Genomic DNA, 576716 nt, shown 5'->3' with positions numbered 1-576716 from the left:
ACGGAGATCAAAGAACCAGGTACATATGCTGGAGCTGTGAAGATGAGAATTGGTGTGCAACTATGGACGAATAAATGAATGCCTTGGCTGAAAATAAGACATGGGATCTTGTGCCCACTACCTGAAGGGAAAAAGACCATTGGCTGCAAATGGGTCTACAAAATCAAATGCAAGTCGGATGGCAGTGTGGAAAGGTACAAAGCCAAGCTGGTCGCAAAGGGGTATGCCCAACAATATGGACTTGATTATGAGGAAACATTCAGTCCTGTTGCCAAGATGGAAACCATACACATCATGATTGCTTTGGCTGCTGCTAGAGGCTGGAAATTACAGCAGATGGACGTGAATAATGCATTTCTTAATGGTGACTTAGCAGAGGATGTCTATATGGTTCAGTCGGAAGGGTATGTTCACCCTGATTTTCAACATTATGTATGCAAGCTGAAAAAAGCATTGTATGGGCTGAAGCAGGCTCCGAGAGCTTGGCATGCTAGGATCGATACTTGCAGAGATTGGGATTTGCTGTTGGTAGGGTTGATCACAGCCTATTTACAAAGAAGACTAACAGTGGATTGGTAGTGCTGGTCATTTATGTTGATGATTTGATAATCAGTGGTGATGATGACTTGGACATACAGCATGTAATGAAGATGCTAAAATCTGAATTTGACATGAAGGACCTAGGAGAACTGAAGTATTTCTTGGGCATTGAGGTAGTTCCAGCTGAAAATGGTTTATGGCTGATGCAGAAGCACTATGCCATGGAAATGCTGAAGAAGTATGGCATGGCTGAATGCAAACCATTGGATACACTTCTTGATCAGAATGTCAAGCTAGACATGAGCATTGGAGCTGAAGTAGAGGATGTGACTATGTACAGGCAGATGGTTGGCAGTCTGATTTACTTGACATCACTAGGCTTGACTTGAGCTATGCTGTACGGCTCATAAGCCAGTTTATGTAGAAGCCCAGAAAGCCGCACTTGGATGCAGTTAGACGCATTATGAGATATGTTAAGTCCATTGTAGAGTATGGGCTATTTTATGTCAAAGATAAGCCCTTGAAACTCATTGGATACACGGATGCAGATTGGGTAGGATGCTCATATGACTGTAGATCTACGAGTGGATATACTTTTGGATTTGGTAGCGGTGTGATTAGCTGGAGCAGTAAGAACCAACCTACGGTTGCTTTGTCGAGTACTAAGGCAGAGTGGTGCTGCATTGGCAGCATGCAAGATTTCATGGCTGCTCAAGCTTATGGCTGATTTGGACATACAGGTGGATGCTCCAGTGAAATTATTATGCGATAATTTGAGTAGTGTACTCCTGGCCATGAGTCCAGTATATCATGCCAGAACGAAACACATAGAGGTACACTACCACTTCATCAGAGAGATGGTTCTTGCAGGACGAGTTGATCTCATGCATGTAAAGATTGATGAGCAGGTTGCAGATATCTTTACCAAGTCCTTGGGTAAAGATAAGTTCAGTGTTTTTAGACAGCTGCTTGGTGTGCAGATGTTGTCTTGAGCTTGAGGGGGAGTGTTAAGACTTCAAGCTTGATCTACTATCTTTGGTATGACCATACCCAACACTTGAGTTGTCCAGCTGTACTACATGATGCGGACATTAAATAAGTTGGTGGTTAGGACTTAGCTGTTTGGTGTGAATGGTCCTAGACCATAAGTTGTAACTATTCTCTTTAGTGATGTGTGGAATGGAAGAGTAGAAGAAACACGTGAGAGCTCATTGCTCTACACTGTTGAGTCCAACCCTCTCTGTCTCTGTTTTCAGACTTCTAACATAGGTTGACATAAAAATCCATGCTAATTAACTCCCATGTCATATGAGGAATGTTAGGAGGATGTAATTCTCTTAGCAATGTGACTCTCTTCACCTTAATCCTTTAACACTTAGGTTGTGTCATTGGAAGATGTAGTTCTCTTAGCAAGATAACTCTCTTCACCTTAATCCTTTGATACTTAGGCTATATCACATATTGAAGCACATCAATGTACATTCTTAACTAGAAATAGCTCTTACTAACTACATTTAGAGTCTTAGCATATCATGGGTGTCCAACAACAAGGCTATCATGGAATACACATAAAATGTTCATTTTTAGTTGCCAACTCCTAGGAATGCGCAATCTATTTCGGTAGTATAGACATTCTCCTTCAAAAGGAGACAGTCCTTAAGCTTCATCTTCTCCTTCGGGGTCTTCATCTTTGACTTGACCAATTCTCTAGTCTTAAGGTACTTTAGATCTATAAGGATTATAGCAATTATGGCTTTGAAAATGGGACTTCTAGGCATATAAATTAAACTTATGAGGAACACATGCATCGAAGGTCAATGGAGAACTTCATTAGGGAAAACTTATACTTATATTTTGGCCTTTTAAGAAAATCCATCTTAGCATGGAGGGAGATAATTCAAAAAGTAGAAGTATACAATGCCACCTTTAAAAATTTTTATTTAAAGAAAATAAAAAATTAGCATGAAGCTTTCAAGTTTTCAATTATTCTTAAATTAAGAGTTTAATGGTTAGTACTTGGAATTCAATGGCTATATGTAGATTAATTTGAACTAATGGTGCACTCACATTTTATCAAGAGTTGAGCCAAAATATGTTGGAAAGGCTTGGGTTACATTTCGACACATTCTCTTTTACATAATCTTGGTTTTTGGAAGGAACTTCAAAAGCCACACATAAGCTTGAGAAAATGGCTAGGGCCAAATTAACATCACAAATAGAGATAAACATGATCGAATCATCATCAAAGAGGTATAGGAAAGATATGTATCACGACTTCAAGCTTGATCATGATTAGGAGCTATTACATAAATAAAACAAACCATTTTATGTCTTTTGTGGCAAAATAAATGCATTTATTGCAAATACATAGGAATAGAGATTTGTGGATCGAGGAAAAATTGTATCCAAAAGACCCTCTACAAAGTTCTATGACTCCATTTAGGGATACAATATCCTTAAGTTAGCTTTGTTTGAGATTGGTAGAATGGTCTGCTATGATATACACAACACTTAGATGCAAATAGCAATTTATGTACAAGTTATAGTTTTTTTTGAGACAGAGAGATTACCTATTTGAGACAATCACTAATGCATTTCTAAAAGAGAACCAAGACCATTATTGGATGATATAGATAGATTGAGGATACACATGCTAATTATAAATCTCAAAGATAAAGAAATCTAGGATATATTGATTGATATTGCCAAATTCGACATCACTCAAAAGAAAGTGAATAAAAAAGTTTTACAGGTATTAGAAACTCAATTCCACATGGAAGTTACATACTGTGGAGTAATAGGAGAGGTGGTGTATAACAAATATAAAAATACATATTACAACTTGGAGGCCTTGCAGTCATACTTTGTTTTATTATTTGAACTAAATCCGAAGGAATATGATAAATCTTTGTTGAAGCTTGATGAGACTGGTAGATTATTAAGGAGAGAAAGCTAGAACAAGTTATCATCACCTTGCTGAACAAGGCACTTGATCCAACAATTCCAAAGGATCACCCAAAATGGTTTAGTGTCTAGTCTAACAATAACACATTTTCTTTAGCCTCCTTTGAGATTGGGTACGCCATATCATGTTGTGGTTTTCCATGACCTGCATAATGCAATTAGGGGGCATTGATATTTTGGGGGCCAAAAATAACAGAATATGATCAAGGCCCCCTAGATTGTTGAGGGCCCCATATAACATTGGGTTTTTCTAGGACTCGCACAACTTGATTGGGGAGCCCCAACACTTTTGAGGCCCTCCAATATAATTAGGTGCTTCCTAGTTTATTAGGGGCCCCATATCGCATTGTGTTGCTCATGGGACATGCACAACATGATATGGGACTCTCTTCATCTTAGAGCCCCATATCTCATTGCGCTAACCCTAAATAACCATAATGTGATATGGCCCCCCTAAAAAAGCATTTTGCTAATCCTAGACTAATAGAACGAGGATATTGTGGCACTTAAGATAGTCTGGGGGCCCATATCATGTTATATTGGTCTAGGATTTGCATAATGTGATTGGGAAGTCTTGACACTTTTGGCAAGTTGCATATCTTGTTGCACTATTCTTGGATCAACACAATATATTAGGGCCCCCAATATCATTACAACCCCATTGGGGCTTTGACACTTTTGGAGGCCTCATACCATACCGTACTAATTCTAGACTAGGACTTCGCAATTGAGGGGCCTCCAAGATTTTTGAGGGTTCATACTATGTTGTGCTAGTCTTGGACCACCGCAACACAATATAGCCCTCTAATCACATTGTGTTGGTTTTGGACCAACATAAGGCTATTGCTTTTGGGGGCTCCATATCATAGTGTGCAATTTAGGACCTACTACATGTCAATGCAACACAATAAAGGGCCTTTGAGACTACTTGGGACACCATATTGGATTGTGTTGGTCTTGAGTCACCACAATGTCATATGAGGTCTTGGATGGTCTCAAGGGTTCTCAATCATGTTGTGCTAGTCTAGTCTCACCCTAGACCAATATAACACAACAAGAGGCCACTTGAGCGCCCCAAATTTCTCTTTTGTTGTATTGGCCTAAAAGCTAATATGGTTGTCTAGTGTTTTCCGTCACAATGGAAGACTAGATGCAAATACCTCAAGGAGCATGAGGTTAAGTCACCAAGCAGCATGTATCTGTTGGAGTCGTCCTTATAGAGGGTGCCTAGCATATTGTAATTTAACAATATCTTCACTAAAAAACCCCTTAAGAGGAAGCTCAACTGGAAAGTTTTAAGGGTTTATAGTAGACATGAAAAAGTCAAACTTTCATTGCCATGTGTAAAATCAAAATTATAATCTTATCCCATATTATTATGGGCTTGTCTTCTTTTTATATGTTTTGTTGGAAGATGAAGGGAAAGTGCCCAAAGCGAATGCAAAAGATGTACAAAAATCTATTGAAGGAGAAAAAGACGAAGTTTGAGAGGTCTCCCAATCTATAAATATGGCCAATGAGAGGGGGAGAACAAGTCAATTAAATATCAATGCTTTGTGAACGGAGAACACAAAGGTGAATTCCGCTAATCTACAAACAAGGAGGAAGATGATGTTCCAACAGCTCTGCTTGCCACCTTTCCAATTGGCAAAATGCCCTTTTTAATATCAAAGAGGACTTTTACCAAGCTATTATCTCAAGTAACCTTGACAAAAATGTTGGAGTTATTATGCAAGACTAGGATAAATATATTCTCATGGATTTAAATGTGAGGGATAGCAAATTCCATTCAGTTGCACGTGTTCACACACACACACACACACACACACACACACACACACACACACACACACACACACACACACACACACACACACACACACACACACACACACACACACACACACACACACACACACACACGCACACCCACACACGCACACACGCGCACGCGCACGCACGCACACGCGCACACCACGCACGCACACGCAGGCACACGCACGCACACGCACGCACACGCACGCACACACACGCACGCACGCACGCACGCACGCACACACACACACACACACACACACACACACACACACACACACACACACACACACACACACACACACACACACACACACACACACACACACACACACACACACACACACACACACACACACACACACACACACACACACACACACACACACACACACACACACACACACACACATAGGCACGCACGCACGCATGCACGCGCATGCACATGCACACACACGCATGCACACACGCACATGTATGTATGTATGTATGTATGTATCCAACAAAATAAGAAGCTTTGTTTCAATCTATGTTTATTTGGATACCATATGAAAATTTCATAAGAATTTTGCTATAACTAATTATGTTGCTATTTAATAGTTTGTGCTATATGATGACGACTCATTGATCATGTATTTGGTCGTGTATTTGGCAAAAAGAAGGTAGGTTTGTATAAGGATTTTGCGTTGGGGTAGTATATCAATCACCTCATCTTTCTTAAGTTTCCATATTTCATTAGAAGTTTTGAAGACACAACATGGAGTTTCCTCTTTTTGCCTTAAAGACACTATCAAGACAACTCAAAGGGTATGCTAGTAGGTGAATGCTAAAAAGATAATGTTTATGAAAAGCCAAGAAGCTCTATGAGCTTTTGAATAACGCCTAGGTTTGCACACACTACATAGTAGTAGCATAGGTGCCATATGGTTTAACATGCAAGATCGAGGATCCAACAATTTTGATATTATATGAAAAAAAGGAAAATCCATAGATCTAGAAGAACGCCAATAGAGCAATCATTACAAGTAGACAATAAAGCCATGCCATCTTCAAAAAGGCCATGAATTAAGTAGTAAAAGATTGTGATATTGTAACACATACAAATAGATCTGTGAAATATTGCTATATTATAGCAATTACTTACATTTTTAATGTAATAAATATTTTGTAAATATAAAACTATTTCATTGTATAAGGATTTTTAAAAAATTATTGGTTGTGGGTATCCAAGTCTTTCCTTGTCTTTGTTTGGTTTGTCGCCACAAAACATGTTTAAAAAATTGCTTGATTTTTGCTAATATTGCTTTTGTCTTTGCCTCTTTAATGTTGCATTGATTTGTTGATTTAAAATGTTTTGAATGCTTCTTTCTTGTTGGCTCTATGGACATCTTTTTGTATGTCCCTAGATTGTTAGTATTCTCCACTTCTCAACATGTCTTCTATGGCCAAAATAATTGGAATGACCTTGATAATGAGCTTAATTCTTAGAGTTGACCTAATTGATAGACTACCATATTCCTTTTGCAAATCAAGGGGTGTGATTGTATATATTGAAGTATCAAAGCATTAAAAAGATTGATAAGTAAATCACTTGACAAAATCAAATGGTTGAACTTTTCAAACTTTAAGAACATAAAGTACCATGTATGAGTGATATGTTGATCTATCCATTGCACTAAACATTGACTTCTTAGTCATACCTAGTCCACGATTATAAGTCACAATAGTCATTGACCTTACATGATTGTGATTCACCATTGTCTCCATGGTTTACAATTGCATTGTGAATGTATTTCCACCTATTTTATCGAATCCTCTAAGTGGATTGTATTCACCTCAATGATGAGGGTCATCATCTTGTAAATGAGGGTTATTATCTTGTCAATGAGGGTTATTATTTGAGCTTGGTATATATAAAAATCTTCATGTTTTCACACCTCCAATGAAAAGCTTCTTAGGCAAGGATCGAGCATTCTTAGACCTATGTAGACTCACCAATACCGAATGCATAAAAAATGTGGCAAGTGGAGTCATTGTGCAAGAGTTGTAACAAAGCATAGCTCAAAGCTCTTTCTGACTTGATTAGAGCATGGATATAATCACCATCACCTTCTCTAGGCCAATATGGTCACAATTCTTGCAAAAGGAGCTAGAAGGTCACATAGTTGGATCTAAATCTTTTGTGAAGAGGTCATCTCACACATTAAGCTCACAAATCCATGTAGATTGTTGAACACCTAGCCCCACAATAGGTGCTACCTTGGGAAGGCCCACCAATTGTGTAGCACGGATGGTGAAAACACCAATGATTGCACTGATGTTGGGTAAATGAAGAAGAAAAACACAAACATCCCAACAAGAAGAGTTGTTAGCTACAAGGTGTCCTCGATGTTAAGGTTCTATAAGAACTCCACCATTCAAAGGACATCAAAGTCATAGCCCATTGTAGATAGTGAGAAGCTGCAAAGATGATTTAGAGGAGAGAGGAATAGTGTGATACTAATTGGAAGGAGACAAGGCGAAGGTAGATGGAGGTACTGGAAGGCATTTTGAAGTAGCAACTATAGTACTGTGCAGAAGACATGGGGAGAAGTAGTTGGAGGGAGGAAAGCATTTTGTAGTAGCAAGTTCAATACTATGTGGAAGTGTGTGATACTAATTGGAAGGTGAAAGGTGGAGCTAGAGTGAAAGCACTCAAGAAAAAGAAAGAGCTATGGAGGAGAGAGAGAGAGAGAGAGAGAGAGAGAGAGAGAGAGAGAGAGAGAGAGAGAGAGAGCATATGTAGAAACTCCAACAATCATAGTGTGACCAGCCTTCCCTTATTCAATAGTGATTGAAAGAAAAAAGAAAAAAGTGATATTGATGGGCACCTACCACTTGTAATGTACGGGTGTGTGGTCATGGTGTGTGAAGTAAATACAAGGCGATGTAGGCACATGCACCTTTACCCCCAACAACCTTCCACTTAAAGGTGAATGCATCTCTAGTGGATGAGGAGAGACCAAGAAAAAGTGACAAAGTACAAATGTACATAAAGTACAACAAGATGAGGAATAGATGTCATCTCATTCTACACCCATCATCTTCTTAAGTAAGGCAAAATGTTCCAATGAGAGACTTTTAGTGAGAAGATTTGTAGGAGTTATAAGTCAAGATCTTGAAGTACCAAGATAATAAGGTTGCCATCATGAGACTTATTCATGTGAGTCACAGATCCATATCATTGTAGGAGTAAGACTATAACCACATAAATGCATCAAAATTATGATACCATTCCCCCAGGTGCTTGCTTAAGATCATAAAGGCTTTTTCTCAACTTGCACACTAGGTGTTTCCTGCCCTTTTCCTGAAAGCCCTTAGGTTGTTGCATATAAATCTCATAAATTTGCAAATCCTCATGTAAGAAAATAAAGCTATCTTAACATCCATATGATAAAGATCTAGATCTAATTGAGCAACTGAGGCTAATACTAAGTATAGAAGGGTAGTCATCTTGACTACAGGAGAAAAGACCTCATCAAAGTTAATACCATACTCCTTAAAACCCTTAGCAACCAATCTAGCCTTATATGCTGGCTTGGGATGGCTAGGTGTACTCTTCAACTTGTACAACTACTTATACGACAAGGCATAATTCACATTAGGCAAAGGAACCAAATCCCATGTATAGTTTTTCTGCAATGAGTTATACTTTGACTGCATGGCCCTCTCCCAAGAGTGACTATTACCTCTACACATGGCCTCCTCATAAGTAAAGGGCTCACCAGTACTACCTGTCACCATAACATAGTCCATGGAGGGCTCAAACAAATCAAGATGACATCTATCTCTAGTAGACCATCTCAAAATAGACTATGAGGCTTATCCTATCCAACATCATGATCATGGGCCACTGGAACAGTTGTAGGTTGTCTAGTTGGTTGTATGGTAAAATGAGCATCCTCTTGAAATATCACCTTGTGTACCTCGACTACTTGCTTAGGCTTCTTATACATATTCTCCTCATACAAAATAACATCTTGGCTATGGATGACCTTCCTAGCCTATGGATTCTATAGCCGATAGCCCATCTCACTTGCATCCCCATAAGAAAGAAAGATGCATTTCACTGATTTAGGATCTAACTTCATATGTTTATCCTTGGGAACATGATAAAAAGCCTCACATCCAAAGATACACAAAATGAGCACATGATGGAGTCTTTCTAGACCATACCTCCTTTGTAACTTGACAACCAATAGGAGTGCATGGGGATTTTTTTATCACAAGTATGGCAGTAGTAATTATCTCAACCCAAAAATGCTGCGGTAAACCTACTTGGATAAGCATACTATAGTCTCTCTCATGAATCATCCTAGTTATGTGGTTTGCAACACAATTTTGGGATGGATTGTAAGGGACAATCAACTAATTCTTAATACCCTACTCATGGCAAAATCGCTCAAATGCTTTAGAAACATATTCACCCCCATTAATTGACCTTAGGCATTTCTGCCTATATCCAAACTAGTTCTCAACAAGAGTAAGTCAACACTGAAAGGTAGCTAATACATCTAATTTTTGCTTTATGGGATATGCTTAGAACTTACAGATAATCATCAATGAAAGTCACAAACTACTTCATACCACCTAGTGATTGACATGGCATGGGACCACATACATTAGAATAAACAAGAGCCAGAGGCTCATCCATGCACATAATGCTAGACTTCTAATGGGAACTGTGTGTTTGCCTACCATAAAGATAATGATCACATAAATAAAAACATTTGTAGTAAAGGGATAGAAGATACTACAAATGAGAAAGCATTTTTATTCATTTTTTAAGGACATGTGTCCAAGGAAATGATACCATAAAGCTACATGTAGTATGTCACCCATGGCTAGATACAAGCAATAGATAGAGGCATCTCGAGCAAAGTCAAGATTCCCATGGGTAATCTTCTAGACGGAATCACCAAAAGATACATGATATCATGCATCATCCAATTCTACTAGCTTTTGATCAAAGTCAGAACATGGTGTACATCATGCAAAATAAAAGTGTTTCCTGAAGCAAACTATAGTTTGACATCACCAATGCATAACCCAATCAGACCAACAACTCAAGCCATCCGATCAGACACACCTTGTCCAATTATGACAATCGGACCTCGACCCTATTCAATTCCTAGAATCAGACACTGGTAAATCGGACATTCAATTTCCAAAATCAGACACTAGTAAATTAGATATAGCTTGAGAAAAAAAATATGGAGATTTGACACACCCCGACCAAAGAGAAGCGTGACCCATGCCAGAAGAACCCAATGAATGCCTCACATGTAGTTACAGACCTGGAAATTGTGGCCGAACATTCTGGAATCATGGCCGAACAGTTTGAAATCATATCTAGTATTGTGGGCTGGTTGTAAGACCCTAACTTGACAATGAACGAGTTGAATAGAATAGCGTGATGAAAAACCCTAGAAGTCGACGAGGATAGCTAGAAATTGAACACACAACCCTATCAAGCCAACCCATAGACAAGAGTGCTAGAGCTGTACACACTTTGTTTTCTCACTCACTCTGACTTCCAGCACTTGAAACACACTTAAGAAGAGCAAAGAGCCTGGTTGCACACAGAGCGCTGAAAAGAATACACTTGCATGCACATGCACGAAGTGAGGGTAAGTTGAGGACTGGTTGCAATTAATAAGGAACTCACTTAGACATAAAACCTTGAAGGAACCTACCAATAGGAGGAGACCCAAGAACATAAAAGGGTGATCGAATCCCCAAAAAGTAGGACCAAGCAAGGAACACAGTTGAAAAGTTGGATGCAACAAGGATAGACACTATTGTGGAAGTGGATATACCCGGCCTTATCAACTTGATCAAAAACTTGGCAAAACAGGAAGCCTTGGACATGGAAGAGGGTAGCTCAGGCCGTAGAAGCAATGAAGAACTTGAGCTAGGGAGTTTTCCTAAGGCCGTCCAATAGTTAGTGAACAAATATGATGCTCAAAATTGGCTAGAACACCGTGGTAGACCGGCATAGAGGAGATCATAGCAGACCTTGAGGAGGAGAGGAAGCTGGCACATAGGGCTTTGCAAGGCCTAGCCATATGCAACCAGGATAAGAAAACTAGGAGCTTACACCAAAGCATGGAAATGCGAGAGATCTAGAGAGTGCTAGCCCTAGCAGGAAGAAATTGATCAGAGAGTGCGAGAGAGGGCTAAAAGGAGACCTCACACTGAGTGAGCTTTTGATGAAGCAACTACTAGATAACACGGTAGTAGAGAAAATTGCTACAGCATTAGCAACATCACTACTAGTAGGGTTAGGGGTTAACCAAGGCTCTAAGAGCCAATCGAGAATTCTTATGGTGGCAAAGCAGCTGGACAAATACCAAGCAAACGATGACCCATACAGCTTTGTGGAATAGTTTGAGTAGGTCTGCAAGACAATGGCCTCACCAATCCTATTCAATGCTCCCAAGCTTTCAGACTATACTTAGGCGATAAGGGCCGGACGTGGTACACGAGTTTGGATGCTACAGAGAGTGCCAATTTCAATGGCTTGAAAAATCTCTTCAGTAAGAGATTTTTTGAACCTGGGTACTCTGATAACCTGCTAGTGTAACTCCTGAACGTCAAGCAGAAAGAGAAAGAGGATATTCAAGATTATGTAACCCATGTGAGGAGCCTCTTCAGGAGAATCCCCATGGGCAAGAGACCAACCAAAAGAGTGGTATCCACGGTATTCATTAATGGAATACAAAGTGAAGAGCTCTACAAAGCCTTTGACTAGCAACTCAAGCTTAGATCGAGATGCATTGGCAAAGGTCTTTGAGGAAGCTATAGAGTGGATGACCAGCTCAAGGAAAGAGGCTCCAGATGCTTGGATCAAGAAGAGTCCAGTGCTAGGAGTTTCGAGAGGGCCTCAATGTTGAGTGAGAGAGCAGACCCAAGAGCGCAGGACAAAGGGAAGGGCACTGATTCGAGACAAGAGCTAGTAGAGTTTAGGATGGACATAGCTAGAATACAAGAGATGATGAGACGACCAACACGCCCACACATCCAATGTGTGCATTGTGACGGAAACCACTTTCCAGCTGAGTGCCAGGACCCTAGGTCATGACCTTGTGCTAATTGTGGTAGGTTTGGCCATGACACTATGCATTATCGATTACCTCGGAGGCTCCCATACCTATAGCCTTACAATCAACCCTACCTTGCGAATAGGCCATTGAACTTCTTTGGAAGGAGAGCCCCATTGGCTCTCTTGGCACCTAACGAAGCCAAGCTGCCAATCCCTAGGATGGAAATAAATCCTACATGTATCCCTAGACCACCTGGACCTTACATGACCCACCCATCAAGTGACACTCCAGTCCATTATGTGGATGAGCCTTATGTAAACCCATATGTATCATATGATGAGGAAGGCAATGCAATCCTTATGGGCTATCGACTAGTACCGGTGATGGCATTAGAAAGAGGGAGATGAAAAGGCCTAGGAGCACGGACCCAAGAGCCAATCATGCGTTGGAATTGCGGTCACCCAGGACACATTTCTTCGCGTTGCCCCAAGAGGGAGCAAGCAAATAGAGACAAGGCTTGACCTGAGATGCATTGAGTGTGGAATCACTAATCTCTTTGTCGATTGCCCTAGGTGGAGGCCATCCTCCATTTCAACAAATGAGGTATTGGTTCCATCGGGGTTGTTTGGTATCGAGACACTCGACGGGGAGGCCACGCCTATCCCATTGCATGTCATGACCTGTGCTCAGACAAAGCAGACCGCTTCACGCAATCTTAGTTGGAAAGAAGAGCCAGAGATGAAGGAAGAAAAAACTAGACGCTAAGGTCATCCTCAAAACCGAAAGTGCCACACCATTGCCGATTGGAAAGAAGCCATTGATGCAGAGAAAGAAACGTCAGCCCCAGGGATGACTGAAAAGGAAAGTGCTAAGGTCGGGGAGCACCCCAACTTGAAGCGTCAACTCAAAGCCATCAAGAAGGTAAAAGAGTGGGTGAAGGAGGCCCAGGAGCACCTAAAGGATGCTGAGCCCATACTAGAAGACGAGATCGATTATCTCTCAAGCATAAGCACGCCAATCTCTCTCCCACGACCAAGGTCAAGGGAGATGATGGCACCACAAGCTGGGCCACCTAGACAAAGTCTAAATGCTTTGGGCTAGCAAACCAGTCAAGGCCATTAGTGAAGAACCGCAGAATTAGGAGAGATACAAGTGACTAGCAACCTCCTCAATATAGTAGTGACCACCCTTGTAACTCTAAGCTTAGGCAACCTGCTTAGGCAACATCCAATGCCATGGCTAGAGCTGAAACAATGGGTTGAAGAACCAAATGAGCCAATTACCATAGACTTGAATGAGCATGATGCAAAAACTCAAATACCAAGTTTGATGCTACACTCCATACTTAAATCCTTTCACGTTAATGCATTTTGGGAAGGTAGGGAAATACATGCAGTCCTGCCAATCTCAGTCTTGGGGGACGTCACCAAAAAGGGAATCATAGACACGGGGGTAAGAGCGAGTGTGCTAAGCCATGCAATACTCCAAACTTGGTGTAACCCACCAATCAAGACTGCTAGGTTCAATATCACACTGGCTAATGGAATGAAGGTGAGACCATTCGGAGTATTAAAAAATTGGCCACTAAAGATCGCAGGAATCCAATTCTCTGTCGACTTTATAGTCATGAAGGGAGTGGACTCTGGATGCATAATATGAGGGTCGTAGAGGACTGGGGCAATGATCTTATCTTCCTGTGCAATTGAATGGAAGCCGTAAGAGTGGAGATGGACACATGGAAGACTACGCCTATTGTCGACCTGAATGCCATCTCCACCATGCTGAAAGGCGATGGATAGAATAGGGGATACTATAGGGCCCTTACCAAGTATATCCCGTGCCCTGAGGATGAGCGAGACTGGATGCATATTCTTGGTGCCATTGACCTACCGTTCTTAAACACTGAGGAGTACGAGCAACCCATCAAGGCAACTGGCAAACTCGAAGACATACCCTTAGTGCCAATCTGCATGATGACCAGAAACCTACACGGAAGACCAACCCCCATCATGTTTCGAGCCTCGAACAATAGAGGAGAGCTCTTGGACATCTTAGGATATGTGACAGACAAATTGGATGGTAATCTAGCCACAAATCTCAAGCCACTCCAAGATCTCTTGGACGAGCTGAATTGGTGATGGTCCAAAGTGCACGATTTAAACTTGAGGTACAATTGGGCCTTAATCCTTGACCAGCCAAGAAGAGATATGGTAGAAAAACTTGGAGAATGATGAGCGACGGGACAAAGACAGCTCTAATGACGAATATGAGGACTGCTATTTCTTCAGCGATGAGAGCAAAAGGGAATTGATACCCTAGAATACGACATAGGGGGACGTATAATCGAACAAATATGAGTAGAGACCAAACCACACAAGTAGAGTGCCCTTAGAGTAGCCAAAGGAGTCAAACACAAGGACTGTGATTGAACTTGTTTGTGGTTGGAGCACACAGGTGCAATCGACTACGAGCAGACAAGCCTAGCCTCGTGACACACCAATGCTGCGAACAGACTCATCTTCTGAGCTACGACCACTAGGAGAGAGCCCCTCTTCTAGCGAAGATGAAGAGTTTGATTCCGAATCAAAAGTGAGCTCAAATAGTGACCCTGAAATACCACCGCCTCCCAAGACTAGATGCACTAAGGGGGACCTGCTTGTCCACCTACAACATCGACGGGTAAGGGAGGAACGATGGATGTTGAGCAACAAAACATGGACACAGGAACAACAAAAACCGCAAGACTTGCTAAAACGGTTCACAAAGTTCAAAAAGGGAGATAGGGTGGTGATCTTGCTGGGAGACAAACGACAAGGGCAAGCAAGCAAACCAATTGAGGGACCCACCAAGGTTAAAGAAGTCAATTTAGCCAAGGAGGGGAAGACCCCACAACCTATCTTTATAGCCGATGACTTGATTGAGAAAGATGAAGCAAGTCCCATTACTCTCTTGCGAGAGTATATAGACGTCTTTGCTTGGTCCCTAGAAGAGCTCAAAGGGCTAGACTCGAGTGTGGTGACTCACAACATACCCATGACTGTCATCGTGTTAAAGAAGAATGGAAAGACTAGAGTATGTATCAATTACAAGAAGGTAAACATAGCTACAAAAGAGAGATAATTACCCATTACCATACATCGAGCACATGCTCAAGAGAGTGGATGGCAAAGAGGCCTACAATTTTTTGGACAATTTCTTTGGATACAATTAGGTGTAAGTGCATCCTAACGATAGGCATAAGACCGAGGAATGCCAACGCGCATATGAGGAACTAAAAAAGGCTTTGACCATGGCACCAATTCTACCCAGATTTGGCACTAACGTTCCATGTGCACATTGACACTTCAAAATTTGCCATAGGAGCGGTGTTGTGCCAACTTGGTGAACACAACCTAGATTACCTAGTGAGCTTTGCTAGCAGACAACTCACTGAGACCGAAATGAAATACTCAACAATGGAGAGAGAGGGCTTGGCCATGGTGTTTGCTGCAAAGAAATTTTGGCATGATCTTCTTGCTACACCTTTTACCTTTTTTTATTGAACATCAATCCTTGTTATATCTGGTTAACAAACCTTGCACTACAAGACGCATTGCTAGATGACTACTTTTGCTTCTGCAATTTGACTTCTTCGTAGTGGTGCGTAAAGGGAAGCAACATTACATGGCCAATCATATGTCTTGCATCCCCACAGGAGAATTCGCTCGGTAAGGCATTGTAGACAAACTGCCAGATGCACATCTATTCAGTTTGTCGAGTAAAAGGGATTTTTTTAGAGCAAATATGATACCATATTGGGTAGATGACATAGTTCAAGTGCTTGAGCACGGACTATCGGAACAACCAATAGAAAAGGCTCAACTTAGGGGGCTCATCTTGAAGATCCAATCCTACCAATCGATAGCACGCCAACTCTACAGGTTGGGGCAGGATGGGTTACTGCGCAGATACGTGTGTGAGCATGAGATGCACAATGTATTGATAGATGCACACAATGGAATCGCATGAGGAGATTTTAGTGGAGATGCGAAGGTTGCAAAGTGCTACAGTCCCAATTGTGGTGGCCTACTCTCTTTCGAGATGCAGCACGATTTGTGAAGCATTGTGATGAGTGCCAACGAACTAAAGTACATATTCGTAAAGATCACATGGAGCTATCCCCAATTATCGCACGACAATCCTTCGAGAAATGGGGGATTGACTTCATCGGACCCATTAGTCCAGTGGCATAGTATTCACAAGCCAAATACATCATTGTGGCCACCAATTATCTTACAAAATGGGTAGAAGAAGGAGCTACGAGAAAAAATGATGTTAGGACCACTGGCAAGTTCCTATGGGAGCAAATGATCTCACGGTTCTCGGTTGCCCCATCAAACTAGTCAGTGACCAAGGCACTCACTCCAACAACGAAGTGATAGCTCACCTCCTATCCTCCTTCCTAATCATCCATAAAAAATCTTCACCCTATTACCCTCAGGCAAACGGTCAAGCTGAGTCCACAAATAAAACCTTACTAAATGTCCTAATCAAGGCCATCTCTACTTTGCATAGTGATTGGGATTACAAGTTGATGGCAACCTTGTGGGCCTACTGCATGGCTTACAAGACGGATGTAGGATAGATTCCCTTTCAGTTGGCCTATGGTACGGAGACAATTCTACCCCTGGAGTTCTTTGTACCTAGCCTCAGGATAGACCTTCAAGAGAGATGGGATGGGAAAGAGGCATGGATGGAGCGCTTAATGGAGATCGAGCACTTATCGAAAACTTGGCTTCTAGCCACCCATGCGCTAATATGCGAGAAGGCAAGACACAAAAGCTGGTTTGACAAGCATGTCAAGTAGTGCAACTTCAAATAGGGTGACTTAGTACTGATATACTTAGTCAAAGGACATAAGCAAAAGTTGAAGTTTCGGGGGCTAGGACCTTTTAAGGTTTGAACCATCAGCCGAACTGGCAACATAGAACTCAAAACCCTAGAGGGTGAGGGCATAGGCTTCTTCAATGGCAGTCACATAAAGAGGTACTTCCCTCCCATGCACCTATTGTATGAGCCCCCAATGCTAACATCTCCTGTCCACGTACGATTAGCCACTATTATTGAGATGGACAATGAGGATGAGGAAGCAGTAGAACCAGCTTACCTAAGCATGATGATCATTGCTAAGAACGCATGCACCATCAACACATTGATTGATGAGGGAGCTAATTTTAATGTCTTAACCCATGACCATTGGACCCAACTTGGCAAACTGCAATTGCAGCCCACTAATGCTAAGCTCAACCCTTATGGAGCCCAACCCTACACACTTTTGGGAAAGTTCAAGGTTACAGTTTCTATCGAGTTTGAAAGCATGTCGGTAATCTTCTATGTGTTGTCCAACACTAAGGATGGAGGTATGAAATCATTGTTAGGACGAACCTTCAAGAAGCGAGCTTGTTGTACTGTCGAATACGAGTCACAACGTATCCAGCTAGCCATAGGAAACGTCTAAATAGATACACCTTTCAGCAAGGGAAATGTGACTCCCTCCAAGTCCGCTAGGCCACTGGTAGAGAATCCAATCGTCAAGTCCAAGGAGGGGGTCGTGACTCATCACGACCCACCAGACCTCAATGCCGGAAACCTGCTGAACCCAACACTGAAGCCAAGAAATCCCAGTTCAAATGGGTACCTAAACAACAAGGACCGCCACCTAGGAATAGAAACCCACGGCCTTGAAAGGCTAATGACCCACACTCGAAACCTAGGGAGCCAAGGCAAAACTATAAACATCGACGTATAGTCAAGCCGCGATGGGTCCCCAAGACCTTATTGCAAGCACAAGGCTACTATGCGGGTAACACATGGATTTGGCTCCCTAAAGCTAAAACAACCAAAGATCCTACTAAAACATCACCCTCAAGCTTGACCACATGAAACATCACGCTAGAGACACTCGAACCACAAGAGAATTAGGCTACTAAGTCCATAGAACCTCCAAAGCCTAGCTTAGTAGGGTATAAACTGATCTATCGCTTGAAATCGCAGCAGCCTGCTACTAACAAATCACCTAAATCTAGTCCTGATGGTGCCCCTTAGACCTCAAAAGCACCTCTACACATGTTAAATGTAGCTACAACCAAACCCATTGAACATAAGGCCTAGCTACAACCTCAGGAGTAAACCAAGCAACAAACATTAGTTGCTCAACTCTCTAGTGCTGTCAAACCTCAACCACCTGCCAAACATGAGCGGCGATCAATTCTAACCTTGGTTGCAGACTTAGCCCAAAATATTAAGGATGACTTGGTTGATTGCCTAAGACGTTTGGATTCTATTTTCATGACATTAGCTAAAAGCTACGATCGACTAGACTTAGGTCTCTTAGAAGAACCTATAGCAACGGAAGTACGAACACTCCCTTGCTCTTGGGAGGAGTCAGAATTTGCATTTGTTAAGGCTTCCAAAGTACCTGAGGAGTTAATTGCAACTGAGATATCCAAGGAACAAACAATCAAACAATGTCTCATTACGTCATATAGCAAGAACACGACAAACCAAGAAATCGAGAAGTTGAAACAACTTACTGACAATGACTCCTCCTTCTTTTGGAAATGGTATGCTCTACGACTGTAATGGGAGCTAGAGGGATCCCAAATAATGACCAACACCAAGTAGCAACACATAGTTAAGGCATCAGAATATGATCCAACCTATGTATCTCCAACTTCATATAGGGTGTTGACTACCCTTCATAATTGACCCCTCGAAGAACACATTGAGGGACATCCTTATTTAGATCGTAGATTCCTCACTAAGGAGGAGTTGCATGTTGCCAGTCGAGTGGACTGTTGAGATTTCGAGCTCCACTCGTGATACGCCAGGGTGACCGTTGTGCATTTATGTCACCGACTTGTCAGTTGCAGACGCGGTTGGTACACCGCCCATGAATAATAGCTACATGATAGCTATCCTTATCTACTCTAGTTCGTGGCTCAGTTAGTATGCCACCTTAGTTAGTTGAGTTTGGTTTGAGACCCATATATAGGGTTCTTCTATTTCTTTGTATGTGAGTTCTTTTTGGCTTACACAACTAAGAAGAGGAAAACTGTTTTCAGCCTCCACCCTTGTGTGTATTCCCCCATTGTGCAAGCAAGAAAGCTACAAGTGAGACTCCTTCCTTCTCTCCCACAATCTTGACATGGTATCAGAGCCTTGTTCGTGGTAAGGAGCTCAAGAAAGCAAGCCAAGCTCACGGTGTTCTGGTAAGAGGAGCAGTGTTGCTTTCATTTTCTGTTTTGGGAGCAGATCTCTGCAGGTAGCACAGCCGGAAATTGCAAGAGTGCATTGTCTCAGGTTGAGACGCCCTTCGCGGTGAAGCAAGAGGGCAGTATATGTGGAAGTTCTATGCACGCACTCAGAAAAAGGCCCAGTTTTATGCTGTGCAACCACTGTTCTACAGGTCAGTGAAAAGTTACTGTAGAAATTGCATCGTATGCTTGTGCGCAGAGACATTGGGAGTTACAGAATCATCCCTGGTGCTTGTTGATGAAAAATCGTCACTAGGAAGTGACTGTGTGGTTAAATACCACTTTCGCCAGTTTTGCAGATTTGCCCTTGTGAGGGTGAAGCTGAGTTTTTGCAGTGACAGAATTTTTCGCAGTGTTCTGTAATGGCGTCTGATTCTCTCTCACAGATTGTCACTAAAAAGCTTGACAAGAATAACTTCCAGGCATGGAAGTTTAGAATGACGAATTTCCTTATGGGAAAAGGATATTGGAAATTTGTTGCAGGAAATGAAGAAGAACCAGTTCTTCCTGATGTTCCCAATCAACAGCAAATGCAGGCATTCAAAGCATGGCATGAGAGAGCCAGGAAAGTTATGTATTGGCTGTCTATCAGCATTTCAGACTCTATGATTGTGCATATTCAGGATGCAAGTACGCCAAAGGAGGCATGGGATACTTTGTCAAAAATGTACAGCACAAATACTCAAGCCAAGAAAATGCAGCTCAAGCAAGAGTTGCATAATGTGCAAAGAGAAAATATGAGCATCAACGACTACCACATGAAGGTGAAGAAGATTGCAGATGCACTTGCTTCCATTGGGTCGCCAGTGGAAGATGATGATTTAGTTTCTGTGACCTTGAATGGTCTAGGAAAGGATTATGCACAGTTTCGGACATCCATTTCAGTTCGTGAAAGATTTCCTGATTTTGAGGAGTTGATTGCTCTTCTAATTTCTGAGGAGCAAAGAAATGGTGGTGCATCTTCTTCAGGAGGAACTTCAAAAGAAGCTGTCTTCTACTCAAATGCTGGAAGAGGTAGAGGCAGAGGTAGAGGAGGCCGATTTGGAGGCCGTGGCAGAAATCAGAATATGCAGCAAACTCAAGAAAACCAGTCCTATGGAGGAGGACGTGGTAACTCTAGAGGCAGGGGGAGCCAAAGAGGTCGTGGTGGATGGCAAAGAGGCCAAAATGCAAACAGTAATGTTGAATGCTACTACTGTGGTAAAATGGGTCATATGGCTAAAGACTGCTATAAAAAGGAGAATGACATCATGAATGGAAAACTGCAACAAGGGAATTATGCATCTTCTAGCAGACAGGGTGATGACAGAAATGAGCATTTGTTCATGGTGCAGCACATGAACAATTCTATGACAAGTGCAGAAGAAAGCAATGATGTATGGTATGTTGACTCAGGTGCATCAAACCACATGACAGGTCATGCAGAATGGATGGAGGATGCAAGGAAAATGGAAAAACCAGGATTTGTGGAGACTGGTGATGATACTGCACATCCTATTGTGCAGATTGGAAAAATTCCCTTGTCTATGCAGGATGGGAAAAAGAAATACCTGTTTGATGTATTTCATGTCCCGAATATCACCAAGAATCTAGTTTCTGTCGGTCAAATGGTTGAGCAGGGCTTGCAGGTCAGATTTAATCCTCATGGATGCTTTGTTGAGGATATGAAAAATAAAGGTCGCTTGATAGCAAAAGGAAAGAAGAAGGGCAGAATGTTTACATTGGATGCAGACACGCCTGAATTGAGTGCAGCAATGTTTGCACATGGGACCGATGTAGTTGCGGATATTGATATCTGGCATAAACGCATTGGTCATGTTAATGTACAGCGACTTAAATCAATGCAGGCCCAAAACATTGTTGCAGGATTGCCCAAATTCAAGGTTGCAGAAATGCATAAAGTATGTGAAGCCTGTCAGTTTGGAAAACAGGCAAGGAAACCATTTCCTAGACATGTTCAAGAGAGTGAGAAGCCATTGGAATTAATCCACTTTGATGTGTGGACTACTAAAGCTGCATCTCTTGGAGGTTGTCATTACTTTGTCAGTTTTATTGATGACTATAGCAGAAAAGTTTGGGTGTACTTTATGAAAAAGAAAAGTGAATTTTTTGGGCATTTCAAAACTCTTAAAGCTATGGTTGAAAAAGAAACAGGCCTGCAAATAAAATGCCTAAGGTCAGATGGAGGGGGAGAGTACCTCTCAAATGAGTTTGCAAGGTTCCTGCAGGAGCATGGCATAAAGCAACAATATTCATGTAGTCATACCCCACAACAAAATGGAATTGCAGAAAGGAAAAACAGGCATATTGGAGAGGTATCTCGTGCCATGCTCAATGAAAAAGACTTGCCAGATTTTTATTGGGCTGAAGCAGTTGCTACAGCAGTCTACATAATGAACAGGACTCCCACTGCAGCAATACATGGAATGACTCCAGTGGAGAGGTATACTGGTAGGAAACCAGATATTTCTCATTTGAAAATTTTTGGTTGCATTGCCTATGTACATGTGCCAGATGAGTTGAGATCCAAAAGCTGAGAAGTGCATCTTTATTGGTTACTCTCTACAGCAAAAAGGGTATAGATGCTATAACCCTTCTACTCGTAAGTTTACAGTGAGCAGAGATGTTGTTTTTGATGAGATGAGTAGCTGGTATAAACCAGTAAATGTGATTGATGATGTAGATGCACAAAATGGTAATGCTGCACAGAATTCACAGCAGCAGTCACAAAATATTAGTGGACCTAGAGCGTCCTCTAGCAGTGGTTCACATTCTTCGCCATGGACAGGCAGATTGAGATCAGGAGAATCTTCTCAAAGCAATGCAGATAGTGGTATGCAGGTATCACGAAAAGGAAAAGAGAAGGTTGATCAGCCCATGTTTGATGTGAATGCAGGTCACTCTTATGTGGATGGTGAATCCAGTGGCTCAGAACAGAGCATTGATGATGAGTTGGGTATTCCTTCTATTGTTACACCTGGAGTAAGGAAGACCAGGGATGTTTTGAGAACACCTGGGAGTGAACCTACTTTGCGCAGGTCTACGAGAGCTAGGTATCCTGTGGATAGGCTGAAATATGATGGATTTACAGCCATTCACTATGCATATATGGTCAAAGTGATACAGGAACCAAAACCCACATCTTTTGAGCAAGCCATGGGAAAAGAAAAATGGGAGAAAGCCATGGATGAAGAAATGGATGCCTTGGAAGCAAATGCTACATGGGAATTGGTACCTTTGCCTAAAGGTAAGAATGCAATTGGCTGTAAGTGGGTTTATAAGGTGAAGCACAATGCAGATGGTTCTGTGAACAGATACAAGGCAAGATTAGTAGTCAAGGGGTATGCACAAACATATGGCATTGACTATGAAGAAACATTCAGTCCGGTTGCAAGGATGGCAACCGTAAGAGCAGTCATTGCTATGGCTGCATCAAAGGGATGGTCTTTACATCAGATGGATGTAAAGAATGCCTTCTTGCATGGTGATTTGCAAGAAGAGGTATATATGGAGCAGCCACCAGGTTATGTGCATGCTGTTCATCCTGAGTTTGTTTGCAGGTTGAAGAAAGCCTTGTATGGCTTGAAGCAAGCACTTAGAGCATGGTCTGACAAGATAGGACAGTATCTTGTCACTATTGGCTTTCAGATTTCCAAGGCAGATTTCTCACTTTATGTGAGGAAAACAGAGAAAGGTATTATGCTACTTGTCATTTATGTTGATGATTTGATTATGACAGGTGATAGTGATGAAGATATCCTTCATGTGAAAATGCTATTGAAGCAGAAGTTTGAGATGAAGGATTTGGGAGAGCTGCGTTATTTCTTGGGCATTGAGGTGATTAGATCACCAAGTGGGATACAGCTCTTGCAGAGGCAGTATGGATTGGACATGCTGTCCAAATATGGGATGATAGGCTGTAAGCCTATTTCAGTTCCTTTGGAGCAGAATGTGAAGCTGAGCACAGATGTAGGTGAGCTTCTAGAAGACCCTACTATGTACAGACGCATAGTAGGAAGTTTGATTTATATGACTATTACCAGGCCAGATTTGAGCTATGCTGTTGGATTGGTAAGTCAGTTTATGCAGGCTCCAAGGAAACCGCATTTGGATGCGGCTAGACGCATACTCAGGTATGTGAAGTCCACATTGCAGTATGGACTATTTTATGAGACTGGGGTTCAGATACAGTTGCATGGATACACTGATGCTGATTGGGCTGGTAGCATTTCTGATAGACGATCTACCAGTGGATATGTGTTCTCTTTTGGGAGTGCTGCAGTCACTTGGAGCAGCAAGAAACAGCCTACAGTTGCCTTGTCGAGCATAGAGGCTGAGTACAGGGGTGCAGCAATGGCTGCATGTGAGGTAGCTTGGTTGCATAAGCTACTTTATGATATGCATCAGCCTACAGATGGGCCAGTTGTCATTTATTGTGACAACATGAGTAGTATACACTTGGCAAATAACCCAGTCTATCATGCTAGAACAAAGCACATTGAGGTGCATTATCACTATGTGCGGGAGAGGGTTTTACTAGGTCTTATTGATCTAGTTTATGTCAGCACAGAGGATCAGGTAGCTGACATATTTACGAAGGCATTGGGCACAGAGAAGCTGCGCAAGTTCAGAGACCTGCTTGGTGTGCAGGAATTGGGATTGAGCTCGAGGGGGAGTGTTGAGATATCGAGCTCCACTCGTGATACGCCAGGGTGACCGTTGTGCATTTATGTCACCGACTTGTCAGTTGCAGACGCGGTTGGTACACCGCCCATGAATAATAGCTACATGATAGCTATCCTTATCTACTCTAGTTCGTGGCTCAGTTAGTATGCCACCTTAGTTAGTTGAGTTTGGTTTGAGACCCATATATAGGGTTCTTCTATTTCTTTGTATGTGAGTTCTTTTTGGCTTACACAACTAAGAAGAGGAAAACTGTTTTCAGCCTCCACCCTTGTGTGTATTCCCCCATTGTGCAAGCAAGAAAGCTACAAGTGAGACTCCTTCCTTCTCTCCCACAATCTTGACATGGACTCCGGTGACTTCTTGTTTGATGTCCTCACTTACATTATGCATGTAGGTCATCCGCCCTTTCGATATGGATAGCTATGCTAATTTAGAATATAATCCAAATTTCTACGCCTAGCTCATTAGAAAGTAAAACACTAAGATTATGTGCTGAAGTACCTTCATCCTCTAACCCTTTAATCCTAGGAAGGATTCTTTTCATTTCAGAAGGGCGAGGGGGTAAGGTGAATCAAACCAAACACATAAGGAAAACAATAAAGGAAAAGCACATATTGCAAGGGTAAGATGCAACAACTTGTGATTGAGGAAAATATCAATAAAATTTGAAATCAATAGACTACTAGGAGGAAAAAGTCTATTTCTGCACTCAAGCATTTCAGTTCAACAAGTATGTAGTGGTTTCTTATTTCTTGTAATTATTTTGAAAAACACTAATGGTGAATATGGCTTCATGATAGGCACCCATCATGGTAGGCCAAGAAAAGGCTAGCAAATTGCCTGTTTTAGAAGAAGAACAAGAAAAATACAGACTTTCAGTGGAAACACGAGCCTTCAACCATTTCAAGTTCTGGCATATCTTCAACCTAGAAGACGTGGCCATTGAAGAACGGGCTATGAGGCAGATCAGAAATCTACAAAAATATGTGAAAGCGGTAAGCCAGGGGGTGGACTACTTCCATTGTGCAGAGTTCCTGAGGACTTTCCATAGGAATTGCGGCACCATAACTGTGCATGAGGGAGAGGAAATTCGTCAGGTGGTGCAGATTGAATTGACCTCGGAGCTGGTGGAAAAGGCATTGGGCTTGACAAACAAAGTAGAGAGGAAGCCAAAGAGAGAGGTATATGCCTTGCTAGGAATGGACAAGGTAAAGGTCCACACCAATGATGACATCAGCTTGGTGGATATCCCAGATCTCGAAGTCCAACTCCAAGCCAAGATGGTGCATGCGTTGTTCTCTAGTCAGAGAGGTACATCACCATCATGAGCCACAACAATGTTGCCCTGCTAGAGAGAGCATCACAGTAAGGTCACTGGATGAGGTGAACCTCAACGGTTTTGTGAGGAAGACCATTGAGACCTTAGCAAAAGCTTTGGCAATGGGAGGATAGCCTACCGGAGGAGAATCTCTTGCCACCAAGGCTAAAAGGAAAGCTTTGTCTTCAAAGGTTGCAACCATCGGATTCAGTGGGATCCTCACTGCAATCATAAGGGAAGCTTTGGGACAAGGACATGAAGAAGCAGGAGAAGGAGTAGATGAAACGCCAAGCAGGTCGCCACCTCACTAGGAATAAGAGGCGCAATCTAGTGAAAGGACATTGAGTAAGGAAGAAGAAGACATGGAACAAGAAGAGGACACTAGCCGGGGGAAGGCTAAGAAGATAAATAAGAAAATTGTGCTAAGAAAGAAGGAAGAGGAGAGGAGAAAACAAGAGAAGGCAGACTTGTAGAAGGCTCGTTGAGAGTCCAAAAAGGTCGAGGAGGAAAGAAGGAGAAAGCATGAAGACGAGGAAGAGGAGTTGAGAAAAAAGGAGGAGGAAGACATGGCACTCACCACGCGGAGGTCCATTGAGCAGCAGTCCAAGTAGGATGAGCTCAAACCTGTGAGCCCAATCAGGAGATGAAGGGCCAAGCTTAAGTGCCCATATGCTAGAGTTCATGCCACCTGTAGTGCAAGAAGGCAAGGGCAAGGCCCCAATCACCCCATTCCCACTCTCATGACTCTTGCCACCACCACCACCATCTCCACTCCCAGTTCTACGACTCACGTTGATGCCATCAACTTAATGGCTTGGGTCCAGTACTTCATGAATAAATAAATGGGCCAAGAAGCTGGAGAAGGAACCCCCTAGTAGGAACCAAAAGACCGGTTGTGGGGTAGACGTCGAGTCAAGGCAAGACCCTAAGAGGCAAAAAAAGAAAAAATACTTGCTGAAAGTAGAGTGGAAGCCGCCCAAGTGAGCTTCCAAACCCAGCAACACGCCTTTATGGATACCCTATTGGATGTCACCTAGGAAGAGGAGGGAGAGTCCATAGAGGCAATGAAAAAGAAAATGGGAATGGCTCATAGAGCATTGAAAGTAGGACTACAGATTCCACCACAATCGATTGGAGTTGGCCCAAGCTTGGAAGAGCAACACCATTATCTCCTATTGGCAGGCCTAACCTCGCAGGAAGTGGACATACTCGATTTCATCAAAGAAGAGAAGCATGAGGCAAGCTAGGAGAGGGAGGTGGATGTGAAATTTGGAATGGGATCACATGAAGAAGAGCTTGTCCCACTGCCTCCTTCCCCGCGGCCTAAAGAGCAGCAACATGCAAACATCTTGGTAGAAAGGAAGGTGGCACTGAAGGAAAGAAGAAAAAAAATGGTGGAGGACACAAGGAGAAAATGGAATGGCAAGGGAGTGAGGCTGCCCTAGGCACCTATCCCACCATGCAAGGATGATGCCCCAACGAGCTTCCACGACGACCTTGTAATTTGGGAGAGGCAAGAAATGTCAAGGAGCCCCTTTGATTTTAACTTCCAGTTTCCCACCACCTTGCGTAGGGTTTTGCCCATCAAGGTAGTGGAGGTGGTGATTAACATCAGAAGCATGCTCAGATAGAAATGGCTAGAGGCGAAAGAGCAGAATCCCACCTTATGGGCCACTAAAGATGTTGAATTTTGGCAGAATAAGGTTTTTGAAGTGCCAAGGTCGGTGGTTGGCTATGAATGTCAACCTAAATGGAGAAAAAGGGTGTGTGGCTCCAACCTGGATACTTGGATGGCCTTTTGCAACACTCAACCCTTCAAATGGAATGACCCAACCTTTATGCCTTACCCTTGAAGGGTGGGAGTGGATTTTGACTCTAGTGTCCATGACTGTTACGACTTCCCTATAATCTATAATCCTCATTGTACTACATATGAAGCAACCCTCGTCTTCACATCAGAGAACTTGTATGATACCCTAATCCAATTCACTAATAAATTCTCTTCATACCTTGACCCCGCCTTTATTACTACTTGTAATTACCTTAGACTGCTTAGGATACTCCTTAGACAAGACCCCACCCCACAGGAGCACGGCCTTTCAATACTACATTTTGATCCTAATGCTATAGATAGTTGTGTGATGGCTTGACTAATGATGTGGGTTGCTCTATTACCTTCATTTTTTCTAGCCCTTCTAGAGTACATGAATGATAGTCGCTTCACTAGCTACAATCATCCATTCCTCTCCACCACCAACCTTCAGGTCTACCTAAACCTTAAGGGGTATCTCCAAAGCCACCAATTTCTTAACAAATCTATGAAGCCCCCTTCTCCATCTCACTTTGATGATGAAGACTAACTTTTGTCATGACTATGTAACTTAGGCAAAAAAAATAGAAACAGGATGAGATATCACATATATGTTGAGATATCGAGCTCCACTCGTGATATGCCAGGGTGACCGTTGTGCATTTATGTCACCGACTTGTCAGTTTGCAGATGCGGTTGATACACTGCCCATGAATAATAGCTAGATGACAGCTATCCTTATCTACTCTAGTTCATGGCTCAGTTAGTATACCACCTTAGTTAGTTGAGTTTGGTTTGATACCCATATATAGGGTTCTTCTATTTCTATGTACTAGAGTTCTTTTTGGCTTACACAACTAAGAAGAGGAAAACTGTTTTCAACCTCCACCTTTGTGTGTATTCCCCCATTGTGCAAGCAAGAAAGCTACAAGTGAGACTCCTTCCTTCTCTCCCACAATCTTGACATGGTATCAGAGCCTTGTTCGTGGTAAGGAGCTCAAGAAAGCAAACCAAGTTCGTGGTCTTCTGGTAAGAGGACCAGTGTTGCTTTTATTTTTCTATTTTGGGAGCAAGTCTTTGCAGGTAGCACAGCCGAAAAGTGCAAGAGTGCATTTTCTCAGATTCAGACGCCCTTCGCGGTGTAGCAAGAGGGCAGTATATGCTGCGGGTAAGGGCTTTAGCCCTTAGGTTGCTCTATTTTTTTAATTTGAGGCCATTTCGGGGCCTGTTTTGGAGGCGGAAGTTTTCTGCACGCACTCAGGAAAAGGCCCAGTTTTATGCTGTGCGACCACTGTTCTACAGGTTGGTGAAAAGTTACTGTAGAAATTGCATCGTATGCCTGTGCGCAGAGACATTGGGAGTTACAGAATCATCCTTGTTGCCTGTTGATGCAAAATCGTCACTAGGAAGTGACTGTGTGGTCAAATACCACTTTCGTCAGTTTTGCAGCTTTTCCCTTGTGAGGCTGAAGCTGTGTTCTTTGCAGTGATAGAATTTTATGCAGTGTTCTGTAATGGCGTCTGATTCTCTTTCACAGATTGTCACTGAAAAGCTTAACAAGAACAACTTCCAAGCATGGAAGTTTAGAATGACGAATTTCCTTATGGGAAAAGGATATTGGGAATTCGTTTTGCAGGAAATGAAGAAGAACCAGTTCTTCCTGATGTTCCCAATCAACAGCAAATGCAAACATTTAAAGCATGGCATGAGAGAGCTAGGAAAGTTATATACTGGCTGTCTATTAGCATTTCAGACTCTATGATTGTGCACATTCAAGATGCAAGTACGTCAAAGGAGGCATGGGATACTTTGTCAAAAATGTATAGCACAAATATGCAAGCCAGGAAAATGCAGCTCAAGCAAGAGTTGCACAATGTGCAAAGAGAAAATATGAGCATCAATGACTACCACATGAAGGTGAAGAAGATTGCTGATGCACTTGCTTCCATTGGGTCGCTAGTGGAAGATGATGATTTAGTTTCTGTGACCTTGAATGGTCTAGGAAAGGATTATGCACAGTTCCGAACATCCATTTCCGTCCATGAAATTTTTTTTGATTTTGAGGAGTTGATTGCTCTTCTAATTTCTGAGGAGCAGAGAAATGGTGGTGCATCTTCTTCAGGAGGAACTTCAAAAGAAGTTATCTTCTACTCAAATGCTGGAAGAGGTAGAGGTAGAGGTAGAGGAGGCTGATCTGGAGGCCGTGGTAGAAATCAGAATATGCAGCAAACTCAAGAAAACCAGTCCTATGGAGGAGGACATGGTAACTCTAGAGGCAAGGGTAGCCAAAGAGGTCGTGGTGGATGGCAAAGAGGCCAAAATGCAAACAATAATGTTGAATGCTACTACTGTGGTAAAATGGGTCATATGGCTAAAGACTGCTATAAAAAGCAGAATGACATCATGAATGGAAAATTGCAACAAGGGAATTATGCATCTTCTAGTAGACAGGGTGATGACAGAAATGAGCATTTTTTTATGGTGCAGCACATGAACAATTCTGTGACAAGTGCAGAAGAAAGAAACGATGTATGGTATGTTGACTCAGGTGCATCAAACCACATGACAAGTCATGCAGAATGGATGGAGGATGCAAGGAAAATGGAAAAACTAAGATTTGTGGAGACTGATGATGATACTGCAGATCCTATTGCGCAGATTGGAAAAATTCATTTATCTATGTAGGATGGGAAAAAGAAATACCTGTTTGATGTATTTCATGTCCCGAATATCACCAAGAATTTGGTTTCTGTTGGTCAAATGGTTGAGCAGGGCTTACAGGTCAGATTTAATCCTCATGGATGCTTTGTTGAGGATATGAAAAATAAAGGTCACTTGATAGCAAAAGGAAAGAAGAAGGGCATAATGTTTACATTGGATGCAGACATGCCTGAATTGAGTGCAAAAATGTTTGCACATGGGACCGGTGTAGTTGCAGATATTGATATCTGGCATAAACACATTGGCCATGTTAATGTATAACGACTTAAATCAATGCAGGCCCAAAATATTGTTGCAGGATTGCCTAAATTCAAGGTTGCAGAAATGCATAAGGTATGTGAAGCCTGTCAATTTGGAAAACAGGCAAGGAAACCATTTCCTAGACATGTTCAAGAGAGTAAGAAGCCATTGGAATTAATCCACTCTGATGTGTGGACTACTAAAGCTGCATCTCTTGGAGGCTGTCATTATTTTGTCACTTTTATTGATGACTACAGCAGAAAAGTTTGGGTGTATTTTATGAAAAAGAAAAGTGAAGTTTTTGGGCATTTCAAAACTCTTAAAGCTATGGTTGAAAAAGAAACATGCCTGCAAATAAAATGCCTAAGGTCAGATGGAGGGGAAGAGTACCTCTCAAATGAGTTTGCAAGGTTCCTGCAGGAGCATGGCATAAAGCAGCAATATTCATGCAGTCATACCCCACAACAAAATGGAATTGCAGAAAGGAAAAACATGCATATTGGAGAGGTATCTCGTGCCATGCTCAACGAAAAAGACCTGCCAGATTTTTAATGGGCTGAAACAGTTGCTACAGCAGTCTAATAATGAATAGGACTCCCATTGCAACAATACATGGAATGACTCCAGAGGAGAGTTATACTGGTAGGAAACCAGATATTTCTCATTTGAAGATTTTTGGTTGCATTGCCTATGTTCATGTGCTAGATGAGTTGAGATCCAAGTTGGATCCAAAAGCTGAGAAGTGCATCTTTATTGGTTACTCTCTGCAGTAGAAAGGGTATAGATGCTATAACCCTTCTACTCGTAAGTTTACAGTGAGCAGAGATGTTGTTTTTGATGAGATGAGTAGCTGGTATAAACCAGTAAATGTGATTGATGATGTAAATGCACAAAATGGTAATGCTGCACAAAACTCACAGCAACAATCACAAAATATTAGTGGACTTGGAGTGTCCTCTAGCAGCGGTTCACATTCTTTGCCATGGACAGGCAGATTGAGATCAGGAGAATCTTCTCAAAGAAATGCAGATAGTTGTATTTAGGTATCACGAAAAGGAAAAGAGAAGGTAGATCAGTCCATGTTTGATGTGAATGCAGGTCACTCTTATGTGGATGGTGAATCCAGTGGCTCAGAACAGAGCATTGATGATGAGTTGGGTATTCCTTCTATTGTTACACCTGGAGTAAGGAAGAACAGGGATGTTTTGAGAGAACCTGGGAGTGAACCTACTTTGCACAGGTCTACCAGAGCTAGGTATCCCGTGGATAGGTTGAAATATGATGGATTTACAGCCATTCACTATGCCTATATGGTCAAAGTGATATAGGAACCAGAACCCACTTCTTTTGAGCAAGCCATGGGAAAACAAAAATGGGAGAAAGCCATGGATGAAGAAATGGATGCCTTGGAAGCAAATGCTACATGGGAATTGGTACCTTTGCATAAAGGTAAGAATGCAATTGGCTGTAAGTGGGTTTATAAGGTGAAGCACAATGCAGATGGTTCTGTGAACAGATACAAGGAAAGATTAGTAGTTAAGGGGTATGCACAAACATATGGCATTGATTATGAAGAAACATTCAGCCCGATTGCAAGGATGGCAACCGTAAGAGCAGTCATTGCTATGGCTGCATCAAAGGAATGGTCTTTACATCAGATGGATGTAAAGAATGTCAAGATTGTGGGAGAGAAGGAAGGAGTCTCACTTGAAGCTTTCTTGCTTGCACAATGGGGGAATACACACAAAGATGGAGGCTGAAAACAGTTTTCCTCTTCTTAGTTGTGTAAGCCAAAAAGAACTCTAGTACAAAGAAATAGAAGAACCCTATATATGGGTCTCAAACCAAACTCAACTAACTAAGGTGGCATACTAACTGAGCCACGGACTAGAGTAGATAAGGATAGCTATCATGTAGCTATTATTCATGGGCGGTGTACCAACCACATCTGCAACTGACACGTCGGTGACATAAATGCACAACGGTCACCCTGGCATATCACGAGTGGAGCTCGATATCTCAACACTCCCCCTCGAGTTCAATCCCAATTCCTGCACACCAAGCAGGTCTCTAAACTTGCGCAACTTCTCTGTGCCCAATGCCTTCGTGAATATGTCAGCTACCTGATCCTCTGTGCTAACATAAACTAGATCAATAAGACCTAGTAAAACCCTCTCCCGCACATAGTGATAATGCACCTCATTGTGCTTTGTTCTAGCATGATAGACTGGGTTATTTGCCAAGTGTATAATACTCACGTTGTCACAATAAATGACAACTGGCCCATTTGTAGACTGATGCATATCATAAAGTAGCTTATGCAACCAAGCTACCTCACATGCAGCCATTGTTGCACCCCTGTACTCAGCCTCTGTGCTGGACAAGGCAACTATAGGCTGTTTCTTGCTGCTCCAAGTGACTGCAGCACTCCCAAAAGAGAACACATATCCACTGGTAGATCGTCTATCAGAAATGCTACCAGCCCAATCAGCATCAGTGTATCCATGCAACTGTATCTGAACCCCAGTCTCATAAAATAGTCCATACTGCAATGTGGACTTCACATACCTGAGTATGCGTCTAGCCGCATCCAAATGCGGTTTCCTTGGAGCTTGCATAAACTGACTCACAAATCCAACAACATAGCTCAAATCTGGCCTGGTAATAGTCATATAAATCAAGCTTCCTACTATGCGTCTGTACATAGTAGGGTCTTCCAGAAGCTCACCTGCATCTGTGCTTAGCTTCACATTCTGCTCCAAAGGAACTGAAATAGGCTTACAGCCTGTCATCCCATATTTGGACAGCATGTCCAATCCATACTGCCTCTGCAAGAGCTATATCCCACTTGGTGTTCTAATCACCTCAATGCCCAAGAAATAACGCAGCTCTCCCAAATCCTTCATCTCAAACTTCTGCTTCAATAGCATTTTCACATGAAGGATATCTTCATCACTGTCACCTGTCATAGTCAAATCATCAACATAAATGACAAGTAACATAATACCTTTCTCTGTTTTTCTCACATAAAGTGAGAAATCTGCCTTGGAAATCTGAAAGCCAATAGTGACAAGATACTGTCCTATCTTGTCAGACCATGCTCTAGGTGCTTGCTTCAAGCCATACAAGGCTTTCTTCAACCTGCAAACAAACTCAGGATGAAGAGCATGCACATAACCTGGTGGCTGCTCCATATAGACCTCTTCTTGCAAATCACCATGCAAGAAGGCATTCTTTATATCCATCTGATGTAAAGACCATCCCTTTGATGCAGCCATAGCAATGACTGCTCTTACGGTTGCCATCCTTGCAACCGGACTGAATGTTTCTTCATAGTCAATGCCATATGTTTGTGCATACCCCTTGACTACTAATCTTGCCTTGTATCTGTTCACAGAACCATCTGCATTGTGCTTCACCTTATAAACCCACTTACAGCCAATTGCATTCTTACCTTTAGGCAAAGGTACTAACTCCCATGTAGCATTTGCTTCCAAGGCATCCATTTCTTCATCCATGGCTTTCTCCCATTTTTCTTTTCCCATGGCTTGCTCAAAAGAAGTGGGTTCTGGTTCCTATATCACTTTGACCATATATGCATAGTGAATGGCTGTAAATCCATCATATTTCAGACTATCCACAGGATACCTAGCTCTGGTAGACCTGTGTAAAGTAGGTTCACTCCCAAGTGCTCTCAAAACATCCCTGGTCTTCCTTACTCCAGGTGTAACAATAGAAGGAATACCCAACTCATCATCAATGCTCTGTTCTGAGCCACTGGATTCACCATCCACATAAGAGTGACCTGCATTCACATCAAACATGGGCTGATCTACCTTCTCTTTTCCTTTTCGTGAAACCTGCATACCACTATCTGCATTGTTTTGAGGAGATTCTCCTGATCTCAATCTGCCTGTCCATGGCGAAGAATATGAACCACTACTAGAGGACACTCTAGGTCCACTAATATTTTGTGACTGCTGCTGTGAATTCTGTGCAGCATTACCATTTTGTGCATCTACATCATCAATCACATTTACTGGTTTATACCAGCTACTCATCTCATCAAAAACAACATCTCTGCTCACTGTAAACTTACGAGTAGAAGGGTTATAGCATCTATACCCTTTTTGTTGTAGAGAGTAACCAATAAAGATGCACTTCTCAGCTTTTGGATCCAACTTGGATAACTCATCTGGCACATGTACATAGGCAATGCAACCAAAAATTTTCAAATGAGAAATATCTGGTTTCCTACCAGTATACCTCTCCTCTGGAGTCATCCCATGTATTGTTGCAGTGGGAGTCCTGTTCATTATATAGACTGCTGTAGCAACTGCTTCAGCCCAGTAAAAATCTGGCAAGTCTTTTTCATTGAGCATGGCACGAGATACCTCTCCAATTTGCCTGTTTTTCCTTTCTTCAATTCCATTTTGTTGTGGGATATGACTGCATGAATATTGCTGCTTTATGCCATGCTCCTGCAGGAACCTTGCAAACTCATTTGAGAGATACTCTCCCCCTCCATCTGACCTTAGGCATTTTATTTGCAGGTCTGTTTCTTTTTCAACCATAGCTTTAAGAGTTTTGAAATGCCCAAAAACTTCACTTTTCTTTTTCATAAAATACACCCAAACTTTTCTGCTATAGTCATCAATAAAAGTGACAAAATAATGACAGCCTCCAAGAGATGCAGCTTTAGTAGTCCACACATCAGAGTGGATTAATTCCAATGGCTTCTCACTCTCTTGAACATGTCTAAGAAATGGCTTCCTTGCCTGTTTTCCAAATTGACAGGCTTCACATACCTTATGCATTTCTGCAACCTTGAATTTAGGCAATCCTGCAACAATATTTTGTGCCTGCATTGATTTAAGTCGCTGTACATTAACATAACCAATGCGTTTATGCCAGATATCAATATCTGCAACTACACCGGTCCCATGTGCAAACATTGCTGCACTCAATTCAGACATGTCTGCATCCAACGTAAACATTCTGCCCTTCTTCTTTCCTTTTGCTATCAAGAGACCTTTATTTTTCATATCCTCAACAAAGCATCCATGAGAACTAAATCTAACCTGCAAGCCCTGTTCAACCATTTGACCAACCGAAACCAGATTCTTGGTGATATTCGGGACATGAAATACATCGGAGAGGTATTTCTTTTTCCCATCCTGCATAGACAAAGAAATTTTTCCAATCTGCACAATCGGATGTGCAGTATCATCACCAGTCTCCACAGATCCTGTTTTTTCCATTTTCCTTGCATCCTCCATCCATTCTGCATGACCTGTCATGTGGTTTGATGCACCTGAGTCAACATACCATACATCATTGCTTTCTTCTGCACTTGTCACAGAATTGTTCATGTGCTGCACCATAAACAAATGCTCATTTCTGTCATCACCCTGTCTACTAGAAGATGCATAATTCCCTTGTTGCAATTTTCCATTCATTATGTCATTCTGCTTTTTATAGCAGTCTTTAGCCATATGACCCATTTTACCACAGTAGTAGCATTCAACATTATTGTTTGCATTTTGGCCTCTTTGCCATCCACCACGACCTCTTTGGCTCCCCCTGCCTCTAGACTTACCACGTCCTCCTCCATAGGACTGGTTTTCTTGAGTTTGCTGCATATTCTAATTTCTACTATGGCCTCCAAATCGGCCTCCTCTACCTCTGCCTCTACCTCTTCCAGCATTTGAGTAGAAGACAGCTTCTTTTGAAGTTCCTCCTGAAGAAGATGCACCACCATTTCTCTGCTCCTCAGAAATTAGAAGAGCAATCAACTCCTCAAAATCAGGAAATCTTTCACGGACGGAAATGGATGTTCGGAACTATGGATAATCCTTTCCTAGACCATTCAAGGTCACAGAAACTAAATCATCATCTTCCACTGGCGACCCAATGGAAGCAAGTGCATCTGCAATCTTCTTCACCTTCATGTGGTAGTCATTGATGCTCATATTTTCTCTTTGCACATTATGCAACTCTTGCTTGAGCTGCATTTTCCTGGCTTGCATATTTGTGCTATACATTTTTGACAAAGTATCCTATGCCTCCTTTGGCGTACTTGCATCCTGAATATGCATAATCATAGAGTCTGAAATGCTGATAGACAACCAGTACATAAATTTCCTGGCTCTCTCATGCCATGCTTTAAATGTCTGCATTTGCTGTTGATTGGGAACATCAGGAAGAACTGGTTCTTCTTCATTTCCTGCAACAAATTCCCAATATCCTTTTCCCATAAGGAAATTCGTCATTCTAAACTTCCATGCTTGGAAGTTGTTCTTGTCAAGCTTTTCAGTGACAATCTGTGAAAGAGAATCAGACGCCATTACAGAACACTGCAAAAAAATTCTGTCACTGCAAAGAACACAGCTTCAGCCTCACAAGGGCAAATCTGCAAAACTGACGAAAGTGGTATTTGACCACACAGTTACTTCCTAGTGACGATTTTGCATCAACAGGCAATAAGGATGATTTTGTAACTCCCAATGTCTCTGCACACAAGCATACGATGCAATTTCTACAGTAACTTTTCACCAACCTGTAGAACAGTGGTCGCACAGCATAAAACTGGGCCTTTTCCTGAGTGCGTGCAGAAAACTTCCGCCTCCAAAACAGGCCCCGAAATGGCCTCAAATTAAAAAAATAGAGCAACCTAAGGGCTAAAGCCCTTACCCGCAGCATATACTGCCCTCTTTCTTCACCGCGAAGGGCGTCTCAACCTAAGACAATGCACTCTTGCAATTTCTGGCTGTGCTACCTACAGAGATCTACTTCCAAAACAGAAAATGAAAGCAACCCGGCTCCTCTTACCAGAACACCGTGATCTTGGCTTGCTTTCTTGAGCTCCTTACCACGAACAAGGCTCTGATACCATGTCAAGATTGTGGGAGAGAAGGAAGGAGTCTCACTTGAAGCTTTCTTGCTTGCACAATGGGGGAATACACACAAAGATGGAGGCTAAAAACAGTTTTCCTCTTCTTAGTTGTGTAAGCCAAAAAGAACTCTAGTACAAAGAAATAGAAGAACCCTATATATGGGTCTCAAACCAAACTCAACTAACTAAGGTGGCATACTAACTGAGCCATGAACTAGAGTAGATAAGGATAGCTATCATGTAGCTATTATTCATGGGCGGTGTACCAACCGCATCTGCAACTGACATGTCGGTGACATAAATGCACAACGGTCACCCTGGCATATCACGAGTGGAGCTCGATATCTCAACAAAGAATGCCTTCTTGCATGGTGATTTGCAAGAAGAGGTATATATGGAGCAGCCACCAGGTTATGTGCATGCTGTTCATCCTGAGTTTGTTTGCAGGCTGAAGAAAGCATTGTATGGCTTGAAGCTAGCACCTAGAGCATGGTCTAACAAGATAGGACAGTATCTTGTCACTATTGGCTTTCAGATTTTCAAGGCAGATTTCTCACTTTATGTGAGAAAAACAGAGAAAGGTATTATGCTACTTGTCATTTATGTTGATGATTTGATTATGACAGGTGACAGTGATGAAGATATCCTTCATGTGAAAATGCTATTGAAGTAGAAGTTTGAGATGGAGGATTTGGGAGAGCTGCGTTATTTCTTGGGCATTGAGGTGATTAGATCACCAAGTGAGATACGGCTCTTGCAGAGGCAGTATGGATTGGACATGCTGTCCAAATATGGGATGACAGGCTGTAAGCCTATTTTACTTCCTTTGGAGTAGAATGTGAAGATGAGCGCAGATGCAGGTGAGCTTCTAGAAGACCCTACTATGTAGAGATGCATAGTAGGAAGTTTGATTTATACGACTATTACCAGGCTAGATTTGAGCTATGCTGTTGGATTGGTAAGTCAGTTTATGCATGCTCCATGGAAACCGCATTTGGATGCGGCTAGACACATACGCAGGTATGTGAAGTCCACATTGTAGTATGGACTACTTTATGAGATTGGGGTTCAGATACAGTTGTATGGATACATTGATGCTAATTGGGCTGGTAGTATTTCTGATAGACGATCTACCAGTGGATATGTGTTCTCTTTTGGGAGTGCTGTAGTCACTTGGAGCAGCAAGAAACAACCTACAATTGCCTTGTCGAGCACAGAGGCTGAGTACAGGGACGCAGCAATGGCTACATGTGAGGTAGCTTGGTTGCATAAGCTACTTTATGATATGCATCAGCCTACAGATGGGCCAGTTGTCATTTATTGTGACAACATGAGTAGTATACACTTGGCAAATAACCCAGTCTATCATGCTAGAACAAAGCACATTAAGGTGCATTATCACTATGTGCGGGAGAGGGTTTTACTAGGTCTTATTGATCTAGTTTATGTCAGCACAGAGGATCAGGTAACTGACATATTTACGAAGGCATTGGGCACAGAGAAGCTGCGCAAGTTCAGAGACCTACTTGGTGTGCAGGAATTGGGATTGAGCTCGAGGGGGAATATTGAGATATCGAGCTCCACTCGTGATATGCCAGGGTGACCATTGTGCATCTATGTCACCGACTTGTCAGTTTGCAGATGCGGTTGATACACCGCCCATGAATAATAGCTAGATGACAACTATCCTTATCTACTCTAGTTCGTGGCTCAGTTAGTATGCCACCTTAGTTAGTTGAGTTTGGTTTGAGACCCATATATAGGGTTCTTCTATTTCTATGTACTAGAGTTCTTTTTGGCTTACACAACTAAGAAGAGGAAAACTGTTTTCAGCCTTCACCTTTGTGTGTATTCCCCCATTGTGCAAGCAAGAAAGCTACAAGTGAGACTCCTTCCTTCTCTCCCACAATCTTGACAATATAGACATCGCAAGCTGCATATCGATCATAGTCATTGCACCTAGGGGTCCTCAAGCTAGGTGCGTCTGGGCTGGTGGCCTTAACCCCCTAGCCCTTTGGATTTCCCATGACACTTGCTTAGGGCACATCAAGTGCAGGACATACCTAGGAAGGCAATTCCTGCCTAGGGCTAGACCTGTCACCCTAAGCCCCCTGCCCCGCACCTCCCTTATGCACAAACTGGGTCCTCAAGTGTGGGACAGCACCGAGGGCTTACCCAAGGTTAGGCCCATCTCCTAATTCCACAAGCATGGGAGCCATGCACTCCACGGTAAGGCAGAAATACACACAGGTAGTGCACCTTTCTTTTCTTTCTAGGTACAAACAAAAGTCTTGAATACTAGCTCTAGAGGCCCCATTATCCATGCAATGCACTCCCCATCTTATGCAACATGTCACCATGCAGGCACAATAAAGCAAGGGGCAGACTCAACAACCTCGGTCAAAAAGTGAATGAAGAAGCTAATTTGGAACAGTGCAGGAGAAGGCAGCCAAGGAGGACCAAACGATGGATCCGTCCAACTATATCTTCAATTTCAAAGATGGATCCGCACATCCATCTCTCTCCACGCAGGGATTCGTCCAAATTTATCTTCAATTTCAAAGGCATAAATCCCTCGAACAGACCTTCCACTAGGGCTCGTATAAGGGCCTTTAAGAACCATAAATCCCTTCAACACTAGGGCTCATGCCCAACTCAAGGGCCTTTTAGAACCATAAATCCCTCCAACACTAGGGCTCATATCCAACTCAAGGGCCTTTTAGAACCATAAATCCATCTAACATACCTTCCAACAGGACTCGTATACAAACTCAAAAAGCCACATGGCTACCCCAGCAACACCGTCCGACTCACCACCCAGCACTGCCATGGGACTGGCACTCAACTAGGAGGGGGGTAATGTTTAATGCAAAGTGAAGGAAGTGAAAAATGAGGCATCAAGAGGAAAAGCACAATGCAAAAAAAAGGAAGAGGCACCCTACAAGAGAGTGGGCCCGAAAGAATCTAAAAGTATGGGAACAACCACCAGGAGTACAAGATGCAACCATGGAAGCTGCAAGGAGCCAAAAGCAAAAAGATGCACCTTTAAATATAAAGGCACAACCAAAACCTCTGTAAAAGGGCACCAGGCTTCCTCTTGTGCAATTTTTAACCATGAATGGGTGATAGGACTAAGCTAGGAAGAGAGGAGGACAATGTGGAAAAGGGCCGCCAACCGGCCATGTAAGAAAAGGGCCACCGGCCATGTAAGAAAAGGGGGATAAGGGGATGATTGCCCAAAAGGGATTTATGAATTTGTATATAAAGTTCAAAAAGTGAATGAGAGCTCATTCTTTGGGTGTGGCAAAGTGGACTCTTCTTCTTCTCTTCTTCTCTTCTCTTGCTTGCTTGTGAGTGCTTGAAGGAGTGAGTGTGTGAAAATGAGGGATCTTGGAGGTGAAGCCCTCCATAATCTCCTCTCTTCTTCTTCTGCTCTTCTCTTCTCTCATCTCACGTGTGGCTATGGAGGATGGAGCTTGGAGGAAGAGGCTTGAGGATGCTTGAGCATGCATCACGAATCATGGAGCTCTTGGAGTGCTTGAGAGAGGAAGCAACTTAACTAGGCATTAAGGTAAGCTCACTACACTTGTAGAGAGGGATAGCGTGTTGGCTATGTGAGAGGTAGCCATTAGTGCTAGCTTGAAATGCTTGAACAATCTTTTCTTGTTATAAATATTGTATATATTTTTCCATAACTATCAAGCATTATCCTTATGTGCCATAACATGATTTGACAATGACAATGTAAGAATGGATTTATATAGCTCATCCAACTCATCCCAAGTATCCTAATCAATGCCTTCAAGCTTTACACTCTTGGTTTTCAAAGTCCCAACCTGCTTCTTTTGAACTAGTATCCACCATACTTGCGTCTCCCAATAGGTGAAATTTGTACCATCAAGCTTTTCAATATTGAAAATAACACTATCATTTGAAGAACCAGCCATAATGACAAGATACCAATGCAAAATCCGAGATAATGAGTTGCTATAAATGAATACAAATCAAACCAAAATTGTTAACAAACAAGGTGGAAAATCCAAAAAATCTGAAGCAAAAGACAAGGCCAAGGCAAAAGCGGAATGGAGGATGAAGGCACGCCAAGAAAATTCAGGGAACACAAGAAGTGTGAAAAAGTCCTAAATCAAGGAGAGGCGCACAAGAAAAAGTGCAAGTCAATTCTTTCCTAAAAGAGCGCAAGGCACACCTTGATTTATATTAAGAGCATTAGGCTTTGACCCGTGCAAATTGTAAAGGTAGATGGGTGGTACAAAGGAAGCTAAGAAGAAAGGAAAACAATGGAAAAAGGGCCTAGGCTATGTTCGGCTATGTAAAAAGGGGATGACCACCCAAAGGGGATTTAGGGCTTTGTATATAAAGTTTAAAAGATGAATGAGAGCTCATTATTTTGGTGTGTGGCAAAGTGGACTCTCCTTCTTCTCTTCTTCTCTTCTCTTGCTTGCTTGTGAGTGCTTGAGGGAGGGAGTGTGAGTGAGTGAGGGAGTAAGTGTGTGAGGGTGGGGGATCTTGGAGGTGAATCCCTCCTCCATCTCCTCTCTTCTTTTTCTCTTCTCTTCTCTCATTTGGCATGTGGCTATGGAGGATGGAGCTTCGAGGTGGAGATTTGAGGATGCTTGAGCTTGCATCAAGAATCATGGAGCTATCGGAGTGCTTAAGAGAGGAAGAAACTAAATCAGGCATCAAGGTAAGCTCACTACACTTGTAGAGAGGGATGGTGCATCGGCTATGTGAGAGGTAGCCATTAGTGCTCTCTTGAAACGCTTGAACAATAAGCGGTTTGTGGGTCTTGGCAGTTGAGCTTGTGCTCACCTCTACATTTTGGTTCCATTGCCAAGACCAATGGATTCAAGCTTCGCTGCGCACTTCAAATTGAGCATTGAAGTAAGGGTTTCATCCCCAAACCGGAGCTTGAGGTAGATAGGAGGTTTTGGATTTTAATTAGTGCTACAAGTAAGTATTTTTGGTTTTTGATGATTAGTTGAGTAGGAGAATTCAATTCAGCACCTTGTTTTTGATTTTTGTCACATTTAGAGTAGGATAGGAAGGAGAAATCAGAGTGAGAATCTTACAACTTACTGCTGTAAAAAAGTCCTGCACAGGGCAATAACATGGAAAATGGGAAAGAGAGAGGGCTCAGATGTCTTGGAGTCATAGGTGGAGTGATCGGGAGGGTTGAGGTGATAACCATCTAGGGTTTAAGGTCTTGGTGGGTGACCAGCGAAGACCTCATTTGCACTCCTGGTTTAGAGAGAGAGAGAGAGAGAGAGAGAGAGAGAGAGAGAGAGAGAGAGAGAGAGAGAGAGAGAGAGAGAGAGAGAGAGAGAGAGAGAGAGAGAGAGAGAGAGAGAGAGAGAGAGAGAGAGAGAGAGAGAGAGCTTGCAGGTCCAATAGGCCTATGCCAGATCGATCGGAGTATATTGGGGCTTCTAGTGAGATCCAGGTATAGGATGCCCTTGGCCTACACTCATTTTTGATTGCTAGAAGTCCTCGTAGGTGCTAACAGCATTTAAGTGAGGATTTTTGGCAAAAACATGATCGACACACACTTCGGCCGATGGAATCGGATGCTCGCCACAGTGTTCGATTCCCAGACCAAGCGACCCGCCCGATTCCCAGCTTGGAAAAATCCACCCAATCTGATCGGACACACCTGTTTGATTTTGAAAATCGGACCAACTCCAAATTAGATTCACCACTTTTTGTCCGATTTCAAGAATCAGACGAGAAGAAATCGGACATCACTTCATCCGATCGGAACAATCGGACCATAGAATTGGACCAATAGACCTATTTGATCGGACATACCTTCAAATCAGACCAAGCACCCCTGTGCGATTCTTAGAATTGGACATACCCCAATCGAACCAACTTGAGCTATCCAATCGGACACACTTGTTTGATTGTGACAATCAGACCTAACCCTATCCAATCCCTAGAATTGGACATAGCTTGTGAAAGAAAATCTAGGAATTTGAGAAACCCCGAACAATGAGAAGCATGACCTGCATCGGAGGAACCCACCGAATGCCTCACAGGTAGATATAAACCTAGGAATTGTGGTCGAATATGCTAGAATTGTGTCTAGTGCTATGGGCTAATAGCAAGACCCCAACTCGATCCTGAGCGAGCCGAACAAGATAGCGTAGCAAACAAACCCAAGAAACTGACAAGAACAGTTGGGAACCTAACACACGACCCTATCAAGCCAACCCATAGACCAAAGAGTCGGAGCTGCACATGCTTTGTTTTCTCACTCACCCTAGTTCCCATCACTTAAAGTACATTTGAAAAGAGCTAAAAGCTTGATTTCGCATAGTATATGGAAAGGAACGAACACACACACACACACACACACACACGCACGCACACGCACACGCACACGCACACGCACACGCACACGCACACGCACACGCACACGCACACGCACACACACACACACACACACACACACACACATACATAGAGTGAAGGTAAGTTGAGGACTGGTTGCAATTAACAAGGAACTCACTTAGACATAAAACTTTGAAGGAACCCATCAATAAGAGAAGACCCAAAGACATAGAGGAGTGGTCGAATCCCCAAAGGTAGGCCCAAGCGAAGAACATAGCCAGAAGTCGGGGGCAACAAGGATAGGCACTATTGTGGAAGTGGATCTACTCGGCCTTATCAACTTGATCGACAGCTTGGAAGAGTAGGAAGCTTTGGACATGGAAGAGGGCAGCTCAAGCTGTAGGAGCAAGAAAGAGCTAAACCTAGGCGATTTCCTGGAGGTTGCCGGCAATTAGTGAACAAATATGATGCTCAAACCCAGATAGAGTATCATGGTAGACCTGTAGAGGACATCATAGCAGATCTCGAGGAGGAGCAGAAGTTGGCATGCAGGGCTGTGCAAGGCCCAATCGTGTACAACTAGGATCAACAAACTAGGAATTTATGCCAGAGCTTAGAAATGAGAGAGATCCAAAGAGTGCTAGCCCTAGTAGGCAGACATCGATTAGAGAGTGAGAGAGCACTTGAAGGAGACCTCACCCTGAGTGAGCTCTTGACAAAGCGGCTGCTAGATAACACGGCCGTGGAACAAATAACTACATCATTGACAATATTGCTACTGACAGGGTTGGGATTTAACCAAGGCTCTAAGAGCCAATAAAAAATCCCCGTGGTAGTAAAGCAACTAGACAAATACCAAGCAACCGATGACCCATACAACTTTGCGGAGTAGCTTGATTAGGTGTGTGAATCCAATGGCCTCATTGATCCTATTGAACACTCCCAATCCTTCTGATTGTGCTTAGGTGACAAGGGTCGGACCTAGTACACAAGTCTAGATGTTGTGAAGCATGCCGATTTCAATAACTTGAAAAATCTCTTCATTAAGAAATTTTCCGAACCTGGGTACTCTGACAACTTGCTAGTGCGACTCATGAATGTCAAGCAGAGAAAGAAAGAGGATATTCGAGATTATGTGACCCAACCACGGAGCCTCTTCAAGAGAATCCCAATGGGCGAGAGATCAATTGAAAGAGTGGTGTCCACGATATTCATCAACGGAATACAAAGTGAAGAGCTCTACAAAGCCTTGGCCAGTAACTCGAGCTTGCAACGAGACATACTAGCAAGGGTTTTCAATGAGGCTATTAGAGTGGATGACTAGCTCAAGGAAAGAAGCTCCAAAGGCTTGAATCGCGAGAAGAGTCCAGCACCAGGAGTTCCGAGAGGGACTTAATGCCGAGTGAGAGAGCAAGCCCAAGCATGCAGGACAAAGGAAAGGGCATTGACTTGGGACAGGAGCTAATAGAGATTAGGATGGACATAACCAAACTACAGGAGATGATGAGACGACCAATGTGCCCACATGTCCAATGCATGCATTGTGGTGGGAGCCACTTGCCAGTTGAGTGTTAGGACCCTAGGTCATGACCTTGTGCCAATTGTGGTAGGTTCAGCCATGACACCATGCGTTGTAGAGGCTACCTCGGAGACTCCCGTACTACCCGCAGCCTTAAGGTCGGCCCTACCTTGAGAACAGGCCACCAAACTTCCTTGGGAGGGGAGTCCCACTGACTGTCCTGACACCTAATGATGCTAAGCCACCCATCCTTTGGAGGGAAATAAACCCTATAGGTATTCCTAGACCACCCACCGAGTGATACTCCAGTCCACTATGTGGACAAGCCTAGCAATGACGAGCCTTATGTAAACCCATATGTGTCATACAATGAGGAAGGAAATGCAGTCCTTATGGACTACCTACCAGTGCCTGTGATGCAATTAGGGAGGGGGAGAGGTAGAGGCCTAGGAGCAAAAACCTAAGAGCCGATCGTGTGTTGGATTTGCAGTCACCTAGGACACATTTCTTCATGCTGCCCTGAGAGGGAGCAAGAAAATAAAGATAAGATTGACATGAGATGCACTGAGTGTGGAATCACTCATCTCTTTGTTGATTGCCCTAGGCGGAGACCATTCTCTAGTTCGGGAAATGAACCATCGGTTCCATTGGGGTTGTTCAGCATTGAGACACTCGATGGGGAGGCCACTCCTATCCTGTTGCATGTCATGATTCGGGTGTAGACAAAGTAGGCCTGGCATATCATTGCTAGGTCCTTGCAACCTTGATGTAACCTCAATTGGAAAGAAGAGTTGGAGATGAAGGAAGAAAAGACTAGATGCTAAGGTCACCCTCAAAACTGGAAGTGCCACAACACTACCTATGGGGAGGAAAGTCCTTGATGCAGGAGGAAGAAACGTTGGCTCCACGGATGGATGAAAAGGGAAGTGCTAAAGTCGCAACCTGAAGTGCCAACTCGAAGCCATCGAGAAGGTGAAAGAATGGGTGAAGGAGGCCTAGGAGCACCTAAAAGACGCTGAGCCCATACTAGAATATGAGATCAATGATCTCTCAAGCATGAGTGTGCCAATACCTCTACCATGACCAAAATAAAGAAGGCGACAATGCCACAAGCAAAGCCAACTAGACAAAGGCTAAATGCTTCAAGCTGACAAAATAGTCAAGGCCATTAGCCAAGAATCACAGATTTAGGAGAGAGGCAAGTGACTAGCAACCTCCTCAATACACCAGTGACCACCCCTGCTGTAACTCTAAGCTCAGGCAACCTACTTATGCAACATCCAATGCTATGGCTAGAGTTGAAATAGTGGGTCAAAGAACTAAACAAGCCAATTACCACAAACTTGCCTAATCATGACGCAGAAACTCAAATACTGAGTCTGATGTTGCATTCCATGTCTAAATCCTTGCACGTGAATGCTTTTTGGGAAGGAACAAAAATGCATGCAATATTGTTAGTCCTAGCTCTAGGGGATGTTACAAGAAAGGGGATTGTCGACACAAGGGCAAAAGTGAGCGTGCTAAGCCATGCAGTACTCTAGACCTAGGGTAACCCACCGGTCGAGACTGCTAGGTGGAACATCACGTTGGCTAACAGAATGAAGGTGAAACCATTCAGAGTGTTGAAAAATTGGCCAGTGACGATTGCATGAATCCAATTATCGGTTGACTTCATAGTCATGAAGGGAGTGGACTATGACATCCTGTTAGGCCGACCTTGGATGTGCAACGTGAGAGTTGTAGAAGACTAGGGCAATGGTCTCATATTCTTAGGCAATCGAATAGAGACTGTAAGAGTAGAGATGGACACTTGGAAGACTACGCCAGCCGACCTAGATGCCATCTGCACCATGCTAAAGGGTGACGAACAATAGACTAGGGGATCCTATGGGGCCCTTACCAAGTATATCCCATGTCTTGAGGATGAGTGAGACTGGATGCATGTTCTTGCTACCATCGATCTGCCGTTCTTAGATAGTGAGGAGTATGAACATGCCATCAAGGCAACTAGTAAGCTCAAGGACACAACTTCAATGCCAGTCTGCATGATGACCAGGAGCCTATGTGGAAGACCCAATCATGTTTCATTCCGAGTCGCAAACAATAGACAAGAGCTCTTGGAGATTCTAGGGTACTTAACTGACAAGTCGGCTGGCAATCCAATAACGAATCTTAAGTCGTTCTGAGACCTCTTGGTGGACGAGCCTGAATGGTGATGGTCCAAGATACATGAGTTAAACTTGAGATAAAATTGGGTTCTAATCCTTGACTAACAAGAAGAGATTTGTAAAAACCATGAGAACAAGGAGCAACTGGACAAAGACAGCTCTGACGATGAATATGAGGACTGCTATTCCTTCAGTGATGAGAGCAAAAGGGAAATCGATACTCTAGAGTACGACACTGGGGGGCATATAATCAAACAAATACGAATAGACCCTAGATCACGAAAGCAGAGGGAACTTTGAATAGAGAGAGGAGTCAGACGCACGGATTGTGATCGAACTTGGTTGGAGCACATTGATGCAATCGATTATGAGTAGGCAGGCCTAGCCCAATCGAGTGACGCACCACTGTTGCGAATGGACTCACCTTCTGAGCTACGACCACCAAGAGAGACCCCCTCTTCTAGTGAAGATGGAGAGTTTGATTCCAAATCGGAAGTGAGCTCAGATAGTGACCCTGAAATACCGCCGCCTCCCAAGATTAGATGCACTAAGGGGAACCTGCTTGTCCACCTACAACGTCGACGGATAAGGGAGGAACGACGGATGTTGAGTAACAAAACACAAACATAGGAACAACGAAAACCGCAAGACTTTCCAAAACGGTTCAAGAAGTTCAAAAAGGGAGATAGGGTGGTGACCTTGCTAGGAGCCAAACGATAGGGGCAAGCAAGCAAACCAATCGAGGGACCCACCAAGGTCAAAGAGGTCAATTAAGACAAGGAGGGGGAGACCCCATGACCTGTATTTATAGCCAATGACTTGGCTGAGAAAGATGAAGGAAGTCTCATTACTCTATTGCGAGGGTATGTAGATATCTTTGCTTGGTCCCTATAAGAGCCCAAAGGGGTAGAATCGAGTGTGGTGACTCACAACATACCCATGACACTTGATGCAACACATGTCAAAGAACGACCATATCCCATGAATCCAAAGCACGCCCATGTTGTTAAGGAAGAAATTGACAAGCTAATGAGAGCAGGATTCATCTACAAGATTGAACACACAAACTGGGTTTTCCCCATAGTTATTGTACTAAAGAAGAATGGAAAGATTAGAGTGTGTGTAAATTACAAGAAGGTAAATGTAGCTACAAAGAGAGATAATTACGTACTACCATACACTGAGCACATGCTCAAGAGAGTTGTTGGCAAAGAGACCTACAATTTTTTGGACAGTTTCTTTGGATACAATCAGGTGCAAGTGCACCCTAACGATAGGCATAAGATCACATTTGCCACTGAATGGGGGAGTCTTTGCCTACATAGTCATGCCTTTTGGATTGACTAATGTGCTGGCCACTTTCCAATGACTGATGTGTACAATATTCAAAGACATGCTGAGGAAGGAGTTAGACGTCTTTGTGGACAACTTGTGTATTCACTTTACTTGTTGGTGGGAACACTTAGATAGGCTCCGAGCAATCTTTGAATGATGTCGGCTATATTGCCTCTCATTGAACCCCTTAAAGTATCTGGGTGAAGCATGGATGTATCCTAGGACACATGGTGTCAAAGAATGGCATTGCCATAGATTTCTCAAAGATCAAGGTCATCGTTGATCTTCCACCCCCAACTGATTACAAGGGTGTTCAGTGCTTTTTAGGACATACAGGGTATTATTAACGGTTTGTGTTAAACTATGCATTGATTGCTAGATCTCTATATAAGCTGTTGATTATATTTGAATGGACGGAGGAATGCCAACGCGCATATGAGGAACTAATAAAGGCTCTAACCACATCACCGATACTACGAGCCCTAGATTGGACACTCACATTTCACATGCACATCGACGCTTCGACATTCACCATAGGAGCTATATTGTGCCAACCTGGTGAACAAAACCTAGACTAGCCGGCGAGCTTTGCTAGCAAAAAACTCATTGAAACTAAAATGAATTACTCTACAACAGAGAGAGAGGGCTTGGCCATGGTATTTTTCGTAAATAAATTTTGACATTATCTCCTGGCTATGCGTTTTACTTTCTTCGTTGACAATCAAGCCTTGTTGTATTTGGTTAACAAACCATGTGCTACAAGATGCATTGCTAGATGGCTTCTTCTACTTTTGGAGTTTGATTTCTCTGTGATGGTGCATAAAGGGAAAAACATTACATGGCTGACCATCTCTCCCGCATCCCCATGAGAGAAGCGACTGGACAAGGCATTGTGGACGAATTGCTAGACGCACATCTATTCCACTTATCCAGCGAAAAAGATTTGTTTCGAGCTGACATGATGCCATATTGGGTAGATGACATAGTTCAACTGCTTGAACATGGACTACCAAAATAACTAATAGAAAAGGCCTGACTCATGCAGATCATCGTGAAAATCCAACCCTATCATTTGATAGTTGGCCTTGATAGTTGGCCAACTCTACAGGCTGTTACTGCGCAGATGCGTGTGTGAGCATGAGATGCATGACGTGCTGACAAAGGCACATGACAGAATTGCAGGAGGACATTTTAGCGGAGACGCGATAGTCCGCAAGGTGCTGTAGTCCTAGTTGTGGTGGTCCACCCTCTTCCGAGATGTGGCACGACTTGTGAAACATTGTGACGAGTGCTAAAGGACTAAAGTTCTGATTCGTAAGGATCACATGGAGCTAACCCCAATTATTGCACGACAATCCTTCGAGAAATGGGAGATTGACTTCATCAAACCCATTAATCTTGTAGCACAGTATTCACAAGCCAAATACATCATTGTGGCTACCGATTATCTGACAAAATGGGCAGAAGCATGAGCTATGAGAAAGAATGACGTGCAAACCATTGCTAAGTTCCTATGGGAGCAAGTGATCTCACGAATTGGCTGCCCCATCGAACTAGTTAGCGACCAAGGCACACACTTCATCAACAAAGTGATAGCTCACCTCCTATCCTCCTTCCTAATCATCCATCGAAAATCCTCGCATTATTATCCATAGGCAACTAGTCAAGCCAAATCAACGAATAAAATCCTAGTAAACGTGACCAAAGTCATCTCTGCTTCACGCAGCAGTGATTGGGATAACAAGATGATGGCGGCCTTGTGGGCCTATGGCATGGCTTACAAGACGGCTGTAGGACAGACCCCCTTTAGATTGACGTATGGTACAGAGGCAATTCTTCCCTTGGAATTCTTTGTACCAAGCCTCAGGATAGTCCTTTAAGAAAGATGGGATGGGAAGGGGGCATGGATGGAACACTCGATTAAACTTGAATGCTTAATGGAAACGTGACTTCTAGCCACCCATGCGCTCATATGCAAGAAAGCAAGATACAAAAGATGGTTTAACAAGCATTTCAAGCAACACAGCTTCAAACAGGGTGACTGAGTACTGCTATACTCAGTCAAAGGACATAAGCAAAAACTGAAGTTTTGGGGGACTAGGACCTTTTAAGCTTTGAACCATCATCCGAATTGGAAATGTAGAACTAGAAACCCAAGAGGGTGAGGGCATATGCTTCTTCAATGGCAGCCGCATAATGAAGTATTTCCCTCCCATGCACCCATTGCATGAGCCCCTAATGCTGGCACCCCCTGTCCACGTATGAGTAGCCACTATCAGTGAGATGGACAGTGAGGATGAGAAAGTAGTTGCAGTTTATATTGTGTCTGAAAGCATGCCAATAATCTTCTATGTGTTTTCCAATACTAAGAATGCAGGCACGGAATCGCTGTTAGGGCGAGCTTTCAAGAAGCAAGCTCGTTGCAATGTTGACTATTAGTCACAACGTATCCACCTAGCCGTTGGCAACGTTCACATTGTTATAGTGTTCAGCAAGGGCAGCGTGACTCTTTCCAAGACCGTGAAGCCATTAGTACAGGAACCCGCCATCAAGACTAGGGAGGCGGGTTGTGGCTCATCACAACCTAACAAGCCTTGATGCCAACAACCCACTAGGACCAATGCTGAAGCCCACGAACCCCAATTCAAATGGGTATCTGAACACAGAATGCTACCTATGAATAGCAACCCATGGCCTTGCAAGGCTAATGATTTGCACCCGAAACCTAGGATGCCAAGATGAAACTATAAACACTGACATATGGTCAATGCTGCAATGGGTCCCCAAGGCCTTATTGCAAGTGCAAGGCTATTATGCAGGTAACACATGGATTTGGCTGCCTTAAAACCAAAGCAACCAAAGACCCTACACAAATGTCACCCTCAAGCTTTTGACCACACAAAACATCATGCCAGAGACACTCACAACATAAGAGAATTAGGACGCTAAGTCCATAGAACCTCCAACACCTAGCTCAGCATGGCCTGAACCAAAATCCTAGCTTGCTACTGACAAAATGCCCTGTTCTAGCACTAATGATACCCCTCAAATCTTAAATGCATCTAGTAGTATGACAACCACAGCTACCACCAAACCCATCGAACTTGAGGCCAAGCTCCAACCTAAAGAGCAAACCAAGTTGCGACCATTAGCTGCTGATGAACTCTCTAGTCCTATCAAGACTCAACCACCCACCGGCCTTCCACTCTCTTATAAGCAATGATCAATTCTATCCTTGGCTGCAAACTTAGCTAGAAATATGGGGAACGACTTGGTTGCTTGCCTTTGATGCTTGGACGCTACTTTCATGACCTCGGCTAAAAGCTACGATTGACTAGATTTAGGCCTCTTGGAAGAACCTCTAGCAACGGAAGTATGAACACTCCCTTACTCTTGGGAGGAGTCGGAATTTGTATTTGTTAAGGCTTTTGAAGCTGTTATCATGAGTTAATTGCAACTGAGATATCCTAGGAGCAAGTACTCAAGCAACGTCTCATTACACCATATAGCAAGAATATAATCAAGGCCACAAACCAAGAAATCGATAAGTTGAAACAGCTTACTGACCATGACTCCTTCTTGTGAAAATGGTATGCTTTACGCCTGCACTGGGAGCTAGAGGGATGCCAAATAATGACCAATGCTGAACAACGATGTGCAATCAAGGCATTTGAATATAACCCAGCATCCTCATTTAGATCACATCCTCACTGAGGAGGAGTTGCATGTCGCTAGTCGAGTGGACTTTGGTGACTTCTTGCTTGACGTCCTCACTTACATTACACACGTAGGTATCCACCTTTCGACATGGATAGCTATGCTAATTTCGAGTATAATATGAATTTCTATGCCTGGCTCATGCGAAGGTAAAGCACTAAGATTATGTGCTGAACGCTCTTCATCCTCTAACCCTTTAATCCTAGGAAGGATTCTTCTCAATTAAAAGAGGGGGAGGTAAGGTGAATCAAACCAAACACATAAGGAAAACCATAAAAGAAAATCATACGTGAGGGACCTCAATGGCAGGATGAAGCAACTTGTGACTGAGGAATTGACAATAAAATTTGAAATCAATAGACTACGGGGAGGAAAAAGTCCACTTCTGCACAGTTCACCAAGTATGTAGTCGTTTCTTGTTGCTTGTAGTTATTCTGAAAAACACTAATGGTGAAAATGGCTTTATGACAGGAACCCATCATGGCAAGCCAAGAGAAGGCTGGAAAATTACATTTTTTAGAGAAATAACAAGCAAAATATGGGCTTTCGGTGGAAACACGAGTTTTCAACTAGTTCAAGTTCCCTTCAACCTAGAAGATGTGGTCATTGAAGAGTGGACCATGAGACAAATCATCGAGCAATGCAATCTATAGAAATACGTGGAAGCATTAAGCTAAGGGGTGGACTATTTCCATTGTGCAGAGTTCTTGAGGATGTTCCATAGGAACCATGGCACCGTAATTGTGCATGAGGTAGAGGGAACTCATCATGTGCAGATTGAATTGACCCTAGAGCTGGTGGAAAAGGCATTGGGCTTGTCGAACAAAGTAGAGAGGAAGCCAAAAAGAGATGTATATGCCTTGCTAGAAACAGACAAGGTAAAAGTCCACACCAATAATGGCATCAGCTTGGCAGATTTCCTTGACCTTGAAATCCAAATCAAAGCCAAAATGGTGCACACGTTGTTTTCTAGTCAAAGACACAACACCATCATGAGCCGCAACAACGTAGAGAGCATCACACCAAGGTCACTGGATGAAGTGAACCTCAATGGTTTTGTGAGAAAGATCATTGAGACCTCAACAAAAGCCTTGGCAATGGGAGGACAGATTACCTGAGGAGAATCTCTCGCCACCAAAGCTAAAAGGAAAGCCTCATCTTCAAAGGCTGCAACCATTGGATTCAGAGGGGTCCTCATAGTGATCATCAGGGCAGCCTTGGGACAGGGGCAGGAAGAAGGAGGAGAAGGGGTGGATGAAACACCAAGCAGGTCACCACCTCACTAGGAATAGGAAGCGCAATCTAGTGAAAGGACACTGAGTGAGGAAGAAGAAGACATGGAAAAACAAGAGAAAACTAGCCAAGGAAAGGCTAAGAAGACGAAGAAGAAAATTACACAAGAACAACAGGAATAGGAGAGGAGGAAACAAGAAAAGGCAGACTCGCAAAAGGCCCGCCGCAGAGAGTCCAAAAAGGTTGAGGAGGAAAGAAAGAGAAAACAGGAAGAGGAGGAGGAGGAGTTGAGAAAAAAGGAGAAATAAGGCATAGCCCTCACCATGTGCAGGTCCATTGAGTAGTAGTCTAGGCACAATGAGTGGAAACCTACGAGCCCAATTAGAAATGAAGGGCCGAGCTCAAGCTCCCAGGTGCCAGTATTTGTGCCATCTGTTGTGGTGCAAGAAGGCAAGGGCAAAGCCCCAATCATCCCCATTTCCACTCTCTGACGCCCGCAATCACCACCGCCATCTCCACTCCCAGTTCTACGACCCAGGTGGATGCCAGCAACCTACTGGCTTGGGTCCAATACTTTGTGAATAAAGAAATGGGCCAAGGAGTAGGATAAGAAATCCCCCTTGTAGGAACCAAAAGGACGGTTATGGTAGATGCCGAGTCGAGGCGAGACCCTAAGAGCGGCAAAAGGTGGCACGGTCTACAACCTCCGTCCCTGCAACAACAAAGAGGCCGCTCAAAGAATACGATGAATACATCAAGGAGTTCCTCTCTCAATTAGAGAGAGCCAAGGAGGAGAAGAGAACCGCAGTAGCAGAGCTCGAAGTTGAAAAGGAGGCCATGGCTGCATCCCAATTGGAGGAACACGCCAAATAGCCATGGCCCAAAGGGAAGTCAATGAGTTGAAAGAGAAGCTACAAGCAAAGGAAAAGACTAAAGCTAAATGGCACGTGCACTTGAACAAAGAAACCGAGGCCACATGATTCTTACGACAACAAAATGAAGAGATTGTGGCACACTATGAATATCTACAAGTTGAAATGGAGAAAATCACTAAAGCCATAAAAGAGCTGGAGGAGTAGAGGGAGGAAAGAGCTCATAGGTATGAAAGAGAGGTGGAAAAACTAACCCAAGAGGCTACCACAGAGCACAAGAAGAGCAATAAAATCTAAGGATAGAGATGGAAGACCAAGAGCATAGACTGACAGTGCTAGCTCAGAGACAGGGGGAAAGTCTTGAAGATATGAACATGAGGGTAGAAGAATGGGCTAATCAGAATTAAAAGAGAGTAGTTGCTGAAAGCAGAGCAGAGGCCATCCAAGTGAGCTTCTAGACCCAGTAACACACCTTCTTGGACACCCTTTTGGACATCACCTAAATAGAATAGGGAGATTCCATAGAGGCAATGAAAAGGAAACTGGGAATGGCTCATAGATAGCTGAAAGCAGGACTGCAAATGCCACACAACCTAGCAGGGTTGGCCCAAGCATGGAAGAATAACTCCATTATCTCCTATTGGCAAGCCTAACCTCACAGGAAGTAGATGCACTCGGATTCGTCGAAGGAGAGCAGCAAGAGACAAGCCAGGAAAGAGAGGTGGATGTGAACTTGGAAATGGGACCACGTGAAGAGGAGCTTGTCCCACCACCTCCTTCCCTGTGGCCTAAAGAGAAACAACACGCAAACACTTCCATAGAAAGAAAGGCAGCATTGAGGGAAAAAAGAAAACAAATGGTGGAGAAGACAATGAGAAAATGGAACGCCAAGGGAGTGAGGGCACCCTAGGCACCTATCCCATGTGAGGACAATGCCCCAGCAAGCTTCCACACCGACCTTGTAATCTCGGAAAGGCAAAAACGTCCAAAAGCCCCTTCGATTTTAATTTCTAGTTCCCCACTACCTTGCGTAGGATCTTGCCCATCAAGGTGGTGGAGGAGGTAATTAACATTCGAAGCAGGATTAGATAGAAATGGTTGGAGGAGAGAGTGCAGAACCCCACATTGTGGGCCATTGAAGATGCCAAATTTTGGCAAAATAAAGTTTTTGAAGTACCAAGGTCTATGCTCGGCTATGAATGCCAACCTACATGGAGAAGAAGGGTGTGTGACCCCAACCTAGACACTTGGATGGACTTTTGCAACACTTAACCCTTCGAGTGGAATGACCCAACCTTTATGCCCTACCCTTGAAGGGTAGGAGTGGATTTTGACTCCAGTGTCCACGGCCACTACGACTTCCCTGTGATCTATAACCCTCATTGCACTACATATGAAGATGCCCTCGTCTTCACATCAGAAAACTTGTATGATATCCTAATCCAATTCACCAATGAATTCTCTTCATGCCCTGAACCCACCTTTATTACTACTTGTAATTACCTTAGATTGCTTAGGATAATTCTTAGGAAAGATTCCACCCCATAGGAGCACGGCCTTCCAGTACTCCATTTTGATCCTAATGCTATAGATAGTTGCGTGATGGCTCGACTAATGATGCATGCTGCTCTATTGCTTTCATTTTGCTTAGCTCTACTAGAAGACATGAGTGATAGCCACTTCACCTCCTCTGCAATCATCCATTCCTCTCCACCACCACCCTTCAAGTCTGCCTAAATCTCAAGGGGTATCTCCAAAGTCACCGATTCCTTAATAAATCTATTAAGCCCCCTTCTCCATCCGATGACAAAGATTAAAATTCTATCACAAGTATGTAACTTTATAATATTAAAAAAGGAAAAATAAAAAAAGAGAAAAAAAAGAGGGGAAAAGATATCATATGTAACCACCACAAGTTGCACATCAACCACAGTCACTGCACCTATGGGTTCTCAAGTTAGGTGCATCCGATGGCCCCGGTTGATCGGCTCCTTCCCTGACCCCCTAGCCTCATTTTAATTCCCCCCTTCATGCTTAGGGCACATTAAGGGCAAGACACACCTAGGGAGGTAACACTTGATTCGACCTATCACCCTAAGACCCCTGCACCACACCTCCTTTATGCACCAACTGGGTCCTCAAGTGTGGGACACCACCAAGGGCTTGCCCAAGGTAGACCCATCTCCCAATTCCACAAGCATCGGCACCATGCACTCCATGGTAATGCACAGACACCCCCAAGTAGTGTGCCTTCTTTTCTCCCCAGGTACAAACAAAGGCTCCCACCACCAACTCCAGAGACCCCATCATCCATGCAATGTCCTCCCCATCTTATGTGACACGTCACTATGCAAGCACAACAAAGCCAGGGGCGGACACAACAATCCCAATAAAAAAGTGAATGAAGAAGCTAATTTAAAACCATGCCAAAGATGGTAGCCACCACAGAGGGGTAAACAATAGATCTGTTCAACTTTATCTTCAATTTCAAATGCAGATCTGTCCACCAGCCTCCCTCCAACACCAGAGATCATATCCAATGCAAGGGCCTTTCAAGTCCACAAATCCCTCCAAGATCAAGGCTCATTCCAAACTCCAAGGCCTTTCACTTCCATAAATCCCTCCAATAGGTCCATAAATCCCTCTAACATCAGGGATCATATTCAATGCAAGTGCCTTTCATTTCCATAAATCTCTCCAATAGGTCCATAAGTCCCTCCAACACTGGGGATCATATCCAACGCAAGGGCCTTTCAAGTCCACAAATCCCTCCAAGACCAAGGATCATTCCAAACTCTAGGGCCTTTTAGTGCCATAAATCCCTCCAATAGGTCCATAAGTCCCTCACCAGGGATCATACCCAATGCAAGGGCCTTTCAAGTCCATAAATCCCTCCAAGACTAGGGCTCATTCCAAACTCTAGGGCCTTTCAGTTCCATAAATCCCTCCAATAGGTCCATAAATCCCTCTAACACCAGGGATCATATCCAATGCAAGGGCCTTTTGGTTCGATAAATCCCTCCAACACACCCCCCAACATGGCCTGTATACAAACTCAAAAAGCTACCTGGCTACCCCAGCAACACCGTTCGACTCACCACACAAGTGCCATGGGCCTGTACTCAACTAGGAGGGAGGTAATGTTAACCCTTAGACAAATAAGGTGGAAAATCCAGGAAATCTAAAGTAGAAGACAAGGCCAAGGAAAAAGCAGAATGGAGGATGAAGGCATGCCAAGAAAAATCGAGAAACACAAGAAGCGTGAAAAAGTCCTAAATCAAGAAGAGGCACATAAGAAAAAGCACAAGTCAATACTTTCGTAAAAGAGCGTAAGGTGCACCTTGATTTATTTTAAGAGCAATGTGGGCTCTGACCCATGCAAATTGTAAAGGTAGATGGGCGTAAGGTATGTACTGTAGACGCGCAGGGACGCGTCCCCACACTTAAGACCTTAACGGATAGGGTTAACCGAGCAACAGGGACCTAGGACCACGCCACAGACCATCCACTAACGTCCCCACACTTAAAACATGACTGTCACGAAGAAATAGAAGGTGTAGGGTTAGAAAAACTTGGCCCGTTTCGTCAAGAAGCAAGGTTGAGTGTCGATGGCACATCCTGTGTTGTTGTCGGCTTCTGGAGGTACTAAGGCATCTTCGCTGTACACGTCCTTCATAGCAGGGACCACGCAGCAGTACCCAGGGAGGTAGCTGGTTGAAGGAATCGCAGGAAATTCGTCGATGATGAGGAATATGGCACTCAACTCGCAGTCACTCAATTGGAATGAAAGAACAGTCACTCGCCCCATGACTAATATCACTCGAAGAAGAATGATTGAAACCCATATCTCATACCCGGTTGAGGAATCAACAAGGGGGAAATGGTGCAGAAAGAGTATGCCAGGGTGCACAGTTGATGGTGCATTAGTGCGTCCAACCCATCTGGCATAAGTGCAAGAAGGAAGGCAAGGGAGCCTTACAGTGCAGTGTACAGAACAGGGTGGCGTGTCTTGTGAGGACGGGAAAGACCCATCCCATGGGTGCATAGGGAAACGAGAACATACCTGACTCCAAGTGTCGTAACGTCCCTCAATCTCACCTCTCGGTAATTGATTGAAGAAACTCCAGTCACACTCAGCCCACCCTCTGTCTCACTCTTTGTTGATAGATACAGGAGGGCAGCCTTTTCCTGAAACCCATTGATGTAATCCTCACAGTCACTTGTGCAAAGGTTGTATGCCTTGTGCGCATTTGATGATGCAACTGTGCATCCCGCCTTGTGCCGGCATACGGTGCAAGAAGGAAGGCCAGGGAGCCTTATGGTGCAGTGCACAGAAACAAATTGTGCTTTGTGCATTGAGAGGCCCATCCCTATGTGCAACACTTCATTCACACTTCTCACCTCTCATTTGATTTGAAGGGAAAAGACTGGTCTCTCGACCCACCCTCTGTCTCACTCTCTGTTGATAGATACAGAGGGCAACCCATACTCACTTCCCCATCCGGTTATATAGGATGAAAGCTCACATCACTCGATTGTTTGTCGATGAAGATCGCGTCATCAGTTGTTGAAGAGGCGTACCCAGGGAGGTAGCTATCAAATCGAACGTTTTATTAGACAGGAACATGTTGTCTGCTAGAGGACAGTTAGACGCTCTGCAGAGAGACCCAGGACACAGCGTACCAAGGGAGGTAGCTTCGGAATTGGATCTTGGGAATATCAATTAATGAATCCACTTTCTGGACTGCTGGGTGTTACCACCTTTTCCACAGCCAGCTTCTCGCCCAAGGGTGTTTACCACCTTTTCCACAGCCAGCTTCTCGCCCAAGGGTGTTTACCACCTTTTCCATAGCCAGCTTCTCACCCAAGGGTGTTTACCACCTTTTCTTGGAACGAGGCCTGCTATGACAGGGAATTTCTTCCTTTTCTCTCATAACAGATTTGTTTTTTTTTCTTTTTTTATAAAAAAATTAAACAAGGGAATGGTGGAAAGACCATGTGTCAGAACCAACCTCGCCACTGATGCTGGTGGAAAATAGAGGATAAGAGATTAAGGCTGGAAGGGGGGTTTGAGGGGATAGAGGGTTGCGTCCACTTCATTAGGAATGACGGAAGAACGGCTATCAGAAGTAGCATCATAAGAAGTACAGTGCCGCGCCAACGAGGGAAAGGATCAAGTGTCCGTAATTGTCAAGATCCACAAGGAGGGAAGTACTTCTTCAGGCGATATCCATTGATCAGAAAGGGATCATCAGAGGCATCAACGGTCTGCACTTGGACAGAGCCATTAGGGTTGACGGCAAGTACCTTATAGGGGCCTATCCACCACTGTTGGAGCTTGCCAGGAAACTTGCCAAAGCGTGAATCATAGGCTAGGACCAAATCACCTTCTTTGAACTCCTTGTGCTTGATGAAGCTATCATGGTAAGCCTTACGTCGAGCTTGCGTGGCTTCCATGCACTGTAGAGCCATCCTACGAATTTCGTCCAAACATTCCAGGTGCAGGAGACGGCGTTGCAGTGAATCATCATCCCCCAAACGCTCTTTGATAGCCACTCTCAAAGAGGGTAGTTCCAATTCAACAGGAAAACCAGCTTCTGTACCATACACCAACTGGAAAGGTGTCTATCCTATTGCTGCTTTATGGGAGGTTCTATATGCCCAGAGGGCCTCTGTAAGTCGATCATCCCAATCACGACGATGTGCGGCAATTGTTCTTGTCAGAATCGAGCAGAGGATGCGATTGGTGACTTCGACTTGGCCGTTGGCTCTGGGGTAATAGGGAGTGGACTTGCGATGGCGGATCTTATACAACTCTGTTAACTCCTCCATGACTTTATTGAGGAAATGAGTGCCTCTATCACTTACCAGCTCTAAGGGACTGCTAAAACGGGTGATGATATTCTCGTACATGAACAGGGCCACGCTGTTACCATCGTCCCGCTTTAGGGCTTTAGCTTCACACCACTTTGTGACATAATCTGTACATACGAGGATGTATCTGTTCTGTTTCCTTCTGGTAGGAGGATCGATCGGACCTACGAAGTCGATGCCCCACTTCTCAAATGGCTTCAAAGGAAGGATAGGTTGCAGTGGCATGGCACTTGTCTTCGTGGGTTTTTCCATTCTTTGACAAGCATCACATCTTTTACAGTAATCATAGGCATCCTTGTGAATGGTAGGCCACCAATATCCTGCTAGCAGAGCCTTCCTAGCTGTAGCTTCTCCTGCAAAGTGACCTCCACATGGCTCGTCATGGCAAGCCTTCAGAACAATCCCAATCTCATCTCTTGCAACACATCTTCTGAGCACTTCATCTTTGCCTTTCTTATACAGTGCACCGCCTAACAGGGTGTAAGGGGCTGATTCTAGCATAAGCTTCTTCCTTTCTCGACTAGAAATACCAGGAGGGTACTGTTGGGTTGCCAGCAGATTGGCAATGTCTACATACCAGGGAGTGATAGTTTCTACCAAGAATAGGGAAGCATCAGGGAGGTCTGGATCATCTTGTTCCTCATCTGCTGTTTGTGGGATACGCGACAGATGATCAGCCAGAACATGGGAACGACCGGGCTTAGTAATCACCTCAAAGTCGAACTCCTGGAATAAAAGGAGCCATCTCATCATTCGTCCTTTCACATCTGCTTTGTTCATCAAGAAGGACAGGGCCTCATGATCCACATAAAATTTAAAGTGGGTGGATAGGAGGTAATGGCGAAACTTCTCCAGGGCAAACACCATTGCCAAGCACTCCAGCTCTGTCACTGTATAGTTCTGTTCCCTATCAGTGACTTTTCGACTTGCATAATAGATCGGTTGATCCAACTTCGAGGAGCCCTTTTGGCAGAGGACAGCACCTAAGCCTTCAATTGATGCATTAGTGTGTACGTGGAACTCTTTCGTCCAATCAGGAGGTTGCAGAATGGGTGCCTCTATCAGACACTGCTTCAGAGTGTGAAAGGCTTTGTCACATTCTTCCGTCCAAGTAAACTCTGCATCTTTCCTCAAAAGCTTGTGCAAGGAGGTTGCCTTTGTTGCAAAATGGGCTATAAACCTTCTGTAGTAACCCACATGGCCTAGGAATCCCCTCAACTGTTTGAGGTTGGTGGGTGCTTCCAGAGCTGCGATCTTTTCGATCTTTGCAGGGTCTGTTGATATCCCTTGTGCAGAGACAATGTGGCCCAACAGAACTCCAGAAGAAACCCCAAAGATGCATTTGTCGGGGTTGAGGGAAATCCCATACTCCCGGCATCGGTCAAAGCATTGTTCTAGGTGTTCCCAGTGTTCACGGATCAAACTATAGACACAGAAGTCATCCAAATATACCTCAATGAAGTCGTGCAGATGATTTTGAAATGCGGCCATCATGACTCGTTGGAACGTAGCAGGGGCATTGCAGAGCCCAAATGGCATCACTTGGTAAGCGTAGGTCCCCCATTCTGTGGTGAAGGTTGTTTTGGATTGGTCTTCTTCTGCGATTTGGACTTGGTTGTATCCGCTGAATCCATCCAGAGTAGAATAAAGTTCATGTCCTGCCACTGTGTCCAACATTTGGTCTGTGAAAGGGATAGGAAAGTGATCCTTCTTTGTCTTGGAATTAAGCTTTCGGAAATCCACACATATTCGCAATTTGCCATTCTTCTTGGGTACAACCACAATGGGTGAAACCCATTCACTATTTGCCACTGGATAGATGAACTCGGCTTCCAGAAGCTTCAGCAGCTCCACTTTCACAAATGTGGAATAATTCGGGTTCATTCGCCTCTGTCGTTGCCGTACTGGCTTGGCATCAGGCTCCAAGTCAATATAATGTTGACATATTGTGGGATCAATCCCCTTTAGGTCTTTGTAGGACCATGCAAACACGTCCAAATTTTCTTTCAACAAGTTGTACAAGGTTGACAACTCCTCTTCTGGGAGACTTCTACCCACCTTCAAGTGGCGTTCAGTGCCTTCTGCATCCACAAAGGTTAACTGCCTTTCACCTTCTACTTCACGGATGAAGGTCCCACGGACTGCTTCTGGGTACAGATCCGACTCCTTCAAGGGAGTGGTATCCTCTTCGGATGTCCCACTAGAACCAACTTCTTCTTTTGGTGGAGACTTAGGTTGCTCTTTAAGACGTTGGAATGGGATAAGAGCCGTTTTGGGTTTGGTTTCAAAATTAATTACCTCTTGGCTTGAAGACTCATCTTCTGATGACACATCCAGGAACGTCACATAACAGGGACCCTCTGATGCCTGTTGGGTTTGTGGGACTGGTGCTTGTTGGCACGGTGCATCATCATCATCTTTCTTTGGCAAGGATGGGTGAGGATGGCAGGAGCCACTGTTGAAAGATGGCTTGTTCTCCTTAATCCATTTCTTATAAAGGTTTTGCATATGAGAAGATCCATTTACCAGACCAAATGGTACCATCACCATTCTGTCCCATAGCATGAGCTCATCTGCTTCTGATGCTTCTGGAACTTCTTCTTCAAATGTATCCTCTTCAGGTGGGATAGACTCTTCCGTCTCACTTTCATAATCTTCTTCGTCCATATCATATTCATCCTCTTCTGTCTCTGTCTCTGCTTCTGTTTCTGTCTCTGCTTCTGCTTCTGCTTCTGTTTCTGTCTCTGTCTCTGCTTTTGTCTCTGTAGGTGCTCTGTAACAGAAGAACAGATTCTCTGTTTCCTCTTCTGCCTCTGTCTCTATCTCTGCTATGGCCATGTAACAGGGAGAGCAGTACATCCATGCTTCTATCTCACTGTCATAAGTGATTTTCGAAGTCATTCCTGGTTCAGGCAGGAAGTATTCACCCATTGATAATGGTTTTGCATCTTTTGGGATTTGGCTTACAGTATCCACTGTTAAGAAACGTGCCACTGTTTTCTTGGGAAGGATTTGTTTGACAGCATCTTCGTCTGCTGATGTTCCATCTGTAGCCTCATTAGGAGAGTCAGAAGATAATTCCAAGGAGGTAGATCCATGTCCTTTTTGAGAACCATACAGTTTCAACACCACTTTATTTGGTCCTCTCCCCAAGGTCAAGGTTCCTTTGAACCAATCCGTCCTTGCCCGGGCTTCAAAAAGCCATGGTCTGCCCAGTAACAGAGGATAGGATGTACCATAAGAGTTTGGCTTCACCACCAGATAGGTTAGCCAATAATCTTTTCCAGCCACTGTAGTCTTCACATATGGGAGAATGCCCAAAGGCTTGATTCTACTCTGATCCGCCAGTCTGATGAGCCATTGGGTGGGTTGCACACCTTGTAGGCCTAAATCCTTCATTGGAATATCCGTTATAATATTTACTGATGAACCACCATCAATCAGTGCATTTGAAATGAAGCAGCCTTCTATCCACATGCCAGTCTCTGGAGTACCCGGATCTAGGAAAGCATTAGCCACATCCACTTCTTTTACAGGATCTGGAGCCTGGTTGGACTTTGTTGCTATTGAGGGAGCAACCCTTAAACCACGTCTTCTTGTCAGTATACTTTTGAACCTTTTCCGGCAACTGCGAGACAACATCAATAATTGTCGGAATGTGAGGTTTGGTTTAAAGGTATCTAGATCTCTAACTAGATCGTATTCCTTAATAGGATCCACTGGCTTCTCTAACCGGTTAGGGAATGGGGCAACACCCATTTTCATTTTCCCTCTTTCTTCCAACAGAGGAATTACAGGAACTTCTTCTGCCACTTGTGGCACTTCCTCCTCTTCTGTCTCCTCGACCTCTGGTCCTGTCTCTATAACTGTCTCTGTAACTCTCTGTGGCACTGTAGGGCTCTGTACGGCACTATCAGGCTCTGTTCTATTCTGTTCTTCTGGTGGAAGATTGAACTTCACTGTTCTAACAGGAGGGTTATTTTCTTTCTGGACAGGTGGTTCCTTCTGCTTTGCACGTGTGATGGCAGCAACTTCCAATTCCACTAAATTGGAGGTAGGCTCTTGGGCCTTGGCCGGACTATCAGTAGTACTGTTTTTCACTAGGGCTGGGCTTGGACAGTCTTTTGCAGTGTGGCCTTCTCCTTTGCATCGACTGCATAAGGGCTTGTAATCCACTGACCTTCTAGGATTTGGACAATTTGGTGAGATGTGTCCCTTTTCTCCGCATCTGTAACACTCCACTTCTGATCTCTGACCACCGCCAGACTGTCTTCCTCTGTAACTTTGAGAGGGAAATCTTCTGGGTCCGAAATTAGGACCAAACTCTCTAGGCTTGGGTCCAATATCCTGTGTTGTCATTTTGGATTCCAACAAGTTGAATCTTGCATCTTCTTCCTTCCTTATCCTATCATGCATCTCCTTCAGAGAGTAAATGTCCTCTGTATGGTTCTTCCGCAAACAGTAGGAACAGAAGGCCCCAGGAATAGTTGGTTTTCGTGTACATTCAGTGGCTAAATGGCCTACTTGATGACACTTACCACACCAAGTATTTGACCGCATCACATCTCTTCCTGCTCCTGCTACGTTGGATATGCTAGCGGTATTCACTTTCAACGTCTGTAGTTGTTCTGTAATCACATCCATCAACTCCTTTTTGATGTTGGCAACTGAGTTGGATAAGTAGTCCTTCAAGCTTTCTCCTCCGGACGTACTGGCAGGAGGGTTTTAAGGAGTCTCTGTAATCACTGCATAAACCGGTTGGGCTGGTACAGAGGGGTCTCTGTTCTGGTTCTGATTCAGAGCTCCTGTTTGAACTGTTGGCTGTTGGCTCCAGTTGGTAGGATTCCACTGTTGCTGTTGATTTGGCATTGAGGAAATTGGTTGGGACCATTGTTGTTGTGGTTGAACCACCAATTGAGGCATGGATTGTGGCCACCGTGGATTTGGTGCACTGTACTGTGATACCGGGGGCATCTGTTGGTAGGGGTAAGGAACAGTCCCTGGAACTGCATTGGGTGGATACATCATTCCTGGCATCAGAGGAGGTAGGACCCCTCTTCCTGTATTCATCGCTAATCGAGCTTCCACTTCATCGTACAGTCTTACACCCTCTGTTGCAGCTTGCAGTGTGGCTGGTCTTTGCAGCTCCACAAACTTACGGACTTCTAGTTGTAATCCTCTGAGAAACACCCCCTTTTGAATGCCATCATCTAGATTATGATTAGTCCATCTCTTCAGGATGGATTCCATTCGTGAGACATAAGCTTCTACTCTTTCTCCAGAGGATTGACTTAGGTTCATAAATTCCTCTCTCATCCGCTCTTCAAAACCTTCACGCCTGAATTTAGTGAGGAAGGCCAACTTCAGGTCGTCCCATGTGCCAAAAGTTCCTGCTACTTGTCTCTCATACCACTGAAACGCCGCGCCCTTGAAAGTGGCGGGGAATATTGCTAACCAATGCTCAGGGGCTCTGGCATTGTTAGCCACACATGCTATCATAAACTCTACTACATGAAGATCGGGGTCTTCATTGTACTCTCCCTTAAAAACTGGCAATGGAACTACATTCGCTGGCCTGTCATCAATATTTCCAGGACGGATCTGGCTTGGAAGTGGACCTCCAGCAGGAGGAAGGGCTTGATGTGCCATTGGGACTTCTGTAAAGAGTTTCGCAAGGGCATCAAAGGCGGCTTCTGCTGCTAGCTCGTTCTCAGCCTTGATTTTTGCTTTCTCTCTTCTCACGTACCTCTGGACTCGTTCTAACGCTTGCCGTTTTATTGCGTCATTCATCAGGGGATTGGCTCCACTATGTTGTTAGTGCTCCACAGAGGATTAACAGAAGGCTTCAGTCTCTGGAGGACTCTCTTGCCAACATTTCTTCTACTTCTTTCTTTTCAACGTCCCTGAATTCTGCTTTCATGCCACTGCACAGGGGAAGGTATTCGGTTCGGAAGGTGTCAAAATGCATACGTCTGAGCATTGTGGTGGTGCCATCATCATAGTAATGCCAGCTTCTGATGGTTTCAACAGTGTATGTTGTGAAAAACACTCTGTCTACCAACTTCCAGTGGGTTGCTAATGAACAAACAGAAGATTATCAGTACACCAAGCATCCCATGTATCTTGCTGTTGAGCGTCCACGAACAAATTCCAACTCTTTTCCTTCTTGTCTTTGTGAACCTCTACAGACCAAGACTCCTGAAGCTTCTTCACAATCTCCCACTTGATGTTGTCTGGAAACTTCTCAATGAATGCCAAATCTTCCATGGATGCTCATTCTCTCTGTTTCTACTCTTCAGTTTATTCCCAAACAGTTGGCCACCAAGATGCAAGTTGCTGCTGCTTCAACAGGAAGAGGAAACTGTCCACCACATAGAGCATGCATCATGATGGTGATGTGTTTCCGCCATTGTGGGATGAACTTCTTGTGGAAAGTGGATTTGATTATGAGAAATTCCAACTCTTCAGTGGAAGAAGGAACTTTACAAACTTCCATTGAATTCTTCTCTTCTTGGCAATGCCATTTCCTTCATTTTCAGCCTCTTCTGGTGCTTGTTGATGGCAAGGTTCCCCGGCTGCGCACAAAAAACATGGAGCCCCAAGAGGAACACCAAGGAAAAGAGAATTCTCTTGCAAGAAAATCTATCTTGTAACATCAACAAGCTTGTTTATCATGTTTCATATGATCACAATGAAGAAAAGAACACCAGGCACAACAAATCTTCATGCGGCATTATGTAGATCTCCCACGGTTTTTAATAGAATCAACCATATTCTTCAATATCTTCATAAAATCCATCAATAAAACAAAGAAAGAAAAGGAATACACCATCTTTGAATGGAAATACATCACATAGTATTCATCTTCAATATCTTCATAGTCTTCTCTCTCAATCTCTCATATACAATCACTTTGTTTCAGTAGAATTGGCTATCTCTGACTCTCTCTCTCTCTCTCCATCAATAATACATCATATCCTCACTACTATCTCTCAAAATCACTCTCAATAATCCCTCTTAGGTCGTGGATACCCATCCCAAGAGGTATGTCTGATATGAAGGGTCACCAGAGCCACTACAGTGTCCTTTCATAGCTCACTACTGTCACTTCACTCCAGTCTTCACTTGAGTCTTCAACAGCTACTTCTTTCACTTCTTTCAGCTCTTTTGCACTTGTATTCACCTCTTTCCAAGGCTAGAAAACTTTTCCAAGCTACACTCTCATCCACCACAACACATATAGAAGCATACAGAACAGTCTACAGAACAACTACAGTACAGAACAGAACAGAACAGAGACAGAAACTCTACAGAAGACCTACAGAAGGTTACAGAAGGTCATCAAAACCACATAACTCACTCTCAAACCATTCCAAACTTTCACAAACCATTCAATAAGCTTTCACAAGATCTCAATCTTCATCAATCAATACTCCATCCCTTCTTACAGAAGACAATCAGAACAAAACAAAACAAAACAGAACAAAACAGAAGGTATACAAAACCTATCAGAACCTATCAGAACATCACAGAACCACCAACAAACATCATGAACTTCCAAAACACAATCATTATCATCCAAAACACTCTCAAAACACTTCCAAATCAATCAATAATCTCATAAAATCAACCATTCAGCTCTCAAAAACAACAAAAATCAGCCAAAAAACAAGTCATTTCAACACTCAACAGTTGCCATCCTTGCAACCGGGCTGAATGTTTCTTCATAATCAATGCCATATGTTTGTGCATATCCCTTGACTACTAATCTTGCCTTGTATCTGTTCACAGAACCATTTGCATTGTGCTTCACCTTATAAATCCACTTACAACCAATTGCATTCTTATCTTTAGGCAAAGGTACCAATTCTCATGTAGCATTTGCTTCCAAGGCATCCATTTCTTCATCCATGGATTTCTCCCATTTTTATTTTCCCATGGCTTGCTGAAAAGAAGTGGGTTCTAGTTCCTGTATCACTTTGACCATATAGGCATAGTGAATGGCTGTAAATCCATCATATTTCAGCCTATCCACAGGATACCTAGCTTTGGTAGACCTATGCAAAGTAAGTTCACTCCTAAGTGCTCTCAAAACATCCATGGTTTTCCTTACTCTAGGTGTAACAATAGAAGGAATACCCAACTCATCATCAATGCTCTGTTCTGAGCCACTGGATTCACCATCCACATAAGAGTGACCTGCATTCACATCAAACATGGGCTGATCTACCTTCTCTTTTCCTTTTCGTGAAACCTGCATACCATTATCTGCATTTTTTTGAGGAGATTCTCCTGATCTCAATCTGCCTGTCCATGGTGAAGAATGTGAACCACTGCTAGAGGACACTCCAGGTCCACTAATATTTTGTGACGGCTGCTGTGAATTCTGTGCAGCATTATCATTTTGTGCATCTACATCATCAATCACATTTACTGGTTTATACCAGCTACTCATCTCATAAAAAACAACATCTTTGCTCACTGTAAACTTACGAGTAGAAGGGTTATAGCACCTATACCCTTTCTGCTCTGCAGAGAGTAACCAATAAAGATGCACTTCTCAGCTTTTGGATCCAACTTGGATCTCAACTCATCTGGCACATGAACATAGGCAATGCAACCAAAAATCTTCCAATGAGAAATATCTGGTTTTCTACCAGTATACCTCTCCTCTGGAGTCATCCCATGTATTGTTGCAGTGGGAGTCCTGTTCATTATGTAGACTACTGTAGCAACTGTTTCAGCCCATTAAAAATCTGGCAGGTCTTTTTCATTGAGCATGGCACGAGATACCTCTCCAATATGCCTGTTTTTCCTTTCTGCAATTCCATTTTGTTGTGGGGTATGACTGCATGAATATTGCTGCTTTATGCCATGCTCTTGCAAGAACTTTGCAAACTCATTTGAGAGGTACTCTCCCCCTCCATCTGACCTTAGGCATTTTATTTCCAGGCCTGTTTCTTTTTCAACCATAGCTTTAAGAGTTTTGAAATGCCCAAAAACTTCACTTTTCTTTTTCATAAAATACACCCAAACTTTTATACTATAGTCATCAATAAAAGTGACAAAATAATGACAGCCTCCAAGAGATGCAGCTTTAGTAGTCCACACATCAGAGTGGATTAATTCCAATGGCTTCTTACTCTCTTGAACATGTCTAGGAAATGGTTTCCTTGCTTGTTTTCCAAACTGGCAGGCTTCACATACCTTATGCATTTCTGCAACCTTGAATTTAGGCAATCCTGCAACAATATTTTGGGCTTGCATTGATTTAAGTCGCTGTATATTAACATGACCAATGCATTTATGCCAGATATCAATATCTGCAACTACACCGGTCCCATGTGCAAACATTGTTGTACTCAATTCAGGCATGTCTGCATCCAACGTAAACATTCTGCCCTTCTTCTTTCCTTTTGCTATCAAGCGACCTTTATTTTTCATATCCTCAACAAAGCATCCATGAGAATTAAATCTGACCTACAAGCCCTGCTCAACCATTTGACCAACAGAAACCAGGTTCTTGGTGATATTCAGGACATGAAATACATTGGACATGTATTTCTTTTTCCCATCCTGCATAGACAAATGAATTTTTTCAATCTGCACAATAGGATATGCAATATCATCACCAGTCTCCACAAATCCTGGTTTTTCCATTTTCCTTGCGTCCTGCATCCATTTTGCATGACCTGTCATGTGGTTTGATACACCTGAGTCAACATACCACACATCGTTGCTTTCTTCTGCACTTGTCACAGAATTGGTCATGTGCTGCACCATAAACAAATGCTCATTTCTGTCATCACCCTGTCTACTAGAAGATGCATAATTTCCTTGTTGCAATTTTCCATTCATGATATCATTCTGCTTTTTATAGCAGTCTTTAGCCATATGACCCATTTTACCACAGTAGTAGCATTCAGCATTGTTGTTTGCATTTTGGCCTCTTTGCCATCCATCACGACCTCTTTGGCTCCCCCTGCCTCTAGAGTTACCATGTCCTCCTCCATAGGACTGGTTTTCTTAAGTTTGCTGCATATTCTGATTTCTACCACGGCCTCCAGATCGGCCTCCTCTACCTCTGCCTCTATCTCTTCCAGCATTTGAGTAGAAGACAGTTGATTTTGAAGTTCCTCCTGAAGAAGATGCACCACCATTTCTCTGCTCCTCAGAAATTAGAAGAGCAATCAACTCCTCAAAATCAGGAAATCTTTCACGGACGGAAATGGATGTTCGGAACTGTGCATAATCCTTTCCTAGACCATTCAAGGTCACAAAAACTAAATCATCATCTTCCACTGGCGACCCAATGGAAGCAAGTGCATCTGCAATCTTCTTCACCTTCATGTGATAGTCATTGATGCTCATACTTTCTCTTTGCACATTGTGCAACTCTTGCTTGAGCTACATTTTCCTGGCTTGCATATTTGTGCTATACATTTTTGACAAAGTATCCCATACCTCCTTTGGCGTACTTGCATCCTGAATATGCACAATCATAGAGTCTGAAATGCTGATAGACAGCCATTACATAACTTTCCTGGATCTCTCATGCCATGCTTTAAATGCCTGCATTTGCTGTTGATTGGGAACATCAGGAATGTAGAGGGAGAATTAGAAGAGAGTACATATGTTCTCGACACCATATGATCTAGATGTCATATTAAAATATGAGAGAGAGGGAGAGAGATGAGAAGAGAGGGAGACAAAAGGAGAAGAGGTAGAGGAAGCTTACCATTATGTATTCATGGAATTCTATATAACAAAAGAGACTCAGTCATAGCTTACCTCAAAGAGATGGACTAGCATGAGGGTGTTGCATAATGTGCTCTTAGTGGATCCCCTTTGGGTTGACTTTCTTTCCAACTGTCTAATGCGTAAGGCCAACAACTCCTCTCAATTCAACTCCTCCTCCCAAGGTAACACACTCCATGTGATTGTCATCTCTTCTATCCGCATGATAGGTTTTTGACCATACATCAATTTTACAGGCATATATCCTGTAACAACACTATGAGTTGTTCTGTCGGCCCACAAAAACACTATAATGGGGAATATGGAAATTTCCCATAAGTTTGGGATACATGGTTAAATTTAGAGTGCTCTCATATGCTTGTGATTGTGTGTCTTTACATCTCCATGGGCACCTTATATAGCCTCCATGAGGGATTAGATTAAGCTAATATTCTTGATTAACATAATCCTAGATGATGTATGACATCTTTAATAATACGGAGAATAGGAGATGGGACAAGTCCCCACCTTGATCATCATGCAAGAAGCCAAGGGTGGTGGTAGACAATCTAGAGAAAGGGAACTAGATTACAAGAGGTGGGTGTCTGAAGCACATTGTTATAATATATTTACAAGAAGGATAAAATGGAAAGTTGATGTGATAAGAGTGAAAGAGAGAAGAAAATTGCACGTAGCCAGCAGTTTTGCCTTTGTAACTTCAAATCGGTAAAGAATGTGAAAAAAGTTTCTTCTACAAATTTGTAGACTAGGTCGAAACTGGTCGGGCCACATAAGAATTTTCTAAAAATTTGATTTTTCGTGGGATTATTAAAATGATTAAAAATGGCTTCCAAAAGCTGATTTGACTTTAATTTCTTATATATATATATATATATATATATATATATATATATATATATATATATATATATATATACATATAAGCATGTGACAGAGGGGGTCCATGCTTGTAAGCTTTTGTGTAAGATTCAAATAACACCATGATGTGGACATTTACTTGTGTACAAGGGTGAGGTGTCCTCTAATGATGGTGATAGATCCCAAATCTTGGTGATGCAGGTGGAACCCAAGTGTAGTTGGAGGTTAGTCCTTTGAAAAAAATCTATGTACTCACTCAACCCCTAGGTATAATCCATTTCCATCATCACTAAGATATCCCATTCCTTTTACCCTTTACATTGACATCCCTCCTAAGAACTTGTTTTCCCACTTGCTAGAGTTATCATAACCGAGAAGCAATGTAGCATACCTAGTGCATGAAGAGTAACCCAAAGTGATAAGATGTAGGATTTGAGCTATGGGTAAGACACTTGATAAGGGTTTTGGCCAAATTTTGTGGTAGAAATACGGTTTGTAAAAAAATCAGATCATTAGCCCTTCCCTTAGGCTAGAGGCATTCATGCCCCTAGCTTGCTAATGATGGTCCAATAGAGCAGGAAGGACTGCACCCTTGCATTGGTGGATCTTTGTCAAATGACTACTCTAAAGTATCCCTAATTCTTTGAAAGTAAGGCTTGAGTCATCATCCATTTACCCTTGTCTTGTGAACCCTCCCATCCATGTCACATAGCTTATAGCTGCCATTTGGATATTTCCTTATGTCCATGAATGGCCGTTCCCACTTGAACACAAGTTTAGCATCCTTTCTGTTATCAAAGCAGTTATCATAGCATAGCACAAGTGATCCTTCCCTTATGTGCTTGCTAGCCAGCTTCTTATTAAGTGTCTTCCTCCTCTCTTCAACTTGCATAGAATAGTGTTGGATAGTTGCTTCTCTATCTAACTCTAGCCTCTATAGATCCAAGATCCTTTCCTCTAACTTCTTATTTTGATTCTTCTCTCGACTGGCTACTAAAACACGTAAGCTGGCCAGTTCTACCTCTATAGGAAGCAAAGCCTCTTGGCCATAAACGAGGTGAAACGGAGTATAGCCAAGTGAGGTTTTGAATGAAGTCGTGTAGGTCCAAAGAGCTGCACTCAATTTTTTACCCTAGTGCTTGGGGTGCATGTTTACTTGCTTGGTAATTATCTTACAAATCAGCCCATTCACCTTTTTGACCAAATCATTACATTGTGGGTAGTAGGGAATAGAATGCCTGCGCTTGAATTTTAGCCTTTCCATTAGCTCCCCCACTAGATCAACCCTAAAATTAGAACCCTGTTCAAAGATAATTTCTAAAGGTGTGTCAAATTTGCAACAAATGTTTTCAAACACAAATTTCTCCACTTCTTGGGTTGTGATCCTACTAGTTGATGAAGCCCCAGCCTAGCTCGTCATGTAGTCCACACTCATTATGATGTATTCATTGCCAGATTGAGTTTGTGGGAGTGGCCCTATTGCATCAATCCTCCATTTCTCAAATGGGCCATATGTAGTTATGGGATTTTGTTCCTCATGCATTAGCTTCCTTGGTCCGGCCTTTTGGCAAGCATCACGTGTGGTACCAATGTTGCACATCTTGATGCAGACTAGGCCACACAAAATCGGCTTGGTGAATCTTTCTGTTGGTTATTTCTTGAGCAAAATGTCTGCCACAAACCCCCTCATGGCAGCTCTTAATCATCTTCTTTGCTATTGGCACCCTTCTAAGCACTACATCTTTTCCTTTGCAATACAACACATAATTTATCAAGCGTTATTTAGTGGCCTTAGTAGCCAACCACCTTTTCTCACTCTTATTCATATGTGTAAGTGCCTCACCATGCTCAAGAAAATAAAGTACATCTTGTAGTTGAAACTTACCCTAAAACAAGGGGAGCTTTACTGCAATGATGCCCACCATTACCTCTTTCAAATTTTCAGTTGCTAGAGCATGTGCGTTGCCGTTTGTGTGCCTTGGCACAAAATAGATTTGGACTTTCTGTAGCTTTCTCAAGAGAGTTTTGGCTTCTCTCATTTTCATGGCTAAGTTATCATTTTTATAAGTCCAGATTCCTTTCATTTGCTTAACAATTAGCATAGAATCCCTAAAAACATTAAGTCGAGTAACACCATGTGAGAGACACCATCTCAAACCTAAAAGCAAGGCTTGATATTCTGCCTCATTGTTAGAATGGACATCCTCTAGGCTAATACCTTCTCCATAAAGTTTGTCACCTTCGGGACTGAACACCACTATTCTTACTGCTGCCGTTCTGTCTTTAATACGCTTGTAGGCCCCATCAAAGTAGAGGGCATGGGCATTCTCCACCCGTGGCGGGTCCTCAAGAGGAGCTGTCTCCTCTTTTGCCTTTCCCTCCTCTTTTTCCTTCTTTTGATGGCATCTATGTGTCAACAAATCAGCTAGGCAGGCCCGAGTAGAGTCCTCCACCTTGAAGGTGTCGTCAAACTCTTGGAGTTGTATCATCCACTTAGCAATTCTAATTGAAACATCAATGTGCTATAAGGCATAGGGAAAATGCTCTTCTATTGTGATCACTATGAACGGTCTAGGGAGAAAATAAGGACGAAACTTACTTACAGCAAACACTAGAGACAAAATCATCACCTCCACCATCTTGTATCCTTGTTCTGATGCTATCATTACTCTGATAGAAAAGTAAACCGGCCTCATCAAGCCAGTTTTAACATCCTTTTGTATTAGTGGTGCCCCTAGAGCATCTTCCCCATAACTCGGGTTGACAAAAAACTCTTGATCCCAGCAAGGTTGTAAAATTGTGGGAAGGGTGTTGAGAGCCTTCTTTACCTCGTGAAAGCACCTTTCACTTTCGTCACTCCACAACAGGAGCTCCTCAGAGTGGGTCAATTGTTACAGTGGAAACACTAATTGGGAGAGGAGATGAATGAACCGCCCCATATATCACATCTTCTGAATGAAATAAGTTAGTTGCTTCACAGAAGATGGTGACGACACTGCCAATAGGGCCTTAATTTTGTTTGGATATGCTTCAATGCCCCTCTCACTTACGATATGCCCTAACAAAGTTACACCAATTTCACAAATACGACACTTCTCATGGTTTAGCTTCCCCCCCATTTGTGCAAGGCGGTTGAAACCTTCATCCACTTCCCTAGATATAGAGCCTTAGAACTATAAATACAAAAATCATCCATAAAGACCTTGATGGACTTACCAAAATATGACTGGAAGACATAATTCATGAATCACTGGAAGGTAGCTGGGGCATTTGTTAATCCAAAGGGCATTACTTTGTAAGAAAAACACCCCCAAGGCATGATGAAGGTGGTCTTCTGTTGATCCTCTTCAGCTATTTGGAGCTAAAAATAACTTGAATACCTATCACAAACAATGTATCTCTCATGCCTGGCCACCTCATTGAGTATTTCATCCTAAAAGGGAAGAGGGAAGTGATCTCTCTTTTTTGTAGCATTTAGCGGCTTGTAGTCCACACAAATTTTCCATTTGCCATTCTTCTTGGGTGTCACCACTACAGGTAAAACCCACTATGAGTCCCCTACTAGATAGATAAAGCCTGCCTTCAAAAGTCACTGCACCTCAGTGAGTAGAGCGTTTTGTTAAACTACTCCCAAACAACCGTCGTAGCCATTGCACCACTGGCCTTGCTCCATCTTTTAGATTAATGTGATGTTGTATTGCCATCACACCTGTGATGTGTTCATAATGAGAAATAAAAAGTGCAGAGTGTTTTATCACCACTTCCATATAGGCTGCCTTCTCCTCAGTTGATAGATCCTTAGCCAACATTTTTTCTAACCTCTCCTTCTCGACCTTTGGAAGCTGCTGCGGAATTTCACTACTAGAAGGCCCTTTCAATGTAATCCCCATCACTTGTAGAGAGCTTTCTTCCTCATCATTAGAAGACTTGCCCTTTGTCGTAGATGCCCAACCCTCACTGGAATTCCATTCATCAGCGTGGTCTCTAACACAAGATCCTCTTGTCAGCCCTCCTTCATGTTGTAGATAGTGCTCTTCTATTTTTTCTGTAGCCCCTTCTATGGCCTTAGCTCGAAAGCCCTAGTCTCCCAATCTTGTCTGGCTTTCATTCCCATTAGCCATGGTCGCCCAAGGATGAGTGGATAGCCATCCCCCTTCACTCGCATCACATACATGTCAAGCTCCAATTGCACTCCACACACCTTTACCTTGACTTTCTTTATAACTCCCAAACAATTTACTACTACATTGTTAGCCATTTTGGCCCCAAATTTAGTAGTTTCACTTATCTCTATCCCAAACGATGCATCAACTTTTCTGTCATGACACAAATCTCTGCACCTCCATCCACATATGTCTTTGATACTCTCTGCCCATTGATTTCGGTTTCCACTAGAGGCACAATATCTTTCATCTTTCTAGCCTTGATTGCATTCACGTGTCTATTCTTCATGGGTCTAATGTTTACCATCTTTGACCATTGTCAATGCACTGTTAGAGATAGATGCAGTAATTGTGGCCATGAAATTTTTGTCCCTTGACCCCTCACATCAGCAAGAAAATCATAAGCTCTAGTACATTTACCCAGTGAAAAATCATCTAGATCAATGCATAGGTGTGAGCGAGCCCTCCTCTTTTTACTACCGCGTGTCTTTGAAGCCTTATAAGACTTTGCCTCTTCTTCCATATTTTTAACCTCCTCTAGTGGTGCAGGTTCCATCCTCTCAATTCTACAGGCTTTCTTCACAGGCATTGCTTCAACATCTACTACTTTGGCATTCCCTTTGATATCACTCTCTTTCAAACTGATCATCCTGACGTCATGATTCTTTGGCGACTAGACATGCAAGGGTGGCACCTCTGCAAGTGGTTGAGGATACTAGAGAACTTAAACTGGCGGTGGAGGCCTTGGATTCGGTGGAACAAGCCTCTCCCTAGGTGGTGTCACTTGTTGTCCCCTCCTTCTTGGTTGGAACCCATTTTATGGCATATGCCTGCGATAAGGAAAAAAGTATATACCATGGCCAGTCTCCCCACAATTATAGCAAACATACTCTCTTTCTTGTCTCCTTGGGCCCCGTTTTCCTTCATTTACGAGGGAAGGGGGTTGTACTCCTTGCACTTAATTCAATGAAAGGCTTTCAAGTTGATTAGTAATGCATTGTAGGAGCTCTTGTTGTGGCATTTCTGGTTCGGGTGGGACCTCTACTATTTCTCTAGGCCTTGGCATGGTTGGTAAGACCTGCATGGGCTCAACTCCCCCCTTCAACTGGGCTTGATACTTCAATTTCCTATCTTTCTCCCTAGCATAAGTGACTGATTTTTCATAGGATGTAGAAAACTTTCCTTTGACCTTCTCCCTTAGTAGAGAGTAGAGTCCGGCTAGATAAAAATCTTTCTTAAGTCAATCAGGTACTCTCTGTCCCTCGGCTAAGGAGACTGTCCATTTATCCCACAATTTTATAAACATGCCTTTATATGCTTGGTACTCCCCTCATAAGGTTTTTCAAAGATCTAGAAGTTGTCTCTAGAGATCTTTAGGATGCTTCGTATCTTGATACTCGTGAAAGAATGCGGTCTTGAGATTCTCCCAGTTACCCCTTGTAGCCTTTGGGAGAGCTTGATACCATACTTGAGCATTACCTTTTAGAACTAAAGAGAAGGCCGGTACTTTGGTTGATTCATCATCCCGGCCTGTGACTAGGAAGGCCATTTCTAAGTCATCTAGAAAGTCTAAAGCTTTCTCTCCTTTGTGCCCAAAAAAGCTTGGAAAAGCCATGATAGAAATATGTTGATCTAGTTCAAAGATGAATACATCTAGGCCCAAGTCATATCTTGTTAAGGGTAGAATAAATGGATTCACAGATGCATTAATCTCAACAAGACGACGAGGGCCCAATAAGTCGCTTATGATATTTTGGAACTTGAGCTTTGTGCTAGCTATTATGTAGACGGTTTGTTTAGCAAGAGGACAGATAGGTCCATACAAATCCCTATGGTTCATGGGATGCACTTAGAGTAGAATGAATATGTGCACATTAAAGGAGATGTTATAATCCAAAATAGGGAATATTATGGGGTCAGGGGACAACAAGATCTCTCTCAACCTCTCAGCTCCAAAATAGAAGACCAACCTTTGTTGAAAATGTATCTTTCTACTAATGTAAACATTCACCCTAATGCTTTGAACCGATTGAAAGTTGTAGAAAATAGGACTATTTATTTATGTATTAACTAAAACTTCCACTACAAACTTTCATAAAGCATGCTGCTAAAGCTCTGACCTCTTAGATCCCACCACTCGAGAGATGCGAAGGATTTGCTCAGCAGTGATTAGCCTAGCTTTGGTGTAACCATCATCAGCCTTGTAAAGTTCATAGGCTTCGATAGCTACTTCTAATTACTTTGAGCATTCTTGCTACTAGTAGTAGTTGAAGTGCATCACCATATATAGCCTCTTGCCAATACCACACATCATTGATGTGTAACCTCCCCTCCAAAAACTTGTTAATCCCCGAATTTGAAAGCACCTTCACTACTTGAAGATGAGGCTCCTTAGCGAGTGTCTTTACACTAGACACAAAGCACTCAATACAATGCTTTGAGCAAGATTTCTCTTGAAGTAAAGAAGAGTGCGTGCAATTAACTTGCTTTACTCACATACATGTTGTTTGTTGATAAAGATTCTTCTTCTCTTGAGCTTCTTTTGAAGACCATAGTGCTACTCTTGAGCAATGAATTCCTTGAATAGGGTTTGATGAAGATTCTTCCTTAGTGATCCCTTGACAAACACTCGTTGAAAAAGAGGACAACTCCTTAGATGTTTCTTCCTTCATAGAAATTGTAGAGCGTAGCTTGAGAAGTTCCTCAATGGGGGCACCAAAACAAGAGTAAAAAGATGTGTGGGTTTCCTCTTACCCACCCAGCCTCCAATCCTCACTAAGAGAGCTAAATAAGGGCACCACCTAGCCAAAGGGAGGATGGGCTAGGACATCCCTTTCCTAAGTGAATGGAAAGAACCAAAACACAACTTCATAAGAGAGAATTTGTAGCCTATCTTAAGAGAAATGAAGATGATGAAAGGTTAAGAGAGGTGATGGCTCTTAATTTCTCCCATGAATATATATATATATATATATAATATGAGAAAATAAATATTTTCAGCTAATATAGCATATGGCAAGTCTTACTTAATAAGTTTAAGTATGAATGAGAGTACATATATTCTCGACACCATATGATCTAGACATCATATTAAAATAGAAGAGAGATGGAGAGAGATGAGAAGAGAGGGAGACAAGAGGAGAAGAGGTAGAGGAAGCTTTCCATTATGTATTCATTGAATGCTATATAAGAAAAGAGACTCAGTCATAGCTTACCTCAAAGAGATGGACTAGCATGAGGGTGTTGCATAATGTGCTCTTAGTGGCTTCCCTTTGGGCTTGGTGATCTAGAGTGCTCTCATGTGCTTGTGATTGCATGTCTTTACATCTCTATGGGCACCTTATATAGCCTCCATGAGGGATTAGATTAAGCTAATATTCTTGATTAACATAATCCTAGATGATGTATGACATCTTTGATAATATGGAGAATAGGAGATGGGACAAGTCCCCTCCTTGGTCATCATGCAAGAAGCCAAGGGTGGTGGTAGACAATCTAGAGAAAGGGAACTAGATTACAAGAGGTGGGTGCCCGAAGCACATTATTATAATATATTTACAAGAAGGATAAAATGGGAAGTTGATGTGATAAGGGTGAAAGAGAGAAGAAAATTGCATGTAGCCAGCAGTTTGCGCCTTTGTAACTTCAAATCGGCAAAGAATGTAAAAAAAGTTTCTTCTACAACTTTGTAGACCAGGTCGAAACCGGTCGGGCTACTCAAGAATTTTCTTAAAATTTGATTTTTCTTGGGATTATTAAAATTATTAAAAATGGCTTCCAAAAGTTGCTTTAACTTTAATTCTTTATATGTATATAAATACACATAAGCATGTGACAGAGGGGGTCTATGCTTATAAGCTTTTGTGTAAGATCCAAATAACACCATGATGTGCACATTTACTTATGTACAAGGGTGAGGTGTCCTCTAATGATGGTGATAGATCCCAAATCTTGATGATGCAGGTGGAACCCAAGTGTAGTTGGAGGTTAGTCCTTTGAAAAAAATCTATGTACTCACTCAACCCCTAGGTATAATCCATTTCCATCATCACTAAGATATCCCATTCCTTTTACCCTTTACATTGACATCCCTCTTAAGAACTTGTTTTCCCACTTGCTAAAGTTATCATAACCGAGAAGCAATGTAGCATACCTAGTGCTTGAAGAGTAACCCAAAGTGATAAGATATAGGGTTTAAGCTATGGGTAAGGCACTTGATAGGGGTTTTGGCCAAATTTTGTAGTAGAAATCCGATTTGTAAAAAACTCGGATCAATGGTCCATTGACACCTTGTCTATTACTTGCAAACTCCTTGGAAAAGTGTTTGGCATCATTCTTAGTAGGGATTGACCTCTTTGAGCCTTTGATCTTCATTCTTATCTTTGAAAATCCTAAAAACTAGCATGGCAACCATAGCTTCGGATTTGAAGCTTCAAAAATTTTCAAGATTTTGCTCTTCCTGACCTCTAGGGCTTCTCTATTGGCATTATCAAGCAAGATTGGTAGAGCTTTTGATCAAAAAGCTTGAATGTCTTGCATTCAAGAAGGTTCAAGGCACTTCATCTTTGAAGGATTATTGTTCTTTAAGCAAAGGGCACACTGATTTTTTAATGGAATCATGGTGCATAGAGCTTATGGATAGATTTTGGGCAATTTCTTCTACCCATGATGACTAAGGTTTGATTCTAATTGAATCATCCACCTTCTTTAAGTTTATAAGAGTTATTTCATTTACTTTTGTTAGATATGATCAATGTCCCACTCTCATTAGGTGCTACCAATGATCCATGGTGCTTAAAGTTGTAAGGCCCCCATTATGAGGAGAAGCCAAATGTGAGCCCGGACATTGGTTGAGTCCTGACTTGTATATCAGATGAGGTCTATGTGACCGGATGGCAAAAAGGTGACCGTTGTGGGTCTAATATTTGGGTTAGACGGAGTGGTTAAGCTGGTAGCAACTCGAGGTGCATTGCATCGAGTTGCGGAGTAAGGGAGTTAAAAGGGGCCTCTATTGTGGGGTCCGGGGGCCACGGAAGCGGGGCTGGGGGGTCCCAAGGGGGCCAGCGGTCCCCCTGGCGGGGGTCCGGGGCCAGCGCGCCTGGCCTGATGGTAAAGGGAATATTCTCTGGAATATTCCCTGGCCGACTAGTGGAGGCTCATATGGTAGGTTGGTCCAGCAGGCCGACCTAACGACCTTCACGGGCTATAAAAGCTAAACCTCTTCACAGCCATCGATCACTCATCTTTCACCCAGTCAGAGTTGTTGTTCCAGCTAGTTGTTTGGAGTTAAAGAATTTACTGATTCTTCTCTTATCTGTTGTGTACTCTCTATCTCTTTCTCAGATTCTGTTCGCTGCGTCGTGTAATATTTTACATGGTATCACAGCCTAGGGGGCTTTAGAGATCGGAGAGTGTGCAAGAGGCAAAGGCTTCAACAGCAAAGAGAAACTATGTCGACTTTCGGAAGCAGTTCTGGCACATCAGGAAGTGGTGTAGGAGGTGGTGTTGCTGTACCGGCTATTCAAACACTGAGGATTCGTCCACCAACCTTTAGCGAAGGCAAGTTGATGGTACAAACTACACCTTGTGGAAGTTCAAAATTACAACTATCCTTGATTCTTATGAGCTTCTGGAGACTGTGCTGGGGACTGACGCAGAACCACAGCCTACCCCCGACCCATCAAATCCTAGTGTGATGATTCCTCCGAATGCAGATCTTCTACGAGCTTGGAAACGAAGGAATGCAGATGCACTGTGTGCCTTAGTTACAAGCTGTTTTGACAGTGTTCTAACTTTGATTCAGCATACAACCAAAGCGTCAGAGGCTTGGAATGTACTAAGGAGTCAGTATGAAACACGAAACCAAACAAGGATTCAAAACTTGGAGAATCAACTAGCAGCAAAGAAGTTTGCTGAAGGAGAGACGGTTGAAGTATTCATCACTCGGATTAAGAATTTGCGTGACCAGATGGCTGGCGCTGGGATACAAAAGACTAGCGAAGAGCTAGCTCGGAGGTGTCTTCGGATTTGTCCACAAAAGTTTGATGGACTAGTAACTGCCCTTAATACTCAGGTGAGACCTCAAGCTTTGACTTTTGAGGAGTTTTGTGCATTATTAATGGAGGAGGAGTTGAGGCTGAAAGCCCGAGAAGGAAGCAACAATGGAGATGCTGCATTCTCTGCCAATGCAAAATGCAAAGGTGTTTCCTCCACAAAAAATGATGGTGACAAAAAGAAGAAGGGCGGCAAGAAGAAGTTTCAAGGAGAGTGCTTCTAGTGCAAGAAGAAAGGACATGCAATTGCAGATTGTTGTGTCAAGAAGGCAGATGAAAAGAATGGTACCCTTAAAAGTAAAGGGAAAGAGACAGCCAATATGGCTGAAGCAGAGTTGGAATTATTCATGGCGACCATTGAGGAAGTATGCTCCTCGGCGCAAGAAGAATCTACCACTGACTCATGGGTGTTGGATAGTGGGGCCTCCCGTCACATGACCAATAAGAAAGGTCTATACAGTTCTATGCAGCCTCTACGAGAATCCATCACTGTGATGGTTGGAAATGATGCTAAATGCCGTGATGTGGGCACATGTACTATTTCTTTTGTTGTTGCAAATGGTGAAGTCAAAAAGCTTTCAAATGTGTTGTATGTTCCCGAAATCAGGAGAAATCTCTTATCAGTTGCTGCCATAACTGATCTTGGTCATGAAGTGAGGTTCAAGAAGACAGGTGCAGAAATTCTTGATAGTGCTGGCACAATTGTTGGCAAAGGAGAAAGAAGGAACAACCTATATGAGCTAAGTGCTCTTACAGCCACCGCTGGAGTGGGCACAAGTAAGCTTTGGCATGAAAGGTTTGGACACATCGGATTTGCACTGTTGAAGGAGATGCAAAAGCAAGGTATGGTTGCTCACCTACCTACAATAACTGAATTGAAGGAATCATGTGAAGCTTGTATGATGGGCAAGCAACAGAGAAAGGCATTTCCACAAGAAAGCAAGAATAGAGCACAGACTCCTCTAGAGTTGGTGCATGCTGACTTGTGTGGTAAGATGTCTACACATGCCTTGGGGGGATCTTCTTATTTTATGTTAATTGTCAATGACGACAGTAGGAAGATGTGGGTGTACTTCCTTCGTGATAAGGCTCAAGCTTTTGGTAAGTTTAAAGAATGGCTAAAACTTGTTGAGAATGAAACAGGGAAAAGTGTGAAGAAATTTAGAACAGATGGTGGTGGTGAGTTCAACTCAAAGGAGTTTGAAGGCTTTTGCAAGAGCAAAGGGATCAAGCGTCAATTGACGACGCCTCACACACCTCAGCAGAACGGTGTTGTGGAACGCAGGAATCACACCATTGTGGAGATGGCAAGATGCATGCTAAAGGGCAAGGGATTGCCTAACCATTTTTGGGCTGAAGCTGTTAATACTGCAGTCTACATTCTAAATCGGAGCTACACAAAGGCTCTCAAGGGAAAAACACCCCATGAGGCTTACACTGGTAAGAAACCATCTGTCTCACATTTTTTGAATTTTTGGATGTGAATGTTATGCACATGTTCCAGATGAGAAGAGAAACAAGTTACAACAAAAAAGCAGAAAATGTATCTTCTTGGGTTATAGTGATGAGCAGAAGGCTTACAAATTATATGACCAAGAGGCAAAGAAGATCATCGCGAGCCGTGATGTGGTATTCAAGGAGGAGCTGCATACAGTGGAGGAGGAGAAGGCAAGTTCTTCCACTTTATCATCAAGCGAAGAAGTAGTCCACTATGAACCTGTCCTGAGAGCTGTCCCTATCCTTAAGGAGGAGGAAGCATCATCTTCAGATGATGAGGAAAAAGTTCACCAACCTGACATCACCCCACCGAAAAAGCCATTGCCGCGCTAGGTGAAGCAGCTCTATGACCACAATAATCCTATGCCTGCATCTGTTGAGGAGAAGGCAGACGGACCAAGGAGGTCTCAGAGAACAGAGGAGCAAAGGAGGGCTTCTGCTCACATAGTCAATATGGCCTTGATGGTTGAGATTATGAGAGAAGTAAAGGAGCCAACTGACTTAGAAGAAGCACTTGCAGATCCATCATGGAAGGCTGCTATGCAGGCAGAGTATGACAGCATAATGAAGAATGACACTTGGGAGCTAGTGGATCGACCAACAGAGCGGAAGGTTATTGGCACCACATTAGGGGAGTTTTGAGGTCTCGAAAATGCTGTGTAAGAGATCCTAGAGAGAGAAAACAATTTATGAAATAAAATCATTTTATAGAATTTTTAAAAGGTTTATATTTTGGTAAGTTAAAATATCAAAATTCGTTAATAAGTCATTGTCGTGATATTCTCGTGGTCACATCAAACCTAGAAATCTAGGTCGCCATAAAGTTGGCAAGGTTGTCATAATGAAGATCTTACCTCTCCTCATTAAAGTGAAAAGTAATATTCAATTTGAATTTTGGTGGATACTCGATTGCCTCCCTCCATCGTTTCTCCATCGTTTCTATCTTCTTTTTTTCTCCTCCTTATTAGTCTCTTCTTTGTTTTCGTTCTTGCTTCTAATCATATCCTTAGCTATGGATCAATCACCCAATGATCTCTGTAACTCAGCTATGGATCAATTATCTAATGATCTCTGTAGCTCTCATAAAAGACCTCTCTATCATCTTCATATTGAGTTGGACAGTGAGTATGAACTGATAAGAAAGAGAACAAAATCTATCACGGTTACAGAGTCTATGAAACATATACTGAGGTTTGAAGGAAAGAAGAATATTGATCTTTGGTTAGATGGAAAGCTATATCCCAAAGATCCTAGCAGAAATAGCACTCCTCCTTTCTATAATAGCTCGTCATTAATGAGGTTTATTGGTGATGGCTACAATGGATTTTTAGGTTATACACTTGCAGAAAAGGATATCCTTGGACTAGAGAATCATCTTTTGATGAAACACAATATAGAGTTGTTGCAGAAGCTAGAGGATTGTCAACAAAAAATTCATTCATTGGAAAAGCGTATCAAAGCTTATCAACAAAAGCAAACTTTATTAGGCCTTCGAAATCGACAAAGAGCTCTTAAAAATATTGAGAATCTCAAACGAGGAGGAGGAGGCTGTGGTAAAAGAATCCAAGCAGCAAGGTATATTTTTTTTCACTTGAAAAATCTTAAATATGGCTTTATTTAAACTACTTGCATTGATTTGTGATGTTAATTTTGCTTAAATCTCTTCTACAACCAAATGCAAGTGAAAGAGATTCATTAAAAGCAGCTCAATTTTATTATCATCTTCTTTCTTCAGTGGTTTCAAAGGATATTTTGGAGAAGAAGAAATTTAAAAAGGCAAAGAAACAATGCTTGGAGTCATTTGTGAAGGATCATTCTTTGGATTCTGAGTTAGTACAGAAGACACTGGATAGTATTGGTATCAGTCGAGATGCTTATATGCAACTTTTCCAACTTTTACAATCAAATATGAAGCAAGGACAGGTACACAATTGCATACTTCCGAAACCATTTGTGGTTAGGACTATCAGACAGAGAGTTAATAACAAAGTGATGGAGATTCTAGGTGAGCCTTTTCATATCAAGGCTAGCTTCAAGGGCAAGAAAAAGGAGGTTACATTCAATGAATTTAAAAATATTTTCCTTGACTTGCCCACCCTACAATGCTTAATGATCAAATTTTATGACTTGTCAGTAGCAGAGGCACAGGGAGTGGCTAGATTTGTGATTAAACTTGATGAAAGTGAGATTCTGAAATGTAAAAAATTGGAGAGAATCTCTATCACCTTGATAAATAGAGCACTTTCGTCAAGTCATTGCAATCACTCAACATCATTTAGTGTTCAATCTGAATATAACATCTGGTGGCTAGGAGCATTTGAGGTAGATACTGAGAATTTTGATATACTATATTGGGTTTTTCATCAAACATCAATACCTAATGTTATTCAAAGGCAACAAGCAGGAGAAGAGCTATTTGTTGAAGGATTAGGGAACTACAGGATTGAGTGGCACATAGCTGGTGACCTAAAGACACTCAAATGTATGTATAATGTATCAAAGGGAGCTAACTCGAGATCTCCTTGCTTATACTGCATGTCACCAGCTGTAGAGTTAAACTCAAGCAATTGGAATAGAGCTCCCTCTAGGCACAATAAGGATCCACAGTTTAAACCAGTCTTGGACATTCCTTTAGCGAATGCCCATATTTGTACACTTCATGCACTTTGCAGGATAATCGAAAAGCTTGTTCATCTCTATATAGGATTTGCATGGAAGTTGAAGCCATTATCAACTAGAACAGATGCTATAACAAAGGTTGAAAAAGTTCTCTCTGCAATTGGTTTGCATGGTGGCAATGTTGTTATTGAACCAGATCTTCAAAAGTCTAAGGATGGTAATTGTGTCCCAAAAAAACCATCTATTGGTGGAGTGAAGGCTAGAAGGTTTCTAGGCTTTCATGGGAGACTTGGCAAGATAAACTCGAGAAATGGTGGCTCAACTATTAAATTTAATCAGTGGAAATCCCTACATAATGCAGTTAAGGATCACACTGATAATGGACAAGCTCGAAATAGAAAAGCTAAAGTTTGGGAAACACTAGACAAAGTGTTTTTTTATTGTGATAAGACTGAATGGAATGATCATGATCTCAAAGACTTTAAAAACCAATTGAACCTTTTCAAAAAGGTGATGACAGAAGCTTGGGGTGATCAACACTTTACTCACTATATGGTAAGAAGTTTGTATATGTTTGTTTCTTCATTGTCGAACTCATATAATGTTTTTTAATAACTTTCCTTATTTGTTGACTATGCAACATATTCTATACAACCATGCTCCATACTTTATTAAACAATATGGATCTCTATCTATCTGGTCAACCCAAGGTATGGAAAAATCACATTATCAAGCAAGAACAAAATATTTCAGACATACAAGACATGGAGGTGGAAGACACAAAGCCAACAGTTTATTAGAGGTCTTTCAATGGTTCTATCGACAAATTTGGCATAGATTCAATCGTAAAGATACACCACATCAAGCAATACATCATCTTTAGCAAGGACTATACAAATTGTTACCCAAAGAAGAAAAGATAGATATTTAAATTCTTGCGCAAAGCAAAGATTTACAGAATGGTTACAAACCAAACAAAGAGTTGGGAAAAGATGGGTTTCAAGAAACCCTTAATCTTTGGCATCTTCTAGTCTGATTGTGTTGCAGAAGAGTCCTTAGTTTCAGGCACCTCAACAGGGCCTTTAGTGGAGTCCTTGGTTTCAGGTAGCTCGACAGGGCCTCTAGAGGAATCTTTTGTTTCATCCCACTCAATAAGACCTCTGTATTTCAAAAACTCTTGTTTCCGATAGCCTGGAAGAAGCTTCAAATTCTTACTATCTCCTACATAAGAGAGCAAATAGGAGCCAAGAACTCCAAAATATCCAGCTCTAGATCCACTGTATCCAGGCATAAAGCCAAAAACTCTTATGGCTTCTTCCTTCTCCACCAAAATGATCTTGTCCAAACCTCTGCTGAAAACTTGAGATCCAATAACCTTTGAGATAGCTCTCAAAGCCATCATTGGTAGACTTGGAGAGCTTGACAATCTACTATGATATATTACAATTGTTTGATTGTTTAAGTTTCCAATATAATGGCCAAGGCTTTGATTTTTTCCAAGCTTCATTGGCCTAGAGCCCTTGGCCCTTCCAAGAAAGTTGTCCAGATCTTCAATCTCAATCTATAGAACAAACCACAATAGTACAAGATATAAGATATTTATCTATAATGCATAATAAAGTCTAACATAAACTCAATGGGTAACTTCGAATTACATTTCATACCTTAGGGTGTTCATCTTCTTCAAGAAGACTATCATCATAAAGATTTATTGAACTCTTGGGCTTCTCATCTGATGGAGACTTCAATCTCTCTTCATACCCTACATCATCAATATGAAGTTTCTTTTGGACCTGCAAGAACTCTTCTTCTGTAGGTAGCCCCCCCTTTTCGTATTCTATGATCTGATTAATACATGTATGTAAGGCTATATAGCTATCTTGGAAATTCTCTCCCTCAACATCAAGACTTGCTAGTGGTTCTTGTTCATAACCTATAAAATTCATGTCATTTTTGCCCCAACCTGCAAGGATTGCTAAGCAATAATCTTCTCTAAGATAAAAAAGATGTTGAATATCATTTAGCAACACATATCTCTTCTTGTTGATAAGATAAGTGGGAAATATTGGAACACAGGCAAGAGGACCTTCTTCATCAACCTGTGCACTTGGCTCAATCTGCTTTTCTTCCACCATTGTGATATTGTCACTCTTGAATAAACCTACATCAAAACCTTGGACAAGTTGATTCTCAACATCTTCTTGGAACATCTCCTCCTTCTCTTCGACCTCCTTATCCATACTTGCAATATCCTCTAGCTTTCTCTGTTGGTCTATATCTGGAGAAGAATTTTCCATGTACTGAAGATACACAATAAATCCAACGTCCTTGTGGATTAGAAGGCATTGGTGTTGGTACCTGTGGAAATGGCAACATGTTTCTTTCTTTCTGAATTCCTCATCAATGAGGTTGAACCTGCCGAGCAAAGTTGACCTGGATGTATTGGTGGCTCCCATGACATCACTATAATGAACAAATCCATTGAATTCCAAACCTTGCACATGTCTATCATAAAAACATCTGTACTCCTTAAGTTTATCATCAAGATCCTCCAATAACTCCTTCAAATCAAAAGGAACATTGAAAATTTCCTTGATATAGCAAAACTTGGAAGAATTTCCAGTGGTGTGTAAAAAATCAAAGAGCCTATCATCAGATGTCTCAATTATCTCCTCCTTATCCATTCCTTCCAGAGATAGCTTCCTCTTTGTCATTTTGACCAGAAAAATATTTATCCCTAAAAAAAAAAGCACAAAAGAACCAATATCCAATAAAACAAGATGATATCATGGAAAGAGGCCCCAACATTGATTTTCCAAGACAAAAAAATCAAAACAATTCAAGTGTGTAAGGCAAATGCCTGTGAAGGAATCGCGTTTCATCGGATACTAGCTTGAAGACAAAAATTATTCTAATATGTGGCCGGTGAAACGCGATACTAAGCAAAATATCATCAACAGAGACATTGTCTTGCATTTTACTTGTCAAAAATTGCAAATGAAGAAAAGAAACATGAACAATAAATAAATTCTATGGAAACACACAAATTGATGATATAATCATTTTTGGAAAAGCTATGCTGCTTTTGAAAGATAGAAAGCACATAACATCTTTAATTGTTTAAGTGTTATAAAACATTCTTTCTATATTAATCAAATTTATTTTGTTAAAATGCTTGTAATAAAAAAAATTGTTACCTATCTCCACACAGGATGCAAGGACCTTGAAGGGAAGTCGAGACAAAATTTTGGCAGAGAAGAAGACAATGTCGGAGAAATGGGTTTGAAATGCTTTTATATCGACCGTTAAGCATGTGGTGATAGTTCCAACGAAAAAGTTTGTGTAATAATGGAAAAATACGTGTACACGTGTCTGACTTAACACATCGTAATAAACTCCTCAGAAGACGTGCGCATTCTCTTTTTCCAAAAATACGTTACACGTGTGTTAAATAACCCTTTTCCAAGTAAATAAAAAATTCCGATAAGCGAGAGTACGTCACACGTGTGTTATTAACACTTTGCGAAGAACGTTGAGTCCATGCAAATTCACCGCCTTCAGCTTTTATCGCATTTCATCGCTACTCCATCTTTGTTTTTGGTGTTCCTTCCAGTCTCCAAGCATTTCCTTCCAATCTCCAAGCATTTCACTGCTTCCCCAACAAAGCAAACCTTCAAGCATATTGTCATCTTTAGGCTGAGATTGTGAAGAACAAGCTAAAAAGAAGGTATGGTTTCTGCATCTTGCTTTTCAATAACAAGCTCCATTCAATGCATTGTTTTGATATTTTTCCTTAATCCTTTATGTTATTATTAGCTCATGACCACTACAAAAGAATTTTTTCCACAGTGAAAGCATTCCTTAATATTGTGGATACTTAAGGAAATCTTCAAATTTCCTCCCTAATTCTATGGATATTTTAAGTAATCTTAAAAGCTTTCCTTGGATCAAAGCTCTTTTTTCTTGGTTTTGTCAATTTTTATGCTATTCATGAGCTGTCCGGTGAAATGCGAAAATAAGGTACTTCAAGCAGGTTTCCTGGCTTAAATTCGCGCACTGGACACAATGGACAACAACGGTGAAACGCGAAAAGAAGCAGCTGCAAGGAGGCGCCTTGCTTGACACTCACGTTTCACTAGACAGCTCGAGAAAAATTCAGCTGATACGAGAAAACGCCATGCAGCATAGATAACTCTTGTCTGGGACTTGCGTTTTGCTTTACATGCTGGAGAAGAAGTAACATATGTTTTTTTGGCAGATGGCTAGGACTAAGGCAACAACAAGAAAAGAGAAGATTGATCCTAGGGATTTAGCATCAAAGATTCATCAGTCTTCAAAGCCTCAGAAGCTCTCTAGAAAGTCAAAGCCAAGGAGAAGGTTTTCTCAAAATGTCAGGTGTCTAAGGGAGATTAGGAAGGCAGTAAATGCTCTTGACAATGCAATTCCAAAGTTGTCTTTTCAGAGGCTTGTCAGGGAAATTTGTGACAGATATAGTTTGGATAGTTTCAGGTGGACAAGAACAGCTCTTAATTGTATACAAGAAGCCACAGAGGATTTTCTAATTGAGTTTTTCCAAGATGCCTACATTTGTGCTGCTCATGCTCATAGGCTCACACTCATGGACAAGGACATGGTAATTCTTAGGAGGCTAAGATATAGATTTTCAAAGGTCCTTGAGCCAATTCCCCTCACTGATATGAAGACATTTAATATCCTTAATGTGCCCCCAGCTAGAAGAAAGAAAGATGATTCTGGTGTCAGGGTTGAGGATGTCACCCATGAGAAGGATACAAGGCAACATGAAAAAGAGGAGAAGGCTAAAGAGGAATAAGCAGATAAATGGAGAGAGTATAGGAGGCAAAGGGTTGAAGAAAGGGAAATAGAGCAACTAGAGTCCTTTGAAAATGAGCTAGCCACCCTTCTTGAAGCAACTAATCCAAAAGGATTCAGTGTGTTTTGTTTCTTACCTGGTGACTTAGGCAAAAGAACTGAGGTTATCTCCTTTGATGTTGCATGTGTTCAGATTCTTAAGGATAAAAGAAGAGAAGTAAATGACAGTCTTATTCTTGCTGGCCTAAGATATGTCCATCCATAATTACTTATACTTTTTGATATTTTTTTAGCAATAAGATTTTTCTTGTTTATACTCACTATTTCTATGCCTTTTCTAGGTGTATAATGCATGAGTTTCCTTTGGATATACAACAAAAAATTGAGGTTTTTGATCCATCTATCTCATTCTTTATGAGGAATGAGCTTGATGCAAGTTTTATTGAGCACTGGCTCAATTTGATTGACTTCGATACTTTGGAGCTGCTTATAATTCCATATAATGAAAAGTAAGTGATTCAATATTCTATTAGAGTTTTTGAGATTTTATCCTACTAATTTGTTGAGATATGATTGCTTTTAGTTCTCATTGGAGCTTGATTGCAATAGACCTTGTGGATAAGCAATGCTTTTTAATCAACTCTATGAAAGGAAGCCATGGAAATGCTAAATTGTAAGTTATATTATCCAAGGGCTCCTTGATATTTCAATTTTTTTTTTTGTAAGTACTCTAAATTTCAACATATTTTATATACAGAGGTGCCAAAAGATTAATTGAAGAGCTAGAGAAAAGACCCCCTATGCCATCTGATTTGCTTGCAACAATGCAATATAGACAAGTTGCGGTAAGTTATTCATTAAAATAATTGAAACATGAGTTTATTCTATGAACTACCATTCGTCCACTTTATAGTTTTACTTTGTGTTGGTGGTTGCAGTGTCCCCATCAGGATGATAGCCATTCTTGTGGCTGGAGGGTGATTGCAAATGCTAGAAGAATGGTTAACTTTGTTTATCTTAATGATGATAAACATGTAAAGGTAATATGAAAGATGCTAAACTTTAAGATAGATATAATTGCAAATAGTCCATTGATGATAAAAATATAGTCTATTGTAAGAACAATAATGAACTAAAACTCTTTTTTCTATAAATGTGTGACAGTTTTCGAAGGATTGCTATACATCTGAGCATATTTGGTACATTAGAGCAAAGCTCTTGAAGTATATGATGGTCAATTGTATACAACCAACAACAGAGATTGGTGGGGATTTGCACCATGAAGGAGATGCGGTGCCTATAACCACGGAAGGCAAATCCACAGCTTCAACACCTTCTATACCCAAGACATCAAAGAAAGGCAAAAGGACTCCTAGAAAGGATAGTTCTCCAAAAAAGAAATAGCTTTGCCATATCGCCTTGTAGGCCTTCATATATAGAAATTTTCCCTTCAGCCCTTGTATATCTCATAGAGATGGTAGATAGACATTTGCTACAAAATTTGTACATGTATTTTATATTGATAGTAAAGATATCTTTTCTTGAATGTCATTGCAGTGTATTTTATTTTCTCTCCTTTTCGATATCTGCAAAAAATAAATTACAAATGTTTGTTAGTTAGAAAGTGAGATCTTGATATACATCTAAGTAGATATAATATGATGTGAAAACTTACTCGTTTCTTGTCAAGTTGGAATACAAAGGAGCATGGTAGTTCAATGTCTTCATTTTGTAAATCCATCCTCACTTGATGTAGCATACATGATTTTCTGATCTTTAAGATTGCAATAATATCCTCGTTGAACCAAATATCAAGATCCACAATAGGATCCTTGCTGAAATCATTAAGATTCTGGTCTAAAGCAACTAGACTACTACCAACAAAATGCCATCGACTATAGTAAAAGCTAAGGATAAAATTTTGAGTAGCAATCATATATTTACAAGCTATAGAGTCTTGATCTATCTTACATATAATTTTTCCTTCTGTCCTTGTATCCCATCCTTCATCAACAAATTGTATGATATGATCATATGTTAGTCTCTTCACTGAAAGCATGGTTTTTGTTATTCTTATCTCCATATTAGAGAAGAAATCAATAAATATATTAATAGGCATAAATAAAGTAACTTTGCTTAGCCTACTTGAGATATTAGATTTTAGTGCTTTCTGGATCTCAGAAAATATCTTACATCTATAGCCCTCACTAGTAGCTGGACTTGGCAAAGGCCACTCAAAGCTTGAAAAATCTGGCAAAGGAAGGAGTTTTATTGATCCCCATTGGCAACGCCGCATAGGAATAACATAAGAATGGTCATAAAAGAATATTCCATTCTCTGCAAGCTCTGTCTTCTTTCTACCTCTATACATTTCTTCTCCAATTAAACCATGTATAACATCAATAACATCAATAATAGATTCCACTGGTTGCCATTCCTCAAGATTAGAGGGATAGACATCTACAAGACAAACAAATATCATAATGGAAAAATCTAAACCATGTTTAAGAAAGGAAAAACTTTAAGAATCAAATTCTTACAATTTGGTCTATGCATTGGAAGCTTTGAAGATCCAGGTTTCAAACACAGCTCTCTATGCATGAACACATGTTGCACTAGTACCTCTTTGATACTATTCTTATTTGCTCCAAGCTTAAAATCTCGGATTCTGCCCTTCCAAGCAGAGATAAACGAGCTCTCATGTCTTTGCCTTTTTCCACGTTTTTCTTGTTGCATGGTGATCCAACTACCTTTGCTAATTATAGTAGGAATCCATCTTCCATAAGTTTGGAATGAGTTAAACACTGATATGGATGTGATTTGGGAGCTTGGACGCCTTGTTGAAGGTCGAATTTTTGTATCCATGGTAGAAGAGAGAGATACATGCACACACACACATAGAGAGAGAGAGAGAGAGAGAGAGAGAGAGAGAGAGAGAGAGAGAGAGAGAGAGAGAGAGAGAGAGAGAGAGAGAGAGAGAGAGAGAGAGAGAGAGAGAGAGAGAGAGAGAGAGAGAGGACTAGGCTATCATAACGGAGGGAAAAACAATAGAGGAATAAAAGAAAGGAGGGAAAAAACTGAGCGCCATGCTTTTCACCAATTTGAATTTCGATTACATCAGTCATTATCATTAATCTAGAAACATCATTAAATAAAAGTAGCCGAGACTCTATGCCATTAATGCAAAATATGTCATAATCACGAATATAAGAGACTAAAAATACATAATAAAAATACAAATTCGTAATATTATCATATTTATATATTTTTGTAAAATGATTTTTTAATTTTTTTTAAATAGAAGTTTCGTTACGGAGGCTTTGCTCTTATTGGTCTAGAGCACTCTCTCTCCACATCCTAAAAGGCATTTTCGAGACCTCAAAACTCCCCTAATGAGTGGATCTGGAAGGTAAAGTACAAGGCTGATGGTACCTTAGAAAAGTACAAAGCTAGACTGGTTGCCCAAGGATTTTCACAAATTGAAGGGTTTGATTTTCAAGAGTCATTTGCCCCAACTGCCAGAATGACCACTATTCGCACGGTACTTGCAGTGGCTGCCCACAAGAAGTGGCCAGTGTACCAAATGGATGTTAAGTCAGCGTTCTTAAATGGTGACCTCAAGGAGGAGGAGTACGTGGCTCAGCCACCAGGGTTTGAGGCCCCCCATTCTGAGAACAATGTGTGTAAGTTGAAGAAGGCATTATATGGGCTGAAACAAGCCCCTAGAGCATGGTACCAGCGGATAGATAAGTTCTTTTTAAACCTAAACTTCAAAAGATGTGCCTTAGATGCTAACTTGTATGTTTACAGGGATGGTAAAAAGTCTGTAGTGATTGTCCTATATGTGGACGACCTTCTTATTACAGGTGACTATGAAGATATGATCAACCAAACTCGAAAGGCTTTGAGTTCTGAGTTTGAAATGACAGACTTGGGCTTGCTGCACTATTGTTTGGGGATTGAGGTCTGGCAAGAGCTAGGAAAGATCTTCATCTCTCAGAAGAAGTATGAATGGGAGATCTTGAAGGCATTTGGCATGACCGAGTGTAAGGAGATAGCTACACCTATGGAGGTGAATGCAAAGTTATCCATCGAGGATACATCAGCACTAGCAGACATTGGGAGGTATAGGAGGTTGGTCGGCAGTTTGATCTACTTGTGTAACACCAGACCATATATCAGTTTTGCTGTTGGTGTTTTGAGCAGGTTCTCAAACAAACCTCATGAGAGTCATTGTGTTTCATGCACGTACCAAACACATAGAGATCCAGTATCACTATGTGCGTGATTTGATGGAGGATGGGATAGTGGAACTGGTCTACTGTCCAACAGAGGAGAATGGAGCAGATATCTTCACCAAAGCACTTACGAAGGATCTGCTTCAAGTTCATCTTCAGAGACTCAGCATTGGGCCGAGGAGATAGTTCACCTATGGGTGGACATTGAGGGGGGGTGTGTTAGATATGATCAATGCCCCACTCTCATTAGGTGCTACCAATGATCCATGGTGCTTAAAGTTGTAAGGCCCCCATTATGAGGAGAAGCCAAATGTGAGCCCGGACATTGGTTGAGTCCTGACTTGTATATCAGATGAGGTCTATGTGACCGGATGGCAAAAAGGTGACCGTTGTGGATCTAATCTTTGGGTTAGACGGAGTGGTTAAGCTGGTAGCAACTCGAGGTGCATTGCATCGAGTTGCGGAGTAAGGGAGTTAAAAGGGGCCCCTATTGTGGGGCTCGAGGGCCGCGGAAGCGGCCCCTGGCTAGGGGGTCCCAAGGGGGCCAGCGGCCCCCCCTGGCGGGTGTTCGGGGGCAGCGCCCCCGGCCTGATGGTAAAGGGAATATTCCTTGGCCGACTAGTGGAGGCTCATATGGTAGGTCGGTCAGCAGGCCGACCTAACGACCTTCACGGGCTATAAAAGCTAAACCCCTTCACAGCCAAATCGATCACTCATCTTTCACCCAGTCAGAGTTGTTCTTCTAGCTAGCCTTAAGCTCTTCACCTATCTTCTGTCTAGATCGCCATCTAAGCTTCACACAGTGGAAGCGCACGGGTGGACAGAGCCATCTTTGTATCAGTTGTTTGGAGTTAAAGAATTTACTGATTCTTCTCTTATCTGTTGTGTACTCTCTATCTCTTTCTCAGATTCTGTTCACTGCGCTGTGTAATATTTTACAGCTTTTTCTCTAACATCTCTTTACATCCACTCGTTCAAGCTCTTTCATTTGTTGGTGAGAGATATTGGTCATTTTAGCCTCTAAATAAACCATAGATAAGAGATTAATACCTCTTTTGATAAATTAGAGTCTCTATATTAAATTTTAGCATTGATTTCAATCCAATTCCATCATGATTACCATTTTGAATGACTTTAAGAATAACCATAATTTCATTTTGTGATTGCCTTGTACCCAAGAAATACATCGTAAAGGGTAAGTATTGCAATCAACAAGTCACTTATTTGTAGTGGTAAGATCCTCAGCCAATCTCAAATTTTCAACTCTATTTTCATTGATCAAATCCATGCATATCATTGAAGGTTGATAGAGTTATTTCAGTAATGCATATTATCCATGTTTTCTTAGATAGAATGCTTTTGCTATGGAAATTCCCAATGAGGAAAAAGCTGGATGTTAGGGGAGATAGTGGGGCAAAAGAGAGGTGATCCTTCCCCACTATTAAAGATTGTGAAGGGGTTCAACCAACCAACCTGAGGGGAACTCTGCCCACTTCTTGGTGATTCGAAGCCTATCTAGGGAGGTTAATATGCCGTTTTATCCATTATATAGGTATTGCGAGTGGAGACATTGAAGACCCAAAGATCTCAGTTGAAGAGCATTGATCATGGATTCATTGATCAGTTTCCAAGGAATATACAAGGATTACCAGTTATTTCAATCTATTTTAGCCTTCATTAGCATGATACAAGTACAAGTAGCAATAATGTGGCAATTGGGCATTGATTGGGGTTGATATTTAGCCATTTGTAGGTACCATAGGTTATTCCAGGTCTATTACAAGTTGCTCATATGGTATTTTAATAAAACAAAATATTGAGACTAATTTTGGGGTATTATCCACTTGGTTATAGGTAATGCAGAGTAAATTGGAATTTATCCAGGGCCTATACAAGGTATTGTAGGTTAGATGTAGTCCCTAAAAATCATATCAAGGGTGCTACAAGGTTTGGAGATCTTAGTCTAGACCTAAGGGAGGTTGAAAGGTCAAAACAATGTTTTTATAGGATGTTGGATTGTTTTGTATAGTGTGAAAATAATATTTTCAAAATATTCTAATGAGATTCTGAAGTCAAGTGCTATAGCTCATCCTAAAGAGCTATTTGTTGGCTTCATTTTGAATCAAAAAGTTCTTTATTTTGGATATTGTGGTGAAAAGTTATAGCCATTTTAGTGATAGGTGGTATACGTGGACTGCACTGTAACAATTAGCAGAAATGGCTGGAAACAAAGGAAAACACAAGGAGAACGATGATATCTAGAAAAAAATTAAGGAAGCACATGAGGAAATACCTAAGACACATCGTGATGGAAAAGAATCCCAAGAATATGGTGTGTATAGCACTCTCAATACCATGCCTTGTAACCATGAAACTAGGCACTCTATCAGACACATGAAGTTGGTTTCTAAATTGGATCATGTCATTGAGCAAATGGTTTAGTCAAACATCCAAACCAAGGAAGCTATGGACTAGATGGCCTATTATACTAAGGATTCCTTGGACAAGTTTGCAGAGAAGTTTGCCTCTTCCACAAGAAAATCATTGGATAAAAGTAGTGCTCAAATTTCCACGGTAGCACAAATGGCAAACAAGGAAAGCAGAGATAAGCAATCATTTTAGTCCTTGAATAGTAATCCATAGCTAGGTATCATCAGAAAGAAGGATATATCTCATATAACCTATGAGATTGGGGAGACTTCTTTTAGGGCTGATGAGCCTATTTTGAGCATTCATGTGTCTAATCCTCCTCCACGAGCTAGAAGTTAGCCGCCTATTCCTCCAAACAGGTTCTAAACCAATTATTATAGGAGTGCCTCTAATCTTTCATTCCCCACTAGAAATTATACGGATACACATCCCAAGTATCAAAGGGATTGTAAGGTATTGTTGAGAAGGAGCTTTGTGATAAAATTATGTTGAGAAAACATGGTGGCCATTCATCATCACTGGCTAATTTGAAGGAGTGGGCTTCAAAGTTAAAATCCTATTTTGATATTTTCCATGGGCTTGATGACCAAAATGTTTATTTTGCTACCCTTCACCTTGAAGGCTTTGATCATACATGGTGGAGGTACATAAAGAGGAAAAATTAGTAGGTTGATAGTTGGGAGGATTTCAAAACTAAGAATGCTCAAGTATTTATCTCTCCCATTTGAGAAAGAAAAATGAACTAGGAGATTATATCAGTTGGACCAAAGAAGCCTATTAGTTAAAGAGTATATCAATCGGTTTAAGAATCTTACCATATATGTAGAGAGTGTGAGCGATGATGCAAATTTGCATAAGTCCAGGAGCCTAATTTTTCACAACTAATGTTATGGCCCAAAAACCCACCATACTATTCCAGGCTATTGAACTAGTAGAAAGGTATGCTCGCAAGTATAGGAAGGATATTCCCATGTAGGATTCTTTTGGACAGTAAAGGGCTATAACTGGCAAACATGGCAACTTTGGTGGCAATTAATTTTTAACATAAATTTTAATCTCTCTCTCTCTCTCTCTCTCTCTCTCTCAGCTAAAAATGCATTACCAACTGATTAGCTCTTTAAAACACCACAAAGATCCCGTGATGCAGGGCCAACATCATTTGTCCTTGAGATGGTTAATTATAGTCTACATTTGTCTTTAGCCAATCATAGATATGAAAAGTCGTGGGTAAGTCTACATTCATGCTAACATTCAGGTTCATGACTAATGTAAAAATGATTTACTAGTATCATGTGCTTGTCTAACAATTCCCTGGCATCATGTTTTAGTGGTCCATCGGGGAACTATCCTACAGACGGCTTTGCCTAGCACTCGCGAGAATGCACGGGGTCTTTCATCTAGGTTTCCCAGAGCCCACCTCGTAACGGAAGGTATTGACTGTCCCCCCACGAGGATCAACCTGTAAGCTCGGGGTCCTAATTTGAACTGAGGTCTCAATACATCAGCTAGCTCCATCGAAGGTGTCCCACAAGGGCTTCTCATTTGAGTGGAGTGATCGTAGTTACCCTTGGTTCATGGAGTGCAACACTTTTTTCCAATAATAACTGGTTAGGATTCAAGGAACCTTAACAAAGTTCTAACACATCCACCACACCTTTCCCCTAAGATAATTATTGATCAAGGTTTTAAGACTTAACCCTAGGTAAGTCAACACTCGGCTCTACCTAATTTTTCCTAGTTAACTTCTGGTTGAATCTCTTGAGAGAATCTCCCAACATTTGGCAAGCCCTAAAGTCCTTATATAGTTTCCATTTTATGCTACTAAATCATAAAGTGATTTTTGGATAGCAAATGGTAATAAAGCAAAGGTCCCAACAAGCTCAATTAAAACCAACTTCTGTCAGTTTTATAAGTAATGATAAAATGATTTCCATGGACATCTCCAAGGCTCGTAAAGCAAAAAGGGTTATGTTTCAAATGCTGAGAAAAGTATTCACCAAGCCATGCTTCCAAGTGTGTCTATGTAACACTAAAGTCAAGAGCATCATTATTCTTGAAGACTTGGGGAGTATGAGCCAGTTATGACGATGATTTTGTGGATCAATTTTATGACCTAGTGGATGATTTAAATGACACCTAACCTTTTGATTTAGGTGGATGAAGATCCTTGTTGGATCAATCTCTATTTGGATACATTCCTACCATGGATTCTTCAAGTGCTATTTCACTGAAGTATAGCTTCAAATGGGCTAGTTTTGTTGCAAAAAACACCCAAACAACAGTTTGTTTTAGAATAGATTTGATTTTTTCCAATTTTCAGTAAAGTGCCACTTATATAGAGCCAAAGTAATTTTTACAAGCTTCATATTAATGTGTGGCATACCTCGTTTGGACTACTCTATGAGGAGTTATGAAAGTTTTTGTCCCCAATAGGGCCTTTTTCACAACACACTGCTCTTTTCAATAATATTTTATGGCTAAGACTACAACTTGAAGACTTGTAGATGTTATACATATTACATGCTTCTACTTTAGCTTTCAATTAAACCAACTTCTTCCAGATTCTTGAAGACTATTTCATCTTTTGTAATGCCTAGATAGAAAATTCTATTCTTCTCTACCATTTTGCAACTCATTATAATAAGTGCATTTCTTGTTTTTTAGGAAAAAAACCTTTTGCGTGGGGATTGAATGTAAGAAACTAGGAAGATATATTATTCTAGATGTAAGAAATAATATCATGTCACATTGACATAGGTATAAAAGGATGTAAGGGGCGATTATTTTTGATCATTTTTGGAAGTAATACAATTATAGTCTCTCATCTCACCTTCTTGTTCATAGCTCCCATGGTTTCCCTCTCTTCTCTCCTATCTTTCTAATCTTTCTCTCTCCTCATCACTCATTCTCTCTCCTCTTTTCTCTCCCTTTTTCTCTCTCTTACCTCTCAACTCTCTTCCTGAAAATTATGTTTCTTTTATCAACCTCAAATGAACCCTCTTGCCACATGAAACATGCTTTGAAACCCCAATGCAAACCATTGTGAGAATATATGTGTAAAGCATTAGGAGAATTTAGGTGCAGAGTGCCTAGTATTATTTAGAGGTTTATCTTGGGGATCCTGAAATAACCAGATGGCTCCCAAGCCTATGTGGCACAAGGAGAAGAAGTTTGGTATTTAAGAAATAAAGAGGGCTTTTCTTGAAGGGTGAGTGGGGTTTATAATTATTTTTTCTCATCTCTCTCTTTCACACACACACACACACACACACACACACACACACACACACACACACACACACACACACACACACACACACACACACACACACACACACACACACACACACACACACACACACACACACACACACACACACACACACACACACACACACACACACACACACACACACACACACACGTACGTTCAGATAGTTTGAGTTGGGATGTGAAACTCAAAGTGGTTGTGCGCTTGTAGCAACCAAAATGGTCTTGACATGTAACCATAAGAAAGTGTGAATGCTCACTACACTATCAACCTTGTTGTAGTCGAAATCTGTAAGGGCATTACTCTACCACATCAAAGAAAAGCCTTTGTCTATAGGTGCAAAAGGAAAACTCAAAGGCAAGGGAAAAAAACACTATTTACAAGAAAGGGAAGTCCACATATACTTGCATTGACCACAATTAGCTTGAGTTTCCATTCTACTTGCAATGCTTCCTACCCTTAACCCATTTTCATTTTCTAGTACATCCCTCCAATTTATAGTATTTATCAATTTGTGCAATAAGAGGCTTGCCTTGGAATGGGAAATAACAAATACATGCTATATTAACTTTTTATTCTAGAGGTTGCTAGCAATTAAGGTTGTTTGTCCAAGCCATCTACTTTTCCTAGATGTGTCATTCATGCCTTCTAAAAACAGTGAATTGCCATGTTTTAAGGTCACCACACGATTGTCTCAATGTGAAAATCCTTTTTAAAAGGGGTTCAAGAAATGAAGATGGGAGTTTTTGGTCCAATCTAGGAAAGGGAAAAGTAACATGCTAATTCAAAGTCTTCATTTGCTATGTGGATGTGTAGATGTTTATAAAAAAATGAAAGGGATGCTTTCATTTGTTTTTCTAGTGTCCATTGCAAGAGTGAGCTCTCTCCATGTCTTCTCTTCTATTCTCATCTCTTCTCTTGTTTCTTTTGTCTTATATGTCTCTTCTCTATGGCATTAAACAAATTCTAAAATTACCTTATGTTTATTCTTCTTTGACAAAAGCAATAAAAAGAATGTTATAACAAATGAGAGCCTAAAACTAGGAGCGTACACAAAGGAAAAGTTGAAGTGGGACCTCCTCAAATTGTAAGGCTTTCCTCAATATACTTGTCAACCTAGACTATTTCCACTATGTTGACCTTTCTTATTTTATCTATGCGAAACAGGGAGTCCACACATGATGAGAAATTCCCCATGACAAAGAACTTGACTTTTAGTTTAATTAAAAAAAGCAAAGTATCTGGCATGTTATAAGTCTTGCAAGTGTTTTGCCAGATATATTTCCATTGAGTTCGATACTTACTATGGTTGTGGATGTCAATTCGAGTTTTCTTATGACACTTGAATCGGTTTGAATAAGATTCATAATGTAAACTACCACTGAACTTTTGAAAAGAACTTCCTTTGTAGCCATTTTTACCTAAACTTTACCTAAACAAGACAAGTAACATAGGACTATTGGGGAACTAGTGCTCAACCTTATTTTGGTAATTGCTTTTCAAAGTCCAAAGGAAATACTTTAATGCATGCTAATTCACAAGAAAAAGTGATACTCATATCTAAACATCATTAGAGAACATTTCAAAAGGTATTCATCATTAGTAAGTGTTACTGATTTCTTTTATTCAATTAGTCAAGTGTTACACAACTTTTTATTCCCAATCACCCTATTCTTTTGATTCATCATCATCATCATCATCATCATCATCATCATCATCATCATCATCATCATCATCATCATCATCATCATCATCATCATCATCATCATCTTCTTCTTCTTCTCTACATATGTGTGATGATTTCTCACATCAAATGACATAAAAAGGGTTGTACCACAAATTTACATTGACTCCAATATATTTAGTTATTCTATTACCATTATACTACCTTTACATAAGCACTTGACTTGTCAATCGTTAACAATATATTACATAAGACATCATCAAATGTGCCTATAAGTTAGACCTCTCTATCAACACACTGTTACACACACAATATACATGTCTATATGCATGGATGTGCATGTGTCTACCCATGCACACATGCACATGTGCTCACATACATGCATGTGCACACACATGTGTGTAAGTATGCATGGTTGTATACCATATTATGTGGAGATATGTATGCATGTATAATGACTTTATGGAGTATGTAGGTATGCATGTGTTCTTACTAAAGAACTCACTTTTTTGAATCTTAATCTAATTTGACATTTCAATTTTGGGCTTAAAAAGTGAACTTTGAAGAACTTTCTATTCTTGTGTTAGTCCCTATTTCTTGAAAAGTAAGCTCGATTTCAAAAAAATACTTCATTGTCTCCATTTTCCAAGTTAATTTTGTAATGTGGCTTAGCACAATTATAATGATACCGATAAGATATGTTCATACAAATATAGATGAGTTGGCAAAGTCGAAACCCTTTTCAACACTTAGCTAAGTGTTTGTAGATATACTTGAAGTGGAATTGCAGTTGTCACCTAACTTTATAGTGTCAAATTGACACTATAAAGTTAGGTGACAACTGCAATTCCACTTCAAGTGTAATTTTTGACACTACAAAGTTGGATGACAAGTGTAATTCCATTTCAAATATGTCTAGAAATATCATATGGTTAGATTTATTCGAATGTAATAATTATCCTCCTTAAGAAAAAGTCATTTTTTGGCCCCTTTTTTGCACATATCAAACCCCACATTATCCATAGAGAATGATATCATGTTGCTTATCCTATAAACCTTTTGATTTCAAAATTTTCTCCTTATGAGTCATGTAAAACTGGAAGGAAGCATGACCTCTACATGACATTAGATGTAAGGATAGCTATCTCTTTAAGGTCTACCTCATTAACATGATTGTATCATCCTCAACTTCATCTACAACATTTGAAGTAATTATGGCCTTTGACAACCCATTTTTAAGATGACTTTTGTTATTAAGGAGGACTACTAATCGAAACTTAATGATGCAACCATCATGTATCCACATGAATTGGTCTATTGATGGAGTTTAAGTCACATATGAAGCATAGTGAGAGGAATTCAAGTAAAAACAAATTCTTTTGATTATATTTTAGAGTGCTAAATCTAGGAATTTGCAAAGTTTTATCTAGCTTTTTATTTTTATAGACATGGTTTAATTGTGAAATTGCTTTAGAAATGGAGGTTTACTTTTTAGCATATAAGTTAAAACACAATAATTTTTATATGGTTTATTGTGTTAATATTTGGAGTGCTCTTGAACATTGTTGCAAAGAAGGTGGCAATATAACTTGTTGCTTTGCTAAGTTAATAATCAAACACCTTCTACTCAAGTTGAGAAATTTGTCATTACCATTAACTATTTGATTTATACATTGAGTAAGCATAATCAACATAGAAGCAATATGCATGCGAGAAACTCTCTTCCATTTATGACTTTTATTGTGATAAGAAAACTTATACTCACCTCATTCCTCATGCCTAAGGGTTGATTAGTTCTCTCTCTCTCTCTCTCTCTCCCTCCGTCCCTCCCTCCCTCCCTGTGTGTGTGTGTGTGTGTGTGTGTGTGTGTGTGTGTGTGTGTGTGTGTGTGTGTGTGTGTGTGTGTGTGTGTGTGTGTGTGTGTGTGTGTGTGTGTGTGTGTGTGTGTGTGTGTGTGTGTGTGTGTGTGTGTGTGTGTGTGTGTGTGTGTGTGTGTGTGTGTGTGTGTGTGTGTGTGTGTGTGTGTGTGTGTGTGTGTGTGTGTGTGTGTGTGTGTGTGTGTGTGTGTGTGTGTGTGTGTGTGTGTGTGTGTGTGTGTGTGTGTGTGTGTGTGTGTGTGTGTGTGTGTGTGTGTGTAACATGGGTTTTCTTATTCCCCACATGTTGTTGGTCATAAAGCTTTGACTATCATAACAATCCATCAATTAGAAAGAAAAAGAGTGTGTTGCTTGTCTACAAAATGATGTTATAAAATGAGATGTTGCAACCATGTATGTCTTGTTTCTTTAAGATTAGTCAAATTAGAGTGTGATTTAAAATCATTTCATTGAATCCTCATTGCAACAAGACAACATTCTCACTTATCATTGGGTCAAATGCTTCATGTTTATCCAACAAAAAATAGAGATACGTGGTTGCAGACTTGAGTAGTTTATTGTAAAATTATTCTCAAACTTGGTGAATTTTTTGGAATTTGTGATCTTGTCACTATCAATACTTGTGAGACAACAACCACAATGGTGGTTAACTACACGTATGAGTGGCAATCTTTGGTGAAAGCTAATTAACTGGAATACAGAATTTTCTCTTTGCCACACATTGAGGTCAAGTTCATATAATCATTTCTCTTGCATTCAAAGGTTTTCAATGATCATTTTGATAACTCTTGATACTATCTTCACTAATTACAAGCATGTTCCCTAGTGCTCTTCAAGCTTACTATTGAGTGATCACAATAAGGTGTTGAGGATTTGGGTGCCATTTGAGTTACTCTCACTCAAGATATTGACTTTCCTTCTACTCGCGGAGTTCTATAGACACAAGCCAAGTTTCCCATAATTGAGTTGGTAACAATGATGCAAACTATTCTTGTGGAATTGTGGTCATATTTGAAAAGATTATAGTACAATAGAAATCCCTAGTAGTGACACCAAAATGCATCACTTAAGTTAAAGAGATATTTAAAAACCTAATATGGATAATTTTATATTATAGAATATGTGGTGAAAGTTCTAGTTTAGAATTTAGAAAGTGTGTTTTCTAAGCTAAACAAATGTGTAGTTGGTTGGGTGAAGACTTTTTATATGACACATAATAATATAGAACATTTAAAAATTTCGTTTTAAAACTTACAATGGTAAATTTTCTCAAAAATTAAGTTGCAAAAGCATGAAATGAAAGATGGTTCAATCATGTTAATGGTGGAAAGAAATTATTATGATTGAAGAAGTAAAGTAAATTATTATAAACAATCATGAAAGCCCAACATTTGGCAAACAAAAATCTATACATATCATATTTATCAGCTAGAGTGCAACATTGGCTTACATTATCTATACAAACCTCAACTATATATCTTTTTTCCAATTTTAGTTCTTACTCTTAAGGTTCTCACTATACAAACACTAAATTATCCCTTAACTTTTTATTAATAGGACTACATTTATGTTAACATTTGATACGATCTTCTCTTAAAATGCTAGAATGTTTCTACTCAAATATTATTAACTAGTAACCTTAACTCCACATCTATAATAAAAATTTAGGGTGTGTTTAATCTATTTTCTTATCTTTTTCTTCCACATGTGTGGCAAAAGGTGAGTTAATAATCTCCTATACCATAGAAATGTGGGCAAATATCAAATTTGAAAATTAAACTCAATCCTAAACATTTGAAAGGAAAAAAAAAAGAGCATAAAGATCTAGCCAACTGGAAAATATTAGCCACTAAATTCATCTCTACTAAGCGATAAGAAAATACCTCACTACTAGTGATGAACAAAATTGATGATTTGAGTGTGGTTATGTGTTTTAATTAGCATGATACTAGTAGTAGTGATAGATTTTGGCATGCTTAAGCGATAGTTGACATTGGTTAAGCAATGATTATTGTTTAAAAAAATTGTATCTGAATGCAAAGTGCACCCATCTCAATTTGGTGACAATTTTTGTAGAAAGATGAGCCATTTTTAATCAATTAGGTTATGATAAAAATTATTATTCATTAATTAGCTATGATAAGTTACTACCATACATTATTTATGGTGGAGAAGTGGCATAATACCTCAAAAATCTAAAAAAATACATGTTGTGCCTACAATAGCTAAGTAAATGCTCACAAACTTGCTCATTTTACTTGCTAACTCCTTCCTCCTCTTGCTTGAAAGTGACAAATGCTTGTAATGCTAATGCTTTTAGCTTCATATTGTAGTGTATAAAAGAAAGGAAAGTGCAATAAGTTTGCTTAGTACATAGATTATCGAGTGTCAAGAATATATCAGAAGATGTTCAAGTTGGAGGTGAAAAGGATAAATGTGATATTGAGTGTTACAATAGGTTTGAAGCAATAATCAAGTAAGAAGACTTTCCATGCTAAAACAACAATCAACAAGGGTTGAGTGAATGAGGAAGACATGTATGTCATGTGGTCTCTAGAGTTAATATATATAATTCTCTATTATTACTATCTTCCTCGCCACCTAGAGGTGGCCCCCTTGCATGCATGGTCCTATAGTAGGAAAGCCTACCCCTAATCCCAACAATGTGGGCCATAGAGGATGGAAGAAGTAGAAGGATCCCTTATGTTGTTCCCATGTACAAATGCAGGGTTGTTAGCAACATTGTTAGGATGGGAGAAGTTGAGAAGCGCATGTCTAAGGGCATGCATTGAATTAATTATGGGAAGAAGTGATATAGTTGTTGAAGGTGGCAAGGAGGTGTTGCATGCTTCTATGATGTGCCTCCTCTAAAAACCTATAAGAGTCATCTAGTAGTTGATTGAAACTCTAAGTCCTTGCATAAAATCATCTAATCTTCCCTTGGGAAACAATTGACTTAGTTGGACATGAGAATTTTTGTTCCACTTCATAGGGAAGCATGGATGGTCACCCTTAGTAGTAGTCTAACACTACACCTAAGAAGAGTTACTTTGCAACCAATCAAAGGTGAGAGTGGGCTAACACCACACTTGGTATAGAGAGAGTGGAGCTATCTTTTAAACATCTAGAGCCGTTAGGAAAACAATATTCAACCACACTCCAGTTCCTTAAAATAGTGTTAAGTCAATTCCATCCCACCAAATTGGGGGGTCATGTTCTAACTTCACTATCTAGCATTTAGGGGAAGTCCATCCAACCATAGTCTGTTAGTTATTGGGATCAAGGCCTCCAACTTTCTTTGATAGGCTTTTTTTAGTCATCTAATTAAGCAAGGCATGCTACCACACTCTGTGAAGATTGGTTAGCATTTTGTTTAATTAAATACATGAAAAAACATGTTAAAAGACAATAAATCCATTACAACTTCCTTTTAATTAATCTATTACACAAGATTTGTTAGCACTTTGTTTAATTAAATACATGAAAAACATGTCAAAAGACAATAAATCTATTACAAAGCCATCACTCCCTCAAGTGTGGCTACAATAGTCCCGCTTAGGATGGGACCTTCCAACTCCACAAGGTCAAGTTGTTTGTGATCGCACTCATTTCATGGTCATAAGGTATTTATGAACTTAGGGCCCTGTTAAGCTCCCCTAAGCTCCAAAGCAATCCTACAATATGGGAATAGTTATAACTTAGAGTAAGATAATCATCACATAATATACTAAATGAAAAAGATAATCATACCACAAACAAAGGGCATAACTTTAATAATTAATGAAGATGCCATGCATGAATACACCCTTTACTTTTATTACTAAGAGTTAAAATACCATGTAATATTGGGTTTGAGTCTCTTTGGTTTGCTTTAAGTTAATATAATTTTTAGAAGCAAGATACTATTTTTAACACGCTTTTCTAGCACCCTTGAGTTTGCTTTGTATTCATCCATTTAATTACATAGCAATTTGCATGATTGTAGTAGTCTCAAGTTTGCTTTGTACTTGCCCTTTTAATTATGTAGAAATCCACAAATTCTTTCATCATCCATGATGAAACTTTTGTATTTTGAAGAAATGTCAGCCCTCTTTACACTAGAAAAGGTTGAATCTAACCATTTAGATTACAGAGGATAAGTGTAGCCGCCGCTAAGCAAGCATCACAAAAATGATGATTCATTAATGTGAAAGGCATCATAAATACAAAAAATACATTAGCTTTCAATATAGGCTTATCATTTTATAGGAGGATACCTTGTGAACTTTAGAGTGATACCAAAAGATCTCTTTAAATGCATTATAAAAAAAAAACTTATTTAACATGTATTTGGCCGCTCAAATCAACTCCCAAATGTTTCTCACAAAAAAAGGGCTAGAGAAAGTGAGTTTGGGATAGTTTGAGTGTAAATTGACTTTAGAGGAGAGGTAATGTTAGATGTTTATGAGAAAGAAGAGGAAGATATCAACATTTTAGTGCAAAGTTGGAGATACTATGACTGACATAAGTTGATTTGTCATGAACTGAGCACACTGTCCACCAACCCCTCTTTGTCTCTCGACCTCTCATCTCTAAGGGTTCAGCGAATTGTACATAAATATGCATATTTCTTGCCCAAAGAGGGGTTTTTTTTTGGGGGGGGAGGAGGAGAGGGGCAAACATGATTTTTCTATGTTTTAATTCAAAAAAAGTAAGTTATCTTCTTTCACTCTTCCCTATTTTCCATAAAATAAATTTAGGAACTTCTCCCACTCAATTTCTTTTATTCCTCTTATTATTTTATTGCATGAAAAGTATATTCTCACACGTTCCTTGTAGTTTAGGCTAATGTGCTTTGCCAAATTAAGGTGCTATAAAATCCTATAGTTACTTGTTTTTGGAGGCAAATATATCTATGCAAACAACTTTACCCAATGTTCCATTTTAATGCTTCAAGATTGCTCAAACCTTCTAATCTAGCTAGATGTAGAGTGGAAAAAGCCCTTAATAAGGTATTTTATGTACCTTTGGTTACCTCAATAAATGGAATCCTCAAGTTAAAAAATGAGCTTTCATATTGTGGTATTGAATAAAAGGGGTCATAAACGTTTAGGAACTATTTAATAACAAACTAGTTGTGGAAGTCAAATTCATGCCATTGCTGATTTGTGCTTCCTATACAAAGTGGATAGGCACTTTCCCCATTGTTGTCTAGATAGAGATGATGTAGAATCTAAGGTAGAAGAAAGCTAGCGAGACCAAAGTGTTAGGAAATAATGAAAAGAAGTGGAACATCATATAGTATTAAAGAAGGGAAACCCTCTAGAGAGGTCAATACTTCATTATAAATATCATTTAAATGTTTTAAATAAAAATTTAACAAAAAAAGAAATAGTCATTAGTTGCATAGACCTCATCATCTCCATCATCAGCCTACTGACATCATGAAAATCATTCTCATTGAGCCAAAACCTACTCTGTGGTCATAGTCCAAAGTCATCATCATCATCGAATCAACATAGAGAAATCTCTACTAAACTTGGATTTGTTTAGCAGTGAAAAGACCTACACACGACTTAACAAAGGTTGATGAGGATAGAGATGGCCAAATATTATATAATGCTTAGAGAGCCATAAGCATGAAGATGCTATTAATTATTTCTTTTACCTATGCACACACACACACACACACACACACACACACACACACACACACACACACACACACACACACACACACACACACACACACACACACACACACACACACACACACACACACACACACACACACACACACACACACACACACACACACACACACACACACACACACACACACACACACACACACACACACACACACACACACACACACACACACACACACACACACACACACACACACACACACACACACACACACACACACACACACACACACACACACACACACACACACACACACACACACACACACACACACACACACACACACACACACACACACACACACACACACACACACACACACACACACACACACACACACACACACACACACACACACACACACACACACACACACACACACACACACACACACACACACACACACACACACACACACACACACACACACACACACACACACAGAGGAGGAGGAGGAGGAGGAGGAGGAGGAGGAGGAGGAGGAGGAGGAGGAGGAGGAGGAGGAGGAGGAGGAGGAAGAAGAAGAAGAAGAAGAAGAAGAAGAAGAGTAGGGAGAGAAGGTAGTGGGAGAGAGAGAAGAACAAGAGAAGGATAGCAAGGAGATAGTCGGAGAGAGAGAGTTAAGAAGAAGAGAGAGCAAGATAGAGTGAGAACGGAGATAGAGGAGGAGCTAATGAGATAGAGAGAGAGAGGAAAAGATAAAACAAAGAGAAGTGAGATATAGAGTTAGAGAGAGGGGTAGTTAAGGACTTGTGTGTAGGTCAAGGATCTCGAGGATTGTATGCTAGCTCACACTCATCATTGCAGATATTGCCTACTCCATCCTAAATTAGTTTGCCATTCTCTACCCACCCCTCTAAACCCAATTTCTCACTCACTTAAACCTTGCTTGCACTTCCTTCATACTTATCTTTGTGCTTCTATAAACCTCAGTTCCAAGTTCAAGTTCGTCAACAAAGACCAGAGAAGGAGGAATCACGGAGAAGTGCTAACAAAGATGCCCCCCTAAGCAAAGAAGTTCAGGAGCTGAATGCAAGGTAGCATACACAAGTGATGCTCCCATTCCGCAACCCCAAGTCCAAGTTATTATTTTGTTTTTCATAGTAATCTTGTTAATAAAAACATGGTTAGAAGAATAATTTTGTGAAGTAATGTAAGCTACTAGGTAGTTGAGGATTCTTGTGGATATCTAGGATGCTGAATAGAAGGACAAACACTAGACACATAGGAGGAAATTTTACTAGAACTATCCTCCTGTGAGGGCACCTTGGTCCACACATCTAGTCTTGAAATAAATTGGATACTTGCTTACTAGGAAGGAATTATGAGTCTATATAATTCATTTGGTTTCCTTAGGAAATTTATAATCCAACCACTTCTGAAAGGAAGTAAAGAAGATATTAACTTGATGTTACTAGGATCGATACTAATAAGTGCCATACTAGAGCTAAAAACATAAGAATTGATACTTTAGGAATAAACCCTAATAGTCAAACCAAAGCATCACTATTGCCTAGATGAGGCTAACTTGAGTACAAAGACCCAAAATTCATGATATGAAACTATGGTGCCTATGTTTGTAAACATAGGACCTATAGAAATACTTATGCATCACAAGAGCGATTGCTTGTTGCATTAAAAGATTGTTTGAATAAATGCCTGTGATTTTCTAAAAAAGAGCGAATTCTTTGGACCAAAAGAGAGCTGATTTTTTTTATTTTGAAGCACTAGGACTAGCACATGTGAGAGGTCCCTTTGTACGGACCCATCATAAGCTAGGATGCACCAAGGAGCCAAGGGGGCTTTGGTCGTAATTCCTTGGGTGTTCTAGGACTAGCCTACTCCTTCAGGTGGAGTTTGGACATAGATTAGAATGATTATTGAAATGTAATTAAATAAGGATATTTTCTTTTTGCAAGTATTTTTTTTCTTTGTATTATTTTCCATCATGCCTAATTTAGACGAAGAAACATTATTTTAAAGGAATTAAGGAAGTTGATTGTGCTACATGCCAAATTAAATCATGCTAGGAATGATTAGCAAACTAAAGAAAACCCTAGAGGGAAGCGGGTGGTGAGATCCTTGATGGGACTTGCTGAATGTAGAGTGGTCTCGGTTTGTTGAGAGGCTTCCATCAGAATTTGAGTGTTAGATTAGGCAAGTCTAGGAAGAGTTGGATGCTGACTTTAGTTGAGACTTTACCCTATAGGTAGAGGGATTGATGCGCATCGCTCCCCCTTATTTCTCACTATCTTTGAACCAAGTGCAACAATAGTTTTCTTTGGCTTGAGGTGGTAGCAATTGTAGTCACCTCAAAAGCTTCCCCCTATGGTTAGACTAAAGTAGCTTAAGATTACAAATGTCAAATTATTCTAACGAGTTTTGGATGGCAATAGTCTTGATTATTTCTTGATAGGCTACAAAAATATATGCTATTGACATTCATTTAGTCTTGATTGCTTTTTGATGGGCTATAAAAAGATGTGCTATTGATGCTCGTTTAGTCTTGATTACTTCTTGATGGGCTACAAAAAGATGTGCTATCAATGTTTGTTTAGGTATGCACATTACACCTAGTATTAGGAAAAAAAGGTAAACCACTATTTGAAAAATTATAAAGGTTAGATAAGAAACAAATTAGGAAGAGAATTCTCATGATTTATCCTACCACTAATATTTGATGAAATTTTTGCTAGAATGATGATGCTTAGATTTATTTTCTTGTGTTTTGAGGTACGTTTATGTAAACTATGTACTCCACTGACTTTTGATGTTGAAAGATCAGCTCATGCATATTCTAGAATTTATAATCCTTCTCCACTGTATCGAGAAAGGTGATGGACACATAATGGAGTGAAATGCTTCATTTATGTTGATTGACTTCCATATATTTGATGGAAAATTTAAAATTCATTAAGATATTTATTTTTGAAGTGTTTAGGGTTAATCCAACTCTTTTTATAGAATGACAGCAAGTTTGTCTGAATCGTTACATCTATGGTGGGGAAGTGACCAAAGTTATCATGGGGACTGATAGAATTGTTGTTTTAGGCCACTCCTGCTAAAGTAATTACTATAAAGAAGGTTTTTATGACCTTCTCCCTCCAAGTAAAAAATTCTAGATGTATTTGTCACACCCCCATCTTATAGTATCATTGATATATCTAACTTCCACAAGTGAATCTTACAATAAAAACCTATCCATGATATAATGCCTCTGGCTATTGATAAATAAGTTGAATAAAAGATGTTTTATTTCTCTTCAACATATGCAAAAATTTATATTTTTAAAAGAAAATCTAAAGTTGGTAGATGGATAAATTTTTACATGCACATATTAAATGAGTTCTTGTGTATTTTCAATCATAGGACATTCCATCTATCATTGATCCTATCGAATTGCAAGAGAAGAAATCCCTTCTTAAGTAGATTAAACCTTCAGACTTTGATGGGAAAGAAAAAGATGTGGAAACTGATGAGGAACTTTAGATAGAGTCTATAAAAGACTATTTTTGAGCTGTAGGGATAAGTATCCCTAATCAAGCTGTGTTGGCCAAGCTAAAGCTAATAGGGGAAACACATCTTTGGTGGAAATAATAGTGTAGAGACATATAGGAGTCTCAGAAGCTATTGTCACATAAAGGAAGTTGTGCATTGAAGGTATCTTCTGCCTTCCTATCATGCCTCCAATATGAACGAGTTCTTTGACCTTTTCCAACTAGAATTCTTGGAAGCGTATTACTTCCAATTTGTAACCCTTAAAAAGTATGGTCGAGCTATGGATAGGCCTAAATCCTCCTTTGGATACCCAACTAGAAGCCATGCACTCCATATATCTGCAAGATGCCTTGATAAGAGCAAAGCTACTTACCCTTTAAGTGCAATCAAGAAACACTAGATATTGGTATCGAGATTCACCCAACAAGGAACCGTGTGCATTTATAAAGAGGGTGCAAGGACGACTGAAGTTTGATGCAAACAAGAAGGTAAAAGTCAATACAACTAGTACCTTCGTTCCCACCACAAATCAAAACAATGGTGCCCAAAGGTATTTCCATTGCAACAAAGTGGGCCACTACAAAAGACTATGCCCTAAACTAAACTAGCCAACTTGACACAGATAGTTCCATGGTTAAAATAGAGGGGCAAGAGGAAGGGGAAGAGCTACCATAATACCTGTCATAGGAGAGAAAGAAGAAAAGCTCTCAATGGAGACCAAAATGAAAAGAGGAATGATTCAGGCCGCTCTTGACAAGAAGGGGCCCAATCGTTAGTTCTTAGTGATTCATACACTAGCACTCACAAACTGTCAATGTAAACACTTCCAAGTCTTGATAGATTGTGAAAGTACTCATTCTTTTATTTCTTCGAAGTGTCAACAAAAATTAATCAAGCACCTAAACTCCTAGTAGAAGTAGCTACTGGGAAAGAGGCTGTGTCATTATTCCAAACTAGAAATGTAGAGTTTGATCTAGGCAATGAGCCTACATACATAAGATTTTGTGTCATGAATCTTGGTGTCTATGATGAGTGCCTTCTTGGAATGGACTGGCTAGTTCCCAATGATGCCCACATTCATTGTAGGAAAGGCCAAGTCACATTCCAAAATGCAAAAGGAATTCAATTATTTATGCAAGGCAAAGCTAAAAAACGTAACATCCAATTAGAAAAAGTCACATGCATTGTCCATGGTTTAAAAAGGTTTACCAGCTTAGTTGATCAATCTTAATAAGATCAATAAGGATAAAGAAGCAGAGCAAGAACCTTCTTAGATGAAGGAATATGACAATGTTTTCCTAGTTGAATTGACAGAGCTTCCTCCTAAAAAGGAAGTTGATGAGCTTGTCCCAAGATCTTGGCAATGAAACCTTATCAGATGTCAATCCCTGAAGCCATTGAGTTGAAGGAATAACTCAAGCAACTCACCATTGGGAGCTCCAATTCTATTTCAAAAGAAGAAGGATGGCATCCTTTATCTTTGCATAGACTATTGTAGCCTAAACCAACTGAAATCAAGAATAAATACTCGATCCCTAGGATCGATGAACTTCTCGATAGGCTTCAAGGAGTGAAGATCTTTTTGAAAATTGACCTAAGGTCAAGATACTATAAAATTAGGGTCAAAGAGGATGACATCCCAAAGACTACCTTCAATGCAAGGTATGGACGTTATGAACTCATTGTAATGTCTTTTGGATTGACCACTTTTAATAGGTTAGTGTAAGATAAATTTAGACCCTACATTGATGAGTTTTTTTTAGTCTTCCTCGATGATGCATTAACTTATTCTAAAGAAGAAGAAGACTATGAGGCACATTTGAGAATTGTGTTAGATGCTTAAAGAATACACAATCTCTATGCCAAAATGAGCAAGTGCATGTTCTTTAAATGGTAGATAGAATACCTTGGATTTATAGTATCTGAGAGAGGGATCACAATAGATTTGGAGAAAGTCAAGGATGTGTAGGAATGGCCACCTCCAAATTTGGTTAATAAAGTACAAAGCTTCCTGGGCTTATAAAATGAACTATTCTACTCATAACCTAGAGTTTCTAGTTGTCAGGCTCTCAAGTTATGGAGACATTATCTACTTGGTAAGAAAATTGTCCCAATAATAGATCACAAAAAGTCTCAAATGGATCTTTACCTAGCAGGATCTAAAAATGAGGCAATGAAGATGGATCAAAGTGACTTTGAAATAAAATATAGGCACAGTAAGGAGAATGTAGTTGTAGATGCTTTAAGCTACAAGGTGTTTTAATATCCTCATTACAAAAGACCCCTAAAGAGAAAAGTTATTAGCTACTATAGTATCAATGCTGAGTAACCCCATCATACAAATAGCATAGGAAGAAGCTGAAAGGGACCCTAAGTATCAACAACCAAGGAAAGAAGTGTAGGTGAAGGATCAAGATCCAAAATCACAACTTAAGTATTGAGATTTCTCTGTTGAAGGAGAGCTTGTGTACTTCAAGAAGAGATTATATGTACCTTCTAGTCATGATCTGTGGATATCCAATGTGCCAAGGATAATAAAAAAGCCAACATTGACCTTGGAAGACAAGAGCGAATCTCCAAAGAGGGAGACATGGTGTTTGTCTATGTCCACCCAAAGAAGAGCTCGCTATATTTGGGAGAATTCAAGAAGCTAAACCCAAGATACTATGGACCCTACAAGATTCTCAAATGTCTAGGGACCAATGCCTACAAGCTGTAACTTCCCAAGCACTTAAACATCCACTATCTTTTCCATGTTAGTCTACTAAAAGCTTATGTACCCAACCCTGATCATGTACTAGATGGTCAAGTCAAGGAGTCCTTGAGCTTCAACCTAAGATAATCCTTGATGTAAAGGAGAGAGTCCTTAGGAGTAGAGATTTGAGGGAGTGTCTTATCCGGTAGAACGACAACCCTAAAGAGGACGCCACTTGGGTTGATGAGAAAGACCTAATTAAACAATATCCCTAGTTTCTCTTGAGATGAGGATATCGCAATTCCTCTTAGGGAAATAGAATGTAACAATCAACTTTTTTTAAAATAAAAAATAACAAAAATGAAAGAAATAGCGAGTGGCCGCATAGAGCCATTACCTCCATTGTCACCTTGCTGACGTGTCTAACAAAAATCATTCTCATCGAGTTGAAAGTTGCTCCATGATCACAAAATGTAGTTTCATTGTCATCATCATTGAATCAACACAAAGAAATCATTATTGATCTTGGATCATTTTGATAGTGAAACAACATGCACACGGTTTCCAAAGGTTGATGATGGTAGAGATGGCCAAAGGCTATGTGTTTATCTTCTTTTACCTATGTGCTTATATATATATATATATATATATATATATATATATATATATATATATATATATATATATATATATATATATATATATATATATATAGAGAGAGAGAGAGAGAGAGAGAGAAGAAGAAGAAGAAGAAGACTAGGGAGAGAAGATAGAGAGAGGGTGAGATAGAGTGAGAAGGGAGATAGAGGAGGAGCTAGTGCGCTAGAGAGAGGAAAAGATAAAACAAAGAGAAGGGATACAGAGAGATAGAGAGAGGGGTAGTTAGGGACTTGTGTGTAGGTCAAGGTTCTCAAGGATTGTACGATGGCTCACACTCATCATTGTAGAGATTCCCTATGCCATCTGAATTACTTTTCCATTCTCTTCACCCTATTTGCCTACTGTGAAGAAACCCATCTACCTCTACCATCCCTCTCCATTCCTTGACATAGTCACCTTGCTCTTATCATATTACCTATCCATGGAATATATTTCAAACCCTTCAAAGATTCCTCCATAATCCCTCTAAACCCAATTTCTTGCTCTCTTAAGCCTTGCTTACAACTCCTTCATACTTATCTCCTTGCTTCTATGAACCTTGGTTCTTCCAAGTTTAATTTTGAGAAAGACTCAAAAAGGAGGAATCAAGCAAGTGTTGATAAAGATGGCCCCTAATCGGAGAAGTTTGGGAGCCAGATGTGAAGTAGCACACGCCAACGATGCCCCCATTTTGCAATCCCAAGTCCATGTTATTATTTCATTTTTCATAGTAGTCTTGTTAATAAAAATATGGTTAGAATAATAATTTTGTTAAGTGAAATAAGCTACTATAGGCAGTTTGGGATTCTTGTGGATACCCATGATTCCAAGTAGAAGGACAAAAACTAGGTGACTAGGAGGAAATTTGACTAGAATTATTCTCCCATGATGGAACTTTGTTCCACACATCTAGTCTTAAAATAAATAGGACACTTTCTTACTGAGAAGGAATTATGAGTCTAGATGATTCATTTATTTCCTTTATACTGATGGGCTATAGGAAATTTAATTTATAATCCATCCACTTCTAAAAGGAACTAAAGAAGATATTAACCTGATGTTACTAGGATCAATACTAATAAGTATCATGCCAAAGGTAAAAACATAAGGGTTGATACTTTAGGAATAAACCCTGATACTCAAACCAAGGCATTACTATTTCCTAGATGGGGCTAACTTGATTAAGAAGACCCAAAATTCATGACACAAGGCTATGGAGTTTATGTTTGTAAATGCGGAACCTATATAAACATTTATGCACAAGAGCAATTGCTTGTTGCATCAAAAGATAGTTTGAATAGATGCTTGTGATTTTCTAAAAGAGGGGATACTTACATATAGGTTGTGAGCACATTATGCCTCCCTTAAGGATAGTTGCACTAGCTCTAGACCAAGGGAGCTAGAATTACCACTCTAGGTTGCTAGGACTAGCACCGAACTCGAGAGGTCTCTTTGTAGGGACCTATTTTAGGCTAGGAGGCACCAAGGAGCTAGAGGGGCTTTGGCCATAATTCCTTGGGTAATCTAGGACTAGCCTACCTCGTGTGAGCCTAGGTGGATCTTGTGGAAGGCCTTGATACTAGCTGTGGGCACTTGGTGGTTTATTTCTTTGGCCTTTGGGGCAAAGTCCAAATAAAATTGAATAAATATATTTTCTTTTTGGAAATATTTCTTTCTTTGTATTTTTATTCGTGCCTAATTTATAAAAAGTAACATTGTCTTAAAGGACTAATTATGAAAGCTGATTGCTATATGTCAAATTAAATTGTGCTAGGACTAATTAGCATACTAAAGAAAACCCTAGAGGGAAGCGAGTAGATAGATCCCTGACATGTCTTGCCAAAGTTAGGGTGGTATTGGTTCACAAAGAGGCTTCCATCAGACTTTGAGTGCTAGATTAGGCAAGTCTAGAAAGAGCCAAAACATTGAACATTGACTATCCTAGCATGTCATCATTAGAATGTGACCAGTGCCTTTTTAGGAGGTTAGAGTTGAGACTTTACCCTATGGGTAGAGGGGTTGATGTGCATCACTCCCCCTCATTTCTCACTCTCTTTGAACCAAGTGCGGCAATGGTTTGCTTTGGCTTGTGGGATGAAAATAATGTAGTCACCTCAAAGGCTAACATTAGATGGTTGATAGGAGATCATAGCATATAACATAGGTTCCTATTTTAGGTCGATCCTTGTGGGGTTGAGATGAAGCTTCCCCTGCAAAGTAGACTCAACTAACTCAAGATTACGAATGTTAGGTTATTCTAACGAGTTATGGAAAATATTAGTCTTGATTTTTTCTTGATGGGCTACAAAAATGCGTGCTATCAATGTTTGCTTAGGTAGGCACATTACATTCATGGCGATCAAACCATTCATAGACCAATCTAGTAACCTTGCAAACTAAGATAACAAGAATATTTCCCCCTAAAAGGGGCAAAGGAAAAAATCAAGAAGGGAAGGGAAAATGTAAGATCCTAATTAAAAATTTTATTTGGCTACCTTTGGTTGGCAAACATTACTATGCTATCCTCATGCTACCATTGATGATGATGAAGAGATGTTCAAGGATGCCAATGCTGGCTATCATTGGTTGGTAGAAATTAGTATGTCACCATCATGATGATGAAGATATGTTGTGTGAAAAGGTTCCAGCAATCCTAGCCAGTAAGACAACCCTATACATGCAAACATAAACTTGATCATAGATATGTTTGATATCTTTTTCCCTAGATCACGATACACATTACCTACAAAATTGTTTACTTGTAGTGTTGTTAAAATTATCACCATTTAGTGACATTATTACTCATAATTTATCACCAATCTCTTCCATCTTAAAAGACTTAGGCTTGATGCTTCATCTACATGGAATATGTGATTGGAAAATCAAAATACTTCACCATACTCAAATGAAAGCCAAAAGGAGTACTTTATAGTCCTTTTGTATATGAAAAGGTATTATAAATCACATGACTCAAATGTCAACCAAAGGATTACTGTCTAATCAACTATTTCATGCACGCAAAGACATTATGCATCTCAACTAAAGGATTATTCTATAATCAACTTTTATGTACATGCAAAGTCACTATACACTATATAGCTCAAATCTTGGAGTTAAAGTTAAAAACTTTTTCCATGTGGCATCATAGTACATCCATTTGAAAAGAAGATATGTAATCTTGAATATGTTATAGAAATACAATAGAGACAAACATTGTAAGTGCAATTCCAAAATAGCGTCAGATAGAACAAATCATACTTTTGTTGCATTACTTGTGATATAAGCTCAAATCACATTAAAAAACTACATCATTATATCATATGTGCTATAATAGGGTCTTACACAATCATACTATGTGGTACTACAAGCTCACAAGTCATGAAAATGATACATCATTGTATTTATTGTGCTTTAATAAGATACTACAAAATCAAATCAACATGTAATAAAATAGTTATGTGGATGAAGGGGCTTTGGCTTTGACCATAATTCATAATAAATTTTCCAATATTCTAAACAAATTCTCATCTCATTATCATATGTACTTTTAAGACTATGTAAACTTGATGGCTTGGGGGAGTTGCAACTCCAACATATCTAAGTCAGCAAGATCAAATTGTATTGAGTTGTGCACTATGAAACCCAGCATGGAGGTAACCTCACCAGTTCTCTTAAACTATAGCTTGGTATGAGTTTAATGCTCAATTTAAGGTTTCTTCTTTGGCCCCCTTAGCCTTTCTCTAAAATGGAAGTTCTCATCTCTTATAGTGTCCATCATGGAGCATTCCTCATTTGGTAATGGGTACACTCATGTTGCTCAAGTACAATACCTAATATAATGGTTGGATTTACAATTAAGCTTTAATATTGGTATAATACACTTACATGGATTTCTATTATCACCATACATATCCTATTCGATATTGAGATTTGCATATATTGATAAGGATACACCTAACAATCTACTATAGCTAGCTCGTGCTATTAATATAAAAAAATTCCTAAATAAAGAAACTCCATTTTAAAACCTCTATGAAGGAAAATTCAAACCAAAAGACAAAGATGACTTGTTGAACAACATGATCTATTGCTCCATATCACTTATAAATCAAAAGAAAGAGCTTTCTATCACTATGAAAGATTTTAAATATATACGTAGCATAAAATAGTAATGCAACAACTAACAAACTAGTAACAAAAAAAGAAAGTTCTTAGACTCTAATGTGCAAGGGGCTCACAAGCATCCAGACACTTAGGAGGTGGTCTCAAGTTACTTGTAAGCAATTTCAATATGTATAGAATGGTAGATTATCTAGGAAAAATATAAGTAATTGATGGTAGGTTTATTGAATGATGAGCCTATTCCCATATGTGATAGGGAGGCTAGCAAGAGGATGGGTCTATTGATGTTGCTACCACTTGCAGCTACTTCTTGGAAAAACATGGCCCTAATGTGGGCTTTGAGTACACCATGATAGATGGTGAACTTGTTAGAAGAGGGGCAAAAAGAGCATAGAGCTCTTTAAGTGGCTAATACAAGAATTGCTTGAATGGTTTGTTTCTTATTTTTTGCGATGACTCACTATATGTGGCAATTCTTAGTCATGGTTCATTTCTTTTGTGGCTCTTGGATACGTTCAACATGGTCTTGGGTTACATCCTTTGTTATATCCTATTTTTGCAGGTTTCGGAGGCCTTGGTGAAGCATATGCAAAGATCTAGCCCATTTGCATATGCATAGATGGTGATTTAGCCTTTAAAATCAATGCTTGGTGGACATGATGTGTGGGACACCATTTGACCATTGCTAATAATGATGATTCAGGCTTTGGATAGATTTATGCATTTGCACATGCTTGTGCCTATTGAATCTTTAACAATTGCGATCATGGTCTTTATAGTGTTTTTCTTGTGGAAATTTTTGCTTGCAAGAATAGCATAATGAAAATGGCCATGCTTCCTTTCTTTCATTCTAATTGCATCATGCATTATTATATATCTCTGATTTAACCTCTCCCATTATGAGAGTTTTGAGGTCTCGAAAATGCCTTTCAGGAGATAGAGATAGAGAGAGAATAGGAGCAAAGCCTCTATAACAGAACTTCTATTAAAAAAAAGGGAAAAAATGGTTTTACAAAAAAAAAAACACACACACACACACACACACACACACACACACGAATTTGTATTATCAATATCTATTTTTAGCCTCTTATATTTGTGATTATGACACTCTTTGCATTAATGATATACAATCTCGACCACTTTCATTTAATGATATGTCTAGATTAATGATAATGATCGGTTTAATCTAAATTCAAATGAGCAAAAAGCTTGTCACTTAATTTTTTTCCTCCTTTATTTTATCCCTCTTGTATTTTTCCCTCCTTTGTGGTGGTAGCCTAGTCCTCCCCCCCCCCTCTCTCTCTCTCTCTCTCTCTCTCTCTCTCTATGCCATGGATATAGAAATTTGACCTTCAACAAGGCATACAAGCTCCCAAATCACATACATATCAGTGTTTAACTCATTCCAAAAAGATGGAAGATGAATTCCTACTATCATTAGCAAAGGCAGTTGGATCACCATGCAGCAGCTAAAGCGTGGGAAAAGACAAATATATGAGAGCTTGTTCAATTTCGCTTGAAAGGGTAAAGCTCAAGATTTCAAGCTTGGAGTGAATAAGACTAGCATAAAAGAGGTACTGGTGTGATATGTGTTTATGCATAGAGAGCTATATTTGGAGCTTGGAACTTCAAATCTTCCAATGCATAGACCAAATTGTAAAAAAGCGATTCTTAAAGTCTTTCTTTTATTGAACTTGGTTTAAGGTTCTTCATTATAACATTTGTTTATTTGTCTTGTATATGCCTACCCCTCAAATCTTGAGAAATGGCAACCAATTGAGTCTATTGTTGATGTTATTGATGTTATGCACGGTTCAATTGGAGAAGAAATGTACAAAGGTAGAAAGAATACAGAGCTTGCAGAGAATGTAATATTCTTTTATGACCATTCTTATATTGTTCTCATGCAACACATCCAATGGGGATCAATATCCCCCCTTCATTTGCCAGATTTTTCAAGCTTTGAGTGGCTTTGCTAAGTCCAACTACTAGTGAGGGCTATAGATGTAAAATATTTTGTGAGATACAGAGAGCATTAGAACCTAATATCTCAAGTAGGCTAAGCAAAGTTACTTTGTTCATGTCTATTAATATATTTGTTGACTTCTTTTCTAATGTTGAGATAAGAAGATTAGAGGCCATGCTTTCAGTTAAAGAGACTAACATATGATCATGTCATATAATTTGTTGATGAGGGATGGGACACTAGGATGACAGAAGGAAAATTTATATATAAGATAGATCGACTCTATAGCTTGTATATGGTTGCTACTCAAAATTTCATCCTTAGCTTTTATTATAGTAGATGGCGTCATGTTGGTGGTAGTCCGGTTGCTTTATACCAAAATCTTGATAATTTTAGCAAAGATTCTATAGTGGATCTTGATATTTGGTTCAATGAGGACATTATTGCAATCCTAAAGGTTAAATCCTCATGTATGCTACATCAAGTGAGGATGGATTTATAGAATGAAGACATTGAACTACCATGCTCATTTGTATTTCAATTTAATAACAAATGAGTAAGTTTTTTATATCACATTATATCCACTTAGGTGTATATTTAATTTCACTTCTCGATTAACAAAAATTTGTAACATATTTTTTGTAAAATCAACGAGAAGCCTAGAAGAATATACAATGCAAAGATATTGAAGAAAAGTTCTCTTTACTATCAATATAAAATACATGTATAAATTTCATGGAAAATTTTTGTCAGCCATCTCCATGACTTATACACACAAGGGCTTACAAAAGCAATGAGGCAAAGCTACTTCTTTTTTTGAGAAATTTTTCGTAGGAGAAGGGATATCCTTTCTAGGAGTCCTTTTGCCTTTCTTTGACGCTTTGGTTGCCTTAGGTGTTGAAGGCATAGCCTTTTACCTGCTGCAGTTACATGCACCTCCTCTCCTTCATTGTCCAAGTCTCCACTACTGTTTGTTCTTGCTGGTTGCATACAATTGACCATTATGTACTTCATGACCTTTGCTCTTATATACCAAACATGCTCACTTGTATAGCAATCCCTTGAAAACTATCATACATTTGTAAGAAAAGATTTTTACTTCATTGTTATTTTTTACAATGGACTATATTATTATCATCAGTGGACCATTTTGCAATGAACCTCTATCTTAAAGTTTAGTATCTTTCACAATACCTTTATAATTTATCATCATTGAGATAAATAAACTTAATCAATCTTTTGGCATTTACAATACTCTCCAACCCACAAGAGTGATTATCGTCCAGATGAGGACATTGCAGCCAACAATATAAAGTAAAACCATGAAACTTGTTTATGATAGTTTATAGAATAAATTTTCTTATTATGTTCCAACCATTCAAATCAAAACCTTACCGTAACTTGTCTATATTGCATTGTTGCAAGTAAATAAGAAGGCATGGAAGGCTTTTTCTCTAGCACTTCAATCAAAATTTTTACATCTTTGTACCAAAAAGATAATAATATTTAGAGTAATTGTAAAAAAATATCAAAATATTTAGAGTACTTGCAAAAAAAAAGATCAAAAGATCAAGGAGAATTTGGATTATATAACTTACAACTTAGCATTTCCATGGCTTCCTTTCATAGAATTGATGAGGAAACATTGCCTCTCTACACAGTCTATTCCAATTGGGATCAATGAGAATTGAAAACAATCATATTTCAATAATTTAGCAAAACAAAATCTCATAAAATCTAATAAAATATCAAATTACTTACTTTTCATTGTATGAAATGAGAAAAACCTCCAAAGTTTCAGTGTCAATTGGATTGAAGTATCAATGATCAAATGCGCTTGCATCAAGTTAACTCCTCATATAGTATGAGATAGATGGATCAAGAACCTCAATTTTTTGTTGTGTATCAAAGGGGAGCTCTTGCATTACACACTTAGTAAAGGAATGGAGATAGTGAGCATAAACATGAAAGTCTATTACTAGAAAAATATAGTGAGTAAATTTTTTTTTGGGTATATTATACCTCATCCTAACAAGAAGAATAGAGTCATTTACTTCTCTCATTTTATTCTTGAGGATTTGAACATATTCAGAGTCAAAAAATACCATATCAGATCTTTTGTTAATATCACTAAGTAAAAAGCAATAGACATTGAGGCCCATGGGATCAACCATTTTAAGAAGGGTAGATAGCTCTTCTTCAAAAGATAATAGCTACTCTGCTTCCTTTTGTTCTACTTTCTTCCTTCTATAATCCCTCCATTTATCTATCTACTTTTCTCTGGCCTTTTCCTCTTTCTCATTTAGTCCTGTGTCCTTTTCATGGGTGACATCTTCAACCTTAGGACTCGGATCACCTTTCTTTTTTATATATGGAGGCACATTTAAAATATTAAAAGACTTCACATCACACCAGAAAGGGGGACTAGCTCAAGGACCTTTGAAAACCTGTATCTCAACATCCTAAGAATGATAATGTCTTTGTCTATAACTGTAAGCCTATGTGCATGAGCAGCATAGAAATAGGAGTCTTGAAAAAACTCAATCGAAAAATCCTATGCAGCCTCCTGGATCCAATTGAGAGATGCCCTTGTCCATCTAAAACTATCAAGACTATGCTTGTCACAAATTTCTCTAACAAGTCTTCTCCAAGCCTTTGAAAGGGCAGTTTTGGAATTGCATTATCTAGAGCCTTCATTTCACTTCTAATCTCCTTGAGGCATCTAATATGTTGTGAGAACTTTCTCCTTGGCTTTGATTTCCTTGCAAGTTTGGAAGGCTTGGAGGACTGATGGATCTTTGAAGCAAGGCCTCTAACATCAACTTTCTGCTTTCTTATAGTAGCATTAGTTCTAGCCATCTAAAATCTCTAAATGAAACAAAAAAAAAAACTCAAAATTAAGACAACCCCAAGTCTAACAATGACATAGACCCATAGTTGCTACACATCATGAGGTACTTGAATGACACTAGTGTTAGCAAAACCATGATTTGATTCAGTAGCCTGCACTGTCTGATGGAGATTGGAGATGAAGAAGGATTAGAGAATACCCTCTATATGGATAAAACCTTGGCAACCTAGTTTGAACGGTTGGTTAGAGGTGGTTGGCCACCTAGTTGGGCAAGTGGCCTAGTTATATAGTAATCTAGGTGATGGTGATGAATGAGTTGAAGAGGTGGTTTAAGAAGTAGTCTCCCCATGACAATGGTAAAATTTCCTATTTAAAAAGAATTTTTACCATTCATGCTTGCTTTCAAGTTCCTTGAACATAGAAGCATGTTGACTAATATATCTAGTTACCTAAACCAATCTTAGTCAGGAGTGCAAAAACAAGTGGACCACTTCAAATTAGGCTATTTAAATTAGCGTTGTAAAGTAGCGTAAGATTGGGCCATAGATCTCCAAATCTTTGATATGATGTCATTTTCAATCACTCAGTGGTAAACTAACACTATTTAGATAGCCTCATTCCCATGTTGATTCTATTTTCACTATTTGTCAATGAAGCTATTTCTTCAAATGATAAAGCTAAAGTTTTAATGATTGATGATAGTTGTCCTATCATTTTTGCTTGAATCTCCCTCAAACAGTGTAGCCCCCCTCCCTCCCTCCCCCCCCCCCTTCCCCCAACGTATGAAACACGAATTGAGTACTCTGCATAAGGGAGAGCTATGAATTTTCACGTTTCATATGTCAAATTTTTTTGGAGAAAATTTGGATAGATTCAGGGAATGTTTTGAAGAAAAATTGATTAGCAATTCGAAAAATGATATCAATATTGAGCTAGCCAAGATTTTTCAAAAGAAATTACATTTCTAATACTTTAGCACCTTGTATGTTAGGTGATGAAATCTTACACTATGTGGTGGGTGCTGGAGAATTTCGAGTTGTGATGAAGTTGCCTTGTGCTAGTGTTTCAAAGCAAGAAAAGAGCTTAGTCTTTGAAAAATCACTTTTGAGTTCAAAAATTGGGTTTAAAAGGACATTTCTTCACACATGTGGTAGTTATAATACACAGCTTACTTCAATTGTGCGAAGGATATACTGTTGTTGCCTTGGAAGTTGTGCCACATGTCACTGACAATTTTGGACGTGATGGCACCTTTATGGCACCATTTTTGGGGTAAATAAGAGCATTTTTAGCCTCTTCTTTTTCACTTTAAACACATCTCTTTTCACTCAGTGCATGGTACCTTTTTGAATAAATGCATGGTGACCGTTGATAAATATATACACAAACTCAAGTTGGTGTTTCTGCAAATTTTTCTTCCGCACATTTTTTTTCTCTTCCACAACTATATCCTTTGTGCATCGCAAGTCGAGAGTACGTGTACTCCTAACAAAACCCATTCATTCTCAAAAAGCAATACATTTCTCAGGTAACAAACTCTTATTTGTCATTTTTCTTCTGCAAGCTTTGAAAAATAATTGAATGGATGATTTTTAGGCATTGAAAATGATTAAATTGGTTGTTTTTCCTCTGAAACAATTCAATGACTTATGAAACACAATAATATCAATCAACAAAGCCCTTTTGACCTCCATTATTGCATTTCATAAGTCTTCCAACCAGAATTAAGTTTGCCCGATGAAACATTAAATTTCATGCTTGCTTTGCTGCTTGAAGACTTGATTCACATTTTGTAAGGCACTCCTGTTTTGATTTTTTCCGATTACAAGTTGCAGCAAAAATTAATATAACCATGTATGATATGTTATGCAAGCATTTGAAAATGTGGAGTATGATATATGGATTTAAATATATGATATGAGTGGAATAACGTATTATTATGGCCCATTGTTCTGTGTTTGGTGGTCCAAGAGGAGGAAGAGGACATTGAAGCCTTGCTTAAGTTCCCTTGATGGGCATGCTTTGCATCAAAAGGATAAACTTTAAAGCCAAGGGTGAGTGCCTCACAAAATATCAAATAGGCAAAAATGACATGAAGGGATTGATGGAAATTTTCTAGCAATCTTGCTTTGATCTTGTACATATGTAAAATGATATGGTTCTGATGTTCTATGTGCATTGTCTTAGAAAAATTTAAATTGCGTTTTTGGATATGAGCAAATGTGGATTAGTACTTTGTATTCCTAAACTTGTCTTGTTGTTTCAAAATTTGGTTCTATGAGTAATTAGGATGACTAAAAGGAAGATTTCTCTAAAGGGAATGAAGGGGATCTGGAGGATACCTGTGATAAAAAGCTTTTTGATTTCCTCCATGCAACCAAATATTCATCCAGATTTATTTACATCAAAGATATGCTCAATGTTCCATTTGATTTGCAAGAGCTCTTGAAGAATCTTGAAGACAAACTAAAGGATTATAGGGAGTCTTATGATAGACATGTGCAGGGCCTAGAGATTGAGGGATTTGTCCATTACAATGACATAGTGGAAGCTACCAATGCTACTAGAATAACTTTGCAAACAAGGCTTAGCATTATTGATGAGGAATTCAAAAAGTGGAAAGCAGATTGACCTTTTCATCAGAATCAACATTAATATCTTCTTGTCCACAAGGATGTTGGATTTCTTGTATATCTTCAATATATATGGATAGTTGTTCTTTAGATACAATACAAGAGAAGAAGATAGAGAATATTGCAAGTAAATATAAATAGGTTGAAGAGAAGGGGAAAATGTTTTAGGAGGATATTGAGAACCAATTAGTGTAGGGATTTGATGTTGCTTTATTTAAAAGTGAGAACATTACGAAAGTGGAAGAAAATGAGATAGAGTTGAGTGTAGAGATTGAAGAAGGTCCTCTTGAATGTGTCCCAACATTTTCCAGTTACCTCATCAACAAAATGAGATATGTATTGCTAAATGATATCCAATACCTTTTTGATCTCAGAGAAGATTACTGCTTAGCAATCCTTGCAACATGGGGCCAAAATGATAATAATTTTAGAGGTTATAAACATGAATTGCTAGCAAGTCTTGATGTTGAGGGAAAGAATTTTCAAGACAACTATGTAGCCTTGCATTCATGTATTAATTAGATCATTATGGAATATAAAAAGGAGGGGCTACCTACTACTACAGAGGAAGAGTTCTTAAAAATTTAGTAGAGACTTGGTATTGATGACATGGGGTATGAAGAGAAACTGAAGTCACCATCAAAGGAGAAACCAAAAAGTTCAGTAAATCTTTATGATGATAGTTTTCTTGAAGAAGATGAAAACCCTAAGGTATGGAAGATAATTCTAAGATATCCATTGTGGTTTATATTAGAGTATGTTATGCATTATAAATAAATATTATTGAATATTTATCTATTGACATCTTACACTATTGTGGTTTATTGGGCAGATAGAAACTGAAGATGTAGACAACTTTCTTGGAAGAGCTAAGGGCTCAAGGCTATTGAAGCTTGGTGCAAAAGTCAAGGCCTTGGTCATTATATTAGAAGCTTAAATAATCAAATAGTTGCAATTTATCATAGCATGTTGTCAAGCTCTCCAGCTTGCCACCCAATGATGGCTTTGAAAGCTATCTCCAAGGTGATTGGATCCCAAGTTTTCAATAGAGGATCATATAAGATAATTTTAGTGGAGAAGGAAGAAGCTATAAGAGTTTTTGGCTTCATGCCTGGATATAATGGATCTAGGGCAGGATACTTTGGAGTTCTTGGCTCTTATTTGCTCTCCCATGTAGGAGATGCCAAGAATTTGAAGCTCCTTCCAGGCTATAGGATCCAAGAGTTTTTGAAATGTAGAGATCTCATTGAGTGGGATGAAACAAAAGATTCCTCAAGAGGACCTAGTGAAGTGTTTGAAACTAGAGACTCTTCTACAGTAGAGTCAGACTAAAAGAGGTATTTCTTGACCCATCTTTTTTCATCTCTTTGTCTAGTTTGTAACCATTCTAAAAAGCTTTGCTTTGCAGAAGTGTTTAAATATCCCTCTTTTCTTATTTGGGTGACAATTTATATAGTCCTTGCCAAAGATGATGCATTATATGATGTGGTTGTGTCTTTGAGCTTGAATTTGTGCCAAATTTGTTTGTAGAACCATTGGAAGACCTCTAATAAACTTTTTGCTTTGTATATTCCACCTCCATGTCTTTCCATACCTTGGGTTGACGAGATAGATAGAGATCCATATTTCTTGATAAAATATGGAGCATGGTTGTATAAAATATGTTGCATAGTTAATAAATAAAGAAAGTTAATTAAAAAACCTTACATGAGTTAGACAATAAAGAGATATACATATGCAAACTTCTTACCATATAGTGAGTGAAGTGCTGATTATCCCAAGCTTTTGTCATTGTCTTTTTAAAAAGGTTCAATTGGTTTTTGAAGTCTTTGAGATCATCATCATTCCATTCAGTTTTATCACAATAAAAAAATACTTTGTATAGTGTTTCCAAAATATTATTTTTTCTATTCTGAGCTTCTCCATTATCAGCACGATCCTTAATTGCATTATGTAGAGACTTCCATTGATTGTATCTAATAGTTGAGCCACCATTCCTAGAGTTTATCTTACCAAGTCTCCTATAAAAGCCTAGAAACCTTCTAGCCTTCACTCCACCAATACATGGATTTTTGGGGACACAATTGCCATCCTTAGAATTTTGAAGATCTAATTCAATAACAACATTACCACCATGTAGACCAATTACAAATAAGACTGTTTCAATCTTTATTATAGCATTTGTTCTAGACTATAATGGCTTCAACTTTCATGCAAACCCTATATAAAGATAAACAAGCATTTTAATTATCTTACAAAGCACATGAAGTGTACAAATATGGACATTCACTAAAGGAATATCTAGGATTGGCTTAAATTGTGGATTCTTGTTGTGCTTAGAGGGAGCTCTATTTCAATTGATTGAGTTTAACTCTATGGCTGGGGACATGCAATATAGGCAAGGAGATCTGGAGTTGGCTCCCTTTGACACATTCAATGCATGCATTTGAGTGTCTTTAAGTCACTAGCTATGTGCCATTCAATCTTATAGTTCCCAAATCCTTCAACAAATAGCTCTTCTCCTATACGTGTTTTCTCATAATAACATCAAGTATTGGTGTAATAGAATTTATCAAAATCCTCTATATCTACTTCAAATTCTCCTAGTCACCAGATGTTGTGTTCAGATTGAATACTAAATGACATTGAGTGATCGTAGTGACCTTATGAAAGTTCTCTATTTATGAAGGTAATAGAGACCCTCTCTAGTTTTGTGCATCTTAGAATCTCACTTTCATCAAGTTTAACCACAAATCTAGCAATTCCTTGTGCCTCTTCTAGTGACAAGTCATAGAATCTGATCATTAAACATTCTAGGGTGGGCAAGTCAAGGAAAATATTGTTAAATTCATTGATACAACTTCTTTTTTCCTATCCTTGAAGCTAGCCTTGATATGGAAAGTCTCACTCAGAATCTACATCACTTTGTTATTCACTCTCTATCTAAAGTTCTAATCATAGATGGCCTTGGAAGTATGCAATTGCGCACATGTCCTTGCTTCATATTTGATTGTAAAAGCTAGAAAGGTTGTATATAAGCATATCGACTGATACCAATATTATCTAGTGTCCTCTGCACTAACTTAGTATCCAAAGAATGATTCTTTATAAATAACTCCAAGCATTGTTTCTTCTTCTCAAAAATATATTTTGAAACTACTGAAAGGAAGAAGATGATAATAAAATCAAGATGCTTTTAAAGAATCTCTTTCACTTGCATTTGGTTGAAGAAGAGACCTAAACAAAATTAACATCACAAATTAATATAATTAATTATATACAAAACTATATTAATATTTTTGCAATGAAAAAAATGTATATTGCTGCTTGGATTCTTTTACTACAACCACATCCTCCTTGTTTTGAGACTCTTAATATTTTTAAAAACTTTTTGTTGATTTCGAAGGCTTAAGATAAGATTTGATATGTTTCTCCAACAAACGGATCCTTTGTTGACAACCCTCTAGCTTCTGCAACAAATCAATATAATTAATTATAAAAAAACCATATTTATTATTTTAAAGTGAAAAAAATGTACCTTGCTACTTGGATTATTTTACTACAACCACTTCCTCCTCATTTGAGACTCTCAATATTTTTAAAAGCCTTTTGTCAATTTCAAAGGCTCAAAATAGTTTGCTTTCGTTGATAAGATTTGATGTGTTTCTCCAACAAATGAATCCTTTGTTGACAACCCTCTAGCTTTTGCAACAACTCATTGTTATGTTTTGATAAAAGATGGTTTTCCAATCTGAGGATATCCTTTTCTACAACCAAGTTAAGTGTATAACCTAGAAACCCGTCATGAATGAAGAGCTATTATAGAAAGGTGAAGTGCTATTTTTGCTAGGATCTTTGGGATATAGCATGCCATCTAACCAAAGATCAAGTTTCTTTTTTCCTTCAAACCTAATTATATGTTTTATAGACTATGTAATCGTAATGGGTTTTGTTCTCTTCCTTATTAGTTCATACTCAGTGTTCAACTCAATATGAAAATGATAAAGAGGCCTTTTACTAGAGCTATAGAGATCATTGAATGAGTGATCCATAGCTAAGGATGTGATTAGAAGATCGGATTGAAAAACTATGTGAATTAGAAAGAAGAAGGAAAACTAAGAAGAAACTAGTAAGGAGGGGAAAGAAAGAAGAGAGTGAGAATGGAGGGAAGTAATCAAATGCAAAAAAAAAAACAAATTGAATATTAGTTTTCACTTTAATGAGGATGAATAAGATTTTCATTATGACAACCTTTGTCACCTCTATGGCGGCCTAGATTTGTAAGTTTAATGTGACCACGAGAATATCATGATAATGACTTATTAATAAATTTTTATATATTTACTTACCAAAATATAATTTTTTAAAAATCTAAAAATTATTTTATTTTCTAAAAAATTCTCTCTCTCTAGGATCACTTACAAGGTATTTTTGAGACCTCAAAACTCCCATAATGCCCTCTCCATAAATTGAAGGTAAAGAGATGAAGAGAGTTGAAGGTAGGGAGAGAAATAAGGTAGAGAATGAATGAATGAATGATATATATATATATATATATATATATATATATATATATATATATATATATATATATATATATATATATATATATATATATAGAGAGAGAGAGAGAGTTTGAGCATAATTTGTATGTGAAGAGAGGAGAGTAAGAGTATGACTTGTAGAAAGGAAAGCACATAATGAAAAATAGTACATGGGTCATTTCAAAGATTAACATGATACCGTGTAGTTTGTAAAGGTGACTAATACCATCATAGATGGCACAGTAATTGGTAATTTAAGCAACATTTAAGTGATGAGGAGTGTCATACAAGGGATGCCCATAATATCTTGGTGTAATATATGCATATGAATCCAGGGTGGTTTTATAGTGTTGCGTACAAATAAAGGGAAGGACATTAAAAAAGTATATCTTTTGTAATTGATCTCTAGCTCCTCAATGTTGGTGATACAATGGGACCCAAGACACTAGTTGCTCCTAAAGTTTTCACCTCTACATGCTAGAAATAGAATAACCAAGTCAATTTCTCCTAATTGATTCTTGTGGAGGAGATTTGATGTATGCACTTAAAGCATTTTTCATGGATATTTGATGTCTCGAGTTCATCATCTATGTGAGATATGTGCCTTTCCTATGAAGGGCTCATTGTTGAAAATTTGGATTATGTCTAGTTTCATGTTCATGACTAACCAGAATTTATGTTTCTTGTGCATGATTTTACATGATTACCTAGAATTCATGCTTCTTGTGCATGATTTTACATGAAGAGACCATTGGGCATGTTCATGTTCATGCTCCTAAGAAGTAATTATGGTGAACTTTGAGATTTATATTACCTATCTAAGTGAGCATGCATTTACTTTTCTAATTATCTTCTCTAATTGAGTTCTAGCTCTAATGTGCATGTATTCAAAAGACTTGTTCTAATGACATCATGCTATTTACAAAGAACTTGGCTTTGATAGAGTGCTTGGATGGCACAAGGATAGTTGTATGGTGCTAATTGGGGTAGTTGTAGCTTAAGATAGTACAAGGCTGGTGTCTAAAGTCTTATAGTTTCTTACTTTAACTAAATGAAAAATTTTAAAGTCTAGTGCCATTTTCTTTCCTTCATGAAAAATTTGTAATTGCTCAATTCTTTGGCTATTTTTTCTTTTTATCTAAATAGCCCATACAAATGTTAGAATTAAAAATATGACGAAATTGCATTACTTCATCAATTTAGGTATGCTACACTTTGATCCCTTCAAATGTGGAGGCTTGTCTTGGATGACATTTCTTAAAAATTTCTTCTATGTTGCATGAGGAATTATTGGTGAGGTTTCTTGTAAAAAGAGATATGCATTTTTAAATAAGTGAATTTTCTAAATAAAATTTCTCAGTTCCAACATACCTCAATGACTCAATAGCAAGAATGCTTTATATCAAATAATTATTTTTCCAAATGCGCATCATAATATATATTAAAAGATAATTCTTCACAATGTTGATAAATCCTAACTACTTGCTGACATTGGCAAAATGAACTTTAAACACAAAACTTTATTACTAGCTTTAGAATGTTCAAAATCCACTAAATAAGTCTAGGGAACGTAGCATGTGGGATGATGATGACTAACTAAGAAGTGCACCTAAAAAGCAATTGATTATTAACTCCTACATGTGGATTTGGATGAGTCCTCTATGATGTGTCATTACTATTTTTAAAAAGGGTTCATTTTCCCTTTCTAATGGTTGTTTCTATTATCCTATCATGCAACCCAACTTACCCTAAACTTAGATGAAATATAGTTTCCTCCTCCAAGTCACAAAGTGGAAAAATGGTAGAAACCTCAAACAAACTCCTAAGACAATCCATGTTTGAGAGTCTGCTCAATATAGCTTTTCATTGCACAAACTGAATCTTATAAAAGGTGTAGCCTTCTAAAATTTAGAGATGACCATTTTGCAAAGCTTCTTCAAGTGATTACACAATATTGGACTGCTCTTGGAATCCATCGTGCTTTCCCACAACCAATTTTTAGTTTGAACTTAAGTAACTCCATGCCTAATGTTGCCAAATGCTTAAGACAAAAGACAATGGCAACCCTTAGGGAAGTAGGCTAATTGGACTTTATCTTTGCTGAATCCACTATGCTTCCTCAAATGAAGGCCAAAATTATGAATAGTTTGTTCAATGACATATCAATCCAATTTTGCTGGGCACATACATCGAACTTCACTTTTGCAAAAGTTTTTTAGGCATCTAAGTAACGATACTTTTGAAATAACCCATTTACCTTCCTCAAAATGATCCTCAAAACGCATTGCACTCAACCAAATTGAGAGGTGTAAAGAACATCACCTTTATGGGTGATTCCCTTCCAATCCACCTACTCAAAAAGATGCCCCAAGCATTAACTATCAAGTTAGCTACCTCTAATTTCTTAATGTGTAGCATAAAAGGTTTGACAAACAAAGAGTCCCACCATTCACATCCTAGACATTTGAAGCTTGCAATTGAGGCTTCCTAGATCCACATTTGTAAAAATAAAGCCCCATGGTTGAGAGATATTTTTAGAGATTTAAGCCATTTGAAACAAAGTTCGAGAGCATGATGATGCACATTAGAGATCCAAGGCCTTGTTAACTTTTAGGCGAAGTGATTTGCACCCCTGTGTGAGTATCATTGCCATCTATCATCTCAGCTGGAGAAATTGTTTAAAGTGTTTCTCTTCCTCTTGCCACCATCAGATTTAGCAAAGGGAAAAACAAAAGCCTTGACTATCATCATTGATTTGCAACACATGATTAACAACCACCATTCTCCCAAATAAAGAGATCGAAGCATCTTTCCATGCCTCCAATTTAGCATTAATTTTCTCAAAATGCATAAGTTCATTTGACCACTCGCGTACTTGAAAACGTTCCTAGATTCCTAGATCTTTAAGGTGGAACAAGTATAAAATTATGTCATCATCACCTAGATGTAGCTTGAGCGCTTCAATTTTCTAAAAGATTGTTGTTTAGCCTAAGACCTCACAAAGTGCCTCATATTCTCCTCCTCTTTTAATATCAAATTTGGTGCCATCATCGACAAACAACTAACAATCAATTTTTTTGATTTTTTAGGTACAAGGAATTCCATATATTTTTTTCTATGAATTTGTTACCATTGCAAACATGACGAACAAGTGGTGAAACCTATTAAATGGACCCTCTTAGTTAGAAAGGCTCTTGAAAATGCCATTTAATACACACCCTTGTTGTTGCATTAGAATAGAGAGCACTCATAGTATTGCAAAAGTTGGGCCCAAAGCCAATCTCATCCAAAAAAGTTAGCATAAAGCGCGATCAAACTCTATTATATGCTTAGAATTTGAGAGCATTAAGAGACATGAGACATGTTCTTATGTGAATTTGTAGGTCATTGTAATTGGGCTTGGAGATCCTCTCTCATTGTTTCTATTGTTCATAATTTGGAGTTGATTGAGGTCTTTTTGGAGCACATCTCATTAGCAAGAATGTTTTAGATCAATTGATTGTTCTTATCTGAATTTGCAAGTCATTGGAATATTGGGCTTGTAGATCTTTCTCATTGTTGCTACTATTCATCATTTTGAGCTAGTAAGTACACTTTTTCTTTCCCGATGGTGCGTTGTCGGAGGGGTTTTTGTCGAAAGGTCGAATCCACCGGGGATCAGAGGTAGAATGAAGTAGAGATAGGAGATGAAAGAGAATAGACAAGAGGTAAATACGACAAAGACAAAGCACAATGAACTGAATCATTATGTATTGAAAGAACCTGGAATCTTTACACTACTCAAAAGAAATCTCCAGGCATTAGATCTCCTAGAGCTTCTTCATAGAACAAAATGTGCATCAAAATTACAGCTCCTTCTCTGCTGCTCGAAACTCAAATCTGATGGCTTCGTTGGCTCCAAAAGGGGGGTAAAACCCTAGGACACTTGGCTCACAGATCTCCCAAATCACTCCTTCTTCTTCTTTTAGTTCAAAAAGTGAAGTTTTCAGTCTATTTAGAGCGACCGCAACGCGCACGATTTTGTCAATCTGTCTTTTTTATGAAAATCCCATAACTGGCTGAAAAAGCAACTTACTTTTTGCCTACCATCCTAATCTAAAAACTTTTCTAACTTTTTCAAATTTTTACAATAAATAATATAAAAAATAGGCTAAAATTATTAAAAAATCTAGTATTTTTTTATAATCCATGCCATGGACACTAGCGCTAATGACTCAGATCACATTAACTCTATTTATTAATAAGAAATTCAGATGATGATGCATTCTATGTTTTTTCACACTGTGTTCGTATAGCATCAGGACATCCACCCCCTCTGAACCTGCACATCCTCCGGTATGTGCCAAAATCCTAGTTATCACTGGATTCTGAGTCCTCCTCATCCTCTGTAACCATATCCTTTGCTTCTTTATCTTCCATATATTCTTGGCTATCCACTATATCATGGCCACCATTTTCTTCCAATTTTGGCAACTCATAGGCAGTAGATTCCTGCCTCTTGAATAATTTGATTCTTTTTCCTGCTACTGGAAGTTTTATGGCTGTTCCATCCAGCTCATTTATGCATGTGCCAAATGGGGGCTTAAGAGTGCCAACTTATCCACCGTTCAATGCTTCAAGACCTCAAAGCAATTTCAGGATAGCAAGTAGTCCTAGAGCTGACTTCAAACAAGGGGATAACAAGCCTAAATCCATTTCAGCCAACATGAATCCTAAGTCTATCCCTATGGATCTCTACAAAGAAAGAAATGAAAAAGGCTTATGGTTCAAGCGTGGGAAAAAGTATACACACCTGATCATGCCACAAAGTGTGTATACGAAAATATCAAACCCAAGCTTCAAAGTATGTTAGTCTTTGAGAATCTTGAAGATGAGATTGATGAAACTAATGTAATCGAACCTAACGCTGAAAATGATGATCTTTCCTTCAGGGTTATAGGCTAAAGTTAAAGCAAGATTTATCCCTAACCGTGCAAAGAAATCATGAGCTTCATCTACATCCAGCTCACCCCTATCTGCAGTAATTTTTCCCACACAACCATACCTACAAAAGATGTCTTTTAAGAGAAAAGTACACACAACACTTGTTGTCTTAGTACGTAAAGCTTTCCCTTCCACTTGATTAGTCAAGTCTTCACGGGCAAGCACAAGATACCTCATTTGCCAAAGACCTGCAGGCATTGTGACCAAATCCACCACCCACTTAAAATGAAGAGACAATGGATATGTGGGCTGCAATCCATCCCGATGTCTCACAGATGAATACATTTTACATATCATACATGTTTTCACAAAGTGAGCAACATCCTTATACATACCCTGCCATACCAATATCTTTCTTTGATCTTTGCAAAAGTACCCCAAACACCTCTATGACCAGCCCATAAGCTTTCATGACATTCTTGTTGTCATGTGTGCCACTGAGTTTGTTGCACCCTGCGGGAGAGTACACATCCGTACTAACCCCAAGGGAGTCTTCATGGTTGTGATATCCCTGCTTTCAATTGCAAGCTGAAACTGATCATAACCCGAGTAAAGATCACCCAAAGAATAGATCGCTCTGCCTGCAAAAGCCTCTGCAAATTCCTCAACCACAGGACCTGCACCCACATTTCTTATGGTCACTTTATCGACCGATTTCATGTCTTGAATAAATCTCAAAGCCCCATTCTTTTTAGGCATAGTAAACCAACGATTTGAGTACGAGGCTGAAGAAGGCTCCAAGATCTTCATGCGAATGTTTTCATTTAGCAAATCCATCAGCTTTGGCAAGTAAGCTTTAGGCACTGGAATAGGCCTCAAGTTCCATGATACATGTGGCACAGTAAATATGACCATAGGAGAGATAACATTTGGATCCACACAACCTATTTCACTTGGCTGAAATGCAAATGCCTTTCCATGCCTAGCCAATATTTGCATAAAGCAGTCTCTCTCAACAGGCAAAAGAAACCCTTCTGCACCAACTTTTAATTCTTGTAATGTTTCAGATGTAAACTGATGACCTATATCTTTAGGATCCCGTAAGCTTGGCTACCTCGACACTTTCTCATACATACCCTCACTCTCTGGTGGAAGTGGCAAAGAAATTGGTTTTACCTTTTTGTCAACTATCTTATACTTTGTCTCCACAAGTGCTTCAGTCCATTATAATCCTTCCTGCTAAGCAAACAATGCTATAACATCATACATATACAAAGAACATACTAACAACACTATGTTTTCAGCCTCATTTTCTGCATATATAGTTGCTGAAATTTCAGCCATAGTGTCATTAATATTGATCCCATAAAAGATGCTTGAAATGCTATCATTTTTAGCTAACAACCCCAATGCTCTCAGTTCCTTAGTAGCTCGTTTCATAGATATGCGTTCAGCCTTGCACACAGCTTCCATAAGCTTAAACCAACATGAACTATTTGCTGTAAACTGAGAATAACCAATAGGAAATACATGCTTCATTCCATCAAGAGGCGAGTACATCCTTTGAACGTCACTACTATAGCCCCACATTACAGTAGTGCTTAATGAAAATCCAGGTCTTTGAATTTCCTTGCATTTGGAGTAGCCCTAGCCCAATGATTTCTTGTGTAGTGACTTCGAGGAATAAATCCTAGAATCTCTTCCCCATATTGTTGCATTTGCCTTACTCCACCATGCATATTGCTATAAGACAATGCATTTTCAGCCACTTTCTTCTCTTTTCCACATGTTGTCCACTAATTAGTAGCATCCTGCATAGATAATCTAGTACTTACTTCATGCTCATATTCAACCCAAATATCCAACAAGCTAGTTTTCTCTTCAAATTGCAGCAATACACTAGTGGTATCACCAAGAAACTGAGCTTCCTCTTAATTATGTCAATGATTTCATCATGAAATTCTCGCTTGACAATGCCAAGCACCTCTCCCAATGTGAATTCCACCCAAGTGTTTAGGATCCATTCTTCAAGAACCTTCTTAAGATCTGTTGCTGTCTCAATGTCAGACTGCAACTTATACCCTGGCTGCTTGCCCTTCTTTTTGTCCTCTTGTTTGTTATCTTGTTTTTGCTCCTTACTGACCTCTTCCATAACATGCTCGAGAGGTGGCTGATTTGCAGCTTTAGGCTGATCCACACTTCTTCTTGTCATTCTTTTATATGTCCATGCAATATCTTCATCTCTTTTTCATTTTTCTTCCACAAATACATCCGTTTTTTGTACCTTTGCTAAATATGCATACACTGAATATGCATCTACCGGTGATTCCTAACCAGCTATGCCACAAATGTCTTGCTCTGCATGAGACATTTCACAATCAGCAACCTTTCTCTTTTCGGCTGCATGTAAAGCATGTGTTCATATTTCAGCCTTTGGACCAACCATCACTTGGCCATGTATTCTATCCAACTATAGACCAAAAGTAGAGGCATGTACCGCCGCATAAGCATTTCGGATAGCCAAGTCTTCCAACAACTTTTGCATACCTCCCTTTCCAAAATTCAAAGCAAGAGGCAATCATGTTTCTTGTGCATGGATCTTGCCATCTTTCCAAAAGATAAGCTGCCGTGCCAAGGCCTCTTGATAGGCATCACAATCCTTTCTCTCATGCTACAAACTGTCACACCACATACATCTTTTTCTAGGCTTATGGGCTGCTGCCCGTCCCCTTTCCTCTTGTCCTTTTTCATCCAAATTTGCAACTTTCAATTGAAGATCCCACATGCCTTTGACCAATTCATCTAAGACACATTCCTAACAGAGGGAACAATAGCAGGTACAACCATAGGGTTAGCCACAAAAGTAGGTGGCTTATTGGATACATCAATTGTCTTGCCCGTAATAGTGGGCAACCTAGAGACATGCAATCTTTCTCTTCTTGTATGCTTCTTCACAAGTGCAGTAATAGCTTCCTTGATATGTCTCCACTCTATTTTAAGACCTATCTCTGTAGTTTGATCATCCAGCAAATCATCAAGCTTCTCTTGAACCTCAAGATCAGCTGCTTGTAGAAACCCATTAATTTTTTGACTTGCAAGAGCTTGTTGTTCTGCAAGATCCAACTGCTCAAATCGACTTTCAAATTCTCTTAACAATTCTGTAACCACAATACCTTTATTGTGTTGTAAAACCCACTCCTGAAAAGTCTTGCGCGTAATCAAACTGGTATCTTCAATGTAAAATTATTCCCTGAGTGTCTTCTTGAAGGCTACCCAGTCAACATCTTATATGTATAATTCAGTAAACCGTGCTTTCAGTTCATGTATAGTAACACGTACAAAATACTGGCTCCATGCAGGTTGAACCATCCCAAAGAATTCCATCTTTTGAGCATATGTATGTATATATGTAGATACATTCCTGCCATTGAATAATTTCACATCACGCTCAACTGCTTGCAAAGCATCCATCACAACACTTTCTATTTGAGTAGACGCTTGCATCACTTGTTGTTGTTGTTGTACCTGCATAAGCATATTCATATTTTACACCAACTGTTGCAAAACTGCTTGCAAAGCATTCATCACAACACTTTCTGTTTAAGCAGAAGCTTGCATCACTTACTATTGTTGTTGTACCTACATAAGCATATTCATATTTTACACCAACTGTTGCAAAACATCACTGGAGGTTGTGTTTGAAGGTTCTCCCATCTTGTATTTCCTTCTTCTGACGACCTTTCACGTCGGGTTTACTAATGTCGGAGGGGTTTTTGTCGAAAGGTCGAATCCACCGGGAATCAGAGATAGAAGGAAGTAGAGATAGGAGATGGAAGAGAAGAAAGAGAATAAACAATAGGTAAACACGACAAAGACAAAGCACAATGAACTGAATCAATATGTATTGAAAAAACCTGGAATCTTTGCACTACTCAGAAGCAATCTCCAAGCATTAGATCTCCTAGAGCTTCTTTGTAAAACAAAACGTGCATCAAAATTATAGCTCCTTCTCTGTTGCTCGGAACCCAAATCTGATGGCTCTGTTGGCTCCGAAAAGGGGGATAAAACCCCAGGACGCCTAAACGCCTGGTCACGGATCTCCCAGATCACTCCTTCTTTTAGTTCAAAGTCCGGTTTTCAACCTATTTACAACGATTGCGACGCGCACGATTTCATCAATCTGTCTTTTTAATGAAAGTCCCATAACTGTTTGAAAAAGCCACTTGCTTTTTGCATGCCATCCTAATCTAGAAGCTTTTCTAACTTTTTTGGATTTTTACAATAAATAATATAAAAAATAGGCTAAAATTATCCAAAAATCTAGTATTTTTGGATAATCCATGCCACAGACACTAGCACTAATGACTCAGATCACATTGACTCTCTTGATTAATAAGAAAGTCGGATGATGATGCATTCCATACTTTTTCACATTGTATCTGCATAGCATCACGACAGCGTATGTGCGCAAAATTTGACCATCTTTCCCACCTTCTTGGTCATGTTGCAATCTCTAAAATTAGTAGTGAATCACTTAGATATTCTTCATTGAAAGACAATGTATTTGTTGTTTTACTAACAATAGAGAATAGATATATTTGTATATACTTGAGCTTAATTTGAGTTACATATATTGATGTCTTGTAAAGGTTTGGGTCTTAGAAGAAAGACCTTATCAACTTTAGTAAAAACAAGTTTGAGGATGATTCTTTAAAAAAGGGTGTTTAAATTAATTATATCAAGTATGTTGGAAAAATGAACTTAAATTCTAATGGACTTTTAAACTTTCTTCATGGTAGTTGACAACATTATTTGTCTAATTGACTTTTAGTGAGACTTCTTTCACAATACAATGAAGAGACTTGCAAAGTAGCATTATATAACTAGCAAATCATTGGGGTTCAAACTTGAACGTTTGCATAGGGGCTCTTGAAAGTTATGAAGGTTTAACTTGCAAACCATGGGGGTTGAAGGCTTCTATGGTAGCTCTTGAAAGTTATGAGGGTAGTGAGACTCTAGGGATCCACTTGACTTTCTTAAAGTCTTGTGATTGGAATAAGCTTGATGAGGCACATTCTTTAACTATCATTTCTTGAAAAATTTCATGTTATAACTTAGGTAATATCTATTCTCTTCTAAAAATTGGGGTTATAATTTAGAGTGGGATCATGCACACATCTACAAGACATTGTAGATGTCAAATAAGTCAAGTTTGATAGGTGTGACATGCCTTTTTTTTTTCTTTCGTTCGTATTAAATGTATAGCTAGCTACCTTTATTTTGATTATGTTTACTTGGTGGATAATGAAAGCCTATAGTGACACTCGGTAGAGCCGTGAGGTGGGCGGCGTGGGGGCTCGGGGGACTCTAGAGTCTAGTCTCTTACCGGCCTTTGAAGTTTGGCCCCGAGGATGTGTGACTAGACTCTAGAGTCTAGTCTCTTACCGGCCTTTGCAGTTTGGCCCCCAAGATGTGTGACGTATGTCGTAACGAAGAAAAGCCGCGGTCAACGCTGGGGAGGGGGCGGAAGGGTAGCGGGGTCCACGACTGCAGCGCGACACATGTTGTACTCGTCTCACGCGATAATTGGAGGCGACTGGGTCAAGGCCGAGGAGGTAAAGGCTTAAGGAAGGATGCATAAAAGAGACAGAGAGACGCGGCCACACCAGAGATCAAGAGAGGCAGAGCCTGGATGTTGCTGGATTAGTCGTCTGACACAGAGAGAGAGAGAGAGAGAGAAGGAGGTCTCCTCATGGGCAATACCATCCGCCTCTGTCTATTCCAGCTCGCGGATCATCAAGGTCCCATCCTTCCCAGCCTCTCCGGCAGCAGTAATACCTCCAGCGGCACCCTCAGCGATGACGACGCCGACACCGCCACCCCCAGAAAGAAGCCGCCGCTGCCGCCGCCGCCGCAGCAGCAGCAACAGCAGCGGCGACTCATCAGCAGCAAATTCCTACAGTCCTTCAAGAAGACTAGGCGGAGTTTCAAGGCCAGGAAGAGGAATATATATCATGACGATGGCGTCGATGATGTTCACGATGCTGTGTGCTACGATTATTACGAGTATCATTACGATGTAGAGGAGGAGGATCGGGAGAGGGGGCTGGATTCGCCCGTGTGGCAGCGCACCATCCTGATGGGGGAGCGGTGCGCGCCGCCTGAGTTCTCCGGGGTCATCCTTTACGACGCGGAAGGCAACCGCGTCCCCGAGTACCCTCGCTCCCCTCTCCACAAGAAATATTGGTCGCCTTCCATCCGCACGCCACAACACCATCAATCCTGAGCTTTACCTCCTGCCTCTCTTCCCTTAATCAATTCTCAAAGGACGAGGGTATAGATTCTCTCTCTCTCTCTCTCTCTCTCTATATATATATAGATTCTTGTTTTTACTATAACATTGCCCACCAATACACAACCCAACTTTTTAGAAATGTTCTAAAATGCCCATAATTTGAACGTTTTCATACTAAAATCCTTCAAATTTTAAAGGTTTCTAGTTGGATTTCAAAGTTAAATCTTTCCTCACGTCTTAATTTTAGAGCTGAATCTTAATTTTAGAGCTGAATCTTAGTTGGATTACCGCAAATCTAAGGGCTTCTTGGTTTGTGTTCCAAAAGCCTAGCAATCAAAACTCATGCTCATGACATTGAGGAGGTGGGTGCAAGTCTTGCTCAATGCTTCACTCCATTGGATAGTGATATCCAAATGGTGTGTTCATTGAAGTCCAACTTCTTTGCCATTCCAACACTTTAGGCTAGGCCACCAAAGAAGGAAGGTCCCAACATGCAATCAAGCTAAGCTTCACACATCATTCAACTTGGGAGCTAGGAGCAATCTGATCTATCCTTAGGGAATAGTCTCAACATTTGCATTGCTCACAATTGTAGCCAACATTTGGAGTGACCCCTTGCCCTCCCTTAATGGCCCCTTCAACATACAATTTTGTCTCTCTTATCTCAAAAGAAAAGATTGGGGTGTTCCTCCTTGTGTGTGTGTGCGTGCGCGCGCGCGCACAGAGAGAGAGAGAGAGAGAGAGAGAGAGAGAGAGAGAGAGAGAGAGAGAGAGAGAGAGAGAGAGAGAGAGAGAGAGAGAGAGAGAGAGAGAGAGAGAGAGAGAGAGATTAGATACATTCATCTTGGGTTTATCAAAGATGTCATAGGGTTTACTCAATAGTCATATGAGTAGTCATACAATTAACATCATGAAGGCTTATCAAATATCTCATGGGGTTTACTCAATAGTGTGTATGAGTAGTCATACAAATATCATTATGGAGAGAATCCTGGGATTCATGTTCCACGACAATTGTAAAATCCTTAGTTTTTTAATGGAAAATTGTGTACCTTTTCTTAAGTTACCCTTTCCAGTAGCATGTCGAGACCAAAAATAATTAATGGAAAATTCTCAAATGTTGTGGTTTTTTATAGAGGTGGTAGCTATTGAATGGCCTCCTAAAGTTTCTCATTATTTTGGCCCATGGATGTTTTCATACCTAGAGGAGTTGTCTAGTACTAATTTGAACCACAAAATTCTCTTATTTTGTAGTTCAAACTTAAATTAGTTGTTTTTTGTTTTCTTACTCAAGAGACACCAAGCATGCTAATAGGATTTGTACCAACTCTTTTTTTGTGTGTGCAGAATGTGTTATTGCAAGTTCACTTCTGCAAACACATTGTAATCATGCCAAACCATAGAAGGCTACTTAAAATCACATGGAAACACCCAAACATCCATTTGGTTGTACATATATGTAGACGCTAGTATACTTTTAAGTAATGTCTCTATGCTATTTGAATCCTTAACTAATATTTGTTTCCACAAATATTAGTAGAAAAAATTCTCCAATATCTAGAAAAGTCCTCCAAAATCTTGTATATGCACAACTAGTTGCCAACTAAAATATCTTACCACAATTTTGAATCTCTCTCTCACTTATGCATATTTACGGGACATCCTTATCTTTTTTTGTTTGATCATCATGTAAAAGCATTTGTACTAAGTATATGCCTTTTTTACTTTTAAAGGCAATAAAGCCCCCCCTTCTCTCTCTCTCTCTCTCTCTCTCTCTCTCTCTCTCTCTCTCTCTCTCTCTCTCTCTCTCTCTCTCTCTCTCAAAATGTGTCAATGCATTAATGTTGGAGGACTTATTATATAATGTTCTCAATATTGTAGTACATCAAAGAGCAACTCAATGCTAGGTATATGACGTATTGTTTTCACCAAAGTGGTGGTTGTACATCCAACGTTCTAAATTAGCTTGTACCTTTTTGTTATTCAAAGAGGATGAACATATATTCTTTCTAGCTCTTCTCACATGTACCATTAATTGATATTCTTTCTCATCATGCATGAAGGATGTCTCTATCCTCCATAATTTCTCATGTTTTAACAATTGGGTTCAAACTTGATATCCAATTTTCCTACCTTTTGTTCGGCTTTAAAAATATAGCTTTGGAGGCATACTTTAAGTAGCAAATATTCTATGAGTGCAAATATTAGTAAAAAAGCATGAATTGGTTGCTTTCTAATTGCAAGGCATGGCTAGGTAAAGGTGGCAATAGTAATTGCACTATCGAGTGTAACGAAAAGTGCACCTCCCTACATGGCTAGGTAAATGTGGCAATTAAGTGCACCATCAAGTATAAAGAAAAGCACCTTGGGAGGTGCATGTTGAAGAATGTAAGTTTATTGTGTTCACTAGGAGGGGCATTTTATTTGATAAGGTGTGGGCAAATTTATAGGATTACACTTATAGAAGGGGTCTCTTAATTAAACTTTAAGAAAGACTTGGAAGTTCCTTAAGGAGGCATCATTTTCTTACCTCATAGCATGTAAGTAGATGGGTTATTTTGATACCCCTTGAACATAGGTGATATGTAGGTTCTCTTATAGATACACCCTTAAGGAAAGCACACATTTGATGGAAAATCATCCTAATACAATCCAAAAAGAATGTGGAAGCTTAAACGTCATGATTTGTAAACAATTTAAATTAGATGATAAAGCATTTAAATATAATCCAACAAACATTCAGACTTGAAGTTAACATGATTTCACAGATTCTAAACTCCTAATTTAGACACGGTTCCACAAAAATGTTGGTGAGAATGAGTTGCTTAGGGCCAAACTGTGTTAGAATGATGGGATGTACTCATATGAACATGTACTTAGAGAATATTTAGGAAGACAATATTTAGATATTTAGGAGAACTAGATAAGATAGATCTAGAACATGTGGAGGATAATTTAGTAAGAGGACCCACCATATCCACAACTTTATTGTATATATATGTGTACTCTCACTTATTCCCATGCAAGTGTGCAATACAAGTGCCACCACTATCAAGTTCCAATTACAATACATCATCTATCTACATGATGAGCCCATCTCTTATCAAGTCTATCATGAAGCAAACTATGGTAATCATCTCTTGATCAAGGTATCCATCAACCAAAGCCCACAAAGTGCCACCACTATCAAGTTCCAATTACAATACATCATCTATCTACATAATGAGCCCATCTCTTATCAAGTCTATCATGAAGCAAACTATGGTAATCAGCTCTTCATCAAGGTATCCATCAACCAAATCCCAAAGATCTTCATAATAAACTTACATCCCTTAAATCATTGCAAGCAAAGATTGATGTGTATCCTCTGCAGCAACAACAAGAACAAGGTCTCATGCTATACTCATCATTGTCATCTTACTACTCTTGTAACCAAGATGATTGGTAGAGAGTCTTTGCACTGCAAAAGAAAATCCTATTTTCTTTTGAGAAGGGAGGAATAATATTAGAAGATATCATTAACCTTTTCTAGAGAGGGAAAATGTTAGAATGATGGGATGTACTCATATGAACATGTACTTAGAGAATATCTAGGAAGACAATGTCTAAATATTTAGGAGAACTAGATAAGATAGATCTAGAACATATGGAGGATAATTTAGTAAGAGGACCCACCATATCCACAACTCTATTGTATATATATGTGTACTCTCACCTATTCCAATACAAGTATGCAATACAAGTGTGCGATTCATTCTCCATCTCATTGTCTCATTGTCACTCTCTCTTTCTCTCACCATCACTTTTACTAAAACTGAAGAGCTAATCAAAGGTGGTCTAAGCTAGGTCAAAAAGAGCTAATGGAGACCAGCTATCAAGAAGGAAGTGACTTGAATATGAAAAAACCAAAGAAGAAGACTAGTTGGGTGCCAAAAAAAGTGATACATTAATTTTTTGAAATAAACTTAGACTCCAAAATATTTTAGAGAGAAAGATTGATTAATTCTTTGAATCTCATAACATACATAATCTTCTTGTAGAAATATAAAGTTAGGCTCACTCTCATGCACATTATTGTTTAGGGTGTACTTATTAGGAGAAATATTAATTTGTCATAAGATATGTAACCTTAGGGGTCAATGGTGACTTTTGAGATCTTGGTCGAAGTTGAAATGACATTTTGATGTTAAGATATAAAGGGGTAGTTGTGCTTGTGCATAATATGGATGTAGACTGGTGTAATCGGATGCCAATAGATGTAAGAAACATAACTGGGGTTTGGCAATGAAGAAGTCAGTCAGTTTTCCAATTTGTCTCTTGGTGTTTCATGCTCTGAAGCTTTAAGATGTTATGCTCACTATGTTTAGTTTATGAAGGATGTTTTCTCTATTGAGTACTCTGTGCAAATGTTGTTCATCTTTGTTTATTGAGAGAGAATGCGAAAAGTCAGAGAGTTGTCAAAACAAGAGTCAAAATGGTTGTCATCTTGTAAATTTGCTCAGAACATACGCTAGTTTATAATTATATTTAAATTAGATATAATAATTATAATTCATGTATGCATAGAAAATGCTCATTAAAAATTTTGAAATGATGGATAAGCTAGACAAGTCTAGTAGAGTTCATGAGTTTAGTATGAGGCACCAATCTACCCTGAGCAACATATGCACACCTATGGGCATTATAATAAGAGGCAAGATGATTAGACAAGAGAGTGGAAAAGGGTTGAGGCTACCTATCCATGAATCCCATATATTTAAATTTTAAAGTTAGTAGAATCTCTCATTCTTGTGCATACAAACTTGTGAGATGTTATCTTGTTCTCCACCTTTTTTCTTCTACTAAAGCTTGAGAGAGAGAGTTTGGAAGAGTCTTCAAGGCTTTATTATCTTACTTCTCCTTCTTTCTCTATCCTTTCTTTTTTAAAGGACTTGATTCCATAGTCATTGGATGAGTGAGAGAGTGAGTGAGAGATTTTGTGTGTGTGTGGTGTGTGTGAGAGTGCGCGCGCGCACACACACACAGACACACACACACACGTGCATGTGTGTGCATGCGCGCACACGCTTTCCTCTATTTCTCTTCCTCCTCCTCCTCTTTGCTTGTAATAGTGGCGGTAAAAATTTTGAGAAAGGAAAGTCTATAATGTGAGAGGAGAAGCCACACTTAGCTCATTAAAGCACTAGAGAGGTCAACAAGAAATATGTGAGTACACCATGAGAGTTCCGTAAGAGGGGATCTATCAAATCAATAATTTGAGAAAGATTTATATCAACATATTTACATAAGGGTTTTGTTAGGAAAGTTTATTATAAATATGTAAGTCTTTAAAGAGAAATGGGTCATTTATTTATTTAGCTCAAATCCACATACACTACAAGGGAATGGGGCAATAGCGGCGGCCATTTGTGACACAAAAAAGCAGTGTCGCTAAAAGCGTCGCTATTAGCATCGCTAATTCTATTAGCGACGCAAATAGCGACGCTAATAGAGACGCTAATAGTGACACATATAGCGATGCTAATAGCAATACCGGTCTGAGGAAAAAGTTTTGAGAGCCCGAGCGTAACATTTGCCGAGAAAACATTTGCGAGAAAGAATGAAAGAGAGAGCGAGAGAGCTTAAAGCTTTGAGAGCTTTGAGAGCTTTGAGAGAGAGAGAGAGGGAGCTCCTCACCATCATCACTGTCGCCGCCGCTATACACGAAGAAGAAAGAGAAGTGTGCAAGGGAGAAGGGAGGGAATGTGCAAAGAGAAGGTACAGAGGGTTTCATCTTCAGGCCTTTAAGGTAGGTACATTGCCTCTTCTTGCTTTATTTTTGTGTTCTCTTGTTTTCTTTTTTTGTTTTTCTTTGCAAAGAGATACATGGAAAGAGAGGGAGGGAGGAAGGGAGGGAGAAGAATGAAGGGAGAGGAAAAGAGAAAGAGGGAGAGAAAGGAAACAAAGAGAAAGAGGAAGAGAGAAATGAGAGATGAAGGGAGGGAGAGAGGAGGATGAGTGAGAGAAACAAAGAGAGAGAGAGGGTGGAGAAACAAAGAGAGAAGAAACAAAGAAAGGGAAATAGAGAGAGAAAGAGAGGGGGAGAGAAATAGAGAGAGGGAGAGGGAAGGAAGAGAGGAGGAGGAGGTAGAAAAGAAGGGTGTGGTAAAGAGAGGAAGGAGAGTGAAAAGAAGAGAGAGAGAGGGAGAAAGAGAGATAGAGAGAAAAAATAGAGAGCGAGAGAGAGCGAGAGAGAAATAGGAAAACAATGAGAGAATGAGAGAGAAGGTTAAGAAAGAAAAGTAAAGGGAGAGGGGGGAGAGAGAGATAAAGAGAGTTGGGGTGACATTTCTTTCAATATCTTTGTTTCTTAAGCTTTTTATTTTCTATATTTGATTGTCTTTGCAATGAGATGAGTTGAGTGAGAGTGGGGAGGGAAGGAGGGAGAGAAATAGAGAGAAGAAGGGAGGGGAAATAAGAGAGAAATGGAGTGAAATAAAAAACGGGAGAGAGAGCGGCTTCATAAAAAAGTGTCAAAACCCGAGCATGGCATTTTACAGGTTTGTAAAAGAGAGAGAGAGAGAGAGAGAGAGAGAGAGAGAGAGAGAGAGAGAGAGAGAGAGAGAGAGGGAGAGAGAGGCAGCCACCACTGCCGCCATCCACGAAGAGGGAGGAGACAAGTGTAAAGGAGAAGGAAGGAACTCCCGAAGGAGAAAAAAAATGAGAGAAGTAGGAAGGGATTCTTCTTCAAGCTTTGAGGTAAGTGCCTTATCTCTTCTCTCTTTGTTTTTCTCTTTTCTTTACTTCTCTCTTTCTTTTTGTTGATGAAGAGTGTATAGAGAGAAGAAGTGAGAGAGATCAATGTGCACGAGAGAGAGAGAGAGAGAGAGAGAGAGAGAGGTCGCTGCCACCGCCAATCCACCACAAAAAGAGAGGGGACAACTGCAAAGAAGAAGGAGGGAAACCGTGAAGGAGAAGAAGAAGAAGGAGAGAAGCGCGAAAGGATTCTTCTTCAAGCTTTGAGGTAAGTGCATTGTCTATTCTCTCTTTGTTTTTCTCTTTTCTTTACTTTTCTCTTTCTTTTTGTTGATGAAGAGTGTATAGAGAGAAGAAGTGAGAGAGATCAACGTGCATAAGGGAGATTGAGAGAGAGAGAGAGAGAGGTCACTGCCACCGCCAATCCACCACAAAAAGAGAGGGGACAACTGCAAAGAAGAAGGAGGGAACTCGTGAAGGAGAAGAAGAAGAAGAAGAAGAGAAGCGCGAAAGGATTCTTCTTCAAGCTTTGAGGTAAGTGCATTATCTCTTCTCTCTTTGTTTTTCTCTTTTCTTTACTTCTCTATTTTTTTTGTTGATGAAGAGTGTATAGAGAGAAGAAGTAAGAGAGATCAATGTGGGCAAGGGAGATTGAGAGAGAGAGAGAGAGAGAGAGAGAGAGAGAGAGCTGTCACCGTCAATCCACCACAAAAAGAGAGGGGACAACTGCAAAGAAGGAGGGAACCCGTGAAGGAGAAGAAGAAGAAGGAGAGAAGTGCGAAAGGATTCTTCTTCAAGCTTTGAGGTAAGTGCATTCTCTCTTCTCTCTTTGTTTTTCTCTTTTCTTTACTTCTCTCTTTATTTTTGTTGATGAAGAGATGTATAGAGATAAGAAGGGAGACAGATCAACACGAGAGAGAGAGAGAGAGAGAGAGAGAGAGAGAGAGAGAGGCTGCCACTGCCACTACCATTGCCACCGCATCCACTAAAAGATAGGGGACAACTACAAAGGAGAAGGAGGGAACCCCCAACCTCTGTCTCTTCTCCATCTAGCCCTCCTCGAGCTTGCGTATGGTAGACACCAAGCAAGCATGTCCCCGTTTCTCGGCCATGGGAAGGCCTCATGCCAAACCAAGGGAGAGGGATATATATATATATATATATATATAAGAGGAGGAAAAGGAGGAGGAGCAGGGGGAGGGGAGGAGAAGAAGAAACATCGTCTTGTGCATAGACAAAAGGAGAAGTAATTAAAAGAAAGGAGAGAGGGGGGCCGCCAAAAGAAACGAGAGAGTGGGTTCCACAAATCGAGAGCAAATAGGAGTCCACTAGCCTCAACAGGTGCTCCCCATAGAGCACAACGACCACCAGAGAAGAAGAGGAGATGGAAACCGGGCACTATTGCCCTTCAGGAGATAAGGAGAATGCAGTGTGGATACGAGCTTCTCATCCTGAAAAGATCTTTTCATAAGGACGTTGTTCGGGAAGTCATGCAAGACTTGGAGCTAAAAGGGATGGAAAGATTTTGGGCACGAGTGTGGGACGGCCCACCAGTAGGAAGGTAGACTGCTGCAGCTATGACGACAGAAAGAAGAGCCTACATGATGTACTACATATACCTTCTATTACGAAGAATCTATTTTCGATTGGACAGATGGCAAAACAAAATTTGCAAGAATCTACTTCCGGTTGGATAGATGATTTCAAGTGATACACATGACTGGAAGTACAAGGATGAGATTCTTGATGTCTTTAAGCAAATGGGTTTAAAAAGAGAAATGCAAGTCAGATGGTTCCTTGGAAAGGTATAAAGCCCGGCTCGTTGCAAAGGGATGTGCATAGCAATATGGCCTAGATTATGAGGAGACTTTCAGCTCGATTGCCAAGATGGAAATGGTGAGAATAGTCATTGCATTAGCGGCTTTTTCTAAGGGCTGAAAGTTATGAAAAATGCATTCCTGAATGGTGACTTGCTTGAAGACGTATATATGGAGTAGCATGAGGGTTATGTACACAACCTGAGGTGTATATGGATGCTAGCTAGCAACCCCATCTATCATGCTAGATCCAAACACATAGAGATTCATTACAATTTCATTAGAGAAATGGTACTTGCAGGATAGATTGATCTACTTCATGTGAAGACAGAAGACCAGGTAGCCAATATCTTTACCAAATCACTTGGTAAAGAGAAATTCGTTCGTTTCAGGGATCTACTTGGAGTACAACAACTAGTCTGAGCTCAAGAAATGGAGTTTGAGAAGGGGGAGGATGAGCTTGATTTTTTTTATCTTAAAACACCTCCATCCATTGAGATTGAGGGTGAAGACAAGAAATAAGAGATAGAAGATGACTTAGACATAGGTAAAAACAAGAAGGAAGAAGTAGAGCTTAGAGACACTACCACTCCCTATATAAGTGCTTCTGGCTCCAACACCATGGTATAACTCTTACAAATGTCCAAATGCTCCCCCAAAAAGACTTGAAGAATCTTGGAATAAGCTGGAGTGAGCAGAAGATCAATGGGACTTATTCATACCTCAGGGTCCTGACTATAATGAAAGCTTGAAGTGAAGCTCCTTGAGTAATACTTTTTTGAATTGATTATATCTAGCTTTTCCAATCACAAGCTCTTTTTCTTCTCGGGCCCAAGCAAGTGATGAAAAAGCTCCTTGCGAAATACCTTTTTCGAATTGATTATATCTAGCTTTTGCAATCAAAGGATTCAATTTTTTTAAAAAATTTGATACACAATTTTTAGACATTAGGTGTAGGTGACATTGTCAAATGAATTATGTAAGAATATTTAGTGCATATAGCTAGAAGGGTGGCAGGGCTGCATGCCCTGCCACCTAATTTTTTCCCCCCTCTATAACCGTCGCTATTTGCATCGAAGATTTACTCTGCAAACGTCGCTATAAGCATCGCTAACCCAATTAGCGACACTAATAGAGACGCTAATAGTGACGAATCGTCGCTAATGGCGACACGAATAGCGAACGGGGGTAATTTTTTCCATGAATAATTCCATCACTTTAAACATCGCTGTTGGGTCTATATGTTGTAGTGATAAAATGGTATTATTTTTTGAATACATAGGTCTTCTTAAGAGTGAACCCCTCAACATGTACCTTTTTTTCCCATTCCTAAGGTTTGAAAAAGGATATTTGAAAAGAATGGCTCAATTGATGAAAGTGGTAATGTGAAAACCATCTCCCTAATTTCCCAAAATTACAATAGCTAGCATCTTTGTTTAGGATCAAGTCTCCCTTGGCACAATCATAACCCTTTGGAATGTAGTGCCAAGTTTAGTAGTTTTTAGTGCATTAAAATAAATATATTGTTGGATGTGCATGAGGTGGTCTATCACCCCCTCTTGCTCCTTCAAGGGATCTCTTTCCAACATGTTTTATGCTAAGTCTAAGGTGATCTTGTGAGCAAAATCTCTTCCTTTTTCTTGAATATAGTTCCCCTCCTTGTCCATAGTCTAGATACTCTAGAGTGAAAAACCCCTCACTATTCCTTGAAGCACTTAAAATGCTTTTTCTAGATAATCTCATGACTTCTTCGTGGATTGAGTTTTGAATTGAGTAGATTAGACTTTGTGTATTCCTAATCTAGGAGTACTTGTAGCTCTATGGCTTGTTTTCTAAGGGCATTTTGTTCTTCTAGGGATTCCTCTAGACTTTACATTCAATTTCACTACTCTATTAAATATGGTCAATGAACCAGCCTCATAATATGCCACCAATGATCCATGGTGCTCTAAGTTATAAGGTCCCCATGATAAGGAGAAGCCATGTCCAAGCTTGGATATTGGTTGGATCCTAACTTAAATGTTAGATGAGGTCAATGTGACCGAATGACGAAAAGGAAACCCTTGTGGACCTAGCCTTCGAATTAGATAGAGTCCTTAAGTTGGTAGGAATAGGAGGCACATTACATCAAGTTGCGGAATATGGGGGTTACCAAGGACCCCTATTTTGGATTTAAGGGAGAATTTTGTATACTACCAATGAAGGAGGAGTTGAGGCTTGAAGTCTAAGAAGGTAATAACAGTGGAGATGTTGCATTCTTTGCAAATGTGAAAGGCAAAGGTTGTTCCTCTACCAAGTGACAAAAGGAACTATGGTAAGAAAAAATTTCAAGGAAAGAACATGCAATTGCAGATTGGCATAGCAAGAAGGAATATGAAAAGAATAGCACCCTGAAAGTAAAGAAAATGAGATAGCCAATATAGTTGAGTTATTCATGGCAACCATTGAGGAAGCATGTTTCTTGGCACAAGAAGTATCTATCTCTGACTCATGGTTGGAGTGAGGTTCACCAAGATAGGTACAAAATTCCTGACAATGATGGAAAAGTTGCCACGAAAGGAGAAAGAAGGAATAACCTATAAGAGCTAAGTACTCATACAACTACCATTTTGGTGTGGGCATACATAAACTTTAGCACAAAAGATTTGGTCACATTGGATTTGCAATGCTAAAGGAGATGCATAAGCAAGATATGGTTTCTCACCTTTCTATAGTAACTAAAATAAAGGAACCATGTGAAGCTTGTATAGTGAGCAAACAATAGAGAAAGGCAGTTCCACAAGAAAGCAAGAATAGAGTGAAGACTCCTCTAGAGTTATTGTATGCTCACTTATGCAATAAAATGCCTACGCAAGCCTTAGGGGGATCTTCTTATTTTGTGGTGATCATTGGTAACTATTGTAGTAAGATATGGGTGTACTTCCTTCATGATAAGGCTCAAGATTTTGGTAAGTTTAAACAATGGCTAAAACTTGTTGAGGATAAAATAGGGAGATGGAGTAAGGAGGTCTCAAAGAATAGAGGAGCAAAGAAAGGCTTGTGTTCACATAGTCAACATGGCTTTGATGGTGGCTGAGATTATGAGAGAAGTAGAGCCAACAAACTTAGAAGAAGCACTTCTTAATCTAGTGTGGAGAGAAGTTATAAAAGTTGAGTATGACATAATAATGAAGAATGATACTTGGGAGCTAATGGATTGGCAAAAAAAGGAGGAAGATTATTGGCACCAAGTAGGACCAGAAGCTTAAGTACAAGATTGATGGCAGCTTAGAATAGTACATTTTCACAAGTTGAAGATTTTCAAGAATCATTCACTCCAACTATGAGAATGACCACTATTTGTGTAGTACTTATAGTGGTTGCTCACAAGAAGTGGCTAGTTTACCAAAATCAATGTTCTAGAATGGTGACCTTAAGAGGTGTACATGGCTTAGTCACTGAGGTTTGAGCCCCCCATTCTAAGTAAAAAGTTTATAAGCTAAAAAATGCACTATATGGGTTGAAACAAGCCCCTAGAGCATGGTACCTATGGGTAGAGTTTTTTTAAAGCTTAAAACGTTGAATGCTAGACATTGTTCAAAACATTGAATCGAGTTTTAGTAATGACCGTAAAAGAGTTCAACATCATTTGATATTAGCCATAAACTTTAATCTTCCTTATAAATTCACTTCAAGTGAACTTAGCTTGATAAATTTAACAACTTATGAGAGAACCTCATAATTTGATGACCCAAACTTTCAATCAAATACTAAATGCCCCAACTTTGAGACTTTGGACACCCTTGTTCAACCACAAAACTATCTCTACCCTAGCCTCTCACACGCATTATGAATACCAAGATTTGTTTGTAGTGAACTTGCATGGCCTTCCCTCAAGCATGAAGGATGCTCTTACAAAACTCCGAGATCCATGAATGCGCTCCTTTCATTCTCAACCCTCTATGACCTTAGTATGAAATGAATATCAGGAAATCACGTGGTGGGGGAACTTGCTCGAGATGCTACACCAAACTTACACCATATACACAAGAGGAAGCTCACTCAAGAACACAAGAGGTGAGATGGAGGCCAAAATGTTTTCTTGCTAGTTTTTCTTTTCACAATACAATGTAGACAAAGTATAAAGAAGATACAACATAAAGGAAAGTGGTCTACTAAGTCAAACAGTGCATAAATGACTATACTGATCGACTAGCGCTATAACTATACCAAATGTAGAGAGATGTAATAACCCAATATAGTAAGTGATAAGTCAATGGACATGTTAGAGTCATAAAGACCACTGATGTGCTAAGTGTAGATGTGTAGACCCATCTAACTAGGTGATCCATCATTAATGTATGTACGTGTTGAGCTTGCTAGCTCAACACTCCCCCTCAAGCTCAACTATATCTCTACAACTCCAAGTAAGCTTTGAAATTTTTGAAGCTTCTCTACACCCAATGCCTTTGTGAAAATTTCAACTATCTAATCTTGTGTGCTAACATATACCAAGTAAATCTCTCCTACAAGTACCTTCTCTCTCATAAAGTGGTAATGCACCTCAATGTGTTATAACTCAAGTCTGGCCTTGTGATAGTCATATAAATTAGACTCCCTACTATCTTCTTGAATATAGTAGGGTGGGTCTTCTATCTCATCTCCAACATCAATACTCAACTACACATTTTGCTCTAGTGGCACTAAAAGAGGCTTATACATTGTCATACCATACTTGGATAACATATCCAATCCATACTACCTTTGGGACAGCCATATACCATCATCACATCTAATCACCTCAATACCAAGAAAGTACCTTAGCTCACCCAAATCCTTCATCTCAAACTTCTTCTTCAAAAGGTTCTTAACTTCAACAATCCCATTATCACTCTCACATGTAATAATCAAGTCATCCACATAGATGGCTATGATGACCAAACCTACATCTCCCTTTCTCACTTAAAGTGAGTGATCAGTATCAGAAACATAAAAGCCAATATTAACAAGATACTTTTCAATCTTGTCAAACCATGCTCTAGGTGCTTGCTTCAACCATAGAGTGCCTTCTTTAACCTACACACATATGTGGGATACTCTAAATCCTCATAACCTATTGGCTACTCCATATACACATCTTCTTGCAATTCACCATGCAAGAAGGCATTATTTATATCCATTTGTTGTAAACTCCAATCCTTGGCTACTACCAAAGTACTCACACATCTAATTGTTGCCATCCTAGCAATTGGAGTAAATGTCTCCTTATGATCTATGCCATATATTTGAGCATAGCCTTTTGCAACTAGTCTAGCCTTATACTTACTAAGAGAACCATCTGCATTATGCTTGATTTTGTAGACCCACTTACAACGAATAGCTTTCTTGCCCTTAGGCAATGACATTAGATCCCAAGTCTTATTGGTGTCTAATGGAGCCATCTCCTCATCCATTGTTGCATCCTAATGAACATTACCAACAATATCCTCAAAACAAGTGGGCTCAACATCCTCAACCATCTTTATCATATATGCATAATGGTGAGATGCATAACATTCAAAAACAAATATTTTAATAGGGTATGTAACCCTGCTAGACAACCTATGTACCACTGGATCACTCAATGGAGCCTTTACATTACCATATACCCTTTGTACAACTGGTGTCTTGAACTAAAGGAATGCCAAGCTCATCATCCAAACTCTCTAAACCACTAGAATCTCCATCAAACCCCAAATGACTAGTAGATGCATTATTACCATTTGACACTTTCTACTTTCTTTTGTATTTACCTGCAATACTAGTAGATGCACCTGAAGATATGGGACTATTCCTTGGTCTCCCAAACTAAAGACTAGCTATAGATGTGGTACCCAATGATGTTTTTGGTCCACTAAGGCTCCGTAATTCTTGCTTCTCTTTCTACATATAACTATCATGATCACCATCATCCTCTAATGCATCACCACTAGATACATACCAACTACTCATTTAATAAAAAATAACATCCACGCTCACTATGAACTCACCTATAATAGGGTTATAATAACAATACCCTTTCTATTCTAAAGAGTATCCAATGAAAATACATTTTTTAGCCTTTGGATCAAGCTTCTTTGACAACTCATCTGGCATATGAACGTATGCAATACAACCAAACACTTTCAAGTGCGACACATCAGGCTTCTTGTACCTATAAGGCATTCTTCAACGATCATTCCATGAACTACAACTATGGCAATTGTGTTCATAATATAGACAATAGTATAAATAACTTTACATAAAAAATATGTTGGCATATTTTTTTCAGCCATTAATGCATGTGCAAGTTCTGCAATATGCCTATTTTTTCTTTTTGTAACCTTGTTTGTTATGGGATATATTTGCAAGTAAACTATCCCTTTATTCCATGAGACCTCAAGAAGTCACAACTTTCAAGCATGTTTCATTTCAATAGCAGCCTTGAAAGTTTTGAAGTGCTCAAATACATCACTCTTTTTCTTTCATGAAATATATCCATAGCTTTCTTAAATAATCATCAATACATATGACAAAATATTTACTGTCACCAAGCGATATGTTCTATCTAGGTCCCCAAACATCTGTATGAAAAACATTAAGTATATTTTTTCTCATATCTCTATCATGCAAAAAAGGTTGCCTTTCTTGCTTACTAAATTGGCATACTTCACATACTTTATGAAATTATGTAACTTCAAGAGCAGGCAACCCTATGACTAACCCTTTGGAGATTTCATTAATTTTAGCCTTTGCACATTTGCATGTCTAGGATGTTTTTGTCATATTTCAATGTCTGAAACTCTCTTTCATTTAGCATAGATAGTAGTATTTATAGCAGGAATTCCAACATCTAAAGTAAACATGCGACCAACTCTACTTCCTTTCGTGGCCAACTTACACTTATCATTAAAATCTTCATACAAAGTAATCTTTTATATTAATTTAAACCCATTGTCCTTGCTCTACCATTTAACCAACTGATACTAAATTCTTTGTGATGTATGGAACATGTTATACATTTGACATACTCTTTTTCTAACCATCATGCAAGGTCAAGGAAAAATTTTCAATGTGTGAAATTGGGTGGCATGAATCATCACCTATCTACACATAACATGGATCTTATAAATCATCCATCTCTCTAAACCATTCAACATGGATAGTCATATGATTAGATGTACTTGAATCAGCATAACACTTATCATTATGTATCCTCTTTCTTATAACAACATTCATCATATGTTGCATAACAAACATATACTCATTTTTTTCTTCATTCTATCATGAAGACAATGCATATTTTCCTTGCTACAATTTACCACTGCAAATATTATCCTTCTTAGCATAAGAATGGGCCGCAATATGACTTGTTTGGCCACAATAATAACAAACAATATCAAAATCGCCAAAACCCTTGTTCTGCCATCCACCTCTTCCTCTAGAGCTCCCCTTGCCTCTAAATTTTCCACAACCTCTTGAAACTTGCATTTCACTAAATTGTTGATTTAACCTATTTTGCTGGTTATTACCAACATGTCCCATACCACGGCCTCTTGAAGAGGACCTACCATGTCCCCTCCCTGGATTGGAGTAGAATGCTTGGATATATTCACCACTTCTTTTTAATGATTTATCTTGCATGTTGATCTCTTTAGTTATCATGAGAGTGACCAACTCATCAAAATCAAGAAATGGCTTCCGTACATTCACAAAAGTAACAAACAATTTCCAACCCTTTTCATTAAGACTACCCAAAGTAGATGATACTAAATCATCATCATCAAGCATTGCATCAATCATTACCAAAGCATGTGCAATGCTCTTCACCTTCAAAACATACTCATTAACATATATTTTTCCTTTCTTCAAAGTATTCAGCTCTTGCTTAAGCTGAAACTTTCATGCCTTTGTATTCACAGAAAACATATTTTCAAATGTGGTCCATATTACATGTAAACTTTTTACATTTTTTATATGCCCCAAAATAGTATTATCAATGATTGTAGATAACCAATACATCACCTTTTTGTCTTTTGCATTCCATTCTTTCCACTCCTTTAATTCATCCTCAATTCATCTACAGTCATAGGGTCACTTAGCTCTTGCTCCTTTTCTTCACCACCTGAAACAAACTCAAAGAGGCATTTTTCAATAAGAAAGTTTGATATACAAAAATTCATTGATGGGTAGTTGTTCTAGTCCATCTTCTCAATGATGGGGTTTCCACTATTCTTTACCATTACAAAATTGATACAAAACAGCATGCAAGTCTTTTGCATCCATTCACCAACAAATGCACATCAATACACTAAGCAACCTTTTTCACTGTGACTGCTCAACAATACATATGATCTGCAACATGTTTGTAAATAAAACTTGTGTTTGCTTCCTGGTAAACACCTCAGAACTTATAGATTCAAAATCTGTAACTTGTGCATTCACTTTCAAAAAACACAACCAAAATCACAATATACTCTGAGACTATTGTTTGCAATCTTGTAGGTCTAAAACAGGGCTTGAAATGACCTTTGATACCATGTCAAGAATCATGTGGTGGGGGGACTTGCTTGAGCTGTTGCACTAAATACATACCATATACACAAGAGAAAGCTCACTTAAGAACACAAGAGGAGAGATAGAGGCCAAAACATTTTCTTGCTAGTTTTTTCTTATTCTTTTTCACACAATACAATGTACACACAGTATAGATAAGATACAACATAAAGGAAAGTGGCCTACTAAGTCAAATAGTGTATAACAGCTGACTCTACTAATTGACTGGACCTATAACTATGATAGCTATAGATAGGTGTAATAAACCAAATATAATAATTGATAATTCAGATAATTCAATGGCCATGTTAGAGTCATAATGACCACCAATGTGCTAAGTATAGATGTATAGACCCATCTAACCAGGTATTCCATCATCAATGTATGCACATCTTGAGCTTGCCATCTCAACAGGAATAAGCATGATCATACACTTCAAAGATTGCTCAAGAGAAAGAAGGAGGCTTCATCCACATGGTCCCTCACACTCACACACATTCTCTCAACTCTCTCAAACTCTCACTCTCTCCCTCTCTCACAATGAAAAGAAAAAAGGTGATTACACAAAGCTTGCACATACAAGAGTAGACTTTTTTGTTTCTTCTCATCCTTTAAATGCACCATCTTAGGATTAGGATTTTCCAGTCGCCCTTGGGCATCTAGTCCTTTTTGTGGCCATAAGACCTATCACTCCTATAACATGATTTTCCTATGGTAAGAATAGAATAGAACATTTTCACATTTTCCTTGAGAGTCTTTGCTACTATTACAAATTGCACATAATCAAGTCCGACTTGCAAATTTACATGGCAACATAATACAACTAAAGTAACTACCTTGTGATTTCATTGTGCAATTGCTTTGTGCAAATTGCAAGCAATGATCTTTGAATAATTATGGTACAATCCAAAAAATATATTTCATTTATGACAAGATATTACACTCCATCTCGTGCAATGCTTCTTGTAGTTAACATTATCCACCTCCTAGACAAGTGTCAATCCCATGGCACTCACCATTATAGGTGGCATTCTTTTACCAGCCTTACACCAAATACAAGGATGCTAGGGACAGTTGGAGAGGAGTCCTTCAGGTTGTTGATAACAGAAGTTTCTTGGTAGTACAAGGTAAGTTGTGGTTGGAGTGGTGGTAGAGTGACATGGTTGTTGAAGTTTAGGGTATTCTTGAGATTTGCCTAGTGAGTTTTGATGGTGGGTCAAAGGTTGAAGGTGCATTGAAGAAGAGCTGAGGGTATATGGGTCCTTGGAATCTTTCATATCTCCAATTGAAATATTTCTCATACAATATCTCCATAGGAAAATTTACTAATTTTCTTTGTGTGCATAGGATATGTGCTAGTCATTTGGGAGATAGCTTGAACTCCAAGCAAGCCTAGAGTGTTGTCCAGCACTTAAGAACACAAGGTGTGAATAGATTGGTGAAAATATTATGTGAGTGCATGTGTACACTTAAGCGTTACTTAGTTAGAAGACAATCATTTTGGTTCCTCCTAGTAGTATTGTCAATGAAGCAAGGGGATACAGTAGGTGGAAAAAATATGTGGTGCTGAGGAAAATGCACTTGAAGAAGGGGGTCTTGAGGACATTGTCAATATATTGGAAAAGATGTACTATAGCCAAATGGCTTAAGGATAAAGGTCTTCAATAGATGTAGCTTCATATAGTGATTAAAGAGAATTATTTCTCCTTGCTATGTCTTTCCACCTTGTTTTTATGGTATTTAAGTGAAATCAAGAAAGGAAAGTGCAAGTGATTCAGGGTGTCATGTCTAACCATAGGTGAGATAAGCTCTCTAGGTATGTCCTACACTTGATGTGCCTTGAGAAAGTATGGGGGAATGTACAAAAGAGCCACGGCATTAGGGATGGAGCTAGTCCATCAATGCCATCACATGTACCTAATTTGAGGACCCCTAGGTGTAGCGTAGTGACTCTCTCTCTCTCTCTCTCTCTCTCTCTCTCTCTCTCTCTCTCTCTCTCTCTCTCTCTCTCTACCTTTACTATTTGCATGGCGAGTGAGATCCCGACACTCTAATAAATAATGGTACGTCTTGCGCTCTTTTACAAAAGTATTGACTTGCACTTTTTCTTGTGCACCTTTCTCCTTGATTTAGGACTTTTCTACACTTCTTGTGTTTCCATATTTTAATTTGTGCGCCTTCATCTTCCATTTTGCTTTTTCCTTGGCCTTGTCTTCTACTTTAGATTTTCCAAATTTTCCATCTTGTTCATCTGAGGATTAACATTACCCCCTCCTAGATGAGTGCCAGTCCCATGGCACTCTCCGTCGTAGGTTGCAGGCTTTGGCATACACCGAAGACGTGGTTGAAAGGGACTACTGGGATTGCAACTTTGGAGTTTTGGTGGTGGTGCAAATGAAGGTGGTTGGTGGCACTTTGTTGGCCTAATTGGTTGGTGATACGGTTGTTGAATTTGGTGATAGGGCCGATTTTTGTTGGGAGTTGCACTCATGGGTTGGCACAAGTGTTGATGTTCTAGGGACGTTGGGGCAGGCGAGGATTTTTTGGTGGGCTTGCAGGATGATAAAGGATAAGAATTCAGAGTTGAGTGTTGATGAAGAGCTGATGGTACTTTTGTTGGATTCTGCAATACCTACAATTGAAAACCTTTAATATGTGGTCTCTCCCTAGGGGTAGTGCTAGTCTTCTTATTGTGCACAAGACGTAGTTTGATTAGTTTGGGAGACAAGTCGAACTCTAAGAAAGTTGAGAGTATTGTCCTATACTTGAGGACCCAAACTGTATATATATTGTGGTGCAAATATTATGTGAGTGCACATCCATACTTAGAAATTACATAGTTAGAAGGCCGCTGGTCTGGTTCCTCGTAGCAATGGGTGGATGAAGCAAGGGTTTGATGGGGTGGGAAAATTTATCAATGTTGAGGAGAAGTACACTTGAAGGCTTCTTAAGACATCATTTGTGATTTTGATAACATGATGTAGCATAATTGAGCTCATTGATGCCTTAGCTTTGGTAGTTGGTGGCTACTTGTAGTGGTTGAAGAGTACAATGTACTTTCCATGGTCTTCCATGCCTTGCTTACCACTATTGATTGCAATGGCACTGAGATGGAGTGCAAAAAAGAATTGTGCAAATGGTTCAGGGTGACAGGTCTAACCATAGGCAAGACGAGCTCCCTAGGTATGTCCTACCCTTGATGTGCCCTGAACAATTGTGAGGGATGTGTAAAAGGGCTAGGGGATTAGGGATGGAGCCAACCGACCAAGGTCACTGGACATACCTAATTTGAGAACCCCCAGGTGTTGTGCTGTGATTGTGAGTACTTTTTTCTTTTCTTTTCTTTTTGTTTTCTCTATTTTTTTTCCTTGCTCTCCTTTTTTTAAAAAATAAAATGAATCAAACCAACGTAATACATTGAGGCGATCGGCATTTCATTTGGACTAAGAAATGCCTAGATCCAAAGGCTGTAAAAAATGAATATTACAAGGATGATTGTGTTACTAGCCTCGCTGCTAGAGGAACAGCTATTGAGATGGAGAGATACACTTGAGATTTTGCAAACCTCTTTGTAATATGTGAGTCATTGGTACAATTGAGGTGGCAACTGCCGTGAGCCGCTAGATGTAGAGTTTGGCCAAGAAAGAGAGATTAGCCAATGACTATGCTTTGGACGATGCTTAAATGTAATGTGTGCTTTATTTGCAGGGGTGATTTTCTATTTCAACAACGAGGCTTCCGTCATGGCTCTTTGTTCTTATTATTTTTATTACTTTTTCTATAATGGCTCTTTGTGGGGTTGGTGGTCTTATGGGGACTTGGACATTAAACACTTTCGTACAAAGACCTGTGTCGTCCTGCATTCACTTTACAACTCGTGAGAGTACATGCAAGTCACATGCTTCAATCATAATAAGCAGGTGTAGCTCAAAAAGACATCACTTATCTGAATCCCATAGTGTTGACTTGGATGCATATCACCTACGCTTGATTATCATTGCTTGTATGTGTGTTGGCTTTGCTTCTTTTTTTTTGTATTATCTATAAAGAGTCACAAAACACATTGTTTATTTATATACATATTTAGAAATCCATGTCACTTCGTGAGGATAAAAACCAATTGTAGAACTCAAGAGCCAATTGCTCCTCTAAGACTGTCATAATCTGGGCTCCAAGTCGACCATTGTAGCATGGTTTTCAAACCAACATTTTCCAAATTGACTTGGACACTTTGATTGTCGCTTTAGTTGCTCTATCTCTAAGAGATTTGGTTGGAAAAGTGCTTCGTTGAATGTCATACTTAGGTGTAGTTTGTCAGCCTCCTCGTCAGAGATGAGTTGCATGCATTCATATAGGAGCTTATCATAGTGGTCATTAAGATACTCCTACTCTTCCCAGGATAGAGGATATGGCAAGTATTCCTCAAGCTGCTCCTTAGGGAATGTGCCCATGTTTGCAAGGATGTAGACACATGTGAATAATTTGAGTATAGCATCCAACTCAATTAAGCATTCTGTGATACTTCTATGTTCAATAAGGGCTTGCTCAGTTCCTATTTCATGCAAGGTTCTGGGATTTTCCCTAAGTTTTAGCATAGTTGGGGGCTCAGGCCTAGATGAGCAAGATTGGTCAATGCTAGGATTGTTTATGTCCTCGGGGTTTTTAGGTTTCTCCCGAGGCTTTGCTGCTATTGTGTCATGGTTCTCCTTGGAGGTGACTGGCATACTTTTGTCAACCTATTGTGACAATGTTGTATCCACTCCTGATTGGTCAATGTAAGTTCTCATGTCGATGGATTCCGTATTGCAAGCAACCGTTGATGGTAATGGTTACTTTGATTTATCAGAACACATGGATGTGTTTGAGTTTTCACCACTGTTAGGAGAGATGGCAATGGGTTCCTTAGTGGGTGGACTTGATGCTTTATTCCTCAGCTCTTCGGCACTCTTGGTCTCAATCTTCTTGGTGTCTACAACCACTTGCAACTATCGTTGTTGTTTTCATTCTTTTCTCCTATTTTTCTTAGGCAATCAAGTTGTATCCCTTGAAGAATCAAGACCTTGAACTAGGTTAGTCGTTGATGTGCTTGGTTGGGCCTCAACATTCTCTTTCTCTAGTGCGTCCTCATGGGACATAGTTGTGGCTTGCTAAACAACCTCGCTAGGTTCTAACGTACAACTGCCTCTCTTTGTGGAGAATTTAGCTCTTTATCCAATTCTCTTTCATTTAGCCCCTCATCCGATTGCATTGGCAGTTGCTCCTGGTCGGTTGCTCCTAGTAAGGCATTTGTACTAGGCTCTTCTTCTTACCCATTGTTGGAACATGCCTCTATTGCTTCTTATCAGTGCAGGTGTTGTGTTTAGAGTTGTTTTTCTCTTGCTCAGGAGGTTTGGGTGACTCTAGTGTAGAACCAAGAGATAGTTTAGGGTTCTTGTCATGTAGGCTTGGACAGAACCAGCTAAAGAAGTTAGGGTTGTATTGATGGGGAAGCATAGAGATCTAGGATTGCAGGGCCTTGAGTGAGTCAGAAGACATATGTGCTAACATCAAGAACCATGCTCCCTACTCCTAGCCTGCTAGCCACGTGTAGATCTTCTTCTAGAAGCAGTTTATCATATAAGGGATGTTTTTGGACAGTGGTGGCAGAAAGCTAGACCTCATGGACCAGTGCCAATACTCGTAATGAGGTTGGGGCAATGTACGTGGGATCATGTATTGGTGTTCATTTCTACAAAAAGTTGCCTTTTCTTTTCCTTTTTCGTTTGATTGCTTTGAGCTTTTTCTTGTTTGTCTCACATTAGGCAATATAGAGTGAGGGTATGAAGTGCAATTCTCTAGCTATGGCCTTTGGGATGTCCTTTATGACTTCCTCAGCAATAGCTTCATAGCGAGAGAAAACATGTTGTTGCTCATCCCAAGTCAAGGGTTCAGCTATGAGATTCGTGTGCTCTAGTGTTGGCCTTTCCATGTCCACATGGACGTATGCACGTGTGATGGCTATCAGCTTGTGATCAAGCTTCATCAAGCACTTCATCTCTGGTTCATTGGTCAGATACACTATCTCCTTGGACAAATCTTTGAGAGATTTCTCCTCAAGCCTAGGCTTTAGATGCTTTGGCAGTGGTGGAAGTGGTCAAGGATGTTGGTTGCGACACCTCTTCCACATATGAATTGCTAAGGACACGTTCCGCAAGAGGCATCGTCATGGCCAAAGGTTGTGACTGCTGTGATTCTTGATTGGAAGTAGTAACGGCTAGTTCAGTGGACTAGCCACTATTGGTAGACTGCAGTGTCAAGTCCTTAAGCAGATTAGAAGTGGACATGTCTTTTGTTGCCCTCAGCACATTCACTTGTGCAGATCAAGCATCAATTGAGCTAGTCACATTGGATTGCACATGCATATCCTTAGCTAAGAGCTAAGGGTGGTGTCATGTCCCACCTCTTGGACATTTGGAAGCTTAGATGAAGAAAGAGATTAGGATTGAGCAGCTACACTTGATGACTGTTGTTGTGCTTCCTGTGTCCATTTAGGGAAAGAAGGTGTAGGAGATTTGGGACTCCTAGGTGGACTTGGCACTGGCTGAAATATTTACTCGTGGCTATTAGATGACTCTACCATTTGCTTTACTGAGAAATTAGCCTTATCACGAGCAATATTGTGCTTGTGGTGCTCATTATCCTCTTGGGAAGTCAAAGGCTCCTTGGGCACTAGTGGCTTTTGTGCACACTCAATGATTACATCTAATATCCGCTTGTTAAGCACACTAGGCTAAAGATCTACCATTCGAATAGTCCTATTTGGTTTCTTGATTTCAATTGTGAGGGGCTCGGTCACTCCAATGTTTTTGACTCGAGACTTATTTTTTCGTTTAGATTTCCTACTGTGCTTCTTTGATCTTAATAAATCTTGGCCTTCAACTAATAGAGGTGGTTTAGTAGAGGGTTTGGTACCCAAATCCATCGATTACCTTTGTAATACCCTTGAGCACGTAGCAACACTTTGGATATCCATCGTGGCGTTGTGCTGGGTCTCTATCGATACCTTCATCTATAAGGCTTGGGCCTCTTTTGTAGTCTTCTATGATATTTGTAAGTCCAAAGCATGTCCTTGGTATTGTCTCCTGACCTTCTTGTTTGAAGCATGGCCTTGCTCACTAGTTCTCTCTATTCAATATGCACTTGCATCAACTCTTTCATCAAGTCCATGCTCTCATCACTAGGCTTTCCTGGCATGTTAGAATGTTCCTTGTCTTTCCCTCAAGGTTTGATGAGGTCACCCTTACTAAAGGTTGTGATTATCCTCACACTCGGTAGTGTCAAGTGTATCCTCTGTGCTACATAGTAGGCCTCACACTTTGTCACCCTTTTAAAAAGTCTTCCTAGGAGGGTTTCCTTTCCACAATCAACACTATTTGGTGGAACATGTCAAGATTGTCATGTCTAGTCATCCTTGCAGTTGTAGCTTGATGTTGTTGCATTTCACTTTAACTAGACATAGTCCGAATGCAACCTATACATGTTTTTGTGGTGTGGCCTTTTTGCCCTTGTTGGCTAGATTGGCCCATTGAGGTTCTAGGGTCTCTGTTTATTTTTGCTCGGTGGGTATGGGCTTTTGGTTGTTGTTTTGCAAGTGAGCATCTATGCTTGCGTAGAGCCATTATTGGACTAGGATCTAATTTGGAGAACCTGTCATGACACACATTTTCTCTCCAATCTACTTGGGGGAGGTGCGGAGGGGGCTAAATATCATACGCGATTTGAAGGACTGTTCATAGCCAAGTTTTAAGCTACTTACTCTAGATCTCAATCTAGTGATAGATCTATGATGTGCTTTTGGCTCTATATGGTCTCTAGGTCAGTTTCAAGGCCTACAAGTTAAAATTTTGAAAAAAGTCCATATTCGGCCCAATAGGTCCGAATTTCAAGGATCGAATGTCAAATTCGACCTATCTGAATGGCCAAGGCTGAATGAGAAAAGGGTCGAATGTAACTGGTCCGAATGTCAAATTTGGATAGTCCGAATATGGTTGTCCATGGGCCGAATGGCCGAACGGCTGAGAGCCGAGTCAGGTGGGCCGAATGCAAAGTTTGTCCGAGTGGTGAGTTCATCCAAGGCAAATGTCAGCTTGTCCGAGTGATAGTGGGCCGAGGGTTAAATATCAATTTGGTCTGAATGGTGGATTCAGACAGGTTGAGTAGTGGGCATCCAAGTGATAGTGGGTTGAATGGCGAAATACAGGAGGGCCGAGGACTGATTTTGGGACTTGACCCAGAATTGCCATTACTCGAACGGGCTGAACATGGCACGATTTTGGCTAACACAATGATAAATCACTCGAATCACATGATTCAGGTCACAGCATATCAAACACACATCCATATCAAAGCTATGGATAAGGGAGAAGAGTTTTATAGACCTCTAATAGCAAATAAACTCCAAAATGCAAATCGACAAACAAATCAAACCCTCATACCCTGTTATGATAGCACAAACCCTATTGCTTGTTTTCCTTTGTTTTTGTGTATTTTTCTCTACCCTAATGCATCCAAATCACACAAAAAAATACCTACACTACTCCAACATGCTTTTCCAAATCCAAAAAACCAAAAACCTACTTGCTAAGGAGGTCGAATACCTCTTCAAACTCCCTCACTTCCTACCTATCTACCTCAAGTACTGGTTCGGGAAAAACCCTACTTCAATGCTCTATTCGAAGTGTGTAAGCACTCAAGGCTTGAATCCGTTGGTCTCGGTAATGGAACCAAAATGTAGTGGCGAGCACAAGCTCAACTGTCAAGAACCACGGACCGCTTATTGTTCAAGCGTTCCAAGCCGAGCACTAATGGCTACCTCTCACATAGCCGACGTGCTATCCATCTCTATGAGTGTAGTGAGCTTACCTCCATACCTGATTGAGTTGCCTTCTGTCCCGAGCACTTTGGTAGCTCCACAATCCAAGTGCAAGCTTCAAGAGAGCTCCATCCCCAAGCTCCACACTCCAAGCTCCATTTCCGCAGGCAAGACAAAAGAAGAGAAGAGAAGAGAGGAAGAGAGGAGAAGATGGTGAGCTTCTCCACCATGGTCCCTCACCCTTACACACTCACTCCCTCACACTCTCACACACTCTCTCTCAAGCACAAGCTCAAGCAAGCAAGAAGAAGAAGAAGAAGAAGAAGAAGAAGAAGAGAGCTACTTTTGGCCACACACAAGAATGAGCTTCTCATTCACTTTTCAAAATTATATACAAAACTCTAAATCCCTTTTGGGCGGTCATCCCCTTATCCCCTTTTTTACATGACCGGTCGTGGCCTAGGCCCTTTTTCCCATTGTCCTCCTATCTTCCTAGCTTCCTTCCTACCGCCCATCTATCTTTACAATTTGCATGGAGCTCTTAAAATAAATCATGGTGCGCCTTGTGCTCTTTTACAAAAGTATTGACTTGCGCTTTTTCTTGTGCATCTTTCTCCTTGATTTAGGACTTTTCTGCACTTCTTGTGTTTCCATATTTTTCTTGATGCACCTTCGTCTTCCATTTCGCTTTTGCCTTGGCCTTGTCTTCTGCTTTAGATTTTTTGGATTTTCCACCTTGTTCGTCTAAGGGTTAACACCGCAATTTCGTGAACTTCCCATGACTTATCGCTTCTTGAGAATCCATTCCCCAAAACCATATTACTACTTTGTCCCTATAGAAGAATCCAATAAGGAATTGTTCACTTGGCTTTGATGTATCTTTTGAATAGTTATCCAGCCTATCTCTATCTCCCCCAAATGATTGTACTTGAGGTTTATACCTCTTTTGAATAAATGAGAATGTTATGATTACCTGACTTGTTGCAAATAGACCTTACAAAATGTCTATTCCCGAAGCTATCGAATTAAAGGAGTAGCAAACAACTTTTAAATCAGGGGTTAATTTAGCCTAGTAGTTCACCATGGGGAGCTCTTATGTTGTTTCAAAAGAAAAAGAATGGAACGCTCTGGCTATGCATCGATTATAGAGGGCTAAATCAAGTAACCGTCAAGAATAAATATCCTATCCCAAGGATAGATGAGTTACTCAATCACCTATAAGGGACAAAAATCTTCTCAAAAATTGACTTAAGGTCAGGGTATTACCAAATCCACATCAAGGATGAGAATATTCCAAAGACAAATTTCAATACCAGATATGGTCATTTTGAGTTCACACTAATGTCCTTTGGATTAACCAATGCTCCTGCTACATTCAATAGGATAATGCAAGATATCTTTAGACCATACCTTGATGAGTTTGTACTTGTTTTCTTTGATGACACCCTGGTCTACTCCAAGAAAGAAGAAGACCATGATCCTCAACTTCGCATTGTCCTTGAAATCATGAGGACACACAAGCTTTATGCCAAAAAGAAGAAGTGTGCCTTCCTCAAACAACAGATTGAGTATTTAGGCTTCATTGTATTATAAAAGGGAATCTTTGTGGATCCTACAAAGGTTAAAGATATACAAGAATGGCCCCCACCAACCACTATTAAGTGCGTAGCTTTCTTAGTCTAACAGGATGGTATAGAATCTTCATCAAAGATTACACCTTAGTTGCGCCACCCCTCACAAATCTACTAAAGAAGTAGGTTTCCATAGTGTGGACAGCCACACTGAACAAGCAAGCTTTGACCAACTCAAACATATCTTAGTGACAATGCCAATTCTGAAGCTCCCAGACTTGAGCAAGGAGTTCAAAGTTATTACATATGCATGCTCACTTGCACTAGGTTGTGTAGTACTAATGCAAGAAGGTCATCCCGTGGCATATTCCTCAAGTTAAAAAAACCCATGATAAAAATTATGCTACTCATGACTTGGAACTGTTGGCTATTATTCATGCCCTCAAATTCTAGAGGCACTACTTGCTCGACAACAAATTCTCCTTGGTCACGGACCACAAGAGCCTCAAATGGAACTTCTCCCAGGTTAACCTCAACATGAGGCAATGCCACTAGATTGAGGTGCTACAAGAGTATGACTTTGAGATTAGGTATATACCTGGCAAGGAAAATGTGGTTGATGATGCCTTAAGCTCTAAAGCGTTCCTCAACTTTCTCATTATGGAGGAACCTTCGATGTGGCCAGATCACTAGCCACCATGGTGTTAATGCCATGCAACCCTATCCTTGAATTGGCTAGGGAGGACTCTAAACATGACCCACAATATCAAAAAATAATCAAGGAGATCCTAGAAAAGGACCAAAGTCCCAAACTCAAAGTTAAATACGAAGAGTACTCTGTTATGAGAAGGCCTAGTCTACTTTAGGACAAGACTATGTATTCCTTTGATCCAAAGACTTAAACAATAGATACTTTGAGAAGCACATGATTCCCCTTTCTTTGGTCATCCAGGATATGCCAAGACCCTCAACTTGGTCAGGAAGAGCTATCATTGGGAAAGACTTAAGGGAGATGTACTCAAATATGTCGCAAAATGTTTGTCTTGCCAATACATCAAGGCAGAGCATGTCAAGATGCCTGGAAAGCTACAACCCCTCGACATCCCTCAGATGAAGTGGAAATTTATCAGCATGGACTTTGTTGTTGGGTTACCTCAGTTCTAGGTGGGTACAACTCAATTATGGTTATAGTGGATATACTCATCAAGGTTGCACATCTCATCCTAGTAAAGACAAATTATAAGGCTTCAGATATTGCTAGATTGTTCATTAAGGAGATATTCAAACTCCATGGTCTACCCAAAAGGATCATCAGTGATCGAGACTCCCTTTTCACATCTCATTTCTGGAGAGGGATATTTGAAGCTATTGGGACTCGGCTCTATTTTAGTACAGCCTATCATCCTCAAACTGATGGCCAAATAGAAAGGGTCAATCAAGTGATTGAAGTTATTCTTAGAGCATATTGCTATCACAAACCCAAGAAGTGGATCCAATATTTACCCTTGGTGGAGTTCACCTACAATGCTTCCTTCCAAAAAAGCATTCAAATGACACATTTCCAAGCATTGTATGGGCACAATTGATGTTCTCCATTAAATTTCTCAGACTTACTTTAAGGGTAGAGGGTTCCAAGAAGATGCTAGACAAAATGGATAAAAAGGTTAATGCCATTAGGCAAGACATCAAAGCTGCCAAGGATAGGCATAAGGCTTATGCGGATTTGAACAAGAAAGAGCATCTCTTCAAGGAGGGGGATATGGTTTTCATTCGTGTACAACCCAAGAGAGTTTCTTAACCTTGGGAGAATTTAAAAATCTTAGCCCAAGGTATTGTGGGCCTTACATGATCCTCAAAATCCTAGGACCTAATGCTTACAAACTTCAACTCCATGAAAATTTAAAAGTTCACAACATATTTCATGTTAGTCTACTAAAGAAATATGTGCCTAATCCTAGCCATGTACTGAGTGATCAACAAATTATAATGCCTAGCCAAGGAGTCCTTGAGTTACAGCCAAATAAAATCCTAGATACTAGGGAGAGACAATTGAGAAGTAGAACTCTTAGGGAATATCTCATCTAGTGGAGAGACTACCCTAAAGAAGATGCTACATGGATAGATGAGAATGCTCTTCATCAACAATACCCACTGTTTCTCTCAAGATGAAGACATCTCAATTTCTCTAAGGGGAGGAGGATGTAATACATCCATGCAATTAAAACTTAGTTGGTTAGTTCAAAAGATAGTTAGTCAATTAATAAGTTAGTAAGGTTACTAACTAAAGGCTAACTAAAGTAAAAACTAACTAACATTAATAACTAATAATTTTATTTAATTAAAATTTTTTTTAAAAAACCAAGAGTCATAATCTGACATTTTTCTTGGATTGACAAGGACTATAGCCACCCTTCATGTAAGTTACAACGTGAACAAGAGTTATGAGCCATATTAATGTGTATAGTATGGATGGTCCAAAAATATTAGATTTTTGGACAAAACTAGCATATTTTAGATATTACTTATTGTAAATATCCTAAAAATCTATGGAGATTTTTAGAACAGGATGTCATGTAAAAAAACAAGTGGTTTTTTCAACTTGTTTTGGAGATTTAATACAAAAAAAAGGATTGGTGAAATCGTGTGCATCACAATCGCAGTTTACAAGCAGTATACAACACTTCAAATAGGGAAAAGAAGGAGTGATCTAGAAGATTTCTAAACAAGTGTCTTGGGGTTTTACCCCCCTTTTGGAGCCAACGAAACTATCAGAATTGTGATTTGAGCATCAGATTGCTAATTTCTCCAAGATCCCCTCCATGAAGAGCTCTTCTTCTTAGCCACAACCCTTCTTCTCTTGTTTAGTTATAAATATGAGGTATGGGGAGTAGTTAATGGAGCACAAGGAGACCTCGAGAGGCTGCGAGAGAGAGCTAGAAAGAGGGACATAGAGGGATACCCCTCCAAGAGAGAGAGAGAGAGAGAGAGAGAGAGAGAGAGAGAGGTTATCCCGAGAGGCTGCGAGGGAGAGAGTTAGCTCAATTTCAGACCCGTTGAGGGTTCCACCCACCCACTTCCCTCAATAGGCATTCTTTAGTTATCTAATTAGGTCCTACCACATTTATGCGTGACATTTAAAATCAGTTTCTTTAATTAAGCCTTTTAAGAAACAGGGTTCATTCGCGTAACTTATGGCTCTAACACGAAAACAGTTCAGACAGGTTCCTTTATTTATATTAGCATTTTAACTAAGATACAAGTCTTGTCCAAAAAGGATGATTCTCGCAATCCATGAGGATATCTCTTATTTCCTCCAAGTTTTCGCCCTTGCACTAGTAATAGGGCCTCAAGAATCCATCTCGAGTCATGTAAATCAATTGAGTAGGACTAGGAGGCAAGGAATTTACAACTAACAGAGCTATTAACCCCAAGTCGAGATGGCGGAAAAATGAAGGAAAAAGCAAAAGGAAGATGGAAAAAAAGCAAAGACACACAGGCGGCCTCTAAAGATGAACCGGGGTAAAAAGCGCAACTTTAAATGAAAAGGCGCCTCAAAAAACTCGGAAAACTCTTGTAAAAGAACGCCAGGCTCCCTCCTATGCCAATTGTAAAATATTAGATGGGTGTAGGCTAGAGGCACAAGGCTAGAAGAGGGAAAGGGAAAAAGGACCTTGCCACAATGGCTGGTCATGTAAAAAAGGGATGGGTGCCCATGGGATTTTAGGGTTTGTATATATAAAGTTTAAAAAGTGAATGAGAGCGCATTCTTTGGTGTGTGGCAACAAGAGTCTTCTTCTTCTTCTCTTCTTCTCATCTTCTTGCTTGTGTGTGCTCTTGAGAGAGAGTGTGTGAGAGTGTGAGGGAGTGAGTGTGTGAGAGTGAGGGATCAAGAGGGTGAAGCTCTTCACCATCTCCTCTTCTCTTCTTCTCTTCTCTTCTCTCTTCTTGAGCACGTGGCTATGGAGGATGGAGCTTGGAGGTGGAGGAGGCTTGAGGATGCTTGAGCTTGCATCTAGGATTGTGGAGCTACCGGCGTGTGTGAGAGAGGAGGAAACTCATATTGGTAGTAAGGTAAGCTCACTACACTCGTAGGATCAACAGCATGTCGGCTAAGAGATAGCCATTAGAGCTCACTTGGAACGCTTGAAACAATAAGTGGTCCGTGGGTCTTGGCGGTTGAGCAAAAGCTTCCACATTTTGGTTCCATTGCCGGGACCAACGGATTCAAGATTGAGCACTTGTGCACCTCATATCGAGGATCGAAGTAAGGGATTCATCCCCGAAAAGGAGCTTGATATAGGTAGGGAGTTTGGGTGTTTTTTATCTTCAAAATAAGTAAGTGTTTTGGGTTATTTTGTTTGTTTGATGATTGGGAAACATGGAGAAATCATTTCAGTGTTTTGCTTTTGATTCTTGTTACATTTAGAGTAGGTTAGGATTAGAAAATTGCACCGGAGAAGGATAGAGTTTACTGTTGCAAAACAGGGCAAAAATCGTGCAAAAAATGGCAAAAAGCTCGCTTGTGATGCCTAAGATCAGCAAGTGAGTGATTGGGGGCACCAACACCATACCCGGGAAGGGGTATAAGAGCCAAGAGGCCAAGGGAGGACTCATTTGCAACCATTTCAGGGAGAGAGAAAGAGAGAGAGAGAGAGAGAGAGAGCTATTGCCTAATTCGATTCGATCGCACCAATGACAAGACCACCACTCTATCCAGGTATAAGAATCCCTTTCCTTACCCTCTTAGGTAGGATCTGGAGGTTTGTGCCTGATACGATTGAGTAAATCATAAGGAACGATCGAAAGCAAACTCACACTGTTGACGTGTGCCGCGCTCGGCCCGTTCGAACGGTCACTTCTGGGTCGAGTCCTAGAATCGGCCCTCGGCCCTATTTCGCTTGGCCCATCTGGCCCAAACCCTAATCGGCCTGTCCGAGTCTACCATTCGGACCGTGGACCAATTCGGCCCTCTACCACATGTCAAACTCGACCCTTGGCCCACTTCCCTCGGCCCGTCCGAGTGACCTCGTCCGAATTGACCACTCGGCCCGTCTGAGCCAATCTGTCTGAGCGACTTCGTCCGAGTCCGCTCCTCGGCCCGTCCGAGCTCACCCTGTCCAAGTCCCAAATTTGGCCCTCGGCCCATGCGCCTCAGCCCGTCCGAGTGACCCACTCGGACCCTGCAATTCGGACCAGTTGGGCCGAGTTTAGATTTTTACCAAATCTTCAGGAATTTGAACTGACACGGCTAGAACTCAGCAACGCAAACTGTCGAAAGCCCTTGGGACGCTCAGAACTTGATTCTAGCACACGGAATAGGCAAAATCATAGGGCGCAGCCGCTTAGCAGCTAGAAGTAGGCAGTTGTGAGACCCAGAGACTTAGACACAAACTGCTAAGTTGTAAAGCCTGATCGGACAAAAAACGAACGAGGAAACATATTAGAGAAACCCTAAACCCTGCCAAGACGGCCAGAAAATTGACCAACAAGCCTATTAGGCCCGAAACAACGCAAGAGTGCGTAAGACACCTAGAAATTGGTTGATGAACTCACCCTGAATTCCCGCACTTGAAGTACACTTAAGGAAACTAAAAGCCTGATTGAGCACAAGTGCACAGGAAAAGACACACACATTGAGTGGCCATAAATTGAGGATTGTATTCAATAACTGAAGGAACTTACCCAGATAAACCACTCAAGGAACCCACCAGTAGGAGAGGACCCAAGACATAGACAAACCATCAAACATGCAAAAGTAGGACCAAGCAAGGGGTGCTGACGAAGTGGATTTGACAAGTCTACTGAACCTGATCGATAGCTTGGTGGAGCACGATAACTCGACAATGGCAAAAGAAAGTTTAGATCGCAGATCTAATGAGGAATTCAACTTAGGAGTTTTTCTAGATGCTATTCAGCAGCAGCTGGTCAGCAGTTACGACGCTCATGTCCGGTATGAGCACCGCGGCAGGACAGCAAACGCTATCATCGCAGATCTAGAAGAGGAGAGAAAGCTAGCCCGCAAAGCATGGCTAAATACAATAGGGATCAGTAGGCTAGGAGCCAAAGGCAAACCATGGAGTTGCGAGAGGTGCAGCGGGTGCTGAACCTAGCTGGCAGAAATTGAACGGACCATGAGAGAGCACTAGAAGGAGACTTAACGCTGAGTGAGCTTCTCATGAAGTGGCTGCTCGATAACACGGCTGCAGAGCAAAGTGCCATGGCTCTAGCAACATCGTTGCTCGCAGGATTAGGAGCAAACCAGGGCTCTAAGAGCCAGTCTAAAATCCCTATTGTTGCCAAGCAACTCGATAAGTACCAACCCCATGACGATCCATACAACTTTGTTGAGTAGTTCGAGCAAGTCTACCAAGCCAACGGCCTCAACGACCTAACTCAACGCTCTCAAGCGTTCGAGCTTTTCTTGGGCAACAAGGGTAGGACGTGGTATACGAGCTTAGATACCGCAGAGCGAGCCAACTTTGATGGCCTCAAGGATCTCTTCATTAAGAGATATGCCGAGCCTGGATACTCCGATAATCTACTAGTATGCTTGATGAATGTCAAGCAAAAAGAGAAGGAGGACATTCGCGATTACGTGACCCATGTGCGGAGTCTCTTCAAGAGAATCCCTACCAGAGAATGGCCGACTGAAATAGCAGTATCAACGGTATTCATTAGCAGGATTCAGAATGAGAAACTATATAAGGCTTTGGCAAGCAACTCGAGCTTGCAGCGAGATGCACTAGCTAGGGTCTTTGAGGAAGCCATCTGAGTTAACGATCAGCTGAAGGAGTGGAGCTCCAGAAGTGCAAACCTAGAAGAGACCAACTCACGAAGCTCAGAGAGAGCGTCAGCCTCGAGTGAGCGATCAGCCCCATCATCCTAGGATAAGGGGAAAACCACCGAGATGAACCAAGACCTGGCTGACGTTAAGATGGAATTAGCCAAGTTGCAAAACATGTTAAGATGACCAATGCGCCCACACGTCCAATGCATGTACTGTGGTGGAAATCACTTGCCAGCCGAGTGTCAAGACCTTGTGCTAACTGCGGTAGGTTCGGTCATGACATCGTGCATTGTAGATTGCCAAGGAGACTTCCATACTCACAGCCATACGGCCAACCTTACCTAGCGAACAGGCCGCAGCCATTTTTCGGAAGGGGAGCCCCATTGGCCCTCCCTGCGCCTAATGACATTAAGTCGGCTGTTCCTAGGATGAAAATAAATCCTACAAGCATTCCTAGACCGCCTGGTCCTTACGTAACCCATCCACTGAGAGTGACACTCCTGTCCACTATGTGGAAGAACCAAACGAGGAAGAAGCTTACGTATGCCCTTACGTCTCACATGATGATGAGGGCAACGGTGTCTTCATGGATTATGGCCCCGTACCAGTGATGGCGTTAGGAAGAGGACAAGGTAAAGGCCTAGGAGGGCAGACGTAGGATCCAATCACCTATTGGACTTGTGGTCACCCAGGTCATGTCTCATCACGCTACCCTGAAAGGGAGCAGCAAAACAGAGACAAGGCTGACCAAAGATGTGCAGAGTGCGGAATCACTCATCTCTTCGTTGATTGCCCAAAGCGGAAGCCATCTTCGAGTTCAACCAACGTGCTATCTATCCCATTGGGGTTGTTTGGTGTCGAGAACCTCGATGGGGAGGCCATGCCTATCCCATTGCGGGTCGTGACCCGTGCCCAAACGAAGCAGTCCCGCATCTCTCTGCCAGGACCTAGCGATCTCGATGCAGCCTCAATAGGAAAGAAGAGCCGTAGATGGAGGAGGAAGAGGTTAGAAGCTAAAATCGCACTGAAAACAAAGGGTGCTACAACTCTGCCTACTGGAAAGAAGGTCTTTGACGCAGAGGTAGAGACGTCAGCCCCTAAGACGACCGAAAAGGGAAGCGCTAAGGTAGGGGAATACTCGCATCCGAAGCAATAGTTAGAGGCCATAGAAAAGGTGAAGGAATGGATGAAGGAAGCCCAAGAGCATCTAAAAGATGCTAAGTGCATCATAGAGGACAAGATCGATGATCTCTCCAGCATAAGTACGCCAACCTCACCTCCACAACCAAAGTCGAGAGATGCAACTGCACCACAAGCAGTGCCGCTAAGGCTAAACCTCGGTGCTAGAGGGCCGCGGTTCAGTCACGGCCCCACTGGCCAGGACGATCCAAGTTAGGAGAGAGGCGAACACCCAACGATCTCCTAACCACGTTGATGAATACCCCTGTAACACTTAGCATGGGAGATCTGCTTAGGCAGCACCCCACCCTATGGCAAGATCTTAAGCAGTGGGTTGAAGGGTCACAAGTGCAGGTCACAACAAACCCTCATGACCATGATGCAGAGACGCAAATACCGAGTTTGACATTGCACTGTATGCCTAAATCCTTGCATGTCAATGCCTTCTGGGAAAGTTCTGAGATGCATGCGGTCTTACCGGTTTTAGCCCTAGGCGATACAACGAGAAAGGGAATCGTGGACACGGGGGCTGGGGTTAGTGTGCTTAGCCACGCAATGCTTCAGACTTGGGAAAACCCACCCGTTGAGACTGCTAGGTTTAATGTCACACTAGCAAACGGTATGAGAGTCAAGCTATTTGGGGTGCTTAAGAATTGGCCAGTGAAGATCACAGGTGTCCAGTTCTCCATTGACTTTATAGTCATGAAGGGAGTGGACTATGACATCCTATTAGGCCGACCCTGGATGTGCAATGCTAGAGTCATCGAAGATTGGGGTAATGGCTTGATCTTCCTTGGCAATAGGATGGACGCCGTGAGAGTAGAGATGGACACCTGGAAGACCTCACCAGTCAACTTAGATGCCATCTCTGCTATGCTCAAGGGTAATGCTCAGGTCAAGAAGTCCTATGGGCCCTTGACCAAGTATATCCCATGCCCAAAGGATGAGCGGGATTGGATGCATGTCCTTGCTACAATCGACATGCCGTTCTCTGATCATGAGGCGTATGAGCAAGCCATCAAAACAATTGACAAGGCTAACAACACACCCTCCGTACCAGTCTGCATGATGGCAGGAAGCCTTCATGGGAAACCAAAGCCCGTCAACTTCCAAGTCCCAACCAACAAAAGGGAACTCCAGGAGATACTGGAATACCTGACGGACAAGCTAGCTGGCAATCTAGCCGCAAATTTTAAACCACTCCAGGGTCTTAGATGAATCCAAGTGGCAATGGACCATAGTGCATGACTTAAACCTCATGTATAACTGGGCCCTGGTTCCTGACCAATGACTAGAGATATACCAAGCCCTAGGGAGACGATGAGAAGTCTGATGAAGAGAATGACAAGAAATAGAGCAAATATGCGCAGACTCCAAGACGCAGAAAAAGAGTATCTTCAGGATGGAGCGAGGAGTCATGTGCGTGGAATGTGATCACACCTGGTTGGAACACGTAGGAGCCATAGACCTTGAGCAAGCAGGCCTAGCCCAGCCAGGAATGACATCAGTGCTTAGGACTGAATCACAATCTGAACTGCATCCACCAGGGAGACCACCTCTTCTAGCGCAGACGGAGGATTCGACTTTGAATCGGAGGTTAGTTCGGATAGTGATCTAGAAATCCCTAGGCCGCCCACAACCAGACGCACCAAGGGGGACCTACCCATCCACTTGAGGTGCAGATAATCAAGGCAGGAAAAGGCAAAGCAACCCAGGGATACACAAACGATAGAACAGTGAAAACCGCAGGACCTCCCTAAGCGATTTATGAAATTCAAAAAAGGGGATAGGGTGGTTTTTCTGTTAGGTGCCAAACGTCAAGCACTTATGAGTGAACCAATCAAGGGACCAGCCAAGGTCAAAGAGGTGGATCTAGCCCAGGAAGGGGAAACACCCCGACCAGTCTTCATTGCCGATGACTTGACTGATGAAGAAGAAATGAGTCTTGTCGCTCTCTTGCAAGAGTACATAGACATGTTTGCTTGGTCCTTAGAAGAGCTTAAGGGGGTAGATCCGAGTGTTGTGACTCACAACATATCCATGATGCCAGACGCAACGCCGGTCAAGCAGCGATCGTACCCTATGAATCCAAAACACGCTCATGCTGTCAAGGAGGAGATTGATAAGCTGATGAGAGCGGGATTCATTTATGAAATTGAGCACACGGACTGGGTACCGCCCATAGTCATCGTGATGAAGAAGAATGGAAAAATCCGAGTGTGCATCAATTATAAGAAGGTGAATGCTGCTACCAAGAGGGACAACTATCCGTTACCATACACCGAGCACATGCTTGAGAGAATGGCAGGCAAGGAAGCCTACAGTTTTTTGGACAGCTTCTCAGGGTACAACCAGGTACAAGTGCATCCTACGGACATGCCTTCGCCACTGAGTGGGGTGTCTTTGCCTACATAGTCATGCCCTTCGGGTTGACTAATGCCCCTGCCACTTTCCAACGCCTCATGTGCACCATCTTTAAGGACATGCTTCACAAGGAGTTAGAAGTCTTTGTCGACGACCTCTATGTCCTCTCGACCTAGATCGAACACTTAGACAAACTCCGAGCAGTCTTCAAGCGGTGTCGCTTATATCGTCTCTCCTTGAACCCCTTAAAGTGCTAGTTTTGGGTGAAGCATGGATGCATCCTAGGGCATGTGGTGTCAAAGAATGGCATTGCCACTGACTTCTCAAAGGTCAGGGTTATTGTTGACCTTCCACCCCCAAACAACTACAAGGGAGTCCAATGCTTCCTAGGCCATACTGGATACTATCGGTGGTTTGTACTGAATTATGCGTTGATCGCCAGACCCCTGTACAAGCTGCTTATTGTCTTTGAATGGACCAAAGCATGCCAACGGGCATACGAAGAATTGAAGAAGGCTCTAACCACAGCACCAGTCCTACGAGCCCCAGATTGGACCATTACTTTCCACGTGCATATCGATGCTTCTAAGTTTGTCGTGGGGGCAGTGTTGTGCCAACCTGGCGAACACAATTTAGACTATCCAGTGAGCTTTGCTAGCAGACAACTCACTGAGACGGAAATGAACTACTCGATGACAGAAAGAGAGGGATTAGCCATGGTATTCGCTATGAAGAAATTCCGATATTATCTTTTGGCCATGCCCTTTACCTTCTTCGTGGACCATCAAGCCTTGCTCTATCTAGTAAACAAACCTTGCGCTACAAGACGCATAGCTCGATGGCTCCTTCTGCTTTTAGAGTTTGATTTCTCCATGGTGGTACAGAAGGAAAAACAGCATTACATGGCTGATCACATGTTGCGCATTCCCACTGGAGAAGCCGTTGGACAAGATGTTGTTGATAAATTACCCAACACTCATCTGTTTAACCTTTCCAGCGAGAGAGATCTATTTAAGGCTGATCTAATGCCATATTGGGCAGATGACATAGTCCAGGTGCTTGAGCATGGACTGTCCATTGATTAATCCTTAAGATCCATCCCTATCAGTTGATTGCAGGCCAACTCTATAGGCTGGGGCAAGACGGATTGTTGCGTAGATGCGTATGCAAATATGAGATGCATGATGTGCTCTCAGAAGCGCACAGGGGCATTGCCGAAGGGCACTTTAGCGGGGATATGACAGCACGAAAGGTGCTATAGTCTCAACTGTGGTGGCCCATGCTTTTCCGCGACGCAGCACGATTTGTCAAGCATTGTGACGAGTGCCAACGGACGAAAGTCCCGATTCACAACGATCAAATAGAATTGACCCCATTTATTGCTCGACAACCCTTCGAAAAATGAAAAATTGATTTCATTGGACTCATCAGTTCTGCGGCACAGTATTCGCAGGCCAAGTACATCATTGTGGCCACGGATTACCTCACGAAATGGGTAGAAGTGAGAGCAACACGAAAAAACACGCTAGAACGACTGCTAAGTTCTTATGGGAGCAAGTGATTTCACGATTCGGCTGCCCCATCGAACTGGTCAGTGACCAAGGCACGCACTTCATCAATGAAGTGATCACGCATCTTCTGTCCACCTTCCTCATCATCCATCGCAAATCCTTGCCCTACTACCCTTAGGCAAACGGCCAGGCCGAATCAATGAATAAGATTCTTGTCAATGTCCTAACCAAGGTTGTCTCTGCTTCACGCAGCAACTGGGATAACAAGCTGATGGTGGAAGCTTTGTGGGCTTACCGCACAGCTTATAAAGTGGCTGTCGGTCAAACCCCCTTTAGGCTGACATATGGAACAGAAGTGATTCTACCATTAGAATTCTTCGTTCCTAGCCTAAGAATAGCGCTTCAAGAATGATGGGAAGGGAAGGAGGCATGGACACAATGCCTAGTTGAACTCGAACGCCTCTCGGAGACTCGTCTTCTAGCCACCCATGCGCTGATCTGTGAGAAATCCCGACGCAAGAGCTGGTTTGACCAGCATATCAAGTAGCACGAGTTTGAACAGGGTGACTTAGTGCTCATCTACTCAGTTAAGGGGCATAAGCAAAAAATGACATTTAGAGGTCTTGGACCCTTCAAAGTTCGTGCGATTAGCCAAATAGGCAATGTCGAACTTGAGACCCTAGACAGTGACGGAATAGGCTTCTTCAATGGCAGTCGTGTCAAGAAGTACTACCCTCCTACGCATCCTTTGCATGAGCCACCGATGTTAGAACCGCCTGTCAAAGTACGAGTGGCCGCAATCATGGAGGTTGATGATGAGGATGAGGAAGCCATAGAACCCGCATACCTCCATATTACGGTCACGGCAAAATGAACATCCGCTTTCAACGCCTTGATCAACGAGGGAGCAAACTTCAATGTCTTAACTCACAATCATTGGACTCAACTTGGCAGACCACAACTTCAACCCACTAATACGAAGTTAAGCCCATATGGAGCCCATTCCTACGCACTTCTCGGCAAGTGCAGAGCTACCGTTTCTATCGAGTCTACGACTATATCACTGATTTTTTACATGTTGCTAGACATTAAAGATGCGGGCACGGAGTCGCTGCTAGGGCGAACTTTGAAAAAGCAAGCTCATTGCAATGTTGATTACGCGTTGCAGCGCATCCACCTCACAATAGGCAACGTTTGCATTGTTACAGCTTTCAGCAAGGGCTGCGCGACCTCATCCCGGGCCACAAAGCCACCAATAGAAACATATGTAATCAAGTCTAAGGAGGGTGGTAGTGCGCGGCTGCCACTCCCCGAATTTCATAGACCGCAACCCATAGCAGCCAAAGCTAATGCCCCACAGCCTTGCCTTCAATGGATGCCTAAACAACCACAACAGCCGCCTCGGAGTCGACGCTCCTACCCTCATAAGACCAGAAACTCTAAACCTAGGAGGCCCAAACGCAGCTACAGGAATAGATGCGTAATCAGTCAAATATGGGTCCCCAAAGCCCTCTTGCATGCACAAGGCTACTATGAGGGCAATGCTTGGCTATGGATACCTAAGGCCCACACAGCCAAAGGCACCACTCGTACGCCAGCCTCAAGCTTGATCATCCCAAAAATCAGTCAAATATGGGTCCCCAAAGCCCTCTTGCATGCACAAGGCTACTATGAGGGCAATGCTTGGCTATGGATACCTAAGGCCCACACAGCCAAAGGCACCACTCGTACGCCAGCCTCAAGCTTGATCATCCCAAAAACTGTAAAACCTCAAAACCACAAGCCGCAGAGCTTTCCTGACCCGCAACCAATAAGTTCATCCATGCGTGAACCTAAGAGAGTCGCCCAAGCCTATCGACCCACGTGACAGCCACCGTCACAAGAGTCATCACCCGCCAGAGTCGATCCAACTTCCCAAATCCATCCTGAAAGCAGCAGGCCATCGCTCAAGGCTGCTGCTAACCCAGCCATAGTCATAGCGACCCAATCGCACACTCAAGAACACTCACAACCGCAACTTTTCGTCGCCAAAGGCTCAAGTCCTACCAAACCCCAACCACCCGCATGCCTTAGACCCTCTTACGAGAGGAAATCCTTTTTCACACTAGCAGAGCTGATTTAGCTGAAGAAACAGGGGATGACGTGGTGGATTGCATTAAGCAACTGGACGCCACTTTTGTGTCGCTAGCTCTGAGCTACGATTGATTGGACTTAGGCCTATTGGATGAATCCTTCGCAACCGAAGTTCAAACGATGCCTTGTTCTTGGAAAACGTTTGAATTTGCGTTCGCAAAAGCTGCTACCTCCGCTGTTGAATTGCTCAGTAGTGAAATCTCCAAAGAGAGCAAGCAATCAAACAACGTCTCATCACATCGTATGATCAGGGAACCACTTCTACCATCACTGACCAAGAAGTTGCAGAGTTGTCAAGACTTGCTGAGACGGAATCCCAGTTCTTAAGGAATTGGTACACCCTTAGGTTGCAATGGGAAGTTGAAGGATGCCAAAGAATGACCAACGCTGAGTAGTACCGAGCTATCAAAACAACCGACTATGACCCCACATATGTCGCACCAATCTCATATCGAGTGTTAACCACTCTTCAGGGCCGTCCTATAGAAGAACACATCAAAGGGCACCTCTACCTCAACCGCTTATTGACCGAGAAAGAGTTACACATTGCTAGCCGAGTCAACTCGGGTGACTTCCTAATAGATGTTCTCACATACATCACCCAAGTGGGGATTAAACCCTCTGACCTGGACTACGAAGCTCGTTCGGAATAAATCCCAATTTCTATACTTGGCTCCTTCAAAAGTAACCCCTACACCCCCATGCCGAAAGCCCTTAACCTTGTGACCCTAAATCCTAGGAAGGATTCTTCTCAAGCTGGAAGGGGAGGGGGTAACGTGAATCAAATCAAAATCAGTAAATCAAATCAAAGTCAGTGAAGCACATAGACATATATTATGGAAAACGGATGGGGTAGGAAAAGGGCATGAAAATTTTGAAGTAAAGGGCAAAAAGTCAAAGTCTGAAAAGGAGAATCTACATTGGATCTTAATGAATTCATTCAAAAGCATAGAGTTTTTCTTTTTCAGCAAATTATTATGCCACAAGCACTAATGAAAATTATGGTTTATGACAGGAACAAAAGATGTTGCAACAAGACCGCACCCACCGACTCCCATTCACAGACGAGGAAAGAGAGCAATATCGCATCTACCTAGAAAATCGCGCCTTCGGCTAGCTTTAGTTTCGAACTGTCCACAACATAGAAGTTGTGGTGACTAGGGAGGAAGAAGCTAGGAGGGTGGTCGAGCAATGTAACCTCAACAAGTACCTTGAAAAATTCTCACAAGAGCCGGACCACCTAAAGTGTGTAGAGTTCCTCAGATCATATGACCCAGACCAAGAATGCGGCACGGTGACGGTGGGTAGAGGAGAAAGTGCCAAGCAAGTGCAGGTCCATCTAGACCCAGCCTTGGTGAAGAAGGCATTGGGATTGGAGCCAAAGACGGAGAGAAAATAGAAGAGGGATGTCTATGTGATGCTGAAAATGAAAAAGGAGGAGGTACTCACCAATGAAGGCATCAGCATCCTAGACATCCCCGACGCAGAAGCTAGGCTGCAAGCAAAGCTAGTACATATCCTCTTCTCCAGCCAGCGCTACAACTCCCTGATGCATCGAATCAGTGTGCCTGTGCTGGAGAACATAGCGGCCCACACTCCGGACGAAGTTGACTCGAACAGGTATGTACGAAAAACTATCGACCAAGCAACCAAAGCATTGGCTTTAGGAAGTGTGCCAGCAAGTGGAGGGTCTCCAACCTCCAAGGCTACAGAGAGGAAGAAAGCTTCATCCAAGGCCTCTTACATCGGGTATGGAGGTGTCTTAACGGTGCTTATCTAGGAGGCCGTGAAGGAGGCGCAGGAGGCAGAAGAGGGGGAGGGGGAAACACCTGACAGATCACCTCCTCATCAACACCAGGAGAGGTCTAGTGATAGGACTGAGACCGAGGAAGAAGGGGAGGAACAGAAAAGCAAAAATTAGGTCAAGGAAACCAAGAAGAAGGCAGCGCAAAAGAAAAAGAAAAAGGATGACGAGGGCCGCAGGAAAGAGAAAGAGGACTTAGAGAAGGCCAAGAGAAAGTCCCTTAGGGAGGCCAAGGAGAGGGAGAAGAAGAAAAAACAGGAAGAAGAAAAGGAAAAGGAGCAATTACAGAAGGCTAAGAAGGCATCAAAGCAGGAGGCAAAAGAGAGAAAAGGAAAGGAAAAGGAAGAAACAGAGAAAAAGAAGGAGGAGCAGAGATAAGCAGAAGAGGAAAGGCAAAGAAAGGTTGATGAAGAAGAGGAAGAACTAAGAAGGAAGGAGGAAGAGGACGTGGCTGAAGCTACACGCTGGTCCATCGAACAACAATGTAGAGCTAATGAACTGGGGAGTTTGAGCCCACGTAGAGAAGAAAGGCCTGGGTCAAGCACACAGGTGCCGGAGATTGTGCCGCTCGCCTCACTGAGGGCAAGGGCAAGGCCCCAATCGACCCAATTCCTACTCTATTGGTGCCTCCCACCGAGCCAACCACCATCACTCCCAGCATCCCCACCAGTACAGATGTATCAAATCTTGTGGCATGGATGCAGTATTTCATTAACAAGGAGATAGCCCAGGGGACGAGCACTGAAACTACGGCTACAGGGCAAAAGCAGCCGGCCACAGATGTAGAGTCTAGGCAAGATCCTAAGCGACAAAAGGTGGAGGCCTCAACAACACCCATTCAAACAACGATGATGCCGCCAGCTAATTACGACAAATACATCGTCGAGCTACTCTCGCAGTTGGAGAGAGCTAAGGACGAACGCAAGGTAGCAGTGGCTAAGCTGAGAAGGAATCAATAGCCACCTTTCATCTTGACAAAACAAGGATGATAGCCATGCAACAAAGGGAGATCACAAATCTCAAGCAGGAAATAAAGGCTAAGGATGACAAAGAAGAGCACTGGAGGCAGCAGCTCGAGAATGAAACACAGGAGCTGGTGAAGATGCAAAGAGAACATAAGCTCTTGATAATGCAATACCAGGAGCTCATTACAAAAACTGCTAAAGTTGAAGAGCTCATGGCTGAGCTCAATGCCAGGGATGAGAAAAAAAAGCAAGACATGGAGGAGCAGCAAGAAGAGATTGAATGCCTAACCGATCAGTTGAACTCTGAAAGAGAAGAACAGGAGAGGTTGATCAGGGAATTGGAGGACCAAGAGCAAAGGCTCATGATACTGACCCTGAAGCAAGGGGAGAGCATGGAGAAAATGAACAAGAAAGCAGAGGAGTGGGCGGTGCATAATGAAAAGAGGGTGAAGACACTGGCACGGTGCCTTTCTCTAGTAGAAAAGGAAAATATCATTGCAGAGAGCAAGGTAGAAGCCGCCCAAGTGGCCTTCGGTGCCCAACAAAAAGCCTTCCTCGACACTATCATGGACACTACCCGCTTAGAGAAGGGAGAGCCGTTGGAGGTGCCACAAAAGAAGCTCAACATTGCATGCAGAGCCCTACACGCAGGACTACAAATGCCACCCCAACCTACGGAGGTTAGATTGAGCCTGGACGAGCAACGGAAATACCTACTGCTGGCCAGCCTAACCCCCCAGGAAGTGGATGCCCTAGGATTTGAAGAGAGAGCACCACAGGGAAACCGACAGGGGGAGGAAGCCGAACTCGAAGTCGATGTGAACAGATTCACGGAAGATGTGATCCCACAACCCCCCTCACCGCACATTCAGGAACAGCAACCACTTGACCCGTCCAGACAAGCCATGCTCAAGGAGCGACGAAAAAAATTGGTGGAAGAAGCCAGGAAAAGGCTACAACCCAAGCCAGTCGTGCAGCCATCCGCATCCCTCCCACCATGCCCCGATGACCTCCCAATGCAATTCCACATGGAGCTGGTGGTCTGGGAACGGCAGGAAATCAAAAAGGACCCTTTCTCTTTCAGCTTCCTTATGCCTAACAGCCTGAGAAGGGTCCTGCCGATCAAAGTAATGGAGGAGGTGATCGCGGTTGGCAGCCGACTAGGCCAAAAATGGCTGGATGACAGGGCAAAGACCCCCACTCTGTGGGGCACAGAGGAAGCAGAATTTTTGCAAGACAAAGTGTACGAAGTGCCACACACCGTAAGGGGCTACGACTGCCAACCCCTCTGGAGAAGGTGAATATGCAATACTAACATGCTTGCTTGGATGGCATTTTGCAACACCCTATCCTACGAGAGGAACGACCCCACATTCATGGCGTATCCTCATAGGGTAGGCGTGGATTTTGTCTCCACCCTCCATGGGAGGCATGACTTCCCCGTCATCTACAATTCCAACGCCACCTCCTTCGAGGATGCTCTACTTTTTTATTTAGGAAGCCTAACCGACTCCATGACACGCTTCCTCACGGAATTCTCCTCCTGTCCCAATCCCGCTTTCATAACTACGTGTAATTACCTTAGGGTCCTTAAGCTCCTACTCAAGCAAGATCCGACACCGTAGGAAAATGGCTTGCCTCCCCTCTTTTTTGATTCCAATGCTATCGATAACTACGCTATGGCATGCTTAATGATGAGAGCTAGTCTACTACCTTCCTTTTGCCTAGCTCTCCTAGAGGACATGAGTGACAGCCAATTCACTAGCTTCCTATCCACCACCTCTCTCCACGTCCGCATGAACCTGAAAGGGTACATGCAAAGCCACCAATTTTTGTGCAAATCCATCTGCCCTCCTTCCCCCCCTCATTCAGATGATGAGAATTAAACTTGGTTGTCATACTCCTAATGTAATGCTATCCCTAAATGTATCCCACAAAAAAAAAAGAGAAGAAGAAAAGAAAAGAATAGAAGAAAAGAAAAGCACGAATGCCATTCCACACTGAATGGACAGAAAAACTCATGTGCAAAACCACTTAGCACCACAAAAGCACGATCACTGCACCTAGGGGTCCTTAAGTTAGGCGTGTCTGGTGGCTTTGGTCGGCTGGCTCCGCTCCTAACCCCCTAGCCCTTTTTGCTCCCCCACTTCACGCTTAGGGCACATTAAGGGCAGGACACACCTAGGGAGGTAACACTCACCTATGGTTAGACCAATCACCCTAAGCCACTGGCACCGCACCCCCTTGGCACGAATGGGGTCCTCAAGTGTGGGACATCACCCAGGCTCGCCTGCGGTTAGACCCACCTCCCCATTCCACTAGCACGAGCACAATGCACCAACATGCTGAGGAAGCACCCCCCCCTTAGGTAGAGCACCGCACCTTCTCCTTCAGGCATCCCAAAAGTGCCAAACCACCAACTTTGGAGGCCCTCATCAACCCATGATATCCAGTTAGCTGCTTCAACAAACATCATTCTTAAGCTTCCACAAGCACCTGAGTTTGCATGTGGCCCTCACCCTTACACCAACCCAATGCCGAAGTGCCATGGAACTGGCACCCATCTAGGAGGGGGGCAATGTTAACCCTAAGTCGAGATGGCGGGAAAATGAAGGAAAAAGTAAAAGGAAGATGGAAAAAGAGCAAAGACATGCAGGCGGCCTCTAAAGATGAACCGGGGGAAAAAGTGCAACTTTAAATGAAAAGGTGCCTCAAAAAACTCGAAAAGCTCTTGTAAAAGAGCGCCAGGCTCCCTCCTGTGCCAATTGTAAAATATTAGATAGGTGTAGGCTAGAGGCACAAGGCTAGAAGAGGGAAAGGGAAAAAGGACCTTGCCACAATGGCTGGTCATGTAAAAAAGGGATGGGTGCCCATGGGATTTTAGGATTTGTATATATAAAGTTCAAAAAGTGAATGAGAGCTCATTCTTTGGTGTGTGGCAACAAGAGTCTTCTTCTTCTTCTCTTCTTCTCATCTTCTTGCTTGTGTGTGCTCTTGAGAGAGGGAGTGTTAGAGTGTGAGGGAGTGAGTGTGTGAGAGTGAGGGATTAAGAAGGTGAAGCTCTTCACCATCTCCTCTTCTCTTCTTCTCTTCTCTTCTCTCTTCTTGCGCACGTGGCTATGGAGGATGGAGCTTGGAGGTGGAGGCTTGAGGATGCTTGAGCTTGCATCTAGGATCGTGGAGCTACCAGCATGTGTGAGAGAGGAGGCAACTCATATTGGCACTAAGGTAAGCTCACTACACTCGTAGGATCGACGGCGCGTCGGCTAGGTGAGAGAGAGCCATTAGAGCTCGCTTGGAACACTTGAAACAATAAGTGGTCCATGGGTCTTGGCAGTTGAGCGAAAGCTCCCACAAGAGCCCCCCTTGGCATCCAAATGTCCTCCTATGTTCAAACTAGAGACCTCTCGTGGTGGGTTACAATCCGCATTCTTGTCACGACTATTTAGAACCCCCTTGCATAGGGTTGGCGGCCAGCTAGGGGTGGTTTGGCATACTCTCCATGAATTTAACCTGATTCATTGTTCCAATTCTCTTTTGTGAGTTTGGGATGATACAATCCTTTCACAGACGGTGTTCCTAAATTTACAAGCATAAACAATAATGAAGGCGAGTGCTTGGGACATCTGCTAAGGTGGAGTTCCTATATTTGAACGCTTAGCGTTCACCCTTCTTGAGTCTTTCTTGCCTTGGTTTCAATTGCCATGACCTTCTGAGGGGTAGATAATATCCTCATTTCTATGTGATAGGAGCAAGTAATTATGCTATTGGATGTATATCTAATAGTTTTCGGATGGTCGCTGCCCTAACTTACTAGCCTTTAGTCCAGATTTCTTGTCTTGGAATCACGGGTCCTAAAATAACTCAATCTAGGATTTTAATTAGTTATTTGTTAACCATTTTTCTCCTTAGAGCCTTATCGGATTTCTAAGTTTTACCCTAGGGTTTCACTCCCTTAAGAATTTGTAACATAAACTTTTTCTCTTTCCAAGAGCAAACTAAGTCCTTTGCAATCCTTGAGCAGTCATGAGTATTAAACGACACATGGCGAATGGTCATTCTTTCTTGTGGATACGACACTCAAGTTTTCTTGTATTGTCATCGAGTTGTATCATCATTAAAAATGATACCCCTAAAGGTGTTATTGGACTTATCGCGGTCAGCTACTAGGATAGAGACCCATAAGCATATTTACTTAATACTAGGTCAACCTATGATCATAATGATAACTTAGCTTATTTACAATTAACCCTAAATAAGTCAAATTAAACACTAGCCCTACTTTTCATATAGGATTTCATTTTCCGAACCGTCTCTTGCAGTTAAGCTAACAATTTGCATGTGCATCTTGAGTCCATCTTTTAGGATGAACCCCTATCATGTGGTGCAATCGGAACTAACCAAGACGCCGCACAAATCTAGATGCAAGTGCTTCCTGAGTTGATGATGCAATGCAGGATTCCCATTCATGAAAATCCCTTCTAGTGAATTTATGCAAATCATAAAGTGTGACCTATATATTTAAGTGCGAGTGTACATGAGTTCATCATACCTAACGTAAATGCGAGTTAATTCACTCTAATGGTCTATAGGATGCAATCAACTTATACAGTATATTTATATACACTGGCAACCAACGCACATGCTCTTTTTTTTTGTCATGTGATTTATGTAGGCATTTTCTATGCACTATGTTATTATTATCCTTTATATCTTGCCCTGATTGTATCGTCGCTTTCATTATGCAATCTTGTATTTATTTTATGTATCAGTCTTATGGATTCAAGTACACTTTTCCTTCATTTAGATGAGCATTGTACACATTACTAAAACTCTTTTGTATGGCCCAAATAAAGCACATAGCTACCCGTGAATGCGGTTTTTTCGATTACTTGGGAGAGTTTTTGCTTTGGGGCCATTTCGGAGCTTGGAATACGGCCTTCACTTCTTTCAAAGCACTCCTTTGTGCTAGAGTTCCCTACACCTTGCCTTGACTTTCTCAATCTTTTTGTCATCTAGAGACAATTGATGGAGAGATCTCAGGAAATAGCGATGGGGAGAGAGGGTACTCGAAGCTTCGTCCAAGAAAGGAATTGCCCTTGAGCCTCTTCTCCCTCTCTCTCTCCCTTTCTCTCTTACTCTAATTTTCCGCTTCCCCCCCCCCTCTCTCTCTCTCTCTCTCTCTCTCTCTCTCTCTCTCTCTCTCTCTCTCTCTCTCTCTCTCTCTCTCTCTCTCTCTCTCTCTCTCTCTCTCTCTCTCTCTCTCTCTCTCTCTCTCTCTCTCTCTCTCTCTCTCTCTCTCTCTCTCTCTCTCTCTCTCTCTCTCTCTCTCTCTCTCTCTCTCTCTCTCTCTCTCTCTCTCTCTCTCTCTCTCTCAAACCAATAGCACGGGGGAAAGAAGAAAATTATTGTGTCTTGCTTAAGGTGGGGGGGTTTTCATAGAGGTGAGATGGGTATTGATTGGGGGGGAAGGCATTTTTGACAAGGGGACCCTTAGCTCCACTCTACGGCCTGTATACCTGTCCCATGCAGCCCTAATTAAGGGTAAAATAAGGGGTAGTGGGGGAGGGGGGGTTTGGAGGTGGCACACGTGTGCCCCTTCCCCCATCAAAATTGTCGTACGATCGTTGCTGCAACTCTAGTGGCCCACCACATCATCCTACTTTCTCCCAATGTCGATGGCCATTGTGGCTCCCTGTCATTGTCATCTTCTTCACCTACTTCCACTAAATTATGGCTCCCCCTTCCTTCACCAGCTGGTGGCGTTGACAAGGGAAAGTGTTAAAAAAGAATTTGTTTTAATTTTATTTTAAGGGAGGGTCTCACAACCACGGTGAGGTGTTACATCCTTTCCCCCTTAAGGAATCGAGATGAATTCAAGGATAGGGTTGCTAGGCATTGACACCATAGTTGGTAATAATTCCTCCATTGAGGGTTCATACATAATAAGAGAGTTGAGAAATGCTTTGCAACTTAAGGCATCAACAACTACATTGTCTTTGCCATGTTGATACCCGATCTAAAAGTCATATTCTTGCAGAACCTCAATCCAACGACGTTGCCTCATATTGAGGTTAGTTTGGGTGAATATCCATTTAAGGCTCTTATGGTCCGTGACCAAAGAGAACCTGTTGCCAAGAAAATAGTGTCGCGAAAGCTTGAGAGCATAAATAATTGCTAATAGCTCCAGGTCATGTGTAGCATAATTCCTTTCATGGGTTTTTAGCTTTCTCGAAGAATATGCTGTAGGATGACCTTCTTGCATTAGTACACAGCCTAGTGCAAGTGAGCTAGCATCCGTGACAACTTCAAATTCCTTGCTCAAATTAGGGAGTTTTAGAATTGGTATTGTCACTAATCTATGCTTGAGTTGATCAAAACTTGATTGTTTGGTGGGGGTCCACAGTATGGCAACCTACGTTTTCAACAAATTTGTGAGGAGTGCTGCAATTAAGGCATAGCCCTTAATGAAGATCCTATACCAACCTGTTAATCCAAGAAAGCTACACACTTCTTTAACAATAGTTGGTGGAGGCTACTCTTGGACATCCTTAACCTTTGTAGGATCTATAGAGATTCCTTCTTTTGACACAATAAATCCAAGATATTCGATCTGCCTCTTGAGGAAGGCACACATTTTCTTCTTAGCATAGAGCTTATGAGTCCTCATGGTCTCAAGGACGATGCGAACTTGGGATTCATGATCCTCCTCTTTCTTGGAATAAACCAAGGTGTCATCAAAGAATACAAGTACAAAATCATCAAGATATGGTCTAAAAATGTCCTACATTAGCCTATTAAAGGTGGCACATGCATTAGTTAATCCAAAGACACTATTGTGAATTTGAAATGACCATATCTGGTATTGAATGTTGTCTTAGGAATATCCTCTTTCTTCACATGGATCTGGCAATATTTTGACCTCAAATCAATCTTGGAGAATATTTTCGCTCTCTGCAATCGATCAAGTAAGTCGTCTATCCTTGGGATAGGATATTTATTCTTGATGGTTACTTGGTCAGGCCTCTATAATCGATGCAAAGGCGAAGTGTATTGTCCTTCTTTTGGAACAAGACTAGAGCCTCCCAAGGAGAACTTCTAGGGCATATGTATCCTTGGTCTAATAGCTATTTGAGTTGTTTCTTTAACTCAATAACTTCAAGAATGGACATCTTGTAGGGCCTTTCTACGACTGATGCAACTCCTAGTATTAGCTTAATCTCATGATACACTTCCCTAGGCAGTGGTAATTCTATCAATTCTTCTGGGAACACATCTAGATACTCTTTTAGCCATGATGGCTCTTCATTGGAATCCTTTACCTATTCTGATTTATTTTTCTTGATCAGATAGACAAGTGATCCTTTTCTTATTCCTTGAGCTATTCGCGTTGCCTTAGCTAGCTAGATCTTTGGTTTACCTACTTCTCCTTGAGTTGTAACCTACTCACCCTTAGGATTCCGAAAGGAGACTTGACCCCTTCTACAATGGATGTGAGCATCATTGGGGATTAGTCAATCCATCTCGAGTAGGCACTCATGGACTCCTAAATTCATTACCCTAAACTTAACAGATGTGGGCTCCTTTCCAAGTCAATCAGGGTTTTGAATTTCTTATCTTGGTAATCTGATGATATTTGGATCACCGAAAATTGGCAGTTTGGCCCCTTTTTATGGAGAGTGGCATGAACAGATGCCCTCTCAATCTCAACTTCCATGGACGAACCTTCTTCTTTGTTGATTCCCTTAGTGGAGATATTGGAATTTTTTGCCCTTCCCATTGCTTCCCACGACCACAGCCATGGGTAACTCTTGCTTTGGCCACTAAATTTTCCTTGACAACAATTTTCTTCAAGTTTGGGACATTCCCTTTTGAAGTACTCAGGTTCATTGCAGTGAAAACATCACAAGCTTTGGTCACTTCTTTGAGTGGGGACAAAGTCACTGATTGCATTTGCCCTCAACTTCTTCCGTTCGCCTTAACTCTGTCCTTGTGCCCTCTTAAATTGAGATTTCAATATCCATGGATTTTGGCCTTTGTGAGGCCAATTTCTATTATTCTTGGACTTCAGTTGGACTTCTTGGGCAATAGATCCCGCTCTTATCAATGCATCTTGTAAATCCGAAGGATGCATTGATTCCAACCGTGTTCATTGGTGGGTTCAGTCCATCACAGAACTTCGAGACTTGTTGGTAAATACTCATTGTTGGGGTGTATTTTAGCAAGGAGAAAAATCTCGAGTAGTACGCCTCCAGAGACACGCCCAACTATTTCAACTTGAAGAACTCATTCATCTTCTGAGTTTTGTATGTAGGTGGCATGTACCTTCCCTACACTACTTTCTTTAGCTTATCCCAAGTTATTGTGCTTTTAGTGATTGCTTGGTCTTTACACCATTGCTTCCACGAGAGCCTAGCTTCACCGGTAAGCTTGAGATTGGCAATCATAGCTTGGTTTACATGTGATGTTCCTGCTGCACTAATGTAATCTTCCATGGATTCAATCCATACTTCAGCATTGGATTCAACAATCTTCCCTTTTCTGTCAAATTCTAGTGGTTTAATTTTTTTGAGAAGAAACTTCTTCTCTTGGGCCTCCACTAGGCTTAGTGCAGAAACAAAATTCTAGTTCTGCACTTGGGGTTGTATCTGGTTTTCCATTAAAAACTTCACGTTAAGATTGCATTTACACATCTCTTCACAACTTATCTCAATGCACAAATTATTTTTCATCAATATTATGCAACAAATCAAAAAAACATAAAAATTTTATTTATCCATAAAGAAGCGTAAGCCTCAAGTACAATTATTTGAAAATAGATAGAGATTGGCTGGGATGATTTTCTTTTCAATAGATATATCAATGCCAAATCAATAATTCCCTATTGGATTCAGCTACAGGGAGAGAATAGTAATATGGATTGGGAGAATGGATTCTCAGGAAGTGGTAGTTCATGGGAAGTTCAGAAAATCCCCGTTTTTTATAGCCATGGTGTTTTTTTCGCCCCATTACTTTAATTTTGTTTGTTGGCAAGACTTTGACCACCTCCTCATAGATATAGTGATTTTGTTCTACTTGTCGGCATCCGATGTGTAGGATCGAGTTCACACGTGCCTCATGGAAGATGAATAACTTGATGATCTTCAAGTCTTCTAACCATTTTAGCCTCTTCAAATTGTTTTGAAGATACGCGAGTCAGTTGACATCTATGTAGCAGTAACCCGCACTCCAAGTCCAACGTCTTTCCACATACAGCGGTAAAGACTTGTAGAGTCGATCCAGAATCCCCATCATGTCGAATCGTCTGTGATAACTTGAAGAGTTCATAGCCGTCCTAAACATGATATGAAATACGAGGAACCTGCTCCATGCTTCATAAGTTTGGAAGCGGCAACAATCCACAAATGAGTAAAAGAAAAAATATTTTCTAGTGAAAACATCACTTCACTCTTCTTGATTTATTCCTATCCTGATTGTTTTATTCGTTGGTTTGCTTTGATACCAACTATAACGTGCCCGACTATCTAGGCACATTTTTAGCAGTCATCAAGAGACAAATCTAAGCAACACTACCCACACTGACACGAAAATAGTTTAGATAGGTTCCTTAAAAGTATTCTTTATATTAGCATTTTAACTGAGATACAAGTCTTGTCGAAAAAGGATGATTCTCTTAATCCATGAGGCTGCATCTTATTTCCTCCAAGTTTCCACCCTTGCACAGGGCCTCAAGAATCCATCTCGAGTCACATACATCATTTGAGTAGGACTTGGAGGCAGGAAATTTACAACCAAAGCCCCCCTTGTCATCCAAGCATCCTCCTACATTCAAACTAACCCCGATGGAGAGACATCTCATGGCAAATTCGAGGCGATACGCGTTCCTGTCACAGTTATTTAGAACCCCCTTGGATAGGGTTGGTAACCAGCTAGGGGTGGTTTGGCACACCCTCCATGATGCTATGTAAGGCTAGGGTAAGGGGAGAAGAGCTCATTTGCATTCTGACTTAGTTGAGAGAGAGCAAGAGAGAGTGAGAGAGCTACAGGCATAGGAGAGGAGCGGACGCCCTTCGATCACACTTCCGGGGTGCTACATGTATACAAATCTCTTCCCCGGCATGCCCTTGTGTGTATTTAACAGCCTAGAATAGCTAATCATCAACATAACACTAGATTTGTCACCATTTTCATTGTCGATAGTGCGCCAACCCTGACGTGTTCGGACGTCCGAACCCCAGAATCGAGCAGTTGGCTGCCCCGAACCTAGGGTTTGGTGTTCGGCCTTCGGGCATTCGGCCACGTGCCATTCCGGCTTCAGGCTTCCACTGCCCGAACGAAGGCCTTCAGACTTCGGAGTTCGGCCTTCGGGCCATCTAGCCATTCGGACCTTATCATTCGGGCTTCGGCGCTTCAACCCCTCCGAATTCGGGATTTGGCCATTCGGTGTTCGAACGGTCAAATCGGCCCGCTCGAACCCGGCCATTCAGCCCAACTCGAGTTCGGCCCTCAGACTCGGCCATTCCCACCACCACATCGTGTTTTCTCCCAATGCCAAGGGCCACTGTGGCTCCCCTGACGTCATCGTCTTCTTCACCTACTTCGACTAAATTACGGCTCCCCTCCCTCCGCCAGCTGTGGCGATGTTGACAAGGGGGAAGTGTTAAGAAAAATTCGTTTTAACTTGATTTTAAAGGGGGGGTCTCATGGCCATGACGAGGTGTTACACACCCAGCAATCAACATATCATCCACATAGAGTACCAAAATCAAACGGCTGCCATTACAGGCCTTCTTCGTGTATAAACACGAACCCATATCACTGTGCAAATGTCCCTATTAATTCGTGAAAGTGTTGAACTTGTGGTACCATTCCCTAGGTGCCTGCTTAAGGCCATAAATGCTCTTTCTCAACATGCACACTAGGTGTTCCCTGCCTTTTTTCTCAAAGCCCTTAGGCTGCTACATATAAATCTCATCATGCAAGTCCGCATGTAAGAAAGTTGTCTTGATATCCAATATAGATCTTGATCTAGTTGTGCAACCAAAAACCAAGCATAGGGTATTCATCTTAACTATAGGTGAGAAGACTTCATTGAAGTCAACACCATGCTCCTGCTTAAAATCCTTAGCAACTAATCTGGTCTTTCAGGCTGGCTTGGAGCGTCCAGGGGTACTCTTCAACTTGTGCACCCACTTGCATGGCAAAGCACACTTTCCGCTAGGCAAACGAACTAAATCCCATGTATGCTTTTTCTACACTGAGTCATACTCTGACTACATGGCTCTCTTCCAAGAGTGACTATTACCTCTACTCAGGGTCTCATCATAGGTAATTGACTCACCAATATATATCACCATAACATAATCCATAGAGGGCACAAATTGATCAGGTTGTCTTCTATCTCTAGTAGACCACCTCAAAATAGGCTATGGGACCTATACATCCTATCCTAATATTATGGTTTTGGGCCACTAGAGCATTAGCTACTATAGCCTGTCTAGTTGGTTGTACAATAATAAGAGGCTCCTCCCTCTTGAAATATCACCATGTACACCTCAACGACTTGCTCAAGTTGCTTATGCATTTTCTCCTCACATGGAAAATAATATCATGGCTACAAATGACCTTCTAAGTCTATGGATCCTATAGATAATAGCCTATCTCACCTACATTCCTATAACCAAGAAAGATGCATTTCACAAACTTAGGATCCAGCTTATTGTATTTGTCCTTAGAAACATGAAAGAAAGCCTCACAACCAAAGACATACAAATAAGCATATGATGGAGGATTTCCAAACTATACCTCCTCTATAACTTGATTGTCAAGAGCAAAGCATGGGGATCCTATAGATAATAGCCTATCTCACCTACATTCCTATAACCAAGAAAGATGCATTTCACAAACTTAGGATCCAGCTTATTGTATTTGTCCTTAGAAACATGAAAGAAAGCCTCACAACCAAAGACATACAAATAAGCATATGATGGAGGATTTCCAAACTATACCTCCTCTATAACTTGATTGTCAAGAGCAAAGCATGGGGATTGATTAATCAAATTTACAAAAATAGTAACTACTTCAACCCAAAAGTGTTGTGTTAAGCCTACCCAGCTTAGCATACTACGGACTCATTGCTGTTGTGTTGAAACATCATGTTCATGCACTCTGCCATACCATTCTGGGTGGGGTGTATGGGGCAATCAACTAATACTTAATTATATCTCTCATCACAAAACTGCTCAAAGGCTTTAGATACATACTCTCCCCCCATTGTCGAATCATAGGCATTATAGCCTTACCTAGACTAATTTTCAACAAAAGCAAGCCAACACTAAAACGTAGCCAAGACTTCTAATTTTTTCTTTATGGAGTATGCCCAAATCTTATGTGAGTATTCATCAATGAAAGTAATGAAATACTTCATGCACCTTACGACCATAATGATATATGTGGTACTAAATCCACTCCCAAAAAATGGTCAATAGACCCAGATATACATAAGGAATAAAGAGTGTTGGACTTGGCACCTCATGCTAGGAGAAGATTCCTAGAGGTAATCTTCCATGAGGAATCCCTAGAGGATACAACATAACGTGCAACATCCAATTGTCCAAAAAAAAGTAGGCTTTTAGTCAAATTTGAAACATGGCATACATAATGCAAAGTAAACAAACTACCTAAAGCAAAACATCTCCACCAATCCCAACAATATCCAATGACAAGTCATTACCCAATCTAACAAATCCTATCATGCTACGATATGAATGGAACCACTCTTAATGAGAGATAACATGAAATGAAGCCCCTCAATCAATCAACTAAAAATAAGCATAAGTGAATGAGGAATCTGTCAACTACAGTATGTAATCATCATCAAAATCATTCTGCATGACATTAATCTCTTCAATCTTGACATTGAACTTGCTAAGGACAATGCTAAGATCATCATTATTTTCCTGCACCTTACCCTTTCCCTTTTCATTGCGCTTGTCATCATACATTTTATGGCATTGTGGCCAAATATAACCCTACTTCCCATAATAATGACAAGTCAATGCATACTTACATCCACGAAACTTATTGCGAGACTATCCACGTAACTAACAGTGAGACTACTGAGAGTCTCTCCCATGGCATCATTACCACTCCTATCATTATTGCCTCTAAGTATCAAAGCATGAGAACTATGTGAAGCATCAACATTCTTATGTTAACCTCTTCATTCAATAATGCACCCTCTACATCCTACAATTTCAGCCCATCAACTGGCATATTTGCATACATAATAGTATAGAATGTTTCCATGACTCAATTAATGTAACCAAAAAGAACAAGGGGGAAAGATTATCCTTAAAGTTAATCCCCTATGAAAAAAGGTGGCTAAAAATAGAATGAAACTCATTTAAGTAAGCAAACATGGAAGTTTCCTTCTTCATACAAAGGTCCATGAGTTGCTTCAGTTAATCCATCTGAGGGATAGAGCTCTGCTTATCATAGATATTACAAATCTTGTCCCATAACTCCCAAACTATAGAAAACCTGCTTAGAGAGTGACAAAATTATTGTAGATTTATATAACTCATCGAATTCAATCCAACCCTTTGTATCAAAGCATTCAGGCTTTACACCCTCATGTTGAAATGGCTCAATCTACACTTTTTGCACCAAAACCTGCCATATATGTGCCTTTCAATAGCTATAATTAGTGCCATTCAATTTGTTAATGTTAACGATAGCATTGTCATTTGATCCACCAGCCATAATGCAAGAAATGAAAGCAGACTCCAAGACAAATAGGCTGTTATAAATGACAACAAAATAGTCCAAAATCAACAAAAAAAGAACTACAAAGAGTAGGGCTATCCACTAACTACCAAAGAGTGATGGTCAAGTTGAAGCATCTAAACTCATAAATTATGCATAAAGTTGTAATTATATCATGGTAAAAATTATTATAGTAATAAAACAAAGTCGAGTCTGAGCAATCAATTGATAAAAACCAATCTACAAACTACTAGGTAAAACATGCAAGAAGCAAGGTACATATGAGCCACTAACAGCCACTAACCATACAACCGGTACCAAGAATTATCAAACTCAAAGTGTCAGAGTGGGATACATCCAATAGACATAACTATCATACATATAGTAGATCTCAATATAGTAGAAGAGAACTGCTAGATACACAACTAATTAAGCAAGTGTAATGAAAGCTCAATACATAGACAAAGAAGGAGTATGCATCACTGACAACAACTTGACAAAGGTAGGTGTTGGGCTCAATGCAAAGATCAAATCAGCCCACTGATGAGTAACTACATCAAATAAGCATCAAAAGAGCATGTACGTGGCTCAATTAGTCCCACTATCCTAATTTTTTACGCTTGAGCTCACCATTCAAAAATGGAAAATACACACACACACACACGGCACTTCGCACCTAGATTCTCTCGGTGCTTTGCACGGGTTTTAGTAGCAATTAGGGCACTTCATGTTAAGGCACGCTTCATGTGGAAAGAGGGTTCACACGAAGGTATCACATTTTGGTACTATAACTCACAAACCATGATCCATATCTAGGATCGTAACAAACTCTCCAATGATAGCATTAACTAAAACAATGTGCTTGGATGTTGAGGGTAAATTTTCAACTTGAATCTTGTACTTCTATCAAAGCGGTAAGTGTTGATTTAAAGTTACTACGCATCAAGGACAAAGCCTTTATAAGTTTTTAAGAACTTTGGTGTATTATTGTATATTGAACATGAGGAAGGCCCTCTGAAATCCTAAATAAATTACCATTCTCTTTCCTCTGGAATGATGGAGCATATCAAATGTTACTCACTGGTTATTATATAATATTATTAATACACATCATTAATATTACACTGAGAGAGAGAGAGAGATAGAGATTTTACATGGACCAAGCACAGAAAGAGAGATTGTCATGTAAATATATATACATACATATTCTTACATATAATACGTAGTTGCATATTAAAATATATAATGGAATCGCATAGTGTACACACAATAAATAATTACAAGCAACGTATTAACAATAATGATTCATAGAAAATTACTTACGCAAACATACACACAGACACGTGTGTATAAACCATTACATGTTTGCCTTTGTAATTTTTAAATAAAATATTGTTGGTGCCATTCTCTATACTATAAAAACTATTTGAGCATGTAGAGTAAGTTGCCTATCTTATCATATGTCTTACGACCTCCCTTATCTAGTCATAATGAGTTTTTTGCAAGGAGATGATAGGTATAACGCCTTAGCATAAGATCTCCCTAAAGATACTCTCATGTCCTTCAAATCTTACATATTCATTGTGGACTCTTCTTATAAGATCTCCTTGAAGATACTCTGTTATCCTTCAAATCTTACATATATTGATTAATTTCTTATGAGATGTTTATTGTGGACTCTTTTAATCAAGATGGATGGATTTTGTGACCTCCTTTTGAAAGGAGATAGGTATATTATTAGTAACAAGATTGCCTAAAAGACTCATCTTATAAGTGTCCAATTATCCTTGCTTAATTATATTGATTTACTATTCCATTTGTGTAAACCTATTAGACTCGTCTTAAAACAATTCAGTTCTATCTCTCTCTCTCTGATCTCTCTCTCTCTCTTGCGGCAAAAGCTCGCCTTGAATAGGTCATGCTCTCTATTTATGATTGCATGTGATGTCTGTGACTATTGCATCAAGGCTGCATACCTTCTTCTTTAATATCTCGCCATGAGTAGCATTGTTTTACAGTAACAACAGGCCGTCGATGCAAGCCTGTTGCAGTAGCCTAGTCAATAATAGTATCATGTAGGCTGGGTCTTCTTTGCTGTTGCAGCTTGCAAATATGGTAGCGCTATCCCACGCTAGACCCTGGCTTCAACGTACGCAAGAAGCAGTCTGAGAAGAAGAGGAAGAAGATGATGCTGGATGAGGTCCTTTAGCAACTCCAATATGGTAATGCTTCCATGGTCTGCTCAACAGGTCTGGATTCGCCAATCAGATCGAGCTTGAAGTTATTGGGAGTGGCTTACACCCTCCAACTCCAAATCTTCAAATGCCATCAAATCTTTGCCAACGTCCGGCCTCCTCCAAGCAACCTGTCGACCCCAAAGTACTGCTACACGCCATGCCCACCTCTAGCTTCAACGATCAACCTTGATTCACCCATTGATCTCATTGTGACATATTGCCAAGACAGCCCCCACCCCAGCATGCCTCCATCCGTTCATCCTGCCTCATCCGCTCCTGCTGACCACGGGCGAAGATACATTCCTTACGACACCTCGTGCCCACCTACTCTTAACTGCCTATTCTTGGTTGCCTCAACTATCCCTCCTGCATGCCCGTGACGAGCCCACGACCATGCACAAGGAACTCTAAACCATTTGCTATATAGCAAAAAAAGAAAAGTTTACCAGATAATTTAGAGCATATCTATCAAAAGTCTCAACTAGTAAAAATTGGATGTTTTACTAGATATGTATATAGTAAAATCTTTACTAGATAGCAAAATCAATTTAGAAAATTTACAATATAGCTATTTGATTGAGTAGCAAAATTGCAAAGATTGCTAATTAGCAATTCCCTACAATTTACCACTTTTTCAAATAACTATATAGTAATTTAATACCATAATTTTTGCTATCTAGCTAAATAAATTTTACTACATGCATAAACTAACAAAACTACCATTTTTTCATTGATTTTAACTACATATTAACACATCTCAGAGTTCTGCTCGCACTCCATGATGCTCACTCCAACTCTTTGACTTCATTGCACATAACATAGTAGCCCACTGCAATCACACTCTTATAGTGCTCCAACTTGATGCAATGAATCAGCACATGATAGGCACTCAAAACCAGTAAAGCTATCAATACAATCAAAACCAATGTGTATTGGAGGTAAAACTCTATTTCAAATCCAACATGCTGAAGGCCCTCAACAATACCAAGTCTTTAGAGTGCATTCATGTTAAAGACTAGACGAAGAATACTTATGAAAGAAAATGCCAAAGAGATGATGCACCAAAGCTGCCCTTGTTAGGACCGAGTCATAGCTAATCCCAACATTTGCTTACCCCACATTTCTTTTCTGAATGGTTAACTTGCATTCTCTACATTTTTCTGCAAAACACCCTCATTACTGCATGTGCTACCTTTCAATTCATCAACATGAACGCTTGCATCACCACCAACTTCCTCCCTTTGGAAGAGGCCATCTTGCTTATGCCAAAAACCTATACCAGAAGATTGCAGGTCTGATATATCCTTATGCAATCAAGTTGATTCCCTAGGTATGTCATTGTTGAGCTAGAATACACCACACATACTCTTGCCAAGCCTCTTTGACACTCCATTGGTGCCAAAAATAACTGTCATCACTGGTTTAACATGGAGCCTTCAAGAAAATATACGACCCTAATTTTCATAAGGAATAAATTGTGCTTTCTTCCCTCTCACATTTCATGCCTTCTAGCATCGGCTTTGTTATGGATGTGTCTTCCAAATGTGGTTTTTTGCATTGCCTACTGCACCTCTCCTAGAATGTTGTCTTTCTCGTCCTCTCATTCACATCTGCAACAAATCAAGGTCGTTGAATTTCCTCATAGGTGCTCACGGTGGTCCATGCTCAACCGTTCATCTTGCTCATCGCCAACATGAACAGTGGCAAAAGCAATTGCTAGTTACGCTATCCTCATGACCATATGAGCATGTAAGCTAGTGGTAGGTATGTTGTTCTTGCACCCCTCTTTGTCAAATTTACTCCATCAGCTTCATGACTCCAACAAATACTCTTCATCTCAAGCCTTCTGCATGTGTTCATATACCTTTCTATTCAAGTATAACAGTGAAGACTACAACTTGCATTAGCAATCATGTTAGCCCTTGGAAGAACTCATGAAGAAGGAGGTTGATAGTGTAGTTATCACATGACGCACCTTTCTTTTTCGAGTCACGGGCCTTGAAAGCACCTAGCTTTTTCTATGTGAGATAGCTAATTTTAGTTTTTCTTTTCTAAAGCTTGCGACCCTTCTCCAATCCGGAATGTCATGCAGGACACAACAAATGTCTACAATATAACCAGCATCCTTCATCAACACCAAAAGCCTTTGAAGTTCCTTACAGATTTCCTTGTCTCTTGGATGGGAATGATCATCCACCAAAAATGTAAATAGTTGACCCTGGAGCTCAATGCGACTCCAGCCTAGCTCCTTCTTCAAGCCTCTACTCTCTCCATCAATGCTCTTATTTTTTCTTTCTCTTCAAAACCTACTTGATGATGAGTACTTATTTGCTATTGTCATAGATGCAGCTCTATTCAAGGGTATTACCTCATGAACTGGCCTAATGACTCTTCCAATGGTACCCATTCTGCCATTATAGCTTCATAGTTGAAGTTCCTCTGTTTAGTCCCTTTATTCAATTCATTGTGGTGTAGCCTTAGATTGAATGCATAGTTTGATTCATCCTTAGCCAGTTGTGTAGCTTGGGGAAGGGGGGGTTTGAGGCATTCTCTTTCTCATATCTCATCTTAGCCTTAGCATGCCTCTATTTCTTGGCATTTGTTTTGCCTTGCTATTTCCTTTTTCTTCTTGCATTTTATCATTCTCTATCTTTTTCTCTTCCTCTCAGCCTTCTTTACCTAAGCCTATCTTTTGCTTCTCTTTTCCCTTCACCTTATGGTGGAGAATGTAGGGCTTAGGCAAGGGAACGCCTGAGCATTATTGGTGACTTATATCTCGTGCTCATTTACAGACAAAGACTTTGCAACTTCAATGCATTTTTGGGATGCCATTGAAGTGAAGGGAATGATAGAAGGGTCAAGGTTTGGATGAAAGGATAAGAGTAGGGGTGGAAGATGAGTCTATGATACGATGAAGATCTCTTTCTTTTCTTCTTTTTTAGGCCTTCTCTCTCTCTCTCTCTCTCTCTCTCCCTCTCCCTCTCCCTCTCTCTCTCTCTCTCTCTCTCTCTCTCTCTCTCTCTCTCTCTCTCTCTCTCTCTCTCTCTCTCTCTCTCTCTCTCTCTCTCTCTCTCTCTCTCTCTCTCTCTCTCTCTCTCTCTCATTATATGTTGAGGGTTGAATATGATTATTTTCTAGCTAGTTTTTGTTTATGTTTAGGTATTGGATGGTTGATTTTATGGTTGAATTTTTTTATTTGAGTGGTTTTAGAAGTGTTTTTAGTGTTTTGAGATGGGTTGAATATGTTTGAGAAGTTTATGATGATTTTTGGCTAAGTTATGATGTTATGTTAGATTCTAATGTATATTTGATTCATTTTGACATGTTTAATTTACCTTCATTTGAGTCTATTCTCTTTCTATTTGAGAGGTTGAGATTGTTAATCATTGGGTTTGAGTATGATTGAGTATATTTTGAATGAATTTTGATGAGTGTGAATGGTTTTGGTTGAAGCTATGAGGTTTTATGACGTTCTGTTGATGCTCTATGGTATATTATTCAATTGTTCCTTTCTCACCAAGAAATGCATGAACCTCTTGAACCCTCGATGATTGATTTGCTCCTATGTAGAACTCTCACAATAATTGTTGGCTTGCATGTTCACTATTGCACCAGTCTGACAAGCCCTCCTTTGAAGCGCATGGCGGCCTTTACTATCATCATACATGCTCCTTGAAGCGGTCGTCAATATCCATAAGGCTATCCACAAGTGTGTTGGCCACAAAAAACTCTCTTTCCAAACCCCGTTTGATTGTTTCAGCATGTAAAAGATGGCCTATCTAAATCTTTTGTAACACCAATAGCTTTTAAGCACAAAAGAAAAGTGATAAAATTAGGACACTCCAAAGTGGCTTCGCAGTGGTGGATGCGCAGTGTCACAACAACGTGGACGCATGGCACTGCTACATCAAACTGTCAGTGTACTCCCAATACACTAGTTGGGATTGGATGCACGCTTCAACTACTTATTCTCTCTGATATTCACATGTAGGGCTCATGTAGGGTAATGAATTTAGGTAGGCTCTACTTGTTCTCTCTGATACTTGTTCTTGGCATGGCAATTGGGAAAGATTGGCACACCCTCATTGAGGTAGCGCCGCATCATCTCTGTGAGGGAGATGACTGCTTGTTTTAATGCTCGGTCGGTGTACTCTGGCCACCAGCGTCAATAGTGCGGCTTCAATCTTTTGCATTCCATGTTAGCATCCACCATCATGACCAATGCGCCTTCCTACTTTTCTATTTTTCTGATCACCTAGTACCCATCCATCTAATCAGGGATCATGACATTTTGTAGGTTACGTAGTAGGCCTTACTAGCTTGATATTCACATGCAAGGTAAGGCATCTTACCTACAACAAAGGGCAAGCTATCTATTTCTTTATTTTGTGTTGATAGGCCGCAAGTAATTGATCTTCTACACAAATTACAAAGCAATACTTCTTCTTCTTTTAATGTTTCAGACCAATGTGCAAGTAATTGTGTTCTCTATTGTTGACAGAGAGAAGGATACTCAAAGATTTCATGGACAGGTTGTATTAGTTATGTGGCTCTTTGTGATTCTAATGTACCTATTAGCTATCAAACAGTACTAATTTGTCCAAGCTTATCTAATAAATTGGGGGGTTAGCCCATCAAGATTGAAGAATTTCAGCAAAAATTGTAAGTTTCAAGATTGAAGGATCTCAGCAAAAATTATTGGTCAAGATTTTACAAAAAGCGGATGGGGATTTGTAAGTTTCAATCCTTGTTTATCGATGCATACAGACTCAAGTTAATTCGTGATTGCTCTATCGACTTTGTCATAATTCTTAGGTCACTTTCAATGCTTGTGTTGAATGTTGACCCAATCACATCCAACATCATTGAATTCCGCATGTGGGATGCTTTTTGGCTTCTATTAGACAACTGCTCACAAGGTATACTTATTCAAGCTTCCCATAGTGAATGCATGAAGATTTTACTTCATGGCACCAAAATGCTTCTAGCAGATAAGCTAGAGTGAAGTGGATTGTTACGAAGATGCTAGTTCTTTCCTAGCCATTAGGCAATGGCCTTCTGCAGTTTCCTCATTTGGCAATTGCATCCTTGTTACATTCTCGACATGTTTGCAATCTCTAAGTGAGTGAGCATTGAATCTATTCTTGCATAATGGAGAATTGGTTTTGAATTCATCCACATATGTTGTGCACACATGTCTGTTTGACTCTGCATTTATCTAATTATCTTAATATTTGGAGTTCGTGTTTGGAGTTTTAATTGACTAAGAAGTAGGCTAGAGCTTTCAATGTTAGAGATTCGCCAATATCTCTAATATATGTATGTTTGACTTTGCATTTATCTAATTATCTTAATATTTGGAGTTCATGTCCAGAGTTTTGATTGTCTGAGAAGTAGGCTAGAGTTGCAATGTTAGAGACTTAGCAAAAATTGTAAGTTTCAAGATTTAAGGATCTTAGCCAAATTTTCTGAGAAAGAATTTACAAAAAGCGGATGGGGATTTGTAAGTTTCAATCCTTCTTTATTGATGCATACAGATTCAAGTTAATTAGTGATTGCTCTATCGACTTTGTCATAATTCTTAGGTCACTTTCAATGCTTGTGTTGAATGTCGACCCAATCACATCCAACATCATTGAATTCTGCATGTGGGATGCTTTTTGGCTTCTATTAGACAATTGCTCACAAGGTGTACTTATTCAAGCTTCCCATAGTGAATGCATGAAGCACTAGAATGCTTATGGCAGATAAGCTAGAGTGAAGTGGATTGTTATGAAGACGCTAGTTCTTTCCTAGTCATTAGGAAATGGCCTTCTACAGTTTCCTCATTTGGCAATTGCATCCTTGTTACATTCTCAACATGCTTGCAATCTCTAAGTGAGTGAGCATTGAATCTATTCCTGCATAATGGAGAATTGGTTTTGAATTTAGCCACATATGCTGTGCACATATGTCTATTTGACTTGCATTTATCTAATTATCTTAATATTTGGAGTTCATGTACGGAGTTTTGATTTGACTGAGAAGTAGCCAAAGCTGTGGTAACTCTAAGCATTTGATTGCTGGTGTTTAGCAAGCATTTCCTCGAGGCTCCGATATAATGACAAACTTGTTAGAAGCCATACTGCAAATGTCCTAGAATGGGGAGCTCACTCTTCTCCGAGAATGTTGGTTCAAGGAGCATGAGTGTGAACACGAGGCACTCAAAATTCAGGTGTAGTCTAGCCAACTATATTTTAAGAGCTTCTAGGGTCTTTTCCTTGTTTCAGGTGTGGCCTCAATGGTATGCATAGCTATATACTTGGCAAGGCTACTAAAAATGCACAAACAGCACCATCAACATAGGAAGGTCCTCCCAACACATCCAACATCATCGAATTATGCATGCTACATGCTTTTTGGCTTCTATCAGACAACTGCTCACAAGGTATACTTATTCATGCTTCACATAGTGAATGCATGAAGATTCTACTTCATGGCACCAGTCTTTTCCTTGTTTCACGTCTGGCCTCAGTGGTACACGTAGCTATATACTTGGCAAGGTTGCTAAAAATGTATAGACATCACCAACAACATAGGAAGGTCCTCCCACCACATCCAACATCATCAAATTATGCATGCTACATGCTTTTTGGCTTCTATCAGAAAACTGCTCACAAGGTATACTTATTCATGCTTCCCATTGTGAATGCATGAAGGTTCTACTTCATGGCACCAGTATGCTTCTAGCAGATAAGCTAGAGTGAAGTGGATTGTTATGGTTCATGAAGTCATCGGGACTAATGTGGTCAACTCCATGGCATTAGTGCTAGTGCTTCCTAGGCGCTGCTAAGCTTTCATCTAGGGGAAGTTACTATATGTATATTCTCTAAATCACATGCATTCAAGGCCTATTTATAAATATCCTTATCTATGAACTTTTCCTAAATAAAACATAATCCTTTTTAATTCAATCTGTAAATACCCCTTTATATTATACTCTTTTGTACTTTAAAAATGTATAAAAATGGTATTTAAAAAATACCTTATTTTGAACCCACATGATGCACACATATATTCATGAGTAACTTACTCAAGGGTTTCATTCAATCTCACATTGATGTTGATTATCACTTGTCTACATGATAGGTGAACAATGTCCAAACAGAATTTGAAAAACAACACTTTGATGATGATGAAGGTTATGATTGAAATCAGTTCTGAAGATATAATCCTGATTTGTTTCACATATAACCTTGATTGTTTCATTCAGTCTCACATTGATATTGATTATCACTTATCTACATGACATGTGAATAATGTCCAAATAGAATTTGAAAAACAACACTTTGATGAAGGTTATGATTGAAATCAGTTATGAAGGTATAATCATGATTTGTTTCAGGCCCCTCTCATAGTGTGTAGCAATACCTGATTTCCATTACTGTAGTGGCTCATAGAGTGATGGCATAAGCATGGCTTAGATATCTCCAATAACAATAATAACCATTATATTAGATTTCATTCAATCTCACATTGATGATGCTTATCACTTGTCTACATGGTGGGTAAACTATAGAACAATAACCATTATTTTCAATTTCAGCCGCATGTTGATTATTACTTGTTGAACTATAGGACAATAACCGTTATTTGTGTCAGTTTCACTTTCAATCTCAACCTCATGTTGAGCTATAGGACAATAACCATTATTTGTTTTAGCCTCAGCATTGGATGGAGTTGAGGGAAAAAACTAAGTTGTCCCTAGCTACTAGCAAGATAGTGCTTATCAAGGCTCCTAAAGTCATCAGGACTAATGTGGCCAACTCCATGGCATTAGTGCCAAATTGTCCTAGGCACTGTTGGGATTTCATTCAATCCCACATTGATGTTGATTATCACTTGTCTACATGACAAGTCAACAATGTCCAAATAGATTTTGAAAAACAACACTTTGATGAAGCATATAGAATCTATAGAACTAAGCATTGGATTAATCATATCCAATGCTACATATCCAATCTATAGAACTAAGAATCGACTAATAGTACTGATATTACCCACCATTACTATTATTAATAGCTCTACTTTTGTTGTAGCTACTAGTTCAATGTGGGACATTCAGGGCATTTAGTGTGGTTGTTGCCTCAAGACAACACATTTCTGTAGTAACTACCAGTGAAATGTGGGGTTGTGCCTCAAGATAGCACATTGCAAGGTTAGCTACATCAAAATTTGGGGCATTCAGTGTGTTGCCTCAAGACAACACTTTGCAAGAAGTAAAATACAACACCTTGTATCCCAACATCTATTGCAACACATTTTATTGATGATACCCACCATTGCAAACATTGAAAAGATGATCACTATAATATATCGATAATACAACCATACTATGTTATCAAAACATAGTGAAAAGAAACTTGTAATACATTGCAAAATTGTACCTTGATAGCTAAGGAGCAGTGTTGATGGTGACGGATAATGAAATCTATGATATCTCTATAGTTTTGTGCCTTATCACATTGGGGGAATCACAAATGCACCAATGAGACAAGATTCCAATAGAGTAGAAATATTAGTTATTCTCATGAACTATGATTATCATATTATATAGAGGAGATGATAGTAGGTGCTAATTTATATTAGCTATCAATTAATTAGATATCCCTTTTTAAGAGATATGCTTTCTTACCTCGGAGCTAAACAGATTTCTGGTCACGATGAAGATGTGCTAGAATAGTATGACTTAGAGAATGTTAACTTTGACTAGCTTGCTGAGTGTTGTTTCCTTCCCTTATGCCTAGTAGCCCGTGCATAGAATACGCCCGATTGTTTTTTTCTAGAATGAAAAAAAGGGAAAATAAAAGAAGTTGTGGTTTGGGGAAGGCGGGGGTTCCAAAACGTAATAGAGGGAAAATATATTTGGTTTGGTGTTTGCAACAGTAGGATGAGACTTTTTTTTGAAATTTTTTGTTTGAGTTTATAATTACTTATTAATAATACTTATTAATATGGCATCTAATGGAGGGTTCTTTCTCTTGAATTTCTCTTTTTTCTTTCTAAACAATTCTAGAAAAAGAGAAGTCGCTTCAATGTCTCGCTAGTGATATTTGTAGCTTCCAAGTCTTGAGAGGACTTGTTTGTATATCTAATAGAGTCTACATCTCTAATATATATTTTCTCCATACATTTCAATGCACAATGAAGCATTCACAATATCACCAAAGTGATTGTCCTCTTATGACTTACCCGTGCACTAGTCCCTTGGGTTGGGGATTTCCTCTAGGGGTTCACTATATATATATTCTCTATATAACGTGTGTTCATGGCCTATTTATAAATATCCTAATCTGTGAATTTTTCTTGAATAAAATGCAACCCTTTTCTATTCAATCTGTAAGTAACCCCTTTATATGACACCCTTCTATATGTAAAAAATGTATAAAAATGGTATTTTAAAAACCCCTTATTTTGAACTCACATTACATATACATATATTCATGAGTGACCCCCCCCCCCCCCCCCCTCGAGGGGATTTCCCTCTCCTAGATTCGCCCTTCTTGTGGGTTGTGTGGCATCTATTTTTTGTTGGCATGTCACCTCCATGCCCCTCTATTTTGCGACGTGAACTAGCCATATGAGCCTATGTATAATCGCCTAGATTACATTGTAAACCAATAACTCACAACATGCCATTGTGACCCATATAACACGACTATCTTGAATGGGTGTGTCCCTATTTATGATAAATATTATATAATATTGACTTTTTGGTGTACAATTAATTTTATTAAAACAAATTTCATTTTCTCCCTACACATAAAGGACATCCCAATGTATAATCATATTACAAAAACTACTAGTGTTTCCTCAACTTGAATTCACGGGTCCAACAGGCTCATTCGATCACAAACATTTGATGTGAAGTCTAGATTGTGGATCTTAGTGTTCTTTGAACTTACGTAGCTATTAAAGGCTCAAGCAATTTTAATTATTTGATATCAATTTTAGGTTGTAGATCCGAACACTTCTCCAACTTACAATCTCGATTTCAAGAGGTACATAAAATTTGAAGCCCTTATTATAAATTTTAGGAATCGATCCTAAGATTTTAACTTCTTATTATTAAGTTTAGGAAAGTATTAACAATATCATTTACAAAATTCACAAGTACTCATTTGTAATCAAACCTTTGTGGTTGCACATATTAAACCTACAAAAGAAGAAGTAACGATAAACTCAATTGGAGTTGAACTCCAAACACAATTTGTGTCTATCGAGGAGTCTACCTGCACAATTCAAAACAAATATTTGTATAGAGAGGGAGAGAGAGGCATGATAGCCTTTTAGAGGCAATCATGCCTCTCTCTCTCTCTCTCTCTCTCTCTCTCTCTCTCTCTCTCTCTCTCTCTCTCTCTCTCTCTCTCTCTCTCTCTCTCTCTCTCTCTCTCTCTCTCTCTCTCTCTCTCTCTCTCTCTCTCTCTCTCTCTCTCTCTCTCTCTCTCTCTCTCTCTCTCTCTCTCTCTCTCTCTCTCTCTCTCTCTCTCTCTCTCATGCATACTATTAAGTAGCAACATATGCCTTTAATTCCATATAAACACATGTATAGCTCCCACATGCACACAAAACTATGTCCCTCTAACAAGATTCAAAACTTAAAAAGTGAGTGGATTTACATGTCAAAATAAAATGTCACATCTACATTTATATCGTCTCCAATTTGTGTTTTAATTTTGAGTAATATTTCGAAAGCCAAACCATAAAGCATCCCATGAATGAAAGAGACAAACCTACTCATCTCTTAAGGTTGAACAATCAACATCAATAAATATTATGTTTGTTGAGTTAAAGATCTAGAATATTACAAAGATATAGCCTATTTTCTAGAGATATGTTATAGATAATTATTAGGAATATTATTTGAGTCCTTGAATACAGATGAGTTAACCACACTTTTACAAGAAGATCTCCCTCAAGTCCTTTCTACAAGCAACCTTCTTACAAGCATCCACCAAGGGGAACCTAGTGAGCTTCTTGAGAGAGATTTCAAACACTTACTAGCCTTTGACTCTTTCCTATGTATAATTGTCTAGATTACATTGTAAACCAATAACTCACAACATGTCATTTGTGACCCATATAGCACGACTATCTTGGAAGGATGTGTCCTAATTTATGATAAATATTAGATAATCTTGACCTTTTGGTGTACAATTAATTTTTTAAAAACAACTTTCATTTTCTCCCGACATATAGAGGACATCCCAATGTTTAATCAGATCACAAAGACTACTAGTGTTTCGTTAACTTGCATTCACAGTCCAACATGCTCGTTCAATCACAAACATTTGATGTGAAGTCTAGACTGTGGATCTTAGCATTCTTTGAACTTGTGTAGCCAGTAAAGGCTCAAGCAATTTTAATTATTTGATATCAAGTTCAGGTTGTAGATCTAAACACTCCTCTAACTTACAACTTCGATTTCAAGAGGCACATAAAATTTGAAGCCCTTATTGTCAAGTTTAGGAACTGATCATAAGATTTTAACTTCTTACTATTAAGTTATTATTAAGTTTAGGAAAGTATTAACAATATCATTTACAAAAGTCACAAGTGCTCATTTGTAATCAAACCTTTGTGGTTGCACATATTAAACCTACAAAAGAAGAAGTAACGACGATAAACTCAAGGGGAGTTGAACCCCAAACACAATTTGTACCTACCAAGGAGTCTACTTGCACAATTTAAAAAGAATATTTGTATAGAGAGAGAGAGAGAGAGAGAGGCATGATTGCATCATCATGCCTTTTAGAGGCAATCATGCCTCTCTCTCTCTCTCTCATGCATACTATTAAGTAAGAGCATATGCCTTTAATTCCATATGTACACATGTTTAGCTTCCACATGCACACAAAACTATGTCCTCTAACAAGACCCAAAACTTAAAAAGTGAGTGGATTTACATGTCAAAATAATAGGTCACCTCTACTTTTACATCATCTAGTTATTCTTATCCAATATGTCTTGTATTTTTTATTAATATTTGAAAATCCAAACCATAAAGCATCTCGTGAATGTAACTGACAAACCTACTCATCTCTTAAGGTTGAATAATCAACATCAAGAAATCTTATGTTTGTTTGTTAAGTCAAAGATCTAGACTATTACAAAGATATAGCCTACTTTGTAGAGATAATGTTCGGGATAATAATTAGGAATATTATTTGAGTCCTTGAATAGTGATGAGTTGACTACACTTTTACAAGCATATACCAACAATGAATCATCAGGTTACTTGTTAAGATTTAAAGGTGCCGATGTCAACAACTTGTGCTTAGGCATGCGCTTATCAAGAGATCTTGCATGTGTTTGGGTTGGAGGCTATATATGCTAGTAAGTTTACAACACTCATTTACGATTGTTCATATCTATCGTAGGCCCTACTTAGTTGTCCAATATCACAAGCAAGAGAAGTTGGTATTGCAAATCCAAACATCGTGACCTTCTTTTGATCTTAAATTTTAAAAAATCACAAGACAATACAAAACTCCCATCTCCCAACTTGCATATGGGTTTTGCTTCTACATTGCTAGTAAAATTTTGAAGACCTTACAACCTTACAACTTTAGAAGAGCTTAGAACCTTATAAAGTAATACCCTTAATTGTTTCTAATCCAACTTATTAGACTGTTAGTGTACTCCGAGTACACTAGTTGTTGGGACTGGTTGCATGCTTCGACTACTTGTTCTCTCCGATACTCACATGCAGGGTTCATGCATAGTAATGAATTTAGGCAAGCACTCCTGACTCTGCGCATCATTAGTATCTTGAGATTCTTCATGATCGCCATATTAAGATGGTCTTCCTGGTGTGGCAGTTGGGAAATATGGGCACGTCATCGTTGAGGTAGTGCAGCATCTTTGTGAGGGAGACGACCTTGTTCCAATGCTCCAAGTTATATGCGCTAGGTAGTGGGACTAGTTGCATGCTTCGACTACTTGTTCTCTTTGATATTCACATGTAGGGCAAGGTGTTGCTACATCAGACTGTCGATGTACTTAAAGAAATGTAGAGGATCTGACGGGCCTTGAACCCACAATCTATGAGATGCAAGTCCCAAGCTCTTACCAATCAACCAAACATAACTTTTTGAAATTTTGATCTATGCCTAGTGTGTAAACAAAATTGCAAAGACTTTTTTGACGCGGGGTGGGGGCATTTGTCTAGCGTGTAACTAGCCTTGAAGTGTTTTGCTCATGCGGGTACATTTTGCACATTGTAAAACTAGTCATAATCTCACATGGTGGTTTGCCATAAAATGATCCAAATGTTTTATTAGAATTGTGCTACACTTAGCTAGTTCTTATATAGATCATTAATGTAATTCCTAGTTGCAAATTAAGGCTTCATTGTATGACAAATGGGTCTATCTATCATCAGGAAGATTGCATTTTACTATACAAAAAAGAATAACTATATAGGAAAAGCAATGGGTTTACTAGTTATATGTAGTAAAAATTTTGGGGATCTATTTTACTAGTTATAACTAGGAAATTTGAGGAATTTACTACTTTGGATTAATTTCATTGCATAGCAAATGGTTTAGAGTTCCTTGTGATGTGAGAGAGAGAGCGAGATATATATATATATATATATGCCTCTGCCCACTAGGGTTGTTATTCCCTTGCTTTGCTCTCGGGTGCCTCGAGAGTGAGTGAGGGCAATTGTATGTCCAGCAACATACATTTCACAAATACAAGGCTCACGTTTACCAACACCATAGTGAGGGGAGAGAGAGGGGAGGGGGCAAAGGGAGGAGAAGAAGTTGTTGTTGTTGTAGAAGTGCAACCTACGCATGAAGGCTCGTGTCTATCTACCCTAATGCCACAGCAAGGGAGGGGATATATATATATATATATATATATATATATATATATATATATATATATATATATAAAAGAGGAGGAGGAGCAGGGGGGAGGGGAGGGGAGGAGGAGGAGCAGGGGGGAGGGGAGGGGATGGCTTGTGCATAGACAAAAGGAGAAGAAATTAAAAGAAAGGAGAGAGGGGGGCCGCCAAAAGAGACGAGAGAGTGGGTTCCACAAATCGAGAGCAAATAGGAGTCCACTTTCCAAGTCAAGCAAGAGAAAGATGATCGTGGCATGTAGGGAGGATCGGAGACATCACCCCTTCAAAAAGAAAAAACCCTTTTATTTCTTTAATACCAAACCTCTTACCATTTACATCCTAGAAAAGCTCACCAGGCTTTGCAGTAAAGCTCACAAGGCTTCACCTCATTCGCTTTGCATTTTGGTGAGAAAAAAAAAGAACCATGCATTTTGTGAGCAAAGGAAAGCGACCGTGCAATCCCTTTGCTTAGAAAGGGATCAAGATTAAGAATAGCACATTTTGCACACGTTGTACAAAAAACTTTGTGCCCATTCTACAAATATTGAAGATTGTGAAAAAGCTCTTTGTTGAGAAAAATCATAAAAGTAGACAACAAATCATATGTCACATTGTTACTCTGCATAATAGTGAACAACCATTATCACCAATCCAACAATTTTCTTATTTGCAAGATGTCATTTGTGTGTAGTATCACTCTCTTAGTATATATATGTGTATATATTTATGTATGACTCCTCTGTGTGTGTGTGTGTGTGTGTGTGTGTGTGTGTGTGTGTGTGTGTGTGTGTGTGTGTGTGTGTGATATAAATACATAAACACACTCACACTTTGTGTGTGTGTGTGTGTAAACAACGAACAAAGCATTATCATAGGGAGGGTCGCTCAATGTCGAGCAAACATATTTTGTAAATGAAAACCCACAAAGAGGCTTGTATCTCATAATCTCACTTCCTTAACAATATTGATATGCATTTCATGAAGGTTTGTAATTAGAAGGCCTGTAAGGTGCCCGCCCATCGGCTTTCTAGGCACTCTTTTAGTGGTCTATCGAGAAACGAATCTAAGCATCATTGCTCGGCACTCCCATGAAATGTTTCGAGTTTTGTCGCCTAGGGTTTCCCGAATCCACCTCGCAACAGAACGTTCACGGCCGAACCCACTAGGATCGACCTGAAATTTGGGCTCCTAGTGGCCAAGGTCTCCTAACAACATTCTGGCATTGAATCTTGGGCATCCTACTTTACGCAGAGATACCCAAGCTGAAGCAGACCCATGTCGCACTTGGTTCAAAGAGAATGGAAACGAGAGGGATGCACTGCTCAATCTCTTTGCCCATAGGGCATAGTCCCATTCCGGTCCCCTAAAACGACATGAATTAAGGTTCTAATCTAATAATCCCTAAGGGTCGTCGGACGTCGGTAAAACCTTGTGAGAACCCTCCCAGTTCTCTGGGATTACCCTGTTGTAGGACAGACCCGTCAGGGGTCTGCCCATTTGCTTCCCTTGATAGCTTTAGTTTTCTAATTAGGTCCTACCACATTTATGTACGACATTTAAAATCAGCTTCATTAATTAAGCCTCTTAGGAACAGGGTTTATTCGCATAACTTATAGCACATACATGAAAATAGAGCAAGCAATCATTTGATAAACAAGTTCAAACAAGTTCCTTAACTTATCTTCAAGTTAATCTTTGTCTCCCGCCCATACAAGAGAAATTATATATCCCTTCTGTCCAACAGAAGTAACTAGTCCAAATCACATGGCACCATAAATTCCATATCTTTTCGACCCAGCCGAAGATACATAGAATTCCATGAGGGTATTCTACCCACCAAGATTCCACCCTTGTAACTAGTATTTAGGGTTCCAGGATCCCATCCTGGGTCACGAAGGGGCTCGTCAAATTCTAGGAACAATGCAGGATTTATAGCCACAGCCCCATGTGGCATCCGCATTTCCTACTTCCCGAGACTATTCCTACTGACAGGCCTTTCGCCTACGGAGTCGGTCCAAGCCTCTCATAGCGATAATCATGACCCCCTTGGAGTAGGGTCTTGCCGCTAGCTTGGGGGTAGCCTAGCGCGATCCTTCCTTAATTAAATCCTTTAAGAATCAAGCACAAACAAGGCATTCAACCCTAATATCATTTTCCAAGAAAACATTTCTTTATTCCCATGGTGACTTGTCATTCACAGACCCTTGCCATGCATTTACCATAAATCACAAGCACTTGGAATAATCATCCAAACAACAACTAACAACTAGTTGAATGTAAAAGCATTTAGGATGTTGTTCGATCAACCAACAAAACCAATTGCATTCTTTCCAAAACAATGCAAGAGTAGATAATATAACATTTCCATCGTATATTTGCTCTCTCCCTTGGGATCTAAGAGCGATACTATGCAAAAAATTTCTTAACACTTCCTTCCTTCGACTAAGGCATATGTTAAGGGTTCAAACACTATTCATGACGTAAGTTCTATAGGTCATTTACATTGATCGATAACCCAACCCTGAATTGGATTATAGTTATCCAATGAATCTCAAAACATATTAGTTTTAATCCTTATGATTAATTTCTTGTACTAGCTCTTAGTCAAGTCATGAGGCAAACAGGAAATTATTCTCATATATCAAAACATGTTATAGGCGTAATGTGTAAATACTTGATAAGATAAGTGCGAGATTATCTCAAGTAATTAGACTCCAACACGCCTTGCCTTGAGCTAGAATCTAATTCTTAATATTTGGGCTCTTAAGCTAAGTACTTTTGAAGTACCTAAACTTTAAACTAGTACTCCCTATTTATGATTCTTAATGTCATATTCATTTAGCAACTATGCTATTTATAACCCTTGACTATGCTTTAACCTAGCACTTGTATGCACAATCTTTTAATGGCGTTCTTTTGACGACTATATCATTCATAACCCTTGACTAATTCTTCCTTGTAATTGCTCTACCAGTAAATAAGCCATATGCAACTAGGTGCAATTAACTTTCCTTGATATATGCACTTCACAAACTCCATCTTTCGAGTAGGTGAGATGAAGTTCATCCTTTCGGATGGCCTATACTTGTGCATTTAACGTATCTCATACAAGAATCAAAACAAGCATCTATCAATTTGGAAATACATTACTTGCGACTAGTACCGCAGTTGGATTGACAGTGACGCCTTCGCCCAAAGCTTCATTATTGGTTATGGGATTGCCATCTGCACGTGACATTCTTCGCTTGGGGGCCATCGTCCGCAAGTAGACTCAAGAGATTAAGAAGGTGGAATAGATTCAAGACGGGAGAGCGTAAAAGAAGATGGTTAAGTCAAGGATCGAGATAGAGGGAATTGTGCAACCTCTCGAGGTGACTCCTCTCTCTCTCTCTCTCTCTCTCTCTCTCTCTCTCTCTCTCTCTCTCTCTCTCTCTCTCTCTTTCTCTCTCTCTCTCTCTCACAATCTCTTGGAGGGTATCCTTCTCTCTACCTCTCTCTCGCAACCTCTTGGGGTCTCCTTATGCTTTCTTGTGCCTCCCCATGCCTTATATTTATAGTGAATTAGAGGAGAGGGCTTGTGGCTGAGAAGTGGAGCTCTTTGTGGCGGGGGATCTTGGAAAGATCAGTTATCTAATGCTCAAATCATAAATCTGATGGTTCCACTAGCTTTGCAAGGGGGGTAAAACCCCAAGACACTTGCTTAGAAAGCTCTTAGTTCACGCCTTCTTTTCTCTGTTCAAAGTGTTGTTTTCTGTCTATGTACTGCAATCGCGGCACGCGCAATTTTGCCAGTCACTTTTCTTTATTTTTCTTTTTATAATGAACTAAAACATCACTTGTCTTTTCTTTTAAATGACATCCACATCACTTGTCTTTTCTTTTAAATGACATCCAGTTCTAGAAATCTCCATATCTTTTTATAATATCTAAAATATCTAAAACAAACAAGTTTTGCCCAAAATCTAATATTTTTGGACCATCCAAACTATACACATTAATACTAGTGATTAATATAGCTCATAAGTCTTGTTCACATTGTAACTTACGTGAAAGGGTGGCTACGGTCCTTGTCAATGCGAGAAAAATATCAAATTTAGGACTCTCGATTTTTATAAATAAAATATTTTTAATTAAATAAAATCCTTACTTATTAATTTTAGTTAGTTTTTACATTAGTTAGTCTTTAGTTAGTAACCTTACTAACTTATTAATTGACTAACGAACTTACTAACTTTTATTGTGTGGAAATATTACAAGGGCAATCAATGTTGGGGCTCATGAGACCTCATTCAATCGGTGAATGGTATAGAAGACAACAAAAAGCACTCTATGATTCATAATATGGACATATGAGAGTCGAAGCAATGAAAAAGAACCATGAAAAGCTAAATGATACTAAAAGAAACAAAGTGATGCAAAGCAAGCAGAGAGCTAAGAAGAACACAAAAAGGAGTAATACATGTTTTACATGAGAACTACATCCTCTCAAAGCAACTTTCTTTTTCTCAATCATGTTTTTTTAAAAAACCGATGGTGCCTCAACAACATTATGCATCAGTGAAGCAGCATTGCCTCATTAGAATGTCTAGAGTGCTCAAAACGGACACCCCTGGTCTTTAAAAAATTTCTAGCACTTACAAGGACACACAGAACTATTCTCAAGAGCAAAAGATACCATGAAGGCCTATGTTTTGCCTTAAGAACAACAATACTACTAACCAACATGTGAAGAAAGAACATGAATCTTTGTGCCACAAGATGAATTCATCGAAAGCAAGTGTAATTGATGCACCCCAACCAGGCATGACAAATCAAAGAACTCATGATGTTGATAGGAGAATGGGATCCACGAAGAATGAATTTTTGTAATAGACAATATGTTTAAGTGTCCCAATACATGAAAGCACTGGACATATATCCCATATTGTACCTCCAAAAAAGCATGTGATGAAGGATCCAAATAAGACAAAGTGGAAAGCTACTCAACAATGCAAACCTGGGTTTTACACATAATGGCATTTGATATGAGGGGTTTGAACTACTCTTGCAAGCACAATTGGGTAGCTGAAGCAGGATAATATACATAGGTTGGGGTGAACATCTAATTCACCATGATAGACACCTAAAACACGACATACAACAAAGTCTCAAAACATTTGAAACAATTATCAAATAGAAAACATTCTTACATTTAAAATTCCAAAGCAAATGTGTGCTATTTCCATTAAAATTTCACTTGCAACATTTAAAAGAAAGCAAAAATGATATAGCTTAGTGAAGTAGTAGAAAATACCGTCTTGCACCCACACACATTTGACATCTTGAAAGGGAGTACAATAGAGTGCAAGCAAATACAATTGCAAAAAAATATAAAACTATGCACTTCAAACATAAAACTTGCAAAACTATGAATTGTGGAAACATGAGCACCTTAGACAATTTTTCAAAGCAAGCCTCCCAAACCAGCAAAGCACATTGAACATCAAGCTTTGTACAAGATTAAAAAGGGAATGACATCGTATATTACATTCATAAAATATTTATTAATTGTTGTGACCATGGAAAACAAAACACCAAGCATAGTATAGCAAATCTCGATAAGCCTCTTGTAGTCACACACATGCAATGCTCTAAAATGGAGCACAAATGTGAAAAGATAATATGAAAGTTGTATGAAACCAATGAAACTCACAATTGTGTATTTCTTCCCAAAAAAAAAGATCATATCATGAAATATTGCAACCACAATGAACCCATGTAAATTCCAAAATAGAAGACTCTAAAATGTCCAAGTTGCATGAAAAAATAGTACTAACATAGATGCAAACATTTTATTTTGCAATTGAAGTATGAAGGAGACATTGATGCATTTGTGTCAACAATCCTTTGAACCTGCCACAAACATTTTGAGAGACAAGACTTCCTTTTACATGATAGAAACTTGCTCCCAAAAATAAAGAAATGACAATTGGCAAGCATTCCCTAAGTCCATCTTGTTTGACTCTTTTTTGGGAACATCGTCCAAATGGAGCATGCCCTTGACCATGGTATCCACATATGCCCTTTTTCAAATGCAACACTGGTTGCACCTCTCACTTCTACCGCGAGTCTTCAATGATACTATAAAGCTTAAGTTTCGCAACCTACAGCTCTTGAAGAATGACATAAGAGATACTGCTTGGCATCTCATTTCCTTGGTTAAACACTCCTTGGTAGCATTAACATGATCGCTTATTTTTCTAAATTTCTCGTTCAATTTAACAAGCTCCTAGAACATAGAAGAAGCCATTTCTTGTTCAATTTAACAAGCTCTTAGAGCATAGAAGAAGCCATTTCTTGCTGCGAATAACTTTGATGCTTGAGGGTGGCAACATGTATTTGCCCATCTCTTTACATCCCATGCAATGTGACTCCCCTTTTGTAGGATTAGCCTTAGCACTAAAAATGAGATATCAACTAACATCAAAAAGTAAAGCTTTGTCCATTCAAGAGAGTTGAAATAGGACAATCAAAAAGATCTTATTCTCCATACCCCATCGACGAACACCAAGCAGGCAAGATTCACCCATGTTTCTTCATTTTGAATCCTTCCTCAAGCTGTAGGTAGCCACATTACAAATAGAGGTGGCTAGCACCAAACTTGGATTGCTTTTTGCAATGCTAGGTATAAAGGACTTGTCAATTGGCTAGCTCCATGAATAACTACAACGGAACCACACAATCAAGACTATTAATAGAAGACACAAAAGAAATAGATTTAGGCTAATACACATTTATATATTTCAAAAAAGCATACCTTTATGAGAAATGCATTGCAACACACAACACCATATGGAAGACTTAGAACCGAAAGCCCAAAAATGTTGGTATGATCATCATCAACAACAAAAAAGTTTTGGAGCAAGAAAGTAGGTGATTTCCAAAATCCGTTCATCTTGATCTTTGTAGAACATCATGATATACAATATTTATAGTGGAATGTGACTCAACTCTTTTGGAACAACATAAATTTGATTGAATCAAGGGACCTCACCCTAGAGAATGGAATATATAGTTGTCCATGCAAGAAGATTGGAGTCTTTAGATAGAAACCCATGTAGTTTAGAGTTTTCCCTTACAACTTATTGATTGTCATTGCAAATGCCAATCGATGGGAAATTGTCTCCTTTGCATCATGAAAGGAAGGCCTGCTAAAATAGAAATAAAGTAATCCTCGGAATGAAATCTATATCACCAATATTGTTCCAGTATCTGTAATTGTTATTCTTAACTCAATTGTAGGGTTTTGAAGCAAGCGCTCATACAATGAACCAAATGCATGAGCATAAACATTGTGTGCATGCATTATTTCTTGGAGCAACGCTAGGAGTCCAGGGTCAAGATTTGGCATGACATTCATCCTATTTTGAAGTTCATCCTTGGTATCATACACATATAATTGTGCAAATCTTGGACCTGCATGGTAGATAGGAACCAACACTAAAGAACCAATACAATGATAAGCCGAACCATGGACACGAAAGGTATAACCATTTCATCCAAAACAGTGATTCATCTATGTCAGCACCCATAGACACAAAAGCAAGTTCAGTATTGTATGCTCTAATATTTTTCTTGAATTGAGTGCTATGCACATGCTCTCCAAGAAAAAAAATACACAAGGGCTATAGTGGTGCTTCAAGTGGTAGCAAGGAAACTTTTCTATTTTGACAACAATACTTTCCCACTGTTGAGTCGTTTGGCAACCTGGACTCGCAATTCCAAACCTTTGCATCATAATGAGAGCACACTTTGTTCATTTCAAAAAGGCTATGAGCTCTAGGATCATGCAATTAAAGTGCAACACATTGCTAGATGAATTTTAATCACTAGAAGATTATCTTAAAGTGAAGGAACTCCACCATTAGAAGGTTCGGCCAAACATTGGGCATGAACTAGTCTTTCAAGAATGTGTGTTTTTGTGCCTCTCACATGGGACACTGGGGTACACTTGACTTGCAAGCATGGATACGTTTAACATACGAACATTAATAGCACCATGAAACCCCAATTACTAATACGATGTGACATTCTATGCACTTGATTTGCTGTGGAGACTATCAGCTTAGAGTATGGGACATACGATTCCCAATTGAATGGCAATATGAAGCAAGTCCTAAGTGAAGCCTATGCATTTGTGTGTGCAGTCTTCTCTTCAACTACTTCTTGTGGAGTTCAACCAAAGTCTATGTTGTTGTAGCATGGGCTCTCTTGATAGCATACACACATTTGGAGCCATTTGGAGATAACAAAATTAGGATCTATCCAAACAAAGAAAATACAATAGAAAAATACAACAATGTTATCAATGAGAATATCATATATATATATATAGAGAGAGAGAGAGAGGTGAAGCATATGCACATGAAGAGATAGAGGTGGACATGCATAGAGATATATAGAGAGAGATAGAGGTACATATACAAAAAAATAGAGAGAAAGAGAGAGAGAAAGAGAGAGAGTGAGAGAGAGATGAAACATCCGCACATCAAGAGAAAGTTGTGCGTGCATGTGCGTGTACGTGTGTGTGGAGAGAGAGAGAGAGAGAGACACACACACACACACACACACACACACACACACACACACACACACACACACACACACACACACACTATGTGTGTGTGTGTGTGATGAAACATATGCACATGAATGATAAAACACACACATCAAGAAATAGAGTTAGACAGACAAAGACACATGTATATAGAGAGAGAGGTACATTCGTAGAGAGAGAGAGAAGTAAAACATATGCACATGGAGATACAATCTGAGAGAGAGAGAGAGAGAGAGAGAGAGAGAGAGAGAGAGAGAGAGAGAGAGAGAGAGAGAGAGAGAGAGAGAGAGAGAGAGAGAGAGAGAGAGAGAGAGAGAGAGTGTGTGTGTGTGTGTGTGTGTGTGTGCGTGCAGCTATGAGAACTTATATGCAATGAAACACATGAACATGAAGACGTAGAGCTATTGACAATGATTCAATATACAGATCTTTGGAATTGAGAACCAAACAAATGCATGTATTATTCAAAGCACTCTTGAATTCAACTAATGTTTTAAATGAAGAAAATATAATGGATAGAGAGAGAGATATATATATATATATATATATATATAGAAAGAGAGGCAACTAAATAAATGTGTAAATTGCAGGTATGCAATCGTAAACCAACTAACGTGACAAAGGAATATCCGTCAGAAAAACATTACACAAAGATATTAAAGAAATAGTTCCACACAAAGGAGCTACATTTTTCAAAAATTAGTAATTTGTAGGTTATCAAACCCTATCGCCTAATCCTAGAAGACCCAACATTTGCATTGACACTACCAAAGGGATGCACACCACCCACCATAACTAAGGGGAGATTGCTATTTGTTCTACCACCTACTTCATTGCTTAGCCTAATAGACATTGCATTAAGACAACCAAGTTGCATCTTGAAGTTTGCATCTTTTGCCTTAATCCTATCAATTTGAGACTTCAAGCTCTGTTAAATTGATCCTTCCTCCCCACCCCACAACATCCCCCACATCTCCCCATATAACACGCTTGTATCTCTATGTATGCTAGAAGCAATGTCTAGCACCCCTTGCAAAGCTACATCAACTCCAACCCTCCAATCAATGCCATGTTGCACATTGTTGTGCATCTATTGGTAAAAGTTTCACAACACCTAAACCCCCATCTTCCAATCAATATCTTGCTGCATTGAACATTCTAATTGTTGCCGCAAGCGCTATAGCTCCAATAAAAGATCAACTTTGAGTCCATTAGGAGAGATCCACCTATTTCATGTAGCTACTACCAATGCTCATTTAATGGCTTTACCCCTAGCCATTTGCTTCACCTTCCTCACATTCATGCACCTTTGTAGCGTGGATGCAATTACATCTAAGATGTCGCTATCAAGCATCTCCAGTGTGGTATTATGATTATGTACCTTCAAACCTACAAGATAACATTCGATGCAAAGTTTTAAAAAATAGAAATAATGTTACTTATACTTTATGGAGTCCAAGGGAGAACTAAGGGAGGTTGTTCTATTTCCAAGCTCAGAAATTTACATAATGCACACATTGCAAACCCCAACAGTTTTCAGAAGTACAACTCTTGCAACGATATTCCATCATCTTGAATTACTTCTTGCCAAATGTTTTCATATGCACTGGCAGAAACAATTTTCTTAAACATCATTTAGAAGGTTCTAGAATCATTCTTGAAGGGCACTACATTTTATTGAAGGGTGCTTTAAAATGTACCCTTAAATATAAGAGTTGCTAAAAACAAAACTCTCAAGATATCATTATCGAGTTATCCTTGTACTATCAAAACCAAGGGTTGGTGCAATTTTGAGAGGAGTGATGGTCATTGCAAGGAGAGAGAAAAGCATGCTATCGAGTCCCAAGAAACTCATGTCTATGTATGATTGTGCAAGTAATACCCTATTGGAAGAGTACTAATTCACCCTTGAAAGTGAGAAATACCCCTAAATTCTTCAAGTTTAGCATAGAGCAATATATATGTGTCCTCAAACACCTTAAATAACACACACCATTTTCCATGCATGTAAATGTATAAAAGCTAAGAAACCCCAACACTCACAATTCTAAAGTTGCATATTTATACGGACACACACATTTATACATAAAAATTTTCAAAAGAAAATCTTTATCAGCGAGTATATTATTCAAGATTTTAAATGTTATGCAATGTTTACATTGTGTAGATAACTTCACTATACATATTACATATCACAAATGCATACAAATTGCTCACATTTTAGCAACATGTTGTTGATAAGTATTGTCAATAAATTTCATCTCTAAGATCTCATTGACAATAACCTAAGGCTAGATTCTAATACCACAATGGATGGTTATTAAATACTCCTGGAGCCTCCAATAAAAGGTCCAATATGACCCAAGGTATTCTCCTTAAGACATTGCTTTTATGAAGATTAAAATGTTTCAAATTGGGTTCACAAATGATGTTGAACGGGTCATGCTCCCATATCATTTGTAATTTCTAACTTGTTATAATAAATAGGAGCCACAACCTAAGATGAGAACTTATTTGGTACCTCCACTAAAGGTAGCCAAAAAGGGAGTGTTTTGTATGTATAGGCCAATGGACAAGCAACACAACACATTTAGGTGCAGAGGCCTTCGGGCATGCATGACACAAACCCTTTTTATTGCAATCCATAAGGGGTGTATACTGCAATCTACAATTCCATAAAATACAACTGCACTTAGAGTACAACTTCAACTTTAATATCTAAAAATTACTATAATTCCCACATCCCTCACAAGGCATGCCAAGAAATGATGTCCAACGTTTTATTCTTAGAAAAAAAAATCTTGTTAATTTTATTGTTACTCATACAAAGAAAAATGTGCAGCTTGTCAAAATGGAAGACGCATTTTACCACAAAAACATTATTGTTGCACATTGCACCTATCAAAATGAAATGTGCCCACGATCTACAAGACAATGGCACTTTGGGTCAATTCACTTCTTAGAAATTTACATATGTAATTAGTTCATTTCACTGCTACCTTGTAAGCTCCATAGTTGGCTTAGAACTCAAACCTATAAATCTCAAAACATCATAGATACAGTTATTGACTAAGTCACAAGGTTAGAAAGTAATAACTTAAGGTGCAATTTACCATTACAAATAGGGGTTGCATACTTGAGGGCTACACCTTATACCGATACCAACAGTAGCTTTGGCACCTACGTTTCCTATGACTTTCTTCTTGGGAGCCATTTGCTCGCAGAGATTGGACACTCTGAACCTCGACGGATTTCAGGACGACAGGTTTGATAGGAAAGATCGTTGGATGGGGGTCCTTCACCGAGGGGGGGGGGGGGGAGGTTTGAGTGTGGCTCCTTGAAGTTACTCACTAGCTCCCACTCCTTCTCTTTCTTTCTCCCTCTTCTCTCTCTTCCCTCTTCTCTCTCCTCTCCTTCTACCCCTTCTTCTTCACTTCTTCTCTTCCTTCTCCTTCTCCCCCTCTTCTTCTCTCTCTCCTTCTCTCCCTCTTCTCTCTCTCCCCTCTTCTTCTCCTTCTTCTTTTCCTTCTCTTCTCTCTCTCCTTACCCCTTCTTCTCCTTCTCTTCTTCTCTCCCTCTTCTCTCTCTTCCCTCTTCTCACTCTCTCTCTCAGCCCATGAGGATGATGAGGATGATGAGGATGAAGATTACGATGCTAATGACGCGAGAGGGAGTGATGGAGATGGCGGCGCTGATGACGACGATGATGATAATGCTGATCACTCGTGGCATGCTGACGAATGACGGTGAGGACGTGGAGAGGAGACAAATCGTTCGCGGCGGGTTTACAAGTGTGGCATGTTGCCACATGACAAAGGGCACATGTCACGGTTCCAAGTGTGGTCTTGAGATGGCACGTGTGAGCTTTCACTAATTGTGGCCATCCTCAATGAAGAGGAGCTCTCTCTCTCTCTCTCTCTCTCTCTCTCTCATGCCTAAGAAGATGTGTGAGCTTTCTATAACTCCTTTCCTCGTTCTCCTCCATCTCCTTTTCCTGCATTGCATGGGATGCGCCATTGTTGCCCCCGGAGACAGACTCCGTCTCTTGTCTTTTTTGCCTTGTCTTCTTCCCTCTTTGTCCGTTTGACCTTCTTCTCCTCTCTCTAACCGCTTGGTCGGATTTCCTGCTCCTTGTCTGCAACATTTGCGTGGCGGATGCGTGCAACAACAGCATGCCCCGCCCATGCTGCATCTTCCAGCTCCTTGTCCGCGGAGCGGTGTGCGCTATGGATGTTTAAAAAAGCATTAAGAGAGATGGAAAACCTGGTCAGAGCACTGATCTCTACTCGATGTATGGTGAGCAAAGATGGCATGCATGCGACAGCAATCAGAGTAGCTTCTCTCTTCCTAGTTTTCGTGTGAATCCTCGTCGGCTTCTTGTAAGCTCGCATGTGTAATCAATCATTGTTTCTTCCCTCGGGAATCCACCCGAACCTCTTGATGATCATAAAGCGCGCATAGATGTATCGGTTGTTTATGATCAACAAAGACTGATGTGAGCTCTATGATTTTGCTGATCACAAACGGGTTTCAGGTGATTACAAAAGCATTATAAATCCTTATATGGAAGGGCTGCAAGGGCGGTGCCTAATAGTTGGTGCAAAGACGTATATCTATTGAGTTCTATGTATTGTCTTGATGTCGCTTGTGGAGACTTATCTTTACTCTCGATGTGTTAAGATGTTTAAAAAAAAGATGTATTTGTGCGATTTTCTTGTTCTTCGTTTTGGGTATTGGCACTTTCTTTAATTTTGGTTTATTGGAGTGCATGGTTGCTTGCCATGTAGGCCTGGAGGGGCATCCGGCAGTTTGTTTCAATCCTAGTGTAGTATAGAAGTATTAAGAGCTTATCTATAGCTAAGATACATCTCCATGAAGGTTGATCCATCCATTGGCATGATCTTTATTGGAACAAGGCTCTACATTATAGCCCAAGGGAGTTTGCAATGCTAGCAATGTCTATCTACAAGAGACTAGATTGAGAAATGATGGAGGAATTCAATGAGTAAGAATACAATAAACTTGTGTGTATATAAAGACAATTCAAGAATAAATGTTAAAAAGTATGAACTTGGGTGGAAACACATGTGAGATTGAATTCGGACAAGATAAGTATGAGCACTCAAGTTGGGAGATGTACCTATGATTTCAACGATAATTAGATGGGAATTTAATGGACCCTTGACTTTGCCCCACAATGTAGGCCTTATCTATTTAGAATGTAAAAGCATGTGATTCTTGTTCATTGCACTCGAGAGATTAAAAATGTTACAATTCTATGCTCCTGGAGATAAGGAAGCTTCAAGACTAATTTAAGCAAATTGGACAATGCGACAGTAAAATGACTCCCCTAGACTCAACACCCACAAGTACATGAACAAGAAAAGAATAGTATGGTCTACAAGTAATTTGGACCCAATAACCTTAAAAAGATGTGTAGCTAAGAACAAGCATGTAGAATCAATACAAATTAATTCAAGTGTTTTGAGTTTCTAATTTTCATTTAAAAATATTAAAAATAATTGCTTTGTTGACGAGGTGATAAAAAAGCCACAAAATTTGAATGTTATGAAAATGCAAAATCAAAACAATCCGAATTCATGGATGATGTATGTGTAGTATGACATTGTTTATTAGTAACTTGTGGGTTAAAAATTACATAATTTATGATGAATGTGTCTTGTTGGCTGCCCATTTTAACTCTATGCTAGCCATCATCTTGGCAATTTTACCTTGACTTGCTTTGAGTTACACTAGTTGTGATTCACATTTTGGTTCCCTTGCAAATATTTGATTGCATTTATGATTCAAGGTCAATATAAAAATGAAGGTGTAATATTCACAAGATAAAATGATAGCCCAAGTGAAAACCAAAAACTCCTACTCCTTAGCAAAGAGTTTAAAGGCCATATTATACTTTCAAAGGGCTTTAAACATAACAAAGAACTTCAAAAACACAAGACTTGAAAGCAAATTTACAAGGTATAATCTTTTAGTTTTCTACACAACTATGTTTAGAACTCAAGATAACACTTCAAAAAATAGCTTTAATGATATACCACAACATCAAGCTTTTACCATCTAAGGCTTCTTTGTCTCCAAACAAGGCTATATGCATACTTAAGAAGTTAGGTAAGTTTTTACAAGGTATAACCTTTTAGTTTTCTACACCACAACTATGCTACTTGAGAAGTTAGGCTACCTAATCTTTTAGTTTTCTACACCACACCTATGTTTCAAACTGTCAAGATACGCTTCAAAAAATAGCTTTAATAATATACCATAACATCAAGCTTTTATCATCCAAGGCTTCTTTGTCTCCAAACAAGGCCAACCCAAGAAAAACTTAGGTAAGTTAATTGTACTCTTAAATCAATTCTCGATCTTAACCTAAAGAGACTTGGCCTCTCTAAAAAATGGCAAAAGACATCAAGCTTTAATAATATACCATAACATCAAAGCTTTGATCATCCAAGGCTTCTTTGTCTCCAAATAAGGCTATATGCATGCCCAAGAAAAAGTTGAAGTATGCTCTTAAATCAACTCTTGGCATTAACCTAGAGAGACTTGGTCTCTCTAAGAAATGGCAAAAGACATGGAAAACCATCTTTTCATAAAGAAAAAAGGATTTAATGGATGGTGCCATGGTAAGTCATCAAGCAATGAATCAAGCAACTTTGAAATTTAGAAGCATGCAAGATAAAGTCTTAAGTACTAAAGCAATTAAAATGCCTTGAACTCAAATGGACTTACACCAACACAACTCAAAGCACAACCAAGTGAAATTGCCAAGATAAAGGCAACTAAAAAGGACGAAAAATAATAGAAAGCAAAGTTATCATGGAGGAGTTCAAAAATCATAAGAACAAACTTACTTTTGGGTGATGACGTATTCAATTACTTTATAGCTTTAGCAATCGCTTCTCTTGTGCTAATGGCACCCTACATGCGATTCTTTTTACATTAGCACCCTATATGGGATCCTTTTTATATAGGATCCTTTTTATGCTAATGCCACGCCAAAGCAAATTGTAATTAGAACCTTGATGTATCTCTATTTGTCCTACCCACCTTTGAGCTGCCTAAAAAGGGCATTAGTAACTCTTCTTTGTTTTACTAAGGCAAAGTGGACAAAATAGAAAAGCATCTAGGATTTTGAGACTCCATTGACTATTTCCTTACTCAATTTTCCACAGTACCATTTAATCAAAACCCTTTTTGCTCCACTATTGGCCTTGTTTCACCTTTCGACTAAAGAATTTGAACATCCTTGGTGATCTTCAACATCTAGTTCCTCATGTGTCACGTCAAGGCCTACACATGCGAACAATTTACTTTTACAATGCATCTTCATTAACTATTGAAATGATAGTGTCTTCCATACCTTGCTTATTCACCTCATTCCTTGTTTGGATTTACTTTTGTTCCTACTTGTGCACTTTGGCCATTCTTTCCATGGCTTCATCATCTTTGATGGTCTTATTAGTCATAATAGCTACCTGCAATGACAACTTTCCCTCATCCTATTAAGTGTGTAAGCACTTATGAACCACATTCTTTGCTTCCTTATTGCAAACTTGTTGACGTATATCTCCTTCCATTTGTTCAATTGTCAAGTTGGCTTGGGGAGTGCTACTAGGACCAGTAAAAAAGACATTGGATTTAGGTAAGAGGAAAAGGAAGATAGGGAAAAAGGAGGCAAGGCGAATATTTAGTATGAAACATAGGACCCCCGAGCACTAGCCATCAAACCCAAGTAGTCCGGTATAGTTTGATATGCAAAGATTGTAAGATATCGATGCAGTATGAGCCAAGACAAACTACTACCATCTAACTAATCATGCACAAAGGGGGGGAAATATGTATATCAAAAAATACAAGGGTGTAAGAAAGTAAACTGATGATATTGGTAGCACCATCACAACTCACAAAACAACAAAGCAATCAAAAACTTTACATTTTTTGAACTTCTATATTAGTGTTCCAAAGGAAAACTGGCCTTTCCCTACTAACCACAAAAACCATCAAGTTCAACAAGCATACCTTTGAAAAAAATCGGGTCATTGAAATCATAGCCTCCAATGCTGTAAAGTATAATCCAGCTTCTGAGTACCTTTTGAGTTTAGCCTGTATAAGTTGTATTCTCACAATTTCCTGGCTCCATATAATACACTGAATTGCCAATTATCATGCACTTGTGAAAAATGTATGCTTTTCTGTCGTGCCAATTTTGTGCTGTGAACTGTTCGCATGGATCAAATTAGAATATGGTGTAGACCAAGAGAACATCAGTCAATCTTCAAGAGACTTCTGGGTACTTCTCACATTTCTGATAGCTGCAAAATGCCATTCTAATTGAAATTGTTTTCTTTTGGAGTATAGGCTCTCAAATGTGGCCAGAACATACACATGGAAATTATGAAAGATGCAGCACATACAGAACAAAAAAACATGCATCCTGAATTTATCGTAAGATATGTAGAGGCTTGTATCTGGCTTGAAGGACAGCTTCCTTTGCATAGATGGAAAATCAATTAACCAGAATGGTAAGTGTCTACTAGAGCTTGAACGTGAGCCATGTCTTCGATCAAAACCAAAGCCAAAAGGTCAGTGTCTACTCAAGCTTGAATGGGACATGACTTCCATCAAAACTAAAGTCAAAAGGTAAGTGTGATGTAATTGGCAGCCTTTACAGGATGTGCTCTCAACAACAAAACTGAATGTTCAATCTGTCCAACAATGGACCTGTACATTTTTAGGACAGGATCCCCTTTGCTCCCTGCAGAAAAGCCAAGCTTCCTAGGCCTTCCCCTATGACGCACCTTCCGTTTGGTTCAGCTGGTCAATGTAGGTGCTTCATACTCTTGCATATTGTGAGACAAAAGTGTAACAAAAGCAAAAATTTTAAGCTTCATGTATACAAGGGTCATGTGCCATAGCTGCGATCCCCAGCATCACCTATACCTGGTACAATATCACTGCCAGACAAAGAGCTGGTCAATACTTTTGGACCCAAGTATGCTGGTTATACAATACACTGCAACTTGCCAGTGTAAGAGCCTCACCCTCTTTCATTAACCACCTCATCAACAGTTCCAGTGTAGATCCGCAGCCTGCACCACTAAAATCAATGTTATCCTAGCCTTTCAAAATGTAACTAATCACATGAAACCCTTCATTTGCATAATAATACCCTGGGAACTTTCTACTGAGTTGATCTAAAGCCGGAGGAGCAGCAGCAGCAGCAACCTATTTAAACAATGAAATGGCAACAATCAAACTTGACTCCATGGAGTGTAAACCTATGAGACATAACACCTTTTCCCAAACTTGTCATGAGAACCTACAAGCAAAGTTAAAACAGCAAACTACACATGACAATGGGTTTCAGTGCACCTAGACAAGTTTTTCCAAACATCTACAAGATGAACAGCACTGTCCTCTAAGAAAGTTCTCATAATATATTAGTAACAGATGATATGTATTAAAAAGAAATCCTCATAATCATGAGATGGTGAATTCAGATTGTCCATCAAAGTCGTATGAGATCATCAATCTATCATGAATATCTGATGTACCTGTGCCCACAAGCTTGGATAGTATCCTGGGAACATCATTTACTGCTAGCTGCTGATCAAAGCGCAAGCCACACTAACCACGTTCTTGGGAGAATCCTCACATCCAGTCCAATCCAAACGGTATTTCAATTGAACAGCCATGGAGCTCTCTCTAAAACTAAGACCCAATTATCATAAAACTGGCCATCTCTTTCTAGAGATGCATCTCAAAAAACATGAGGCACTTGCAAAATCAATAAAGTGACCCAAGTCCAAGGAAAGCTCTACTGCTACTCTATGAAAAAGCATTCCAGAGGAGAGAAGCCTAACCCAAAGGTTTCTATCCCTTTTAGAGCACATGGTGAGATTCAATAGGAGAAACAATGTCAGAATCTAGCAAGATCTTGACATGTTCTTACATGTCACAAGCTCACGAACACCCAAGGCCATGGTGACATGGTCATTTTCTGTCTGTCTGATTGTTGGCTGACATAGCTCTCATAGATCATCCCACCTTTTGGCAATAGAAGGAAGTGTGTGATCCCATGCATGTACTAGTTCTTTTAGATTGTTGGTATGAAGAGAGGGAGCCAGTGGAGCCGCTAAGCTAGCCCTCTTCCATTGTATTTTTACAATGTTGCACTAATTTGCTCCAGATCAAACCAGCTATTTCTTGTAGCCAAAGTGTTGCCTATAGCTAGCTAGCATTTATTCACAATTGAGCTATAGTGATGGTGTCAAGTAAGGGATTTGAGTGTCTGAAACCAGCCTTCCTCCTTGGAGAGAGTGGTAACTTGCAAATTGATGGAGTACAACTACGATTCACTAATCTCCTCCACTAATCCAAGTGCCTCTTGCTGTCATAAATGACCAGCGAGCCTTCAAACCAATTTGCCCCTTGGTTTGCTCGAGGATTGGCCTTCACCCTGCTCCTTGTAAGACAAATTTACCCCAATTTTGATATTGCCTAGTTGGCCTCTTGAATCTCCCTAAAATTCTTCAATTTTAATTGCTAGAATTCAAGTCCTAGGCCCTCAATTCTGAGCACATATCCCAAGACGGCTGTCAAACCCTAATTCTACTATAAATTAGGGTTTACAATAGAGATTAACCAAAATCTCCACCTCTAATGACTCAAATGGCTGCATTTTGTTGACGCAACTTGAGAGATGGTTGGATAATAAGAGAGAATGCTAAAATGAGAGAAGATTCAGACTGCCATTGCAAGAAAATGAAAGAAATCAACTATTGCTCTGTCTAGACAACCATGAAACTTATCTCCATCGATGGTACACTCCAAATATGATGTTGCCTAGCTGAAACAGCCCTCAAAATGATGCAAGATTCCATGTTGGTTGTACAAAAAAAGAAATTGCCATTTGAGATTCGGCACTTAAAAAGGGTCGAAAGTAAGGGGAAGCCCACCAATGATCACTCTCCAAGAAAGACATTGCATTTGAATGGGATCTTCTTCGACCATCCTTCCATCACTATCAATTTTTACCAAGCCTTGGATTTATGCATACCCCAAATTGCATTGGCTTTAGTAACTATCCAATGCTTGTCGTTAATCAAGAGATAATACACCTGATTAGCTAAAGCCTTTTGAAGACAAAGACACCTAGCAAGATCCCAACATTGCCAAGAGCAATCCGAGTCGACTACAAAAAAAGACTACATAGGCTACATCAACCTTTCAAACTAGGCCCACAAGCTGCAGTATCCATGAGAAATCTGGAAAAGTTTCCTAGCCGTATGGAAAGACATTAGCCCCCTAGGGCTCATAAAAGTGGCATCCACAAGACAAGTCAAACCCAAATGTGCCATACAATTGAACTTGGGCATGTCCTCATGTTTCCTATCCCAAGACAACAGACACAACACCGCTATCAATTCCAACTGAAAGGAATTTGCCTCCAAACACTCCTCTGCAAGATGCCAATGGATCTTCTAAAGAACGAGCCTCCAAGAAGAAACCAAATGATGCACCAAAATGGAGGAGGAGGTGGAAAAGTGAGCAGCTGAATTAAGAACCTGCCACCATGATACCTATATGCTGGTGTTTCCATATGCAATACCTCGATCTTCCAGAAAAAAGCGGACTATAAGGACCCAAGGATGATAATCACTACACATTGCTCTCGAGAGTGACTAACAAAGAGCCATCATATGGGTCTATACATCCAAAATCGCCCCACCACCCATGCTTTTCAATGTGTAGACATGGGTCCAAGAAATCTAAGAGATACATGCATGCAAGGAGCCCTTTTTCCACAACATAAAATAAATATGTTTAGTAAGTGCATTCAAAGAAACGGTGTTCCAAGGAAGAAGTGGTAAGCGTACATAAATGGGCCACACCTGTGTTTTCCAATAAATAAATTTTACCTCCATCTTTCAAGAGACCCATTCCAAAAAGTATTTTGACTAAAAATTAACACCCAAAGAATATCCCAAGTGTCTAACAACGTTGCCATGGGCACCACTACCCCCTACCATCCCAAGGACTAGGTGTCAGATTCATTGCAACTAATGAGGCATGATTTTGTAGCATTAACATGGAAACAAGAAGCATGCCCAAACAGTGTGCAAATATCCACTGCCATGCAAAGATTGTCCTTCTCTACATGAAAACCATAAAGGTGTTGTATGCTGGCAACTATGCAATATAATGCTGTCCAAAAGGAAAAGATAAACATGCCAATTGCCCAATGCTCACCATATCGGATAACATGATGAGCACCAGATGCATTGCTAAGGCAAAAACCAAAGGGCTCAATGAACAGCCCTGTTAGATGCAGCGTGCAAGGGGATAGGGTCAATAACACCACCGTTTAACATAACCCTAGAAGAAGCATCAACACCTACAATATAGATCAACTGAGACACACATGGCCCAAAACCCATAGTATGCATCAATTCTGTAAGAAAGGACCAATCCAAATAATCAAAAGATTTCTCCAAATCCAACTCCAATAATATCACCTCATGGTTAGAGTGCTTGGCATAGTCAATTACCACTACACATTCAGTACATTATGCAAAATGCTTCTATGCTTAATGAAGGCATACTAATTGGGGTGCACAATGGCAAGGAGATGCCCATGGAGGCAATTAGCCAGCACTTTAGAAAAAAATTTATACATCAAGCCCATTAAGATGGGTCTTCAATATTTCAACATTGATGGAGATGGCACTTTCGGGATCAATTTAATAACTCCCTCCTTTGATGATGGCATAGCTCTAGTCTCCCAAACCTATTAACACATCACAACCCAGGGTTTCACCAAATGAGTGGCATAGGTCTCAAAAAATTCATTAGTGAGGCCATCCCAACAGAGGCTTTTATCCATGAGTAAGTGCAATAAGACATCCATGACCTCATCCTCATGAATGCCACTTTCCAGTGCCAACTTGTATGTCAGATCAAAGGTGGTCCCAAACCAAAGCATAAAAGCCCAAATGGGACATAGAAATATGCTCAAACAGGAATTGGGCAAAGACAAGAAACTTTAGAAAATAGTTGCAACACATTCAAACAATGCATTGTGGATCTATAACCATGTGCCCAACTAGATGTTGTCGTCTAACCATATTCTCACATGCAATGGAAGAATGCACGCCCCAAAAGAATTTATGAGACTAGAGGATGCATCTTGCAAATTGTCAGTTGGAACTATTGGATAAGATCAACCAATCGCATAGCCAATGAGGACAAGGATCCCGGATTTGATAGGCACAGTCAAGACCAAAGTTCTCATTTAAGAACATTCAAAGCAAGCTCATGCCAAACACAACTCTCAAAAGCATCCATCAGCAAATGCTCAGAGGTAGACTGCGATGCATCAATACATATATTGAAATCTCCCATCAACAAACCTGGTCTACCAAGTGCCAAAAAAGTTGCAAGTCTGCCCCACAAACCACGTCTAGACGAGGACTTATTCAGGGCATATAGCCCTACCAACCATAGGATCTCCCCTTCGAACATGATTAACCACTAGAAAACGACCATACACATCATTTGTGATCAAGATTAGCTAAAGTCTCTCATGATGACCATGAGCACACACCAAAGTAATGTTGTGCAAAGCCCCCAACATAAAACAAGTGAACCCCGTGGCAGTCCACAATCTTGCCTACATCATCGTGACTCTTATGCTCAACAGCACATTAAACATCCCATTGATTATCATGTAGAATGCACCACATGTCATGTTGCTTATTGTGCAATCAAATGCCATGCATGTCCCAAGTGGCAACTTTCATCTTTATTCAGAGAAAAAAGATCAAATCTGAGACTGGTTTTGCCACCATTTACCTTTTTGTGCTAGCAATTCAAGAGTTTCCTCATCAAGAAAATCAGCCAACAATGCAAATGAGTTCATCCTCTGACTTATCAATTTTGAGGTAGAGGAATCCTCTTCCATTTTTGGGACACACCTTCAATAATGGCGATCCCATGGCATAATCACCTTACCCCATGTGTCAAAGGCAAGTCTTGCCAACGGATCTTTAAAATAGTCCGCAAAACCTTTCGCTATGGAAGGTGTCCGAGGGGTAGAAAAGATTGTGTCATTATTTGGACATGCTACTACAAGAGCCTTATCTTCCCGTTGAATGTAGATACAAAGAGAGCCCTGGGCATGGCCAAGCATAGCAGCTAAAAAGTCAATAGTACTCTTCTTGCTTCTTTTAGGGCATGCATCCACCCAACCTTGATCCGGGTGATCCAAAGTCTACATGGGCTTTTTCCCCTTGTTTGCATTGATCACAAGAGGGGCCTCATCATCTGGAAGAGTGTCAATAATGGCGATCCCATGGCATAATCACCTTACCCCATTTTTGGGACAGACCTTCAATAATGGCAATCCCATGGCATAATCACCTTACCCCATGTGTCAAAGGCAAGTCTTGCCAACGGATCTTTAAAATAGTCCGCAAAACCTTTTGCTATGGAAGGTGCCTGAGGGATAGGAAAGATTGTGTCATTATTTGGACATGCTACTACAAGAGTCTTATCTTCCCGTTGAATGTAGATACGTAGAGAGCCCTGGGCACGGCCAAGCATAGTAGCTAAAAAGTCAATAGTACTCTTCTTGCTTCTTTTACGACATGCATCCACCCAACCTTGATCCAGGTGATCCAAAGTCTACATGGGCTTTTTCCCCTTGTTTACACTGATCACAAGAGGGGCCTCATCATCTAGAAGAGTGTCAACCATAAGATCCTCACTAATAGCCCGAGCACTCCCAACCTCTCGACATACATGTTTTTCTGGGCATTCAACCATAAAATGCCCCAACTACCCACAAGAGAAAAAATCACCAACAAAAGTATCCCATTTTTGGGACAGACCTTCAATAATGGCAATCCCATGGCATAATCACCTTACCCCATGTGTCAAAGGCAAGTCTTGCCAACGGATCTTTAAAATAGTCCGCAAAAACTTTTGCTATGGAAGGTGTCTGAGGGATAGGAAAGATTGTGTCATTATTTGGACATGCTACTACAAGAGTCTTATCTTCCCGTTGAATGTAGATACGTAGAGAGCCCTGGGCACGGCCAAGCATAGTAGCTAAAAAGTCAATAGTACTCTTCTTGCTTCTTTTACGACATGCATCCACCCAACCTTGATCCGGGTGATCCAAAGTCTACATGGGCTTTTTCCCCTTGTTTACACTGATCACAAGAGGGGCCTCATCATCTGGAAGAGTGTCAACCATAAGATCCTCACTAATAGCCCGAGCACTCCCAACCTCTCGACATACATGTTTTTCTGGGCATTCAACCATAAAATGCCCCAACTACCCACAAGAGAAAAAATCACCAACAAAAGTATCCCATTTTTGGGACAGACCTTCAATAATGGCAATCCCATGGCATAATCACCTTACCCCATGTGTCAAAGGCAAGTCTTGCCAACAGATCTTTAAAATAGTCCGCAAAACCTTTTGCTATGGAAGGTGTCCGAGGGGTAGAAAAGATTGTGTCATTATTTGGACATGCTACTACAAGAGCCTTATCTTCCCGTTGAATGTAGATACGTAGAGAGCCCTGGGCATGGCCAAGCATAGCAGCTAAAAAGTCAATAGTACTCTTCTTGCTTCTTTTAGGGCATGCATCCACCCAACCTTGATCCGGGTGATCCAAAGTCCACATGGGCTTTTTCCCCTTGTTTACACTGATCACAAGAGGGGCCTCATCATCTGGAAGAGTGTCAACCATAAGATCCTCACTAATAGCCCGAGCACTCCCAACCTCTCGACATACATGTTTTTCTGGGCATTCAACCATAAAATGCCCGAACTACCCACAAGAGAAAAAATCACCAACAAAAGTATCCCATTTCAAATGAAAATTCAATGATGGCATGCCAAGGCAATTTAGTCACAGCCACAACCAATTAGGCCTCTTGTGGGAGGTATCCCAAATAATACACATGCGGTCACGATTTCTGGCCCTTAAACTAGGAGGCACCAAGATTGTACCAAAAGCTACAATAGCTTCCTTTAACAAAGGCTAGTATACAGTACAGCAAGCCTCCACTTCTACCCACATCGAGCACTCCTATTGAAGCAAGCGCTAGAAGTCAGCCAACGATCGCCAAGGCACAAATTGAACAAGGCGGCAATCAAAAACCAAAGACATTTTGGCTAGGAGATTATCACGAAGTGGCTGACTCTAACATTACTTCATAAAAGCCCCGTGGTCCCACAAAAATCTCTTCCACACAGTCACCCAACAAAAAGAAATTCAACTAGTGGCGAATCCAAGAAAGCATAGGGATTCGGCTTGTAAAGAAAAGGATAACCCCTCTTTCATAAAATGCCGAAAATAAATGCAATGTTGCCTTTGTATCCATAGTAGCTTCCAAAACATCATCTTGATCCTGGACATAAAAAGATCTCATGGTTGTGTTGGGCATAATCTCTAGGTAATGTATTAGCAAACTCCAACGAGTGTTCCCATTCTAAATCTTGCCATTTCTCAATGGTAGATGTGGCATATGCATAGATCACGGCTAGTGATCATCTGGTAGAGATTCCTCAAGGTCTACCATCAAAGCATCAAAAGCATGTTTGCTGCATATGACTTGCGGTTGCACATCAGGACAAGATTAAACTTTGGAATAGGGGACCACCATCTCGATACATAGAGCTATTTCTTTTCCCCCTTCAGCATCCAAATCGGGCCCCAAAGCCTCCACCACCTGATTGATAAAAGCAGTGTTCAATTCAGACATGATTGCTGCATCAGCAAAGAACACATGTTATGTTTGCCCTTCTGATCATGCAATTCTACTCCAAATCATCTAATCTAATTTGATCTATTCACTCTGCTCTGATATAATCTAGTCCCTACTCTGCTCTAATATGCTCTCTCTCTCTCTCTCTCTCTCTCTCTCTCTCTCTCTCTCTCTCTCTCTCTGTGTGCAACTAGGGACCGCATCATAGCTGTGATCAAGTGCAAATCTTGAGATCAGCTACAACCCATAGTCTCCACCACACTTTTGTACATGGTTCTATCAGATCTGGTTCTCCTTTCCTTTCCTTTTCTTTACTATCGATGAAACAACGCTACACATGGTTCAACCCTAGTATAGTCCCATAGTATAGTTATTTTCAGTATTGTTTCATAGGCCACTCACTTATTTGTAATGTTTTCTTTACCTTACTGATGAGATAACATTAAACATGGATGTACTCTAGATTTTGTCTCATAGGCCACATTGGTCTTATGTAGACCTCTCTCTCTCTCTCTCTCTCTCTCTCTCTCTCTCTCTCTCTCTCTCTCTCTCTCTCTCTCTATGTGCCTCAAAAACATTCTTTCCACTTGCATGGACAAGTATTGTCAAATGGCAACCTTCTAATCCCATTTTTCCACATTACCCAACTTATTAAATTAATGTTCAAAATGGTAATCCTCAAAATTAATTTAATACTTATTTTAGTGTTTTAAAAAATAATTTCACTAGCTAATAATTAAACTAGCTAGGTAATTTGCCTTCCAAGCATCCTTGAGCAATTTAGACTCGCATTGATTAATTAATCAATGTCTAGTCTCTAATATCACTATTGATATTAATGGCTAATAAATTGGTCTACGCCAAATCTAACATCAGGTACCACCTAGTACTTGTCGAGCATAGCTTATTGCAACTTTTGCCTTTGGCACCAATTGATATCTCAAGGTCCTGGGTCCCACATTGTAAAACTAACCCACACCTCACATGTGTAAGTCACATTCGCACATTTGAATATCTTTTAATCAAATACTAAGCAAAGTAAATTTCACGTCCTTATGACAAACCACCCCTTGAAATTCTTGCAGCCATCCTCAATTGCATTGCAATGTGCCAAAGCAAAGCATACTGCACAAGAATTTTCCAAAAGACATCTTAGTGTAAATAACATTGACCATTGTTACTTAACTATGCTAATGTCAAACACTTGCTGAAAATTTCTAGCCAACATAAATGAAACCAACCTTTCTTCTTCGAAAGGGTGGTGATAACCTGATTCAACACTAATTACAAGAAGTGTAAAATTCACATAAATTAAAATGCACACTTTACTACATAAATTTCTAGCCAACATAAATTAAACCAACCTTCTTTCTTCGAAAGGGTGGTAATAACCTGATTCAACACTAATTACAGCAAGTATAAAATTCAGATAAACTAAAATGCACACTTTACCACATAAATCCTCGACAATTGGACAGCTTGTTGGCCCCAAAACTGGAGCCCCTTGCAATATTTCTTTAACTTTTATTGCAAATGGATGGAGTACAGCTGAGCTCCTCTCACCTTCTCCGCTAATCCAAGTGCCCCTTGCTATCAAAACTGACCAGCACCAATTTTCCCTTGGTTTGCTTGGGAATCGGCCTTCACCTTGCTCCTTGAAAGAAAATTCAGCCCCAAATCTGATATTGGCTAACTAACCTCCTAAAACTTCCTGAAATTCCTCAATTCACTTGTTGGAATTCAAGTCCTAAGCCCTCAATTCTGAGCATGCATCCCAAGGTGGCTATCAAACCCTAATTTCTGTTGTAAATTAGGACTTACAGCAAAGATTAACTAAAATCTCTTCCTTTGATGGCTCAAACTGCTAGAAAATGTTGAGATAACTTGAGAGATGGCTAGGGGATGAGAGAAATTTATATATAGAGAGAGATTTCAAAGTTTCATCACGCAAAATGTTTAAAAGCTATTGCTACCTTACTCAAACAACCACGGAAGCTGTCACCTACAGCTTAGGACCACCAAAAAGACTGATGCCCGCTTTTGTATGTTGTCATCTACATTAGAACAACCTTAGGCTGATGTCACTTGCTCCTAAAGGGCTCCTAGCTACATGCTATAGGATTGATCCCTGGTGGCTGCAAATCACATCAACAGCATCTCCTTACTCTCTAACAGCCTTCTTCTCTCTCACCATGATAGAATAGAATTCCACCAGCCCTAAAAACGTATTTTCCACTTGCATTGGCAAGTTTTGCCAAGTGGCTGCCTTGTAATCCCATTTTTCAGTATTATCTAGCTTATTAAATCAATTTTTAAAGCTTAATTTTGAAAATTAATTTAATAATTATTCCTATGCCAAGAAAAATAATTCCACCAACCAATAAGTAAATTGACTAGGCCAACTTGTCTTCCAAGTGTTGGGTATGGAGCTCGTGTGTGACCAGCAGGCTATGGCAAATTAAACTCCATGAAGGATGCCACTCTGATATTCTAACAATTGCAACGTGAGCTATGATAAGTAGCACACAAGAGGCTAACTATTGGCATGGCAAGCAATGTGTGGAGAAAAGTCAAGTCCATATGGCCAAGGCTAGAAGACACGTGCAAGAACTGATGGTGTCGAATGCAGGAAACGATTCACTAGGGCTGCACACACATGTTACAAGGCAGGTCTGAGTTGGGCAAGGGCAACGCTTGGGTAGAACAAAGGTCTGCTTACTAGAGTTGATATTGCTGCTACTGCTACTTTTTCTTCTTCTTCTTCCTCTTTGGCAACTAAAGCACCATGAATAGCAGGTGGACAACTAGTAGCAAACCCACTTTGATAGCATTGTTAGGTATGAAGCTCACATGTGATGAGCAAGCTATAGTGGATGGAACTCCATGGAGAGAGAGAGAGAGAGAGAGAGAGAAAACTCTTGCAAGTACACACAAACTAATAGATAGATTGACAGTGAGATATGAGTATGAAAGTACAAGAGATAGGGCCTGAATATATAGATTGAGGTATACACCTACATCTTTGATCCTTATTTAATGCTAAGTGGTGTAAAAAGTATTCACACCTTGACACACATTTTTATACACACTAATGTATGTTCACACACAAGGATAAATAAATCTAACACCAAGTATCCCTGAGCAATTATTGACCCCTAGCTATCAAGTCTCTAATGTCCCCATTGACACTAGTGGCCAATAAATTAGTCTAGGCACAAATTTGACACCGGATACCACCTAGTACCTATCAAACATAACTTCTTACAACTTTTGTCTTTGGCACCAACTAATATCTCGAGGTCTTGGGTCCCACACTATGAAATAATTAACTTCCATCTCACATATGCAAGTCGCATTTGCACATTCAATTAACTTATAATCAAATGCTAAGCAAAGCAATAAATTTTCACGTCCTCATGACAATAAATATAACACAAGACTCATAAAGAATCCAAAATTGCTACCAAAAATTCATAGAATCATTTCCCATTAGCATATCTCAATTGTTCTAGCCAAACAACCATAGCAAAGCATAAACCTGTTGAGCTAAAAATGCATTAGCTTTACTTAAACAGACCCAAAACTTCCTTAATTAGTGAAGAAACCTTGTTTATTTAAAAGAAACATGATCCTAGACAGTTTCTGTGTCCCATAAGCACAAACCCACTTGGGAGGGCCCAACTTTTTATAAATACATATGTTGCCCTCCATTCAGCCTTGAATCTCGTTTGTGCAGATTTCAAGTGTTTCAGCTTGCCGCCCACACCCTGTTCGCGGAGGACATCTCAATCGAAGCTGTCCATTGTTGTCTACATCAGTTGGTGCCTGATTTCCAAACCTCTTCGCGTAGCTTGAAGCTGATTCTAGCCAAGGCGACTACTGTTCCTGCACAGACCTGCTGCCGTACTGCCTGCCATGTCGTCTAAAGTCTGCGTTTGGCAGTTTTCTCTCTCCTCTAGCAGTCGCCACCTCCGACAAGCTGTCGCCAGGCTATTCTGCCTGTGTTTGGCAGTTTTCTCTCTCCTACAAGCTGTCCTACTTGCGTTTTTAATCTTTCTCTCCTGCAGCCTGCGTTTTTAGTATTTCTCTCTCCTCACTACTGTCTACATCAAATCAAGCTTCTCACTACTACGTTTGCTAGTGTTCGACATCCGAAGGCTACCTTGCTGCAATTCAGATCCATTCAGAGTACAACACTCTCCAGATCATTGCCCCTGCCCTGATCCTTGAGATACAGGAGTTTGAGGTTCAGTATTCATTCACTGCATAGTGTATTTGCTACATGAGCATTGTATATTCAGCAGTTATATCACTTCAATTATTTTTTGCGTTCATTGTCTCTGAGTTACCCTAACCTTAACTATGTTCTTTTATCATTCTGTGCTTTATCGTAAGATTGTTATTTGTGCTTCTGTGTCAGAGTATTTCTTTACATGGTATCAGAGCCTAGTACTCTCTAAGAAACCTAGGTCTTTGATCTAAAAGCTAAAAATGCATTAGCTTTACTTAAACAACCCCTAAACTTGCTTAATTAATGAATAAACCTTATTTATTTAAAAGAAACGCGATCCTAGAGAGTTTCTGTATCCCATAAGCACAAACCCACTTGGGAGGGCCGAAACTTTCTATAAATACATATGCTACCCTCCATTCAGCCTTGAATCTCGTTTTTGCAAATTTTAGGTGTTTCAGCTTGCTGCCCACACCCCGTTCGTGGAGGACATCTCAGCCAAAGTTGTCCATTGCTGTCTACATCAATTGGTACCTGATTTTCAGCCCTCTTCACACAGTTTGGAGCTGATCCCAACCAGGCAATTGTTGTTCCTGCACAGACATGCTGTCGTACTACCTGCCACGTCATCTGAAGCTTGCATTTGGCAGTTTTCTCTCTCTTGCAAGCTGTCCTACCTGCGTTTTTAGTCTTTCTCTCTCCTGCAACCTGAGTTTTTAGTATTTCTCTTTCCTCACTGTTGTCTGCATTAGATCGAGCTTCTCACTGCTATGTTTGCTAGTGTTCGACATCCAAAGGCTGCCTTGCTGCAATTCAAAATCCGTTCAGAGTACGACACACTCTCCAACTGATTATCCCTGCCCTAATCCTTGAGATACAAGAGTTCGAGGTTCAATATTCATTCACTGCATAGTGTGTTTCTTGCATGAGCATTGTATATTCAGCAATTATATCACTTCAGTTATTTTCAGTGTGCATTGTCTCTAAGTTATCCTAACCCTAACTATGTTCTTTTATCAGTCTATGCTTTGTCATAAGATTGTTATTTGTGCTTCTATGTTAGAGTATTTCTTTACAAAACCATGGCTAAACTATCAATGGCATTCATAAAACATGCTACTGTCCATAAAACTTGTTGAATACCACTAAAAACTCATGGTCATTCACTAAAAACCAACAACTAATGATCAATCTCTGATGATCATATATTGAGGCAAGCTTATGCATGCTAATGCACACTAATGCACATGTATAGTTTGGAAGCTACACAAAACCATGCCATATGCATACCAAACTGCAATGGCTAGTACATTGAACAGTGATCTCATAGTAAACATACTATCAGCATAATACCTTGGATGCATACTGAATACATCTGAAATCCACTATACACAAGGGCTGCCCATCACTGGAGTGGAAGTGCTACCCCCCTTGACCATCAGGCAATGCTCTAGACTCCTGCTCTACTGAACTTGACCGAGCCTAATCCTAAGTTGGCTCTCATTGAAAAGCCTCAAGGTAAAGCTACAATAACTAAGGATAGTCTGCCAAGCCATCCTCTTCCATCCACTTAGCATCCATTGGTGTATAGCTCTAAAACCTCACTAAATACCTTCTAAAAACTTTATCTCTGATTTTTCTCTCTTTATGTGCCCAAATCTTCTTGGGTACCAAAATCTCATCCAACTCCTTGATCTCTAGCTGAATTTCAGCAAATATATCCTCAAGCACATCACCATGAAAAAGCCTCAACAAGCTCACGCAAAAGGCATTGTATATCCACCAATATGGAGACAATTTCAACCTATAAGCAACATCGTTGACCCTCTCCAATACCTAAAGGGCCCATAGTATCTCATACTCAACTTTGGATACACCTTTCATATTTTTCAACCTTGTTGCAGCCTTTTCATGCAACAACACATTATTACCCTTTACAAACTGCAAAGCATGTCTATGCCATCAGTTGCCTTCTTTTGCTTCTCTTGAGACATCTAAAGAGCATACTTAACCTTTGCATAGATTGCATCCATGTTTTCTACACACCAATCAGCCTCAAAGACCTTATTCTTTGTATTCAAAATAGGAAGCACTTTCTTGCCACCTTTCACAACCTCAAATGGAGCTTGCCAATGAGACCATGCACTATATTATTGTAAGAAAAGTCTACCAAAGGCAAATACTACTCCCATTGTGACTTATGCTCGAATATATAACATGTCAAGAGATCAAGTACTGTAGCATTTGCCTCTTTTGACTGGCCCTCTATTTATGGATGGAAGGATCAAGAAAATTTCAACAAAATATCCATATTTTCAAACAACCCCTTCCAAAACACACTCGTCATCCAAGGATCTCACTCATTAATGATTAACTCTAGCAAGCCATGATAGTTAAGCACATTGAAACCAACCACGTTCTTGGAAAGGGTAGTAATTTCCTGATAAAGCAATTGATTACAGCAATCAAGAAATGAACATAACTTGAAATGCACAAATTACCTTAATAATCTTAAGACATTTGACAGCCTGTTGGCCCCAAAACTAACACCCCATTTAGTATTTCTTTAGCTTAATTGCTAATGGAATGAGTACAAGCTGAGATTCACAATATCCTTTGTTGTTCCAAAAGCCCCCTGTTGTAGCAGCAATCAACAATCAATTCAAACCAATTGCCCCTTCATTTTTCACCCAAGACTTGCACAACTGGAACCACCAACTAGCCAAATGCTACCCAATTTACAATGAATGGGCTGGCATCTAAATTCCCTAACAGTTACATAAATTTCAAGTGCTGAATTCAATGTAGGATGCCTTCACCAATTGGCACGGTCCCAAGGTGACTTTCAAACCCTAATTTCTACAAAATTTTAGAGTTTACACCAAAGATCTCTCTACTATCCACCAAAATTGACTGAAATCTGATCCAAAAGACTGCGAAATGCTGAGAATGACTAAGCACAAGCTCGAGAAGGCGACAAAATGACAGAATTGAGAGAGATTTCTGATTTCCACGCGAGAAAGGCCAAAAATTTGATTGTTGCATGTACCAGGCCGCATTTAATGCTGTTGGTATAGTTGCTCAGGAGGCCTCAAACTGCTGTCGCCTGCACCAATCAGCTGTCGCCAGCTCTTGAAAGTCCCAGAATTGTTGTCACTTGCATCAAATGGCTTGATTATTGCTGCTCTAGCCTCCAGAAGGTCCTCCACAACAGAAATCTCAACCCAGCAACTTGTTCCCTCTCTTTTCCTCAACCTGAATAAACTAAATTTCCCTCTCCAACCTCAAAAAACGTTTTCCAATCTTTACATGGGCATTTTTGCCCAAGTGACAGCCTTCTAAACCCATCTTCCAGCATTATCTAGCCATTTAATTCATTTTTGAAATTAATAGTTCTAAAAATTAAATTCAATCCTTCTGACCCTGCTCAAAATTGAATGTGCCCATCCATAATTAACTTGGCTAGGCCATTTGCAACCTAAAGTGGTCTCCAACCTCTATTAACTCTTAAACTAGCATTAATTAATTGATTAATGCTAGTCCCTAGTGTCACCACTAATACTAATTGGCCAAATCACTACCCTAGGGCCAAATCTGATTCCAACTAACCAACAAAACCCACTCGACATAACTTATCACAACTTTTGCCTTTGACACCCACTGCATCCTCAGGGGTCCTTGGCCTGTTACAATGAAATATATGCCATGTGCATTACATGTGCTTAAACAACCTTGCACGTTTGATTAATAACTTAATCAAATGTTGTCAACAAGATTAAAGCATCTCAAAATTTCATGTCAATACTAGGAAAATAAATATGTCATATGTTTAGCCTTAATCTTCTTCCTTATTGGAATGAAATAGGCTACACGTGCTAGAAAAATAAGTGTACCATATGTTCAGCCTTTATCTTCTTCCTCATCGAAGTGAAATGGGCCAGCTAATTGAACCTGCAAATAATGGTCCATATCCCATCATTCCCCGATAGATATCCTAAGAAGCTCAAAGATAAAGTTCATAGCAACGCTCTACCAAGGCCCATCTGGAATAGGCAAGGGTTGCAATAAGCATGGCATCTTGTGCCTATCATACTTCACTTTTTGGGATACAATACATGTCTTAGCAAATTACTCAACATCATGTCTCAAAGAAAGCCAATAAAAGAAATACTCCATTGCTTTACTTATAGCATCAATAACTCAATGCCCTACACAAGGAGGAGTATGATTCCAAATGACCACCTTAGACCTCAGCTACTTTGTGACACACAGTCGTCCATGTGCGCATGCGTCCTTAGAAAACCATCTCCAAGCACAAAGTGCTCATGCTTCTAGCCATTGCAAAGCTAATCATATGCATTCACAAAATCCAAATCAACAACATATTGATCCTTCATGGCATCCACTTCAATACCATATTAGCAACTAAAATTTGAGGCTTACATGACAATGCATCAACCACCAAATTCTTTTTTCCATCTATGTGCACAATCTAAATTTGAAACATAGATATGTAGTTGGCCCATCTCATGTGCTTCTCAAACAACTTAGTCTCAGTAAAAAAAATAGCACAACGTTTCATCGTCCGTCTATAGTGTGAAATCATGCCCTAAAAGATTAGTTTTTCCATGTCAAAAATGCATGAATTACAACAAGCAATTCTTTCTCATAGACTTGCAAATGCCTTTCTATACCATGGAGAACATGAATCTCATATGTCACAACTTAGTCATCTTGCATTAAATAACCCCTTGTGTTGTTTTCACATGCATCACACTGAACGATAAATGACGTCCTTAGATCATGCAACACAAGCACACGATTTGAAGTCATCTTTTTCTTTAGCTTCTCAAATGTTGAAATTTCCACCGCTATCCACGTAAAGGCACACCCTTCTTTTGCAAAGCATGCAATGGACATGCAACAAAACTACGCACGCACTTCCTATAGTAGAAACATAGACCCACGAAACTATGTATCATGTGCATTTTGCAACAGCTCTTTCTATCCAGTTTGGCGCCTCTATTTCAATTTTTTTAAGGTGGCATGTCTGGAACTCTTTACTCAGTAGTTTCACACAATGATAAAATTGTGTATCCTTCTAGTAATCAAGAACAACAAAAACACCAAATAAGAATATGCAATCACAGCACGATTCTTTAGAACTTTAAAAGAATTCAAACAATCTAGAACTGTTGTCCATGGGGCCTGCAAGTATCACAGATGTTGCTCTCCTCTTTGATGCACACATAGTTGCTATGTCTATCAAAATGCTACTCCATTTAAAGCTTAAGATGCCAATGATCCAATAGTTGAAACCTTAGTTAAAGAAAAAGATAAGAGAGAAATGAAAACTTGTCTATGCAAGACTCCAAGAAAGCTCAAGAACGAGGTTGAGAAAACAAGAAGAAACCCTATTTCCAAAAAGTAGAGGTCACTTTAGTTCACTCTAGTCTCTTGTAGCTCTCCTTTTGTCAAATGTCCTTTAAAATAAGCTAAAATCTAATGACGACCTACTAAAATAGCTTCCAAGCCACCATTTCTTCCATGATCTTGTCAATAACCTTAAAAATGATCACGGTTTACTATAATAGAACCTGCCTAGTCACGATTACAAGAAATAATCAGACAAAGACTATATCCTTAACCACTATGACCAATCTTTCATGCACAGAACCACACAAAAGCTTGATAATGACATTCTAGTTGAATTAAAGACTAGCTCTGATACCAATGTAATAAAGGCAACATCTCACAAACATGAAATACATGGAATATTAAAAATGTCCAAGAAAGTTGCTTGATTGATTGATAACCACAATCAACTATAATAGGCAAGCTTCTTAGCATGGGCTCTTCAAGATGACAATATGTACTTGTGTGTGGATTAGTCAATGGTTGACAAACTAAACATTCTTCTTGGACAGTACTTGATTAATTAGCAGCTCCAAGCATAAGCAAGCTTGACTTAAAGTCAAACTACCACTATTAGCAGTGTATGTATATCATCTCCTAGTTGTCGAAGCCTAATGAGGAACATTAGAAAGCTCTAGCACTATCAATTCCTCCATGGTTAGTTTATTAGCTTTAGTCCATTGTGGCTAGACACTTTGTATACCCATACACTTCAAATTCTATATATATATATATATATATATATATCCTAGTCCTATTCTCTTTTTTTGCTTTTTGACTGGAAGCCATGTTTTGCACTGGCTCAGAGTTGTCATTTGGTCCATCAATTTATGCAATAGCGCATTTACAAGCTCACCACCATGTGTTCTACTCAAATAGAATGGAGGATGAATTCATGTTATCATTGTTGGAAACTTTGAAGGCTTGTGTTTTCCATTTTAGCGATTGTCAAAACTTTGGACAATTTTCAAAGCTCATGATGCTTAAATTCACAAAATGCTATTTTTTCGTGAAGACAAAATATTCTCCATCTTAGATACTCTCTACTTTTGTGGAGGTTTCAGCATGGCGTTGGACATAGAGAGAGCCAATGTTGCTAATCCATCAGTAAATACTCTCTCAGTTGCCTCATGCAGTACATGGAGATATAATTCCTACTTCATGTGGCCTTGGGTGGCTTCCTTGGCAGGGCTATAAATCTCTCTTAGTGGCTTTGTGCAATCAAATGGCCTTCAATGGCTTTCTTAATGCAATCGTAGCTAGGACTTCTAAAAATACATTCAATGATGATGAGCAGTAATTACTCACATCCTTCTAGTTGCCCCATCAAATGCAAGTGCTTGGCATGCTTATCTTTACACATAATTGGAATTTAGTACTTGTTATCGAGTCATTGGGTGATTTGCTAGTGGACCTTTCAATTGGTGGCATTTACCTAGAGTGGTTTAAGCATCTCTTCTTCAATACAAAAAATCAAAGTGTAGGGTGGATAGATAGAGCAGCTCTTCATTCTTTTGTATGTGTGTGTGTGTGTGTGTGTGTGTGTGTGTGTGTGTGTGTGTATGTGAGAGAGAGAGAGAGAGATAGGCTTGGCAATTTGGGGAGGAAGGAGGGAGAGAAAGACAAAGAGAGGGGAGAGAGAGGCTTGGAATTGCATATTCATCTTGGAAGTTGGGAGAGAGAGTATGAGAGAGGCTTGAAATTATGATAATAAACATAAGGCTTGGAAGTTGGAAGATATTGTATGGTCCAGTCTTCATGGGCAAAAAGTAGTCTATTTTTTGGGATGAATTGGTACGGATACATACCATACGCTACGGTACAAATCATATGGTACGAACCAATCTCTACATAGTATGAATGCAACTATGGACAAAGTCATAATCAAATGTAGGTTTTGATGCTTGATGGCATCCTTCGGTTTCAACTCTTCACATTATGGCCTTTATGGGTGGCTAACTTTTTCTTTCTTCCGCACCTAGGCCTTGGAATGCTGAGCCGGTGGTGTAGGGCGGAGGGGCGGGGGGCAGCTTAAGTCAATCATAACAGTGAGACTAATTATTATTGTATTTTATGCAACCTTGTGCTTTTATGGCTTTCTTCAATAGATGGAATTCCTAGAGAGTTGAATAGTACAATGTACTACTATAAAGCTAGTGTGGACCACTTGCTATGGGCCAAAGATGTATTCCTTTGGGACAAGTGTGGTGTTTTAGGGAGACTAATGGCTGCATTTTAAAAAGATATATTAACATCTACATATAATGCCAATGGCATATGAGACAACAGTCCAAAGTACATCCATGTCTAATGTCATCTCATCAGTAAGATGAAGATAAGAGTAAAATAAGAGGCCTATGAAACAATGTTGAGAATAATTATACGAGGGGACAACCCTAGAGTACAACCATATCTAGTGTCACCCCATCGATAGAATGAAAAGCAAGTCCTAATCTGAAATAACTATTTAAAGAACTTGTGGTGGAGACTATAGGCTATCACTAATCTCAAGCTCTACACATGATGTCAACTATGATGCAATCCCTAATTGCTAGTCTAATGTGCTTAATGTTAAGCCTCCAGTGTCCTGTGATGATGGCTTTGATCCAATTGTGATGTGGCCTCCTTGAATGAGGTCCTGATAGACAGAGCAATCATGCTTGGCAAAGTGAAATGGCTCTATCCAATGTGACTCTACGGCATGGAATGGAACGTGTCTAGCAAGGTGGCTCCATCTTTGCTAGGTTAGTAGTGTTAGTAGGGTTCAATCTATGAAAAAATTCTATTACTACTCTTTGTGTAGATCCCTCTTGATGAGCTGGCCTCTAGTCTTGCAATAGTGCTATGCGGTGCCTCTAGAGCTCCAAGAGAGAGAGATCTAGACATCCTTTGTCCTTGAACTCTATAATATGACGAAGACATCCAAAACCATCACGAAAGAGACAGTGGTACCATCCTTCTATGCCAAAGCATACTTGACATCATATATGGTACTCCTCTGTCCTAGGCTCTCGATTACAAAGCTAGCAAATCCTATCCTCCATTGGAGTATCTATTCATCTACCTGTTCCATCTATAGCCTGTGATAGGAGGTGCAAATATCTTTGATAGTAGTTTCTATGCACTGGGGGAGATGGGTATCCATGTATGGTGGCGGAATAGTGAATCCATGATCAAACAGACATAAGAAGTTACTTCAATTAAACTCCATCCTCAATCCTAGAGGGAGTGGTGAATGGGTTCATGTCCTCACTGTCCCAATCCTCAAGATATCAACTCTGATCACCTGGTTCAGTTCTCATCGGCTAAGAGAGAGTGTAGGGCAATCAAGGTTGAAGTCAAAAGGTGGAAGGCAATCAATATCCAAACCATGCAAGCTCATCCAAATAATCGTCTATGAAAAGCAAAATTTCTTCTCGCCCTCTACTACTAGCTATCTAAATGAACTCGGCGCCAATCTAGAGTATTTATGGCGTGGGAGCTCCCATAGTTTATGCCAAAAGGTCATTATCTTGAAGAGTGCCTCCATGACAATGGACATTGCTTTCATCTTTGCTTTGACAATGGGATGTGGGGTGAAGAACTTACTCCTAATCATGCGTGCTATCATCATGATTAATGGCCTTTCTATGCAACCTTAACCATCATAATAATCCCTCTTTGTTCCAATCTAACCAATTGAGTGGGCTTAAGCCCCTGTGGTACAAGCTACAACCCCATAGCTCTACGCCATATAGTAGTGTAAGTGTGACTTGGGTGTCAAACAACCATAGTTTGATGCAAGGCTCCTAGAATTGTATGCGAGCACATTGACTCTCAAGTGCCCCTAGTGCTACATAACCTCATCTGAAAGAGAGCTGTGAAATCTTGCCAAAAGTAGATGCAACAATGGAAGCATAAAAAAGTGCTGAAATAAACTACTCAACATAAGACAAAAGAAAAAGGAAAGAGAAAACACAAGAACACTACAAAGGAGAACACAAAGATGTGCTCGGGAAATGGAATCCATATATCAAACACGAGACAATTGCGTATAGTAGTGAGTCACTGGCTATGTGGGCATTGGCATAGGCTCCCTCTCTCCAACAAGGCATGCTCTGGATCTGCAACAAGTGATAAATGATTGAAAGTGGAGGAGCCCAAATAAATAGGACAAAATAGTGCTAAGAAAGTAATCACGTCGACCAACATTAAATGCTAAAATAATCACCATAATGGCCACTAAAAAATACCCAAATAATACTAGAATGCCTGGCACATCCCAAACTCACTCATGAGCTAAGTATACTACTAACATACTCTCTTAGATCATGGATGATCTGATGCAGTACAAGGATACAATGATAGTAACTCATCATAGTCCATACAGCAAAAACCACCAAAATAGAACCATGGATACCCAAGCAGTGGGTGATCGAGCCACCACCAAGGTGCCTCAAATTGAACTTGATGTCGATGCTAATCGTATCAAAACATGAAAATAGAGAATAATCATAACACCTCTCTGTGTTTGTCATCAATGCCTCACAATACCATACATGATCATCTTATTAAAAATGCATCTGAGCATACATGAACATGGATGCCCTACCTTTGGCCAAGACCACCAAAGTGTCCCCTCATGTCAACTCAAACTAGGAGCCAATCCCGCTCACTATCAAGTAACAACCCATCATAAACGTGGAAGTCCATCCTAGCTCCAAGATTTCAATACCTACCAATCTTTGGTCAATGCATCTGAGAAGTCCCTCTCTAGAACCTATGCCCTTGATACTTGTATAGGTGAGGCTCACTTGCTCCACCTCACTACCCTCTCACACTCCCTCTTTGGCACTAGAGAGTCACGAGGGATGATCACATCACATGTACTAGAAAGAAGTAAAAAGAGAGATTGCCAAGCCCTTCTCGCAGTGTGAAGAAGATGACCCTTTTTATGCCTTAGCCTTGGCCTTGGCCAAAGGATCTAAATTGAAGTTGGAGGTGGATGATTTATCGGAGAAGTCTATACCCTACTTCTGCTCCTTCTCCTTCTTCCTCAAAGCCGCTATCCTTGAATAAATGTCACTTCTCACCGCGATAATAACACTAGGCCTTCAACTTCTTCCAATCACCCCTCTCTAAAAAGCAATAAATGAGTTATTGGAGACACCATACTAAGAGGGAAGCCTCCCTTGTAAAACAAAGATACCCTATGCTCAAGCAACATGGAGAACACATAGGTAAAACTTACTAGCCTCAATGAGCTTGGCTTGCAAAGCATTGACCACTCCATCAAACTTTGAAGGGTGCTTATAGAGCATAATCCCTACAAGATGAGCCTCTAGAAGGGCAGATTGCATGTGTCCAAGCTAACCCTATACCAGTGTAACATGAAGCAAAAATGACTCGATAGTATCCTTTGGCTCAAACTTCATCTGCTTGAGCTGTCCATAAAGAATAAATGCACACATGGTCGAGGGAGCCTCATACAACATTTGAAGCTTGGCCCATATTGCTGAAGCAATTGTGCAAGAGGTGACCATCGAAATAACTTCTTTAGAGATGTATCAAAGAAGAAGAGGATATGCATGGACATCATCAGAATCCCATATAAGAACAGCTTCTTTATAGTTGTCCTCGTCAAAATCAGTTGGAAGAAAAGTGGGGTACTCATGACACTCAAAAGCTCTAGAAACAATGTATCATAACTGCTTTTGTGCCAACAATGCTTTCATAACAGCACTCCATGATAGGTAATCAAGGTCATGTAGTTGTCATAAGCAAAACAGCAAACGGGAGCCATCTGGAGAGGATATGAAGAGAAAACTAACTGGAGGTGCTTTGGCTTGAAGAGTATTGCGCATTGTTGATCAAAAGCTTTTTCTCCCTTCTTAGATGCCAAGTAGGATCTTGATAAAGTATCCGATTGGTATTGTTGGTGTCCTTGGCAATAGGTGATGACAAAATCAAACCTGGATAATAAGTTACTCCAATTGGATTGTCTTTAATTGAGGATGCAGATTGTCATAAAATATTCTAGATTTTTGTTATCTGTATAGACGATAACTTTATGGGTTGCACCCTCTAGATGATTGACGCCAATTATCAAAGGCATCTACAATGGCAAGTTCTTTGTTATGGATCTCATAGTTTATCTCTAGAGAGGAGAACTTCCTTGAGTGGAATGCCACTCAATGTATATGACCATCATCTCCATGCTAGGACAAGATGGCTCCTAAGGCATAGTCTGATGTATCGGTCTCCAAGAAAAATGGCTTGATAGGATCTAGCTGGTTGGACCAGAATTGGGACAGTGGTGAAAGCGGTCTTCAGGGTCTGGAAGGCCTTCTTGGCTTCTAGGATCCATGAGAACTTTGAGTTTCTTGTGAATTTGGTGAGTGGTGTGACTATCTTTGAGTAATCCTTGATAAATATCCTGTAGAAGTTAGCAAAGCCAAGGAAACATTAGACGTCGTAGACACGTGGATGTCTGCCAGTCAAGAATAGTCTTGATCATCTTGGGGTCCATGAAGATTCCTCTCTGGGAGACATTGTACCCCAAGAATTCCACTTCTCTCACATCCTCGATCCTAGAGGTCTTCCATCCACGACTTCAGCTAGCGCACGATTGGTCTTTTGGGGTACTAAAATCTAGTATCTATTCGCAAAGCCATCATCAATGAAACATATGGAGGCCTCAAAATCAACCAGGGCTTTGAGGGAAAGGGTCTTTCTCAGTAGGATCATCTGGACTGTGACAAGGAAAGTTTCCATGGATATGGTTGGAATTAAGAGACCTTATATCAAGGTATGGTTGTACTGTCTCATTCACAACCGGACATCCTCATTTTCCTACTTGAGGATGGTTGTAGTAACTCTTGGGATTCTTGCCCTCTTATTTGGGAATTTAGGGCGATGTGTCCAAGGTTTCCACAATATAGGCATAAATAATTCTCTCTTCGTCTTTGGTTTTCTTATGGGATCAAGGGCTGGAATTTAATATTATCTATTTGCATTGATTCACACTTGGTTTCTTCTCTGATTATGGCTGGGTTCCATTGGCGAGGCCTTAATTCTTCTCACTTTTCTTGCTTTTTCTCGAATAATCTATTATCACACCGGATGGCTTGCATGATATAATAGTTGAGTGTTTTTGCCTCAGGTATACTGACCATGCAGTCCTTGATGTCATCTTGAAGACCCCATCTAAATTGCCTAATAAGTACTCCTCATGCCAAGTCAGGTCACAGATTAATTACCTAGATTCAAATGCATACGCAAAGGCAGGGCAATTACCTTGTCATAGCTTCCAACGTTTTGTTTCTACTACTCGACCAATGTCTGCATCTCCAAATGTGAAAGTGAGCTTGTAAATAAATGCCTCATAGTTATGAAGTACTAGCATATTCTTTTCCAAGATTGGGATGAACCATGATAAAGCTCAAGATTGGGATGAACCATGATAAAGCTTGACCACAAAGCAAAGTCCCAATGAATCCCACCTAGAAGCGTCATCAAGATACCTATCCGATTGCATATGGATATAAAGCTTTACTTGTTGCAAGAATCCCCTGATCTTTGAACGGTCACCATTGAACTTCTCTGGCATGCTGATCAAGGGTTCTCTTGTTGGCGGTTAATAAACACATGGAACCATCTGATTACTTCCTCTATTGTTCTGCAAATCTCAAATCAAGTCTTGCATCTCTTGAAGCGCAAGGCCTAGATGCATAGGGTATTCTATTTGAAGTTGCACTTGTTTATTCAAGTCTTGAATTTGTTACTCGAGGTTTTGAAGGGAGACCATGATTCTTTCGAAGGTCGCCTCCATAGTGCTTAGTAGGGCTAAAAAGTAGTCTTGTCAAACTGTTATGGGAGCACTAGACTGTGCTTGAGATGCTGGACTAGATACAAGATTTATTACAAGAATTCTGATTACAAGATAATCCCACATAGGGGCACAAGGTACAATGATAACTTAACAAGATCATAAAATCCCACAACCCGCAACCGTAGATATAGACAACAAGACTCAATAGAATATGAAGGATCCCACAACCTGGGACTATAGGTATGGATACAAGATATCAGAATTACAAGATCTCCCTCAATAGGAATGAACAAGATGCAAGACAATACTAGACAAGATCTCATACTACAAGATTACAAGGTGACAAGAGAATAGGAGTATAATGGATTATGGAAGACAGGACAAGACCAAATACCATGACTAGACAAGAACTAGAATCGAAACTCGAAGTTAGTTACTTGGAGGTCTCGACTCCTTGAGCTCTCTAGTCTAGCATTGGTAAGACTAACGAGCTCTATCGCGAGCCCCTCCTTTTATAGGCATTGGAGAGCGGCTAAAGATCTTCTAGAATATTTCATGATGACATCATCCATGATGCGGGTGATGACATGGCATATCTTCTAGAAGGTTTTATGATGACACCATCAATGATACAGGCCATGATATGGCATATCTTCTAGAAGGTTCTATGATAATATGGCAAGGGTGGCTCACATGGTTGGCTCGAGGATGTACTGTTAAGGGTGCATTCACATGGGGTGTGGGTTCGTATGGCACAAGCAAGAATTAATCCGTACACTTGATCATGGCATATCTGTGACACCTTAAAGTTTTGGATGTCCAATATCAACAATGGGGTGAGCCTATGAAGTAGTCCTCAGTACTTGCCCCTCCTATGTGATTCCAACACATCAAAGTGTCTAATCCTGACCAGTGTGGTAGACCATTAAAATGGGTAGTCTATGTGCACTTCCCAAAGCCAATAGATGTATCCCATAGGTGCTCACTTCTTTGTCATGGGCTCTCCTATGTGGACTTCATCTACGTCAATCTCTTTGAACATGGCATTATCATGCATGAAAAAGTTATGAGAGTGCGCAGTGGAAAGGAAAGTGAGCAATGGTAAATGAAGGAGACAAAAAGAGAACACACATGAGAGAAGGAACAATGTGACTGCAATGGCTGAAGATACAAAGGCTACAATGGTCAATCCCAACTTGCAACTCTACATGACAGTGTGGGCACCAAATGGTAGCAAGGGGATCAAAAAAGGAGAAGGGTTGGCTGATCACGAAGAATCAACGATAGATAATGAGAGTGGGAGAGCAAGTCATCTATATATAGGCAAACTAGAGCCACAAAACAAAGTAGCCAAGCCCAAAATGTGGGTGCCTAAGACAGCCAAAAGTAGCCAAAAAGAAATGCACTAATGTGCCCTCCATCTTAACTGCCTAAAGCATAGAAAATGATGAACAAAGGCAATGTTAAAGCTCCTAATGTCCTCGTCTAACACTAAGGCTCATAAACAAGAGATGACTACACAAGACACATTACTACTAACAAAAGTCACTCTATCTCCAATACATGCATAAATCCCCTACTAACAATATATCCCAATGCTAACGTATCTTATAATGTCTTCAAGTACATTAAAGGGTAAACTATCACATGTGGCATAGATTGAGTTTGCGCGAGGAAAGTAGCATATTGCAATGAATATATCCCGTAGTTGTTGGGTTTCTATGTACATATGTCTATGTTTCGGAAGTTATCTTCAAAGTGACCAAAATCCAAGCATAGGGCTCCACCATCTATCCATTGAACATGGACAACTACGGTCCCAAATTGAAGGCTTAAAGCCTTAAACTTAAAAGTCCTCTTTCCCCACCTCCAAGCACTAACTATAGGTACCTCTGAAGCCCTGATATTCTTTGCAAGTGTCTACTACTAGTATATATAATACCCTAGCTCCTTTCCTTGACAAGATAATGAGCCAACTCACTATGCATTTCTACCTAGAATTGGGTATTTTTTTAAATGTTCTTTAGCACTTAGAGCGGTGTAGTTGTAGAGCATTACTGTAGTACTGCAGAGTTTATATGGACTATTTGTCTTCCTTTCAAACCGTTGTGATGTCAATGCAATTCGGTTACAATGGTCCATTCCAAGAATTCTTACAAAAGATTCGAACATTATACCTTTTTGGAGTCTATCTATGATGGATCAACCAGCAATAATAAGAGAGAGATTAGCTTCTCTATGAGAATAGAAATTTTTAAACTAGATTATGAACACACATTACAATGCAACTATCCAAATCAAAAACACAATTTTCAAATAAACTAGACTCTACAAAGGCAAACTCCAAGCATTATGTACTAGAGTAGCATACCTATACTACCTAGATCTTCATTGGAGATGGTGTTTACAACCTTCGCTCCAAATCATCTAGAGTCTACAAAGGAATGTTAGCATACATGTATACATGTTGTGAGCCTTATCACTAAGTCAATGGAGAACGTCAAGGAGCTTTGACACTTTTAGTCCATTTATTGCTGATTTTTCCTATTAGTCTATTATGGCCAATTATCTTGTGGCCAAACACTTTTAGTTCACTCGAACACTTTTAGTATGCACTTAAGGTTTTTTGTACATACAACCTAGTGCTATTCTCGTTTTGCCTTTACCAAATAGTGGCTCTACAAAGCCTCTCTCTTATCAATGCCCTCACTTACATTTAGGTGTACATGCAATCCCTTGGAGATGTCATCTAGCATCTTGCACCTCATTTTCTCAATCTATGAAATTTCAAGGCTTCTTATGTTCATGTCTTCATTCCTTCTTCCTTGCATACACTAAAAACACAAAAGATTTTATCTCTTTAAAGGACATGACCAAGTTCTTCAATGTTTCTTAGATGATATTTTGGTGTATGGCAATGTGCACATCTATTGAGGAGCAAGGAAAGCACATTCGCATACACCTCAGCCTGTTTATACATCAATTCTCCTTGAATTACAAGAATGTTGAGTTCTTCATGGTGGAGCATGCTGGGGTATCAAAACCTGGTATCTCATATCAATCAACATCTACTGCGCAGGCCCTCAAAAGGTCATGGCAAACATGTCATGGTCAACACTGAAAAATGGCAGTGTCTCACAGGTATCTCTAGAGCTTGTCTTTTATTAGCATTATATGGAGCATTAGACACACATTAAACATCAATTACCCACTTATAGAAGCAACTAAGGGTTTGCTTGGACTTACTCTTAGGCCATGGCAGCTGCCTTCACAAATTTGAAGATTATCTACTTGCATCATCCTATATTCCATTCACTTGATGAGACATTCAAGTCATCACATGTACATGTCTATTGCTCACTTCTAACTATTTTTATTCATCTCTGATATCCTTCATTCATCTTCCTATCATTCTCTTTTCCTCTACCTCTACCATTCATGCTACAAGACAAGGGCCATGCTAAAATGCTCTAAATATTCCAAGACAGTGATTGTGCTTTAACAAGGGTCATCAAGTTGTATTTTAGCTTTTTCTTGATCACTACTTGAAACTTAGCTTCCAAAATGGGAACCTTGTGGCTTTCTTTCGTGGATTCAAACAATAGCTATGCAACTGAGGACAAATGTCATTCTAGTGGAGAAAATTGTGACTCACTTGGACGTGCCACAGCTAGATACAATGGGAACATCATGCCTCTATTCTCCATCTTCACAGCCTACGCATGAGAGGAGCTGCTTCAAAATGATGGAAGGGTCATATCAAGGTGATGATTGGTTAAAGCAAGGGTACCACGTGTGAGGAGCTAGCATGAAGTGCACGATAGCACTCAAACTGAAACCAGTTTTCCTCCTGATAGGGTGGTAAATAACCTGATTAAGCATTAGTTACAGCAATTAACAAATTCACAAAACTGAAATGCACACTTTACCATATAATCTTGGACATTGGACACCTTGTTGACTCCAAAACTAGTGCCCCTTTCAATATTTATTTAACTTAATTGAAGAAGAAGTTGATGTACAATGGGATTCTCCCAATCCCTTTCGGAATTCCAACTTCCCTTGCTATCCAAAATTACTAACAAGTCTTCAATCTGATATGCCCCTTGATTCACGCAATCAATTAGCATTTACATGTTTTAATGAAGATGAAAAATGCCCCAAATTCATTAATTAGCCGGTCGCTCCGCTTGAATTTGACTAAAAACAACCTCAACCTTGTTGAATCCAAGTCTTGGAGCTTCCAATTTCTGATACGCTTCCCGAGACTACTGCTAAACCATTTCTACTACAAATTAGGGTTTACAACAGAGAAATCTAAAATTTCTCAACCTCTAGTGATCTCAATGCTATAATCTTTAGAGCAAGGCTGTAGAAAGGCTGGGAGATGAGAGAGAATGTTGAGGAGAAAGAAAAATCAGACTTTCTTCGCGAAGAACTAAAGAAAATCAGTCATTTACTGATGTTGCACTGTCTCGACAACCTATAGATGCCGTCACCTACTGTTGATTGGTCTTCTCCTGCCCTTGGCTGCCTCAAAAAGTCCTCCAATGGCTGCAAATCAAACTAGTAGCATCTCCTCCCTCTCTCTCGTAGGCTGAATCCACTCAAATGTCTCTCTCCAACCTCTAAAGACGTTTTTCAATCTTGCATGGGCATTTTTGACAAGTGGCAACCTTCCCAAATGGTTTTTCCAACATTATCTATAATTAAATATTAATTTTTAACTTTATGTCTTTAAATACTGAAAATTAATCTAATAATTATTTCAATGCTCTGAAAAATAATCTGACTGGCCAATAATTAAATTAGCTCTTGGCTACTTCCATTCCCGAGTGTCTCTACGCCATCTTTGACCATCAAATTGATGTTAGGTACCATTAGATGTCACTTCTCTAGTGTCACCAACTAACACTTATGGCCAAATGGATGACCTAGGCCGACAACTAGTACTAGATACCACCAAGTACGTGTGCGGCATACTTACAACTTCTTTTGCCTTTGACATCCCGTGATTTCCTCAAGTCTCGAGCTCGTAAATTTACTCTAACCCCAATTACACCTCACATGTGCAACATTTACTTAACCATGTAGTTAAAAATTAATCCACATGTTAAGTGAGGTTTCAAAAATACATGTCCACATGACACAACCTGCCAAGTAGGGCACTGATTCTTCTTGTTTTGTCTACCCCTTCTAAAACTTTTCCTACTCTACCCCTTCTAATTTCGGTGCTGTATTAGACAGAGTCTGAATGAGATTTCCACCTTAACTCTGTTTAACTCTCCTAAGCCGTGCATTTACACATGTTATAAAGCCAGTGATAAACAGAAAAGACTTTATGTAAATCTGATGACAGATAAACAGCCAGATATTTTAAAAATAGATCTTGCACAACTCACCACCCGTATAAGTCTGTGGTCGACATTTCGCTGCTTCAGTAAGTCAATTGTTGCAATGAGTGTACCTCCTGTAATACAACCCCAGTGCATAACATCAGACCAGAAGCAAGTGTGCCAGTTCACCTTGATAAGCAAACTTGAGTGCATAATTACCTGTAGCCAGCATCGGATCTGCAACAAGGACACGCACCCCATCTGGAAACTTGTCAGGCAACCTGCAAAAATGTCTCTCTTAATCTTTCAGTATCATAGATTCACCAGGACCATCAGACTAGATCCAGCAGCCGCAGACCATCTAAAGTCAGAGCTGATGTAATGCACAATGACAATAATTGTAAAATAGATTCACTTAATTGAGACTTCTGAATGAACTGATGCCTACAAACAGCCCTATAACTTTGTTATGAGAGCTCACTTTTTCAAATTAAGTATCTAATGTGTAAAAAAAACACGCCCTTGTAAATTGTTTTTGTTAGCAGTTTGCCTTAAAACCAGTATCACAAAGAAAGGTGTCTCATTCAAATTCTCAATTGGGCTTTTTTCACACAGTTTACCCCAAACAAGAGCTGATCCATGGGTTTGCCTCAAAATCCGGTCCTGGTGTAAAGTGTAACCTGCCTCCCCACTAATAGAAGAGGGCTAGGCCCTTAAATATCAGTGAGCAGACAGATATTGTATGCTGAAGGAATAAGTAAAACAGCTGCGAGAATTATACAATTGATGTGTCCATCACCAAGAGAATTAGTAAATGTGTAAAACATTGGTGTATGTGGAATAAGACAAGGACTCTGATAAAAGTAATGATCCCCCCTTGAGATAAAACAACCCGAGGTGCCAAGTAACCACTCAAATAGCAAAAGATACACTAGTTGGTTTTGCACTTTGCACTGCATTAAATGCAGTTGTAGGCCTGTTTACTGCAGCCAACCAGTATTAAATGTGGGTTGGACTGCTCCAGCACATGCCTACACAGCAGGTCAGGGTGGCTGTTCTGCTACTTATAGCAGCTCCCCAGTCACTTGGCAGCATTCTGTCTTGCAGCCTTCCAGCACTCTCCATCATCTAGTGCATTCTCCTGTTAGCAGATATGTCGGTCCATGGTTGAGTCTAGTGCATCTCCTGTTAGCAGATATGTCGGTCCATGGTTGAGTCTGTGCATGTGATTCAGTGGGCTAGGGCACCAGCATATTTCCTAGACTATTTAGGCATTTTATCTATCATTTTATGATGGCTATTTTAGCCTTTTATGCTGGCCGACCTGCTGCCATTTATGGCATTATTTTTGCCTATTTATTTCAGGCTCCTCCTCCACAATCAACATTCATCATTTGACACAATCTTGTGGAGGGAGAGGAGCAAGTATTAGTGCCTTCACAGCTGGTAACTCACATTGACTCTATACTACCTCATATCTTGGTATATGGATTCCATTTCCCGAGCATCTCTTTGCTTCTGAGTTCTTGGTGCAGTGTTCTTTTCTTTAGCAGTGTTTCTCTTTCCTTTGTTTCTTGTGTTCAGCAGTCCATTACAGCAGTTTTCCACACTTCCATCACTGCATCCACTTCTGACATGGTATCAAATTACAGGATCATTGTTCCTGTTGCTGTTTTGCACTGTTTCAGGTCCAAGTTTTGACTTTTTGTCTACGGTTTGGACCTGTTCTTGCTGTTGCGACTCATTTACAGCCAGGGTGAACCGTTCTCTGCTAATTTTCAACCTGTTCTGCTATTTTCTCAGAGTTTTGCAGTCCACCATCTGCATTTACAGATTTTTGGGGATGTTTCAGGGCTGGGGATCTATTGTTGACCCTTTCAAATCTGTGTTTTGGGGACAGCAGGCTAAGGCGACCTGTTTTCCTGCAGGTCAACTACATTTCATGCAGCTACTAGCTGCGTTTACTGATCAGCCTCTGCGTTTTCCTTTTTTGCTTGTGTAGGGCTGAGTGACAAGTTACAAGCTGCTTTTTGGCTATGTTTGATCTGTCTTTTCACCTTGTGATACACTGCTCAGCTTTAGAGGGGGTTCATGTGCATCCAGTTGTCGTATTCTCATCACTACACTTTGGTTACTGTTGATCTTTTCTATGAGTCTATATTTTTGGCATGCTTTTCTCCCTAAAGATGCCTTGTCTTTTCTTCATCTTCTTTGTATCTCCCTCATCATGGCTCCTCTGGCATCTCCTCCTGATGGTCAGCATGCAGACATTATTTACTCATCTACCCGTGTTATGTTGGAGACTTGATATGTTCAACTTCACGTTTCCGTGAGGATGCTATCTCTTGGTGCTTTAGATGTTCCAATTTCAAAGAGTACCATACGGTGGAAGAAGAAGTCGCAGTGCTATTATTGTAGCAAGAATGGACACCTCCGAAAGGACTGCAGGACATTAGCAGCTCTACAACAAGAGCCGAAGCATACAGTGGCATAAGGTGATGACTCTCGACGAGTCTTCCTCATCTCCAAGTACAGGTTTAGGCTCCGGCTATGTGGCCCCCGCAATGGCTACAAGGACCTCCCTTCCAAGTTGCTAGTACAGACAATGCAGTCATCCCTCACAACTCTCTAGTGCCAGAGAGGTAGTGTGAGAGGGTAGTGAGATGGGGTTGAAGAGCCTCATCCATACAGGTATACAAGTGCACAAGTTCCCGACAGGGATTTCCCTAACGCATCGACCAAAGTCCAACAAGTTCAAATCTTGGAGCTAGGATTGACATCCAGGTTCATGATGAGCTCGTTCTTTGACAAAAAGCGGGTTTGGCTCTAGCCTGAGCTCACATGAGGAGACACTTTGGCGGTCTTGCCAAAGGCAAGGAATCCATGTGGCATGGTCATATATGTTCCGAGGCATTTATGACAAGCTGGTCTCGTATGCTACTGGGCGACATTCTTGACAGATATTGAGAGCTGCTATGATTCTTCTCTATTTTCAAGAGCTAGTACGATCGACATCAACATCACATTCTGTCCGAGGCACCTTGGTGGTGGCTTGCACACCCATTGCTTGGGCATCCATGGTTCTACTCTAGTGGTCCTTCTTTTCTATACTATGATGGGACTTATCATTGTATATTATATTATATCAGATCACCCATGATCTGAGAGAGGGTGTTAGCAAATATGTCAATTCATGGTTAAGTCTGCACATGTGATTCAGTGGGCTAGGGCACCTGTATATTTCCTAGATTATTTGGGCATTTTATCTTACATTTTATGATGGCTATTTTAGCATTTTATGCTGGTCGACGTGCTGCCATTTATAGCATTACTTCTGTCTATTTATTTCAGGCTCTTCCTCAACAATCAATATTCATTATCTAACAGGTTCTAGTGAAGGGAGAGGAGCAGATGTCAGTGCCTTCACAAGCGGTGACTCACATTGGTTTTGTATTGTCTCATATCTTGGTATATGGATTCCATTTCCCAAGCATCTCTTTGCTTCTGAGTTCTTTGTGCAGTGTTCTTTTCTTTCATAGTCTCTCTTTTTCCTCTAGTTCTTGTGTCCAATTCTCTATTACAGTAGTTTTTCACGTTTTCATCACTACATCTACTTCTGAAATCTCCATCATCAACTTGATCTCATGCCCTCACTAACACTTCAAGCTGTGTGCAAGGACTGATCATTCCACTTTGTATTCAGCATTCCATTTAGTTCGTTGCAAATTTCTTCTTCCTTTCTCTACATTTAGTTTAGTCTCTCTCCATGTTCATGTTCTTATGTTGCACATTCTCATATCACATCATCACCAAAAGAGAGAACCTGGAGGTTCTACAAAGAGGAAACCATACACTACTTGTTGTAGCCTGTGTTGTGCATATTTGTCACAAAGAACCTAGATTTTTTGCATTATTTGGGCCTTCTTCGATGTATGAGGAGCATCTACACCTTGTGTTGCAACAATGTAGCTTATTTCTCCTGCCCTCAAGCAACCTAGCATCAAATTTCAAAACACGATAGTTTGTTACGTGTTTTGCAGATTCTTTGAAGGAAGATGGATTTCCGTTTTGATAACCCCAATGAGAAAACCATCCAACCTTTTGAAGACCAAAATTCACATCAATCAAAATGTCATGAAGATCATCCCAATCGTGAAGACTGCCAAGATTGATGCAAAGAACACCTCGGAGCCATGACCATCCAAAAATCATCACTCTAACATGTCTAGAAAAACGAAGTGACCTTATTTTCCACCTACTTCTTTATATGTTCCTATGGCTTACTATCCCACAGAGGACAATGCAATAGATCTTTTCGAGAAGCCTTTGTGATAGGCTCCATGCTTCACAGTACATAGCACTAGGTGATTTAGAGAGGATGTGCTCACAAGTACAATTTCACGAAACCCACGCTAAGCTTGGCTCTTTGATACTCTAGTCACATCCACATTACTCTATGGAGTACACATATGGGGGCCCAATCTTGATCACTGCAACCAATCAAGTTACACTTATGATGGATAGAGGTCGATGGAGAGACCCCTTGTATCCATGATCTTCAAGATGATCAAAATTCAAATGCAAGGCCTCAATCTCACATGAGATCATCAGAGTTGAGTTAGCGGCCACGCTGATTGTACTAGAGGCCCTCACCTGATCAATCACAAACATATCCAACTTATGGGATCTACCCAAACATAAGTATGCATGACTAGCTCTTGAGTTCTCCCAAAAGCTTGCCAGAGAGGGCAATATCGCATGTTGGTATACATAGATGTCAACCTAGTTTGAGCCACATGGCTTTAGCATGGACAAGCTTCCTCCCTCCCAGTACTCCCTCCATGCACCATCTCTCACTTTAAGCCACTCAAATATTGGCAATGTCATCAAGATGAACCGAACCGGACACCAAGAAAACATGGTTAGCATCAATGCAAGAATTGGGGACAAAAATGGCTTTCTAGAATTAGATGTGCTATGGGCCAGTTACACACCTCTTCACATCAATTAGAGATTGAGGCTAGCAAATATAGATTCCTAACACCAAAGGAGCATATATATCAAATATGTCAACTACAGCCAGACAGAAGACAGGTTTGGATATCTATCTAAGTTATGGATGTTATTGACCAACGATGCCTTGGCCACTTTCTCCTCGAGATACGATGGCTTCATGAGATGCTCCTCAAGAGTACAACTCTAGGACACCAATGTTCTATCCAAAGGTAGCTTGCAAATTTCTTCATGAGGGAGACTTGGGAGGTTTCAGAGCAATCACTGTTAGTCCACACAAGGGAGGATCATCGAGGGGACTCTACCTGCATAGACACGAGGGATTTCTTTTGATCAAGCCATCAAGCTTGACCGATCCACACATCCTAGACCTTGATACAAACATCAATAACACATTCATATGCAAACAAAGAAGATTATTGCTCGAGCTAGAGCTAGGCCCTATACACCCCCATGGAATTAATATATCATTTAATTTCCTCTGTGTGTGTGTGTGTGTGTTCTCTCCTATATTTGAATATCAATGGATATTCTTCATTATCATCTCAATTTACTTGGTATCTAGTCACAACTTCGAGTATAGGATACTAGAATAATCACGCACTTCCTTTGGATGATACTTTGCACACTTTGGGACTCTATGCTCACAATCTCTATACTACTTGCACCACACACACCCATCTCACTGTACTATATCAATCCCCAAGCTCCACTCATCTAGGCTTCAATATCAAAGGAGAGAGCAGATTGCTTGACAAAACCCTGTGAAGAAATACCCTTACACAAAAACATAAACTTAAGTGTACAACAAAGCATAAATTCAAAAAAACACACTTATGGTAGGGTAACACAAAGACAATAAACACATTGAATCTGAATGAATAAATGACTTTTGAATATACAATGATCATGCGACAAACAAACCGTGCAAGAATGAAAACTGTACTCCAAACTCCCATGTCAGGAGGACGAGGCAGACGTATTGAATGAGAGATTGCATCGTACTCCTGACGGATCCCAAAACGTAGCAAAGGCAATCTCAGAGAGTCGAACACCAACAAACACAACCACAAAAGACTGTCTCTAATGCAAATAGGTAATGAGAAGAGAGAGAGACCAAAAACGCATGTACCTAAGGAGAGAGAAAAATTGGGTAACAACTAGAGATTGAAGGTGACTGTGCAAGGAGTGTAGGCAACAGCTAGAGGAGAGAGAAGCTTAGCAAACGCAAAATCTAAATGATGGCAACAACTCCAATAGGCGATGTCAGCAATAAACACAACTCCAAAGGACCAAGCAACAACTCCAAGGTGAAGGCAATAGCCAACAAGTAGAGACAAAGAGACTGAAATCAAGTACAAGATGGTAGCATGCAGCAAGGGGAAGGTTTAACCATGATGTCCTCTGCGAACGAGGCGTGGGCAGTAAAGATACAACACCTAAAACTTACAAAAACGAGATTGAGATTGAATGGAGGACAACCGGCCCGTTTATAGAAAGTTTCAAGACCTCATATCACACACCATTTAAAAACTCTCTCAAACCGGACACCAAATTAGGGATTTAATTAATTGAGTATTTTTGGGATTGTTTAAGAAGCTAATTCACCATATAATGCTTATGTTGGCTCAACACCCCCTCTCAAGCCCAAAAACTGAGCAAGATAGGAAGCCCAACCCAAAGTTTGATTTTCTTTTGTCCATACATTTTTACCCGAAGGCATCCCACCTCAAAGGTATCGGATAAAGGATGCACGGTGGCTGCCTAGTGGCCTGCCAAGACTACAAAGACAAAGGAGTCCAAGTGTTCATCCCAAAGCGGCCAAAGCATCGAACAAAGGGTGTGTGTCAATTGTCCAATGGCCTACCAAGATCTTGTAAAAATAGATCGAACCATAATTTTTGGGTTGGCTGTTTGATAATGATTGTTTCAAAAAGGGAAGGTGGCAATTTATTAAGTAACAAATGGAAGATAAGTAACCAATCCCAAAGGCTTTCATAAAATAAGCAAGCTATCCCTACCACTACTACGTATCAATGACAAGGTAAGACGCCAATGGAATGTGCAACAAATATGGGGGAATATGTGAAAATGATGTGAAAAACAAATTAGCAAGGTTAAGCAAGCAAGGGAGACTGCCATGTTGCAATGCTGCGAATATGGTAGATCCAAAGTCGACTACTCAGAAAAACTAAAAAAGGATTAATGCGCACAGAATCATGTTTACAGAATAAAATGTCAATGCATTGGAGTGCAAATTGCTATGCAATCATGCCACTTGGGCAATGCCCTTGCAAAGAATTTATTCACTTACCCAAGTATCCTTTTACAATCATATTATCCTGACAATGTGGATGAAGATTCAATGCTCAAAATCTTCAATAGATGCAATAACTGAATCAAAAGCCACAAGTATCATCACCATCACTATTAAGAGAATAAAGCCGCCCCGCCCCCCCCCCCCCCCTTAAACTGTAAGGGAAAGCCAGAGGAAAGCACCCTCTCCCCGCCAATCTAAAGTAGAGCAGGGTGTACCCAAGCTGATCCTAGGTAGCCAATTCTGCAACACCGGTCAATTAACCACTTTGGTTAATATGTCTACATACTTGTCAGAAGAAGGCACAAACTCTAGGTGTATGGTGTCTAGCTCAACCTGCTCTCTGATGAGGTGAAAGTGGACCTCCACATGCAGCGTCCATGGTGTAATGATCGGATTGTCCGCAAGGGCAATGGCATTCGGGTTGTCGTAGTAGATAACGGTGGAAGAGTCACATGGAAAATATAGCACCGCCGGTAAGCTCCTCAAGTAGATGGCCTCTATGCTACCATCGAAGAGTGCCCAATATTCAACCGCCGCCACGGAAGCTGACATCATCTCTTGCTTACGGCTAGCCTAAGAGATGGGTATCCTGCCCAAGCTAAAGAGGTAGCCATTAAGGAACATCAGGTGTCGGAATCTCTTGCTCAATCAAAGTCTATGTACCCTTGCAAACATAAACCAGATCCATAAGTTAGGCCATATAAATAGATACACCGCAAACATCTCAAAACACACAAACAAGCAATCCAATGTGACATCCCAGGTGCATTGAAATATTGACTAAGCAAACTAGCAGAGTAGGCTAAACTTCGCCTAGTGTGAATCAACCAAAGAAGCCTCCCTACAACAAACCTACAGTATACTCGTCAAAGGGCTAACCGGGAATATCCTTAGAAAGATGGACAATAGAATCAAGAAACGTGGCCACAGGCCATGTCTAATCCTTGCAAAATTGATCCACTAACCAAATAGCGTACTTCCTTTGGAAAACAAAAATACTACCCTCAAATAGAACTACTTCCATCCCCAAAAAATAAGACAACAAATCAACAGTTGTCATCTCAAAAGTAAAGCAAAGCTAGCCCTTTATCTCTACTATGGCCTCTCTAGAACCAAGACCATGGTCTTTGCTTCAACCTGTAAATGGCTTTCCGCAAGCGAAAGACCTTATCCTTCCACTCTCAGCAAAAGAAAATCCAAGAGGCTGCTCCACATAGACTTTCTCCTCCAAATAACCGTTTAGAAAAGTACTCTTGACATCCATCCGATAGATCAGCCAACCATGGTGAACAATGAGCGCAACCAACATACAAATGAAGTCAACCGCACTATAGGAGCAAAGGTCTCTTCATAGTTAATACCTTGATTCTATCAAAACCCTTGTACAAGTCGAGCCTTATATTTGTCCAAAGTTTTATCAGCTTTTAGCTTACACCTAAAAATCCACTTTGTCCCAATGACTTTCTTGTGCCTCGAACAATCCACCAAGGTCCAAGTCTCATTTCAGTTAATACTCTCAAGCTCCTTTTCCATGGTCTCTCGCCATTGGGGATACTGAAGAGCTTCCTGCCAACTATCGAACTCCAAATGTGCTATATAATCAGCTATTAATAGCAATGCAAATGAAGCCTAAGATGCAAGCCGAACAGATCTTCTAGAGCCCTCCAAAGTGGAATCTGATGAAAGGATCCCTGAATCCTACATGGTCTACTAGTACTAGTGAGGTAACGAGTGTCGTGGAGCAAGCCTGGAAGGTAAAGAGTCTACGGTTGAGTCAAGGGCAAATGGTAGACCTAGCTCAAAAGACACCACCTTGACAGGAACACTGTGAGGAAAGAATCTGGTATAGAAGATTGCATAATGTCCCTCTCATCAAACATTACGTCACTCCTAACAATCACCTTGTTTGTCCGAGAATCAAACAAACAATAAGCTTTCGCTTTGAAGGAGTATTCTACAAAAATAAAGAGATCAACTCAAGGAGTGAGCTTGTTTATTCTGTCATCAAGGATGTGTATGTAAGCACAACTCCCAAAAACTCTAAAGTAGGAAACTACAACCGAGAGCCAAAGAATGCCTCATACGAAGTCCTCTGAGAAACAGCCACAATTAAGCACCAATTAAGGATGCATAACAAAGTGTTAATAGCCTTGACCCAAAGGCGCTCAAGGAGCTCTGCTGCGAAGAAGACTGCTCGATCCAACCAACAAAGCTGCTAAACAGATAACAAGTTCATCCCAAGCTGAGAAACATATTATACATCATCTAGGTAGCTCAATCCAAGCCCAGTCAGTGGAAAAACTGACATGACCGTTAGCTTGAATTATAATCGAGGAATTGTTCCCAACTTGGGCGTCGCCTGCAGGGGCTTGAAAAAGGAAAATGTCCACCATGGGGGTCATGTGATTAGTAGCTCCACTTTCCACAATCCAAGGAGTAGCTAAAGTACTCGGCTGTGACGAGTGGGCCTATATAATCATCTCTTCAGGAGACAACTTGCAAATGTGAACGAGACTCGCATCCTTAAATGTCTCTTAATAGACGATTTGGGCCTTTGCAGACCAATCAGACAAGCCCTCTTGCATTGAGAACGTTGTCTACTATGATGGCTAACCGCCAGCAATGTGGGTCTGACCTTGCCACTGCCCCTACTGAGGGTTGCTACCACCCTACCTCCCCTGTTGAGGGTTGCCCAACTAAGGAGAGAAGATCTGATTCTTAGCTTTAGGTGCTGCACCTCTTGCCTTTGATTGACACTCATTATCAAAATGGCCAATCTTCTGACAATATTGACAATACCGATTTTTCTTCAGTACATTCTACCACCCAAGTTTTAGAGATAATTGGGAGTTTCCTTAGGTCTCACTAGTTTGGTTTTGATTTTGTTTTTTTATTTTAATTGAATTTTTAATTTTGTTTATCCTTTTCTTGAAATTTTAATTTTAATTAAATTTAGGCATGAGCCAAAGTTTCAAGTTAGGACACCTAGCGTTAATGAGTTGGAGACTGAATATTTAAATTGCAATACTTCACTTAAATTATTATTGTGAAGAGTTATTTAAACACAAGGAAAAGCTAGAAAACACTAGTAACTACTTCATAAGGTGATAATTAATATTTTTACATTCTTCAAGAGAGCCTACACCAAGGAAGGTGTGGCTACCTAAAGTCAACTCATCACCTATAGTAGTTGATCTTCCTCTACTCATTGTGCTACCTCCACTACTAACGTGGCCAGATATAGTCAAGGCAAAGCTGTCCTAAGCCGGTCATGGCTATCTAGATTCTAAAGGCTGCATGAAGTTGTCTAGGGCTAGTCGGAGCTCTTGGAAGCTAGGCAATGACTATTTGCTACTAGGCAATGGTTATTCTAACTGTGGAGCTATTTCATTCAAATTAAGTTTTCCTAGTAAGATCCAATGTCGACAAAGTGGTCTTCTTGTGCTTGCGTTTTTCAACTAGTTTGGTTTAAACCTAGTCCTTTGTGGTCTTGGCTAATGAGAGCAATTGGAGATAAGTGCAAAAGAGCATAATAGATCACATTAAACTTCTATATTTAAGATCGAGAGCTTGCAAAAGTAAAAAAGACCAAAAGTCACTTCTATGGAGGTATGCTAGGGTTTGCGAAAGAAAGCACAAGTGTGCAACCATGGCTAAAACACACAAAACACAAACAAAGAAGAAGAGAACTCTAAAGTGAATGAATGAATGTTGTAAATGACCAAAAGAGCATATAAGATGCTCAAAGGCGGAGTTGTCTAACAATCGATGACTCTCGGGGTGGGCTAAGAGAGTAGTTAGAGAGTGGCTTCCACCAAAGATGGATCACGAGTGTTGTCACTAATTGATTGCTTATTACGCATTCTCTATTTAGTAAATTTATATCAATAAACTAATGACTCACTTTTCTTTAAGTGTTGATGATGATCTAGCATGGCCATGAGACCATTTAGAGACCAGTATTCCTAGTGCATCACTTAATGGGGTGATCAAAGCACTATGACGAGGATATCTAGCACAAGTAGTACAAGTTATGAAAGGGGAAGCAAGTATCTTGCAAGTGTAAGAGTGTACACAAGAACCAAGGAGTTACACACAAATGAAGATGGATTGAGTTCTAAGAAGAGGAAGTGCATTAGCATTGTGTATATGTATTTATATGTGCATCAGGGAACGCCCGGGAACATTTACTTGTGTGTAATGAGCATTGAATTCATTTGGGATCATCCTCTCCCTTACAAGTCAAGGTTTAAGGTCTTTTCTCTCTTGATGAATTAAAAAGAGAAGTAATTCTTTCACTAAGAAAAACGAGAGAGGTAATTCTCTCACTAAGAAAGACGAGAGACGTGATCCTCTAGAAGTGAGGAGAAAAGTGATTTTCTCTTTCTAAGGTCTAAGATAACACAAGCTTTTGTGGGAAGTCAATCTTAAGGTTGAGGCCCAAGGCAATCTAATGAACTCTCCTTATCTATCACTCAAGGTCGTTGCATGGACTATAAGTTAAGAGTAGAGTTCAAAAAGCTACTTTTCTTAAAATAGACATGGTGAATCCATTTTTAAAATATCTTGCGATAGAAAGCCGATCTCTAAAAACGGCCCGCGAACGTTATCGGAAACGGCGAGATCTACAACTTTCGTATTGAACATTTTTCCATCCAAGCAACGCACAAAGAGATATTTCAAAATTGGTGCTGCAAAGTAGGTCCTTGAACAGCCACATCTTGCATGAAGATCAATCTTTCCAATCTTGGCACTCAAATCTCTCTCCAAGAAGAGAAACTCTTGAAGCCTATAAAAGAGGAGGCTCTCCTTGGGTGTGGAAGAGGTGAAGGAAGCATCACCTTGCATGCATCCAAGAGGAGAAGAGAAGGAGCAAGTGCTACAGAAGCTCTGCTGAAATCAAGTTCCAAGAGGAGAAAAGAAGGTGCAAGTGTTACAGAAGCTCTGCTAAAATCAAGCTCCAAGAGAAGATCCCTACACATATTGTGTAGGAGACAAGGTGCAAGTGCTACGGAAGCTCTGCTGAAATCAAGCTCCAAGAGGAGAGCCCTACATATATTATGTAGGAGAGAAAGAGAGACTCAAGAAAAATCGAAAGATACCAACTTCCAAGTTGTGCAAGTGTTAGCCAATTGTATACAGTGCAAGGAATCGTGATCTTGTTCTCTGCGCCAACATAATATTCACCATATATCCTTTAAGTATATAAGAAAGTCAAGCGTGTATCTCGGATCTTATAACAGTGGTATCAGAGCAGGTCTCTTTGTTTTTCTCAAAGTAAAGGCGATCCTTGCAAGAAGAAGGCAAAGATGGCAATTGATGAAGTGCCTACAAGTGAGCAATTACAGGCTCAATTGACAGAGTATCATAGCTTGTTGGAGATTCCCGAAGTACGTCAATTGATTGACAGTTTAAGGGTAAGGGAAGAAACTACTTAAGAAGGACCGAATCCTCCAAAAGATGGTGATATTGGAGGAAAACACCATTGCACCAATTGATAGTGAAGGTACAAAGCATCCAATTGTTGAGAAGCTTCCTAGAAGGAATAAGGACTCTCGGGTCAAGAAGAGTAAAAAGACCTCACCTCGAGTGAGGCAGATAAGGAGGGAGTCATCTCCCTCAACAACCAGCTACTCCCCTAATTACTCAAGTTCCTCCTCCTCCTCATTATCTTCTAGTTCCTACTCTCTTGGTTCTAAGTCTCGTGCAATCCGCAAACAAACAAAGAGGAACCATAAGAGGAGCAAGCTTAAGAATACTAAGACTTTCAAGTCTAGGGATAAGGACATAAAGTTTGACTCTTACTCCGGTAAGAAAAATCCTGCTAAGGCATTAGCCTTTGTCAGGCAATTCGAAGTTAATTTTTCTTATGGTAATTTCTCAAAAAAGTCCAAGCTCAGGCATGTAGACATGCACTTGAAAGACACAACTAGCAATTGGTGGTTGACTCTCATTTTGGAGGGAAGGAAACCTACAACTTGGGAAAAGTTCAAAAAGAAGTTTTATGCTCAGGTCTTGCCTCTTGATTTTGAGAATGATGTCAAGAAGGAGTGGGATTGGCTAATGCTGAAATGGAAACACAGCATATAGGGCAACAAAATCCAAGTCGCCAATTGATGAAGAGGGAGCCAAGGGCTGATGAGAGCATCACAGCAATCGTGGTGGGTGGACAGCCACTAGAAGGAGAGCTAGTGGATAAAATCTTCCAAACAAGGATAAACTAATTGGCCAGGTAGTCTTCTTTTTATAGATGTGGATCCTCCCAAAGTTTAGGTGTTTGCTTATTGGGCATAGAAACTTTTGGTAAAATCTTAATTATGGGGCTGTTTTAATGAGATAATGAAGATTCAATGTGTAATGCATCTTTTTTAGCTTAACAAGTTCAACAACCAATGAGTTTTCAACATAAGAACTCTATGTTATTTGAGCATAAATCGACTTTGCTACTATAGGGGAAACAGCCATCTCAATCCAAGAGTGGCTATGCAACAACATTCTCAAATAAAGAGCGGAAGACAAGAAGGGGGAAGTGTCACTTCCATGGCAAGAAGGGGCATCTCTAAAAAGACTACAAGAAACGTAAAGAGGCTTTGAAGAAGATAGGTAGCAAGGACAAGGATGGTGAATTGTGACGACTCTTTATCCATGTAAGACCCTGGAGATGGTGCTACTTCACGTCCATGATGGGAGCCTTGGACATAGAGTTGGTTTAGCTCTTGGTTTCTCACATGGCGGGACACTTTGGCAAGATACTTGAAGAAAATCCATGATACTTGAACTTTCGCAAGGCTACTGAAAGGTTACACATCGCAAGCAAAGAGTATCTATTGTTGCTACTTCCTACATTCAAGTCTAGATTATAATCAACATCGACTTGGGTGTTTCTTCCAAGGCACATCTAGCATTGGCTAGTACACAGTGCTTGGATATTCATGTAGGTAATGTGACAAGCATGTGTGAAGATATGCTAGGGTTTGCACTAAGGAAACACAACATGTACAACCAAGACTAAAACACAAAGACTCAAATAGTAACACGCAAAACTCAAACCCTAAACGCAAAATGCAAAACGCAAAACTTACAGAATGCCCCAATAGTGGAGCAATGGAGTGTCGAAGAGTGAAGTCCAATGAAAATAGATCCCAAGGGCTGTGACCACCAGTAGGAGATGAGAGAGTACTAAATAATGAAGGGAAGCAAGCCAATCACCAAAACACAATAGTCAAAGGCTGAAATCTAGTAAACGCAGCAATGTACCACCATAAAAGGCTGAAAATTAGTCACCCAAGGCAAAGAACTGTCAAGTAACAATAGGAGAGGTGTGTGCTGATGTAGGCAGCCAGCTGGACAACAAAAACACAAGTAATATAGCAATTGCCCGGTGGGAGAGATGCTAGCAACCTATCACCTTGCACCAGATGCTGAAAACACAAGCTGATCAGGTGCTATGATGACGTGGCACATGGAGACCTCCAAACAATAAGGCGATGGCTGAAAACAGGCTGACTAGGGCTAGATAGTGGTGGGCTGCAATCGATGATGCTTCGACAAAAGATGGTAGGTGGCTGATAACTGAAATCTGCAAAGTAGGAGTGAGAAACCTGCACAAAAGGATTAGGCTCAATGGTGGGCAGCCCGTTTATTTACAAATGTTGAAGAGTACTCCAAAAAAATAGGGTTTTGTGGAACCACTAAAACTCTCAAACCGTGCACCAAATTTGTATTTTTTGTTAATTAAACATATTTTAGGGTTATTTTAAGGTGCTAATCAACTGTAAAGTGTGTTTTAGCTCAGCACCCCCTCTTACGCCCAAATCAACCTGAAAAGGAAGGCTAGTAATGGTTACCCCAAGGCATCCCACCCCAAAGCAACCAAGGCATCCAACAAAAGGTGCACATTAAGCTACCCAATGGCCTACCAAGACTACAGAGGCAATGGATTATAGTTATCTTACCAAGGGAGTCCAAGTAGTCACCCCAGAGAGGACAGGGCATCAAAGAAAGTGTGTTCTCGTCACCTACCCAGTGGCATACCAAGCCCTACAAAGGCAAATGGAACCACATTGAACTTTTGTTTGTGCATGAGTGTTTGCATGTATGCATGCTTTGTGGAAAGTTAATTTTATGGATAGCAATCAATTAAGTGACAGTGACCCAAAATGCGAGAGTAGGAATGGTACACCCAACACATCACAAAACAGTACAAGCTTATCCATCCACTCGAGGATATCGATAACAAGGAAAAGGTGATGAAGTATCATGGGAAGAAAGATGGTGGTATAATCCACCATTGAAAACAGCTTTCAGAATACATGCGGTGCAATGGGATGTATAGTCACTAGTGTTGGGAAGAAAGATGGTGGTATAATCCACCAGTGAAAACAGCTTTTAGGATACATTCGGTGGTGCTCTATACAATGGGATGTATAGTATGGTACATGTTAAAAAATGCTTGTGCAACAGGTGCCACTTGGACAATGTCTCTCGTGGGAAAATTGTTCACTTGCCCAAGAACCCTTTACAAAGATGATAAAATCATGAAATGCAAAGGAGAAGGTACAACAAGGGGGAAAGGCTGACGTCAAAGACAAGTGTCAAAACATATAGAATACCAAGAAGGGTGGGAACCCCCTCTCAACCAGGATGTCGATGCCAAAGAAGGAAGAGGAGCCTAGGGATGTCGATCTTCATGTGGTGCCGAGAACCATGTGGATGAAGATGATGAAGTATCTCTACTGAAAAAGCAAGGATAGAAGACACTACCATGATCGCATCAAGACAGTGCACGATCTGCCCCACAAGAGGGGAAGCCTCCATGCTAGGAGAAGACCAAAACTCCAAGTAGTTCATGAAAGGACTAGCACAACTCATGTTTCCAGCTCAAGAAGGATTGGTGCTAACCTCCATGTTAGCCCTACATTGAAATACAAAACCCTATAAAAGAGATTAAAGTCTGCAAGCACAGAGGTGAATAGTGAGAAGCTCCAAAAAATAAAACTGAACATAAAGAAAAGAAAAGCTAAGTGCAATGCAATGAGTATGTAAGTATGTAGCAGAAGTCTAAAAAAGGAAAGGCCAAATGAGTGGCCACCATTGCCTACGGCAAGGAAGGAAAATGGTCCTAGAAGGTGCAGTGGATGCCCTAGGAATGGATGCCTAAAGTGCAATGGGTGTGTCATTAGCAAACTAATTAGCTAATCCTTCAGGAGTAGTGAAGGAGATAGACTCTTGAGGCTATCTACATCAACATGTCCACTAACCACTAGGATAGTTGGAGCAAATGGTGCAATAGCGGGAGGCATAGCCCCACTAGACTGGCCAACCAAAGAGGAGGCAATCGGAACAATCTGCTATGGCTTTCTAGGTGGAAGACCATGGGCCTTGGTACAATACTTCTCGTCTGCATGGCCACCTCTGACAGTGTGTGCAAAAACCTATTTTTCTTAGGAATTTGTTACCAAAGGGATCATGTTTCTTTGGTTCCGTCGAAGGAAATGGTATCACCTTTGCTTTGGCTTGCCTTCGCATCTTGCGAGTTCTTGCTACTATTTGTTTTGCCTCCTGATGAAGAGAAAACCAACCCTCACCCCTCTGAATCAATGTGTGCGGAGGACGACTTGTGGATTTAATCATGGAGCCTCAGGTACCGCAAGAATTGACACTCAAACTCATACAAGGTCGGCAATCTAAGTAGTGAGATAATGTGTTGGATAAAATGGAGGTATTGTCAAGCGACTCGTTCAAAAAGAATGTGTCTTGATCATTATCTAACTTTAGGGAACCAATAGTGGCAAACTCGACAAGTAACGTCAATATTCCGCCAACTTGACTTTCAAATTATCCTCTTCCTTAATGGAAAACTCTTAAAGCTCAAAATCAAGATTGATACGTCAAGTGCGATCTCGTGTCACATAGTGGTCAATGAGATGACTCCAACACTCAGATGTGAGGGAAAAATGTTGTAACTAAGAGTAAAACTCAGAAAGCAACCCCTGCATTAACTCAACATTAGTTGTGGCATTGCGGGCTCTCCAATGACGAATATGATCAAGATGAGCTAAGCAACGATGGTACCAATGACGAGGTCCCAAAGTTCCTAAGATTCAAGCACTTATTGCATGAAGTTCAACCAAGTGGTGAAATCCAACCCATTAAAACGAGTCTTATCCGTAAGGGCATTCTTGGCCGTTGCCAGTAGTGCTAGGAGATAGAGGTGTGTAATGGGGGTAGGATGGATAGAGGGGATAGAGTGGGGGAGTGGAGCACACTTAGAAAGTAATCTCAAAGTGTCCACCATGTTGAGAAACCACTTCACAATTTCACACTGGCAGCCCCAAAAAGGGCGTGTCTAACATTTTGGCCACTTTTTCAATGGGCGCCCACATAGTGGTACTCCACCCTAGACAGCTTCTGCCTATAAATAACCAATCACTTCATTCATTCTTTACTAACCACCTCTCTCTTCAATCATTCTTCACCACCACCACTTCCCTTCTCTCACCGGCCCCTTCCATTGCCCTCACACCCGTTCAAGAGGGCATTCCAGTGCATGGCTCATGTTGGCTGCCTTTACCCTTCCTCTTCTACTTCAGGCGCCTTGTTTCAACATCAGGCCTTGCATTTGAAGCATCTTCAACTAGGTGTCTCCATCATCTGCTAGGCATCAACACCTTTTTCCATCAGGCTACACCTTCACCTGCGTTTTTCAGTTTGGAGGCCTTCTCTTTGCCTACCGTCATCATCTCCAGCTTGGCATCAGCATCCTAGCCTTTGACAACAATCTGTATCACAAAGCGTCAGTTATTTCATCACTCATCTATCACAAGGGTTGCCTGTGTTTTTGCAGTTTGGCTCCTCCTCCATCACCTAGCATCACTCGTCTATCATAGAGGCTATTGGGATCTCTGTTTTTGCAGCCCGGCTCATCCTTTATCATCTGGTGTCATTGTTATCCACCTGACATTAGCATCTAGGCTGCTCTCCTTGCGTTTGACAGCTCTGACACTTTGGGATTTGCATTTTACTACCCAAGTCACTCCCCAATATCAAACTACTACAGTTCACTCCCTCAATAGCTGGTGATCATCTTCCACATCTCCAATGATATCAAAGGACTGTGGTTCACTACCTCAACAACTGTCTTTCACCTTTTAGTGATTACTTCGATAGCCCACTACTCGAAGGACTGCATTTCCACTCCCTTCACTATGCAAATTTCCTACACGTTCTACCACCTAAATCAAACAAGACAATGCAATTATCTTCAAAGCTTCGCTGTATCATCTTTTCTTCTCATAGCATGATTCATGTGCAACATCATCACCGTGTTCTTCTTGTATTTCTAAGTTTCTCTTTTCTCTCAATGTTTGTTGTACACACTTTGTGTTACTCCCCGCAAATCCTATTCTCTTTGCACTATCGCTTTTTTGACACGGTATCACAGCATACTTGTTATTTTTGACACACCATGCATACAAGAAGTATGCACAGTGGTTCCAAAGGTGGGCATGAGCAAACTAGGTATGGGCACGGTAACCACATGAGGAGCCCAAGGTGGAGGAATAGAGACACGTGGAGTAGAGGATGGAAATCCTTGCATAGAAATGACCCAAAGAATGCATGATGACAATCCACAAGCAAAGAATGGATATCCCTATGTCTAAAATGTCATGTGGAGAAGGTGTGGATATGCGAGGGTAGTGAGGGGAATGCCCATCACAGTCGTCCCAAAGTTTAAGGATGTGGTAAAGTTGGGATATATGGAAGATACAATGTTAAAGGGTGGCAATCTCCCTAACAATGCACCAAGCGGTGTAGTTAATGGAGGGTAGGTAGCTTATAGGATGGACAAAGAGAGAGTGCTGCAAGCGAAGATGGAAGATCCAACCCCTAGTGTGCTTTAACCAAAAGTGGAGTATAATCCAAGGTTTTGAAATGAAAAAGTGAGTAGATTAGAATGTGAAGAGGATAGTAGCAAGATGAGAGGGAGTTGAGAAGTGTAGTTTATTACTCACATGAAATAGATGGTACAGATATACCTATCGAAAGGTATTTGCTTCAAGAGTCTCCTCTATTAAAGTTAACATACTGAAAACCATCTCGATCCTACACACCAAAAGAAGAAACAAAAGAGGGTTTTAACTCGTATAACACAAAAGGGTTATAAGAACCTAACATAAGGCCTGGCTAAGATGAAGGAGATGGATTGCCACACACACCGAATGTCATGGTCCTTCCAAGTTCAAAGGGATGGCCAGTCTCACCAATCAATCCAAACAAAGTAGTAGCACTCATTGGAGGGGTGTAAACCTAACTGTACATGACGCACAAGTACTCCTCAAACTATTCATCTGTAAGATGACCAAAATGTGAAGAAAAATATGGTAAATGTGAAAGTATGTCTACCTTCTCCTCAAGACCATAATGCCTTCTCAAAGCCTCCAATGATGGAGAAGCTTGATAGAGCATCATAAGATACGCAAAAAAAGGTGACTTAAGACATTATGAGTCAAAATCGAGTTGCATGTGAGTCTCACACAAAGACTAGCCTCCACAATCACTGCAGGATATCTTTAAAAGAGCACCAGCTCTAACATGACCTGTGAAGATATGCTAAGGTTTGCAACGAGTAAATCCAACGTGCATGACCAAGACTAAAACACAAACTCAAACAATGACAAGTAAAACTTATACCCTAAATGAAAAATGAAAAATGCAAAACTCAAACACAAAGAGACGAAACTTTGAAGTGAACGAATGTTGTAAATGAATGTAAGAGTATACAAAATGCCAAAGGGCAAAGCAATGGAGTATCAGAGTGTGACATCCATTGGACATAGATCCCAAGTGTTGTGACCACCAGTTGAAGATAAGAGAGTATTGAATAATCAAGGGCAACACGCTGGTCACAAAACATAGCAATCAAAGGCTGAAATCTGGTAAATGTATCAATGTACCACCAGAGAAGACTAAAAACTAGTCGCTTGAAGTAGAGAATTGACAAGCGACAACAGGAGAGTTGTGTCCTCATGTAGGTGGCTTGCTGGCTACATCAGCTTGCTGGACAGCAAAACAAAAGTACTGTAGCAATCACCCAATGGGAGAGATGGTAGCGACCTATCTCCTGGTACCAGATACTGAAAAACGCAAGCTAACTAGGTGCTTTGATAACGTAGCACTCCAAACAGTAGGGCGATGGCTGAAAACAGGCTGCCTAGTGCTAGATAGTCATAGGCTGTAGTCGGTGATGGCTAGACAACAAATGGTAGGTGGCTGATGGCTGAAATCTGCACAGTAGAGTGAGAAACCTACACAAAAGGATTAGGCTAAATGGTGGGCAGTCTATCTATTTATAGATGTTGAAGGATGCCCCAAAAAATTAGGGTTTTGGACCAATGAAACTCTCTTGAACTACGTACCAATTTTGTGTTTTTCATTAATTAAACACGTTTTGGGGTTATTTGAAGGTGCTAATCAACTATAAAGCGTGTTTAAGCTCAACCTCATGCACACTTACTGAGGATTAAGGTACTTAATTACTAAAGATGGTCATGCCAAGGCAAGAGGCTGAATCAACCACACCATTTTCTTCACTTTTTCACTTTGCTTCTCTCTTGAAACCCTAATTACAGATCAGCAATCGGCTCCCTTAGTCTATCATTGATCCAAAGTCTACGTGAATAGGATAACAGAAAAAATGTTATTTTGTGCCCACAACATCACAAAATATAAAACCAACTATCCAAACAATAGCACTACGATAGCAAACAAGCCAACAACTACAATTAATGCCACAAATTGGTCAACTTAGCCATATGCAGATCCTAATTGCAATTACGTATAAGACACAAGGTCTTTAATTTGCACAACCCAATGAAAATTGATAGAACAAAAAAAGGTAGAAGAGATCCTCAAGCTTTATGATAGCAATAAATTGGACACTATACAAGTATGGCCCTAAGAGCCCAAGCATGAACCAACACACTTCACTTTAAAATCTTCGAAGCAACCTCACTACCCACCGTGCTACAATTCATCAATGCATGTGCCGATCATCTAGTGGTCTCACAAACACTTATATTTGCCAATAAGATGTCTCTTCACTACTCCTCGCAATAGGCACAAATAGGAGATGTGTTGTTGTTCTCTCAATCTTCATAGTGCCACCACCATGTGAAGAAAACTGCTAGGGTTTGCACTAAGGACACACAGAGTGTACGACCACGACAAAAACACAAAGAGACACACAGACACAGAGAGCAAAACTCACACCCTAAACGCAAAACTCAAAAACTCAAACCCTAAACACAAAACTCAAAACTCAAACACAAACAGAAGAAGGGAGAGAGAGAACACAACTTTGAAGTGAATGAATGCTGTCAATGAATGTAAGAGTGTACAATGTGCTCAAGGGCAAAGCAATATCGGAGTGTGACGTCCACCGGAGACGGATCCCAAGTCTATGACCACCAGTCGGAGTGTAAAAGTGCTGAATAGTGAATGGCAGCAGGCTGGTCAGAATAAGTGAGGTAAATTTTATGGGATGCGTCCGATTAAGTAATAGTGACCCAGAAGACGGGAGTAGGGAGGGTACACCCAACACATCACAAAACAATACAAACTAACCCATCCACTCAGGGTGTTGATGACGAGGAAAAATGAGTGATGAGGTATCTATGTGATGGAGGATGGTGGTGTGGTAACAACAGCCGCCGATGGAAACAACTTAGGGGCCGCTCAAGTGGTACTCTACAGAATGAAATGCAAAGTTGCTACATGCTGAAGAATGCTCATACAGCAGATGCCACTTGGACAATGTCCCTCGTGGGAAAATTGTTCGCTTACCCAAGCGCCCTAGTACAAAGATGATGAAATCATGCAATGCAAAGGGTAAGGTACAACAAGGGGAAAAAGCCGATGTCAAAGACAAAGTGTTAAAGCCTATAGAATACCAAGAAGGGTAGGAACCCCCACTCAACCTGGATGTAGATGCCGAAGAAGGTAGAGGAGCCTGATGGCGATATTTGGATGGTGCTGAGAACCATAAGAAATGAAAGAAGAAAAAGTGGATGAAGTGGATGAAGCACCCCGCTAGAAGAGTAAGGTAGAAGGCAACGCCATGATAGCAACGAGAGAGATGCTGCACAATCCACCTCAAGAGGGGAAACCACCATGCTGGAAGAAGAGCAAGCACTCCTAGGATGATAAAACCATGAAAGAAACGGTGCGCATCCCCACGTCTCTAGCCCAGGTAGAACCAAAGTTATCTGCAAGTTAGCCCTACACGAAAAGACAAGATCCTGCAAAAGAGATAAGAATCTGCAAACACAGAGGTTAGTGGTGAGCATCTCAAAGCAAAACATAACAGAAAGAAAATCTAACTCAAAATAAATGCAATGAATGTGTATGTGTGTGACTAAATGCAACGGAAGTCAAAAGAATGGAAAAGCTAGGGACAATGTATCCTATGGGCTTGACTCTAAGAGTGTGACTTTCTGCTCACATGTTGGAGCACCTTGTTGTCATGTCTTGGCAAGCCATTCTTTCTTTCCATCTTTTCCTTTTCTCCTAGCTTGCATATAGTATATGCTTGGAAATTTTGCATTTGCTACATTTGATAAACCAAACATACACTGCATTGTTTTTAAATCACTTGTAAGATGCCATTCAACTTGATAGTCCCCAAATCCTTTGAAATGTAAAGTTGCTCCATAATTTAAAGGGTATAAATAGAAGATGAAGTTTAGATTTATCAACTTTTTTTGTGTGCACAAAGTTAGCAAAACTAGCAATGTCAAGCTTAAGTCCCTTAATATAGAGGGTATCCGCTTCTTTCCTCTATTTCTCTTCATCTCCTCGAGCTATCCTTAGCAACTCCTTTAGCATGGAAACAACATGAGAGAGGAGACGAGTAAGTGAGAATATGCGTGGATCATGGAGCATGACTCGCTAAGCAAGCCATGACGACATGTGTATGAGTAGGCTAGGTGAGAGAGAGCCTTATGCTTTGTCTGTCAAACCCCTTGAATCCATAGGGGTGTGTCCATGGTCTTGATGGTGGGCTTGTAAGCACAACACTCTCCATAGATGAGAGTTAGGGTTGGACTTGAGTTGTATCCGAAAGGACCTAGAGACATGCTAGTCTAAGAAGGTGGCTACCATCGTATACGTCCAGTAGCAGGGCTCTGCCAAGGGAACGCCTGACGAGGTGGGGAGAAAGGTGAGATAGATGCATGAAGTGCAACAAGATCAGAACTTGCAAACCAATCAGCAAGTCCCTCAAGGGTAGTGAAAGAGATGGGTTGCTCAGGCTGTACTCGAGCCACATGTCCAATAGCAACGGCGGGTGCTAAAGGAGCAGATGAAGCAAGAGCAGAAGGCGTAGCCCCACTGGACTGTGCAGTCGCAGCGGTCTGCAAAGGCTTTTTAGGTGGAAGACCTTGGGCCTTGGAGCGACACTCCTCGTCCACATGGCTTGCTCTCTAGCAGTGTGCGCAAAACCTGTTTTTCTTAGGGAGTTGTTGCTAGATAGGTCTAGATTCTTTGGTTCCATTTGAGAAAGAGGAGTTACCCTTTGATTGGCTTGCCTTCGCATCTTGCGAGTTCTTGCCACTGGTGGTTTTCCCTCCCGAAGAAGAGGCAACCAACCCCCTCTACTCTGAATAAAGCTATGATGAGGATTTTTTGTAGACTTGATCATGCAATCTCCCGTAACGCAAAAACTGACACTCAAACTCGTAGAAGGTTGGCAATCGAGGTTGGGAGATGATGTATTGAATGAAATTAAAGTATTTTTCGAGCAACTTATTCAAGAAGAATGTAACCTAATCGTCATCTAACTTTAGAGAGCCAGTAGTGGCGAACTCGGCAAGTAACCGCCTATATTCAGCCAACTTGACTTTCAGATCATCCCCTTCCTTAATAGAGAACTCTTGAAGCTCAAAGTCGAGATTGATGCGCCGATTACGATCACGAGCCGCATAGTGGTCGAGAAGGTGACTCCAATGCTCTAATGCGAGCGGAAAGTGCTGCAACTCAGAGTGAAACTCGGAAAGCAATCCCTACATCAACTCAACATTGGTTGTGGTATTGCGGGCTCTCCATTGACGAATGTAATCAAGGTGAGCCAGTTGAGGATCCGACATAGGCTCTAGACCAATGATGAGGTCCCAAAGACCTTGAGACTCAAGCACTTATTGCATGAAATTAGACCAAGTGGTAAATTTTGACCCATTAAAATGTGTCTTATCTGTGAAGGCATTCTTGGCCGTTATAAGAGGTGTGTTAGTGCTCGGAGATGGATAGTGTGAAAAAGTGTAGTGTGGGTAGAATGGGGGAGTGGAGTATACTTGAGAATGGGCCCCAAAGTGCCCACTAGGCATGCGAGTAGTGTGCAAGGTAGATCCATAGGTAGGGATGGACTGACTAGGCATGGGCATGGTAACCACATGAGAAACCCAAGGAGGTGGGACGCGAACACGAGCAACAAAAGATGGAAATCCCTGCATAGGTGTAACCCAAGGAGAGTGTGAAGATGCACCATAAGCTGAGGATGGAAAACCCTGCATATGAGTGGTCATGGGAGATGTGAAGCTGCGGATAGTAAGGGAAATGCCCATCATAGTTGACCCAGGAGTTATGGATATGCTCCTTTGCTAAAAGGTGAGAGGCACTGTGTTAAAGGGTGGCATTCCCCCTAACGAAGTAGCATGGTGCAAAGAGATAGAGAATGGGGTGGCAAAGCAAAAGGTGCTAGAAGCGCAGATGGAAGATCCAACCCCTAGGGTGTGTGATGCAAATGTGGAGTGTAATCCAAGGTTTTGGAAAGATGATGAGAGGTAATCAAGGTGTGATATACAAGAGGGTGGGATGGGAGGGAAGTGAGAAGTGTGTGTGACATGCTCAAATGAAACAAAAGTTGTAGATGTACCTGAATTTCGTTTGCTTCGTGAGCCCCCTCTATTGAAGTTCACATACGCAAAGCCATCCGAATCCTGTACCTCAAAAGAAGAAACAAGCAAGGGTTTTGATTCATGCAACACAAAAGAATTGTACAAACCTGACATTGGACCTCGCTGAGATTATTAAGATGAATTGCCAGACGTTCTAAATGCCATATTTCCTCCAAGATCACAGAGATGGCTAGCCTCACCAATCGGTCTGAATGTGGTAGCAAAACTGGTAGAAGGGGTGTAAACATCACCATACTTGTTGCGATAGTACTCCTCAAAGTCCTTCTCTGTCATGTTAGTGAAATTTGGTGAAGGTGGAGTGTCGTCCTCCTCACCGAGTCCATAATGCCGTCTCAGGGCCTCCAATGATGGAGAAGCCTGATAAGACATCATAGGAATTGGAGAAGAAGGTGTTTGGGACATTGTGATTCGGTTACAAGTCGTATTGTGTGCCTCGCACAAAGACTAGCTCTCCACAATATCCATAGGATACTCTTTACAAGAGCACCGGCTCTAATACCATGTGAAGAAAACTGCTAGGGTTTGCACTAAGGACACACAAAGTGTACAACCACGACAGAAACACAAAGAGACACACAGACACAGAGGGCAAAACTCACACCCTAAACGCAAAACACAAAAACTCAAACCCTAAATGCAAAAACTCAAAACTCAAACACAAAAACTCAGACACAAACAGAAGAAGGGAGAGAGAGAACACAACTCTGAAGTGAATGAATACTGTCAATGAATGTAAGAACGTACAGTGTGCTCAAGGGCAGAGCAATGTCAGAGTGTGACGTCCACCGGAGACGGATCCCAAGTCTATGACCACCAATCGGAATGTAGGAGTGCTAAATAGTGAATGGCAGCAGGCTGATCACCGAAACGCAGCAGTCTGGAGGCTAGAAATTCGTAAACGCAGCAACGTACCGCCAATATTAGAGGCTGGAAACTGTGCACAATTGTTGTAAGCAGCAGGCTGAAACAATGTCTAATGTGACTGGCAATGACTGGATGATCAGATTGCGGCAGATGATGATGTCACCAGCAGCTAACGTCAGCATTGATGAAGGCGCCAGCAGCAAGAGCAAACATGCATGGAGTGGCAGCAGTCTCGAGGGCTGGACAGCCACGTGGGAGGAGGCTGATGGCTGAAATCTGCACTAGAGAGTGTGAAATCTACACAGACGGAATGAGGCTAAATGGGGGCAGCATAGATGTGGAAAGGCGCCCCAAAAATTAGGGTTTCCATTGAACTCTCTTGAATCACTCCCTTTTTAGGGTTTCCATTGAACTCTCTCAAACCACTCTCTGTTTTAGGGTTTTTACTCTAAAAGAGCATTTTTTAGTGTATTTTGGGGTTGTTTAAGAGACTAATCAGCAAGTAATGTGAGGGGGGAGGATCGAGGTGCAGCTGAGAGTGCAGTAGACAGTGTGAGAGTGAGAGAGACAGAGTGAAGCACGACACCCAAGAGAATAGACTGAAAGAGTGTAACAAGAAAGTACAAAGTACAACCCTTAAACCTTAGGGTTGTAGGGGGTGTTCACACCCGACACACACTAAGTGCCCATAAGTGTGTAACATAAGCACATAAGCACATATGACAATAAGACTATAAGTCTGGGGGGAAAAACCTCTCCTACCGAGAGTAAAAAGTGCCCCAGTGTCCTATTGATCACCGACACTCCCATATGAGCGTAGGCGTGAGTCAAATACCCAACAAACCCCCCTGGAGTGAAGAGTGATCAAGAGTACAAGGATCATCCGCCACCAAAGGATATCAAATTTAAAGCATCGCGAAATGCTTCAAATTTGTCATGAGGAAGAACTTTGGTGAAGATGTCTGCCACATTACTGGTGGTAGGACAATAGACAAGGTTGATATCACCTGCATGTAGCGTCTCTCTGACAAAATGATAATGGATCTCAATGTGTTTCATGCGGGCATGAAACACTGGGTTCCGTGCCACTGCAATGGCACTCTGACTGTCAGTGAACAAAGGAGTAGGCCCCGTAACAGATACATCCAGATCAGCTAGCAAACATCTAAGCCATATGCATTCAACTGTGGTAGTGAAAGCTGCCTTGTATTCAGCTTCACATGACGATGTGGCAACAGTGGATTGTTTCTTACTAAGCCAAGAAATGCAAGAAGAGCCAAGAAAGAAACAATTGCCACTAGTGGAGTGACGTGTATCATAATCACCAGCCCAATCAGAATCACTATAAGCATGTAACTGCAGTGGTCCCCCCTTGGCATAAAGCAACCCAAGAGATCGAGTACCCTGCAAGTAACGAAAAATATGCTTGACAGCTTGCCAATGTTACATACGTGGCTGATGCATATACCTGCTCAAAGCTGAAACTGCAAACTGTATGTCCGGCCTAGTGTTGCATAGGTAGATAAGACATCCAACTGCAGGAGCATATGTATGTATATCAAACAAATCACTGTCATCATGTAATGACAGTTTCAGTCCAGGTTCCATGGGGGTACAAACTGGCTTGCAATCCTGTAAGCCAAACTTCTCAAGAAGCTGCACAATATACCTTGACTGTGATAGCCCAATACCTTGAGCATCATGTATGAACTCGATGCCCAAGTAGTAATGCAAAATTCCCAAGTCAGACATGTCAAAAGTTTGCTGCAAATTTTGTTTGAATGCTCAAATCTGATCAGCATGTGTTCCAATGAGCAAAAGGTCATCAACATAAAGACATATAATCAGCATAGATCCCCCAACATAAAGACATATAATCAGCATAGATCCCCCTTCTTTACATACGTAAAGGATAGACTCAGATGAGCTGTTTAGAAACCCCTGACCAAGCAAGAAAGCATCTATTTTTGCATACCAAGCTCTAGGAGCTTGTTTCAAACCATATAGTGCCTTTTTGAGCTTGCATACCAAATGTTCTGAGCCTTCAACTGCAAAACCAATGGGCTGCTGTACATAAACTTCCTCCTGAAGTTCCCCATGTAAAAATGCAGTCTTGATATCCAGCTGATGCACTGTCCAACCATAATGTGCAGCCAAAGCAATCATAGACCTGATGGTCGTCATACGGGAAGTAGGAGCAAATGTCTCCTCATAGTCAATGCTCTTTTTCTGTGCGTAGCCTTTAGCTACAAGCCGTGCCTTGTATTTATCAATGGATCCATCTGCTTTCCTTTTCAATTTGTAGACCCATTTCGTTCCAATGGCTTTCTTTCCAAATGGCAAAGACACCAAATCCCAAGTTTGATTCTTAGTAATAAAATCTAATTCAGCTTGCATTGCTGCCATCCAATGCACACTATGTTGTGCATCCTCAAAACATTCACGCTCTTCATTATCAAAAGTACTTGCTGCCATAACAAACTCCATGGTATGTGCTGAATCGTGCAAACGAGTTTGCCTTCTAGTACGACCAGCCATGGGTGCATCCAAAGGACTATCTTGCATAGTCTGCAAATACCATCTAGGTAACTTTCTAGCTTCCTAACTGTGTGCAAGCTCTTGCTGAATTTCAGTTTCAGCATTATGCTGAATATTCCAATCAGCCAATGGCTGAATTTCTGCACTTTCCATAGGAGCAGCTGGCTGAACATTAGGTTCATTTTCTGAAGTTCCAGCTGAATCACCAAAAGTAATGGGCAGCAGCCCTTCAAAAACATCACGGGCAGCTCCAAACCAGCCAAGGATAATTCTGATTTTTCATCAAAAACAACATCCCTGCTGACAAAAACCTTCTTTGTAACGGGATCATAGAGTCTGTAGCCTTTGCTCTCATTGCTATATCCCATAAAAATGCACTTAACAGCCTTGTTGTCCAACTTTTTTCTAAGTACCTGTGGAATATGGGCATAGGCAAGACACCCAAAGGTATGAAAGTGACCAACAGAAGGTTTACGGCTGTTCCAAGCCTCAAAAGGTGTGATGGTCTTCAAGGCTTTGGTAGGGCATCTATTCAAAATATGGCAAGCACACATGACTACTTCCATCCAAAAACTATGAGGCAAGCTCTTTGCCTTCAACATACATTTGGCCATCTCCATGAGTAACCGATTCTTCCTCTCTGCTACCCCATTCTGCTGTGGAGTATAGGCAGTAGTATACTGATGGACTATGCCTTTCTGCTTCAAAAAAGAATTCAGCATAGAGGACATGTATTCTCCCCCTCGGTCCAAACGGAGAGCCTTAATTTTGCATCCAAATTGATTTTCAACAAGTGCACTGAAAGCCAAAAATGCATCATACACTTCTGACTTCTTTTTCAAACAGTATCGTGTAAAGTCATCAATGAATGTCACAAAATAATAACCACCGCCCAATGACATTGTTTGCATAGGCCCACAAACATCTAAATGCACCAACTGCAATCTGGTTGTTGCTCTGAAAGCAACATCACGGGGAAATGAGAAACGATGCATTTTCCCCAAAATGCATCCCTCGCATTAGTGCTCAGGAGACCTCTCCAAGAGAGGTAAGCCATCCAGCATCTGAGTACGCTGCAAAAGCATCAAGCTGCCAAAGTTTACATGCCCCAAACGAGCATGCCATAACTCCGCCTGTATCATAGCAGGAGTAAGAGTGGATGTCAAATATGCCGACTGATCTACTGAAAGAGCATCCAACTCATATAAACCATGACACAAAGATCCTGTCAAGACCAAAGTCATGCAATCTTTTTCTCTAACCATGCAACGGTCATCATCAAATGTGACCTGCAAACCACAACGTGTCAAAGAAGAAATAGAAAGCAAATTCTTCTTGATTCCAGGCACAAACAAAGCATCCTGCAGGCGGAGAATAGAGCCATCAATGGCTGTGAGCTGAATCTCCCCAATACCACGAACAGGGTATGATGCATTATTGGCACACTGTACAGATTTCCCAACGGGAGGTGCACTAACTGAAGCAAACAGATCTCTGCGAGATGTAATATGTCTAGAAGCACCACTGTCAAAGAACCAAGTGTCAGCATCCTCCGTAGAGCTAAGTGCTCTATCGGCCCAAGAGATGTCATAATTGCAAGTGTAAAAACAATAGTCCCTGTCCACAACAAAGGACGCGGACTCACTAGCAGTGGAAGGAGTAGTAGAAACAGACATTCCTGACTCCTTCTTCTCTTTGGCAATGCGCTTCCTGCACTTAGTGATATAGTGGCCTGGCTTCTTACAATAATGACATTTCCCTTTTTTAGCTTGCGTCCCCCCTTGTGTCTGATTCTGCGATGTGCCCGAAGTGCCAGAACTCTGTGGAGCATTTTTCACCTTGCTGTTTTTGCCTTTCTGTCTTGTTGCAAAAGCCTGCTCAGAGACTATAGCATCCACACCACTATTTTTCCTTGTTTGCTCCTCCTCTAGAAGCAAACTAACCAGCTGAATAAAAGTGAGTGGATGCTCGGCAATCCTCATGGTGAGGTTCAATGCAGTATGAAAAGACAAGTATGAAGGAGGTAAGGAATTCAAGGTGGTGGATATCAACTGTGCATCTGAAAAGTACTCATCTACATTCATGAGTTGCTCTCTCAAGTCCTGAATCTTATTCAAGTGATCCTGCATAGAATCACCCTCATTCATCTTCAAAGTCTCTAACTCTTTCTTCAAGAAAGAGATCCGAGTCTCATTCTTTTCTGCAAACATATGCTCCAAAGTCAGCCATGCATCTCGTGAAGAAGATACTGAACGAATGTGAGGGATGATGGACCGCTGAACTGCCAAAGCAATCAGGACAAGGCCTATGCATCACGTGTATCCCAAGCTTTTTGAGCTGCAGTTCTCGGAGGAAGTGGCTGAGGTGGAGCGGGCTGAGGTCCCCGTTGTCCACGTGCTCCTTGAGGAGGAGGAGTAACGGGAGCTACAACTCCCGGTCGAGTTTTCTCTCCACTGACATAATCCCATAAATTCTTGGCCACTAATACATTCTTCATCATGAATGACCATAGCGAATAATTGTTTCCGTCCAATCTATCTTCCTTGGATACATACGTAAATACATCACCTCCCTGATTTGCCATGATGACAAATTGACAAATTTCCAAAGACAAATGAGCAATGTCAAAGCAGTAAGGACTGGAAATCTGCAAATTTCCAGAAATTGCAGCAAGCACACTTCTGCAATTAATGTGCAAGGGCGTACTCTGTCAAAAACTGTCTTTTAATGCATGTTTCCAAGGTGCGAACAAATACTCAACAACACTGTAATATCAAAATCCCCAAATTTTTTGCCTCAAATGTATTCAAAACAGTCTTTTTGTGACTATAACTGCAGTTCATATGCAATTGTCCTCAAAATACATAAAAGCCCCAAAATTTCTGATGAATGTGCCCAGAAATTTGCATCAAATTTAGCCCACACTTGTATCTTGTATGCGGTGCCTGCTGCGTATGAACCTCCTCTGCCAAAAATTGATTCTGGAATAAAGGGATAAAATTTTTGTTTAAAAAAATACCTGACGTGGTCAGGGCAGACGCTAGGCAAGTCGCTGGCAGACAGACGGGTAGCTGACGTGGACTGGGTAGACGGTCAAATGTCAAGTCGCTGGTCAGGTTGCAGGCGGACGGAACAGTCGAGCAGACGCTTACGTTGACAAGGCTTGTTTGGTGACATCTGCAGCTGGCGGCACCCTGCGGACCTGGCGGCAGGGCTGGAGCAGAGCTGGCGGCTGGAGGCAAACGTGCTGGAGGCAAGAGGCGGCGTCTGGATCTGCACGCTGGCGGACAGACAGGCGCAGAGGCACTTTGGCCACAGGCAGGCTGGTGGAGCTGACGGAGCTGACGAGCGGGATCAGGCGGTGCTGGCGGGCAAACGAACTGCAAGTCGAGCTGCTGAACTGGTGGGTGTCGACTGCAGGTGTCGACTGCAGGACTGGTGGCAACTGGGCAGAGCTGGCAAGGGCTGGAGACAGCAGACAGCAGACTGCTCTGATACCAAATGTGAGGGGGGAGGATCAAGGTGCAGCTGAGTGCAGTAGACAGTGTGAGAGTGAGAGAGACAAAGTAAAGCACGACACCCAAGAGAATAGACTGAAAGAGTGTAACAAGAAAGGACAAAGTACAACCCTTAAACCTTAGGGTTGTAGGGGGTGTTCACACCCGACACACACTAAGTGCCCATAAGTGTGTAACATAAGCACATAAGCACATACGACAATAAGACTATAAGTCTGGGGGAAAAAACCTCTCCTACCGAGAGTAAAAAGTGCCCCAGTGTCCTACTGATCACTGACACTCCCATATGAGCGTAGGCGTAAGTGAGGCGTGAGTCAAATACCCAACAAGTAATGCATATTTTAGCTCAACAAACCATACCTTTCATTTGCCAACAATCACCCTAAATAGGCTTCTCAGGAAATGTACAACCAACTGACTTATTTGTTCACAAACAGCTCGACTCCCTATAGTTGTCACTTAAGTGACAAAAACACTCAACTTACGAAGCATGCCACGCCAGCAACATAATTAATTGGCCCTTCCAAACCACCAACCAACGTATCTTGCTGTAACCAACCTTCCTCCTCGAATAGGGTGCTAAATCCCTGATTACAACATAATTACAGCAACAAAAAATTAATGCAAATCTGAAAATTCAAATTTACCTAATGATCTTGGACAATGCACATCCAATTGGCCCCAAAATTGGCGCCCCTTTCGGTATTTCTTTAGCTTTATTGAAGAAGAAGTTGATTTATAATGGGATTCTCCCAATCCCCTTTGCAATCCAAACTCCCCTTGCTGTCGAAAGTGACCAGCATGTCTTCAAACTATTTTGTCCCTTGATTCGAGCACTTAATTGGCCTTCACCCGCTTCATAAACAATGGAAATGCCCCAAATTCAATGGCTGGCTAGTCGTCCACTTGAATTTAGCTGAAATTCACCTTCAGCCCTGAAAAATCCAAGTCTTGGAGCTTCCCATTTCTGGCACGCTTCCCGAGGCTGCTGTTAAACTCTAATTTCTATTGTAAATTAGGGTTTATAACAAACAAATCTGAAATTTCTCAACCTCCAAGGATCCAAATGCTAAGATCTTCGGAGCAAGGTTGTGAAATGGAGAATGACTAAAAATCAGTCAAATGCAGCTGCTGCCACATTCTTGCATCGGCATTTTTGACAAGTCGCAACCTTTTCAAATGGTTTTTCTAACATTATCCATAATTAAATATTAATTTTCAGTCTTTAAATATTGAAAATTAATCTAATAATTATTTCGATGCCTTGAAAAATAATCTAACTAGCCAATAATTAAATTGGCTGGGCAACTTCCATTCCCGAGTGTCTCTGCGCCATCTTTAACCATCAAATTAGTATTAGGTACCATTAAATGCCACTTCTCTAGTGTCACCAATTGACACTTATGACCAAATGAATGATCTAGCCCAACAGCTCGCACCAGATACCACCAAGTACCTATGCGGTATAACTTATAGCAACTTTTGCCTTTGACATCTCGTGATTTCCTCGGGTCCGGGGCTCGTAAATTTACTCTAATCCCAATTACCCCTCACATGTGCAACACTTTACTTAAGCATGTGATTAAAAAATAATCCACATGTTAAATGAGATTTCAAAAATACATATTCTCATGACACTTGCCCTTTTACAACTTGCTCTCACGTGATCCTAGTGTCCTCCCAACTATTCGTACAATCATGCACACCATGATTGCTGTCATCACCATGAATTGCATCGCCATGTTCTATTGGTGGCTGCATGCACGATCCAATCTACTTGCCTTGCACCAACAACCATGTGGCACTCTTGCCATATCATCTTTTCCTATTAACGATCATCCGAACATCGGTAATACCTCAATACATTATATTGCAAATCTTTATGTAGATGCTAGACACAATGAAATCACAATTGACCACATTGGTGGAAGTACTTGAAAAGGGTAAGGGTGAAGAAAAATAAATTCAAGATACAGGGTCCATACACTCCACGTCAAAGGATATAGAAAGTGAGAGTCCAAACCTATAGTTGTTTCCCCTAATACCCAACTTTGAGAACAACCATTAAGGGTAAAGCGTAGCCCCTTTTTCAAAGATATGAAACATCCACATTTTAACAAGGGAGAAAAAGATAGAAACAAAGATGCAATATTTATGTTCCCTCAAAAATGGCAAGACCTTCATGGACTAAAGAACACACCACCAAAGTATCAAATGCTTTGAGGCTAGCTTGTCATTGGGACAGCCTAAAGCATACAAGTAGTGGTAAACCCTAGACCAATAGAATTCTTGAAGAGTGGGCTCAATTTGAAACCATCTTCTCTTGAAGGAATCCAAAACATGAAATGGAAAGAAGTTGGGAGGGTTGAACAAGATCATGCAAAGGGATAGACCCTTGGAGGATATGAATGAAATGTTAGAACCTGCACAAAATAACATTAGAAAGACAAAGATCAAGGTAACTGCAAAATGTTTCACTTTGAAATGTTTTACCCGCAAAACGTTGCGTTTCAACATTAGATGTTTCCCCCTTGGGTAGGTCATAAGTGAAACACCACATGAAATGGTAAAATAACACATCTAAAATGCATATAAGTAATAGGTTTTCAATAAGAACTATGTTTTTCCCTTAGAAGTGAAATGTGTAGGCAAAACGTTGGATATTGAAACATTTAATTCATGAAATGTGTTTCCTGTGTTTCATTGTTACTATGCACAAGATAGAACAAAGCCTAGGCTTTATGCTAAACAAAATAAAAGACCTCTAATGTTTAGGCATGGAGAGCAAGTTTATTTGAGAGGTGTCTAAGCAATTTCAACCCATGAAAAATGAAACAATGTTCAAAGTTGTGTTCTAGGTATTGTATTCCATTCACAATATTTTAGAAGGAGCAAATGGTTTACGAGCTTCAACTTTGTACCACTAGTAAGATATATCCAATTTTTAATGCAAGCTAAGAGAATATTGGGTGAAGCTCTCAAGGGATGAGATAGTGAAGCTCTTTGATTGACACTCACCTTCACATGAGTGTGATAAGGATTGTAGATATTCATAGTAGACAAACAGGGAATATGAGTAACGAAGAGTGTTTGCTAATGTGGAATGATTATTCAAAAGTGAGTTCAGCATGGGAGTTGTAAGCACCATTCAAAAAAGGTTTCCCACTTCGCAACTATGCTTTACCAATTTTGTTCTCAAGGGCAAACAATCCTTGAGGGGAAGGAATTATCGTGTAAACTAATATGATAATTGGTTAATGCAACATTTATGAGGCGATATTGTTAGAAGCTACAACCATGCATGTATCATAAAATATGCACATACAAGGTTCAAGGGGACAAAACTAATAGCACACTTTAGTTATACTACAACCAAGGGCTAAGGTCAATTAAAGTGTGAGGCTCAAGCAAATCGATGCATGTCAACAAGGGCTAGGGCCAAGCTAAAAGGTAATGTGGCAATCATGGACATACTTACTAAAGATCACAAAAGGAGGTCGTATCAAGGCTAGGACTTGGGAGGTGAATAGACAACTCAACCACACAATTTTCTTCATTTTCTTCGTTCTCTCTACAAAAGCCCTAATTATATACCATACAACAATCAACTACCCTTAATCTATCATTGACTTTCATAGCCAAATACCAACAATCAACTACCCTTAATGTATCACAGTTTTGTCAAATTTCATAGCCAAGGACCAAATCCCTTACATTCAACCAACCTTCGATGCCATCTCAATTGTTGCCACAATTGTCTTCATCATCCACAACCTACCCAACAACCTGAAGGTCGACTGCAACATATGGCACATACAACCTAGCACCACGAAGCTCATAGGGCATAGACAAAGGCCCGCCACCCAATTACTTGTTCGAGGTGCAAGTGATTGAGGAGACTCAAAGACACTACATTTGGAATTGCCCCAAGTCTTAAGGCACTTGGGAAGAGCCCTCAAATTGGTATTCGCCATTGCACTCTATGAGAAGATGACAATGACCTGGGGAGCAATAGTGTGGGTCATTGAGAGAGGACCAGCCTGTGATATGAGGACTTTCAAGAGAGCGTATCCTACCAGATTCTAACAGCAACAAAGCATTGCTCCACTCCTGACTTTTCTTGGTCAGAGTAAACTATAGGCCATTGTCGTAGATGGGAGATCGTCGTCTCAAGTTACAACTTTTCTTAAATGGAGTCAACTACATGCACAGTCACAATCCAAGGCTATGTGGACATTTAACTAGGCGTAACATCTTTTCCTTTATCACTCAGACATTTTTTGGGCGGCCTGATACAGTCCTAGAGCAGCTTGTTCTACAACTGTAAGCCCTAGCCAGTTTCACCAAATTAAGTACAGCATGTAATGTACCATTCTGATTCACTGCCCTATAGCTCTAGATGTTTGTTGAAGCTTCAAAGAACATTAGTGTTGCCCTTTTGTTCATTGTGACTATAACATGGCAACCCAGCCAGGCCTGCTGCCCCAAGTTAGCCTGCTGTCAAGGTGCTAGCAATCAAACCAGGAAACTTCTTAGAGGATACCTGCAGACAGCTTGGGTGAGCAAGCTGCTTACCTAGAGCTTTTCTATGATTTATTGCAGATCTCAATAACACGTTCTTGGGATGACTACAAATTTCCTTAGCATACAAGCTTTTAAGTTAAGTCACACTGGACTAAGGGCAGACTTTGAGCTTTGGGGGCTAAGTATTGGCTTTGAATTCTTCATGTTATGAGCTCAAGAGCCTGAGAGTTTTGTGAATATGGCTTGCTTCAGGGTCTTCATCTGTGAGCATGTGCTCAGAACTGTTCTGATAGCCTCTGAGACCTGCCATTGCAGCAGTTAAGCCATGGCAGATTTGTTATAACCTCCTGTATCCTTGGATGTGCATGCCTGCCTGGGCCCCAAGCTCTCAGGACTCATCTAGTGTGTACCCTGATAATTGAGCATTCCCTTCTCTCATCTGCACTCTTGAATGCATGTGCTAATTGGGCTGAAATGGTGTTAGAGTTACATTTGGTACCAAAATGAGATCAAATTTGGAGCTCAAGAGGAGTATAAAGCAGCACTGCCAAGTATTAGAATGCAGCCCTCATCCTTCGGTGAGACTCCCAATACCTTCTCATCTTGGCAACACAATGAACTGCAACTGGTACCAACTCCTTCCTGGCGAGTTAATTCTGAGAGATTCCTTTGTGAGATTCATCTGACATCCACACCAATATCATCTTGGTTCATTTGGGGACACCATGATACATGTTTCGGCATATGCACCATAAGCTTCAAACCAAAATGCTAGCCTCAATATGGTGGATGATGTTAACCATCACTAAATGATACGGACTTGAAAGACTAATGCTGCTTTGGAACCAAAAGGCATGGCAAAAAGGAGTACAGCACCATCAAAAGTCAAGGATACTGAAAAAAACTAACTTGTTGAGGTAAAGAGTTGGTTGTAATGTTGTTTCATCCCGAACAAACCCTGATGTAAGCAACAGAATACCAGCATTGAGGACATCTGACAACTCGCAACACAATTAAGTCATTTAGAACAAGGCATGAAAATTGCTTGCCAATGTGGTATGTTTGCGTAGTTGGTAAAACAGAGGACACATGTTCTACTAATACAAGGCCAGCTCGAAGAATAGGAACCACCTGTCACAAAGAATTCTTCAATCAGTTACTGATTTAATGACCAATTCTCTGTTAAATAGACATGAAAATCTTTTGCATCTTCCTTGAACTTGAATCAATCACCACTTTCTGACCCTAACAGGTTCCCTAGGATCAATGAACTCCACATTTGCAATTCCACAAGGTGTTTGCACCTCACCCTTGACTGTCAACTGCCAGCAACACAAGATCAAAAAACCACTTATAAAATAATTCAAATCCAACCCTGGCCACAAATCCCTTTTATTTGTAACACGTATGACCTTCACTGCATATATCCCCCACCACAGACTTACCAACCAGTCCCGTGCTGCTTCATAAATTAGGAATCGTCCAAGCTCAGCCAGAGCACTTCCTGAAAGCCGAGACATGTTCATAAGTAAAAGTGCTATGAGGTGGAACGTGATATAAGAACCAAGTAGAAAATAACCAAATAGTGAGAAGCATACTAAAAATAGGTGTAGGGCTCAATTCATTCCGTAGAACTGATAGCCAATGCTTAACAAGAGGATGTGGAGGTACAAAAACCTGTCATGAACCCTTATACGTTAGCATACCTTGAGTTATCAGTGAATGCACTTGACAACGTATCCCTTAATCTCATAGCTCACACAGCATTAGGAATTGTTAAAGAGAGGTGAATTTTGAGGTTACCAGCATCAGCTCTTCTCCTACTTTCTTTTCAGATGGAGCAGATCTGGGTATCCATGCTGTTGGGACATGTTCATCTCTATGACGATGTGCTTCAGAAGCAAAATTTGGAAATCGCAGGCAGTGCATTATCTGCAAACATGAAAATAGCAATAAAATTTTTCAATTTGGGGTTCAAATATCCAATTGGGCGTGCATGTAAGTTCACTCTGCTAGGTCCTAAATATGCTACAGGCTTGAACAAAGCTCTGTAGAAATCCCCATAGATGGCAAAATTATTCACCCATGGCCCACCTGCCAATCATGATATGACAGCCCGTACTCCTTTTACAGTGTGCATCCAAAAAACAACCAATATTTTCCTTTCAATCTTTGGAACTTGCATGTATTCCTATTCCGCCATGTACATGATAGGAAAGGTCTTTGAGACTAACCATTGTACCAGAAAATAGAGGGCCTTGTGCCTGTGTCAAAAGGTAGCCAAAGGGAAAAAGAAGCTATGAATGGTTCAGTGATTCCAGATACAAATGTCACAGTAAGATGCTAGGTTTTCTTGTAGCGATTCTAGATACAAATGCTACTCGAACGCTAGGTTCTCCTCTAATGTCGAAGAACCAGTACCACCAGCATGTTTTTGGAGGGACACGAAAACGCGGTAAGGCGACAAAATAGACTGGTAATGAAAACACAGGAAAATGTGCACTTACGGTCTCGATCAGGAACACGGAGACCTAAGCACACGACATTGGAAGGCCTTAATGCCCCTTGGTGCCGGTCCTGCTTCCGCTGAGAGACGAAGCTGAAGGAGACAACGGCTATCCATCCATGGCAGCTACCAGAAAGAACCTTCGATCAATCAATCAACCAATGTCAATCATTCGTCCCAGCATTCAGACAACGAAGAGGCGGCGCGTCACTGTCGTGTGTGATCCACTCGGGAGCTTTTTATCGGCCAATGCGGCAGTTGCAGAGATTGCCTTCCTCCGTGATTGCTTGGGCAAAAGCAGAGCGGATATGGCGTCTGCATCAATCCCCGTCATCTCGCACTGATTGTGTTCGTGCTTGCTTTGCTGCCAGGGTGGAAGGTTTCCCAAAAAACAAGAAAACTGAAATTTTATGTTTTGGGAGGGAAGAAGGTTCCATTCCTCTTCCCATGAATGAAAGATCTGTACATTACTATGCCACCTATGCCTTTTTCCTGTGACATGTAAAATGATGCCCCAATGGTACTAATAGTATCTTTATAAGTATCTTTCACATCCATGATGATGGTAATGGGTGGTCACACACTTGGTAACTAACACCCAACCGCTACCCAAAGTGTCGACATACGATTTTTTTTTTTAATGGCCACGAATACGATTGCAATACCTTTACATGCCAAAAGGATACATTCTATCAAATTTTGAAAAGTAATCAACATACAATTTCTTTTGATTAGCCTCACATGCAAAAAGTTGTCCATCTCTTTGTAAAGTGGGTGGGCAAGACTCCTAATCCAAAAGTGAGTGAGGTACACAAGAAGTCATGTCCCTCTAGTGTGTAAGGGAGAGTGGATGACCAACCCCTGAATAAACACTTTAATTGGATAAACAACTTGCAAAGTGGGTGTCTGTCACTTGATGTGTAGCTAGCGTGGTATGCCATGCTTATAAATAGTATTTTTATAGATATCCATTAAATTTTCTACTTGGAAGCAACACAAGTCCACCTAAGCATTTTGCCCTTTAAAGCAATATGTTTATATTCTCTTTATTAATAGGAAGCTTTTCAAACCTAGCACTAAAACATGAAATTTGATGCAAAACTTGTTCAGCGTGGACGTATCAGCATCTCTCAAAATAATGTCATTTTATTTAGAAGTTTGTTCCCTCTCAATGTGGCCGCATGTGCGTACACACATACACATACATGTGTGTGTGTGTGTGTGTGTGTGTGTGTGTGTGTGTGTGTGTGTGTGTGTGTGTGTGTGTGTGTGTGTGTGTGTGTGTGTGTGTGCACGCGCGCGTGCGTGCGCTCGTGCGTGCGTGCGTGTGCGTGTGTGTGTGTCCACTCTAGAGATTGCATGGCACCAACATCCATCCAATCATTGCCCTTCCACTTGATTGTTTTCTTCACTATCGTGGGTTTCTTCGAGGGAATATTTATATTCAATTGCATTGAGGTGAGAGAAAGAAAGGTTATGGTAAGATGAAGATGATGGGAGTAAGCCATGGAGCATTTGCAACAATTTACAAGGAATCCAAGCGTATTAGGAGCCGTGCATCAATGCAGGCACGTCAAAGCTAGCATGTGTAGTTGGTGGTGGGGATATAGTGCTAGTGCTTGTTGTAGGTGTGAAGCCATGTGCATTAATAAATACATGTTTAGGTTAGCATGTAGGCACAAATGCCCTCAAGGGCATATTGTTAGACCTGGCCAAGATGGCTAACTTGGCTAAGATGATTGCATCAATCAGGTAGGGGTCCCAAGATGTAGTTAGACCAGGGCTTGTGACAAAGAAGAGGCCTTGGGGTCTCACCACTTCTTTGAATCTAGAAAGCTGGGTAGATCTAGGAACTACTATGACCAACACCTTCTAATTCTTGTCGTAGTGTGGCATTACCGCATCTACAACCTTCCATATTGATAGGAGGAACATAGCTTCTCTAGCAAGCAAGAAAAGAGGTAAATGATGATGATTAAGGTGGAGATTTGATCAAGATCCTACTACTTATCCCTTTTGGAACAATGGCTTCAAGACATCCTTCACACCACTTCTTCTCCTCTCACAATATATTTTATGCATGTCCCTACCACCCGTCCTCCCTCAACCATGATGATTGTGATGACAATGACATTAGTAGCTCTCCTCTTTGTGCAAAACCGCAAGACTTTCTAATTTGTACTAAGCTAGAAACACAAAATTGTAGGTTATAGGAGATGTTTTGGGATTCATTCCAATCTTAAGTTTGTTAGATGACTTTCTAACCAAGCATTTAGCATTTGTGAAAGTCACAAAGAGGAAGTAAAGGGAACATGGTTCACATTCAAAATAAAGTTTTGAGAATGATTCATGGTGCCTTCAAGACAAGTAATTACCATTCGCATAAGTCAACATCTTGAGCTTGCGGGCGATGGAGGATGAAGTGTACAAAGGCAAGTGCTTGTGAATCACATGCTATGTAGAATGCAAACCTTTTGCAATCAAAAGCTCAACGATTGTGTTTATATGGGAGGTATTATTGTTGTTTAGAGCCATAACCCAAGGGAATGTTTATCAATATATTTGAGGTTGGTAACAAATGCACATAGCTTATCTAAGATTAGGAGAAATATTGTAAACCACTTTACAATCCATCATAGGAGTTGCCAACACAGGAGTTCCAAGGATTTATGTTCTCTCCACGATTTAAAAACTCGTTTCTATTATAGGAGTTGCCAACTATCATACAAAATAATGTCTTTAGACAAATGATTGCACATTTGTTGTTGAGACTAGGATTTATTGCCCTGTAAGCACAAGATTGGTATAAAGATTATAGCAATATTTTATTTACTAAGTCAAAGGGGAGGGAGGGAGGGAGAGAGAGAGAGAAGGAGGGAGAGCTTGGCAATAAGTATTTTTTTAATCTTTGGCTGCAACGGATCATTGATGAGCATAGTTTGCACTTACTCTGTGTGTGTGTGTGTGTGTGTGTGTGTGTGTGTGTGCGCGCGCGCGCGCGTGTGCGTGCGTGTGCGTGCGTGTGTGTGCGCGCGTGTGCGTGCGTGTGTGTTTACATTTGTGTTATCTCACAAGCAAGCATATAAGTTTAATAATTTTCCAAAATTTGTACATTTGGGTGTTTCTAAAGTGTGATTTAGTGTGTGGCCCACGAGAGAGAGAGAGAGAGAGAGAGAGAGAGAGAGAGAGAGAGAGAGAGAGAGAGAGAGAGAGAGTGTGTGTGTGTGTGTGTGTGTGTGTGTGTGTGTGTGTGTGTGTGTGTGTGTGTGTGTGATTACATTTATGTTATCTCACAAGCAAGCCTACAAGTTTAATAAATTTCCAAAATTTGTACATTTGGGTGTTTCTAAAGTGTGATCTAGTGTGAGGCCCACATGAGTGGAACATACGTGTGAAAGAGATTTGCTCGATAATGCTCTTATCATGCAAATTTGGCTTAAAGCATGAAGTACACTTCATTTTTATATTGTTGGGGAAGTACAATACAATAAAACATTGCACAAAGTGCAACATTTTTGTAATATTGTGCAAAGTGCATAGCATATCTTTACTTTGGATTAAAAGACTTTGATCCTCAGTTTTTCATGTTTCTAGTTGCATATATTTTCTCCAATTTATTTCAAAGAGATAAGTACCTCTAAAATTGTGATCCTATATGATCTACATGTTGCATTTGGTTTAGAGACATTCAGTTTCCTATTGACATTGTATTATCGATTGAGTCATTTTAACAAATGAAAAGTTTAAATTTAATACTTTTTACATGTATCAGAGCTAGACTTTTTCCAATAATCTACAATATATATTTTTAAACATGTTTGGAGATTATATGAGGGATGAACCATGAACTATTCACAAAGAAAGTGAGGCATTGAGCTAAAGAGCTAGACTTTAATCTAAAGAGAGGCAAACTAACAAATGGAGCTCATTATAGCCTATTGGGAAACAACAAATGTAGAATGTCTATGGTTTCCTTTTATTATTCTTACCGTCCAAGGGATGGAGGATTCATTCCAAGGGATGGAATTTCCTCCACCCAATGTAGATGGAATTTTTGATCCCCACGAAGGTCATTGGGAAGAGTACCAACCGTTTTCTAATGATGCATTAACTATACTTAAAGCACTAAGCATCTAACCCTTTTAAAAAAACTTCGAGCTTGTTTTGTTGGTACTATCCTTCTTTTGTGGTTTCTCCTAGAAACTTTTTGTTATTCTATCGAACCTTTTACGAATTTGCATTTGCAGTAAGCATTTCTCTTAACCATTTAGTACTTGCACATGTAAAAATCTTATCCTTTCAATCTAACATGTAGAAATATTATTTGTTATTGTTGAGATTCTTTTTCGTACAACACTTTCAAGTTTCTACTCATTTTCCTCTGTGTACTTATTCATTGTACATTATTGCTCACTTTCACATTTGGAAAGATCTCAACTCTTATTCCTAGACATTTATATACTCTTTATTATATACATACATGATATCATTTTTACATTTGGAAATATCTTAGCTCTTGTTCCTAGACATTTATGTACCCTTTCTTCTATCTATACATGACATGATAGCGAATATTTGGATTTGTGTTTTTTATTATCAATGTTAGTTTTTTATATTTAATCATAATGAGAGACGAAGCAACATAGACTAGAGGTCAAGGTTTTGTGTGTTGCACTTCTTTATAAACCATTCCTTTTGATCAATGTTAATAGAGAGACGTAGACTTAAGAAGTCACTTGTATCAATAGGAAACTGTTGATCAATTCACATTGTTACATATTTTTACCCCTTGGCTTCTACCCCTTTCTTATAAAATATCTTATACTTTTTAATTCTAAATACAAATTTCTCTATAACTATGTGTCTATTTTTAATATATTCACATACAAGTAAGCATAAAGAACCATTAGAGTCAACACTGCAACTTTTAAAAGACAAGGGTAGATTGTCAAGTATTAGCATTAAGGATTCATCACAAAGTTATGTACAACCTTAGTCTCAAGTATGGTTGCTAGATTTGATACTTTGATGCAACCACTAAAGTAAGCACAAGAGACTCAGTCTCATTAAGCCATGCAATACTTTGTATTGTACTTATTTAAGAGACATTAGTTAATGAAGAGTTCAAGTTGTGGGTGTGTGTGTGCATGCACACATGCATGCATGAACACATACACGCACACACACACTTTGATTATCATTCTTATCATGTTTATCCTAATTAGCTCCACTCACTTCTCATGGTATCAGATCTTCAAGCTCACTTGAATCTAGTCACATCTTAATTGCCTGTTCATTAAAACTCTAACCCTAAACTCCATAACTAGACTGCAAGACATGCCTCTCATGGCTCAACCATAGCTCATTATAGACACATCCAATCCTCAAGTTTTTGTGCTTAATCCAAATCCTACATAATAAGCAAATTCACTATCCATACCCTATTGTTATTCATCAAAATGGTCGTCAAACAACTCCTCCAATCATCTTGAAAAGTTTTGTCAACCATAGCAATAGTAACCTATTTGTGTTTTTTCCTATAAATCTTCATCAACAATCACTCATTTCCCTATATGCATAGCTCAAAAGATAGCTTTTTTTGAGCTGAATTTTTTTTCCATAACATAGTTTAGAATTTGCAACAAAACTAGGAGTGTTTGGCACTTCAAAGATGAAGGGGGGTTTGTAAGCAAAAAGTTGGCCAAACTATAGTGGTTGCACTAGAGGTCAAATGATAGTGGCAACTCTAGACGAAAGATGGGTTAGAGGTAGAAAGTTGGGCAAATGATAGTGGTAGCTCTAGAGATCAAAATTGAGTGTTATCTTATTCACATTAGTGGTGATGGAAGAAATTAGGCTTAGTTCTTTTTGTTTGTGCCTATCCTTTTTTTAAAAGCCATAAGCTTATTTGAAATTAACTAGGGTTTTGGTTTTTTATTGAATTATCGTTCCTTTTTTGTCCAAAATTTTATCATCATAGCTACTAGCAATATGAAGTGACCAAAGCCCCTTTATCATTTCTTTTCGTATTAGTCTCTAATACACCTATAGGTGGTTGAGTATATTTATGAGCCAATATCAACTATAACTTCAACAAATTGCAAGCTAAAAGACGAGCTTGAAGTTTGATCCAAGCCAACATGTAGAGTGGTAAAAGATACTATTCTTAAGAAACCAAAGAAACTCAAATATTTTTTTGACATCCTTCACTTGCATCGACAAACCTTTTCTAAGTTAGGCGAGTAGCTTTATCTTTACAATCAAACAAAAAAGACAAAAATTATGACTAAAGTGCTTTAATACATTTGTGTATGGTTTTGACTTTTCCAAGTTAGAGAGATAGATTATTGGTCAACTATACACACTAATTAGGACTAAGGTGCTTTAATACATTTGTGTATGATTTTGACTTTTCCAAGTTGGAGAGAGAGGTTGTTGGTCAACTATATAGACTAATAGGACCTCCTCTAGAGTCATAGCAAATTCTAATCTTAATGTTGTTGTGGAACTACGATAATCATGGTATTTTACTAGAATTTTCGATAGAAATGAGACTATTTTTATTTTTATTTATTATAGATTTTGTATATTTTTGCATAATTCATGACTTGTTGTACAAGTACACAGATTTGCCACTGGTCACATTATGCCCGATAGATAGATGTAAGGATACTAATGTGTTTTATGTTGTTAGCAAATTATTAGATGGAGTTATGTGAAATAAATATTTATGGGAGTGCATTTAGTGTGTGGAGATTGTACTCTTCATAGCATGGCAATATTATTGGAAATGATATGCTTTATAGCATGGAAATGTTATCTTTTAAAATGCACTCACAAATGCAAGGATTTTGCATACACACATACACAATTGATTTATTTATTGTAAAAGCCTAGAAAGGCTAAAATATTATTTTTTGATGTAAAGCTATGTAGAATAGGTTATGCTAGAGTTATTTTATCAAAAGCAAAAACATTAAAAGATGAATTTAATGTGTTTTAAGCACAAAAGCCTAATATAATTTATAAATACATGCATAGGGGACTCGTATGGGGGAGATTGCATCTAATGTTATTGCAAGCTTTGTGGATTTCTCTTCTCTCTTACAATTTGATCTATTCCTATTTCCTTTTAATATTTTTGTATTGTATGATGAAGGCAAGCAACATTGATATCAGAGCAGGGTGATTGAAGGATGTGCCAACATTAAAGAGAAGGCATACATCCATATTGGAGGCCTCAACATCATCACCATCGAGTAACAATCTATTGTTATTTGGGTAAAAGCATTCATTGCATAGTGGTTCAAGATTCAAGTTCTCTTTTCCCTCTTCAAGTTGGTTGTACAACCCCCTTTTCCAAGACAATTAGTCTCTTTTCCTTCATTCATTAAGATTGGAGAATGGTCAACATCAACTAAAGAAAGGAGAGTCCTATTTCATAATCACTATAAACCCACAACAAGGAGGACACCAATATTATATAGTCACATATATTCAATTGCAGAATTCTTTGATCATTTTTCGTCACAACACTTAATAGCTCATCTCAAAGAGGGTTTTTTCCCCTTTGATTTGAAAAAAATATCTCATTGATTGAGGTTCCTACTAGAAGTTACATCCATTTTACCGATCGTAAGTCCTGTGGACTATACTCAAATGGCAAGGGCACAAAGGCAAAGGCAAGGCCCATGATGAGGTCCAAAGGGAGATTAGAGACTTCAAGGCCTCAATGTGAATGATGAACCGATCTTGGCATAATATTATAACAGTGACATGCAAGAGGAGGTTCCTGATATGGACCCTTATAGTATGCTCAATTACACTCTCTATTAGCACGAACTTCATCACATGGAAAGCCATAATCACATGGTTGCTAATCATCATTAGATGATATCTAAAATTAATATTGCAATTACGCAAATGGCCCTCTCCAAGTCTTAGACTCAATAAACCTCAGAGCATCTTACCACTCTTGTAGCCTAGTTAGCCACTACCTTGATACAAGAAAAGGCGAACGAGTCCAAGCACAAATTAGGAAGAGAACCTCCACCATTGGAGCCACTTCATGGCCCACAATGTATTCTTGGAGCTAAGGGTATTCCCCCTACTACCACTTATGGGGTTGGCGAGTGCTCTCATGTTAATGATGAGCTTCTCTTGAGCTCTCCCATCATCCATGTAGCCAACCCTCCTATGAGACCCCCACCCACCATTGGCAAAAGCTCCCCCCCTCCCTAGGAGCCCCAGTGGCACTTATATGGCTCATCCCAATAATGGACATCATGGTATTGATGGCCACCATAGCAATAATGGGCAACATGGCCTCCATGGGAAGCATGGTTATAATGGGTAGCATGAAATAAATGCACAACATGGCATGTGTGGATAGCATGGTATATATGGGCAGTAGGGTATGTATATGCATCAAGGCTTTCATGGACAATAGAGTCCCAATGAACTCCATGACAAGATTATTCTAACCAAGTACAATGACAATCACCATCTCTATTGGACTTGGAAGAATGGACTTTCAAATTGGACTCTTATTTCAATATTTACCCACACACTAATGGTCAGAAGATTATGTTTGCTTCTCTCCACTTAGAAGGGCTTGGCCACACATGGTGATGCTATATTAGTTGAGAGAATCATTAGTTTATTGATTGGGAAGATTTTAATTTGCATATGGTTTAAGTCTTTGTATCCCTCATGAAAAAGGAGTGATTGGTAAGACAATGGTACCAACTTGACCAATGCAATCTCACAGTTAGGAAGTACACAAATCAGTTTATGAACTTGAATGTGTATGTTGAGAGCATTATTGAATAATGCAAAATTGCACAAGTTCATATATTGGTTAGAGCCTAGCTTATAGATTGATGGAATAGCTCAAAAGCCTTCTACCTTATTGGATGCAATTGAATTGACTAAAAGATATGTAAAGAAGTATCATAAAAATGAGGGTTTTCAACAAAGTTTTGGGTAGCCATGCACTTCAATGAGGTTGGGACAATATGGTGGTGTTTTTAGAGGCAATGACAATGTCTAGTAGCTTATCCCTCCTTTCATGCTAAAAGAAAACAAGGCACTTTTGGGATAGCACTTAGCTCTAATGGTGAGGGTAAGTATGTTGAAAATAGGCCTTTGAAATGCATTAGCACGAAGTGATCAAAGTAGCAAAAAATTCATCCCCCTAGATGTTGCAAAGGATAGAAAATAAAAATGCTTATGTTTAAAGTGTGGTGATAAGTACACAATGAACCATGCTTCCAACTGCCACTACAAAATAGCCAAGATCAAAGTTCACAGCATGTTTGTTATGGAGGATTGTCAAAATGAAGAGGAAGAATCACATGCTTAAAGTGTTGACAACAACTTCATACATGCTTGATTGAGGAGCTTCAGGAGGCCTATTTGCTAAATGAGGAATTCAACCATATATTTCAGAAATTACATCATGGCGTCATGGTAGAAAAATCCTAATATTAGCTCAAGAATAGACTCATATGGTCCCATGACAAGATTGTCATCCCTTAGGTGGCTACTCAGCTCATGAAGCATGTATTTAAATTGCATGGGTTACCACAAGTCATAATGCATGGCAGGGATGCTAAGTTTATGAGCAACTTTTGGCTGGCAATTTTCACATCTATGGCAACCAAGCTTACTCCATCCACCGCATACACCCCCCGCCCCCCCCCCCCCCCCCAATAGATTGATGGTCAAACGAAGAGGGCCAATAAATGGCTTGAGACCTACTTATGGCACTTTTGCCATGATGTTCAGCATAGTTGGGATACGTGGCTCCTCTTGGTTGAGTTTGCATACAACAACTCCACCCACCCTAGTATTTGGGTTTCTCCTTTTGAGGCACTACATAGGTCTGAGGTTATCCTCCCTACAATCCTATTCAATGAAAGATCAACCCCTAGAGCAAAGAGGAGTTAGAACACACGTCTGCCCTACTTTAGCAATGTAAAGTGAATCTTTGGAAGGCACAAGATCATATGAAGCTTTATGCTAATGAGAGAAGAAGGTATACGGAATTCCAAGAGAGAGAGCTAGTCCTATTAGAAGTGCCTAAGTCTCGTTACTCCACCCTCAAGGATAGTACCAATAACAAGTTGGCTCGTCATTTTTATGACCCCTATTAGATCTTGAAGAGAATTGGTGACTTGGCCTATTAATTTGAGCTCCCCCCACCACTACGATTCACAACGTATTTCATGTCAACTAGCTGAAGGCCTTCATCGCGGCACCTCAATGGACTATGTGAAAGACCTACCTCCCATAGATGAAGAATGTATGATTCAATATATCCCCGAGGCAATCATTGGGCAATGAGATAAACACTTGAGATCTAAATCCATCAAGGAATACCTCATTAAATGGTAGGCATACTCTTGGAAGAAGCCACTTGGCATGGAGCCATCATCTTGCAATAGTTTCTCCACCTAAAAGAGGCCCAACGGGCTAAGGAGTAAATAGTTCTGCCTTCATTTGACACCAATTTGCATGAAAAGTGCACTCTATTTTAGAACAATTGTGTGCATTTATTAATTATAGCCAAGGGCTTTATACATGGACATGTGGCATACTCTATTTGGAGTAGCCTATCAAAAGTTATGGCAGATTTATCTTAGCAGGCCTATGGTGGATAGCATGTTGTCCGTAGTCTTCATGCCCTCATTTAAACTAAATCGGTGGCCCTATTCCCTTATGTTTATGCCCTAGGCATGCATGCTAGCTATACATAACCTTACATCCCAATTCTTCTTGGATTCAAGCCCCTCATTCTTCATCAAATATCCCCTTTGTAATGTTGATCAAAGTAGCACTTAGCAGTCCCACTCAATAGCCACTATGATCATTCCCTCCAATTGTCTTTTGTTTTTAAGGATAAAAATTTTGGGGCTAAGTTGGAGTGTAACAAGTGAGACACACGAGAACTAGGGGTTACATATCCAATCACACTAGCTAGGATATAAAAGGTGTAAGAGACCTAGTTTAGAGTATCCAAGTATAATCAAGAACTAACTCTTCACCTTCTTTCTAGCTTCCATGGCTTTCTCCCTTTCTTTCTCCCAGTTCCTATCTTTCTCTCTCCTCTCCTACTCTTTCTCTTTTCTCTTCTTTCTCTCCTTTTCTCTTTTCAACTCATTCTCTCTCCCCTCTCAGCCACCCCTCTTTACAAGAGGGAAATTTGTCTAGGTTTGAAGGAATGACTTGACAAAGTGTGGACTAGATTGCATTTCGTAGCTAGGTTCAAATGAGAATGATTGAATGGATTATCTAGGTCTAGATTGGAATGACCTTATGGATTGTCTAGGTTAGGAGGAATGGCTAGATGAAGACCACTATACATGGATTGCATTTTAGAGATCTCAAAGCTTTGAAATGCAGTCCATGTATACCCCCTTCTTTCCCCTTTTCTTCTCTATCACCTCCGTAACTTCTCTCTCACCCTTTCCTCTCTATCATTGGTATGTCCTCTATGTGGCCTCTATGTCTCCTACACATGGCCTAAATGTCATTAACTAGTTCACAATACACGAACTTATAATGTGTGTAACAAACAATTTGTCATTTTTGTTATTGCATTTGTGTAGCAAACAAAAGTTTCTCCCCTTTGTTAGTTATGGTTCATGTCCCTTTTATTGCAAATGCATGTGCTCATGCTTTGTTCATGTCATATGCTTGTGCTTTACTCCTATATATGTGCTGATGCTTTATTATGTACCACTAACTTATTACTTTTCTCTAGCATTGCGGTTAGGAGCAAGATGAGGAGGGCTATTGTGTGTGCGTTAGGATGAGAGTCTTACATAAAGTGACACATGGATGAGAGAGAAAACAACCAAGGATAGAGGAAAAGGGTGTTTGACACTATGGCAAAGGTTCTTGTAGAGGACAACAACCATTGTGGAGTGGCCTAGCGTGAGTGTTTCTAGTCCTTTTACAACTTATTTCTATTTCTACCACTAACATCTTCACGTGGGGCATGCTAGGCAAGTGGATGACTTCTTGGATAATATTGAGAGCACATTGATCCATGGGAGAGAGCCATGTATGATTGTGGCTAAGTTGGTGTGGGTTGATTTTCCTATTAGTCTTGCTATGGAGTTGATGGAGTCTATGGATTGGCCATCATCACAAAATCATTTCTTTTCTTCTCTCTCAGAAAAGTTGCAACATTTGGAAGTTTATATATTGTGGATGAGGAATGGTTTGCGATATTTTCTTCTAGTGGTATAAATACTATAGTCATATTCTCATGTTCCAATTTACAAGTGGATCTAACTACTTTAGGTTTACAAGCCTTGGATATGGCTCATAATGGATATAAATGCTCACATTTTTTATTCCATAGATCAAATGCTTGCTTAGACAAGCTTGCTAAAAAAATGCACCCATTTTTTCCATGCTTTTAAAGTTTCTAAGCTTTACTATTAACAAATATTAAGTAATATTTATATATATTTTCATTATTGATGGAAACAATTGTCCTTTCTAGCCATGAGACCTTCCTCTTATGTACATGGGTGGTTTCCACTAGCGGATAATTTTGTAATATCCACATCAATTAGTAATAGTGTTTACATATGTAAAGATACCAATAAGAACTCTTTACATACTAAATGCTAATACTAGATTGTGGAATCACCCATGAGTGGAAATCACCTATATACAAAAGAATGAGTCTCATGCTCAGAAAGGATAGATGTTTTCGTCAACTTCCTAACTCAAGGGAGAACTATATGTTGCTAGGAGACATTAGCTAAAGAGATAATGGCCTGAAATGTTCTCCTCTTTGTGTAGTTAGAGGGTCGATGACCTTAAATGACTCTCCTCTATGAGCTAGGGGCACATTCTCAAGGGGATGATGACCTTACATAGTTCTCCCTTGGTTGAGAAGTTGACGAAGATATCTATCCTTTTCAAACATGAAATTTACTCTTTGTGTATCTGGATGATTTCCATTAGTGGCGGGTGATTCCCTAATATCTATATTAGCTAGTATTAGCATTTATATATGCAAAGAGTCGTTGCTCTGGTACTCTTTTTATTAATCAGATGCCCTTATAGTAGCCCTTGACTTTTTTTTGGTAACACAATTGATGTTTACTAATGTATCATGCTAATATTATTAAAAAGTATTTATTTAGATTGATTCTCACACAAATTTTGTTCGTTATTAGACTCAATTGATGTGTGTAGGTAAGTGAGAATACATTTGCAATGATGGACTAAGCATTTATCCAAATCTAGATCATTTCATATTTATTATTATTTATTGGTGCTATTGAAATTATATACTAGAAGTGCAATGATTGATGTATTTATTTGTATGGCACATCAAAAGCTCAATCTTAGTCTTTCTCTCACCTACCTCTCTTTTAATAAAAATTACAGAATAAAAAGAAAGAAGACCATAATACATATCGGGTCCAATCTCCCTCCAAGCATTGAGCGAGCTTTTTTAAATGCATCTATTTAATTGATTCGATTTGCTTTTGTCCAAAAATAGCCATTTTGCAAAAGTAAAGCAAGTTTTTTGGTTATTGGAGCTTGTTTTACTAAACTAAGGTTATGAATCTTCGTGAAACTAATAAAATAATCAAACTCTAAGATTGAATAGTAGTATTGCCAAGTGGCATTATTTAGAGGGATGATGGGCTTAAATGGGCCTCTATGCATGAAGGGCATGTTTTAAAGTTCTTTCTTGAGTATGAAGTTGACGGAGATGTCTATCATTTTTGAGCATGAGATTCACTCTTATGTATGTGGGTGATTTGTTAGCATGTGATTTCACAATATCTACATTATCTAAAATTATAGTTTACATGTATAAAGAGTGCAGACAAAAACCCTTTACATACAAGTGCTAATACTAGTCGACATAGATATTACAAAATCACCCACTAATGAAAATCACCCACATATATAAGAGTGAGTCTCACAGTTAGAAAGGATAGACATTGCCATCAATTTCCTGCTCAAGGAAGAAACACATTTTGCCAAGCGGCACGAGCTAGAGGGAAAATGGCCTTAAATAGTTCTCCTCTATTCATTGGGGGCACATTTTCAAGGGGATGATGGACTTAGATGGTTTAGTATTGATCAACCGAGTGGGAAGTTGATGAAGTCATATGTCATTTCCAAGCATGAGACTCGCTCATGTATGTGGACAATTTTTTAGGGTCGACTTTAATACATTCTGATGAAATAATATGTCCTAGATATTCAATTTCTGTTTGGAAGAATTCACTCTTTTCTGGATTAGCATATAATTCATTGTCTTTTAACAACTTAAAAACTAAAGATAAATGTTCATAATGCTCATTCTCATTTTTACTGAAAACTAATATGTCATCAAAGAAAACTATGACACAATGCTGATGTTTCAGAAATATGTGATTTATCATACAACTGAATGTGGCTGGTGCATTAGTTAAACCGAAAGGCATAACCAGAAATTCATAGTGTCCAAATTGTGTTCTAAATGCAGTTTTGAATATATCAGATTTGTCCAATCTTACTTGATGATATCCAGATTTAAGATCTATCTTACTAAATATGACAGATCCTTGTAGTTTATCCATAAGATCATCTACCCTAGGAATCGAGTATCTATTCTTAACAGTAATTTTATTTAGGGCACAATAATCAATGCACATGCGATAGGTATTATTTTTCTTTTTCACTAATAAGACAGGTGCACCAAATGGAGAACTACTAGGTCTAATTAATCCTCTGTTAAGTAATTTTTCTATTTGGTTTTGAATTTCTTTCTGTTCAATTTGGTTATGTCTATATGGTGCTTTACATGGTGGTTGTGTTCCAGGAATTAAATCTATCTTATGATCTTCAGGACGTGAAGGTGGTAATCTAGGTGGTAAATCAGCAGCAAAACAATCTTGGAATTGGGCAAGAAATTGTGTATGCCTAGGATGCATCTGTTTTTCTTTAGCTTGAATTTCATTCACCAATATTAAATAGGATTTGCTACTTTTACGTAATGCACGTTTAGCCTGAGTATGAGTAAGCAGCGGAAAATTATTGGAAGCGTGCATACCATGTAGTGTGATTTGTTTTCCTTGAAAATAAATTTTAATTGAATGCGTAGAATAATCTATATCAGGATTGCATTGATGGCGCCAAGGCATTCCTAAGATAATGTCACTAGATTGCAAAGGTACAACTAAGAAATTTCTTCATTCAGTATAATCACCAATTTTAATTTCTAAATTATGCACCTCTTGTGTTCCATTATATCTCGTACCTAGGAATGCAGCCTTGATACGATAATGTGTAGAAACAGTGTGTAAATTCAATTCTTTGACTAATTTTGCAGAAATAAAGTCATGTGTGCTCCCATCATCATGTAAAATAGTCTTTTCTTTACCATGCACAAAACATTTCATTGTTAATAAGGAATGGGGAGTTGGCATACCTGGCAAAGTATCCGAAGTAGTACCAATGTTGTCATCGTCTTCCATAAAGTCCGGCATTTCCTCACGTTCTTCATCTTCTATTGCTCCCAGATAATTGATATGGACTGATGGCTTTTTGGATTGGCAATTGGTTGCTAGATGTCCGGGTTGATGACATTTGTAACAAACTATGGGTTTTGCTTTAGATACATTATTGGTAATGGCAGGAAGTTTAGGAATGTTGGGATTAGACTCTGGAGATGGCTTAGGGTTTGGATTTGTGTTTGATGGCAAGGCATGTGGTTGTTGTCAAGATTGTGGGAGAGAAGGAAGGAGTCTCACTTGTAGCTTTCTTGCTTGCACAATGGGGGAATACACACAAGGGTGGAGGCTGAAAACAGTTTTCCTCTTCTTAGTTGTGTAAGCCAAAAGAACTCTCATACAAAGAAATAGAAGAACCCTATATATGGGTCTCAAACCAAACTCAACTAACTAAGGTGGCATACTAACTGAGCCACGAACTAGAGTAGATAAGGATAGCTGCTATGTAGCTATTATTCATGGGCGGTGTACCAACCGCATCTACAAACAACTGACACGTCGGTGACATAAATGCACAACGGTCACCCTGGCATATCACGAGTGGAGCTCGATATCTCAACACTCCCCCTCGAGCTCAATCCCAATTCCTGCACACCAAGCAGGTCTCTGAACTTGCGCAGCTTCTCTGCGCCCAATGCCTTCGTAAATATGTCAGCTACCTGATCCTCTGTGCTGACATAAACTAGATCAATAAGACCTAGTAAAACCCTCTCCCGCACATAGTGATAATGCACCTCAATGTGCGGGAGAGGGTTTTACTATGTCTTATTGATCTAGTGTATACTACTCATGTTGTCACAACAAATGACAACTGGCCCATCTGTAGGCTGATCCATATCATAAAGTAGCTTATGCAACCAGGCTACCTCACATGCAGCCATTGCTGCGCCCCTGTACTCGGCCTCTGTGCTCGACAAGGCAACTGTAGGCTGTTTCTTGCTGCTCCAAGTGACTGCAGCACTCCCAAAAGAGAACACATATCCACTGGTAGATCGTCTATCAGAAATACTACCAGCCCAATCAGCATCAGTGTATCCATGCAGCTGTATCTGAACCCCAGTCTCATAAAATAGTCCATACTGCAATGTGGACTTCACATACCTGAGTATGCGTCTAGCCACATCCAAATGTGGTTTCCTTGGAGCCTGCATAAACTGACTTACCAGTCCAACAACATAGCTCAAATCTGACCTGGTAATAGTTATATAAATCAAGCTTCCTACTATGCATCTGTATATAGTAGGGTCTTCCAGAAGCTCACCTGCATCTGCGCTCAGCTTCACATTCTGCTCCAAAGGAACTGAAATAGGCTTACAGCCTGTCATCCCATATTTGGACAGCATGTCCAATCCATACAGCCTCTGCAAGAGCTGTATCCCACTTGGTGATCTAATCACCTCAATGCCCAAGAAATAACGCAGCTCTCCCAAATCTTTCATCTCAAACTTCTGCTTCAATAGCATTTTCACATGAAGGATATCTTCATCACTGTCACCTGTCATAATCAAATCATCAACATAAATGACAAGTAGCATGATACCTTTCTCTATTTTTCTCACATAAAGTGAGAAATCTGCCTTGAAAATCTGAAAGCCAATAGTGACAAGATATTGTTCTATCTTGTCAGACCATGCTCTAGGTGCTTGCTTCAAGCCATACAATGCTTTCTTCAACCTGCAAACAAACTCAGGATGAACAGCATGCACATAACCTGGTGGCTGTTCCATATATACCTCTTCTTGCAAATCACCATGCAAGAAGGCATTCTTTACATCCATCTGATGTAAAGACCATCCCTTTGATGCAGCCATAGCAATGACTGCTCTTACGGTTGCCATCCTTGCAACCGGACTAAATGTTTCTTCATAGTCAATGCCATATGTTTGTGCATACCCCTTGACTACTAATCTTGCCTTGTATCTGTTCACAGAACCATCTGCATTGTGCTTCACCTTATAAACCCACTTACAGCCAATTGCATTCTTACCTTTAGGCAAAGGTACCAATTTCCATGTAGCATTTGCTTCCAAGGCATCCATTTCTTCATCCATGGCTTTCTCCAATTTTTCTTTTCCCATGGCTTGCTCAAAAGAAGTGGGTTCTGGTTCCTGTATCACTTTGACCATATATACATAGTGAATGGCTGTAAATCCATCATATTTCAGCCTATCCACAGGATACCTAGCTCTCGTAGACCTGCGCAAAGTAGGTTCACTCCCAGGTGCTCTCAAAACATCCCTGGTCTTCCTTACTCCAGGTGTAATAATAGAGGGGACACCCAACTCATCATCAATGCTCTGTTCTGAACCACTGGATTCACCATCCACATAAGAGTGACCTGCATTCACATCAAACATGGGCTGATCGACCTTCTCTTTTCCTTTTCGTGATACCTGCATACCACTATCTGCATTGCTTTGAGAAGATTCTCCTGATCTCAATCTACCTGTCCATGGCGAAGAATGTGAACCACTGCTAGAGGACGCTCCAGGTCCACTAATATTTTGTGACTGCTGCTGTGAATTCTGTGCAGCATTACCATTTTGTGCATCTACATCATCAATCACATTTACTGGTTTATACCAGCTACTCATCTCATAAAAAACAACATCTCTGCTCACTGTAAACTTACGAGTAGAAGGGTTATAGCATCTATACCCTTTTTGCTGCAGAGAGTAACCAATAAAGATGCACTTCTCAGCTTTTGGATCCAACTTGGATCTCAACTCATCTGGCATATGTACATAGGCAATGCAACCAAAAATTTTCAAATGAGAAATATCTGGTTTCCTACCAGTATACCTCTCCTCTGGAGTCATCCCATGTATTGCTGCAGTGGGAGTCCTGTTCATTATATAGACTGCTGTAGCAATTGCTTCAGCCCAGTAAAAACCTGGCAAGTCTTTTTCGTCGAGCATGGCACGAGATACCTCTCCAATATGCCTGTTTTTCCTTTCTGCAATTCCATTTTGTTGTGGGGTATGATTGCATGAATATTGCTGCTTTATGCCATGCTCCTGCAGGAACCTTGCAACTCATTTGAGAGGTACTCTCCCCCTCCATATGACCTTAGGCATTTTATTTGTAGGCCTGTTTCTTTTTCAACCATAGCTTTAAGAGTTTTGAAATGCCCAAAAACTTCACTTTTCTTTTTCATAAAATACACCCAAACTTTTCTGCTATTGTCATCAATAAAAGTGACAAAATAATGACAGCCTCTAAGAGATGCAGCTTTAGTAGTCCACACATAAGAGTGGATTAATTCCAATGGCTTCTTACTTTCTTGAACATGTCTAGGAAATGGTTTCCTTGCCTATTTTTCAAACTGACAGGCTTCACATACCTTATGTATTTCTGCAACCTTGAATTTAAGCAATCCTGCAACAATATTTTGGGCCTGCATTGATTTAAGTCGCTGTACATTAACATGACCAATACGTTTATGCCAGATATTAATATCTGCAACTACACCGGTCCCATGTGCAAACATTGCTGCACTCAATTCAGACATGTCTGCATCCAACGTAAACATTCTGCCCTTCTTATTTCCTTTTGCTATCAAGCGACCTTTATTTTTCATATCCTCAACAAAGCATCCATGAGGATTAAATCTGACTTGCAAGCCCTGCTCAACCATTTGACCAACATAAACCAAATTCTTGGTGATATTCGGGACATGAAATACATCGGACAGGTATTTCTTTTTCCCATCCTACATAGACAAGGGAATTTTTCCAATCTGCACAATAGGATGTGCAGTATCATCACCAGTCTCCACAAATCCTGGTTTTTCCATTTTGCTTGCATCCTCCATCCATTCTGCATGACCTGTCATGTGGTTTGATGCACTTGAGTCAACATACCATACATCGTTGCTTTCTTCTGCACTTGTCACATAATTGTTCATGTGCTGCACCATAAACAAATGCTCATTTCTTTCATCACCTTGTCTACTAGAAGATGCATAATTTCCTTGTTGCAGTTTTTCATTCATGATGTCATTCTGCTTTTTATAGCAGTCTTTAGCCATATGACCCATTTTACCACAGTAGTAGCATTCAACATTACTGTTTGCATTTTGGCCTCTTTGCCATCCACCACGACCTCTTTGGCTCCCCCTGCCTCTAGAGTTACCACGCCCTCCTCCATAGGACTGGTTTTCTTGAGTTTGTTGCATATTCTGATTTCTACTACGACCTCCAAATCGGCCTCCTCTACCTCTGCCTCTACCTCTTCCAGCATTTGAGTAGAAGACAGTTTCTTTTGAAGTTCCTCCTGAAGAAGATGCACCACCATTTCTCTGCTCCTCAGAAATTAGAAGAGCAATCAACTCCTCAAAGTCAGGAAATCTTTCACGAACTGAAATGGATGTCCGAAACTGTGCATAATCCTTTCCTAGACCATTCAAGGTCACAGAAACTAAATCATCATCTTCCACTGGCGACCCAATGGAAGCATGTGCATCTGCAATCTTCTTCACCTTCATGTGGTAGTCATTGATGCTCATACTTTCTCTTTGCACATTATGCAACTCTTGCTTGAGCTGCATTTTCTTGGCTTACGTATTTGTGCTATACATTTTTGACAAAGTATCCCATGCCTCCTTTGGCGTACTTGCATCCTGAATATGCACAATCATAGAGTCTGAAATACTGATAGATAGCCAGTACATAACTTTCCTGGGTCTCTCATGCCATGCTTTGAATGCCTGCATTTGCCGTTGATTTGGAACATCAGGAAGAACTGGTTTTTCTTCATTTCATGCAACAAATTTCCAATATCCTTTTCCCATAAGGAAATTCGTCATTCTAAACTTCCATGCTTGGAAGTTATTCTTGTCAAGCTTTTCAGTGACAATCTGTGAGAGAGAATCAGATGCCATTACAGAACGCTGCAAAAAAATTCTGTCACTGCAAAGAACACAGCTTTAGCCTCACAAGGGCTAATTTGCAAAACTGACGAAAGTGGTATTTGACCACACAGTTACTTCCTAGTGACGATTTCGCATCAACAGGCAACAAGGATGATTCTGTAACTCCCAATGTCTCTGTGCACAGGCATACGATGCAATTTCTACAGTAACTTTTCACCGACCTGTAGAACAGTGGTCCCACAGCATAAAACTGGGCCTTTTCCTGAGTGCGTACAGAAAACTTCCGCCTCCAAAATGGCCTCAAATCACCGCGAAGGGCGTCTCAACCTGAGACAATGTACTCTTGCAATTTCCGGCTGTGCTACCTGTAGAGATCTGCTCCCAAAACAGAAAATGAAAGCAACACTGCTCCTCTTACCAGAACACCGCGAGCTTGGCTTGCTTTCTGGAGCTCCTTACCACGAACAAGGCTCTGATACCATGTCAAGATTGTGGGAGAGAAGGAAGGAGTCTCAGTTGTAGCTTTCTTGCTTGCACAATGGGGGAATACACACAAGGGTGGAGGCTGAAAACAGTTTTCCTCTTCTTAGTTGTGTAAGCCAAAAGAACTCTCATACAAAGAAATAGAAGAACCCTATATATGGGTCTCAAACCAAACTCAACTAACTAAGGTGGCATACTAACTGAGCCACGAACTAGAGTAGATAAGGATAGTTGCCATGTAGCTATTATTCATGGGCGGTGTACCAACCGCATCTACAAACAACTGACACGTCGGTGACATAAATGCACAACGGTCACCCTGGCATATCACGAGTGGAGCTCGATATCTCAACAGTTGTGTCCAAGATTTATGGAATGAAGATGGAAGAAAATGACCTTGATTGAATCTTCGAAAATTTGAATTGAATTGTTTGGAACCAAAGTTACCATTAGTTGGAAATTGTTGTGGTTGCTTGTCTCGTCCACGAATTTTGTCTTCAGTGTCATGGGCCAATGAAATTGCATCTTCAAGGGTTGTTGGCTTGAACAAATTGACTTCCGCATAAAAATGTCCAAGTAGGCCAGACATAAACTTGAGTTTATGAGTTGCTTCAGGTACATCTTCGAGCATACGTAGTTGCAGTAGGGCATTCCAGAAACGTTCAGTGTATTGGGAAATAGGTTCGCGATCCCTTTGTTGTAGAAGATCCCATTGCTTGATGGCTTTTTCATGGAATTGAGGGGGAAGGAAGTTCTGCAAAAATTTCTTTTGGAAAGTCTCCCAAGTAGTGGGACAATCAACGCTTTTGCGGACCACAGTCCACCATAAGGATGCTCGGTCAACTAAATGGTTAGTGACACATTTAATTTTGTCTTTCTCAGCATATGTTTCTTCATGGAAGTAATCATCAAATTGACTGATAAAAGCAAGAACAATCTTTCCATCGCGTGATCCATTGAAAGTACGAAATTTGAAGTTTCTTTTACTTATCTTTGTTTCTTTGTGGATGGATTGGGCTTCAAGTATTACATCAATGGTACGCCGTATAAGATCTTTAGGTTGCGATTCATCTTGGTCGGTGGTAGATCATTGCAAATTGGCCAATTGAACTTGCAAAGCTTGTCAGGCTCTTCGTTCCTCTTGAAGCTGCATCATAATCAAATCCAACTTTTGCTCCATTGTTAGTTCGGGTAGATCACCTTTAGCCATAAAATCGTCCATGTTTTGATCAGTCATCTTGTAAATTTCCAAAAGACCTCACATACTCGAAACCTTGTTAGCGGGATGAGCCTAGCTCAAAGGCGGGTTTACAAGGCTTGTATATATTTTGTTTGGCTTTGTAGTATCTCTCCTTTATGATTGCGGAATTCGTTGTCACAACCATCTTCCAAGAGAATAGTGTTGTATATAGACTGCATATAGTCTGCATGTGAACTTCTGTTTTTGCTGAAATTGGTTTAGCAAGATTGCAAGTGTGAACAGGGACTTCCAGAGGATAGTAGACTGATTCTTGTGCTTCTGAGTACGAACTGCCATTATGGTAATGGTTGAAGATGACTTGTAGAACCTTGATGACTTGGGCAACTTAGATAACTTGGAGTTTTAAAGCTTTGTGACTAAGCGTGATTTTCGTGGACAAGAGGATGTCTTCGCCAGCGTCAACGGCGGGCAGTTCATACTGCTGCCGCAGGCGCAGAAATTCGTTTTATTAAGCTTTTTTTTATAAGCTTATTGTAAAGCTTAATAACTAATCCCTTAAAGCTTTGAAAGCTTTGAAGCTATGGAGGATTTCTTATATGTTATTCCACGACTTGATGAAGAAGCTTTGCCGCTGGTCCTTCGCCTATTGAGAGAGGTCCTTTGCGATCAGAGGGTACAGAAGGGGGTTCTTGACTGCCAGGAACACGCTGATATCGACCGTTTGCCATGAGACTGACTGTAGAGCTCGATCGTTCCAGGAGCTTCACCTTCGTGCAAGATGGTAAGCAATTGGAAGCTCTCGATCTCAGCTTTGCTCTGATATCACTGGTGCACAGATCGGTCGCCGTATGCGCGCGTAGTGAGCATCAGAAGGTCCTCAAGAACAAAAGAACTCTACTTTTTACACAAAAACCAATGAAGAAAACTTGCACGACATGAATCAATTGGGTGCAATCTCCCCCCATGCCTTGTGTGAGCGCTCCACAAAGCATGTATTTAATATATTATTCATCTTCAAGCTCAAATAATAGCCCAATTTACAAAATAGCACGCTTTAGCTTTTGTGTTTGCTTTTGTGCCACTAAAGAATTAAAGCTATTGGGCGCCCAAGAAGTAAGGCGGTACCCAAATACAATGCCCAATACAAATATTTAAATCGTGTGTCCATGAGCATACAAAAATAATAAATAAATATCAAGCGCTTTAATAAATAAGCGTGATAAAATTTAGGCACCATGCCTAAGATACGCGCCCATAAAAAATTGATGATAATTTGAATACACGCTATCCTCCAATGCTTTCCACTGCCACCGCTGCTTGCTCTACACATCAACTGAAGCATTCACAATTGTTAGAAAAATAATACAATTAAACCGACAAGAGTGAATACCTAGCAATCTTCAGCTACAAAAATAAATTGGTTAGAAATCAATACTAACCTTAATTTATTACGAGTACACACTCTAAACTCATAAACATTTATTAATTTAAATATGTATTTTGCGAAATCACGTGCTATGGAATCACCCACTTACACATTAAATTAGCAAAACACCCAAAAAGGATAGGCGTCCCCATCGACTTCTCACACAAAGAATCCACTTTGTGTATGAGCCCCGCTAGTAATAAATTTTACGGAATCCACTGCAAAATCTCACGGAATCCACCGTGGAATATGCCTCCTGGCATTATATATTGATGGATTTATGTTTTATGAGAAAAGGTTGTGTGTAACCGTTCCATTTTGATCATTTGTGTTGCACGAAATTCATTGTTTCCCATATCAAGGCCATATAGGTATTATTTCTACTCTACGTATATTGGTTGAAGATTTTTATTGGCTGCAATATGGCTTATTAATGCCTTTATCAATTCTTGAACAACCATGGAAACATATTTCAATGGATTTTATTACTAATTTGCCTAACACCCAAGCTAATCATGATATGCTTTGGACTATTGTAGATTGATTTAGCAAACAAGCATATTTAATTCCATGCAAGAAAACATTAACTGCATCTCAAGCTGCTCAATTGTTTTTAAAAACTATTTTCACTAACCATGGTTTGCCAAAAGTTATTATTCCTGACCGTGATTCGAGATTTTGCAATAATTTTTGGACTACTTTGTTTGCTTATTTAGGTACAAAGATTGAATTTTCATGTGTATTTCATCATGAAACAAATAGACAAACAAAAGCTACTAACAGTACAATTTTAGATCTTTTGCATATATACACAATTTTAAAACCACAAACATGGGATACACACTTGCATTTACTTCAATTTGCATACAATAATACACCACATACAACTACACAGAAAGCACCTTTTGGAATCATTTATGGATATAGATTATATACACTTGTTACATCATTGTCAAACAAAGTTAAAGCTGCTGATGATATTGCCAATATGCATGCTACTATTTTTACTGAAGTCAAAGACATGATTGCGAAAGCTCAGCAATCATATACTAAACAAGCTAATAAGAAAAGAAAAGCTATGTGTTTCACAGTTGATGATTATGTTTGGTTACACATTGAAAATAGAAGATTACAAAGTGTTGAGAAACACCCTATTGTTAAGTTAGCCCCTCGATTTTATGGACCTTTCAAAATCATTCACAAAATTAATGACAATGCATTTAAATTAGAATTACCCCAACACTAGAAAATCCACAATACTTTTCATATCAGTTTGCTACAACCTTTTAGAGGCCAACTACCTGTTCACCCTATTTATGAAAACCCTCCTTTGTTAGAAGAAGAAACTGAAATCCTTGAACCGGAAACTATTCTAGACACTGACTTTATGACTAGTAGAACTAGTCGTAGATACTCTAGATATTTGGTTAAGTTTAAAAATCATCCTATTGAAGAGGCCTAATGGATGCACGCTCGTGATCTAAGTGCTTACCCTTCACTATTCGCTCCACATTGACCTTATAGCAATTGAGAAAAAATGCTATCCCACCCCAGGGATACGATGCCAGGAGGCATATTCCATGATGGATTCCGTGAGACCATGATGGATTCAGTGAGTTTTTTATTTCACGGTGGATTCCGTGAGGTTTTGTGGTGGATTTCGTAAAACTATATTTATTTGCCAAGGCTTGTACACAAGGTGGATTCTTTGTGCGAGAAGTTGACAGGGACGCATGTTCTTTTCGAGCATCATGTTAATTTAATGTGCACGTGGGTGACTCCACAGCGGGTGATTCTGCAAATAAATTAATGGACGTTTATGAGTTTAGAGTGCATTCGTATTAAATTAAGGCTAGGACAGAGTTCCAACCTATATATTTATTTTGTAGCTAAAGTAGGTGAAGACTGCTAGGTATTCACTTTTGTTGACTTAATTTTATTATTTTCTAACAATTGTGAATGCTTCAATTGATGTGTAGAGCACGCAGCAGTGGCATTGGGAAGCACTGGGCGATAATGTGTATTCAAATTATCTAGAATAAATTATCATTTTTTGATGGGCGTGTGCCTTATTATTAAAGGCGTGATACTAATATTATTTAGGCATACTTATTTATTGAAGCACTTGATAAATATTTATTATTTTATATGCGCATGGACGCACGAATTAAATATTTTAACAGTGGACATTGTATCTGGGCACAACCCAGCTCTTGGGCCGCCTAACCGCTTTATTCTTTATTTGGACAAAAGCAAACACAAAAGCTAAAGCATGCTTATTGTAAAATTTGGGTGATTTTTGAGCTTTGAGATGAATAAATTTATAAATACATGCCTTGTGAAGCGCTCACACAAGGCATGGGGGAGATTGTACCCAATTTGTCTTTTTGCCTCATGTCGTGTAAGTCTATCTTATTGCTTTTTGAGCTAAAATAGAGTTCTTTTGTTCTTGAGGACCTTCCAACTCTCGCTACGTACGCATCCAACATTCGATTTACACACTAGACAAGTCTATTGAGCTTGTCAAGGTCTCAACCTACAAGAATTCTATAGATCTTCTCAATAAAAGTTTCTCAACGGAATGTTGTGCCTTCCTTAGGAGGTTGATGGGTATAGAATAAGATGACATCTTTCCTCATCTTGTTGTACTCTATGAACATGTTGTACTTTTCTCTTTTGCTTTTTACTGCTCATTAAGGCACATTTTCCTTTAAGTGGGAGATTATTGGGGGTAAAGGGGCCTACCTAGCCACCCACATTTACTCACCGTACATTGTACTTGCACACTTGTACACTACAAGTAGCAAGCATCTATGGCTATTGATTAAGGGATAAACGATCACACTTGTGATTGTTGGAGTTCCCGCATCATGTATCTCTTTGTCTTACTCTCTTACTCCATTCATCATAGCCCTTGCTTCTAATTATGTGCTTCCACTTATCCCCTATCTTTTAGACTCTAGCATACATACTTGGAGGCTGGATCATGCACACACACACTCAGGCTCACAGACACATGCATACACACAATACACACAAAAAAACACATAGAGCTAATTGAGTTCCTTATTGTCCTACTCTAAATCGAAAGGGATAAATTTTGCAATTTTGATTCCCTTGTTGTATCTGTATCATTACTACCATCCCCATTGGGAGATTGCCAAGAGTACTCAAAGAGATTTGCAAAGATTATTGCCAATGGTGAATTAATGCAAGCTAATCAAACTAGATATAGTACCCAAGGTGGCTATATTATTTTGTATTAGCTAGCTTTAGTTGCATCAGAGTAGATTAGTATAGGTACCCAATATTGATGTAAAAGAAGCATATGTGCACCCTAAATTGAGTGTTATACCATGATGAGAAGATGCAATATCCCCGATAGTCACCACATGAAAGGGGATCGTGCTATCGAGTTGTAGAATATGTCCTCAAAGGCTGGCAATATCTTCCTTAGACCCAGTGCCATTTAGTTGTGGTAGTAATAACTAGTTCGTATTGGGTAGCCTATCCTTGGTATTGCGAAGGCCTAAATTTGTTGAATTATCATGCCTATTTTTTAGCTACTTTGCTTACAAAACAAGTAAAAACAACAATTATATTTGCCAAATGAGATGTCTTGTTGAATGGCACTAGGTTTCCTTGGTATGAAAGGAATTCTAGACCACTTCATGAAAGTTGCCCCGCAAATCACATTGCAAGGGGGCAACTTCACTCCCTCACTTCTTCTTCCCTCATGCATTGAATTTTAAGGATATTAGGATTTTCTCTTCCCCCTTCTTTGTCTCTCCCTCCATTGCTTATTACAAAATACACCAATTTACTGTATTTGTGTCAATTGGAACTTTATCATGCCCTTAAAAATAACGGTCAATTTAAACCTATTTTAGTTATAAAAATGATATTTTATACAGATTTTAAATAACAAAATCAATTGCTTTTGGAACTTGCCTTTACTTTTACCGATTGAAAAAAGAGTTTTTTATGAGTACTAACTAAGTTTATCTGTCTGTCTATTTGGTCTCTCGACCAAAAGGCCCTTTGTACATATTCCAACATGTAATCTTGAGATTAGACAATTATTGAGTGTTCAAATGTCTCTCATTAGGTCTGGGGGCACTAGAATTCTCCCTCCTCTTTTTCTCTCTCCCATTCATCTCTCTCCCTCTTTGTCTCCCCCCCCCCCCCCCCCCCCCCCCAATTTCTCCCTTTTAATTGGAAACTTTGTTATGTCCTTAAAAATAAGGGTCAATTTTGGTGTATTTTAGTTATAAATCGACACTTTGTTTAGAATTTAAATAATAGAATCAATTGCTTTTGGAACTCACATTTACTTGGAAATTCTAGCTAATGTACGGCATTGAAGCTGTCTTTCTAGTTGAGCTAAAGCTGCCCTCTTTGCATGTGGCCATTAAGAAATGCCTACGAGATGATGAGTCTCTTGAATATCACATACTACACTTGGAATTTCTAGATGAGACAAGGTGAATGCCTTATAGTATATGGAAGCTACATAGGCTTGACCCAGTCAACTTTATCAGGCACAAACTATTCAAGGAGGGTGATTTGGTTTTAGCATATGATTCGCACTTCGACAAGCTTCTTAGAAAACTCTAATGATGCTAGATGGGCCTTTATAAGGTGCTTGCAGTAAACCATAATGGTTCTCTCTAAGTACAAGTCATCGATACCTTTGACGATCCCTTCTTGATTAACAACTATCAATTGAATAAGTATTTCCCTCCCTATAGATCTTGATAATCAAAGTGGATACTTCCTGTCTCCTTTGGGCATGACTCATTGATGCCTTTAATGCTTTTGATGAGAGCTATTATTTTCATTCTTTGACAACATGGTAGAATTCTTTTGTTCCCTTGTCTCTAGCACTTGCCACTGTCCCATTGTCGTCACCTTTACCCTTGTAGATGTGGTGTGGCTAGCTCTAATGATGACAGATATTAACATCTTTTCACATGAAAAAAAGTGAGAAAATTTTTGGAAAAGGACTTCGGTCCTTGCTATACTAGCTTGCTCTTTGAGAAAAGTGGAAACACCTTTAGAGTTGGGAAAATAATATAAAAAATACAAAGAGAAATGAGAGAAAAAAAAAGTAGGCAAAAAATAGTAGATTGTTGTGGGAGAAAATGACAAAATTCCCTATTGCAATAGGCCCAACTCCAAGCAAAGATAACAATACCTTTGAGGTGGAAAGATGGCTATGAAAAAGGTAGCGACATCCCTTAGCCTAGGCCCTTTGATCCAATGTCAGATATTTCATTTATACCATCCATCTCCATAGATGTGACAAACTTCATTAACTATATTGCATGTAGCTCTTGAGCCCTCTTAGTGCATTGTTTCATGTGCTCCCACTATGCATTCCTACTATTATGAGCACAACACAAGTGCTCTTTGAGAGTGAGGACATTATTCTCACAACTTACAAGAGAAGAACTTAAAAGAGAAATTGAACTAGAACTTGATGGTAAGATAAGTCGATTATAAGAGAACTTGGTTATTATAAGAGAATGCTCACAAGAGTGTGGCTTGATTACAAGGCACGGACTCAATACAAGACAAGATTAGAATAAGACAAGAATTGAAAGAGGACTTACCTTGTAGGAGCTTCACAACTAGTGTTGGCAAGACTAAAGGGCTTGTAGCCCATGACCCCTATTGATACTATAGTCTAAGGAGGTCAAAAGGGGATCACTTGTCATTACAAGAGGATGCCACATGGCATGACATGCACGTTGACATATGGCATGCTGACATTAGTGATGACATAAGTGATGATGGAAATGTATTCTAGAATATTTTGGAATCTTTTAGAGTGTCCTAAAGCTTTTAGGAAACTAGAGGCTGTACTAGCTTGCATACAAACCAATGGCTTTTCTTGCTTGACCATCACTTACATTACACCTGCTTTTAGTAAAGAGTTCCTTGGGGGGTGGTGGTGTGTTTTTGAATAGGCCTTGGCTTGGTTGGGTATTGTAGATGAAAATCGTGAACCTTAACAGGAGCTCTTTGAATACATGAAGCTTGTTCCCATGTTTGTTTACTTGCATCATAGCCCTTCCAACAGACAAGATATTGTAATCTATCTCTTGAAATTCTCAAATCCAAGATTTTGTCTGCTTCATATTCTTGGTGATCTTTTGGTTATGATTGGAGGTGATGGCTTTGGTATTCTTCTAGGGATACTCGATGTATGATATGGCTCCAAGATTGAAACATGGAATACATGATGGCTTTTTGTGGATTAGGGAAGTTGGAGATGACAAGTGACTGGATTTCCTCGGCCAAGAATCTTGAAGGGCCCAAGTTGTTGATAATGTAGTTTTTGGGAGGGGTGAGAAGAAACTAGATCTTACATGATTGTCTATCCTTGGGTTTTATCCATAATTGGCAAATAATGGTCTGAATAGAGCGGAGGTATGGAAGGAATTATTGTATGCAAACTTAGCAAGGGGTAATAGATCCACCCAATTTTCTTGATGATAGTTGACTATGCATATAAGGTATTTCTCCAAGACTAGATTCACTCTTTCTATTTTTCCACCACTATATGGATGATTGGATGTACAAAGATTCACTTGTACTCCCAAAATTTTAAAGAGGCTTCTTCAAAACCAAAATATAAATTGGGAGTCACCATCATAGACAATATAATTAGGTAACTTGTGATACTAATATACCTGTTCCAAGAAGAGCCTTGCTATTCCTTTTGCATTGATACATTTGGTTATCGGAATAAAGTGTGCCATTTTTGCGAATCAATCAACCACTAACAAAATGGAATCATACCTTCTAGAAGAAGGTAGTCTGACAATGAAGTCCATGAATAAAGATGACCACGGCTTACTTGGAATATGTAATGGTTGAAGAAGGCCATGAAGTCAATGACGAGTGACTTTAGCTCGATTGTATGTGTCACTAAAGCCCACAAAATCCTTGACTAATTTCCATAATTGTGAACACCAAAAATCCCTTGAAACTAGCTCGATTGTCTTGTTAACCACAAAAAGCCCTAGTAAGGGGAGATCATGTCTCTTTTTGGGTAAATCCACTTGCAAAGCACTGGGAGGAATGCAGAGAAGCCCTTTACAATAGAGCAACCCATCAATGTCTTGGAAATCCCTTTGAGTTTGTTCTTGGACTTGATGTAATTCCTCCTTATGTCTTTGGCAAATAAGTCTTTTGTAAATTCCTTCTTGATCTTTGATAAAAATCCAAAGTCTTTTGGGGATTTATTGATAATTGTCAACTTCATTTGCTCAAGTTTTAAGATTATTGAATTTTGTTCATTGATTTCATCGTCTTCTTCTGGCGTTAAGTAGGATCTTCAAGATAAAGCATTTAGGTTCCCTTGTTGGTAGCTAGGCTTATAGACAATGACAAAGTTAAATCTAGATCAGAAGCCACTCCACCTTGCTTAGTGATGATTTAAGATATGTAATGTCCCCATTACTTAGTTTATTTTAATAAACAATGAGCTTATACATTCCAAAAATTGATTTATGTTGAAAACAAATTGCACATTTTTAAAACTAGCTTTAACTATGAAGATAATTGTTATTATTAATGAGGTATTATATGCCGGTTCATGGAAGGAAGACTTGGGAAACCCTCCCAAGACAAGCTTATTTAAACTATGTTTGTAGTATAGAACAACAAAAAGAACTAGCCTAATGGATAGTCACTTGGTAGTTAAGTGCAGTTGGGTGACGATGCTGTCAGGATGGGTGACCTCCCAAGAAGATTTTCCTACAAAGCTAGTGGAAACTTCTCACGCGCAGCCAACAGTGCCAACAAAGCCTTTGTAGCCCATTGCCAAGTATGCCAAGGCCAAGATGCCAAGGTCTATGCCTTGATCACTACCTTGTTCATGAGCCTTGGAGTGACACCCGCTCGACAATGCGGTGCCCAGTGCTCACCCATATATTCGTACATTTTTATCTTCACGCTATAAAAATGGGGCCCCTTCTTTGACGCCATTGGTGATGTTATCGAAGATGCTAAAAGAAAGAGTTCTCTCTTTATTATCGATGATGTCATAGAAGATGCTAAAAAGCAAGTGCTCTCTCTTTACCCCCCTCGCCCCCCCCCCCCCCCCCCCCCCCCTCCCAATTACTATATAAATAGGGGTAGAGTGTCACATCAGAAACACAACAACCAGTGGAGAAGTCTCTCTGCTGTTGATGTGACAAAGCCTGCTGCAAGTAACCAGCTCTTTCTCTCTCTCTCTCCACACCTACGCGGAGGCATTGCTCAAATACATCAAGCTCCTTCCATGGCTCCCAAGAGACATCGAGATATTGAGGGAGGTCATGCTCGGAGAGCTCCCCAATGCAAGGAAGTAGCTATTGCTGTTGAACTCCACACGAAGCTAAAGTGCAAGTGGAAGTTATCCCTGAATTCATTCAACCTGAAGAACCAATTATTCCATAACAAAATGAGGTTGTGGCCATAACCTCTAATCACAATGGATGGCCAAACAAAGATAATCAGGTTTAGTACATAAGAAATTTATTACTTTTAAGCTATTAACTCTACAACTTCCTAATGAGGGATACGTTAGACCATTACATAGATTATGATTAGTTAGAACTCACTTAAACTTACAAAAACATGTTAGTATTATTAGGAAGGAACATGGGAATTGATGGAGGGGATAGATCCTATGCATCGCATACATCAACAAGTGTGTTTTAAAATGTCTTATGGTTATGACTGCTTTTGGATTTGTGAATGATGAATTATAAGTCTTATGATTTCGTGCTTGCTTAGGCAGACGAGTTGTGGATTATGGTGGTTTGGGACATTGGGGTCCCCAACCCAATGCTTCTTAACACTCCATAGAGCGTGGAAAAACTCACATGCGGGTGGGGGTCCTATGCTCCCGAGGGAGGTAGGTGTTTTTAGTTTTTGATGACTCAAGCACCGGAGAGGGCAAAGGGTTGAGTGACAAGTTCCCTTGTTATGTAGGATGGCTCCTGAGGCTCAGGGAAGCTTAGAGGGGCTATGAGCTAGTAAATTCCCTATTGACCATGGACGGAGTGCGATCACATACATCCCAATCCTAAGGGATTGGAAGGTCCTAGGCTGGACGGTGTCTTTCTGAGGAAAGAAGGTTTTGTACCACTCTGCGGAGTGATGGTTCTACTTGTTATTATGAAATAAAGTATCCGATTTCCAAATTGTTTGTTATGTGCTAAAGATTGAGTTTAATGAGCCCAATTTAATGGAGTAATAAAAGAAAGATATTTTTATATGTCCAAACAGTGTGGTAGTATGCTTTGCTAATTAGAAAACTAAAGCAAACCCAATCGAGAAAAGTGGGAGGCTTTGATCCTAACGATCGAGCACCTATAGTTGGGTGGACCCGATAAGCTTTCCAACACTAGATAGAGCTGATTAAATCGTGACCCTTCCGATATCGGTAGGATTAGTTACCAGGCTTAACACCATTTTAGGGGGCTCGAGCTAAGATTTTACCTTATGGGTAGGGGGATCGAGTTACACTCTCCCCCATCTCTCACTCTCTTTGAACCAAGTGCGGTGTTAACCTCAGTCCTGCCTTTGATTGATTACAAAGTAGTCTTTCATAGGTTGGCGTTATGCTGTTAGGGGTGACTTGTCCATGCTTCCCTTATGAAAGAGAAGTGAGAGTCCCATGTTCAACTAAGTCCGAGGTTTTCCATGGGGAGACAGGATGGTGATGTGCATGGATATGAATCTCGGTCGAATACTAAGAGGACTCCTCCGGACCTATTGGAGGAGGCACCTCACAAGACATGAGAAGTCATAAAGTATTCTAGATTCTTGTGGTCCATATAGATAGTGATCTTATGAGGAGCAGCTTCAAGTAGGTGTTTCCAAGTCTCCAAGGAGTCCACAATATATAGAAGTTATTTATCATGAATTTCATAGTTGATTTCTGCAACAGAGAATTTTCTTGAGTGGAAAGCTACTGGATGAACTTCTTTGTGATCATTGATTTGGGATTGAACATCATCAGGTGCAAAATTTGAGGTATTTGCCTCCATGATAAAGGGCTTCAATGGTTTCACATGGATGAGAATAGGTGCTGAGGTGGAGGCTTGATTTAATATTTGAAAAGCTTATTCAACCTTTTGATTCCATACAAATGTGCTATTTCTAGTCAGTTGGCTAGAGGGGTAACAATATCAGAGTAATCCTTGATAAAGATTCGATGAGAATTTACAAATCCCAAGAAGCATTGAACATATCGCATAAATGAAGCTTTCATTTATGGTCTCTCATTCTAGAATAGTTTGTACCTTCTTGGGGGTCCATAGAAATTCCCTTCTAAGAAATGACATACCCCAAAAACTCAACTTTAGTTTGATGAAAAGAACACTTTTCCAACTTTGCATAAAAGCCTACTTCTCATAATTTATTTAAGATTATTTTGACATGATGCTCATGCTCCTCTTGGTTCTTGGAAAATATTAAGATGTAATCCAAATAGATCACAATAAACTCGTCCAAGTATTCTTGAAAGTTATTGTTCATCATATGTTGTGGAGCATTTGTGAGGTCAAATGGCATGCCAACATATTCAAAATGCCCTTTGTGTGAAAAGCTATCTTTCATTCATCACCTTTCTTTATTTTAACATTTCTTTATTTTAACAAGATTGTAAGTGCCACAAAGATCCATATTTGTGAAGACTTTGGTTTTCCCAAGTTGTTCAATGAGTTCTAGAATTAAGGGAAGAGGGTAGCAGTTCTTGATAATAATCTTATTGAGCCCTCTAAAATCCCCACACATATGGAGGAATCCATATTTTTCTTAATGAATAGAATTGGATCATCCACTAGAAATTTTAAATGATGTATGAATCCCTTAGCAAGATTCTCATCAATATATTTCTTGACCTTTGCTAATTCATGTTGGGATAGCTTATAGATAAAGGCCAAAAGGAGGTTGAGCTCCTTCTTGTAAATCTATTGCACAATCATAAAATCAGTGTTCCAATAGCATATTTGCATTTTTCTTTCAAAATTTGCATCTTAAGCTTGGGGTTGTGTCTAGGATTTCATCCTTTGGATTCTCCATTGGGCTTGCATTAAAAAAAAAGGATGGATTTTTCTTGGCTTGATGCATAAACACCTTTTCCTCAATGTATATTAGTTGAGAATTCTTCCTTTTATTATTTTTGCATTGGCATTTCTTTAACATTTATAGGCCTCCAACCAATGTTGGGGTTATGTAATTCTAGCCATGGTAGCCAATAATAGTGGGACTATTTAGACAAAGGATGATGTTGAAGACTACATCTATACAAGGCTCCTTAGAGTAACGTTTATGAGTTGAGTCTCATACCTATTGACATCTCCTGAAGTAAGAAGCCAACCATCCATTGCTTCTATGCAGAGTGGCATTACTTTCCTTAGAAGTTGTATACCATGTTTCTCTATGAATTTCTTGTCCATGAAGCATATCGTGGCTCTAGAGCCAAAAAAGCTTGTTTGATTCTTTCTCTTCCCTCCATGTGAATTCTACATATAGAAGGAGACCTTATTTTGGATTTCTTGAAGATTTGTCCAATTGCATGGTCTTCATTGAGGTTGGATGTCTATGTTTCTTGATAGTTATGGAGTAGTGGCACCATGAATTCTCATCATTCCATTGTTAGGACAATATTTAGCTATGTGTCTCGACTACTACAATACATGCATAATCCGTTAATGCGCCACCTTTGTTTCTCTTGAGATGTCAACGGCTTGAACCATGTCATATTAGTTTGCATAGGCTTTGCCTTAGATACTTGGTCTCCTTGGGTGGTTGGGTCTTCAAAAGTCTTCATCATGCTTGAAATCAAAGCGGCTTCTCGACATATTTCTTGTCTTCTCTCAAACAAGCGGTTGTCACATTCAATTTCTTAAGAGATAAAGTCACTAAGTGTATGCATATTTGGCATGGTGAGCAATAGATATTTAACATATTCTTTTAGTCCCCAATGGAATTTATTAATAAAATAATGGTCATGCTATGTTAAATCACATGTGAATTACCAAAATTTTGATGCATATACCAAGGTGGGTCCTAATCCTAGATGTAGATATGTAATCTTTATTTCAACTACTTTAACTATGTTTACTTCTCTAAATGTGGCAGAGCTCTCTTGTACAAAGATCTCAAAATTATATAGAAATGGGGATTTATTCTCAAGCAAGGAGGCAAGCCAAGAGATAGCTATACCTAAGAGAAGAGTTCCTATGAGGCTGACTCAAGAAGCATCATTTGGGTAATGATCTAGTTGGATATGTATAAAGAATTGTACTTGCTAGAGGAAACCTTTGAATTTTGACATCATGCCATCAAATTTCTCTGTAATACTGACATTTTGTTCTTTCATATGTTGATCACTCATGGAGGTTGCTAGTAGAGTTGATGGACCTCTGGTTTGATGTAGCCTTGTCTCTTGAATTTATTGAAGTTTTCATTATAGGTCTTGCACAACTATAAGACCAAACCTTGTGGTTGCTCTGCTTTTGCTTTGCATTACTTTTTTGAAACTCTTGGATTTGTTATTGGATGCTTTGTATAGGAGTAACAATACCTTCCATCACAAACTCCATCAAGACTAGGCAAGATTGTGGTAGAAGAGTCTTGCCAACAAATTATTATAAGCATGGCAAGTGCTCTTTGAGAGCAAGGAGATTGCTCTTACAACTTACAAGAGAAGAACTTAGAAGAAAATTGAACTAGAACTTGATTGCAAGACAAGTCGATTATAAGAGAACTTTATTATGAGAGAATGCTCATAAAAGTGTGGCTTGATTACAAGACAAGACTTGTTGGGGGTAAAGGCGCCTCCGCCGTGCCGCCCCGTGTATTACTACACTGACAGTACCCGCCACTGCACACTGCAGGTGGCGGGCGCCCGTCACGTCACTTTATTCTTTATTCTTTTAGTGACAGTTTGAATAAAGGAAGGCCCGGTCACACATTGTGACCGTTGGAGTTCCCATTTCTTGTCTCTCTCTTTCTTGCTCTTGCTCTCCCGCCATAGCTCGCGTGCAAGCTTCGATCCTTCTCACCTTTCAACTGGTATCAGAGCTTGGCATTCTCTTGCTCGAGCTCGACTCGGTGCTTCCCGACCTTCGCATCGACTCGCTTCACGCATTGGGTCTCCATCCCGGCAGCCATAGCCGACCTCTTGAGGTCCCGACTCTCCCCGGCTTCTCGAGCTCCATCCTGGCCTTCTTGAGCTTCATCAGGGCCTTGCCCTTGAGGTATTGCTTCAGCATTTGCAGGCATTTGAGTGTATTCTCAGATTGAAACAGGGCAGGAACAAAGGGCAGCCACTCTTCTTGAGCTCCATAGCTCATATCTTCCCTCCCCTTTGCATTGGGCCTTCATGGCTTGGTATGTGCCTACCTTGGGCCATCATTGAGCCCCCCATTACCCCCTTTTCAGCCCATGTGGAGCAACAGCAAGTTCAGCATCAACAGGGCAGATTGCATCATTTTTTCCAGGCTGTGAGCACTCATCTACTTCAGCTCCACACTTGGCCATTGCTTCTTGCTCTCTACCTTGATCAAGAGGGCTATAGACTTCATGTTTGATGTCATTAAAGCTTTGGGCATTGGTCTTGATCTTTCGGGGCTGATTTCTTCAGATTTGGGACTGTCATAAACTGTCATAACAGGCTGAAAACAGGGCAGCACCATTGGCATTAGCATTTGTTGCTTATACTCCATTCCGGTTGTGCTATTTGATGCCCGTATGCGGTCTACATGATGCCTAGTGCCTTGGGAATGTATGCACATGATTATGCCATGATTTTGGCTTGAAATATTGGCTGATTTGGGACTGTTATTTACTGTTATACAGTGTTGGAAACAGGGCAGCCACACTTGGCATTGGCATTTAATGCTTATACTCTACTCCGGTTACCTTGTTTGATGCCCGTATGCAGTCTACTTCCTACCCGGATGTATTGGGGATGTATGCATTTGGTTTGACCATGATTTTGGCTTGAATTTGGGGCTGAAATCTACTATTTAGAACAGTAAATACATGCTGGAATAACAGTGGGCTGAAGGTACTTTACATGCTTTGGCACTTACCTACCGATACCGGATGTATGCTTTGAGCTTTGGCATGATATCTCTGACATTTGGGGACGACTTGGAGCATATGTATGAGATTATGGGATGCTTTTGAGCTTCGCATTAGCTCCGTCTTCACTGGCATTTGGACCGACTCGGCATGCTCGTGGACCGTCTATGCCTCATGTCTCTGCTTGACAGTTAGGCTTTTGCATTACATGCTTTGGTTCGTGACATATGCTATTTGGTTCGTGTATGCCATACCGACATTTGGAGCTTGGATTTGGATGTATTTGAGCATTCCCGGCTTACTTGATCACTGATCTTGGTTGCTATTTGGATGTCATTGAGTTGACCGAGAGCTTATTTGGGCTTATGTATTGCTTCATGGTTAATACGACCGGTGCTTCATGTATGTCATGCTCTCTCGGATGCACTTGATGCATTGACAGGGTCACTTATCACTGGTGCTTTCTCTTGGGTTGTTTGAGCTTCTGAGCTCGCTTTGTACGCCTTTTGTGCCAGTGGGAGCATTTTACATGCTTTCTTGACCTTTGACAGTTGCATGCTATTGGAGCACTTACATGTATTTGAAGCAGTTTATGTCTTGAGCAGCTACATACACATTGAGACTTTGGGATCATACTCCGATCTTTATGGATATGCATTGATGTACTCTTGGTTCACAGGATGCTTATGAGCTGAGTCTCATATTTGGATCTTTCTCTTTGAGCGGATACCTATTTGTGTCAGGTTTTGGCAGTTACAGGAACACTTTGCCTAGAGTGTCTAGGGGTGTGCCTTTCACTGGCAGATGTTATTTTGACATGCTTGGTGTTGAGCTCATGTTCTTTTCACTGTCATTGGCCTTGCTTATGTCCGTTTCATGCCGGCTTTGGACCTAGCATTGTTTGCTTGACATTGGATCCTATTTTGGGACAGTTTGCTCTCTAGACTGCATACCTGCAATTTATTACAGCAAGCAGTTATTGGTGGACTGAGGTGTACTTTTCATGCTGAAATATCCTCATTTGGTGTACCGCACCTAGTACTAAGTGGGCAGCAACTTTTGGCACACTTTGCTCACCCTTTGGACCCCGTTTTGGTCATTTTTGGGCAGTTTCTGCAGTAAAACAGCAAGCAGTTTTGGACTGTTTGGGCATTTCCAGCCTGCATAATGGCGTCATCTTCGCATGATAGTGCCATCTTTAACATTACAAAGTTGGATGGTACCAACTACTCTTACTGGAAGAGTCAAATATGGCAGGTTTTGGTGTAGAAATCTCAGATTAAGCCACTTCGGTTGAGTGGGGAGCAGCCTGAAACTATGGACATTGACGACTGGCTTGAACTTGATGAGCTATGCAAGTCCACGATTGTATTGTCTCTCACTGAACAGGTACATTATAATGTATTTGAGGAAGCACAGAGTGCATGGGATCTATGGAATAAGATCAAGAATCTTTATGATAAGAAAAGTCCGGCGAGTCAGATGTACTGGTTGAAGCAGCTTATGGATCTGCGCATGAAGGATAATGCGACTATGTCTGCTCACTTGAGCCAGTTCCATGCTATACTGAAGAACCTGACTTCGCAGGATATCACCTTTGGAGAGGAAGTAACTCCTCTTTTCTTGCTTGGAACTCTGAATGAGTCATGGGATGTATTCCGCACTGCTCTTTGTGCCTCTAGTGCTACTCTAAAATTGGCAGATGTTGAGAGTGCTCTTCTTCAGGAAGAGGTGAATCGCAAAAACTTGGATGCCTCTCGTGGTAGTCATGCTTTGACAGTTAGAGGCAGGAATGACAAGTATGACCGTGGTAATGGCCGAGGCCGTGACTCGCAGAAGGGTCGGTCTAAATCTCGTGGTGGCAAGTCGCGTAGTAAGTCGCGTGGACGCAATGCAAATGTCACTTGTCATCATTGTGGGAAAAAGGGCCATATTAGACCACAGTGTCATGAGTTGCGCAATGAGAAGCGCAAGGATAAGGGGAAAGATAAAGTGTAGGAGAAGTCCTCTGATCGCAGCATAGTACCTGCGAAGTCCAACGTCAAGATTGAGGAAATTAATGTCACGCAGACTGAAGAGTCCGATGGTGGTGATGAGTTTATACTTGCAGCTAGTTCTTCTGATGCTTCACACTTGACTGAGACACCTAGTATGTATGCACAGTGCTGGTTATTGGATTCAGGTGCGTCCTTCCATGTGACGCCTTACTGCGAGTGGTTTCACTCTTACCGTACTGTATCTGGATCAGTCAGACTTGGAGATGACAGGTCTCTTGATATTGTGGGCTGTGGAGATATTCAGTTGCAGTTTTCCACTGGCAGTTCCTTTTTGCTCAGGGATGTACGTCATGTACGTGCGCTTACGCGTAGTCTTATGTCTGCAGGACAGTTGGATGATGCAGGATTTCATGTCTGTTTTGGGGATTCTGCCTGGAAGATTACCAAAGGTAGACTTGTGCTTGCTAGAGGCGCCAAAGCTGGCAGCCTCTATCCTCTTGTTGTATCTGGGTCTTCTGTAGACCATGTTTTGGCAGTGGGCTCTATCCCACATGTATCACTTTGGCATGCCCGTTTGGGGCATATGTCTTTGAAAGGAATGAAAATGTTATCTGGTTTGCAGTATCTTCCGCCTTTGGATTATGCATGTTTTGACTCGTGCGATCATTGTCTTTATGGTAAGCAGAATAGGTCTACGCATAAGAAATCGGGTAGGCTACGCATGAGTGAGCCCTTGGCATTGGTGCATTCCGATGTTTGTGGGCCTATGCCTTGCATGTCTATGGGTGGCGCGAAGTACTTCGTTACCTTCATTGATGATTTTTCTAGGAAAGTGTGGGCTTATCCCATAAAGCAGAAGTCCGATGTCTTGGCAGTTTTTCAGAGATGGCTTGCTCTTGTTGAGAACCAAACTGGGTATAGGCTGAAATGCCTTAGGACAGATAATGGGGGAGAATATGTCTCGCATGCTTTTGAGCAGTTTTGTGATGACAGGGGTATTAAGCGTCAGTTGACTGCCCCTTACACCCCACCCCAGAATGGTTTGGCTGAGCGCATGAACAGGACTATTCAGGAGCGTGTGCGCTCTATGCTTAGCCATGCAGGCCTACCCCCGAGTTTTTGGGCTGAGGCAGTTAGTACGTCAGTGCATGTCATAAACCGATCGCCTTCCAGTGGATTGGATTTCCAGGTTGCAGAGGAAGTTTGGGCTGGTAAGCCACCCTCTTATGCGCATCTCCGTGTCTTTGGATGTGAGGCATTCTGCCATGTGCCCAAGGACAAGAGGAGTAAATTGGATCCAAAGAGCATTAAATGCATATTCCTTGGCTATGGTGAGTCAGGAGAGATGGGCTATCGCCTATGGGATCCGCAGGCGCGAAAAATAGTACGCAGCCATGATGTTGTCTTCCATGAAGACAAGATGCACAGGCAGCCTGAGAAGGTGGTTGAGATCCGCAGAGTGATCTTTCAGGACGAGCCTAGAGCTCCAGCACAGCCAGTAGTACAGCCTGCAGCAGTTCCTCCACATGGCCAGGATGTTGGACAGGCAGTTAGAGAGGCAGCAGAGCTTGCGGTGAGACGGTCTGCTAGAGACAGACGTCCACCTGATAGATTTCAGCCCTCTATGCATTATGTTTTGGTTACAGATGCAGGAGAGCCTTTCACTTATGATGAGGCTATGCACAGGGGTGATAGTCACTCCTGGGAGAGGGCTATGCAGTCTGAGATAGACTCCCTGCATAAGAATGAGACTTGGGATTTGGTTGCCTTGCTAAGGGCAAGAAGGCTTTGCCATGCAAGTGGGTGTACAAGCTGAAAAGTACCCCTGGACACCCCAAGCCGGCATACAAGGCTAGATTGGTAGCAAAGGGTTTTAAGCAGGAACATGGTGTGGACTTTGATGAGGTCTTCTCTCCTGTGGTTAAGATGACCACCCTGCGCTTAGTCTTGGCTTTGGTTGCATAGCTTGACTTAGATCTATATCAGATGGATGTCAAGACGGCTTTTCTACATGGGGACTTGCATGATGAGATCTATATGGATCAGCCTAAGGGCTTTGCAGAACCTGGCAGGGAGCACCTAGTGTGCAAGTTGAAGAAGAGCTTGTATGGCTTGAAGTAAGCACCTAGGGAATGGTATCATAAGTTTGATGCCTTTATGCAGTCACAGGGCTACAGCAGGAGTGCTATGGATCCGTGTCTTTACACGAAGAAAGCCCGTGATGGCAGTTTGCTTATCTTGGTACTCTATGTTGATGATATGCTGATAGTAGGGAAAGCTCATGATGAGCTAGATGCTCTTAAATCTCAGCTGAAGAAGAGCTTTGAGATGAAGGATTTGGGACAGGCCTCACATATACTTGGGATGCGCATTAAGCGCGATAGGCATCAGGGACTTTTGTATCTCTCACAGCGGGATTACATTCATAAAGTCCTTGAGCGCTTCCGCATGCAGGACGTAAAGCCTATTGGCTGTCCATTACCTTCTTATGTGAAGGTATCACAGGCCGATTGTCCGCAGACAGATGAGCAGAGGGCCGAGATGGCCAAGATCCCTTATGCATCAGCCGTGGGCAGTTTGATGTATGCCATGATAGCCACTCGTCCAGATATTGCACATGCAGTTGGTGTTGTGGCACGCTATATGGCTACACCTGGCAGCAGACATTGGGATGCCGTGAAGGGTATCATGAGGTACCTGAAGGGCACAGCAGATATGTGTATTTGCTATGGCAGCCAGGATACAGGGGTCGTGGGGTACACTGACTCCGATTATGCAGGACATGCAGATAGTAGGAAGTCCACTTCTGGCTATGTATTCACCTATGCTGGAGGGGCTATCTCTTGGATGTCCAGGGTTCAGAAGTGTACGGCTTTGTCTACCACTGAGGCCGAGTATGTTGCAGCCACTGAGGCTTGCAAGGAGGCCATATGGTTAGGCCGTCTAGTTGCTGACCTTGGGATTGATGCTACACCTACACTGCATTCGGATTCTATGAGTGCCATTCAGTTGGCTAAGAATCCGGTCTTCCATGCGAAGACGAAACACATTGAGGTGAGGTATCACTTCATACGTGGTGTCGTGGAGGACAGGTCTGTTGACCTTGTCAAGATCTCCACTGATGAGAATCCTGTAGATTTGCTCACGAAGAGCCTCACTACTGAGCGCTTTGCCTTCCTCAGGAGGTTGATGGGCGTTGGATGAGATGTCACCTTTCCTCATCCCTTGTACCTATGTACATTTGTACTGTCTTTTCTTTTTCTTTTCTCTCTCACTAGGGTAGATTCGCCTTTAAGTGGGAGGTTGTTGGGGGTAAAGGCGCCTCCGCCGTGCCGCCCCGTGTATTACTACACTGATAGTACCCGCCACTGCACACTGCAGGTGGCGGGCGCCCGTCACGTCACTTTATTCTTTATTCTTTTAGTGACAGTTTGAATAAAGGAAGGCCCGGTCACACATTGTGACCGTTGGAGTTCCCATTTCTTGTCTCTCTCTTTCTTGCTCTTGCTCTCCCACCATAGCTCGTGTGCAAGCTTCGATCCTTCTCACCTTTCAAGACTTGATACAAGAGATAAGACTAAAATAAGACAAGAAATGGAAGAGGACTTACCTTGTAGGAGCCTCACAATTGGTGTTGGTAAGATTGAAGGGTTTGTAATCCAAGACCCTTATTTATACTATAGCCTAATGAGGTTAAGGGGAACACATGTCATTATACGAGGATGCCACATGATATGACATGCATGTAGACATATGATATGACATGCATGTTGACACATGAGACATCAACATCAATGATGACATAAGCGATGATGTAAACATGTTTTAGAATGTTCTAGAATATTCTAGAAACTTCAAGGAACTAAAGGCTGTAATAGCTTGCACACAAGCCATTAGCTCTCCTTACTTGAGTATTCATTACAGTTGCATGATGGCCTCCCTTAGTACATTGATCTATTGAATACTTTTGTACATCTAATCCCTATAGCATGAAGCCTTCTAGTATTGACATAGAATCCTAATATATGGGCTACCTCCCTAGGTATGCCTCTCTATCAACAATGAGTTCCTATACTCATTAATAAGCAGATTTTCAACAACAACAAATGAGTGATGTGAGCTTTCATCCTAATAGGATAAGGATGTGAGTAAGGACCGTCCTTTGTATTTATTAAGGAGAATGAGATACAGGGTCGACTAGTCTTTTCCGTTCAATTAAATGAGAGGTGAGATGTGAAAATATTGAGTGTTTCATGCATGGGATGGGCCCCTCAATGGAGAACATACAATATATTTTATGCATAGCACTATAAGGTTCCTTGGCCTTTTGCTTCTCACACCGTATGTTGGCACAGATGCACATTTGTACCATTAGTTGTGCATAAGGCATGCAAACCTTGCACAAGCAATTGTAGGATTAAATCAACTAGAGTAAGAAATTGGGATACTCTCCAATATATTCTCAACAGAGCATGAGACATGGGGGATTGAGTGTAACCAATCCTCTATTCAATCAATTGAGAGATGAAGAATGAGGGATATTACGACAAGTGGCAGTAGGTATGTTCTCATTTCCTACACACCCACAGGACGAATCTCTTTACACACAATACGATATATCTATTTTGTGCATTGAACTACAAGGCCTCCTAGACTTGAGTCTCGCATCTATGCCAACCGGGTTGGATTACACTATTGCACCGTCAACTATTCATGCTAGCATACTCCTTAAAATGTCCATTTTTCTTAAACCGGGTGTGCAAATGGGTTCTCTTCTATATTATTCGAGTGTTGTGAGTAGATGGGGTGAGCACTTGTTTTATCAATTGAAATTAAGTGATTGGTAGGGTTAACAGACATGCACCTTGTTAGGAACAATATTATCGCCTCGGACAACTGTTACTCTTACTAGATGTTGCTACATGGTCCCTTCCATGCGTATTGCTTACCATTGTGGTTTAAGAGGGAATGCGTGGTATTCTTCAATAGCTTCTATAACTTTGAAATCTTCATTGATATATTGAATTGGGCTAAGTGTTTCTAATCCTACCCCTCTCTGTGTTATGCATGTGTTTGATGTTTTAAGTGTGGGGATGATTGGGTTCAATAGTCTATATCTCTAGGGTCCCTGTTAGTCTCATTAGTTAGTCGAGTTTTAGTTTTGATCTTAAGTGTGGGGATGTGTCCCTTCACATTATTTTTGCATTATCCCATGCAAAAGTATTGTACAACTTTCCAAACCACATATGCCACCCCCTTTATGCTCCCAAGGGTGCCTTCTCCTTTTGATTGTCACATTGCACTCCCTGTTTGACCCTTCCCATGTTGTTTTGGTAACTTTATCCATTTTTTCTTTCATTCTATATGTGAACACAGCCATTTCTCCTTGGAAGTGGTTCTAAAGCCTAAAATTTTGTTCATCCTTTTGAATTAGGTATTTTTCCTATTTAGAACCTATTGTTCTAACTCACAAATTTTGTTGCATTAAATTTCAAAAGTTTTTGCATGGTTTTCTTGCACTCTTGATTGGTTTCCTATTTCTACCACTTTGGAACCATGCTCTAATGTGATACTCCTATTTGTCCCTTTGCATGGACTTTTAGGAAAAAAACTATGCTTCATTTTGACTTATAATTTTTTTGATATTAATTTTGAAGGATTTTTACAAGTTTCCCAAGATTTTGGCATCTTTCCATGTGAACATATCTATTCGACACACACTGGAAATTGGTTTTGATGTGATATACCTATTTGTCCCTTTGAACTACCTACTTTTTCTTTTTAGTATGTTATGCTACAAGTTACAAATCTTTAAAAATTAATTTCCATAGTTAGATACATATTTTTTGAGTTCCCATCGACTTTTTCCATATGAATGCTCGATTTCTCATCATTTTTGCATCACTTTTTTGGTCGAGCTAATAGATGACACTCCATTTTTCCATTTTCCCTACTCAATCTTGTTAGATCAAATTATTTTACTTTGAGTACCCCTCGTGGCAACCACTCGATATTTGAGGGGGCAAGCCTCTCTTTGGTTGTTGGTGCCCTCACCCACACTCTGCCATGCCTAGCACCTTTGCCAATGGTGCCGTCACCCTGAAACCACCCACCAACAATGCCCTGATGCTACCCCTAGTGTCTCCTCATGCTTGCACTAGTGCTTCGCTATAGCGCTAGCCCTGCCCATGACCTCCACCCTCCTTGCGCTACTTGCCAACACTACCTCCTACTAGCCCCCCTCCTCTCGCCTACCCGCCCACTGGCCCTATGGCCTCCTCAAATTTTTCCTCCCCCTGCTCCTTCCAACCCACCACCCATTACACCACTTCCCCTCCAAAACCACCTCCCCCAAAAACCAACCCCAATACAATCCCCCTACTCAGAACACGCCCCCCCCCCCCCCCCCTCCTTCAACTCCTCTTCCCTACAAAAAACAAGAATTTCCCTTCACCCCTGCCACCCATTCACATGCAAATGTTTTGTGGCTTGGGATACTCGTTCCTTGGTTGCTATTGGCACATGGGTGCATGCGTTTATGCACAAATTTTTTTGGTGGCTCAAGATGCCCTTTTCTTAGTTGCTATTTTGCATGTAGGTGCATGCATTGTCATTTTCTACGTAGCATCTGTGTGGTGGTTCACACATGATGATTCATGTTGTTGATTAGGACACCATTCTAGTACTAGCCATTTGCATGCTAATTTTGATTGTTGATTGTTTCCACTTACACATGGCTATCATTCATATGCTAGACACATGTTCATATTTGCTCATGCCATGCAAGTAGACGTTCATGCATAGATGGTAGTTGCCTTGCCTTTTTTATTTCTTTTATTGCACATTCTCTTTTCCATTATTCCTTTACACATTTTTAAATTTAAAAAAACACAAAACAAAACAAAACAACCATGAAAAAAAACCAAGCACAATAATCCCATATTTATTTATCAGCCCACAAACCCTTAAAAAAAAGAAAAATGGAAAACACACGCTAACACACAACTCTATACACCCCCACACCACCCACCAAACAACTTGATATACCTTTAAAAAAAAGAAAAGAAAATAAAACCAAACACCCATCAACTCAGAACCTACTCAAATCCTTGAAAAATACCACAAAAAAACAACATTATTCTTTTTAAAAAATATTCAAAGGCCTTTATCTCTATCTATATTTTATTATTTAAAGAAAACCACACAATCACACACACACACACACATAATCACACCTCCACATAATACCTATAGCCAAACTAACAACAATAGCAACAACAACATCAGCAACAGCAATAGCAACAGCAACAACACAAGAAGAAGAAGAAGAAGAAGAAGAAGAAGAAGAAGAAGAAGAAGAAGAAGAAGAAGAAGAAGAACAACAACAACAACAACAACCACAACCACCACCACCGCCACCGCCACCGCCACCACCATCACCACCACCACCTTAGGACTACTTTCCACCATGGTTGCCTCTTTTCAACATTTTGTTATTTGTTTTTCCCCTTGGTTTTGCTTCCAATAAACATTGTCTGACCTTCTTCCTTGTGGATTTTTGGATGTCATGGGTTTGCGAGTTGTGTCTCCTTCGCCATTTCCCAACCACCATCTTAATTTCTTTTCTATCCTCCACTTGCACCACAATACACAATTAAATTATAATAAAACCCATTAGCCATTGCACCACCAAAATTAACATGATGTGCTTTCTAAGTTTTAATAGGAATCCTCACCATTGCACATGCACCTTGCATTACAATCTAGTTAGTTAAAAAAATAATACAATGAACCTTATCATTCACATGTGCACACACAGAGTATATACATTAATTTTTTATTAAAATTAACCCCCCATCATCATGCATACATGCGTTTAGCACCAAACATCATCTAATTGTAGCAATGAATTGCTTTGTAGAGACCTATCAATTCTCGAGTTCCTCTCCTTTGCAATTTTTTTTTGCAACACAACAAGATAGGTAGCTTGATCCTCAAGCTCCTCAATATTTACAAACAAGGATAGCTAAATCAATGCTTCCACAATTGGTTTCCAATGTGTAGGTTACTTTTGAGATGGTTTTTACTTCATGTCTTCAGTCTATGTATATAGGAGTATATATGTCTTTGTAGGACAAGGTTGATTCCCTGACACATTAGCTTAGTAAGACTTTGGAGGATTTACCTTTAGAGAATGCTACCCTTATTAATATCCATAAATAAATGGTTGAGGCTATTATTCTTATGGCTTTGTAGAAGACTCATATCCAAGAATTAGAGTCCCACAATTAGTAGAGTCTAATGTCACTAATGCTTCCCTTATTGTGGATGGGATCATGCTCTTTCAATATACTTGGTTTGGCTTCAAAGATTGGTACTTGTGAGGGTGAGCTACAATAGACATGTGCTACTATTGAGTCACAATAGACGACTATCTAAGACTTACAAAATCATATGGCAATACTTTTTGTTCCTCCTCCCACTCCTATGGTACTTCTAAGGTGTCATGCATGAGTGATATTGGTAATCTTCAACAACGAATTAGGCTCTATATTGTTTTTTTTAAATAAGTTGGAGAGGTTACAACATCACATGAATATTTTGCACGATAATTTCCTTCACTATATTGATCTTGTGTCTCCTTCACCATCTTCCTATAAGTATCAACATTAGCAATATGCTTTATATATGTATCCTAGCACTATTTATTTAGACCCCCTATTGATGGTTAGCACAATCCTTGGGCTTCTAATTTGTTGAAATCTGTATTCGATTAAGTAGTGAATAATCTTATCAGTCCTAAGATACAATTGCTTTCTTTTATCTATATCCAAGATGATCTATAGTTTCAAGATAAGAAGGATGTGAATTTGTATTTGGAGGATATCATTTTACAAGTTGCTTTCTATGTGGACTTTGTGGAGTTGGATTTATTTGAAGATCATCAGAAGTATTCCCCATGTACTAGGTGTTGTGAATATCATTGGCATCCACCTAGACTTGATGATTTTTGATTTAGTCCAATAGCATCGATGGATTGTCTTTTATCAATATGATATCTAGCGTTTGAAAGCTTTTGTGTTATCCATGTTGCTTCCAACCCTCCTTTCATTGATATATTTTTTCAAGCTTTTCATTATTGCCATTCTTTTTCTAGCCCACCTTCTTTTATGGATATTACTTATCAACATATGGCTCATTGCCTTTCTCTCTATATCAACTTCCTTCCTTTCCTCCTTCTATTCCTCTTTTACCTTTTACCCTTGCTATTGCCCCTCAAATTTCTATTCGTTTCATGTCCCTTTATAGCTTCTTACCATTTATCCTAGCAGTCCAAATCCCCCTCTAACTGAACCCCTTGTTTCTTCCACATTTACTATAGAATCCCTTCACCCCTTTTTATCATCTTTTCATCTCTTTCTCTTCAATTATCCACTTTGTATGATTTATCCTTTTCAATTTTTCTTGTATTGTTTTTCTTCATCAACTCGAAGAGTATATGAATCTTCCTTCGTACATGATACTTGACACCGCTGACTTCAACTGTGATATCCTCTATCAAAGGCAATGGACCTTGTAGGATTCATTGATAGGACTAATTTTTAATTGGCATATCGTTTCTGGTTCATGGATACTCCTTTCAACCTATTCAGTTCTTATCTTCTATTTGGTCGATGAGTACAGGCCGAATTAGGGGGATGTATCTGTGAGGTTGGTAGCTCACTTTTTTTGGTACCTAGATTTTATGTAGCAACAATCATATACTAACTACCCATAAACCCATTCCATCATTGTTGTGTTCTATTGACCTTGTATACCTTCTATGAGTTTTTTGGTTTGCTTATGTGACCCTTTATATATGATTGCATGTGTTCTATTTGATGGGTACTTAGATTGTGGATGTTTTCCTACTTTGTAAAGAGGAGAATACCAGCTCTTATTAGCTATTTTAGGTAAAGATAGTAGCACTTGAAGAGTAAAACTAAAGATTTAGAGTGACAATGAAGAGTCACTTTAGTGGATTTGGTACCTCTTCATATTAGACATTCCCTTTAGAGGGTGGTTCCATGATTGCCCTCCACCAAGAGAGGGATTTGAATCATCATTTTATTGTATTTCTTTGTCTCTTGGTAGGAGAGAGAGAGCGTGTGAGAGATTTTGAGATAGAGATAGCCATATTTGATACAAAAACATTGTATATGTATGAGAGATTGTGAGAGCAAAAGATGATGGATTTATTATGGAAGATATGATTTGAATACACTGTGATAATTTTGTGCATCATATTTTGTGTGTTGCGAGGCAATGTTTCTTGGTGAGAAAAAGCTTATTCTTGTAGATTTTTGAGGTGCATGGGCATTGTAAATGACACCATGAGGCCTACTCTCTTGGTAGATTTGGTGTTTCAACCATGGAAGAGGGAGAGAGTTAGGATGAACATGATGACCATATCTTTTGTGCATCATATTTTGTGTGTTGTGAGGCAATGTTTCTTGGTGAGAAAAAGCTTATTCTTGTAGGTTTTTGAGGTGCATGGGCATTGGAGATGCCACCATGAGGCCTACTCTCTTGGTAGATTTGGTGTTGTCCTTAGACATGCACTTATAAACCTAGGGTAATCCCAAATAAATATGATAATATGAAAATGCATGCACCGTATCTCTTTTACCCAGTTCATCATAGGGAAAGTGGAAATCAAGATTTGCTTTACTGAATATTGAGTGAGAAATCCTAGAAAATATGACAACCTTCAATAGCATTGATATTAATATAATCATGTTTATTGTAAATTCATGTGTGTGGTGTAGCAAAAAATCCATTTTTCCCAATGGAATGGGTGATAGAGCAATTTTACCACTCACAACACTACCAGTTGGTCACCACCTCAAGTTAGGTTGGTGCTCTCAATAGCATTAGGTACCATTGAACCAAGAGTGAAAGCAAATGTGTTTTTTATGTGGTGTTAAGCTAATATGAGTTGTAACCAAATGGTAGTATTGATGAACATGTATTGGGCATGACCGAAGAAGCTCTCTATATCATTATGAATACACAATCTAAAAGTATGAAAACCTAGGAATGTGCATACCTAATTGAGGTGGGAGATTATAACATTATGGTGCTAGATGACACAATCTAATAAACTTGTTATATTGGATAACGTGCACTTGTGATAGATGAGATCATCGTTTACCTTTGCTCAGGATGATTGCAAGCTATGCTACTCCATGTATTGCCATGTGTGAGACGGAGTGCATATATCAAGTCTCTAAATCTTGAGTTTTAGCATATTGTAGGAAAATAATTTAGTTCCTATATATTATTCAAGGCACGATTTGAGGATGAAGATGAGATATGGATAATGAGGGTGAATTCATAGCAAAAAGTACATGTATGACTACTAAAAATGCATTGACAGCTACTGCAAATGCAAGCATATCAGTCATAAATGCAAAGACAACAATTAATACAATAAGTACAACAAAGGACCGATAGGTAGAACTATTATAACGGTGAGTACAAAGGTAAGAAGAGTATTTATAGAAATAGAAAAAGCATGGAAAATAGAGGAAAGACACTAAAGATGTCAAGTTTCAGCATTGGAGATGTTACAAGAAGAGTTATATGAGGGAGAGCGACTGAAAATTGGTTAGTACACTATTTGAGCACAATTTTAGAGAAAGATGAATCGATTGATGAAGAGTATAAATGAATTTAAAGGAAAGTGTATGATTACTTTTTGAAGGGTGGGCTTCTTTGGAAGCACCAAAGAAGAAGAAAGGTTCTCATTGTAGGTCCTATGTGATAGGGCTACTCGATTACAAGTTATGCATGGATTTCATGGTAATCTTTAGGTTGGTCATAGAGGCATTTGGGCTACTTTTGAAAAGATTAAGGAGAGGTATTAGTGGAAGGGGATTTATAAAGATGTTTGACAATTTGTTGAATTATGCAACACTTGACAGATGTATTCATTAGTTAAACATAGAGATGTCTTACAACCAACCTATCCTTTATCCATGCATTATAAATGGGCTATTCATCTTGTAACCATGCCTAGAAGAATTTGGCAAGCGAGGTATATCATTTATCCATGTAGTATAAATGGGTTGTTGATCCCATGACCATACCTACATCACTTTAACAAATGAAGTGTGAAATACAAAGATGGTTTATAGCCAACCTTTGCATTATTTATGCAGTATAGATGGGTTGTTGATCTTGTGACAGCAAGACTTTGGCAAATGAGGTATAACATGCTTTGTTGGTAGGATCTGACTAATTAGGTGGAAGGAAGAACTTTAAGGACTAAGATGATAGATGCTACATGCATGTTTTTACTTGAAAAGTGTTTTGTCACTATGGCCATGTAGGTAAGATTACTACAAACAAAGTGGAGTTTGATGTAGAAGAGGCTTGAAACTTATTCTCTTGATTGGGTATTAAGGTTGCATTGACATCGGTCTATAATCTAGAGGGTAATGGAAAAAGTGAAAGGGGGCATCGTCCCATCATCACGGCATTGGCAAAGGCATGTGGAGATAGAGTGAAAGAGTAGCCATCGTTGTTGCCATATGCATGATGGACTGATTGCAGTATACATAATGTAACAACATGGTACATGCTAACTGAATTAATGTATGGGTAAAATGATTATGTTAGTTGAAGAAGTGGCTACTACTTGGAATGTTTCACCTTGGGAGGATGGGATGTCTAGGAAAAAGTTACTTACTCTTTGAATTCATCAATTAGAGAGAAGACTAGATGAGATAGAGGTAGACATCAAAAGATTGAGGGTAGTAAGGCTTCACAATATAGAAAGGTTTGACAAAGAGCACAAACTCAGACCAAGATCTAAAATAGGATAAAGGTTGGGTGCTTCTCTATGACAGTAGCCTAGAAAACCAAGACAACACTATCAAATAAAGTGTCTTGGAGATGGTTTGGTCCATATGTGGTGAATCATGTTCATGATAACATACTTATTTTCTATGTGAATTGGATGGTATAGAGTTGAGAGGATACCTATTGTAGGGAAATAACTCAAATTGTTCAAAAGAAGAGAGCCTAATGCTTATGATGATGAAGAAGACTTGGAGATTGGCACAACACAAAATATCAAAGAGCATGATAAGGATGACTTGTGGATGATGTAAAGGGTTCTAAAATAGCTAAAGAGTGGTAGTGTGGTGCATATCAGAGGATGAGAGGAGGTGGATATTGTATTACTAGACGTCCAATAATTGAAATCATAAGTAGAGCTTCTTCTTAGAGAACTTGGCAATATGCATGTGGGATATGATGTACAAGGCTTTATGAGGAATTTAACTATTTTAGAAAGTCATTTGTGTATGGGAAATACAATTGTTGGGCTTGTCATGAAGAGGGCTAGGTAATAAGTCATAGTGGAACTTGGAGTAAGTCAAGTATGCTTGTGACCTTGAGTAAGAGACTTGATGAGAGACTTAAAATGACTTTTGGGAAAGCAAAAGAGAGATTGGACTTGGAGGTGAACGGTTGGTTTTATTGACATGCTTTGTGCTACCTCCTCCTACGCTCTACAGATCAAGTAGCACACAAAGGAAAAAAGGTGGCGAGGTCTGGCGCAATACCACGGGACGAAAAACATTCCGACATAGGGTAGTTACTCCCTTGTCCCCATACATAGCATATTAGACTTTACATATTGTAGGCCCATGCGTGGGTGGAGACTTTACATATATTAATTTTGTTGAGTTACAAGAGAAGAAATCCCTTCTCAAACGATTTAAGAAAGAAAAAAAGAATGATAACAAAAATAAATTGTTTGTCATAATGTAGACCAAATGGAAAATGATGAAGACTGTGATGTTCAAGATCGCAATGCGTATCTTAATCAACATGTCCCATGTCCTTACTCTCAATGTAAGTTGGCAATTAGACAAAAACGTCGATTGTCTATGGAACACGTACGACGCTTTGATGAGTTTCAATCAAAGACCATTGATAAGGCGATATCACATTTTGAGCAATCGATAAGAAAAGTGCATCATCAATCATGCATTGTATTCACAAACTAATTGAATATCATATACAAAAACGTTGGATGTGGCTACAAAATTTATTATAGGGAGGTGACATCTCATCCCAAGGAGGAGTGCACCCTTTGCGGCCAATTAGAAGAGTTCGTGGGCGTGCGATGGATGGAGTGCCTGAGCCAATCCACCACTTGGAAGGTACTACCCAATCTATACCGTCAATACCAGAGGAGACATGCAGTCTTCTAGACTTTTCTACAATCTTGGAGCCTAAGATGGAGGCAATGATCGATGCATTGATGTCCATGGATGTCGAGACATCTAATCTGCTTAGAGAGGAAGCATCCATACCATTATATGATGGGTGTCGAGTATCTCACCTGAAGACAGTGCTTGCACTCCTAAGTGTGCAAGCAAAATACGGGTGGAGTGATGCGAGTGTGACCGAGTTGTTCAGGTACCTTCTACGTACGCTTCGTTGATTATTTTTTAGCACCATCATAATAAAAAATTGTTCTTTTTCAAGGTGTTTTATGATTTTTTTTCAGGTTACTAAAGTATCATATATTACCACTTGCAAATACCATGCCTGAGCGGCATGTAGTCCTTGTTAACTACAACATCCCTCCATGGCTTTCTACAAAGAAAGGACACCTCATCCTTAGCTTGCTCGTTCCCAGCTGCTACAAAGTCAAGAATATGGACGTTGTCGCAGCGCGTAGGGTTGAAGGTCACCACAGGGGTTTGGCAAGAAAATGGGACAAGATAGATAGAGATGTATCTTCAAGAGATAAGTAGATTACAGTGAATGTTTAAAGGTTCAAGAGGTACTTCACGGTCAATCACAGGGGTCTGAGAGAGAAGAATGTATGAGGGTTCAAGAGCTTAGACTCCAGAGATGGTAGAGATAAGAGAAGGGTTGAAGGTTTTGAGCCAAGTTCTTAAAAATGTCAATAGAGCTTCCAACTGCATGTTCTTAGTAAAGATCACAAGAGTATTATCTCATAAGTTCTAACTCAAATCAAGCTTGTTTTCTTGAGTGTAAGAGCAATCACAAATTATAAAATCAAGTACAATATGCTGTCATGCATCATAAACAACTCTGCATCCCGTCATTCATACATGATGTCGTAGCATGAATTAACTTTGCATGATTACATTCAATGTAGATTGTTAGGGACAAAAGCTTATGAGTCAATTATAAGGCTTGTAGGGTAAAGAGACTTGCTTCAAGAGAGCTTCAAATTGAGTTCCTAATAAGAATAAGTTACCACAGCCAAGAAATAAGAGAAAAAGCTCCTCTTAATTCAACTCAAAGCATCTATGAATGATCTATAAACATTGCTCTGCCATAGGGACACATAATACTTGCATATTTTGACAAGATGTCTTTTGTAGAGTAAGAAATGAATTAAAAGAACATTGCTGTAGCTAATTCTCTGAATATGGCTAAAGATATCAGCCCAAATATCTTCAGGAATTCACATCTGATGATAGCATAATCTTCCCCTAACACGGTGTCGGTGTGTTTGGTGTCGAAAGTCTACCACAGGGGTAAGAGACAGCAGGGTGAAGGGAGATTCAGCGAGAGGAGTAGTTGGAAGAGAAAGGGTTCGAAGAAATAGAAGATGTAGAAGAATACTCACAGAAAGAAATAGAAAATGTAGAAGAATACTATTAGAGATGAAGCCTGTCAGTTTATTTCTGCATTATGAGAAGATAAAACTCTTGTAGACAAAAACGTGTATAAAATATTACCTTACTCTATGTTGCTTTGATCGCCAATCTGATGCTTCCATTGACTCCAAAAGAGGGGTAAAATATTAGCACACTTGGCTAGAATTCTGCCAAATCACTCCCTCTTCATCTCCCACTTTAGAGTGTTGTTCACTACTTGAAAATAGCGATCGCGCGTTGCGCGATTTTGCTAATCTTTCTTTTTACATAAAATCCTCTCAAAATAGCTGAAAGCTACATGCTTTCTTTTACATATTATCCTATTCTAGAAGTTATCTATAGTTTTATGGATTTTTACAAGAGATAATATCTAAAATATCAAAAATTGGCTAAAACTTGTCCAAAAATCTAATATTTTTGAACCATGGATACTAATACTAATGCCTAGTGTGGCATTGGCTCTCTAGATCTATAAGGAAGCTGCACTCTAGAGTTTTTCACACGATGTGTGTGTAGTGGCACGACAATGTGTATCTTCATCCATTAGCCGATGAGCTTAAGATTTTGTGGGAGGAGGGGGTCGCCGTGGAAGATATGAGCAAGCACGATGCTTGACGGTCCACCAATATTCGAGCCATTCTCATGTGGACCATGCGTGACTTTTCGGGATTCAGGGAGTGCTTAGGTAAGTAGGATTCCGTTCTCGTTGTGGTAATATCTATCATAGCTCGTTCAAGTTTGTATTCACTGGATAGAGGTGTTGGGATAGGTCTAGTTACCTTAGGTTATCATGCATGTCCATTGTGTGGGCCACAGTTAGTAGACTCCCAAAGGTCACGAACCATGAAGAAGATGGTATATCAAGGACATACCACTTTCTTGCCAGAGGGTCATGAAATGAGGGAAGGTTTTCTTGGACGATCTTTAGCACGAGTGGATACCCAAAACTGGTATGAGCTAAAAATGATCCACACGGAGTCACATCCAAATGGAATGCAATGACTCTCAATTTTCTATGAGTTGCCGTATTGGACCCACATTTAGATCAACCACTTGTTGGATCCCATGCACATTGTCAAGAATGTGGGCAGCTTACTATGGGACCACATCACAGGAAAGAGAGACACTACAGGGGCACGAATGGATTTGAAAGAGGTAGGCAAGATGGAGGCACTTTGGCCGTAGTCGAGTGCTGATGGTCGCTTGCAGCTACCTCGTGCTTCTTGGGTTTTGTCCAATAAAGAAGAGCGCCTTGTAAAGCAAATTATCAAGTCTATCTGCACTCCGACGAGTATGATGCGTTCTCTCAGGTCCGGGTTTTCTAAAGACGACCAATTATCAGGGCTAAAATCCCATGATTGGCATAAGATATGTCAAGTTTGTACTACGAATGGATTATAAGTGGCCTGCGTATTTTGCTATTTGGAGTGTAGTAGTTGTTCATAATGCTTCTTCATTTGTGGCAGTTTATACTACTGATCACGATTGCAGGATGCCTTACAGAAATACACGAGGTGATTTACAAGTTGTCAAATTTAGTGCAATGGATCTCACAGAAGGAGATCAAGACATCCTCTATTGAATTCGCAAGGCGGGAAGTAGTGGAGATGGTCTGTCTCTTTGAGAAATACATGCCCACCAGCATCCTCACGATACAAACTCACCTTCTGGTGTATCTTGTATATGAATTGGAGATTGCTGGACCTGTCCATACGCGATGGATGTTCTTCTTGGAGCACTTCATGAAAACCCTGAAAAGCTTTTTGCGACAATGAGCTTGGTCAAAAAATAGCATGGCTGAAGGTTGATTGGTGTCTAAGTTGTTAGTGCATATTTCATAGTGGCTACCAACGGTGGATTCAAACAACATTATGCTATGGTCCGCTGAAGGACGATGATAGACTAACTAGAGACGTGGTGGTTGAAAATGGGGTGGAAAAAAGAATGGATGTTGCAATGGAGGAGAAAGTGAATTGTTTTTGTATGTTGCACCATGCCTCCATGGAGACGCGGCTCACTAGGTACGAGCAAGCTAGGAAAGATCAGGAAGAAGCGCGATCTGAATTTTGATGTAGTGCATGCCATCGATTGATTCGATATCCTGAGGGCATGGAGAAGATGCCACGGTTTACGTCAACACGATGGTTGCATGGAGCTTTGACCGTAGCGTCTCGTGAAGGGGCAGAGATCTCAACTGAGGAGTGGGAATTCTTGAGGGGATATAGTCCAAAGGTGACAACGTGTTTAGGGTATGTCGTATCTAGATTTTATATGCGACAACTAATTGACTGTTTCAATGTACAATATAAAATATACAGTGTGGTGTGGTCACGCGGACGACATTTCTGCATGGAGTGTATTGACAAAATGCGCTCCACAACAGATTGTGGTATCATGGCAAAGTTCGAGCAAGAGAACCGACGATGAGCAATGGATCCAAACATCGTTATAGATGAGATGGAGTATTTTGGGAACTTGCAAAAGTATTATCATGGTAGATTACCATAGCTTCTCCATGATCCTATTCGATGTGCAGTGGTTCAAAATGGTACTTGAAAGAGCTGGGGTAATAGTTCGACGAGGTCCATCTGAATTTCTCGAAATAGATTCCGAAAAAAGATGGACAGATTTACGCAATACATTTGTATTGCCGGCCCATTGTGAATAGGTGCATGAACTCATGTTTTTTTAAATTTTATTACAATATGGTATATGTGACAAAAGTTAAATCTCTCTTGTATGTGATTTTGAACAAGTAATTTTCTATCCAAACCCCTGACAACCTTAATGGTGCTATGTTGTACCTTCAGTTCCTTGAAGTGCAAGAGTATATGATCAAAAACAATGTTCCTAGCGTAGATCAGGATAGTATGCAAATAGAGGGGTCAATATTGCAAGGGGTGGAGGCTGCCAAAAGCTTGGAGCATGTAGAGGAGCCAGAATCAAGTAACAATGATGGAAATATAGGAGTCCAAGAATTCTTTGAGAATGAGGTCGACTCATCCTTTTGTGGTGACCTGTCTATTGACCTTCTAGTGTATGCGGAGTTGTGTCAGGAGATTGACATGGGACCATAGGGTACATCATATTTGGAGCATCTACCTACTCAATTCGTTGAGGAATCGCTTATAAGGGTACATAAGATATGCGTTTTAAGTAAGATCATTTTTTAAAGATTTATATTATCGTGCTTTGCTTGATCTATATTGATTATACTAACATTAGTTTTTGTATGTGCAGGTGACCTTTGTGGATATTTGGATCCGCATGATGAGTCGAGGGATGAGCGAGGAGGATCTATAGGAGATCTTCACACGTATGTCTCTAGATCAGATGGCTCGATTTCGAGATATGGTAGACCAAGAGCTGTCTCTCAAACACTATCAAGCCGTTCTATTAGATCTACTTTGGTGTGCTTTGATGCTTCAGTTTTCAATAGATGAGGTCGATGCTCTAGACTTGGGCTGGACGGAGGGAGTGGTTCTGGGGGATGTTACGGAGACGTGGATGCAGTGAGCCCGCGCTCGGATCGGGATACAGGTGCTACTCCTCACTCTCGTGTAGATTCGAGAGAGCGTGGCTTAGGTGGTGGTTGTGGAGGTATTGATGTAGTGTCTTCATCTCGTCGTTCTGCTTGAGTCATGTCACCTATGGGATTTGTCACACCTTTGATGACGAGTCCAATGGCACCTTCTTCAAAACCCCTCAAAGGGGGTAGGCCACACATATTGGCAATAAGTGCAATGTATCATAGACATAAGAGGCACCCCATCGGCTGATTGCGGTGGCCCCACTACAGCTCTCCTACATCTTGGGGATTAGACCCTAGATGCGCTGCTTTCACATATAAACACATTCGCACAAGACTCCTCTCTTTCTCAGTGAGATCCAGGAGATACCATGTTTCCTCACCAATACTTTTTCCCAAGAAACGAACGACTAACGTACGGCAAGGGGAATCTCACCCTCTTAGCATGGGTCAACTATAATTCAAACAATTATTATGAATTTTCAAGAGTTGATACCATATGTATGATTAATGCAATAGTGGATGTCTCATCGTGCACAAATAGTTATGTTTCGAAATCACCCTATGTGCTAGTATGCAAAAAGTCTTTTCATGAATTGCAAGTAATACTATATACTTCATTGCAAGAATCTAGCACCAAGGCGAATCTTGTGCTATTAGATCCCTTATTTCCAAATAGGTAGTTTTCTAAATACTATGCATAGAAAAAACAAACAAAATTTTTATTATTTCAGCGCTCAAACTGTTGCACAAAATCCTCATTCCCCTCATCGTTTAAGTTTTGCTTCGTTGCATAGGTGTATAGAGATTGTTTTGTCATGATGTAGTATATAAAAAGTTATAAATCACACACTGTGATTTAAAAAAAAAGGCAAATTGAGGCCAAACCTCATGCTTTGCCACTATCATATGTCCACAACCACTTATTATATTTTTCCCTATTTTTCTAAGGCATATTTCTATTTTATCTTATTTTCTTCCATTTTCTCTATTTTAATAAAAATAATGATATATTTTCAAATTTATGGCTCTTAATTCTTAGAACAGTAGAAATATGGATTTTATTAGCATTTTATCCCATCTGTATTGGTTTATCCCACCCGAAAACACCAAAAACCCCATTTTTTTCATAAAAACCATGTTTTACGGGTTTCTAAAAATTATTTTCAGCATTTTTACTTTATGTTTTCTAAATTTTTCATCATAGAAGCATAGAACAAATAGTAAACAACATGTCTACCAATTTTCACTCCGTAAAAACAACATTGGCTCGATCAAATGTAAAAAACAAGCAATTTTCCTTTGTAAAATAGAGTTACCGATTTTTTTCCTTCGTTACGGGTTTTAAAATCTGATGCAGGAGTGCAGATTAGCCCTCATTCAAGGCTCAGCCCACCTCCGAATATGCAACTCTAGCCCTCCATCGGATCCAGGAGTGATTCGGTACCATGCTGCGGACAAGCATCTTTCAATCGGTTCTCTTCTTGGTTCTTCCCACATGAATTGCCCCTTGGAAGAGAGAGAGAGGGAGGAGAGAGAAATACTGAAATAGGAACTGAGCAACCGGGCAGCCATTCCACGTGCAGAGACCGGCGAAAGGAAGTGTAGACAGAAGGGAGATCAAGCATCTAATCAATTGGGGGGTTTGCTTTTAAGCTCTCCAACCCCCCCTAATCAAAATCGTCGCCTTCATGGCATTGTTTCCTGATCAGCGGCCGTGAAATACCCCCCTCCCCCCCGTTAGATATGATCAATGCCCCACCCTCATTAGGTGCCACCAATGATCCATGGTGCTCAAAGTTGTAAGGCCCCCATTATGAGGAGAAGCCAAATGTGAGCCCGGACATTGGTTGAGTCCTGACTTGTATATCAGATGAGGTCTATGTGATCGGATGGCAAAAAGGTGACCGTTGTGGGTCTAATCTTTGGGTTAGACTGAGTGGTTAAGCTGGTAGCAACTCGAGGCGCATTGCATCGAGTTGTGCGGGGGTCCGGGGGTAGCGCCCTCGGCCCGACGGTAAAGGGAATATTCTCTGGAATATTCCCTGGCCGACTAGTGGAGGTTCATATGGTAGGTCGGCGGTCAGGCCGACCTAACAGCCTTCGCTTTCTATAAAAGCTAAACCCCTTCGCAGCCATCTATCACTCATCTTTCACCCAATCAGAGTTGTTGTTCCAGCTAACCTTAAGCTCTTCACCTATCTTCTGTCTAGATCGCCATCTAAGCTTCACACAGTGGAAGCGCACGGGTGGACAAAGCCATCTTTATATCAGTTGTTTGGAGTTAAATAATTTATTGATTCTTCTCTTATCTGTTGTGTACTCTCTATCTCTTTCTCAGATTTTGCTCGCTGCGCCGTGTAATATTTTACAACCCCCCCTCCCCCCCTTCCCCTCCTAACAAAACGATTTTAGTTAGGCCCCCCCCCCCAAAGGGAGCCCCCAAATGTCACATCCTTTGGGCTTAAGTTTCTTTTACACTTGGCCCTTTTGGCCCTTGGCCTCCTGTCCGGCCTATCTCTCGCGTTCGGCCTCGGATTTGGCCATTGAAAAATTTTGGGCATTCTTCTCAAGTCTCGTTTGACACGTCAAAAAATTATAAAAATTTCCCAACCGCCGCTCGGTGGGTCTTTAAAGCACTTTTGGGCACTGCCACTAAAGCGTATTGATTGCAGCTGTCGCCTTTGACGAAGTCTATTTTTCCCCTGAAATTCAAAATTTTTGACTATTTTAAGCACTTTTTGGCATCAAAAATCATTTGTCATTGGTGACCATGGGATAGGGTGACTCGGCCCGTCAAATCCCACGAACAGATCTACACAACACAATCATAAAGAGCATCAAGCTGATACAAAATAGATACGCATTAAAACACATCACATCTCTCACCCTACCCCTGACAAAATCAAGGCATGAAATCCACGAGGAGTAGGCCTATCAGAATCTGATAAAAAGTCTAAAGCTAGTCACTAACTAACTATTCCAACATAGGCAAGCTAAAAAGAACTATCAAAGAGATCGTCCTAAGTGGTGGTTTGAACTACCTACCTAACTAAGGACAACTCAACTAGGAGCTCCGACTAGGCGAGGACTCCTATAGCCAGATCAACAAATATTATCTTTTAACAGATTGGTCCTTTAGCCCCTTATTTTCCATACTCGGGTGTGTAAAAAGGAGGGAGTTGAGCGTAGTGACCCAAGAGAACAAGGCATCGGCCTAAGGTCCTGTCTTGGTACTAAGGAACCTACCAAGCCCTCACAAGGCGACACTTAATCCTTTTCTAATGCTCACTTCCATTTTCACTCCAACCTTCTCTTATTCTTATTTTTCCAGCTAGATGCCACCCCTAGGAAGACAAGGCATCGGCCCCGGGGCCTCGGGTCTTGTCTCATCCCTAGAAACCTACCAGGCCTTCGCAAGGCGATAAACAATAGCTCAAGGATTTTTCTTTCTTTCCTTTTCAAATTTTTATAGGGGTTAGAACCCCTTTTTACACACCTTCATATATGTATTTTTAGCTAGATTCAGAACTTGTTCTTCTCTTGATATTTAAGTGCAGGCTTCTTAAACTGCCTCACAACTAATAGAAACTCCTAGAATGGCCGCCTAGCAGGTCAGCAGAATAGGGTCACTAGAACTCCCTTCAAAAGCAGGTTTTGCAGTGCTTGACAATACCTTTGCAGGAGGCAATGACTACTCAAACCTCCTATAGACATACTGAACCTAAACCTGGGACTTCATGCCTCGATTGCCGGTCCCCAATAAACAAAAAGAAAGTACCCCCTTACACATGTATCATTATTGCTTAAGGGAAAAAACTCGGAAAGGGGGCGAAACCGCCTAGAATGGCCACAAGAAGCTCCTCCACAGCAAAGGCTCCCTCCATCGACTTCATCAACCTGTATGATGCAATCACTAAAACGACAAACCATCAAATGTACCTGCACCAAACATGCATAGGGCCCTCTTGGCCTAAAGAAATCAAACATTAAAACCTTAAAACAACTAGCCCTCTTGGCCTTAAAAAATAGTACATTTGTACTGCAAACTAACTAGCCCTCTTGGCCTAAAGAAATCAAACATTAAAACCTTAAAATAATTGGCCCTCTTGGCCTAAAGAAATTAAACATTAAAACCTTAAAACAATTGGCCCTCTTGGCCTAAAGAAATCAAACTTACCAGCTCATATAGATCCCCCCTTGGAAGAAGGTAGATATATAAAAATACGCTCTATTCCAAGGGGAAAAATAGGGCTCTCAGTCCTAAACTAAATGCATCAAGTTGTGACCCATAGCTCCTGCATATACATCAAGAAGTGTACACATAACATGTCATCTGACCAATCTATGGGTCTAGGATAATAGTGGTAGATGGGTCTCGGCTACTCTTTGCATTACCCATATTAACCATGCTTGCCATATAACGTGTGGTGTGATAACATTCTCCACAAATGACCAGGTCGTGTCTCGTTATCAAGAGCAACATCCAGACTAGGACCACAGTTGAAGAAGAGATCCTCTTCATAAGCAAAGTTGGCTAGTAAATCCGCAAACTGATTCCAAGAACGTGGAATCGGCTGAAGAGATATGCTCTCAAATTCATCAAGTAGGGTTATAGCAGTTCGATGATACATATGAAGGATAGGATTCCGGACTGTATATGTCTCATTGAGTTGATTTAAGATCAGCTGGGAATCCCCTTTTACTAACAATTGCCGAATACCACCTTTCTTGGTAATATTTAGTCTCATAATCAAGGCTTTATACTCGGCTATGTTGTTAGTGAATCCTACCCCGAGATAAGCAACTAATTTCATTGTAACTCTACGTCGGGGATCTTGGATAACTACTCCAATACTCCCTTTTTTATTAGGGCCCCTAAACGCTCCATCAAAGTATAATGTGTACATCCAAAATGGGTTTATACAGCCTTCCATCCTCTACTCATAGTTATGATAATCAAAGTTTAGCATGTTCAAAGGATGAACTTTAGGCTCCATCCCACCCTCATCATTAAAGACTACAGGGACACTCATCAAAATGTGCAAACAATGATGATAGAAGACCCCAATCTCCCAAATAAATGTCCTGTCGTCTTGCTCAGTCACTTTATACTCCACCAGATGAACTTTCCTTGATGATATCGTTGCTCTAAGTATGGGTGCTCCAAATAAGGGATTAGTCGACCCATCAACCTCTATCGTTGTTTCCTTGCAGATGTCTGATCAATTGCGCATAGACTTGCAAGGCACTTATGTCATTAGAGTAGTTAGAAATAATAAGATTTAATCTTATTAAGATTAACCTTATTCTTAAACTCCACACCCTCAAGATCTGCCAATAATGCTATGGATTTATTCTTTCCAATCCTGACAATCCTATAAGGACCATCCCATTTGGGCTCCAACTTTTCTGGAAATAATTCTCTATGCGCATCATAGTACAACACTAGCTGTCCTTTCTTAAAAGTGTATTTCTTTGCTTTTAGGTCATGGAGCTACTTCATCCAACGCTTGGTCACCTTTTGATGTAGCAAGCTCTGCAATCTAATCTCATCTAGGTGTGCCAGAGTCATAAAGTGCTCTAAGAGGGCATCCCGTCACCCAAAGAATGATTGATCACAAATCTTATCGTTGGCAACTCGATCTCTAGAGGTAGGATGCACTCCTCTCCATATACTAACTTGAATGGGGTGTGACTAGTAGCTCATTTGAACATCATATTATATGCCCACACTACCACATATAACTTTGTCCCAATCTCGTTTCTTTTCTGATACTACCTTAGACAGAATGTGCACAAGCTGCCCGTTGGTACTCTTGACCTGCCCATTGAGTTGTGGGTTATAGGGGGTTGTTTTATTGTGCTTGATGTGCCAAGCCTTAGTTAGGCTTTTTATCACTTTGTTCAGAAAATGCGTCGCTTAGTTTGATACTATTTCTTTTGGCGGACCAAATCGACATACTACTTGCTCTAATAGCAAACTGGCAGTTTCCTTTGCATCTTCTTTCCGTGTTGCACGTGCTTCTGACCACTTAGTAAAATAATCAGCCGCTACTATAATATATCTTTTCTGTGCAGTGGACGACCGAGTAATAGGGCCCACAAAGTCGATCCCCCACTTCTCGAATGGAAGGATCACCATAATAGGAGTGAGTGGTCACTTCCTATTCTCTTGACTATCATATTGTTGACATATATCTATATTTTAACGTACTTGAATGCATCTTGGAAGATGGCCGGCCACCAATATCCTGCCCTCAAGGCTTTTTGCGCAGTTAGCCACCCAACAAAATGACCTACACAAGCAGAGTCATGGCACTCTTCTAAGATGAAAGGGACCTCGTCAGGCATTACACATCGACGGTAGATATTGTCTACCCCTTGTTGATACAACGTGCCTATGATTACTGCGAATTTTACAGCTTGCTACTTGATCTTTTACTTTTCTGACTTTGATAGACTAGCTCTAGTCTCTCTCGTCGACAAATAATGCATTATCGCCACGTACCAGGAGGGAATAGACGCAGTGTCAATCTTGAACAATGAGTCCCAGTCATTGCCTTTAGCCAGAGCTTCCTTTAGCTTCCCAAAGTCCACAAGGCACTCTACAATACCCTGCAACCTGGGTGGCTTGCTCTTAACCTCATAGTCAAACTCCTGCAAAGTGATTAACCACTTTGCCAAATAGTCGGGCGGTTGTAGCTTATTTATCAGTAGTCGTAGCCCTTTTGCCTTTGTATAAAGGACAACCTTCTCATAAAGGATGTAGTGCCTGAACTTTTTAGTCGCAAAGATCATCACAAGGCACAACTTTTCCATATAAGTATAATTAATTTCGGATACACCCAGCTTTTGACTAGTAAATGCAATGGGGTGATACCACTTCTCTTCCCACATCTGTGCTAAACAACAACTAATGCTATGCATGGTAGCTGCTGAAAAGATATAAAAAATTTCGCCTCTCTTCGATGCTTTCAGCACAGGTGCTCTTGCGAGTTCCTGCTTTTCATCCTCGAAAGCCACATTATAAGGATCACTCCACATAAATAAACAATTGAAGGATAACAGATTTGTCAATGGCAATGTTCTTTTTGCCAAAGAGTTTATGAACCATCGATAATATCCAATTGATGATAGAAAGCTGTGAACTTCTTTGGGGGTGTGTGGCGGACTCATGGTGACTATAGGTTTGATCTTTTTAGGATCCATCGCAATCCCTACCGAGCTAACTACATGGCCCAGCACGAGCCCATAAGGTACACCAAAAATGCACTTTCTCGGATTGAGAGCTATGCAAAATTGTCTGTATCGCTCAAAACATTTTCGTAAAATAATCAATTGCCTTTCTCTCATGGTTGCTACCCCAAAATCGTTAATAAATACCTTCAGATCCTCAGGAAAAATGTCACCAAAGGTCTTATCGGCAGTTCGTTGCCAAGAATCAGGCGCATTGCATAGACCAAATGCCATCACATGATACATAAAGGTCCTGAAGACTGTTATGAATGTCGTTTTGAGCTTATCCTCTTCTGCAATCGCCATCTGATTATAGAATGCAAAACAGTCCATGAATGAATATATCTCCCTACCCACCAATTGATCCAGAATCTGGTCGATAAAGGGCAGTGGGTAGTAATCCTTAACTGTTTGCTTGTTCAACTCTCGAAAGTCCACACATAGCCAGAAGATTTGATTATTTTTCTTCTTCCTGATCACAACTAGTGAACTCCATTCAGTGTGCTGCATAGGGAAGATTAAACCCGCTTTCTGTAATTTTTGTAACTCCTCAAACAACCCATCCCGCAACTCAAAAGGCACACGCCTAACTTTCTGTCGTACAGGACGACTTCTTCCTTCAACGGAATTGTAAGGATAGTGAGGCTGGGAGGAATGCCCCTAAGTTCATCGCAACTCCAAGCAAAAATATTGCGGAACTCTTGGATCAGAGTGACATAATCCTCCCGTTCCTCTGCACTAAGCATGGACCCTAGCTTTATTGGCCCCTCATCGTCTGGCGTACCAAGGTCTAGCTCGATACCATCTATGTCCCTTATTCTATCTTGAGCTTCTAATGGCTTGTTCAGCATTACTTGATAGACGTCTTCTGTGGTCGATCCCTCTTTGGATTCATTAGTCGACAGTGTCTCACTTGCAGACACATCTTCCATTGTCTCTAACTCTGTAGAAGACAGGGGAGCTCACTCACTTTGAGGTGATTTAGGATATGCATCGACTACCACACATCTAGCACCTCTGCCAAATATCAATCTACCAGAAGGTATATCTACTTGATAGTCTGCTTGCAAAATCCAAGGTTGACCAAGGAATACTTGGTAACTCCCTTGGGCAGTGCTTTTTGGCATATTCAAACCAGTCATCCCCTACCCATGCTATTCCCAAGGGTTCTACGATATAACCCGTATGCAAGATCTTTTTAAATTCTTTGCGTACTTCTGGCCTTTCGTGCCAAACCATCCACTCTTTAGGACACTGCACCGACTTTATTGCCTCTTTTTGAACTCTCACCTTCTTTCTCGATACCTCTTTATCTCTCTTGGAGTCAGCCTTACTCTCTATGGGCTTCAGAGGTCCCCCTTCCTTGTCAGGATTTAGAACTTGTGTTCCTTTATCATCGTGCCTAGGGTTTCAGTCGACAGGTTTTACATTATCTTTGTCACCTTCTCTATGTTTTTGGCCTCTTGTTATGGCAGTAGGCTAGAAGCTTTAGTGCCATTAACTTACACAATCTCGATGAGGCTCACCCCACTGCCGCCTGGCCATTCTTCGATAGTAGCATTACCCCTTTGGAGTATTTATTTCGGCCCATCATCTTGTTGAAAATTGTTTCCTTGTGGATGATGATTAACAGGCCTTGGTTGCCAACTGCCTTGCTAGAGGGAACTGATCTTGCTCCAACAGGTGGTTGCTAAATGGCCAGACTTCCTGCAAATGTTACACTTGACATTTGGGCAATTACGTGGATAATGTTGCCCACCACATCATTTGCAGTTGAATCTAAAGGGTGCACTCTCTTCGAGGCGTCGACTTCCTATCAGATTCTATTGTTTCTTTAAGAAATTAATGCCAACGGCTATTTGCCGATATTGTTCAATGATCATATCCATGTAGTGCTTCATCATGTCCTTGACTTCGTTAAGGACACTTGACGAACTCGACTCATAGCCTTGATCGTCTACCCGTCGGTCCCTTGGCCGCACAATTTGATTAGGCATTGGTTGCTAACCCACAAGAACGACGTTAGGGTTCGCTGCTTGGCCTCCCACATTTAGAGGCATCTGACTAGCCACAGGCATAGTCACACTAGGAGCTGGCAATAAAGGCACATTTAGCACCACATTCCCTCTCCCATTAGGGTTGGCCATCCCTATCCCTTGGCTTCCACTACCATTGATCAATTGCGAATTATTTTCCGACGCTATACCCATGTTGGGATTGATTTGAGAAGTATAGGCCGCTTGCAGACGGGACTCTATTTCTTGCACTTGTTTAATGGAATTGTCTATATCCGCCAAGGTGACACTACTCACCTGCACCTAGATGTTAAAATCAAGACCGTGCAAGAAGTATTGTAATTGGGCAGCAGGTGGGATAGGGATAGAGGCATCCAATTTACAGAGAACCTCTTTAATCTTCTTAGCATACGCTTGTATCTCTTCATGTGGTTCTTGGTGTGTCAAATTCTACACGTGTAGCCAATATTGGCCACCCCTCTTAGGGGCAAACTCGCTTCGGAAGGCTTCATTAAATAAGTCCATGGTGGTTATGGTTCCGACTTCAAGGCCATGATACCATATAGCTGCCCTTCCCTTCAGGGTCATGTTGAAGAACATCATTAGATGCCCTTCCTCTTGGATGTGGTAGTTAAACATCAGCTTTGGGAACTCCCTTATATGAAGCTTTGCATCCTCTTCCACTAACCCATTAAAAATGGGTAGGGGAAAACCTAAGGCTAGAAAATTCACGGTTCTCGCAGGGATTGTGATAGGTCGTGCCATGGCAATGATCGGATTTGCTAATGGAACTGGGACATGCAAAGCTGTCACACCACTCGAAGTGGGTAGATTAATTGGGAGGGGGGAAGTACTAGAACTTCCACCTCTTGACAGACTTTGATTCAGGCTAAGGTTACTAAGACCCTGCCCTTGAATAGGTTCAGGACTACTCTTTTAGGAGAATAATGCCTATTGATTTCGGCCCTCCGTCTAGCCCTCTCGATTCTCTCGTGTTTTTGGAGTTCAGCTTCGGATCTCTTCAAAGGACATCAACTAACAAGTAGGTCCTAAGAGACCCTAGATTCAGAAACCACCACTTTGAGGCGGCTCCTGGTAGACGCACCATTGATGGGACCAAAAATGGTCCGGCACTGGCTATGGCACTAGCCGGACCTCATGCACAAAATAGACAACTCCACCACCACACGGCCTCACGGTCCAGGAGCGTCTGTAATGACTAGATGCATAGTAGATATATCTAATATTGTGTTTGTAGTTGGATGAGTCCAACGGCACCTTCCCCAAAACCCCTCAAAGGGGGTATTCCACACATATTAGTAATAAGTGCCATGTATCACAGACATAGGAGGCACCCCATCGACTGATTGCCATGGCCCCACTGCAGCTCTCCTACATCTTGGGGATTGGCCCCTAGATGCGCTGCTTTCACATATAAACACATTTGCACAAGAATCCTCTATTTGTTAGCGAGATCCAGGAGATACCATGTTTCCTCACCAATACTTTCCCCCAAGAAACGAATGACTAACCTACGGCAAGGGGAATCTCACCCTCTCAAGCGTGGGTCAACTATAATTCAAACAATTGCTATGAATTTCCAAGAGTTGATACCATCTGTATGATCAATGCAATAGTGGATGTCTCATCATGCACAAATAGTTATGTTTCGAAGTCAGCCTATGTGCTAGTATGCAAATAGTCTTTTCATGAATTCCAACTAATACGTATATACTTGTTGTAAGAATCTAGCACCAAGGTGAACCTTGTACTACTAGATCCCTTATTTCCAAATAGGCCATTTTTTAAATGCTATGCATAGAAAAAATAATCAGAATTTGAATTATTTCAGCCCTCAAACTGTTGCACAAAATCCTCATTCCCCTCACCATTTAAGTTTTGCTTCAATGCATAGGTGTATAGAGATTGTTTTGTCATGATTTAGTATATAAAAAGCAATAAACCACACACTGTGACAAAAAAATAGGCCAAACTGAGGCCAAACCTCATGCTTGCCACTATCATACGTCCACAACCACTTATTATATTTTTTGCTATTTTTCTAAGGTATATTCCTTTTTTCTCTTATTTTCTTTCATTTTTCTCTATTTTTCAAATAAAAATAATGATATATTTTTAAATTTTTAGCTCTTGATTCTTAGAATAGTAGAAATATAGATTTTATTAGCATTTTATCCCATCTGTATTGGTTTATCCCACCCGAACACCAAAAATCCCATTTTTCTCATAAAAACCGTGGTTTACGAGTTTCTAAAAATTATTTTCAGCATTTTGACTTTATGTTTTCTGATTTTTTCATCATGAAAGCATAGAAAAAGTACTAAACAACAAGTCTACCAATTTTCACTCCATAACAACAACATTGGCTCAATCAAATGTAAAAAACAAGCAAATTTCCTTTGTAAAATAGAGTTACTTGTTTTTTTCCTTCTTTGCGGGTTTTAAAATTTGATGTGGGAGTGTAGATCAGCCCTCATTCAAGGCTCAGCCCACCTTTGAATAGCCAAGTCTAGCCCTCCATTGATTCGAGAGTGATCCGGTACCATACTGCGGACAAGCATTCTTCAACTGGTTCTCTTCTTGGTTCTTCCCACATGAATTGCCTCTTGGAAGAGAGAGAGGGAGGAGAGAGAGACTAAAACTGGAACTCAGCAACCGAGCAGCCATTCCACATGAGGAGACCGGGGATAGGAAGTGTAGACATAAGGGAGATCAGGCATCTAATCAGTTGGGGGGTTGCTTTTATGCTCTCCAATCCCCCTCATCAAAATCGTCGCCTTCATGGCATTGTTTCCTAATCAGCGCCCACGAAAACCCCCCCTCCCCTCCCCCCCCCCTCAAAATGATTTTAGTTAGGTCCCCCCCCCAAAGGGAGCCCCCAAAGGTCACATCCTTTGGGCTTAAGTCCCTTTTACACTTGGTCCTTTTGGCCCTTGGCCTCCCATCGGGCCTATCTCCCGCGTCCGGCCTCAGATTTGCCACTGAAAAATTTTGGGCGTTCTCGAAGTCCTGCATTTTAGGGCATCTCTAGAAGTCTTGTTTGACACGTTGAAAAACTATGAAAATTTTCCAACCGTCGCTTGGTGGGTCTTTAAAGCACTTTTGGGCATTGTCGCTTAAAATCATACTGATTGCAGCTGCCGCCTTCGATAAAGTCTATTTTTCCCCTAAAATTCAAAATTTTTGGATATTTTTAAGCACTTCTCGACTTTAGAAAATCATCTATCAATACCAGAGGGGAGCAATGACTACATAGTAGCATCCTTGCATGAGGAATTTCCAGTAGCTGCCACAACAGAGAGGTTCTCCACAGACTAGATGATGGACTGCATGCATGCATACATCTCACAGAGATGATTGGATGCACGCGAGGCACTTAAGAGTGGGGCCTCAAGCTTGAGTGCCTCGACGCAGATGATTAGTGTCGAATTAGGGAGGAGGCTACAGATTCTCTAGGATGTTGGAGACAGCAGCGCGAGGCGGTGAGGGCATGATTGGAGGCAGGAGTGGTTCATCATCTTGGGAGTGGCGGCCACAGGACTTATCTGGAGGACTTTGTAAGTTTTTCTTTTGTTCTGCTTGCTTATTTTTTTGCAATATCCCTTGTACTAAAAATCGTGTTTCTAATAGTTATATTTTGTTTTCTTTGTAGCACTCCATTACAAACCGTGGTCCCACCAGCCTAGAGACTCAATATGCAGAGAGACACGGTCTCACTGCATTGATCAACTGATTGTATGGACGCGGTGGCCTAGTAAATCACTCATTTATTGTTCATAGTTACTAATTTTAATTAAAATGCATTATTGTATGGTGGATTGATGTGTAGTTGTTTCTTTTTTTATAGGGTCCATTCGATGCTCCTTTTTGGTCGGGTGAGCTTTCCGATGGCGAGGATCTATAGCTCGCCCTTGGATCCGTGGAGCGCATGTCCTCTTTTTTTTGGTTATGTGATTTATCTAGGTGTTTTCTATGCACTATGTTATTATCATCCTTTGTATCTTGCCATGATTGTATCGTCACTTTCATTACGCGACCTTGTATTTATTTTATGTATCAGTCTTATGGATTTAAGTACACTTTGCCTTCATTTTGACGAGCATTGTACACTTTATTGCAACTCTTTTGTATGGCCCAAATAAAGCACATAGTGCTAACTGCCCAGCCACAAAATTTTTCCCCCTGTAACCGTCGCTACTAGTGTCGCACATTTACTACATGCATCGCTATTAGCATCGCACTTAGCATCGCAAATCGTCGCTATATGCGTCGCTATCAGCATCGCATATAGTGACACATATAGCGACAATGATAGTGACAGTTCTATGGCGTTGCTTATACTGACGTTTTTTGCGACGACGGGGACAAATTTTATTATGAACATTTTCGTCGCTTTGAACGTTGGTATGAGGTTTGTATCTTGTAGTGTCTCCCACGTTTTTAACTTTAACAAAATCCATCATGCTCTTCATATTCTTCATAGAATTCTTTGATAGAAATTTGAAAACACAAAAAAAACTCCACTTTGAATGGAAAAATATCACATATGATTCATCTTCAAAGTTTCCATAGCTTCCTCTCACAATCTCTCATAGATAAATACATTGTTTGGCATAGAATTGGCTATCTCTAACTCTCTCTCTTTCTTGCTTTCTCTCTCTATATCAATAGTACATAATCTCCTCACTACAATACTCAATAATCACTCATAATAACCCTTATTTGGTCATGAATGCCCCTTCCAAGAGGTGTGTCTGATATGAAAGGTCACCAGAGTCACTGCAGTGACTCTTCATAGCTCATCACTATCACTTCACTCCAGTCTTCTCTTAAGTCTTCAATAGCTACCTCTTCCACTTTCTTGAGCTCTTTTGAACTTATATTCACCTCTTTCTAAGGTTAGAAAACTTTTCCAAAGTCACACATACATTCCACAAAACACTGGCATATAGAACAGAACAGAACAGAAACAGAGGCTCCACAGAAGCTCAATAGAGGGTTATAGAAGGTCAACAGGAAGCCCGAAAAAAAAAAGTTTTGAGTTGAATCTTGAAAATAGCACATCACAACCACACAAGTCATACTAAAACCATTCCAAACTATAAAAAATCATTCAATGAGCTTTTAAAAAACCTCAAAATTCATCAATCATTACTCCATGCTTCATACAGAAGAAAAACAAAATAAAATAAAAGCTATGAGAACCTCAATAGAACCTACTAGAACATCACAGAGCCTCATATCTCTACTGAAAAACATCATGAGATTTCAAAACATAATCAACCTCATCTAAAACACTCTTAAACACTTCGAAAACAACCAATCATCAATCAACATCCATAAAAAATCAACCATTCAAGCCTCAAAAACAACAAAAATTATCCAAAAAACCAAGCCATTTTAGCATTCAACATATCTCCACACTAAATAAGGGAGTGTCCTCGCGACCGAAGAAAAAGGGAATACAAGTTTATCAAAGAGCTCAACTTAATCTTCCTTAGCATCTTCAATAAACCATCCAACCGCGACACCAACTTATCATTTGTATCTAGTAATGAATACAACGAAAGGAAAATCCTTTATCCATTAACATATCTTATAAACGATAGTAAATCATGATAAATTTGTAAAGGATATAAGAGGTTATGCATCTTTGCTTCTTAAGCTATCCATCCACGAACACCATCATTACAAATCTTCAAAAATATAGCTCTTGAACAAATCGAATATTCAACCACCACGAACCCATCACACATAAATTAACACACAACACAAACAGAAAACACCCATCTGAATGACACCTCCAAAAGAGAGATATATCTTTATAAATCATGAAAGATACATCTAGAGGTATCAGTGAAGATGATCCCTCTTGAAGGCTTGATGATTACAAAAATGATCCATGGATAAGGATTCATCTACAAAAGTTTTTGGAGGATTTTGGAAAAATTGAAGGCAACACATCCTCTCTAGCAAGCTAAGCAGACAAAGGGCATGAAAATATAGTACATCTAGTTTTTGGGAATCAATGTTCACATTGACATTCATGCATAACTTTGGAATGGCCTTTGGATCATTATGTGAATGCCTATGCATATACACTAGGTACTAAGCAAAGGGAGCCATCAATCTCATTGAAGGATCTGTAGATTGTGAATATTATTGAGCAAAATGGAGATGATTCTGATATGCTTGACGGACAGTCATCTACTCCCTCAGAATTAATGACTAGTAATCTACGGTCTAGTAAGAGAATCAGCTAAGCTCCATCCTATTCTTCTAGGAATCTTATGATCAAACCTTGCATATCCACACTAACCAACTGAGGGGGTTGGAAAATAGAAGTGGTAGGTGATGGAAGAGGAATGGGTACAAGAAGATGGAGAGATGGGTAGGAAAATTTGTAAAATGAGGAATGAGCTAAAGAGGGATTAGCTGAAAATTTAGGTGAATATTTTAAGAAAGGTGTTTATTGATATAGGCATGAAAAGTGGAAGGAATATGTATAGATGGTAAAGGACAAAACAGAGAAGGGGAAAATACTCGATCTTCAATGAAAGAACAATAAGTAAAGATCAGAATTTGAGGGGCACCCTGAGGTTGAAAAAGGAGAGGTAAAATAGCTGTTGAGTTGGATTTATAAAGGGAAAAATAAGCATCATATCTATGGGCCATTTGTTGATAATAAGATAAGCTAGGAACTGATGGATGATGGTAAGCATCAAAGAAAGAGAAATCAAATGGATGTTGTTTGGAAAGATAGGCTAAAAGATCCACCCTCAGTTGGTTAATGTTCTGCACATGAATAGAGGCTTTATTTTGTCTTTGGTTTCGGATCACAGAATCAATCATTGTATGCCACAAAGTGTTAGGGCAAGTAGCCACTTTGGAGGAATAACACCGGAACATCTCATCTATCAGCAACTCCAAATGTTTGACATACAAGCTTGTAGGACCACATCCCAAACATACCAAGCTAGATCTTCATCGTCTGGAATCAACAGATCACCTCTCAAGTACATATAAGACATTAACATTGTATTCGAAGTCACAGAGTCTTCAAAAACCATTTAGACTACTTCAGTCAACAAGTCATAAGACTAGGCTCCACTCCATCCATCCTCTAGAAGAGGTAGATCCATCATTGAGAGCTTAATATAGAAGGTCAACTTCTAGAGTTGATAGTGCACAAAAAATGAGTAATCTGGAGGAACATATACTCCATGAACTGCTCAAATGAGGACCATAATAATTCCATCCTGGGACTGAAGCCTTTCCACGTTAGCTTGGAACAAAGGGCATAATGTGGATTGTCTTTGAAGAACTGCCAAGTCCACAGGGGACAAAGAAGGAACCGAATGTATAGTAGGACTATGTGAAAAAAATTGTGACTGAACCAACAGATCGTTAAGTTGCCTAATTTGAATGTTGCGATGTTCTAGGGTAGTATTTGCTAATTTAAGCTCCTTTGTCTAGGCAGCTACTATCAATGCTTGAAGCTCTTGAGATTCCTTCAACAATCTATCCCTCTCCTCAATCACATTAACCACTTGGGATGTAGTGTTAGCTAACTGAGTGTGCAAACTAGAAATTTCCATTTTTTGAGCATCAATGATCTTAGTCTATTGCTCCATCTGAGTACAAAGATAAGAAAATCATTATTGAGTAGAAGCTAGCTCATCATTTGCTTTAGTTAGCTCTTCTTTGGTCTGTTGAACTTTGTCATAGCAAGAAGAATAGAGCTGCTGGATATGGGCAGTCATTAAGAGCTCAATAGAACTCTGGATGTCTTGACATAAGAAGGGAATTGCATCTCTAGCTACCAAGCATTGTACAAAGGAATGGAAATCTCCAGAGTACCATCACGATGTGCTCTGAAAAGATTCGGCATTGTGAGGAAAGCTAGCAATTGACTGCTAGATTGAACATGAATGGAGATTGGAGGAACTGGGGCTGATTCAGCCACTCGTTTAAGGCATTTCCTCTGAACTACCACATGGGGGATAGGATCTAGATCCTCAATGACAACATTAGTGCATTCAGTAGGTGGAGGAGCTTTTGGTGGATCAAATATCAAGGTAGGAACTTCCTTCGGAGGGGCAGCATATGCCAAGAAGATAGAAAGGTAGGAATTGAATGTAACATTACTTACATTACCCCTTGTGGCTCTGACAAAGTGTTGATCCATCTTTGACAAAAGATAGGAACTCCAATCAATACTTATGCCTTTCAACACTATTCTAGAAGTTGTAAACAACTCCTTTGAAAGGTAATTAGAGGATGTCTTGGCAGGCATAAACCTGTCATGAAGAAATTGGCATAGTTGCTTCCACACAGGATTAGAGATCCCAAGCAGTCCACATCCTAGAAAAAATCCGGCATGACCTCTACACATGTACAACTGAAAGCTTCATGCGATGCAATATAATCAGACACCTTGAATCCCCATATTAGGCAGAAAAGAAAAATAACAAGACATACCGTATCCCTGACACATCCATATAACCAAGACAAAAAGAAAAATCTCAAAGGAACCAATCATGTTGATAGGACACTGGAAATATTAACCACCATCAAACGACAAAAGACATTAAACAAGACTCTATTGTGACCCATCCCCATGAATCATGTTTATTAAAAAGGGAATGTACAGTGTAGGGGAATTAAATATAATGAAGGATTCATTTTAATAAAGTTATTAATAATGAATGAGATTTTATTAGGTTATAAACCTAAAAAAAAAACGACGCGGTTTGTTCTTATCCTTTAGTTAAAAATTATTAAAGTGTGAAACTGTGCTCTTTATCGTAACTCGGACTTTGGACCTTGACTGGGGTCTCTAAATGTAAATTCATTAATTAAAAATTAAGTGTGTATTTAGGACTTTTTGTTTAGTGCGTGCACTTGTGACGATGGGTTCATTGTTAAATAAACTTAGATGTGTCTGTAGCGCACAAAGCACGTGCTAAGTGAACGATGGATTTATTTTTAATTTAGAAATATGTGTGTTTAGTGCTGACGCGCGTGAAAACATGTGTGGATTAAAGTTTTTTTAGTAATCAATTGTGATTTTGGGAAAACCAAAAGTAAAAGAAATAGAAAAAGAAATACCTAACAGGAGTGTGTATGCAACTAAAACTTAGTGCACTCATCCACTGATGTGATGCAAGCACTGATTGAATGCAATCACAACGAAAGCCAACAAGCAGGTCGACTTGCTATAAAGTTGAGAACATAAGCTAAAAATGAAACATCATATAGAAATTTTCAACATGTGTTTAATGTGGTGATTAGATTGTCAATGACGGATTTATGGTATAGAATATGTAGGCCTAAATTTGGGTTTGTTTGGTTTATTATTTTCTTGAAGATTTAGAATTTTTATAATTGATTAATGTGGTTAATGTAGGCATATTTGTATGGAAGTTGGAAACTATTCATTCGTTTGAATCAACAAAAGTGTGGTTAAAATGAAACATAAAGATCCACTTGATTTTCCATAATTTTTAAGAAATTCTTAGCTATTTTTTGGGATTATTAAAAGATTTTTGTGATAAATACACTCATTTAGGAATTATTTTTTTATGAAAGTAATAATATTTCAATCTGTTTTGAAGGTTCCAGCTCATGTTAACTAACCATAATGAAAGAGGATTTTTTTTTGAATTTATGGGAATTTTGTGGGATTTGTCATAAATTTTTAGTAAATTTTTAAGGATTTTATGAATTTTTAATGAAATTTTATGTTTTGATGAGATTTGTTTATGTTTTTTCATTTTTTTAATGGCATTATTAGATGCTAAAAATTGTATGAATTTTTAAAAATATTTTTGGGTTTTTCAACTATTTTTTTAGAAAATTTCTCATTTATTTTGTAGTTTTAAAATTTTTAAAATAATCAAAATCGGCGCAGCAAGTACTTGATAGCAACTGCGCATGAACGGCAACTTCGTGACATAGGCGAAACAAGACGCGCATCCTCATGCGTGAACGGGCGCTTCCAACACGCAAAAAATCCAAAACCGGCACCAATACGTGAACGACCTGTGATGGGGTAGGGTGTGGTTGCGCTGTGCATTTCGGTGTTGTTGGTGTGGTCTAGGCAGGAAAAGGGGCATGCGGAATGGGGTTTTGCTGAGGGGTGGGAATTGAGGTTTTTCGGCCGGGGGGTTAAAGGGGAGGAAAGGGGGATGTGCCTGTGGGTGGGGAAGGGAGGTTAAGGGTGGGGGAAAGGGGGTTTCTGTCTTCGGGGGGGGGGGGGAGGGAGTGTTGAGGGTGGGGGAAAGGGGGTTTCTATGGGGGGAGGAAGTGTTGGGGGGAGGGGGGTTTACTGAGACGAAGATGGCAGGGGGGGATATGGCCTAGGGAGGAGGTGGTGGCCAAGGGCGGCGGGAAACGCGATGATGGGCATTGTAAAGTGCGGTGGCAGGTGGCCGTGAGGCAGGCTAGCGACGACTGGGCGCTGTAGGCAGCGGACAGGCAGCCGGTGGGAGGCACCACGGGCGCTGGGAGGGAGAGAGGATGGGGTAAGAAAGGAGGAGGAGAACGGGAGGAGGAGGAGAGGAAGGGAGGAGGAGGAAGAGGAAGAAGAATGGGAAGGAGAAGAAGCAACATGTGGAGGGAGGGAAGGACCCTGGGGGGTAGAGAGATAGGAGTCGAGGAGAGAGAGAGAGAGAGAGAGAGAGAGAGAGAGAGAGAGAGAGAGAGAGAGAGAGAGAGAGAGAGAGAGAGAGAGAGAGAGAGAGAGAGAGAGAGAAGGGGAGAGATAAGAGGGGGGTGAGAGGACGCAAGAGAGGTAGTTGGGGGGGAGAGTTTGTGCTATATATATATATATATATATATATATATATATATATATAGATATATAGATATATATATATATATATATATATATAGTCCCATGCGCGGACGGGGGGTACAAAAATTTGAATCGCCGAGAACGTGGAGTGGATGTGCTTAGGCGCAAGGATGGAGGATGACGGAGCAAACACGACATGCACGTCGAAAGATGGAAATGAGGGTGTTCGTGCGCAAACCTGTGCGACCTCGGGATGCAAAAGGAGATGAAAATTAATTCTAAAAAATTCGTTCGTTGGAATGAAGTTCGAAAAAAGAAAAAATATACAAAACAATGTACCAAAAATGCCTATCATATCATAATGCCAATCTGACAGAGTTAGGATCCGTTCATGTGGAAAAACCAAAAAAACATAGCTAAAACAGGAAATAAAATTAATACGGAAAGATATGGTGATCGAAACCCAACAAAGGGAATACAAAAAATGTCCGTAAGAATAGGGAGGATAGGGTGGGAAAGGTCAAACGTGGTTTCGGAAATGGTAAGGTGTGTTCACATGGAAAAAATCGCAAAACACAAAGAAATACGGACTCAAAAATTAATACGGAGAAATCCATGCATTCGAACGGAGGGAAATGAAAAGAAAAAATGTCAGGGGACGGAAGTGGAATAGGTTCGTCTAGTTATGGGATGTTCACATGGGAAAAATAAGAAAAAATAACATAAAAATGCACAAAAAAATTAATAAAATAAATTCGATAGGCCGAATCAGGATGGGAAAAAAAGGAAAATCATGCAAGGGGCCAAGTCATACATGGCTATGCAATAAAAATTAAATTCGAAGGTAACTAAGGCAGGGTCACATGGAAAAATAGTAAAAAATGCACAAAAAAATACTCGAATTTACAGAAAATTTGATAATGGATAAACGATACATTGGAATGGTAGGCAATAAAAAGGAAAAATATCCAAGTGAAGGTGTAGGTTAGGACTGGTGCAACCGAGTGCAGTTCTGATGCGAAAAAGATGTGTTCACATGAAAATATATAAAATGGATAGAAAATTCTTCAAAAATATATAACACATGATCCGTGACTCAAAACATGGGGCTATAAAAAGGAAAAGGGACCAAGTCAAAGGGAAAAATAGGGCTATAAGGTTGGATGGGGGTTTCAGTGAACGGAGGATGCTTTCACCTAGAAAAATATTAAAACAAGGGATAAAGGGAAACAAAGAAGGAACGATTGCGAGAAGGGGGTAAAGAAGGATGGGTGGGTGGAAAAGGGACCCCATTAGAGTAGAATCAAGACATGGCATACATGCACGATCAGATCATGGTAGATGCATTAGGATATGCAACATAAACGCACAGGGATGCGTTTCCACGCTTAAGACCTTACCGGGAAGGGTAAACTGAGTAACAAGGACCTAAGACCACACATCAGACTAGCTACTGATATCCCCACACTTACAACATGACCGTCACGAGAAACAAAAGGTGTAGGGTTAGAAAAACTTGGCCCATGTTGTCGAGAATTGAAGTTGATTGTCGATGTCACGTGTTGTGTTGCCATCAGCACAGGAGGTACTAAAGTGTCTTCACAGCACACGTTCAGCTTGGCAGGGACCACACAGTAGCACCCAAGGAGGCAACTGTGCTGAGGGAATCATGGGAAATTGTTGATGGCGAAGGATATTGCACTTAGCTCTCACGGTGTCGTACTGTTGTGCATCCGAGGTGTGGAATCCACCAAAAAGTTGCGTGTGTGACATTTGTTACTTTGTACATACTTAGTCGTTGTGTTTGTATTTTGTTTTGCATGGGCAGTATAGTGGAGAGGGGTTTGGAGCAAGAGGAACTTATCTGTAATACTCTGGTCAATATGTATGCTAAAGTGTGACAGTCTAGAGGAAGCATGCCAATTGTTTGATAGATTATCAGTCCACAATGTAGTTGCATGGACAGCCATGGTTGGTGCATATGTCCGATGTAGTGATGGTATTTCTGCTCTCAAACAGTATGACAAAATGCTTGATGAGGGCATTAAACCAAGCAAAGTCACCTACTTGTTGACATTCAAGGCCTGCACACCCGTTCAAGGGATGTGGAGCTTGGGCGATTAGTACACAATCAATTTGTTCAGAGTGGGTTTCCTGTGGAGAATATACATCATGGGAATGATACTACTGCCCTGGAGCTTTTCAAAGACATGCAATGGAAGGGCCTGAAGTCTGAAAAATTTATCATCTCATCAGTCTTAAGAGTTTGTGCCAGTGCAAAGGCTTTAGATCAAGGTGGTCAGATTCATGAGTAGTTGAAGAAAAATGGATATGAATCAGACGTGGTGGTCGAGAGTGCTCTTGTTGCCATGTATGCAAAATGTGGGAGTGTGGAGAAAGCAAAGAAGACATTTGATGCTTTGTCAGACCGCAACATTGTGTCATGGAATTCAATGCTCTCAGCATATCTCAACCAGGATAACAAAGATAAAGCCTTGAAGTTGTACAGAAAAATGCAGCTAGAAGCTGTGGTTCTGGGTGATATTGCAGTGATGGGTGTTCTATAAGTGAGCAGTGAAGAAGGTAGTATAGATGTTTGTATGAAGCTTCACTTCAATGTGGTCTCTGCTGATTTGGACTCCAATCCTCTTGTGATGAACAGCCTCATTCGTGCATATGGAAACTATGGAAGTATGGTAGATGGTCAGGCAGTCTTTGATGGATTGCCTAGACCATCTATTGTGGCATGGATTGCAAACCTGGGGGACTTTACGGTGAATGTGTGTGAGCTCTAAGCATTGTGTGCTGGAGTGCATCTGTGGCTACCTGTGTTGACAGTCAGTTAAAACTTGTGATTAGACTTATGTATTCAAATCCACCAATCCATGGAGCCTCTATTGTGGCAACAGTTTTGGATGACAGGGATCTCTTCTCTGAGTGGACTGTGGAGCTCAAGAGCATGGTAGACAGGATTATCAAGAACATGCTGCCTTTCTTTGACAGTGCATATCAGGGTTTTGCCAGTGGGAGCCTTGATGCAGACGCATATGCAATTCGTTTATTTGTGGCAGATGGGGGTGAGTGTTTGGTGGCTCAGAGCTATGCCAAAAACATGGGACTTTACTATGGAGGGAGTGCTCAATTGGGAGTGGCTGGGCCGCTTTTCCAGTGAAAAAGGGGGCCGTTTTTTTCTGGGGCGTGTGGTAAGCCTGGTGAAGAAAAGCATCGGGAAGAAGCTTTTTGGGGGGATCTGCTTTTATCAAGAGGAAGGAAGCTCGAATGGGGAAGAAGAACAAGGATGGGACTGGTGCTCTGCACAAGGTTGCTGTTGCTTATGACTACAAGATTGCTGAGGGTGTTTTGAGTCATCAAATGAAAGACTACTGTTTCAGAAAATGACATAGTCAAAATTGACCTTGGGTGCCACATTGATGGTTTCATAGTTGTTGTTGCTCATACCATGTTATTCAAGAAGGGCTTGTTATGGGAAGAGCAGCAGATGTTCTGGCTGCCACAAGCACAGCGGCAGAAGTTGCTCTGAGACTGATCAAGCTTGGAAAGAAGAACAATGATTCATGTCCTGAGCTACACAATCCGAAAACGTCTCCTTGGGCACTTTGAATCAAAAAGGCAGGATTGGATATCAGCTTGTACCAACGTCTGGAGGGCTGTGAAGGATGTACTTGACAGGGTAGATGTTAAAGCTGCCACTTGTATTAGAGCCGGAGATAATGTTTTGACAGACTGCTCATTTCACGCGTGTGTAATTGATGAAGCAACCCAGGCTATTGAACCTGCAGCGCTAGTTCTAGTTTTGAGGAGTGGAGCAAATTGTATTGTGCTTGTTGGTGATCCAGCATAGCTTCCACCTACTGTTGTTTCCTCAACAGTAAACAACCTGCATTGTTGCAGTTTTCTTTCAAGCGACGTTTACACAGTTTTCATGAGAACCTTGATCCTTTTGCGGTAAACAGCTTCATAGAAAGACTTGTTGTAGGATCACAGATACCCTTTTTCCCTGCAGACAAGGTTAGTAAAGGTAGCTGGATCTTACACCTAATCTATTGGCTTGTCGTAATGTACAGGCACTTGAACAATCTACCAAGTAGAAGCTCTCACAGTTTGGGCAGCTTTTGTTGAGTTTCACAGAACATCAACAAGCACTTGTGACTCTTAGAGTGGAAAAACAACAATCCTGAAACATTTAGTCGAGACAGGCGCCCTATAGTTGATTCAACCTGTCATTAAATAGGTTAAAATTCTGAGAGATAAGAAGACTGGAAAACAAAGAGGCTGTCGCGAGCCGGCAGGAAGGAATTTCATCTCCTTGCGATGGTCACAGACATGAAAAGCAATGCCGATTTGCAACCTCCAGCCCATCAATAATGCATGATTGCTTGCTCCCACTAAGTCCAGAGGCTATTGCAAGCAAATCAACATCATCGTGCGCAGCGATACTGTGGAGAACATTGTCTCCCATAAGTGCACTCAGAAAAATTGATGAATTGAGTCAAAACATGCAATATTGCATCTATCAGGGACAAAACTGTGTTTCTGCTATTCTTAAAGAGTGCATCAATAAGAAAGACTTGGATAGTGAGTACACCAAATCTTAGCAGATTGTGCAATCCAGATGTTTTTACTTGGAGTGCATTTCAGTCAAATACCTCTCACAAACAACATATCTCTCTTGAAGATCTTGTCTACTTTGCTAAGGTAGTTGAAGAAGAGAATCATCACTTTAAATTTGTGGTGCTTCTCTACAATGTACGCTTGCAAGAAGCTGCCACTTCCCCAACACAATCTATTAGAGAAAAACAACTTCCATTATTGCATGCTGTACACCAGCTTGGTCTTTCAGTGATCGGATCTATTTCTTGAAATCAGAATAATTGTTTTTGAACCATAGCCATCGCCATGTTGGTGACCTATGCCCAGAGGCTATTCCGGTTTCTTCTTCTTGAACCTTGTATTTGTTATTGGCAGAAATAAAATAAAGTCTTGGCATCATTTTCTCATCTTGCTTATTCGCTTGATTGATCTTCTATCTTGAAATTCGTCAAGGTCCTCTGTGGTCGCGACTTTGCTTTCGAAAACCCTTCAACAATGGTCACTCAAATGGAATGAAAGAACAATCACTTGCTCCACAATGAACATCACTCGATTTGAACAATGAAGGAAACCCAGTTTAGAAATTGACAAGGGGGATGGTTCAAAGGGACTATATCAGTGTGCAGAGTTGATGGTGCATTGGTGCGTTCCACCCCGTCTGGCATAGGTGCAAGCAGGAAGGCGAGGGAGCCTTGTAGTGCAGTGTATAGAACAGGGTAACGTGTCCTAGGGTGATGGCAGAGACCCATCCCATATGTGCATAGGGAAACGAGAACATACCTGATTCCAAGTGTCGTAACGTCCCTCAATCCACACCTCACAATAATTGTTTGAGGAAACATCAACCACGCTCAACCCTCCCTCTGTCTCATGCTCTTATTGATAGATACAAGAGGGCAGCCCGTGTTCCTAAAACCCATTGATGTTATCCTCATTGTCACTTGTGCCGATGGTGTATGCCTTGTGCACAATTGATGGTGTAATTGTGCATCCCTCCATGTATTGGGATATGATGCAAGAAGAAAGGCTAGGGAGCCTTATAGTACCGTGCACAAGAACTATTTTGTGCTTTGTGCATTGAGAGGCCCATCCTGTGGGTGCAACTCTCCATTCTCACATCTCACCTCTCTGTTGGATATAAAGGGCAAGGAATGGCCACTCACTCCACCCTCTGTCTTACACTCGGTTGATGAATATAGAGAACATCCCATACTCACATCCCCATCCGGTTAGGATGAAAGCTCACATCACTCAAGGTTTGTCGATGAAGATTGGCGTCAATAGGCTAATAATGTCACTTGAATCGGTTGATGAAGAGGCATACCTAGGGAGGTAGCCAACAAGGTCGGTACTTGAATTGCATGTTGGAAACTTAGTATGTTGTAGGAATCAGAAAGCACTAATGAGGTTACAAGATTCAGCGCACCAAGGGAGGCAGCTTGAAAACTTCTTCTGCAAGAGTAGAGATTCGGCGGTCTTGGACTGTGAGGTGTTACCACCTTTTCCACAGCCAGCTTCTCGTCCAAGGGTTTGTTCCACCTTTTCTTGGAACGAGGCCTATTATGATAGGGAATTGCTTACTTTTCTCCCATAACAATTTTATTTTTATGTTTTGTTATTTTGTGTTGTTTTTTTTTCTTTGCCTACTCTCGAGGGTGTTTCCATCTTTTCTCGAAGAATAAGTTGGCATAACAGGGACCGAAGTCCTTTTCTCCCATGACCGATAATTTTTATTTTATTTTATTTTCTTGTTGTTTTTGAAGAGTAGAATGGTAGGAATGGCATGTATCAGAACCATCCTCACCACCTCTGATGCATTAAATGAAAAGGAAGCCAAGAAGGAGGGGAAGATGGCTACAAGGAACTATCAAAACAAAACCACATTATCAGGATTAGCAAGAGAGTTATCTTAAGAGCATTATGTAAAGCCATCTTGACCATCATGCAAGGGATGAGGAAGCTATCAAGGGTGATTGTTAGGATCCCTGGGGAGGGTAATATGTCATGAGGAAATAGCCATTAATTAGAAAGGGATCATCCAAGGTGTTGACTGTCTGAACTTGGGACAGAGGAACTTGGGATAGAGCCATTGGGTTGACAGCAAGTACCTTAAAAGGGCCCACCCAACGTTGTTGAAGCTTGCCAAATCACAAATCATAGGCTAGGACTAAGTTGCCTTCCTTGAACTCCTTGATGAAGCTGTCATGATAGGCCTTTCTACGGGCTTGCGTGGTTTCCATGCACTGTAGGGCTATCCTGTGAGTTGCATTGAGACACTCCAAGTGCAAGAGACAGCGTTGCGGAGACTTGTCATCTCCCAAGCATTCTTTGATGGCCATGCATAGAGAGGGTAGCTCGAGTTCAATAGGAAAGACGGCTTCTATTTCATACACCAACTAGAAAGGGGTTTGTCTTGTAGTAGCCTTATGGGAGGTTATGTATGTCCAGAGGGTCTCTATAAGTCAATTTTCCTAATCATGATGATGTGCAGCAATCGTCCTTGTCAGAATCGAGCAGAGGATGTGATTGGTAACTTCGACTTGGCCATTGGCTCTAGGGTAATAGGGTGTGGACTTATGATGTGACAGATCTTGTACAATTTTGTCAACTCTTCCATGATCTTATTGAGAAAGTGAGTACCTTGGTCCTAACGAGCTCTAGGGGACTGCCAAAACGGGTGATGACGTTTTCCTACAGGAACATGGCCATGTTGGTAACATAGTTTGTACAAACCAAGATGTATCTATTTTGCTTCCTTCTAGTTGGCGAAGCAATGGGGCCCACGAAATCAATTCCCGACTGCTCGAACGGCTTTAGGGAAAGGATAGGTTGTAGGGGCATAGTGTTGGATTTGGTAGGCTTTCCCATTCGCCAACAAGCATCACAACATTTGTAATAGTCATAGCCATCCTTGTGGAGGGTTGGCCATCAATATCCTGCAAGTATGGCCTTTCTGGCTATCGCTTCTCTCATGAAGTGTCAGCTACCACAAGGCTCGTCATGGCATGCTTTAAGCACGATTCCAATTTCATCTCTTGAAACACATCTTCACAAGACCTTGTATTTTTCTTTTTTGTATAGAGCACCTAACAGGGTGTAGGGGGCTGATTCCAATAGAAGCTTCTTCTTCTCACGGCTTGAGATGCATGGGGGATACTATTGGGTTGCTAAGAGGTTGGCTATGTCCACGTACCATGGGGTAACAGTTTCAACTAGAAACAAAGAAGCATCAGGAAGGTCTGGATCATCTTGCTAATCTTGAAATAAAAAGAGCCATCTCATCATTCTTCTCTTCAGATCGACCTTGTTCATCAGGAAGGACAAGGCTTCATGGGCCACGTAGAATTTGAAGTGCATTGACAATAGATAGTGTCAGAACTTCTCCAAGGAAAACACCATTGTTTGCTAGGCACTTAAGCTTCATCACTATGTAGTTGTATACTTTGTCGGTTACTTTTTGACTTGCATAGTAGATAGGTTGCGAGGGGCCCTTTTGGCATAAGATTGCACCTAGGCCTTCAACTGATGCATCAATGTGCATGTTGAACTCCTTCGTCTAATTAGGAGGCTACAGGATTGGTGCTTCAATCAAACACTACTTCTTCAGGGTGTTAAATGCCTCGCCACAATCATTGGTCTATGTAAACTCTGCATCCTTTCTCAAGAGTTTATGCAAAGGGGCTACCTTTGTCGCAAAGTGCACAATGAATCTTTTGTGATAGCCCACATGGCCAAGAAATCCCCTCAATTGTTTAAGGTTGACTGGGGTTGTTAAGGTGGCAATCTTCTCAATCTTAGCAGGATCTGTTGCTATCCCCTATGTAGAGACAATGTGGCCTAGAAAAACTCTTGAGATGAGACGCCAAAGACATATTTGTCGGGGTTGAGAGAAATCCCATACTCTTGACATCTATCAAAACATTGCTCTAGGTGTCCTCAATGCTCACGGATTAGGCTACAGACACAGAAGTAATCAAGGTACACCTCAATGAAGTCATGTAGATGATTCTAGAAGGTAGCATCATCACTTGTGGAAGGTAGCAGGAGCGTTACAGAGCCCAAATGACATCACTCTGTAAGCATAGGTTTCCCATTCTGTTGTGAAGGTAATTTTGGATTGATCTTCTTCTGCGATTTGGACTTGATTGTATCCCTTGAATCCATCCAAGAGGGAATAGAACTCATGGCCTGCCACTATGTCTAATAGTTGGTCTGTGAAAGGGATAGGGAAATGATCCTTCTTCGTCTTGGAATTCAACTTTTGAAAGTCCACACATATTCATAGCTTTCTGTTTTTCTTGGGTACTACCACAATGGGTGAAACCCATTTACTATTGGCCACTGGATAGATGAACTCAGCTTCAAGGAGCTTCAATAATTCGGCTTTCACTAGAGTAGAGTAATTTGGATTCATATGCCTTTGTCTTTGCCTCACAGGTTTGACATTAGGCTCTAGGTCGATACGATGTTGGCATACAGTGAGATCAATCCCCTTTAGATCTTTGTATGACCATGAAAACACATCCAAGTTCTCCTTTAATAGGTCATGTAGGACCAATAGCTCTTCTTTTGGAAGATTTAGACCCACCTTTAGGTGACATTCAGTCCCTTCAACATCCACAAATGTTAGTTGCTTTTCACCTTCCACTTTGCGGATGAATGTCCCATGGACTGCTTTTGGGTAGAGATTTGACTTCTTTAAGGGAGTGGTCTCCTCTTTTGATAATTCACTAGAGCTGATGTTGTCTTTTAATGGAGCCTTAGCTCACTCTTTGGGAAGTTGAAAGGGTATCATTGCGCTTTCACGTTTGGGTATGGGATGAGTTACTTCTTGGTTTGAGGACTTGTCTTTCGAGGATGCATCCAAGAACGTCATATAACAGGAACCTTCTGTGTTCTATTTGAGTTGCTGAACTGGGGGGTTGTTGACAAGGTGCATCATCATCATCTTCTCTTGAGAGAGTGGATTAGGGTGGTAAGAACCACTGCTGAAGGAATGCCTATTCTTCTGAATCCATTTCTTATAGAGGCTTTGCTTATGACGTGACTCATTAATCAGCCCAAAGGATACCATAGTCATTCTGTCTAACAGAAAGGGATCTTCTACTTTTGAGGCTTTATGAATCTCTAGAACTTTTTTCTCATCTTTGCCTTTTGTGAGGAAGAAAGACTCTTCTAGCTCACTTTCATAATCTTATTATGCATTATCACCTTCATCCTCTTTAGATTCTGCTTCTACCGCTATGGGGGTTCTGTAAGAGAAGAACAAGTTCTCTATTATGTTTTTTTTGTGCTTTTACTTCCGTCTCTGTCTTTGCTACTGCCATGTAACAGGGAGAATAGTACATCCATTCTTCTTTCTCGCTATTAGAGGTGATTTTAGAAGTCAATTTGGGTTCAGGCAAGAGGTATTCACCCATTGACAAAGACTTTGCTTCCTTCTGGAGTTGGCTTACAATGCCCACTGTCACGGACTATGCCTCTGTTTTCTTGGGAAAGATTTGTTTAGCGGCCTCCTCATCTCCTGATGTACCATTTATTACTTCATTGGATGAGTTTATTACAACTTTGATGGAAGTGGATCCATTGCCTTTTTGCATTCCATACAACTTCAACACCACCTTGTTAAGTCATTTGCCTAGGGTTAGGGTTCCTTTGAACCAATCCGTCCTTGCTGTTGCTTCAAAGAGTCAAGGTCTTTCTAGTAGCAGAGGGTATGAAGTCCTTTAGGAATTTGGTTTAACCACTAGATATGTCAACCAATAATCTCTTCCTGCAAGGGTTGTCTTTACATATCAGAGAATACCCAAAGGCTTGATTCTGGTTTGGTCTACCAATCTGATAAGCCACTGCGTAGCTACATTTCTTGCAAACCTAGATCCTTCATTGTCACACCTATCATTATATTTAATGATGAGCCTCCATCAATCAATGTGTCTGGTATAAAACATTCTTTAATCCATATGCCAATCTCTGGGGTTCCAGGATCCATGAAGGCGTTAGATACATCGACTTCCTTCATGGCCTCTAAGGCTCTATTGGACTTGGTTGCTACAGAGGGAGAAATTCTTAGGCCCCTTCTTCTTGTTAGTATGATTTTGAATTTCTTTCGATAGCTAGAAGATAATATTAATAACAACTGTCATAATGTTAGGTTTGGTTTAAAAGTGTTTAGGTCTATGACCAAATCACATTCTTTGATAAGATCCACAAGCTTCTCCAATCGGCTGGGGAATGGGGCCACACCGACTTTTATCTTCCCTTTTTCTTTTAGGAGTGGCAACATTTGTGCTTCTTCTCCATGAGGAGGTACTTCAACATCCTCTCTCTTGGACCTCTAGTCTCGTCTCTGCAACTGTCTTTGTGGCTCTCTATGGCTCTGTAGTGCTCTGTACTACATTGTTTTGTACTGCACTATTTTGTTTCTCCCTAGGAAGGTTGAACTTCACAATCTTGGCAGAGGGAACCTTCTCTTTTGGAACTATGGGTTCTCCTTTCTTTGCACGCGTTATTACAAAAACTTCCAATTCCACCAAATTGGAAGCAAGTTCTCGGCTTTTCGATTGGGTCTCGGAGGTAGCCTTCATAGGAGCTGGACTTGGACAATCTTTTGCAGTATGGCCTTCTCCCTTGCATCGACTGCGTAAGGGCTTGTAGTCCATCAACCTTCTAGGGCATGGACAGTTTGGTGAGATATGACTCTTTTCTCCATATATGTAACACTCCACTTCTGATCTTTGGCCACGACTAGACTGTTGTCCTCTGTAACTCTGAGAGGAAAACCTCATTGGACCAAAATTAGGAACGAACTCCATAGGCTTTCGTTCAATGTCCTACGTTGTCATTTTGGATTCTAGCAAGTTGAATCTTGCATCTTTATCTTTCTTTCTTCTTTTGTGCATCTCTTTCAGAGAACATATATCCTTTGTATATTCTTCCTCAAACAACATGAACAAAAGGCTCCATGAATGGTTGGGTTTCAGGTACATTCAGTGGCTAAATTTTCCACTTGATGGCACTTTCTACACCATGTATTAGACCACATCAGATCTCTCCCACCTCCCATAGGAGTGGATATATTAGCAGTATTCACCTTTAGCATCTGTAGCTATTCTATAATTATTGAAGTTCAGAGAGAAACAGAAGGAGACAAAGGCACAAGCACCAGGGTAGCAAACATGCTCCCTGTCAGTTCATTGCATTCCATCAACACATGTCTCCCAAGTCAACTGTATGTACTACACACATACACAATAAAGTGACCTAGTACTAACTATAGTTAAGTCAGTATGACTTAACTTTATTCAACTAGGGTAGGCCTATGAGCTTGAATCTCAGCACTCCCTCTCAAGCTCAAGTGGGGTACTTTACTCCAAGTAGTTCTCTGAAATGCATAAATTATCTTTACCCAATGACTTGGTAAAGATATTTGCAACCTGGTCTTCTGTCCTCACATGGACCAAATCAATGTCACCTGCAATCACTTTTTCTGTGATAAAGTGATAGTGTACTTCAATGTGCTTAGTCCTAGGATGATAGACATGATTACTGGCTAGGAGCACACTACTCATGTTAACCCCAACACGAAGAAAGCAAAAGGAAATAAAAAAGACGCAAGGCAAAGGCGGAAAAAAGGTAGCCCGTGAACTGAAGAAAGAATAGGAGAAAAGGCCAAAAGCGCAAGGGCAACCTTAAAAGTCCAAGGCAAATGCAAAAAGGGAAAGGTGCATTTTAAAATAAAAAGGCGCACCCTGAAATCTTGTAAAAGAGCGCCGGGCTCTTACCCGTGCAATTTGTAAATGTAGACGGGCGGTGGAAAGGAATGTAGGAAGATAGAAGGACAATGGGAAAAAGGGCCAACAGAGACAGACAGAGACAGAGACAGAAGAGGATGAATATGATATGGAAGAAGAAGGTTATGAAAGTGAGCCAGAAGAATCTATCCCACCTGAAGAGGATATATATGAAGAAGAAGGTCCAGAAGCATCAGAAGCAGACGAGGTCATGCTATGGGACAGAATGGCGATGGTACCATTTGGTCTGGTAAATGGATCTTCTCATATGCAAAATCTTTACAAGAAATGGTTGAAGAAGACCAAGCCGTCTTTCAGCAGTGGCTCTTGCCGTCCTCACCCATCCTTGCCAAAGAAAGATGATGATGATACACTGTGCCAACAAGCACCAGTCCCACAAACCCAACAGAAATCAGAGGGTCCCTGTTATGTGACGTTCATGGACGTGTCATCAGAAGAGGAGTCTTCAATCCAAGAGGTAACTGATTGTGAAACCAAACCCGAAGTGGCTCTAATCCTATTTCAACATCTTAAGGAGCAACCTAAGTCTCCACCAAAAGAAGAAGTTGGGTCTAGTGGGACATTAGAAGAGGATATCACTCCCTTGAAGGAGTCGGATCTGTATCTAGAAGCAGTCCGCGGGACTTTCATCTGTGAAGTAGAAGGTGAAAGGCAATTAACTTTTGTGGATGCAGATAGCACCGAACGCCATTTGAAGGTGGGTAGCAGCCTACCAGAAGAGGAGTTGTCAACCTTGTACAACTTGTTGAAAGAGAATTTGGATGTGTTTGCATGGTCCTACAAAGACCTAAAGGGGATTGATCCCACAATATGTCAGCATCATATTGACTTGGAGCCTGATGCCAAGCCAGTACGGCAACGACAGAGGCGAATGAACCCGAATTATTCCACATTGGTGAAAGCAGAGCTGCTGAACCTTCTGGAAGCCGAGTTCATCTATCTAGTGGCAAATAGTGAATGGGTTTCACCCATCGTGGTTGTACCCAAGAAGAATGGCAAGCTTCGTATATGTGTGGATTTCCGCAAGCTCAATTCCAAGACGAAGAAGGATCACTTTCCTATCCCTTTCACAGACCAACTGTTGGACACAGTGGCAGGACATGAGCTTTATTCCCTTCTGGATGGATTCAGTGGATACAACCAAGTGTAGATAGCAGAAGAGGACCAGTCCAAAACAACCTTCACCACAGAATGGGGGACCTACGCTTACCGAGTGATGCCATTTGGGCTCTGCAATGCCCCTGCTACTTTCCAGCGAGTCATGATGGCCGCATTCCAAAATCATCTGCACGACTTTATTGAGGTATATTTGGATGACTTCTGTGTCTATAGTTTGATTCGGGAACACTGGGGACACCTGGAACAATGCTTTGATCGATGCCGGGAGTATGGGATTTCCCTCAACCCCGACAAATGCATGTTTGGGGTCTTTTCTGGAGTTTTGTTGGGCCACATTGTCTCTGCACAAGGGATATCAATAGACCCTGCAAAGATCGAAAAGATTGCAGCTCTGACAGCACCCACCAACCTCAAACAGTTGAGGGGATTCCTAGGCCATGTGGGTTACTACAGAAGGTTCATAGCTCATTTCGCAACAAAGGCAACCTCCTTGCACAAGCTTCTGAGGAAAGATGCAGAGTTTGTTTGGATGGAAGAATGTGACAAAGCCTTCAACACTTTGAAGCAGTGTCTGATTGAGGCACCCATTCTGCAACCTCCTGATTGGACGAAGGAGTTCCATGTACACACTGATGCATCCATTGAAGGCTTAGGCACAGTTCTCTGCCAGAAGGGCTCCTCGAAGTTGGATCAACCCATCTATTACACAAGCCGAAAAGTCACTGATAGAGAACAGAACTATACAGTGACAGAGCTGGAGTGCTTGGCAATGGTGTTTGCCCTAGAGAAGTTTCGCCACTACCTCCTATCTACCCACTTTAAATTTTATGTGGATCATGAGGCCCTGTCCTTCCTGATGAACAAAGTAGACGTGAAAGGACGAATGATGAGATGGCTCCTTCTATTCCAGGAGTTCGACTTTGAGGTAATTACCAAACCTGGTCATTCCCATGTTCTGGTTGATCATCTGTCGCGTATCCCACAAACTGCAGACGAGGAGCAGGATGATCCAGACCTCCCTGATGCTTCCCTCTTACTGGTAGAAACTGTAACTCCCTGGTATGCAGACACTGCCAATCTGCTGGCAACCCAACAGTACCCTCCTAGCATTTCTAGTTGGGAAAGGAAGAAGCTTATGTTGGAATCAGCCCCCTACACCCTGCTAGGCGGCGCACTGTACAAGAAAGGCAAAGATGAAGTGCTCAGAAGATGTGTTGCAGGAGATGAGATTGGGATTGTTCTGAAGGCTTGCCATGATGGATGCCTATGATTACTGTAAAAGATGTGATGCTTGTCAGAGAATGGGGAAATCCACGAAGACAAGTGCCATGCCACTGCAACCTATCCTTCCTTTGAAGCCTTTTGAGAAGTGGGACATCGACTTCGTAGGTCCAATCGATCCTCCCACCAGAAAGAAGGAAGCAGAATCGATTATGTACGGATTATGTTACAAAGTGGTGTGAAGCTAAAGCCCTAAAGCGGGACGATGGTAACAGCGTGGCCCTGTTCATGTACGAGAATATCATCACCCGTTTTGGCAGTCCCTTAGAGCTGGTAAGTGACAGAGGCACTCATTTCATTAATAAAGTCATGGAAGAGTTGATAGAGTTGTATAAGATCCGCCACCGCAAGTCCACTCCTTATTACCCCAGAGCCAATGGCCAAGTCGAAGTCACGAATCGCATCCTCTGCTCGATTCTGACAAGAACGATTGCCGCACATCGTCGTGATTGGGATGATCGACTTACAGAGGCCCTCTGGGCGTACGGAACTTCCCATAAAGCAGCAACAAGACAGACACCCTTTCAGCTGGTGTATGGTACAGAAGCTGTTTTCCCTGTTGAACTGGAATTACCCTCTTTGAGAGTGGCTATCAAAGAGCGTTTGGGGGACGATGATTCACTACGACGCCGTCTCTTGCACCTGGAATGTTTGGATGAAACTCGCAGGATGGCTCTACAGTGCATGGAAGCCACGCAAGCTCGACGCAAGGCTTACCATGACAACTTCATCAAGCACAAGGAGTTCAACGAAGGTGATTTGGTCCTAGCCTATGATTCACGATTTGGTAAGTTTCCTGGCAAGCTCCAACAGCGGTGGATGGGCCCATATAAGGTACTTGCCGTCAACCCTAATGGCTCTGTCCAAGTGTAGACCGATGATGCCTCTGATGATCCCTTTCTGATCAATGGATATCGCCTGAAGAAGTACTTCCCTCCTTGGGGATCTTGACAATCATGGTCACCTGATCCTTTCCCCTGTTGGCGTGGCACTCTCACTCTTATTATGCTACTTCTGATAGCCGTTCTTCAGCCACTCTTGATGAGGTGGACACAACCCTCTGTCCCCTCAACCCTACCTTCCAGCCTTGATCTCCTATCCTCTATTTTCCACCAGCGACAGTGGTGAGGTTGGTTCTAATACATGGTCTTTCTACCATTCCCTTGCTTAATTCAAAGAGAAAAAAAAGAAAAAGAAAAAAAATATACATATCGGTCATGGGAGAAAAGGACTTCGGTCCCTGTCATGCCGACCTATTCTTCGAGAAAAGGTGGAAACACCCTCAGGAATAGGGGAAAACAAGAAAAACAAAAAGAAAAGAAGAAAAAAAACAACAAGAAAAGAAAAAAACAAAACTGTTATGGGAGAAAAGGAAGAAATTCCCTGTCATAGCAGGCCTTGTTCCAAGAAAAGGTGGCACACACCCTTGGGCGGGAAGCTGGCTGTGGAAAAGGTGGCAACACCTAGCAGTCCAGAAAGTGGATTCATTAATTGATATTTCCAGGATCCAGTTCCGAAGCTACCTCCCTTGGTACGCTGTGTCCTGGGTCTCTCTACAGAGCGTCTAACTGTCCTCTAGTAGACGACATGTCCTATCCAACACAGTGTTCGATTTGATGGCTACCTCCCTGGGTACGCCTCTTCAACAACTCACGATGCGATCTTCATCGACAAACAATCGAGTGATGTGAGCCTTCATCCTAACCGGATGGGGAAATGAGTATGGATTGCCCTCTATAACTATCAACAGAGAGTGAGACAGAGGGTGGAGCGAGTGACCAGTCTTTTCCCTTCAAATCAAATGAGAGGTGAGTAGTGTGAATGAAGTGTTGCACGCATGGGATGGGCCTCTCAATGCACAAAGCACAATTTGTTTCTGTGCACTGCACTATAAGGCTCCCTGGCCTTCTTTCTCGCACTGTATGCTGGCACAGGGCGGGATGCACAGTTGCACCATCAAATGCGCACAAGGCATACAACCTTTGCACAAGTGACCGTGAGGATTACATCAATGGGTTTCACGACATGGTTGCCCTCCTGTATCTATCAACAGAGCGTGAGACAGAGGGTGGGCTGAGTGTGACTGGAGTTTCTTCAATCAATTACCAAGAGGTGAGATTGAGGGACGTTACGACACTTGGAGTTAGGTATGTTTTCGTTTCCCTATGCACCCATGGGATGGGTCTTTACCGTCATCACAGGACACGTCACCCTATTCTATACACTGCACTGTCAGGCTCCCTTGCCTTCCTCCTTGCACTTATGCCAGACGGGTTCGATGCACTAATGCACCATCAACTGTGCACCCTGGCATACTCCCTCTGTACCATTTCCCTATCGATTTCTAAACCGGGTACGAGATATGGGTTTCAATCATTCTTCCTCGATTGATATTAGTCATGGGGCGAGTGACAGTTCTTTCATTCCATTTGAGTGACTATGAGTTGAGTGTAACATCCCTCATCATCGACAAATTTCCTGTGATTCCTTCAACCAGCTACCTCCCTGGGTGTTGCTGCGTGGTCCCTGCCATGACGGATGTGTGCTGTGAAGATGCCTTGGTACCTCCAGCAGCCGACAACAATACAGGACGTGCCATTGACAATCAACCGTGATCCTCAACAAAATGGGCAAAGTTCTTCTAACCCTACATCTTGTTTCTCAGTGACGTTCATGTTTTAAGTGTGGGGACATTAGTGGATGGTCTGTGGTGTGGTCCTAAGTCCCTGTTGCTCGGTTACCCCTGTTCGTTAAGGTTTTAAGTGTGGGGACGCGTCCCTGCGCGTCTACATTGCATACCCCTCTGCATATGCCTCAATCTGCTAATGCCTCTAAGCCATGACTTGTTTTTATCCTAATGGGGTCCCTTCCCAACCACCCGTTCATTTTCCACCCACCCTTGGGACTGTTCCCTTGTAGTTTTCCTTCATTCCCTGCTTTTGCGGTCCTGCCATGTGCACGCACCCTACGTTCACCGAAGTCCAAACCCAATCTTATAGTCATGTTCCTCCTCTGAACTAACCATTTTTTCTTTTTACCTATCCCTGTTCCGGTGCACGCTTTTCGAGTTATTAATTTTTGAAGCATTTTGCGCGCATTAGCCGGTTTTCCATGTGAATGCACTTTTCTTGCTTCGGAACCGTGATCTAACATTATAACCCTGCCAAACACTTTCTCCTTGACATTTTTCCTTTTTACTCCGTGTCATTTCAATGCACGGTTTGTCCAATATTAATTTTGCGGTTTTTAAAGACTTTTTCGTGCGTCTTTTTGATCTTTTTCCATGTGAACCTACCTTGTTTGCATCGGAATTCCAATTTGATTTGATAGCCGTGTCTCCTGTGCCTTCCCCCACCTTTTTCCTTTTTCCTCCACCCTCTTTTGACTTCTGGATTTATTATTATTAATTTTTAAATGTGTTTTCGGGCGTATTTTTGGTGTTTTTCGCCTGCGAACCCCTCCTACTTCCACCGAAACTGCATTTTAACGTGACCACCCTGTACCCCCCCTTCTTGCGGACATTTTTCCTTTTTACTGCATGTCCTTTCGGCAAGCGGTTCGTCCAATATTAATTTCCAATCCCATTTTCGAGTCTGTTTTTTGGGTTTTTTCCACGTGAACGCATCTTATCTCAGTCAGAACCATGTTTTGACGTATGTCAGACCCATCTTTCTGCACATTTTTCCTTTTTCTTGCACCTCGTTTCGATGTACGGATCTTTCGATATTAATTTTTAATTGCGTTTTTTGATCCGTTTTTGCATTTTTTGCACGTGACCGTCCTTTACCCCCCCCCCCCGCGCGGAACCTCCGTTGCATATTTTCCCTGTCTTTCCCCTGTCGTCGTGCCCACTTTTTGTTTTTACGCCCTTTCGTTTTGACGATCAGATTGGGAGTTATTAATTTTTCTTTATTTTTATGTGTTTTCGCGCGCCCCGTTGCCCGTTTTCGATTTTTCGCATCTTAACGCGCCCTGGTCGCGTCCGCGTGCCTCGTCCCAGCATCCGGGCGCCCTTTCAATCCCGTCACGGTAAATTTTTTTTACCCCGCCCCGCGCATGCGCGCGGGACGGCGGTACGCCTCCTTTTTGGGTCCCAACACTACCCCTACCCTACCCCCCATTGCCCCTCCCTTGCCCATTACCCCTACCCTACCCCGCCCATTGCCCTCCCTTGCCCATTACCCCTACCCTACCCCGCCCATTTCCCCTACCCCGCCCATTGCCCCTCCCCTGCCCATTACCCCTACCCTACCCCGCCCATTTCCCCTACCCCGCCCATTGCCCCTCCCCTGCCCATTACCCCTACCCTACAGCGCCCATTTCCCCTACCCCGCCCATTGCCCCTCCCCTGCCCATTACCCCTACCCTACCCCGCCCATTGCCCCTCCCCTGCCCATTACCCCTACCCTACCCCGCCCATTTCCCCTACCCCGCCCATTGCCCCTCCCCTGCCCATTACCCCTACCCTACACCGCCCATTTCCCCTACCCCACCCATTGCCCCTCCCTTGCCCATTACCCCTACCCTACCCCGCCCATTGCCCCTCCCCTGCCCATTACCCCTACCCTTTCCTATCCCCCCTCCCCTCTCCCGACCCATCCCAAACCTAACTACCTCCCTCTCCCTATGTGTACCCCTCTTCCCCTCCTCCTCCATTACCTCCTCCTCCCCTGCTCCTCCCCTGCTCCTCCCCTCCTCTTCTCCTCCTCTTCTCTCCTCTACCGCTTGCTCTTCTCCCTCTCCTACCCTTCTCCTCCACTCCTACCCTCCTTCTCCTACCCGACAATGCCCTCCTCCCCGACAACGCCCTCTGCCCGCGCCCTATACCGTGGCACCGCGTCCCGCCCTTCTCCAGGCCTTTGCCCGCCCCGCCGCCGGCCGCCTGACGTGACGCCACCTGCGCCGTTGTGGGTGCCCCTGCCCTGGTCGTCGTGACCACCACCCTGCCGTCCTCTACGCCCTCCTGCACCCTTCCTCTGACGGCGCCGCGCTGTCGCGCCACCCTCTCGCTGTGGCCCTGCCGTTGCCCTCCAGCCCATGCGCCCTCTGCAGCGCCGCCCCGATGACCCTTGCGTGACGCCCCGCCTCCACCGCCGTGTCTCTGCTGTCGTGTCGCCTTCGCGCCGTCTGCCGCCCTGTGCAGGCTGCCCTCGACAGTGCCAGGCCGCCTGCCACCCGCCCTGCTCCCTGCCCTCCAGCCCCGTTGCCGCTGCATCCGCTCCACCCGCCCTCTGCCACGTGGCCCTGTGCCCTCCTCCACGTGTCCCCCACACCCACTAACACACCCCCCCTTCTAAACCCCCATTCCCGCCCCATTACACACATTCCCCCACACCCACTAACACACACCCCCACACAAGCCCCCCTTCCCCCATTCCCTACCAACCCTACTCCAACCCCCACCAAAGCACCCCATTCCCTACCAACCCTACTCCAACCCCCACCCAAGCCCCCAGTCCTACTATCCAACCCCCTTACCCTATCTAAGCCCCTTTCCCCCCCACAGGCACACCCGCAACAGACAACCCCTTCTTAACCACTGTTCACCTGCAGACAACCATCGTCCCCCTTTCTAAAACCCTGTCCACCCGCTGAACCGCAGGACACAACCCTCCATAAGCCCTTGTCACCCCCCGACGCACGCAGCAACCTGCCGCCCCATTTTCAGTCCGTGATCACCCGCAAAGGGTGCGTACGCGCGTGTGAGTGATTGTTCGTGATTGATCGTGTGATTGTGCGGGATCGGGTGCGGGTGTTTGTTCGTCGGTTGCTGCCACGCAGCTTCTTTCTGGGTATTTTCCCAGCTTTTTTAATTCAAACACCCGCAACCTTTAAAAAACAAAAAACAAAAACACAAAACCATTGAATTAAAAAAAAAAAACAAACATTAACCACCCCTTAAAATTCTGAAAAAATTCCAAAAAAATCTAGCAAAATTCCTCCTATTTCTACAACACATTGCCTTTTTTTTAAAACTTGTAAATTTCAAGAAAGACAAAAAATTCCAACCATTTTAAAATTCACAATTCTTTTAAACATACTAAAAATGCAAAAAAATTCATTAAAAATGTTAAAAAATTCCCAATTAATTTCTGAAAAATTCCTAACACTTCCATTAACATTTTTACTTCTTTTTGGCATATTTTTCTAAGCTGTCACAATATTTTATTTCACACCTAAATTCCTTGAAAATACAAATAATAATAATAATAATAATAACCTTTTTCATCCAAACACAAACTAAACATCTAGGAAAAAATCCAGATATTTTTGGATTGAGGAGAGTGCATTCTTTGCATTTACATACACCCACTACCAGGTATTTTTCCTTTTATTTTTTATTTTTTTTCAGCTACCCCAAAACCCAAAGTTAATTAAAAAAAAAAAACAAACCAACAAAACGTGAACCCTAAACCCCACCATGGCACACGCATTCACGCTAAACACACCATTTTTTAAAAATAAAAATAAACCTGCCGTTCACTTAACATGCGCTAAGTGCGTTAAAGAGGCACTTTAATATTTTTAATTAAAATGAACGAGCCGTCACAAGAGCACGCATTGGCAAAAAAGCGCTCCACATCACCTTAATTTGTAATCAATGAACTTGCATTTAGAGACCCAGTCTGGGTATCGAAGTCCGGGATTCGAATTCAAGCACCGCTTTCACCTAATAATTGGTAATTAAATTTTTAAGAAGGAACCGCCGTTTTCTTGCTAAGGTTTATCACTTAATAAAAATTCACCAATTCTTAATAATTTATTAAAATTAACCTCTCATTAAATTAATTCCCCCTCACTTCACTTAATTCCCCTTTTTTAATAAACCCAATTTCGTGGGATGGGTACGTGAGGTCTTCGGAGTTATCTCCACGGTCAACACTTGATTATCAAAGTTGTGGTCTTGATATGTGAGGGTTGTTGTGATGTTTTGGTTCAGTGTCTTTGTTACAGTTAAGGGTACGGTGTGTAGTTTTTTTTTCTTTATTGCCTGATACGGGGATTTGGGTGTTTGCATGATGCATAGCATGAAGTTTCGATCGCATATGTCTAGAGGTCATGTCGAATTTTTTCTAGGCTGTGGTCTGCTTGGGGATAGTTGGTCGAGTCACGTTTTATTGTTTTGGTTGTTCTCTTATCCTTGGTTTTTTGTTTGTTGCTTTGCAGGCATTCTCCTTGATTGTCTGTGTTTGTGGTGTGTGTGTAACCATCTGAATGGCGCCTTCTCACGCTCCTTCCCCTATCCAGTATGTCCCACTAGTCAGTCGGGATTACTCTTCCCTACTCACTTTTGAGCCTCTCACGAAGGCGGGACTTACACCTTTTGTGGCTACCTCTTTTCCATTGCTTCCAGAGGATCCATCGATGTGTGACGAGTTTCTGGCCTCCTACAGCAAGAAGTCGGGACTAGTCTAGGGTATTTCTATGACTTTGACACCTCGAGGCCTAGGGAAGGCTCTTTCTCTTCCCTTCAAAGGTGAACCCTTTGTTACCACTCGCCAGCTTTTCTCTAATGAAGAGATTTTGAAGCTGTTACAAAAGCAGACAAGGGAAATGCTGGATGTTAAGAAGGTGATCAACTCTTCAGGAGTTTCCTTTTCCATGATCACTGATCCTGTGTGGAAGATGGTCTGTTAGTTTCTCCAGGACAGGTTTATGCCTGCCAAAACGCCATCCCAGTACTTGTCCAAAGAGCTTTTCACAGCTTCAAGGATCGTGTTGAAAGGAGTTGCTATTGATTGGAGCACTTACCTACTCACTAAAATGGATCAACATTTCATCAAAGTCACCAGGGGTAATGTTACCAATGTCACCTATGGCTCGTATTTGTCTGCCTTCTTGACCTACTCAGGTTTACAGAAGATGTGCCTCCACCTCCTCCATCAGATCCAGTACCTCCTCCTCCACCTTCAGATGAGTCAAAACCCATTGATATAGAGGATGATGATTCTCCGCCTCCCCTGGTCATATAGCGCAAATGCTTGAAGCGGGTAGCGGATAAAGCTCCTTCAGTTCTTCCTTCAGTGCACATTCCTGCTACCTCTGGCAGTGATCTCCTTGGGTATCTCACATGTAATAACCTGTTTAGAGCACATCGCGAAGGTTCGCTGGATATATCAGTTCCCTCACTGAACAGTCTAGTCTCGAGCGATGCAATTCCTTTCCTTTGTAAAGACATTCAGAGTTCCATTGAATTGTCAGTGACAGCCTGTGTTCAACAGCTATACGCTTCCTTTTATGAAGAGCTGATGCAGTCTAAGGACCAGTTGTATAAGGCAACATCCGAGTTAGCCTCTGCTAAGGATACCCTAGCAGATTTGTTTAAGCAGCTGGAGCAACAAACCCAACTGGTTGCAACCCAAAGAGATGAGATATCTTCTTTGAAGATTCAATTAATAGAGGCTCAATCAGAGGTTACTAGCCTTTCAGAGGAGAAGGAGAGGATGTCCAGAGAAGTGCAGGAGTTCCAAACTCTTTTAGATGTCAAACTTTCAGCCTTACAGACTGCTAATGACACAGTGGAATCTCAAGCTTCCCAAATCAAGCAGTTGCAAGCTCAACTGGCAAAGTCATGGTCTGTTCCTCCAAGCCCTAATGTTCCCTTGATCCCTTCTCTTTCACAGCAGGACTTGGCTGCTCTTCAGAGACAGGCTACCTTGTGTCCTCTATTCCAAGATAAAGTGGAAAGATTGCAATCCAGAATGGATTTGTTATGGTCTACATTTGAGCAGTTTCAGGAATATGTTCCTCCAGACCATTCTTTCTTTGTCCACTACCACTTACAAAAGTTGGCCTTCTACATGAAGATTTCCACGATGGATTTACCTCTTCCAGCGAATGGATGGAGTGGGGCTTGGTCTGCTGAGTTGCTGACAGAGGTGGTAAGGATGGTGTTTGAAGATTTTGTCACGACAGATACCATGTTGATGTCCTACATGTATCTACGAGGAGACTTGTTAATTCCAGATGAAGTGGATATGGCTTGGTATGTGGGAGACGTGGTTCTACAAGCTGTTTTGTATGTCAACCATTTGGAGTTGCGCATAAATGACATGTTCCAGAGTTACTCCTCCAAAGTGGCTAATTGTCCTGATAATTCTTGGCATACCATGATTGATTATGTGGTCCTGAATCAAAGATAGAACACAGCCCCTACCTATGCCCAGAGTACTAATCAACTGAGGGTGGATCTCTTAGCTTATCTTTCAAAACATAATCCATTTGATTCTACCTTTTTTGATGCCTATCATAGAAGATCTCTCTTAGGACCGTCTGTTCCTACCCTTCTGTATTACCAACAAATGGCTCACCGATATGATATATATCTTTCCCTTTGTCAATCCAATTCCACAACCATTTTACCCCTTCTTTTCCAACCTCAATCTTTCCCTCAAATTCCCATTTTTACATACTGCTCCTTTATTGAGGATAGAGTATTTTCCCCTTCTCCACCATGTCCTTCTCCATCCATTCATGTACCTTCCACCTTTCCTATTTATCAGTTAATACCCTTCTTAACTGATTCCCTACAAATTTCTGCCACTCCTTCTTTAAATCATTCTTCCTTTTATGATTTTGCCTACCCCTTACTTCATCCACTTTTCCTTATTCCACTTCCCTCTCCTAACACTTCTATATCTCAACCACCTCAGTTGGTTAGTGACTATGACGGGTTTGATCATCAGATTTCCAGAAGAAGGGAATGGAGCTCGAATGATTCCCTTACAGGACCTCAGATAAATTGGCGAGTAATTCTAGGAGAATGGACAGCTGCCAGTCAAGCTTATCAGAACTATATTCATTTTGCTCAGCAGTATTCATAGTCTGCAGATCCTTCAGTGCGATTAACTGCTTATTTTGCTTGGTATCTGGCGTATATGCATAGGCACTCTCATAATGATTCCAAGCCTATTCCAAAGTTGTGCATGAATGTCAATGTGAGCATTGATTCCCAACAGCTGGATATATTGTATTTTCATGCCCTTTGTTTGCCTAGCAGATACCTTGTCCTGTTGGAAAGGATGTGCTGTCTTCAATTTTTTCAGAATCCTCCCAAAACATTTGTAGATGAATCCTTGTCTATGGATCGTTTTCGAAATCACCAATCTTTTAAGAGGGATCATCTTCATTGATACCTTTTCCAATGTATGGTGGCTGATTTTTAATGAAAATCTCTCTTTTTAGAGGAGTCATTTAGATAGTTGTGTTGTGTGTAGTGTTTGTGTTGTGAGTTCATTTATGTAAAAAGAACGTGGTGATTGCCTATTGGATTGGATTTCGTGCGAGCTACATTTTTGGAGACTTGTGGTGATGGGGTGGTGATTGGAGAGTTGAAGATGCTAAAGAAGAAGAAGACAACCTCTTATATCGTTTATAAGTTTGTTGTGATTTCTAGTTTGATAAGAAGTGTTAATGTATAAAGGGTTTTCCTTTCGTTGTATTTTTATATCAGATACAGGTTATAAGTTGGGGTCGTGGTTGGATGAATTGTTTTTGAAGAGATATTGAAGATCAAAGTTGAGCTTTTAAATGAACTTGTATTCCCTTTTTCCTGGGTCGCGAGGACGCTTCCTTATTAAGTGTGGGGATATGTTGAGTGTTGAAATGACTTGTTTTTTGGCTGATTTTTGTTGTTTTTGAGAGTTGAATGGTTGATTTTATGAGATGATTGATTGGTTTGGAAGTGGTTTGAGAGTGTTTTGGATGATATTGATTGTATTTTGGAAGTTCATGATGTTTATCAGTGGAGATATGAGGTTCTGTGATGTTTTGATAGGTTCTGATTGGTTTTGTATACCTTCTGTATAGCTTCTGTTTTGTTCTGCTTTGTTCTGATTGTCTTTTGTAAGAAGGGATGGAGTATTGATTGATGAAGATTGAGATATTGTGAAAGCTTATTGAATGGTTTTTGAGAGTTTGGAATGGTTTGAGTATGAGTTATGAGGTTTTGATGATCTTCTGTAACCTTCTGTAGGTCTTCTGTAGAGCTTCTGTTTCTGTTCTGTTCTGTACTGTAGCTGTTCTGGTACTGTACTGTGACTGTTCTGTATGCTTCTGTATGTATTCTGTAGAATGTATGTGTAGCTTGGAAAACTTTTCTAGCCTTGGAAAGAGGTGAATACAAGTGCAAAAGAGCTGAAAGAAGTGAAAGAAGTAGCTGCTGAAGACTGAAGTGAAGACTGGAGTGAAGTGACAGTAGTGAGCTATGAAAAGACACTGTAGTGGCTCTAGTGACTCTTCATATCAGACATACCTCTTGGGAGGAGTATCCACGACCTAAGAAGGATTATTGAGAGTGATTATGAGAGATTATAGTGAGGATATTATGTATTATTGATGGAGAGAGAGAGAGAGTCAGAGATAGCCAAATCTACTAAAACAGAGTGATTGTATATGAGAGATTGAGAGAGAAGACTATGAAGATATGGAAGATGAATACTATGTGATGTATTTCCATTCAAAGATAGTGTATTACTTTGCTTTCTTTGTTATATGGATGGATTTTGAGAAAATGTTGAAGAATGTGGTTGATTCTTTCAAATCCGTGGGAGATCTACATGATGCTGCATGAAGATTTGTTGTGCCTGGTGTTCTTTTCTTCATTGTGATCATATAAAACCTAATAAACAAGCTTGTTGGTGTTACAAGATAGATTTTCTTGCAAGATAATTCCCTTTTCCTTGGTGTTCCTCTTGGGGCTCCATTTTGGCTGCTGCTGGAAACAGGAAAACAAGGGACCAGATTCAAATTTCTGGGTAAAATAGGGAAAAGGGAACTAGTTTTAAGGTTTTGCAGTGCTAGGAAAGGACCTTAAGAGGCTTGGGAGGCCAGGACAAACCTCATTTCACTGGTTAGCTTTATGAGAGAGAGAGAGAGAGAGAGCTTCTGGTTGCCAGGAAGAGGGAGCGCTATCACGATTCTGGGTGCCATCGATTTGTGCTACTCCAGGTGAGTCTGGTGCTTCTTAATAGTGCCCTAATCATATCTGGAAAGTCTCTTGCGATTGTGTGTAGCAGGCGTCAAGTGGGATCAAAACGCGTTGAAATTGCGCCTGCCACCACCAGACGCAGTCGAACCAGGTCTCAGTGGTCCGATTCCTAGAATCGGACCACCAGAGTCGGACCACCCAAGTTGGACCACCCAAGTCCTGGAGTCGGACCGTCCGATTCCAAGAATCGGACCGTTCGACTGAGGGAGTCAGACTGCGTGCTAGTCGGACCATCCAACATTCGGATTGGACCAAACAATTTTAGAATCAGAGCCCACTACCGGATCGGACAGTCCGATCAGACGTGGCACGTGGCACTCGAACCACTCTATCAGACTACTAGAGTTGGACCAGGCCTGTCCGACTGCTGTACTCGGACCACTCTGTCCGACTGCAAGAATCGGACTGTCCGACTACGAGAGTTAGACCAGCCCTGTCTGATTCTCGGAATCGGACAGTCCGATTCTCGAAATCAGACCATCCTGCCAGAAGGAAAAATAAGAATCTTTAGTTGACCCTACCACAGACCTGACCCCTAGGACACAACCCTGAATACCCCCAAGACCCAGTTTGACCATTAGAACCTCAGAGACCAATCGAACTTAGAGCAAAATAGAAAGACCCAGTTTGACCATTAGAACTTAGAGCCTGTTTTCGCACCAAGCACCATGAAAGCACTGAGCATAACGTGTGAATAAGGATTGCAGCTGCTTTCAAATAACAAGGAACACATCAGGATATCTAATAACATTAAGGAACCCACTAGTAGGAGAAGACCCCAAGATTTAGGTGCCTGAGTGCCCTACTAGGAGGACTCGAAGAAGACACAAAGACACGGAAAGCAACAATATAGAGGATTGGATGCTACCGGAGCTGCTTGGATTTATTGACAACCTCGTGGAGCTGGAAGCAGAAATAATGTTGGGATCAAGAGGCGAACGAGGAGAGGACCAATTAGACTTAGGAGAATTTCCAACCTCAATCCAGGAACTGGTCCACAACTACGATCAACTCACTAGGACCGTGATCCAGGGCAGACCTGTAGAGGAAGTGGTAGCAAACCTGGAAGAAGAGAGAAGAGCAATCAAGAGAGCGCTAGAAGGCATAATTGCCTACAACCATGAGCAAAGGGCTAGAAGGCTACAACAAGACGTAGATATGTACGAGGCTAGACGAGTGCTAGACCTAGCTGGAGCGGCCAAATTTGGACCGAATGTAGAGAGGGAACGGGCAGTAGAGGCTGACATGACATTGAGTGAACTGGTAGCAAAGCGACTCTTGGACAATACGTCCGTTGAACAGAGCACTACTGCCCTAGCCACCGCACTACTATCGGGATTGGGAGTCACACAAGGGGCTAAAGGGCAGGCTAGAATCCCCATCGTAGCAAAACAACTAGCTAGATACGAACCTAGCAGTGACCTGTACAGCTTCATGGAGCAGTTCGAGCAAGTATGTGAGGCAAACGGTCTTACTGACCCTGTGCAGTGAGCCTAAGCTTTCGGCCTGTGCTTAGGCGATAAGGGGAGGACCTGGTATTCTAGTCTAGATGACGCAGAACATACGAACTTTGTTCGCCTTAAGGGCCTCTTCATCAAGAGGTTTTCGAAGGCAGGGTATTTGGATAACCTCATCGTTAGGTTGATGAATATCAGTCAAAGGGAGAAGGAAGACATCACAGATCTGTTTCCTGACTGTCCTAGGCGGAAGCCATCAACCAGCTCTGCCAACATGCCATCGGTGCCTTTGGGGCTTTTTGGAGTGGAAACCTTTGATAGTGAGGATACACCCATCCCACTACATGTTATGATGCGAGCTCAAACAAAATAGGCAGGCATCTCTTTGCCAGGGCCAAGTAACCTTGACGCAACCTCAATAGGAAAGAAAAGCTGGAGGAGACGAAAAAAGAGAACCGATGCAAAGGTAACTCTTAAAATCGAGGAAGCGACTACGTTAGTAACGGGAAAGAGGGTCACAGACACAGAGGCGGAGACCTCAGTTCCTAAGACAGCCGAGCTAGGGAGTGCCAAGGTAGGGGAATATCCCCATCCCAAACGGCAGCTCGAGGCTATAGCTAAGGTCAAGGAGTGGGTCAAGGACACCCAAAAGCACCTCAAGGATGCTGAACCCATATTAGAAGATCCTATTGACGATTTCTCCAGCGTGAGCAAACCAGTCTCACCTTCAAAACCACAAGCTGCGTGCATACCTACACCACTGGGGAAAAATCAGCAGCAAGGCCAAGGGGAAACTTGCCAGGGCAGACAGAATGCATGGCCTAGAAATGCTAGCCTCAGGGGAAGACAAGAGCCCAGTAGCCTCCTCACAACCTTGTTGTCTACTCTAGTAACTCTAAGCTTGGAAGACCTGCTTAGGCAGAATCATTCCTTATGGCAGGAGTTAAAAGACTTGATGGAGGGACACACAGGACTTGCGGGTGCTGATCCGCAATATCATGATGCGGTTACACAGCTCCCAAGTCTAACTCTACACTCAACTCCTAAGTCTTTGCACATCAATGCTTTTTGGGAAGGCACTAAAATGCATGCAGTTTTACCTGTCCTAGCCTTAGGAGATATGACGCGAAAAGGAATTGTAGACACATGCGGCGCAGGTGTTAGTGTACTAAGCCATGCAGTCTTAGAGGCATGGGGAAACCCTCCTGTAGAGACTGCCAGGTTTAACGTCACATTAGCAAATGGAATGAAGGTAAGACCATTCGGGGTCTTAAAGAATTGGCCAGTAAAGATTGCCAGTGTGCAGTTTTTTGTAAACTTCATTTTCATGAAGGGAGTGGATTGTGACATACTATTAGGCCGAGCTTGGATGAGGAATGTATGTGTCATTGAGGATTGGGGCAATGGTTTGATCTTCCAAGGGAACAAAACTAGTGCAGTAAGGGTGGATATGGACACTTGGAAGACGACCCCTGTTGACCTAGATGCCATCTCAGCTATGCTGAAATGCGATACTCAAACGACCAAACCCTATGGATCACCCACTAAATATATTCCTTGCCCTGAGGATGAGAGGGATTGGATGCACGTTTTGGCAACCATTGACCTACCATTCTCGGATGAGGAAGAACTATATCGGCAGGCCGCTAAAGCCACAATCATGCCAATTGAGGAGCCAATTGCGCCACTCTGCATGATGGCAGGAAGCTCACTCAACCCAGGAAAACTAGCCTCTTTCCATATCCCCAACAACAAACTAGAGCTTCAGGAAATCGTAGAGTATCTGACCAATAAACTGGAAGGCAACTTGGCTACTAACTTAAAACCTCTACGTGATCTATTAGCTAAGCCAGAATGGAAATGGACCAAGGTCCACGACCTGAATTTGTTATATAACTGGGCTTTAGTTACTGATGACAAGGAGACTGGAGAGGAAAGCTTAGGTGATGATGAGCAGTCAGAAGGACAGGACTTTGATGACGAGGAGTATGAGGACTGTCGCTCTACGGGAGAGGAGAGTGAAGAAGAGATAAATACAATAGAGTACGACACGGAAGGAAAAGGATAGAACAAATCAGGGCAAACTCGAGGCCTAGGACAGGAAGGACCAGTCAAAACGAAAAAGGAGTCATGCGAATGGAGTGTGACAGATCCTAGCTAGAACACATAGGAGCTGTGGATTACGAGCAAGCCAGAGTGGCACGACCATGGGTAATCCCAGTGCTCAAGACGGATGCACCTACTGAACTACGACCCCCTGGGGAAACACCTTCCTCAAGTGAGGGATGCGAGTTTAACTCAGAGTCAGAAGTCAGCACTGAGAGTGATCCCGAGATACCACAACCTTCTAAAGTCAAACGCACCAAGGGAGACTTGCCAGTCCACCTAAGGCGCAAGAGGCTAAAGGAGGAGGCCAGGAAGCAAGCAAAGGACTCAGAAGCAGAAAGGCAAAAGAAACCGCAGGATCTACCCAAACGGTTTACAAAGTTTAAAAAGGGTGACAGAGTGGTGATTCTGCTAGGTGAGAAAAGACAAGGCCAAACTAGTGAACCGATCGAGGGACCCACCAAAGTCAAGGAAGTTAACTTGGTTGGGGAAGGTGAAAAGCCAAGACCTATATTCATTGCAGATGACTTGACGGAGGATGAGGAGACCAAACTTGTTGCACTCTTGCAAGAGTACATTGATGTATTTGCCTGGACATTGGATGAACTTAAGGGAGTCGACCCTAGGGTTGTGACTCATAATATCCCAATGGTCCTTGATGCAGTGCCAACGAAACAACAACCTTACCCCATGAATCCCAAACACGCCCATGCAGTAAAAGAGGAGATTGATAAAGTCATGAGGGTAGGATTCATATAGGAGATCGAGCACACGGACTGGGTATCACCTATCGTGATTGTCATGAAGAAAAATGGAAAAATCTGAGTGTGCGTGAACTACAAGAAAGTGAATGTTGCTACTATCCTTTACCTTACACCGAGCACATGCTTGAGAGGGTAGCAGGTAAAGAAGCCTACAGTTTTTTGGATGGTTTCTTGGGCTATAATCAAGTGCAAGTGCACCCCGACGACATGCACAAGACTGCCTTTGCCACTGAATGGGGTGTATTTGCCTACATTGTCATGCCTTTTGGGCTGATGAACGCACCTACGACTTTTCAACGCCTAATGTGCACTATCTTTAAGGACATGCTTAGGCGCAAACTGGAAGTGATTGTAGATGAGTTATGTGTACACTCTAGTTGGGCCGAACACTTAGAGAAATTGAGAGCTGTCTTTGAAAGGTGTAGGTTGTACCACCTCTCGTTGAACCCCTTAAAGTGCCAGCTCTGGGTGAAACACGGATGCATCTTAGGGCACGTAGTGTCAAGGAACGGCATTGCCACTGACTTTTCTAAAGTTAGAGTCATTGTTGACTTACCGCCACCCAATAACTACAAGGGAGTTCAGTGCTTCTTAGGACACACTGGATATTATCGACGCTTTGTACTAAATTACGCACTAATTGCTAGACCATTGTACAAGCTATTGAGAGTATTCGAGTGGACTGAGGAATGCCAACGCGCATATGAGGAGTTGAAAAAGGCTCTTACTACTGCACCAATCTTACGAGCCCCAGACTAGAATATAACATTTAATGTACACATAGACACCTCTGAGTTTGTGCCGTGCTATGCCAGCCTAGTGAACATAACTTAGATTACCCGGTGAGTTTTGCCAGTAGGCAGCTCACAGAGACTGAGATGAACTATTCCACGACAGAAAGGGAGGGGTTGGCCATGGTATTTGTGGTAAAGAAATTTAGGCATTACCTGTTGGCCACTCCCTTTGTCTGCTTTGTTGACCATCAAACCTTGCTATATCTTGTGAACAAGCCTTGCGCTACGGGACGCATAGCTAGATGGTTACTCCTTCTACTGGAGTTTGACTTCTCTGTGGTTATACGCAAAGGAAAGTAGCATTACATGGCTGACCACATGTCCCGCATACCCACAGGAGAAGCCACTGGACAAGGCATACCTGACGATTTACCGGATGCTCATCTCTTTAACCTGTCTAGCGAGAGAGAATTGTTTAAAGCTGATCCGATGCCGTACTGGGCCGATGACATAGTGCAAGTGCTAGAGAGCAGACTATCTGAGAGACCCATTGAGAAGGCTAGGCTGAGAAGACTTATCCTGAAAATTCAGCCATACCAATTGATAGTCGGCCAACTCTACAGGTTGGGACAAGACGGTTTATTGCACAGATGCGTATGTGAGCACGAGATGCACGATGCATTGAAAGAAGCACATGGCGGAATCGCCGGATGACACTTTAGCGGGGACACAACAACCCGAAAGGTGCTACAATCCCAACTATGGTGGCCCACCCTTTTCTGCGATGTAGCTAAATTCATAAAGCATTGCGATGAGTGCCAAAGGACAAAAGTGCCTGTGCGGAAAGACAAGATGGAGTTGACCCCTGTCATAGCCTGACAACCCTTTGAAAAATGGGGCATCGATTTTATTGGACCTATCAGTCCTGCGGCACAATATTCCCAAGCTCGCTACATCATAATGGCAACCAATTATCTAACGAAGTGGGCAGAGGCACGAGCCACGAGGAAGAATGATGCTAGAACCATTGCAAAGTTCTTGTGGGAACATGTCATTTCACGGTTTGGCTATCCAATCGAACTTGTAAGCGACCAAAGCACGCACTTCATTAATGAGGTGATTTCCCACCTGCTCTCTACCTTCCTAATAATTCATTGGAAGTCCTCTCCCTATTACCCTTAGGCTAATGGCCAAGCCAAATCCATGAATAAAATCTTAGTCAACGTGCTTACAAAGGTAGTGTCTACTTCAAGAAGTGACTGGGACAACAAGCTAATGGCGGCCTTGTGAGCCTATTGCACAGCCTATAAAACGGCTGTAGGACAGATGCCTTTTAGGCTGACGTACGGAACTGAAGTCATTTTACCCTTAGAATTCTTCATCCCTAGCTTAAGGATAGCAGTCCAGGAGTGTTGGGAGGGAAGAGAGGCTTGGACCAATCGCTTAGTGGAGTTAGAGCGCCTAACAGAGACCCGACTCCTCGCCATTCACTCTCTGATTTGTGAGAAGGCTCGACGAAAGATGTGGTTTGACAAGCATGTCAAACAACGAGACTTTGAACAAGGGGACCTTGTTCTGCTATACTCTGTAAAAGGACATAAACAGAAGATGAAGTTTCGGGGGCTAGGGCCTTTCAGAGTACGCATGATTGGTAGAACAGGGAATGTTGAGTTAGAGACACTTGAAGACGAAGGAATAGGCTTTTTTAATGGCAGCCGCATAAAGAAGTACTATCCTCCTTCCCATCCATTACATGAGCCACCCATGCTAGAACCCCCAATGAACGTCTGTATGGCTACTATAACCGACCTTACAGATCAAGACGAAGAAACAATGGCACCGACGTATCTACGAATCACAGTCACAGTAGGAGCGACGTATTCTTTCGATGCCTTGATTGATGAAGGTGCCGACTACAACATCTTGACGCATGACCATTGAACATGCATTGGTCAACCAAAACTACAGTCCACTAATGTCAACCATTTGGGGGTAATGCTTATTCACTCCTAGGGAAGTGCAAGGTAGTCGTTTTTATTGAGTCTGAAAGTTTACCAGCTTTCTTCCATGTGTTGCCTGACACTAAAGGAGCTGGTAATATGTCACTATTAGGTCGTACTTTCAAGAAGCTAATGAACTGTAATGTGGATTACAACCTAAACCGCATTCATCTTGCTATAGGCAATATGCATATAGTGACGACTTTCAGCAAGGGCTGTCCTAACTCCTTCACCATTACGAAGCCACCGGTAGAAACCCCTACGACCACACTTCAGCCCAAGTCTAAACAGAAGAAAACTAAGGCCTCATGCTAGGCTCTCGACCCTAGGCCCAAACCCACCAAGAGTGCTCACAAGGCCAAGGATTCCAAGCTTATATGGGTGCCAAAACGGCAAAGACCACATCCAGGTAGACCACCCAAACGTGATTCTAAACGCCAAAATAATCACCCATCACGGCCTAAGAGGCAATCTGGACGCTATCGATGTAGACACACAACCACGCCGTGATGGATCCCCAAAGATCTTTTGCGAGCACAAGGATACCCCCTGGATTTGGGTGCCTAAAAATGGCAAGTTTAAAAGCTCATCTACAAGCAATCTCACCCCAGTGAGGGAGGCTTGCACACATGGTGCCCAGAGCATAGCTAGCAAACCTTTGCCCGCTGTGGCTAGTAAGCCCTAGCTCATCTATCGACCAAAGAAAATGCCACCAACCTTAGACTTACCTAATCCAGAGAACTTAAATACCCCCATGACTACTCACTCAGAACCCAACACAACTCCCATGCCCCCAGAGCTTCCTATAGCACCTCAAAGTACTTTAGAGTGCAAAGCCACACCTGTGATACCAATGATGGAGTCACCGCTATCCAGTCCATTTGCACCATTCCCACCAGCAGGTCTTAAACCTTCCTACGCGGTACGACCTTTCCTTTCCTTGGCTAAAGACCTCGCCGCGACTTCTGGGGATGACTTAGTAACCTGTATCAAGATGTTGGACAAAACTTTCACTACATTTGCTAGAAGTTATGAGAGGCTAGACCTAGGTCTTCTTGACAAAACACTTGCTTCGGATGTTCGTGCATTACCATACACTTGGGAAGAATACAAACTTATGACCTGCAAATTCTCCAAAATTACTGCTGAACTGATAGCAAACGACAAAATCTCAAAGGAGCAAGCTGCCCTCAGAAGACTAATCACTTCATATCATAAGCCTCCTCGTTCTGTTCCTGAGCACGAGTTGCAAGAGCTCACGCAGATGGCAAGCTCGCCTTCCACGTTCTTGTAGCAGTGGTTGCTCTGAGAATCCAATGGGAGAAAAAAGGCTGCCGGATAATGACAAATGCTGAGCAACGCAGGGCAGTTAAAACCATCGAATATGACCCTACTTACGTGGCACCTATCTCATTTAGGGTTTTGGCCATCACCCACAACCATCATTTAGATGACCATGTGCTCGCTCACCCTTACATTGACCAATTCCTTATGGAAGAGGAATTACATGTTGCAAGCCGCCTTAATACTGGAGATCTCTTTCACGATGTCTTGACCTACATCTCCCAAGTCTCCATCCAACCATCTGCTCTTGATTGTCATGCCCAACTCGAATACAATCTAAGCTTCTATGATTGGTTATTGGCTAAGTAAGTCAATCCACGAAAAACAACATTTGCCTCGTACTTCCTGTGGTAATCCTAGGAAGGATTCCTTGAAAGATCCAAGACAAGGGGGAGCAATGTGAGCAAGAGCAGAGCAAAATGAGAGTCAGCAAAATGAGAGTCATGCTATCTAGTAGAATGTTATGATTAATTGAGTCTCAATGGAAGATACTGCAAAGGGAAAACAATAGCAATTGCTGCTGTGAGCTTGTCTCTAAAATTCAAGCCCCTAAGCAAGTATACCAATTTTTGACACATACATTTTTTTCTTAAAATTGAGTTTTGTTAGAAATAAGCCAATTTTTAAGCATTAATGTTGGCATGGTGTGTGACAGGTAACCACCATGGCAGGACAAGACAAAGGGGGCAAACTCCCATTTTTTGAAGAAGAGATGACCAAGTTCGGCAACAACGTCGAGACACGAGGATTCAGTCAATTCACCTTCAAGCACACACTGAACCTGGATGAGGCCATCTTGGAGGAACCTGCAGTCAAAGAATTGGTGGACAGAGGCCACCTCCACAAGTATGTGGAAAAGGTGGGGCAGGCCGTGGATTACGCCATGTGTGCTGAATTTCTGAGGAACTTTGACAAGGGCAGGAATTGTGGCACTTTCATAGTGAGGACAGGGGAGCAAGAAAGAAGAGTTGAAGTGCCCCTCAATGCATCAATCGTAGAGAAGGCCTTGGGGCTCGTACCCAAGAAAGAGAGGTGGCCGAGAAGGGATGTTTATGCCATGCTGGGGGTAAAGAAAGAAGAGGTGCACATAGTGGATGGAATCAGCTTGGCTGACATCCCGGATCCAGCAGTGAAGGTGCAAGCGAAGATGATCCACACACTCTTTTCGGGCCAAAGGTACAACGCATTGATGAACAGGATCGGGGTCCCGTTGTTAGAAAGCATCACAGCAGGAGTCCCTGAGGAGGTAGACTAGAATGGGTTCATGCAGAAAACCATTCAAAGCTCAGCTGCCCTTCTCACTCCAGCAGAAGCACCAGCAGGAGGAGAATCCCCTGCCTCAACAGCACGCTCCACAAGGAAGAAACCTGCCTCAAAGGCGGCCACAATTAGATATGGTGGTGTTTTGACAGCCATCATAGATGAAGCAATGAAGGATGCTGGAGTCATGGAAGAGCAAGCTGCACATCAAAGCCCACCGCATCAAAGCTCACCTCACCACGAAGGAGAAGAATCAAGTGAAAGAACGATAAGTGACAAGGGAGAATAGGAGGTGCCACCTACACAAGTAAGCAAATCAGAAGGACAAAAGAAAGGGGACAGGAGACAGAAGGAAAGGAAAGAGAAATTAAGCAAAGAAGAATGAGCTGAAATCAAGAGGACTCAAAGAGAGTCTAGGAGGGCTAAGGAAGAAAGGAGGAAAGAGGAGGAAGAGCTTGCAAAGATAAGAGAAGAATCAAAGAAGGCAGAAGAGGACAGGAAAAGAAGGGCGGAAGAAGAAGCTGAAGAGCAGAGACTGAAGAAGCTAGCCGAGTTGGCAGAGGCTATGTGAAGATCTATGGAAGAGGCCCACGGGGGTGGAGAGCTCAAACCTGTGAGCCCCCGTCATAAAGCTGAAGCTAGTTCAAGTGTGGAAGCAGCTCCAGTGGCTGTAGGCAAGGGCAAGTCCCTACTACATCCACTTCCTTCCTCTTTTGTGCCTGCAACGACTGAAACCACGACTACAACCACCACACAACCCACACCTCCCCTCGACACGGCACAGCTAATGAACATGATGCAAATGCTAGTGAGCAAAGTGGCCGAGATCGTGCCAGGAATGGGATTGAAAAGGCCCACTGCCACAGATGCACAATCACGACAAGACCCTAAAAGACAAAGACTGGAGGCATCAACCACCATACCCCATACTCCCATGCCTACCGACACTGACTATGACGCATATGTGGCTGAGCTACTGGCACAACTAGACAAGGCAAAGGAAGAGAAGAAAGTGGCCTTGATGGAGCTAGAAAAAGAAAAAGAAACGTCAGCTGCTCTTAGGCTAGAAGTCTCAAGACAGGGAGTCGACCGACGAAGAGAAATGAAGGCCTTGCAGGACCAGCTAGTAGCAAAATAAAAGGAAGCCCAGGAAAACGAAAGCCGCCTTAGACAAAGGCTGGAAGACGAAGAACAGAACCTGGTTGGCAGAGCAAAGGAGTCTAAAGCTACTAGTGTAGCAATACACTGATCTACAGCAAAAGGTCGCTCAAGTGGAAACGCTAAGACAGAAGGTTCAGGAAGGCGAAGCCAGTACACCACAAGAACATACCATGGAGCTCCGTTTGTGGCAGGAGCTAGAAGAACAAAGCAGATTAATAAGTGAAATCGAGTTTTTGAAGAGTGAAGGGCCAGGAGTCTCAGCAGCAGAGGAAAAACGGCTACAAGATGAAGCGCAAAGATTACAAGATGCGCTGGAGACCTCCCAGGAAGATGTAGAGGCCCTCATGGCCATGGCTTTCAATAAAAAAAGGCTATTCCTTGTTGAGATCCAAAGCCAAGAGCAGCTGGTGCAGGAAAAATCAGAAGTACTGGCCGAGGTGCACCAAAGGCTCAGTATTGTAGATCAAGCCAAAGGGATTGCTGAAGAGCAGCTGGCTCGAAAGTCAAGAGAAATGAACCAGTTGTGGTTTTTAACAAATGAGCAGCAACAGGTAGTGACCACCCTGGCAAGCCAACTGGAGGAAGAGAGAAAAAGGATGGAAGAAAGAGCTATGGATTGGGAAAGGAATAACTTTGACAGGGTGAGAGACTTGATCGAACGCTTGGCAGTGGCAGAATGCGAAAGGGTGCTTGCAGAAGCCAAGGTTGAAGCTGCCGAAATAACTACTAAAACACAGTGGCAGGCCTTCCTCAACACGGTACTCCATGTCACACAAGCTGAGGGCAATGATCCAGTGGAAAAGGTGAAAAGAAAGTTGGAGCTGTGACCACTCGAGCTCTAAGATATGGTCTTTAAGAGCGGGAGCTCCCAACCAGTACAAGGATCACTAAGGAGCAACAATTCCACTACTTACGCCGTACGGGCCTTTCCACTGCTGAGCTCAAGGAGCTAGGTTTTGAGGAGCATGAACAACCACCACCACCATTGCCAGTCATCCCATCTGTGGTTGAGCGACATGTCGAAGAGGGTGATAAAGAAGAGCAACAAAGAATGCCAAGTCCACCTCAACCCGATCTCCCACAGGAAGAACCTGCAGATGCCCATCTGCCTGAGCGTATAGTTGCAGGAAGGAGGAGAAGACAAGAATTAGCTGAGGAGGCCCAACGCCGAGCACACACAATTCCAAGACAACTTCCTGAAGAGCCCATGCCACTGAGAGGTGATGCACATCTTGTATACTGGCCCTAGGAGTTGGTCATCTGGCGTTAGCAAGAGTTTCACAAAAGGCCGTTTGAGCTCTCATTTGCTTTCCCATGCTCTCTGGACTGGGCCCTGCCTCTAGGAGTCTTAGCCAAGATCAAGGATCTGGTTAATGAACTTGCAAATAGGTGGATTGAAGAGAGGAGCCTGATAATGACTAGGTGGCGACAAGAACCACAGGATTACTGGGAAGATAAGGTCAATCTAGTTCCCAAAACCATCCAAGGCTACAAGGCACAGTCGAAATGGCGGATGAGGATTTGGGACACCAATTTTGATGCATGGACCGCCTTTTGCAGTTCACTCCCCGAAGAGCGCAATGATCCTATCTACATGCCCTACCCCCGTAGGCATGGAGTGGACTATGATAAAGACTTGCATGGGGATTACGACTTCCCAAAAATATATAATGTAAATGCTAGGAGCCCTGAGGAATGCTTAGTGTTTAGGTTAGAAGATATACTTCCTTCTATAAATCGTTTCCTTGTAGACTTCTCTTCCTGCCCAGATCCAGCATTTTTGACCACTTGTACTTACCTCCGACTTATCAAATTCTTGCTACTCCAAAAATCCACAGCAGAGGAAGCCCATCTTCCCCCACTCTTCACCCGCTTCACAAGGTGTAATCACCCTTTCTTGTCAACCACTCCTCTGAGAGCTAAGGCCGATATTAAAGAATACCTACAAAATCGCGCATTCTTACCTCAATGCCTGCGACCGCCTCGTGATTAAATGGGTGTGATATGCCTTGAGAATTGTACTCCCTCTCTCATTCTCAAAAAAAAAAAGAGGAAAGAAAAGAAAGCAAAAAGAGAAAAAGCCACAAGGAAACAAAGACAAGGTGACTGGAGAGAAATACAAGAGCAAAAAATAACAAAGCTGAAAGATGAATCTACTACTAAGCAAGTTAACAAGGAGAACACTTCACATGTGCTTGCAGTCTCCCTTCATTGTTATTGTACACCACACTCACTGCATCTAGGGTTCTCCCTAGCCCCTTCCCCACTTCACACTTAGGGCACATCAAGGGCAGGACTTTCAGACCTGTCACCCTAAGTTTTTCACCGCACCTCCAACACGCACGAACTGGGTCCTCAAGTGTGGGACATTACCAAGGGCTTGCCCAAGGTTAGACCCATCTCCTAGTTCCACTGGCACGGGCACCATACACTACACAGTGAGACAAACACACCCCCTAGGAAGTGCACAACTTTTCTTGCAGGTTATGTTCGTGTTTCAAGAACTGGCTGCTTGGCTGAAGAAGATCATCCACTACATCTTCCAATGACAAGGAATTTTTCCATGAGTCGGACATGACTCCATTACTGCAACTTCAGGAGCTTTGCTGCTAAGGTTTAAATGGCTTTCGTATCCAATGTAAACATCCTACCATTTCTTTTGCCTTTAGCAATGAGTTTGCATCCTTGACCATACTCTGCAATGTAGCAACCATCTCTATTGAATCTAACTTGTAGATTCTGTTTAGCCATTTGTCCCATAGAAAGCAAGTTTTTGGTTATGGAGGGTACATGTAACACATCATAGAGACTCTTTTTCCTGTCACCATGCATCATCAAGGGAACAATACATGTATGCATAATGTCATGCTGCATATCATCCCCTATGCAAACATATCCATACATCATTTGCTTTGCCTTGTGTAGGCAACCCTTTTGTCACATGTTGCATAGCAAACAACCTATCATCCTCTTGCATATCACTAGAAGAAGCATAATTACCATGTTGCTTCCCTCTTGCTTTCTGATCATTCTACTTCTTGTAGAAATCCTTAGCTATATGCTCATATTTGCCACAATAATGGCAATCCTTATTTGCATTTGATTGTTATCCATGAGTCATTTGAGGCTGCTGCCAAGTGCCTCTTCCTCTAGGTGAATAACCTCCTCTTCCACGAGCATTTGAGGCACCTCTAGTTGCTTGAGGTTGCCTATTTTGCCATCCAGTAGCTTGCTGTCCATAGGCTGCATATGCATTTCTAGCACCTCTTCCTCTAAAATTTGATCTTCCTCTTCCACCTCTACCCCTTTGATTGGATTAGAATACACTGTCCCTGTTGTTTTTAAACCCATTGGAACTTGTATTAAGTCCAAGTTTCACTTCTTCATGCAATAGAAGTGCCACAAGTTCATCAAAATCAGGTTGCTTCTAATGCACTAAAATGGAAGTATCAAACTGCTTATATTCCTGTCCAAGTCCATGGAGGGTAGTAGCCACCAAATCATCATTGTCAACTTTAGCTCCAATTGAGTCTAGTTGTTCTACAATAGATCTAATCTCACTGACATAGTCTTCAATAGACCTTCCATTCTAGGATATGTGGTTGAATTTTTGCTTCAGTTGTTTCTTTCTCGCATGAGTGGCATGCCAATTATTCTTCATCAATAAGACCCAAGCAGCTTTTGGGGAAGCACAGTTTGCAATTCACATAGCCTTTGTGTCTGACACACATAATGACAAACAATGCAAGACCTTGTTGGCCTTTTCCAACCAAGTCATGTGTGCCTTTAACTGATCTTGTGTTGGAGGTCTATCCTTCGGTAGTTTGGGCTCATCTTCAAGACCTGTAACTAGGTCCCAATAGCCTCTTCCAATTAAAATATTAGACATCCTAAATTTTCATAGAACGAAATTGTTGTAATCCACCAGCTTCTCACCAACTATCTGAGTGATAGTATCCTTGTCTCATGTGTTTGCCATTTCAAAGTATTAAGCTTTGCAAAACCAAAAATTTCTCAAAATGCTAGTAGGCAGTACACTTCAGTGATTTGTAGTACAACCAGTTTTTACTACAATCAGTAGTCTGTCAAATCAGCCTCATAGAGGTCAAGCTTGAGCATACAATGCTCTTGAGTATGCACATGTCTATCACTGACCATTTAGTGCCACACTACCGATATCTGTGATGAGCACCCTTGAACTCCACAAATACATTCAATTCCAAAAAACTACACAGATTTCAGCTTATATGACTGCATAAGATCCAATACATGCAGGAAATAGATACTCAGTATTCCTTCAACTGGCTGCTGCTACAAACATGAGCCAAATACAAGCTTCAAATATTGATACTAATTGTACCCTTGAATTTACTGCTCAGGATCTGCTACACAAGGTAAACATAACTTGCTGAATTGTTTTCATAGTCCACAGAAAAAACTGGCACATTTCTTTCTTACTGTCCATATTGAATACTGATGGCTATTCTCCAAAGTACACACCCATACATGCTCATATAGCTGTAAAGCATGCAGCTCTTGCTGATCAGCAGACTATTGCACACTAGACAAGCTTAACCTTGAAATGCAGCTGGTAATTTAGATGTTCCAACAGCCCTCAATGAGAAACCCATTATTTTGCTCTCTCCAATCGAACATCATAGTCTGAATGTACAACATATGAAGCTTATACATGGAGCCAAGACTTTGACCGTGAACAAACCCATCAGCAGCCAGGATGGGCAATGTCTTCTGCATGGTAGGAGATGGATGCTACATTGGGTTGGCTCTTCAAATTTGTCTTTGTCCTGTTTGATGTCTCATACGTGACTCCCAGCACTAAAAACAACTCATATGGGATACTGCATCTGGAAAAGTCTTATCAAGGATGCTGTCAATGATATCATCTGACAATAGCATAACTTCTATAACTGTAGTGAGAGCATGCTCACATTCATAGATGGGCTAATAGCTTTAGACAGACTTGGCTTGCTGGATGTCATGCTGACGAGTGAATGCTTTTTACCAATCAAAGTTGTGAATAAGTTGCATGAGCTATTATTTAAGCTCATGGATGATCCATGAAAAACCTGCAATTCTTTCTTGCACTACATGCATTAGACCCTCGTAGTATTGGCAAGTCTGACATGTTTGAGTTCAGTCAACTGTTCAACTAGCTTCTCACTACCACTGATATTCCTTGGAATCTCTACTTGTACATGAACCAGCTCATCACCTTGAACACTTGGCTTTCCTAATAGGGGAGCACCTTTCTTGGACAACACTTGAGTAGTTCCTGGTTGTGCGACAGTTGAAAAACTTCAAATCTGTCAAGCCATCTATAGTACAAAGTTCTGCAGATCACGTAGGCTACTGGGAAGCGAAGAAGAGCAAGTAACAGGTCGCATCTGGGATCCACAATCTCCCGTCTGTGCACTGGCCACTCTCAATAGGCCGAGTTCTCTGGTGCTCCTGGTAATATCAGAGCTCTCAGATATGAACGCAGTAAAGATCACGTAGCAATTGCTCTTGCTTACAAATGTGCTGGATCAACGTGTTTATAGTTAGTCCAGGTGAAGAGCTCCTCAGTCACCTTACTCGTCTATTTTATCCTCTTCTTTCCACAGGGCTATGCTGAATGGGAACCCCTCCTTCATGGCTATCTGGCTTCGGACCAAATCCATGCTTCTCCTGACATCTGCCCGTGTTACTAGTGAGGCCACAACTGAGCAGAAGCTTGCTCGGGAGTTTGATTTCAAAGGATTTATGAAGTTAAAGGTTGTTGCAGTGTATCTCGCTTTTGAAAAATGTATGCCTTTGCACGTGCTCTGATACCATATTGAAGTTCAAAGAGAAAGAGAAGGAGACAAAGGCATAGGCACTAGGGTAGCAGACATGCTCCCTGTTAGTTCATTCCATTCCATCAACACATCGTCTCCCAAGTCAACTATATGTACTGCACAAATACAAAACAAAGTGACCTAGTACTAAATATAGTTAAGTCAGTATGACTTAACTTTATTCAACTAGGGTTGGCCTATGAGCTTGAATCTCAATAGTAATCACATCCATAAGCTCTTTCTTGATACTTGCGGGACTAAATTGGACAAGCACTCCTTCAGATTTTCACCTCCTGGAGTACTTGTAGTAGGGTTTTGAGAAGCTTTTGTAATCACTTCATACACTGGTTGGGTTAATCCAAAGGGTCCTCTAGTTTGGTTCTGATTTAGAGCTCTTGTTGAGACTTGGGATTGTTGATTCCACTGGGTAGGATTCCACTGTTGTTGATTCGCCATTGGGGGAATTGTTTGAGGCCACTGTTGTTGTGGTTGAACCATCATTTGAGGCACTATCATTTGCGGCCACTGTGGATTCGGTGCACTGTATTGTGGCACTATTTGCATCTAGAGGTAGGGGTAGGGGAATGTTCCTAGTATTGCATTGGGTGGGTATACCATTCCTAGCATGGCAGAAGGTAGGACTCCTCTTCCTGAGGTCATTGACAACCTTGCTTCAACTTCGTCATACAGTCTTGCACCTTCCACTACAACTTGCAAATTGGCTATCTTATCAATTCCACAAACTTGCGAACTTCTAGTTGTAGGCCTCTAAGGAAAACTCCCTTCTGGATGCCTTCATCCAAATGATAGTTGGTCCATCTCTTTAGTATGGATTCCATTTGTGAGACATAGACTTCTCCTCGTTCACTAGAGGACTGACTTAAGTTCATGAACTCCTCTCGCATCTGCTCTTCAAAAAATTCATGCCTGAATTTAGTGAGAGAAAGGTCAACCCATGTCCCAAAAGTTCGTGCTACTTGTCTCTCATACCACTGAAATACCGTGCCTTTGAAAGTAGCGGGGAATATTGCTAACCAATGCTCGGGGGTTCTTGCATTGTTAGCCACACATGCTACCATAAACTCTACTACATAAAGATCAGGATCTTCATTGTACTCTCCCTTAAAGATGGGAAATGTGACTACATTCGCTAGCCTATTATCAATATTTCCTTGACAGATCTGACTAGGAACGGGACCTTGAGTCCCCATGGGGACTTCTATAAAGAGTGCTTTTAGGGTGTCAAGGGAGGCTTCTACTACAAGCTCATTCTCAGCCTTGATTTTTGCCTTCTCTCTTCTCCTGTATCTCTAGGCTCATTCTAATGCTTGCCTCTTGATTGTGTCATTCATCAGGGAGTTGGCTCCACCTAGTTGGTATGTACTCAATAGAACAGAATCAGAGGGGGCTTCAAACTCTAGAGGACTCTCTAGCCAACATATCTTCTACTTCCTACTTTTTTATGTCTTTGAATTCAGCTTTTAGACCACTATGGAGGGGAAGGTATTCCGTTCTGAAGGTATTGAAACTCATTCTTCTGAGGATCGTTGTTGTACCATCATCATAGTAATGCCACCTTCTTCTGATTGTTTTAATAGTGTATGTTGTGATTACTACTCTATCCACTAACTTTTGGTGGGTTGCTAATTGGACAAACAAGAGATTATCAGTGCATCATGTGTCCCATGTGTCCTGTTGTCAAGCATCCACAAACAAATTTCAATCTCTTTTCTTTCTTGTTTTCGTGAACTTCCATCGACTACGACTCTTGAAGCTTCTTCACAATCTCCCACTTGATAATGTTTGGAAAATTCTCAATGAATGCCAAATCTTCCATGGATAATCATTCTCTATGTTTCTGCACTTTAGTTTGTTCCCAAACAATTTGATACCAAGATGCACGTCTCTATTTCTTCAACCCAGGGAGAGGAAATATTCACCACATAGAGCCTGCATTATGATGGTAATTTGTTTTCTGCAATTGTAGAATGAAATTCTTGTAAAAAGTGGATTTGGCAATGAGAATCTTCAATTGTGGTAGAAGGAACTTTCCAAGCATCCATTGAATTCTTCTCTTCTTGTCAATGCCATTTTCTTCAATTTTAGTCTCTTATGATGCTTATTGATGGCAGTTTTCCTCGGCTGCGTACCAAAAACATGGAGCCCCAAAAGGGACACAAGGAAACACGGTTTCTACTGCAAGAAAATCTATCTTGTGTCATCAACAACCATCTTTTTCATCTTTTATGTGATCACAACAAGGAAAACAACACCAAGAACAAAAAATCTTCACGCATCTTTATAGAAACAATTCTTCCACAGTTTTAACTTTAACAAAATCCATCATGCTCTTCATATTCTTTATAGAATTCTTTGATAGACATTGAAAAAAAAAAAAGACACTCCACTTTGAATGGAAAAATATCACATATGATTCGTGATCTTTAAAGTTTCCATAGCTTTCTCTCACAATCTCTCATAGATAGATACATTGTTTGGCATAGAATCAGTTATCTCTGACTCTCTCTCTCTCTCTCTCTCTCTCTCTCTCTCTCTCTCTCTCTCTCTCTCTCTATCAATAGCACATAATCTCCTCACTACAATACTCAATAATCACTCATAATAACCCTTCTTTGGTCGTGAATTCCCTTTCCAAGAGGTGTGTCTGATATGAAAGGTCACCAGAGGCACTACAGTGACTCTTCATAGCTCATCATTGTCACTTCACTCCAGTATTCTCTTAAGTCTTCAATAGCTACTTCTTCCACTTCCTTGAGCTCTTTTGAACTTACATTCACCTCTTTCCAATGTTAGAAAACTTTTCCAAAGTCACACATACATTCCACAGAACACTTACAAAGGCATACATAATAGAACAGAATAGAAACAGAGGCTCCATGAAAGCTCAACAGAGGGTTATAGAAGGTCAACAGGAAGTATCCAAATCACATAACTCATACTAAAATCATTCCGAACTATCAAAAACCATTCAATGATCTTTCAAACAACCTCAAACTTCATCAATCATTATTCATGCTTTATACACAAAAGAAAAACAGAACAAAATAGAAGCTATCAGAACCTCAATAGAACCTACTAGAACATCACAGAGCCTCATATCTCTATTGAAAAATATCATGAGCTTTCAAAACATAATTAAACTCATCCAAAAAACTCTTTCAACATCCATAAAAAATCAACCATTCAGGCCTCAAAAACAACAAAAATCATCCAAAAAACCAAGTCGTTTTAGCATTCAACATGGAGAATAGGGTATACATTCTATTCATAGCAAGCATTTACTATTGCAATAAAATTTAGCATACTTCTCTTACTTACAAGGCTCAAAATATAAATAATCTTCTTGTATACAATGGATATATTCTTGATACATGCAAATAGGATTCTTTGGATGAATTTTGGGTATCATAAGCTTGAGGATTTACTACTATAAATCAGTAATAATAGGGCTAAAGTCAGTGTTTGAAGTAAAGAATCAGTTCTACTTGTTTCTTATACATACTATCAATTGGAATAATTCCCGATTGATAGTCTTTAACTTATGCTAAGTGAATATTGGATTATGTCTTACTTTATGAAATGTCTGAGACTACTTTATCTGTCACACAGAAGGAGTATACCCATAAAGTCCTTGAGCGCTTCTGTATGTAGGATGTGAAGCCTATAGGCTGTCCATTGCCTTCTCATGTGAAGGTCTCATAGGTCTATTGTTTGGAAACAGATGAGCAGAAGGTCGAGATGGCCAAGATTCCCTATGCATCCATAGTGGGCAGTCTTATGTATGCCATGATAGCCACCCATCCAAATATTACTTTTGTAGTTGGTGTTGTGGCACATTATATGGCTACACTTGGCAAGAGGCATCGGGATGCCATGAAGGTATCATGAGGTACCTGAAGGGCACTGTTGTTGATATGTGCATTTATTATGGTAGCCTGGATACAGAAGTCATGGGGTACACTGACTCTAAATATGTTGTAACTCTTCTCTTTGAATCCCTATCATTAAGGCCTTCAACTTAATCTCCCCTAATAGTATTTGCAATGAGATATCCTTCAATCCATATGCCAATCTCTAAAGTGCTAGGATCTAGGAAGGCATTGGTCACATCCATTTTCCTTATAGGCTTTGGGACTTTGTTAGCCTTAATTACAGTCACTAGATTGGCAATCCTTAGGTCACATCTTTTGATTAGAATATTTTTAAATCTTTTACAGAAAATAGGGGACAACACAACAATGATAGAATATCAGGTTTGATTGGAACGTGTCTAGTTCTTCTAATAGTCACTTTTTAATTAAAGGCTAAGATGGGGTTATCATTAAAGACTGTAGTAAAAATGGTTAGTTATAACCCTTTAATATTGGCATAGGTTTTTCTTCATTTAGGTTCAATAACAAACTCTAATAGCGAGGGTATTCACCATGTGCATGCCAACCATTCAATGATCACAACACGAGCACCATTTAACAATTAAAAAAAGGAGTGTCATGCTTACCATTCATGGTGCTTTGTTGGGGTTTGATAGGCATGACATGTAGAGGTGTGCGAGAAGGTGGTGATGGATATTAAGGTAATGATTATAGGAGGTACAATGGGTATGGTGAAAATAGGGAGGTGATGAATAATGCTCAGTGTTGAACTGGTTGGATTTTTTGTTATCTTTTGTTGTTTATTTGGAGTTGAATTGCTTATCAAATTCATGATTTTATGGATTTTATGTTCTTTTGTGAGAGTGCTCTCGATGAGTCTTGGTTTGGTTTGAATATATTTGGTATCTTGTTGAGGTTTTGGTACGGTTTTCTATGATCTAATGAGATTTGATGGGTGAGTATTTTGTTCTGAGATATTTGTTGAGCTATGCTTTCCATCTATTTGGGATCTATACTTGTGAATGAATGTGTTGGGATGTGATTAAAAATATTTTTAATGTATTTTGATTGGTTGGTATGGGTTCCTTAAGACTTAGATGTGTGTTTTATTATGTATTGTTGACCTTCTATACCTTTTATGAGCTTTTGTCTTGCTTTTGTGGCCCACTATATGCGATTTATGTGTTATTTTTTATGGGTACTTGGGGATATATTCTGCTTTGGAAAAAGAAGAATAGAATGTCTTATTAGCTAGTTCAAGTGAAGATAGTAGCAGTTGAGATTGAAGCTAAAGACTTGGAGTGATAGTATAGTAGTTCATTGTGAAGAGTCATTGTAGTACCTCTTCATATCAAACATGCCTTTTAGAGGGTGGCTTGATGAGACTAAGAGAGGGTTATAAATCATTATCCTATTTTATTTTATCATATTTTTATATGAGAGAGTGTGAGTGAGAGATCTTGAGAGAGAGAGAGCCATATTTGGTACAAAAACATCACATATGTACTAGATTGTGAGAGCAAAAGATTGTAGATTCATTGTAGAATATATGATTTGAATATAATGAGATCATTTTTCATTTGTATAATATTGTGGATGATTTTCTCTTCATTTTTAATAATGGAAATAACGAGTATTATGTGCTTTAGGGAATCAGGAGATATATTCTATGATGCTACATGAAGTTTTGTTCATGTTTTCCTTGTGTGGTCATATAAGAAGATGAAGAAGCTTCTAATTGTTGATACTACAAGGTAGTTTTTCTTGTAGTTCTTTCCTTGTTTCCTTGGTGTTCTCTTAAGAGCTCCCTGTTTTGTGCATAATTGGAGGAAACTGCTATCAACATGCACTCAACAGACTAAAAAATGAAGGAAAATTGCCGTTTGAAAGAAAAGAAAACAACAAAAAATAGTAGGATCCCTACAACCTAGAAGGATTGTTTATGTTCATAGAAAGGGTAGCTTATGGAGAAAACAAAATGCTATCTTGATGTAAGCTTTAAAGGATGGACTGTTTCCATTGTCAATAGAAGCTGAAGAAACTTGCATCTTCATAGTTAGTTATTTGGGTACAAACTGAAATTACAAAAACAAGGAGAATGGTTAACAATGGCAATATCAAGTGAAAGATCATGTAGAAGCTTTAGGAGACTTGGTTAGTGGAAGTTCACAAGAATACGAGGGAAGGCTCAAGGAGAATGGTTAACAATGGCAATATCAAGTGAAAGATCATGTAGAAGCTTTAGGAGACTTGGTTAGTGGAAGTTCACAAGAATACGAGGGAAGACTCAAGGGAAAAGAGTTGGAATCTTTTTTAGACACACACCAATAGGATACATGGGACAATAACTCCTGGTTTATCCAATTAGCAACTGATTGGAAGTTATGGATTGCATTTTCTTCACAAAATATACTATCAAAACCCTCAAAAGCTAGTATTATCAAAATGATGGCATAATGGCTATTCTAAGGTGAAATAGTTTTGATCACTTCAAAATTAATTTCCTCCCCCTCTATAGTGGTATGAAGGCTGAGTTCAATTACTATGAGAAAGAAAAAGTTGAAGAAATGCTTGCAAGAGAGTTCTGGAGACTAAAGTAAGAAAAAGCCATCTTTTCCTTTTTGTTGAAGCATTGAAAAGCTAGGGTGCAGCCAACTCTCTAATAAATGAGTCAATAAAGAGAAGTTTTGAAGCATCTCCAAAGGTACATGAAAAGACAGAAGTTAAGGCCAAAGCAAAAAATCAACAAGTAATATAAGAATCATTTGATGCCCTTGTGGCACTCTTTTACAGAAGTCCCAATGGCACAACCAAACTAAAGTCTCCTTCCCAGCCAAATGTACCCTGGAAATGTTGATAACTAGCTTGCCAATGTAGTTCCATTATTGATTTTCAAAGAAGAGTTCAATGAAAACCCAAATATTCATATAATAGAATGTATGGTAGCATGCATGGTAAACAATGCTAGAACCCTAGAGCATTGGGTTGGAAATATTCATTGCCACCTTCAAGGGTTTAGTGTTTTAATGATATGAAAGACAAGTAAGTAGATTTGAAACATGGGATGATTTGAAGTGGGCTTTCATTACCAAGTTTAGATGTGAAGTCTTTGAAGAGTGGATATGATAATAATTTATGAATCTAAGTTAGTTAATTAGAGAATGTATTAAATCTTATGTCTCACAAATGGAGTTTATAGTGAAGAGATGGCCCCACCATAACCTAGATGAAGGATTTTAGAAGGGAGAATTCCTTAGGGCTTGCACAATCAAAGTCCCAAAAGGCTTACACAATCAAAGGTCCAAAAGTTTGCAAAGATGAGAAGACTAATAAATTTGTTAGCTATCATGGAAGGTACCAGACTGTACGATGAAGTAGAGGTCAGATTGGCCATGAATCAAGAAAGTGGAACCTTACCTCCCTCAATTCTAGGAGTTATGTATTAGCCTAACTTAGTTCATGGGACTCTACCCTACCCTTATCCATAGGTGCCTCTAGTGCCTCCATATGGTGCTCCAACCCAATAGTGGCTATAGAAAATGCCTCCAACGATGGCTCATGCCTTAGATAGTCCCATAGCAATAACAACGGAACCCTATCAAATTGGACTCAACAACAATCCATTCAAACGAGAGCTTTGAATTAGAATCATAATATAGTCACTTTTGTGTTAACCCATCCTAATTATGTAGTCATGACATAGATTCCCTAGAATCCCATTGCAAGTATATTAAGAGGAGAAATCTTGAAGGATTACTTATCAAAATCGATTGCCAATATTAGGAAGAAGATAATAGATGTAATAATAGGATAGTTTTAGACCCTAAAAGTGAACATTACTAGGGTCTTCAAGGCTACAAGAGTAGCAAGAGATACGTTTAGATCAAATATTTGATGTGTAAAAAGCTAGCAAGTGGGACATTTAGCCATTTAATGTACTTAAAAATTTAAAAATTCTAGGAGCCTTCTTTTCTTACTATTAGCTTAGATAGAGGAGCTCCATGTGGCCCCAAATATATGTTCTCTATTTGTGTCTTGTCCTTGTATGATGTTTCTTTTAAGGCGTTCTTCTTCCCTTTTACATCAGAACTTCCCTTATCAGTCTTTGTACAAGGTACGTCAAGATCATTTGCATCCCAGTCTTGATTGACAAGTTCGATGACAAGCTCTCCACAATAAGTTCTTAGCAACGTTAGGCATGACTAGCCCACTCCACATATGTCTCTTCTTATTGTGTTATAGAGGACTCTCTACAATGAACTCACTACAATTATAATAGCATGTTGGTTTTCTTACCACTGCAACTTCCACTCCCCACTCAACAACACAACAACACAAATAACGGAAGGTCTTCCAAATACATGCAAAGATATTCTTTATACTACAACTTCCGCTCCCCACTCAACAACACAAATAACAGAAGATCTTCCAAATACATGCAAACATATTCTTTATGTTGCACTACAATAGCCAAATCCAAATGGTGCTCATCGCATCCTAGCCCCTGGATATCATATCAATCACTTTGCTGACTACAATCATGTAGTTCCGTCACATGATGATTACAAGTCATTTGGATTATCAACTTTGACGATGACTCCAGTGAGTTCTAGATTGCACCATCTCATGACCATAAGGAAACATATACTTAATCTTACTATGGGAGCTTTCACTCAACCGCCGAGACCCTCGGACCGCTTATTGTTTCAAGCGTTCCAAGCTGAGCACTAATGGCTACCTCTCACATAGCCGATGCGCAATGCCTACCTTACGGGTGTAGTGAGCTTACCTTGATGCCGTTCGAGTTATCTCCTCTCCCGCGCACTCCGGTAGCTCCATGATCCAAGTGCAAGCTTCAAGCAAGCTCCATCCTCAAGCTCCACACTCCAAGCTCCATGTCCGCGAGCAAGACAAGAGAAGAGAAGAGAAGAGAAGAAGAGAGGAGAAGATGGAGAGCTTCTCCTCCTCGGTCCCTCACCCTCACACACTCACTCCCTCACACTCTCACACTCCCTCTCTCAAGCACAAGCTCAAGCAAGCAAGAAGAAGAAGAAGAAGAAGAAGAGGAGAGCTACTTTTGGCCACACACAAGAATGAGCTTCTCATTCACTTTTCAACTTTATATACAAAACCCTAAATCCCTTTTGGGCGGTCATCCCCTTTTCCCTTTTTTACATGGCCGGCCGTGGCCTAGGCCCTTTTTCCCATTGTCTTTCTATCTTTCTAGCTTCCTTTCCACCGCCCGTCTACATTTACAAATTGCACGGGTGAGAGCCCCGACGCTCCTTGAATTAAACCATGATGTGCTTGCGCTTTTTTACAAAAGTTTTGACTTGCGCTTTTCCTTGTGCGCCTTTCTCCCTTATTTAGGACTCTTCTCCTTGTGCGTCTTTGTCTTTCGTTTCTCTTTGCCTTGGCCTTTGTCTTTGTCTTTTGCTTTAGCTTTTCCAGATTTTCCACCTTCATTCGTTTGAGGGTTAACATTACCCCCCTCCTAGACGAGTGCCAGTCCCATGGCACTCACCATCGTAGGTAGCAGGCTGTAGCATGCACCGAAGACGTGGGTGACAAGGACGCCTGTGGTTTCCATGGAGGAGTGTTTGTGGTGGTGTGGCAGAAGGTCCTGGGGGCTTGTTGGTGGCCAAGGTGACTGGTGGAAGGTTGTTGGAGTTGATGGTAGGGATATTCTGTGTTGGGGATTGCATTGATGGCCAGCACAAGTGTTGGTTTGTTGGGGATTCTGCACATGACGATTCTTTGCGGGCTTGTCGGATGGTAAGGGATAAGCATTCAGAGTTGGGTGTTGATGAAGAGCGAATGACAATTTCGTTGGAGTCTTCAACACCTGCAATTGAAAACCTCTCATGTGGTCTCTCCCTAAGGATAGTGGTAGTCTTCTCTATTGTGCACAAGACATAGTGCAATTAGTTTGGGAGACAGGTCGAACTCTAAGCAAGCTGAGAGTATTGTCTTGCACTTGAGGACCCAAATTGTGTATATACTTCGGTGCAGGTATTATGTGAGTGCTTGTGCATACTTAGATATTACTTAGTTAGAAGACTGTCGGCCTGGTTCCTTGTATAGCAATGGGTCAGTGAAGCAAGGGGATAAGTTGATGGAAAAATTTGTCGATGAAGACGGGGAGTACACTTGAAGATTGCTTGAGACATCATTATGGTCTTGTCAAGGCAATGTAGCATAATTAAGCTTCTTGATGTCTTAGCTATTGGTAGCTAGTGGCTACTTGTAGTGCTTGGAACGTATGATGTACTTTTCCATTGTTTTTCAAGCCTTGCTTACCACTGTTGATTGTAATGGCATTGAGATGGAGTGTAAAAGAATTGTGCAAGTGGTTCAGGGTGACAGGTCTAACCATAGGTGAGGTGAGCTCCCTAGGTATGTCATGCCCTTAATGTGCCCTGAATAATTATGGGGGACATACAAAGGGCTAGGGGATTAGGGACGGAGCCAGCCAACCAAGGTCACTGGACGTACCTAATTTGAGGACCCCTAGGTGCGGTGCTGTGATTGTGTGTGCTTTTTTTCTTTTTTTTTTTCTTTTTCTTTTTTTTTTCTTTCTTTCTTTCTTTCCCTTTTTTTTTCTTTTCGTTTCTTTTCTTTTTTTTCTTTTTTCTTTGTGTGGGAAAAGTGAATACAATAAATGCCATACATTGAGACTGTTAGCCTTTCATTTGGATTGAGAAATGTCGGGATTCAAAGGCTATGAAGAATTGATATTACAGAGATGATTGTGTTACCAGCCTTGATGCTAGAGGAACTATTGTTGAGATAAAGAGATACACTTGAGATTTTACAAACCTCTTTGTAACATGTGAGACATCGAACAATTGAGGTAGCACTTGGAGTGAGCTATGCATGGACAAGGGTAGAGCATCGTGCGAATTGAATCCTGGATGATGAAGAGACGTTCGCCCTTATTGAGAGCGTGGCTCCTGCCCGAACATAGAGTTTGGCCAAGAAGGAGAAGGTAATCTTTGGCCATGCTCAGTGGCGATATGTGCTTTTTCTGCAGAGGTGTCCTTGGATTCTCATCCAGTGGCGTTTCCGTCATGGCTTTTGTTTCTTGGTATTCCTGTCACTTCCTCCATAATGGTTCTTTGTGGGGTTGGTGGTCTTGTGGTGACTTGGATATAAAACGCTTCTAGACATTGACCTGTGTCATTCTGCATCAACTTGTCACTTCATGAGAGTACATGCTCGCTTGCGTTAAGTACATCGAACCAATGCAATCATGTTAAGACATAATTTCTTCAGAATGCTATGATGCCTATCCCATTACTTGTTAAGGTCGCATACATTAATGGTAGGTAACGGGAATGTGTACAAGTGGGGATCTTGCCCCTTTACTCATCACAAAACAAAATGTTCTGGCATGCTGACTTGTCGAGCTACTTGTACATCATAGGGATTTAGTTGATAGGTACGAGGCGGCGTGAGTCCCGTTGGCTAGGCGACCGGGGCAGTGCTAGTGCGGGGCTCCCGTGAGGCTGGGCAGGGAACATGTCGGCCGTGATATGAATGGTATAGTCCCGGACTGCGATCGTTTCCAAAATGTCCTTAAACAGCTCATTAAATTCTCCCTTGTCCCGAGCTGCCTTTTCTACCCTTGAGCATCTGGTGCCTGAGCGTACATTGGGGGTTTGTGCCATTGGCATTGCCACCTGCTGCGCGTTTTTTTGAGTCTCGACTTTCTTGACTCGAGGATTCTTCGGCCTTCGTCCGGGATGGTGTCTTTTAGGGCCTCGCTTCTTGGCATACCTCTTGAGGGTGGGCACATAGCGCTCCGGTGGAGGGGCGCATGCCACATGCTCTCGTCGTTTGTGAAGAGCGTCTTTGCATGCTAGATATCCATGGTTCTCCATGTGTTCTGTCTGGAAGCCTGCAAGATGCAATCCAAGGGTTAGACCTTGATACAGGATACAATTGTTCTCATGGAAGGGATTTTAGTGTGGTTCATCAAGCGCATATGACAAGAAGGGAAGGGGTGAGGCATACAGTGTTTGTCGTAAAAGGATGGCCCCCCATGATGATGTTCATTTTATTTCCAGCCATTAGTCGATATTGACTTATGCTAATTTGTGTGGACTGGTTGTCATGGAGTGGGATAGGGCACATCCTCGGAAGGATAGACCAAAAAGGGAAGAAGGTGTATAGAAAGGGGCTGCAATCTGTCTACACCATCAGTGTTGTTGGTCAAGGCTTCCTATGGCGGTAATGTGGGTTGCATGCCCTTCACTTGGAGGTGGGGATGGCCACACGGCTTTTAAATGTGTGATGAGAGGAGGACTTGAGGAGCTTAGCCTATCAAACCCAACTCTTCTCCTTGCGCTTGACTATCATTACTTGTGTGTGTTGATATTGTTTATACAAGGTGACACAATAATCAGTGTTTATTTATATACATCATGTCACTTCACGAGGATAAGAACCAATTGTAGAACTCGGGGTTGTACTGGAGCGTGGCACATGCATCCAACACTCATGGCATCTTACTTAGTACCAATAGATATTTTGCCACATCGAGTAGCATGGAACCTTGTCCGAGTCTACTGGCTATATGTAACTCCTCTTCAGTGAGAACCTTATCAAACAGAGAGTTTTCTTGGCTAGGTTCAGCCAAGTCCCTACCCCGAATGGCAGTCAGCACTCGTAGGGAAGTTGGTGCCACATAGGTTGGGTCCCTTTGGGATCGCCATTTGGCCAATCGCTCCTCAGAGACTGTCATGATCTGAGCCCCTAGTTCAGCCATTGCAACGCGGCGTTCACACCAACACTGTTCAAATTGACTTTGGCCCTCTGTTAGTCGCTTTAGTTGCTCTATGTCTATGAGATTTGGTCGACAGAGCACTTCATTGAACATGACAGTTAAGCGCAGTTTGTTAGCCTCCTCGTCAAGGATGAGTTGCATGCGTTCATGTAAGAGCTGGTTATAGTGCTCATCAAGATGTTCTTGCTCTTCCCAAGATAAGGGGAATGGCAAGTATTCTTCAAGCTGCTCCTTAGGGCATGCACCCATGTCCGCAAGGATGTAGATACGTGTGAACACTTTGAGCTTAGCATCCAACTCAGTTAAGCATTCCGCGACACTTCTATGTTCAGCAAGGGCTTGCTCGGTTGCCATCTCATGCAAGGTTCTAGGAGTTTGCCTGGGCTTTAGCATAGTTGGGGGCCCAGGCCTCGATGAGCAAGATTGGTCAACGTTGGAATTGCTCATGCCCTTGGGGTTTGTGTGTTTTTCCTGGGGTTTGTGTGTTTTGTGTCTTGTGACGTTATTGCTGTAGCCTCAAGGAGGTTTGGCCATTGCTTCAACCTTCCCGAATTCCTGCAGATTCGGGTCGTTTTCCGCCACCGGAACGTCTTGAAATAATTCCCATATGGTGCGGGAGACTCAATTGATCTAGACTCAGAAGCTGGGATTTGACCCTTTCCATCGATCGGTTGGGCCAAAGCATTTACTGGCTTAAAGGCCTAAGAAAGAATTACTAATTGGTATTTGCACAATTTTTCCCGTTGCTTTTACGGAACCCCCTTCCTGTATGGTCGAACCATCGCCCATCAGTACTTAGCCAACATTATCAGATTCTAAATTCAAAGCGATGCCTACTGTATCATCTTCACATTCTACCAATTCTCCAGCCATTACTTTGTTCGAACCATGAATGCGGGCTATTCCATCTCCCACTTAAGGTACAGTGCCAGTATTAACAATTTCCATTTCTGGGGATCGGATGGGTCAAAAACAGCTAATTCGTATAAAGCCATTGAACCCGCAATACTGGCCGGAAACGGCGAGCAGACAGTCTTTGATTCATAGCAGTGCAGCTCTTGACGTACGGGGCTTTCCCTTACTTTGTTTCCGGAGTACAGTAGCTAAAGAGTGCAGTATTTGACTATTTATTAGGCATTTCCTTCGACCGAAAAAGTGGCCATTGGTTCACGATACGAATACTGTTCTAGGGATGTCGCTAATAGTTTCTGCTAGATAGAAGTACTGTTTTGAACGGGCTGGCTCAGCAGCAACTCCTGGTACTGTAGCCGTGGGAACGACAGTTCGGTACTCGTTGCTGTGACTGAGCCTAGGGGTTGTCTTTCATAACAATAGCAAGTTCGTAACTGATAGGTGCAAATAGGGTTGTGTTTATACAAGTTCGACAAAAAAGGAAAAGCAATGAATCCTTTGGTTTCCGGTAGATGGAAGATCTTGGGCTTCTTTTGGGGTCTTCTACGATATTTGTAAGTCCAAAGCCCGTCCTTGGCATTGTCTCTTGACCTTTTTTTTTCAGGCCTGGCCTCACTCACTGGTTCTTGTTGTTCGACCTGTGCTTGTATCAATTTTTCCAACAAGTCCTTGCTCTCGTTAGTAGGCTTGACTATTATGTCAACACCTTCCTTGCCTTTCCCTTGAGGTTTGATGAGGTCACCCTTGCTAAAGGTTGTGACTATCCTCACACCTGGTAGTGTTAGGTGTATCCTCTGTGCCACATAGTCAGCCTCACACTTGGTCGCCCTTTTGAAGGGTCTTCCTAGGAGGGTTTCTTTCCCGTAGCTAGCACTATTTGGAGGGACATGAAATAGGATAGGCAAGCTTTCCGTTTCAATTGTCACAAGGATTTCGCACTTCCCTATGAGTGCTTGTGGGTGTCCCCCATAAGGGCTAAGAGTTGCACTAGTCGGAGTGAGCTCTGGTTGGCCTAGTAGGGTCCATGATTCATAGGTCAAGATGTTAAAATCTGCTCCTTCATCAATCAGAGCATCAATAGTATGCTCTCTTTTCGCGGCGAGTTTGACCCTAAGATAAGCAGGTGGTACTATGTCTTCATCTTCTGGGTCTTGGCTCGTAAACTTAAGCCTTCTAACAGATGCCCTTGAGTCCCTAACTGCACAGTCAGACATGAATTCGCTACTGAGGTATTGGGTCGTTTGTGCAGCACTGCTCAAGGTACATCTATTGTTAGGACTGTCATGTCTAGTCATCCTCGCATTGATATCTTGATGACGTTGCATTATGCTGCGACTAGACACAGTTTGAACACAATGTATATGTGTTCTTGTGGTGTGGCCTCTTTGCCCTAGATGGCTGGATTGGCCCGTTGAGGTTCTAGGGTCTCTGTTTCTCTCTGTTCGGGTATGGGCTTTTGGTTGCCCTTTTGCAAGTGAGAATCCATGGTCGTGTAGAGCCATTACTTCACTAGGGTCCAATTTGGAAGACATGTCAAGGCGCGTGTTTTCTCTCCAACCTACTCGGGGGAGGTGTGGAGGGGGCAGAGCCCCCTCTGGGGGGGTTCGGGGGGGTAGTCCCCTCGGCCCGCAGGGCCATTACGGTAGATGCCATATGCAATTTGGAGGACCGTTTATAGCCAAATTTTGAACTACGTGCTCTAAATTTTAGCCCAATGAGGATCTGTGATGTGCCTTTAGCTCTATGTGGTCTTTGGGGTCAATCTCGGGGTTTAGATGCGTCAGAATTCGTGTTCTAGATACCTGTCCGATTTTGACAGTTTTCTGTCGATTCTCAGATGTCCGATTTTCAGGAGTCCGATTATCAGAATCGGACGTCCGATTTTGGGTTGGTCCGATCAGACCAATGGTCCGATTCTGGCTGGTTCGATTTCGGACTGGTCCGAGTGTCCGAGTCGGACAGTTTGGTCCGAATCTGAGTGGTCCGAGTGCCACGTGGCACGTCCGATCGGGCTGGTCCGATTCTTGGAATTGGACCAGACTGCTCCGACTCACTCTCAATCGGACGGTCCGACTCCAGAACTCGGGTGGTTTGATTCTGGGAATCGAACCACTGCGAGTTGGTCCGACTGCATTGGCGGCGGGCGTGATTCCCGCGCGTTTGAGCTGCAAATCCGGCACGTTTGACCCCTCCTTACTGTCTGTTGCACACAATCACCACAGACTTCCTAGATCTGATTAGAGCACTTATTGGAAAACACCAGACTCACCTGGAGCAGCACGAATCGCTGGCGTCTAGAAATCGGGGTAGCGCTTCCTTGTCCTGTGAACCAGAAGCTCTCTCTTGTTGAGATATCGAGCTCCACTCGTGATACGCCAGGGTGACCGTTGTGTATTTATGTCACCGACTTGTCAGTTGCAGATGCGGTTGGTACACCGCCCCTGAATAATAGCTACATGATAGCTATCCTTATCTACTCTAGTTTGTGGCTCAGTTAGTATGCCACCTTAGTTAGTTGAGTTTGGTTTGAGACCCATATCTAGGGTTCTTCTATTTTCTTTGTACTAGAGTTCTTTTGGCTTACACAACTAAGAAGAGGAAAACTGTTTTCAGCCTCCACCCTTGTGTGTCTTCCCCCATTGTGCAAGCAAGAAAGCTTCAAGCGAGACTCCTTCCTTCTCTCCCACAATCTTGACATGGTATCAGAGCCTTGTTCGTGGTAAGGAGCTCAAGAAAGCAAGCCAAGCTCGTGGTGGTCTGGTAAGAGGAGCAGTGTTGCTTTCATTTCCTGTTTTGGGAGCAGATCTCTGCAGGTAGTACAGCCGGAAATTGCAGGAGTGCATTGTCTCAGGTTGAGACGCCCTTCGCGGTGAAGCAAGAGGGCAGTATATGCTGCGGGAGAGGGCTTTAGCCCTCGGCGACCTTGTTTTTTTGATTTGAGGCCATTTCGGGGCCTGTTTTGCAGACGGAAGTTTTCTGCACGCACTCAAGAAAAGGCTCAGTTTTATGCTGTGCGACCACTGTTCTACAGGTCGGTGAAAAGTTACTGTAGAAATTGCATCGTATGCTTGTGCGCAGAGACATTGGGAGTTTCAGAATCATCCTTGGTTCCTGTTTATGCAAAATCGTCACTAGGAAGTGACTGTGTGGTCAAATACCACTTTCGCCAGTTTTGCAGATTTGCCCTTGTGAGGCTGAAGCTGTGGTTTTTGTAGTGACAGAATTTTTTGCAGTCTTCTGTAATGGCATCTGATTCTCTTTCACAGATTGTCACTGAAAAGCTTGACAAGAACAACTTCCAGGCATGGAAGTTTAGAATGACGAATTTCCTTATGGGAAAAGGATATTGGGAATTTGTTGCAGGAAATGAAGAAGAACCAGTTCTTCCTGATGTTCCCAATCAACAACAAATGCAGGCATTTAAAGCATGGCATGAGAGAGCCAGGAAAGTTATGTACTGGTTGTCTATCAGTATTTCAGACTCTATGATTGTGCATATTCAGGATGCAAGTACGCCAAAGGAGGCATGGGATACTCTGTCAAAGATGTATAGCACAAATACACAAGCCAGGAAAATGCAGCTCAAGCAAGAGTTGCACAATGTGCAAAGAGAAAATATGAGCATCAATGACTACCACATGAAGGTGAAGAAGATTGCAGATGCACTTGCTTCCATTGGGTCGCCAGTGGAAGATGATGATTTAGTTTCTGTGACCTTGAATGGTCTAGGAAAGGATTATGCACAGTTTCGGACATCCATTTCAGTTCGTGAAAGATTTCCTGATTTTGAGGAGTTGATTGCTCTTCTAATTTCTGAGGAGCAGAGAAATGGTGGTGCATCTTCTTCAGGAGGAACTTCAAAAGAAGCTGTCTTCTACTCAAATGCTGGAAGAGGTAGAGGCAGAGGTAGAGGAGGCCGATTTGGAGGCCGTGGCAGAAATCAGAATATGCAGCAAACTCAAGAAAACCAGTCCTATGGAGGAGGACGTGGTAACTCTAGAGGCAGGGGGAGCCAAAGAGGTCGTGGTGGATGGCAAAGAGGCCAAAATGCAAACAGTAATGTTGAATGCTACTACTGTGGTAAAATGGGTCATATGGCTAAAGACTGCTATAAAAAGCAAAATGACATCATGAATGGAAAACTGCAACAAGGGAATTATGCATCTTCTAGTAGACAGGGTGATGACAGAAATGAGCATTTGTTCATGGTGCAGCACATGAACAATTCTATGACAAGTGCAGAAGAAAGCAATGATGTATGGTATGTTGACTCAGGTGCATCAAACCACATGACAGGTCATGCAGAATGGATGGAGGATGCAAAGAAAATGGAAAAACCAGGATTTGTGGAGACTGGTGATGATACTGCACATCCTATTGTGCAGATTGGAAAAATTCCCTTGTCTATGCAGGGTGGGAAAAAGAAATACCTGTCCGATGTATTTCATGTCCCGAATATCACCAAGAATCTGGTTTCAGTTGGTCAAATGGTTGAACAGGGCTTGCAGGTCAGATTTAATCCTCATGGATGCTTTGTTGAGGATATGAAAAATAAAGGTCGCTTGATAGCAAAAGGAAAGAAGAAGGGCAGAATGTTTACATTGGATGCAGACATGTCTGAATTGAGTGCAGCAATGTTTGCACATGGGACCGGTGTAGTTGCAGATATTGATATCTGGCATAAACGCATTGGTCATGTTAATGTACAGCGACTTAAATCAATGCAGGCCCAAAATATTGTTGCAGGATTGCCCAAATTCAAGGTTGCAGAAATGCATAAGGTATGTGAAGCCTGTCAGTTTGGAAAACAGGCAAGGAAACCATTTCCTAGACATGTTCAAGAGAGTGAGAAGCCATTGGAATTAATCCACTCTGATGTGTGGACTACTAAAGCTGCATCTCTTGGAGGCTGTCATTATTTTGTCACTTTTATTGATGACTATAGCAGAAAAGTTTGGGTGTATTTTATGAAAAAGAAAAGTGAAGTTTTTGGGCATTTCAAAACTCTTAAAGCTATGGTTGAAAAAGAAACAGGCCTGCAGATACAATGCCTAAGGTCAGATGGAGGGGGAGAGTACCTCTCAAATGAGTTTGCAAGGTTCCTGCAGGAGCATGGCATAAAGCAGCAATATTCATGCAGTTATACCCCACAACAAAATGGAATTGCAGAAAGAAAAAACAGACATATTGGAGAGGTGTCTCGTGCCATGCTCAATGAAAAAGACCTGCCAGATTTTTATTGGGCTGAAGCAGTTGCTACAGCAGTCTACATAATGAACAGGACTCCCACTGCAGCAATACATGGAATGACTCCAGAGGAGAGGTATACTGGTAGGAAACCAGATATTTCTCATCTGAAAATTTTTGGTTGCATTGCCTATGTACATGTGCCAGATGAGTTGAGATCCAAGTTGGATCCAAAAGCTGAGAAGTGCATCTTTATTGGTTACTCTCTGCAGCAAAAAGGGTATAGATGCTATAACCCTTCTACTCGTAAGTTTACAGTGAGCAGAGATGTTGTTTTTGATGAGATGAGTAGCTGGTATAAACCAGTAAATGTGATTGATGATATAGATGCACAAAATGGTAATGCTGCACAGAATTCACAGCAGCAGTCACAAAATATTAGTGGACCTGGAGCGTCCTCTAGCAGTGGTTCACATTCTTCGCCATGGACAGGCAGATTGAGATCAGGAGAATCTTCTCAAAGTAATGCAGATAGTGGTATGCAGGTATCACGAAAAGGAAAAGAGAAGGTTGATCAGCCCATGTTTGATGTGAATGCAGGTCACTCTTATGTGGATGGTGAATCCAGTGGCTCAGAACAGAGCATTGATGATGAGTTGGGTATTCCTTCTATTGTTACACCTGGAGTAAGGAAGACCAGGGATGTTTTGAGAGCACCTGGGAGTGAACCTACTTTGCGCAGGTCTACGAGAGCTAGGTATCCTGTGGATAGGCTGAAATATGATGGATTTACAGCCATTCACTATGCATATATGGTCAAGGTGATACAGGAACCAGAACCCACTTCTTTTGAGGAAGCCATGGGAAAAGAAAAATGGGAGAAAGCCATGGATGAAGAAATGGATGCCTTGGAAGCAAATGCTACATGGGAGTTAGTACCTTTGCCTAAAGGTAAGAATGCAATTGGCTGTAAGTGGGTTTATAAGGTGAAGCACAATGCTGATGGTTCTGTGAACAGATACAAGGCAAGATTAGTAGTCAAGGGGTATGCACAAACATATGGCATTGACTATGAAGAAACATTCAGTCCGGTTGCAAGGATGGCAACCGTAAGAGCAGCCATTGCTATGGCTGCATCAAAGGGATGGTCTTTACATCAGATGGATGTAAAGAATGCTTTCTTGCATGGTGATTTGCAAGAAGAGGTCTATATGGAGCAGCCACCAGGTTATGTGCATGCTGTTCATCCTGAGTTTGTTTGCAAGTTGAAGAAAGCTTTGTATGGCTTGAAGCAAGCACCTAGAGCATGGTCTGACAAGATAGGACAGTATCTTGTCACTATTGGCTTTCAGATTTCCAAGGCAGATTTCTCACTTTATGTGAGAAAAACAGAGAAAGGTATTATGCTACTTGTCATTTATGTTGATGATTTGATTATGACAGGTGACAGTGTTGAAGATATCCTTCATGTGAAAATGCTATTGAAGCAGAAGTTTGAGATGAAGGATTTGGGAGAGCTGCGTTATTTCTTGGGCATTGAGGTGATTAGATCACCAAGTGGGATACAGCTCTTGCAGAGGCAGTATGGATTGGACATGCTGTCCAAATATGGGATGACAGGCTGTAAGCCTATTTCAGTTCCTTTGGAGCAGAATGTGAAGCTGAGCACAGATGCAGGTGAGCTTCTAGAAGACCCTACTATGTACAGACGCATAGTAGGAAGTTTGATTTATATGACTATTACCAGGCCAGATTTGAGCTATGCTGTTGGATTGGTAAGTCAGTTTATGCAGGCTCCAAGGAAACCACATTTGGATGCGGCTAGACGCATACTCAGGTATGTGAAGTCCACATTGCAGTATGGACTATTTTATGAGACTGGGGTTCAGATACAGCTGCATGGATACACTGATGCTGATTGGGCTGGTAGCATTTCTGATAGACGATCTACCAGTGGATATGTGTTCTCTTTTGGGAGTGCTGCAGTCACTTGGAGCAGCAAGAAACAGCCTACAGTTGCCTTGTCCAGCACAGAGGCTGAGTACAGGGGTGCAGCAATGGCTGCATGTGAGGTAGCTTGGTTGCATAAGCTACTTTATGATATGCATCAGTCTACAGATGGGCCAGTTGTCATTTATTGTGACAACATGAGTAGTATACACTTGGCAAATAACCCAGTCTATCATGCTAGAACAAAGCACATTGAGGTGCATTATCACTATGTGCGGGAGAGGGTTTTACTAGGTCTTATTGATCTAGTTTATGTCAGCACAGAGGATCAGGTAGCTGACATATTCACGAAGGCATTGGGCGCAGAGAAGCTGCGCAAGTTCAGAGACCTGCTTGGTGTGCAGGAATTGGGATTGAGCTCGAGGGGGAGTGTTGAGATATCGAGCTCCACTCGTGATACGCCAGGGTGACCGTTGTGTATTTATGTCACCGACTTGTCAGTTGCAGATGCGGTTGGTACACCGCCCCTGAATAATAGCTACATGATAGCTATCCTTATCTACTCTAGTTTGTGGCTCAGTTAGTATGCCACCTTAGTTAGTTGAGTTTGGTTTGAGACCCATATCTAGGGTTCTTCTATTTTCTTTGTACTAGAGTTCTTTTGGCTTACACAACTAAGAAGAGGAAAACTGTTTTCAGCCTCCACCCTTGTGTGTCTTCCCCCATTGTGCAAGCAAGAAAGCTTCAAGCGAGACTCCTTCCTTCTCTCCCACAATCTTGACATCTCTCTCTCTCTCTCTCTCTCTCTCTCTCTCTCTCAAGGCCAACCAAGGAAACGAGGTCTGTCCTAGCCTCCCAGGCCTCTTAAGGTCCTTTCCCAATGCTGCAGAACCTTACAGCTAGTTCCCTGTCCCTGTCTCACCTAGAAACTTGAATCTGGTCCCCTGTTTCCCTATTTTAGCCTGTTATACAGCAATAGAAAACCCTACTGTCTGCTTGTTTTTTCTTTGTTTTTTCCTATCCTGAATGCATCCAAATCACAAAATAAATACCTACACTACTCCATTCCACAATGTAAATCTCAAGAAAGCAAAAAAACCTACTTGCCAAGGAGATCGAATACCCTCTTCAACCCCCTCGCTTCCTACCTATCTACCTCAAGCACCGGTTCGAGGAAAACCCTACTCCAATGCTCGATTCGAAGCGCGCAAGCGCTCAAGGCTTGAATCCGTTGGTCCCGGCAACGGAACCAAAATGTGGAAGCTTTCACTCAACCACGGAGACCCTCGGACTGCTTATTGTTTCAAGCGTTCCAAGCCAAGCACTAATGGCTACCTCTCACATAGCCGACACCGGCGCAATGCCTACCTTACGGGTGCCAAGTGAGCTTACCTTGATGCCTTTCAAGTTACCTCCTCTCCCACGCACTCCGGTAGCTCCACGATCCAAGTGCAAGCTTCAAGCAAGCTCCATCCTCAAGCTCCACACTCCAAGCTCCATGTCCACGAGCAAGACAAGAGAAGAGAAGAGAAGAGAAGAAGAGAGGAGAAGATGGAGAGCTTCTCCTTCTCGGTCCCTCACCCTCACACACTCACTCCCTCACACTCTCACACTCCCTCTCTCAAGCACAAGCTCAAGCAAGCAAGAAGAAGAAGAAGAAGAAGAAGAGGAGAGCTACTTTTGGCCACACACAAGAATGAGCTTCTCATTCACTTTTCAACTTTATATACAAAACCATAAATCCCTTTTGGGTAGTCATCCCCTTTTCCCTTTTTTACATGGCCGGCCGTGGCCTAGGCCCTTTTTCCCATTGTCTTTCTATCTTCCTAGCTTCCTTTCCACCGCCCGTCTACATTTACAAATTGCACGGGTGAGAGCCCGGCGCTCCTTGAATTAAACCATGATGCGCTTGCGCTCTTTTACAAAAGTTTTGACTTGCGCTTTTCCTTGTGCGCCTTTCTCCCTTATTTAGAACTCTTCTCCTTGTGCGTCTTTGTCTTTCGTTTCTCTTTGCCTTGGCCTTTGTCTTTGTCTTTTGCTTTAGCTTTTTCAAATTTTCCACTTTCATTCATTTGAGGGTTAACACTTACGTGACCTGTAGTATTCCAAATTGTGTAGCCAACCAAAGGTACAAGAATCTACATCCAACTTGGTGGAGTTGGAAGTAGTTACACTTACAGGTATAAAAAAGAGAGAAGTTATAGCTCTAAGGGAGAATAGTCCTACAATTAAAAGTATGAAATTCAAACTATCAACAAAACCAAAGAACAACACTATATAGAAGAATATAGTGTAGGGTACTCCAATTTAGTAAAGGATTCTAGAGACATAGTCCGAGACACAGATGAAGATTCTAAGAGACAAAAGAAGTGGAGATGAAGTAGTCATGAAACCTATTTTGGAAGGAAATATGAAAATGAAAATGGATATATGTTAATATTAACCCCAGCTCGAGATGGAAGAAGCAGGTCGAAGAACAAGCAAAGGTGAAAGGACGGCCTCAAAGCCTCTCAAATTAAGTTAAATGAAAAAACACATTTTTAAGTGAAAGGTGTCTCAAAATTTTTGTAAAAGAGTGCCAAGCTCCCTCCTGTGCAAATTGTAAAAGGGTAGACGGGCATAAATTAAAGAAATAGGCCTAGTAGAAGGGAATGGGAAAAAGGACCTTGCCACAATGGCTAGTCATGTAAAAAAGGGAATGGGTGCCCATGGGATTTTAGGGCACATATATAAAGTTCAAAAAGTGAATGAGAGATCATTCCTAGGTGTGTGGCAACAAGAGACTCTTCTTCCTCTCTTCTCCTCTCCTCTTGCTTGCTTGCGTGTGCTTGAGAGAGGGAGTGTGAGAGTGTGAGTGAGTGAGTGTGTGAGGGTGAGGGATCAAGGAGGTGAAGCTCTCCACTATATCCTCTCTTCTCTTTTGTTGTCTCGCACAAGGCTATGGAGGATGGAGCTTGGAGGTGGAGGCTTGCGGATGCTTGAGCTTGCATCAAGAATCATGGAGCTATTGGTGTGCTTGAGGGAGGAGGCAAATTGTTTGGGTATCGAGATAAGCTCACTACACTTGTACTGAGAGAGAGTAGGTCAGCTATGTGTAAGGTAGCCATTAGTGCTCGCTTGAAACACTTGAAAACGAATAAGCGGTCCATGGGACTTGGCAGTTGAGGTGAGCTCCCAACATTTTGATTTTGTTATCGGGACCAACGGATTCAAGCTTGAGCGCTTATGCGCTTCAAATTGAGCATTGAAGTAAGGGTTTTATCCTCGATGTTAACCCTCAAACGAACAAGGTGGAAAAGCTGGAAAATCTAAAGCAGAAGACAAGGCCAAGGAAAAAGTGAAACAAAAGAAGAAGGTACACCAAGAAGAATTTGGAAACACAAGAAGTGTAGAAAAGTCCTAAATCAAGGAAAAATGTGCATGAGAAAAAGCACGAGTCTATACTGTTGTAAAAAAGTGCAAGGCGCACCATGATTTATTTTAAGAGTGCCGAGCTCTCACCTGTGCAATTTGTAAAGGTAGATGGGTGGTAGGAAGGAAGCTAGGAAGATAGGAGGACAAGGGGAAAAAGGGCCTAGGCCATGGCCGGCCATGTAAAAAAGGGGATAAGGGGATGACCGCCCAAAAGGGATTTAGGGTTTTGTATATAAAGTTGAAAAGTGAATGAGAAGGTCATTCTTGTGTGTGGCCAAAGGTGGCTCTCTTCTTCTTCTTCTTCTTCTTCTTCTTGCTTGCTTGCTTGCTTGAGCTTGTGCTTGAGAGAGGAATTGTGAGAGTGTGAGGGAGTGAGTGTGTGAGGGTGAGGGACCGGGGAGGAGAAGCTCTCCATCTTCTCCTCTCTTCTTCTCTTCTCTTCTCTTCTCTTCTCTTCTCTTCTCTTCTCTTGCTCGCGGCAATGGAGCTTGGAGTGTGGATCTTGAGGATGGAGCTTGCTTGAAGCTTGCACTTGGATCGTGTAGCTACCGAAGTGCGCGGGAGAGGAGGTAACTCGAGCGGTATGGAGGTAAGCTCACTACACTCGTAGATATGGATGGCACATTGGCTATGTGAGAGGTAGCCATTAGTTCTCGGCTTGGAACACTTGAAACAATAAGCGGTCCATGGGTCTTGGCGATCGAGCGAAAGCTCCCACATTTTGGTTTCCTTGCCGGGGAAAATGGATTCAAGCCTTGAGCGATTACACGCTTCGATTTGAGCATCAAAGTAAGGGTTTTCCTCGAACTGGTGCGCTTGAGATAGATAGGTAGGAAGCGAGGGAGTTTGAAGAGGTATTCGATCTCCTTAGCAAGTAGGTTTTTGGTTTTTTGGATTTGGGAAAGCATGTTGTAGTGTAGGTATTTTTCTTGTGATTCGGATGCATTAGGGTAGGAAAAAATGAACAAAAACAAAGGAAAATAAGCAACAGGGTTTTTGCTGTCATAACAAGGCATAAGGGTTTGATTCATTTGCCGATTTGCATTTTGGATTTTATTTGCTACTCTAGGTATATATAACTTTTCCCCTCCACCCATCTCTTTGATCCGGAGGTGTGTGTGATAGGTCGTAGCCTAAGTCATGTGATTTGAGGGATTTATTGTTACGCTGGCCAAAATCACACTGCGTTTGACTCGTTCGATTGACGGCGATTCTAGGCTGAGTCCCAGAATCGGTCCTCGGACTACTCAGCCATTCGGCCCTCAGACCACTCAGCCACTCGGTCCTTTAGTGTTCGGCCCTCGGCAGCCGAATCAACCCCTCGACCCACTAACACTCGGACGTCAACCACTCACTCTACACTTGGCACTCACGGCAACTGTTACCTCAATTGTACCAAGATCTCACGTTACAAAGAGGTTTTGCAAAATCTCCAGTGTATCTCCCCATCTCAACAACTGTTCCTCTAGCAACGAGGTTGGGACACAATCATCGCTGTAATATCCAGTTTCACAGCCTTTGAATCTCGACATTTCCTGATCCAATTGAAAGGTTGTGGCCTCAACATATTGCAATGGTTGTACTCATGTTATTCTTTTTTTTTTAATTAAGAAAAGAAGAAGAAGAAGAAGTGTGAAAAAGAAAAGGAAATAAGAAAAAGAAAAAGAAAAAGAAAAAAAGAAAAGAAAAGAAAAGAAAAAAGCACTCACAATCACAGCACGACACCTAGGGGTCCTCAAATTAGGTATGCCCAATGACCTTGGTCAGCTGGCTCTGTCCCTAGTCCCCTAGCCCTCTACATGTTCCCCCACAATCGTTCAAGGCACATCAAGGGTAGGACATACCTAGGGAGCTTGTCTCGCCTATGGTTAGACCTGGCACCCTGACCTATTTGCACGATTCCTTTTTACACTCCGCCTTAGTATCATTGTAATCGATCGTGGTAAGCACCGCACAAATGGCCATGAAAAGTATACCATACTTGTCAAGCAAGCCCAGTAGCTACCAGCTACCAAAAGTTCGGTGTCAATGTGTTTGATTATGCTACATCATGCTGTCACAATGCAAAGGATGTCTCATACACCTTCATGTGTACGTCTTCTCAACATGGACAACTTTGCTTCATCCACATGTTGTTACAAGGAACTAGCCCGCAGTCTTCTAACTGCGTAATATCTAAGTATGCACAAGCACTCACATAATATCTGCATCAAAATATATACACAGTTTGGGTCCTCAAGTGCACGACAATACTCTCAGCTTGCTTAGAGTTCAACCTGTCTCCCAAACTAATTGAACTACGTCTTGTGCACAATAAAGAAGACTATCACTACCCCGAGGGAGAGACCACATATGGGAGGTTTTCAATTGCAAGTATTGAAGACTCCAATGAAAGTGTCATTCACTCTTCATCAACACTCAACTCTGAATTCTTATCCTTTATCATTCTGCAAGCCCGCCAAGAATCGTCATGTGCAAAATCCCCAAAAACCAATACATGTGCCAACCCAATGCAATTCCCAACAGCGAACAATCCTACCCCCAACTCCAACCACCCTACCACAAGCCACCCACGCCAACAATGTGGCCCCAACCTTCATTTGCCCACCACCAAAAATCCTCCAAGGCAACCATAGACGTCCTTACTACCCACGTCTTCGGTGCATGCTAAAGCTTGCTACCTACGACTATGAGTGCTATGGGATTGGCACTCGTCTAGGAGGGGGGTAATGTTAACCCTCAAATGAACAAGGTGGAAAAGCTAGAAAATCTAAAGCAGAAGACAAGGCCAAGGCAAAAGTGAAACAGAAGACAAAGGCATACCAAAAAGAATCTGGAAACACAAGAAGTGCAGAAAAGTCCTAAATCAAGGAAAAATGTGCATGAGAAAAAGCACGAGTCTATACTATTGTAAAAAAGTGCAAGGCACATCATGATTTATTTTAAGAGTGCCGCTCTCACCCGTGCAATTTGTAAAGGTAGATGGGCGGTAGGAAGGAAGCTAGGAAGATAGGAGGACAAGGGGAAAAAGGGCCTAGGCCATGGTCGGCCATAAAAAAAGGGGATAAGGGGATGACCGCCCAAAATGGATTTAGGGTTTTGTATATAAAGTTGAAAAGTGAATGAGAAGCTCATTCTTGTGTGTGGCCAAAAGTGGCTCTCTTCTTTTTCTTCTTCTTCTTCTTCTTGCTTGCTTGAGCTTGTGCTTGAGAGAGGGAATGTGAGAGTGTGAGAGAGTGAGTGTGTGAGGGTGAGGGACCGGGGAGGAGAAGCTCTCCATCTTCTCCTCTCTTCTTCTCTTCTCTTCTCTTCTCTTCTCTTGCTCATGGCAATGGAGCTTGGAGCATGGAGCTTGAGGATGGAGCTTGCTTCAAGCTTGCACTTGGATCGTGGAGCTACCGGAGTGCGCGGGAGAGGAGGTAACTCGATCGGCATGGAGGTAAGCTCACTACACCCATAGATATGGATGGCGTGTTGGCTATGTGAGAGGTAGTCATTAGTGCTCGTCTTGGAAAGCTTGAAACAATAAACAGTCCGTGGGTCTTGGCGGTCGAGCGAAAGCTCCCACACTTGAATCAGAGCTTGAGATAGGTAGGAAGTTTGGGGTTTTTTATATTCAAAACAAGTAAGTATTTTGGTTATTTTGATGGTTGGATGAATAGGAGAGTAGGAGAAATCAGTTCAATACTTTGCTTTCGATTCTTATTGCATTTAGAGTAGGTGAAGGTTAAGAGATCGGTTAGAAAAGTGTAGGATTTGTTGTTGTAAAATAGGCCCGAACAGGGCACAAATCAAGAAAAATGAAAAGAAAGAGTGCTCAAGGGAATTAAGCTTGATGAGTCAAGGAGTGGGAGTGGGAGTGGCAAGAACTTTGCTGGGAAGGGGTTTAATAGCAAGAGGCCAAGGGATAGCTCATTTGAAACCCTGGTTGTGTGTGTGAGAGAGAGAGAGAGAGAGAGAGCCCCATTGCATGGATGCACTTCGATCTTGTGCCACTGACAAGTTTGTTGCCCACTACAAGTATATCCACACCTTCTCCTTCATGCATAGATAGGATTTGGGAGTGCTCGACAGAGGTGTGAAGCTCAGAATCACTCGGTGCTACGAATTTCTCGTCGTTTCAAAAAAAACACGCCACGTTTGGCTAGTTTGAGCACCTCGACCCTAGGCCGAGTCCCAGAATCGGCCCTTGTCCCACTTATCCTTGGTCATTTGGCCCATTCGAGTTGTCTTGGTACATTCAGACACGCAATCACTTGGGGCTCACTCACGAATCATCCACTTTGCCAGACTAGGTACTAGGCCCTCGGCTATTTGGCCCATTTGAACCCCATATTCAGCCTTGACCTACTCGGCCCAATTTCACTCAGCCCTCAGCCACTCTGCATGTCCGAGTCAATCACTCAGCCCCTACAATTCAGACATGCTGGGACAAATCTAAATTTTCCCAAAATTTTTAACATTTAGGCAAGACCCACCTAGACACCTGCCATGCGAACCTCCGAAGGCCACACAGACACTTGAAATGTGTTTTTGACACAAGGAATAGAGGAACCAGCGAAATGTAGAAGTAAAGGCGATGCTAGTCAACTATCTAGCAACCCAGCCCGTTAGCAACATCAAGCGGAGTCATAGACCCCAAACGAATCTTGACTGAGCGGGAGGTGCAGCAAAAACCCTATAAGCCGACAAGGAACATACAAGCCTATTAGGCCAAACCTATAAGCAAGAGTGCAAGAGCCACTTAGACACTTTGTTTGTCACTCGCTCTGATTTCTAGCACTCGAAACACACTTAAGAAAAGTTAAAAGCCTGATTGCGCATAGTGCATGGAAAAAAAGACACATACACGTACAGAGTGAGTGTAAGTTGAGGACTGTTTGTAGCTAACAAGGAACTCACTCAGACATAAAAACTTGAAGGAACCCACCATTAAGAGAAGATTCCAAGACTTAGACGGGTGATTAAATCCCCAAAAAAGTAGGACCAAGGGAAGGACACAACTGAAAAGCCGGACACAGCAAGGACCAACATTATCGGGAAAGTGGATCTACCCAACCTCATCAACCTGATTGAAAACTTAGCAGAACATGAAGTCTTAGACATGGAAGAGGGCAGCTCAGGCCGTAGAAGCAATGAAAAACTTGACTTGGGAGACTTTCCTGAAGCGATCTAGCAATTAGTGAGCAAATATGATGCTCAAACTTGTCTAGAATACCGCGGCAGACTTACGGAGTATGCCAAAGCATGGAAATACGAGAGATCCAAAGAGTGCTAGCCCTAGTAGGTAGAAATTGGACGAAGAGTGAGAAAGTGCTAGAGGGAGACCTAATGCTAAGCGAGCTTTTGACAACCGGCTGTTAGATAACAAAACAGCAAAGAAAAGTGCTTTAGCATTAGAAATTTCGCTATTGGCAAGGTTAGGAGTTAGCCAATAGCCAAGGTTAGGAGTTAGCTATTGGCAAGGTTAGGAATTAGCCAAGGCTCTAAGAGCCAATTGAAAATTCTCATGGTAGCAAAGTAGCTGGATAAATGCCAAGCAAACGACGACCCGTATAGCTTTGTGGAGCAATTTGAGCAGGTTTGCAAGGCCAATGGCCTCATTAATCCCACTCAACACTCGTAAGCTTATGGTTTGTGCTTGGGTGATAAGGGTCAGACCTAGTACACAAGTCTAGATGTTGCAAAGCATACCAATTTCAATGGCCTGAAAAATCTCTTTATTAAGAGATTTTTCGAGCTTGGATAGTCCGATAACCTACTAGTGCAGCTTATGAATGTCAAGAAAAGAGAGAAAGAGGACACCCGAGATAATGTGACCCATGTGAGGAGCCTCTTCAAGAGGATCCCTATAGGTGAGAGACCAACCAAAAGAGTGGTGTCCACAGTATTCATTAACGGAATACAAAGAGAAGATCTCTACAAAGCATTGGCTAGCAACTCGAGCTTGCAGCAAGATGCATTGACAAGGGTCTTTGAAGAAGCTTTTAGAGTGGACGACCAGCTCAAGGAGAGAAGCTCTAGGTGCTCGAATCAAGAAGAGTCCAATGCTAGGAATTCTGAGAGGGCCTCAACACCGAGTGAGAGATCAGGCCCAAGCAATCAAGATAAAGGGAAGGGTACTGATTTAAGACAAGAGCTATAGCCAAATTGCAGGAGATGATGAGACGACCAATCCGCCCACATGTCCAATGCGTGCATTGTGGAGAAAACCACCTATCATCTGAGTGTCAGGACCCTAGGTCGCGACCTTCCACTAATTGCGGTAGGTTCGGCCATGACGCCATGCATTGTCGACTGCCTCGAAGACTCCCATACTCGCAGCCTTACAGTCAACCCTATCTTGCAAACAAGCTGCCAAAATTCTTTGGAAGGGGAGCCCCATTGGCCCTCCCCCCACCTAATGATGCTATGTTGGCCATCCCTAAGATGGAGATAAATCCTACATGTATCCCTAGACCACCTAGACCCAACATAACCCATTCATCGAGTGATACTCCTGTCTACTACATGGAGGAGCTGAACAACGATGAGCCTTATGTAAATCCTCATGTATCGTACGATGAAGAAGGCAATGTAGTCCTTATGGACTACCAACTAGTACCAATGATGGCGCTAGGTAGAGGGAGAGGCAGAGGCCTATGAGGGCAGGCACAAGAATCAATTGTGTATTGGACTTATGGTCACCCAAAACACATTTCTTTGCACTGCCCCAAGAGGGAGCATGCAAATAGAGATAAGGTTGACCTAAGATGCATTGAGTGCCCTAGATGGAAGTCATCCTCTAGTTTGGCAAATGAGCCATTGGTTTCATTGGGGTTGTTTGGTGTTGAGATGCTCGATGGAGAGGCCACACCTATCCCATTGCATATCATGACTTGCACACAGACAAAGCAGGCTGGCATATCATTGCCAGGGTCTAGCAACCTCGATACAACCTCAATCGGAAAGAAGAGTCAGAGACAGAGGAAAAGGAGACCATACTCTAAGGTCACACTCAAAATTGAAAGTGCCATGAAACTGTCTGCTCTGGTGGACAAAAGGTCACTGACATGCAAAGGCAGAAATGTTAGCTCTGAAGACGATTGCGATGGGAAATGCTAGGGTTGGGGAGTATCCCAACCAAAGCGCTAGCTTGAAGCCATTGAGAAGGTGAAAGAGTGGGTGAAGGAAGCCCAAGAGCACCTAAAAGACGTTGAGCCCATACTAGAATATGAGATCATTGATCTCTCAAGATGAGCACGTCAGTCTCACCCCCATGACCAAAATTGAGGGATGCGAAAGCACCACAAGTAGTGCCACTTAGACAAAGTCTAAATGCTACGGGCCAGCAAACCAATCAAGGCCATTGGTCAAGAACCACTGAGTTAGTGAGGTCAATTTAGCCAGAGAAGAGGAGACACCCCGGTCTATCTTTATAGCCCATGACTTGATTGAGGAAGAGGAAGCAAGTCTCACTGCTCTCTTACAAGAGTATATAGATGTCTTTACTTGGTCCCTAAAAGAGCTCAAAGGGGTAGACCTGAGTATGGTGACTCACAAGATACCCATGACACCTGATGCAATGCCGGTCAAGCAGGGACCGTATCCCATGAATCCAAGGCACGCCCACACCATCAAGGAAGAAATCGACAAGCTAGTGACATCAAGATTCATTTATGAAATTAAGCATACGGACTGGGTTTTGTCCATAGTCATCATATTGAAGAAGAATTGAAAGATTAGAGTGTGTGTTAATTACAAGAACGTAAACACTACTATAAAGAGAGATAACTATCCATTGCCATACACCGAGCACATGCTCGAGAGAGTGGTTGGCAAAGATGCCTACAATTTCCTAGATGGTTTCTCTGGATACAATCAGGTGCAAGTGCATCATAAGGCATAAGACTGCATTTGCCACTAAGTGGGGCGTCTTTGTTTACATAGTCATGCCCTTCAGGTTGACTAATGCACTAGCTACTTTCCAACGACTTATGTGCACCATATTCAAAGACATGCTTAGAAAGGAGTTAGAGGTCTTCGTAGATGACCTATGTGTTCACTGTACTTGGACAAAACACTTGGACAAGTCTTTGAACAATGTCAACTATATCATCTCTTGTTGAACCCCTTGAAGTGCTAGTTTTGGATAAAGCATGGATGCATATTAGGGCCCGTAGTGCTGAAGAATGGCATTGCCATAAACTTCTCAAAGGTTAGGGTTATTGTTGATCTTCCACCCCCAAAAATTGATTTCAAGGGTGTTTAGTGCTTCTTAGGCCATGCAAGGTATTACCGGCAGTTTGTGTTGAACTAGGCATTGATTGCTATACCTCTATACAAGCTATTGGTCATATTCAAATGGACCGAGGAATGCCAGTGTGCATATGAGGAACTAAAAAAGGCTCTGACCATGGCACCAATTCTACGAGCCCCAGATTGGACACTCACATTCCATGTGCACATTGATGCTTTGAAATTAGCCATAAGAGCTGTGTTGTGCTAGCGTGGTGAACACAACCTAGATTACCCAATGAGCTTTGCTAGCAGAAAACTTGCTGAGACCGAAATAAATTACTCAACAACGGAGAGAAAGGGCTTGGCCATGGTATTTGCTATGAAGAAATTTTGGCATTATCTTTTGGCTATACCTTTTACCTTATTTGTTGGCCATCAGGCCATGTTATATCTTATTAATAAACCTTGTGCTACATGACGCATCACTCTATGACTACTTCTGCTTTTAGAATTTGACTTCTCTGTGGTGGTACGTAAAGGGAAACAACACTACATGGCTAACCATATAACTTGCATCCCTACTGGAAAAGCTGCTGGACAAGGCATTGTAGATGAACTGCCAGATGCTCATCTATTCCACTTATCCATCGGCGAAAGAGATTTGTTCAGGGCCAACATGATGTCATATTGGGTAGATGACATAGTCCAAGTGCTTGAGCATGGACTACCAGAACGACAAATAGAAAAGGCCCAACTTAGGCGACTCACCTTGAAGATCCAACCCTATTAATTGATAGCAAGCCAACTTTATAGGTTGGGACAAGACATGGGTTGCTACGTAGATGTGTGTGTGAGCATGAGATGCATGACGTACTCGCGCAGAGGCATACAGTGGAATTGTAGGAGGACACTTCAGCAAAGACACGATAGCCCGCAAGGTGTTGCACTACCAGCTATGGTGGCCTACTCTTTCCACGATGCAGCACGATTTGCGAAGCATTGTGATGAGTGCCAATACACTAAGGTCCCTATTCGTAAAGATCACATGGAGCTAACCCCAATCATTGCACAACAACTATTTGAGAAATGGGGTATTGACTTCATTGGACCCATTAGTTCTACAGCACAGAATTCACAAGCTAAATACATCATTGTCGCCCACCGACTACCTAATGAAATGGGCACAAGCATGAGCTACGAGAAAATATGATGCTAGAATTACTGCTAAGTTCTTATGGGAGCAAGTGATCTCACAATTCGGCTGCCCCATTGAACTTGTTAGCAAGAAAGGCACACTCTTCATCAATGAAGTGATAGCTCATCTCTTATCCACCTTCCTAATCATCCATCAAAAATCTTCACCTTATTGCCCTTAGGCAAATGGCCAAGCTGAATCCACAAATAAAATCTTGGTAAATGTCCTAACCAAGGTAGTCTCTGCTTTGCGCAGTGACTGGGATAATAAGTTGATGGCGGCCTTGTGGGCCTACTGCATGGCTTATAAAACGACTGTGGGTCAGACTCCCTTTAGGTTGACCTATGGAACTGAGACAATTCTACCCTTAGATTTCTTCATCTCTAGCCTAAGGATAGCCCTTCAAATAGAGATGGGATTGGAAGGAGGCATGGACGAGACCGCCTGGTTGAGCTCGAACGCTTATCGAAAACTCAGCTTCTAGCCACCCACGCGCTAATATGCGAGAAGGCAAGATGCAAAAGCTGGTTTGACAAGCATGTCAAGTAGTGAGACTTTGAACGAGGTGACTTAGTATTCTTGTACTCAGTCAAGGGACATAAAACACCATATTGGGGAATACGGGAATTTCCCATAAGTTTGGAACACATGGTCAAATCTTTGGATTTGTCATGACTTGAACACTATAACTCCAAATTGAGCGGTCTATAGCTCAATAGATTCCATTTTTCAAGTGTTTTCCAATGATAGGTTACACCATAAAGTTTTGAGAAACTTATGGGCATGTTATCCGGGTGCCACCTTTTTAGTATTCAAAAAATGGAAATTGGGAGATTCCCAAACTCACTAATATTGTGTTATAAACAAAAAATGAAATTTTGGAGACTAGGTCCTTTCAGAGTTTGAATCCTCAACTGAACTGGCAACATAGAACTCAAAACCCTAGAAGGTGAGGTCATAGGCTTCTTCAATGGTAGCCACGTAAAGAAGTACTTCCCTCCCACACACCCACTACATGAGCCTCCAATGCTAGCATCCCTTGTCAAAGTACGAGTAGCCACTATTACTGAGATGATGGACGATGAGGATGAGGAAGCTATAGAACTAGCTTATCTAAGCATAACAATCACTGCTAAGCACACATGCAAGAGGTAGTGGATGACACCCTTGAACAATCATTGATCTAAGAAGAGCATTGCTCCCCCACTCCATGAGACCTCACACTTCATTTTCAACAGAGAATTTGGGGGAAGAAGAATTCAACAGAGTTTAGTAGGAGAAGGAAAAACGAACCGCTAAGGAGAAGGAAGTCGGCTGTCCCACTCAACAGAGCAAGAAACCTCTAGTGAAAGGATGATCAACAAACAATGGGGCTCAGAGTCGTCAAGCCAAGGGAAAAGAAGAAGAATCATGTTGAAAAATTCTATAAGGAAACCTAGATCCACCATCGAAGAAAATAGATAATTACAAAGGGTGGAAGAAAAATCCAAGAAACTCGAAGAGGAATGAATGCATTGATCAATGAAGGAGCTAACTTTAATGTCTTGATTCATGATCATTGGACCCAAATTGGCATAGACCGTAGTTATAGCCCACTAATGCTAAGCTCAGATTATATGGGGGCTGATCGTATGCACTCTTGGGAAAGTGCAAGGCTACAATTTCTATCAAGTCTAAAAGGATGTCGATGATTTTCTATGTGTTACCCAGCACTAAAGATGTAGGCACAGAGTTGCTATTAGGATGAACCTTTAAGAAGCAAGCTTGTTGTAATGTCAACTATGAGTCGCAGCATATCCACCTAGCCATGGGCAATGTCCGCATAGTTATGCCTTTTAGCATGAGCTGCTTGGCTCCTTCCAGGTCCGCAAAGTCACCAATGGAGAAACCTGTCACCAAGTCTAAGGAGGGAGGTGGTGCTCCATCACAACCCACCAAGCCTCAAGACCAACAAATCACTGAAGTCAAAGCTAAAGCCCATAAGCCAAAGCTTCAATGGATGCCTAAAAAACAACAACTACCACCTAGGAGTAGACACCCACAACCCCGCAAGGCTAAGAACCCCACCTCTCACCCTACCAAATCAAGATGCAACCATAGACATCGATGTACGATCAAGCCGTGATGGGTCCCTAGGACCCTATTGTGAGTGCAAGGCTATTATGAGGATAATGTCTGGATATGGATTCCTAAGGCCAAAACGGCCCAAGGCACTAATCAAACGCCACCCTCAAACTTGACTACACAAACACACATGCCACAACCAAGGCCAAGACTATAAAAGCCTCTAAATTCAAAGCTTTTAGAATCACCAACACACAAACCAGTGAAAATTGAGCAATTCTATCAACCCAAGTTGCACCCACACGCATGCCATGACTAGTCCTACAACTTATGGAACGTCACCTGAATGTAGCAATGCATTTTCAGTAGCCATAACCCAGCCTGCTATACAAAAGGTCTAATTGCAAGCTCAGGAGCAACCAACCTAGCCACCATCAGCTATTGTTGAACCCTCTAGTTCAGTCAAACCCCAACCACCTGCCGGCCTTACACCCTCCTATGAGTAGTGGTCGATTCTGATTGTGGCCCTGGACTTAGCAAACAACACATGAGATGACTTGGTCGCTTGTCTTAGATGCTTAGATGCCACCTTCATGTCGCTTGCTAAAAGCTATGGCCGCTTAGACTTGGGACTCTTGGATGAGCCTATAGCGATGACGAAAGTACGGACACTCCCTTGTTCTTGGAAAGAATCAGAATTTGTGTTTGTCAAGGCTTTCGAGGCAACTGAGGAGCTAATTTCCACCAGGGTTTCCCGCAAACAAGCACAGAAAAAATGCCTCATCACCTCATATTACAAGCACATGACTTAAGCCAATGATCAAGAGATAGAAGACTTGAAACAACTTGCAACTAGTAACTCCCCTTTCTTGAAAAAATGGTACACACTTCGCCTTCAATGGGAGGTCGAGGGATGTCAGGTCATGACAAATGCTGAGCAACGGTACGCAATCAAAACATCAAAGTACGACCCAACTTATGTCGCTCCAACCTCTTATAGGATATTAATGACCATTCGTGAGACCAACCCATGGAAGAACATATTCAAGGACACCCCTACTTAGATCCCATCCTCACCGAGGAGAAACTACACATTGCTAGTCGCATAGACTCTGATGACTTCTTGATTGATGTCCTTACTTACATTACCTAGGTCGGCATCTGACCTTTTGACATGGACTAGTATGCTCATATGGAATATAATCCAAACTTCTATGCTTGGCTCATGCGAAAGTAAACCACTATACCCCTGCATAGAACACCCTCTACACTCTAGCCTTCAATCCTAGGAAGGATTCTTCTCACTTCTGAGGAGGTGGGGGTAAGGGGGACAAGGTGAATCATAAGGAGAATCAAAATCAAATCAAACACATAAGGAAACAAGAAAAGGAAAAATGCATCTTAAAAGCCTCAATCCACATCTAAACTATGCTAAAAACATTTCAATTCAGCAAGCATAAAGTTTTACCTTCCAACAGTTGATTGTTTTGAAAAGCACTAATGATAACAAACCATGGATTATGATAGAAACTGAAGATGCCGCAGCAAGACCGAGCCCATTGCCTGCCCTTCATGGAAGAGAAAAGAGCAAAGTATGGCCTCTCCCTTGAAAACCAGGCATACAACCAACTTAGATATAGGAGCATTCACAACATCAAAGAGGTGGTGATTAGTGAGGAGGCTGTCAAAGGATCGTAGACCAGCATAACCTTGCCAAGTACATCAAAAAGTTGACCACACTAAGTGCGTGGAATTCCTAAGGACATATAACCTCGATAAGGAGTGTGGGACAATATCAGTGGGAAGCATGGAAGGAATCAAGCAGGTGCAGGTCTCACTCAGCAGGGCCTTGGTGGAAAAGGCATTGGGATTGGAACCAAAGGTGGAGAAGAGGTAGAGAAGAGACGTATATGCCATGCTAGGGATGATAAAGGAGAGTGTCTTGACGAATGATGGCATAAGCATCCAAGACATTCCCGACGCAGAAGTCAGATTGTAGGCCAATGTGATCCACTCCCTCTTCTCTAGCCAAAGGTACAACTCACTCATGCATAGGATCAACCTGCCCATACTAGTGAGCATGGCTGCTCATTCACTGGATGAGGTAGATTGGAATGGCTACATGTAGAAGACCATAGATCAATCCGTTAAAGCACTAGCCCTTGGAAGCAAACCTCATGGCGAGTCCCCAACATCCAAAGGAATTGACAGGAAGAAGCCTTCATCCAATGCCTCATTTATAGGGTATGGAGGAATCTTGACCGCCTTTATCCAAGATGTAATAAAAGAGGCACAAGATGGAGAAGAGGGAGTAGATGAAACATGTGATAGGTCACCTCCTCATCAGGACAAAGAAAAATCAAGTGAGAGGATGGTTAGTGAAGAGAAGGGAGAGAAAGAAGCTCAATCCAGCAAGAAGAAGGCAAAAATGCCTAAGAAGAAGACAACGTGGAAAACACAGAAGGAAGAGAGGAAGAAAAAGGAGGAAGCGGACCTACAAAAAGCCAAGAATGAGTCAAAAAGAGCCGAGAAAGAGAGGAGGAGCAAAGCCACCGAATAGGAGGAGGAGTTGAGAAGAAAAGAAGAGGAGGACCTGGCACAAGATGTGCACATGTCCATTGAGCAGCAATGCAGGCATGAGGAGTTAGCAATAATGAACCCACCAAGGTAGAATGGGCCGGGAACCAATGACCAACAAGCATAAGAAGACCTACCTCCACCCATCTGAGAGGGAAAGGGGAAGGCTGCACTCCACCTGATCTTGCCTACCATCTTGCCGGACACTCCAACCATCGCAGCAATGCCAAGCACTCCAACCACAGTAGACGCCAGTAACCTCATGGCATGGGTGCAATTCTTGGTTGATAAGTCACATACCCCAATGCTCACCTCCCGTGCAAGAGCCCCAATGACAGGAATAAAGTTGCGAATGCTGAATCTCAACAAGGACCCAAGTGACCAAGAACGGTTACCACTACCACGGGGCCACAGCCCGTTGACCAGGACAACCATATCAGGGAGCTTTATGCTCAATTGGAAAGAGAAAAAGAGGAGAAGAGAGCAGTAATGGCAAAGTTGGAAACGAAAAAGGGAAATGTCAAATACCTGCCAACTAGAAAAGACCCGCCAAGTGGCCATGCAACAAAAAGAAATCTAGGTGCTAAAAGCAAAGCTAAGGACCAAGGAAGAGGAGGAACAATGGCAAAAAAGACTGGAAGAAGAGAACCAAAAGCTAGTCAGAATGCAAAGGGAGTACAAACTCTTGGTTCTATAGTAGGCAGAGCTCAAAATGCAGATGAGAAAACTCCAAGAGGACATGGAAGAGCTCGCCGCACTGGAAACAGAGAGAACACAAGAACAAGAGGAATGGAAAAAAGAGAGGGAAGAAGCAAAGTGTGGAATGCAAAGACAAAGAGAGGAACAAGCAAGACTAGAAAAGGAGACTGAGCGCAGAAGAAAAAGAAGAACTTGTGTAGAAATGGAAAAGGTAGGAGCCGATGATAGTGGCCCTGTCACAAAAGCAATGTGAAAACTTGGAAGAGATGAAAAAGAAGACAAGGGAATGGGAGGCCAAGAGTGAGAAGAAAGTGAAGGACCTAGGAACGAGCCGCTTGGCCCTTGTAGAAGAAATCAAAATACTAGCAAAGAGCAGAGCAGGCGCTGTTCAGGCTCGTCTAGAAGCCTCAACTGCCTCCTCCTCCTCAGAGAGTGTGATGTTTAAGATCATGCTGAGGAAGGCATGTTGTTGGGCTTCTAGACGAGCCTGAACAGTGCCCTGCTCTGCTCTTTGCTAGTATTTTGATTTCTTCTACAAGGGCCAAGCGGCTCGTTCCTAGGTCCTTCACTTTCTTCTCACTCTTGGCCTCCCATTCCTTTGTCTTCTTTTTCATCTCTTCCAAGTTTTCACATTACAAGGGCCAAGCGGCTCGTTCCTAGGTCCTTCACTTTCTTCTCACTCTTGGCCTCCCATTCCCTTGTCTTCTTTTTCGTCTCTTCCAACTGTCATGGGTTGTGCTCCCAAATCCATGACACAAGCCTCAATCCGATTGGGCAAGATTAGCGAGAGAATCTATTGAGAGAAAGTTTGATGCCACAGGAGGTTGACACATTGGGACTCCAAGAAGAACAACAACAGGAAGCAAGATCAGGGTCAAGCCATGACGGGGCACAACAAGATGAGGAGTGGATTCCACCACCTCCCTCACCACAACCAGAGCCCCCTCAAGAGCAAGATGCCACAGCAGAAACTCGAGGAAGTTACTACATGTATATCCTCTACATCACGTGCATTCAAGGTCTATATATAAATATCCTTATCTGTGAATTTTTCTTGAATAAAATATAACCCTTTTCAATTCAATCTGTAAATAATCCCATTATATTACATCTCTTTATATGTAAAATATATATAAAAATGACATTTTAAAAACACTTTATTTTGAACCCACGTGATGCACACATATATTCATGAGTAACTTACCCAAGAGTAGAAAGAAGGGCAGAAGTGAAAAAGAAGAGGGCCAGAATGCTTGTTTGAGCATGCAAAAGGGCAAAAATGCAACCACTTGCAGTTCCAGAGCCTCCCATCCCCACAAAAAAGAGATTGTGCACCCATGAACTAGAATACGGAGCTATTAGTTTGGGAGCAATGGGAAAATTGCCGCCAACCATTTGATTTCACCTTCCAATACCTAGTGGCCTTGAGTAAAGTATTATCCACCAAAGTGGTAAAACTGAAGTAATCACCATGGAAAGAAGACTTGGTGATCGATGGCTCGCTGAAAGAGAGAAGAATCCAATGGCTTGGGGGATGGAATCCCCAGATTATTAGGAAAACAAGGTTGAGGAGGCGCCCCACATGGTGAAAGGCTACGAATCCCAACCTAAGTGGAGAAGAAGAGTCTGGAATGGCAATGTGGATGCGTGGATGTCGTATTGCAGCTCCCTGCCCTTTGAACGAAATGATTCAACCTATCTACCATATCCTCGAAGGGTGGGAGTAGTTTTTGACCCTAATACCCATGGTCGATACAATTTCCTAAAGATCTACAACATCAATACCACAAAACAGACGCACTCGCCTTCTTAGAGCAAGGTCTATGGGACTCCATGGCTCATTTCTTGATAGAATTCTCCTCTTGCCCAGATCCTGCCTTTGTAACAACATGTAATTGTATTAGATTACTTAAGACTCTCCTCAGGCAACCCCTCACACCAGCAGAGTACCATCTCTTTCCACTCTTTTTTGACATTAATGCGGGAATAGATGGATGTGCCATGACTAGGCGAATGCTACATGCTACTTTACTCCCATCATTTTGCATGGCCCTCCTTGAGGACATGAACGATAGCCATTTTACTAGTTGTAGCCATCCATTTTTGTCCACCACTCCTCTCCATGTCAAAATAGGCCAAAAAGGGTACATGCTAAGTAGGCACTTCCTTAGTAAATCATTAAAGCCCCCTACCTCCCCATCTCACACTCAAGAGCCCAAGGAATAAATCCTCCATTTTATACTACCCCACCAAAGTCAAGTTTTTTTTAAAAAAAGAATGGAAATGGAAAGACATAGCACTCAAGACACTGCGACCTACACGTTGATCACAGTCATTGCACCTAGGGGTTCTCAAGTTAGCCATGTCCGGTGGCCTTGGTTGGTTGGCGGCTCTGCATCTAACCCGCTAGCCCCTTTTGATCCCCCACTACACATGCTTAGGGCACATCAAGGGCAAGACATACCTAGGGAGGTAACACTCACCTAAGATTAGACCTATCACCCTAAGCTACACACACCGCAGCTCCCTTCTGTACAAATTGGTACCTCAAGTGGGAGACAACACCTAGGATTTTGCCTCGACCCCCAACTCCTAGCTCCACTAAGCACAATGCACCACACAGCAGAGAAGACACCCCCAGGTAGTGCACTTTATTTTCTTTCTAGGTACAAACAAAGGCTGTAACCCCGTCTTCAAAGGCCCCATCATCCATGCAATATGCCCCCGGTCCCCACCACCCTAACCGAGTGATCTGTTCTTCCCAAGCCCAATTTCCTTGGGACCCCATCAACATTGACTCACATGTCCGCGCTTTCTCATCGAGCCCTCGCCAACTCAAAAAGTCAAGTGTCCTGGAACTAGCACTTGCTTATGAACAGGGCCATCTTCTGTGATAATATCACAATGTAGGCAAAATAGAATAGAGACAGACTAAGGCAGCCCGAGCCAAAAAGTGAATGAAGAAGCTCATTTGGAATAGTGCAGGAGAAGGCAACGGCGGAGAACCAAAAGACAAACCCATCTAAAACCATCTTCAATTTTGAAAATGGATTCACTCATTAGTCTCTCTCCACACAGGGATTTGTCCAACATGCATTTCAATTTCAAAGGACAAATACTCTCAACACTAGCAGCGAAAAAGGATCCATCCCAACTTCATATTCAATTTCAAGGGCTAGTCCACCACCCAGCACCAACCCTCGCAGGGGCTTGTATACCAACTCAAAAAAGCCACCCGGCTACACCCATCCCTCCTACCAACCACTCCACATCAGTGCCATGGTATTGGCACTATGCTAGGAGGGGGTAATGTTAACATTAACACCAGCTCAAGACAGAAGAAGCAGATCAAAGAACAAGCAAAGACACAAGGATGGTTTCTAAGCCTCTAAAATTAAGTTAAAGAAAAAAACACATTTTTAGGTGAAAGGTACCTCAAAATTTTTGTAAATGAGTGCCACACTCCCTCCTGTGCAAATTGTAAAAGGGTAGACATGCATAAATTAAAGAAATAGGCCAAGTAGAAGGGAATGGGAAAAAAGACCTTGCCACAATGGCCAGTCATGTAAAAAAGTGGATGGGTGCCCATGGGATTTTAGGGCATGTATGTAAAGTTCAAAAAGTGAATGAGAGCTCATTCTTGGGTGTGTGGCAACAAGAGACTCTTCTTCCTCTCTTCTCCTCTCCTCTTGCTTGCTTGTGTGTGCTTGAGAGAGGGAGTGTGAGAGTGTGAGGAGTGAGTGTGTGAGGGTGAGGGATCAAGGAGGTGAAGCTCTCCACCATCTCCTCTCTTCTTCTTCTCTTCTCTTCTCTTCTCTTGTCTCACCCGTGGCTATGGAGGATAGAGCTTTGGAGGTGGAGGCTTGAGCTTGCATCAAGAATCATGGAGCTATCAGTGTGCTTGAGGGAGGAGGCAACTCATTCGGGCATCGAGATAAGCTCACTACACTCGTAGTGAGAGAGAGTCCGTCGACTATGTGAGAGTTAGCCATTAGTGCTCCCTTGAAATGCTTGAACGAATAAGCGGTCCGTGGGTCTTGGCGGTTGAGCATGAGCTCCCAACAATATCACTCCATTCCCAAGCCACCTGGAAAGACCAGTGTGACCCATAAATGAGTATGATCTAAATACTTAGTTGACACATCCCTTATGCATTAGCATATAGAGATTTTCTACTTGCACACATAGAAGGGGATACATGTAGCATGTAGAGATTTGCTACTCACACACACGTACAAGGTGGGTATATGTGTGTGCTTATTATGGTCGCATTTCTCTCAACTCACCCTTGACACTACCTTGTTTGCAAGGAAGGGAATAGGGGGAAGAATCAAGATGGGGAAGGGGGTGACCCTTAATGCATATGCTTGCTCACCCTACATTTAATAGGGTCAAGATATTGGTTATTTCATTTCTAAAAGTTTCTTGAGAGTTTTCAATTTTCTTGGCCTTTGTGTGCATTACATAGCGCACTTCATTGTGCACTAAACTCAACCTTATGCATTGACATATGCACATGCACATGCATTAACATTGACACATGTAGTAGTATATGCACAATCCTCGCACATGTAGTAGTATATGCACAATCCTCGCACACCTTCCATTGCACACCACAATCAAAAGCAGTCACAACTATTTTGTGTTCTTAATTGATCCCTCTTTTCTTTTTTCTCTTTCGTCGCCAAACACCCATCTTATTTGCAAGGGAGGATCAACGGGCAAAAAGGAAAAGGGAACAAATAAGGCACCTTGTAGTAACTATATACCATATTGCCATTCACTAAAGACTCTCCATGTAGATCCTTGGCCCCTTGTGCACTCGTGTGCACTAGTGCAAACCCTTTTGCACTTGTGTGCACTTGTGTACCCTTTTGTGGTCTAGTGCATTAGCACTTGCACTTGCACTTACACGCATACACGCACACACACACACACACACACACTCTCTCTCTCTCTCTCTCTCTCTCTCTCTCTCTCTCTCTCTCTCTCTCTCTCTCTCTCTCTCTCTCTCTCTCTCTCTCTCTCTCTCTCTCTCTCTCTCTCTCTCTCTCTCTCTCTCTCTCTCTCTCTCTCTCTCTCTCTCTCTCTCTCTCTCTTTCACACTTGCACTTGCACCTTGCGATGTACACACACCTCATCCTTATGCACATGCACATTGTACCATAATGTGCACCAAAAGCACCTCTTGCACTTGCACAATAACCATTGCACAACCTTGCATCCATGTTGCACCTTAGGAAACATTGTAGTGCATTGCATGCTACACTAATGCACTACACACAAGCACAATTGCACTATAGTGTTCTTAGAGTGCATTTACCCTAGGTCAATGTGCACTAGCTGCAACTTGTTGCATTAAGCCGAATGCATTGCACTATGACGCATGCACTTGCATAAAACCTATTACACAAGTGTGATGACACACCACCATTTGCACTCCACTCTTAATCCCAATGCACTATAGTGCACCAACCCCCACCTTGCACATCCTCTAGTGCATTATCACTAGTGCATTACCCTAGTGCATACACACTTGTGCACTACCCCACCTAGTGCATAACACCTTGCACATAGACTTGCATAACCACTTGAACCACACATACATAACCTCACATCATTATGCACCCACAGCTAGATCAACTCACCTAGATCACATTGTGCATCCACTAAACACTACCACCCCCTACTGCACACGCAAGTGCACATCAACATGCAAAGCCCATGTGCACTAGAAAGAGTCTCGCTTACCCTAGTACGAGAGGACTGGGTTGGATCAACCTATGGTGTTCTGGTTGTTATGTCAATAACAACATCGGGTAGCTAAGTTGGTTAGGAAGAACTGTTGAAAGCATCTAAGCGGGAAATCCTTCTTTACACAGGTTCTCCTATTAGGTGAAAGAACATCACTTTGATAGGCGAAAAGTGGAATCTCCGCAAGGACGATACGCTTTTTTGTACTGATGGCTTTTCAATGAAATAAACCTCTCATTTCCAACACCATGCTCACCTTGTTTCCAAGAAAGGTTCAAAGGATAGGAAGAGGGGAGAAGGTGGCACCTTGCAATGCACTAGTATGCATTTGTATGTGCAGATGTACTAGTTGCACTACTATGCATATGTGTACACTAGCACTAGCATTGACACATGCATCTATGTACACTAGTTGCATTTGTATGTGTAGATGTACTAGTTGCACTAGCACTAGCATTGACACATGCATCTATGTACACTTTAGCACACTAGCATGTGCATGTGTACTTGTGTGCTCTAAATGTGCACTTATGACCACGGTCTTTACCCACTCTTGGTTCACTACTCTTAACCTTGCACTCTAGCATTACCTAGTGCACTTTAGTGGACATGTGTGTGCTTACGCATACTTGCACTACTTGATACTGACACTGACACTGGCACACTCATGTGCACTTGTGTACACTTGTGCATGTACCCATAGTCACCTAAGCTTGCAACACATAAGCTTATCATTGTGCACTTGTGGTACACTTGTGCACTTGAGCATGCTTGTGTGCTTTGTTGTGCTTGTGAGCACTTATGTACACTTGTACTTACAATTACACTCTTACATGAACTTGTAATTGCACATAGCCCAACCATAGTGCATCATGTCTAGAGCTTCCCATCACATCTTACATAAACTATACCACAATTGCACGTAGTTGCATTTATGTGTAGAGCAAGTGCACTGTGCATTAATCTAGCACACTAACCCCATCCCTAAGCACAACAACTTAGTACACGCTCCCTCTTAACCTAAATCCAACTACCTTAGTGCATATTAGAAAACCCATAGCCAACCCTAGTGCACCACCATAGTTCACTACCCTCACACGTGCATATAAGTGCACATGTAAGAGCGCCAAACTAATGTGCACATACACTAGAACCAACCTTGCTCCTTGGACTTTGATTAGTGCACACATCCTTTAGGACACACCACACAATCACACACCTTCGCGTACAAGTAGTGCACATTGTTTTGTAGTAGCACACACATTTCCATTCACATGTGCTAGTGTACATAGCCCACACTAGTGCACATCACACTTATAGTGCATATCATCTATCTTAGTTCAAAAAGTCTAGTGAACTACCTTCACACATTATAATGCCAAAACCCTAGTGCAGTTATCTCACCCTTGCAGATCAACCCTAGTGCATGATAGTATGCATCTTGGCTAAGAATACTCCACTATGGATTTCATGTGTATTGTCTTGCACAATACTTTAGTGCACACACTACACCTTGCATCCTAGGGCTCTTATCTAGACTTGCGTAACTAACCCATTCTTGCATTTAGCTGGTGACACATTTGCAATAGTCACATCTTTGCACAATAGCCTTGACCACTAATTCACCCACACAAGGACCTAGGGCACCCCATTGCATTGGAGAATATAGCAACTCAATCCTAGTGTACTTGCACTAGCATGTTATTTAGCCATGCTATCTAATGTCCCAAGTTCGCATATGAATGAAAGCTAAAAGGGGAGATATAACGTTCGTGTAAAACCTTAAAATTTATAACTATTACCCTCCCATTTCTAAGAATCATTGCCATCAAATGACACTAGTCATCCCAACTCGATGTCATCCTTGCCATGGAGTTGTGCCATGACTAATCATCATCATCATTGAAAAATCATAAACATATTGATCCCCCTTGAAATCATCTTTGCAAATTGAACTATAACATGATCGATTATTGAGTTAATGGAGAGTTAATGGCCCTTTTGCAGTGTTGTGAATGTCCTTACGAAATAGACCAACATCACAATCATCACCATGTAGACACAAAATGATCGATGAAGGGCATTATAATAGTCAATCTCCATAAGGAAAGAAAAAGGAAGAAATGGATAGGAGCTAGCCAATATCATAGGCTATATAAGAAGCCTTTAGTTGAAGATATGAGGATTGGCATGAATAGAGGGAGGGAGGGAGAGAGAGAGAGAGAGAGAGAGAGAGAGAGAGAGAGAGAGAGAGAGAGAGAGAGAGAGAGAGAGAGAGAGAGAGAGAGAGAGAGAGAGGGAGGGAAGAGGGAAGAGGGAGAGTAGAAAGAGAGAACGAGAGATCTTTCATTGGACTTCTCTATATAACAAGTTTCCTCACCTTGCCGTTTCTTCCATCGATCCTCATCATCACACAAAGAAGAATCAAAAGGGAAAACCATAGATACAACACTCTGAGTTCAACTCATTCAAGTATCAAAGCCGTGGTAAAGCACCACTAAAGTCAGATAGTAACAAGGTAGAGGGTGGCTCCCCAATCATACTTTGATCCTACTATTCCTTTAAGTGCAGAAACATGTCAAGTCCATGACTTGCAAAGGACTCCAAGTTCTTCCCTATGTTTCTTCTTCTATTTTTGTGGTTTACTTCTCTTGCACTAGTCATAATGGGTATTGTTTCATTGAGTGGAGGCTGTGAGAGCAACTTGTGATTCTCTCTCAAGAATTTATTATCTCATGAGTCATAGCTCAAGTTCATTAGTACCTAAGTTAGTATATCCTTGCCTAGAAATTATGGGACGAGCGTTCATTGAAAATAATTGTTATTCATATACTTAGTAATATTAAAAGAAAGATGGGAGTTGTTCATGGTGGGTTCACCTTATGCCATAAAAATCCTTATGATCTAGTGTTAAGTACTATTGAAAATTGATTGATCATGTTGTAAAATATTTAAATAATACCATGACTAGACTATTCTTGAGGGGAAGCATAGTTGACTTTGGGATAATAAGCGCGTATAAAATCTTAGTAAATAAATCATTGTGTAGGGAGGTAGTATGAGAATTGATCCTCTCTATCTTATGGGCTTATTCTTCTTGGCCTTTTTCCTTTGATAATGAAACAATAACTAGAAATTAAAGTCATCAAATTATGAGCTGAAAACATGGGATGAGACTACAAGTGACTTGGTAGCCCTAGGTTGTTGAAATAAAAACCAAGGAAACCCTTGAAGGTTTATGTATTACAATTGCAATAAAGAGTTAGAATGTTGAAAATGACTTTTTTGAGTTGTCAAGAAGTTATGTTATTGTTTTTGGAAAGAGATGATTTCTTAGTTGAGATAGATTGTTTGCCTTGTTCTTGATTGAATTTTGTGAATCCCCTAAGGGGAAAAGTTGTTCTCATTCCAAGTGATTGTTAGATGAGTATTTAATGCACGGATGGATCACCTCCATGATCACACCATGGGTAAAAAGATGTTGGTAAAGACAAGATGGGCACTGCTATACCAACCAGATATTGAGTGATGAGAAGGCCACCACCACGAAAGGCAAGGTTTGCTCCTATGGTAGCATGTGGGTCAAGGAGACTCTAGATATCCCATTTTGGACCTAGGATGAAGATGGAAAACCTATGTGGCCTAACATTTAATGATGTTGAAAGACCCTATTCTAGATAAAGTATAGATTATGGATTGTGTCCAAGAGATTGGGACGTGTGTATCCAATGATTTTGACATAGGTCCTAGTGTAAGGGGCAGAATGCCAATTCACATTAGACCTTGGAGAAGGTCTAGATAAATACATTATTGCTACTATCTTATAAACATTGTTTGATATTGTCTTTATATTGGTTATGTATGTTGAAATACCCTATTCTAGATGAAGGGTGGATTATGGATTGTGGCCATGGGATTTGGACATAGTATTCAAGTGCTTTGCATATGGGTTTGGGTATAAGGGGAAAAACACGGATTAGCATTGCACCTTGGAGAAGGTATGGATAAATACAATATTGCTAGTATCTTCTAAAGATTGTTTGATCTTGTCTTTGTGTTTATGCCTAAATTACATAAAGAAACCTCATGGGAAGCAAGAGGGTGGATCCTCAATGGATTCATTCTATGGTAGGGTGGTCTTGGTGAGTTAGAGGTTTCCACAAAACATTAGGATTATGAATTAGGAAGTTTTATCCCAGAAAACTCCATTTTAGAATCAACTTTGTGTTGTTTTAACGGACCGGAGTCAAACTTTGCCTTATGGGAAAGGGGGTTGACATGTTAGCTCCCCCTCATTTCTCATACTATTTGAACCAAATGTGACACAAGGCCTGGGATTGTTGCACAAGCAATCATCCATGACTAACACTATGCAAACTCTTATTGAAAGGTAGCAATTGCAGTCATGTAATTCTACATTGGATGGGTGATAAGGTAAAGTAAAACACCTCACTTAAGAGGGGGTGTTGAGAATGTAAGCTTCGATGTTTGCGGGTGTGTATATGTGAAAGCACTCTTATGTGCTTAAGATTGTATGGTGCATGAATAGGGATGAGAGATGTGGACTAAAAGTATGCCACATAGGGCACACATGTTAAGTGTGGGTTGTATAGTGTCACATGGGGACACACATGGAAAGTGTGAGAGATCATTGATGGAGCATCTCCTCCATTATATATGTAACCGGTTTATGCAAAGAAAAATAGAGAACATTTGAGTGTGCATATTGTGTGCCTTCTCTTTATAGCCATGGAGTTCCTTGTCTGTTACAATCCACCATAATTATGTGTCAATCATTTTGTGCACACCATGGTTAACCCCACATTGGGTTTCTTGACATGGTATCAGAGCCATGGTTAGGGCTCTTGATCATGGTGTTTTTTTAAAATGTATGTAGCTATGTCATTGTATATTCTTAGTATGTTTTAGCCATTCCTTTTTTTTTTCAAAATCTTGCACACTCATTATCATTATCATTGCAAGATTAATCCTTGTAGGAATTGGGGAGACTTTTCTCGATGCAAGGTAGACTTACTTGATCTTAGATAATAAAGTTTGCGACATTCCAAGGAAATTTTGGATGGCCTTGGCTAGAACAATCACTTGATGGACTACTAAATTTGACAACCACATTACATGCTATCACTTTGCACTTCCATGGGGTACTAGCCTTATACATTAGTGCACATGTAGTCTATCCCTGGTGCACCACCCTCACACTTGTGCACAGATACACACATGTATTAGTGCACAATAACCTTTGTGTACCTATCCCATTGTCTAGTGTTGGCACATGTAACTTACCTCACATTAGTAGTAGCACACATGTACATTTACCCATACTTCCATCATAGGATATTGGCCCCGGTGTATCCCTACATGTTCCCATAGGTTGACTGACACCATTGCAAGAGAAACTTTGAGAAGTACACATAAACCAAAGAGTTGAAATATAAGAAACAAGGGAAACAAAAGAGAACTCATTGTGAAAAATCAATTGAATATATTGAAATAACATTATTGACTTGAGTCTAGACCATCTAATGTGTGTAAGTTCATTGTTTTATGAATTCACAAGTTGCTTGGAAAAGAGAGAAAGCCTACTTGCACAGTATGCACTTAAACACACTTCATTGTTACTTGAAATTAAGAAAACATGTGATCATTGCTTAGGATGGTCAACAAAAACTTGTGACAAGCATTGGGTGAATCGAAGAAATTGACTAAGAAACCAAAAAAAGGGACTTAGGAGGCAGAGACAAGAACATACGAGAAAACCAAAGAATGTTGAAAACATCAAAGGAGAGAACTAGAACTTAAAAATATTAGTGTAGATTGGGAATTCTATGGCCCACCAAGAGCAAAGACCTCTTGACTTTGAAGAAGAAACCTCTTCAAATGACTGAGACTTAAAAAATGGACATGTGTCCAAAAATGTTGAAACCCTCACCCAATTTCATAGAGAGATGGCTCAAATACAACTCATAATATAGACATTGTGTGATCTACTTAGAAGGGTGGTACAAAATGCACATGTGTGTAGTCATTACATGACTTTTTACTCCAAAAAGTAACCATGACAAGGCCATAGAAACCTAAATCTTGTTGAAACTACTATCAACTCGGCCATGTGGCTCATTACTATCCAAAACAACCATAAGCCAATGAAAAGAACTCTTGATCCATAAAGTGCAACTACACTCACTTGTAAAAAGATTACTCTAGATGCAAGGCATCTAGTTGCAATCAGCTTGCACCTACTGAGACTAGCATCTCCACATGCATGGTCAAGGCTATTACTATCAACTTAGAAGATGAAGAACTGATTCCACTTGCCTATCTTAGGGTCAAATTAATTGCTAAAAATGAGAGCACGTAGTTAAAGCTCTCATTGATGAAGGAGTCGAGTATAATGTCCTCATCTACATTGTGTGGACTATTATTGGACAACCTAAACTTGTGTCAACCAATGCAACAATCAATCCATAAGGAGGATCCCCAGCCAATTATGTTCTATGTGTTTCTAAATCGAGAGGAAATTGGAGAGAAAATTCTTCTTGAGAGATGTTTCGAGTGTGCAACTAAGTGCCATGTAGACTATGAAACACATAAAAAACACTTGAACTTTCTTGGTGTCAAGATAATCATGAATTTTAGCAATGGCAACCTTGCCAATGCACAAAGGAAGGATAAGCAACCTATCTCTTAGCCAGCATGAAACCCTAGAGATGAAAATAAGGAAGTTTTAAAATAATTTCTAAGGGCATAAGAGGAAAAGTGAGTCCTGCTCAGTGGAGATTTTTTTCATTCGGGTGAGAGATTCAAATTGGCCAAATAGTTGGTCAAAGGCGATAAGGAATGCTCAAAGGAGGAGAGGTAGCCACTCGAGACGTGAATGGCCTACTTAGAAATCTAAAGTCTCCTAAGTCTTCTTCACCCAAGAAAAAATGAGAAATCTAGTAGTAGCATCAACCTAGTGTAATTGCTCAACCTAAGCAAATAAATCCACATTAAACAACCAAAAATGCACCCAATCCCCCTTAGTCTATGGAATCAACCAAGAAGTCATCCTTAATTGCCACAAGTACATAGTCCATTGACTTAGCTATTACTATTTTCAAACCTAAGGTGGAATCCCAACAGCCAAAGCCTTTGGCCATGACAAAACTTGCCACACTGACAAAGGAACAAGCCCTTATTAGTTCATTACTAGAAGTGAATATCAAATTTGCAACTAAGAGCACAAAGAGCTTGATCCCTCATAAAACTTTATTGTCATATCTAAAACCTCTTGTGCACTTGAAGTCTATGCACAATAAGAAATGTCTCATAGAGATGGCACGATGATAGAGCAACAAACTAGTGAACCAGAAATGAAGTATCTTGTAAAGCTAGATAATAAGCTATTATTGCTCTTGCATGTATACATATATATCGACATGGAAACTCGACTAAAGAGCACACAATGCTCTTGGAAAAGCCAATAATACAAGATGAACACAACACGTATGCTCTCATTACACAACCATTATCAAGGAAATCATGAAGGGTATGCCAAAATCTACATCTAGAGACCTATGCTTTAATGCCCTCATCCTACACTGACCTTGTATGACAAACAACACTCATGGGTTCAATGAGGTGGAAGATAGCTTTGATTTCCATCATTTTGACCATTAAGGCATGCTTGCACTGAACTATGGTAGAGAGGAAAAACGTGCAGACTTTCCATGAACTATGGTAGAGAGGGGGAGCATGAGAAGGTAGAAGGGAAGTGTGTTGGTACTGATATGCTACTCTTATGATGTCATGACCATTCTCCTTTTATTGAGCAAGGCTTAATGGTGATCCATGGCATGTTATGTGATTGGCCAAAATGAATTGAATGCCTGGGATTTAGGAAACTTGCACCAAAAAAGATATGCATTTCTTATTAAAACATGCTAAAATGGTGCCATAATTGGGCCTTGTTAGTTGCAAGGTTTTTTCTACTATTGGTGGTTGTTCAATAATTGGCCCCTTTGCAATACCCAAAATCTAGCCTCTCTTAATCTACAACAAAACAAGCACAAGAAAAAAACCCTTTCCAACGAAGTAGAACTACACTGAAGTGGCCTTGGAGCAATAAGTTTTCGAAAACATTATCGATAAAATTCCTCCTTAGTTGGTGGTGTACCCATGCAAAATAAATATATACTAGCCGATACAAACTTTGCGTACCTCTTCTTGTTGCAATCACAAGAGAGAATGACACAAGAATTTGGAGGATCTACTTGGCTAAGTCCACTACTAAGGCCTTCTTTCTCTCTTTGAAGCATTTTTTGTTGTTGTTGCATTTTCATAGGTGCCATATCCATTATATGATTCCTTAAGAGCTTTAAGATGGTAAGGGTTCACAACACTTTTAGTTTCTAGGACTTGTTAGTTGATCCATCCTCAGCGTGCATATCCTTTGGGGATGTAATGCCCATAGAGGGGGCATAGCATGCTTATAGGCCTTATAGGCCTTATAGGCTAAGTGGTGGCTCCCCTCAATGCAATAAATGGTAGTTACCCCCTAGGCCATAGTTTTCAATGGCATATTACATTGCTAATCATTGAAAATGTCAAGGTGATAGTCTTATAGTTTTGAACCCTCATAGATATGCTACATGGGAAATAGGATGTGAGGCTCCAACTCATGCATTTGTGTTACTTGACCCACACCTACTATGTCATGACCGTGGTGGCGATAGAGTTAAAATTTTGCCTTACATATGCCAACAACTATTCAAAGACCAAATGTTATTAATAACTTAGTTGCTAGCTCCACTAGAGCAACGATTTGAGGAGAGGTTGGTAATGGTACTTTTAACCATAGATAGAGGGGGTTGCCCAAGCATTTATCAATTATGCTCTTATTTTCTTATGAACCTTGTTATAACTTTGTAAAACACATCTTAGAAGTTAGAACGCCAGCTGAAGTTTGAACCATCAAATCCAACATCAACTCCGACGTCAACAGTTTGCTGGCGAACCTGTCGTTCTCGGAGATTGTTAGTACAATGTTGCAACGTTGCAAAGTTGAGCGAGCTCGATCAAATCATTGCGTCCTAGGATTAGCGTCGTGCAGTAACTATTGAAGCTCGCAACGTTACGACACACGTAGGTTGATGTGAATCATAACAAGAGGAACTTGGATTTGGAACATAATCGTTCGTAGGTACACCTAATGATGAATGAAGGTCAGGAGTTACAACAACAAAGGAGTCTACTGTCTGAGAGAGAGAGAGAGAGAGAGAGAGAGGGGGGGGAATTAAAAGCGGCAGTGAATGGAGAAGGCGGGGCCGTCGGGCCGGAAGGAGGGGTTGTAGGAGCCGGGGCCAGGGCGCCACTCCAGGTCGACGTGCTGCGGGAGGTAGGAGGAGGGGAGGCGCTGGCCGAGGCTGAATCTGGGCGCCGAGTGGGACACAAAGCTGCGGCTGGGCTCGTAGGCTCCCGGCCCGGGCGTCTGGGACTGCCACGACGGGATCAGGCCAGTCCGGCTGTGAAGCGTGAAGGCAGGCCCGTCCGGCCGCGCCACCACGTTGTAGGTGCCCGGGCCCGGCCCGCTGCCCCGCCCGCTGCGCGCCGCCCGGAGCCGCCCGTGCATTGAGTGCGCTGGGCCGGCCCTCTTGTTCCACAGCTCGTAGGACCCCGGCCCGGGCCCCAGGATCCTCTTGCTCCCGGGCGGCCTCATCCCGAAGCTGAAGCTCAGGCTGTGCGGCCCACTCCCGGTGTTGTATTGGCCCGGCCCCGGGGAATCCTCCCGCCCTCCGGTGGGCGCGCCCGACGCCACTCTGCTGCCGAAGCTGAACGCCGGCGAGTCCGGCCTCGCCGGCACCACGTTGTATCTCCCGGGTCCCGGCGTGTCGGATGCCTTCAGATGCGTTACCTTCGGCAGCAAGCTGAACGCGGGTCCCTCGTGCGTCGACGGCAGCCTGTATTGCCCCGGCCCCGGTGCCGGCTCCGGAATCCTATCTAGCGGCTTGCCGGCCAGAGAGAACGACGGCGAGCTCGATCTGGAACAACAGCTCATGTCGGAAAAGTACCTCCCCGGCCCCGGCGTCCCGTCGGCCTGCCGCGCCGCCTGGAACCTGCTCAGCAAACTGAAGGCCGGCCCGTGCGCCTTGCTCTCGTGGTGGTACGCCCCGGGCCCGGGGCTGGCCCCGCCGGCACGCGACGGCGATATGCGCCCCCCGAGGGAGTACGACGGGCCGTCGGGGTCGTAGTGGCGTTGGTAGGCGCCCGGGCCGGGCGTGTCGCTGCGTTTGAAGCTCTCCTCGCGGCCAGTGATGGAGTAACAGGGCCCGCAAGCTTTACCAGGGCGGAGGTTATAGGTCCCGGGACCGGGGGTGAAGGCGGCGTCGGTGATGGGCTTGGAGAGGTGGCCACCGAAGCTATAGGCGGGAGGCGAGGGGCGGGTGTAGCGGGAGTTGACGTAGTAGGAGCCTGGGCCGGGGAGGGTGTCTTTGCCCATCATGGCGCGGCGCGAGAAGAGGCGGTAGCGGGGTACGGGGGCGCCGGTAGAGCGGGAAGAGGAGAGGACGTCGTAGGAGCCGGGGCCGGGGGAGGTGGCCTCGAGAGGCTCTGTGCGGGGGGGGACACGGCCGGCGAGGCTGATGGACGGTGGCTTCGGGCCGCGAAAGGCGCTCGGGTAGTACGCCCCAGGGCCCGGGTGGTTGCCGTGCCGTGGCGGCGAGCCCTTCCGGCCCATGGAGTACGATGGCGACTCGCTTCGCGTCGAGATAAAGTAGTCCCCCGGGCCCGGCGTGCCGCCCCCCTTGCGGGCGCCGGCATTCGGCCTCTGGTGCCGCGCCGCCATCGTTATGGCCGGAGCCCCCGACGGCGCAGCGGGATAGTAGGCTCCCGGCCCGGGGGAGCTCGACACCGCCTTGCCCGCGTCCTTTCCAGTGATGGAGTACGACGGCCCCTGCGACGTCGCTGGCGTGCTGTACGTCCCCGGCCCAGGCATCGCGATGTCCGGCAGCCGATTCGCCGGCCTCGCTCCCATCGTAATCGCCGGCGAGATTTCCGGCACCGCTGGAGAGTACGCCCCCGGTCCCGGAGTCCCGTTGTGCGACGTCACTGCGAGCTTGGCCCCAACTCCGCCCCCTCCTCCGCCATCGTGACTGGGTGCCGGCGAGGGTGGCCGCGAGCCTGTATTAGCAGACGCCGGCTTCAGCTCCGGCAGATGAGTTCGATGATCCATTGCTGTTGTTGCAGTGATTCAAGTTCGACCATACCAATCAGTCGATCAATCATCCATTCTTTGTGGAATCCGGCAAATCGGAGAGAGATCGCAGTCTGTGCAGACGGATGGCCCGATTAGTTGACGTCGATGATCCTCGTTCCTGCAGCGAAATTTTGGTAAGAAAGCACTGCATCAAACATGACTGCACAAAACTGAAGCTTCGCTCCCTTCCTAGACACAGTTCATGTTGTGGATCACTACCATCGAATACAGCCAGCCACTATCCTGCTCCGCCGCCTCGACATGTTACTTGTTTCTGCGAAATTGTTAAATCCGAGAAAATCAGCTGACTGTGACGACCGTATAGCTGCTGCTGGGAATATCGTCCAACCTGACAGAGAGAGATAGAAAGAGAGATGAAGAGACCTGTTCCGACTCCATAGCTGCTGCCGGGAAAACTGTCGACCCAGAGAGAGAGAGAGAGAGAGAGAGCTGTCTCAGAGATTTGAGTTCGGAACAGACGCGTCCTGGTGCCACCCGAGCCCATGCAAAGGCGGAAAGGTTTTGCTCGTTCGTATCTGCCTATCCCGCTGACCCTAAAATTGACCTCTTTTTCCCGTTTACCTTTTGGCGAATTAGTTTTTCCATCGACTCAGGCTTTCGTTAGGTGTAGTCTTGCGTGCAAAATAATTGGCTTGTTTTGAGGGCAAATATTATATTCGATGGTAAAATATTTACATCGCCCCTAGTGTGCCGGGACCCCGGGGGTATGATATCCGCCCATTGAAGAGCTTAAAAACTGGCCTAAGGGTCGTAGACATCTTCTTAATCGTATGATATGCATCAACAACGATGCTATTACAAAGGCTAAATGGGGAGATATAAAGCGTTTTGAGAAGACCAAATACAATGTTATTTCAAAGGCACTATAGATTCACCATAGTTACACCTTGAACAACATTCCATACCTTTTTTAAGACTTCATTTAAGTTGCCATCGTCCTCAAGGTAGGATTTGCTTCCATGATACCAAGTGATCCAAGTTCATCCTTTCCATTCCACCACATGGCCTAAGTCTCTTGACAATCTCAAAAGGCATGCTTAACTATTTTCTCCTTTTTCTTATAGACGACGCACATGGGTGATATTTAACAAAACTTAGAGATGGGTCAAAGATCATATCTCTGGTGGGGTGAGCTTGTTGGTTGCTATCCTCCAAAGCAGTACATAGATTTTAAATGAGGGGGTTTCCCTCCATGCCTTCTTAAGGCGCTTCTTCCATGTCATGAACTCACCTCCACTACAAGATACATGCCACATATTGACAGTTAAAGCGACACAAATATTCATAAAAAAGATTACCCTCGTCATCGCTAAAAGCCTCAGTATATATGTCTTTGCAGACATGTGCATGATGAGATACTGAAAAAAAGGGTCATTGATTCAATATTTAAATAAGTATAAGACTAATGATGACAACTCATAAAATCACATGGAATTATAAAGAGGAGAGTTCTAAACAAACATGGAAATGTATTTATAAATATTGCAAAATGCGAGCTTATACAAAGGATGAGAAATATATCTAAGGAATGCTACACGAAAAGAGCTTGTATGGATTATATAGAGGGGTCAAGGTCCCTACAAATGTGATAAACCCTAGAGGTAATAAGTTGTTGAGTGTGGAAATGATTTGTTTCTTTGGGATAATTTTTTGTTGTTTTTGTTGCTAAATGGTTGTTTTTGTAATTGATTATTTGAATTTGAAGTGTTTGGAATGGTTTGAGTATGTTTGAAGGATTTATGTTGGTTTTTGATGAGGATATGTTGTTTTAAAGGGTTATGTGATTCTCTCAGTTTGGTTTTGTAAGGTCTTATTTTCTTCTATTTTGTTTCTGTTTTGATAGTTGAGATGATTGAATGGATGTTTTGAGATATGGTTGAGGTTGTGTTAAAATGTTTGTGAAATATTGAATTGACTTTGGTTTGGCTTTTGTGGTTTTTATGGTTTTTTATTATCTTTTGTAAGGTTTTGTAGCTTCTGTAGTTTTGTTCTTCTGTTATCCTGTTGTTCAATGGTCTGTGTTGTTTGTTCTTGTTGAGTGTTATGTTGGGTATACGGATGTTTTAGGAAGTGTTCTTATCTTATAAAAGGATGAATGGAAGCTCTATTCAAGCTAATTGAAGTGAAGAAGTCAGATCTCATAGGACACTAAGATGTCACTGGTGCCTCTTTGCATCTGACACACCTTTTAGGAGGTGTATCCACGGCCTAAGAATGATTATTGAGAGTCATTATTGAGTATTGTAGTAAGGAGATGATGTACTATTGATTGAGAGAGAGAGTGTCAAAGATGGCAAATTCTATCAAAACAATGTATCTATTTATGAGAGATTGAGAGAGAGAACTATAAAGACAATGAAGATGAATACTATGTGATTATTTCCATTTAAAAATGGTGTATTCTTTTTGTGTTCTTGTTAGTTTTGATGGATTTTATGAAGATGTTGAAGATTATGGTTGATTCTATAAAATCTATGGGAGATATCTACTATAATGTTGCATGAAGATTTGTTCTTTTCCTTATTGTGGTTCTCTAAAGAACGAAACAAAAAGCTTGTTGATGTTATAAGATAGATTATCTTGCAGTAGAAACCCTTTTTCCTTGGTGTCTCTCTTGGGGCTCCATGTTTTTGGTATGTAGCCGAGGGAAACTTGCCATCAACAAGCATCAGAAGAGGCTGAAAATGAAGGAAATGGCATTGCCAAGAAGAGAAGAATTCAATGGATGTTTGCAAAGTTCCTTCTACCATTGGAAAATTGGAGATTCTCATTACCAAAGCTACTTTTCATAAGAAGTTTATCCCACAATGGCGGAAATATATTACCATCATGATGCAAACTCTATGTGGTGGACTGTTTCCTCTTCCTGTTAAAGCAACAGAGACGTGCATCTTGGTGACAAATTGTTTGGAAACAAACTGAAGTGTAGAAATAGAGAGAATGATCATACATGGAAGATTTAACATTCATTGAGAAGTTTCCAGACATCATCAAGTGGGAGATCGTAAAGAAGCTTCAGGAGTCGTGGTTAGTGAAGGTTCATGAAAACAAGAAAGAAAAGAGTTGGAATTGTTTGTAGATGCTCAATAGCAGGACATATGGGTGTTAGATATGATCAATGCCCCACCCTCATTAGGTGCTACCAATGATCCATGGTGCTCAAAGTTGTAAGGCCTCCATTATGAGGAGAAGCCAAATGTGAGCCCGGACATTGGTTGAGTCCTGACTTGTATATCAGATGAGGTCTATGTGACCGGATGGCAAAAAGGTGACTGTTATGGGTCTAATCTTTGGGTTAGACGGAGTGGTTAAGCTGGTAGCAACTCGAGGCACATTGCATTGAGTTGCGTGGTAAGGGAGTTAAAAGGGGCCCCTATTGTGGGGTCCGAGGGCCACGGAAGCGGCCCCTAGCTGGGGGGTCTCCGGGGGGCTAGCAGCCCCCCTGGCAAGGGTCCGGGGGCAGCGCCCCCGGCTCGATGGTAAAGGGAATATTCCCTGGCCGACTAGTGGAGGCTCATATGGTAGGTCGGTCAGCAGGCCGACCTAACGACCTTCGCGAGCTATAAAAGCTAAACCCCTTCGCAGCCATCACTCACTCATCTTTCACCTAGTCAGAGTTGTTGTTCCAGCTAGCCTTAAGCTCTTCACCTATCTTCTGTCTAGATCGCCATCTAAGCTTCACATAGTGGAAGCGCATGGGTGGACAGAGCCATCTTTGTATCAGTTGTTTGGAGTTAAAGAATTTACTGATTCTCCTCTTATTTGTTGTGTACTCTCTATCTCTTTCTCAGATTCTGTTCGCTGCGCCGTGTAATATTTTACAATGGGATGCTTGGTATTCTGATAATCTTCTATTTGTCCAATTGGCAATCCACTGGAAATTGGTAAATAGAGTGTTCTTTACAACATACACTATTGAAACCATCAGAAGCTAGCATTATTATGATGATAGCACAATAATAATCGTCAGAAGAATGAGTTTTGATACCTTCAGAATGGAATATCTCCCCCTCTGTAGTGGTATGAAACCTAGAAGGCAAAAATCAAGGTTGAGAATGAGCTTGTAGCAGAAGCCTCCTTTAACGCCCTAAAAGCACTCTTTACAAAAGTCCCCATGGTGACTCAAGGTCCCCTTCCTAGTCAGATTCGTCCTAGAAATATTGATGACAGACTAGCAAATATAGTCCCATTGCCAATTTTTAAGGGCGAGTACAATGAAAACCCTGATCTTCATGTAGCAGATTTTATGGTAGCATGTTGGCTAACAATGCTAGAATCCCCAAGCATTGGTCAACAATATTTCTCGCCACTTGCAAGGGCATGGCATTTCAGTGGTATGAGAGACAAGCAGCAAGAACTGTTGGCACATTGGACGACCTGAAGTTGGCATTCCTCACTAAATTCAAGTGTGAAGGTTTTGAAGAGCGGATGCGAGAGGAGTTCATGAACCTAAGTTAGTCCTCTAGAGAAATAGTAGAAGCTTATGTCTCGCGAATGGAATCCATCCTGAAGAGATGGACCAATCATCATTTGGATTAAGGCATCCAAAAAGGAGTGTTCCTTAGAGACCTACAACCAAAAGTTTGCAAGTTCGTGGAATTGAGAAGACCATGCAACTTGCAAGCTGCAGTGGAAGGTACAAGACCGTATGACAAAGTTGAAGCAAGGTTGTTAATGACCTCAGGAAGAGGAATCTTACCTCCTCTCATGCCAGGAATGGTATACCCACCAAATGCAATCCCAGTGACAGTTTCCTACCCCTACCCCCACATGCAAACAGTGACGTAGTACAATGCAACTAATCCACGGTGGTTGCAGATGACAATGCCTCAAATGATGATTCAACCACAATAGCTGTGATCTCAATTAGTTCCTCCAATGACGATTCAACAACAGTGGGATCCTACCCACTAGAATCAACAATCCCAAGTCTCAACAGGAGCTCTGAATCAGAACCAGAACAAAGGACCTCTTGGATCAACTCAACCAGTGTATGCAATAATTACAGAAGCTTTCCAAAACCCTACAGTGAGTACTCCAAGAGGTGAAAATCTGAAGGATTAGCTATCCAATTCAGTCGAAAGTATCAAAAAATAGCTTATGGATGTGATAACAGAGCAGCTACAAACGCTGAAGGTGAATACCTTTAATATATCTACTCTTATAGGAGGTGGGAGAGATGTGATGCGTTCTAATACATGGTGCGGAAAGTGCCATCAAATCGGGACATTTAGCCACTGAATGTAACCAAAAACCAACCATTCTTGGAGCCTTCTATTCATACTATTTGAGGAAGAACCATATAGAGGATATCTACTCTCTGAAAGAGATGCACGAATGAAGAAAGAAAGATGAAGACGCAAGATTCAACTTGTTGGGATCCAAAATGGCAATGCAGGACATTGGACCAAAGCCTAGGGAGTTTGGTCCTAATTTCAGTCCAATGAGGTTTCCCTCTCAAAGTTACAGAGGATGGCGGTCTGCTACTAGCGGTGGTCAAAGATCAAAGGTGAAATATTACAGATGTGGAGAAAAGGTTCATATCTCACCGAATTGTCCAAACGCTAGAAGATCTATAGATTACAAGCCCTTATGCAATCGATGCAAAGGAGAATGCCACATTGCAAAAGATTATCCAAGTCAAACCCCTGTGAAATCTACTTCTAATACCCAAGAACCTGCTTCCAATTTGGTGGAATTGGAAGTGGCTACAATAACACGAGCAAAGAAAGGAGAATCGATAGTTACAAAAGAGAATGCTTCTTCTACTAAGACTGTGAAGTTCAACCTTCCTCGGAATAAGGAAGTACATAGCACTACAAAGCCACAGAGAGCTACAGAGACAGTTACAGAGAAAGGACCAAAGGTCCAGGAAATAGAGGATGCAAAAGTACCTCCTCATGAAGAAGAAGTGCAGATGTTGCCACTCCTAGAAGAAAAAGGGAAGATAAAAGTGGGCGTGGCCCCATTTTCCAGCCGATTGGAAAAACCTGTGAATCCTATCAAAGAGTATGATTTGGTCAAAGACGTAGACACCTTTAAACCAAACCTAATCTTTCAATAGATGCTGATGATGTCTCCCAACTGTCAAAAAAGATTTAAAAGCAACTTGACAAGAAGACGCGGCCTAAGGATTGCTTTCCTAACAACAACAAAGTCCAACAAAGTCTCAGGACCCGTGAACGAAGTAGATGTGGCTAACACCTTCCTAAGTCCTGGAACCCCAAAGATTGGCGTATGGATAGAAGGATGCTTTATTGCAGATACATTGATTGATGGAGGCTCATCAGTAAACATAATGACGGATGTGACAATGAAGGATCTAGGTTTGCAAGAAATACAACCTACACAGTGCTTATCCGATTGGCAAACCAAAGAAGAATCAAACCGTTGGGCATCCTCCCATACATAAAAACAACCCTTGCAGGAAGAGACTATTGGTTAACATGTTTGGTGGTCAAACCAAATTCTTATGGGACCTCATACCCTCTGCTATTGGGAAGCCCTTGGCTTTTTGAAGCAAGTGCAAGGACGGATTGGTTCAAAGGAACCCTAACCCTAGGCAAAGGAACCAATAAAGTAGTGTTGAAGTTGTATGGATCACAAAAAGATAATGGATCTATGTCCATTGAAGTCATAACAGACTCCTCCAATGAAGTAACAAATGGTACATCAGGAGACGAAGAGGCTGTCAAACGGATCTTTCCCAAGAAAACAAAGGCATGGTTCCTAACAATGGGCACGGTAAGCCAACTACTGAAGGAAGTAAAGACTTTGTCCATGGGAGAATACCTCCTGCTTAAACCCGAATTGACTTCTGAAATCACCTCTGACAGCGAAATAGAAGCATGGATGTATTGTTCTCCTTATTACATGATAGTCACAAAGTCAGAGGCAGAGACAGGAGCAGAGACAGAGACAGAAGTAGAGACAGAGACAGAGACAGAGTCAGAGGCAAAGGCAGAGGTAGAAGCAGATGACATAACAGAGAGCTTGTTCTTCTCTTAAGAATACCCACAGATGTAGAAACAGAACCTGACGAGGACAAAAGTGATAATGCAGATGAAGATTATAAAAGTGAGCTAGAAGGATTTATCCTACTTACAGAAGGCAGAGATGAGGAAGACATTCCTGACGTTCCTAAAGCCTCAAAAGCAAAAGATCCATTTTTGTTTGACAGAATGATTGTGGTACCCTTTCGACTGATCCATGAATCATGTCATACGCAAAGCCTTCATAAGAAATGGATTAAGGAGAATAGGCCTTCCTTTAGCAATGGCTCTTGTCGTCCAAAGTTATCCTTTCTTAAAGAAGATGATGACGATGCACCTTACCAACAACCTCTAGCTCTGCAGCTCAAACAAAATGTAAGAAGTTCCTTTTGTGTGACGTTCATGGATGCATCTTCAGAAGAAGAATTCTCAAACCAAGAAATAACTCATCCCCAATCCACACTCAAGACCTCAATGATACTCTTTCAGCCTCCCAAAGAGCGAGCTAAGCCATTAAAAGACAATAGTAGTTCCAGTGCATCATCAGAAGATGAGACCACTCCCTTGAAGGAGTCAAATACATTTATTCATGAAGTGGAAGGTGAAAGGCAACTGGCATTCCTAGATGCTGATGGTACTTAACGTCACCTAAAAGTGGGTCTAAATCTTCCAAAAGAAGAATTAGTGGTTTTGCAAGACACCTACTTAAGAAGAACTTAGACGTGTTTGCTTGATTGTACAAAGACCTAAAAGGGATCGACCCTACACTCTATCAACATCACATTGACCTTGAACCAGATGCCAAACCAGTAAGGCAACATCAGAGGCAAATGAACCCGAACTACTTAGCCCTGGTAAAGACAAAGTTACTGAAGCTTCTAGAGGCCGAGTTCATCTACCCCGTTGCAAATAGTGAATGGGTTTTGCCCATTGTGGTCGTACCCAAGAAGAATGGGAAACTTTGAATATGTATAGACTTTCGAAAGTTGAATTCCAAGACGAAGAAGGATCATTTCTCTATCATATTCAGAGACCAACTATTGGAAATAGTGGCAAGCCATGAGCTGTATTCTCTTCTGAATGATTTCAGTGGATACAACTAAGTCCAAATCGTAGAAGAGGACCAATCCAAAACAACCTTCACAACAGAATGGGAAATCTATGCTTACAAAGTGATGCCGTTTGAGCTCTGTAATGCTTCTGCTACCTTCCAATGAGTAATGATGGCTGCCTTCCAGAACCATTTGCTCCTTACCTTCAGTGCCCCCTTCATTGATAGACATCTTCCCTTTCTTCAATGTATTCAACTCTTGCTTGAGTTGAATCTTTCATGCCTTTGTATTTACGGAAAACATACTTTCTAGTATGGTCCAAGCTGCATATGAATTCTTTGCATTTCTAATATGTCCCAGCATATTATTGTTAATTACTGTAGATAGCCAATACATGACCTTCTTGTCTTTGGCATTCCATTCCTTCCGTGCCTTTGTCTCTTCTGCAGTTGGAGGATCACTCACCTTCGGCTCCTTTTCTTCACCTGAAACAAACTCGTAGAGGCCTTTTCCAATAAGGAAGTTCGTGACACGGAACTTCCATGAAGGGTAGTTGTTCTTGTCGAGCTTCTCAATGATGGGGCTTCCACTGTTCTCTGCCATTATCACAAAAAATAATACCAAACAGCAAGCAAATCTTCTGCAACCCTCGACCTGTAGTGCACAGCAATACACCAAACAACCTTTTTCACTGTCTGCTCAACAATACATGCAATCTGCAACCTGCTTGCAGATAAACCTTATGTTTGCTTCCTGTAAACACCTCAAGAATTACAGATTTGCAATCTGTAACCTGCGCACCCACTTTCGGTCAAAACAGCCGAAATCATAGTGTACCCTGAAACTACTGTCTGCAACCTTGCGGCTCTAAAACGGGACCTGAAACGGCCTCAGATGCCCAAAATAACTACGGAAGAGCCCTAAAGCACGAGTCTGCAGAATACACAGCGCTCTTTGCACACACCAAATCTCACTACAATCTGAGATTTTTGCTCTGCCCTGCTTCCGGTGCCTCCACATGCACTATCCAACAGAAAGAGTGAAAGGATGGGAGAGCTTCTTACCCGTGGCTTGCTTGCTCAAACCTTGCTTCTTCTCCTTTGCTTTAGCCTTCGAAATCAGCCTCTCTCAGTGGCGCGACTCTGATACCATGTCAAGAATCACGTGGTGGGGAGACTTGCTCAAGATGCTGTGCCGAACACACACAGAATGCAATCGGGAGTTCTTCTGGGCCACATTGTCTCTGCACAAGGGATAGCAACAGACCCGGCTAAGATTGAGAAGATTTCCACCTTGGCAGCCCCAACTAACCTTAAGCAATTGAGGGGATTTCTTGCCCATGTGGGATATTACAGAAGGTTCATTGCATACTTTGCGACTAAGGCAACCCCTTTGCATAAACTCCTAAGAAAAGATGGTGAGTTTACATGGACCACTGATTGTAACGAGGCATTTAATATCGTGAAGCAGTGTTTGATTGAAGCACCCATCCTGCAGCCTCGTGATTGGACGAAGGAGTTCCATGTTCACACTGATGCATCAGTTGAAGGCCTAGGTGCAGTCTTATGCCAAAAGGGCCTCTCTAAATTAGATCAACCAATCTATTATGCAAGTTGAAAAGTAACCGACTGAGAGCAAAACTACACAGTGACAGAGCTTGAGTGTCTAGCATTGGTGTTTGCTTTAGAGAAGTTCTAACATTATCTGTTGTCGACGCATTTCAAATTCTACGTGGACCATGAAGCTCTTTCCTTCTTAATGAACAAGGCCGACGTGAAAGGAAGAATGATGAGATGGCTCCTCTGTTTCAAGAGTTTGATTTTGAAGTGGTTACTAAGCATGGCCATTTCCATGTCCTAACTAATCACCTTTCACGAATCCCTCAAAGTGATGAAGAAGTGCAAGATGATCCAGACCTTCTTCTTGATGCTTCCTTTTTTCTAATCGAAATAGTTATCCCATGGTATGCAGACATAGCCAACCTCTTGGCAACCCAGCAGTATCCCCATGGCATCTCGAGCCATGAGAAGAAAATGCTTCTATTGGAATCATCCCCATACACACCCTGTTAGGTGGTGCTCTGTACAAGAAAGGCAAAAATGAAGTCTTGCAAAGATGTGTTGCAAGACAAGAAATCGGCATAGTATTGAAAGCATGCCATGACAAGCCATGTGGTGGACACTTCACAGGAGAAGCGACAACTAGAAAGGCCTTACTTGCAGGATACTGGTGGCTGACCCTCCATAAGGATGCTTATGATTACTGCAAACAGTGTGATACTTGTCAATGAATGGGAAAGCCTACCAAATCTAGTGCCATGCCCTTGCAACCCATTCTTCCCCTAAAGCCATTTGAGAAGTGGGGGATTGATTTCGTGGGTCCCATTGATCCGCCAATTAGAAGAAAGCAGAGCATATACATCTTGGTTTGTACAGACTATATAACAAAGAGGTGCGAAGCTAAAGCTCTAAAACGGGACGATGGTAATAGCATAGCTCTATTCATGTATGAAAATGTCATCACCCATTTTGGCAATCCCCTAGAGCTAGTAACTGATAGAGGTGCTCATTTCCTTAACAAGATTATGGAAGAGTTGACAGAGTTGTACAAGATCCGCCATCGCAAGTCCACTCCCTATTACCCCAGAGCCAACGGCCAAGTTGAAGTCACTAATCACATCCTCTACTCAATCCTGACAAGGACGATTTCCGCACATCGCCGTGATTGGGATGATCAACTTACAGAGGCTCTCTGGGTGTATAGAACCTCCCATAAGGCAGCTATGGGACAAACTCCTTCCCAGTTGGTATATGAAATAGAAGTCGTCTTTCCTGTTGAACTTGAGCTACCCTCCATCAATGAATACCTGGGAGATGACGAGTCCCTGCAATGCCATCTTTTGCACTTGGAGTGTCTTGATGAGATCCACAAGATGGCCCTACAGTGCATGGAAACTACTCAGGCATGATGCAAGGCCTATCATGACAGTTTCATCAAATACAAGGAGTTCAAGGAGGGTGATATTGTCCTGGCCTATGATTCGCCATTTGGAAAGTTTCCTGGCAAACTTCAACAACGCTAGATAGATCCTTATAAGGTACTTGCCATCAATCCAAATGGCTCAGTCCAAGTCCAGATAGTTGATGCCTTTATTGATCCCTTTCTAATCAATGGCTATCGCCTAAAGAAGTACTTCCCTCCCTGGGGATCCTGACAATCACAGTCGAACCAGCCTTTCCCTTTTGGGCATTGCACTATCCTTTTCCTTGTGCTACTAATAGCCATTACGTCTTCTTTACGAGGCGATATCCTTCTACTAGTCTCTCGTTTGATTCCACAGTGGTGATGAGGATGGTCTTGACACATGGTATTTCTACCATTTTCTTTTTTCTTTTTTAATATCAGTCATGGGAGAAAAGGACTTAGATCCTTGTCATACTGACCTATTCTTCAAGAAAAGATAGAAACACCCTCGAGACTAGGGAGAAAAAAAAAGAGAAAAAAATAAAATAAAAATAAAGCTACTATGGGAGAAAATGAAGAAATTCCCTGTCATAGCAGGCCTCCTTCCAAGAAAATGTGGTAAACACCCTTGGACGAGAAGCTAGCTATGGAAAAGGTGGAAACATCCCACAGTCCATAACAGTTGAATCGCTAGCCGAACCTTTCTAGATGCAACTTTCCAAATCCACCTCCCTTGGTACGCTATATTAGTCCTCTCATTCAAAGGACTGATTCCTTATAACAGACTACCTTTTCCAAAGATGACATGCTCTACAGATAAAATCAAGTACCAGATCTGTTGGCTACCTCCCTGGGTATGCCTCTTCATCGACACCTTGTCGACAACCAACCAGCGATCTTCATCGACAACCCATTGAGTGATGTGAGCTTTCATCCTAACAAGATGGGCTGTGAGTATGGGCCACCCTTTGTATTTATCAGTGAGCGTAAGAAGAGGGTGGGGTGAGTGACCAGTCTTTTCCCTTCAAGTCGAATGAGAGGTGGGCTATGTGGGATGGATTATGTAAAATGGGCCAAATTTTTCTAACCCTATCCTTATGATTGTAAGTGCATGTTCTGTGTTAAGTGTGGGGATGTCAGATCAATCCAGCCGGTTGATGAGTTCTAGGCTGTGTTGATGCATCCAACCCTGTCCGTTAAGGTTTTAAGTGTGGAGATGTGTCTTTGCGTGTCTATGATGCATAACCCCTTGTATATGCCTCAATTTGATCATGCATATATGCCATGACCTGCTTTTACCCTGATGAGGTCTCTTCCCCACCCACTTGTCCACTTTCAACCCACCCTTGGGGCCATTTCTTCTCTATTTTTATTTATCTCTTGTTTTGATGTTTTTTCATGTGAATGCATCCTACATTCACCAAAACCCAAATCCAACCTTCCTATCCTGTTCGTTCCTTTGAACTAACCATTTTTTCTTTTTACCAGCCCCTGTTCCACCAGACAGTTCTTGCATTCTTAATTTTTGAACCACTTTTTATCAATTGGTCATGTTTTCATGTGAACATATCATTTTTGCTTCGGAACCACAATCTTACATGACAGCCCTGTCCTACACCTTCCATATGACATTTTTCCTTTTTACACCTTGCCATTCAGATGCCCAATTCATCGGTTATTACTTTTTACGGGGACACCCCGTTGCACTTTTCCATCATCTTCCCCTCATCGCCAAGCCCATTTTTCCTTTTCACGAAATTTCGTTATGATGCACGATTTGCATGTTATTAATATTTCTTTGTCTTGCTGTGTTCCCACGCCTTGCCTCCCCCATGAATGTGCATTTTTTTTTACTTTTTCGCGCCTCGAGACGCCCCCGTTGCGTTCGCGACTCCTGTGCTGCCATCCTAGCCTTGTTTAATCGTGTCGACGATGTAAATTTTTTTATCCCCGCCCCGCGCTTGTGCACGGGACGACGAGGGGGGACTCCCTTGTTTTCTTTTAATTAATTAATTATTTATTTAAATTTATCTTTTTTACAAAAAAAAATTAATTAAAAAATTAACCCCCCCCCTCTTCCCCAACGATTCCTCCCTCCCCCCCCCCTCTTCTCCTTCTTCTTTGTAAATTAATTTTTGTAAATTAAAAACCATTCACCAGTGCACATGCACATGCGTTACAAACACATTTAAATTGTAATTGAAATGAACCCCTCGAAGTCACGCATGCATGCACTCAAGTGCCACATATCATATAATTGTAAAAATGAACTGCATCAATAGAGACCCAATCAAGTTAAGTCATGTCTCGTCTGAGAGGGGCTGGGCTACGTTTTCGACTCACCATCATGCATTAACAGATTAAATTAACAATGAATTGTGCTTAATTGATCGTCTAAAAAAATGAGTCGTTAGTTCCGCACTATAGGACATTGAACGTTACGTGGGATTTTGGGATTATTAGTCTGATCAGTGTTCTTTATATTTTTTATCAGAGTTTTTTTGGTTCAGTCATGACTTTATGAATCTGTGTCTGGGTTACGATATGCATGGCACTTTTGTTTTCTATTGTGTGCTTACATACGAGGATCAAGGTGCTTGATTGTTTGCATATCACGAAGCTTTCGATAGCATCTATGCGTAGGTCATGTCGAATTTTCTGTAGGATGTGGTTTGCTTAGGATGGTCCCGTCCAGTCAGTCTTGTCATAAATCTTTCTCCTATCAATGATCTCAGTGGTGGTTTTGTTTGTGGTCATATAACCGCACCTTCTCTTTATCTATAGCTAATATCAATGAAGCACTGTGCTTGACCATTTCTACTTCATTTGTGCCCAGTGGTAACCAGTTACTTACTGCTGAAGAGATTGTCATGCTCTTAAAGAAGGAAACTTCTACCCCCCTTCTTCTCAACCAACTTATTAATAGTTCAGGGGTGTCTATTGCCCATATCTCTTCTCCCTTATGGAAGTAGCTATATCAGTTCCTCCAGGACTGCGGGCAAATCTGTATCTAAGTATCTATCCAAGGAACTGTTCATAGCTTTTGTGAAGATTCTAGAGGGTGCTAAGTTCAATTGGGCAGGCTTTCTACTATCCAAAATGGATCAACATTTTCAGCAAAGTACAGAAGGGTCAACTCAGTAATGTCTCCTATGGTACCTTCTTACAGTGCATTATCACTTTTGCACCTCCTCATGGTGGTGCTCCAATGCCTGATCCTGCTCCTTTGCCGATGCAGCCTCCACATTCAGTCCCTTCTCCTCCATCGATGCAACCTAATTCAGAACATGAAGAGTCCCCTATTGTTTTTTTTCGATAGAAATGCCTTCGTACGAAGGGTCCTTCCAGTCCTCTTGTACTAGATTCCCCTGTACAAGCATCTGTACTTCCTGCTATTTCTGGCAATGCCCTTCCTTCATTCCTCTCCTATACCAATTTATTTGCAACACAACGAGAAGGACAGCTAGATTTGCAAATCCATTCATCTTTACAAACCATATTATCCGGACCCATGCTTCCACAAATGGTTTCAAGTGTCCATTCTACTTTGGAAGCCTCCCTCACTTCTTGCCTTTAGACACTGTACACAAGTGTTTACACTTCTATGCAAGACAAGTGGATTTCCTAGCTAGTTAGTTGAGTAAGGCACTAGAGGATCTGTCTTCAGAAAGGGCTACACTTAGTGCTATCCATAAACAGATGATTGTTGCCACATCCTTGATGGATTCATAGAAGGCAACCATTCAAGAGTTGGAATCTAAGGTCGCTAAATCAGGGGAGGAGAATGCATCTCTGACGTTTGAGAAAAATTCTACCCTTGAGGAAATTATCACTTTGGCTGGTAAACTTGGTACTAGTGAGGGTCAGTTGCAGCACTCTCAGGAAACTATAGAGTCCCAAAAGAAACTTATTGAAGAACTTCACCAAAAGGTGGTTGTTCTTTCTATTCCTCCTCCAGCTCCTGCATCTTCTGTTTTTTCTTTCAAAGAGGAGCCTAATCAATTGCAACATAAAGCTAAACTGTATGATGGGTTTTCTGCTAAATTGGACTGCCTTCAGCAGCATATGGATTGCATGCAATAAGATTTTATTCACTATACCGACTTGGTGTCACCGCCTCCTTCCTTTTGGGTTAAATATCATCAGGAAAGATTTGCCTTATACATATCCTTAAGCAATGTGGATTTGGAACCTCCAGAAGATGGGTGGTCAAATCTGTGGTCTACAGACTTACTGAGTGTGGTATTTGATAGATTTGTGGATGAGTTGGTTTCCCATGAGGTCCAATTGTTATCTTTCATGTATCTTACAGGCCATTTGCAAACCCCTCATGAGGAGGACTTGAATGTTTATGTGGGGTATGTGATCTTGCAAGCTGTCATGTATGTGCATTTAGTTGAGCTTCTGCTATAGCTAACAGTTTGAAGACTTATCATGAGTAGACGTCTTGGTGTAGAGGACATGCTTGGCACCCACCTTTGGAGGTTAATGCTTTGGAACCCCATCATCTCAGGAGTGTATTTCAGAAATCCGATATCCATCCATTACAAACTCAGTTGTTGAGCTTTATTGCTGATCATCCGTTATTTACTGAGTCATTTTTCCATGATCTTAATTTTCGTTGTTCTTTCTAATCGTTGGATCCTGCTGATCTCCTTTCTTATTCTCTTATAGCGTATCGTTTCCCTTTTTATGTTTCCCTTCTTTCCTCCAATCATGATATCATTCCGCTTTTATCTTTTACCCCTTATGGATCTCCTCATATCCCTGTTTTTACCATTTGTCCTTTTATTACCAATCCTACATTATCTCCTACCCCTTCTGAACCTCCACCTACTGCATCAACAGTCCAATCTGATTACTCGAAAGAGTATCCCCCCATTGATCATCAATCCAAATGTGAATGTGACTGTTGCTCAAATGGATGTCATGTACTACTTTGCACAAGCCTTCCCTACTAGGTTCATTATCTTACTGGAAAGGATGTGTTGTTTACAGTTTCTCCAGAATGTGCCTCAGCATTTTGTTGATGAGAGTAAAGCTCTGGAGTGCCTCAAGATTATTATGCAATTCAAGAAGAGATACCTTCATCCTACTTAGCAGTGGATCTTTCATGATTGTATTATCTTTTTATTAATGGAAACTTCTTTTTGCTCTCCAATTTTTGGGGATCCATGCCATTCATACTATATTTGTATATGGATATTTTTTGTGTTGGGTGATGTGTTTCTTTTTTGTTTTTGATCATGTGGAGCTAATGAAGATGAAGCTGTGAAAATTGATGATGTCAGTTATAACATGGTTGCAGTTGAAGACTTGGATGCCAAAATTTTATATCCTTTAATAGTTTGAGTTATTTTGGTTTTATGATGTTGAAATGGTTCTTGGTATTCTTGGTTTACCTTTCATATGTGTTTTAGATACAGGTTCTATGAAATTGATATGTTGGGGAAGTGATAGTAGTTGGTGACTTCTGATGGATCGAATATTATTTTTAGCAGATATTAGAGCTTTTATTCTCCTTGTCTTTTTGAGGTTGCAAGGACGCTTCCTTTCTAAGTGTGGGGATATGTTGAGTGTGTAAATGATTTGTTTTTTTTTGGATGATTTTTTGTTGTTTTTGTTACTGAATGGTTGTTTTTTGTGATTGATTGTTTGAATTTGAAGATGATTTGAATCGTTTGTAATTGTTTAAGTATGTTTGAAGGGTTTATGTTGGTTTTTGATGAGGATATGTTGTTTTAAAGGGTTCTGTGATTCTCTCTATTTGGTTCTGTAAGATCTTATTTTTGTCTGTTTTGGTAGTTGAGATGATTGAATGGATGTTTTGAGAGATGGTTAAGGTTGTGTTAAAAGGTTTATGAAAGATTGAATTGGTTTTGGTTTGGTTTTTGTGGTTTTTATGGTTTTTTATTATCTTCTGTAAGGTTCTGTAGCTTATGTAGTTCTATTCTTTTGTTGTCTCGTTGTTCTGTGGTCTATGTGCTATTTGTTTTTGTTGAGTGTTATGTTGGATGTACAAATGTTTTGGGAAGTGTTCTTGACTTAGAAAAGGATGAATGGAAGATCTATTCAAGACAATTGAAGTGAAGAAGTAGCTAATGAAGATTCATAGAAGATTACAGAAGAAGAGTGACAAAAGCCAGATCTCACAGGACACTATGATGTCTCTGGTGCCTCTTCGCATCTGACACACCTTTTGGGAGGTGTATCCACGACCTAAGAAGGATTATTGAGAGTCATTATTGAGCATTGTAGTAAGGAGATGATGTACTATTGATTGATTGAGAGAGAGAGAGAGAGAGAGAGAGAGAGAGAAGGAGGGAGAGTCAGAGATAGCCAATTCTATCAAAACAATGTATCTATTATGAGAGATTGAGAGAGAGAACTATGAAGACAATGAAGATGAATACTATGTGATTATTTCCATTCAAAAATTGTGTTTTTCTTTGTGTTTTTTTTAGTTTTGACAGATTCTATGAAGATGTTAAATATTACGGTTGATTCTATCAAATCCGTGGGAGATGTCTACTCAAAGGAGCATTGAACAAACTTTGCAAAATGAACAACTACACATCAGTCCATGATACATAATGTATTTTAATAAAAATAGTAACTATGGATAAGAAAGATGATTGACTTACTGTGCCATCATGTGTGTATAGTCTATCGATCAATGGAGTGAGGCTGTGTCTCTCTGCATATCGAGTCTCCAGGCTGGTGGGATCACAAGTTGTAATGGAGTGCTACAATAAAAACAAAATATAACTGTTAGAAACACAATTGTCAGTACAAGTGATATTGTAAATAAGAAAGCAAGAAGAATAAAAGAAAAACTTATAAAGTCATGTGGCCGCCACTCCCAAGATAATGGACCACCCCTGTCTCCAATCATGCCCTCAGTGCCTCTTGTTGTTGTCGCCAACGTCCTGGAGAATCTATAGCCTCCTCCTTGAGTCTTCGCCAGTCATATGTGTCTAGCCACTCAGGCTTTGAGACACCACTCTTGAGTGCCTTACGTGTATCTAATCATCTGTGTGACATGTACGCACACATGCACTCCATCATCCACCCAGTGGAAAACCTCTCTACCGTGGTAGGTACCAAAAACTCCTCGTGCAAGGATACTACTATATAGTCCTTGCTCGCCTCAGGTATGTTCTTCCAATGGTCAAAGGCATGCCAAAAACTTGTTGGCACAACTCTCTCATGTAAGACATCACCCTCCCCCCCTTATCATTCATGATCACAGCTCTTGTCATGTCATCTACAAGGTATCTATATCCCTCTAGGTATATCTAAGGTGTGTTCTCTCCCACCTACAACCCCACTCCTGGGCATAACCAGGAGACCCCTGTATATCTGGTGTATCCACAGGGGTGGTATCTCTCGGAATAGTACCAATAGGGATGCCACCTGCGGAGATGGTTGAGTAAAAGCTGGAGTCACTGGAGTAGATATCCCCACAGGTGTGACACACCTCCACTAGAATGACAAGACGGAGACACTGCATTGGTGCCTCCACAATACCCACCTGAGCCATCCTCTCTCAAACCTATACAAGAGCGAGGAGTAGCATATGTATCTCAATCTGACCGCGGTCTTACATCCACATCTCTGCAACACCCCCTAGAACCACTCCCTCCTTCCGGGTCTATTCTAGAGTGTCGACCTCGTCTACTAGAAACCAAAGCATCAGAGTGTGCCAAAGTAGATCTAACAAAACGGTCTAATGGTGTCTGAGACAACTCTTAGTCTACCATATCTCTGAATCATGCCATCCGATCTAGAGACATACGTGTGAATATCTCCTGTAACTCCTCTTCGCTTATCACTTGACTCATCCTACTCTCCAAATATCATCAAAGGTCATTTGCATAGACAGAAAATGATATTAGCATAATCAATATAAAGATTCAAGCAAAGCATGGTAATATAACTCTGAAAAAAATGATGTTACTTAAGCATATTCTAGAATACCTTTATAAGCAATTCATCAACGAATTGAGTAGGCAGATGCTGCAAGTATGACATAGCCTATGGTCTCATATCAATCTCTTGGCACAACTCCACATACACTAGAAGATCAATAGATAGGTCACCACAAAAGGATGAGCCCACCTTGTTTTCAAAGAATTTTTGGTCTCATGTCTTTGTATCATCGTTACCCAAATCTACGTCCTCTACACTCTCCAAGCCATCTTTGACCTCCACTCCTGGCAATATCGACCCCTCCTGCATACTCTCCTCTTCTACACTAGGAACATTGCTTTCATCATACACTCTTGCACTCTGAGGAGCTAAAGGCACAACATACTACCATCGAGGTGGTTGGGGGTTTGGATAGAAAATTACATGTTCAAAATCACATATAAGAGAGATTCAACATTTATGACATATCTGTGTCATTAAAAAAATTTTAAAAAAATTCATGCACCTGTTTACAATGGGCTAGCAAGACGAACGTGTCGCACAGATCCATCCATCTTTCCTTGGAATCTTTTTCGAGAAATCTAGATGGACCTTGCTAAATGGTTGCTCCAACTCCTTCCAATACTACTTTAAACCACTGCACATTGAATATGATCATGGAGAAGCTATGGTAATCCACTGAGATAACACTTTGCAAGTTCCCAAAATACTCCATCTCATCTACAACAGTGTTTGGATCAGTGGCTCGTCATCGGATCTCTTGCTTGAACTTTGCTATGACACCACAATCCATTGTGGAGTGCATTTTGTCGATGCACTCAACGCGGAAATGTCGCCCATATGACCACCTTGCACTGCATATTTTGTATTGTACATTGAAACGATTACATTAGTTTTCACATATAAAATTTGAAAGGGAAGTGAAACCCAGGAGGAAGAAGCTTGGTAATGAGAGCTATCGGGATGGAGAGCAAGAGCAAGAGAGAGTATAAAAACTCAAAGTGGGAACTCCAGCAACCACAATGTGAGGCCTAGCCTTCCTTTATTCAAACTGTCACTAAAAGAATAAAGAATAAGTGACTGTGATGGGCGTCCGCCACCTACAGTGTGCAGTGGTGAGTACTATCAGTGTAGTAATATACGGGCAACTAGCTAGAGGCGCCTTTACCCCCAACAACCTCCCACTTAAAGGCAAATCTGCCCCAATGAGAGAGAAAAAAGAAAAGACAGTACAACATGTACACATGTACAACAGGATGAGGAAAAAGACGTCATCTCATCCAATGCCCATCAATCTCCTGAGAAAGCCAAAGCACTCTGTAGTGAGGCACTTCATGAGCAAGTCTGCAGGATTCTGCTCAGTCAGAATCTTGACAAGGTCAACATACCTGTTCTCAATGACCTCACGAATGAAGTGATACCTCACCTCAATATATTTCATCTTCGCATGAAAGACCAGATTCTTGGCCAATTGAATGACACTCATAGAATCTGAATGCAGTGTAGGCATAGTATCTATCATACCAAGTTCTACAATCAAACGGCCTAATCACATAGCCTCCTTGCAAGCCTCTGTGGCTGCAATATATCTAGCATGTGTAGTAGAAAGGGCTGTACACTTCTGCGCCCTAGATATCCAAGAGATAGCCCCTCCAACATAAGTGGACGCATAGCCAGAAGTGGACTTCTTACTGTCTGCATGTCCTACATAATCAAAGTCAGTGTACCCCACGACTCTTGTATCCTAGCTGCCATAGCGAAGACACATATTTTATGTGCCCTTGAGATACCTCATGATACCCTTCACGGCATCCCAATGTTTCTTGCCAGGTGTAGCCATATAACGTGCCACAACCCCAACTGCAAAAGCAATATCTGGAGACCGGTGGCTATCATGGCATACATAAGATTGCCCACGACTGATGCATAGGGAATCTTGGACATCTCGGCCCTCTGCTCATTTGTCTGCGGACAATGGGCCTGTGAAACCTTCACAATGAGAAGGTAATGGATAGCCAATAGGCTTAACATCCTGCATGCGGAAGCGCTCAAGGACTTTATGAATGTACTCCCTCTGTGACAGATAGAGTAGTCCCTGAGATTGATCGCACGTAATGTGCATACCAAGTATATGAGAGGCATGTCCCAGATATTTCATCTCAAAGCTCTTCTTGAGCTAAGCCTTAAGAGCATCTAGCTCCTCATGAGCTGTCCCTGTTAAAAGCATGTCATTCACATAGAGTACCAAAATCAGTAAAGAACCGTCACGAGCTTTCTTCGTGTACAAGCACAAATCCATAGCACTGCAACTGTAGCCCTGTGACTGCATGAATGCATCAAACTTATGGTACCATTTCCTAGGTGCCCGCTTCAAGTCATACAGACTCTTCTTTAGCTTGTACACTAGGTGTTCCTTACCAAGGTCTGCAAAGCCCTTAGGCTGCTGCATGTAAATCTCATCATGCAAGTCCCCATGTAAAAAAGTCGTCTTGACATCCATCTGGTACAAGTCTAGGTTAAAATTTACAACCAAGGCCAAGACTAAGCGTAGGGTAGTCATCTTGACCACAAGAGAAAAGACTTCATCAAAGTCAACACCATGCTCTTGCTTAAAACCCTTAGCAACCAATCGAGCCTTGTATGCCGGCTTGGGGTGTCTAGGGTACTTTTCAGCTTGTACACCCACTTTCACGGCAAAGCCTTCTTACCCTGAGGCAAGGAAACCAAATCTCAAGTCTGATTCTTATGCAATGAGTCAAGCTCAGACTGCATAGCCCTCTCCAAAGAGTGACAATCACCCCTGTGCATAGCCTCATCATAAGTGAGAGGCTCTCATGCATCTGTAACCAGTACATTATCCATAGAGGGCGTAAAACGATCAAGAGGTCTTCTATCTCTAATAGAACGCCTCAACCTAGGCTCTGTTGCCTGACTAACATCTTGTCTAACATCAACATGTCTAACATTTGGACCATGAGCATCAGGTGATGCTGCATGCTGTCTAGCTGGCCATGAAGCGGGCTGAACCGGAGCAAGTGGCTCCTCTTGAAAGATAACTCTACGTACCTCAACCACTTTCTTAGGCTGCATATGCATTTTGTCCTCATGAAAGATGACATCATGACTATAGATCACTTTTCGCACCTGCAGATCCAATAGACGGTAACCCATCTCTCTTGCATCTCCATAGCCAATGAAAATGCATTTGACACTTTTAGGATCCAACTTATTGCATTTGTCCTTGGGCACATGACAGAATGCCTCACATCCAAAGACACACAAATGATCATAAGAGGGGGGCTTACCTGCCCATAGCTCCTTTGCAACCTGAAAGTCAATGCCACTGCTAGGCGACCTGTTAATGAGATGCATTGTAGTAGTAACCGCCTCAGCCCAAAAGTGCTACGGTAAGCTAGCCTAGCTAAGCATGCTACGGAACCTTTCCTGAATGGTCCTATTCATGCGTTTAGCCATACCATTCTAGGGGGGGGTGTAAGGGGCGGTCAACTGATGCTTAATATCCCGCTCATCACAAAACTGCTCAAAAGCACGTGATACATACTCACCCCCATTATCTGAACTTAGGCATTTTAGCTTTTTTCCATATTGGTTCTCTGTCAATGCAAGCCAACACTGAAATGTATCTAAAACATCAAATTTTCTCTTTATGGGATAAGCCCAAACCTTACATGAGTAATCATCTATGAAAGTAACAAAGTACTTTGCCCCACCGAGTGACTGACAGGGCATGGGTCCACATACATCTGAGTGCACAAGAGCTAAGGGCTCACCCATGCGTTTCTTGCCAAACTTTTTATGTGTATTTCTAGTCTGTCTGCCATACAAACAATGATCACAAGAATCAAAATGCAAAGAGTCAAAAGGCGGAAGATACTGCAAAGCACGGAGCATTTTCATTCCTTTAAGCCCCAAACGAGCATGCCAGAGGGATACATGGGGGATAGAACCCATATACAAAACATGATCCAATGTAGCTCTAGATACAAGTAAGGGATAGAGGCTGCCAAACTTGGCTCTTGCAAGCACAAGCCTACCACAAGTAATCTTCCATGCAGAGTCTCCAAAAGACACAAAATACCCTGTATCATCAAGCTGTCCAACTGACTGCGAATCAACACAGGTACATGGTGTATATCAGGCAAAGCAAAAGAACTGCCAGAAGGAAACTGCAGCCTAACATCTCCAATGCCCACAATGTCAAGAGACCAGTCATCACCAAGATGCACAAAACCAGAGATGGTACGATAGGTATGAAACCAATCTCTACAGGGTGTTACATGAAATGATGCACCTGAATCCAAAAGTTAGCACTATGCATACATAGAATGTATCTCAAAAGCCTGTAAGGCATCGTATGAAGAAGCTACAAGTATGTAATCTTCATCTGAATCAATGGCCTGCATGACATTAACCTCTTCTGTCTTCACACTGGACTTTACAGATACAATACTATGCTCAGAAGACTTTTCGTGCACTTTCTCTTTTCCCTTTTCCTTGCGCTTATCATCGTGCATCTTATGGCACTGCGGCCTAATATGTCGTGCTTTCCCATAATAATGACAGGTAGGATTAGACTTCCGTCCATGGGACGGGACTTACTGCGACCACGTGACTTGGACCTGGATTTCTGAGAGTCCCTGCTCTTATGATTATTATCATGCCTGCCATGTCTGCCACCTCTAACGGTCAATGCATGTGAAGAGCAGGAAACATCATTGTTTCTCCTGTTGATTTCCTCAGTCAATAAAGTACACTCAACATCTTTGATTTTCAGCCCATCAAGCTTGTTCGTGCATATGGCAGTATGGAAGACATCCCATGATTCAGGCAAGGTGCCAAGCAGAAACAATGGGTGCAAGTTGTCTTTGAGCTCAATACCCTGTGACAACAGGTTCTTCATGATAGCATGAAACTGACTAAAATGAGATGATAGGGATGTCCCCTCCTTCATGCGAAGGTCCATTAACTGCTTCAGCCAATACATCTGTGACGCAGGACTCTGCTGCGCCTAAAGCTCCTGAATCTTCTCCCATAAATCCCATGCACTCTAATTCTCATCTTCAACATTATTATGATGGATCTCTTCTAAGAGTGACAATATAATGGTAGACTTGCATAGCTCATCAACTTCCATCCAAACATCATCATCCATATCCTCGGGTTTAACACCCTTGAAATGCAAGGGTTTAATCTACAATTTTTGCACCAAAACTTGCCATATGTGGGACTTCTAATACCCATAGTTGGTACCATCCAACTTGGCAATGTTAAAGAGAGCTATGTCTTTCAAATGACCAGCCATATTGTCCCAAATCAAAGCAAAAAAGTAAAATTGCAGGTTGCTAGAATTAGCAAAAAATGCACTAAAATCACAGCTAAAATTGGCTGAAAGAGTGGATGTCACCAAGAGAAGCACCTGTCCACCAAATATGACCAAGATAACATCAAATAGTAAGCATTACCCTCATAGGAAGTGCTCGAAATCTACAGATTTTGGCTTGCTGTAATAAATGACAACACTATGTAAAACTGTCCCAAAATGTCAGACATGCCAAATCCCAGTAGGGTGCATCCGGAGCATAAATCCCAAGCTATCTCAGACCCATAAAGCATAAGCCTGAAAGCATTCAAAGAGCATGTAATTGTCAACCAAATGTAATGCCCATTAGGTCCAAAATGCTCAAATACATCTGAAGACGAAGCTCCAAGTAACTATCAAGCATGGGCAAACCAAGTGGCATCCATATCTGACCAAAGCATAAATGCAAGAAGCCTAAATGTCAAGCAGTGACAATAGGTAAAGACCGGTCCAAAGCATGCCAACTAAAGCCAAATGCCAATGAAGAATGACCAAGTTGGAGCCTAATCCAAGCTCAAAAGCATTTCGGAACCAAAAAGAAGCATTTGACAATCTCCAAATACATCGGTATAATCATTCAAACCTCTAGTAAGCACCCCGTATCCAAGAACCAATGCATACACCAAGTAAATGAGCTTCAGCCCACTGTATTACAACAGCATATTTACTGTTAAATGAAGCTCAATCAGTGTCCAAATTTGCTTCAAATCAGTCCCAAATCATAGACATAGCATCCCATAATATCCGGGCATCACCAGGCATCAATAGACATCAAACAAGCAATGCCAAGAAGCATCAAACAATAAATGTCAAGTGCTGCCCTATTTTGATAGTCCTGGGACTATATACAGCAATGGCTGAAGGGGGGAAGCACTCGAATCGATCATCGAGAGCCAAGAACTAATGCTGGGGAGTCCAACAATGCTCGGGAAGGTTGCCAAGAGTGCCAGGAAGCCAGGGAAGAAGCAAAAAATGCCAGGAGTAGGTTAGCTTAGCCCCCTAAAAATGCATCGCATTTTGTGCTGGCTATTCCTGGGAGCTGGGGGGTCTTCAACAATGCTTGGGAGCACTTGGCAATGTTGAGGGGGCTCCGATGCAGCCCTAGAAGGTGCTAATGGAAGTCTAGAAGCTCGACAAGGAGGCGAGAGATCAAAACATACCTGGAAATGAAGGTGCCATGGCTGCCATTGAAGCTCAGGTTGAAGCTCTTCAAATCTGGGCTGAAGAGAATATCGGGTAAGCTCCAATGTCTTTCCTCTGATACCAATTGAAAGGGAAGTGGAACCCAAGAGGAAGAAGCTTGGCAGTGAGAGCTATGGCAGATGGAGAGCAAGAGCAAGAGAGAGTGTGTGAAAACTCAAAGTGGGAACTCCAACAACCACAATGTGTGGCATGGCCTTCCTTTATTCAAACTGTCACTAAAAGAATAAAGAATAAGTGACTGTGACGGGCGTCCGCCACCTGCAGTGTGCAGTGGCAGGTACCGTCAGTGTAGTAATACACGGGCAGCTAGGCAAAGGCGCCTTTACCCCCAACAAAATCTAGATACGATAGCTTATAAAACATGTGTTCACCTTCGGACTACATCCCCTTGCGAATTTTCACTCCTCAGTAGAGACCTCCACCCCTTCATGAGAAGCTACAATCAAAGCTCCATGTAACCATCGCATAGACATAAACTGCGACATCTCCTCCATGCCCTCGAGATATCGAATCAGTCGATGGTGTGTACTACGTTGAAATTTTGATCACGCTTCTTCACGATCTTTCCTGGCTTGTTCGTACCTAACGAGCCATGTCTCCATGGATGCATGGTGCAACATACAAAAATGATTCACTTTCTTCTCCATCATAGCATCCATCCTTTTTTTAATCCCATTTCCAACCACCACATCTCCAGTCAATCTATCATCGTCCTTAAGTCACCATAGCATACCATTGTCTGAATCCACCATTGATAGCCACTATGAAATATGTACTAATGCCTCAGACACCAGCCAACCTTTAGCCATGCTACCTTCTCACCAAGCTCATTGTCACATAAAGACTTTCAGGTCTTTCATGAAGCACTCCAAGAAGAACATCTAGCGTGTATGGACGGGTCCTGCAATCTCCACTTCATCTACAAGATGCACCAATAGGTGAGTTTGTATCATGAGCATGATGGTGGGAAGGTACTTCTCAAAGAGACAAACCGTCTCCACTACTCCCTGCCTTGTGAATTCAATAGAGGATGTCTTAATCTCCTTCTGTGAGAACCATTGCACTAAATTCGACAACTTGTAAATCACCGCATGTATTTCTAGAGTAAGGCATCCCGTGATCTTGATCGGTAGTACAAACTGCCACAAATGAAAAAGCAGTATGCACATTGACTAGACACTTAACAATAAAATATGCAAGCCACTTACAATTGAGGCCAATACAAACCTAACATATCTTATGCCAATCATGGAATTTTAGCCATAATACTTTGTCGTCTTTAGAAAAAGTGGATCTGAGGGAACGCATCATATCCATTAGGGTGTGGATAGACCTGATAATTTTCTTCACAATGCACTCTTCTTTAGTGGACAAAACCCAAGGAGTGCAAGGTAGTTGCAAGCGACCATTAGCGCTCGGCTGTGGCCAAAGTGCCTCCACCTTGCCTACCTCCTTCAAATCCATTCGTGCCCCTGTAGTATCTCTCTTTCTTGTGATGTGATTCCATCATAAGTTACCCACATTTTTGAAAATATGCATGGGATCCAACAAGTGGATGATATGTAATAAGTGGGTCCAATATGGCAACTCATAGAAAATCGAGAATCGTCACATTTCATTTGGATGTGACTCTGTGTGGACCATTTTCAACTCGTACCAGCTTTGGGCATTCATTCGTGTTGGATATTGTCCAAGAAAACCTTCCCTCAGTTCATGACCCTTTAGCAAGAAAGTGATATGTCCTTGATATACCATCTTCTTCATGGTTTGTGACCTTTGGGAGTCTAATTGTGACCCACACAATGGACATATATGATAACTTGAGGTAACCAGACTTGTCCCAACACCCCTATTTAGTCAACACAAACTTGAGCAAGCTATGTTAGATATCACCAACAAGAACAAAAGTGTACTTACTTGAGAACTCCCCAAATCCCAAAAATCATGCATTGTCCACATGATAATGGCTCGTAAATTGGTGAACCATCAACCATTGCACTTGCTCATATCTTCTACAATGACCCTCTTCTCCCACAAAATCTTAAGCTCATCAACTAATGGATGGAGATAGATGTCCATATTCTTGACTTTATAACACCTACAAATGAGCAAGCTAGGGATCAGGTGTTCTTTCTTCATAGAAAGCCATGGCCGGATGTTGTAGTTAACAAGGACTACAAGCTACACATTGTAAGAAGTTGAGCAAAGACCAAATGGGTTCACACCATCCATCGCACGACCAAGCCAAAGATGCATTGGCTCTCGTACAAATCTTGGAAAGGTAGAGTCAATGTGGCTCCATGTGTGTGAATCCGTTGATATTGGTTGGACTCCATCTGTGGATCTATTCTGCACATGCCACGTTATTAAGCTCACCATTCCCGATGTATGAAACATGCGATGTATATGTGGGATAAGTGGAAATTCTAAGAACTTTCTAAGGGATGGTTTGCCCTTGCAAGTCCTATCGATACCTGTGAGCACCACACTTTGGACATGTCTCCATAGTCCCATACTCTCCTCGAAACAGCATGCAATTGTTAACATATGCATGGATGTTGTTGTAGTCCATGCCAAGCTTTCATAAAATATATCACGCATCATCATGAGACTCATGCATGGTATTTTCAAGAGGTAATATATGATACTTTAGCAACTTGAAAAAATGTCATAAAATACTTTTAAAAAGCATAAGTATTTTTTATAATGGTGCCGAAAAATATCAATGGAATGTACAGAGAATATACCTGAACAACTTGGTCACACTCACATTGCTTCACCCATATTTTGCATGCATACTTAGGAGTGCAAGTAGCATCTTCAGGCGAGATACTCGACATCCATCATATAATGGTATGGATGCTTTCTCTCTTAGCGGATCATATGCCTCGGCATCAATGGGTAGCATCAATGCATCGATCATTGCCTCCATCTCAAGCTCTTAGATTAGAGGAAGATCCGAAAGGTTGCATGTTTCCTCTAGTATTGATGGTATAGGACGGTATAGACTAGGTTGTGCCTTCCAAGTAGTGGATTAGCTCAGGCACTCCATCCATCGCACGCCCACGAACTCTTCTAATTGGCCGCAATAGATGCATTCCTCCTTGGGATGAAACGTCACCTCCTTGTATAAATTTTACGACCACGTCTAATGTTTTTGTATATGATATTTAATTAGTTTGCGAATGTAAGGCATGATTGATACAGACTTTTCTTACCTTTTTCTCAAAGTTTGAGAATTTTTTATCAATGATCTCCAGTTGGAACTCACCAAAGCATTGTACGTGTTCTATAGACAAGCGACACTTTTGTCTTATTGCCAGCTTGCATTGAGAGCAAGGACACGGGACATGCTAATTAAGATATGCCTCGCAATCTTGGACATCATGATCATCATTGTTTTCCATTTTGTCTACATTATGACAAACAACATGTTTATGTTCTCTTTTTTTTTTCCAAGTGGTTTTCATTCTCTTACAATACATTAAAAAACTATTTTAATATACATTATTAAGATTCCATCCACTATATCTACTTAAGTTTGGTTCTAACATAGGGAAGATGATCGGCATTGATAAAGCAATACATGCCATTCCATATCCAACTTCTTTCATGATGGAGAAAGATCATAAAGTTAATCTAAGGTGTGCACAAATTGATCCATTTTCATCCAAATTCTAGAGAGTGCATGGCCTTGCAAATCTAGAGGCTATCGTCATATCTAGATGCATATCTATATTTGTAACATGTCTATCCTCAAATCCTAGTGGCACAAATTTATCAAGAGGTAATCAATGTAACTTCCGCTCAAAACTCCCTTGTAATAATCAAACTCCATTACCTCAAACTACTTAAGTCTACCTCGTAGGGAAAGTTCCACCTCAACCCCACAAGGATCAACCTAAAGCAAGTCTAAATCATGACTATAGTCTCCTACCATGGTTATCTAACAATAGCTTAATATAACTATTTTGCTATCATCTCTCAGACTTAAGTAGAACATTGCATTGGTTTAAAGAGAGTGAGAAATGAGGAGTGATATGCATCAACCGCTTTATTAATAAGGTATAGTCTCAACTCAAGTCTCCCTAAAATAATATTGATTTGGATCAACGAGTCAGTTTTCTACCTCTAATAGCCTTTTAGTTGACAGCTCATCTTTCTGTGCCCTAGTCTCTTGCAATTCCTTTAGCAGTTGTTCCTTTTTCCCTCTCTTCTTATGGAACTCTACATGGGCTTGTGTCTTCACCCTTTTCAACTCCTTGGCAAGCTCGTCTCCGAGTTCATTTAGTTGTTCAAGGTGCTCTTCCATGTCCTTTTGCCTCTATATGAGGCTTGAAAAGTCCATTTCCAAACCCATTTCACCCTCTACCTTCTTCATTTGGAGTTTCTTTGCACTCTCTTCTTCCTTCTCCACCTCCACTTCCTTCATTGCTTCTAGTTCCTTCTTTAGACCATTCATCTGCCTCTAATAGATGGTTATTTGCTTTGTCTTCTCTAGTTGGTAGGTAGTGAATGCATCCTTCTTAATCTCTGGCTCTGCCATAGTAGCCTTCATGTCTTCCTTCATCTTTTCGAGTTTTCCTAAGAGCTCCTGCACATATTCATCATAGTTGGTTACTACTAGTATGGCTAATAATATGGATATTGTTGTTGATTTGACCTTGGACTTCTTTGGTTCTTTTCTAGATTTTGTGTCCACAGTATCAGGTCTCTTTGTCCCTATCACTAGGGCTCCACCACTTCTTCATGGACCAACCTCCTTCACCGAGTTTAGCAGGTACTATACCCATGCCACCACATTGCTTTGGTCCACTTCCACTTCTAAGGTCTCCAAGGTGGTGGTAGGCATGGAAATTAGGGCTGGTGGTGGTAGGTACCTGGGAGCCTTTCCTTTGCCTGGCATACTGGACCCTTGAGCTCTTTCCTCTACTATAGCACTGGTGCCTAGTTCATCACTTGGGCTTATCCTTGTCAACTCTTTGGGGTGGGAGGCTTGCTCTATTAACAACCTCAAGGCTAGGGCCATTTTTTCATCATCTTCTCTTTTTAGCATTTCTTTGTCCTTTATTCTTCATTTTCTGTTCCTCTTCTGCCCTTCTAGACTACTCTTTTTCTTAGTTACTCCTCTTCTTCTTCCTTCTTTTTATGTTCATTTTTTAGATCTTTAAACTCATTTTGTGCAGCTTCTACTTCTTTGTCTCCTTTTTTTGTGGTTTTCTTCTTCTTCCCTAGGATGTTCAACTTGATTTTTCCTTTTTCTCCTTGGCTCGATGGGATTGAGCCCTCTTTTCCTTCCCCACTAATAGTTCTCTCACTTAAAGCCTCTTATTACTACTAGACTTGGAGTAGAGCTTCCTTCTTTTTTGTGGCTTACTCTGCTTCTTCCTTCTGCACTTGTTCGTCCCATAATCGGACCACCAGAATCGAACACTCGGACCAGCCCGTCCGATTTTAGAAATCGGACCACCCTGTTCGATCGGACCATTCGGACGAATCGGACCACCCAAAATTGGGCCAGCCCAGAATCAGACGACCCTTGTCCAATTCATTGAACACTTGCCCATTTGATTTTTGAGAATCGGACACTCGGACTCTGAGACTGCCACTCAACCCTGACACACCTGGTCCGATTCCCAAAATCGGACCACTGGTAAATCAAACCACTAGTAAATCGGACGTCCGATTCCCAGAGTCGAATTTTAAAAAAAAGGGAAAAACATCAGAACTTGACCCCCACGAGCGACTGGAAGCGCAACCCACTCTAGGACGACGTGGCGAACGCCTTGTAGGCAGTCTCCGACGTAGGAGTCAAGACCAAGGGACACACTAGAGCATTCCCCAATGACCTACCCCCTAGTGAACAACGAGAAGCAGCACAGACCCTAGAACCCATTAGAACGGCTAGGACTTGAGTAACAAAGCCTATCAGGCCCGAAACGAGCGAGAGTGAGTAAGACGCCGGGAAATTGCTTGCAGCACTCATGTTGAATTTCCGCACTTAAAGTACACTTAGGAAAGCTGAAAGCCTGATTGAGCACAAGTGCATGAGGAACAACACGCTCACGAGTGACCATAAGTTGAGAATTGTATTCAGTAATTAAAGGAACTCACTCAGATAAATCGCTCAAAAAAACCCACCAATAAGAGAGGACCCAAGACATAGACAAACGCGCGAAGCGCAGGGTAGAACCAAGCAAGGAGCGCCAACGACAAGGATCTGTCATGGCTAGTCAACCTAATCGAGAGCGCAGCGAGGCGTAAGAATTCGACCATGATGGAAGAAAGCTCAGACCATTGGTCCTACCGAGGAGTTCGATGTGAGTGTATTCCCAGACGCTATATAGTAGATGGTGAGCAGTTACGATACACACGCCCAGTACGAGCACCGTGGCAGGACGATAGATGCAATCATTGCAGACCTAGAGGAGAAGAGAAGGCTAGCCCATAAGGCATTGCAAGGCATAACTGAGTATAATAAGGATCAACAAGCTAGGAGCCAAAGGCAAAGCATGGAGCTGCATGAGGTGCAGCGAGTGTTGAACTTGGCTGGCCGAAATCGAACAGACCATGAGAGAGCACTAGAGGGAGACCTGATGCTGAGCGAGCTCCTCATGAAACGGTTGCTCGATAACACGGCAATAGAGTAGAGTGCCACTGCACTAGCGACATCTCTGCTTGCAAGATTAGGGGCAAACCAGGGCTCAAAGAGCCAAGCCAAAATACTGATTGTTGCCAAGCAACTCGACAAGTACCAATCGCATGACGATCCGTACAGCTTCGTTGAGCAGTTTGAGCAAGTCTGCAAAGCCAATGGCCTCAACGACCAAACTCAACGTTCGCAAGCATTTAGAATTTGCTTAAGCGATAAGGGTAGGACGTGGTATACAAGCCTGGATGCCGTGGAACGAGCCAACTTCAATAATCTCAAGGATCTCTTCGTCAAGAGGTTGGCCAAGCCCGGATACTCCGACAACCAGCTAGTACGCTTGATGAATGTCAAACAGAAGGAGAAGGAGGACATCCGCGACTATGTGACCCACATGAGAAGTCTCTTTAAGAGAATCCCCTTAGGCGAGTGACCGATTAACAGAGCAGTTTCAACTGTATTCATCAGCGTAATTAGAGATGAGGAGTTATATAAGGCATTGGTAGGCAATTCAAGCTTGCAGCGGGACGTGGTGGCGAGAGTTTTTGAGGAAGCCATCAGAGTCAATGACCAGCTGAAAGAGCGAAGCTCTAGGAGCTCAACTCTGGAAGAGACTAACCCACGAAGCTTAGAACGAATATCAACCTCTAGTGAGCGGTCAAACCCATCATCCTAAGATAAGGGGAAGACCACTGAGACGGACCAAGGCTTGGCTGAGGTCAAGATGGAATTAGCCAAAATACAAGACATGTTGAGGCGACCAACGCGCCCGCACATCCAGTGCGTGTACTGTGGCGGAAACCACTTGCCAGTAGAGTGTCAAGACCCTAGGTCAAGACCTTGCGCTAACTGCGGTAGGTTCGGCCACGATGCTGCACACTGTAGATTACCATGAAGACTTCCATACTCGCAACCCTACGGCCAGCCTTATCCAGCTAACAAGCCACAGCCATTCTTCGGAAGGGGAGCCTCGTTAGCCCTACCTATGCCTAACTATCTAAAACCAACTGTCCCTAGAATGGACATAAATCCTACCGGCATTCCTAAACCACCTGGTCCTTATGTGACCCACCCACCGAGCGACGCTCCCGTACACTACGTGGAGGAGCCCAGTGACGAAGAGACCTACATATACCCTTACGTCTCACATGACGACGAGGGCAACACGGTCCTCATGGATTATTGACCCTTGCCAGTGATGGCGTTAGGACGAGGACAAAGTAGAGGCCTAGGAGGGCAGCCACAGGATCCGGTTGGACTTGCGGACATCTCGGTCATGTCTCATCACGCTGCCCCGAAAGAGAGCAGCATAACACAGACAAAGCTGACCAAAGGTGCGTAGAGTGCGGAATCACCCATCTTTTCATAGACTGCCCAAAGCAGAAGTCATCCTCTGGTTCAGCTAATTTGCCATCCGTCCCATTGGGGCTGTTTGGTGTTGAAAACCCTGATGGGGAGGCCACACCTATTCCCTTGCGAGTTATGACCCGAGCCCAAACGAAGCAAGCTGGCATCTCTCTACCAGGACCTAGCAATCTTGACGCGACCTCAGTAGGAAAGAAAAGCCGAAGGCGGAGAAAGAAGACCAACAGTGCTACTACCCTACCTAATGGGAAGAAAGTCTCAGACACAGAGGCAGAGACTTCAGCCCCTAAAACAGCCCAAAAGGGAAGCGCTAAGATAGGGGAATATCTGCATCCCAAGCGGCAATTGGAGGCCATAGAAAAGGTGAAGGAATGGGTGAGGGAGGCTCAGCAGCATCTCAAGGATGCTGAACCCATCGTAGAGGACGAGATTGATGATCTCTCCAGCATAAGCACGCAAATGTCGCCACCTCAACCTAAGTCGACCGAAGCCACGACACCACCAGCAGTGCCGCTGAGACCATGTCTAGATGCAACAGAACCGCAGAACAGCCGTGGCTAGTGGCCAGGACAGTCTAGGCTAAGAGAAGGACAAGTGTCTGACAATCTCTTGACCACGTTAGTGACCACGCTTGTAACATTAGCCTGGGGGACTTGCTTAAGCAGCACCCTACCCTATGGCAAGACCTTAAGCAGTGGGTCAAGGGATCGCAAGAGCAAGCCACGGCAGACCCTCAAGACCAGGATGCGGAAACACAATTGCCAAGTTTGACACTACACTCCGTACCTAAATCCTTGCACGTCAACGCCTTTTGGGAGGGCTCTGAGATGCACGTAGTCCTGCCGGTCCTAGCCCTGGGTGACACAACAAGGAAGGGAATTGTAGACACGGGAGCCGGGGTTAGTGTGCTTAGCCACGCAGTGCTGCAGACTTGGGGAAACCCGCTTGTCGAAGCTGCTCGGTTTAATGTCACGCTAGCAAACGGTATGAGAGTGAAGCCATTCGGGGTCTTGAAGAATTGGCCAGTAAAGATCACAGGTGTCTAGTTCTCTGTCGACTTTATAGTCATGAAGGGAGTGGACTATGATATCCTATTGGGCCGACCCTAGATGCGCAATGCTAGAGTCATCAAAGATTGGGGTAACAGCCTGATCTTCCTTGGCAATAGAACTGACACTGTAAGAATAGAGATGGACACTTGGAAGACCTCACCAGTCGACCTAGACGCCATCTCTGTTATGCTCAAAGGGAACACTCAGGTCAGGGAACCCTATGGGTCCTTGACTAAGTATATCCCATGCCCAGAGGATGAGCGGGATTGGATGCACGTTCTCGCTACAATTGACCTGCCATTCTCAGACCATGAGGCGTATGAGCAGGCCACCAAGACAATTGCAAGACAAACGAAGCACTCTCTACACCCGTCTACATGATGGCAGCAAGCCTCCATGAAAGGCCTAAGCCTATTACCTTCCAAGTACCATCCAACAAAAGGGAACTCCAGGGGGTACTGGAATATTTAGCAGACCAGCTAGTGGGTAACCCGACTGCCAACTTCAAACTGCTCTAGGATCTCTTAGAGGATCCTAAGTGGCAATGGACCAGAGTGCACGAGCTGAACCTCATGTATAACTGGGCATTGATTCCAGACTAACGAGACGGGGCATTCCAAGCCCTAGGAGACGATGGGCGGTTGAACGACAAAGATTCCTGCAACGAATACGAAGACTGCCAATCCTTCAGTGGTGAGAGCAAGGGTGAAGTGGATACCATAGAGTATGACACGGATGGACGAGAAGTTGAACAGATACGAGCAGACGCCAAGCCATAGAAAAGGCAGGCCCTTAGACTGAAGCAAGGAGTCATGCACATGGAATGTGATCGTGCATGGTTGGAATGTATGGGGGCCATAGACCTGGAGCAAGCAGGCCTAGCCCAAGCAGGAACGACATCAATACTTAGAACCGAATCGCCATTCGAATTGCTTCCACCAGGGGAGACCGCCCATGACCAGAGATCCCTAGGCCACCCATGACCAGACGCACCAAGGGGGACTTACCCGTCCACCTGAGACGCAGACGGTCACACTAGGATAGGGCAAAACACCCCAAAGATACACAATCAAAAGGGCAGCGAAAGCTGCAGGACCTCCCTAAGCGATTCACTAAATTCAAAAAAGGGGATAGGGTAGTGGTTCTGCTAGGTGCCAAGCGTCAAGGGCAGACAAGCGAACCAATCGAAGGACCAGCCAAGGTCAAGGAGGTTAACCTAGCCCGGGAAGGGGAGATAACTCGACCAGTGTTCGTTGCCGATGACGTAACTGGTAAGGAAGAGTTGAGTCTTGTCACTCTCTTGCGGGAGTACATGGACGTATTTGCCTGGTCCTTAGAAGAGCTATGGGAGGGTAGATCTGAGTGTTGTGACTCACAACATATCCATGACATCGAACGCAATGCCGGTCAAGCAGCAACTATACCCCATGAATGCAAAACATGCCCATGCTGTCAAGGAGGAAATTGACAAGCTAATGAGAGCTGGATTCATTTACGAAATTGAGCACACAGACTGGGTATCACCCATCGTCATTGTGATGAAGAAGAACGGCAAAATCCGAGTGTGCGTCAATTACAAAAGGTGAACGCTGCTACAAAGAGAGACAACTATCCCTTGCCATACACTGGGCACATGCTTGAGAGAGTGGCAGGCAAGGAAGCCTACAGTTTTCTAGATGGCTTCTCAGGGTACAACCAGGTGCAAGTGCATCCTGCAGACAAGCACAAGACCGCCTTTGCCACTGAGTGGGGCATCTTTGCGTACGTAGTCATGCCCTTCGAGTTGACCAATGCCCCTGCCACCTTTCAATGCCTCATGTGCACCATCTTCAAGGACATGCTTTGCAAGGAGTTAAAGGTCTTTGTCGACAACCTGTGTGTCCATTTGACCTGGATTGAACACCTAGACAAACTCCGTGCAGTCTTTGAACGGTGTCGCTTATATCGTCTCTCCCTAAACCCCTTGAAATGTCAGTTTTGGGTGAAGTACGGATGCATCTTAGGACACGTGGTGTCGAAGAACGGCATTGCCACGGACTTCTTGAAGGTCAGGGTTATCGTTGACCTTCCACCCCCAAGTAATTACAAGGGAGTTCAATGCTTCTTAGGTCACACACGATACTATCGGCGGTTTGTACTGAACTACGCACTGATCGCTAGGCCATTGTACAAGCTGCTAATTGTCTTCGAGTGGACCGAAGCATGCCAACGGGCGTACGAAGAATTGAAAAAGGCTCTAACAACGGCACTGATTCTACGAGCCCGAGACTGGACCATTACCTTCCACGTACACATTGATGCTTCTAAGTTTGCCATGGGGGCAGTGTTGTGCCAACCTGGTGAGCATAACCTAGATTACCCAGTGAGTTTTGCTAGCATGCAACTCACTGAAACGGAGATGAATTATTCGACAATGGAAAGGGAGGGATTAGCCATGGTGTTCGCCGTGAAGAAGTTCCGGCATTACCTGTTGGCCACCCCTTTCACCTTCTTCATGGACCATCAAGCCCTGCTCTATTTAGTGAACAAACCTTGTGCTACAGGACGTATAGCTCGATGGCTCCTCCTGCTCCTAGAATTTGATTTCTTTGTGGTGGTACGAAAGGGAAGACAGCATTACATGGTTGATCATATGTCCCGTATACCCACAGGAGAAGCTGCTGGACAAGGCATCATGGACGAGTTACCTAACTCCCACTTATTCCACCTATCCACTGAAGGAGACCTATTTAGGGCCGATCTGACACCATACTGGGCAGACGACATAGTCCAAGTGCTCGAGCATGGACTACCCGAGTGACCAATAGAACGGGCACGGCTTAGGTGCTTGATCTTGAGAATCCAACCCTACCAGCTGATTGCAGGCCAACTCTATAGACTGGGGCAAGACGGATTGCTGCGTAGGTGCGTGTGTGAGCATGAGATGCATGATGTGCTCTCAGAGGCGCACAGCGGCATTGCAGGAGGATACTTTAGCGAAGACACGACAGCACGGAAGGTGCTACAGTCCTAGCTATGGTGGCCAACACTTTTCCGCGGCGGTAAGCAATTCGTCAAGCATTGTGACGAGTGCCAATGGACAAAAGTCCCGATTTGTAAGGATCAAATGGAGTTAACCCCTGTTATTGCTCGCCAACTCTTCGAAAAATGGGGGATTGACTTCATAGGGCCCATCAGGCCCGCGGTGCAATACTCACAAGCCAAGTACATCGTGGTGGCCACGGATTACCTCACGAAGTGGGCAAAGGCGAGAGCCACACGAAAAAACGATGCTAGGATGACTGCCAAGTTCTTATGGGAGCAAGTGATCTCGCGCTTCGGTTGCCCCATCGAACTGGTTAGCGACCAAGGAACACACTTCATTAACGAAGTGATAGCCCATCTCCTATCTGCCTTTCTTATCATCCATCGCAAATCCTCACCATACTACCCTCAGGCTAATGGCCAGTAGGAATCATCCAACAAAATTCTCATCAACGTCTTGACTAAAGTAGTCTCAGCCTCACGAAGCGACTGGGATAACAAGTTGATGGCAGCCTTGTGGGCCTACCGCACAGCTTATAAAACAGTCGTCGGCGGTCAAACACCTTTTAGGCTGACCTATGGGACTGAAGCCATTCTCCCATTAGAATTCTTCGTCCCTAGCCTGAGAATAGCGCTCCAAGAACGATGGGAAGGGAAGGAAGCATGGACGCAACGCTTGGTTGAGCTGGAACGCCTATCAGAGACTCGTCTTCTAGCCACCCACCCACCTATCTGCGAGAAAACCCGGCGCAAGAGCTGGTTTGACAAACATGTCAAGCAACGGGAGTTTAAGCAGGGTGACTTAGTTCTCCTCTACTCCGTAAAAGGACATAAGCAAAAGATGAAATTCAGAGGTCTCGAACCCTTCAAGGTTCGGGCAATCAGACGAACTGGTAATGTCGAGCTTGAGACACTGGACGGCGAAGGAATAGGCTTCCTCAATGGAAGTCGTATCAAGAAGTACTACCCTCCCACTCATCCTTTGCACGAGCCACCAATGTTAGAACCACCTGTCAAAATACGAGTAGCCACAATTACTGAAATCTACGACAATGAGAAGGAGGCTGTAGAACCCACCTACCTCAATGTCACGGTCACTGCCAAGCAAGCGTGCTCCTTCAACGCCTTGATTGATGAGGGGGCAGATTTCAATGTCTTAATGCACAAGCATTGGATCCAACTTGGCAAACCACTACTTCATCCCACGACATTCAAATTAAGCCCATACATGGCTCAATCCTATGTGCTTCTCGGCAAATGCAGAGTCGCCATTTCTATCGATTCTGAAAGTGTCCCCATGCTGTTTTACGTATTGCCAAGTACCACGAACACAGGCACGGAGTCATTGCTCGGGCGAACCTTTAAAAAGCAGACTCACTGCAATGTTGATTATGAGTCACAGCGCATCCACTTAGCAATCGGTAACGTGCGCATTGTCATAGCTTTCAGCAAGGGCCTCGTAACACCATCACCGTTCACAGGGCCACCGATAGAAACAGCCGTAGGCAAGACTAAGGAGGGGGGTAATGCATATCTGTTGCTCCCAGATTCCCATAAACCGCAGGCCACAGCAACCAAAGAAAAAGCCCAACAACATCGCTTGCAATTGGTGCCTAAACAGCCTCGAGAACCGTCTAGACGTGCATGTTTGCATAAGACCTACAACTCTAAATCTAGGAAACCAAGACGCCATCACCGGAGCGCCGCGTGATTAAGCAAATATGGGTCCCTAAAATCCTCCTGCATACGCAGGTTTACTATGAGGGGAATGCCTCGCTGTGGATCCCTAAGGTCCCTACTGCCAAAAGCACTAGTCCTACGCCGACCTCAAGTCTGATCAGCTCATGTCCCCCGACGTCTCAAGACCATGGGCCGCAGTGCTCTCCAGAACCCCAGCCATCCGACTCCTCTACGCGTCAGCCCAAGGGAGTCGCATACACCTATCGACCCAAACAACGGCCACCACCACAAGTGGCATCATCCGACCAAGTCAACCCGCCGCTCTGCAACCTAGCTGACTGCAGCAGCCCAGCTGTGAACCAAACCTGACCCATCCATCTTGCCAATAGCCAGGTTGCCGACTCAAAAGGACTCCGAGTCGCAACTCTGTACAGTCAAAACCTCCAGTTCTAGCAGACCTCAACCACCCGTCGGCCTTACGCCCTCCTATGAACAAAAGTCATTTCTAACGCTGGCCACCGCTGACCTTGTAGAGGACACTGGAGATGATGTGGTGGACCACATCAAACAGCTTGATGCCACCTTTGTTGCACTAGCCCTCAGCTATGACCGCCTGGACTTGGGTCTATTAATAGAACCCTTTGCAACAGACATGCACAATATGCCTTGCTCTTGGGAGACTTTTGAATTCGCCTTTGCATGAGTGTTAACCGCTCTTCGGGGTCAACCCATGGACGAGCATATCACAGGGCACCCCTATCTCGACCGCCTCTTAACAGAGGAAGAGCTCCACATCACAAGTCGGGTCGACTCCGGTGATTTCCTCACAGATGTCCTCACGTACATCACACATGTAGAAATTCGACCGTTTGATCTGGACTGCGCTGCTCAACTGGAATATAACCCCAACTTCTACGCTTGGCTCCTACACAAATAAAGATGAACGCCTTGGCCCCACAACCTCCAATCCTAGGATGGATTCTTCTTTTCCAAAGGGGGGAAGGGGTAGTAAGGGGATAAACGAAATAAAATCTAAAAAGTAAACCAAGTGTGAAACGCTTAAAATTGAAATGCAAAAGTAAAAGGTGGTGATAGAAGTCTGAAAGGCAAAGTTAAGGCTATGTTCAATAAAATCTGCTATGCTTTTGTTTTTCCAGCAAATTAGTTGCCAAAAAATACTAAAAATGAAAATGGCTAAATGTGCAGGTGGCGACCATGGCAAGCCAGGACAAAGCAGGCAAGCTTCCCTTCTCGGAGGAGGAACAAGTAAAGTACGGCCTCACGGTGGAAACAAGAGCTTTTAACCAGTTAAGGTTCCGCCACGTCTTCAACCTTGAAGACGTAGCCATCGAAGAACCAGCGGTACGTCAAATCATAGAGTAGTGCCACCTACAGAAGTACCTGGACGCAGTGGGCCGGAGGATAGATTACACCCTGTGCGTTGATTTCTTGCATACCTTCAACAGAAACAAGGGCACCATCACGGTGCATGACAAGGAAGCTACCAGACAGGTGCAAATCGAGCTAACCCCCGAGTTGGTGGAAAGGGCACTGGGACTGCCAAATAAGGTGGAAAGGAAGCCAAAAAGAGACATCTGTGCCATGTTGGGGATGGATAAAGTGAAGGTTCACACCAATGACGGAATTAGCCTGGAGGACATCCCCAACCAAGAAATTCAGCTGCAAACAAAGATGGTGCATGCCCTGTTCTCAAGCCAGAGGTACAACAACATTATGACCCGAATCAATGTACCTCTGCTTGACAGCATTGCGGCGCAATCACTGGATGAGGTGAACCTTAATGGGTTTGTGAGAAAGATAATTGAGGCTTCGGCGAAGGCCTTGGTGCAGGAGGAAGAGCCGTGGCAGGAGAGTCCCCGTCGTCCCAATCGACCTGCAAGGCATTATCCTCCAAGGCCTCCACCATAGGGTTTGGAGGTGTCCTTACGGCAATCATCCAAGAAGTGATAGGGTAGGGACAAGCAGGAGAAGACAAAGAGGGAGGTGACAAGGAAAGTGGCGAGTCACTGTCATAGTCCCCGCCTCACACAGAAGAGCAACAAAGGTTGACTGATGAGATGGAAATGGACGGCGACGAGGAGGGATAATCCCAGGCTACACCACAAAGGCATGCGGAACAACGAACCAAGGCCCTACATGGAAAAAGAGAGGGGAGTGAAAGAAGAAAGAGAAGGAAGATCTGGAAAGGGCTCGAAGGGAGTCGGTGAGGGATGAGGAGGAAAGAAAAAAGAAGGCCGAGGAGGAGCTGAGAAGGAAGGAAGAGGAAGAATTGGAGCTAGCAACCCATCGCTCCATCGAGGAACAACACAGAAGAGACGAGGAAGGAGCAGAGGGTCCGCACCAACCTGAGGCACCCGGTCCCAATACCGGTGTGCCAGAAATCGCGCCCCTACCCCCTGTAGAAGAAAAAGGAAAGAAACTGATCAGGCCAACTTCCCCCCTTCCTCATACCGTCCATGACAGCCACTCCTATCATGACGACACCCCTTGCCACCGCCACCCAAGGGCCCACCCCGAAAGTCGACGAGAGCAATGTGATCACTTGGCTACAATTTTTGGTGGAACGGGAGCTGGCAAGAGAAGCAGCCGTGGCCACCCCAACTTCAGGAGCCAAAAGGACAGCCACGACTAAACTGAAGCCAGGGCCTAAACTGAAAAGACAAAAAATAGAATATGTCGCCACCACTATGACCATGCCCCACCCCCCACCTCCAACAGGCCAATACGATGAGTATGTGAAAGAAATGCTCTCGCAGTTGCAAAGGGCCAGGGAAGAAAGGAGGATAGCCGTGGAGGAGCTGGCAGCGGAACGAGAATCACAAGCCGCCCTCCAGCTGGAGAGAACAAAGTAGATAACAGAATATCAAAGAGAAATCGTTGTGCTCAGGGAGGAAGCCAGCACTAAGGAGGCGGAAGAATTAAAAGCCCTGAAGGAACGTGACGCTGCCTGGGAGGGAAGGAGAAAAATCTTGATGGAGTGTCTCAACAGGGAGAGGGTCTCAACAGGGAGAGGGAAACGAATGCCCACCTTCGGCGCAAAAATGATCAGTTATCTGCAGTCAACCTGGAAGCGCAAAGCCAGCTTGACAAGATCAAACAGGAGGCTGCAGAGCTGGACTAGTTAAGGGCAGAACAGGTGCGAAGGATGCAGGTGAAGCTGGACCAGCTCAATGCGCAGATCGCATATGAACGCCAGGAGCAGTCCCGCCTGCACCTGAGCTCGAGGCCCAGCAGCAACAGCTCATGGCAATGACCCTCCATCAAGGGGAGAGCCTAGAAAATATGGAAAGAAGGGAAAAAGAATGGCTGAGAATCAGGCAGAGGCGGCCCAACTCTCCATGATAGCCCAGCAGCACACCTTCCTCAATACACTGCTCCACTCCACCAGACCGGAAGGAGATGAAGCCAATGATCAGCTGCAAAGGAAACTAACCATTGCATGCAGAGCTCTCACAGCAGGCCTGCATGTGCCGCTGCAACTAGGAGGCCCGCCGCAGAGCCTAGAGGAGCAGAGGAGATATCTTGCACAGGTAGGCCTAACGGCGCAAGAGATAGATAACCTCGGTTTCATAGAGGCAAAAGCACAAGAAGACGAGCAAGCAGAAGGGGGTGAACCAGAGTTTGATATAGGACCTCGGGAGGAGGAATACGTCCCACCACCCCCTCAGCCACAACAAGCCGAAGTGCAGCCCCCTGATACATCTGCCGAGAGAAGAGCGGCCCAAACCAACCATAGGAAAGAGATGGTGGAGAAGGCAAGAAGAAAGCTGAATGCCAGACCCATTCCAAGACAGTCTGCCCCTCTCCTACTGCGCATCCAAGATTCCCCTGCTGAATTCCGTGCCGAATTGATTATCTGGGAACAGCAGGAGTATAACCGCGACCCCTTCGACTTGCACTTTGAGTTTCCCACTGCCTTGAATAGGGTACTGCCCATTCAACTGGTAGAGGACATCATTACTATGGGGGCAAGGCTCAAAGCCAAGTGGTTAGTGGAGTGTGAGGCTCACCCAACTGCTTGGGGAGCCGAAGACCGCGAGTTTTGGCAAGATAAAGTCCTCCAGGTGCCTAGATCAGTGGAAGGCTATAATTGCCAACCCACCTGGAGGAGACGCATTTTGACGTCAACCTTGATGCGTGGATGGCATTTTGCAACACCCTCCCTTCAGAGAGAAACGACCCCACTTTTATGCCGTATCCTCGAAGGGTAGGAGTAGACTTCAATCCCTCCATCCACGGTAGTTTGATTTCCCCATTATCTATAATACCAATAGCACCTCCCATAGGGACGCCCTTCTCTTCACCCTCCCCGATTTGTATAGCTCTATAGATAGATTTCTTAGCGAGGTCACCTCTTGTCCCGACCCTGCATTCATCACCACTTGTAATTATCTTAGGCTAATTAGGATCCTAGTCCACCAAGAGCCCGCACCCCAAGAACGCCACCTCCTACCCCTCTATTTTGACCCCAACGCCATAGATAGCAACACCATGACTTGCCTCATGATGCGTGCTTCTCTTTTGCCATCTTTCTGTGTTGCACTACTCGAAGACATGAACGACAGTAAATTCACTCAGTGCAACCACCCCTTCCTCTCTACACCACCCTCAAAACCCGCCATCACATCAAAGGCTACTTGTTGAGTCGTAAATTCCTTAATAAGGCCCCCCTCCCTCCGCATGTCCCTACAGATGACGAGGAGTAAACTCCTGTCATGCCCTTGTACCGCTTGCCTCCATGTATACGCCTCCTCATGCTTTTTTTTTCTTTTTTTTAAGAGAAGAGGAAGAAGAAAGAAAGACGCACCACAATCACCGCACCTAGGATCCTCCCTAGCCCCCCCCCCCCCCCACTTCACACTTAGGGCACATCAAGGGCGGGACTTTTAGACCTGTCACCCTAAGACTTGCACTGCACTGCTAACAAAGCACGAACTGGGTCCTCAAGTGTGGGACGTTACCAAGGGCTTACCCAAGGTCAGACCCATCTCCTAGTTCCACTACCACACGCACCACGCACTACACAGCAAGACAGACATGCCCCTTAGAGAGTGCACAACTTTTCTTGCAGGTTATGTTCACACTTCAAGATATGGCTACCCGCGGAGGAGGATCGCCCACGGCTTCCCTTAATATCAACACTTCTTTTCCTGTATTGGCATCTGGCCACCTGCCTGCTGATGGCCACCCTGATTGAGTCAAGTCAAGGCAAAGCTGCCATTAGCATAAACCTTGGAACCTCATCGTCCAATGATCCATGCCCAACGCCCCAAGATCTATGGATCGCTTATTGATTCCACCGGTCTAAAGACCTTCAACTCAAAACTGAAGACCTTCAAATCAAAGACAAGGGTCTTCAATCGAAGCCGCTGGTTTTCAAACCAGACAGTGTTCGAGGGGTTTCTCCAAAATAAATCCCTCCAATACCATCATCCTAAGGGATTGCTTATTGCTTCAAGCGTTTCTCATACTCAAAAGACGACTGGCTGCATAACCAGCGCCACAACCATGTGACAGACGTCGAGTATCTCCATCGAGCCTAAAGCACGCCGATATCTCTCCTAGTCATCATCCCTAACCACCCACCTACCTGTCCCTCCTAACAGCCGACCTAACTTGCCACCACGTCCCTCCGCAGTGCCATGGGACTGGCACTTGGCTAAGAAGGGGGTAATGTTATCGTGTTTTCGACTGTGGTTCTGCAGCACCAAGGAGGGGAAAACGGAAAGAAGAGAAAATAGCAAAAAGGCGCAGGATAAAAGCAGAAAAAGATAAAAACAGAAAAAGGCGCCTTGACTGGCAACCAATCCCTGAAAAACTCAAATGATCGGACACGACCCGTAGGAAGCTTCAGTGTCAGGCCAAGGCAACGAAAGAGGAAAAAGGCGCACCGTTAAAATGCGGAACCACCCTCGAATCTATGTAAAAGAGTGCCAGGCTCGCTCCTGTGCAAAGTGTAGGCATTAGTTGGGAATAGGATAAATTAGAATGGCGGGAAATGGGAAAAAGGGCCTAGGCTACGGTCGGCCATGTAAAAGAGGAATGACCACCCAAAAAGGATTTAGGGCTTTGTATATAAAGTTGAAAAAAGAGAATGGGAAGCTCATTCTTTGGTGTGTGGCAAAAGGAGTCTTCTTCTTCCTCTCTTCTTCTCTTCTCTCTTCTTTTCTTGTGCGTGCGGCTATGGAGGATGGAGCTTGGAGATGGAGGAGGCTTGAGGATGCTTGAGCTAGCATCAAGAATCGTGGAGCTACCGGAGTGCAAGAGAGAGGAGGGCACTCGATCGGGCATCAAGGTAAGCTCACAACACTCGTAGGATTGACGGCGCGTCGGCTAGGTGAGAGATAGCCATTAGAGCTCGCTTGGAACGCTTGAAACAATAGGCGGTCCGTGGGTCTTGGCAGTTGAGCGAAAGCTCCCACACACGACCTAAGAAGGATTATTGTGGGTTATTATTGAGTGATTGTAGTAAGGATATGATGTACTATGGATGGAGAGAGAGAGAGAGAGAGTCAAAGATAATCAATTCTATCAAAACAGTGTAACTGTATATGACAGATTGAGAGAGAGAACTATGAAGATATTGAAGATGAATAATATGTGATTGATTTCCATTCAAAGATGGTGTATTCTTTTTTGTGTTCTTTGTTCTGGATTTTGTGAAGATGTTGGAGAATATGGTTGATTCTATCAAATCCGTGGGAGATATCTACTATGATGCTGCATGAAGAATTGTTGTTTTCTTTGTTTTGATTATCAAAAGAATAAAATAAAAGCTTGTTGATGTTACAAGATAGATTTTCTTGCAAGAGAATTCCCTTTTCCTTGGTGTTCCTCTTGGGGCTCCATATTTTTTGTGCGCAGCCGGGGAAACTTGCCATCAACAAGCACCAGAAGAGGCTGAAAATGAAGGAAATGGCATTGCCAAGAGAGAAGAATTCAATGGATGTTTGTAAAGTTCCTTCTTCCACTGAAGAGTTGGAATTTCTCATTATCAAAGCCACTTTCCACAAGAAGTTCATCCCGCAATGGCGAAAACATATCACCATCATGATGCATGCTCTATGTGTTGGACAGTTTCCTCTTCCTGTTGAGGCAGCAGAAACTTGCATCTTGGTGGCAAACTGTTTGGGAACAAACTGAAGAGCAGAAACAGAGAGAATGACCATCCATGGAAGATTTGGCATTCATTGAGAAGTTTCCAGACATCATCAAGTGGGAGATTGTGAAGAAGCTTCAGGAGTCTTGGTCTGTGGAGGTTCACAAAAATAAGAAGAAAAGAGTTGGAATTTGTTCGTGGATGCTCAACAACAAGATACATGGGATGCTTGGTGCACTGATAATCTTCTATTTGTTCAATTAGCAACCCATTGGAAGTTGGTAGAGAGAGTGTTCTTTACAACATACACTGTTGAAACCATCAGAAGTTGGCATTACTATGATGATGGCACCACCACAATGCTTAGACGTATGCATTTTGACACCTTTAGAACCGAATACCTTCCTCTATGCAGTGGCATGAAAGTAGAATTCAGAGACGTTGAAAAGGAAGAAGTAGAAGAAATGTTGGCAAGAGAGTCCTCTAGAGACTGAAGCCTCTGTTATCCCTCCATGGAGCACTAACAACATAGTGAAGCCAACCCCCTGATGAATGATGCAATAAAGAGGCAAGGGTTAGAACGAGTCCAGAGGTACGTGAGAAGAGAGGAAGCAAAAATCAAAGCCGAGAATGAGCTCGCAGCAAAAGTCGCCTTTGATGCCCTTGCAGAACTCTTTACAGAAGTCCCAATGCACATCATGCCCTTTCTCCTCCTGCTGGAGGTCCACTTCCAAGCCAGATCCGTCCTGGAAATATTGATGACAGGCCAGCGAATGTAATTCCATTGCCAGTTTTTAAGGGAGAGTACAATGAAGACCCCGATCTTCATGTAGCAGAGTTTATGGTAGCATGTGTGGCTAACAATGCCAGAACCCCTGAGCATTGGTTGGCAATATTCCCTGCCACTTTCAAGGGCACGGAGTTTCAGTGGTATGAGAGACAAGCAGCATGAACTTTTGGCACATGGGACGACCTGAAGTTGGCCTTCCTCACTAAATTCAGGCGTGAAGGTTTTGAACAGCGGATGCGAGAGGAATTTATGAATTTAATTCAGCCCTCTAGAGAAAGAGTAGAAGCTTATGTCTCACGAATGGAATCCATCCTGAAGAGATGGACTAACCATAATCTAGATGTTGGCATTCAGAAGGGGGTGTTTCTCAGAGGATTACAACCAGAAGTCCGTAAGTTTGTGGAGCTGCAAAGACCAGCCACACTGCAAGCTGCAACAGAAGGTGCAAGACTGTACGATGAAGTGGAAGCTAGATTGGCGATGAATCCAAGAAGAGGAGTCCTACCTCCTCTGATGCCAGGAATGATGTACCCACCAAATGCAGTCCCAGGGACAGCCCCCTGCCCCTACCAACAGATACCCTCAGTATCACAGTACAGTGCACCAAATCCACAGTGGCCACAATCAATGCCTCAAATGATGGTTCAACCACAACAACAATGGTCCCAACCAATTTCCCCGATGCCAAAATCAGCAGCAACAATGGAACCCTACCAGCAACTGGAGCCAACAACCAACAGTTCAAACAAGAGCTTTGAATCAGAATCAAAACAGAGACCCCTCTGCACCAGCCCAACCTGTTTATGCAGTGATTATAGAAACTCCTCAAAACCCTACTGCCAGTACCTCAGGAGGAGAAAGCTTGAAGGATTATTTATCCAACTCAGTTGCAAATATCAAAAAGAAGTTGATGGATGTGATTACAGAGCAGCTACAAACACTGAAAGTGAATACAGCTAGTATATCCAACATTGCAGGAGCAGGAAGAGATGTGATGCAGTCAAATACTTGGTGTGGTAAGTGTCATCAAGTAAGCCATGTAGCCACTGAATGTACATGAAAACCAACCATTCCTGGAGCCTTCTGTTCCTACTATTTGCGGAAGAACCATACAGAGGATATTTGCTCTCTGAAGGAGATACATGATAGGAGAAGGAAGGAAGAAGATGCAAGATTCAACTTGCTGGAATCCAAAATGACAATATAGGATATTGGAGCAAAGCCTAGGGAGTTTGGTCCTAATTTCGGACCCAGAAGATTTCCATCCCAAAGTTACAGAGGAAGACAGTCTGGCAGTGGTCAGAGATCAGAAGTGGAGTGTTACAGATGCGGAGAAAAGGGACACATTTCATCAAATTGTCCAAATCCCAGAAGGTCAGTGGATTATAAGCCCTTATGCAGTCAATGCAAAGGAGAAGGCCACACTGCAAAAGACTGTCCAAGCCCAGTCCCAGTGAAAAACAGTGCTATTAATAGTCCGGCCAAGGCCCAAGAGCCTACCTCCAATTTAGTGGAATTGAAAGTTGCTGCCATCATGCGTGCAAAGAAAAAGGAACCACCTATCCAGAAAGAAAATAATCCTCCTGCCAGAACAGCGAAGTTCAATCTTCCACCAGAAGAACAGAACAGAACAGAGCCTGACAGTGCCGTACAGAGCACCACAGTACCACAGAGAGTCACAGAGACAGTTCCAGAGATAGGACCAGAGGTCCAGGAGATACAAGAGGAGGAAGTGCCACAAGCGGCAGAAGAAGGCCCCATGATGCCCCTGTTGGAAGAAAAAAGGAAAATGAAAATGGGTGTTGCCCCATTCCCTAACCGGTTAGAGAAGCCAGTGGATCCTATTAAGGAATACGATCTGTTCAAAGATCTAGATACCTTTAAACCAAACCTCACATTCCGGCAATTATTGATGTTGTCTCCCAGTTGCCAAAAAAGGTTCAAAAGTATACTGACAAGAAGACGTGGCTTAAGGATTGCTCCCTCAACAGCAACAAAGTGCAACAAAGCTCCAGAGCTTGTAAAAGAAGTGGACGTGGCTAATGCCTTCCTAGATCCGGGTACCCCAGAGACTAGCGTGTGGATAGAAGGTTGCTTTATTGCAAATGCACTGATTGATGGTGGTTCAGCAGTGAACATTATAACGGATGTGACAATGAACGATCTAGGCCTACAAGGTGTGCAACCAACCCAATGGCTCATCAGACTAGCGGATTAGAGCAGAATCAAGCCTTTGGGCATTCTCCCATATGTGAAGACTATAGTGGCTGGAAAAGATTATTGGCTAACCTATTTGGTGGTGAAGCCAAACTCTTATGGTACATCCTACCCCCTATTACTGGGCAAACCATGGCTTTTTGAAGCCAGAGCAAGGACGGATTGGTTCAAAGGGACCTTGACCTTGGGTAGAGGACCTAATAAAGTGGTGCTGAAGTTATATGGTGCTCAAAAAGGACATGGATCCACCTCCTTGGAATTATCTTCTGACTCCCCCAATGAGGCTAGAGATGGAACATCAGCAGATAAAGATGCTGTCAAACAGATCTTCCCAAGAAAATAGTGGCACGTGCCTTAACAGTGGATATGGTAAGCCAACTCCCAAAAGATGCAAAGTCCCTGTTAATGGGTGAATACTTCCTGCCTGAACCAGGAACGATTTCCGAAATTACTTCTGACAGTGAGGTAGAAGCATGGATGTACTGCTCTCCCTGTTACATGGCCACAGCAGAGCCAAAGACAGAGGCAAAAGATGAAACAGAGAACCTGTTCTTCTCTTACAGAGCTCCTACAGAGACAGAGACCGAGACAGAGACAGAGCCAGAGACAGAGACCGAAGAGGATGGAGATGATATTGAAGAAGAAGGTTATGAAAGCGAAACGGAAGAGTCTATCCCATCCGAAGAAGATATATATGAAGAAGAAGTTCCAGAAGTATCAGAAGCAGACGAGCTCATGCTGTGGGAGAGAATGGCGATGGTACCATTTGGTCTGGTAAATGGATCTTCTCATATGCAAAATATTTATAAGAAATGGTTAAAGAAGACCAAGCCGTCTTTCAGCAGTGGCTCTTGCCGTCCTCAACCATCCTTGCCAAAGAAAGATGATGATGATGCACCGTGTCAACAAGCACCAGTCCCACAAACCCAACAGAAATCAGAGAGTCCCTGTTATGTGACATTCCTGGACGCGTCATCAGAAGATGAGTCTTCAAGCCAAGAGGTAACTAATCGTGAAACCAAACCAGAAACGGCTTTAATCCCATTTCAACATCTCAAGGAGCAACCTAAGTCTCCACTAAAAGAAGAAGTTGGGTCTAGTGGAACATCAGAAGAGAACACCACCCCATTGAAGGAGTCAGATCTGTATCCAGAAGCAGTCCATGGGACCTTCATCCGTGAAGTAGAAGGTGAAATGCAGTTAACTTTTGTGGATGCAGATGGCACTGAACGCCATTTGAAGGTGGGTAGCATCCTACCAGAAGAGGAGTTGTCAACTTTGTACAACTTGTTGAAAGAGAATTTGGACGTGTTTGCGTGGTCCTACAAAGACCTAAAGGGGATTGATCCCACAATATGTCAGCATCATATTGACTTGGAGCCTAATGCCAAGCCAGTACGGCAACGACAGAGGCGAATGAACCCGAATTATTCCACATTGGTGAAAGCAGAGCTGCTGAAGCTTCTGGAAGCCAAGTTTATCTATCTAGTGGCAAATAGTGAATGGGTCTCACCCATCGTGGTTGTACCCAAGAAGAATGGCAAGCTTCGTATATGTGTGGATTTTTGCAAGTTGAATTCCAAGACGAAGAAGGATCACTTTCCTATCCCTTTCATAGACCAAGTGTTGGACACAGTGGCAAGATATGAGCTTTATTCCCTTCTGGATGGATTCAGTGGATATAACCAAGTGCAGATAGCAGAAGAAGACCAATCCAAAACAACCTTCACCACAGAATGGGGGACCTACGCTTACCAAGTGATGTCGTTTGGGCTCTGCAATGCCCCTGCTACCTTCCAGCGAGTCATGATGGCCGCATTCCAAATTCATATGCACAACTTTATTGAGGTATATTTGGATGACTTCTTTGTCTATAGTTTGATCCGTGAGTACTGGGGACATTTGGAACAATGCTTTGACCGATGCCGGGAGTATGGGATTTCCCTCAACCCCGACAAATGCATCTTTGGGGTCTCTTCTAGAGTTCTGTTGGGCCACATTGTCTCTGCACAAGGGATATCAACAGACCCTGCAAAGATCGAAAAGATTGCAGCTCTAACAGCACCCACCAACCTCAAACAGTTGAGGGGATTCCTAGGCCACGTGGGTTACTACAGAAGGTTCATAGCCCATTTTGCAACAAAGGCAACCTCCTTGCACAAGCTTCTGAGGAAAGATGCAGAGTTTATTTGGATGGAAGAATGTGACAAAGCCTTTAACACTCTGAAGCAGTGTCTGATTGAGGCACCCATTCTGCAACCTCTTGACTGGACGAAGGAGTTTCATGTACATACGGATGCATCAGTTGAAGTGCTAGGTGTTGTCCTATGTCAAAAGGGCCCCTCAAAATTAGATCAACCGATCTATTATGCAAGCCAAAAATTCACTGATAGAGAACGGAACTATACAGTGACAGAGCTGGAGTGCTTGGCAATGGTGTTTGCCCTAGAGAAGTTTCGCCACTACCTACTGTCTACCCACTTTAAATTTTATGTGGATCATGAGGCCTTGTCCTTCCTGATGAAGAAAGCAGACGTGAAAGGACGACTGATGAGATTGTTGTCCTTGTTCCAGGAGTTTGACTTTGAGGTAATTACCAAACCTGGTCGTTCCCATGTTCTGGTTGATCATCTGTCGCGTATCCCACAGACTACAGAAGAGGAGCATGATGATCCAGACCTCCCTGATGCTTCCCTATTCCTGGTAGAAACTGTAACCCCCTGGTATGCAGACATTGCCAATCTACTGGCAACCCAATAGTACCCTCCTGGCATTTCTAGTCGGGAAAGGAAGAAGCTTATATTAGAATCAGCCCCCTACACCCTGTTAGGCGACGCATTGTACAAGAAAGGCAAAGATGAAGTGCTCAGAAGATGTGTTGCAGGAGATGAGATTGGGATTGTTTTAAAGGCTTGCCATGACGAGCCGTGTGGAGGCCACTTTGGAGGAGAAGCTATAGCCAGGAAAGCTCTATTAGTAGGCTACTGGTGGCCGACCCTCCATAAGCATGCCTATGATTACTATAAAAGATGTGATACATGTCAGCGAATGGGAAAACCCACCAAAACAAGTGCTATGCCATTGCAACCTATCCTTCCTTTGAAGCCATTTGAGAAGTGGGGGATTGACTTCGTCGGCCCAATCAATCCTCCCACCAGAAGGAAACAGAACAGATACATCTTAGTATGTACGGATTATGTCACAAAGTGGTGTGAAGCTAAAGCCCTAAAGCGGGACGATGGTAACAGCGTGGCCCTGTTCATGTACGAGAATATTATCACCCGTTTTGGCAGTCCCTTAGAGCTAGTAAGTGACAGAGGCACTCATTTCATTAATAAAGTCATGGAAGAGTTGACATAGCTGTATAAGATCCGCCATCGCAAGTCCACTCCTTATTACCCCAGAGCCAACGGCCAAGTCGAAGTCACGAATCTCATCCTTTGCTCGATTCTAACAAGAACAATTGCTGCACATCGTCGTGATTGGGATGATCGACTTACAGAGGCCCTCTGGGCGTACAGAACCTCCCATAAAGCAGCCAGGACAGACACCCTTCCAACTGGTGTATAGTACAGAAGCTGTTTTCCCTGTTGAACTGGAATTGCCCTCTTTGCGAGTGGCTATCAAAGAGTGTTTGGGGGATGATGATTCACTCTAGCGCCGTCTCTTGCACTTGGAATGTTTGGATGAAATTCGCAGGATGGCTCTACAGTGTATGGAAGCCACGCAAGCTCGACGTAAGGCTTACCATGACAGCTTCATCAAGCATAAGGAGTTCAAGGAAGGTGATTTGGTCCTAGCCTATGATTCACAATTTGGCAAGTTTCCTGGCAAGCTTCAACAGCGGTGGATGGGCCCATATAAGGTACTTGCTGTCAACCCTAATGGCTCTGTCCAAGTGCAGACCGTTGATGCCTCTGATGATCCCTTCCTGATCAATGGATATCGCCTGAAGAAGTACTTTCCTCCTTGGGGATCTTGACAATCACAGTCACCTGATCCTTTCCCCTGTTGGCGTGGCACTGTCACTCTTATGATATTACTACTGATAGCCATTCTTCAGCCACTCCTGATGAGGTGGACGCAACCCTCTGTCCCCTCAGCCCCACCTTTCAGCCCTGATTTCTTATCCTCTATTTTCCACCACCGGCAGCAGTGGCGCGGTTGGTTCTGACAAATGGTATTTCCACCATTCCCTTGCTTAATTTGGAAAAAAAAAACATATATACATATCGGTCATGGGAGAAAAGGACTTCGATCCCTATCATGCCGACCTATTCTTCGAGAAAAGGTGGAGACACCCTCGGGAATAGGGGAAAACAAGAAAAAAAAAAGAGAAAATAAAAAAACAAAATAAGAAAAACAAAACTGTTATGGGAGAAAAGGAAGCAATTCCATATCATAGTAGGCCTCATTCCAAGAAAAGGAGGTCAACACCCTTGGGCGAGAAGCTGGCTATGGAAAAGGTGGTAACACCCCGCAGTTCCGGATAACTGACTCACCAGCAGAAAATTGTCCAAGAAGAAATTTGAAGCCAGCTCCCTTGATGCGCTGTCTCTGCAACTTCATTAGTCTGTCTGCCCCCTTTCGCAGACGATTTTTTCTACAACCAATTGAAGTACCAGATTTCTTGGCTGCCTCCCTAGGTATGTCTCATCTTCAACACCCTGATGACAACAACAGACACAACGATCTTCATCGATAAATAATTGAGTGATGCGAGCTTTCATCCTAATAGGATGGGGTTGTGAGTATGGATTGCCCTTTGTCATTTTCAACAGAGAGTGAGACAGAGGGTGGGGCGAGTGACCAGTCTTTTCCCTTCAAATCAAATGAGAGGTGAGAAGTGTGAATGAAGTGTTGCACGCACGGGATGGGCCTCTCAATGCACAAAGCACGATTTGTTTTTGTGCACTGCACTATACGGCTCTCTGGCCTTCCTTCTTACACGGTATGCCGGCACAAGGTGGGATGCACAGTTGCACCATCAAATGCGCACAAGGCATACAACCTCTGCACAAGTGACCATGAGGATTACATCAATGGGTTTCAGGAACAGGCTGCCCTCTATATCTTTCAGCAGAGCGTGAGATAGAGGGTGGGCTGAGTGTGACTGGAGTTTCTTCAATCAATTACCGAGAGGTGAGGATTGAGGGACGTTACGAACTTTGGAGCAAGGTATGTTCTCTTTTCCCTATGCACCCACGGGATGGGTCTCTACCGTCATCACAGGACACGCCACCTTGTTCTGTACACTGCACTGTAAGGCTCCCTTGCCTTCCTCCTTGCACCTATGCCAGACGGGTTGGACGCACTAATGCACCATCAACTGTGCACCCTGGTATACTCCCTCTGCATCATCCCCCTTGTCAATTCCTAAACCGGGTGTGTGCTATGGGTTTTATCATTATTCACTCGAGTGATATTAGTCATGGGGTGAGTGACAGTTCTTTCATTCCATTTGAGTGATTGTGCGTTGAGTGCAACATTCCTCATCATCAATGAATTTCCTGCGATTCCTTCAATCAGCTACCTCCCTGGGTGCTGCCGCGTGGTCCCTGCCACAACGGATGTGTGCTGTGAAGATGCCTTGGTACCTCCTGCAGCCAACAACAACAGTGGACGTGCCATCGACAGTCAACCTTGATTCTCGACAATATGGGCCAAGTTTTTCTAACCCTACACCTTGTTTTGTCAGTGATGGTCATATTTTAAGTGTGGGGACGTTAGCGGTTGGTCTGTTGAGTGGTCCTAGGTCCCTGTTGCTCGGTCAACCCTACCCGTTAAGGTTTTAAGTGTGGGGGCGCGTCCCTACGCGTCTACATTGCATACCCCTCTGCATTTGCCTTAACCTAATAATGCATCTCTGCCTGCCTTGCTTTTACCCTAATGAGGTCCCTTCCCCACCCCATGTTCCCTTTTCACCCACCCTCGGGGCTGTTCCCTTGCAGTATTCCTTCATTCCCTGGTTTTGCTGTCCTGCCATGTGCACGTATCCTATGTTCAGCAGACTTCCAATCCAACTTTACAAACATGTTCTTCCCTTTGAACTGTCCAATTTTTCTTTTTACCCACCCCTGTTCCAGTGCACGGTTCTCAAGTTATTAATTTTTGAAGCATTTTGTGCACATTAGCCGGTTTTCCATGTGAACGCACTTTTCTTGCTTCAAAATGGTGCTCTGACATCATAGCCCTGACAACCACTTTCTCTCTGATATTTTTCATTTTTACTCCCTGTCCTTCCGATGTCCGGTTCATCCGTTATTAATTTTTGCGGGTTTTCGACACATGTTCGTGCGTATTTTTTACCTTTTTTCATGTGAACCTATCCTAGTTTCATCAAAATTCCAATTTGATGTGACGGTCGTGTCCCGCCCACCTTCCCTCACATCTTTTCTTCTTTTTTCACCCTATTTTGACTATCGGATTTTTAGTTATTAATTTTTTCGTGTGTTTTTTGGTGTATTTTTGGTGTTTTTCACATGTAAACCCCTCCTACTTCCGCCGGAACTGCGTTCTAACATGACAACCTTGTTCCACCCCTTCCTGCATACATTTTTCCTTGTTACTGCATGTCATTCTGGCAAGCGGTTCATCCAATATGATTTTCTGATTCCATTTTCGGGTCTGTTTTTTGGGTTTTTCCCATGTTAACGCGTCTTATCTCAGTTGGAACCCTGTTTTGATGTGATAGGATTATCGGGCACGTCTTTCTACACATTTTTATTTCTTCTTGCACCTTGTTCCGAGGCACGGATCTTCCAATATTAATTTTTGTTTGCTTTTTTGGACCCGCTTTTTGCATGTGAACGCCCTTTACCCCCCTCGGAACCCCCATTGCACATTTCTTTTGTCTTCTCCCTGTCGTCCTGCCCAATTTTTTGTTTTTACGGTATTTCGTTTCGATGCCCGAATTGGGAGATATTAATTTTTCCTTGTTTATACGTGTTTCGCGCGACTCGTCCCGCGCGTGAACGCGGTCGTTTTCGATTTCACGCGTCTCCACACGCCCCGGTCGCGTCCGCGTGCCCCGTACCGACATTGCGGCGCCATTCCGATCCCATTACGGCAAATTTTTTTACCCCGCCCCGCACACGGGCGCGGGACGGGGGCACACCTTTCTTTTATTTACTTTTTTTAAATTCTTTTAACACACAACAAAAATTTTATTTATTTTTTTGAAAAAATTTCATTATTTCCCTCCCTTCTTCCCCCGGGCACCATCCCCTATCCCCCCCACCCCCCCTTTCTCTCTCCTCGACCACCAACCACCTCCCTCCCCATTCCCCCCCCCCCCCCGCGTCCCCTTCTCCCTCCCTCTCCCTTCCTCCTCTTCTCCATTCTCCCTCCTCTTCTCCATCCTCCTCCTCCTCCTCTTCTCCTCCCTCCCTCCTGTCCCCTCGCCTGGGCTCCCACCACCACCCGCCCAGGCGCCCTTCCGCCCACCGCCTCCCTGGCCTGCTCCCTCCTCCCACTCCTTCCTCCCTGCCACCCGCCCTTCACGGCCGCCTCCCTCCTCTGCCTACGCCTGGTCTCCCACTTCGCCATGCCGAACGCCGTCCCCTGCAGTCCGCCGTCGCCCGCTGCTGAACGCCCTCCGCCCCCGAACGCTGTTGCCCCACCTGGGTGCTATGGCCGCCGCCCTTCACGCCCCGCCCGTTGGCCGCGCCGCCGCCTGCCCTGTCGGGCCTCCACCTCGCCTAGCGTCACCTGGGTCCGCCCATTCCCCCCACCCTTTCCCCCCTCCCATCCCACTAATCCCACCCCACAACTCCACAACCCCCGCACAAGCCCCCCATCCCACCAATCCCACCCCACCACCCCCCCATAAGCCCTCCTTCACCCCCCAATTCCCCACACCCCCCCAGTCACACACCTCCCTCCCACAGGCCCCCATTCCCCCCACAGGCCCCCGTTCCCCTTAGTCCCTCTTACGCCCCGTACCCCTCGTAGCGCCCTCAAACACGAAACACCAAGAAGAAACCCGCAGCAACCCTTCTCGCCCCCCTATCCCACGAAAGGGTGTGTGTGTGCGCGTGGCTATTCGTGTGGTTGTTCGTGTGCGGTTTCGTGCGTGCTTAGCAGCCGTTCACGCGCGGGGACGCGCATTCGCTTGTTCGTGTGGTGGTCTGCACCAGCCACCTGTTCACACGCAGCTGACACGAAGTCCATTCCCAGGTATATTCCCGAATTTTTAATTTCCAAATCTGAAAATACCTTTAAAATTTTAAAAATTTATTAAAAATCAATTAAAATTTAAAAAAGTACAAAAAAATCTTTAAAAATTTCCCAATCTTTCTGCAGTCAATTGAAATATTCTTCCAAACTGAAAATCTCAGAAAAAAAATTTAGAAAATTTTAAAAGTAAAAATTCTTTCAAAAATACATACAAAATGAGCAAAAAATCATTAAAATTGGTAAAAATACCAATTTAATTGTAAAAAAATTCCTAAAAATTCCATCAACTTCTTTGCTTATTTTTGGAATATTTCCTAAGTTGAAAATGCTGTGCCAATTTATTCCATTATTATTTTATGGCAAAAATGCTTCATTAAATGCCTAAATTCATGAAAAATCCTCTTTAATTCCAAACACAAGCTGAAAAATCTGAAAAAATCCAGATACCTTAGTCATACGTGGTGGATTGTTGCTGAAAATCTTCAACATTTTTATATGTGTTTCATTGTCAAAATTTGCCACAAAGATCAACAAAAACACGAAAAAAAAACATTACAACAAACAAAAACACATAAAAACCAAAATACACAATCAACACTACACAACTTTTTTTTTTTTTAAACAACAACAACATATAAGCCATCAGTCATCCAAACAAATTCATATACACTAATCTTGCTATGTCGTGTGTCCAATTATTTTCAGTTCGTGCTTTTTCTTTTTGGATTGCTAACCTACATTTTGGGGATTGAGAAGTGCGCATTCATTGCATACACGTACACCCACTTCCAAGTATTTTTCCTTTTATATTTTTTATTTTTTCCGCTACCCCAAAATTCACGCTTAATTTTTAACATGAATCCTAAACACCACCATGGCATGCGCGCTCGCGCCAAAACACACCTTTTTCTAATTAAAATCAACCTGCCGTTCACTTAGCATACGCTACGTGTGCTTCAGAGGCACCTTAATATTTTTAATAACAATGAACCAACCGTCACAAAAGCACGCGCTGGCAAAAAAGCGCTCCATATTGCCTTAATTTTTAATAAATGAATTTGCATTTAGAGACTCAATCTGCTATCGAAGTCCGGGTTGCATTAAAGCACCGCTCCAACCTAATAATTTGTAATTAAAATTTTAAGAAGGAACTGCCGTTTTCTTATTAAGGTTTAACACTTAATTAAAAATTCGCCCATTTCTTAATAATTCATAAAATGAACCTTTCATTAAATTAATTTCCCCTCAGTGCACTTATTTTCCCTTTTTAATGAACTCGTTTCGTGGGATGGGGCGCGTACAAATCTATTAATTGACACTGATGGTCAAGTTATGGTCCAATCTTGATGTCCGTTTTTTTTTTGTAGTCTGATTTGTCCATGTGTTACGGTTAAGGGTACGGTGTGTAGTTTTTTTTCTTTATTGCCTGATACGGGGATTTGAGTGTTTGCATGTTGCATCGCATGAAGCTTTCGGTCGCATATGTGTAGAGGTCATGTCGAATTTTTTCTAGGCTGTGGTTTGCTTGGGGATAGTTGGTCGAGTCACGTTTTACCACCTTGGTTGATATCTTATCCTTGGTTTTCGTCTGTTGCTTTGTAGGCATTCTCTTTGTTTGTCTGTGTTTGTGGTGTGTGTGTGTGTAACCATCTGAATGGCGCCCTCTCGTACTCCTTCCCCGATTCAGTATGTTCCTTTAGCTTTACATGATTATTCTTTATTACTGGATTCGGACGTTGTCGCTAAAGCGGGCTTGTCCAAGTTCATGAGCCTTTCTTTTCCACTGGTTCCAGATGATCCTACCATTTGTGACGAGTTTTTAACCTCTTACAGTAAGAGGTCTGGTCCAGTCCGTGGCACTACTGTTCTTCTGACACCGAAGAGTCTAGGCAAGGCTCTTGGTCTGCCATATCGTGGGGAGTCTGTCCCTGCTGCCAGACAGTTGTTCGCCAATGACGATATTTTGAAGCTGTTGCAGAAGCAGACTCAAGATGTTCTTGATCTAAAGAAGATCATTACCACGTCAGGAGTCGGTGTCTCCATGATTTCCAATCCCCTATGGAAACAGCTATGCCAATTCCTTCAGGACAGGTTCATGCCTGCAAAATCCCCATCTCATTATCTTTTCAAGGAGTTGTTTATAGCTTCACGAATGATTTTGAAAGGCATAAATATTGATTGGAGTACCTCCCTCCTCTCCAAGATGGATCACCACTTTATCCGAGCTACTCGAGGAAATGTGACTAATGTTACATTTGGGTCGTTCCTCTATGTCTTCTTGCTATATGCTGCCCCTACAAAGGAAGTTCCTTTACCTCCAATTGATCCTCCAGAAGTTCCTCCTTCGCCTCATAATGAAGATGATGATGTGATCATTGAGGATGATGGTTCTCCTCCTTACCTTGTCATTCAGAGAAAACGCCTCAAGAGGGTGGCTGAGTCAGTGCCTATTCCTCCTCCTCCAGTTCCAATGATAGTTCATGCCCAGTCTTGCAGCACCTTGCCTGCATTCCTTCAGATGCCAAATCTTTTCAGAGCCCATAGAGACGAGATGCTAAAACTTACTATTCCTTCTGTTCACCGCCTGGTAACAGGAGATGCTATTCCGTTCCTGTGCAAGGATATCCAGAGTTCTATTGAACTTTCGATGACTGCCTGTATCCAGCAATTATATTCTTCATTTTATGATGAAGTTCAGCACTCTAAGGAGAAACTGAATAAGACCAATACTGAGTTAGCCTCTGCTCAAGAGAAATTCTCTGACCTTTGTACGCAAATGGAGCAGCATAGTAAACTCATGGATACTCAGAAAGCTGAAATCTCTAAGTTGAAAGCTGAGTTGGCAGAAGCTAGGTCTCAAGTGGTTGCTGTAACAGAGGAGAGGGATAAGTTACAGAAGGAGAGTCAAGAGATGAAGGAGGTGATAGCTGCCCAAGCAGAGAAGTTTAAATCCACCACAGCTATCTTAGACCAGAGCAATGCTCAAATCCAGCAACTCAAAGATCAGTTGGCTCACTCTCGGTCTAATATACAGAGTCCTGTGCAACCAGTTTCTCTTTTATCCCCTGCAGACTTGGCAGCTCTTCAGAGACAGGCTACATTATGTCCCTTATTTCAAGCCAAGGTGGAAAGATTGCAATCTTGCATGGATTTATTATGGTCTTCTTTTGAGCAGTATCAAGAATATGTTCCACCAGATCATTCCTTTTTTGTCCATTATCAACAACAGAAGTTGGCCTTCTATATAAAACTTTCCATGATGGATTTACCTATTCCAGAGGATGGATGGAGTGGGGCCTGGTCATCTAATTTGCTGATAGAAGTAGTGAGGATGGCTTTTGAAGAGTCTGTCACTCCAGATACGATGCTTCTGTCCTATATGTATTCGAGGGGTGATTCCAAATGATGAAGATCTGGCTTGGTATGTCGGAGATGTGGTATTGCAAGCTCCTTTGTATGTCCGACATTTGGAGTTGAGGATTGATGAGATGTTCCAGGGATATTCTTCAAAGGTGGCTGAGTGTCCTGAGTTTTCATGGCACACTATGGTTGGTGCTATCATTTTGAATCACCGTCAGGTCAAAGCTTCAACTCATGCCCAGAACATTAACCAACTGAGGGTGGAACTTTTAGCCTCTCTCTCCAACCAACCCCCATTTGATACTTCTTTCTTTGAAGCCTATCATCGTAGATCAGTGCCTTACCATGCCTAACTTATTATCAACAAATGGCTCATAGGTATGATGCTTATATTTCCCTTTTTCAATCTAACCCAAATGTCATTTTACCCCTTCTTTTCCAACCTCAAGGATCTCCTCAAATTCCCATATTTACCCATTGTTCTTTTATTGAAGATCGAGTTTTTCTACCTCCTGATCCTTGTCCTTCTCCATCCCCTGACATTCTATCAACTTTTCCTGCTTATCTTTTAACGCCTTTCTTAACCGAATCTCCTCAATTTTCAGCAAATCCATCTTTAATCCATTCTTCATTTTATGATTTAGCCTATTTATCACTTCATCCTCTTTCATTAGTCCCTCTTCCGTCTCCTAACACTTCTATTCCTAATCCTCCTCAGTTGGTTAGTGGGTATCAAGGTTTTGATCAGAAGATTCTTCGAAGAAGAGGCTGGAGTTCAAATTATTCCCTTACTGGACCTCAAATCAATTGGCCATTGATCCCAGGAGAATGGATAAGTGCTAGTCAGGCTTATCAGAATTATCTGCATTTTGCTCAGCAATATTCTCAGTCTACAGATCCTTCTGTGCGCTTAACTGCTCATTTTACTTGGTACCTGGCGTATATGCATAGGTATTCTCATAATGATTCAAAACCTATTCCAAAGTTGTGCATGAATGTCAATGTGAGCATTGATTCCCAGCAACTGGATGTCTTGTACTTTCATGCCCTCTGTTTGCCTAGCAAATACCTTATCTTATTGGAAAGGATGTGCTGCCTTCAATTTTTTCAGAATCCTCCCAAGACATTTGTAGATGAATCCTTGTCCATGGATCGTTTTCGAAATCATCAAGCTTTTAAAAGGGATCATCTTGATTGATACCTTTGCAATGTATTGTGGATGATTTTTAATGATAAATATCTCTTTTTGGAGGAGTCATTCAAATGGTTGTGTTGTGTGTAGTGTTTGTGTTGTGGGTTAATATATGTGATAAGATCGTGGTGGTTGCCTATTCGATTTGCTTTCGTGCGAGCTACATTTTTGGAGAATTGCGGTGATGGTGTTGCTGGTTGGATAGTTGAAGATGCTGATGCAGAAGAAGAAACCTCTTATATCCTTTACAAGTTTGTTGTGATTTCCAGTTTGATAAGAAGTGTTAATGTATAAAGGGTTTTCCTTTTGTTGTATTCTTTATATCAAATACAAGTTATAAGTTGGGGTCGTGGTTGGATGGACTGTTTTTGAAAATTTATTGAAGATCAAAGTTGAGCTCTTGAATGAACTTGTATTCCCTTTTTCTTGGGTCGCGAGGACGCTTCCTTATTAAGTGTGGGGATATGTTGAGTGTTGAAATGACCTTTTTTTTTGGCTGATTTTTGTTATTTTTGAGAGCTGAATGGTTGATTTTATGAGATAATTAATTGGTTTGGAAGTGGTTTGAGAGTGTTTTGGATAGGTTGGAATGGTTTTATTAAGCTCATGATGTTTATTAGTAGAGATGTGAAGTTTTGTTGATGTTCTGATATGTTCTATTTGGTCCTGATAACTTCTGTTGAGCTTCTGTTTTGTTTTGTTTTCTCTCTATATGGAAGGATGGAGTATTGATTGATAGGGTTTGAGATTGTTTGAAAGCTTATTGAGTGATTTTTGATGGTTTGGAATGGTTTAGGTATGAGTTATGTGGTTCTGATGCTTTTTGTTGACCTTCTATAACTCTCTATTGAGCTTCTGTGAGCCTCTGTAGACCTTCTATATGCCTGTGTATGTGTTCTGTTGGATGAGAGTGTAGCTTGGGAAAGTTTTCTAGCCTTGGAAAGAGGTGAATACAAGTGCAAAAGAGCTAAAAGAAGTCAAAGAAGTAGCTGCTGAAGACTCAAGTAAAGACTGGAGTGAAGTGACAGTGGTGAGCTATGAAGAGACATTGTAGTGGCTCTGGTGCCTCTTCATATCAGACATACCTCTTGGGAGGTGCATCCACGACCTAAGAAAGATTATTGTGGGTTATTATTGAGTGATTGTAGTAAGGACATGATGTACTATGGATGGAGAGAGAGAGAGAGAGAGAGAGAGAGTCAGAGATAGTCAATTCTATCAAAACAGTGTAACTGTATATGAGAGATTGAGAGAGAGAACTATGAAGATATTGAAGATGAATAATATGTGATTGATTTCCATTCAAAGATGGTGTATTCCTTTTTGTGTTCTTTGTTCTGTTGATGGATTTTGTGAAGATGTTGGAGAATATGGTTGATTTTATCAAATCCGTGGGAGATATCTACTATGATGCTGCGTGAAGAATTGTTGTTTTCTTTGTTTTGATGATCAAAAGAATAAAATAAAAGCTTGTTGATGTTACAAGATAGATTTTCTTGCAAGAGAATTCCCTTTTCCTTGGTGTTCCTCTTGGGGTTCCACCACGCACAACTATGGAGGATGGAGCTCAAAGGAGGAGGCATGAGGTTGCTTGAACTTGCAATTAGGATCATGGAGCTACCAAAGTGCTTGCGAGAGGAGGCTACTCATTCGAGCAGCATAGATGAGGTAGAGGCCAGCATGTCACTACCAGGACCTACCAACCTAGATGTAGTCTCAATAGGAAAGAAAAGTCGTAGAGGCAGGAAGAAGAAAAGCGAAGCAAAGGTTACGCTTAAAACTAAGAGTGCCATACACAAGGAAGAAAGTCACAGACGTAGAGGTAGAAACATCCACTCCAAAGACTGCACAAAAAGGAAGTGCTAAGATCGAGGAGTACCCCAATCTGAAGCTCCAATTTGAAGCCATAGATAAATTCAAGGAGTGGGTGAGAGAAGCCCAAGAACACTTAAAATATGTTGACCCCATCTTGGAGGATGAAATCGATGATCTCTCTAGTGTGAGCACACCAGTTTCACTTATACAACTAAAGCTGAGAGACGTCACTACACCTCAAACAATGCCGAATAGAAGGAGCTTGAATGCCACGGGCTAGCAAGCTAGCTAGGGCCATTGGCCAAGGAGTGCAAAATCAAGAGATAAGCAAGCAACTAGTAATCTTATTGCGATGCTAGTAACCACCCCAACGACTTTGAGCTTAGGAGACCTGCTTAGGCAGTATCTGATGTTGTGGCAAGAGTTGAAACTATGGGTGGAAGAACCGCTTCAGCATGAGGTAGTTGCCTTGCATGGTCACGACACAATGGCACGAATACCAAGCTTGATGCTGCATTCAGTGCCCAAGTCCTTACATGTCAACGCTTTCTAGGAAGGCACAGAGATACATGCAGTTTTGCCAGTCCTAGCACTAGAAGACACAACAAGGAGAGGAATCATAAACATGGGGGCAAGAGTTAGTGTGCTTGGTCACATAGTGCTCCATGCCTAGGGTGACCCACATGTTGAGAACACTAGGTTCAACGTCACACTGGCCAATGGGATGGAGGTCAAACCATTCAAAGCGTTTAAAAATTGGCCATTGAAGATCATAGCAATCCAATTCTCAATAGACTTCATCGTCATGAAGGGAGTCAACTACGATATTGTGTTAGGTTGACCCTGAATGTGGAATGTACAAGTCATAGAAGACTGGGGCAATGGTCTGATCTTCTTAGGCAATCGAACGAAAGTAGTGAGGGTAGAAATGGACACCTAGAAGACTACACTAGTTGACCTCAACACCATCTCCACTTTGTTGAAGGGTGAGATTCAAGTTAGAAAATCTTACATGCTATTAACGAAGTATATCCCCTACCCTAAGGATGAGTGCGATTGGATGCATGTGCTAGCCACAATTGATCTAGCATTCTCGGACACAACAAGGAATACGAACAAGCTGCAAACGTAATCGGTGAGCCCAAGGACAAACCCTTAGTGGCACTATGCATGATGATTAGAAGCCCTAGTGAATGGCCCACCCCTATCACATTCCATATTTCAAACAACAAGCAAGAGATCTGCAAGATCCTAGAGCTCTTGGTGGACGAGCTAGCTGGCAAGCCTACCACTAACCTCAAAACCCTCAAGGATCTCTTGGATAAACCCAAGTGGAGGTGGACTAAGGTACACGATCTGAACTTTATGTACGATCGAGTCTTAGTCGCTAATGAGAAAGAAATAGAGCATTGACACTTAAGAGGTGACAAGCAGTTGAATGAGGACAATTTAGACAACGAGTATGAAGACTACTACTTTACGAACAAGGACGGTGAAAAGGAGACCGACACCATAGAATACGACACAAATGGTCAATTAATTGAGCAGATCAGAGTAGACTTAAAGCTACAAAGCACCAATGCATCTAGAATTGAAAGAGGAGTTTTGAGTGGAATGTGATCGCTCTTAGCTAGACCGTGTAGGGATGGCAGACTATGAGTGAGCAGGGTTAGCTTAGATACATGCCATGCCCCTATTGAGAACAAAGTTACCGTTAGCGCTACAAATGCTAGAAGGCACTCCCTCTTCTAGTGAAGACGGAGAGTTCAATTCTAAGTTGGAAGTAAGCTCAGACAGCAACCTCAAGATACCTCGACCTCCTAGTACAAAACGCTCCAAGGAAGACCTACTAGTCCACATAAGGCACCAATCAACTGTTGAAGGAGAAAAGGAAGAGTCAAAATAGGGGGTTGAGAGTTGGAGAATAGAAAAAACCACAAGATCTACCAAAACGATTCACAAAATTCAAGAAAGATGATAGGGTAGTGATCTTGCTAGGAGCCAAATGACAAGGGCAAGTGAGCAAGCTTATAGAAGGACTGCCAAGGTAAAAGAGGTTAATTTGGTTAAGGAAGGGGAGATGCCCCGCGAGTGGTCTTTATAACCGACAACTTGAGTGAGTAAGAGAAGCAAGACTCGTTACTCTCCTATGAGAGTACATAAACTTCTTCGCTTGTGTTGAAGAGCTGAAGGGAGTGGATCCGAGTATAGTGACTCATGACACTTAATGCAACACCGATCAAGTAGCAACCGTATCCGATGAATCCCATGCATGCTCATGTGGTCAAGGAGGAGATAGAAAAACTCTTAAGAGTAGGATTCATCTACAAAATTGAGCACACAGACTAGGTTTCACCCATTGTAACCGTCCTCAAGAAGAATGAAAAAATTAGAGTGTGCATTAATTATAAGGAAGTCAATGCTGCTACGAAGAGAGACAACTATCCACTGTTGTACACTAAGCATATGCTCAAAAGAGTAGCTAACAAGGAAGTCTACAACATGATTTCTCATGCTACAATGAGGTGCAAGTGCATCTCGCTGACAAGCATAAGACTACATTTGCTACCAAGTGGGGTGTCTTTACCTACATGGTCATGCCCTTTGGGCTAACAACTGCACCAACCACATTCCAACAACTCATGTGTACCATCTTTAAGGACATGCTATAGTGGGAGTTAGAAGTGTTTGTAGATGACCTATGTGTTTACTCAAGTTGAAAAGAACACATATACAAACTCCACATAGCCTTTGAATGATACAGACTGTATCATCTCTCATTGAAACCCCTTAAGTGCCACTTCTAGGTGAAGCATGGATACATCCTAGGGTACACGTGGTGTCCAAGAATGGCATTGCCACTGACTTCTCAAAAGTTAGGGTTATTGTCGACCTTCCCCCACCAACCAACTACAAGGGAGTTCAATGCTTCCTAGGGCATACAGGATACTATTGGCAATTCATGTTGAACTATGCATTAATCACTAGAACACTCTACAAACTGCTAATAATATTAGAATGGATTGAGGAATGCCAACGTGCATATGAAGAGTTGAAAAAGGCTCTAACAACTGCACCAATACTATGAACCCCAAACTAGTTGGACCATAAGCTTCCACATCCACATAGACGCTTCAAAGTTTGTTGAGGGAGCAGTGTTGTACCAGCTTGGCGAACACAATCTAGACTATCTAGTAAGTTTCACTAGTAGACAACTCACAAACACCAAAATGAATTATTCCACAATGGAGAGAGAATGTTTAGCCATGATATTTGCTATGAAGAAATTTTGGCATTATTTGTTGGCTATGCCTTTTACTTTCTTTGTTGACCACTAAGCTTTGCTCTATCTTATTAATAAACCTTGTGCTACAAGATGCATTGCTCGGAGGTTACTTTTGCTAGAAGAATTTGACTTCTCGATGGTTGTGTACAAGGGGAAACATCATTATATGGATGACTACATGTCCCACATACCCACAAGAGAAGCTGTTGGATAGGGTATCACCTATGATTTGCCAGATGTGCATCTCTTTTACCTCTCTAAAAAGATTTGTTTAGAGCTGACTCGACACCATACTGGGCAAACGACATAGTCCAAGTAGTACTGGAACACAGACTACCCGAAAAATCCATCAAGAAGGCTCGACTTAAGCAACTCATCCTCAAGATGCAACCCTATCAATTGATAGCATGACAGCTCTATAGGTTAGGATAGGATGGCTTGCTATGTAGAGGTGTGTGCGAGTATGAAATGCATGACATACTTGCAAAAGCACACAGCGAAATTGCTAGAGGACACTCCACCAGAAACACGATAGCCCACAAGGTGTTGCAGTCTCAACTATGGTGGCCTACACTTTTCTGAGACATAGTGCGATTTATAAAGCACTACGATGAATGCCGACGAACCAAGGTACCTATTTGCAAGGACAAGATGGAGTTAACCCTAATCATTGCAAGATAGTCTTTCAAAAAATGGAGAATTGAATTCATCATGCCTATTAGTCCCGCAGCACAATATTCGCAGGCCAAGTATATCATAGTTGCTACCAACTACCTCACAAAGTGGATAGAAGTATGAGCCACTAGAAAGAACAATGCTAGAACCACAGCTAACTTCCTATGGGACCAAGTGATCAAGCGATTTGGCTACCCCACTGAACTAGTTAGTGATCAAGGCACGCATTTCATCAATGATTGCTCACCTCCTGTCTACCTTTGTGATCATGCATTGGAAACCCTCACCTACTACCCTCAAGGGAATGGCTAGGCAAAATCTATGAATAAGATATTAGTGAATGTCTTGTTGACCAAAGTTGTCTCTGCTTCATCTAGTGACTAGGATAACAAGCTGATGGGAGCCTTGTGGGCCTATTGAATAACCTATAAAATGGCTATAGGACAAACTCCCTTTAGTTTGACCTATGGAATTGCTACCATTTTACTGGTAGAATTCTTTGTCCTAGCCTAAGAGTAGCCCCTCAAGAGAGATGGGACGGGAAGGAGGCATGGACAGAACACCTAGTTAAGTTAGAACGCCTATCAAAGACTTGACTTCTAGCTACCTCTAACTTGTCTGCCTATCTATTTGTGGAACATGCCTTTAGCAGTCCATCGAGAGATAATCCTAGAAGACACCGCCTAGCACTCCCAAGGAATGGCACAGGGTTTGTCAGCTAGAGTCTCCCGAATCTGCTTCACAACGGAATGTATCTGGTCGTCCCCACTAGGACCGACCTGAAGTCAGGGTTCCTAACAGTCGAGTCTCCTAACGGATGTCTAGTGTCGGATTTCAAATGCTCTACTTTGCACAAAAACACCAGAACCGAAGTGAATCCATGCCGCGCTTGGTTCAAGGAGAATGGGAAACGAGAGGGATGCGTCGCTCAACCTCACTGCCCATAAGGCATAGTCCCATTCCGATCCCCTAAAACGACATGAATCAAGTTTTAACTTACAAGTTCTAAGGTCCTTGTCTATCTAACGTTTGCATCAATAAAATCCATTGAGGAAAACTCTCGGCTAACCGAGAGCACCCTGCCATAGGATGGACCCGACGGTCACATCCACCGTGCTTTCCTTGGGGTTGCTTAGTTATCTTATTACCTACCACAATATGTTTGACATATAAAAGCAGCTTCCGTAATTAACCCATTAGGGCATAGGTTCATTCACGTAATTAGGGCAAAAACACAAAGATGAGATAAAACAAGATCAAGCAGTTCCTTAACTTATTTCCAAGTTAATCTTTGCCTTCCGCCCATACAGGAGAATTAAGTGTCTCTCTCTACCTCCATAGAAAATAGCCCTCCATCTCCTTGAAATAAAAACCTGAGGGTTTATCCTACCAAGACTCTACCTTGTAACTAGTATCAAGGCCTTGAGATCCCATCTCGAATCACGTAAAACACTTATGTAGAGTCTGGAGGCATTGGGATTTTATGGCCTGAGCCCCCCTAGCACCCAAGCGTCCTCCTATGCCAAGTAATTTCCATGGAGAGACCTCTTGCGACGAGTTCGATCCACATTCCTTACGTGGATTCATAACGCCCTTGTTAGGGTTTGGCAATTCGCGGGGGTAGCTAGCGCCATCCTTCCTTAATTATCCCTTTAGGAAATCATCTACAGGTGAAGCAACTAGCCTAATAATATTTACTAGGAAAAACATCATTTTCCAAATCAGCAAGTAACCACTCTGCTTAGCACCTCTTTTCCATCTTTAACAAGATCAATCCTCATTAAGAACATCAATGATAAACCAGTTTCTTAAGCAAGCGTTGCATTCTTTCCAAGGATACAACTTAGCTTATCCTTAATCAAGTCGTATTCAGCTATGATAGACTACCTTTCTAGAGTTTACTCTCCCCCTTAGGGTTTCACATAGTCAACTGGATGGTTATCTCCTAGATCCCTTGAAGTACCTATGTACCTTTATCTCTAATCTTAATTGATCAATATTGTCTATCCCCTTGACCATGGTTGGTCAAGATGGTTCTCTTTAGAACAATTCCTACTCCATCTTAAGCCCTCTTGGTACCATTCACATGCATTAACCCTTTTCTTATCCATCTCAGAATCACCTACCGAGGATTTGACATGGGGATCATGGGTCATTAGTTTCTCTTGACAACATTCTACCATTCTTGACGATTACAAGTAATGATTACAAAACAACGTTGGACCTATTTTGACAACTTCTAATGTCATGTTTTCATTTCGATGTATGCAATAGTTTTGTATGACACATGATGTGAAGGTCCTTTCAATGCATGCGACTTAACATATACCTTGTTTATGCGAAACTCTTTCCTGTGCATGTAGAAGTTTTCCTTGCATGTATCTAATATGACTGTGATAATTTATGTATTTCACTATCAATCCCAAGAGAAGACCCTAGGATATGCCATTTCCAATTCAATACATGATGGAGCATAATTAATATACTTGAGACACAAAGGTAATGCTAAGTTCTATTAGTGCAGTTGATTCCCATGCAATCATCTCATATTTGCAAATTTTCCATGCAACTCATGCGCTAGACTTTTTATTAAATTCAAGAGATCCTTCTTAAACAATGCAATTAAACAATTTTTATGAGTTTGCCTAATGCAAAAATTTCCTATGAATTTATTCAATATGTATTTCATGAACTTTGTATTTACAAGGTTACGTAATCATTTAATGCATTGATTTCATCAGTCATGGACCTGATTTCTGACAAATGAAACCCCGTTAGCAGCCATCCTCCACCTTGGGTAGAAACACTTGCAAAGTTGCTAGTTGCGTGCCTCTTGGGTGCCATCTTGCGTGGAAATCTAGTGTCCTTTGTGTGCGGAAGCACATGCCCTACCTCGCAAGGATTTCCAACAGGTTACCCAGTCGGTAATTTGCACCAAGTCCTTTGTTTTTGCACAAAGGATGGAATTTCCTAGGCTCTGTGGGGGAAATACCCCCTTAAGGAAGATTCCTTGGAAGCTTCTTGGAAGCTTCCAAGCTCTCCCTCTCTTTCTCTGTAACTCAAAAATGATGACTTCTTCTTCTTTTCTCAACGAAAATTCTTTGGAAGGTGACGAAATCGTTGATGATGATGAGGAGGAGGAGGAGGTGTTGCATGTCCGCCTACTGGGGGGAGGGTGGAGCTTATATAAGAGGGGGGTCGCCTCATCGACCAAGTGGGGGGGCGGGTAGCATGCCGCTGCCCACCTGGCGGCCCTCATGGCCCCCTTGGGAGGGCTTAGAGATGGGATACATGGCCTCCTCTCCCCCCCCCCCCCCCCCACATGGCATGCATGTCCACCTCTCTCTCTCTCTCTCTCTCTCTCCTCGACATCCTGTCGACAAGGAGAGAGGGGATAAAAAATTCGCAGTAACTAATTAGAAAAAATTGAGCCTAGGGGCATTTCCCATGCGGAAGAGAGGTTGTCTTGCATTAATATATGCGGAGATATTACATTCTCTCCCCCTTAGAGGAATCAAGATGTCCTCATCGCAAAAAGACGTGGGGATGGTAAGTATCTCTATACCTTAGAGCCTATGGATTAGGACCCGTAACACTTTTGCCACGCTACTTTGATTGCTCAAATACTCAATTTAAAATAACAACTTGTTACAAATCATGTGATCCAAATGTTCTTTACAAAAAAAGGATTTATTCCAAGTATAAGACTTATTACACCCAAGAAGATGTTCCTAGGATATGTAATCATCCCTAAAGGTTATAGCAGGCTCCAAGCATTCATCATCATGTGATTCATGATATAAGCCAAAAGTAGAGCTTAGGTGGCTTCATTTGCCTGTAGGTTCTTGATCCGGAGGGTCCATCTCAGGACAATCTGTTTGGATGTGTCCCAGTTCATTATAGAGGGAACATCGGTGGTTAGGGCATCTCTTACGTATGTGCCCTATCTCTTCGCACTTGTGGTACCTCTTGTCCTGATCTTGTGAGTTCTCTTCGTCATAGTCCTCATAATGGCTCTTTGGCTTGGGTTGAAGCTCTTGAATGATTGGATTTGCCCTAATCAATGTGTCTTGCAAATCAGATGGATGCATTGCTTCTAGTCGAGTATTCAGTGGAGAATCCAGTCCATAACAAAATTTTGACACCTGCTAGGGAATGTCCATGGGTGGTGCATACTTTAATAGTGAAACAAACTTCGAGTAGTAGGCTTTCAAGGTCAATCCCAATTGTTTCAAGTTATAGAATTCATTCATCTGTTGTGTGTGATAGGCAGGCGGCAAGTATCTTCCTTACACCACTTCCTTTAGTTTATCCCATGTAATAGTAGCTTCTTGGATGCCTCGGTCTCTATACCACTGCTTCCACCATAGTCGAGCCTCGCCAGTCAACTTTAACTTAGCGATCATGGCCTGATTTGCTGGGGCAGTTCCAGCAGCGGTAAAGTAATCCTCCATTGACTCAATCCAAACCTCTGCATCAGTCTCGATGTTTTTCCCTTTGCCATCAAACTTTGGAGGTTTGATTTGCTTGAGGAGGAGCTTCTTTTCTTGGGCCTCAGCTGGACTCAGAGCTAGTGTGATACCCTAGGGTGGCACGCAAATGATTAGGTTAGCATATTTTTTCTTTGACACAGACATTGTCACTCTCTACCCCAATTACACAATCTATTGTTTCGCTCATAACCTGGCTCTGATACCAACTATAATGTGTCTGCCTATCTATTTGTGGAACACACCTTTAGCAGTCCATCGAGAGATAGTCCTAGATGACGTCGCCTGGCACTCCCAAGGAATGACACAGGGTTTGTCAGCTAGAGTCTCCTAAATCTGCTTTGCAATGGAACATATCTAGCCGTCCCCACTAGGGCCGACTTGAAGTCAGGGTTCCTAACAGTCGGGTCTTCTAACAAACGTCTAGCGTCAGATTTCATATGCTCTACTTTGCGCACAAACATCTGAATCGAAGCGAATCCATGCCGCACTTGGTTCAAGGAGAATGGGAAACGAGAGGGATGCTTCACTCAACCTCACTGCCCATCAGGCATAGTCCCATTCCAGTCCCCTAAAACAGCATGAATCAGGTTTTAACTTACAAGTTTTAAGATCCTTATCTATCTAACATTTGCATCAATAAAATCCATTGGGGAAAACTCTCGGCTAACCGAGACCACCCTACCGTAGGATGGACCCGATGGTCACATCCACCGCGCTTTCATCGGGATTGCTTAGTTATCTAATTACCTACCACCTTATGTTTGACATATAAAAGCAGCTTTCTTAATTAACCCGTTAGGGCACAGGTTCGTTCACATAAATTAGGGCACAAACACGAAGACAAGATAAAACAAGATCAAGCAGTTCCTTAACTTATTTCCAAGTTAATCTTTGTCTTCTGCCCATGCAGGAGAATTAAAAGTCTCTCTCTGCCTCCGCAAAAAATAGCCCTCCGTCTCTTGGAAATAAAAACTTGAGGGTTTATCCTACCAAGATTCTACCTTTGTAACTAGTATCAAGGCCTCGAGATCCCATCTTGAGTCACATAGAACACTTGTGTAGGGTCTGGAGGCATTGGGATTTTACAGCCAGAGCCCCCCTGGCACCCAAGCGTCCTCCTACACCAAGTAATTTCCACGGAGAGACCTCTTATGGTAGGTTTGGTCCACATTCCCAGCGCGGATTCATAACACCCTTGATTAGGGTTTGGTGGTTCGCAAGGGTAGCTAGCGCCATCCTTCCTTAATTATCCATTTAGGAAATCATCTACAGGTGAAGCAACCAACCTAATAATATTTACTTTGAAAAACATCCCTTTCCGAATCAGCAAGTAACCACTCTGCTTAGCACCCTCTTTTCCATCTTTAACAAGATCAATCTTCATTAAGAACATCAATGATAAACCATTTCAACCAGTTTCTTAAGCAAGAGTTGCATTCTTTCCAAGGATACAACTTAGCTTATCCTTAATCAAGTCATATTCAGCTATGATAGACTACCTTTCTAGAGTTTGCTCTCCCCCTTAGGGTTTCACATGGTCAACTGGATGGCTATCTCCTAGATCCCTTGAAGTACCTATGTACCTTTATCTGTGATCTTAATTGATCAAGATTGTCTATCCCCTTGACCATGGTTGGTCAAGAGTAGATAGATAGTGCATTATGGCAACATACCAAGATGGAATGGAAGCCATATCAATTTTGAATAGACCCTCAAGGTCACTACCTTTAGCCAAAATTTCCTTCAGCTCTCTGAAATCCACAAGATATTTAACAATGCCCTACAACTTTGGTGGCTTACTCTTGATTTCATAATCAAAATCCTACAAAGTGATAAACCACTTTGCTAGGCAGTTAGGTGGCTGTAACTTATTCATCAATAGCCTCAATCCCTCTGCCTTCGTATAAAATACCACCTTTTCATAGAGAATGTAATGCCTAAATTCCTTTGTCACAAATACCATCCCAAGGCACAACTTCTCCATGTAGGTGTAATTAATCTTGAATATCCCCAATTTATGGCTAGCAAATGCAATTGGATGATATCATTTCTCCTCCCAAATTTGGACTAAACAACACAATTGATGTTATGCATTATGGCTTCCAAAAATATATAGAAGACCTCATCTCTTTTGGGTCTTTTCAAGACTGGCACTTTCACTAATTCATGTATTACATCCTCAAAAGAGACTCAACATGGGTCACTCCAAACAAATCGACTATTAAAGGATAGTAAATTCTTCAATGGTGATGTCCTCTCTGCCAGTGTGTTGATAAATCTTTAATAGTGTCCCACTGATGATGACAGAAAGCTATGTAATTCCTTAGGAGTACATCGCGGACTCATAGTGATAATAATCTTTATCTTTTCAAGATCAGTCACAATACTAGCCACAGGGCCCAATAGCAATCCATAGGGTACTCCAAAGATGCACTTCCTTGGATTAAGAGCAATGCAGAACTGCCTACAACACTCAAAATATTTTCTTAAAATAACCAGTTATCCCTCCCTTATGGTGGCTGCCCCAAATCATAAATAAAGATTTTCAACTCTTCTGGGAAAATATCACCAAAAGTCTTATTAGTTGTATGTTGCCAAGAACATGGCATATTACATTAGCCAAAGGCCATAACATGATATACAAAGGTACCAAATACAGTGATAAATGTTGTTTTCAACTTATCTTCCTCTGCAATAGTCGTTTGGTTATATCTAGCAAAGAAATCCATGAATAGATGTCTGTACCTACTAATTGATCCAAAATTTGGTCAATAAATGGCAACATGTAGTAATCTTTGACTATCTGCTTATTATTGAGCTTCCTAAAATTAACACAAAGCCGGATTTGATTCTTCTTCTTTTTCATGATAACTACTAATGAACACCACTCCATGTGTTGTACAAAGAATATCATGCTAGCTTATGCAACTTTTGCAACTCCTCAAATAATACGTCGCTTATCTTGAAAGGCATACGCCTCACTTTTTGTCACACAGAGGGTGGCTATCTTCCTTCAAGGGAATGGTATGCATAGTTGAACTAGAAGGAATACCCCTCAACTCATCATAGCTCTAGGCAAAAATATCATGGAATTCTTGGATCAAGGAAACGTAGTCCTTCCTTTCTTCTAAATTGAGCATAGACTCTAATTTAATTAGTCATGGATCATCCAACATACCTAGACTGAGCATAGACTCTAATTTAGTTAGTCATGGATCATCCAACATACTGAGATCCAACTCAATCACATCCACATCTCTTATTCTATCGGCTCATTTAGAGTCGCCTAGTAGAGCATCTAATTCTGACTAAGCTAAATGTACTCTCTCACTTTTAGGAGATTTAGGATAGACAATTATTACACGTCAAGCACCTCTGCCAAAAATTAGATGACCAATGGGTATATCCATTAGACAATTGGATTGCAAGATCCATGGCCTTCCTAACAATACTTGATAGCTTGGCCACCCTATAAACTTGATAGCCCTAAAGTCCACAACGCATTTCACATTAGCCACATTCACATGGACTTTGGTAATGCAACCTTCAAGTTGCTTTAAACTATCATTAGCCATTCATAAAATTGTGGAGGCATCCTTTTGGATTTCGAGTCTTAATCTTTCCATCAATTCTGAACTCAAAATATTGATGGAGGATCCCTTATCCACAATGGCATGTTCCACTAATATGCTGTCAATGTATGCTGCTACCCTTGGGCAATGCTTTTTAGCATATTCAAACCAATCATTTTCCACATGAGCTATTCCCAAAGACTCAATGATATACCCAATACGAAGAATCTTCTTGAACTCTTTACGCACTCCTGAAGATAACTTGATAAACTGTAGTACATTCACTCAAGCTTTACCTCGCAAAGAGAATTCGCTAAATCAAATTCATAATAACTAGCAATGGTTCTCTTCTCCTGTCGTCAAACCATTCTTTCTCTTGGTTGCTGAAGAGGCTTTGGCATCTCTTCCTTGGCTTTTACCATCTTCCTTGGTAGCACCTTATTGGGGTCAGTTTTTCCATCAACCGCTTTTAGAGGACCAACTTCCACATCAGGGTTAAGGACTTGTGTCCCCTTATCATCCTCTTTAGGGTTTATCTCAACAAGTTTTACATTATCCATGTCACCTTCTTTAACCTTTTATCCTCTTGTAATGGCTCGCAAATTGAAAGCCTTAGTGGCATTAATACGCATAGCTTCGATAAGGCTAACACCACTACCATTGGTGGGTAGCTCCTCTACAGTAGCTTTTTCTCTTTGCAGTATTTGTTTTGGTCCTTCATCTCACTAAAGATTGTTCCCTTATGCTCAATGATTTATTGGACATGATTGCTTACTCCCGTGCTGAAGAGAGTTGATCTTACTCCAACAAATACTAGCTAAATGACCGGATTTCCCACATATGTCACATTTGACATCAGGGCAATGTAATGAATCTTGATGGGCTACTCTCTTCAAGGTGTCAACTTCTTATCAAGTTATGTTGCTTCTTTAAGAAATTAACATCTATGGCTATTTGTCTATATTGTTCCATTATCATATCAGTATCATGCTTCATCATGTCCTTGACTTCCCAAGAACATTTGATGCACTAGACTCATAGCTGCCATCACTCACTTACCATTCAGTGGTCTCAGCGGGACTGACTACATGTTGACTAATTGGAACGACATTAGGGTTTGTCATTTGGCTTCCATTACTGAGTAGAACCATCTGACTAGCTATTTGCATAGTCACATTAGAGGGAGCTGATAACATATGCACACTTTGCATTATGCTTCCCCTTCCATTCAAATTGGTCATGGGTATTCCTTGACTTTCACCTTTCAATGCCAAATTATTTCCAAGCCCTAAACTCGAATTTAAGTTTACCCCAAAAGTGTAGGCTGCTTCTAACTGCAACTCTACGTCCTTTGCTCATGTAATAGCCATATCAATGTCAACAAGAGTAACACTGCTTAATTGCACTCAGATATTAAAATCCAGTCCATGCAAAAAGTACTATAGTTGAGCAACTAGCTAGGATGGGAATATAAGTTAGCAATTTACAAAATACTTCTTTCATTTTTTGGCATACCCTAGAACATTCTCATGAGGTTCTTAACATGTTACATTGAAAACACATAGCGAAAACTATCCCCCTCTTTCAGGGGCAAACTCTCTTTGAAAGGCTGCAAAAAACACATCAATTGTAGTTATGGTTCCAGCTTCTAGGATGTGATACCAAACTGTGGCTCGTCATTTCAGAGTCATATTAAAGAGCATCATCCGATATCATTCATATTGGATTCGACATTTGAACATTAACTTTTGAAACTCGTTAATGTGGAGCTCCACATCTTTCTCTGCTAACCCATTAAAAATGGGTAGAGGAAATCTCAATGCTAGCATATCCAACGTCCCTGCTAGAATTGCAAGTTGCGGCATGATGAGACTGAATCTGCTAAAGGTCTCTGAACTATTGGAACTATTACCCCACTCAAAGTGGATTGACCGATTAGGAGAGGGGAAGTATTAGGCCTTTCTCCTCCTCCTAAAGAATAGCTCATAGATCTAGGGTCGTTAAGACCCTTCCCTTGTAAAGACATTGAATTGCTCCATTGAGGAGAATATCTCCTAATAATTTCATCCCGTTGTCTAGCCCTTTTAGCTTTTTCTTGCTTTTGAAGCTTGACTTGACAGTCTTTTGGATCTATTTCACTATCTTTTGGCATACACTAATCAACGAGTCCCTATTGACCAATATTCGAACACCGCTACCTTATTAGTGGCTCCCAACAAACACAATCTATTGGGACCGAAATCGGGCCCAACATTGTCTCCAAGGCTGTAGCCAGGCCTCTATGCTCAACCAAAATACCCCATAGCCTCACGGCCAAGAGAGTTCAGAGGCTACATACACTGATCTAACTTATACACAGGTTTGTATTATTTATAGTTCAACAAATCCCTTCCCAATTCCTCATAGGGAGTATCCAAACATAATGGTGCCCAACACCTCATAGTACATACATAAGGAGCACCCCTCGACTAACTGTCGTAGCCCACTTCGACTCTCCTATATCTCAAGGATTGGCCCTAAGATGCGATGTTCAAACATATAATATGTTCGATACATAGTCCTCTCTTATCATCGATTGTTCAAGGAGATAAAGTATAATCCTCACTAAATAAGTCCCCCAAAGGAAACGGATCACAAAACCTATATCTTGGGACTCCTCACACTCTCAACATTGATCAATGTTCATAAAAGTAGGTGCTATGCATCTAGGATATATATTTTCAATATACTATGTAATGAATGAAATGCAAGCGTGGATGATCTATCATGCCCAACCATTTTTTAAATTCAAGACAACATCATGACAGCGCACAAATGGTTCTCTTCATGCTTTTCATACTACTAGCATACTTGCGGCATTGCATAAGGATATCACCAAGTTTACTCGTGCTACTGAACCCTTTAACTTTTGAACTAACCATGTCCTATATGTGATGTGCATCATAAAAAATTCATTTGAGCTTATATTTAGCACTCACAACCCCCCTCTCCCTATTGTTTAATGTTATGCTTGCAATGGTAGGTGTAGAAAGTGTTTCATGTCATTTTCTTATTTGAAAAGCAATAAATCACGCATTATAACACAGAAATAGAGCTAAGTTAAGGCTAAACCTCATCCCTTAAACTCGTCATACATCCACAAACACATTTGAGAATTTTTATACTTTTTTGGTGCATAAAATCTTCTTTCTTTTTCAATCTAAAATCCATTTTTCTCTATTTATTTATAAATAAATTACTATTATTTTCTAATTTTCTAATTCAACCTAATTAAGAATATTGAGATTTACTATTATCCTTCATGTCATTCTATAAGAACATGATTTTCTCACCCGAAAACGACAAAAACCTTATTTTCTCACTTAAATACCAGAGTTCAAGCTTATAATTAATAATAACAATCACATTTAATTATTGATTCTACATATTATCACCTGCAACCCTCAAAGACATGTCAAACAAGGTTCATATAAATTTTCATTCCATATGCACTTCATTTGGATCATGAACGGTCAAAAATAAGCAATTTTTCTTCGTTAAATGGACATACCGTTAAATTGCATATTTCGAGTTATAGAAATTGAATGCATGGACAGCCATTGTGCCTACTATCGATCTCTACATATCATGGAACATCAATTCTCAACATCTTGCAACAATTTGGTGCATGCCAGACAAGCAATCTTCATCCCATTCTTCTCTTTCTTTCACCCGCATGAATAGTCTCTTGGAGGAGAGAGAGAGAGAGAGAGAGAGAGAGAGAGAGAGAGAGAGGAGAGAGAAATATTGAATTCTAATCTACACAACCAAGCAGCCATTTTTTGAGTGAAGGGTGACAATAGAAAGAGGAAAAAATGGAGAAAGCTGCTAGTATGATCAAAGCCGTGGGGTATTCTTCAACCCACTGTCATACTGCTGTGCATCCGAGGTGTGAAATCCACCAAAAAGTTGTGTGTGTGACATTTGTTACTTTGTACATACTTAGTCGTTGTGTTTGCATTTTGTTCTACGTGGGCAGTATAGTGGAGAGGGGGTTGGAGCAAGAGGAACTTATCTGTAATGTTCTAGTTGGCATGTATGCCAAGTATGGAAACCTACCAGATGCTGATGCACAAAAGTGCAATTTTCTTTCAGACATGTTTCTCTGCAATGCAATTTTGAATATGTACAGCAAGTGTGGAAGCATTGTGGAAGCGGAAGATATGTTTGACGAAATGTCTGCTCGAAACAGCATGTCGTAGAGTACAATGCTTTCAACCTATATAGAGCAGGGCCAAGGAGAAAATGCCTTACAGCTATATAGGCAAATGAAAGTAGAAGGTGTTGCTTTAGATGAAACCACATTAGTGCGTGCTTTGGAAGGCTGCAAGACAATAGGGAGCATAGAGATATGTAGACAACTTCACTTCAATGTTGTTGTAATAGGGTGTGATGACCTTCCCATTTGGGGAAGAGCTGTCATTCGAGCATATGGAGGCTGTGCATGCATGGCAGATGCTCAAATAGTCTTTGATAGAATGCCTCAGTGGGATGTCGTGTCATGGACTGCATACCTTGCTATTTATGCACAAGAAGGGAATCTTCTTGCAAGCTTGAAAGTGTTCCAAGAAATGCAAGGAGCAAGAGTGACACCCAATGGAGTCACTTTTCTTTTACTTCTCTTTGCTTGTAGTCGTGATGGCTTTGTTGACAAAGGGGTTGAGCTGTTTGAATCTATGAGCAGGCAATATGACATAATTCCAAACCTGAATCATTATGTGGCTATGATAGACCTCCTTGCACGGGCAGGAGAGTTTGGTAGAATGAGACTTCTATTATTGCAAATGCCAGTGCAGACTAACTGGTCCATCTGGATGTGCGTTTTGGGAGCATGCCATAAATATGGCAATGTGAGGGTAGCAAGATGGGCTTTTGATAATGCAGTGGCACTAAGGCCTATTGAGGTGGGTCCATATGTTTTGATGTCCAGCATCTATATGGATGCTGGATTGCATCACTGTGTTGATGAGATCGAACACATAAGACTGGTTAGGACAAGCTATGCAATAGCTATGGGTCAGCGTCTTAATGTTGGCTCATACCATTTTTGTCTGGCAGCTTGATCATAACTGACACAATATTACACCTGAGCAAGTACTAGCTACCAAATTTGCACTTTGGGACAACAGCCTAATTGCTTCTGGTGGTTCAAACCAAATGGTTTTGAGATTTATCAAACATGAACTTGCCATTGGGACCATAATGTAGTGGACACCTGGGCAGAAGCATCGGTCACACTCCATTCAAGTGGAGAGAAAATACTGTGCGAGATTTGTCAGGGGCACAAGAGACGATGCCTTTCTAGAATAGACGATGGTGCAACTGAAAACAGAACTGAGATCCTAGATACCCAAAAAATTCACTCAATCACATCAAGTGAAGTTAAGGATCTAACTACGAATATTATTAGCTCTTCTACAAACAAAAAGAGAATTTGGGGAAAAAGAGGGGTTAAAAACCCGCTTGATGCATATGTCTATCGCAACAGCTTTGGGGTGGTGTTACTGGAAATTCTGACGTGTCGCTGTGCAGTTAAATATAGAACCATCTGGCCTGGGGGAAAGAAAAAGCAATGGAAAAAGAAGGAGAGCGATTGGGAAGGAAGGAAGAAAGGATCGAAAAAAAAAGCGCACAGGCAGTGGGCTTTGAAGTTATCCGTCGAGCTCTTCTTTGTTAGCACTCCTTTGAGGAGAGAGCAATTGTTGTTCATTTGCTGAGACGATTGTGCAGGAGAACTGGCAATCACAAGTAGCCAGCTAGTCACCTCCTGTGATTATTGTTGATTTGGTCTACTCTGGTAGATATGTCACAGGAGTAGTGCAATCAGACGTCGAAATGGGTCAAATTGATGTGCTACTTGTGAGTCAGACTAGAAGATCGAATGCTGGAGGGGAGAAGAGTTCGGTTCCTTTTCTGATCATGGGGTGGAAGATCAACATTTTCTGATCGCTTGACAGGACTTCTTTGCACACTGCCATCCTTATGCCTGTATGACTTTCGTGGTGTGGGCGACTAGGTTCGGTGCCATCTCCTGGTTGTAGGCGAGTGACCCTTGTTATAGTGCCTTGAAGATGGGGACCGACTCTTGTACCTCTTTGATCTCGGCATCTTGGAACTTGTTGTTATGCGATCTACACAAAGCTTCCTTCTGATTAAGTATTACTTCAGCCACCATCACCATTGGCACTGGCTAAGGCATTAAAGGTTTAGCACTTATTACAATCGACTAGGCATTACTTTGGACAGATGGCAAGTACTTCTTGCAAGCAACTCAACAATTGAGTGATTGTTGGAAGCTTATGCGAATTGGTGAAGACCTTATAGTTGAGGCTTGGCTTGCTGATAATTTGGAGAAGGATGCAACTATAGGAGTCGATCCATGGTGCATGTCTATTGAAACTGCACAACAATGACAGCAGATTTTCGCAAAGAAAGGCCAGAAGCTTATTTAGCTTGAGAGAAACTTGGCTGATGAAATTTGGGAAGATTGACCTGATCCAACCATCTTTTCCATCTCTATTCACCCACTACAGTTTGCTGGCTATTCCTCAAAAGAAAAGCTAACAGAACTGAAGACAAAGCTGCTTCAAGAAAAGGCTTATGTGATTGTTATCAAAACTCTTGATGAAGTTGCCTGGCTATACAATCTGAAAGGCCGGAATGTTTTGTACAATCCAGTTGTGCACTCATACGCTATTGTGACATTACAATCAGCTTTCCTGTATGTTGACAAGCAAAAGATCACTCCAGAGGTGGAATCTTACTTGAGTTCAATAAGCATGGTCAGATCTATATACAAGCAGGATAAACTCTCCCAATCAAGTGTAACTGACTGTATGTCTCATATTATCTGAAATTGAGCTTTCAAATTGAATCTAATATCGCTAGATTGATCTTCTATCTTGAAATTTTTCAAGGTCCTCTGTGGATGCGACTTTGCTTTCGAAAACCCTTCAACATCTTTCCACCCCCTTTGATCCTGCGCATCCTCCGAATGAGCCAACTACCCATGATCATTATATCGTCAAGATCCATGAACAAATCAATCTCTTCATTGTGTATTTTCGGTATATCAACAAGATTATATGTCATATCATCTGTCTCTTCTATTGGAGTTTCTTCTCGTTGCTCTTCTCTTGCAAATTCTTCCAATGCATAATCCTCATCATCTCTTTTCTTGAAAATCTTGATTCTTTTTCCTGCAATAGGCACTCTAAGCACTGTCCCATCCAATTCTGTCCGCTCATATGTTGCATTGTCAAAGACATGTCTGACTATGTACGGCCCAAACCATCTTTTCACCATCTTTCGAAGTGCAGTATGCTGATTTTCAAGGCTGCTATCAAAGACTAATACCCAGTCTCCCTCTTCTATTGCTCTAGGCCACAAGCGATGCCTGCTGTCAAACCTGTCATTATTTCTTAGTCTAGCAATCTTCAACCTGTCAATAGCTAGCTGAATATCCTCTGGTTTTCTCTCCAACTGTCGGATCCGAAGAGCTAAGAGCTCCTCTCTCGTCAAATCCTCCTACCAAGGTAAAACTGACCAAGTCAAAGCACAAGTCTCAGTCGGCATAATCGGTTTCTAATCATACATCAACTCTGCAGGCATATATCCTGTAATAACACTGTGAGTTGTACGATCAGGCCACAAAGCAAATGGTAGAAGTATCGGCCATTCTCCAATCCATCCTCTGCATGCTTTGGCTAATGCTTTCACTATCAACGGATGCCCTCTTTCACTCTTCCCATTTTCCTCTAGATTGTATGCCGTGGTTAGAGCCAACTTGATTCCTAGTTGAGAGAAAAACTCCCTAGCTTCATCTGCATCCAATTCACCACGATCTGCAGTGATCTTACCCACACAGCCATACTTGCAGAAAATTTCTTCCAATAAGAACTTACACACTGCACTAGTGGTCTTCGTTCTCAAAGGTCTGCCCTCAACATGATTGGTAAGATCCTCTCTAGCCAAAATAATATACCTCATCTGCCATAGACCCATAGGCATAGTAACCAAGTCAACTACCCACTTATAATGAATGCATAGCGGATAGGTCAGATGAAGCTCATCTCGATAACGCACTACGGAATACATCTGATAGTCTCTGCAAGTCTCTACAAAGTGAGAAACATCTCTGTACATGCCTTTCCACCAATATTTTTCCTTGATTTTCTCATAAGTAGCCCACACTCCTCTATGCAAGGACTCTCATGAAACTCCCTCATCACCTGTAACTAGGTCTCTTTATCGCAGACAACCCACAAGGGTAATCCACCTCTTTTCTTCGGATGCTTCCAAAGAAATCCGTCCTTGAGAAAATAACCATAGGCTTTTCTTCTGATCTTCTTGAACTCTTCATCTCTCCATTCATCTCTTTTCCTTAGTGTACTAAGGTACTTGCCAATCTGCAACCAATCTCCAACATAGAGTTCTTCTATGAAAGCCACAATATCATAGACATGACAAACATGATCAACCATAGCGCTGAAATTTCTACATCATCCTCTTCTGCAAGTAGTGTCTCCTCATCATTATATCTGGCTCTAGATAGCATATCCACCACTGGATTATCCTTCCTTGCTATGTGTTTAAATTCTGGATTTAATGACTTGATGTATGCAATCCATCTCAACGTAGCTATATCCAGAGTAGAGCAACTCGTAATCATACCTATCAATGGCAAACAATCTATGTCTACCACAACTGAAGCTCCAATAAAGTACTCCTTGTCACATTTGAGAGCCATAACAATTTCCAGTAATTCCCTCTTAATTTGCGGATACCTCCTCTATCTCTCGTTTAGGACTTTCTCCCCAAACCGAATAGCATACATGTTTCCATCTGCATCATCTTGACCCACAGCCCAACCTATGCCAATTGGACTAGTGTCAACTGTCAATACAATAGGCCTTGCGCAATTATAATCCGCTTTCCTGAGAGTAGGAGCAATCTGCAATAACTTCTTCAATTTCCACATGGCTCTAGTGTGGCTCTCATCCCAATAAAATTTCTGCCCTTTTTGAAGCAGCTGATATAAACAATCTACTATATGTGCAAAATGGGGTATCCAAATCATGTAAAACACACAGACTCCAATGAATCTCCGTACCTCTAAAGTGGTAGAACAATACTCCGTAATCTTGCCTATAGCATCCACCTTCTCAGGTGAAGGTTTCCTGCCATAATACCCACACATATGTCCAACAATGACAACCTCATTTACTCCAAAAATAGATTTTTGCCCTGATAGTGTCAAGTTCACTTCTTCTAACTTGGCCAAAATCTTTTCACAAGCTGCAATATGATCAGCCACAAAGGATCTGCATCCTTGCTCATTTATACTCTCATTCTTCTCTTCTTCTGCACACCCCTTAATGGGCACATCATCCAAGAAAGGCATGGTAAGCTGAGGTATGTACTCACGAAGGACCTTATGCATGGCATTCATCATATGCGCAACAGAATTAGTGGCACCTTAAGGCAAGGTACACATCCTGACAAGCCCAATAGGAGTTCTCATAGTGGTTATGTGCCTACTTTCCAAAGCCAGCTGAAACTGATCATATCACGAATACAAATCACCTAAAGAATAGATGGCACATCCAGAAAATGCTTCTGCAAACTCATCCACAACTGGACCTATACCAACATTCCTGATAGTAACTCTGTTTACTGGCTGCATGTCATGTATAAATCGGAGAGTACCATTCTTCTTTGGAACTGTTAACCACCTATTTGAGTATGGTGCAAATGAAGGCTCTAGGATTCACATCCTGATTTTCTCATTCAACAAGTCAACTACCTTTGGCAGGTGCGCCCTAGGCACTGGAATAGGTCGGAGGTTCCATGGAATATGAGGAATAGTAAAGATCACCATAGGGAAAACAATATCTGGATTCACACATCCAATCTCATGCGAGAAAAAAGCAAACCCCCTCCCATGTCACTTAAGTATATCCTGAAAGCATTGCTTCTCTAAGGGTAGCAAGAAATCACCATTTCCAATTTTTAATTCAGCAAGAGTCTCTGCTGAAAATTTATGGCCTTATGCTCTGGATTCCTCAAAATTGGCTACTTGGCAGCCCTCTCTATTTGCTGATCACTGTCAGGTGGAAGCGGTCCAGCTACCGGCTTCACCTTCTTATCCAGAGTCTTGTATTTCGTGTCAACCCTGGCTTCATTATGATCCTCTGCATTACTCAAATCACGTTGTAAATCAGCAATTCTGCCCTCTAGTGGCTGAATATCCTCAGCCCTCTACTCTATGGACTGCATAGGAACAGCCCTAAACTCTAGATGCTGAAATATTTCAGCAGTAAACTCTGTTGGCTGAAAGTTTTCAACCCTCTGTGTCTCTGTAGGCTGATCATAATCAGCCGAAAACTCTGTTTACTGAATTTCTTCAACACTCAACACTTTTTACTGAGTCACCTCACTCTCTGACTCTATCTGTGACACAAAATCTAAAATTTCATGAAACATGTCCAGGGACTGCACTGATACATTACTGTGACAACTCTGCATATCAGTTTTCAGCATATTTTCCATCTCTGTCATTGTATCTGCACAACCCATACTATCATATATCCCATCTATATGCTCATCATCCTCTAAAATACCTGCATTTTTTAAATTTTTCTACTTCCTGCATATGTACTACCTGGCAGCTCTAGGCAACTTAGAAATCTTCTGATAACTCATCGAATTGTTTGCTGAAATTCCAACAAAATTGGAGGAGAAAACACTGCTACCAGGAGGCGAGAACTCCAATCTCCTTTGCTCTATACCACCGTCGTCTCACGGGACAGCGGTACCTAATGAAAACCCGAATCCCTCACAGTGGGCAAAGGTGCATCTCGAAGAGTATCCCTGTTTCTAGCATGGTTTACACACAAGTCATAAACTAGACTGCTCTCATACCATCTTTACTACGAATCCGTGCATAAGCAGATCCATCATCCATTACTTTCGTCTCCATGCGCATCTCTGTGATGAATGGCTATCCCAGGATTATGGGGTAAGAGCATGAATCCTGCACAAAGAAATGGAAATCCTCCTCTACATCTCCAATAGAAATCCTGACACTAGGACATGCAACATACAAATCACCTGCAGTGTTGTTGGTGGCTCTCATACGCCACCCATGCTCTGCATCCATAGGCCATCTATTACTTTCATAAACTCCACGAACTATGAGATTAATCTCTGAACCATGATCCACCAAAGCAACATAGGGCACCTGTTTCTCTCCAATTTTTACCATTGTTTCTGTAGTTGCCCTAGCACAATGACTCCGCAAAAAGTGACTGCGTGGTACCAAAATAGGCTCATCAGTTTTAGCATAATGCATAGGCTGAACTCTCTTCTCTGTCTGCAGAAAAACAGAAGCATTCTCAACCATAACCTCATCCTCATCCTCATCCAACTCCCCAATCAAAACTCCCTGTGTATCAGTAGTAGTAGGCAATGCATGTCTTTTCCTCTTCAAGACTTCTTGGAGCTGATCTTGAAACTCTCTTTTTGAGATGCCCAAAACCTCAGAAATAGTAAAAGTCACCTCACTGCCAAGTATCTTATCATTAAAGATTTTCTTCATGTCTATAGATGTCTCAATATCAGACATCAATCTAAACCCTGGTTGCTTTCTCTCTCTAGGCTCTTGCCTCTTTTCTTTCTTTTGAGCATTCTCCATTTGTCGTTCTGGCCCTGGTCTCAAAGACGGCCCTGCAGTAGGTGGAGTAACAAACTCACCCCCTCTTGTCTTTTTAGCTGCATTTGGATTCTCTTCAACTCTCTTACACTTCTCCTCAACAAGTACATCTGCTCCCTGAGACTTAGCCAAGTGGGCATAAATAGTGTACCTGTCAATAGGCGAATCCCAACCTGTCTCAGATTGATGCTAGAACCTGCACTAGTCAAAACAATCTGCTGAATTTTTCCCTTGTTGGCCGTCTCCATAGCATAAGTCCATAATGCTGATTGACTCTCTGAACCTTTCTCAATCTGGACTCCATATGCAGAAGCATCTCCTCTAGCTGCCACATAAGAAGTATGCGCAGCCATATCATCTACTAATTTCTTCATTCTGCCTTTCCCAAAATTGGTAGCAAGCGGAACTTCTCTTTCAGTCAACCAGATCTTGCCATCTTGTCCCCAAAATACCAAATTCTTCCTCCTTGCATCTTGAAAAGATTCACAATCCCTGCAATGCTGATGGTCCATACTATCACACCAAATACATCTTCGATCTCTCCTAGGTGCACTAGGAGCACTAAAAGAAATAGTAGGCGCAGTCGAAGCAAACTGCTCTTTCAATTTCCCCACCAATTCTACTTTAACTGACTCTAGTGTCAAATCTATCATGCCTTTGATTATGTCATCAAGAGAGGAAGGAACCGACAGAGCGGATGATTTTGGAGCAGAAGGAGCCGGCATCGGTCTTGGAACAGGAGGAACAGGAGGATTAGAAACAGTAGGCACTGGCATAGGCCAAGTAACTGGCTAAGGAAGAGAAGAAATGACAGGGGTAGAAGCAGACATAGGAGCAAAAGACAGAGTTGGTGTCATAGATCCATTCTGTAAGCGGGTCTTCCATATCCTCCTCTTGGTCAAAGTCGAGACCGCATCCTGGGCATCTTGCCAATCCATTTTAAGACCCATAGGCTTCGTGCGATCCTCAAGAAGCTCTCCTAATTCTTCCTGAAGAGCAGGATCTACAGCTTGCAAGAAAAGCTCAACTTTCTCAACATCCAATGCTCTTTGTTCAATAACATCAAGCTGACTATACCTCTCTTCAAATTCTCGTATCAATTTTGAAGCAGTTATGTAGACCCACTCTCGGAAGAATGACCGCCGTGTAGCCATCCCAAAGTCCTCAAGAAAATACTCCTCTTTCAGGGCCTTCTTAAAATCTTATCAATGCGAATTTTGAAGGAAAAGATCAGTCACTTTTACCCTCAAGGCGGGTGTGACAAGGCGAAGAAAATATTTACTCATAAGTCTTGTTGGTACTCCAAAAAATCCCAACTTGATCTCATACGTCTTCAAATAAGCCGATACATTACGGCCATCAAATAGCTTCTTTTCATTCTCAACTGCTTCAATTGCCTTAGTCGCACTGATTGCATTCTCTTGCTCCGAATATAGTTGCCTTTGCTGAGACAACTGTTGTTGATGCAGCTACTGTTGTTGCTGCATATACAATTGTGTCTGCTGATTTTGAAGCTGCATATACATAGACATATTCTACAAAATCTTCTTTAAATCATCCGTAGAAGTACTTGAAGCAGAAGTCGATGATGAAGCTGAAGTAGAGGACAAAGCAAGAATTGTAGAAGAGGCTAAGACTGATGTTGAAGTATCTCCCATCTTGAAATTTAAGTGTGACACTTTCACGTAAGCCAGGCGTGGTGCTGGTAGTGGCCGCTTCATCATTATTGTTGGAGTTATCCATCGCCTTCATCTGCAGCTTCATCTCCTCCTCCTCCTCCTCATCTCTGCAACAACTTCGTCCCCTCTTCGACTGCAATTCCATCAGCTTTTCTTCGTCTCGACTTCTCTTCACAACAACGTCCTCCCAGTTGATCTATCCCAGAACTGCAGCCTTGTTTTTTCTTTTAGCATTCGATCCTCTCTTCCAGAATATCAACAACCTTTGGCTAGCATGGATGAGATGGTTTGCTTCATGGCATCTGTGTTGTCAGGAGAGACCTCCCCCCTTGTGTGTCTTACCTCAAGAGGCTATATGCGAAGGCTTCCCCCCTGTTTTCGTTCCCTGCTTTTTCTTCCCCCAGGCCAGTAAAGCTCCTCTCTCTCCATGTGCGCTGCCAATTATAGCACTTTCCTCAAATGTTTGGAGGAGGCAAAATAAGACAAAAGTCAGTGTCAAGCTCAATTTGATGCTTACAAGCAATGCAGAAAGCGAGAGCGTGAACTTTGCTTGGAACGTAACAGAGCTTCAGGTCTAGATTTCATGAAAATCCTGGAGAAGCTCAAATTTTAGCTAAATTTGGAGTCAAACCTGTGTTTCCACTGCCCATACTTGCATTTCAACAAATTACCACCTAGTAACAGATATTTCAAGTTTGCTTGAGCTGTGGACTTGAGATTTACAAAATGTAGTTTCATGCTCATGTCATCCTGATATTTTGCAGTTTCTATTAAATGGACTTTTCCTTTTTGGTGAGGAATCTGTTGTTCAGACACTAAAGCTTCTGACATTGGCATTCTATGCTGGTAAAGAGTTAGGAGCATCCACTGTAACCAAAGTGAGCTTTGCAGAAGCAACAATCACTGACGGGCCTGGTTGTAGCAGTGAGCTGACATTCTTTTTTATGAGAATGGGCCTTTTCAGATCGCTGACAATCTTACACTTATCTGGAATAAGTATGGGGGGAATGTTGAAATGACGGTCTTGCTATTTTGCATTATAAAGGGCCTCCACTTTGGCTGGAGACTAGTTTGTGCTGGTCATGTTTTGTTCCTTGGTCACACAGTCTTTATCAGATCATGAGCTCTACGTGAGGAAGATTTGAAGAAACCCAGTCTTGTTCTGGAATTCAGCACCAACTAAGGAGACTCAATCTAGTTCTGGGATTCAGCAACAACTGCTTTGAATTACTTATTTGGCATTCTTTCCTTCAGAGAATACAAAATTTAAGTACAGTCAGCCAGCAAGATGATGCAATCACTGATGGACCCGTATATGGATTTCAAAGTGGAGATTGACTATCCAAGTAGAGAAGAATGCAGTATGACTGCAATAGATTGGACTTCATGAGTTTGCTGCTTTGCCATGGAATGGGTGGATGTGCAAATTTTATGCCAAGTCTCATGTGGACATTCTTAGAATGACCAAAGCAGTATACATTGTTTGTATTTACTGGAAGGATGTTATTGATTGCAGTGTACATGTAAGCAATCAAGTTTCATGTTTCATGGGAAGACAAGGTGTATGAATACTCCAATATTCGAGTAGATTTTCCACATCAAATTCACTTGAATGGGCATCTAACTTCTCTGCAAAATGCTGTGTTTTCTACCATCCAGAGTATGAACATGCCCTCTATTTTCTGTCGCTTTTGCTGCTCACAAATCCTCTCATCTTGCTTATTCGTATGATTGATCTTCTATCCTGAAATTAGTCAAGGTCCTCTGTGGTCGCGACTTTGCTTTCGAAAACCCTTTGACATCGCAACCCCCCTTTTCACAAAACATCATGATGGCACCCTCCATCCTATTGCCCCCCTCCTCCTCTACCACATGAAGTTTTTGGGGCCTTTGGGCCCCCAAAGGCCCATATCTCTTCATACATTGGTTGAATTTGACCCTTCAAACGTCTAGTCTCCAGCTTCTCCTGCGTCCGATACCCGATTCCACTTTCAAAAAATTATATCCGTCTTGAAGCCCTGAATTGTCTGGAACTTGTCTTGCTTCAATCCGGCACTCCAAAGAAAAAAGGGCAACCATTGTGAAAGTTGATCTTTTGAAGTAATTTGAATTCACCACTTAAAATTGTCAGATCGATGTCTTCCACTTCCATCGATCTTTAAATTACGCTTTAAATTTGCATCATTTGGCACTTATCCGGCATTTTCTTGGTGTTTAAATCATGCTCTCAATTTGTCTATGAACAGACAATAAAAGGGGGCTATAAGGATTGCATTGCCTGCTTGGGATTACATAGGAGAGGCTATTGTAGGCTTAAACCATTGACACGTTGAATGGAAGGAACCTTTCTAGCAAATACTTGCCCCTATGATAAGAAGTGGGATTGTTTGATTACTAGGAATGGTTCTCACAACTCTTAAGCAATTTTTGGACTTGGATTATACAAACAATGATCATTATTACCATATATTTTTACTATGGTAGTGTAGCTCTTGCAAAGTCAAATCCATTAGAATTTGAATCATTGAGCAGAAATGGTATGTACATCCTAATCTCTAAGCTTCACACATCCTTTCACATTTACACTCATAAGCTTGTTGCTTCCATTACAAAGACAAGGCAACAAGCCCTTGTTAATCAATCCCATAAGCCCACTAAGATCCAAATCTACCACATTAGACATCAAAATTTGGACTACTAAGCACTGGCACATACAACCCATGTTTTAAGCTTGAAAGCTTGTGCCATTAGAATGTCTCTAGGAGGCAAAGATATGAACTTTAGAG

General features: G+C 41.5%; 2 protein-coding genes across 3 annotated transcripts; one reads left to right on the top strand and one right to left on the bottom strand.

Annotated features, from left to right (window-relative positions):
• The first annotated feature begins 143944 nt into the window (after positions 1 to 143944).
• On the top strand, positions 143945 to 146335 carry LOC148011434 (uncharacterized). The gene is made up of 2 exons (XM_087670726.1): positions 143945 to 144615; positions 145924 to 146335. The coding sequence occupies exon 1, from the start codon at positions 144034 to 144036 to the stop codon at positions 144565 to 144567; it is 534 nt and encodes a 177-aa protein (XP_087526852.1). The 5' UTR covers positions 143945 to 144033; the 3' UTR covers positions 144568 to 144615; positions 145924 to 146335.
• A 335936-nt stretch (positions 146336 to 482271) lies between these two features.
• Positions 482272 to 484990, bottom strand: LOC148011433 (uncharacterized). 2 transcript variants are annotated; one of them, XM_087670317.1, is made up of 3 exons: positions 484872 to 484990; positions 484707 to 484761; positions 482272 to 484605 (listed from the first exon to the last, which is right to left on the bottom strand). In XM_087670317.1, the coding sequence occupies exon 3, from the start codon at positions 484461 to 484463 to the stop codon at positions 482529 to 482531; it is 1935 nt and encodes a 644-aa protein (XP_087526443.1). In that variant the 5' UTR covers positions 484464 to 484605; positions 484707 to 484761; positions 484872 to 484990; the 3' UTR covers positions 482272 to 482528. The 2 variants fall into 2 exon arrangements, with proteins under 2 accessions (XP_087526443.1, XP_087526444.1); XM_087670318.1 differs by having other exon boundaries at positions 484707 to 484934.
• Positions 484991 to 576716: the final 91726 nt, after the last annotated feature.

Source organism: Lygodium microphyllum, chromosome 28, assembly GCF_053477565.2.
Source record: "Lygodium microphyllum isolate KBCC chromosome 28, Lygodium_microphyllum_v1.1.10, whole genome shotgun sequence".
NCBI classification, from domain to species: domain Eukaryota; kingdom Viridiplantae; phylum Streptophyta; class Polypodiopsida; order Schizaeales; family Lygodiaceae; genus Lygodium; species Lygodium microphyllum.
Note: the sequence above shows the minus strand (reverse complement) of the source record. Positions and strands in the feature narration are given on the sequence as shown.

Excerpts from the sequence above, each read along its gene's own strand:
- LOC148011434 (XM_087670726.1), top strand. The coding sequence starts at position 144,034 with ATGGGCAATACCATCCGCCTCTGTCTATTCCAGCTCGCGGATCATCAA.
- LOC148011433 (XM_087670317.1), bottom strand. The coding sequence starts at position 484,463 with ATGGATCATCGAACTCATCTGCCGGAGCTGAAGCCGGCGTCTGCTAAT.